At 37.6% G+C, this 576,716-nt stretch overlaps 11 protein-coding genes, 4 long non-coding RNA genes and 2 pseudogenes across 26 annotated transcripts; 10 read left to right on the forward strand and 7 right to left on the reverse strand.

Moving 5' to 3' along the window:
- Positions 1 to 663: 663 nt before the first annotated feature.
- On the reverse strand, positions 664 to 147,443 carry LOC129749487 (heparan sulfate glucosamine 3-O-sulfotransferase 6). The gene is made up of 4 exons (XM_055744462.1): positions 145,549 to 147,443; positions 98,513 to 98,544; positions 18,078 to 18,361; positions 664 to 2,248 (listed from the first exon to the last, which is right to left on the reverse strand). Exons 3-4 carry the CDS (start codon positions 18,210 to 18,212, stop codon positions 1,280 to 1,282), a joined length of 1,104 nt encoding a protein of 367 aa, XP_055600437.1. The 5' UTR covers positions 18,213 to 18,361; positions 98,513 to 98,544; positions 145,549 to 147,443; the 3' UTR covers positions 664 to 1,279.
- LOC129749507 (uncharacterized) lies at positions 6,265 to 6,997 on the forward strand. The gene is made up of 2 exons (XM_055744485.1): positions 6,265 to 6,328; positions 6,514 to 6,997. The coding sequence occupies exons 1-2, from the start codon at positions 6,314 to 6,316 to the stop codon at positions 6,817 to 6,819; spliced, it is 321 nt and encodes a 106-aa protein (XP_055600460.1). The 5' UTR covers positions 6,265 to 6,313; the 3' UTR covers positions 6,820 to 6,997.
- Positions 146,603 to 148,455, reverse strand: LOC129737553 (uncharacterized). The gene is made up of 2 exons (XM_055728716.1): positions 148,212 to 148,455; positions 146,603 to 148,167 (listed from the first exon to the last, which is right to left on the reverse strand). The coding sequence occupies exons 1-2, from the start codon at positions 148,453 to 148,455 to the stop codon at positions 146,603 to 146,605; spliced, it is 1,809 nt and encodes a 602-aa protein (XP_055584691.1).
- On the forward strand, positions 148,335 to 154,918 carry LOC129749445 (uncharacterized). 2 transcript variants are annotated; one of them, XR_008738051.1, is made up of 3 exons: positions 148,335 to 150,980; positions 151,053 to 154,132; positions 154,195 to 154,918. XR_008738051.1 is itself a non-coding variant. In XM_055744424.1 (2 exons), the coding sequence occupies exons 1-2, from the start codon at positions 148,611 to 148,613 to the stop codon at positions 153,876 to 153,878; spliced, it is 5,196 nt and encodes a 1,731-aa protein (XP_055600399.1). In that variant the 5' UTR covers positions 148,335 to 148,610; the 3' UTR covers positions 153,879 to 154,918. The 2 variants fall into 2 exon arrangements, 1 of the variants encoding a protein (XP_055600399.1); XM_055744424.1 differs by having other exon boundaries at positions 151,053 to 154,918.
- A 10,663-nt stretch (positions 154,919 to 165,581) lies between these two features.
- LOC129749479 (THO complex subunit 2-like) lies at positions 165,582 to 409,814 on the reverse strand (annotated as a pseudogene).
- On the forward strand, positions 238,947 to 241,547 carry LOC129749521 (uncharacterized). 3 transcript variants are annotated; one of them, XR_008738067.1, is made up of 4 exons: positions 238,947 to 239,417; positions 239,495 to 239,648; positions 239,709 to 239,945; positions 240,098 to 241,547. It is a non-coding gene; the product is annotated as an uncharacterized LOC129749521 (long non-coding RNA). The 3 variants fall into 3 exon arrangements; XR_008738071.1 differs by having other exon boundaries at positions 239,709 to 239,906; XR_008738070.1 differs by having other exon boundaries at positions 239,709 to 239,889.
- On the forward strand, positions 246,500 to 247,450 carry LOC129749515 (uncharacterized). The gene is made up of 3 exons (XR_008738066.1): positions 246,500 to 246,676; positions 246,735 to 246,830; positions 246,895 to 247,450. It is a non-coding gene; the product is annotated as an uncharacterized LOC129749515 (long non-coding RNA).
- On the forward strand, positions 359,679 to 361,733 carry LOC129737554 (uncharacterized). Its single transcript, XM_055728717.1, has one exon. The coding sequence runs from the start codon at positions 359,679 to 359,681 to the stop codon at positions 361,731 to 361,733; it is 2,055 nt and encodes a 684-aa protein (XP_055584692.1).
- A 12,984-nt stretch (positions 409,815 to 422,798) lies between the features above and the next one.
- LOC129756682 (uncharacterized) lies at positions 422,799 to 451,317 on the reverse strand. Of its 7 annotated transcripts, none has more exons than XM_055753655.1 (3): positions 451,203 to 451,317; positions 443,003 to 443,399; positions 422,799 to 424,937 (listed from the first exon to the last, which is right to left on the reverse strand). In XM_055753655.1, exons 2-3 carry the CDS (start codon positions 443,289 to 443,291, stop codon positions 422,866 to 422,868), a joined length of 2,361 nt encoding a protein of 786 aa, XP_055609630.1. In that variant the 5' UTR covers positions 443,292 to 443,399; positions 451,203 to 451,317; the 3' UTR covers positions 422,799 to 422,865. The 7 variants fall into 7 exon arrangements, with proteins under 7 accessions (XP_055609630.1, XP_055609633.1, XP_055609608.1 ...); XM_055753658.1 differs by having other exon boundaries at positions 443,003 to 443,394; positions 451,157 to 451,317; XM_055753633.1 differs by having other exon boundaries at positions 451,157 to 451,317.
- Positions 446,945 to 448,055, forward strand: LOC129737555 (uncharacterized). Its single transcript, XM_055728718.1, has 3 exons — positions 446,945 to 447,093; positions 447,157 to 447,234; positions 447,332 to 448,055. The coding sequence occupies exons 1-3, from the start codon at positions 446,945 to 446,947 to the stop codon at positions 448,053 to 448,055; spliced, it is 951 nt and encodes a 316-aa protein (XP_055584693.1).
- A 4,865-nt stretch (positions 451,318 to 456,182) lies between the features above and the next one.
- LOC129748991 (uncharacterized) lies at positions 456,183 to 460,849 on the forward strand. Its single transcript, XM_055743809.1, has 5 exons — positions 456,183 to 456,650; positions 456,725 to 456,918; positions 457,188 to 457,724; positions 457,790 to 458,024; positions 458,088 to 460,849. Exons 1-5 carry the CDS (start codon positions 456,417 to 456,419, stop codon positions 458,349 to 458,351), a joined length of 1,464 nt encoding a protein of 487 aa, XP_055599784.1. The 5' UTR covers positions 456,183 to 456,416; the 3' UTR covers positions 458,352 to 460,849.
- On the reverse strand, positions 460,830 to 474,240 carry LOC129749000 (probable nuclear transport factor 2). 3 transcript variants are annotated; one of them, XM_055743820.1, is made up of 5 exons: positions 474,081 to 474,239; positions 473,749 to 473,992; positions 473,476 to 473,547; positions 473,309 to 473,407; positions 460,830 to 461,251 (listed from the first exon to the last, which is right to left on the reverse strand). In XM_055743820.1, exons 2-5 carry the CDS (start codon positions 473,854 to 473,856, stop codon positions 461,138 to 461,140), a joined length of 393 nt encoding a protein of 130 aa, XP_055599795.1. In that variant the 5' UTR covers positions 473,857 to 473,992; positions 474,081 to 474,239; the 3' UTR covers positions 460,830 to 461,137. The 3 variants fall into 3 exon arrangements, with proteins under 3 accessions (XP_055599795.1, XP_055599812.1, XP_055599804.1); XM_055743837.1 differs by having other exon boundaries at positions 474,086 to 474,236; XM_055743829.1 differs by lacking the exon at positions 460,830 to 461,251 and adding an exon at positions 470,554 to 471,153 and having other exon boundaries at positions 474,081 to 474,240.
- Positions 474,241 to 476,106: 1,866 nt separating this feature from the next.
- On the reverse strand, positions 476,107 to 480,547 carry LOC129748983 (kinesin-like protein Klp61F). The gene is made up of 7 exons (XM_055743800.1): positions 480,419 to 480,547; positions 480,072 to 480,169; positions 478,240 to 479,716; positions 478,014 to 478,173; positions 476,728 to 477,938; positions 476,529 to 476,663; positions 476,107 to 476,462 (listed from the first exon to the last, which is right to left on the reverse strand). The coding sequence occupies exons 2-7, from the start codon at positions 480,152 to 480,154 to the stop codon at positions 476,391 to 476,393; spliced, it is 3,138 nt and encodes a 1,045-aa protein (XP_055599775.1). The 5' UTR covers positions 480,155 to 480,169; positions 480,419 to 480,547; the 3' UTR covers positions 476,107 to 476,390.
- A 2,584-nt stretch (positions 480,548 to 483,131) lies between these two features.
- On the forward strand, positions 483,132 to 485,170 carry LOC129753416 (60S ribosomal protein L7a). The gene is made up of 4 exons (XM_055749240.1): positions 483,132 to 483,264; positions 483,571 to 483,691; positions 484,168 to 484,538; positions 484,737 to 485,170. Exons 1-4 carry the CDS (start codon positions 483,250 to 483,252, stop codon positions 485,040 to 485,042), a joined length of 813 nt encoding a protein of 270 aa, XP_055605215.1. The 5' UTR covers positions 483,132 to 483,249; the 3' UTR covers positions 485,043 to 485,170.
- A 932-nt stretch (positions 485,171 to 486,102) lies between these two features.
- On the reverse strand, positions 486,103 to 486,680 carry LOC129751207 (uncharacterized). The gene is made up of 3 exons (XR_008738647.1): positions 486,543 to 486,680; positions 486,276 to 486,463; positions 486,103 to 486,221 (listed from the first exon to the last, which is right to left on the reverse strand). It is a non-coding gene; the product is annotated as an uncharacterized LOC129751207 (long non-coding RNA).
- A 17,495-nt stretch (positions 486,681 to 504,175) lies between these two features.
- On the forward strand, positions 504,176 to 504,776 carry LOC129755036 (uncharacterized). Its single transcript, XR_008739149.1, has 3 exons — positions 504,176 to 504,352; positions 504,420 to 504,603; positions 504,713 to 504,776. It is a non-coding gene; the product is annotated as an uncharacterized LOC129755036 (long non-coding RNA).
- A 35,193-nt stretch (positions 504,777 to 539,969) lies between these two features.
- LOC129737556 (uncharacterized) lies at positions 539,970 to 551,673 on the forward strand (annotated as a pseudogene).
- Positions 551,674 to 576,716: the final 25,043 nt, after the last annotated feature.

Consider the following 576,716-nt stretch of genomic DNA (forward strand, 5'->3'; position numbering starts at 1 on the left):
CCTTCACGGGATTCCTCAGAAAATATCACTCAAGATAGATCTCCTTTGGTTCAATACTTACAAGTCCGTACTTACTTTTTTCATCATTAATTGAAAATATAGGGGAATCGAGGGTAAAATCACTCATAACTTCATTCTTCGAAACGTGCGATGGCTCAAACAGCCTTTAATCCATTCCTCAAAAAAAAAAACACATAAGACAAGTCTATTTTTTCATAATTCTCAAGTCCAAATAAGTTTATTTCGGGATTGTTCACAAAATAAAGGGGAATTAGGGGTTAAATGACACTATATCCCTATATCTCCTTCCATAAGGTAGTGCGGCACTTGAAACTATGTCCAATCGATTTTCTAGACATTTTCACCAAAAAGAAGTATATTTTCATAGATTTGGTTGTGTAGGAGGGAAGATTTTGAATTTCTTCGCGGTTTATACTCATTGTGAGATAGATAAAAAAAATGGAAAACCACTCTGTGCAGAATTTAACATGTGCTGTAAGAACACAAACCGGACACAAAGCTTCACTCTAGGCATAGGCTAATCGGCACCCGTAACATCATTTACCTTTACCAGTTGTGTGTTGTGGATCAAAGATGGAGAGGGATGTGATACTCTAATCTATCGATTTCGGAACAACTTATTATTGTATTTTATTGTTTGTATTTCTCCTAGAAATACCTTGACCCCACCTCAAACTTGTTCGAAGTCTTAAAAATGATTTAGTTTTTATTGGTTTTTACGTTCAAGATGCTATGAGTCGATTCGTTCAGAGTTGTGCAATTATGGTGTGTACGTGTAGTCAGTAAATTTGTGCGAGTTACTTAGTTTGTCTTGGCTGATCAGCGCCAGTTGGCTGCTGGCTTTCCAAAATCAACTACTTTTTTTTTGTTTGAGTTACCTCCCATCTTAAGAGAGTTAATTGATGTTTTTTTTTGTTTTGGATTGGTAAATTTTTCTTTCAAAATCAGGTAATCGATGTTGACTACTGTTTTGCAGTCCATTTCCTTCGAAAAGTGTTGGTCTGTTTTGTCCTAATTGGTTTCTTTTTAAGGGAAGCAATACAAACGCACTAGAAAACACTATAATAGTAACCTGTCTACTCAAAATGAGCTGTTCAATCTCTTGGGGGGAATGATCACTGGTCCGTGTAGCCCGTGAGATTTGATCTCTGTTTTTTTTTTGGTTTCGTGTCATTAGCTAGGAACTACACAGTTTATAATTTCAATAATTCATTACGTATTTACACCTATCTACGGTTAAATTGGTGTGCTAAAGCTCTCAGGGCCACCCGAAGTTTATTCCCGTGAGTTGGTAGAACTTCAAGTTGAATGGCCGGTAGAATTCTCGTAATCGCTCGACGGCCTGCGGTTCTATTCGCGGGTGATTTCGACCTTTCGTTTTGCCCAAACAATGTGGCGAAGATCGTTCTTCGGATTTCAGCAGACATGGAAAGCCTTTGGTAGAATTGAAATAGAAGTGTTTCTCATTGACCACCCGCTTGAGGCCAAGGAAATCTTGAACACGTCCAATTTCAACAGCAGGATCAGCGATCAAGCGTTCTCCACTGACGAAGATCAGCTGCGAAAGCGGGAAATATTCCAGCCACCTTTCTAGATGCTTGGCGTAAACACCAATTTTCACGGGTCCCCAATTGGTATCCACTACTCCACCGGATGTTCCGTTCAGGAAGGCCAGCTCTTCGAATCGTTTCATGTCTTTCTTCTTGCTTCTCGCCTGCGTGTAGTCGGATATGGCACGGGTGACCGGATCACGCACAACCACCAGAAGCTTGGTGCTAGGATTCATGTGGTACACCCGCTTGGGAGCTTCCTTCGTGATGAAATAGCTGGGAGTTTTTTCCATTGTGATCTGTCCTTCAATGGTCGGCGGCATATGATGCCGGTACCAGTGAAGGCCCTTGGAATAGTGACGATCGAAGAAATGTACCTCACATCCCGCCGCCCTGACATCCGGATGCAGTCTGATGAATTCTAGCAATGCCCGGGTTCCGCTTTTCTTGACCCCGATGATCAGTGCATCCGGAAGGTGTCGAGAAGGTCGTAGACCTTGCTGTCGCAGGAAACGATACTTGGGCGATCCATCCGTTGCATTCGGCGGTCCCTTGGATTCAAAATCGATGCTATCGCCCGTAAGGGGCACGATACGCACTATCGAGCCAAGGATTTTGATTTGGGGGGCTTCCGTTTCCTCCGTAGGCGTCGTCATTGTTGTATAGCCTATGTGTGCCTGTAATGTGACAACAGAAATAGAAAAAGTTTAACATTAAATGAGATAATTGGTAGTTGCACTAAGAAAGTTGTGTGGCGTTTAGAGAAGTTTCTTCAGTTGAAGGAAGCAACTTGAAGTTTGTTTCAAAGGGGGTTGTGATCCAAAAACTGTTGAAATGGATAGTTGATATTAATTTCAAATGTTGTGTATAGAGTTTTAGCATTTAACATATCATTATTTAAGAACTCTGGGGATGATCTACAGTTCCTTTTGGCGTGCCTAGTGAGCCCCTACGCGAGTATTTTCATCAAGACCCCAAATATCCCTCGGCCCGCGTCTGCCAATTTCTATTCGTTCCAGAACCTTGGAGCTATGGCTTTAACCGATGCTGGCATCGTTGAATGAAGCTGAAGCTTAAGCTGGAGCGCATTTTACAGAATCCGTGTAATCGTTGTTACAACGTGCATATAGACTTTTCTAATTTGTGCTTATTTTTTGTCAAACTGTTGTTTTTGATTATTATTATAGAAAAAATAAAATAAATTTGCTCATGTATTATACGATAGTTGGTTTAGATTAAAGTTGGGCGTGTTGTATCGTATCATCAGTAAGTCAAAGGCTACAACCGAAAATTATTGCAAGGTTTAATGTATACAGGTTGTATGCAGAGTGCTATAACAAACCCATATCAAGACATTAAAGAGGTGCATCAAAAATTCAGTCTTTACTTCAATCAGGAGTTTTCAGTATTTCAACGTCATTGGCATAAAATGTTAACGTCAGCGGCGATGATTCGATTTGAAACCGCCGGCATGAACCTCCCACCGTAACCACATTACGTATGGCTGAAGGAAAGAAAATAAAAACGTTTTAATGCCCCTGAATGAATGAATTGAACCGCTCGATCAATGCTGTGCGTGTACATGTAAGGCGGGATTAAGAAACTACACCCACAGAAAAGTTTGCAAAAATCCAATGCCTATTTAAAGGGTGATACAGTCAAAATTTGGTCAAGGGAAAACGCGTGTAAATCGGTGAAATCGTTTATTTAAAAAAATCAAATTAAATTTCGTTTTAAAGTTTAATTAGTATAAAATTCGGGGAAAATATTCAGTTAGGCTTCCGCTTTTCCAAATCCGAATTGCCGGGCCTTACGCTTAACCCCTGCCATCAGATTTTGTACAGCCACCTTGTCCACCTTCTTCGCCGCAGAAAGCCAGTTTGCCTAGAACTGCTGCTCGTCCTTAGCAGTTTTTTGGTCTTCTTTAGGTTCCGCTTGACAATAGCCCAGTATTTCTCAATTGGGCGGAGCTCTGGCGTGTTGGGAGAGTTCTTGTCCTTGGGAACCCAAAGAAGAATGCCAAATCCGGCCAAAACAGTACGCAACAATCGAATTTCTTCAGGAAAGGCAGCAGACGTTTATTCAAACACTCTTTCACGTAAATTTCTTGGTTGACAGTCCCGGAAGCTATGAAAATGCTGCTTTTCAAGCCACAGGTACAGATGGCTTGCCAAACTAGATATTTCTTCGTGAACTTTTACAGTTTCTTGTGCTTGAAAATATCTGCTAGTTTTTCCCTTCCTTTTACCGTATAAAACTCCTGCCCCGAAAGCTGCTTGTATTTAGTTGCAGCAGCCCGTGGAGTAGAGGATAGCCTTCAAGTCTTATAAGCCAGCGGGTATGAGATCAAATCCCGGTCACGGCATACAAAGTACACTTTCCATGGGTTGGTGGTTTTAGCATTTGTAAGATGCTAGACATCATATCCTCGAAAGATGTACGCTTAAAGTTAAGAAAAAGGAATCTCTTCGAGGAAACATCAAGTTTCATTGAGATCCTGTATGTGTTTGTGTTAGTTTAAAAAAAAAAGAGGAAAAAACCAGATATTTCTTCGCGAACTTTGACAGTTTCATGTGCTTGAAAAGATCTGCTACCTTTCCCCTTCCTTTTGCCGTATAAATCTTCTGTCCCGGAAGCTACTTGTAGTCGGCTTTGACGTAGGTTTCGTCGTCCATTACCACGCAGTCAAACTTCGTCAGCATCGTCGTGTACAGCCTCCGGCATCGCGCTTTGGCCGTCGTATTTTGTTTATCATCGCGATTTGGAGTCACTACCTTCTTGTAAGTCGATAGTCCGGCTCGTTTTTTGGCTCGATACACGGTTATAGACGATACACCCAGCTTATTTGCGGCATCTCGGAGAGAGAGGTTAGGGTTTCGCTTGAAACTACCGGCAACTCTCTTTGTCGTCTCAGCGGCTTCCGGTTTTCGATTTCCCCCCGATCCAGACTTCCTGGCTGTCGTTCTCCAAACACTTTAATTACATTTGTAACGGTTGATTTGGCAACTTTTAGCGATTTTGCCAGCTTTGCGTGCGAGTAGCTCGGATTTTCGCAATGCGTGATCAAAATTTTGATAGATCATGATCTATCACATACCATTTTTTTTGTTCCTTCGCACTTTAAGTTTTCCGTTTTTGGCACGAACCACGCTTGGCCTACTTATGTGTGGTGGAAGATGCAACTCTATCTGTATATACTGCCGCTCATAGCAAGTCCGTCCCATTTGCGTTTTTGTTGAAATGAGAAAAACGGCATTGAAAAATCACAAAAAGTCCAACTTAATTCGGCACTTGTATGCGGTTTTTAATCAAAGTAATCAACAGAATCTGTCACGGCAACGACTAATGAAAGATTTTCGCTTTATAAGGATTATATTTTTGTTCTGATTCGTTTGAAAATCATTTGCTGGACCCTGATGGCTGTGGGACCGACATGCGATGATTTATAACAAATGGGACCGACTTGCGATTATTCGTTCAATGGGACAAAATTACTTGAGGTTTTTTTCAATGATCATCCGAACAAAGTGCTGAAAACAAAGTTTTCTCTTGAAACTACAGATAAAATTAAAGTGATTCCAGCGATAATCTGAAAAATGATAAAAACGCAAATGGGACGGACTTGCTATTAGCGGCAGTATACCACTTCATAGTAGTTGGTCCGTGTCGAACAACAATTTGGTATGTGATGATAATGCTTCTAATAAATTCTTCCCATTCATTTTCACCATCTTTCATTTCTTCTAACTTTCTATCCTTCTATAAAATTTCATAACTTTAAGATGTTCTTACTAAAAAGAACATCACTTTTCACCGATAAGGCCGATAAATTAAGTTAAAAACATAAATTACAGTGATCAATCTTTTCATCAAATTTACAAAAAAAGATAATAAAAACAATCGCTTTTTTATTTTCTTGAATATTCAAATTCATCCGAATACTTCTTAGTGAAAAAAAATTATTCATAGGTAAGTCCCGAATACTTACTGATCGGTACAACTTTTTTCTGAACATAATGCAATTCTGAGCAACCTACTGGACACGTTTCTTTAGTTTTTTTTTCTCGAAATTTGCACATATAAACAGCGGTGTTTAAACTCGCCTCGGAAAGAATCATTCGGCTGATTTTTTCCGAGTTTAACTTGTTGTGTGCAGATTGATTTTATCTTCGTTCCAATCATGACGTGATTGCACACAAAACAAAGAGAACAGTTCCGAGTTGATGTTTTCCCCTCCTCGCAGGAATAAAATCACACCAATGAAACAACAGAACGAAGCTTACCGTACACGAATGCTCACGAGCGATCGTTGCCCGACGGACCGAGTTAACATTCCTCGCACCCTCCTCTCGCTCGTTTCCCGTTCCCTTGTATCTATCACTTTTAGCCACGCCCCCATGCGTTGTCCGATTGATGTGTTCGGCTGCCGAACGAAAACGATTTTTTCTTTAATTCGCTGAACTGTTCGTTTGCTTCGCTGATGTTTCTCCCCCGATTGCTGTTTACTCCTGCCGAGTTTACCCGAAGCTTACTTCCTGATGCTTTCCGAGTTGAACTTTAGATAGCATCATTGCAGATTGAGTTTAACGAAATAAAATCGTTCTGCAAAGAAGGGCAAAGTGCGAGTATGTAGACTCGCGATTTTAACATCTCTGCATATAAAAGATCCCAGAATTTTGCAACCAATATCAGTTCAAATTGATTCTTCTTACTAGGAACAGCAGCAACAGCTAAACGGAAAGATGCGAATTTTAATGGTGAGTTGCCTACCGGTTTTTAAAAGTTTTGGATGGTTGGTCGATTTAAAAATAATCACATAAGGGATAATAAAAAGTTAACCTAGTACCTAGTAGGATTGCAAGAGATTAATATGTTAGTCAGATTATTGGATTAAATTTTGGTTTATCAAGAAAATGGATTTAAGTGGTTTTTAATTTTACAGTTACTATTGACTTTCTTAGCGATGGCAGCCTTCGAATTAGGTGCAGGCGCTGATGCTAGCGCTAATTTCGCTAGATTGCGTCGCATCATCAAGCCGGAAATTGTGAAGAGGCACGCTTCCTACTATAAATTTTCTCCAGAAGCCGAAGCTAGAGCCGCAGATGATGCTGGTGCTAGCCCAAATACTGCTAGAGTTCCTCGTTTCGTAAAGCCGGAAATTGTGAAGAGATACGTTGCTCCGGAAACTGAAAGACACTACAAGGTTCTTTTCATCAAGGCCCCAAGCGCAAGCGCAAGCAGCGCCTAGTCGGTTATTTTCATCTTAAAATTTCACCAAGAACCCTGAAGCCGTCGATAGTTTGAGAAATTCAACCGTTGTTACAAAGTGCATTTTGACTTTCCTTTATTGTGTCATTGTTTGTTGAAATGTTGTTTTTCCGATTGTGTTTTTGTTTGAAATTATAGTAAATTTTCAATAAATTTGTTGAAGCAATGTTTACAGGCGTATTTAATAATATAGTTTAAGATTTAAGTTTGGTATGCTGTATCGTCAGCAAGTAGGAGTCTACAACTAAATTTTAGACGGTCGAATGCATACAGGTTAGTTACATGGAAGGTGTAAAAACACACCAGACTGAGACGATTTGTGACCATTGAATTTATTGTTTTTCAATGTCTAAAGACATACCCCTGTTAAATAGCTATTAACATTTTTGCCTAATAAGACCCGAAATTTTTTGTCTTCGACTAACTTGTTCAGCGGGAAATTTCCCTTGAGGAAAATTGGCACAAAAACCATAAGCTGGTTTGGTTGCACAGAAGAAACAAAAAGATGTTGATTTTTCAGAACAAAATGTTCAATTTCCCCTTACAAACTCAAAAGTTCAAATTTACTATGAAAACGATACTTAAAAATTATGCAAAAAACATGGATGAGTTTTGAACCAAAATGAAGCTATTGAGACCCCAGGGTTTGTGAAAATCCAAAGTGACCCCAAATCGACTCAGTCTTATAACACACCCAAATCAAAACATTGAAAAAAGCGAAAGAATTAGTGAAGCATCGCACCGAAAGGGACTCACGGCTTTAAAAAAATAACACACACACATAGGATCTCAGCAAAATGTCATGTTTCTTTGAAGAGATTTTCTTTCCATAATTCTATACGTACATTTTTGGAGGTTATGATGGGTAGTGTCTTCCCAAAGCTCAAACCACCAGACCACAGCGAGTGTCCTACGTATCCCATGGCCGGCATTCGATCTCATGAACCTTGGCGTTGATGGCTTGAAGCCTAACCACAACGCTAAAGCCGCTGGTGGTTCTTCGGGTTTTCATTCAAAATCTTTTCAAGGTCAGTATTTTTGATTAGAGGTTTTCTATCAAAATTTCATATTTCGTTCAGAGATTGTCGATTTTCAGGTTTTTCAAAAATATTTTCTTCCTATGCGATGCAAAACGATTTTAAATATAAGAAGCCTATTGATGAACAAACATTTTAGACCTCTGGAATTCGAAATTTCAGAAAAGCTAAAAGACACACTCTTATGATCAATACAATTTTGAAGAGTTTTTTATTTTAAATATAGCGGGGTCATTCACACTTTATCAAACAGTCAACTCATTGATCCGTTTGTTTTTAAACAAGCGCAAAATTCCAAAATGTACAAAACTCTAACTTAAAATGTTTTTCATTGTTGTAATGCATACGGCTAGTCTCGGAATTCCTCGATGCGCAACAATACATCTGTGCTAACGGTAATATCGCTGGATTCATTCACAATATAATGCAGCTCGCAGAAACCCAAAAAAAAAGAAACAAATTTGTTTTCATGCTTGTTTTTCGTAAGCGTTCAACTGTTCGTAAATTTATTCGTATAAAAAGGGGAATTTATCGTTCAAATTCAGTTGTAATCAGTGATTGAAATCCTCACCAATTTTCTCATCAGAAGCATTCAAAATACACACTTTGAGGCCTCGCATAGCTATACAGGAGACGATACATATACATTCATTCAAACCTCCCCCCATGAGGAGGATCTGCTCTGAGAGACACTATTCGTTTGCTGCCCCGAACGAACTCTCTCAACGTTCGGTTGCTACATGATGCATGAAGAAGACGAGGCACACATACTCATTTACGTTCTTGAATTTGAATAACTCCAGCCGATAGCTGTCGTTGAGGAGAACATCTTCAATCTCGCCGCAAAGGTTGAGGCAACAACAAAAAAAAACGGAATTTATTGCGTTGCATGGCCCGCAACGTGTAGTGCAAAGAGGGGGGAGGAAAAAGAAACGAAAAAACTGGCTGCCTGCGTGCGGTTGCTGTGCAATAATAGCAATAGCAGAAAAACCTCACGCATTCGATCCAGGCACAAACGAAGAGACTCGGGTTCGCTCTTCCTTTTGAATTTGCTTCCCTCAAGCTTGTAACAGGAGATGAGAGAGAGCCATTCGTTTGGTTTTTTGGATTCGCTGCCTCGAATGTATACTGCTTCTTGAAGGCGGGCCATATTGAGAGCGTATGCATCATCGGTTTTGTCGTTTTCGCTGCCTCAAAGCAACCTTTGCTTCCGAGTAAAGCAGTGAGCGAGAGAAGGTTGATCAATTCATGCTCAGCAAAATTCAATCACTGGTTGTAATCGATCCTTCGGTTAAGAAACAATGGCTGTAAAACACAAAACTTGCTTTCAATTTTTAGATTCTGGTGATATTTAAGCAACAAACTACAAAAAAAACTGGTTATGTTCGTAGTTTTAGTTTTTTTTGTCAGTTATGTCTTTTGTCACTCTAGTTTTGTTATTTTGGTCATTTTGGTAATATTTGAGCTTATTCTCATATTTGTCATTTTTATCTTATTTGTAATTTATATCATTTTTGTAATTTTGAATATATTTGTCATGTTTACCTTTTTGAAATTTTTGTAATTCTTGTAATTTTTGTAATTTTTGTCATTTTTGTATTTTTTGTCATTTTCGTAATTTTTGTCATTTTTGAATTTTTTGTCATTTTTCTATTTTTGACATTTTTGTCATTTTTGACAATTTTGTCTTTTATCATTTTTGTCATTTTTGTCATATTTGACATTTTTGTGATTGTCATATTTTTGTCATTTTTGTCATTTTTTTCATTTTTTTCATTTTTATCATTTTTATCATTTTGTCATTTTTGTCATTTTTGTCATTTTTGTCATTTTTGTCATTTTTGTAATTTTTATCATTTTTGTCATTTTTGTCATTTTTGTCATTTTTTTCATTTTTGTCATTTTTGTCATTTCTGTCATTTTTGTCATTTTTGTCATTTTTGTCATTTTTATCATTTTTGTCATTTTTGTCATTTTTGTCATTTTTTTCATTTTTTTCATTTTTGTCATTTTTGTCATTTCTGTCATTTCTGTCATTTCTGTCATTTTTGTCATTTTTGTCATTTTTGTCATTTCTGTCATTTTTGTCATTTTTGTCATTTTTGTCATTTTTGTCATTTTTGTCATTTTTGTCATTTTTGTCATTTTTGTCATTTTTGTCATTTTTGTCATTTTTGTCATTTTTGTCATTTTTTTCATTTTTGTAATTTTTGTATTTTTTGTAATTTTTTGTCATTTTTGTCATTTTTGTAATTTTTTTCATTTTTGTCATTTTTGTCATTTTTGTCGTTTTTGTCATTTTTGTCATTTTTGTCATTTTTGTCATTTTTGTCATTTTTGTCATTTTTGTCATTTTTGTCATTTTTGTCATTTTTGTTATTTTTGTCATTTTTGTCATTTTTGTCATTTTTGTCATTTTTGTCATTTTTGTCATTTTTGTCATTTTTGTCATTTTTGTCATTTTTGTCATTTTTGTCATTTTTGTCATTTTTGTCATTTTTGTCATTTTTGTCATTTTTGTCATTTTTGTCATTTTTGTCATTTTTGTCATTTTTGTCATTTTTGTCATTTTTGTCATTTTTGTCATTTTTGTCATTTTTGTCATTTTTGTCATTTTTGTCATTTTTGTCTTTTATGTGATTTTTGTTATTTGTGTTATTTTGTCTTATAAATGTCTATAAAAAATTCGAACTTTCCTAAGAATTTATTAGAATTAAAATTTCGAAAAAATTAAAAAAGTTCTTGTACTTAGATTAAAATATCTCGGACGGCATAACAGTAATTTAAAATCCCTCTTTTGCATATTGAAGGTGAATAAGTTTTCCATCGATCATCTGAAAACTGTTTTTGCGTTTCACCAACAGTATTGTTGATATTAGTGACTTTATGAGAAAAAAAATTATAAAAAACGCATTTTTTAGAGAAAATTTTGTTTCAACGAAAGTTTTAGACTCGATGGTAGCACTTAAAAAATCTGATTTTCTTTTGCGCTTAAATGTCAATTTGAAACAAAGATTTCAAGTGGTTATTTATCAAAATCGGTTGAAAATTGAAGAAGTTATGGCTACCTTACCATAACTGAAATTTTTGTAGTTTTTTATAATTTAACGAATTGCAGTACACTTATCATAGTATAGGAAGAATGAAACATGTTAAATCTCACTCGCTCCAAGTCAAAATTATTTATTAGCTTACCAGAAGGTCACATGCCAAGTTTCAGGAAGATCTGACCATAGGGAGGGGTTGCTTAAGTCTCAAACGTGAATAAAATTTTGAGATATTTCGCCCGGTAGGAACGAAAAATACTGGTTTTTCAACAATAACTTTTTTCATCATTCAGCTGATTGTTTTTATGGTTGATTTTATTAAAGCCTAAGTTGAGACAAATGTTTCATCCGAAGACTGTAACTCGATTGGATTTGAAACAGAAAAGTTATTGCGATTCAAAGATTGTATTTTGGTCGAAAATTGTCGTATAAAACGCAATGCGTAAAAAGTACTCATTGCGTGTTGGACAAAATTTGCTGCCTTTGAACCGCAATAACTTTTCTGTTTCAAATCCAATCGAGTTACAGTCTCCGGGTGAAATATTTGTCTCAACTTAGGCTTTAATAAAATCAACCATAAAAACAATCAGCTAGTGATGAAAAAAGTTATTTATGAAAAACCAGTATTTTTCGTTCCTTCCGGGCGAAATATCTCAAAATTTTATTCACGTTTGAGACTTAAGCAACCCCTCCCTATGGTCAGATCTTCCTGAAACTTGGCATGTGACCTTCTGGTAAGCTAATAAATAATTTTGACTTGGAGCGAGTGAGATTTAACATGTTTCATTCTTCCTATACTATGATAAGTGTACTGCAGTTCGTTAAATTATAAAAAACTACAAAAATTTCAGTTATGGTAAAGTAGCCATAACTTCTTCAATTTTCAACCGATTTTGATAAATAACCACTTGAAATCTTTGTTTCAAATTGACATTTAAGCGCAAAAGAAAATCAGATTTTTTAAGTGCTACCATCGAGTCTAAAACTTTCGTTGAAACAAAATTTTCTCTAAAAAATTTTTTATAAGTTTTTTTCTCATAAAGTCACTAATATCAACAATACTGTTGGTGAAACGCAAAAACAGTTTTCAGATGATCGATGGAAAACTTATTCACCTTCAATATGCAAAAGAGTGATTTAAATTACTGTTATGCCGTCCGAGATATTTTAATCTAAGTACAAGAACTTTTTTAAATTTTTAAAAAAATCATATTTGGAGCATAACTCATAAACGGTTCTACTGAGATTTTTTTGAATTTCATTTTCGGATTCAGCGCCCGATTTTACATTCAAAATGTTGGTCAGTTAATCAAGTTCACGATTTTTTTTTAAAATTTTGTAAACTAGTGTAATGAAATGATAAATATTATCGAAAAATTTCATGAAACTCAAGAGAAAAATGTTTGAAATGATTTATTAATCATTAAAAAATGATTTTTTTGACAAATCAGTAGCAACTTTGTTGTATTTATACTCATAAATGGGTAAAAAATACCCATTTGCATGATAGCTGTTAGCTTTATTTGACTATAATTCTAAAAACGGTGCTTAAGGGTACCTGGATACTCTTTTATTGTATTTTTGGTACCTAAAACAAGATCTTGAAAGTGAAACGAAGTATAGGCAATGCGGGGCTTTTTTTAGCTAAGGCTTTAAAGTTTTTGATTTTTGAAAAAGATGTTAATTTACTCATTTTTATCATAGATCAAATCAGCGTGTAAAAATTTTGAAAGCTTTTAATATAAGCTTTCTTATGGTGTACTTCAAATTGGAAAAAAAAATGTTTTCCATAGAAATATATCTCGCGTGAGCTTTCATTACGTCGTATGAAACATCTTATGAATTCACAGAAAACTGCTGCAAAAGTTATCAAAACAACTTTAAAATTTATATCTGACATATAGAATATGTTGTCCAGGCTACAAATATTCACAATGGAAAGAAGTTGCGACTAGTTTATGTCAGTTTTTGTATTTTTTCGTAATAAAACTCTTTGTTTACATTTTGTTTCATACACAGCAAAAATTATTTCCTGTAAAATTACGCAAATGTCATGTAACAAAAAGGAGCAGGACATTTACCGTAATTTTACAGGTCGAAAAACAAATTAAGTGACATTTGATTTTCAGTGTACAACTTTTTTACAGGACATTTGCTGTAATAATAAATGAATCTTCATTAACTTTCAAGGAAAACAATTACAGGTTTTGTTAATTACAGGTTGATTTATTTTAAAGGTTGCAGTTTCAGTGACACGTAATAGTCAAAAAAATTTACTGTGTACGACGTAATGAAAGCTCATGCGAGATATGTAATTTGTATTTGTTTCTTCATCATATAAATTTTTCATTTTTTCAAAGTCTGATGTCTGTGGAGCGTTCAGTATCCAAGATAATGAGTTGAAAAATTGGGGATATCTTAGTTAAATAATAAGTTATTAACTAGTAAAAATAAAAAAAAAAGTTCAGTTTTTGACTTTTTGCCGCCTCAAACCCCATAGTGCAGTGGTCGGCAACCTTTTGAGTCGGAAGAGCCAAAAACTTGAAATTTTCAAAATTTCAGGGTTTGAAAGAGCCACATTTAAGAATTATTGTTTTTGTATTTAATACAAAAAACACAAAATATATGAATGACCAGGAAACATGAGTTTCACAAAAAACCATTAGAGTTTTTTTTCTAAATCCTGGACATTTCATTAAAATGTTTTTCTAATAACCAATAAGAACATGGATTCTCCTCTAGATCGCAAACTCTTCTAACATGGTTCGATTTTATATCAATTTTAATGCTTTTGCCAATATCGGGTCAAGAAAATTAAAAGTCCACATCAAGCTTAAATAAATACTTTGGAAGATGTTAAAGTATATGATTTGAACATATTAACATAAGAAGAATATTTATAACTTCTTCGGCAAAGAAAAGCTTTAAAAATAACATTGTAAAGGGAAAAAATTACTTTAAATTATCAAGGTTTTTATGACATTTCCCCAGTTTTAACAAATCCTTTCACAAATCCATTAGTATGAGGCTAAATTCAACTGAAGGTTTGTACCTGAAATATTTTGATCTCAACTTGCTATATATGCCATAACAAATTTAGAACTTCAAAAAAGTATGACGTAAAGCGAACGAGTCTTCAGAATTTCCTGAATCTGGAAAATTTTAAAAATTTCATATTATGTCACATGTTATTCTTCAGTATTATACGTCCAATTGAATAAAGAATGAAATTCAATACATTGAAGATTATTTATTAATCTATATATATAAAAATGAATGTTTGTCTGTCTGTCTGTTCCCTATAGACTCGAAAACTACTGAACCGATCATCGTCAAAACTGGCATCTGAGGGTTTTTGAGGCCGGGGATGGTTTCTGTAATAGTCAAAACTCCATCCGACTTAAGAAAGGAGAGGCTTCCATACAAAATTTGTAATTTTTCGAAACAAATTAAAGTCATGACATCCATTTTCTTGAGATTTTTTTTTCCTTTGGGTGGTTTGTTTTTCGTCTCTATGGTCGAGGCGTCGCGAGTAACCCAGGCATAGCATACTGATCAGAAGGAATATTTTGGCGCGTATTTCTCAACCAAGCATATTTTCTCTGAGGGGTTTGTTTTTCGTCTCCATGGGCGAGCAAACGTCGTCGCAAGAGGATAGTAACCAAAGCACACTGTTCATTGATTGCTGGAAAATTTAACAATAAGGCGCCTGTTTCTCAAACACGTGGGGGCGATATGCAACCTAGATGTGTTTTTTTTGCTTGCTTATTAGATTTGTACACAGCACGTGGTAATAAATTACGCTTAGATGTGACACGGATTGGTATTTTATCAATCGAATCAAAACCAATTTAAAGATTTGAAAAATACTTCCATATTTAGTTCATGTTAATGTAGGTGGCATTCGAATTTTCATCCAAGGAACATTAGAACATGTTCAAACGTTCAACTTTTTCTGTTAAAAAAAATTAAAAATTATGTTTTCTTCTAGAAATTGTTACTTCGGCCCAAATACACAACTGAAACGAATTAAAAATGAAGGTGGGAGCTTTTTATTTCAAATAATTCTGAAATAACCATCGTACTTTTTGCTTACATACCAATTCAAGTGCGTACTTAACATGAAAAGTGTTTTTGTGTTACATGGCTGCATATAAGAGACTTTTGATCCGCTTCTTTTTTGAAAAGCGAGACTTTAGAACTGATATTCAACTGGAAGCAAAATTTTTAAGAGAAATTTTTAGTATACCCTTAAAATGTTAAAAACAATATTCCGTTCTGTCAACTTACACGGTGGGGCAAGGGCAAACGTCGAACTTTTAAGAAATTCATCTTCAAAATGATTCAATATGTTGGAAAGACCAGAATGGGTATTCCGAATGTTGAAACTGAAAAGGTTATTGAAAATTCTTAAATGTCTTTGTAAATGAAGGTCATTCCCTTTGAACAGCATTCGTTAAAAGTGGAGTAACAAACATAAATTTATATTGCAGGAATACTGCAGCTATATCAGTGAAACTTGATAGAACAAAAAGCAGGAATCCATTTTAAAACCATTACTCTGACGCATCTGTAAATAAGCTTTGCAATGACACTTGCCTCAATATACGGGACAAATGTAAACTTAGAAATTTGTTTTTGCCAACATTTTTGAATATTTGACTTTCAAAGAGAAAATTAAAAAAAAAAACGCTGAGAACTTATTTAGTAATGCAACTGATATTTTTTTTTAAATATATATATATATATATATATATATATATATATATATATATATATATATATATATATATATATATATATATATATATATATATATATATATATATATATATATATATATATATATATATATATATATATATATATATATATATATATATATATATATATATATATATATATATATATATATATATATATATATATATATATAATTATATATATATATATAATTATATATATATATATATATATATATATATATATATATATATATATATATATATATATATATATATATATATATATATATATATATATATATATATATATATATATATATATATATATATATATATATATATATATATATATTTACCGTAGTAAATTTATTTAAAAAAAAAGAAATTGGCACTGTATTTAATACATAACTAATTTAATATATTTTTCATTACCGTGATAAGAGCTGTTTGGGTATCGAGCCGGTTTAATTTGCCTACCTTCTTCAAGCAGTGGAGGACAAAATTGAAAAAGATGGGAGAGCTCCCATGTAAATTTAAGATAAAGAGCTTTTCAAAGAAGGGACCATATTTAAAAAGGTTTTTTTTTTGGGTACAGAGTACAAATTTCAGATCTTGAAAAACGAGTTTAGAGTTCAAGTTTCAGTAAATAATATATACCATCTTTGAATTGCAATTCAGAACTGCAGCTGCAGCTCTCATTTCAAAGTTGTTGGTTCTGAAGTATTATGAGGTTTGATTTAAAAAAATGCTCTCTAAAATCTAAATTTGAATAAATTTTTACAAATTACATTTATTTCCGGAAGGTGTAGCAAAGCACAACGGGTCAGCTAGTGCTTTCTAAAACTTAGATTACTGAAAAAAAAATCTGTGCTATGACCAGTATAAATCTAATTTCGTAGCCTACATTGAAAATTTGTGACAAATAGTAAAGAAACAGCCAATTTGAACTGGCAAGATCAGTTCAAGGATGCCTACTTTTAAAAAATCGAAACAAAAATAATAGAAGTAAATCAACGATGATAAACTGTAAATCAAAAATGCAAGAAATATAAAACTTTGTTCAAAATTTGAGAGCTTTGCAAATCTTGGCTACAGGCATCAGACATAAAATTTTAAATGTATTCAAAGACTCAAAGGTTTACTTTTTTAAATACATACAATTTCATTATAAAAAAAAACTGGATCGGGGGGTAAAGATCAATTTATTTATTACAAGCATTTAGCCTGTGATTAAGTTTTCCAATAGATTTTAAGAATTGAAATTTTCATTCATTCTCTCTCTCTGATTTAGTTTGAATAGATGATAAACTATAATTTGTGATTCTCAATCCATAGTTTTGGAATTTTTAATTTGAATTCCATGTATCTATTTACTTTTTTATTCTTTGTGTCTTGAGTAAGCTCTACAGTTTTTTTTTTGTGTACGTATTCATGCTGGGCAAATCCGGGCATTGGGCTTCTAAATTTTAAACTCATAACCGACCAATAACCGGGCAAAGTTAGCAAAAATCTGGTTATGTGTCATAAAAATGTAAGAGAAAAGCTTAAAAATAAACACATGAAAAATAATTTTTACCAAGGCACAACTTATCTCAAAATTAAAAAAAAAACATGCGAATTGATTTTGTTTTAACAAGTTTAAGATTTGGAATTTCGCAAAAAAATTAATAATCCGGAAGAAAACTAGGCTTATTCCCTCTATATCCAGGCAACCGGACAGGATTGGGCATTTCCCAATTTCTTTCAAAAATCCGGGCAAGCCCGGTTAAAACAGGGAAAACTTAAAACTTAAATAATGAGGTTTACGTGTTTTATTAACAAAACAGAAACTATCTAAGAACTACTTTTTCGCAAAAAATACTTTGATTATCCTGTTAGCAACAGCTAAATTTTTGTGATCGATTTAAAAAAAAATATATTTAAACATGCATTTTGGAAATAAATAAGTTTATTTTAGTTTTTGTTGTTTAACAAAAACAGTTAGTGTTTGCATTTAATATTTATGATAAATTAAATCTTGATCTCTATGCTGATGCTTGAAACAGTGAAAAGCAAAAAATTGTAAAATTGGATTCAACAGAATCCAATTTTGCCATTTGGTCATTTCCGCTTGTTCCTAGAACGGATGCAATCTTCGAAGCTATACTTCTGAACCTATAAAAATCCGTGTTCCAGGTTACAAGATTCAATTATCGGTAAAGCAACTTTTTTTTTTAATTTTATTTAAAGAATATTTAATATTTGCGCTGTCAGCCAAAGAGCCTCAGCTTTACATCCCAAGAGCCGCATGCGGCTCGCGAGCCGCAGGTTGCCGACCTATGCCATAGTGGGATGTTTTGGTTTCAGGGTTAAAACGCTTCGAAGAAGGGAAATTCCAAAATACATAGCACTTAATTCAAAAGCACGTACCCTTTTCCATGTTCGGTTGATGCTGGCGATCAGGCATGTGTTGAATGTGTAGGACACGTACAGCATACAGATGCAGACGACGATGGTAATCGCGATTGTACGATTACTCAGATTAGCATACCATTTGTAGAACATTCCTGATACTGTTTTTCCCGGGCAGCCGCCAAATGAACTTTGGCTCGGACCGGAAGCAGAGCTATGATGATGAAGATGATAGCGAACGCAGCCACTGTTGGAACTTTCTGCGAAGTAGATAACTGCCACCGTCAACGTTAAAACTGGATCTGAAAAGACGGAAAGTGGGGAACAAAGTTAGAGATGTAAGTTTACAGGGCAAAGAATGTTGGACCTTATCTGGTCGGGATTCGACCAGACCGAACTGAACGCCATCAGCATTTTCTCGAGACACTTGAACTTCATGTGCAAATATATTCATCTATAAATAAAATCTATGAAGTTTATGGGCTAGAATCAATAGTTTTTAATTCAAGGAATTCCTTTTAATCATTTGTATACGGTTTTGCGATCTAGGATATGAATAACTCGAGATTTAGTTTCGGTTGTTTTTAAATTTTCTAATGGCGCTCAGTTCGGTCTGGTCGAAGGCCGGCCATCTGTAGTTCACTTCACTCAAGTATGCTATGCCGAATGTAGTATGTAGGTCATGACAGATTCCAAAAACTATTCAAATATTATATCATTCTATTGATAAGTTACAGTTAAAATTTGCCACTTTAACTACAGAGTGTTCAATATGTTCGACCATTTGCATAAAGTGTTCATTTTTAATATGCATTTTTACACCACAAGTAGGTACTGGTACAGGAAAATTGAAACGGTTTTTTGAACCGAAATGAATGGCTCCCAGCTCACAAAATATAACTCCTTTGGATTTATTAATCCACAATCCAGGATAAAAGATCTGGATCCAGTGTCCAGAATAAAGGATTAGATTGAGTACTTGAGATAAGTTTAAGCATCAGTATCCGAGGCTCTAGAATCGAATATTGAGACATGGGATCAGGATTCAAGATACAGAGTCAACAACAGGACCGAAAATTAAGAGTTCAGGGTCCGAGATCAGGGTCTGAAAGCAGGGTCCAGGATCAGCAAGTATTCGAAAACGAGGTTCACGATCCTGGATCAGGATTTGAATCCGGGATCAGGACCGAGGATTATTTAGGATCAAGTACTCTGAATTCATGATCAGGATTAGGATCAATAATTTTAAACCTGTGATCCGGATCAGGATCCGAAATAAGGAATTTGGATCCAGGTTCAGGATTCGAGGTTACTACCGGGATCATGATTTAGGATCTAAATACAGGATCAGAGTCACGTTTCAAATCAGGAGATTGATCTAGTTTCAGTGTCAGGATTAGTGTACCAGAACATGTTTGAGTGATAAAATGGAAGAAGTTGGGCGACATAACTGTTCCAGATTGCCTCAAAGTGGCAAAAGTAACTCCAATTTTTAAATCAGGTGATCCAGAAGATGTCAACAATTATCGTCCAATTTCTTCGCTGAGCGTCTTCAGCAAAGTGTTCGAGAAATTATTTAGTAAACAGAATCATGAATTTCCTCAGTAGTAATAATATTTTATACAAAATGCAATACGGGTTTAGAGAAGGATCAAGCACTCTTATTGCTATTTCTGAACTAGTTGACTCAATAATAACAGAAATTGATTCTAAAAATATTGTCGGAGCCTTATTTCTTGACCTAAAAAAAGCTTTCGACACTTTGAATCATGAAATCTTACTAGACAAATTGAACAAATACGGAATAAGGGGCAAAGCAAATGACATTATTCGTAGTTACTTGAACAACAGAAAACAATTTGTTGTGGTTGAAGGAATAGCCAGCGGATTGAGAAATATTAGTATAGGGGTTCCACAGGGCAGTAACATTGGTCCTTTACTCTTTCTTGTGTACATTAACGATATTTGTAATCTTCCCCTTCTTGGTACTGCACGACTTTTTGCAGATGTTACTGCTTTATTTTACACAGGAAAATCCCCAAATGTTATAATCGAAAACCTGGAACATGATTTGAAATTGCTATCTAAATTTTTCAATAGCAATTTGCTCTCTTTAAACTACGGAAAAACTAAATATATGTTTTTTCACTCATTCAGGAAAAAAATTTCTCAACACAGGGATCCATATATGAATCAGTTTGCTATAGAAGAAGTGAAAACTTTCAAATACTTAGGTATTCATTTAGATAGTACCCTTTCTTGGAGTTGTCATATACAACATTTAGAAAAAAGAGTTTCTCCCCTCTGTGGTGTACTCTGGAGATTGAAGAACTTTGTACCACAACATGTTCTGTTAAAATTCTATTATGCATTTATCCACTCTCTATTTCACTATCTCATAACAGTCTGGGGACGAGCATCTCAATCATATTTACATAAACTTCAAACTCTGCAAAATAGATGCTTAAAAAATATTTACAATCTTCCTTTGCTGCATCCAACTAGACTTATATATTCATCCAGATTTCATAATATCTTACCTTTATCCGATCTTTGTGATTTCCAAACTATATTGTATGTATTTGATAACCTGCATTCATCAACTACCATTCAAAACCTTCGTTTCACAACAGGAATAAGAACACATAACACTAGATACTTGAATCTTCTTCAACGCTGTCGATCATTAACTTCCTTAGGACAGAAAAGGATTTCGTTTATTGGACCAACAAAATACAATGCCTTGCCCAATGAGTTAAAAGAAATCAATTCTCGATCCATTTTAAAAGTCAAATTGCTTCAAAAGTTCAAAGATAAATTAAGTCCGTAAAACAAGTCGAACAAAGTAAGCCTTGAGTATTTTTGTAGCTTTGTAGCGTTAATTTTTGTTTGTTTTTAGTCATAACTTATTCTATTAATTTTAGTATTACTTCTTACATAAACTTTAGTTTTTTTTTATCTCAAACATGAATCTCTTAAAAGGAAATCTTTTTCCATTGAGATTCATAGTGTAAATTAGTTTAATGTATCGCCGCATTTCCCGCATTAGATTATAAACTTTGAGTTCTCAGCATGAGTAATGTTTTGCCCGCGTCGCGTATTAGTTATTTTGTTTGTTATTTTGTGCTGCCAGACGTGCTGAGAACAGTAGCGTCCATTACCAGGGGGCTCAATAGAGCTTTTTGGTGTGGGGGAGTGTGGTGGGCCGCTACAAAAAAAAAAAAAAAAAAAAAATAAATAACTAAAAGGTTTAAGTGAAGTTCACCGCAATAAGAAAATTGTTTTTTATAGCAAGAAATAAATTTAAAATTGTCTCGATTCTACGTTAGCCTTGCAATCTTGTAATATACCTAACAAGTTCATAAACTTTTTTTTTCCATTGAAACCGATAAAAAACATTGTGAAAATGAACAGATGAATCCTTTCCATCTACACCCGCAAACGATGAAAAGCAAGCAAAGCCTGTCTTAGAGAACGCGATTAATGTGCAAATTAATGGGAAATACACGAATCGAAACAATCATTGAGGCTCCAGCGCGCAAAAAGGACCTTTCAAAAAAGAATCCCCGAAATTACCGTCCAATAATGGGGGAGCTTTTTCTTGAAGACAGTTGCCCAACTTTTGTCCATCGTCTTGGCACGTCTTCATTTTTTTCTCCGACTCCGACGCCTGTCTCGAATATGGCAAGTTATTATGAAATAATGAAAGCGAAAAGTGTGTATAGGAACCCAAATAGGAAAGTGAAAAAAAAACTTCCAACAGCGCGGGCTACAAACTTTCTCATTTGTCAAGCTCAAATCCACCAACAACCATTTGCTATTCTCGTGCAGCCGGAGATGGTTTATGACCGGCAGGCAGGCAGCGATGTCGGAACAAGAACCCAAGTGTAGGAAAAAAAGGGACCAAGATGATGGTTCCAACGACCGACCGACGCGACGGCGACGTAAGGGTTTTATTCGGAGGTGGACCCTTGAGCACGGTAAACGTACTTGAGGTAATAACTCCTCAAGGGGTAGTATAAATTTAGTTTTCGGAATTAATTTTCAAGCACTTTTAGAAGGCTCGCTCTCTGTCGTCGTCAGCTGAATATTTTCATCCATCATGAACACTCACTTGTGAAACTTGTCTTCAGCAGCCCCCGGATATTCGTCGGAAATGCGAGAACTGTTGGCAGCTTGGCAGAGAGATAGAGAGAGATAGAACGATGAACTTGTCAGGATCAAGCAGATTGCTCCACGGAAGTGGTCGTAAACATAATTTGTCTGGATGTAATTATGTGGCCAGAACCCAGCCCAGGTGTTTCGTTTCGGAGGCAGTTGACTTGCCCGATTTATTTCGGTAGATAAACAGTGAAAAGTTTTTACATCCTCTCTGAAATAAGAATACTTGATATTTTTTGCATTTTACTTGAAAACTTTTTGTAGAGATTGGCGTGAGATCTGGCGTGTTGGGAGGGTTCTTGTCCTTGGGAACCACCTGCACGTAGTTGGCGGCGTACCACTCCATGGCCTTTTTACCGTAATGGCAAGATGCCAAATCCGGCCAAAACAGTACGGTACAACTGTGTTTCTACAGGAAAGGCAGCAGACGTTTATTCGAACACTCTTTCACGTAAATTTCTTGGTTGACAGTCCCGGAAGCTATGAAAATGCTGCTTTTCAAGCCACAGGTACAGATGGCTTGCCAAACCAGATATTTCTTCGCGAACTCTACAGTTTCATGTGCTTGAAAATATTTGCTACCTTTCCCTTCCTTTTGCCATATAAAACTCCTGTCCCGGAAGCTGATTGTAGTCGGCTTTGACGTAGGTTTCGTCGTCCATTACCACGCAGTAAAACTTCGTCAGCATCGTCGTGAATCGCGTGTCCGGGATCGCGCTTTGGCCGTCGTATTTTGTTTATCATCGCGATTTGGAGTCACTATCTTCTTGTAAGTCGATAGTCCGGCTCGTTTTTTGGCTCGATGCACGGTTGTAGACGATACACCCAGCTTATTTGCGGCATCTCGGAGAGAGAGGTTAGGGTTTCGCTTGAATGTACCGGCAATTCTCTTTGTCGTCTCAGCGGCTTCTGGTTTTCGATTTCCCCCCGATCCAGACTTTTTGGCTGTCGAAATACGTTCCCCAAACACTTTAATTACATTTGTAATGGTTGATTTTTCAACTTTTAGCGTTTTTGTCAGCATTGCGTGCGAGAAGCTCGGATTTTCGCGATGCGCGAGCAAAATTTTGATACGCTGCTCTTCTTCCTTGGACGGCATTTTGACAACTGAAGAGTGAATTCCAAAATCAAAATAGGAGCAACATTCATTTTGCTTTTTTTGAAATATTCAGAACTTGGAGAAAATAACTTATTAGAAATTAAAAAAAAATGCCTTATGATACGTTAGAAATGTAGAAATCCATACCATTTATTTTTTTCATTTTATCTTTTATAATAAAGCAGTTATGGAGCATAGAAAAAGATGGCCCATGATTCCCCACTTTTCCATACATAATTGCCAACTTATTGGCCGTTTTTGAATGGCTGCATTCTGAAATGTTCTGTATGATCCCGTTTCTGTTATTTTTTTAATAAGTAAAATCCTGATTTACCTTTTTTTTGGAGTCACAGCATATGGTAACCGGTAACAATTGAAAAAATGCCGAACCATCCCAAGTAACAATTTAAGTTTTATACCAACCTTAACAGTTCGCTTAAGACTATTTCCTAAAGCTACTTTATAAGCCAAAGCGCATTCTACGCTATTAGCACAACTACTTTAAAGTTAACATATGGCCAAAAGGGACCATTTTGTTAACGTTTTTAAAGCTAATTCTATACGCTACAATAAAACATCCAACAGAATAGTTTTATTCGACCTTATAGACATAGCTTTAAGAAAACTTTCAGAGCCCTCTTCAGACTATCCACAGCTCTTTTAAAACTACGTCGTGGAATCTGATAGGAATTTACTGTGGGAGCTGTGAAATCTGATAGGAATTTTACTGTGGCAGCTGTGGAATCTAATAGAAATTTTACTGTGGGAGCTTTCTGTTCCGTTTTTTCTTGTTTTATCACTTACTCTCCCAAGCTTTTGATGATAGGTAAATATTCCATTTAAAATATTTTAAAAAAGTCTCATTCTCATTTTCAATATATCTAAGTAAGAAACTTCCTGCAACCTCAGATTTCTGGTGAAGTATATACGAAATAGCATCAAAACTTAAGCGCGCCTCAAAGAAAATCAAGGTTGACCATATTTTAAGGATTTTTTCAATAAAAAAAATTATAATTAAAGGAAAATATAAATTGGCTCAAATGATGCAATTTTTGTTTTACATTGAAATTCATCACCTATACAACAAATAGTACCGTCAACATTGTCAAATTTGATGAAAATGTCTAGTTTTTAGTATTAAAGTATTATTTCCAGCAACATGGCGTCAGTAATTTCGATTCAATTTCACAATCAACATGGCGTTCAGTAAATTAATATTGAAAATCTGAAGGCAGTTGTAAAACAGTGTTAAAATGGTTTTATTCCGGTTAGAAAAATGTGGTAATAAAACAATTTCAATTAACAGTTTTTAAATGGTTTTAAGAGACCTTGAATCACAGCTTCGTTTGACGTTTCTCTAAATGGAATACACGCTCATGATGGATTTATCCATTTTTGAGAAAGAGAAGTTTTTCGCAATAAATGAAAACATTTCGATTTGTTGCTTGGTAAAAGGCATTCATGCAACTTTTTGTTTTGTTTCCTTTTGACTATAAGGATGGTCAATTATCTTTAAATAACAAATAGGTATTGCTATCAAATAATCTCAAACTATTTTGGAATAGAACATTTTCTTTCATCAAAACCCTGGCCTCAAAGCTAAATAATAACCCGCATAAATGAGGATTATTACCAAATGATTTTTGAAGCGTAATAAAACGTTTAGCAAACGATTATTGAAATTGTAAAAACATTGCCTGAATCGTGAATTCCGAAATGATTGAATTTTGAATTTGTAGTTAGGTTATGTAAAATAGTTAAAAACTGTTAAAACAGTTGTATGGGAAAACAATTGGAAGCGATAAAACGATTCCTTAAAACGTCCTTCGGATGTTTTGCTTACTATTACCAGAACTGCCTTACGCTTTAAATAAATCATTATTTTCAATGTTCGGCCAATGCTAGTGGTCTTCATCTATCATCTGAAACATGTGGAGGCTGATTTAGAATGAGCATTTTCGCTTGTGATGAAACTCAATTTCTCCGTCTTTGCTGAGTTGAAGCCGGTTTCTGCAGTCTTCTAGAAATTTTCAAGGACGATTTATCTGAAAATAATTTTGTTAGTTCTGCATTGGATGACGTAAATAAAGATCAACTTCGCATTGAGACACAGAGATGGATAAATAAAACAAGTAGTTTAATAGGCGTACTTGTAAATGAATTTTCTAATACATTTATTCTTATCGAATCACAAAAACCGTTTATTCACAGTGGGCTTTTATTCGAACCCTGAGAATTGAGCGAATAATGATGTGGACTGATTTGCGGTTGTTTTGAAATTTGAATGCGGATACAACAAAGTTGTTTTTATTTTTAAGATGAATTTAGCTGTGTTAATGTATATCCTTTTGATAGCACGTTTTTCTCAATTTTGAGTGATATTCCTTTCAAAACAGGTTATGCTATCTCAAAAAGAGGTAAAAAAGTTTAAGCGTGTATACGATCTTCTCGATTGTCAAATCATCTGTCACTTAGTTTTATAATGCCTACATCCAATGTTCCAATAAATCAGTTTTTCAACTTGGCTTGAACGCTAGTTTTAAAAGCGCATCGAGCGCATTATTAAAACTGGTACCAAAGCTCTAATAAAAACAGGAAAGTATGTGTTTTATTGAATCTTTAGCAATACTTTTGCAACTTTTTTACAACACTCTTAAGATAGTGTTTTATTCAAGCTTTAGCAAAACTTTCAGGGCTCTTTTAAAACACACGATAAAAGAAGCATTTCCTATGTTACAATAAAACCGTTTAAAAAATGGGATGCCATCGAAATGTCTTCATAAAACAATATTAAAACTCAAAAAAGCCAATTGGCTTGATTTGTGTTACTTGGGCATGTGGTTCTCAAATAATTCAATGTTTACTCTGAATAACCTCTTCTGAAGTGAAGGAAACGAGGATATAAGAATAATAATTGGGTGATATAGTTTGGCATCTCACTAACTCAATAAAACCAAACCACACCAAACGGTTCAACGATTCCATCGTCTATGAAATTGTAGAACAACTTGAGGCATAGTTAATTTTAAATTTGGAAGAACTATATCACTCTGTTGTGGTAAGAGCCTACTTGGTTGAATGATTCAACTGAATCAAAGCAATCGAAAGATTCCTTTTAATTCAACCACGGTAAATGAAAAGTTCATATACCAGTATTTCGATAGCAACTTACTACCTTCTTCAGTGACTTCAGTAATCAATCGAAAACGTTCACTGAAGAAGGTAGTAAGTTGCTATCGAAATACTGGTATATGAACTTTTCATTTACCGTGGTTGAATTAAAAGGAATCTTTCGATTGCTTTGATTCAGAAGAACTATATATTATACCACAGCGCTCCAAGTGGTCGGATCTGGAATGTTTTGACAGTACTTTGTTTCTAACGAAGTACGACGGATGCATCCTCATGGATGACGAAACGTACGTGAAGATGGATTTTGGGCAGCTTCCTGGCCAAAAATTTTGATGTCTCCGACAAGTTCAAATTCGTTTTTGTCGATAAGTTTGCAAGAAAATGTTTGAACTGGCAAGGTATTTGCAGCTGCGGACGAAAATCCCCAGTTTTGTGAAAAACAAGACCATAGACTCCAAAATGTACAAGGAGAAGTGCCTGAGAAAACGTATTCTTCCGTACCTTAGATCTCACAAAGGACCAGTAAAGTTTTGGCCAAATTTGGCAAGCTGATACTACAGCAAAGAGGTACTATAGTGTTATCGGGACAACGGGGTGGATTTTGTCGAAAAGGACATCAACCCACCCAACTGCCCTCAATTCCGCCCTATCGAAAAGTGTTGGGCAATTGTCAAGCAGAAGATGAAGAAGAATGATAGGACGACTCGGGATGCAACAGATATGAAGAGATGGTGAAACAAAATGGCCGCTGAGGTCAGCGAACGGGGTGTCCAAACTATGATGAGTGGTATTCGACGAAAAGTTCGAAATTTCATCAAAACCACATCAGAATATTTTTTTAAATTGTTTTACCTTTAAAGTGCAATAAAAAACCTACATTTTGAGTACAAAACATTTTTATTTCGTTTACAAAGCTGCGAGATAAACCCGTTTTATTGCGTCCAGATTTAAGATGATCCATGCCTTAGTAGAATGGTATCAAAACAAACACCGAACGACCGACCGGAGGGCAGCAGGTTCGATTTGATGCGCCAAGAAAATGATGTTCATAAATGTAAACATTATGATTGACTTTTAAATCATTCACATCTTCGGTTATGACATTGATGACTTCAAGTTGATAGAATAAAAATTCTAAAATCAATAAAAATAATTGTAATATAATTGAAAAATAAACGAACCGGAAAGGATCCATCGTTATCGTCATGTAAATTCACAACGGCTTTTAGTTTCTCTTTGGGAATCACGCCATAGGTCATATAAATCTAATATTTAAAAGGCTTGTTCCAATTGAATGCATCTTAAAACGTGTTAACCTATAACGGTTTTTAAACAGTGTGGTGTTAAACAAGCTTTGTAGACAAATTTTTGAAATTCTCATAGAACTGTCTTATTGCTAATAAAAAATTTAGATTTAAGTGGCTGAGACTGGACTGGATCGGAACAAAACAAAAAAAAAATATGAAGATTCCAAATGGGGTTATCGAAAGTCCTGAACTTACAGTCAACCGTAATCTAATGAATTTAATAGAAACTTTTTTAATTTTACACTTAAAGTTTACTATCTGGAGCCACTATTAAAAACCAATTAAAATTTTTCTCTCTTTCTTTTTCTGCGTTATACAAACTTAAGCATGGAAACCTTCACATCAATCTTGTGTTGGACAGTTAAATTTATAAGAATAAAAACAATGAGGTTAAAATTCTGAAAGTGGCTTCAGAGATTAATATATATATAATTAAAAATAAGCAGAGATAACATTCACAGTTAAAACTGCACAGAAAATTTATAAAATGTATCGTTTTTGTGTAGTTCATTTGGAACATGTAATGGACGTTGCAAAGTTTAGAAACAAATTATACAAAAAAACAATCAAAATCACAAGGGAAAAGTCTCTCTGGAGCCACTTCCAAAAAGGCTCGGATGCCCGATTTGCCAAGCAATATCGAGAGAAATCCCTACAAAAAAACAAATTAACATCCTTTCTACAGTATCGCCTGTGTCTTGCCGTTATGATTCAAACAATTGGAAGGTTTAATTGAACCGTAACTCGGTATTATCGAGCAATAATCACCTGTCAAGTAGAAAGGAAAATCTCAGCTTTGTCTAATGCCTTCCCTTCCAACAGCTAAGTAGGTACTCACTCAGATTCTTCCCTGCAGCAGCAGCACGTCAATTTCCGCAAAATCAAGCGTGATAATACTCGACAATCGCTCGAATGGTGGCGCGTGGTTCAAATTAGCTCATCAAATATTCCACCCCTCTACTTTCTGGTGGTGGTGGCGGCAATATAATTTAACTCGTACCTTCTAAAGTACAACCGGCAGCAGGGAAAGTTCTGTTCTGGCCATGATTAAATTATCATAAGGAGCTGCTGCTCATCTCCCCCCCTCCATAGCGTCGTTGTTATGAAGTTAGCAACACAAGGTCTTACATTTTATCCGAAGAGCAATAATGGAAAAGGCAAATAGTTTGATTCGTTATTCGTCTGTTAGGTACCTCGTCCTATTTCAGATGGGCAAAACTTGTCCTGCTGCTACTGACAAATCCAGTTCCGATTCCGAGCCCAATGCGGTATTTCTACGTTGTTGCCTTCAACTTCTTTCAACTGCGACTGAGACTGAGGGAACGAACGGTTGCGATGTGAGGTTATTTATTTTTCAAATTCTGACCCGTACCCGTACTTTTTGAGCGGCGGCCGGTGTTTGCAACTTTTTCTGTAGCCAGAAGCAAAAAGTTCCCATAGCCGGTGGCAGCACTTGCTGAACTTGTTCTTCACTTCGATCTCCGGAAGCACTGAACTGTGTATGTACACTCTTGTGTTTGCCGAAAGCCGAAACACAACTGTAAACACGCCACATAAGCTGTAAAAATATCTGGATTTCAGTAGTCATCCTAGAAAGCAGAATTAAAAACAGGCGATATTTAAGGGAAAAAAGGACACAAAAAAACCGCAGGCTACAAAGTCACTCGTTGTCGGTTCGCCTCATCATCATCATCATCCCCTTTGAACTCTGGGCGAACGGCCGAGATCCTGATGGTGGTTCATCTAATACATCCCCCTCCTTCCGTGCTGAATTAACCACTTCAAACTCTGCTAAGGGTTATTTAAGGAAAGCCTACAAATGTTGTCCACAGATTCAGAGCAAACTTTTTCGTTCAACGAAATCTATTGTGTACACTACTTCCGCAGGCCCAATGGCGCCAGATTAGATTCGGCTTTATGTTTTTTCTCTCTGAAGCGAAAGAAGATCCAATGGACATTTTAGTTTCAAACAGAAAAAAATAATTCCGTTTTTTATCTGAAATATATAAATACGAATGTTAAAACTGAAATCATTTGAACTTTGACAATGATTTTGAAATCTATGAACAGATTTATGTATGCAACGAAAGTATTGTTTTTCTCAAAACTAAAAGAAGATTTGAACCTTTTTTCAGGGAATTTGAACCAAACATTCATTTTTATGATTTCAGCTAGTATAATTTTTTTTTGTATTCTTACTCCTAAATGTATCCTTATGCTTCTTCTTTAAAAACATTTTTGACAGAAAAAATGTAAAATATGATTCGAACAAAGCCAAAATTACTGCAATTCTTGCTTTCTGCGTTATGACATCACAAATATATTTAAAAACTAAACATTTTCAAACGTTTTCATTTAATTTTTCATTGAAAACAAAGTTTTCTGCAACCTTTTTTTTGGTAGGGGGGAAATCAAATTTTTTGGCAATTTAAAAATAACTGGTGAAACCAACAGTTTTTCTGACAACGTCAATTAGATGTCCTATCAGCTTAAAATTTTTGATGTAAAGGATTATACGGTTAAAATTTGGTCAAGGGAAAACGCGTGTAAATCGGTGAAATCGTTAATTTAAAAAATCAAATTAAATTTCTTTTTCAAGTTTAATTAGTATAAAATTCATGAAAAATATTCAGTTAGGCTTCCGCTTTTCCAAAACCGAATTGCCGGGCCTTACGCTTCACCCCTGCCATCAGATTTTGTACAGCCACCTTGTCCACCTTCTTCGCCACAGAAAGCCAGTTTGCCTTGAACTGCTGCCCGTCCTTAGCAGTTTTTTGGACTTCTTTAGGTTCCGCTTGACAACAGCCCAGTATTTCTCAATTGGGCGGAGCTCTGGCGTGTTGGGAGGGTTCTTGTCCTTGGGAACCACCTGCACGTTGTTGGCGGCTTACTACTCCATGGCCTTTAACCGTAATTCCAAGATGCCAAATCCGGCCAAAACAGTACGGAACAACCGTGTTTCTTCAGGAAAGGCAGCAGACGTTTATTCAAACACTCTTTCACGTAAATTTCTTGGTTGACAGTCCCGGAAGCTATGGAAATGCTGCTTTTCAAGCCACAGGTACAGATGGCTTGCCAAACCAGAGATTTCTTCGCGAAATTTGACAGTTTCATGTGCTTGAAAATATCTGCTACCTTTCCCCTTCCTTTTGCCGTATAAAACTCCTGTCCCGGAAGCTGCTTGTAGTCGGCTTTGACGTAGGTTTCGTCGTCCATTACCACGCAGTCAAATTTCGTCAGCATCGTCGTGTACAGCCTCCGGGATCGCACTTTGGCCGTCGTAGTTTGTTTATCATCGCGATTTGGAGTCACTACCTTCTTGTAAGTTGATAGTCCGGCTCGTTTTTTGGCTCGATGCACGGTTGTAGACGATACACCCAGCTTATTTGCGGCATCTCGGAGAGAGAGGTTAGGGTTTCGTTTGAAACTACCGGCAACTCTCTTTGTCGTCTCAGCGGCTTCCAGTTTTCGATTTTCCCCCGATCCAGGCTTCCTGGCTGTCGACAAACGTTCCCCAAACACTTTAATTACATTTGTAACGGTTGGTTTGGCAACTTTTAGCGAAATTTTGATACGCTGCTCTTCTTCCTTGGACGGCATTTTGACAACTGAAGATTGAATTCCAAAATCAAAATAGGAACAACATTCTACACACACACACTCCTTCAAAATGAGGGGTGTTCAGGTTTTTAAATGCAAAATTGAAAGAAATACGTCAAGTGGATATTGACCAAATTTTGACCGTATCACCCTTTACAAAATGCAAATGAAATGTTACCTTCACACATTCCTGTAGGCCCACCCACTTTTTCCATTTTCAGTTTTGCTTCAAAATTAACAATTTGATAGGATTCCTATCCATTTGCCGAATACGGGCTTACTCTTGGAAAATGTCCTCATTTTTTAAATATAGAAATTACTAAATTACTTAAACATAGCACTACAACTAAACACATACAAAGCGAAAAAGTAGTTCTTTCACTTTCAACAACCCGTTTGCTTCTAAATGCGTTTTGGTATCATCAGGAGAACTGTTTGTTTGCGAGCCTTAGAAAACATAGGTATTTAGGATTTTGAAATTACATTTTTACAAACAGAAAAAAAATTCAAATTTATACCAAATTTTGCCTATTTGATTCTCAATAAAAAGGTTTTCAAATGTAGAAAACAGTTTTCAAAAATTCAAACTAAAGACTAAGTTATTGATGATAATGTGCAAAAATTTATTGTTGGTCAAATTTACCCCGGTGATCAAAGTTACCCCGTTTACGGTACCTTATATTTTTGCCATTGGTAAAAACCAGCTGCCTGCTGCTGAAGACACTACACTTATGTAAGTGCATGTAGTGTTTGGATATGTAAATATGTAATAATTCAAATGTCATATAATTAGTGTCCTGTCCGGGATTTCCCGACCGGTAATTCCCGTTAATAAAAACAAATCGGGAATTTCCGAATCCCGTCAAAACGTCAAATAATCCTGATAATTCCCAAAGTCAATGAAATATGCTTAATTACTAAAAAAAATACATGATTTAAATTGAAAAAATGGATCAGATTGAGCAAGGAAAATGATGGTTCTTCCTTGATGGCTCAGACTTAAATGTTTTTAAAAACTGGTTAATACATTGAATTTGATCAACAATGTGTTTTTGTTTCAAAACTTAATGTAAAAGTGAAAAACGACAAAAAATCTATCAAACCAAACAATTACTATATAGAAACGCTACGAATAGAATTTAATAGAATAAAATACGAATTTTCTATTTGGATAGTTATCTGTATCTGTGTGTGTAGAATGTTGCTCCTATTTTGATTTTGGAATTCACTCTTCATTTGTCAAAATGACATCCAAGGAAGAAGAGCAGCGTATCAAAATTTTGCTCGCGCATCGCGAAAATCCGAGCTACTCGCACGCAAAGCTGGCAAAATCGCTAAAAGTTGCCAAATCAAACGTTACAAATGTAATAAAAGTGATTGGGGAACGTTTGTCGACAGCCAGGAAGTCTGGATCGGGGGGAAATCGAAAACCGGAAGTCGCTGAGACGACAAAGAGAGTTGCCGGTAGTTTCAAGCGAAACCCTAACCTCTCTCTCCGAGATGCCGCAAATAAGCTGGGTGTATCGTCTACAATCGTGCATCGAGCAAAAGTCCCAGCAATTTGGATTTGGAAAAGCGAAAGCCTAACTGAATATTTTCCTGAATTATATACTAACTGAACTTGAAAAAGAAATTTAATTTGATTTTTTAAATAAACAATTTCACCGATTTACACGCGTTTTTCCTTGACCAAATTTTGACCGTATCACCCTTTACTCTATTTATAGTTCAATACCTAGAATCAAACATACATTTGTAATTGAATCTATCAAATATGCAGTTGAATCAATCATACCATTTCAATTGAATCTATCATATTTATAGTTGAATGTGAGAGACTAGCCAGGAATGAATAGTTGAATCTATTATATTTATAGTTGAATGCATAAAATGAATCATACAATTGTAGTTGAATCTATTATATTTACAATTGAATCAATTATACCATTACTGTTGAATGTAGTATATTCATAGCTGATTGCTTAAGGTCAATCAGCAGTTTGTAGTTGAATCAAGAATATTTATATTTGAATACCGAAAATCAATCATACAACTGTAGTTGAATCTATATTATTTACAGTTGAATCAGTTATACCACAACAGTTGAATCCATTATATCCTTAGTTGATTTCGTAAGGTCAATCATCAGTTTGTAGTAGAGTCCATTATATTTATAGTTGCATGCGAAAACATCAACTACGCTTTGATGATAGGTATAACCAGCTGAAAAAATTAAGTAGAACAACAGTAGTGTTTTTTCTCCGAGTATCAAATAACGGTGGTCATTCAATCGACGTTGTATACTGAATCTGGATTGGAATAAACTTAATAAAATATTCTGAAAAAAGCTTGTTTAATTTTGAAAATCTACCAAAAAATGGCGATATTTAGTGTCGTTGAAATCAAAAACATCCAGATGGCGCACACTGTAAATCACTTACTGATTTAAAAAGATTTTTTAAATAAAATTTTGATACTACTGAGATAGGATTTCAAACGCAGATTTATGAAAATCTTATAACACTGTTGATATGAATTGTTTTTGTACGTGGTTTAACGATTTAAAAAAAAATTTTGGAAATAACGTCTCAGAAAACCGTCACAGATTTTTATGCCAAAAAAATACAGTATTGGTTTCATCAAGAGTTCAGATATTTGTTCGGTGAGATAGATGCTGAATCAAGTCGATAAGAAATCTAAAATCACTCACCTTTGTTTCATTGTTTATTGTTTATTGTTTATTAGAATAAAATCAACGGATCATACGTAGATCCTAATGATAACTTAATAGTAGATAATTACAATACAAGATAAAAAATTAACACAGGCCTATACAGTTCTTGAAACAGTTAAAATTTTTGTCCGGAACACGTTCCTCGAAACATCGAAGTCGAAATGCTCAGAAAAGCGATTGAACGTTTTCAATATACCGATAAATGCGCTGTTCGCTCCGTAGTTGTTGAGACGAATAGGAACATAGAGCTGCATAAGCTGGTTTCTCAATCCTCGGGGACGCACGCTGAGAGGAATGGCCTCCAGCAAAACGGGACAGTCAACTCTGGACGTTAAGAGATCAGCAACAACTAGAGCGCGCGTAGCGTTTCTGCGGGCTTGAAGCGTATCTAGGTCTATAAGGCGGCAGCGATTCTCATAGCTTGGTAAACGGAACGGGTCTTGCCAGTTCAGATGGCGTAGGGCATACCGCAAGAAGCGACGTTGGATAGCCTCGATTCGTTTAGCCCCATTCTGGTAGAAAGGGCACCAAACAGCTGAAGCATACTCGAGGATGGAATGAACTATACAGCAGTAAAGACTTTTCAGGCAATACACGTCTTTGAAGTCTTTGGCCATGCGAAATAAGAATCCAAGGTTTCTGGATGCTTTGTCGACGATGTAGTTTGTGCGAGTCTTAAACTCCAGGCGTTGATCGAGAATAACGCCCAGATCGTTGATGTGGTCCACCCGAGAAATGATTCCGTCTCCGAGAACGTACTCCGCAATAAGAGGGTGTCGCTTACGTGAGAATGATACGACCGAGCATTTACTGCGATTCAGGGGCAGGCAATTCATGTCACACCACTGAGCAAACACATTGAACTGCTGCTGCAGGAAATTGGTGTCCTCTTGTCTGTTTATGGTGTGAAGGTCGTCGGCATATGCAAGTTTTTTGCAGTCAAGGAGCGAGAGTACGTCATTAAAATATATCACGACAATTAGTGGTCCTAAATGACTTCCTTGACGCACACCGGAGCAGGCAAGAAAATGATTTGAAAAAGAATCACCAATACGAACGGATAACTTTCGACCTGTTAAGTAACTGTGGAACCAGTGCAGAAGGGATCCACAGAAACCCAGACGTTCCAGCTTTGCGATAGCGATATCGTGGTTCACCTTGTCGAATGCAGCAGAAAGGTCAGCATATATGGCGTCAGTTTGGGTTTTCCTAGCAAAGCTGTCTTGCACAAAAGATGTGAAGGTGAGTAAGTTAGTAGTCGTGGATCGTTTAGGCATGTACCCGTGTTGATCATTGGAAAGTTGGTGCTTGAAGAACGAATTAATGTGATCCAAGATAACCAATTCAAACAATTTGGCTATCGCGCATAGAGCTGAAATTCCGCGGTAGTTGTTAACATCTCTCTTGTCACCCTTCTTGTGCACAGGAAACATGTAGGCTTCCTTCCACAGTGAGGGAAAGATTCCAACATCTAGCGATGATTGGAAAATAAGACGAATAGGAAACAGCAAAAGTGGCATAAAACGCTTCAAAAAAGTAGCAGGTATACCATCCGGGCCCAAAGATGTAGAGTTTTTCAGCTTAACTGTCGCTTTCGATATGGATGCATCGTCTATTATGATACCGTTAAACGAAGAACCTATAGGCAATATATTTCTCACAGCTCTAGCCAGTTGCTCAGGAGAAATGGATCCAGTTGTAAAAATGCTAGAGAACTTCACGGCAAATAGATCACACATTTCGGGATCAGAGTTCACTGTGTCGCTGTTCAGGAACATGTGAGATGGAAGCCCTGATTCTCTCCGCTGATTTTTCACGTGCTTCCAAAAAGATTTCGGATTGCTCTTGAAATTCTGTTGTAACCGATTAACATAATTCTGGTAGCAACGCTTACTGGCTTTCTTATAGGCAGAATTCAATTTGCGATATATGTCCTTAGTGTAGAGGGACTTGTGCTTGTTGTAGTTGCGTAGTGCGCGCTGCTGGGCCGTCTTAAGTCTCCGAACATGACGAGTCATGTCTCGGCACATGACGATCGATGATATAATTCAGGATGTTCGCAAACGTCTCGGCAGCTGCATTGGGATTAGAGAAATCCAGCTCAGCCTCCCAATTCACGGATTGCAGGACGAGGGATATAGCGTCAATGTTCTTAACACTAGAAAGACCGCACCAGTCAAAATGACTGGTTGGACACTTTGTTTGTTGAATATCTTTGAAACACTACGCTCTAAAAATTCGCGAAAATACGACTTTTCATGAATTTTGAATCTCTACAAAAGTGTATTTTTAATTGCACTAGCTCTTTTGATAAGCGAGAAAAATTTCGCCATGGACACTCGGACTGTGACCAGTAAAAATGACTGGTAAAATTCACAACCCTATAGCTCAAACAAGATAATTTTTTTTCGCTTGTTTCTGGTTTCATTTGCAATATACATTCAAGAAAATGAGCCTTGAAAATGAGTTGATTTATGGTGGGCAGGAGTGTGTCAGTCGTTATAAAATTATTGATTTTCGATGCGAAGTCATGAACAATTTGTAGAAAAAGTTCTCAGATTTACCGCTGTGTGGCGCTTCAAGCACTTGAATCCCAATTTTTTTAGTCCGTTTTCTTGCTAAACTATAATCAAACTTTCTGTCAAAATTTGGCGAAATTTCATCAAGATTTGTAAAAGTTATGTTGGATTTAATACATGTCCATTCGAGTAATCGAGTAGTTTTAAGTGATAATTATGTTTTATACTAAACTAGAATGAGTAAAATAATTATGAATTGTGTACTCATTTATTCAAATTTGAAGACATCAGCTATGAAACTGAATAATTCAAATGATATTTCAACATGGGTGCACGGAATATTTTTTATATGTTGGTTATCCACCATGGGTGCACGGATACACCGCAGTTTCTGCCCAAGTATGTATTCACATGCATTCTTAGATCATTAGTTTCGACAAATTTCCAATGCAAGTTCACTTACAAGTATTCCGGCACCCGTGTATATACCTGGCCAGCTGGCAACTGATTGAACATTCTTATTGAACATTCTTATTATACGAGGAAACACATCTTACCTGTCGGCAACTTATGGGGTTTGAATGTAAGAGTTTTCTTGCCGATACCGGGAATCGAACCCAGTACGCCTAGCATACCTCGACCAGACTCGAGCCAGCCTATCTGATAGACCACATCGGCGCTAAGATATTTCTACATGGGTGCACGAATTGGCTGTAAATTCGCCGTTGAAAATTATATAGAAATAAATAGTTTTGAACTTGCATCAGAACACATATTTTTTTAGTTAGATATGATAGGTATTTGAAATGCAATATTTGTCAATCGAAAAACTTTTAAGGAAAAACAAATCAACGTGTACATTTGACAATGTTGATTCATTATTTTTATTTTCACTGTTTTCCGTCGCACGACGGAACGGTCCATGGTAACCGTTTTCCAATTTCTTGGATGTTGATCAGATCTTACCAGATAAATATACGATTTCAAAAACCTTTGTTTAAAAAATAAATAAATCAATTTATTATTTCAAGATATAATTAAAATATTTTTTTTCCGGGAATGAAAAACGGAACTTAAAATAAAAATCGTTATTTAAATCATTATGTCTCAACATGAAAGACATGATTTCTACTTTGGTTTAGTTAAGATTTGTAAAAAATGCTTTTTAAAAAGTCCAATATTTGATTAAAACGCAGTGAATCCGTTCACCCATAGTGAAAAACCATGTATTTAACAAAATTTTTCATTTGAATCTATAAAAGTCTTTATTCTTTACCTTAAGCATGCAAAAAAAAAGATTTTGGATGATTGGCGGTGAATCCGTGCACCCATGGTAAATTGCTCTACTTATAGAAAAAGTATGCTTCAAAATTTAATTAAATTAATAATGTGTTTTAATTTTTTGATAATTATTTGAAATATTCATTTTATGACATACACGCATTAGTCAACTATGCGAAAATGAGGTGATTCCGTGCACCCATGGTGAAAAAATATTTCCATTTTATAACAAAAATGATATCAAATAAATAACAAAATAATTTCAAAAGAAAAAAGTTAAAAATGTTATAATATAAAAAATTTTCCCTTCACCAGTCATTTTGACTGGCCGCGGTCCGAATAAGTATATTCAATTTGCCGGTCCTTCTAGTGTTAAAATCGTGATAGAATGAAGCGATTTTCTCTTCTGAGCCGTGTATTTTAGTGATATCGAGTGAAATCACTAAGGCTGGGTGATGCGGGACAGTTTTAACAAGAGGAGCAGGAGCAGATTCAATCGCCGGATTCTTGATCCCTTCGTTCACGAAGCAGAGATCAAGCATACGGCCGTTTTCGTTTTCAATTTTGTTGATCTGTCGAAGAGTCGCGGTACTCAAGGAGTCTAGGAAGATGTTGGAGGATGCCGAGAATGAAGAACGAGCAGGATCCGGAAATAAAAAGCCGCTTGGGGAGGAGCACCATTTCAAACCAGGTAGATTGAAGTCGCCGATGATGAGTATGTCGTCTGCCGGAGAGCAAATCGAGCTTACTTTAGAGAGGCAGAGCGAAAAAGATTCAGCTAAAGCCAGGTCTCCAGAACGGTCAGGGGACACGTAAACTACGCACAAGTAGAGTTTCCGATCTCCGAAATCAATGCGAATCCAAACAAGTTCTAAATTGTCCCAGGAATCGACTTCAATTGGTTGAGCTGGAAACGTAGATTTCACGGCGAGTAACACTCCACCACCACTTTTTGCTGTTACGAGGACTACGGTCGCAACGGAACACTGCGTAATCTGGGCCGATAATCTGACTAGAGAGGGTCCGGTCGTTGAGCCAGGCAATGACGTCGTAGCAGGAACACAAAGTCGCCAACAAGTAGTCAATCAAACAACTATTAATACCACCGACGTTCTGGTAGAAAATGTTGAAGGGTTCGGGCGATTCCAACGTAGCACGGAATCGATGATCACTAGAAAGGTAAATTCTATCACGCGAGGAAAAACACTTAGTGATATCATACTTGCCAGAAAGCGCTGGCTGGAGAACCCCTTCGCCACAGACGAACTCAGGGCCGGGACGACTGATGACGCTGGCAGGAAACAGCGCGACTGAGTCGAAGGGCTCAGGGATCTCCGTAGTTCCTAGTTCGTTGCGTCCCGGTGCTGGAGGCCCGGAAGTGGTCGTAGGATTAACAAGGTTCGGAAGATCTAGCAGGATGCATCTGTGGTGGAACGGAAACAGAATACGCGAATGGCAAGTTCTACACCCATAGAAGAGGTTGCAAAAATCCAATGCCTATTTAGCAAATCTCTGTGCCGATAATGCGCTGAAATGTGCACTGTGCCGAAGACGGTATGTTTGAAAAACCGTAACTGGCATAAGGACTCGGCTCCCAACCAAAATGATGACCACTACATTCAAGCGAAACAAGAAAAACATTTTATGGGATTTCCTTCCTATTGGATAATTCATCCCAGAAACAAGAAAATAAAAATTAAAACCACTGCGCTGTAGTGAGAATCGAACTCACATCACCAATTGTGTCGTCTTGCCAGTCCGACATTCTAACCAGTGTACTATTCGAGCTTCATGCAGGACGAGGTATATTTGTCATAGGGTTTCTGTTACCGATCAATCACAAAAAACGTACAACGGTGGCTTCCCGGCGTTTGGCCTCCTTTCAATGCATTCCTTTGTCTTAAGATGGAAACGGGAAAGGGAACGGGAGTGAAGGAACGGGAAACCCATTGAATGAGAACTGTGCTTTGCTTACTGCCTGCTATTACATACACACGCTACATATACACAGCTAGTAAAGCCGGGCAGCTTGGCCGGTATTGTTTGCCGGTAAATTGAAGGAATGTTTTTGTTGTTGCTTTTGCTACATACACACGCACAGCTTAGCCGTGTTTGCCGGTTGATTGAATTAGAAGGAAGTTTTTGTTGTTGCTTTTGCTACATTCACACGCACAGTGCTCGGTTCGCTGGCTGCCTGGTGTTGGCCGGTATTTATTTCCATCCTTCTTCGGCTTGTGATGCGATGGGGAGGGACGCGAAAACGTTTTTATTTTGTTTCATTCAGACATACGCAATTCGGTTGCGCTGGGAAGTTAATGCCGGTGGGCGCAAATCGAATCAGTGCCGGTCGCGTTATCTTCTTGTACCAATGATGCTATGAAATTGACTACACGCCATTGGCACAGAGGCTGAATTTTGGGTGTAGACATATACTGGTACTTGCCTGTAAAAGAGGCCTGGAGAACCCTGTCACCTCCAACGAACTCAGGGACCAAAAAGAGTATAGTCATAGTGGCTTATAATAAATCAACAAATGCATTTCACTTGTTAATGGTTCCAATATTTTGGCCAGAATAGAGAGGGTAAGGGGAGCTTTAACTTGGTTAACAATAAACAAACATTATATGTAAGTGTAACGCATATTCTGCTAAAATACACCTATAAAAAACACACTTTACCGAGATTAATTCTTGGATCAATCTTCTCTGCGTGTTTAGAACCACAAAACTGATACTGAATCAATGAACAGAACTAATTTTATATTTAGTTAAAATTTAAACCGAAACCGAAACCGTGATGTATTTAGGCATAAGGAGGCAAAGTAGTGATTTTTTTCAAAAAAGTTGCTTCTACAGTTCATAACGTAGCTCTAAATTTTGTAATGTATAGTTAAAATTTAGTCCAGAAGTTTCAGCTGTTTGAATATGAAGGACGACTTCTTCAACCTTGGGCTTTTAGGTGGTAAAATAAAACCCGAATAAAGTACAGATTGAGCACGTGAACTTAAAGCTTATATCTTTTGCATGAAAGCAAAATTTTTAGCTGAAGAATATTATTACATTATAATTTTGCTTTCATGCAAAACATACAAGCTTTAAGTTCCTTAAAAGTTCCTTAAACTTCGAAAAGGTTATGTGATGAAAATCTTTCATCGAACTTTTTTTTATGAAAATGTCATGATTTTTTTTTATTTTTTTTTTCTTTCAAAAATCTCCTTATAGTAACACGCTATTCGATCAGTCAGGTCATTTGACAGCTTAATTTATTATCAGACAACATTTTATCCAATGGTTTTCCCAAAATAAAGTGAATTAATTTAGACATCTTCATTCCTAAACCTAAACCAGATAACTTCAACTGTCATTGGCGGTAAGCCAATTAGCATCAACCGTTCTTCAGCAATATTATACGCCAAGTGGAGAAAAATAATAAAGCTTGTCTGCTGTCTAGGCTGTGCCTAGATAGCATCTAAAAGTCTTCCGGAAGCCCCATCGTGTGCGCCATGTGTGCCATCTTCAGCGAACACGGAAAAAGCTAGACATCTTCGTCGTCGTCGTCTCGGTGACATTTAGTCTTACTTATCTGCTCATTGATGGGATGACGACGATATTCTATGAACTGATGATTGTTGATAAAACGGAAATACCTCCCCGGTTTCCCGGATGAATACAAAGCGCTCAGATTTTCGATCTCTTGACTTATCTTACTTTTTTTCTAGTCTCTAGTCTCGGCTTCCATCAATTTCAACCACGAGATATTGAGCCAGCAGCATTCAACTGGAGCGGATTACGGCAGATTCGCCAAACAAGAAGGTCGCTCGCCTATCCGAGGGTCTGGTTGGGGTATTCGAGAATTCTTCACTTCCAGAAGGGCTTCGGGATGCCGAAGAAAGAATGCCGCCAGTCGTGGTGCGGTGTGAAAGGATTATGTCTCAACTGGAAAATGCCAATCACATAAAAGTGGCTTCCGTTATACTCGACTCAACTTTACTACGACCGGCGCGCGGACTCTGCGGAGGGGTTTCGGATCAGTAACTTTACGGCTGATGTTATTGAAATACTAAAACGACCTTCGGATAATAGGAGATTTCTAAAATCGGATCGGTTTTGTTATTTCCGATCGATTGTGGGAATCGTTTAAGATTTACAGTCTACTTGTTTTCTTCCAACTGTCCACGTAAATTTTGATTATCTTCGGCAAACTAGTCCACGATTTATTGACAAACGATTTTATTTTATCTCGAATATTATAAATTTTCTCAGTTGTAAAAATTTGCCAAAGTTGTCAAAATTGTCAAAATTGTCAAAATTGTCAAAATTGTCAAAATTGTCAAAATTGTCAAAATTGTCAAAATTGTCAAAATTGTCAAAATTGTCAAAATTGTCAAAATTGTCAAAATTGTCAAAATTGTCAAAATTGTCAAAATTGTCAAAATTGTCAAAATTGTCAAAACTGTCAAAATTGTCAAAATTGTCAAAATTGTCAAAATTCAAAATTATCAAAATTGTCAAAATTGTCAAAATAGTCAAAATTGTCAAAATTGTCAAAATTGTCAAAATTGTCAAAATTGTCAAAATTGTCAAAATTGTCAAAATTGTCAAAATTGTCAAAATTGTCAAAATTGTCAAAATTGTCAAAATTGTCAAAATTGTCAAAATTGTCAAAATTGTCAAAATTGTCAAAATTGTCAAAATTGTCAAAATTGTCAAAATTGTCAAAATTCTCAAAATTCTCAAAATTGTCAAAATTGTCAAAATCGTCAACATTGTCCAAATTTTTCAAAATTGTCAAAATTGTCAAAATTGTTAAAATTGTCAAAATTGTCAAAATTGTCAAAACTGTCAAAATTGTCAAAATTGTCAAAATTGTCAAAATTGTCAAAATTGTCAAAATTGTCAAAATTGTCAAAATTGTCAAAATTGTCAAAATTGTCAAAATTGTCAAAATTGTCAAAATTGTCAAAATTGTCAAAATTGTCAAAATTGTCAAAATTGTCAAAACTGTCAAAATTGTCAAAATTGTCAAAATTGTCAAAATTGTCAAAATTGTCAAAATTGTCAAAATTGTCAAAATTGTCAAAATTGTCAAAATTGTCAAAATTGTCAAAATTGTCAAAATTGTCAAAACTGTCAAAATAGTCAAAATAGTCAAAATTGTCAAAATTGTCAAAATTCAAAATTATCAAAATTGTCAAAATTGTCAAAATAGTCAAAATTGTCAAAATTGTCAAAATTGTCAAAATTGTCAAAATTGTCAAAATTGTCAAAATTGTCAAAATTGTCAAAATTGTCAAAATTGTCAAAATTGTCAAAATTGTCAAAATTGTCAAAATTGTCAAAATTGTCAAAATTGTCAAAATTGTCAAAATTGTCAAAATTGTCAAAATTGTCAAAATTGTCAAAATTGTCAAAATTGTCAAAATTGTCAAAATAGTCAAAATTGTCAAAATTGTCAAAATTGTCAAAATTGTCAAAATTGTCAAAATTGTCAAAATTGTCAAAATTGTCAAAATTGTCAAAATTGTCAAAATTGTCAAAATTGTCAAAATTGTCAAAATTGTCAAAATTGTCAAAATTGTCAAAATTGTCAAAATTGTCAAAATTGTCAAAATTGTCAAAATTTTCAAAATTGTCAAAATTGTCAAAATTGTCAAAATTGTCAAAATTGTCAAAATTGTCAAAATTGTCAAAATTGTCAAAATTGTCAAAATTGTCAAAATTGTCAAAATTGTCAAAATTGTCAAAATTGTCAAAATTGTCAAAATTGTCAAAATTGTCAAAATTGTCAAAATTGTCAAAATTGTCAAAATTGTCAAAATTGTCAAAATTGTCAAAATTGTCAAAATTGTCAAAATTGTCAAAATTGTCAAAATTGTCAAAATTGTCAAAATTGTCAAAATTGTCAAAATTGTCAAAATTGTCAAAATTGTCAAAATTGTCAAAATTGTCAAAATTGTCAAAATTGTCAAAATTGTCAAAATTGTCAAAATCGTCAAAATTGTCAAAATTGTCAAAATTGTCAAAATTGTCAAAATTGTCAAAATTGTCAAAATTGTCAAAATTGTCAAAATTGTCAAAATTGTCAAAATTGTCAAAATTGTCAAAATTGTCAAAATTGTCAAAATTGTCAAAATTGTCAAAATTGTCAAAATTGTCAAAATTGTCAAAATTGTCAAAATTGTCAAAATTGTCAAAATTGTCAAAATTGACAAAATTGACAAAATTGACAAAATTGACAAAATTGACAAAATTGACAAAATTGACAAAATTGACAATATTGACAAAATTGACAAAATTGACAAAATTGACAAAATTGACAAAATTGACAAAATTGACAAAATTGACAAAATTGACAAAATTGACAAAATTGACAAAATTGACAAAATTGACAAAATTGACAAAATTGACAAAATTGACAAAATTGACAAAATTGACAAAATTGACAAAATTGACAAAATTGACAAAATTGACAAAATTGACAAAATTGACAAAATTGACAAAATTGACAAAATTGACAAAATTGACAAAATTGACAAAATTGACAAAATTGACAAAATTGACAAAATTGACAAAATTGACAAAATTGACAAAATTGACAAAATTGACAAAATTGACAAAATTGACAAAATTGACAAAATTGACAATATTGACAAAATTGACAAAATTGACAAAATTGACAAAATTGACAAAATTGACAAAATTGACAAAATTGACAAAATTGACAAAATTGACACTTTTGACAAAATTGACAAAATTGACAAAATTGACAAAATTGACAAAATTGACAAAATTGACAAAATTGACAAAATTGACAAAATTGACAAAATTGACAAAATTGACAAAATTGACAAAATTGACAAAATTGACAAAATTGACAAAATTGACAAAATTGACAAAATTGACAAAATTGACAAAATTGACAAAATTGACAAAATTGACAAAATTGACAAAATTGACAAAATTGACAAAATTGACAAAATTGACAAAATTGACAAAATTGACAAAATTGACAAAATTGACAAAATTGACAAAATTGACAAAATTGACAAAATTGACAAAATTGACAAAATTGACAAAATTGACAAAATTGACAAAATTGACAAAATTGACAAAATTGACAAAATTGACGAAACTGACAAAATTGACAAAATTGACAAAATTGACAAAATTGACAAAATTGACAAAATTGACAAAATTGACAAAATTGACAAAATTGACAAAATTGACAAAATTGACAAAATTGACAAAATTGACAAAATTGACAAAATTGACAAAATTGACAAAATTGACAAAATTGTCAAAATTTTCAAAATTGTCAAAATTGTCAAAATTGTCAAAATTGTCAAAATTGTCAAAATTGTCAAAATTGTCAAAATTGTCAAAATTGTCAAAATTGTCAAAATTGTCAAAATTGTCAAAATTGTCAAAATTGTCAAAATTGTCAAAATTGTCAAAATTGTCAAAATTATCAAAATTGTCTAAATTGTCAAAATTGTCAAAATTGTCAAAATTGCCAAAATTGTCAAAATTGACAAAATTGTCAAAATTGTCAAAATTGTCAAAATTGTCAAAATTGTCAAAATTTTCAAAATTGTCAAAATTGTCAAAAGAGTCAAAATTGTCAAAATTGTCAAAAGAGTCAAAATTGTCAAAATTGTCAAAATTGTCAAAATTGTCAAAATTGTCAAAATTGTCAAAATTGTCAAAATTGTCAAAATTGTCAAAATTGTCAAAATTGTCAAAATTGTCAAAATTGTCAAAATTGTCAAAATTGTCAAAATTGTCAAAATTGTCAAAATTGTCAAAATTGTCAAAATTGTCAAAATTGTCAAAATTGTCAAAATTGTCAAAATTGTCAAAATTGTCAAAATTGTCAAAATTGTCAAAATTGTCAAAATTGTCAAAATTGTCAAAATTGTCAAAATTGTCAAAATTGTCAAAATTGTCAAAATTGTCAAAATTGTCAAAATTGTCAAAATTGTCAAAATTGTCAAAATTGTCAAAATTGTCAAATTTGTCAAAATTGTCAAAATTGTCAAAATTGTCAAAATTGACAAAATTGACAAAATTGACAAAATTGACAAAATTGTCAAAATTGTCAAAATTGACAAAATTGACAAAATTGACAAAATTGACAAAATTGACAAAATTGACAAAATTGACAAAATTGACAAAATTGACAAAATTGACAAAATTGACAAAATTGACAAAATTGACAAAATTGACAAAATTGACAAAATTGACAAAATTGACAAAATTGACAAAATTGACAAAATTGACAAAATTGATAAAATTGACAAAATTGACAAAATTGACAAAATTGACAAAATTGACAAAATTGACAAAATTGACAAAATTGACAAAATTGACAAAATTGTTAAAATTGACAAAATTGACAAAATTGACAAAATTGACAAAATTGACAAAATTGACAAAATTGACAAAATTGACAAAATTGACAAAATTGACAAAATTGACAAAATTGACAAAATTGACAAAATTGACAAAATTGACAAAATTGACAAAATTGACGAAATTGACAAAATTGACAAAATTGACAAAATTGACAAAATTGACAAAATTGACAAAATTGACAAAATTGACAAAATTGACAAAATTGACAAAATTGACAAAATTGACAAAATTGACAAAATTGACAAAATTGACAAAATTGACAAAATTGACAAAATTGACAAAATTGACAAAATTGACGAAACTGACAAAATTGACAAAATTGACAAAATTGACAAAATTGACAAAATTGACAAAATTGACAAAATTGACAAAATTGACAAAATTGACAAAATTGACAAAATTGACAAAATTGACAAAATTGACAAAATTGACAAAATTGACAAAATTGACAAAATTGACAAAATTGACAAAATTGACAAAATTGACAAAATTGACAAAATTGACAAAATTGACAAAATTGACAAAATTGACAAAATTGACAAAATTGACAAAATTGACAAAATTGACAAAATTGACAAAATTGACAAAATTGACAAAATTGACAAAATTGACAAAATTGACAAAATTGACAAAATTGACAAAATTGACAAAATTGACAAAATTGACAAAATTGACAAAATTGACAAAATTGACAAAATTGACAAAATTGACAAAATTGACAAAATTGACAAAATTGACAAAATTGACAAAATTGACAAAATTGACAAAATTGACAAAGTTGACAAAGTTGACAACATGGACAAAATTGACAAAATTGACAAAATTGACAAAATTGACAAAATTGACAAAATTGACAAAATTGACAAAATTGACAAAATTGACAAAATTGACGAAACTGACAAAATTGACAAAATTGACAAAATTGACAAAATTGACAAAATTGACAAAATTGACAAAATTGACAAAATTGACAAAATTGACAAAATTGACAAAATTGACAAAATTGACAAAATTGACAATATTGACAAAATTGACAAAATTGACAAAATTGACAAAATTGACAAAATTGACAAAATTGACAAAATTGACAAAATTGACAAAATTGACAAAATTGACAAAATTGACAAAATTGACAAAATTGACAAAATTGACAAAATTGACAAAATTGACAAAATTGACGAAATTGACAAAATTGACAAAATTGACAAAATTGACAAAATTGACAAAATTGACAAAATTCACAAAATTGACAAAATTGACAAAATTGACAAAATTGACAAAATTGACAAAATTGACAAAATTGACAAAATTGACAAAATTGACGAAACTGACAAAATTGACAAAATTGACAAAATTGACAAAATTGACAAAATTGACAAAATTGACAAAATTGACAAAATTGACAAAATTGACAAAATTGACAAAATTGACAAAATTGACAAAATTGACAAAATTGACAAAATTGACAAAATTGACAAAATTGACAAAATTGACAAAATTGACAAAATTGACGAAACTGACAAAATTGACAAAATTGACAAAATTGACAAAATTGACAAAATTGACAAAATTGACAAAATTGACAAAATTGACAAAATTGACAAAATTGACAAAATTGACAAAATTGACAAAATTGACAAAATTGACAAAATTGACAAAATTGACAAAATTGACAAAATTGACAAAATTGACAAAATTGACAAAATTGACAAAATTGACAAAATTGACAAAATTGACAAAATTGACAAAATTGACAAAATTGACAAAATTGACAAAATTGACAAAATTGACAAAATTGACAAAATTGACAAAATTGACAAAATTGACAAAATTGACAAAATTGACAAAATTGACAAAATTGACAAAATTGACAAAATTGACAAAATTGACAAAATTGACAAAATTGACAAAATTGACAAAATTGACAAAATTGACAAAATTGACAAAATTGACAAAATTGACAAAATTGACAAAATTGACAAAATTGACAAAATTGACAAAATTGACAAAATTGACAAAATTGACAAAATTGACAAAATTGACAAAATTGACAAAATTGACAAAATTGACAAAATTGACAAAATTGACAAAATTGACAAAATTGACAAAATTGACAAAATTGACAAAGTTGACAAAATTGACAACATTGACAAAATTGACAAAATTGACAAAATTGACAAAATTGACAAAATTGACAAAATTGACAAAATTGACAAAATTGACAAAATTGACAAAATTGACAAAATTGACAAAATTGACAAAATTGACAAAATTGACAAAATTGACAAAATTGACGAAACTGACAAAATTGACAAAATTGACAAAATTGACAAAATTGACAAAATTGACAAAATTGACAAAATTGACAAAATTGACAAAATTGACAAAATTGACAAAATTGACAAAATTGACAAAATTGACAAAATTGACAAAATTGACAAAATTGACAAAATTGACAAAATTGACAAAATTGACAAAATTGACAAAATTGACAAAATTGACAAAATTGACAAAATTGACAAAATTGACAAAATTGACAAAATTGACAAAATTGACAAAATTGACAAAATTGACAAAATTGACAAAATTGACAAAATTGACAAAATTGACAAAATTGACAAAATTGACAAAATTGACAAAATTGACAAAATTGACAAAATTGACAAAATTGACAAAATTGACGAAATTGACAAAATTGACAAAATTGACAAAATTGACAAAATTGACAAAATTGACAAAATTGACAAAATTGACAAAATTGACAAAATTGACAAAATTGACAAAATTGACAAAATTGACAAAATTGACAAAATTGACAAAATTGACAAAATTGACAAAATTGACAAAATTGACAAAATTGACAAAATTGACAAAATTGACAAAATTGACAAAATTGACAAAATTGACAAAATTGACAAAATTGACAAAATTGACAAAATTGACAAAATTGACAAAATTGACAAAATTGACAAAATTGACAAAATTGACAAAATTGACAAAATTGACAAAATTGACAAAATTGACAAAATTGACAAAATTGACAAAATTGACAAAATTGACAAAATTGACAAAATTGACAAAATTGACAAAATTGACAAAATTGACAAAATTGACAAAATTGACAAAATTGACAAAATTGACAAAATTGACAAAATTGACAAAATTGACAAAATTTACAAAATTGACAAAATTGACAAAATTGACAAAATTGACAAAATTGACAAAATTGACAAAATTGACAAAATTGACAAAGTTGACAAAATTGACAACATTGACAAAATTGACAAAATTGACAAAATTGACAAAATTGACAAAATTGACAAAATTGACAAAATTGACGAAATTGACGAAATTGACAAAATTGACAAAATTGACAAAATTGACAAAATTGACAAAATTGACAAAATTGACAAAATTGACAAAATTGACAAAATTGACAAAATTGACAAAATTGACAAAATTGACAAAATTGACAAAATTGACAAAATTGACAAAATTGACAAAATTGACAAAATTGACAAAATTGACAAAATTGACAAAATTGACAATATTGACAAAATTGACAAAATTGACAAAATTGACAAAATTGACAAAATTGACAAAATTGACAAAATTGACAAAATTGACAAAATTGACAAAATTGACAAAATTGACAAAATTGACAAAATTGACAAAATTGACAAAATTGACAAAATTGACAAAATTGACAAAATTGACAAAATTGACAAAATTGACAAAATTGACAAAATTGACAAAATTGACAAAATTGACAAAATTGACAAAATTGACAAAATTGACAAAATTGACAAAATTGACAAAATTGACAAAATTGACAAAATTGACAAAATTGACAAAATTGACAAAATTGACAAAATTGACAAAATTGACAAAATTGACAAAATTGACAAAATTGACAAAATTGACAAAATTGACAAAATTGACAAAATTGACAAAATTGACAAAATTGACAAAATTGACAAAATTGACAAAATTGACAAAATTGACAAAATTGACAAAATTGACAAAATTGACAAAATTGACAAAATTGACAAAATTGTCAAAATTTTCAAAATTGTCAAAATTCTCAAAATTGTCAAAATTGTCACAATTGTCACAATTGTCAAAATTGTCAAAAATGTCAAAATTGTCGAAATTGTAAAAAATGTAAAAATTGTGAAAATGGTCCAAATTGTTAAAATTTTAAAAATTGTCGAAATTGTCAAAAGTTTGCAAGCCAAAGGTAATTTTTATGAAATCGAGAAGCTGCTGACCACTATGATCTACAAATATTAGATTTCGTTGAAGAACCTGTGTTTTGACAGCCTTTTTGTCAAATTCGATCTTAATTCAGAGTTTGCGAGCTAAATTTTGATTTGCAAGAAGAACCTCAGCATTTTCACTTAGTTTGAAATGTGGATGCTTGCGTTGCGTTCTTTATTTTGGATAATTTATTCATATTCATGATTCAAATCCTGAACGCAGTTCTAAGCGTCCAAATAAATAATGTGACTGTTAAAGTCTTTGTGTTGTTAATTTTTAATTGTTCTTTTAATAATTCCCAATATTTTCAGTATTTCACGAATCAGAACCTATTAACACGTCAAGAACCAATATTGCAATATTTCTCCTTCTACCGTCTGTGATCAAAAGACCTTGTTGATGCAGACTTATTTCTCAAGTCGAGCTCGTTTACGCTGCATCCTGATAAGGACTGGCAGTAGGATACCTGAGCTGAATGACGGATGCTGAATAATCGATGAGTTAAATTTGCCCCCCGCTCTCACAGCTACAGCCACACGTATTCTAAAGGTGATCGGTTTAGATAGTTTCACATTTTCTAGTGTGTTACATTTTCAGATTCAAGTTTATGGTTTCAACAGTTTACACTTTCAATATAAACCGAAGAACGCTTCTGCGGAATTTCCTGTGATTGGAGTGTTCAGGTATAATAAATGGATTCAGGAATGTTAACTCAACATAAGGATGATTAGGTGATGGATTAGTGCATGCCTTCGTGTAAACCTTTTTTGGATTATTTCGGATCGAGTATGCATCGTGTGGTTATCTATTTTAGAAAAAGGTTAAAATATCAACCTTGAACTTCGTGCAATTAGTTGGACTAGGTTTCTCAAGTTGAATTGAATCTTACTCTCTGGAGCCACTTTTTAAATATCTTTTGCAACCACAGAGTATAACAGCCTTTAGGATCCATTTTAACTGATAATATGTAACTGGTTTTAAAAGGATTTGATGATCTAAGCTTACTTAAAGGGTGATACGGTCGAAATATGGTCAAGGGAGAACGCGTGTAAATCGGTGAAATCGTTTATTTAAAAAATCAAATTAAATTTCTTTTTCAAGTTTAATTAGTATAAATTCAGGAAAAATATTCAGGATTCCACTTTTCGAAATCCGAATTGCCGGGCCTTACGCTTAACCCCTGCCATCAGATTTTGTACAGCCACCTTGTCCACCTTCTTCGCCGCAGAAAGCCTGTTTGCCTTGAACTGCTGCTCGTCCTTAGCAGTTTTTTTTGGTCTTCTTTAGGTTCCGCTTGACCCAGTATTTCTCAATTGGGTAGAGCTCTGGCGTGTTGGGACCCTCTTGTCCTTGGGAACCACCTGCACGTTGTTGGCGGCGTACCACTCCATGGCCTTTTAACCGTAATGGCAAGAGGCCAAATCCGGCCAAAACTGTACGGAACAACCGTGTTTCTTCAGGAAAGGCAGCAGACGTTCATTCAAACACTCTTTCACGTAAATTTCTTGGTTGACAGTCCCGGAAGCTATGAAAATGATGCTTTTCAAGCCACAAGTACAGATGGCTTGCCAAACCAGATATTTTTTCGCAAACTTTGACAGTTTCATGTGCTTGAAGATATCTGTTACCTTTTCCCTTCCTTTTGCCGTATAAAACTCCTGTCCCGGAAGCTGCTTGTAGTCGGCTTTGACGTAGGTTTCGTCGTCCATAACCACTTAGTCAAACTTCGTCAGCATTGTCGTGTACAGCCTCCGGGATTGCGCTTTGGCCGTCGTATTTTGTTTATCATCGCGATTTGGAATCACTACCTTCTTGTAAGTCGATAGTCCGGCTCATTTTTTGGCTCAATGCACGGTTGTAGACGATACACCCAGCTTATTTGCGGCATCTCGGAGAGAGAGGTTAGGGTTGCGCTTGAAACTACCGGCAACTCTCTTTGTCGTCTCAGCGGCTTCCGGTTTTCGATTTCCCCTTGATCCATACTTCCTGGCTGTCGACAAACGTTCCCCAAACACTTTAATTACATTTGTTACGGTTGATTTGGCAACTTTTAGCGATTTTGCCAGCTTTGCGTGCGAGTAGCTCGGATTTTCGCATTGCGCGAGCAAAATTTTGATATGCTGCCCTTCTTCCTTGGACGGCATTTTGACAACTGAAGAGTGAATTCCAAAATCAAAATAGGAGCAACATTCTACACACACACACCTTCAAAATGAGGGGTGTTCAGGTTTTTTAAATGCAAAATTAAAAGAAATACGTCAAGTTGATATTGATCAAATTTTGACCGTATCACCCTTTAGGTGAAGGCCGACTTCAAACAGATCACCGGCAACCTGTTTTTCACGGCCAAGGATAAGTTCAGCGTTCCGGAGCATGTCCGCACTAAGAAGATGTCCCCCAACAATCTTCTGGTGGGATTTTGCCTTATACCACTACTCCTAGGACGTGCTGTAGTGGTATGCGGACAATAAGATCAATTTCGTGCCGAAAATGTTCAATCCTCCCAACACTCCGGAGCTCCACCCCATCGAGAAGGGGGCGATTATGAATCAGCACCTTCTTAAATGACCTAAGGTAGTGAAGACAGTCGAGGAACTGAAGAAAGTATGGGTTTACATGTAAAAAACGGTTGATTCACAGATTGTGCAGAATCTTAGGGCCAGGGTTAAGGCCAAAGTGCGGGCATTTGCGTATGACTGTAAATAAAATACGAGTAAAATTGTAAATGAAGTTTAATAGTTACTTTTCAATCCCTGAAAATTTGATGGCATACGCGTTTTCCCTTGACCAAATTTTGACCATCATCCTTTATGTTTCTTCGTCCAGCATGTTGAGGTACAACTTCCTGGCACGGGTTTTGGCGGACTTGTTCTGCTTCTCGTTGTGATTAGGGGCCTTTTGTACCTTGAACGTTCGAAGCCCAGCCTTAGTTTTGGCCCTCTGGACAAAACTTCGGCTTAGGTGCAGCTTCTTAGCCACATCCCGAATGGAGGCTTTCGGGTTTCGGTTGAAGGCCCCAACTACTTCACTTCTGGGCTTCCGATCGATGGTCAATCGTTCCTTGAACCGCTTAATCACTCGCAACACCGTGGAATTCACGATTCCCAACGTGTTAGCAATGGAACGATGCGAGAGATCCTTGTTCTCGTGATGAATGCGCAAGATTTTATCACGCACGAGCTGTTCTTTCAACTACATTTCCGCGAGTTTTGATCACAGGACTTTTAATCTTGCGGGCTGTAACCAATGCACTATAAACTAAATCCGCCCAAACTTCCATTGAATTCTACCCAACGGTTAAAAAGCAATTTCATCGTGGACACCTTTTACCCGCGTGCTATCCAATGAATTGAAGAGCCACAAATTCGACATCGAAGCGTACACAGTACCTACCTACCATTTACTTTTACAAGTTTAATTGGGCCGGGGTCAATTATACAAAATAATGTAGGGTAGGAAACGACGCAAGGTCAGGATTTGGGAAGGGAAGTGGAATGAGGATAAGATTTGCGATTTGCACTCCGTGAACGGGTCAAGATTGAACAGTTGTTCCCAACTGTGTGTAGATGATTATCTTCCACATTTTCGACTGGCACGGGAGGGGTGGCTGGGAAGTGATTCTCTTCCTAGGAGGAGAATCGGATTACAACGCGGGACTTGGTTTTGTGGTGGCTGCAGTGAAGTGATCTCTCTTCGGTTGTTGCTTGGTAGTTGGCTGCTGCTGTTGATGATCTTCTTGTTGGTTTGTTTCTTTCTGTTGCGGCTCTGTCTGGGCTGAATGTTTCGTTCGGTTCATATTGTGTTGTTGAATCTGTCGCTTCACAATTTCGGCATAAGTATTTAGAGTTTGGACTATTTTCTTCGAGTTTCTTGCGTGCGGCTGTTAAGGAGATTCCCTGTTCGGTTTTGAGTTTCAGTGCTGCGGATTCAAACACCCATATTGGGTACGACTTGTCAGTAGGCGAATGATTTTTTTTTTGCAATTCTGGCAAAACTTATGGCGACCGCACAATAGCCCGTCGTGCGTCGCGTCGTGTCAGCGTCGCGTTGACCTTTCATTTTGGGGATATATTTTTTCGTATGAACCCCCACAATTATGCGTCGCGTCAGCGTAGGCATAGTACTAAAACGCAAAACTTGTTCTAAACAGCAGCGTTCTCCAACGTCGACGCTCTGTTTTTGAAAAAATTCAAAATTGTAGCGCGTCAATGATAATTTTTAGGAAGTGTTTTCATCAATATTCCAAAAAGTTCTTCGTTAAATCAAAACTCGATACAAATAAAATCAGTGCGTTTAAAATAAATTAAATCGAGCTTTACGAGGAGCAAAAAAAAAAACAGCACGAATTTTATTTTGTTCATATTTCTACATTCCATTTTTTTACAATTAAAACAAATCAATATTATTGTAATAAAATCGATACACAAATTTCAAAATAAATTATCACACTTTCTTATTTACTTTATATTTGTTTTATTTATGCAAAAATTGAAAACTCGAAAGTATTGGGTCACAATCATTTTAATTGCCATCCATTGGATCCTCTACCGGCGGGAGAATCGGTTGGTGGCTGACCAGAGAAGCATTTCTGGCTACATTTAAGGCTCCAGCGCTGGAAGGCGTTGCTAGTATCGCCAACGGACCAACGACACTTGTTGCAATGAATTGAATCCTTCTCCGCTGGGAGGCAATCAAACGCATTCCTCCTCTATCATATGCATTTTGAAATTACCCTGTGCAGCGTGTCGATCTACTTCCGGTTGGAGGATTGACTTACTGGCACTACTGGCAGGATCCTAGGCCGGGAGGTGCCAATTCCGCAGTTGTGAAGTTGATGAGTTGGCTTGTAATCCGCTGAGAGATGATTAAACGAAGTCCATCTCTGCTTTGAAAAATACTTTACATTGCTGATCGACAGCAACAAATCAAAACAAACGTTTTGGTTGCTTTGATTCTTGACGCTGTATTGTGATCCCAAAATCGTCGTGTGCGTCGCGTCAGCGTTTTAGAACTAAACGTCGGCGTTGACAGCTGACGCGACGCGACGATCGACGCTGTATTGTGTTTCAGCTTTAGCTGCTACCATGCTACCGGATTATTGCATCTTATTTTCGGGTGGCCGTAAGTTAGACACTGCCGGCACAACATCGGGCGGGGGTAATAAGGTCTAGTTCTCACTCTAACCAATCCAAAATTGATAAATTCTGGTACGACAGTACAATTTATCGTTAACACCAGGGTAGGTGTATTAACGATTTTACCTGCTGCAGGGGGAGCAAGCTCAACCTCAATTTCTATGTCCGTCATATCATCTAGGTACTTCATTACACCAAACAACGAATTTGCGCGAGTTTAACTCTGGATGGCGACCAATCTCAATCGGTGAACCATCTTTCAATGCGGTCAACGTAAAAGGCTTCCTACCTTGGTCCTTGCTTCGGATTTTGATGACATACCATTGTTTTTGCTTTTCGTACTAGCCTCCTTCCACCTTTCCCGCATACTCCTCTACCGACTCCTAAATAACGAAAGGGTTCTTGGGAAGTGTGTGGCCTGGTTTAGCTCGTAAAAACATGTAAAATAGTCTCCTTCGTAGGTTTTCGGTATCCATCCATTCGGGAATAGTCCGACCAGGAATGTCTCCCGGTGAAGGACTCATCACTACTTCACTTCACTTTGCATTCAATAGAGTAAAAACAGTTGCCTTTTCGATTTAAAACAAGCACACTCCTGAAAGAGCGACTGAGTGCGAGTGAACTGATTTCTGGATCAGAAACATACAAAAATTATTTCGCATTGACATGCGTTTCTCATATTTAGATCAAGATTATATTGAGCTAAATTTAACTATTTTTTGTGACTCAACCTTTTTGACGATCGTTCCAGTTTTTTTAAGTAATGGATGTTTGCACCAAATTGGAATAAAATGACATTTCAAATCTCAATGCTGTAAATGTGTCAGTTTTGAAAATTTCAGATTATTTTGCGTTGAAGTATTTTTGTGAATAATGCCTGACTTGAAGGCTTGAAAAGATTTGATTTTAAAAACTAGTACCTAGGTATTGCAAATTGATTCACCGCTATAATTCCCAGCAGTTTAGTTTTCCCTACCCATTCCAGAGCGAAGGGACAGCGAATAATAATTAATCCGGACACTCCAAATGAAAGTTTCAATAAGTGCAAACCAAACAAATCTCTCGAGACGAGCGCAAACATCAAGTGATGGCTGATTCTATCCTGGTACCTAGATACTATAGTTCACCTGACTGACTGACGCTCGAGCACAGCAGATAGAAATCAACCGTGGAATGATGTATGAACTGAATATACAAACGACGAGCGAGACGTTCAAACGGAAGAGGCGTCCCTTGCGAAATCTCCACACATCGCCCCGGTGAAGCACTATCGGTTCGTTTCAATTAAGGCACCATGTTTCCGTTCCCCTTGAGTTGAGGGCGGCATCATCATCATCGTGAATGTGAACGTTTACCGATTCATCGCATTGCATCCAGCCCTACATGATGGGTGGGTTATCATCGGCCGCAGGAATTTTACCCCCGGATTTGGATCCCTCATCCAGCTGCATAGCGTCAGTTAGAGGGATGCGTACCAGGAATAATAAATGATGACTACCTACACGAGGCACCGCTAAAAGCGGATTGAAGGAAGTATCTTCTGCCCGAGAATCCATGTGCGAATTAGTGGCAGGAAGCACACGACACAAGGTATCGAAGCAAAAAGACCTTGATCTAACATGAGGTTTTGAGGATGATGGTTCTCAGCGTACTTTTAGGGTTGTTTTATTTGTAAACTAGCTGACCCGATGTGCGTTGCTACACTTTCCAAAGAGAAATGATATTTTCAGACATTATTCAAATTTTTATTGTTTTGTTGGCATAATTATAACATCATTCATAAGCAATCGCTATAAATGAGAGCTGCAGCTGGAGTTTCGAATTGCAACACAATGATAACTTAAAATTATATTCTGAATAAACTTGTGTTAAAGATCTGATAATTTTAATCCGCTCTAAAAAAGGAGGGTCTCAAACTTATTGTATGCAATGAATCTAACTTATAAAATATGGTTGATTTCGCTTGATATGTTATAGATTTATGCAAAAAAAACTGATAAGAGAGCCCTCCTGTCCTTCTTTATCTTTGATAATCATACCCATTTTTTTATCGTTCCCAAAAATCCTCTTATATCAAATAAAGTTCCATTGGTTGATAAGTTTTAAGCTTTACAACAAATTTTATATGGAGCCCCCTCCTTTCTTCCCCTCTCTACACTGTAAAGCATAAGGGTCTACAATAATCATAGAAATATATCTCGTAACCAAATACCATTCCAAGCCATATTTGTTGGCTTCATTAGCATAAATTGAGAACTTATGCTAACAAAATTGTATTGGGCTCACCTCCCTCATCCTATGTACCTACTCACAGAAAGAAGGATGGGGTGTCAGATAATCATAGAATCATACCAAAATGATTTTCCATGTTAATTTTTGTTCTTTTCTCGGATTTTGTTAAAAAAATTAAATGTAAGCTTTCCTCTTACCTTCCTATATTTTCAATTCTATCATCCTACTACAAAAAAGGAATTGTTTCACATAGAAAAATTTCTCGTATTGATATAATACCAAATTTGGTTTTATTTGCGTAGTAAATTCTTCAGTTATGCATAAACTTGAAAGGAAGTACCATCCCTTCTTCCGTTCTCCCCATTGAATGGAGGGGAGAGCTTAATATTCATGAAGTATTTTTCGTACTCATAAACTCTTTGATGCCAAAATTATCTTTCCGCTGAAAAAAAGTGGGGCTTCAATTTATAATAGAAACATTTTTCGTATCTAAATACCTTCACATGTCGAAAATGGTTCAATAGGCTCAATCAGCTCTCCAGTTATGCTAAAATTGTGAAGGAGAACTCTCCTCCCCTTTCCATCCACCTCTTTGAAGGAGTTAGGGATACAAATTATTCATAGAAGGATTTCTCGTACCCAAATATCGTTCCATGCCAAATTTGGTTCCATTTGCTGTTATAGTTCTTGAGTTATGCAGTAAAAATTGTATGAAACTCCTCCCTCCCTTCTTCCCTCTCCCCGCTGGAAGATGGAAGGGGTCTCAAACAATCATTAGAACATGTGACGTTCCCAAATACCATGCCAAATTTGGTTTCATTTGCTTAATTAGTTTCTGAGCTATGTAAAAAATTATAAAAGAGGCCCCTCCCCCCTTTTCATCTCCCTTCAGAAAAGAGGGAGGGGTCTCAAAAAATCATAGAAATAGTTTTTGTATCCAAATACCCTTCCATGCCAAATTTGGTTCTATTTGCTTTATTAGTTTTTAAGTTATGTAGAAAATATAAAAGAGGCCCCCTCCCCCTTTCTACTGGAAATAGGGAGGGGTCTCAAAAAATCATTGAAATAATTTACGTATCAAAATACCTTCCCATGCCAAATTTGGTTCGAATATCTTGATTAGTTTTTGAGATATATGAAAAATTGTAAGGTACACCCCCCTCCCCCCTTCCTATCAGCCCACTGAGAGGAGGGAGGGGTACCAAATATTCATAGAAATATTCCTCTTTCCCAAATACCACCCCATGCCAAATTGGATACCATTGGCTTGATTAGTTTTCGAGTTATGCAAAGAATTGTCTTTTGTTTGGGAGACCCCTCCCCCCCTTCATGAGAGAGGGAGGGGTCTCAAACCATAATAGGAACCTTCCCCTGCCTCCAATACACCCACCTGCCAAGTTTCACGCAAATCGGTTCAGTAGTTTCCGAGTCTATAGGGAACAGACAGACAGACAGACAGACAGACAGACAGACAGACAGACAGACAGACAGAAATTCATTTTTATATATATAGATATCGTTTGCCTTTCGTAAGCTTATCACTTAGTTGGTAGAAATAAAGCATAATTACGCACAGAAAAAATTGAATTTGAAAACTGCAACCTTTAAAATAAATCAACCCATAATTAACAAAACCTGTAATTTTAAATTGTTTTCCTTGAAAGTTAACGAAGATTCATTTATTATTACAGCAAATGTCCTGTAAAAAAATTGTACACTGAAAATTAAATGTCACGTAATTTCTTTTTCGACATGTTAAATAACGGTGAATGTCCTGCTTCTTTTTGTTACAGGACATTTGCGTAATTTTACAGGAAATAATTTTTGTTGTGTGTAAAATGCAACAAGTTGAAAAACATTTTATTTTCAGCACGAGTTGTAAATTTATTCAACGATGCTTGCCGAGTTGGACAATTAAGAGGAGTGATGAAAAATCGAGCTGTTGAATAAATACATAATTTTAAACAAGTTCTTGGACATTAAGTGAAAATCTTTCTTGAGCATTTCGTAGCTGCTCTACAGTCTTAGACTTTGAATAACGGAAAACTGAAATGAAGCTGAAGATTGTCTGAGGAACATATTTAAGTTACGTTACGAAATTTATAAAACTACTAGCTGACCCGGCAAACTTTGTTGAGCCTGTATTTTCGAGAATTTTTTTTATATTTTAGCACTGTTCCTTAGTCAGCCTTCTTTTTGAGTGGATAAAAGCAAGTGGCTACCCTTGTGTCAGAAAAAAATCAGAATTATAGTTCAATATACAAATAGGTTACGCTAACTTTTGGTTAACGAACTTATTTTCTTCCGGTAACTTAAGAATGCTTAATCTATCAAGTTTCAATTTAGTTTAGCCATCATTCATATTCAAAAACTCCTACCTGATCAAGTATTTTAAAATTGCTGAAGATTGATTTGAACAGAAAATGGATCTTTTTTGCTGGAGTCGTCATAAACTGAGTTTTTTTCGATTTGTGTTTTCCTCTGTATTTAAATACATTGAAGTTTTCTTTAAGCATGATCGTCAGAATAGAAAAATTAAAAAATTAATTGGACAAAACCAGAATATTTAAAGAATGATGAAAATAAACTTAATTTAATAATTATTTCAAATGTCCTTTTTTTCGGACTTTGTACTAAATACACTAATTGAATCTTATTGTGAATTGACAGAGCTGAGTTTCACAAATATTTAACAATTCAGGAAAAGTCACTATTCATCTCATTTTACAGCAACACTTTTCTAATCAATATAATGTTTGAAAATGTTTTTAAAATTTGTATCATCATTATCTTTTTTCAATTTTTAGTTAGGGCAAATTGGCAAATTGCACTATAAATTAAAAAAAAGAATTTAAACTGTCATGTTTTTGGTTAACTTTTCTTTTAGCATTTGAAACCTTGAATGAAGGCAAATCTATTTTGAGTATTTGGAATAAAAATTCAAAACAATCACAAATTATTTAAATTTTAAGTTTATGATCGTAAGGTAAGAAACTGTTATCCAAACAGTTGAATTTAATTCTGAATTTTATTGTTAACTTATATCAATATTCTTAATTTGGCTTTATGAATCTGGATTTTCAGTTATATTTGAACGTAAATTTAAAAGCTGATTTTCTTTGATCTTGATTTTAGTTTTGTTGATCGAGTTCAAGTGTTTATATTGTTAAACTCACTTGTGCATGTTATATTGTTTTTTTTATCTGATATCTGGTACGAAACTTTTTTTTGTATTTTAGTGTATTGGTTCAGATTTTTCTCTATACTTTAATGTTTCGAAATTTTAGGTGGCATGCTTTTTACTTAAATGTTAAATTTTTATATTCTTTCAAGTTTGATGATATTTTTGATTACGATCCTTTTTCTGACTTTTGAAACTGAGAGTTGGATCTAATATCAAGTTATAGTCCTATATAGCTAAACTTTGGAAAAGTTCCTTTTAAGGGGCCATTCAGATACCACGTGGACAGAAAAATGAGATTTTTGACCCCCTCCTCCCCCTCCGTGGACAAGCGTGGACATTTGGCAAACCCCTACCCCCCTCCCCGTATGCCCACGTGGACAGATTTGAAACAGTTTTTTTTAAATACCTACACAGAAATTTTTTTCAAATTACGTGTTACTGAAAACTGCAACCTTTAAAATAAATCACTTGTAATTAACAAAACCTGAAATTTTTAATTGTTCTCCTTGAAAGTTAACGAAGATTCATTTATTATTACTACAAATGTCCTGTAAAAAAGTTGTACACAAAAAATTAAATGTCACTTATTCATGTTTTCCAACTGACGTTGCCGACTTGCAGGAGAAAGAGCAGTTTTACAGTCAACTGAACAGCGTGGTAGAGAGAATTCCGAAGGGTGACATTCAAATCCATTTGGGCGACTTCAACGCAAAGATTGGCTCCGACAATCAAGACCTTGAGCGCATCATGGGGCGCCATGGCCTAGGACAGATGAGCGAAAACGGAGAGCTGTTTGTAGAATTTTGTGGCAACAACAACATGGTGATCGGTGGATCGCTCTTCCCCCATCGACCAGCACATAAGGTCACTTGGGTATCCCGAGATGGCCGAACAGAAAATCAAATTGACCACATCTGCATCAGCCGAAAATGGAGAAGGAGCCTTCTTGATGTCCGCAACAAGCGAAGCGCAGACATTGCATCTGACCATCACCTCGTCCTTGGCGAGATACGACTGAGAGTTGCGCGTGTCCAACGGCGCGAGGAGAAAGTCGGGTGTCGATACGACGTCCGCCGGTTGGAGAATCCAGAGGTGAAAAGGGCATACGTTGAACAGCTAGAATCCCGAGCCTCGGAGCTGCCGACAGACGGAACAGTCGAAGAACAGTGGTGTGGAATCAAGAATGCCTTTATCACGACGAGCCATGGTACTCTCGGTAAAGTTTGTGGAAGAAGAAGTGAATGGATGTCGGATGAAACTTGGAGGATGGTCGATGATCGGAGAAAGGCGAAAGTCGGAATTGAGCAGGCATGTACCGGGTCAGCCAAAGCAGCCGCCCGCTTACGATATGCGGAGCTGGAAAAGGCAGTTAAACGAGCTTGTAGACGAGACAAGAGAGCCTGGACAAACTCCCTAAGCCGAAGAGGGGGAAAGAGCCGCCGCCAATGGAGATATCCGATTAATTTATGACATTTCTCGCCGCCTCAGTGGTGCAAGGACTAATGCAAGAATGCCGCTGAAAGACCGAGCAGGTCAGTTATTGACCGATCGAACAGATCAGCTCAAACGATGGACTGAGCACTTCGAACAACTCTTCCGAGTCACGAATAGCGATGGCCAACAGAACCCGCAGCTTGAAGCGCCAACAGTAAGTCGCATAAATGGCGTCAACTCGGAAGCGCCCTCGCTGGCTGAAATAGAAGCGGCAATCAAAAACATGAAATCCAACAAAGCACCTGGGATCTATTGCATCCCTGCTGAAATGCTGAAAGCCGACCCTGCCCTATCAGCACAAATGTTGCACCGTCTTTTCGCTGACATCTGGGATACTGCAACATTCCCGGCCGACTGGATGCAGGGTATCCTCGTAAAGGCCCGAAGAAAGGAGACCTGACAGAGTGCGGTAACTGGCGAGGCATAACGTTGATCTGTACAACCCTCAAAGTACTCTGCAAAGTGATCCTGAACAGGATCCAGGAGAAAATCGACGCTACACTCCGACGGCAACAAGCTGGATTCCGATCCGGACGATCATGTGTGGACCACATCACAACGCTACGAATCATACTGGAACAAATCAACGAATTCCAGGACTCTCTTCTGCTGGTGTTCGTTGATTTCGAAAAAGCATTCGACCGACTTAATCATGAAAACATCTGGGCGGCTCTAAGGCGACGAGGGGTCCCAGAGAAACTAGTCCATCTCATCGAAGCACAATACGAGGCATTTTCGTGCAAGGTCTTGCACGATGGTGTCTTGTCCGAACCAATCCCGGTAACTGCTGGAGTGAGACAAGGATGTATCTTATCACCGCTACTTTTCCTCATCGTAATGGATGAGATTCTGACTGGATCGATCGACTGTGCACCGAACCGAGGATTGCCGTGGAATCCTTTAACAATGGAGCAACTGAACGACCTTGACCTGGCTGACGATATTGTTTTGCTCGCCCAAACACAACAAGACATGCAGAGCAAACTCGACGACCTCACCGAAAGTTCCAAGGCAGCAGGTCTCAAAGTCAATGTCGGAAAGACCAAGTCGATGAAGATTAACACAGCAAATTCCTCCAGTTTCCTGGTAGCTGGGCAACAAGTTGAGAAAGTGGAGTGCTTCCAGTATCTTGGTAGCCAGATAACGCCTGATGGTGGTACCAGGAAAGACATCGAAACCCGGATCAGAAAGGCCCGATTTGCGTTTGCGAGTCTCCGAAACATCTGGCGGTCACGCCAGATCTCTCTACGAACGAAAATCCGAATCTTCAACTCAAACGTCAAATCCGTATTGCTGTACGGGTGCGAAACTTGGTGCACATATGCGGTGACGACGCGAAAACTGCAAGTATTTGTAAACCGCTGCCTGCGGAACATCATCCGCGCTTGGTGGCCTGGCAACTGGATCTCGAATGAGGAACTACATCGCCGATGTCATCAAAAGGCGCTAGATATCGAGATTCGGGAACGTAAGTGGAGATGGATTGGGCACACGCTGCGAAGAGATGAAAACGAGATCTGCAGAGAGGCGCTAGATTGGAATCCAGAAGGTCATCGAAGAAGAGGCAGGCCCAGAAACTCGTGGCGACGAAGCCTAGCCGCTGAAATCCGAACTGTCGACGAGAATCTTGACTGGGACCAGGTGAAGACGCTGGCTCCGGATCGTCAACAGTGGAGGTCTTTTACCACGGCCCTATGCACCGGAGGATCGGCGCGGGATCAATAAGTAAGTAAAGTATTCATGTTTTCGACCTGTAAAATTATGGTAAATGTCCTGCTCGTTTTTGTTACAGGACATTTGCGTAATTTTGCAGGAAATAATATTTGCTGTGTATAATTTGACAGTTAGAAAACACCACTTTTTGCCTTTTTGTTATAGAATTGGCTGATTTAAAAAAAAAACGAGTAAGAATTTCCTGGTATCACAATTTTTTTAAAATAATAAATTTGTAAATTATTATACTTATCACTTGCTAGGTACTTAACTAATTGTTTAAACTTCAACTGGAAAGCTTTGCTATTTCAAGATTTTGATTTAAACCTCTTAATATTTATTCATCTTTAGAAAATATTTTTAAAGTAAGTATGTCCACGTGGACATGACCTAAACCCCTACCCCCTTCTCCGTGGACAAGCGTGGACATTTCCATACCCCCCCCCCCCTCAAGTTGTCCACGTGGTATGTGAACGGTCCCTAAGTACTGAGCATTAAAGCAAGTGTGCATTTCTCAATGTTTCCTGATCCTCCAATCCGTTCTTATGATAGTGATGCAATTCACTTGGAATCACAAAATTGATAACTTGATAACATTCAATTCTCAAACTGACTGGATAAATTCCTTACATCTTCTAAAAATCTACCAAAAATAAATAAAGGTGGTTTTTTATCAGTTATATGACTTTCTATTGGTGTTATCAAAACTCATCAAAAATGATTTGGCAATGGTAATGTTTTGAGTCTATCGAAAATTTTACATCCATATTGCTTGAGTTGCTAAGAGAATATGACATTACAATAAAAATTAACGGTGCACGAAAGTGCTAAGAAAATTGTTTGGGAATAGAAATCGGTCCTTTTCAGCAACGAGCTTTCGACACGGCGCAAACACTGACGGCGCAACTATCGACGGCGCAACTACCGACGGCGCGTGAGGCGCCTGAGGCGCATGAAATATTTCAATTCTATTGAAATCAGGATTCCGCGAAACTCTTTGGCGGGAGACATGGCGTTCCACAAAACCGCAAAAAGATCGGCTTGGGCATATCGAACCGCCATCACATCGTTCACTTCGATTTGTTCCAGCACGCCGAGTAGACGGCCAGGCCGCGAGTTCAAAATCATTGTTGTTTCTTAATGTTAAGTTTTTAGTAATAAATTAATTTTAGTCAGTAAAAGTCTTCTAAAGTTAAAAATAAAGTGTGTAGTAATTGTTTAAAATAAACTGTTTGAACTATCAGTGCAGGTGTCATCATTTGATCTCAAGAAAAACCGCAAAAGTGAATAAAAGAAACTCACTCGAAATTTGGGAGCTAGTGTCCGCTGAATTAATGTCTGGGAATCATCCACTGCTACCTTGAGCCCTCGACAAAAATATTAGAATTGCCTTGATTCTAATGCAACAAAAAACGAATTTCGTAAATATGCTTCTTACCGGCTAGTTGCAGCACCCCATAGGGACAATCATATCCAAGTATCCATTTTACTGGTGCCACGTGAAAAGTACACTGGCAATGAAAATGGGCGTCAAAACTTCCTATAGATACATAGATGGATGAACATTAGTAAGCCTTGATTGCTTTTGGAGCCTTCCTACTCTGGGTGATTCGAATGAAAAAAAAAAAAATAGAAATTGGGTGCCATGACTTTTATTTGATACGAAAAAAATCTAAAAATTAATTTTCAAATTCCTCAAAAACGTACGTCTCGGTGGTCGAGTGGTTAGCGTGGTAAGACGGTAATCGCTGGTCCACTGATGGCATGGGTTCGATTCCCATCTCGGTACTGGGTGTTTTAAATGTTAATCTTAAGTTGTCCGCGTCATTTATTCAGTCTGTAAAGCCTAAATCGGCTAAGACGGTGTATGTCTTTAAAAAAAAACATTTTCGAAATTATTTCTCCGTTTTGTTTTTCTTCGCGTGAAGACGAACACAACAAAAAAAAATCGCATGCAAACCGGATGATCCAGTGAAGAGTTTTGCGTGTTCGCACATTTCTGTCTCTCTCCCTGTTTTATATATATAGATATATTTTGTACAAATTGGTTGACAAACAAGAGAGAAATAGCGATTTTAAGCGAGGAGTATTAAATTGACACACTTGGAAATCTTACGGGTAAAATTTTCTGGGACGGATCCAGGTTAATTCATTCAGGAAATCCAAATAAACTTTAAATTAAGTTTGTATTTAATGATTGGTTTTACCTATTCTTAAGCTTCATTTTGCTTATATGAGATGAAACTAAGTATTTCATGAAAAAAGTGATAACCATTTTAAAATTTAAAAAAAAATACCAATTTAAACGTATTTTAAAAATAACTGGTTTTGATTGCAAGATCTATCAATAGCTTAAATGTATATACCATGGTGATAGAAATCAACAAACTACAATGGTTTGGCAAAGAAAGTTTTTGTGATTTTTTTTTCTATATACGTCCTTCGGTTAAACAGCTTTCAAATTAGCAGTCAAAACGCTTGAATTTAACCCGCCTCCATGAGGTACCAAATATGTTAAGCAAAATGTTTTTATTCAAACTCAAACTTTCATTTTCTTAATCAAATTTTGATGAACTACTAATATGATTCAAGTATAATAATCTCGCCAAAATCAAATCAAATCTCGCCAAAGCCAAAATCAAGAAATCTTTTTTTCAGGACCACAATTCTACTACAGTTTTAGCTTAAAATACAGTAAATAAATGAAAATTTGAATCGTCAAAAACAGTCGATAAGTTACCAGTTTTCTTCTCTTCTAATTACATTTTGTGAATTTAGAAGCAAATTTACTTCTTTATGTGCGTGTTTTTTTTTAAATTATACCTTCCTACTTTATCAAATGTTGCTTAGTTGTATTTATATCATATAGTGGATCTTTTTTTAAGGAAAGTGTTTAATTTACTATTATCATTACATATCCTCGCACTATAATTTAATCTTTTGAGATCTCAGCATGAGTAAAATTTAGCTCGCTTTTTTTGTTATTTTTTGTGTGCTAAGAACAATAACGTTCATTACCAAGGGGCTCAAATGAACCTTCTACAACCGCTACAAAAAATTAAAAAAAAAATGTAAGGAACAGGTTTTCAAGTGCTTTTTTCATTTTTTTTCATTAAATAAATTTAATATTGTCGGAAATTAGGGAAAATACCCCGAAATTTTAAGGCCCCGATGATGACAGAAAAATATCTGGTAAGCTTTGGTTAAAATAATTCTGGATTTTGTGGTTTCAAATTCGCTCATTTCATGTGTTATAAGAGTTCCATTCTCTGGTAAAAAACTAAAACGAAGAAAAAGAAAAAGAAATTTTCTTATACACATTAAAATTTGATGTCTTTGATCGGATTAGTTTTGCATTTTAAACCTCGACCAAATGCATTGTTGGTTCATAACTGAAAGAAATTATTATCTGGAACTAATATTTACAAACCGTTGTCAGATCCGAAATTCAGATTTTGAACTCAGGTTCAAACGGCAGGACTCATATCCGGATTAAAATTCAGATTCAGTTTCAACTCGAAGTTAAATTTAATAAACAAGGTAAACTTATCAATGTGAGAATTTCATTGAGGGTTCAAATTGCAGGCGATCGCAATTTCAAAGTTTTAGTTCTTGATCCAAAATTTAAATTTTATATTTAATCAAAGTCAGTTTGGATATATAAACCAGCAGAAACCACAAATGTAAATAAATTTTTGATTCATTTTGAAGATTTCGTTCTCTGACAAATATAGATTTTGATTAAAAAAAATTAACAGGATCCTTATTATAAAATAAATTATTTATGATCATTTTTTATTAGTCGAAGAACTTGTACTCTATCTTCAATAATTATGCTGCTTTTGGTTTTTATATTGAAAATTGAAGACATACACCGTCTTACCCGATTTACGGACTGATTAAATTATAAGTAATCAATAATCAAAGAGCTTCAAAAATAAAGTTTCAAACTAAAATCTGAAGTTTTACTTGAGTTTGCAAGAGTATACAATGGGTCTGATTTGAACCGCAAACATCTTCTCTTACTTATATGTCTAAATATTTTGTGGTTGAAAAGAATTAGGTTATTATTTGCTAATTTGAGAAAACAGAAAAAGCGTTTCTCTTTAATGAAACCTTGAAATTCATGTTTATTATTAGAATATTTTTTAAAAAGATGTATTTCTAGGAATTTATTTCGACAAGAAGGAATTTAAATAAATAACCAAGTATTATTGTAAAATAACTCAAAGCTGAAAAAATATATCTAACGTACATATTTTTTATAAATGTATAAATTGTTCAAGTAAAAATGTTTTGAAAAAAATTTGTTTCTAAACCACCCGCCAACCCCCCTCCCCCATAAGCCGGTTCTTCCTTAGGCCCTGCCAAAAGGTAACATACTAAAATTCAAACTAAATCGGACAATGGAACAAAAATGTTTACTGATTGATGGATAGTAAATTTTATTTTTTCCTAAGGCTCAACTCAAGACAAACATTTCACACCACCCTACGATTAGGGGAAAAAAACAAAAGTGATATTCAATAGTATTGAAAGAATAAATTGAGTGAATTGTGAATTGTAAAATGCTAAAAAATACTGTGTTTAAAATATTATGATTTTTTTTAATACGAACTGGTTTGGGAATCACCGATAAAATATTTTAATTTATGGGGCCCATGCAGAAATGAGCGCCATCACTTATATTTTTGTCTTTCAGCTTCTAAGAAACGCACACTTTTTTTGTTTCGATTATGATCGTTTTAATATCTTTGTGTCATTCGCGACTTTTATCAACGATGCAGTTGGCGGACAGTCATTGAAAAACTTTCCCGATACATCTGTGCTCGATGTTTACCCAGGAGGCACCTGACTTACCAACTGAGCTACATCACAAGCCCCAAACAACGAAACAAACTGTGAAATACTTATACAAAGAAAGAAGACACTACTTAAATTAAAACTAACGCTTACTGACAACTAGACCAATAAAATTAACACTTTTGGAAATTTTTTATTGAACATTTTTATGCTTCGATTTTGAATCACATTTCAAACCCTAAATTTTATTTCAATGATTTTACTGCTTAGGCCTTACTTTTAAATAAAAATTCACAAAGTTCAGATTTTGGACAATCAAAAATTCTTACTGTGATGTTGAGTATTAAAAATGTTCAGAATCCAAGTAAGGGATTTTTATTGAAATAATTTAAACAGCTTCCCTGAGTGATTGTATAAGAAGGTGCCGTTACACTTACCTATCAATAGTCGCACTGTTTGAAAGGCAAATACATAAATTGACTTGGCGAATACTTTCAGAAAACAATTTTTAATAGTCTTATCAGCACGCATATCGAAACCGTGAAATATTGATCCGTTCCATGCAGCAGGAAATCGATTTGGCATTCGATTCAACTAACTGGTACTAAAACAACGTGTAAAAAGAGGTGGTATAAATACAAAACCCGCAATTACCAAAATTATCTCAGTCTCTGGTTTCAGCAAAAGATTTGAATTGGTAGGAACATACAAAATGCAGCTGGGTTTATATTTCTTCCTTCTGGCCAATGCGCTGCTGGCCTCTGCCTGTGTGATCGACATGTCTAAGTATAATTCACCGCCTAAGGACTTTGAATATGGTCTTAAACCTGTTCTCAGGGATGAAGATTCCAGCAGCTATCGGATGATGCCGTCTCTTAAAGGGGAACCTCGTTTTGCATCCAGACAGCATGATGAATATCCTAACGTCATCTTAACGTCTTTATAATCCTTAGCGGATGAAGTATTATTGGAGCTGGCCAAGAAGGCGCTTGTGGGGGCGATTCAATACAATAAGTTATAAGAATGCTACAGGCTTCATACCATAAATATGCAGTTATGAAATGCCACTTTGAAAATGTTATCCCTATAAGACCCGGATTTGATTTGAAATAAAAAACTAATTTCTAAACCAAAAACCGTCTTACAAGAATCATTTCATACATCCAACAGTCTGCCGAATCGAACTGGTAAGTAAGTTATTGGAGGATTTTGTCATTTCTTTTATTTTTGTATTTTTTTTTGTCATATTTGTCTTTTTGTCATTTTTGTCTTTTGGTCATTTTTGTCATTTTTGTCATTTCTGTCATATTTGTCATTTTTGTCATTTTTGTCATTTTTGTCATTTTTGTCATTTTTGTCATTTTTGTCATTTTTGTCATTTTTGTCATTTTTGTCATTTTTGTCATTTTTGTCATTTTTGTCATTTTTGTCATTTTTGTCATTTTTGTCATTTTTGTCATTTTTGTCATTTTTGTCATTTTTGCCATTTTTGCCATTTTTGTCATTTTTGTCATTTTTGTCATTTTTGTCATTTTTGTCATTTTTGTCATTTTTGTCATTTTTGTCATTTTTGTCATTTTTGTCATTTTTGTCATTTTTGTCATTTTTGTCATTTTTGTCATTTTTGTCATTTTTATTATTTTTTCGTTTCATTTTGTCATGTTTGTTTTAAAATTGATGTAATTTTTTACTGAAACATTTTTTTTTCCTAATGTGGTTGTCGGTTTTTCAACAATTTTTGAAAAACTCTAGCGGAAAATAAATGGTCCATCCTAGTGAAAAATTATGTCGATGGAGTCACTGAAACCGTCAAATAGGTACTAAAGAGACTAAAGTAAACATAAAGGGTGATACTTTAGAGAAAATTATACATATATAGCATCTCTGCGGTCAGATCTGTCAGATGCAAGCACTTTCGTTCCAAATCTCTAGAAAACATTCGATAAGGGCGAAACTACCGAATGTAAACAAACCAAGCTAACGATTATTTTGTATGTAAGGTACAACGTACATTATACGTGATAGCACATTTTCGTTGAAATGGAAAGTTACGCCTATTAAAAATAGGATTAAATTTTCCATTCGTGTCGGGCCAATGGGAGTCACTCAGCATTTGCTAAATACTCAAATTCCAGTTTAAAATTTTAGCTTTTATGTCCCTAAACCTTAATGAATTTTAGAGTTAATTTTAAAATGAGGATCAATTTTTGTTTTATCCTTAGATACGATTTGGGCCCTGCTGGTGTGATTCGATGAGAAATTGAAATTTCAAGTAATTTTATGTGTCACTTCCCTCTGGTATGTTTTTGAATAATGTCTAGAGTTTTTTTAGGTTTTACTTTTTTCCAAATTTTTCACACATTTTCCACATTTTAAGAATCCATCGATACCTATATGCAGATGTCGCACGCTGAACACCACTTCCTCGCAACCGGTTGTTCCCGATCCAATCCGATCGGACGAAATGTGAACGCCTGCTCGATGCTGGCAAATTCCGCAAATGAACGATGGAAAGGTGGGAAATAAGTCAAGGCATATCATACCTTATCTGTGTGCGTTACGAAAGGCCTTCAATCTTTCTCCCAGCTTGGTAGGACTTTACCGGAATTTGTCCTTGTCAATGTTCGAGATGGCAGAGACAACATCCCCACGATGACGACGACGAGGACGACGAGAAAAAGGACGACAACGATGATTGTGATGATGATGACAAAATATGTATGAATTATAATGACTGCCGGGTACATTTTGGGGACGTTTATTCACGGAAGCAGGTAGGTATCTGGATGCCTTACTCACTCACAACCCTTGGCTTGCGGATGAAAGTAGGAAGAAAATTTGGCGGCAAGCTCTGGCTCCAGCAGATGAGGGTGGCGCTTCTTCGCCGAGTCGAGAGCGTTTGACTGAATCGATATAGCAATTAATTTTTTTTCCTCTCACACCCAACATCTTCACAGTTTGACACCTCGGGGTGACGGCAGGCAGATTCGGGTCGATTGAAGTGGCTGGCATGGCAACTCACTAACTAACTAGCGGCAGAGATTTAATCTGGCCTTCATCTCTAGATGATGCATACACAATTAGGGTAGCTTTGTGGGTGGGTGGGTGAGCGTTACCTTTACTTAATATTCACAACTTTAAGGCGGAGAATGGCTTCCGATGTAGGTAAGAATCTATTGCGAAAATATGAAAACAAGTCTGATAAGCATTCACCGAATTATATCTGGCAAATGACAATGACTATGAATGGTGTTTGTTGAGTGTAGGTAGGTACGGAAATATACGAGGAAGTTGAAATATCGCGGCCCGAGTTTTGAACAAAAAAGACAAAAATGACAAAAATGACAAAAATGGCAAAAATGGCAAAAATGGCAAAAATGACAAAAATAACGAAAATGACAAAAATGACAAAAATGACAAAAATGACAAAAATGACAAAAATGACAAAAATGACAAAAATGACAAAAATGACAAAAATGACAAAAATGACAAAAATGACAAAAATGACAAAAATGACAAAAATGACAAAAATGACAAAAATGACAAAAATGACAAAAATGACAAAAATGACAAAAATGACAAAAATGACAAAAATGACAAAAATGACAAAAATGACAAAAATGACAAAAATGACAAAAATGACAAAAATGACAAAAATGACAAAAATGACAAAAATGACAAAAATGACAAAAATGACAAAAATGACAAAAATGACAAAAATGACAAAAATGACAAAAATGACAAAAATGGCAAAAATGACAATAATAACGAAAATGACAATAATAACGAAAATGACAAAAATGACAAAAATTACAAAAATTACAAAAATGACAAAAATGACACAAATGACAAAGATAACGAAAATGACAAAAAATACAAAAAATGACAACAATGACAACAATGACAAAAATTACAAATGTGACAAAAATGACAGAAATGACAAAAATGACAAAAAATATGAAAATGACAATAGAGGGTGATACGGTCGAAATTTGGTCAAGGGAAAACGCGTGTAAATCGGTGAAATCGTCTATTTAAAAAATCAAATTGAATTTCTTTTTCAAGTTAAATTAGTGTAATTCAGGAAAAATATTCAGTAAGGCTTCCGCTTTTCTAAATCCGAGTTGCCGGGCCTTACGCTTAACCCCTGCCATCAGATTTTGTACAACCACCTTGTCAACCTTCTTCGCCGCAGAAAGCCAGTTTGCCTTGAACTGCTGCTCGTCCTTAGCAGTTTTTTGGTCTTATTAAGGTTCCGCTTGACAATAGCCCAGTATTTCTCAATTGGGCGGAGCTCTGGCGTGTTGGGAGGGTTCTTGTCCTTGGGAACCACCTGCACGTTGTTGGCGGCGTACCACTCCATGGCCTTTTTACCGTAATGGCAAGATGCCAAATCCAGCCAAAACAGTACGGAACAACCGTGTTTCTTCAGGAAAGGCAGCAGACGTTTATTCAAGCACTCTTTCACGTAAATTTCTTGGTTGACAGTCCCGGAAGCTATGAAAATGCTGCTTTTCAAGCCACAGGATGGCTTGCCAAACCAGATATTTCTTCGCGAACTTTGACAGTTTCATGTGCTTGAAAATATCTGCTACCTTTCCCCTTCCTTTTGCCGTATAAAACTCCTGTCCCGGAAGCTGCTTGTAGTCGGCTTTGACGTAGGTTTCGTCGTCCATTACCACGCAGTCAAACTTCGTCAGCATCGTCGTGTACAGCCTCCGGGATCGCACTTTGGCCGTCGTATTTTGCTTATCATCGAAATTTGGAGTCACTACCTTCTTGTAAGTCGATAGCCCGGCTCATTTTTTGGCTCGATGCATGGTTGTAGACGATACACCCAGCTTATTTGCGGCATCTCGGAGAGAAAGGTTAGGGTTTCGATTGAAACTACCGGCAACGCTCTTTGTCGTCTCAGCGGCTTCCGGTTTTCGATTTCCCCTTGATCCAGACTTCCTGGCAGTCGACAAACGTTCCCCAAACACTTTAATTACATTTGTTACGGTTGATTTGGCAACTTTTAGCGATTTTGCCAGCTTTGCGTGCGAGTAGCACGGATTTTCGGAATTTCATTTTCTGAAATGTACATTTAATCGGTTTGTGATTTTAGAAATATGTCTCAAGAATTGAAATCAGCTTCGGAGCACTCAATCATGAATCCATAATAATAGTTCGGATGTTTTGGATTTCAATGATTATTCTTTATTTCAATTATATATTTCTTAGCCGACTTGCAAATCTAAATAAAAAAAGTTTCGAATGATAAATCTATAAAGCTATTTTGAAGCTTTGTTATGATTGAATTCAGCATAATAATAAAGTATAAAAACATCAAATGTGAATGTGACAAAAATCTCTGAAAAAAATTCATATTCGGGAAAATATAAATTAAATTACAACTTTTAATGATGATTCGATCCGAAAATCAAGAATCCTAAACTGGATTCATAATCCGAAAACCGGAAGAAAAAGAATTGCTGAACCTAATTCAGGTTCATCGGCCAAAAAAGTTGAAATTTCCAATTCATTCGATGTCCTTCATAACATCGGTGATAAGGAAATATTCATATTTCATTCTGATAGGAGTAATTAGAAACCTTTTTCTTCTTATACTCTTAAAACGAAAAGGTTCCACCAATTACGGTCACGATTCCTGACTTCGTATAAAAATTGTAGGAACATTAGACCAGTTGAAATGTGTTCAAAATCTCTCTGAGGGTTGCCTTGCCTTTGGAAAATAAGATCGGACAATATCTAACCAAGTTAAGGGAAAAGGACAAATTGCATTCTAATAGAAATTACTGAGCTCAGTTTTTTGGCTTCAGTTTTCCTACCAAAATTGGTCCAGAATGGCTGAAGTATTAGAAACACAACTGATTTTTTTGAAATTATTTTTTAAGACTTTTTGAGATAAATATTACGCATTTGGTCAAATTTGACCTACGACACTCAAAGTAACCGTCCCTTTAAAGTTGTTCCTCGTGGTCTCACCGGCAATCAGAAATCGGATGAGATCTTAACAAAATTAAATTCTGTGTTAGGTTTTTCTTCGATTCAAGTAATTCAATTGAGGAAAAGAACCAACACGAATAATATCAGTAGTGTTGGTATTGCTCCTGAGCTTTATTTGATCAATTTAAAAAAGGATCAGGTTAATGATTTCCCACTCTTGAAAAGGCTAATAGAAATTACGAGCTTGACTCTTCAGAAGAACAATCAAAAAGATCCTGAATGACAGGAGTATGTCATACAAGCCATTTGACTGATGCCATTTGAAGTTTTGGATGCGTATATAAGTGTATAGTTAGGTACCTATAATCATGAAGATAGTGCTTAAAAAAACTACCTTTGCTTCCAAGTGCTCAGGTACATCAAATATTCTTCGAAATGTTCCAACCAGGTAATTTTTGAGCTACTTCACAGGTTATTTTAAATATTATTATTATTAACAATATTTATTGGAAAACGGGAAACGGACAATTAGGTTTTCTGGAGTACAACGATATGAAATATGCTGTCCGAAAGATCTTGATGAGACAAGGAAAAGTAAATATGGGACCAAGATATTGGTATATTTCTTAGGCTCCATAGTGACTTTTTCTTGTCTCTTCAAGATCTTTCAAACCGTATATTGCATGCAAATTAAACTAAGTTCATGTATCAGGTATCAGAACCTTATCGTGTTTAACACATGACTTCACCCATGAAACTGTTGCATACTTTTTTGTGTGCTTAAAATGATAAGTTAGCAAACCCCTTCAAGTCATGTAGCTTTCTCCTTTCAAAGATGATAATATCTACTTCATTCGATTCGATTTCTAATTGACGACCATAAATCCGGGCAATATCCGGGCAACTTTTGTCAAAACTCAGAAATTCCTCAACAAAATTCAAGAAAATATAAAAAAATTTCATAAAAACTCATTGATTGATTTTGAACCGTATTTAAGGCTTCTAAAAAATCTTTCATGATTATTATTATAAGACTTGCACAAAAAAAATCGTTTTGGAGGTGTTTGTTGTTTTTTTTTTCGTTTAATTTGCCAAATAAAGTGAATAAATCCGGGCATCTTTTAATGAAATCCGGGCAACCGGGCCGGGCCGGACTGTTCTTAAATTTAGTATTCAATATCCGGGCAAACCCGGATAAAACCGGGCGATTTGGCAACCTTAGGATAAATGCAGCTAATAGAAGATAAAAATCACTTGTTCTTGTAGTGTTAGTTTTTTTTTCAATCAGGTAAAAAGAAATGGTTGGGTACCTTTATGGGGCAAATAAGTTTGTAGATACTTGTATAGAACAACCTGCGGTGAAAATTCATTTATTTGCCTCAATTATTTTTTCCTTCATGGCTAGAATATATGAGTTTCTTAGCCGATTCATATGCTCTGCTACCTACTTGATAAGTTATTGAGCATGCAAATTTTTTGAAATATTTTCAGTTCACGCTCGTACGTTGATACAAACCCACGTAATTAAGCTTCGGTAATCTCGTCATTGTCTATTTATAGTTTGTCCTTCTTCACGAAATTTTTAATGGATAATACCCGAAAATATACGTTAAAAATAGCTTTCAATCCAACTGCTAAGGCTCCTGCTTACCGTGATGTAGCACGGTTTGTCGGTGACAGGTTGAGGGTATCAGCGGCAGAGGTGTACTCGATAAATGACAACGAGGACGATAGATGTTTCTTTCTGAAATTTTTGGATGAGACGTCCTTCAACGTGTTTTTCAGCAGCCTTCAGGAACAATACGATTTCGATTACGAAGATGGGTTGAAAACCTCGGTGAAATTGGAAATCGCCAGCAGTTTATTTCGTTACGTACGAATTTTCAACTTGCCCCCAGAAATAGAGGATGCGGACATCGCTTTGGCTATGGGAAAGTTTGGGACGGTGCGGCAACATGTGCGCGAAAAGTATCCGGCAGAATATGGATTTCCAGTATACAATGGCATCCGAGGTGTCCACATGGAAATTACCAAAGAGATACCCACTAACTTGTTTATCGGACAGTTTAAGGCACGATTGACTGTTCTTAGAGGGCCTCAAGAAGCGATGTTTTTATAGAAAAGGTGAGAGCCATTGGAAAGCAGATTGTCCTAAGTTGATCTAGTTTACTAGTTTAAAACTTGATTAAGGAATAACTGAAATAAAAGTTGGAATTAAAAAAAAAATGATGTTTTAATACAATTTACTCTCTTTTGGTTTTTTTTTCTATATTTAAACATCTTAATTTTGAAGCGGGATAATTTGTGACCAATAATCACATATGTTGGTTTATTATACAATGCAAATCACTCTAGGTGGTAAGGTTTGTCTCTTTTTTTTTGTTTCGATTCTACATAGTCGTTTTAGCATCTTTATGGCATTTGTGACTTTCAACGTTGCAGTTGGCGGACCTCTAATGAAAAAGTTATCCGGTACAACGATGTTTAAATTTGGGCTCGAACTAGCGGACATCGGCTTAAGAGGGAACTGACTTGCCAACTGAGCAATATCTCAAGCCATGCAGGGTTTGTCTCATGATTGCTTTATATTGGTGGGACTCTATTTTACTATGATGTGACGAACTTTTGTGTGTATGACAAAACAAAGTGGTTTGCCTTATTAAAAAAACGAAATGACAGAAATGCAAACGCACGTCTTGTAAGTTAAAAAAATGGTTGTCCCTTCATGTAGTAAAAAGGCGAAGTCTTGTACAAAAATTCATTTGATTTCAATCCTATTTTGGTACCTTAAAACGGGGAAAATTAGCTCACATTTTTTAATTAATTTTTAATATTTTTGAAAGGGTTGGTTTTTCATAGCACCTCGAAATTTTAAAATACTTACAGAGGAAAGAAGTGTTGAGCATAATCTTTGATTGCAGTATACATATGACCCTTTCCAGCGTGACGTCACAAATTAGAACAGTGATTGAATCACAAAATTGAAAAGCTTTTGAAAAATGAGGAGTAAACCGAGATGTATCGAAATGTATGTATGTACCAAAGAAGCAAAGCAATTAGGCTAAATCACTTGAAATGTAAACTAGATGTATTAACATAAAAAACTGGAAATTAATTTAAATTCAACTTAAAAAAAAAACTTCACGTCACAACGTTTGTAAAACAAATTGTTGTAGTATATTGTACGTAAATTTTACGGTTCATTGCGCACATTGAAAAAATATACACCTCTAAGTTCAGAATTTAAATCGCTTCAATTTGGAAGCAAAAGCATTTGAATTGAACAAATTGTTATCAAAATATAAGCAATGGAAATCGTGACGTTTTTCTGATCTTCTATTTGATTAAACTTTATGAAAATTTCAGAAAAGATTTTATGAAAATTTGATTTCAATTTATTTTTGGTCGTTTTGGTTTCTTGACGTTACAACGCTGCGTTGTTTTGAAACACGGTTTTGCAAAGCGTTGTGACGTCACGAAATTTTATGTACAACTAAATAAAATAAATCAAAATATAATCTTAAAATCAATGATTAATTTACTAAAAAAGCTAAGAAACTCAAAAAATAGTGTGATTTAGTGATGGATTATTCCCAAAAATTCTATGAATTGAATCCAAAGAGGCCCAAATAAGGTCTGAATCATTTTAGTATCAAATTGCAAAGGAAAGCAACATAAATGATAATGAATGCCTTCGATCTATTGAAAGTTTGTTAATGGACACTTGAGTGCCTAAAATAGCCGACTTATGAAAATTAGTTGCAAGCTAAAAATGATCCTAGGTCTAACACAAAGTCCAATGCTAAATCAGGGGGATCGGACGACGGAAAAAGATGGGGCAATGAACCTGAAATTTGTATGAAATTATGAGAAATTTTGTTTGGAAGGAACATGAAAACCCACTTTTGCACCAATTTCTAAAATCTTTATCAGCCAATTTGTTTTTATTATAGTTTATCACGAAACTTTAATTATGACAAATATTTCACCTCAAACTCCCTGATATGTCCTGCTGCCGGGGTAGTGATATTAATAAAGATAAAGTCTTCGCGGTTCAACTCGTCATTAAAGACTGCTTTATTTGAAATCCGATTTTCCTCCTCTACCAGCGACCGGGCGGTGTGTACGTGACCCTTTTTGTTTAGATCAGCATAAGTCGCGCTCGATCGGACTTTGTTACCGATTCGGCCGTGCCTTATGCTGTTTTATTTATTTTATCCTTCTCAGCATAAATCGCTTCCATCGCCTGGGTGGCGTGATCGCGCTTCATGCTGACTGGATGTTTATTCATATTAGAGTGTATCCACCACATCCCATTTCGAGAAGAGTTATGATAAAAAAAGGATATTGAGTTTCAGTTTCAGTTAAAGAAAAATACATGAATGGTCGTTAATCGACGCTTCATAATAACTTTTATCGAAATGCTCTCTTCAGATGAAATATTGTCAAAATTAAAGCTTTAAAAACATTCAAAATAAAAGAAATCTCGATAGACAAAGACCAACATGATTGAAGAAAAACTGTATTTTTTTGTTCATCCCAAACAAAATCGACACAATTCCATATGAACTTCAGATTTGTTGGTCGACCCCTTTCTCTAGTAGGTATAATCTGGCCCAAATTTTGCATGAGACCTTGTAGTATTAAATTTTTCAATTTGCTCAATTTTGTAATCAAATTAAAAGTATCTTTTTGGGGGTTAATATATGAATATGGGGTTTGATTTGGATTTTTTAAAATCATTCTTTGAAGTGGAAATTTTAATATAGGACAGTTTATTTTAAAGAACTGATAAGAAATTTATTTTCTATGACATTTTTATAAATTTGTTTGATATAAAAAGTAAATCTATAAAATTTACCATGTTCAAAAGTTTTCTGAATCTCTTTGTGTTCATTTCATGGAAACCAATTTTGTTCGCGATCCGTCGCGATCGTGTTTATCAAAAAAAAAAAATTAATGTGCTTAGTTTTGTTAAAAATTTAAAAATTGAATTCTTGAATGTCTTGAAAGTTTTCGAAAAAAGCGAATCAATTTCCGTTACGTTACAACGCGTTCTTTACCCGGGTGCAACTAACAACCTTCTAAACCGATATTCATTCTGAAAATTGCATAAAAGTCTTCTCAAAAAGTTTGAAGAGGCTCCTAATTTTAACAATATGTGACGTTTAAATGAATCATGAACTGAAAAATAGAAAAATTTTCGTGACGCTGAAAAATAGATACCTTTCTCACCGATTCTAGAGCGTAAATTCGCAGTGATTTTTACTATTTCATATCATGCTTTGAAGATGGCTTTTCATGTTGCATTATTTTTTTTTTTTTTTGAAATAGCTACATTTTTGACAATGTTATGTTCCAAATAAAGAATGATTGTGTATATTTTTTATTTCATACTAAAATTTTAAATTTGAACAATAACAAACCCAAAAGTACCCCGATTTTTTAAATATTAATAATAATTGATCACAAAAAGATGATGAAAATATCACCAAAACTATACAAATGCAAAAGAAAAAAAAATCAACTTTCATCATTTTTCTCTTTTTTTTTTATTCTAAATGCTTAACCCTTCGTTTCATAAAGTAACAAATTTGCAACAATTAATGTATGGAGAAAGTGAAAAATCGTATTTTATTTTAATTTTTTTTGATGTACTCATCATTTCCAACTGTTTGAAATGATTTTTGAGGAAAAATATAAAATCATGAAATGAAAGGTTAAAATTCATTAGGAGAGGAATTTGTTTGCGAACCTCAAAAAAAAAAGATATTTTAAAATTATGAAATTAAATTTGGCTTACAGCAAAAAAATTTAAAAACAAATAGTATTTTGCATGTTTGAAACACAACTAACAGACTTCCAGATGAAGAAAACATTTTTAGATATTCATTTTCAATTTCATGTTGATCAAAGTTAATTCTTATCCGGTGCAAGAAAACGTAATTTTTGAGTCACTTAACATGCTAAGAACCCTGGCTGGCGAAGTAGACAATGTGCAACTCGAGACCCCATACACCCAACCTTCGGGTAGTGGTCATATCACCTCTTGTTTACAACTCCGATTCTCTACCTCCCCGTGGTGCTAGCTGGGGTGCGAGCAACCTTAGCGGAAATCGGGTACCCAACCCCGGTGGATGCTATGGTCGCATGCAGACTGAGATGGGGGGCAAACCCCTAATTCCAAGGTGTTACGCGAGCAACCGTGCCGAAGGATGAATGGGCAGGGGGGTTTAATCCTGCCCTCTAACGGAGCCTGTGGGGCACCAGGGCGCACCCCACAGTATATAGCCCTTACTGTGTTAAAGCAGGGCACTGACACAGCGGACCGTTTCTTCCCTAGCTACTCGTGGGATTCAAATAATGAACACACCAAATAAAAATAAAAAGTTTAAGAGGTTGTATATCAGACACAACCACAAAGTTTGCGTAGAATTACGACATATTTTTTTCCATTTCACAAAAATTTATTTAATTATTTATAACAAATATGTAGCATTCGATAAATTTTGACTTTTATATTTTTTCTTGTTATCAATAGTGCCGTTTCAAGTCAGCCCTCACCCCTTTACACAGCAACATGTAAACCAAATAAGCACCAGCTCCACCGCCGACTTCCTAAGCATTGCAACACTATCGCAAAAGCGATAGAGCCAAGCCCTTGTTGAACTTGGAAGTGTTTAGTTCAAAAGTTGCCGAGCAACTAATCTAATTCGCTCAAATTTTTATTTTATATTCCGAAAATATCTTAGCGTACGCAAAATGAAGGTAAAGTTCAAAGCATAATAACGAAAAAGGGTTGAAAACACATGCGAGTATCGACGCACAAAAGCTTGCTTTGATCCATTGGGTTTTCTTCCGGATCAATTTAAAGTACACTGCCGGCCAAAAACCATGAAAACATACATACTTATCAAAGCACATCGTTAAACTTCGAGCAATAGATAGCCTTGTACTTCAATTATCAAAATAGCTACTAAGACTGATGCACATAAACATTCGACACTTTTAGTGTTTTGTTGAAATGTTCGTCCTTTTAGCATAGTCTATCCTTCTTATGGAAGAAAAGTTGAGTATAGAAAATTTTATGCCCTTAGAGAACATTTCCTAGAATCTATTCACATCACCAACTTTTCTGAATTAATGTAGTAAAATGCGATGAGTTAGCATGTGTCGAAAACTTTTGTCCATCAGTGTAAGTTATCGATCAAAAGTTTGGAATCACCCCGAAGTATGGTGAATCGGTCAAAAGTTTGTTATCGGTCTTCAAAAATATGCAACTTTATATCATCTTTATCCTTGATATCAAACAACGAATCGCTAATCTATTAAGCATACTTGTTGGAAATTTGTTAAAATAAATTTGTGCTTCATGAAAACTTCAAGAAAAGATTGATTAATTCTCGATAATTTTTACCAACTCTGAAAAAGCCTGGAGTTTTTATCACCTAAAGCTGTCATCTTACGAGTTTATGCGAATCTGTAAGGCTTAGTATAAAATTATTGCCATATACATACAAAGAAAAGATATGCAATGTGCCATAAATTTGCTGAGATATGGCATCCAAAAATTGTTTCCAAACTTTTGGCCGGCAGTGTAGGTACATCAACTACTCTAGGAAATAATGCCTCTCCGACCACACGGGAGAATGCCCAAAACCAAATGAAACCGTGGAGGCGCAATCTTTGCCCTTTTATAACTTCGGATCTAGTGCAGTTTGGGTCGACGATCGAGGTTTTTTCGCTCGGGTGTTTTGCGCACCAATTTGTATTTGCGCTTTATTAGTATTGGTGTACCAACACGCAACCGATTCGAATTATTCTTCGGAAAAGATGTCCTTTAATTGGAACGTTTTCGTGACGCGAGATTCGTTCGCGAATTTCAATTTGTACCCCTATAATGTTCCCGTAAGACGTAATTCTACGTCAAAATATAACGAGTGCCGACTGCTTGCCTCAGCCGGAACCTATGGAAGCCACAGAAGGTGAGCTCGAGAGACAGCTCTCAATCGAGTCGTTCACGGGAGTGCCATCCATTTCCTCTTCCGCATTGGACTCCCCCGCGGAAGATGAGAGCAACGATGATGGGGTTAATGTCACCATCATAAAGATCGACACGCCAATCAAAGCGAAAAACTTTGATACTCGGCAACTAAGTGGTGCGGGACGGAAGCGACTGAAGAAGTATCTCGCTCAAAATGTACCGTACGAAGAGGCTATGCGCCTTATTTCCACTGCTAAATGCACACCACCTGCTAAAAATGCAAAACGGGCTCGCAGTGGAGAAAACAGTGGTTCGAGCAGCGCGGAAAAGTCAAATGCCAAAAAGGCAAAGGGACCTTTAGACCTTATGACAAAACCGGATCCCAAAGAACCAACAAAGTCTCGACCACAACAAAAAGTAAGGAGTGGGAGGTCGAATGGTGCCAATCGCCCAGTGAGACCGATCGAGAACACAAAAAGCCACAGAAATGGCAACCAAAAGCCCTCTTACAAAGAGGTTGCTAGCTCTGTTAGGGTTGGCATACTTGCCAAAAACTACCCAAGCACACAGCTGACGACAGAGCAACTTAAACTGATACAACAGGCAATAAAAAGGGCAGTTCTCGGACAACGGTTAGAGAAACTAAAACCAAAATTTGCGCAGTGTTGTTACAAATCTGGGTTCATGGTAGTGACATGTCTTGATCAGGCCACAGCGGACTGGCTACAACAAGTCACACCAGTGCTCAAACCATGGGTAGATGCAGAGCTCATCGCCGTCGGGGAATCCCAAATTCCCAGATCGGAGATTTTAAAGGCTGCTGAAGACGACATCGAAACTGTTCAGGCTACTATAGAAAGCCAGAATGAGGAGCTGAGCACCGAAAGCTGGAGGTTCTATAATATCCTGAAAAGGAACGAGGCTCTCGAAGTGGTCTTTACCGTGGACGAAAATTCTTTGAGGGAGTTAGAGAAAAGAAAATTCGTTATCTACTACGGATTCGGTTGACAGCGGAGTTGACCGAGGGGAGAACACCGTCAAAGCTGCTCAAGAACCTGGGCTGCTTAAACCGGGCCTTGTAAAGGACCAGTCGGCGATAGACCAAGTCCGATCCGCAGAAGGAGAGACGATTAGCAAAGGTACCACTGAGGCCTCACTAGATCTCAATGAACTGGAGTCTATGAACCAGGGCCAACCTATGGACCAGGGACAGAACCTCGGGACTAACGAGAACAATGAGGAGAGCCACAGTGGATCCAATGCCAATTGCTCACCGGAAGGAACTGGGAAGTTGTATAAGGGCCGCATTTTGGAACTTAATCAACAGAAACCAGGGCCGAGCGGGATGAGCAGCGTTGGGGGTATTTCAACCTTCAATAAACCTGTTAACACAAAACCGAAGACCGATAAAACGGCTCCGAAAACACTGAGCACATGGAGCAAACCGAAAAAGGGTAGTCAAACATGTGCAAAAGGCAAAAAGCCAGTGCAATGCCCCACATCCACGGGCAAAGCACTACCAAAATAAACACCTTAAAGTGTGTCCAGGCGAATCTTCATCATGCCGTAGGAGCCTCGTGCACACTACTCAGAAGATTCGCCGCCGAAGACCTGGACCTTGCCTTTATCCAGGAACCTTGGATTAACAAGGGTAAAGTTAAAGGGCTATACACGCCGAATGGTAAGATTCTATACGATGAAAGCAGTTCTCACCCAAGGGCTGCTTTACTAGTAAACAATAGAATTAAATTTACTCCCTTTACAGAATTCATCAGCGGAGACATCGCAGCTATACGGATCGAAATACCAACACCGAAAGGTAGGCACACGGTAAGTGTAGCGTCAGCGTATTTCCCCGGAGATAGCACAGATATACCCCCACCGATGGTTGTAGAATACATGAGAAAGTGCCGGGCTCAAAACCAGCAATTCCTCGTATGCTGCGACGCTAACGCACATCACACGCTGTGGGGAAGTACCGACATCAACGCTAGAGGTGAGTCCTTACTAGAGTTTCTTTCACAAAATAATATCGAAATTTGCAATGAGGGAAACAAACCAACGTTTATAACGAGAAATAGACAGGAAGTCCTCGACTTAACTCTATGCACACCACTACTTCTAGATAAAATTAAAAACTGGGAGGTATCGGATGAAGAATCACTGTCTGATCACAGACATATCTCATTCGATATAGTGGGAGGGTTTATAATCAAGGACGTTTATAGAGATCCCAGGAACACCAACTGGAGTCTTTACAAACACACACTTGAAGCTTGCAATCCTTTGTTGGAAACGAAAATACGAACAACAAAACAGTTAGAGGAAGCTTCAAACAATTTCACCAATAAAATCATATACGCTTTCGAAGCCAGCTGCCCACTCAAGGAACGTGTTTCAAACAGGAAAGTTCCTTGGTGGAACAGACAACTAGAAAAAGATAAAACTCAACCTAAGGCATTCAGACCTATCAGTCTAACGTCCATTATTTTAAAAATAATGGAGAAGATACTTGACGAGTATATTAAATCGCAGTATCTTAGCTTAAGTAAGCTAAACAACTTCCAGTATGCTTACAAAAAAGGTATGTCCACGGTTACGGCCTTACATACCCTTACACAAAAACTAGAAAAGACTCTAGAGGCAAAAGAAATAGCACTCGCTTCTTTTTTAGACATTGAAGGGGCATTCGACAACGCATCTCACACTTCAATCGAAACAGCTATGAAAAGACGAGGGTGCCACCCGGCAATCGTTAACTGGACCAGTGCCATGCTAATAAACAGAACCATTTATGCAAGCTTGGGAGGGATTACAATCAAAGCCACACCAACGAAGGAATGTCCCCAAGGCGGGGTTCTATCACCGTTGTTGTGGTCCTTGATAGTGGACGACCTCCTAAACAAACTTGTATCCATGGGATTCGAAGTTATTGGCTTTGCAGACGACGTAGTTATTATAGTTCGGGGAAAACATGAGAATGTGTTGTCTAATAGAATGCAATCTGCACTTAATTACGCACTATTCTGGTGCAGGGAAGAGGGACTGAACATAAACCCTTCCAAAACTACCGTGATAGCCTTCACTAGGAGACGAAAAATTACACTAAAACCTCTAACATTAGATGGGAAAGTGTTAAACCTCGAATCACAAGTGAAATATTTAGGCATAGTACTAGACTCAAAGCTATCATGGAACCCACAGATAGAGCATGTAATCGCTAAGGCTACAACAGCTCTATGGGTCTGCCTGAAAGGAGTAGGGAAAAAATGGGGACTAAGGCCGAAAATCATCCATTGGATATTTACAGCTATAATAAGACCCAAAATCTCTTATGCCTCCTTAGTATGGTGGACCAAAACTATGCAAATTACAGCCCAGAAAAAACTAGCGAAGCTTCAAAGACTAGCAACGCTAGCTATAACTGGCGCTAAGCGAAGCACACCGAATGAGGCTCTAAATGCACTACTTAATATTCTGCCTCTACATCAATTCATTGAGTTAGAGGCGGAACGTAGTGCCTTGAGACTCTCCAAACACAAAACGCTCTATGAAGGAGATCTTACAGGACATCTCAAAATCCTAAAGAAATTTAAATTAAACTCACTTATTGTGAAAAATGATGACTGGATGGAGCCCATTTTTAACCTAGACATACCATACAATGTACAGTGAGGGGCAAAATAAAGTGTCCAAATTATTTTTTTTCAATTTCTTTTATTTTTCTGGTTTAAATTCAACGAAAACACATCGTTATCATTTTTAAAATATTGTTTATTATGTTCTTTTCAATTTTTGTTAATGTTGCGCTGGAAAAAAAAGAAAGTTTTTCTGATAGATAAAAAACAGTTAATATTCCAAAAAAAAAACAGGGGCAAAATAAAGTGTCCAGATCAGTACAGCTTCAATTAATTCAAACTGAAGGCAAACAAGAACGATTTAATAATGGGTATGGCCTCCTTCAGCCTTCAACACCTCCTGCAAGCGCTTCGGCACACTTTTAACAAGGTTGTGCAAGTGTTGTGGGTCGAGTTCCTCCCACGCATGCTTCATGGCATCAACATAAGTATTTTTAATTTGTCACACCAGTTTTATCAATCAGAGCATCGAGGATGGCCCACAGATTTTCGATGGGGTTCAGATCAGGACTTTGTGAAGGTCATTCAAGGGGTTTGATGTGGCAGGAACGGGAAAATGACGTCATCAGATTGGCCGTATACTTCGGATCGTTATTCTGCTGTAAAACGAAGCGCTCTCCGAGGCCCGTCTTGATGAGGGATACCTCGAGGTTTTCCGGCAGGATATTGCAATATGACTCAGCTGTCATGATTTCGTCAATTTTTACCAAATTGCCCACCCCACCCCAAGAAAAGCACCCCCACACCATCACGTTACTTCCTCCGTTGCTCCGTGCTCGATACCAATCGAAAACGCTTACTGAAGAAGATAGTAAGTTGCTATCGAAATACCGGTATCTGAACTTTTCATTTACCGTGGTTGAATTAAAAGAATCTTTCGATTGCTTTGATTCAGAGGAAAATATTGTTGTGGGCCGACGAATCCAAATTTGAGCTATTCAACCGGAAGAAGCGGGATCATATGTGGCGCAAGTCGGGTGAGGAGCTCCAAGACCGCCATATCCAAGGAACAGTCAAGCACAGAGGAAGTAACGTGTTGGTGTGGGGGTGCTTTTCTTGGGGTGGGGTGGGCAATTTGGTAAAAATTGACGAAATCATGACAGCTGAGCCATATTGCAATATCCTGCCGGAAAACCTCGAGGTATCCCTCATCAAGACGGGCCTCGGAGAGCGCTTCGTTTTACAGCAGAATAACGATCCGAAGCATACGGCCAATCTGATGACGTCATTTTCCCGTTCCTGCCGCATCAAACCCCTTGAATGGCCTTCACAAAGTCCTGATCTGAACCCCATCGAAAATCTGTGGGCCATCCTCGATGCTCTGATTGATAAGACTGGTGTGACAAATTAAAAATACTTATGTTGATGCCATGAAGCATGCGTGGGAGGAACTCGACCCACAACACTTGCACAACCTTGTTAAAAGTGTGCCGAAGCGCTTGCAGGAGGTGTTGAAGGCTGAAGGAGGCCATACCCATTATTAAATCGTTCTTGTTTGCCTTCAGTTTGAATTAATTGAAGCTGTACTGATCTGGACACTTTATTTTGCCCCTGTTTTTTTTTTGAATATTAACTGTTTTTTATCTATCAGAAAAACTTTCTTTTTTTTCCAGCGCAACATTAACAAAAATTGAAAAGAACATAATAAACAATATTTTAAAAATGATAACGACGTGTTTTCGTTGAATTTTAACCAGAAAAATAAAAGAAATTGAAAAAAAATAATTTGGACACTTTATTTTGCCCCTCACTGTAACTATCAATGATAGGGACGTGTGGGAGTCAGGTGGACCTGCGGTTCCTCCCAGATCTATCCTGTTCTTCACTGATGGGTCAAAAATGGATAATAGAACTGGGGCAGGGGTTTTCGGACCTAGACTCAGGATCTCAATTCCTATGGGAATCTGGCCAACAGTATTCCAAGCTGAAATTCAAGCAATTCTAGAATGCACTTTATCCTGTTTGAAAAGGGGATACAGGTACACAAGTATCTGCATATTCTCTGACAGCCAGGCTGCTCTTCGAGCACTAAGTACGTTCACATGTTACTCCAAACTAGTTTGGGAGTGTATAGTTGCACTAAGAAACCTGGCCATAAGGAACAGAGTATCTTTATTCTGGGTACCAGGCCACTGCGGTATCCTAGGGAACGAAGAAGCAGACCAACTAGCTAGGGAAGGATCTCAGGGACTGTTGATTGGACCTGAACCTTTCTGCGGAGTATCGAGAAGTGCCTTGACTATGGAGCTCAAGAACTGGGAAAGCACCACTATTGTTTCCAACTGGAAAACAGCGGAGGGAGCAACTCAGGCAAAAAGATTCATTGATCCAAGCGCACGACTCTCCAAAAACATGTTGAATTTGAGTAAGCACGAGTTAAGTACTTACACAGGTCTCTTGACCGGACATTGTCCAACAAAACAGCATCTCAAAAGGATAAACATTATTCAAAACGATGACTGTCGGTTCTGCGGGTTCGAAAAAGAAACTGCAGAGCATCTCTTATGCAACTGCTGCGCCCTCCTAAATAGGAGAGAGCGAGTACTTGGGGCAAAGTTAATAAGCGCACAAGACATATGGTTGCATATCAGCCCTAAGAAGGTTATATCATACATCTTTGATATTATACCCGATTGGGATAAAATGCTTAGTCAGCAATCAACTGTCACTCCAATCAATAGTGCAGGTGAACCTGAAAGCATATATTAACGCGGGGTAAATACCACAATAGATCAGCTACTGGTCGCAGTGGGCTCTCCCCTACAAGGAAAAAAAAATGCTAAGAACCCGATCAGAAGAGCATATAAAAATGATAACTAAAACATACCTCAACGAGATATTAATATCTCATCCAGATATAAATACTCCAGATTTAACACATTCTCACTGTTTTCGAGTTTCAGTTTCTTCAATTTAGGATATACATACATTAGAGTGCCCAAAATGACCCGATTTTTGGACAAGTTATGCGCTGCATATTCGGAAAAGGTTTGCTTAACGAGCATGAAGTTTGTATGGAATTTCGAGACATTTTGTTCGGAATGAACATGAAAAACCAAACCATCAATAACTTTGCCCCCCCCCCTAAGGTTGCCAGAATTTTTTCAGCACCTATTCAAACCAGATAAATCCGGGCTATTTCATCTAAAAAACTAGCAAAATTCGGGCATTTGACTTCAAAATTGTCGGCCAAAAATCCGGATAAATTTGGTAGTAATTACTCAGTGATCTGGCGAACGTGGGGTGCCCGAGAAATTGGAGAACGGTTGCTATGAACCGAGTGAATTTTAGGAATTATGTTCGTCAAGTTATGTCGTAAGACGGAATACTATGTAAATAAATAAATAATACTCAGTGAAAATTAAGATTAAAAAAGCTTAAAAATTTTTTTTTTTCATCAAAACTTATCAGAAGATTTTTAATTGTATTTTTGGCTTCCATAAAACCTTTCATGATTATTTTTTTTTAACTTGCTCTAAAAAAATCGTTTTAGACGCATTCATTAAAAAAAAAATTACAACACTATTTGTTTTTTTTGTTCAAATTAGCGAATAAAGTGAATAAATTCGGGCAAAACCCGGTCTTTTTCAATGAAATCCGGGCAACCGAGCCGGACCGGACTTTTCCCAAATTTAGTATTGAATACGAGTTTTCATAAAGCTGAAATTATGACAAATATTTTATCCAAAGACCGTAACATTGGACTGAGTCGATTTGGAGTAATTTTTGAATTGCTCAAACTCTCGGGTCTAAAAAGCTTCGTTTTGGTCCAAAACTAATCCATGATTTTTTGCAGAATTTAAAAGTTACTTTTTTTCCTTATCAGATTCAAAGTAACGGTCTTCGACAAAGTTGTTCAGCGGAAAATTTCCTTAAGGAATTTTATAAATTGGCACAAAAACCATAAGCTGGCTCGGTTTCACAGACAAAACAAAAATGATGTTGATTTTTCAGTACAAAATATTCAATTTTCCCATACCAACCTAAAAGTTCAAATTTACTCATGTAAACGTTACTTAACAATTTTGCAAAAAATCATGGATGAGTATTGGACCAAGACGAAACCTTTTAGACCCCAGGGTTTGATAAATTCACAAATGACCCCAAATCGACTCAGTCTACCGTAACATTCATCACTTAATGATGCGTCAAAACTGTCGACCACCCTGACCGTAACACTCAAGTTGAAATGCATGCCATTTCGTCTAATATTTACCAATTACAACCATTTTAAATTTTTAAACCGTTCCAAAGATTTTGCAATATAGTGCAACAAAAATGGTTGAAATCGGTTTATGAATTTGATAAGTATCACAAAAATCATCTATATAAAGAACGTTAGAACAAGTAAAATGATAAAAACATCTTTACTAGTGGCTCCAGAGAGTGACCGTTAAACGGCCTTTATTTGAGTTAAACATCACATGAGTTACAAAAGACGCAACATCAACCATAATAACGACTAAAAATAACACACAGTGGAAACATTCACGTTTTTTTTATAAATCATGCCATCTTATAGTCTCTGGAGCCACCAGTTTGGAAATCTCGGAGAATTTGCTATCGAATTAAGCTGTAAATTTACGAAATCATTCGTCGAGGTACGTGTTAATGCATCTATTATAAGAATCGTTTTTCAACAATTTGACAATTATTTCTGTTTGATGATCGAAACTAGTTTCCTAAGATCATTTTTGATTGTTATTTTTCTCTGCTTCATCATTTAGTCTTATTTAAGTATTCGCAGGATATAGAAAAATTTTCTCAACAAAAAAAAAACAATGGAAGCGACCTTTAGGTCGAACATACTGAAATGTTGTGTACCAAACGAATGCAAAAAGCGCTTTAAAATTATGAGTACTGATCCACAAAAAATGTGTACCAAGAAAATATAAAAAAATCTAAATTCAAAAAAATACAAAATCAAGATTTAATAATCGAATGAAATTCAGTGTAATCTTAATTTTTTTTAGACCATAGACAATCTATTATATAAAATTCTCTTGTAACGGTGTTTGTAGTACTACTCCTCCGAAACGACCCAAACGATTCGAATGAAATTATTTTTAGAATATTCTGTTGCCATGCGAATCGGTTTATATCGAATAAAAACAACACAAAGTCGCATCAATTGTCCGTAATCATTAAATTTGTAGTTTTTTGAATGAAAAAAAATCATGGCTTCAATTTTTTCGAGTTTTTTTTTCCCTTTGGGCGGTTTGTTTTTCGTCTCCAAGGTCGAGGCGTCGCGATCAGACGTCGCGAGAGAATAGTTACCATAGCATAGCATACTGCTTAGTGGGAACATTTGGGCGCGTATTTCTCAACCAAGCATACTGTCAATGCACGTGGACGTCGTTGCAAGATAATAGTAACCAAAGCATACTGTTCATTGACCGCTGGAAAAATTTAAAAATTAGGCGCCTGTTTCACAACCAAGTACCTATATTTCGAGCGATATGCAACCTAGATGTGTTTTTTTCCTTGCTTATTTGTACACAGCACAGGGTAATAAATGACGCCTAAATGTTACATGAATTGATATTTTCTAGATCGATTTCAAATAATTAAACCATTTTTAATTCGTGTTAATTTAAGTAGAAAATTGTTGTCCAAAAAATATGAATATTATTGTATTGATATTGGTATTGATAAATATGAAATAATGACACTTTGCGGTTGTTTGAAAATAAGAAATTGGGAAGCTTTACATTCAATTCCGTATAATCCAATACGCCTAGAACGCTGAACACATTAACTGAACGAGATTCTGTTCTTTGAAACAGATTATATAGGATTGAAGTTTTTTAAGGCCGAATGAACTTTTTGATTTTTTGCAAACGTAAGTTGAAGTTATCAATAAAATAATCTACTTTTCAATAACAAAAAGTGAGATTATGCATTTTCCGGAAGAATTTTCAATTAAGAAAGTAAACTAGAGCAAGTGCAAACTTTCAACTTTTACAAAAAATTTGTACATTATTTCTTCATCTAAAAATTGTTCGGCCCAAAAAAAACTGTCTGGTTAAATAAACTCAACTCTTTTTTTTTAATCATTCATCAAAAAACTGTTTACACGTTTACTGTTTGTTTACACACAATTTAAATACGAACTTAACATGGATAGTATGTTTTTGTTTAATATATTTTGGCTACATAGAAGAGACTTTTGATTTACTTTTTTGTTGAAAAGTTTTTTTCGATTGATATTCCAGGGGCAGCAAGATTTTTATGATGAACTTTTAATATGACCTGAAAGTGTTAAAATAATATAAATTCCTGTAATTTCTTAGGTGGAATAAGTTAAAAAGCCATATTTAGCAATAAAACATCTACAATTCAAGAATTTTATCTCCAAAATGGCCAGAAAGGATATCCCGAGTGTTGAATCTGAAGCGGATATTCAAAATTATTATAAAGGTCTTTGTAAATCAAGGTCTTTTGGTTGAACAGCATTCAGTGAAATTGAAGTACCAAGCATTAATTTAATCCGGAGAAAAACTTAGGATATATCAATGAAAGTTGATAAAACAGACAAACAAGAACAAGTATTAAATTCATTTTAAAGTCTTTTCACTGACGCATCTGAAAAAGACCTATGTGTTTTAACTTGCCCCAATAAATGGGACAAATGTATACTTCGATATGTCAACATAAAAAAATTTTTTTTTTAATTATTTTTTCAGAAAATATGAAAGTTAAACTGTGGTGACATCTGCCCCGGTGTTTCCTTTTTTAAATGAACTCATGAAACCATCGAAGCCTGAACAGATTATTTCTTTTCGACCTATTAAATTTTAAAAAATCTGATTTTCAAATAAATGTTATTTAAATAAATCTTAAAAATATTACGTAATCCTAAATGAAATCGAAGATCACCACCAACAATTTTCAGGAAATTTCGAAATCAGAACATCCCAATGCTTCAATTAGAATCTTTAAAATAATGGGTGAATATATCTAAACATATGTTTTCCTCTTTTCAAAACCAATCGTTTCTTTGATTCATTGGGCTAAAGTTCAAAGGAATTAATTTGCATTTTTTGCTTGAATTAAAAAAAGCAATTTGCAGTATGCAAAATCGTCAGATTTAATGACAAGTGCTGTTTGGGAACATTTTAAGTTGAAATGTGTAAAGTCTATAACTTAAGTATCAGGCGAAACTTTTTGGAAATGATTTTGGTGAAAATGTGGATTTTAATTCAAACTACTTCGAAGCATAAGGATGGTGAATAAAAAGCTGTTTGAAAATGGTTAGTAAAAAATCTTTTCTTATGTGTTTCATTTCTTCAGCTCTAAAAACTATACCATCCAAAGCTAATTGGCAGCTGAAAGCGCTGCGTTAGGCAAAATATTCGGCAAATACTCCAGAAATTGTCCCAATATTCAAAATTATATAAAAAAAAAGGTTCATAAGCAATATATTCCAATAAATGAGAAACTTTTTATTTTGGTTTGAACCTTAATGTAAACTCGAACAAAACGGAATAAATCTACTAAATGGAATACAGCAAATAAAACATACATATTATCAACATACAGTTATTTATGGAACAAGTTACAAAAATTATATTTTAAAAGACCCTTTGTTTAAAATTCTTATGTTTTATTTTGATAGAATTAAGCGGGACGATTCAAGTAAAGGGAAAGCAGGGAAATGTAAAAAAATCTAGGGAAAATGGAAAATGGACGCCAAGTTGTACATGGTAAGACGAAGTTTACCGGGTCTGCTAGTCTATTATATAAAATTCTCTTGTAACGGTGTTTGTAGTACTACTCCTCCGAAATGATCCAACCGATTCAAATGAAATTATTTTTAGAATATTCTGTGGGCATGCGAATCGGTTTATATCGATCAAAAACAACAAAAAGTCGCATCAATTGTCCGTAATCATTAAATTTGTAATAAATTGAATCAAATTTAAGTCATGGCCTTCAATTTTATCGAGATTTTCTTTCTTTTCGGCGCCGGGCGGTTTGTTTTTCGTCTCCATGGTCGAGGCGTCGCGAGCAAGCGTCGTAGGAGGTTAGTAACTATGGCATAGCATACTGTTTAGTGAGAATATTTGGGCGCGCATTTCTCATCCAAGTATAATTTCAATGCATGTGGTGGCCATATGAAGCCTAGATGTGTTTTTTTCTTCTTGATTCCTAGATCATTTGTACAGCACACAGTAAAGAATGACGCTAACATTTGATCTAGATTGATATTTTGCCGATCAAATCAAAACCATTTAAACGATATGAAAAAATTAAAACTTTAATTCGTGTTATTTAAAGAAGGAATTGTTGTCTGAATAATATGAATATGAATATGAAATAATGGTATGACTCTTTGCGGACATTTGAAAAAAGAAAAATGGAAAGATTTGGTTTATAATTCAATTCGCTAGAAATATTTTTCGAACATGTACAAATGTGCTTCACAGAAGTTGTATCAAGCGCTTTTAATTTTATAGAACAACCACAAAATCCGTTGCAAATGAACAGACACATGAACTGAACAAGAACCTGTCCTTTAAAATAGATTATATAGGATTGATGTTCATTTAAAGGCCGAATGCAAAGAATTGCAAACGTTCAACATTTACAAAAAAATGTATGCATGGTTTCTTAATTTATAAATTGTTGGGCCCAAATACACAATCTGACTAAATAAACTTAACTTTTTTTTTTAAATCGTTCACCAAAAATCTGTTTACAGGTTCCCTGTTTGTTTACACAGAATTCAAGTACGTACTTAACACAAATGTGTGTTTTTGTTTAACAAATTTTGACTACATAGAAGAGACTTTAGATCCGATTGTTTGTTGTAAATTTTTTTTGTGATTGATTTTCCAGAAGCATAATTTTTTTGATAGCAGAAGTAGAATTATTTTTGATAAGTTTTTATTATGACCTAAAAGTGTTGAAAATAATATTAACTCCTGTCATTTCACACGGTGAAACAAGTGGCAACACGCCTTTTAGCCATTAAACATATAAGGTACACCGGGGTAAGTGGGGACGGTTTTTCGCATAGTTCAACTTAAAAAAATCATTAAAAAATCAGCAGTGGGTCAATTTTGATAAAATCACGTTCAATGTGATGCAGAACATGTTGTTCACAAATGCTGAAGAGATGAGCTTGATAGATGCAAAGCGAAAAAAGTTATCACGTAAATTGTTATGGACTGCTGGTGTCTTCACTTACCCCGCTTTATGGGGTAAGTGGGGACGGTAGATTTTCCTTTGATTTCTCAAGAAATTTTCAACAAATTTGTGTTTTTTTGGTTGAATACGTTACTTTATTGCTCGAACCGTCCGAAATTTTGAAAAAAGTTCATGGTACTATTAATAAGGCATCTTTCAATGATTATTGTGTGTAATCCGATATTATCGAAAATATATACTTATTTTAGAAAAAACAACTACTTTTCCTAATTTTTAATGATCTGTATGCTAAATAAAGCTAAATTGTATTGAATGAAGGGGAGAAAATTGGAAAAATGTGTAAACATCAAGTATGTATAAAGCCGTCCCCACTTACCCCAGGTAGGGTTTGGAAACAAAATTTTAGATTTTTGCAGATAAACCCTTTTTTCTCAATTTTTAACCGTCGTTTCTTTTCCTAACTGGTTGTTCCGAATGTAAGGATTGTTTCAATGTAGAGTTTTTCGTCAAGAGTCAGCTACTTTACGAGAAATTTGCGATTGAAAAAAACGAAAATCACCTCGACATCGTAGTTAAAAATATAAAATTTACAAAAAGTCACCGTAAACATTCGCAATTGTCGGAACCGTATCCCTTTAACAGTTATTGGATAGATTACAAGTTAATTTAACATTTTGCATTAAAAGTTTGAAAAAATAGTTCACAGTATTGTTTTAATAGCCATCATCCCCACTTACCCCGCGTCCCCACTTACCCCGGTGTACCTTACCAATTTTTCTCTAAAATAGTCAGATAGGGTATCCCGAGTGTTAAATTTGAAGCGGATATTTAAAATTTTTAAATGTCGAGGTAAATGTACATGAAAATTTCCAGAAAAAAGAATGAAATGATCGTAGCCTTAAAAGATAAGTTCTTTTTTATGTATTTAATTTTTCAAAACCTGCATTCCAATTAAATGTTATTGAATCTTGAAAATATCACATAATCTTAAATAGAATCGCAAATCACCTTCAACACTGTTTAGGAAAATTTTAAATCAGACAACAATGGTTTAAATTGGCAGGTATGTCTTTAAGGAAATAATGAAAATAAAAATGCTTTAATACGGTTGAATAACAAAAAAAAATTAAACCTAAATTGTCTCCTTTCAAAACCAAATTCAATTCCTGCATTTTTTGCTCGAACAAATAAAAAAAAAGGGCGAACTTTTTTTTGAACATGATTTTGATGAAAATATGGAAATAAAAAACCACTGCTTCCAAAGGCGAAGAAAGTGAAGCTGCTTGAAAATGGTTTGTAAAAAATCTTATCTAATGTTTTTATTTCTCCAGTTCTAAAAAAATATACCATCAAAAGCTACTCGGGAGCTAAAAGTGCTGCGCTAGGCAGAATTTTGGGCAAAACTCCATAAATTGTCCCGATATTAAAAATTCTTCTTCCATAAAGTTTCATATGCAATGAATTCCAATAAATGAGAAACTTTTGATTTCGATTTAAACCTTGAAGTGAACTCGAGTAAAGCGGAGAAAATCAACTAAATGGTATACAATTATTAAAACATAGATATAATCACATATGTTATTTATGGAACAAGTTATAAAGAGTAGATTTTTTTTAAGCAAGAGGCTTGCCAAGTTTGATGGTAACGTTGCAACGTGTTGAGTGCTGAAAAAATCGAATTTGCAACGGGAAGCTGTTACCTGATTTCATTTGCCAATATTCAAAGCATCCGAATCAAAGAAAAGTAAACGAAAAGGATTCATGTATGTAATATGCATGTAAAATTGATGGGAGAGAATTTTTTAATAATTTATGAAAAGACCCGTGGAATTGAGTTAAAATTCCTAGATTTGATTCCGATATAATTGAGCGGGACAATTCGAGCAAACGGAAAAGATGGATATGTTAAAAAACTAGGACATGTTCAAGAAAGCGGTACGATTAACAACTCAAGACTTGATGTTGTTTTTAAGTCAAACAGCGAAAAAAAAAATAAATTGACGCCAAGTTTAACATGGTAAGACGAAGTTCACCGGGTCTGCTAGTATTTCTATAGAATTCTATGAGTGTTTAAACACTCTTAGTGACAACTAAATGGAAAACGTTAGTTTATAATATAAATAAGTAAGGTTACTTTAAAAAAATATTGTTTGCGATATTGAAAAAACAGTGTATTCATTCTGTAATACAGTAATATCAACACTAGCCCTATGACTGATGTCGTTTTCTAGTTCCAAAGACAGATTTAAAGTAATGGATACGAAACAAGCGAAATAGAACTATTTTCTCTCATGGAGGCTCCAGAGAGAGCATCACAATAAAAATTTATTTTAAGTTATTTAAAATGACATAGTTTTCATGTGTTGATGATTTACATGTGTTGAAAAAATCACATCCGTTGAAAATATCTGTGATCTTGAACTCTCTGGAGCCACTCGTAGATATGGAAATCTTTAAACGATAGCTCCGGTTATCAAAATATGGTAAATTATTTCGATTATATTTGATACAGGTATGTATTTATATTAATCAGATTTTGTCGTTAAACCAGAAGAAAATTAATGAAAAACTATCATTTTCCTTGCTGCATCTAAGCACCTTTTCCTATTGAGGTCGTTTGTAATAAGAATTAGTTTGGATTATTATAAAATATAGCCATACCTGATGTAAATGATCCTTAAAGTTTACAGCCTCTGGAAAAGATAAGAGAACAACATGTTAAAAAGTCTGAGTAGAATGCTTAAAATTTCCTGAAATCTTCTTGTAATTGAATAATATTCTTGAAGCTTTAATAGTCTGATTGGTGCGAATAGCCATATTCTCGTAATATGACATGAGACAAGAAATCATTTTCAAACCAGTTTCGGTTTTCATAAAAAAAAGATAAGCAAAAAAATTAAACTGAAGATTGGTGACCTTGAAGGTTTAAACCGAATGGGAACACTTTTCTCGCTCACAATGCGAAATAACAACTTTTTCTGATATGTAAGACTCTTCCTCCGTACCCGAACAGAATCCATGTATCGAAACGAATTACAAGCTAAATCAGCGCGCTGTTGAAATTGCTTGCTGCTCTAAGCTTTTGAATTAAAATCCAATCCCCGATCAAAGCTCCAGCTAAATTGAAACCAAGGCCGGATTAAGGGGGGGCAAAAGGGGCAATTGCCCCGGGCCCCCCGGCTCAGGGGGCCCCCCGAGGAGATTTCTTTAAACTTTACTTTAATCATACTACTTCAATTTCTACAAATCTATGAAAAGAAATCAAAACTGGAAAATCGAAATGAAAACTTGAAATTTATCAACTGAAGAGGATCCCGTGAAATAATATCTAGAAAAGTTAAGGGCCCCCCCTAGAGTAACCAGTGAAAAAGTTCTCCCGCATTTTGCGGGCTAAGAATATCAAAATCTTGGTATTTAATTTCAAAATTTTCACCCCAACATCTGGACAAAAATAATGTGAACCGAATTCGAAACAAAAATTAAGAAGAATATGAGGCAAAACACCTAAATTTTGATTTTTTTTTTTCGAAACAAATCAGTCAGGATGTAGTACAGAACAGGAAAAATAAAGAAAAACATCTTCTCATTTTCATTACATAGGGGAAAGTCAGGTAAGACCGACACAGCGGGTAAAATGGACACTTTAAATATTAAAAAAATGACAATGTTTGGTACAAATCTAATGATGGGAATATGTTTGCCTATGTGTATCAATACTTTCGAGATCCTTTGTTGATTTACTTAATGCAAGGTCCAATGATAATAAACAAAACAAACAAAAATTTTGAGGAAGCACAATCTGATGTGATTTTTTCTACTCAGAAAACAGTCCATAACTCGCGACATTTTCGGAAATTTCAAGCGTTTTCAACGTTAGAATGTTGATTAGGCTTCTTATTGACAACCTGGAGGAAAATCATCAAATTTTGGTCGACGGGCTAAATCAACAAAAGTTTTGAAATAAAAGTTGCTAGGTCGGGTAAGACCGACACTTCAAAGTCGGGTAATACAGACACATCATTTTCTCCAGATATTTCAAATTTTTCATCGGTTAGATCCTCCACATACATTCAAAAAACCTTGCAAAATCCTTGCAGTATCCAGGATAATACCAGGAATTATTATAACTTTTCACTTTTCGATCATTATTATTGAAGTTTCCGTTGGTTTATAAATTCTTAACCTTTCCAATTTAAGCGACGACCTTAGCAGGCGGAAAAATAGCTTTTTTTCTGAAGATGGTTGAAATAAACAGTGAACCGAAACGTTAAAAATTAAGCAAATCTTTTCTTCTAAACATCACCGAACAACATCAACGAGAACCCCAAGAAAAAAAAATTCTTTACCCTTTTCCCTCTCTATTTTTGAAAATAAAATCTTTAAAAAAAACTGTAGTTACCTAAATTTAACCAATAAACAGTACAGAGTTTCTTCATTGAATTTCCATCCCAATTTATGTCTTAGACTTGAATTTCGTATGGAAACATTTGAAACAGATTTAACCAAAATTTAACATAAACTGAAGTTAATATCCTGAAGTCAGCATATTTTTTTCCAACTGATCATTCCCAAATTATCGTAAAAACGATCTCATAGTTAATTTGCAAATATTTCTTCAGTTACTGAAATTTAGTTTCATGATTTTTCTGAATCTTGAGAACTCAGGATCTTTGTTCAAAGTCTTAACTCATTTGGATTCCTTATCTGACTTTTTTCAATGATAACCGATTCTATGTTTTAAACATTTAATCTCTATTCTGATTTTTTTTCCATCGATCATTTTTGAACTTATACCCCTTTGGCTTTGAGGACATCGAATGAAATTTTGTCACATTTAGAATAACAATTTGGTATTTTTTTTTCTATCTGATGAGAACCATATTCATAAACATTTCATGAAAACGTTTTTAGTGTTTCAAAGATATAAAATTGAAATTCACATTTGGTGCAATTTCTGTTTTGGCTCTGATTGTAGCTTTGAATCTCTTTTTTTATTTAATTCATATTTCGTTCATCAAAACTTGATTTGAAGTGATGATTAAGATTTGAGACACTGAATTGTGGTTCTGAATATTACCTGATTCTTAGTCTTGAATTCTTAAACTCCTATTTCTGAATCTCTATAGAATTTGAATTCAATTATTCTGTTTATTTTTTTATGAATTTTGTATCCAATAATTCAAATTTTCATGATACTTCCCAATTGTCACTAGATAAATATTTCTCGATGAAGCACAAACCAGTCGGTAAATGATGAAATGAAAATCATTTAAAATATTTATCTGAGATTTTTTCTAAATCAGAGATTTTTAGTCGGTTATAAGGGTGTTAATATAAATGAAAGTTAAATTTTGCATTTTGCAGCTCAAATCAGAGCTTTCATTTAAAAAAAATTCAAAAACTCTTCCGCAATGTTTGCACGTTATTAATTGACACATTTTATTTGAACGTACCAGAAACTATCTTTTACGCAAAAACATGGCTGTTTGAAGACAGTAAACTGAGCTCATATCCAGTTCTCATACACGTTAAAATGTCTTGTGTTCTCTGAGACAGCATTTAAAAAAATCGAATCATAGGGGCCCCCCGAAAAAAATAGCCCCGGGCCCCCCGATGGCTTAATCCGGCCCTGATTGAAACAAATTGATGCTTGCAAGTAGGATGGAAGTGGATCTAAAATCCACTTACTGACGCCCACCCACACACAACCCATATCAGACCCGACCGAGGCACGAGGCTTAGTCAATCGCCCGTCGTCCGACTTTCGTATTAAAGTTAGTAAAAAGGCGGCGGATTTCCTCCCCGGTTTACTCGTGTCGTGGGTCGAGTTTCTCTCTCCCCAACATGGGCTCATGATTTTTACTGAAATGGGAAGCTAGAAGCTGAAAGGGTAAATATGTAAGTTAGTCAGATGACAACAAATTCGCCATTCCATAGCTAATTTGCAAAGTTTTGTACTGAGCATAAGCGTTTTGTCTTGGAACTATTCCTTTTTTCCGTTCGTTTCTCTTTTTTTTTTATTGACGACCAGCTCTTAATTAAAACATTGATTAGCTTACCATCACATCAAACCCAGATCTATGACTAGTTGCATTTACAAGCTGTTTTTTTGCAGCTTACTCACTGATAAACTGATATACAGTAATACCTCGATATAAAGCAACGAAATTTTTTTTTTCGTTGCTTCATATCGAAGTTACGTTATATCGAAACACTACTTAAAATGGTCCTTCGGAGCATCGATAGTGATCGTAAATGTGAAAAAGTTTATTCTAAATTCTGTTTGTACGGATTTAATACATTTTACCATTAAAAATCTTGGCTTCAATGCTCTAATCGCTCCTGCTATGCTCAAAAGCGCCATCTGCAGACAGTTTTGTTTTTTATCTATTAATTCAATGCATTGCTTGACGTTTAATAATTGTGATAAATGTTACCAAATAATGAAATTCTGATATGATAAAGGCGATTAAAACCAAACAAAAATCCCAAAGAGGGTGTACATATTTTCAAAACGGCTCAGAAACATCAGAAATGTTTCTTTGTTATTTTCATATCAAGTGATAAAATCCGTGCATTCGCGATGGTGCAGAAGTCTGTAAAAAATGACTTTTCGCTCCCATATGTTTTTTCACTGCCTTTTGGGTCACCAAGCATCAGTTTAAAATTTGAGATGATGTAGAAGAAGAAATGTTTGCACATTAAATCATCCAGAAAATTCAAATAAGCTTGAAATGAAGTCGGTCTTTAATTTTCAGTTTTGACTATTGTTAAGCTTCATTTTTTGCTTACATGGCAAGCAGCTAAGAATTTCATGAAGAAAGTTATAACTATTTCAAAATAAAAAATCTGAATCCATTGAAAAGTATTCAAAAATGGAAGACTTTGCTTGCTAAATAGAGCTGTTAATAATTGCATGAAATGCTAAGGCTTTATAAGTCAATAAATTCTCTCGCAATGCAAAGTAGTTTTTTGAGATTTTTTTCCATCCTACTGTTACACAGCTTTCAAACAAGCAGTCAAAAATGATATAATAAAAAAATAAATTTTGGAAAGAAAAATTTTATAAAACATTGAAAAACTTTTCTGGGGAACAAGATAGGTTTGTGCTTTGTTCACATGAAATGTATTGCAAGAATCAAGGAACATTTTTCATCCAAAGTTTTATTTTTTGGAACTTTCATTGCGCTGATTCAGGGCTGGAAGGATCGCTTCCAGAATTTTTATAGCTATTTATGGCAGCAAAAACAACCAAAAAAAGTTATGGGAAGTGTAAAAATTTAATAATTTGAAATTTCCATACAAAGCCCGCAGCGGTCTACTGTACAGTGATTGATCAACTGTCAGCAATCATAAACACTTATTTGAATAAAAGACTACATTCCTTAACCTCACTTCAGCTTAAGCAACTTATCTGTAGGTGCAAATATAGTCATTAAGTTTTGAAATGGAGATACATGCTCTAGGCTGGATTTTCAAAAGCGACTCTCACAATACTGAAAGTACTGGAGTTACATTTTCAACGCTTGCGCTCATTCGCTCTTTATGCCCCCTGAATTCACCGCATGGCTCAGAAACAACATTATTATATTTTTACGACAAGAAAGTATTGAAATTAAACATATTTATTCAAATTAGGAACATTTTTAAAGCTACGTTATATAGAGGCAAAAGTTGCTTTATATTGGGTTACGTTATATCGAGGTTGCTTTTAAAAGAGGTTGCTTTATATCGAGGTATTACTGTAATTCTGAACCACATTTCCATCAACCTAAGGTTCGTGTCTTAACTGCTTAGCTTAGTAGGTAAGTGATTAATACACCACTGGTTGTGATGGAGCTTGCATTTAAAAATAACTCCTCGTGTTCTAATGACACGAGGAAAATTACATAAAAAATTAATTTTCTACCAAGCACTTTCAGCCTGCTTCAATTTTTCTGCGTGCAAAAGTATAAGTTGCTATGGTGTTCAATTTGTGTTTTGTTTCCTTTCGAGCAAAAAAGGTCCCGATGTTTGAAATGGACTAGATCCATTGAGCTTTGAAATTTGAGGAACAAAATTTGATACATACCTCATATGAAAATCGACTCTTCGTATTAAAAAAAATCCAATCATTAGATTAGTAAAATAAAAAAAAAAGAATTTCATAAAAGATTTGAAATTGAAGTTAAACATTTTTGAAGAAATTATTTTAGCAAATGTATGAAAGTCATAGATTTAAAGATTTTCAAGGCAAAAATATTCTTAATCTTATTGGATTCAAAGAGATTTTCAAATATTATGAATTGGAACGCTAGATCTTAGTTGGCTAACCAAGATGAGTTCTTCTTATTTTTGAAAACTCAAAACATACATATTGCTGCCATGACTGAAACTTTTTTAAAGCTGGATAATAGTTTGAAAAGCAATGCTTTCTTTAAAATTTTATGAAATGATCGTCTTGATCGACAAGGTGGGGCGCGGTCCTATGGGGGGGGGGTGATCGGGGTGATCACCCCCCCCAAGCGGCAAAAATCCGTTACAAAATACCCGCAAAAGCTCGAATTTCTATAAAAAGTTGGAACTTTTCTTAGTAGATGTGCTTTCCAATTTTAAAAATTTTCCACTCCGTGGGGGTGTTTATTCAACAAAAAAGTTAATTTATCACTTAAAAGGCTCAATATTTAAAAAAGTCGGTACACCAAACTCAAGCAGCTGTAACTTAGGATTCCCTGGACTGAATTCTACCAAATAACTTTTGTTGATAAGTTACTCAACGAAAGTGTGTTGTTGAGTGTTGATTTGGAATTTGCTTTTAATAAAATGTAGGGACAACTTTTTTTTTAAATTGTCACTAATTTCCCTCATATGTCTCAATTAACACGAGCAAATCGTAACAAATTTTAGTTTTTGCTTCAAATTCAGAGCTTCTGAATTCTTGATTTTGTTTTGAATTTTAATTAAATGAAAAATTTGGAAAAGTCATATAGGGGGGTGAAAATGGTTATAACACTGAAATACTTGTAATATTTGTTCTGCTTTCATCATACATTTATTGCCTTCAATTGCAAAATAAAAAATCAGGTTCTGAATCACAGTAAAGATTCTTTTTCGCGAGAATTTTTCACCTTCAATTTATCCACCATTCAAATATGAATTATAAACTTGAAATTATTAACCTATATTATAACATTAACCTATATTATAACAAAAATTCAAATTTTAGATCTGAATTCATTTAATTCTGTTTGAAATGTATCTCATCAAACATTCATATTATGGATGACTGTGAAAAAAATACAAGTACTGCCAAACAGAAATCGAATATAAAATATTCATAGTAAGAGTTTAAATTAAAAAAATGCTCAAGAGATTTCAGCAACAATAAATCGAAGAAAGAGATTACGTTTTATGACTTTTGCGTTTCCTATGAGTTTTTAGTGCCAAGAGGGAATAAAAAAGTATTTATATCAGCTGTTTCAGGAATTGGTGTTGGAGATAGAGATTCAAATTCATCTCTAGAACCCAAAATCTGCATTCAAAACTATAACACAAGAAAACAAAATTCACATTTTCCGAAGTGCAAAGATATCAACATATTTAGGAGCTCTAAATGCAAATTTGTATTATTTTATCGGCTCTTTTTTTCGGTATAAATTTTGAAAATACAAGGCTCATTTCAGAAATTTTTGCACTTTTTAGCAAAAGTGTAAAATATCAAAAAAAATTAGAAAAAAGGTATTAACTTAATGATCAATTTTCATAAAGACTGTGAGCTTCTTTCTTGAGCTTGAGCTTAGATAAACCGTACATTTCAGTAGTTGCTACTCCGTGATTGACAAGAACCATCAAAATTGTACATAGATCCAAATCAATGGGGCTTGGGATTAGCTTACCATTTTCTGTGTACACGTTTCGAAGGTTCCTTATGTTATATGGTCAATAACGGCGCCGGCCACGTCCTTACGGTTCATCGGGGAAAGGGAAGGACTGTTAGTTCGACTTCCGTTGCTACTAGAGACCGAATACACCCTCTAAATCTCCACGGTCGTCACAGAAAGGGTGGTTTGTTAGTGGGGAAGGTAAATATGTAAGATCTGGATTCCCTTTGGGAAGGGATGTGATCAAAGCAAAGTTAAATATTTAATGATCGTCGCGTTTTTATTTAGAGCAAATACGTCCTAACGTGCACGCTCCCCTTTTTAAACTCAAAATTAAGTAGTCCTGGTTCAAAACAGCACTTCGGTGGCTTCCCTCAACTTTGAGTTTGACTGGGCAATAGCAAAACTAAGTTCTGATAGGCATACTCAATACTAAGTTCGGCAGCCGAACTCGGATTTATCCTTTTTTTTCGAGGGTAGCTTATTTTCAGGGAATTAAAGGATGATTAAAATTTGTTGTACCCGGATGTTGCTGTTCCGGTACATTGGATTGCAATAACAGAGCTGTGGAAAGTTTTGACATTCCCGGTCAAAGAAAACTTCCGGATGTTACTTCCCACGGGAAGTAAACAACATCCGGAAGTGATGTGAACATGCATTTCATTATGAAGTTCCTTCATAGTCTTCCGGTAATTGTTCCGGAACGACATAATTTTGCGACGTGTTCGTTGGCTGCTGTTCCGGTTCGGACTGAACTCGCTAAGTGTTTTCAGTCCAACAAAGAGAGTTCAATTCTTAGTTCATAAGGTCGAACTCAGCTTTGATCCCTCGCCGAAGGAAAAAAAGGGATCAATTTTGAGTTCGCAGTTCGAACTCCGTTTTGATCCATCGCAAGGAGGAAAAAAGGGTACTTAACTTTAAGTTCATAGAATCGAACTATGTTTTGAACCTCGGTCATACTTAACCCTGAGTTAAAAAAAAGAGCGTGTGGCATTGTCATACACGTACAATGCACTTGGCACCGGTGCAACTCACCGAATTTTATCACGCGTTTAAAACGAGAAGAGCAAGAACGAGAGAAAGGGAGAGGGAGAGAGAGAAAAAACCGAATTTAACCTCATTATAAATATTTAATATTGGAATTATCATACACGTACGAAACACTTTTATCGCGCGCTGTAAACCAAGAGAAAACACGTCCAAACGCGGCATTGCAATACACGTACGAAATAAACGGGGGAAAATTATTTATCACCGAACACTGTACAAGCCTTCGATTTCACGGCGGGTAGCCAAAAAACTCACTACTAGCAACAAACGAACTTTATTTCTTTCGAATTTTTGGCAAGCTAATTAAAACTTTATCTGTCAGGTTCACATACATTAAGCAAATTTGAAATGAAATGAAAAATATACTTATCTTAGTATCCTGTTGAAAGGCATTTTTTCTGTGGGCAACGGTATCGGGTGAAAATTCGCCACTCGACGTCATCAAAAAACCATACATCGAATTTTATAAACTGGCAGCACAAAAATATAGTGCTATAGTTGCGCCATCTCCATTTGAAATGAATAATGAGCTTTCGAAAACTCATGACAGCGCCATCTCGTGATGAAAATCACTTGAGAAAAAAGGCATAACAGCGCCATCTTCTTTCAAAAAATGACATGCTATTTTTCTAAAGGCTTTTCGAGTTGCTGCCATTTTCTCGACTCACAAAGCAAACAAAAATACAAATATTAAAACATAAATTGCACTTCATAGTTAACACTTTTCACTAAAACTTCACAACTCTTCTAAGCACAATCACCTCAAAATTCGCTTTAACAAATAAAACTCAACAAAAAACAATTATTTCACCAAAAAATCAACATTTTTTCTTCTACTTGTAATAAGTAACACCATCAACACCACTCCCAGGGTTGCCCGATTCCGATCAATTTTCATAAAGACTGTGAGTAATTAATTTACCATAAGAAAAAATAGTAGAAGTAAATATCTTTCCCCATTTTGTAAAATACGAAGATTATCTAGACGAAATCTGTATTGTTTTTTCCGGGAATTTGTTACTTTTTAGCATTCTTCCTTCTGACCTGCATTGTTGAATGAATAAAGGATAATGAAAAGATTTAACATATTTTTTGTTGTTCAGGTTAGTTATTTCATCAATTATCATTGATCGTTTTCACTCCGAACTGCTAAGTTTTAAAATTACTCAATGCCAGAAAATAAGAAGGGAAAAACAGAAAAAGTAGAGTTTGAGACGCAAAAAGCTTCCAAAATCAGTTTGCCATGGTTTTAATTTTTCCCTTGTGAATTAAAACTATCCCCTTATCATTCCACTGTTTTTTTGGCAACAAGGCATTCTATCATGCAAAACAGTCAGAAGATCTTTTAGTGATTTTTAACAAACACTCCTGGATTTCTAGATCCACAGAAATTATGTCACCGATACTGCTTTCAGCTCATCTACACAATAATATTGAAATTTTATTTTGAAATTTAGCTTAAGGTTTGATATTCTTAATCTAAAAGCTTGGCTAATTCAATTGCAAATGATTGAGACTGTTCACTATAGAAGAGTATTAACATTCAGAATTAACCCTTCATTTCATAATTTTCTTTATAATTCAAAATTATTTAAAAAATTGGTAATTATGTGAAGATGAACAAAGATTAATCACCATTGTAATTTATTTGTTGTAATACAATTAAAATTGAAAATTTTGAATGAAAACTTTAAATTCAAAAGCAAATCAAATAAAATTCGGTTCCAGAATTTAGAAAGTGATTTTGATAATCGTTTTTTTCTACTTAATTTATATTTATAGTGTTGATTTTATATACTGTGTTTCCAAATTAGAAAATTATAATACTAAATTTCCAAATCACGATTCAGTAAAACACCCCAATGAAGAATTCAATGCCCGTTAGTTATGTTTATTAATTTGTTTATCGGGCTTATCGATGAAGAATAAAATACTTCCGATAAATTATAAAATACCAGAGCACTAATATTTAGAAGCTCAGGAAAAAAATGAAGATGACTTGATTTTTTTTTCTACGTGTTCATCTCTCAACAACGTGTGTATTATTTTCATTGAAAAAATTACATTTATAACGAGAAATTTTTTAAAGAGCTCTTAAAGTGACAATTCTAAAATACCAGATATACCTAGAAATAAAAAAATATCAACATTTTTAGCGCAGTGGTTATTAAAGATTCGCTGGTTGATTTATAAAGCGATAAGTCCTCCACCTGCCCTCAGCAACCCCCCCCCTTCTCCTTTCGCTCACTCAAATGATTGTTTTTTTTCACCAGATATTAACGTTCCTTTATATTGACTGATTTTTGAAAATTGGAAAATCACCCCCCCCAAGAGCCGACTCTAGGACCGCCCCTGGGTGGGGGTGTAGCTTTTGTCATCAATAGTCGGCTCAAATTAAGACTTCTTCCTTCTTTCAATACAAAAGTGTAAGAAAAAAATGGAATTGAATTAGAAACTTCTATGGGGAAAATTAGAATTGTTGCCGCATACTTGCCTTTCCAATGTGAGCAGAGTTTTTTTTTGAATTGAGATTTATAAAAACTCACCAGAAATAAATCTAAATTTTTTATTAAATATTGGTGACTTTTATGCAAAACACCGATCTTGGCATAATACTTTACAAAATTCTAATGGAAATATTTTATCCAATGACTGCGCTGCGGGTTATTACAATGTTAAATATCCTTTATCCAATGTCCTTTTGAAAACCCTTTGAAATCACTAATCACTATAATCACTAATCGTACTTCCACAGCCAGAACTTATGTCTGAGTCCCAAAGAATAATAAGAGTACGTTATTATTCTTCTTGTCTTTGTTTATGCCTTTCATCATTTTAACATAACAACATTAAAATGATCAAAAACATAAAATGGTTGGGCCTATTATGGAGCAGAGAACGCAGAGACATCTGGAACACAGGAACGAAGAAACGTGGACCACCAGTACCATACGTTTCAAATGGGCAGTATAGTTGGAAGCATGCTAAGAAAAATGCTGCTTGATGAAAAATCCATGCATAATGTGAAGCAACATCACCAATAACTAGAACCTTTCTGCTGTGGCTGGAAATGATTTATTTTATACACAGAAATCACAAAACTTACGAATAAATTCATTTAAAAAATATTAAGTGATCAATTAAAGGATTTAGAAATTCTAAGAATTATTTTTCTTGGTCGTTTTGGATTTAAGTGTAAAATCATTTCTGGTCATCGACCAAGGATAAAGCGCCTTTACTCGCTCTTGAAAATAAAAAGAGAAACGAAAAACATTAATCGAACATAAAATCTTTCGAGGTTTATTTACAGCTCGAAAGGTTTTTTTCAAAAATTTAATCCTTATAATAGTGATATATAAATTATATTACCTTCAAAGCGCCCCATTAATAATCTGCTTTCACTTCAACTGCCAATGAGCCCGAATCGATCTTATACTACTATTGAAATATTACCACTGTAACAAATCAGGATATACCAACACAAACATTCCTGTATTTTAAAATTTGAATGTTTGTGTTGGAATATTTGATTATTTGTGTTGAAGTATTTTCTTGCTCCGAATATTCAAAACATTAGAGTTTTCAAAATTGGCACGGTAACTACTTGTCATTAATAGAATTGTCTAATTAGTTAATTAAATGTATAAATAAACAAAAATGACTTATCTTGAACATCTTTCCGATCAAACCACTTGTTTTGGCTCATCACTGCTTTCGTTGGATGATCCTGGTGAGCATAGTACTAGCCCCTTTCTCCGCAGACATAGTTGAATTTAAGGAAATTCCATGCTTGAAAAAGTATTTTTCCAATATTTTCACTTCTCATTCCTTTTTAAACATATGGGGAATCTTCACTTAATCACATCACTTATCAAACCACCCAATAATTTGAAAAAAAAAAACAACCCGCCTTCCCGTAACATCAAATGGATCAGGATGTATGCATGCTCATCACTCTCCCGTACCAAAATTTCTACTTTTATTAAATTTTATTAAAATTTTTGCGGGACAAAGACAAAAACGCGTGCGTTGCCCAAAAGCCATGGCTTACTCCTCATCAACTTGACGGGTCGGTCCCTTTGAAAACTCTTCGAAATCATCATTTAACTTTCAAAAAGCTGACTGGGAGCGATATAGGAATTTTATTGAACGTAATTTAGATTTAAACGTTCCACTGAATTCAATAGAAGATATTGGTTTGGCTCAAGAAAATTTGACAACTTCAATAGTCAATGCTGAAGCCGCCTCAATACCCAAAGTTAAACATAAATTTAATCAGCCTTGATCGATGAAGATCTTCGGTTTTTGATACGACTGAAAAACATTCCTCGTCGCTAATATCAACGAACTAGAGATACTTATATGAAATTTATTTATTGCGACCTCCAAAAACAGATCAACCGTCGTTTAAATTTTATTCGTAACAAAAATTTTGCAAAACCAGTAGAGGACATAAAACCCTACCCAAAGCCATTTTGGAATTTATCTAAAATTCTGAAAAAGCCTCAGAAGCCAATTCCTACTTTAAAAGATGGAGATAAACTTCTTTTAACTAACGTAGAAAAAGCTCAATAATTAGCTCGCCAATTTGAGTCTGCTAACGATTTTAATATTAATGTTGTAAGTCCAATTGATGCTCAAATTCCCTAGAATTTGATCATATTCTTTCTTAACGAAATGTATTTGAAACTTCATGTGAGACAAATATTAATAAACTTAAATTGATTTCCAAAAAAAATAAACATATGAAAGCTCTGGGTGAAGATGGGATTTTCTTGATTCTTATTAAAAAGTTGCCTGAAAGCACTTCTAATTTTTTAGTTCAAATCTTAAGTAAATGTTTTTACTTGGCTTTTTTTTTAAATATGGAAAAATGCCAAAGTAACTCTAATTTTGAACCTGGAAAAAGTGCTTCAGAGCCTTCAAGTTATCGACCAATTAGTTTGCTTCCTTTTTTAAGTAAACTGATGATGATTCACATTGATAAGAATTCTATTTTCCCTGATGAACAATTTGGTTTTCGTCATGAACATTTTAATACACATCAACTTTTGAGTGTAAGCAATATGATTAACGCTAGCAAATCTGGAGGTTATTCAACTGGTATTGCTCTTCTTGATATCGAAAAAGCTTGGGCCAATTTTATATAATATTTTTACTTCTGATCTTCCTGATATTTCAGAAGGATAAGGCAGAAGATTTTTTGCCGACGACACTTTGCTTTCAGCCAAAGGTAGGAATTTACGGGTGGTACGCAATTGATTACGCAAAATTTAAATTCCTTTTTGAATTACTCGAAAATGTGGATAATTTCTCCTAACACTTCTAAAACTCAACTTATTCTACTTCCCCATAAGCCAAGAGCTCAATTTTTAAAACCTAATGAAAATCATTCCATAACTTTTAGTGAAGTTTCATTAGAATGGTCTGATCACGTGAAGTAATACTTGGGACTCACACTTGATCGGTACCTTACTTTCAAAAACCACATTGAAGATATCAATCAAAATGTTATAAATATACTAAATCTCTTTATTCTCTCATCAACAGGAAATCCAAGTTGTGTTTGCGAAATAAGATGCTTATTATGTGTGTAGCACCAAACCGAATAGCGACAGTTTTACTAGCGACGCTTTTTACTAGCGAGATTCCTGTCATTCGAAGGTGTGTTATTCTTTTCACAGTCCAGTAGGCGATTTCCATATAGTACACAAACATTGTTTACGTTATTTTCTGTTGATTTTCCTTTGGCCATCAATCGCATGCTTCAAGTTTCCTAGGAAACTCGCTATGCGTCGTTATGATTCTCAACGTCGCGACGTATGCGACGTGTCGCTAGTAGGCAAAGCTGCTATGATTATTAGCGCTCATATTTTGGATTTTTTCTGCATGCATAATATCTACAAACAGGTGTTCCGACCAGCGATAATGTATGCAGTTCCAATTTGGTCTAGCTGCGGCGCGAAGGACGAAGAAAGCCATTCAGAGGATTTAGAACAAAGATCCCAAATTAAGCCGCTTCTGTCAAGCCAAGAGCCCGGAAACTGTATGATTCAATATTTTGCAAAAGTTCTAATTTATGATTTCATCAAATAAGAGTTTGAGGAAGACACGAATAACGGTGCAGCGTGCCAAAAAAATTAAATTTAATAAAACAATTTTTTTATTATTTCGAAAGTGTGCTTATGATTTCTAGAACAGTCTATACAAGCTTAGTTCTTAAGGCAAAAATTATTTCTTCTAGGAAAAATCTCAAACGTTCGATTGGAGTGTAATAGAAACTACTGAGTTCGGTAACGCTTCGGTAATTCAATCAAAATTGATCCAGGCTGACTGAAGTATTCAGTAGACGCAACTGGTTTTTATTTTAGCATTCTAGCGAGACTTTTTGATACAAATATTACGCATGTACAACAATAAGGAAAAGACCAAGTCTGAAGTCAGTTTTACTTCAGACCAGATAAATAATTTGACAATTCTTGATTTGCCAAGTCAAATATGAACCATTTCGAAAATCTTCTTCTGATTCTCTTCAAAATATTACACAATTGAGGAAATAAACCACAATCAGAATTTTTCAACGGCAAAAATTATTACTGCAGGTAATAGAAATTACTGAGCTCGGTAACGCTTCAGTCCAAAGTGACTGAAGTATTCAGCAGGCACAACTGTTTTAAAATAAACATTAAAGTAAGACTTTTTGAGACAAATACGACATGTACAACAAAAGGAAATGACCAAGTCTTCCCAAGGCTTCTAGCTTTCACGCTAACATCGTATGAATCGTGTAAAAAATCGGAAAAGAATTGTTTGTGACAATATGGAACACAGGAGCATAGTGTAACTTTTTGATCGAAATAAATCTTAAATATTAATGCAATAAAAGCATTTGAATATATCACTATTTAACATTGTCACCAAGTCTCAACGTTCATGCAAAGGCTTGGGAAACTCCCCGAAATTCAAATACCTGTTCTTCTCCTTCATTTTCTGATCCTAACAATTTTGTTGATTTGGGTGATATTACTGAGGAAAAATTAAATTTTTTGCCTCAAAATTTAATGGAAATGATGCAACTTATGTTGAAAGCAAATTCAATGTTTGAAGCTTTCCAGACTTCTTTTAATTATGCTAATAAAAGTATTATGACTTTACGATTCCCTCATGGCACCAAATAGATGTTTAAATATTATGAATTGGAACGCTAGATCTTTGCTGGCTAACCAAGACGAGTTCTTCTCCGATTCAAGTAATTCAAATGAGGAAAAGAACGAAACGAATAATAGCAGTAGTGTTGGTTTTGCTCATGAGCTTTATTTGATCCATTTTAAAAAGAATCAGGTTAATAATTTACCAATTCTTGAAAAGACTCGTCTTATGTTTCATTGTCGAGTTTGCTAATAGAAATTACTGAGCTTGAATACGCTTTAGAAGAACAATCAAAAAGGATCCTGGATGACAGGAGTATGTCATACAAGCCATTTGACTGATGCCATTTGAAGTTTTAGATGCGTATATAAGGGTATACTTAGGTACCTATAATAATGAGGAGAGTGGTTAAAAAACTACCTTTGCTTACAAGTGTTCAGGTACATCAATCATCCTTCTAAATGTTCCAATCAGGTAATTGTTGAGTTACTTAACAGGTAATACTATCGGTTTTTTGAAAAAGATGGTTAAACACTTATTTCAAAGACATTTTTAAACATTAACAAAATTGTTGCCTTCCACTGGTTCACCAAATATTGAGTGCAAAAGGAAAACGGGCAATTTGGTTTTCTGGAGTACAAGAATGTGAAATACTGAGACAAGGAAAAGTAAATATGGGACCAAAAGAATCTACCATGGAACTTTTTTGAAACGAGTTGTTTTGTTACAGGTGATTTTGAATGTCAGCTTTGTATTGAATTAAACTGTGAAAGATCATCTTTGTTTAACTTTATTTTTTCACATGGTAGATTTCTTTGGCTCCATAGTGTTTTTTAGTCTCGTCAAGATGTTTCGAACAGTACCATTGGAATTTAACAGACTGTGAACTGTGGCAAAACAGCCTTGCATGATGGCAGCTTGATTGAAATGAGAGAGGATTTTTTGTTTTCCTTATTCATTGATTAACTGTCGATGAAAACAACAAACAGTTCCTTATTCTATGACATTCTCTAGGATTTCTTATTTAGCTTGAATTAGAGTAGATTTTCTCAAAAATTTGAACTGAATTGAATTTGAACAACAGCAAACATTCGCGGCAATAAATCCGGGCTATTTCATTTAAAAACTTGGCAAAATTTGGACACCCAGCGAACTTTTTTGTAGGTATATTTCTCAACAACTTTCATATACCTACATTATAGATGGATCGTATGAAACTCGAAAAGAAACCTACCAAAGTGGAGGCAATATACATGCATATTTTCAACTTCTGGCTGAAGCGATAAGAGTATACGATTTGGACGATATTCGACACCATATTCATACAAACTGAAAGAATGCAAGAGATCACAAGTTTTTCTCTCTCTCTGTCATTGGGCAATTTTTGCAAATACACCATCTGATTTTTAGCAGTCTGGTCGAAATCGTATTCAAAATCAGTAAACATGGCAATTTTTTTTAAATATCCGATTTAATCCGACTTCGAGTAACGATTTTTACGACCTTTTACTTGCGTTAGTTGGAATTACGATTCGCAGAAACGTTTTTTATGACTTGAGTTATTTTTTTGAATACGATTTTATGTTTGCTGGGCATCCTTTTTCCAAATTTTCAAACCGAAATCCCGTCAATATTCGGGAAAACTTGACAAAAACCCAAGAACTATTAAACAAAAATCAACAACAAAACTTAATATTATAATGATGCACTTAATTTTTTTTTATTTTCTAATAAAATGCGCATGTATCCAGACAAAATCAGGGTTTTTTCAAACAAAATTTGGGCGGCTGAACCTTTCACATTTACATTTCTACAATTAAATATCTGGGCAAGTTCGGGTAAAACCAGGTAATCTGGCCAGCTTAATTTTCCTTATAAGATTTGAACTGACAATAAGTTTTTATGAGAGAGCCTTTAATTTCGAAAGAAACTCAAAAATTCATCCAATTTTCAACGAATGACATACAGATGTTAAAACGACTATAATCGAAACAAAAAAAAAAAATCCAATTTTCAAAAGTAAAAGTGAAAGATTAAAATTTGAAAGTACAAATCGGATTTACAAATCGATCCTATTTAAAGATTTTAGTTTGAAATGTTGTTCTTGAAAATACTGCAATGTTGAACGATACGCCAAAACCCATGGAATTCCCTGCAACTTCTGTAAAAGAAGGTACATGTTCCTTTATCATCAATAAATTTTCATTGAAAATCAATTCCTGTGGATGGATATTTTTTTACAAAATTTACTAAATTTCTACTAGTTTTTTGTTATTTTCAGCTGAATTGTGCAAACGAACTGACTTTGGTAAAAAAAGATTGTAAAATCGAACTAAGAATCAGAATTATCATCCTGTGATCTCTTGCAATTCTAATCCTTACCGAAATAGTCATTTTGATAGATTAATTTTTATTATGGAATTCATCTACGAGCTCAGATGCAGATCTGAATTTTGAACCTGAATTAAAAATTTGAATTTTAAATCTGTTTCGGAATTTCATTTCCTGAAATGTACTTTAAATCGGTTTCTGATTTTAGAAATATGACTCAGGAATTGAAATCAGCTTCGGAGCACTCAATCATGAATCCATAATAATAGTTCGGATGTTTTGGGTTTCAATTATTATTCTTTATTTCAATTATGTATTTCTTATCCGACTTGCAAATCTTAATAAAAAACAAAAGTTTCGAATGATAAATGTTTGTTATGTTTGAATTTAGCATAATAATAGAGTATAAAAAACATCAAATCTGAATGTGACAAAAAATCTCTAAAAAAAATTCATATTCGGGAAAATATTAATTAAATGTAAAAAGTGCGTATGAGTTTCGAAAATCCTGAATCAAATTTTGAAGGAAATGTAAAACCAAATTTAAACGACAATTTCAAACATAGCTTTGCATTTCAATTTTTAATGATGATTCGATCCGAAAATCAAGAATCCTAAACTGGATACATAATCCGAAAACCGGAAGAAAAAGAATTGCTGAACCTAATTCAGGTTCATCGGCCGAAAAAGTTGAAATTTCCAATTCACTCGATGTCCTTCATAAAATCGGTGATAAGGAAATATTCATATTTCATTCTGATAAGAGTAATAAGAAACCTTTTTCTTCTTACACTCTTAAAAACGAAAAGGTTCCACCAATTACGGTCAGGATTCCTGACTCCGTATAAAAAATTGTAGGAGCTTTAAACCAGTTGGAATGTGTTTAAAATCCATTTGAGGGTTGCCTTGCTTTGGAAAATAAGATCGGACAATATCTAACCAAGTTAAGGGGAAGTGACAAATTGCCTTCTAATAGAAATTACTGAGCTCAGTTTTTCGGCTTCAGCCTTCCAATCAAAATTGGTCCAGAATGGCTAAAGTATTAGAAGACAAACCTGATTTTTTAAAAATTATTTTTTTAAGACTTTTTGAGACAAATATTACGCATTTACAACAGATCTGAAGTCAGTTTTACTTAGGATCAGATAAATAATTTGACACTTCTTGACTCGTCAATGGTCAAGTCAAATTTGACCTACGACACTAAAAGTGATCGTCCCTTTAAAGTTGTTCTTCGTGGTCTCACCGGTGATCAGAAATCGGATGAGATCTTAAGAAAATTAAATTCTTTGTTAGGTTTTTCTCCGATTCAAGTAATTCAAATAAGAATCAACACGAATAATATAAGTAGTGTTATTGCTCCTGAGCTTTATTTGATCAATTTAAAAAAGGATCAGGTTAATAATTTTCCAATTCTTGGAAAGGCTAATAGAAATTACTGAGCTTGAATACTCTTCAGAAGAACAATCAAAAAGGATGCTGGATGACAGGAGTATGTCATACAAGTCATTTGACTGATGCCATTTGAAGTTTTGGATGCGTATATAAGGGTATAGTTAGGTACCTATAATCATGAGGATAGCGCTAAAAAAATATTACCTTTGCTTACAAGTGTTCAGGTACATCATTCATTCTTCTAAATGTTTCGAACAGGTAATTTTTGAGTTACTTAACAGGCTATACTAAAAGCCGATATCAGTAATTTGAAAAAGATAAGTTAAAGACAAATTTCAAAGTCATTTTCAAACATTACCAAAATTTTTGCTTTCTTCTGGTTTACCAGTTCCTTTTTACGAGCGTATACGGGAAAACGGAAAATTTGGTTTTCTGGAGTAAAAGGATGTGAAATACTTATGCCGTCCGAAAGATCTTGACGAGACAAGAATAAGTCAATATGGGACCAAACAAATCTACCGTTGAAGAAAAAAGTTTAAATGAGTTGTTTTGTTGCAGATAGTTTTGAAAGTCAGCCTTGCATTTAATTCAACCAAAACATCTTCTTTGTTTCAAAACTTGTTTCACTCCCATGCTAGATTTTTTTGGCTCCATAGTGACTGTTTCTTATCTGGTCAAGATCTTTCGAACCGTATATTGCATGCAAAATGAACTAAGTTCAAGATTCAGATATCAGAACCATTTCGTGTTTAAAACATGACTTTACCTGTGAAACTATTGTCTACTATTTTTTTGCTTCAAGCCCGGTTTACAGTTCAAGTGAAAATGAAAGTGAATATTTGTGAATTTTGGAACGGTTGAAAAATAAAATTCCAGCCGGACTTGTTTTTTAAAACCTTCTTCAACTGTTTTTATTTCGATTCCGCCAATTTTTACCTCGGAAATTTCATAATGTCGGGAAATCCCGATTAAACTTTGTTTTTATAAGGTTTTAAGGAACAAATCCAGCTAAAATTTTATTTTTCAACCATTCCCCATCGATTCCACCATGTTACAAAACGTAGTTTTGTAAAATAGGAATAAAGAAGAATTAAAAAAAATCAACAACTGCAGAACAATACGTTCTTCAATACGAAGAACAATAGACAACAATCGTATTTTAATGATTTCTGGAAAACTTGATGCTATCTGCTATCCAAAAAGCATTGAAAAGAAATGGTAAGTAACGACTAGTTGAAGTTTCTACGTGATGCTAGATCGGATTTCCTTCACCCTTGAGAAGTGGCTGGCTAAGCAATGGTACCAGCTTACAGACCAAATCATTATCCACTCTGGTAAAAGTTAATCCACCTTGAGGCAATCGAAACCTTGAGAAGCAACGAGAGGGCTATTCGGTGCAGATGCTGGTTGAAGAAAAAACGAAAAGAAATAGCATATCTTCCATTAGACTTGAGGGAAAGCATGCACTCTGATTAGATTGTTATTATCGACAGTAAATGCATAACCAAGACCGGGAACTGTGGTGAAAATTGGGATAAATTATTTCGAAAACTGTCCAAATTTTTTTTTTATTATGTTAAGAACACTTTTCATAAAATTAACTGCAAAATTGTTTCGTAGAATTTGGAAAAAAATACTTCATATCAATTAAAAATTCAAAACTATCATTTTCTGAGTTTTTTTTTGTTTCAGAAGAGAAGTTCTTCTGAGGAACTAAAGTATGCTGGTCAGAAAGTGGATACTTTTGAAACGAAGGCACGTATTTCGACCCAGAACGTTTCATAGTTTCCTAACGAGCTGATGAAGCTGACTCAATGGAATAACAAATTGTTGTTATTTTGCTGTAATTGCAGAGAACTGATGATAGGAATGACGTTCGCCCACAAATGGTTTCTCGTTGATTCCGTTCATATTGAATTCACAGAAAGGCTACAAATTTCATCCTAGCTGTGGTTCCGTTTGGATCATGAATGTTTTTCAAAAGCCTTTTTAATATTTTTTTTGAAACTTTTATCCGATTTCTCATAAATTTGCGTAAACTTGGGTCGAATGAATTGTGCTGTATTTCTATAAGGCCATCCTATTGTATACAATTTGAACTGGCAATGCATCATCCAAGTCAAAGATTCATAAATATATTTTAACATTGTTGTTTCCGTACAAATCGCAGCTCGTGTATACGCTATTCACGAACAACAAGTTATAACGTTGTTATACTTTATTTTTAAATCGAGCTCCTTCTGATCCGTTAAAATGGATAAATAATGCAGCAGCAGCAGCGGTTCCGCCATTCCGTTCGTATTTTTTTAATACTGTTTACCCCCTCATTTGTGTTTGTTCAACCATCCAGGCACATAAATAAGCCTCCTGAAATGAAACCAGCAAAAGAGGTGCAAAACAAACGGGTTGCCTACATTCAGGCTGAGCAAACGATTGAAATTTTATTAACAACATATCTCACACGTTGTCGTTCCGGTTTTACCGATGTGCTCGTCAGGTTGGCTTGTTGCAGTCGAGTTTTATCGCCAAACATGGTTCTCGTTTCCCCGATTTCCCGTTTTCCTCGTCCTATCCCTTCTTAAGCCAACCGGAAGCACCACCGTGTTAAGCTGATGAAAACTCCTGATTGTCCTGCCAGTCGGGACAAACAAGGAAAAGGTACACGATGTGCGGGGTCCCCAGCAAAATGAATTACCCCTTATTAATTTGCAAACAATTGTCGCCGAACGAATGAACGCGTGGGTTGACATTTTGATGGCACCTGCCAATTGTTGTTGGCCATGCGCCAGTTAGTTGGTTGAGCGAGTGACGAGTGACACGACACAGGTGAAGAGTGGTGACAGGTTCTTTTGCTTGTGAATTAGTCAAAAGCAATCATTCCAATATTTGCGGGACAATGTGTCACAATGTATGTCCACGAGTGCTCTATGTTTGAGTTGTTGAACTATAACAATTTGTTGATGAGAAGTCGAATAATTTCAAAGTTTCATGAGAAGCAAATTCATGCGTGGGAAATCAGAAACAATTCCACTTTACACAGCAAATAATTGGACGTTTTAGAAAATTATATGTCTCTATAATTTTCTGAACTTTGTTCGTTTTAATGTTATGCTAGTTGAAGATAAAGCAAAAAAAAGGATTTGTTTATACATCAATCATATACAGTCCCCCCACAATCATGGGTCACACACAATTATAAGTAACCGGCCATTTGAACTGCTGATATCTACTGAACTAAAAGAAATGTTTTCATACTTCTATTTTTAGTTTATCGATAATGTCATCAAAATGCTTTTTAAATACTATGTGTACGCTTGATAACAGTAAAATTGCTGTTTGTATAGTTTTTGTCATACGTTAATAATTATCTAAATTAAGTATCGCAAAAATTTCCAATGTTATAAGGTTGCACATCTTAAACCAGGTTATGTGGGTATTTGAAAAATTCCAACAAAATAATTAGGTCTCATATAAGCAAAAAGGACGAGTTTACGTTTTCCAAATGAAACTGAGCGAATAAAACGCGAAATATCAAAATAATTTGCAAAATAAAATTGACCCATAATTGTAACAATATCTATTAAATTTCACACAATCATGGGTCACTTTTTTGCTAGCAAAGCAAAACATTTCTTGGTTGCTATAGCGCTATAATAGCTCAACCCAAATGCCCCTTGAATTTATACTTTAAAAGAATGCCCCTGAATGTTTCCGAGAAACGCAATGATTTCCATGTTGATATTCGGGTGTTGCCATGGTCTTCAATTATTTATTTATTTACATAGTATTCCGTCTCACGACATAACTTGACGAACATAATTCCTAAAATTCACTCGGTCCATGGCAACCGTTCTCCAATTTGTCGGACACCCCACGTTCGCCAGATCACGCTCCACTTGGTCTAACCACCTCGCTCGTTGACCCCCTGCTTGTCTTGTTCCTACCGGATTCGTAGCGAACACCTGTTTTGCAGGACAGTCGTCCGGCATTCTCGCAACATGTCCTGCCCAGCGTATCCGGCCAGCTTTCACCACCTTCTGGATACTGGGTTCGCCGTAGAGTCGCGCGAGCTCGTGGTTCATCCTTCGCCTTCACACTCCGTTCTCCTGTACGCCGCCAAAGATGGTTCTTAACACTCGTCGCTCGAATACCCCGAGTGTACGCAGGTCCTCCTTGAGCAATATCCATGTCTCGTGCCCGTAGAGAACAACCGGTCTAATGAGCGTCATATACAGGTTACACTTCGTGCGAGGGCTAAGTCTTCTCGACCGCAATTGCTTGTGGAGTCCATAGTAGGCACGACTTCCGCTGATAATTTGCCTCCGGATCTCACGGCTGGTGTCATTGTCTGCGGTCACCAGCGAGCCGAGATAGACAAAGTCTTCGACTATCTCCAGCTCGTCGCCGTCGATCGTGACCTTGTTATTACTGGACAAGCGGGTTCGGTCGGTCTCGGATCCGCAGGCCAGCATGTACTTCGTCTTGGACGTATTAATCATCAACCCAATCCTTCCTGCTTCGCGTTTCAGTTTGCGGTAGATCTCCTCCACCGCCGCAGATGATCTGCCGACTATATCAATGTCATCGGCAAAGCAGATAAGTTGACTGGATCTGTTGAAAATAGTGCCCCGCATTTCGCCCACCGCTCGTCGAATAACACCTTCTAGCGTCACGTTGAACATCATGCAGGATAGACCATCACCTTGTCGAAGCCCCCTGCGAGATTCGAATGAACTCGACAATTCACCCGAGATCCGTACACAGCACTGCGTTCCATCCATCGTCGCCTTGATCAGTCTGATCAGCTTACCGGAAAAGCCGTCCTCGTCCATGATTTCCCATAGCTCGTTACGGTCGATCGTGTCGTATGCGGCTTTGAAGTCGATGAATAGATGGTGCGTAGAGACTTGGTGTTCCCGGCATTTTTGGAGGATTTGCCGTAATGTGAATATCTGGTCCGTCGTTGACCGTCCCTCCATGAAGCCTGATGACTTCACACGAATCTGTTTGCTTGAGACGTTAGACGGCGGAGTAGGATTCGGGACAACACTTTGTAGGCGGCATTGAGGACAGTGATCGCTCGGTAGTTTTCACATTCCCATTTGTCGCCCTTTTTGTAGATGGGGCATATTACCCCCTCCTTTCACTCCTCCGGTAGCTGTTCTATGTCCCAGATCCGGACTATCAACTGGTGTAGGCAACTGGTCCGGGCCCATTTTGATGATTTCAGCTGCAATGCCATCCTTCCCAGCCGACTTGTTTCTATTCAGCTGGCGAATGGCTCCCTTCACTTCACTCTTCATTGGGAGTGGCTCCTCTACGTCGTTGACTACGCCGGCGATGTACCTTCCCCCACCGTCTTGATCTCCTGCATGTGCGCCGTTCAGGTGTTCATCGAAGTGCTGCTTCCACCTTTTGATCACCTCACGATTGTCCGTCAGGATGCCTCCGTCTTTATGCCGGCACATTTCGGCTTGCGGCGCGAAGCTTTTGCGGGATGCGTTGAGTTTCTGATAGAACTTTCGTGTTTCTTGGGAACGATGCAGCTGCTCCAGCTCCTCGAGCTCCTCCTCCTCCAGGCGGCGCTTTTTCTCCTGGAAAATTCTGACTCGCTGCCTCTTCCGCTGTCGGTGATTTTCCACATTTCGACGGGTGCCTCTTTGCACTACTTCCGCCCGCGCGGCATTCTCTTCGTCCATCACCCTCCTACACTCCTCGTCGAACCAGTCGTTCCTTCGAGTTCGCTCCGATGACGTTCTCCGCAGCACTGTTGATGGCTGTCTTGATGGTATCCCAACAGTCCTCGAGAGGGGCTTCGTCAAGCTCGCCCTCTGCCGGCAGCGCTGCTTCGACCGATTGCGCGTAGTCTGCCGCGACCTCAGGTTGCTTCAGTCGCGCGATATTTAACCGAGGCGGGCGCCGGTTGCATGTGTTGTTCACTACGGAGAGGTTTGGGCGCATCTTCACCATCACCAGATAGTGGTCTGACTCGATGTTGGCGCATCGACAGGATCTGACGTCGATGATGTCCGAGAAGTGCCGGCTGTCAATCAAAACGTGGTCGATCTGTGATTGCGTTTGGTACGGTGATCTCCAGGTGTACTTGTGTGGGAGGCGGTGCTGGAAAAAGGTACTACGTACGGCCATTCGTTTGGAGGCGGCGAAATCTATCAGTCTGAGGCCGTTTTCGTTGGTCAGCTGGTGCGCACTGAACCTGCCAATTGTCGGTTTAAATTCCTCTTCCTGGCCGACCTGAGCGTTGAAATCCCCGATGACGATCTTGATATCATGTTTTGGGCAACGGTCGTTGTTCAGTCCGACAAGCGGACTGAAAATGGACGCGAGAGTGCCACACCGAGAGAGCAAAACGGTTGCTCTCACTGAAAGCGAGATGTTTGCGCCTGGAATGTTCTAGGCGGTTCCATCTGGCGCGAGCACGTGCTTGTGTTCTTGCTCGTCAGCCTATTTAAGGGCGCAATCTTCGATGCGCCTAGAAGTCAGTTCGCATTCAACCACCAAACTAGTAACATCAAGTGAAGAGAAAAATAAAGAGAAATTATGAAGTGCTAAAAAGTTTGTATTTTCTGTGCTCGCTCCGGCATCTGCTCGTCCCGAATCCAGCCGCTGAAATTAATCGGCTCTTCTCAGAGCCTTTTCCGAAAGAGTACGATCTCGTAGGGACGAGATCATCGAGAAGTCTTGGCCGCCAGGCAGCATCGGAATGATCTGCCTCCACTGATGAGACAACCATGCGTGGTTGTCTCTTGAGGCCCAATCCCACGAGGGGAGCGGGCATTTTTCCCAATCAGTGGTAGTTCCCAAGCATCCGAGCATACAGTCCACACGCAACAGTCGTATTCACACTCCAGCTGCTCGTAAAATTCGTCTTTGTCGTCACCGGTACTTCCGAGGTAAGGGCTGTGCACGTTGATGATGCTGATGTTGAAGAACCGACCCTTGATTCTCAACCGGCTCATTCGTGAGTTGATCGGCCACCACCCGATCACGCGCTTTTGCATCTTTCCCATCACTATAAAAGCTGTTCCAAGCTCGTGTGTGTTGCCGCAGCTCTGGTAGATGGCACGACCATCTGGGTACGTTCGTACCGTGGAGCCCTTCCACTATACCTCCTGCAGTGCTACGATGTCGAATTTGCGGCTTTTCAATTCGTTGGAGAGCACGTGGGTACTGCCCACAAAATTTAGAGATCGGCAGTTCCATGTTCCAAGTTTCCAATCGCTAGTCCCTTTTCGTCGCGTGAGTCTTTGCCGATTTCCATCCGAAATTTGTTGTTCGTTGTTCGTTGCTTATGTTTTTTTTAGTAGTCACAGGCTCGCAAGGCCCGCAGCTAACCCCACTATCTCGCAGGAGGACCGTCGTGATGTTGCTGTTTTGGGTCCCGAACACCACCAGGACGATGTTGCACTCCGCACGCCGCCCCTGACATGGAGAACAGACGCGTACGAAGCCCCCTATCTCAGTCTGCATGCGACCAAAGCATCCACCGGGGTTGGGTACCCGATCTCCGCTAAGGTTGCTCGCACCCCAGCTAGCATCACGGGGAGGTAGAGAATCGGAGTTGCAGACAAGAGGTGATATGACCACTACCCGAAGGTTGGGTGTATGTCTACCGTTCGCTAGCCAGTTATTTATTATTTATTTATTTATTTATTAAGTCAAGTCAAACTATGTAGACTACAATACTTAAAACTACTTAAAACTAATGTAAGCTATTTTGTTGTTCTATGAAGTTGTTTTTGAATGCCTTTTTTAATTGTGTTTTGTTCATCGCTACGTCTATAATTTCACTTTGTAAATTGTATTTGTACATCATTTGATTAATAGGTTGATGTTTTGCATAATCTTTGTCGTAAAGTTTAATGTAGAACAAATGTTTATTTCTTAATGGACGGGAAGGTGCGTAAAAATTTAGCTTTGAAAGTAATTCAGGACTGTCTATTCTTTGTGTAACAACATCATTTACAAATGCAATTTGAGAAAATTCTCTGCGTTTACTGAGAGGTTCTATATCAATAAGCTTACAACGAGATTCATACGATGGCAGAGGAAAAGTGGTCCAATTTATTTTACGTAGCGCATATAACAAAAATTGTTTTTGAACTGATTCGAGACGTTGCTCGTGAATATTTGAATAAGGATTCCATATGATGCTACAATACTCCAATATCGAACGAACATAGGATATATATATATATAGTGATTTTATGGTGTATGGGTCTTGAAAGTGTTTGCTGAAACGTTTTACAAATCCTAGCATGCAATTTGCTTTATTGATGATATTGTTCTGATGTTCTACAAACGTGAGTTTTGAATCCAGTCTGACGCCGAGATCCCTTACAATTTTGCATTTTTGTACTGGATGATTGCCTAATTTTGTTTCAATGATGGGGTAACTTTGCTTTCTGCTAAATGATATAGAGTTGCATTTTTTAACATTCAATTGAAGTAAACTTTTGTTGCACCATTCAAAGAAAACATTGATTTCGTTTTGAAATGTTTCAACATCTTCGGTTGTTTTTATTTTCAGAAATAGTTTAATATCGTCGGCGTATATTAGGTATTCAATCCGTTTTAGAATAAAGGAAATGTCGTTAACGAACAGTATAAAAAGGAAAGGTCCTAAATGAGACCCCTGAGGCACACCAGAGGTCACAGCTACAGATTTGGATAATTCGTTTTGGAAACGAACGATTTGCGTTCGATCAGTTAAATATGATTGTAACCAGGAGAGAAGATTTGGACGAAAGCCATTTTTTTTAATTTGAAGATTAAAAGGGGTATGTCAATACGATCAAAGGCTTTGCTAAAGTCGGTATAAATAGCCTCAACATGAAAGCCTTTGCTCATAGAATCGATAACGTATGTAACGAATTCGAGAAGATTTGATGCTGTAGAGCGTCCTTTGAAGAAACCATGTTGTTTACTCGTTATAATATTTTTTTACTTGTTGATAATTTTTTTCATTTATTATTGATTCAAAGAGTTTTGGGATGCAAGACAAAATAGCTATTCCTCTATAATTTCGTACATCTGATTTTTTTCCGGATTTGAAAATCGGGATTAAAAAAGATTTTTTCCAAAATTTGGGTACTTTTCTATAATTTAATGACATATTAAAAAGAATCAGAAGAGGCTCTGTCAATTCGGCCGCCAAGTTTTTAAGGAAGCATGGGGGAAGTTCATCAGGCCCTGCTCCTTTGGAAGCATCAAGTTTTCTAAGTCCTTCGTAAACATTATTGTAATCAATTTCATTGACCTGAATGTCACACGCTAAATCTGGAATGACTGAAAAGTATTCCCTATCTCGGTCAGCCTCAGTGAAAGAAGTGTACACTTCTTGAAAAAATGTTGCAAATAAGTTAGAAATTTCCAGTGGATTATTTCCAATGCTTCCGTCAAGTGTCAATTGAGTAGGAAAATTTGAATTTTTTAACTGCTTTTTAGTATAGCCAAAGAACGCTTTTGGGTTTTGTTTAATTTCTTTTTCAATTTTCTGATTGTATTTTTCAAAAGAACTTTTTATACATGAATTAAGCTGGTTGCATAAATTTATATAATTTTGATGATTTGTAACACTTCTATCACTTCTGTAGACTTTATGAGCTTTTTGCTTCCTTTTTTGTAAGTTTTTCAAATCTTTGTTATACCAGACAGGGTGTTTAGAGCTGTAGGACCGTCTTTTAAATTTTGAAGGAACATAACTGTTTATTAGATTAATCATTATGTTATAAAAGGTTTCTACTGTTGTATCAACATTTCCTTCATTCTTCAATACACTTGACCACTCTGTATTATTTAGTTCTAGTTTCAATAGTTCGAAGTTTGAATTCTGATAGTCTGGCATTTCCTCGTATTCCCAGTCGCGAGGTTTGGCACAGTTATGGATAAAGAGCGAGTATTCTATCGCTTTATGAAATGCTTCGTTTTTCCATAGTGGATCAGCCGATTCGTTTACGCAAAAGTCTTCTGTGCAGTTAGTAAAAAGTAGATCAAGATAATTATTGTTACTATTTTTAACATGATTTACTTGGTTTAAGCCTAAAATAGAAGCTTTGCCAAAGATTAATTGTAACGTTTCGTTCTCGCCTACGACTGGAAGTAGAATTGCTTCATTGTCATCATCCAAAATAAAGTCAGCGTTGCGTTGATTGAAATCGCCATAAATATGTAATTTTGCTTCCGGTTGTTCAGCTAATGTATTTTTAAGAATTTGGAAGAATAATTCAAAATAATGTGAAGTGGCATATTCAGGTGGAAAGTACACGGAAGCAAAAATGTGCATTTCCTTTGCCAATAATGTTTTTACAAAGATAGAATCAAATTCAGTATATGTTTGCGTTGTAATTTCTTCCGAGGGAAAAATAGAATCCAAAGCTACAAGAACGCCGCCACCTGACTTTTTTTTGGACAATGCTAAATTTCTATCGCTGCGGAACACATTAAACCTCGAACCGAAAACTTCTTCACTGTTAACGCTAGCGTCCCAGCTAGTTTCAGTAAAGAGAACAATTTGAAAAGAGGAGCCTAAAAGTTTCAAGCTTATTTCCTTCATTTTTACCGCGCTTCTCATACGGTTCATATTTTGGCAATAAGCTAGAATTTCGATCGAAGATCGAATTCAACCAAGTAGGCTCAGCACGCTCAGCACACATATTACAGTATCTTTTTTTGTATTCTGAATTGACCGTTTAAAAGTAAAAATCAAATTCACTTGATTTGATCATTGACGATATTATAATATGAACATGAAACTTTTAGTATCTATGAAAATAGGTACATAAATATTATATTGAATTTTGCAGAATCCAGATTAGGTTTAGTGAATTTCTTTAAAAGCTTGTTAAATTTAAGATTTTGATCTATATTTTGTAAACGCTATTGAGCGAACATGCAAACATCTTCTTATTATTGTCATTGAAGTTGAAATCCGAAGTTTTCGCGCTGGTGATCGGCAACCTTGCCAACCAGCGACGTTGTGAAATATATAAAAATATCATTACAGGCAACGCTTGTGTAAAGTAATAACCAGCGTGCCTATACAGCAACGGGTGGTTGCATATTGAGCAAAAGTAGGCAAGGACTACCAAAAGCTTCTCATTGGTGGGGGGTGGAGACGGAGCGTTTTTTGACAGCGAATTGTTCGCCTACCATGCCTGCGATTACGATTGTCACAAGATGAACGATTCCGTGTATTCACGCAGAGTAAACTTGAATTTTGGAACGAATTAAATCTGACTTTGATTCAAAACATTCATTTTTTTTAAATCCAACTCCTGTTTTCTTTGAATCAATAAATTATAGTTTTGATTCAAAAGAATAATTTTTGAAAGAAAGAATCAATTTTTTGAATTGAATAATTTTGGACTTTGATTTCAAACAAATTCTTTGATTTAAAAGAAATTTGTTCAATTGCATATTTCTTTAGAAATACAGTAAATTTTCTTTCAATCAAAGAAAAATGTTTTAAACGGAAAAGATTAATTTTTTGAAACAAAAACTTCTTACTTAGAAGATATTTTGGATTGACTTGCAAGAAGAACAGAAACCGAAAAATTGAGTAAAGTTCGGCCGCTCGATTTAAAAATCAAACCAGTGAATCGGAGTAAGCTATAAATAAGGAGGATTCAGGATGCAAAATGGTAAGTGTAAGTTAATAAATAGTGAATATTTAAGTGAATTTAAGATTTTCTAAAACGCTTGTATATTACAGGACCACGGCCGACAGATAGATTTCCAAGTCTCTCGAACATGGTGAAAGCTGCGCAAAGTACCTTCCCAAATCCCGCGGTCGTATTCTTTCGGCCCAATCTTCAACGGCAATCACCAGTCGAACCAGCCAGCAGCTGGAGTGGCTTTCGGAAGCTTATTGACCGGCCCACGGAAAATGCGAAACTTTGTCAACGATATCAAGGACCCTACTTGGTTATAGTGAACCAGTGTTTTATGTGTTTGTGAATAAAAACGAATTTAAGAATTAAGATTGTATCTTTTTATTATTCAAACTCCTAAAAGGAACTTCGAAACAACAGGGTAAAAATCTTCCAATTGGAATACATGGAAAATGGTTCAATGAATAAATGCTTCTAAATCTATATCTAAATTACCTTTGAGCAAAGATAATAACTTTGAATCAAATGAAACTGGTTTTTGTATCAAAGCCATAATATTTTGAATCAAAGATTTTTCAAAATGAAAAATCTTTGAAACAAAGGAAAATGCATTTGAACCAAATGATTTTTTTATTTATACCAAAACCATAGAAAAAAATCCTTTGTTTTTGCGGCACTTTCCTTTGAAATAAAAATATTTTTTCTGCGTTTTGGTATAAAAACACACCCGAAGCTGTACACGCCCAGATAATAACAAACTGACTTGTGGCCAGTGAGTGTCGCCAGTAAATGTCGCCAGCGCTCATTGACGATAACTCCGGTTTGGGGATTCAGCGACAATATATAAGCATAGACTAAATAGTCGCACAATGTTTTATGGGCCTGGGAAGAATGACCGTGTTGTTAAATTCCCGGAAAAAAAATCGCACAATGTTTCTGGGAGAAAACTTTATTTTTCGAAACTTAGCATCGTTAGTTTTTGCACCATTCAAAAGCTGGTACTTTCCCCTTGCATTTGAGATTGCAATTTAAAATAATCAACCGGGGGGTCAAGAAGATTTTTTTTATCCTTTTTATCTACAAATGCTTCTAACTTCAGCTCGTAGAATAATTTTACTGGTCTTAGTACAATCTGTGGCGAGAAGTTTTATTTTTCGAATGGAATAATAATCACTCTGTTTGTGATATTCCAACTCTTTTCACTCAATTTGTATCACTTTGATGTCTTCTACAAAACTGTAGCCAGGGAAATTTTCTACTAAATCATGTTATTGATACTTATTACACAGTGATTCGTATGATTTTGTATTTCAAAAAACTGTTAAAAAGGTTAAGAAATCATTTTCAAAAATAAAATGTTCTAGACCCCTCGGTGGATTATTTTAAATTTGGGCTCAAATGAAAGTCCCAGCTTTTGAATGGTGCAAAAATGAGCGATGCTTATTTTTGATAAATAAAACCGTTCCATCAGAGACACCGTAAGTCGATGAAATTAATCGAGCTATCTGGCATCTATGCGCCTCCGAAAAGTTTAGGCGCATGCAATTGGCTAGGGTTTGAAACAATTTGGCTATATATAAATTTCAAAGAGTTGAATAACTTACATATGTGTTTGTAATTCGTATCACATCAAGTGATGAATTTAATGTTTAAAGGAACGAATCAATTTGTGTTATCATTAATCTTCGTTCAGTTGAGCATCTCAACTACCGCGTTATAATAAAAACAAAGCCTAATAGTAAACCTGAGCAATATTTCAATTTTCCAAGGTTCGACTACTAACTCTGAGCTGTTATCTCGAAGTGCCAATGTGGATACCATTCTCTGCATCGACTGTTTTTAATTAAAAGTTCCCAATACAAGCACATCGTGTGATAAACTTACTTTAATGTCACTTTTACAGTTGAACCGCCATTGAACCCTTTCCCTCTTCTTCACAAGCAATGGGGCCACAGAACTATCACGAACTGAAAACTTTGTCCCTAGCCCGAAACCAAAGCCAAGGACCGGACCGGAGACCAACTTACGTTTTCGGAAAAACGTGCCTGTGCAAAGTAGCTAGTGAAAAGTTTCCGTCAATTTTTCTTTGCACACCTCAAGGATTTGAGCGAAACTTTGGTTTCCCGTTCCGGCCACCAGGTGGTGCCACCAACACAACAGATGATGATGACGCTGAAGGGTGTGAGATGCTTTAATGCGCGCCCCAAAGTGAGAAATACTCGAGCCACACGCGCGCTCGGTGTGGGTTCCGAGATTCTTTCGCAAGTTCTCGTTTCGTTTTTCCTGTTTCCTGCCCTGGAGCGAGTGGGATGGTTTGGTTGGTGCGTTCCAACCGGATGGTCTTGCAGCTGCCATCATCATCATCATGATACGGTATGTTTCAACTTTTTCGCCGGGCTTTCGGCAGAAAAACTTGCTCCTTGTATTGCGGTGCTGGTGGCAGAGAACAGAATCGCAAAAATTCTTTTTTTTGGGAACATTTGCCCTGATGTGAAAATATAAACATGATAAATTTGAAACAAACAAACCAATTCACACTCTTCAAAGAATTATTCTTGTAATCAAAATATTGAAGTTATTTTTTTATTGAGGTTGAAGTAAGTACAATGTATTATCTTCTTTAAAAGGAGAAAGGCACATGAGTTGAAGGGGTTATCCTAACTTATCCTTCATCCATTTTAAGCAACAACAAAAAATTGTAGAAAATTGTTTCATGGGTGAAAACATGTGTTAAACACGATCGGGTTCTGATACCTGATATATAAACTTAATTCATTTTGCATGCAATATACGGTTTGAAAGATCTTGACGAGACAAGAAACAGTCACTATGGAGCCATGGGAGAAAAAGTTTTGAACAAAAAAGAAGTTTTAAGTTAAATTCAATAGAAAGCTGATTTTCAAAACTATCTGCAACACAACAACTCGATTTATAACTTTTGCCTTTCACGGTAGCTTTTTTTGGACCCATATTTACTTTTTTCTTGTCTCATCAAGATCTTTCGGACAGCATATTTCATATCATTGTACTCCAGAAAACCTAATTGCCCGTTTTCCATTTTACGCTCAATATTTGGTGAACGAAGCCTGGTAATGTTTGAAAAAGGCTTTGAATTTTGTGTTTAACCATCTTTTTCAAATTACTGATATCGACTTTTAGTATCAACTCAAAAATAACCTGATTTGAACATTTAGAAAAATGATTGATGTACCTGAACACTTGTAAGCAAAGGTAGTATTTTTAAGCACTCTCCTCATGATTATAGGTACCTAACTATACCCTTATATACGCATCCAAAACTTCAAGTGGCATCAGTCAATTGGCTTGTATGACATACTCCTGTCATCCAAGACCCTTATTGATTGTTCTTCTGAAGAGTATTCAAGTTCAGTAATTTCTATTAGCAAACTCGACAATGAAACATAAGACGAGCCTTTTCAAGAATTGGTAAATTATTAACCTGATTCTTTTTAAAATGGATCAAATTAAGCTCATGAGCAAAACCAACACTACTGCTATTATTCGTTTTCGTTCTTTTCCTCATTTGAATTACTTGAATCGGAGAAGAACTCGTCTTGGTTAGCCAGCAAAGATCTAGCGTTCCAATTCATAATATTTAAACATCTATTTGGTGCCATGAGGGAATCGTAAAGCCATAATACTTTTATTAGCATAATTAAAAGAAGTCTGGAAAGCTTTAAACATTGAATTTGATTTCAACATAAGTTGCATCATTTCCATTAAATTTTGAGGCAAAAATTTTAATTTTTCCTCAGTAATCTCACCCAAATCAACAAAATTGTTAGGATCAGAAAATGAAGGAGAAGAACAGGTATTTGAATTTCGGGGATTTTCCCAAGCCTTCGCATGAACGTTGAGACTTGATGAGAACGTTAAACAACAAGTCTGTGGCGCTGAATCAGCACAGGTAACATTAAAATCACTCCGAACACTACCTAGACCTGATTATAAAGTAGACCGAAGCTGACCGCAACTGACAACAACTTGGGTTTTTTTCCTAGAAGCAATTACTTTTGCTCTAACGGGACAGTCTATGGAATTGGAGGAATGATTACCTGTGCGATTCGCACACTTGAAAAATTCTGTTTGTGGTTTATCACCACCAAAAAGGTATTTAGATGGTTCATGATCGAATGAGCCGAAAAGCATTCATTCTACTATTTTTAGTACCGTGAAAAAAAGCTTTACAACGACGACATTTAGTTATCGAAATGGTTCAAATTTGTCTCGACAATGAAATATAAGACGAGTCTTTTCAAGAATTTGCAAATTATTAACCAGCTCCTTTTAAAAATGGATCAAATAAATTGTTCAGTTTAAGAACCACTGTATGCGTAGCATAATTCTAAACCATGAGCGAGAGAAACAACTGCGAGATCAAATGGACTGGGGATACCGAGAAACTCATCTCCCGCCCAAACCACTGTGTTGCTGAGCCTTCTCTGCTGCTGCGAAAACAATAGCCGTCGTCATCAGCGAATCCGATTCTCGATCACCAACAATGATGATCTGTGTGGCTGATAAGAGGGAGAATTTCTCTGATAACGATTGGGAAAAACATCGCACCCCCCGAACCAATTGTGAGGAGTTGCGAGCGTCTTTAACAGCGAACGATGGTTAGTTGACCACCGACTACCGATCCAACAACGAATCTGTACCCTGGCCGGGTGTCTAAAAGGCCATAAGCTTTAAGTTCAAAGATATTATTTTTTAAGTAGAAGTTAACTTAAGCAAACCGTCAAATTATAGTTAACTAAGAAAATCCGCGAGTTTTACTGTGTCCGGAAAACCCCAGCATACAAGGGGACATTCAAGGGTTTCGAACAAAGACATCCTATCTGCGACGTGCGACGGTCGGCTTGAGATCAGTAGATCAAGTCCGGTCACGGAATAACTACTGCACAGGTTGGTGGTAATTGGCCCATCCGGGATTAAACATAAATCTCAGGAGCAATACCAATACTACTGGTATCGTCGTGTTGGTTTATTTCTTCATTTGAATTACTTGAATCGGGGGAAAACCTAACAAAGAATTTAATTTAAGCAAAATTAATAGTAGATAATAGTTTCACGGCTGAAGTCATGTGTTAAAAACAATTTTTTCTGATCCCTGAACTGAGTTCATTTTGCATGCAATAAACGGTTCGAAAGATCTTGACGAGACAAGAAACAGTCACTATGGAGTCAAAGAAATCTACCACGGGAGTAAATATTTTGAACCAAAGATGATGTTTTCGGTTAAATTCAATACAAAGCTGATTTTCTAAACCACCTGCAACGAAACAACTCGTTTTAACTTTTTTTCTTCAACGGTAGATTTTTTGGTCCCGTATTGACTTTTCCTTGTGTCAGTATTTCACATCCTTGTACTCCAGAAAACCAAATTGCCCGTTTTCCTTTATACTGGTAAACCAGTGGAAAGCATAAATTTTGGTAATGTTTGGAAATGTTTTTGAAATTTGTATTTAACCATATTTTTTTTTCAAATTACCTGTTAAGTAACTCAACAATTACCTGATTGGAACATTTAGAAGGATGATTGATGTACCTGAACACTTGTAACCAAAGGTAGTTTTTTGAGGCGCTATCCTCATGGTTATTGGTACCTAACTATACCCTTATATACGCATGCAAAACTTCAAATGGCATCAGTCAATTGGCTTGAATGACATGCTCCTGTCATCCAGGATCGTTTTTGATTGTTCTTCTGAAGAGTATTCAAGCTCAGTAATTTCTATTAGGGAATAAAGTCTGCTTCAGAAGTATGTCTGTCATCCAGGACTCTTGATTGTTCTTATGAAGAGTATTCAAGCTCAGTAATTTCTATTAGCAAACTCGACAATGAAACATAAGACGAACCTTTTCAAGAATTTGTAGTTTATTAACCTGATCCTTTTTAAAATGCATTTAATAAAGCTCAGAAGCAAAACCAACACTACTAGTATTATTCGTGTTGGTTCTTTTCCTCATTTGAATTACTTGAATCGGAGAAAAACCTAACAAAAAATTTAATTCGTTTAAGATCTCATCCGATTTCGATCCCAGAGAGCATTTTGAACACATTACAACTGGTCTAAAGAAAGCTCCTTCCTTTTTTTAAACGGTGTCGGACAAAGATCTTTTTTTCAACCTACGAATTATTCCCGACTCTTGAGAGCCGGATAGAAAATCGAGTTTATTTTCTGTCTCACTTTTTTTCTTTTTTAAATAAATCTTTATTAGTACCAATTCATCATTACAATTCTATTTCATTCATCACATAAAATTAGGTGTTCAGCTCAATAATGAACTGTTCGGAGCCCTGTAGTTATCTAGTTTCAGAGCTTTTTCAGAATTTTAGTTAATTTCAAAAATGGCTTTGAGTAGGGTTTTATGTCATCTATGCTTTTGCAAAATTTTCGTTACGAATTAAATTAAAACGACGTTTGATCTCTTTCTGAAGGTAGCAATAAATAAATTTCAAATAAGGATCCCTCGTTCGTTGATATTGGCGATAAAGAAAAAGTCATTGGAAGTTGGTCTGATCGAGGTCCGCATAATTGACTACAATGCTCGCCTGAATCCGTTAGAACCAAATCAATTGTTGAGGGATTTCTAATTGTAGAAAAACAGATATGCCCGTTAGGATATTCAACAGAATAATAACCTGTAACTGTTCCATTTCTAAAAGAACTAAGCTTTATAATTAAAAGGTCTCACGCACTCAGCTACGATCTTTCCTGCAGTACCGACTTTTTGGAACTAAAACGTCAGTTCCCATTCGATTTCAATGACATTTGGGTACCGTAACATTGATCACTTTTTCAATTAATTTTCGAATATTTAGGAAAGGCTTGCTTTTTTTTGTAATACTGAAAAGTTTTAAAATACTTCCTTGGTAAGGATTATAAAGCACGACCATTAATAGCGTAATATTCAAACGACATTAGTGACTATAACTTAAGGTTGCCAGATTTTTTTCAGCACGTATCTGGGCCGGACGAACCGGGCAATTTTCAAAAAAAATCCGGAAAAATTCAGAGATATAGAACAATGAAAACATGCCATTTTTAAAAGATATCTCCCAAAAAGTACCATTAAACTTCAAAATAGTGAATTGAAAACTTCAATGAAGTTGTGTAGTTTTGCAATTGGCACAACTCTCCATCATAGAGTTTGTTTCAAAACTCGCTTCGAAATAAGTTAAATGAATTTTTCGTTTTTGAGGCTAGTTTTTGAACAAATTTCTTAAGGCAGGTTGTTTCAAAAGATAGAGCTTTGACTTCTTCAACGAAGTTTCCTTAAATGAGATAATCTACCAATTTTTGGAAGACGTCATAGTGGTAAAATGATAATTACAAAAACAGAAAATTTATCTCACTTATAAGGGGAGTTTGACTTTGTGTGACGATTTGGGACGACGGTTCAAGTAAAGCTACGTAGCTTAAATTAAATATCGAAAAAAAAAAAATCAAAATTGAGCAAAATTATGCCTAATTCAATCCAGTTTGAACATGTAGCTTTTGACTCATACTACCCGACTGTTTTCAAGCGTGTCAAGGAGCGTACATGCAAGAAATGCAATTTATATTTTGCTTCAAATGTTCTCCAAAAGCAGCATAGCAAAATTCACAAGCCTCGGATAGAAAGATTCGTCCAAATCGAATTGTAGGCAAAAGAGGACACGAAGTGCTGGTCATCACTCCGGAGGACGATAGAGAGTGGGTGGAGGCAGCTGACATCGCAGATGCAATTGTGGGGTGCAGTTTATGACTCACCCCCCTTTGGTGAGAGAAATGTAGAACTGTCAAGAGAAATGCGGAGAGTAGGTGAGACGGTTGTTGTGGGGACAGATAAGAAAATAAATAAACACGTTGAGATTAATTTGCAAACTAACAAGTTGGTTTTTCATGTTAAAGTCCGGTCTTTCGCTGCCGATCGCTTCCGTTTCCCACATTGGTGACCCCGACGTGATACCGCGACCATTCGTTACAATTGACGCGTTAGTTAATGGTGAATCGATACGTTTTTCTCTCGCTCGACGTGTTCCAGCAAATCTAACCTCAAAATGGCAACAAACGAAAACACTTCCGCTGCTGCTGCGGCGGTTTCGGTGAAACTCCCAGAATTTTGGAAGAACGATCCTGAAATGTGGTTCGCACAAGCAGAGGCACAGTTCGTCTTGGCGAATGTCACGAAGGACGAGACAAAATTTTACCATATTGTGGCGAAAGTGGACCAGACCGTGATTTGCCACATTTCTGATCTGGTATCGAATCCACCACAACAGGACAAGTACACGGCTGTCAAAGAGAGGTTAATCACTCGTTTTTCGCTTTCTCCTGAATCCCGGCTGGAACGGCTACTTGGCACCTTCGACCTCGGCGACATGCGGCCCACGCATCTCCTCGCAAAAATGCAGGAACTCGCCACTGGCCTAAACGTTAATGACAACCTGCTCAAAATGTTGTTCCTGCAGCGAATGCCATCGCATATTCGGCCGGTACTTACAATCAGTGACGGTACGCTGGCTAAACTAGCTGAGATGGGAGATAAAATGGTCGAATCACCACAATCAGCCGCGGTTACTTCTCTACCTGGAGTGAACATACAAATGGAGCAAATCGAAAGTACGGTAAACAGGCTCAGCGCTGCAGGGAACCGTGCAACTACTCGTCAAAAAACTAGCTTCCAGCTCACCTTAGTCGGCTGAGGTGGGTGAAGTTTTTTCAAGCCGACGTCTTAAAATACTAGACAAAACCAGCGGTTTGCGGTTCCTTATCGACACAGGACACGAGACAAGAGAAACTTTCCGAGCCAATTCCATTCATACTTCATGCGGCAAATGGTTCGGAGATTAAAACGTTTTCGACAAAGTTCATCACGACTGATCTGGGATTGAGAAAACGATTTATCTGGAATTTCTTAGTGTCGGATGTCAGTCATGCGATCATCGGAGCCGACTTTTTGGCACACTTTGGGCTTCTAATCGATATGAAGAACAAGAAACTCATCGACGCCCAAACCAACTTACGATCTACTGGTAGTGTGATGGTGGTGAACTTTCATACCATTACCACCGTTAGCCTGAATCATCCTTTCCACGAGCTTCTTAAAACATATCGAGAAATAACGCTTCCATTGACACTACGTGCTAAAGTTGAGCATGATGTCACCCATCATATCATCACCAAAGGTCCTCCGGTGGCATCAAAAATGAGACGAATGCATCCTGAAAAGCTTAGCGCTGCCAAAGCAGAATTCACTTTAATGACCGAGCTTGGCATTTGTCGCCCATCAAGTAGCAGTTGGGCGAGTCCGCTCCACTGTGTCCCGAAGAAAAATGGTCAGTGGCGATTTGTCGGAGATTACAGACGTCTTAACCAAGTAACGATTCCTGATCGCTATCCGGTGCCCCATGTACACGATTTACTACAATCTTTCCAAGGAAAGAACATTTTTACTACCTTAGACTTAGAAAGGGCATATCATCAAATTCCGGTGGAGGAAAATGACATTCCAAAAACAGCTGTGATCACTCCTTTTGGCCTCTACGAGTTCACTAGAATGCAGTTTGGTTTATGCAACGCGAGCCAAACTTTTCAAAGATTCATGAACAGAATATTCAGTGATCTCGAATTCGTGGTCGTTTTCATCGACGATATTTGTATCGCGTCCAAAAATCGAAAAGAACATCAAGAGCATGTTCGAGTTGTCTTCGACCGCTTGAAGCAATGGGGCTTGGTAATCAACGTCACCAAAAGTACATTTGCTCAATCGCAGGTGGAGTTTCTTGTTAACGTCTACAAGCGCTTTATTCCTAATGCTGTAGATAAGCAGCTAGAGTTGCGGCTTTTAATTCCCGGAAATCGAAAAAACGACAACAGAAAGATTCAGTGGGATTTATCATCGGAAGCTGCTTTCAACCGTTGTAAACATTCATTAGCAGAATCTGCACTCCTATATTATCCAGATTCAACGAAGGAATTGGCGCTGATGATCGACGCATCAAACGTTGCAGCAGGGGCAGTGTTGCAACAACGTTCGGGTTCATCGTGGCAACCACTCGGTTTTTACTCTGAAAAGGTTTCGAACTCGCAAAAGAATTATTCAACATTTGGTCGCGAACTGACCGCAATGAAGATGGCTGTCAAGTACTTCCGATATTTTTTAGAAGGACGCAAGTTTTCCATCTTCACCGATCACAAGCCCCTCACGTATGCCCTGAATTCAAATTCTTCAAGTAGGCTGCCACACGAGGACAGATATCTGAGATACATATCGCTCTTCACTACTGACATTCGTCACATCAGTGGCCAGGCAAACACGGCTGCTGATGCCCTGTCTAGAGTCGAATCGCTCGCTGCCATCGACCTTTCTGCTATTGCTGAGGATCAGATCAACGACGAGGAGCTAAAAAATTTGATGACTTCGTCCTCGTTAAAGGTTGAACAAATACGCATACCAAATGTTTCTAGCCCTGTTTATTGTGATGTTTCTTTGAAAAATCGTTTCCGCCCTTTCGTTCCAGAGAAGCATCGGTTGTCGATAATGCAGCACTTTCATGGACTTGCCCACCCTGGAACCAAAGGAACCCGAAGATTGATAGGCGATAGATTCGTGTGGGCTTCTATGAATCGAGACATCAATCGATACGTTCGGACGTGTATAGATTGCCGACTTTCCAAAATCAGTCATCATACCGTCGCGCCAGTTGCTGCATTCGATCCTCCAAAAGCCAGATTTCGCCACATTCATATCGACCTAATTGGACCCCTTCCTTTGTCAAACGATAACCGATATGTGCTGACCATCATAGACCGTTTTACGCGGTGGCCGGAAGCTACTCCGCTGATTGATATGACTGCTGCAACCGTGGCCAAGGCGTTAACAGCTAGTTGGATTTCAAGATTTGGGTCTCCGGAGACAATAACATCTGACCAAGGACGGCAATTCGAATCTGACTTGTTTAGAGAACTGGTCCTCATTCTCGGATCGCATCACATACGAACGACTGCGTATCATCCTCAAGCTAACGGTATGGTGGAGCGATTTCATCGTACTTTAAAAGCCGCTTTAATGTGCAAGAAAGGAGCTAAATGGAGTGAAAATTTGCCCTTAGTGATGCTGGGCTTACGAAGTGCGTATCGTGAAGGTCTAAAGTGTTCTGCTGCGGATCTAGTTTACGGCCAACCCTTACGTCTTCCTGGTGAATTTTTCGATCCCCCGGTTGCAGATGTTAATCGATCGGAGTTTTCCGAACAATTACACCAGTTCTTCTCCAATATGCGTGCACCGACAACTCAGCCTCATTCGAAGCCTTCAGTGTATAAAAACTCACAAAAAAGCTACGTCATTTATGGATGTTCCCTTACCACACAATCGAACCTTCGAATTCTCGAAGTAATAATTTTGTGTTATATTTTGTAGAAGATTTTTGAAATGGTTCAAATTCGACTCGATAATGAAACATAAGACGAGCCTTTTCAAGAATTTGTGAATTATTACCCTGATCCTTTTTAAAATTGATCAAATAAAGCACAAATGATGACAATGACACCAGCCGTGAGATCCGGAGGCGAATTATCAGCGGAAGTCGTGCCTACTATGGACTCCACAAGCAACTGCGGTCGAGAAGACTTAGCCCTCGCACGAAGTGTAACCTGTATACGACGCTTATTAGACCGGTTGTTCTCTACGGGCACGAGACATGGATATTGCTCGAGGAGGACCTGCGTACACTCGGAGTATTCGAGCGACGAGTGTTAAGAACCATCTTTGGCGGCGTACAGGAGAACGGAATGTGAAGGCGAAGGATGAACCACGAGCTCGCGCGACTCTACGGCGAACCCAGTATCCAGAAGGTGGTGAAGGCTGGCCGGATACGCTGGGCGGGACATGTTGCGAGAATGCCGGATGACTGTCCTGCAAAACAGGTGTTCGCCACAAGACGAGCGGGGGCGCAACGAGCGAGGTGGTTAGACCAAGTGGAGCGTGATCTGGCGAACGTGGGGTGCCCGAGAAATTGGAGAACGGTTGCCATGGACCGAGTGAATTTTAGGAATTATGTTCGTCAAGTTATGTCGTAAGACGGAATACTATGTAAATAAATAATAAAACTCCTGGCAGCGCTGAATTAGTGGTTGGTTGTGTTTTTTTGCTAGCTCTACTAGAAGTTGTTCAAATCGTTCGTTTCAATGTTTTTTAAATCACTATTCATCGTTTATAATATTGTGAAGTTACTGCTGGTTATTTTTTTATTAAATGTTAATAGTGCCTCATTCGAAAATAGCGTAAAATCTAAAAATAAAATTCAGTGAATGTGGTTTTTTTAGTCCAATGGTGGACAGTTTGTGTTAGGTAAATGTATTGACGCATTGACAAGTACAGGTAAGCTGTGAACATCAGTCCTAGCAGTTTTCGAGTAGTTTCGGTGAATTACTGGCAACACACACGCTAACTTTTGGTTACCCCTTAACGAATACTTTTGACCCGTTATTCAATAAGACTGGGAGAACTCCTTTTTAAGGATAAAGCCGCTGTACCCTTTAAGGGGTACTCAGCTTGATAACGCTTCTAGCGGATGAAAATTACCCCTTATTTGAAACGCTCGTAGCGGATGAAAATTACCCCTTATTTCAAACGCATGCGTATGCTGGTTTTAGGTTCTATTAAGGAAAATTTGATTCTTGAAATAAATTTAAACCAAATGTTATGTGTCATTTCGTTTATAGTCATTTATTTAAGGTTGATTTTTTGTAGAATTACTTTTTCACATAACAATAAAATGCAATCCTCCGTTTCCCCGCTTGGATACTTGAATCCGATTCGGCATTTGAATTGCATTTGTCCGTGTTTGGCTCCTCCGGAACATTATTCTTCTGAAAAATAAAATAAATGAATTAAATTCTGAAGGAATACTATTTTAATTTTAAATAAAACACTTACCATAATCTTGCTTATAACCAATTTGGAGGACGAATAACAACGATGTTAATGTAACGCATCAGAAACTGCCCTTTTTGAAGGGAATTGAGCTGTTCCAAATAAGGGGTAATATTGATCCGATAAAATGACCCGTTATTTGACAGATCATGGGGGTTCTCAATAACGGGTCAATTTTACGCCTTTAAGGGGTAGCCAAAAGTTAGCGTGCATTTTGTGAGTTCCGTTAATTCTCTTCGGCGTACCACTTGTAAACAAACTGATTACTCAAGCCTATGGATTGATAGCACAAACTACTACTTCTCTTTCTCTCGAAATACTACCCGTCGTGATAGGCAATGACACAATAGGCCACCCATTCTCCTCTCACGTACATGGTTCAAACCTATGTTGAATCTGCCTGATGCGCCACCGAATGCCGTGTAGATTTAGCGAAAAGATCTCATCAAGTAGCACACACTTGTGGCTCCGTGTCACCCCATGGTAGCGCACATCTGTGGTTCTGGCACATTTAAGGCTTTACAAAATTGCTATTGACGGGTTCAATACGTTTGATTTAGCGAACAGATTTATTTCCCTTGCAAGTAGATGGAACGCAAGTGGTTTCATTTCCTAGTAGCCCAGAACTGAGTAGTGGTCTAAGATTTATTATAATTATTATTATTTGCGTGTTTGTGGCTCTGACGCTGAGTGGTGGATACTCAGTATCTCGCGTAGAGTGGTGTGCTTGTGCTTCTTGTGCTGAGTGGGTGTTTGGCATCTCGCGTGAAATTGTTTTTTTTTTCGACGCTGAATGGATACTGAATACCTGGCATAGAAGCGAATGAGTGCGGATCTGGTGCTGAACGGATACATGTATCCCGCACAGATAGTGTGATTTTTTTTGCTTCAATCCCTTTCAAAACTACATATCAGTCCTTAATTAAAAAAAAAAAACACGGTACGTTGAAGAACATACATCAGGTCATTAATTGGTATTTGTGTTTATTTTTATTTTTGTTTGCCAGTAATCATCGTTGCTTCCATTGCTCTGCTGTTGTCATTGCTTTTGCACTAAGTCATTTTGTATCATTGGGCAGTTATCATTAATTGTCATTATCGATCATATTTCTACGGTGTACTGTATCTTTTTTAATTTTTACCGATCAATTAGATTCATAACATTTTTGTCAGTTTAATACTTGTTTGATTTTTTAGAGCTTAGTGATAAAACGTTCAAATAAGTTTTCCGCTGCACTTGAAGTTTTGCATTGGTTTTGTTCTTGAATATGGATCTTGAGGAGGAACAGTTGATATGCGTGGAATGCAAAGGTGTTGAGACGAATCCCAAAGCTTTTTTAACATGTTCATACTGTTTTACTAATGTTCACCCTCGTTGTAAAAATTTGTTAGGAAGTACCGCCCGAAGAATGAAATCTCAACCATTCTTCTGCAACCCTAACTGCGCGGGTATCTACTCAAAAATAGTGGGGATGCAAAATAATCAATCCAATATGATGAATGCTATAACAGAGGATCTAAAATTGGCTGTTCAGGGCGCTGTTGTGAACGAAATGCAGGTGATGAAAGCGGAGTTTAAGGCAGTGACTGCAGCTATTGAGGCATCTCAAGATTTTCTGTCTTCGAAGTTTGACGACATTCAATCAGACTTCAAAGATCTGAAAATCGAAAATGAGAATCTCAAAGTTGAAGTTTCTGACCTTAAACTTTCGCAATCATCACTTGCAAATAAAGTAGACAAACTCGAAGGTAACTTAGATAAAATTAACCGAGAAGCAATCTCAAAAAATGCCATGATTTTTGGACTTCCAATGTTAGGTAGTGAAAATACGATGGACCTTGTATGTAAAACGTGTCAGCGAATAGGTTACAACTTGCAACCTGATCAACTGGATTCTGCGGGTAGATTGCTTTCATCTGGAACAAGAGCTGACGTTTTTGCGCCAATAAAACTAACCTTTAAAGATATCTCGGTTAAGGAGGAAATATTTAAAAAAAAAACGCACGCATGGTAAATTGAGTTCTACTGCAGTTGACCCGGCTCTGGTTATCAATGGAAAGTGTGGGAACGTAGTTTTGAGGGATGAATTGACTCCCCTCTCACTTGAGCTACTGAATGAATTACGCGAATCTCAAAACTTACTAGGAGTAAAATATATCTGGCCGGGAAGAGGAGGTGCAATTTTGATTAAAAAAGAAGAAAATTCAAACCCTGATATTGTTAAAAATAGAAACGACTTAAGTCGCGTAATGAGCAAGTATTTATTATTGGCCGACAAAAATGTACCTTCAAATTGCACTGAAACACCATCGCCTAAGCGTAAGAAGGCTTAAAGTTTTTAATTTTATAAAGTTTTTAATTTATTATTTTAGTTTGTGATGTCTTGATTTTAACTTAATATAATGGATAGTTTAATCAATAAGTTTTATTATAATATTTTAGAATTTAATACTTCAATAACATATGATAATTTTAAAACGTTTAGAATTTTTCAATGGAATATACGAAGCATGAACGATCTTGAAAAATTTGATAATTTATTAGAAACCATTGAACAGTCCAAAGTTGTGTTTGATGTAATTGTCATTTGTGAAACATGGCTTGTGGATGATATCTGTTCCTTATATAAAATTCCTGAATACACATCAATATTCTCGTGCCGCAATCAACCAAATGGTGGGTTGGCCATGTATGTAAAAAATAATCTGAAATTTAAAACCATTGATAATTTTCATATCGATGGATACCATAAAATCTCTGTAGAATTGTCCATCAATGGACAAATCATTGACGTTCACGGCATCTACAGACCCCCTTCTTTTCCATTCAATACTTTCTGTGATAAACTAGAGTCTCTGTTTGCCACTGTTCCGGAAAAACATTCTTGTCTTATAGTAGGAGACTTGAACGTTCCCATTAATGCAATAAATAACAATTCTGTGATAAAATATAAAACCCTTCTTGAATCTTTTGGCTTTCTTTGCACAAACACTTTACCTACAAGGCCCAGTAGTGGCAATATTTTAGATCATACATTATGCAAGCATATCGATGCATCAAAATTGAAAAACGATACTATTTTTACTAATATTAGTGATCATCTCCAAGTTGTTACCACCTTCAATCTTAACTCAAACAAACAACACCTCAAATTAAGCAAAACTATTATACGACATTCTGAATTAAATAAAAGATTTGGGAGTTTTTTTAGGGGAATTAATGAAGTTGATGATGCTGGTCTATGCATACAAAATATTATTTCAACCTACAACTCATTGCTTACTGCTTGTTCGAAGAAAGTAACAAAATCAGTAAAAGTGAAGGGCGTGGAAGTACCTTTCGAATCAGCGGAACGTGTCAGCAGAACGGATCTCCAGGCAGCGATCAGGTAAGTATCAATTTCCTTAGACAGGTAAGTATGGTTCTTGATTCTTCTTTTTCAGGTTCAGTTCAGGTTGGGCGATTTCTTCCTTTCAGGTAAGTACACTTTTTATTGGTTGGTTATACACTTAATCCACGACAGTTTATTCAATTTAACTTAATTTTATTTACATTTACTTAACTATTTAAACTATAATTCACTAAATTCATTTCACAGGAACAAAAATTGGTTTCAACTACAATTTCACTTTGTAAATAAACAGTCTCGCCGGCTCGATGATGACGTCTCCAGTGTGATGGCCAAAAGAGAAACACCTGACTTTCCGAACGGCCTTTTATAAGTTAGGGATGCCGGAAACTCCTCTTTTTGTTTGGTTTCTCCTTTTGTTTCTTAGCTCCCGAACAACTGCCAGCATTCACCGAGTACAGCCCACTGCTAAACATCTGCCTTCATAACTGCACGGAAAAAATCCTTCAGGTGTTGAGGCTAACTTTTACTCATTTTCGTGCATGCACGAACATCCTGGCCCCTTCAGAAACAACGTTTCTGACGATGACTGCGAAGTAAGTTTTTCCATGGAGTGAGTGAACTTTGTTAAGCGTGGTGATGATGATGATTGATGATTCCAATGTTTGTTTACATTGATCCGTCTCGTCTCGGTCGGTTGTGAAGTGATTCGGTCGCGTTTACCTCTGAAAATTTTAGACCCAGTAGCGCTTTCGACAAAAAGTTATTTGTTTGGACAGTTGCTCACCTGATTCCAAAGAGAATAGTGCCTTAAAAGATTACAAGCTGGAACCGGAAGGTCTTCTCGAACGGTGGTGTTGTGCGGTTGATATTGTGCGGATTGTGTTGTGGTTTCTTCGGAAAGTGAAAGGTGCTGCAATTGTACGACCCAGTAGCGAAATTTGAGGGGAATACGAAGATTGGACAGGAACTCACCTGATCCAAGAAAAAAAGTGCCTTGGATAAATATTATTTCTCGAATGGATCCGAAACGAGCTCGCTTCAAGAGGAAATCTTGTCTGATGTTGGTTGTTCATCGCCGGTTGTTTTACTTGATTCCTCCGACGATGATGCAATCGGCAGCAGGCAGATTTTTGACACCGGTCTTGTACAGGAGCCCTTCGGTGTTCGCAAAGTCACTACTCGAACAATTCCGTCTCCGCCAGGATGTGTCTGAATCACTCTTGCTGTCGGCCAACGCATTGGTGGGATGTTTTCCTCCTTCAAGAGAACCAGCTGGTTTTCTTTGATAATTACAGGTGAGTGCACCCATTTGCTTCGTGATTGTAATTTCGTTAAGTATTCCAGGTGCCATCGTCGCCACAGATCCTGGAATAATTTTTGGACTTGTTGCCACTTCCTCAGATGATTGAATGGTATTTCGCTCAGATCTTCGTCGGGAACAGCCTTCAATGAAGTCCCAACGAGGAAATGTCCGGGCGTGAGTGGCTCAAAATCAGTCGGATCATCGCTTACGGGAACAAGAGGCCGGGAGTTAAGGCAGCATTCGATTTGGTTCAAGAGTGTCTGCATGTCGTCGAAGTAGAATGAATGGTTGCGAACGATGCGGACAAAGTGTTTCTGGGCGGAATTGATGGCCGATTCCCACAGCCCCCCAAAGTGGGATGCTCTGGGCGGATTGAAGTGCCATCTAATGTGGCAATCTGCACACTCCTGTTCAACCTTCTGCGCATGTTCAGTCTGGCGGATGAGTCGATTGAGCTCGTTTTTAGCCCCGAGAAAGTTCCGTCCGTTATCGGAGTAGATGTCCGACGGTGGGCCTCGGCGAGATACAAAGCGTCGCAATGCTTGTATAAACTTGGCTGTTGTCAAATCGAATACTAATTCGATGTGTACAGCCTTGGTGCAGAAGCAAATAAAAACTGCAACAAATGCCTTTGTGGGTGCTGCTCGACGATGCGGATGTTTCTGCATAATTGGGCCCCAATAGTCAACCCCCGTCACCGTGAAGGGACGAGTGGCTGTGATTCGTTCCTTGGGCAGCTCAGCCATAAATTGCTCAACCAATTTTGGCCGAGCTCGGAAGCAAATGGTGCAGCGATGTACGACTACTTTGGCCAGATTTCTGGCCCCTATTATCCAATAGCGAAGGCGAAGTAGTCCGATGAGTAATTGTGGTGACGCATGAAGATTTCTTTGATGATAGCATTGGACAAGTAAAGCAGAAAAACGATGGTGATACGGGAGGAGGATTTGGTGTCTACTGTCGTATGTCAAGGATGCTCGATCAAGTCTGCCACCCACACGCATGACTCCGTCTTGATCTAGGAAAGGAGTAAACCACCGGAGTCGGGATTTAACGGGAATGGGCTTTGAGTCACGAAGAGCACTTGCTTCGTTGGGGAATTCCTGATGTTGAACAAGACGAATGAGTGCTGACTCTGCATTTTGAATTTCCGACGTTGAAAGAGTGCCAAACAACTTCTGCTGCTTCGTCCTTTTAGTCCGACAGTTTGAAATATACCGGAAACAGAATGCCGTTACCCGTAGCATGTGTTGGAACGATGAGAATCGTTCGACGAACAAATCAATGAATGAAGGATCAGCTGTTGATGTCAAAAGTTGAATCGGGGTTGATCGAGATTCCAACTGCGTTTCGAAAGATTGATTGTGCTGTTTGACAGGCCAGGAGGATTGTTCGGTTTGCAGCCACTGTGGACCTTTCCACCAAAGGTCACACGCGAGAATAGTTTCAGCGTCGATGCCTCTTGAGATCCGTTCTGCTGACACGTTCCGCTGATTCGAAAGGTACTTCCATATGGTCCTTCGAACCGGATGCCCGTCGAACTCCGAGCGTCCGGAACTTTACAATAACGGAAGACAATCCCTTTCATCACGACGTTGCCCTATTTGGAGTCCTGTTCCTGTAATTAAAGAAATACAAGGCAATCGAATTGCCTCTAGGAGGTAATTATAATTCCTTTAATCTGTAAAGTGTGTCGTTTGTGCTCCGCTGGTTATTTGTTTTCCAGACCAACCAGCCTGTGATATGGCCACCGAGCGACGTATAAAGTCTCTAAAACTGCGCATCCGCAGCTTAGAGACTTCCTTCAATCTCATCAGAGTTTTTGTCAACAACTATGATGACGAAACTCACGCCGTCGAAGTCCCAGTACGTCTAGAAAATCTCATCGCGCTCTGGACGGACTACTCTAAAACCCAGGCCGAACTCGAGGCCTCCGATGTCGACGATTTAGAAAGTATCGAGCAGCAGTTTAAACAACGCTCACAATTTGAAACTGAGTACTATCGTGTGAAGGGATTTTTGTTGGCAGTTAATAAAAATGCTTCGACACCGTGCCCTCAGCCTGCTCCATCAAATTCGCATTTCCCTGCTTCCTCTCATATTCGGCTGCCAGACGTGAAGCTTCCTGTATTCAACGGCTCCCTAGACCAGTGGCTAAACTTTCACGACCTGTTTCTCTCTCTGGTGCACTCTTCTGGGGACTTGTCGAACATACAAAAATTCTACTATTTACGATCTTCGTTGAGTGGAGATGCTCTCAAACTCATACAAACTATTGCGATCAGTGCAAATAACTACCCCGTAGCCTGGAACCTTCTCGTTGAGCATTTCCAAAATCCATCACGCCTGAAACAAACCTACGTCGACTCTTTATTTGAATTTTGTCAACTCAAAAAGGAATCAGCTTCTGAACTTCACTCTCTGGTCGAAAGGTTTGAAGCAAACGTCCGGATTCTTAAGCAGCTGGGAGAGAAAACCGAATATTGGGACGTCTTGCTTATCCGAATGCTGAGCATTCGCCTTGACCCAACTACCCGTAGAGATTGGGAGGAGTTTTCATCGTCAAAGGAAGGCGCAACATTCCAGGATCTTGTAAGTTTCCTTCAACGACGAGTCACGGTTCTACAAAGTGTATGCAACAATATACCGGAAGTTTCGTCAGTCAGAAAACCAGTACCACGTCCTACACTCGTCAGCCATGGAGCTACTCAGTCCAACTTTCGCCAATGTTTCGCCTGTTCCGACCACCATCCGATGTACCAATGTCCGGTTTTTTCCAAAATGACCTTTGAGGACAAGGAGAAATTAGTTCGTCGCCAACAACTTTGCCGGAATTGTCTGCGGAAGGGTCATATAGTTCGGAATTGCTCATCGAAGAACACCTGCCGGAAATGCCGAGGGAGACACCACAGTCAGCTTTGCAGTGAAGCACCAGCTGCTGCTGAGCGCATCAAGCCACGAACTGAATCCAACGCAACGACGGATCCCATCCCAACCAGCGAAGCCTCTTCTTCGCTATCAGCCGCAGTTCACGCCCCAGTTACTGGTCGAAAGTTGAACAAGGTGATTCTCGCAACTGCAGTGATTAATTTAGTCGACGATCATGGTAATAACCACTTGGCAAGGGCACTTCTGGACTCAGGAAGCGAGTGCAGCTTTATCACCGAGTCATTCTCACAGCGACTTCAGATTCAACGCAAAAAGGTCCATCTCTCAATCTCCGGCATTGGCCAATCATCAACGCAAGCTCGCCTGAAACTTCGAACTACAGTACGATCTCGAATTTCCGGATATTCAACTGTCGTAGACTTGCTCGTGCTGCCTAAGCTTACGCTGAATCTTCCCTCAACAACGATGGACATCTCAAAATGGAACTTTCCTGAAGAAATCAAGCTTGCGGACCCAGCCTTCTACCAAACTCAAGCCATCGACGTGGTCCTGGGCGCTGAAGTGTTTTTCGATATTTTCAAATCATCAGGTAGAATCTCGCTAGGCGAAGGTTTCCCGATGTTGGTGGATTCGGTCTTCGGCTGGGTTGTTTCCGGGAAGGTAATGAGGTCGACTCATATCAACGCCATTTCCTGCAATGTCGCTACTGTTGCGGAGATTCATCGGTTGATGCAACGCTTTTGGAGCATTGAGGAGGAAAACGGGGCTGCGTGTCTGTCGGCAGAAGAAGCAGAATGCGAGAATCACTTCCGTCGAACGGTACAGCGTTCTCCAGATGGCCGGTACATAGTTCGATTACCATTGAAGGAAGCAGCAGTCAACATTGGCGACAACCGCAGCACGGCATTACGGCGATTTTACATGATTGAATCTCGTCTTCAACGCAACCAGGAGCTTCGCATTCAATATCGGGACTTTATGGCCGAATATGAAACCTTGGGTCATATGCAGCAAGTGCTAGGCGAATCGGAATCCAACTCTTTCCGGTACTACCTACCTCATCACCCGGTGATCCGAGAAACCAGCTCCACTACCAAGGTCCGCGTCGTTTTCGACGCGTCGTGCAAATCAGCAGCGGGAAAATCTCTTAATGACGTGCTCATGGTCGGCGCAGTAATCCAGGATGACTTAAGAGCTATCATTCTCAGATCCAGGCTTCATCAGGTGATGCTCATCGCAGACATTAAACAAATGTATCGGCAGATTTTGGTTGATGACAGAGACACTCCACTCCAGCGAATTTTTTGGCGGAATTCTCCAGAACATCCTATGCAAACATTCGAGCTCAAAACGGTAACCTACGGCACGGCCAGCGCACCATTTCTGGCCACCAGGGTCCTCCAGCAGCTAGCAGACGACGAAGAATCGAACTTTCCCGAAGCAGCTAAGATCCTCAAGAGAGATGTTTATGTCGACGACCTATTCACCGGTGGAAGCTCTCCAACGACAGTAGCGGAACTGCGAACTCAGCTTGACAAGTTGTGCAGAACAGGTGGATTTGAATTCCGGAAGTTTGCCTCCAATGTTGAATCCGTTCTTGACGGCGTTTCTCCTGAAAGGCGTGCTATCCAATCCTCGGTCGAACTTGCAGCAGACCAGTGCATCAAAACCCTGGGCCTACACTGGGAACCAGCAGCCGACAACTTGCGGTTCCACATTCAACTACCAAAGCAACCTCCAGACACCCTCATGACCAAACGAATTGCTCTTTCGCAAATTGCCCAGCTTTTTGATCCCTTAGGATTGGTTGGACCAGTCATCGTAACCGCCAAGATATTCATGCAGACACTGTGGGGCCTTACATCTGACGAAGACAAACCTTGGGGCTGGGATCAACCGCTGCCTGATTCTCTCTCCAATTATTGGATCAAGTATTACTCTCAGTTGCCCCTGCTTGAGCAACTGAGAATCCCTCGATGTGTTGTGTTGGCTGAGCCAAGTGCCATTGAATTGCACCTTTTTTCGGACGCATCGGAACAAGCTTATGGCGCCTGTGCGTATCTGCGATCGACCGACGCGTCTGGTAATATTTTGGTATCCTTATTGACGGCAAAATCGAAGGTTTCACCCTTGAAAAAGCGCAGCATTCCTCGGCTCGAACTCTGTGGAGCACTAGAAGCGGCTCAACTTTACCAAAAGATCAGCTCCGCCTTTGAATCGAAATTCACAACATTTTTCTGGGTCGACTCAACTACAGTTCTAGCCTGGCTGAAGGCCAGCCCATCAGTGTGGACTACATTCGTTGCTAACCGAGTGTCCAAAATCCAGCTGGCAACGGTGGGCACTTCTTGGAACCATGTGGCAGGGCAGCAGAACCCAGCAGACCACATCTCAAGAGGCATCGACGCTGAAACTATTCTCGCGTGTGACCTTTGGTGGAAAGGTCCACAGTGGCTGCAAACCGAACAATCCTCCTGGCCTGTCAAACAGCACAATCAATCTTTCGAAACGCAGTTGGAATCTCGATCAACCCCGATTCAACTTTTGACATCAACAGCTGATCCTTCATTCATTGATTTGTTCGTCGAACGATTCTCATCGTTCCAACACATGCTACGGGTAACGGCATTCTGTTTCCGGTATATTTCAAACTGTCGGACTAAAAGGACGAAGCAGCAGAAGTTGTTTGGCACTCTTTCAACGTCGGAAATTCAAAATGCAGAGTCAGCACTCATTCGTCTTGTTCAACATCAGGAATTCCCCAACGAAGCAAGTGCTCTTCGTGACTCAAAGCCCATTCCCGTTAAATCCCGACTCCGGTGGTTTACTCCTTTCCTAGATCAAGACGGAGTCATGCGTGTGGGTGGCAGACTTGATCGAGCATCCTTGACATACGACAGTAGACACCAAATCCTCCTCCCGTATCACCATCGTTTTTCTGCTTTACTTGTCCAATGCTATCATCAAAGAAATCTTCATGCGTCACCACAATTACTCATCGGACTACTTCGCCTTCGCTATTGGATAATAGGGGCCAGAAATCTGGCCAAAGTAGTCGTACATCGCTGCACCATTTGCTTCCGAGCTCGGCCAAAATTGGTTGAGCAATTTATGGCTGAGCTGCCCAAGGAACGAATCACAGCCACTCGTCCCTTCACGGTGACGGGGGTTGACTATTGGGGCCCAATTATGCTGAAACATCCGCATCGTCGAGCAGCACCCACAAAGGCATTTGTTGCAGTTTTTATTTGCTTCTGCACCAAGGCTGTACACATCGAATTAGTATTCGATTTGACAACAGCCAAGTTTATACAAGCATTGCGACGCTTTGTATCTCGCCGAGGCCCACCGTCGGACATCTACTCCGATAACGGACGGAACTTTCTCGGGGCTAAAAACGAGCTCAATCGACTCATCCGCCAGACTGAACATGCGCAGAAGGTTGAACAGGAGTGTGCAGATTGCCACATTAGATGGCACTTCAATCCGCCCAGAGCATCCCACTTTGGGGGGCTGTGGGAATCGGCCATCAATTCCGCCCAGAAACACTTTGTCCGCATCGTTCGCAACCATTCATTCTACTTCGACGACATGCAGACACTCTTGAACCAAATCGAATGCTGCCTTAACTCCCGGCCTCTTGTTCCCGTAAGCGATGATCCGACTGATTTTGAGCCACTCACGCCCGGACATTTCCTCGTTGGGACTTCATTGAAGGCTGTTCCCGACGAAGATCTGAGCGAAATACCATTCAATCATCTGAGGAAGTGGCAACAAGTCCAAAAATTATTCCAGGATCTGTGGCGACGATGGCACCTGGAATACTTAACGAAATTACAATCACGAAGCAAATGGGTGCACTCACCTGTAATTATCAAAGAAAACCAGCTGGTTCTCTTGAAGGAGGAAAACATCCCACCAATGCGTTGGCCGACAGCAAGAGTGATTCAGACACATCCTGGCGGAGACGGAATTGTTCGAGTAGTGACTTTGCGAACACCGAAGGGCTCCTGTACAAGACCGGTGTCAAAAATCTGCCTGCTGCCGATTGCATCATCGTCGGAGGAATCAAGTAAAACAACCGGCGATGAACAACCAACATCAGACAAGATTTCCTCTTGAAGCGAGCTCGTTTCGGATCCATTCGAGAAATAATATTTATCCAAGGCACTTTTTTTCTTGGATCAGGTGAGTTCCTGTCCAATCTTCGTATTCCCCTCAAATTTCGCTACTGGGTCGTACAATTGCAGCACCTTTCACTTTCCGAAGAAACCACAACACAATCCGCACAATATCAACCGCACAACACCACCGTTCGAGAAGACCTTCCGGTTCCAGCTTGTAATCTTTTAAGGCACTATTCTCTTTGGAATCAGGTGAGCAACTGTCCAAACAAATAACTTTTTGTCGAAAGCGCTACTGGGTCTAAAATTTTCAGAGGTAAACGCGACCGAATCACTTCACAACCGACCGAGACGAGACGGATCAATGTAAACAAACATTGGAATCATCAATCATCATCATCACCACGCTTAACAAAGTTCACTCACTCCATGGAAAAACTTACTTCGCAGTCATCGTCAGAAACGTTGTTTCTGAAGGGGCCAGGATGTTCGTGCATGCACGAAAATGAGTAAAAGTTAGCCTCAACACCTGAAGGATTTTTTCCGTGCAGTTATGAAGGCAGATGTTTAGCAGTGGGCTGTACTCGGTGAATGCTGGCAGTTGTTCGGGAGCTAAGAAACAAAAGGAGAAACCAAACAAAAAGAGGAGTTTCCGGCATCCCTAACTTATAAAAGGCCGTTCGGAAAGTCAGGTGTTTCTCTTTTGGCCATCACACTGGAGACGTCATCATCGAGCCGGCGAGACTGTTTATTTACAAAGTGAAATTGTAGTTGAAACCAATTTTTGTTCCTGTGAAATGAATTTAGTGAATTATAGTTTAAATAGTTAAGTAAATGTAAATAAAATTAAGTTAAATTGAATAAACTGTCGTGGATTAAGTGTATAACCAACCAATAAAAAGTGTACTTACCTGAAAGGAAGAAATCGCCCAACCTGAACTGAACCTGAAAAAGAAGAATCAAGAACCATACTTACCTGTCTAAGGAAATTGATACTTACCTGATCGCTGCCTGGAGATCCGTTCTGCTGACACGTTCCGCTGATTCGAAAGGTACTTCCACGCCCTTCACTTTTACTGATTTTGTTACTTTCTTCGAACAAGCAGTAAGCAATGAGTTGTAGGTTGAAATAATATTTTGTATGCATAGACCAGCATCATCAACTTCATTAATTCCCCTAAAAAAACTCCCAAATCTTTTATTTAATTCAGAATGTCGTATAATAGTTTTGCTTAATTTGAGGTGTTGTTTGTTTGAGTTAAGATTGAAGGTGGTAACAACTTGGAGATGATCACTAATATTAGTAAAAATAGTATCGTTTTTCAATTTTGATGCATCGATATGCTTGCATAATGTATGATCTAAAATATTGCCACTACTGGGCCTTGTAGGTAAAGTGTTTGTGCAAAGAAAGCCAAAAGATTCAAGAAGGGTTTTATATTTTATCACAGAATTGTTATTTATTGCATTAATGGGAACGTTCAAGTCTCCTACTATAAGACAAGAATGTTTTTCCGGAACAGTGGCAAACAGAGACTCTAGTTTATCACAGAAAGTATTGAATGGAAAAGAAGGGGGTCTGTAGATGCCGTGAACGTCAATGATTTGTCCATTGATGGACAATTCTACAGAGATTTTATGGTATCCATCGATATGAAAATTATCAATGGTTTTAAATTTCAGATTATTTTTTACATACATGGCCAACCCACCATTTGGTTGATTGCGGCACGAGAATATTGATGTGTATTCAGGAATTTTATATAAGGAACAGATATCATCCACAAGCCATGTTTCACAAATGACAATTACATCAAACACAACTTTGGACTGTTCAATGGTTTCTAATAAATTATCAAATTTTTCAAGATCGTTCATGCTTCGTATATTCCATTGAAAAATTCTAAACGTTTTAAAATTATCATATGTTATTGAAGTATTAAATTCTAAAATATTATAATAAAACTTATTGATTAAACTATCCATTATATTAAGTTAAAATCAAGACATCACAAACTAAAATAATAAATTAAAAACTTTATAAAATTAAAAACTTTAAGCCTTCTTACGCTTAGGCGATGGTGTTTCAGTGCAATTTGAAGGTACATTTTTGTCGGCCAATAATAAATACTTGCTCATTACGCGACTTAAGTCGTTTCTATTTTTAACAATATCAGGGTTTGAATTTTCTTCTTTTTTAATCAAAATTGCACCTCCTCTTCCCGGCCAGATATATTTTACTCCTAGTAAGTTTTGAGATTCGCGTAATTCATTCAGTAGCTCAAGTGAGAGGGGAGTCAATTCATCCCTCAAAACTACGTTCCCACACTTTCCATTGATAACCAGAGCCGGGTCAACTGCAGTAGAACTCAATTTACCATGCGTGCGTTTTTTTTTTAAATATTTCCTCCTTAACCGAGATATCTTTAAAGGTTAGTTTTATTGGCGCAAAAACGTCAGCTCTTGTGTGATTTTTTTTGCTTCAATCCCTTTCAAAACTACATATCAGTCCTTAATTAAAAAAAAAAACACGGTACGTTGAAGAACATACATCAGGTCATTAATTGGTATTTGTGTTTATTTTTATTTTTGTTTGCCAGTAATCATCGTTGCTTCCATTGCTCTGCTGTTGTCATTGCTTTTGCACTAAGTCATTTTGTATCATTGGGCAGTTATCATTAATTGTCATTATCGATCATATTTCTACGGTGTACTGTATCTTTTTTAATTTTTACCGATCAATTAGATTCATAACATTTTTGTCAGTTTAATACTTGTTTGATTTTTTAGAGCTTAGTGATAAAACGTTCAAATAAGTTTTCCGCTGCACTTGAAGTTTTGCATTGGTTTTGTTCTTGAATATGGATCTTGAGGAGGAACAGTTGATATGCGTGGAATGCAAAGGTGTTGAGACGAATCCCAAAGCTTTTTTAACATGTTCATACTGTTTTACTAATGTTCACCCTCGTTGTAAAAATTTGTTAGGAAGTACCGCCCGAAGAATGAAATCTCAACCATTCTTCTGCAACCCTAACTGCGCGGGTATCTACTCAAAAATAGTGGGGATGCAAAATAATCAATCCAATATGATGAATGCTATAACAGAGGATCTAAAATTGGCTGTTCAGGGCGCTGTTGTGAACGAAATGCAGGTGATGAAAGCGGAGTTTAAGGCAGTGACTGCAGCTATTGAGGCATCTCAAGATTTTCTGTCTTCGAAGTTTGACGACATTCAATCAGACTTCAAAGATCTGAAAATCGAAAATGAGAATCTCAAAGTTGAAGTTTCTGACCTTAAACTTTCGCAATCATCACTTGCAAATAAAGTAGACAAACTCGAAGGTAACTTAGATAAAATTAACCGAGAAGCAATCTCAAAAAATGCCATGATTTTTGGACTTCCAATGTTAGGTAGTGAAAATACGATGGACCTTGTATGTAAAACGTGTCAGCGAATAGGTTACAACTTGCAACCTGATCAACTGGATTCTGCGGGTAGATTGCTTTCATCTGGAACAAGAGCTGACGTTTTTGCGCCAATAAAACTAACCTTTAAAGATATCTCGGTTAAGGAGGAAATATTTAAAAAAAAAACGCACGCATGGTAAATTGAGTTCTACTGCAGTTGACCCGGCTCTGGTTATCAATGGAAAGTGTGGGAACGTAGTTTTGAGGGATGAATTGACTCCCCTCTCACTTGAGCTACTGAATGAATTACGCGAATCTCAAAACTTACTAGGAGTAAAATATATCTGGCCGGGAAGAGGAGGTGCAATTTTGATTAAAAAAGAAGAAAATTCAAACCCTGATATTGTTAAAAATAGAAACGACTTAAGTCGCGTAATGAGCAAGTATTTATTATTGGCCGACAAAAATGTACCTTCAAATTGCACTGAAACACCATCGCCTAAGCGTAAGAAGGCTTAAAGTTTTTAATTTTATAAAGTTTTTAATTTATTATTTTAGTTTGTGATGTCTTGATTTTAACTTAATATAATGGATAGTTTAATCAATAAGTTTTATTATAATATTTTAGAATTTAATACTTCAATAACATATGATAATTTTAAAACGTTTAGAATTTTTCAATGGAATATACGAAGCATGAACGATCTTGAAAAATTTGATAATTTATTAGAAACCATTGAACAGTCCAAAGTTGTGTTTGATGTAATTGTCATTTGTGAAACATGGCTTGTGGATGATATCTGTTCCTTATATAAAATTCCTGAATACACATCAATATTCTCGTGCCGCAATCAACCAAATGGTGGGTTGGCCATGTATGTAAAAAATAATCTGAAATTTAAAACCATTGATAATTTTCATATCGATGGATACCATAAAATCTCTGTAGAATTGTCCATCAATGGACAAATCATTGACGTTCACGGCATCTACAGACCCCCTTCTTTTCCATTCAATACTTTCTGTGATAAACTAGAGTCTCTGTTTGCCACTGTTCCGGAAAAACATTCTTGTCTTATAGTAGGAGACTTGAACGTTCCCATTAATGCAATAAATAACAATTCTGTGATAAAATATAAAACCCTTCTTGAATCTTTTGGCTTTCTTTGCACAAACACTTTACCTACAAGGCCCAGTAGTGGCAATATTTTAGATCATACATTATGCAAGCATATCGATGCATCAAAATTGAAAAACGATACTATTTTTACTAATATTAGTGATCATCTCCAAGTTGTTACCACCTTCAATCTTAACTCAAACAAACAACACCTCAAATTAAGCAAAACTATTATACGACATTCTGAATTAAATAAAAGATTTGGGAGTTTTTTTAGGGGAATTAATGAAGTTGATGATGCTGGTCTATGCATACAAAATATTATTTCAACCTACAACTCATTGCTTACTGCTTGTTCGAAGAAAGTAACAAAATCAGTAAAAGTGAAGGGCGATTACTGCCCATGGATGACTCTTGATTTGTGGACTTTAATGAGAATAAAAAACAACTACATCAAAAGAGTTAAAAGAAATCTTGAAGATGCTCACTTAAGAGAAATGCTCAGCCATATAACGAAAAAAGTTGAATTTACTAAAAGGAAATGCAAAAAAACTTATTATGGAAATATTTTGAACAATACACCGCATTCTAAAATCTGGAAAAACATCAACTCAATACTTGGTAGGTCACGTGATAATCCTATTATAAACTTAACTGACAACGATAAAGTTGTAGAAAATCAAACCGAAGTATGTGATATATTCAATCGTTATTTCACCAGCATTGGGAAATCGCTTGCAAATAATATTACTGTTGATTCGACTAGCAGTAGTCTATCAAATGTTGACCGTGTTTCAAATTCTCTTTTCCTGCTTCCATCATCAGCTAATGAGGTCATCAATGTCATCAAATCACTTGAAAATAAAAGAAGCGGAGGGCCCGATAAATTTCCTACACTTATAATGAAAAATCATTATTTATCTTTTTCACACATCCTATCGGAATGTTTTAATAAGATTTTAGTATCAGGTGTATACCCTGAATGTTTGAAAACCGCAAAAGTTATACCAATTTTAAAATCCGGTGACCCTCTTGAAGTTAGTAATTACCGTCCAATCTCAACACTCAGTGTCTTCAGTAAGATTCTTGAAAAACTTCTGATAAATAGAATCAATACTTTTCTGGATCGCAATAACGTACTTTACAATCTGCAATATGGTTTCAAATCTGGTTCCAGTACACTGACAGCTATCTGTGAGTTATCGGACTTCGTGATGGAAAAAATAGATTCAAGGAATATTGTAGGTGGTCTTTTCCTTGACTTAAAAAAAAGCCTTCGACACACTCGATCACGAAATTTTATTGAAGAAACTAGAGTGTTATGGAGTAAGAGGTACTGCTAATACATTGATACGAAGCTATTTAACAAATAGAAAACAATTTGTTTGTTTAGGAGATGCAACGAGCTCTCTCGAAAAATTGGAAGTCGGTGTTCCGCAGGGCAGCAATATAGGGCCTCTCCTAGCCTTCTTACTGTATATAAATGATGTTAGTCGGCTTCCCCTGGACGGCATACCACGCCTTTTTGCCGATGACACTGCCCTTTTTTATCCCGGCGTATGTCCAAACAACGTGGTTATGCATATGGAAGAAGATTTGAAAGTTTTGCATAAATACTTTTCCTCAAATCTTTTGACACTTAACCTTACTAAAACAAAGTACATGTTTTTCCGCTCTTTTCGTAAAAAAATCGAGCAACATGATGATCCAAAACTCTCGGGTATAGCAATCGAAAGAGTAACGAACTTTAAATATTTGGGAATAATTCTTGATGAAACCTTATCATGGAGCAATCACATACATCATTTGCAAAAAAGGATATCATCTTATAGCGGAATTCTATGGAGGGTCAAAGCATTTGTTCCACGTCATGTCTTGCTCAAGTTTTATTTTGCCTTCATACACTCTCATCTTTATTACCTAATATCTATATGGGGAAGGGCATCATTGTCCCTTTTATCACGATTACAAACCCTACAGAACCGTTGTTTAAAAACTATTTTCAATCTCCCTTTGCTCTATTCAACCAATTTAATTTATTCCAACAGTACACACAATATTTTACCACTCACTAAACTTTGTGACCTTCAAACTATTATCTATGTATTTGATAACTTGCATTCATTAAATAGAAATCAAAGTTTAAGGTTCACCCCAGGAATACGTATTCATAATACCCGACATTCTAATCATTTGATACGCAGCACGTCCTCCACTTCTCGTGGACAGCGACGAATTTCATTCATTGGACCAACAAAATTTAGTAGTCTTCCCTCTGATATAAAAAACATAACATACAGGAACCATTTCAAGAACAAACTAATGCAATATTTCAAAGAAAATTTAATTTGATGTTCAGCCAACCACTTTTTTAGAGTCAATTAGATACCTTTTTGAAATTTTCTTAGCTGGATAAATAATTCATTTAATTTAATTTAATAGTTTTAATTAATCTAATCTTAAGCTCAATTTTTAATTTGTTTTTTTGTTAGCTTGTATCTTTAATAATAGAAACGCATGTATCTCTTCAAAGGAAAATATCTTTCCACTGAGATTCATGTTGTAGTTTAGTTGTTGTATCGTTACATTCCCTCGTTTAAATAATTTTTTTAGGTTCTCAGCATGATTAAATCTTCATCGCGAGTTGTTTTATTTCCCTTTTGCTGCCAGACGTGCTGAGAACAGTTAGCGTCCATTACCAGGGGGCTCTAATGAGCTTTTTGGTGTGGGGGAGTGTGGTGGGCCGCTAAGAAAAAAAGAAAAAAAAAGCACAACTGATATTATTCTTGTTGGATCTTTTCCTCATTCGAATTACTTGGATCGGGGAAAACCTAACAAATAATTTAATTCGATTAAGATCTCATCCTATTTTGATCGCCGGTGAGACCACGAGGAACAATTTTAAAGGGACGATCACTTGTAGTGGCGTATGTAGGCTTATTTAAAAAAAAACAGTTGTGTCTACTGATTACTTCAGCCATCCTGGCGACCGTGACACGCGACTCGTGCGTGTAGAATAACGTTGACCGGGGCACGCGACTCGATCGTGAGTGACGAGTGAAAAAAAATTTTTTTTTTGTTTTCTTTGCAAAAAGGGTTGGTTTACCAGTGATAACCACATAACGAACAATAATTTCGCGGCAGAAGAACTGCAAATTATCGGGATAGTGCTTGTGGTTATCACCGCATTGGTGGTATTCTATTTTATTTTCCGGGCTATCTATAACAGCCACATGAAAGCTCATGTGAGAAATGTGGCCGCACGGGAAATCGTGCTGAGCAACGTACGCTCTGTACAGTGACCAATCAGTGATGTATAAACTAGCATGCGGAGTACGCGGCTGTTGGCCGGTAATAGTGACAACAACTGCAAAAACAGTAAAAACGTATCAAACACCCATGAATAAAGCGCCGGAAAAAACACTAATTCAACAACTGGACATTGAAATGTTAATAATGTTTGCGCTAAATACTAAATTTATTTTACTGGTAGTGATGACATATCGTGTGAGGTGCCTTACCAGAACAGTAAAGCAGTTGGAAGCAGAGAGATACGGGCCTTAATAAGTTCCACGAAGAACGAGGAAGACTACATCTAAGCATATCATGGGTACAACGGAATCCTAAAAGCCATCACCTCATCCCGCCCAGCATGAAAGAGCCGAGAACATCAGCAAGGGACATCTGAAACGGGGAAACGGGGACGAACAGTGACAGGCACCCCATTAGAACTAGGGGAAAGGTTAAGATTTTGGAGCTTTTGTGAACGTTTAAAAATGATTATTTAGTGGAATAATAGAGTGTTTTTGTATGCCCCCATCATGTTTGTAAAATGCCTCCATCCTAAAATAACAGGTTAAATAGAATAAATAAATGATTTTTATCACTGAACCTTCAAATGCAGGGTCTGAGCGATACCCTAAGAATGAATTGAAAAATTACTCCATTGTATATAAAACAGAAGCCTGCACACGTGTATATAGTTTTTGTACACATATTCGACATGATATTTGATTAAATCAGTGTTCTGCTTAACAGGCGCATATAGGCCGCTCCTCGCCTACTCGAAGCCAACGCCAGATGATGCAGCCGCAGAGGAGAACCAACTTCAAATGTAAGTCAAGTAGTAAGTAAGTCAGGAGAGAGATGCATAAAAAATAAACTACTATCAGAATTTTTCAACGGCATAAATTATTCTATCGAGAAATTATATTCCAAAATTCGATTGCATCGTAATAGAAATTACTGAGCTTAAGCACTCTTCAGAAGAACAATCAAACTGGTCCTGAGTGACAGGAGTATGTCATACGAGCCATTTGACTGATGCCATTTGAAGTTTTGGATGCGTATATAAGGGTATAGTTAGGTACCTATAATCATGAGGATAGCGTTTTAAGAAAAACTACCTTTGGTTACAAGTGCCTGAACACTTCAATCATTCTTGTTAGATAATGTTTCGAACAGGTAACTTTTGAGTAACTTAACAGGTTATAGAAAAAGTTGTTAAGCTACCTACCAGGTATCGGTAATTTGAAAAAATAAGTTGAAAACCAATAAAAATCTACCGTTGAAGAAAACAAAGTTAAAAGGAGTTGTTTTGTTGCAGATGGTTTTGAAAATCAGCCTCGCATTGAATTTAACCGAAAATATATTCTTTTTTTTTCAAAACTTTTTCTCCAATGGTAGATTTCTGTGGAAGTTGAAGTTAAAATGTATCAGTGCTTTAAGAGCACCTGCAACGATTCAGGCGTAAATATTGGTTTTCAGTATACCAGTTTTAGCACATCTTGAAATTTTAGAATCGGCTAAAACACCCACTCCCCACCGGTGTATGAGCAAATTTAAAACGGAAACACTTTCATTGCAGACACTCAATAATTGAGAAGAAAAAACCCATTTTATTAGAAAAATTGCATAAGTTTTGAGTTTCACGGTTAATTGTCTTAAAATTAATTCTACGAATATTCTTTTTGACAGAACAATGATTTCAACTATTCTACCAGGATTTCATTAATTTAAAAGCAAAAATGACTACTCAACGAGGAAAAAAGGTCAATTGAAACAATTCTTCAATTAATTCAATCAAATTGCTTTGAATCAATGGAATGAGGTTTTGTTAAAATGAAATGAAAAGCAATATTTTTTTTCAAGTTTTTGCTTACATTGATAAAGGAAATGAGAAATGTTTATCCCAAAGTCAAAGGAAATTTTCCTTTGATTTGTCGACAGTTTTGTTTGACATAAACTTGTTTCACTTTGTAAATTTATGTATGGATACAGAAAAATATGCTGATATTGATGAAAACTCCGAGCACTCTATACGAAACTAAAAATCTCTCAATATCTCAAATAAAACAAAAATTATCGAACAAACAATAAACATTTATTTTACCTCATCGAAAAAGTATTAAAATTTTCTTTACGTTTATTTTTTTTTTAAATTTTAGAACGCTGACTGGATTCACAATTCGTCGAGCCCAAATGAATAGCTTTTTATTTAATTATATTAAATCGAGAATAATGTGACATCTTTTATTTATACTAGATATGGTTTTTATTAACATCTTTTCTCAATTTATGTAACGCATAGGCTGTTTGAAGCGAAAAAAAACATTCAAACAACCCAATGTTACCCAAACCGTGTTTTGCATCTACCGTGTTTTGCATCTACCGTGTTTTGCATCTACCGTTGGGACAGCCCTAAATGGATAAAGGTGATGATTAGGATTTGTATAAAGAATCCTTAAGGGCTGTCCCAACGGTAGATGCAAAACACAGTCCGGCTGGCACCGGTGGCGTAAATTGCTGTTTTAGCACAGTTATCGATTTCAAAATTCCCAACAGTTATATGCCTTTGTTCCAAATTCATGCAAATTTGGAACAGGATTTAAAAATATACGACAGACCGATTTAGTTCACGGTGAGAAAATTTTAGCCAACAATGTTTTTTTTTTCACACATGTTGGGTAACATTGGGTGTGATAATAGTTTCTTTTTGAGATATTATTTGAATGTTTTTTTTCGCTTCAAACAGCCTATACGTAACATAAATTGAGAATAGATGTTTTTAAAAACCATATCAAGTATAAATAATAGATGTCGCATTATTCTCGATTTAATATAATTAAATAAAAAGCTTTTCATTTGGGCTCGACGAATTAGTGAATCCAGTCAGCGTTCTAAAATTTGAAAAAATAAACGAAAAGAACATTTTAATACTTTTTCGATGAGGTAAAATAAATGTTTATTGTTTGTTCTATTTTTTTTTTTTTTTAATTTGAGATATTGAGAGATTTTTAGTTTCGTATAGATTGCTCGGAATTTTCGTCAATATCAGCATATTTTTCTGTATCCATACATAAATTTACAAAGTGAAACAAGTTTTTGTCAAACAAAAATGTCAACAAATCAAAGAAAAATTTTCTTTGACTTTGGGATAAACATTTCTCATTTCCTTTATCAATTTCAGCAATAACTTGAAAAAAAATTGCTTTTCCATTTTATTTTAACAAAACCTTATTCCATGGATTCAAAGCAATTTGATTGAATTAATTGAAGAATTGTTTCAATTGACCTTTTTTCCTCGTTGTGTAGTCATTTTTGCTTTTAAATTAATGAAATCCTGGTAGAATAGTTGAAATCATTGTTCTGTCAAAAAGAATGTAAGAAGAATTAATTTTAAGACAAATGAACCGTAAAACTCAAAACTTATGCAATTTTTCTAATAAAATGGGTTTTTTCTTCTCAATTGTTGAGTGTCTGCAATGAAAGTGTTTCCGTTTAAAATTTCCCGCTTAACAAAATAAATGCTTGGAAAGCTTGAAAGAATGCTTGGATTCGAAGCATTCTTCAAGCATCCCTCCCATTGAATTTAAGCATTTAATGGCCCAACCGATTCTACTTGAAATGAATTTCCCGATCCAGAATGACAGCTTACGCACACAAACGCATGTTTGGTTTGTTAACATTTTGTGTTAATGTATTAGTGCACACGAAAAAAAACGCTTGTATGTATGTGTGTCAGCTCAAAAACGGAATTTCAGGAAGGTCTTAAACCGGAATAAAGAAAAAAAAAATGTTTAACTTTATATTATATTAAATTTATTTCCAATTCATTCATTCATTATAAAAACATGCCACTCAACAAAGAATAATAATTAAAACACTCCTTCCTTCGGAAGCTTATAATTTAACTCGGCATGTCTGGCCTCATGGGACCACGAATAAACTGCTGCAGTTGATTTCGCTGGCGGCGGGTCCTGGCTTCCCCGATGGTCGTCGTGGAGTTGGCAACTGAGCTGAGGTCCCGTTCCCTTTCCACTGCCCGCGCCAACCCATTTTTTACGCCGTTTCTCCTTTTCTTCTCGCGATTCTTTTCGGCGGCTGCTTCCTTCCGTTCCCGTTCCTTCTCCCGAGCCAGTTCTTCTCGTTTGATTTTCTTAGAAAATGTTTCCTTCGTCGCGGTACCGCTACTGCTTTGGGAAGTCTCCCAAGGGGACTATTCCCGAGCCGGTGCTTCTGGAATTCTTGCTAGATGATTTTAACATCGGAGTTGTTACTGTTCATGCCTGTGAATCTGAATTCGACGTTTCCTTTGTAGGCGACGAACTCCTAGAAGAGTTGCTGGAGACGATGGCCTTTTTACTTTACATTCTGCAAAGAAAAATGGACTTTAAACATTTGAAATCTAATATAAATGTGTAAAGAATTACCATTATTGCTATCACTGTTTACTGCCTACGATTCTTGTGACTCGACCTTGAACGGTTTTTTCCTCTTCGCGTACCTTTTTAACTTTTTTCTCAATCATCTGAGCCAGCTTGTCAAGTACTGGAAAGTGTGGCAAAATTCGCATCAGAATAATCCACTAACTGCGAATCTGCATGTAATCCTCGGAATCTATGCAAAACATCATCGCTTTTGCAATTTTATAACTTGTGGCAAACTTGGCGGTAGTTTTCTTAGTTGACATGATCGTTTGCTTCGGTGATTTGATTGCTCACGCGGAGTTTTGTTACAAAGCCCAGATAATTTCAGCACTCGCGATTGAATGTGCTCTGATCGACATGCCAGCGCATAACCGTCTCCAGCATGGCGCACAGGAATCTCCCGTAACGTGTGACTTCGGTACATGAAAATACCGAGTAAGTGATTTCGCAGAATATTCGATCGTTGCAGAAGAGGATAGATAAATTGGCCGTCTTCAGGTTTTGAATGGCATGTACGAATTTTTAACAGTACAACGCATCGAATGTGAATGTGCACCGCGGCAACATACAAAGCTGCAGGAACTTTGTGGTTGTCTAGTTTTTGGCAGATTTGGTCGATTGGAATGGGAACCAGAAATCTTTCTCGCTCGTCAGTCGATGCATGTCTTGTCCACGTGTTCCTGCTGTTTCTTTCTCTCGTCCTGTAACTTATCGATTTGAGCGTTGTGGCGTCCTGTTCCTTCTTTTTCTTCGATGCATTTAGATGTTTAGAGTTCATTTATGACAGGGTCAGCTACTTCAAATTGTTCATTTCCTTCTGATAACTCTCGATAGGAACTTGCAGATCTTACATACTCAGGGAACAGAAGGTAACCAAGAACTGGGGGCTTATGTCTTCCCAAATCTTGGGCAGATACAGCGGTCGCACAGTGGTGACTTCCAGATATTTTGCAATTTTCGAGTCCGCCTTCCGAAGCTGATTGTACTTTAGCTGTTGGAAAACAAAAATTGTAGATTTTGTCTTTCTAATTTAAACAAGATTAAACTTACGCTAATATCATGGGAGAACAATGGTCTGGCCAGGAAATAGGCAACGTCCGAATGAATTTGGCACTTTTGCATCATATTATGCATACTCGTCAGGCGCTCGACATGCCCCTCGACGCTGTAGTTGGATCCAAGGAACGTGCCGATCTGAACCAGGGTGTAAATTTCCTCGGCCACACAACAATTGCAATCCATATAGGACAGAGCATTCAAAGAGTTAAAATATCATAGTAAAGGGCTTCATACTCCCTGTGTCGGTAGATTGATTGGATCAACTTTAATCTCGGTCAAAGACACTCGAACCAGACGAAGCAGCTTGTATAGCAAAACCGAATCGTAATGCAAGGATGCCCCTAAAGCCACAAACATCGGAAAAGCGTGATAACGTAGTTTGAAAATAGTGGTCACCGGTGGGGAACCATTTTGCTAAGCCCGTTGCTAATGGGATGACCTTTTATATTGCAGGGCACACTTCAAGCAATACACCGATTCAATGATCATGTGCAAGAGTTTACTGAGAGCTTTGGCAATCGGTTGATGGACCATGATGGATTGTTCCGGAAGTTTCTTCAACAGTTGCCAGTTTGCCAGTTGCTAAAGTGAGCTAGTCCCAAGTCTCTTCGAAAGATTCTTCCCGTCTTCTTTTACTCCTCAATCCCACTCTTTTGATGAAATCTTTCTCGGAGATCAACCGTCCAGCTTGCCTTAGAATCCTTCCGGATCTCGTTGTGGGAACTCGCTCATCCTTCGGTTCCACGCCATTCGTCGTAGTAGAATTCGGCTGGTGTATTCTCCCTAGCCCTAGCTGCTCCAACAGTTCGTTCTCAAAGCGATCAGCGAACTCAGCACATCCTGGTCACAATCGATACAAATCCGTTGGCTAATCCGATCCGTTACAGCAACCTACAGCAAAAAAAAAAACAACTAAAAAACCCCAATATCGAAAGCTGCCAACAAACCAAACTCACCTTCAAATCCTTTCTTTTTTCAAAATCTTCTGGAGCTAAAGTAAGTGGTTTATAATAGTAGCTGTTTGGTTCTACTGTTTTTCCTACGTCGCGGTACCGCTACTGCTTTGGGAAGTCTCCCAAGTGGACGATGAATTTAACGTTTCCTTTGTAGGCTACGAACTCCTAGAAGAGTTGCTGGAGACGATGGCTTTTGGTCTGAATTCCCGTTTTTTCCCGGTTCTGTGGCCACCCTGAGCTTTGGAAGAACACGAATCAAACACATCAAAGCACCTCCTGGTGCTTTTTCATTCTTCGCCATCCACACGCGAAAAATGGCCAAACCAGAGCCGGAATCACAAGAGCACCAGCAGCTTTTGTGTTCCCTCGTTGTCGTGTGGTTTGGAACTTCCGCGACGCCATTTTATTCCTTAAAATTAAAAGTTACCTTGATGATCCCAGCTGGCCGATATCGGATACCCGTTCGAAATTAACTGAAATAAAAAATAAAAGAAAATTAGATTTTTAAAACAATAATAAAACTTAAATGATAAAACATGCACTATGTGAACTATAGTTCTGATTTTTTTCTTACCTTGGGAGCGACACTTGCTGCTACGACGATGGAGGATTAAAAGATGGCCGGTGAAGCGAGCATCTTGCCAAAGCACAAAAGCTTCACTCACACTTTAAAAATAAAAGTGAACCAGATGAACACTTATTTCTTATACACAAGGTTGGTTCATCTTGCGTGTATAATACATAGATGAACAACACAAATACTGAAAGATTGCTGGATTGACAGATACACTTTGAAAATTTACAATATAAAATTTGGCAAATAACGGTACTTTACGCTGTGAATAATCGGTTCAAGACTTTATGACAGGAAGGGGGTTGCTCCTACACCGGTAAGAAGTGGGTGTTTTTGCCGATTCTAAAATTTCAAATTGTGCTAAAACTGGTATACTTAAAACCAATATTTACGCCTGAACCGTTGCAGGTGCTCTAAGCACTAAAATAGGAAACTTACTTTCATCGATGGTTGAAATTTAAATTTGCATCAAAATCCAGTGAACTTAGCTTAGGATTGCGGAAGTTCTCCCGCTCTATTTTATTTAAAACCTGGCAAATTTCGGATATTCAATTTCCAAAGTTTCAAACCAGAATCCGGTCAATATTCGGTAAAATTTGACAAAAATCCAAGAACTGTTCAACAAAAATTTAAAAAAAAATATTTTTACCGAAAAATACAACGAGATTTTGAATCGTATTTCAGTCTCCCAAAAAATTGTTTAGGTTTATTTTAATAAATGTAGCTTGTAAAATTTCATTATTCAGCGACAAAACTTAAAATTATAATGATGCACTTCAATTTTTTTTTAAACTTTCCAATAAAATGTGAATGTATTCGGACAAAATCAGGTCTGGTTAAAACCGGGTTATCCGACCAGCTTAATTTGGCTTATTTGTTTTGAAGTTGTTTTTAAGAAAGTCTTCAGCTTTGAAATAAAAATCCTAAAAATAAATCCAATTTTCAAAGGTAAAAGTAAAAGATTAATATAGTACAAATCGGTTTTGTGCAAACTCGATCCTAGTTAAAGATTTTAGTTTGAAATTTGGTTCTTGAAAATACTGCAATATTAATAATGTTGAATAATACGCCAATACATATGGAATTTCCTGCAATTTCTGTAAGAGATGGTACATGTTCATTTATCATCAATCAATTTTCATTAAAAATCAATTCCAATTGGCAAAATGAACTATAATTCTTCTAAATTTTTGTCATTTTCAGCTGAATTGTGCAAACGAACATACTTTGGTTAAGTATTAAAATCGAACTATCAATCAGATTCATCATCCTGCGATCTCTTGCAATTTAAATCCTTGCCGAAATTGTCATGTCATCTTGATTTAATTGCGATTTTGGAATTCATTTACGAGCTGAATCTGCATCTGAATTTTGAACCTGAATTAAAAATTTGAATGTTCAACCTGTTCCGGAATTTCAATACGTTTTCTGAAATGAACATCAAATCGGTTCCTGAATTGAGAAATATGATCCAAGAATTGAAGTCAGTTTCGGAGCACTCAATCATGAATCCATAATAATAATTCGGGTTTCAATGGGGTAATGTGGGTTTCAATGATTAATCTTTATTTCAATTATGTATATCTAAACCGACTTGCAAATATAAATAATAAATAAATATTTTGAATGTCAAATCTATATCGCTATTTTGAAGCTCTGTTATGTTTAAATTCAGCATACGAATAAAGTTCATGAGCTTCAAATCTAAATACGACATAAAAACTCTTATTGTTTCATACTCGAAAAAATAGAACTTAAATGTAAAAAATGTGTACGAGTTTCTAAAATCATAAATCAAATTTTGATGGAAATGTGAACCCAAATTTCAACGAAAATTTTAAACATAACTTTCCATTTCAATTTTTAATTATGATTCGAACCGAATTTCAAGAATCCTAAACTGGATACATAGTCCGAAATTACAAAGGGGGCATCCATAATTTTTTTTTTGTGATGGTCCCATGAGGCCCATTTGGGTCCTCTCTCCACCCCATACGCATCTTTTGCAGTGGGAGGGACAATTTATCCTTTGGATATTTGATCATACATTTCTTTGTCATTTTCTGTACTACTTGGTCGTCTTATCAACTCCCGCGTATGTCCATCACTGTACAGATTCTATGTCTGATAACGCATCAGATTGCCATCACATTATAAAGATCCCATTTAGGATTCTTGCTTATGTTAGAAGGTTCTCTTCACATATAGTATTGCCATTCTTTTGAAGCTGTTCATATTCGAATTATTTTTGATGTCTTGCGGCAGGTTATTATACATCTTCAAGCCGTTGTAGAATATAGATCGTTTTGTCATTTCTTTTCTAGCAATCGGAAGTCTAAAATCACAAGCTCTTCTCGTATTGTAACTGTGAATGTCGTTTCCGAACTGTAGGTCTCGAACCAAATATGAAAGTAACATTCCTTTTTTCATTTTATGGACAAACATCAGGCTGTTATAAGCAATACGTTGTTTCACAGATAACCATTTAAGCATGTCGAGCATAAGAGCACTAGGCGTGTATCGGTTGCAGCGTATCACAACTCTCATAATTTTATTTTGGATTTTCTGCAATCGCTTTATTTGTGTATCTGAAGCATTAAGTAGAATTGTAGAACAGTAATCAAAATGTGGCATAATAACCGACTTCACGTAAATGATTTTTGACCAGAAAGTCAAATATCTGTTTATCCGGCAGAGAACACCATATTTTTTGGCAATTTTTTTAATTGTATAGTCCACATGCTCTACAAAGTTTGGCTTATCATCAACTTGCACTCCTAGATATTTTGTTTGACGTACTCTTTCGATTACACATCCGCCAATAAGCAGATTTGGGCAATTCACAATTTTGCGGTTGCCTATAATCATCCAGTTGGTTTTATCGAGATTCAAGCATAATTTTCGTTGTTTCAGAAACTCAGTAATGTTTTCCAAATCAGCATTTGCTTCATGCATTATGAGTTCTAAGTTTCTACCTGTCCAATAAGACACTGAATCATCAGCAAACAGTTTCAAGTGACCGTGCTGTAGGCACATTGTCAAGTCGTTGATGTATAAGATAAAAAGAGTTGGCCCCAGGACACTTCCTTGAGGGACACCCAACATATTTTCTTTAAACTGAGAGTAAGACGAGCCAAACTTTGTCCGTTGCATTCTATTTTCCAAGTAACTTTTGAACCAGCTTAAGACCATGCCACTTAATCCAATTCTTGCTAACACCTCCAACAGTTTCAGTCGATCAATCGTTTCGAACGCTCTCTTAAAGTCAAGGAAAACGGCGACTGTGTAATTTCCATTTTCAACATTCTCTTTCCATTTTCGAAGTATCGAATTTACCGCTGTTTCCGTGGAATGTTGTTTCCTGAATCCTGATTGTTCCTCAATCAAAATATTTTCCGACTCAATGAACTGTAGCAATTGCCGTTTGACTGCTAATTCTAGCACTTTTTCTTGTAACTCTAACATATTAATAGGTCTGAATAAGGTTGATTCACGTGCATTGGGCTGTTTTGGTACAGGAATCACTGTTGAAAATTTCCATGTATTTGGCATAGTACCTAATTGCAGACTAGTGTTTATAATTTCCAATAGTGGATTTGCAAGTATTGTTAAAGAGTCCTTGAAAACTCTTAGTGATACATTGTCGATGCCCGCTGTAGATTTCAAGTTTTTTACTATTTCACAAAATTCTTGGACAGTAACGCTTTCGAAAGAACTCCAGCTTCGATCATTGTAATCTATTTGTCCCAAGCTGATATTTGAACCCGCAACTATACTATCATGAATTTGCATGACACTGTCTACGAAATAATTATTGAATTTTTCCGCAATTTCCGATTCATTAGTAGTTTCAACACCATTAAAACGTACTGAATCAAATTTTACACCACTTGGGTTGACTAAACGTTTAATCGTTTTCCATAGGAGTTTTCCGTCGTTTCTGTTCTTGTCTAGTTCTTCTTGAACTGATTGATTTTTGGCTTCTTTTATTTTCTGAGAGTATTCATTTCGCACAATTTTGTACCTCAGCCAATTTCTCTCACATTTCTGGCGAAGGAATTGGCTGTACAGCTTATCTCTTTTTCTCTTCAACAGTCGAAGGTTACTAGAATACCAATTATTGGTGATTTTTCTATTTACTCCTCGTTCATTTACAAGGGCATTGATACTATTCTTCAGTAATAAATCAAAACCTTTAACAGTTTCGTTGAAATCGCGGCATACTAATGTACCCAATCCTGACTCAAGAATCCGACAGAAGTCAGTTTCGTTGTACCGACTCCAATCTTTCACAACTTGAAAACTTTCAAATTCGCTATATTCCTGACTAAATCCGATATAAACACTAGTTGATTTATGATCTGACACCCGCATATTCGGGAGAATAGTAGCTACCGCTTGTTCCACGTTTGTAAAAACCAAGTCTATTCTGGTACTGGTGGAAACAGTTACCCGCGTATCTTGTGTTACAACTTGTCGAAATACACTTGCCTCCATAACTCGTTTCAATTCTTTACACTCAGTACCATTATTAAAATTGATGTTAAAATCACCGCAAAAGATATTATCAATGTCATCAGCAACAATTTCACTTAACCAGATGTTTTCAAAATATCCACAAAGCAAGCGTCGTTTGCGCTGGGCGAATGGTAAATTCCACCAATTATAAAACTTTTTCTTTCGTTCCTTAACTTAAGGGCCAAAATCCAATTCATTTCTAAATAGGTATTCAATAAAGTATCTATTTTAAATACATTCTGCACGAACATTGTGACACCGCCTGTGTGTTTAGAATGCGAGAAACAGTTTATCATCGAGTAGCCTATTATGTCTAAAGTATTAGCAATTGCTTCATCAGTTAAATGAGTTTCAACCAGAACCATAACTATCGGTTTCAATTCTTTTAGAACGACGCAAATTTCATCGAAGTTACTACTCAATCCACATACGTTGAGATACAAAATCTCTGACATTGTTTGCTACTTGCTGTAATCAATAAACTTTTTTGCTTTCGTAAGATTTCTTTTGTAAATTTCACATTCATAGTTCCAAGCAGAATGACAAATTTCTAATTTATCCCCATTTGACTTTACTGTTGAATTGAATCTAAAACAATTACTACACTTTTCGTATAGAGCCGTGCATTCAATCGTATCATGACTTCCAGAACATTTAGCGCAACATGCCTGATTTTTGCAATATTCAGCTTTGTGGCCATATTGCCAACATTTGTAACACCTAAGCACACTTACTGCTTCATAAACATTACACCTCTCCCATCCCACATTGACTTTTTCGCGTTTTATCAATGTTGTGAACGTTTCAGCGTCAACTTCAATGATAGCAATCATTGGATTATGCTTCCATTTATCATTTTTCTCAATTTTGACAACTTTGATTTCTGACTCGGCAATTTGTTTTGCTTTTTTAACAAAGAAACAAACTCCACTTCGTTGAATTGTTCAGTATGTTCGAATCCCACTATTTTTAATTTAGGCTTTGCAGGTTTTTTAATTTCAATTGAGTATTTCTTTCCCAAAACTTTCTGAGTATGAGACATGAAATTATTAGCTTTGTCTTTTGTCCAACATCTTACTAGAACTTCCCCAGTGGAATCGATGTAACGAACAGATTTGACGCCTAACGCAACCGGATCTAGAGATGATTTCATCTCTTTTCGTGTAAATTCAATATCCTGTTCGTTGAGAGGTTTTAAGCGAACAGTTTCTTCTAATTTGATAAGGGAACTATTTATCTCGTTTCCATCACTTTTTTCCGTTCCATTTTTAACCACCTCACTGGACCTTGTAGGAGCTGGTTCAATCGCATTTTTATTGACCGAATTCTGCGTAATATTCTTTTTCAGCACGTTGGAATACGAAATTGGTTCAACTTTATCATTCTCATCTAGTTAAATTACGTAACGCTCCTAGGGGGGGAGGGAGTAAGCTCGAGCGTTACTAATTGTGACATTGGGGAGGGGGGGAGGTATGCTCATCGTTACGTAACGATTTTTTCTTACAAATTTCAGTTTAATCGCAGCTATTTTGATGTCATGCAATTTTAGCAGAATGATATGCAAACCAAAATCAGCTTATAAATTGTGAGCTTCAACATGATTGAAACTGGATTGGAACCTTTTCTCTTTAAAGATTCTGATATAGATTCCTTAAAATGTGTATTGAATATCCGGGAAATAACTGTTGGAAAATCGAGTATTAGGTACACTTATCCCCATGAACTCAATTCAACCTTAATACGGAAATTATACTATTTTTTTGTCTCAATTGATAAAAAAAATGCAATTTTGGTTGCGTAACAAGTTTTGCTCCTTGAACAAAATAAAGTAAACAAGATAGATCATCAGTTAACAAGCACAGAGCAAATCGTAATAAGACATTTTTTATCAGAGAATTATCATCAATGAGTACTAAGAAGCGATATGGATAGATATTGATTTCGTTAAGAAGAACGCTAAAAAAATTATTTTAATTTTTTTTTACCATCGAAAATCAGTATTTAAAAATAATAGGGGGGGGGGGGGGGGTAGTTATTAGCGTTACGAAATTTTCATAGGGGGGTACGTCGAAGCGTTACGATTTGTGACATACGGGGGGGAGGGGGTCAAAAAAGTGCAGTTTTTGCGTTACATAATTTATGGTTGCCGTCAAATACAATTTCGGGAACCAGAATAAAATTTAGTAAAGGGTGATACGGTCAAAATTTGGTCAATATCAACTTGACGTATTTCTTTCAATTTTGCATTTAAAAAACCTGAACAGCCCTCAATTTGAAGGTGTGTGTGTGTAGAATGTTGCTCCTATTTTGATTTTGGAATTCACTTTTCAGTTGTCAAAATGCCGGAAAAATGAGCAGCGTAGGAAAAAGAGCAGCGTTTCAAAATTTTGCTCGCGCATAGCGAAAATCCGAGCTACTCGCACGCAAAGCTGACAAAATCGCTAAAGTTGTCAAATCAACCGTTACAAATGTAATTAAAGTGTTTGGGGAACGTTTGTCGACAGCCAGGGAGTCTGGATCGGGGGGAAATCGAAAACCGGAAGCCGCTGAGACGACAAAGAGAGTTGCCGGTAGTTTCAAGCGAAACCCTAACCTCTCTCTCCGAGATGCCGCAAATAAGCTGGGTGTATCGTCTACAACCGTGCATCGAGCCAAAAAATGAGTCGGGCTATCGACTTACAAGAAGGTAGTGACTCCAAATCGCGATGATAAGCAAAATACGACGGCCAAAGTGCGATCCCGGAGGCTGTACACGACGATGCTGAAGAAGTTTGACTGCGTGGTAATGGACGACGAAACCTACGTCAAAGCCGACTACAAGCAGCTTCCGGGACAGGAGTTTTATACGGCAAAAGAAAGGGGAAAGGTAGCAGATATTTTCAAGCACATGAAACTGTCAAAGTTCGCGAAGAAATATCTGATTTGGCAAGCCATCTGTACCTGTGGCTTGAAAAGCAGCATTTTCATAGCTTCCGGGACTCTCAACCAAGAAATTTACGTGAAAGAGTGTTTGAATAAACGTCTGCTGCCTTTCCTGAAGAAACACGGTTGTTCCATACTAATTGGCCGGATTTAGCATCTTGGCATTACGGTGTTTTGACATCAGTTTTGAGTCACGATTGTTTCTATCGAATAACCTTACTCCATCATCAAAATTTGATTAAAAATTTAAAGTTTTGAGTGTAGTTTAGAATATCTCGCTTGCTTTTGATGGATACTCATGGGGGGGTTTAACCCCCAAACTTTCTAAATGAAAAGGGATTGGTTGTGAATGACCCGTGGAATAAACCATAAGTTAATGTCGAATTCGTTGTCTGGCGCCATCTTGACATCCAAGATGGCGACTTCCACTTAACTTAAATTTTGTAATGCATTAACTAACCGGCACACGTCTTGGAATCTTCTGAACCAGGAATCTCGAACGAACTGCTGTCATGTTGCCAGGAGGATGAACAAGACAGAACAACTACGCTGAGATTATCTACGGAAAAAGATTCCTACTGAAGATATTACTAGTTTTATGTACATCGCATTTAAGTTCAATTTAGAACAATTTGTATTTTGTTATATTGTGTTGTTACGTTAAAAACTATATACTGAAGATTTATTCTTTTCCGTGCAAATTTGTTTACGTTCGTCGCTGCTGGCATCGGGACCGGATGACGAATGCGACGGTTCCGTTGGTTCCATATTCGTGCCCTGGCATGGTCGGAGTCCATTACAAAATTGCAACATTGAAGCTGAAAATATACTTCCGCTCCAGTTCTCTACAGCGAGCGAGTGGCTGAAACCGTTGACAATCTAGCAGATGGCCAGATGAAGGCAAAAGCAGTAGGATATGGATGAATGGCAATTTAAACATTTTGAGCGAAACTGTCACAGACAGTACAACTCACCGGAACTCTTATCACTAAACGGATAATAATGTAAAATTTTTAGTATTAAACATTTTATCTGTGTTATTAAGTTAAAATCAACTTCCTATTCCCAGACTCACAGAGTATCCGATATCAGAGGAGAGCTATCGAAACCGGATGCCGTGAAGCCACTTCCGCCTCTTCCTGGTTCCCCAACTAAACTGAAACCGAAGAATGCGCCAAAGGGAAAGCCAAACAGACAATGCCACACGGTAAGCCATCGTTCGCCGAAGCAATATTGCACCAATGGCTTTGGAAGACGAGTGGGATGGATGGGGGAAAATTTGCCATTTCAGGATAAGCCGGGGCAGCTAAAGTGGCAACCACCGGGAAATTCCTCATCCACTTGGAGTTTTACTCACTCTCCATCTGCCAGCCAAGTGTCGGATATCATACTGGGTGTGGGTGGGCAGGTCTTTGGCCTGGCCGGGAGAGCTCTGCCCAGTAAATGATAGTCGTTTAACGTTTCCGGTGTGGTGGTAATTTATTATTGAAGCCGTCTATTTTTTTCCTGCTGTCGCCCAAAGTTACAGGTATGTGGAAATACGTGCCACTGTGAAATGCGAAATGAAGCCAATGTGCGCACACGTTGAATAATTTATGGACCCTAAATGGGAAACGAAATTTGCACAAATCGCACAGATATTGAATTCTACGAATTTTTACCCTCGATTCCTCGCAGAAGTGCTCTGGGAGAAGTGTCGATTGAGTTTGGACGTCAAGAAAGCTTACGGGGAATTTATTTTTAGTATTAATTTTGTTTTCTCACAGAACTCTGCTGAAGTTCTTTCATTTACTGTACTGCATTGTCACCAGTCACCACCCAAGCAACCAAAAGTCTCATATCCACTTAAACTCGTGCCTCCAAAGTTCGAATTTCGCTGAACAAAGGTTCCAAAGGGAATTGGTATCAAATTTTCTCGAATGTGAGAATGAAAGTTACAAAAGGTTCTTCAAATAGCCTTCTTTGGAATTGAAGTTCAAAAAAGTTCCTCAAATAGCCTTTTTTGTGACATGTCAATCTCATCCACACAGTATAAAAGTTACAAATTAGGTCCAAAATAGCCTTCTGTGAACTTTAAGTTCCAACAAGTTCATCAAATAGCCTTCTGTGAACTTGTTCCAAGTTCCAAGAAGTTCCTCATGAAAATTTGTTTAAGAAAATACGTACTTTTGCAGAAAAAAGGAGTGCTTATTATGCCCTTGGTGCTCGTTATGCCCTTATCTCCCCTACACAAATATTGAATCTGGACATTTCTTTAAGTTTTCTATTATTCATTCTGAATTCTAAATACTGACACAATCAAACTTGATAGACATCCCAAGTAACACAGATTAAGCCAACTAGCATTAGGAAGTTTTATTATGGTTTATTTATAGCATTTTTTTGTGCAGCTCGTTTTATCACGCTTTTATTATGGTCATGCAGAATGCTTATATATTTTTTTCAACCATATGTTTTCAGATGGTTTTGAAAATGCTAACAAAACTTTTATTAAACATACTGTTTTAGTTATTTTGAAAGAGTTATGAATGCTCTTTTTAAACTTTAATAAAACACATACTTAGAAGTTTGCTCCAAGCTTTTTTTGCATGTTCTATAATAGCACTCAGTGCATGATTATTAAACCGCCATAAAACTTAGTGACAGTTCTCGATCAAGATGTCAAAACAGGACACGCTTAGATTAAATAGCACATATTTGAATTGGAACTCCAATTTTTACACATTTTTAGTAAGTTATGCGTGTTGGTTTTGATTTCAAATTAAAAAAATACATCTTTGAAAACTTGAAATCACCGAAAGTGGTATGAATATCTTTACAATATGAGTATTGAGTGAAAGGGCCCAAATAGTAGGAAAAAAATTGTTGCTTGACGCCATCATTAATTCAAGATGGCGGCTTCCGCATTTATTTTCAAAGCTGTAAATTACTGAAAATATCGTGAAATCTTCACAATATGGTTATTAGGTGAAAGTAATAAACAGTAGAAGTCAATTTCGTTGCCCGTCGCCATCTTAAATCCAAAATGGCGGCTACCACTCAACTTGAAAATACTGTAAATGACTGAAAATCGCATAAAACCCATATTATAGGGGTATAAATTGAAAGAGATCAACCGGTAGAAGTTGAATTTCGGTATCTGACGCCATCTTGAAATCCAAGATGGTGGCTTCCTCTAAACTTTAAAATGTAGTAAATGACTAAAAATGACATGGAACCCAAATTGGTATTGGGTGAAAGGGCTTAACGAGTAGAAGTCTAATGTTGCTATCTTACGCCATCTTGAAATCCAAGATGGCAGCTTTGGATGAACTTTAAAAATGCTAAATGATAGAAGTAAAATATTTTTTTTTCGCGTTTCTCTGATAATCTGTAAGTGACTGAAAATCCCACAAAAACCACCACACTACAGACCCCGTTCGTTTTTGGCAACATTCGATTTTGGCAACATCGAATTTCGCACATGTGCCTAAATCAGACGGTTAACAGAAACAACATAACCTTATAGTTTTTGCTAGAATAAGACCAATACAATTTAGACGTAATAGCATGATAGGAATAATAGAGTGACTTAACTGGCAAAAAAATCAAAAGCTATAAACAAAACAAGAAAAGTTCTAAATGCATTAGAAACATAAAGGAAAATAATAAAAGTGATTTAAAATGATCTAAATTGTCTAAAAATAGTAGTTTTAATGTAGTATTAAGTGAAAAAAAGTTGATAAAAAAATCGTTCGATTTAGGCAACACAAAAAATTCGGGCGTGTTGCCAAAAACAAACAGGGTCTGGTTCCTCTTGTTTAGCCCTTCCACTCAATACCATTATTGTAAAGCTTTCGAGCGATTTTTAGTCATTTACAGTTCAGTGGAAGCCGCCATCTTGAATTTCAAGATAAAGTAAAAAAGAGGAATTCAACTTCCACTGGTCTCGCCCTTGAACCCAAAAAAAAATATTGTGGGCGTTTCATGCGATTTTTAGCGATTAACAGTATTTAACAGCTAAGCGGAAGCCGCCATATTGTATTTCAAGATGAAGTTTTGTAGCGAGTCTTCTCTTGGTTCCACCCCTTTACCAAATACCAATATTGTGGAGATTTAAAGTCATCTACAGCATTCTAAAGTTCAGCGGAAACCGCAATCTTCGCATTTAAGATGGCGTCAAATAGTTAAATTCGACTTCTACTCGTTGGTCGCTTTGAAGTAATCCCCATATTGTGGGGGTTTTATGCGATTATCAGTCATTTATAGTATTTTAAAGTTGAGATAATTATATGTATACAAGATTTGGATTTAACGAAAGAGCGGAAAAATCTCTACGCTCACTGACGTGAGAGAGAAAGCTTCTTGAAAAACTTCGACATTCTAGTAACGACTTTTGGCTTGAACGGTTGTTTAAGTTTTATTAAAAAAATTGTAATGAAATTCACTACAAGCGGCAGCCGCCATCTTGGCTTTCATGATGGCGTCGGACAACGATTTTCGACTTTTATTTGTATAGCCCTTTCACCCAATACCCAGTATTGTGGATGTGTCATGAGATTTTCAGTTATTAACAGCTTCGAAAAAAATAGCAAAAGCCACCATCTTGGATTGATGATGGCGTCAGATAGCGAAATTCGACTTCTTCTAGATGAGTCGTTTCACTCTATATCCATAATGTGGTGATATCATGTGGTTTTCAGTGATTTAAATCATTTTTAAGTTCAGGGGAAGTCGCCATATTGGATTTCAAGATGGCGTTTGATAGTAAATTTCGACTTCTACTCGTTTGGTCTTTTCACCTAATACCCATATTGTGGTAGTTTCATGCAATTTTCATTGATTAACAGCATTTTAAAGTTCAGTGGAAGCTGCCATCTTGGATTCCAAGATGGCATCGGAAAGAAAAATAATCAACAACTTCTGTTTAGCCTTTTCATTCGATACCCGTATAGTGGTGGTTTAATGCGACTTTTTGTCAGCATTAAAGCATTAAAAGTTGAGCGGATGCCGCCATCTTGGATTTCAAGATGGCGTCTGATAACGAAATTCGACTTCTACTCGTTTAGCCCTTTCACCCGATACCCATTTTGTTGGGGTTTCATGCGATTTCAAGTCATTTACACCATTTTAAAGTTAAGCGGAAGCCGCCATCTTGGATTTCAAGATGGCGTCAGACAACGAAATTTGATTTTAATGAGTAACTCATTCTTAGCGTGTAATTGGTTGGCTTGCGAGAGAAACGTCAAATCGTAGCTTTTTTTGGGGTCATCATTAAACCATAATAAAACTATGAATTGATTCACGCCATGTTGGTTGCAAAATCGAAGGGCACAAAATGACGCCATGTTGATGGATTCACAATGCAAGCATTGGAAAATATTTTTTCAGGCGTTTTTTTCATCAATTCCATAATGATTGACCATCAGATTTGACGAGGCGCATTTATTTTAAGATACTATTTCATATACATTTTACCTAAAATCTTGACTGGCAGTAGAATAGACGCTCATTATATGGTTAAAACATTGTTTTTAAGCTATTAATTTTACCAGATCATATCTGAATAATGCAATCATCATTCATCAACCATTATGGTTGCTGGAAAAAATAAAAAAAAACCCGAGAACTCACAGAATCGAAAAAAAAACTTCTAACATGTTTAATAATAGCTTTTTAAAAGCTTTGGTGACCAACATTGATGACTAACAATGATATATGGGGGTGACGTTTCTAGGGTAGGGCCAAATAGCCTGATTTTGGCTTTATTAGAGTCCAGGTGATGTTATAGATTGCGCTTTAGCTTTTTATGAAGATTAATGCTATAGTCCAAACGAAATTTTGCTGACCATAATAAAGCTAAAATTGTTACTTGGGATTCTATTTGCTGAATTTTGTTTGCGAAAAAGGGTGTTTCTGAACTTGTAAGTATGAACCTACCACTCCCACCGGCGTTTATGGGACTCCCTTTGTTCGGCCTCAGGGCGGCACGCTTACAAAACCAAAATCGCAGGGAATGCCACTACATCCATAGGAAAAACCCCAAAAGTTGCACTTCTCAAAACTTGGTATATTTGCACACACCTCCCTTACTCCCACGTTCTTAACACTAAGCCAAACCTGGAGGGCAATGCCCTGGTGTTGCTGCTAAACCTGTAGGCTGTTGGCTTCTTTAAAGGTAGTAGTTCCGACCGAATCGCCTTCGCCGGGTTGGAAGCTTGTGGACCACGGGCTTGTAGAACGTCGGCTGCTTCAACGGGTAGGTTGTCGATCCGATGGGTTCGGGAATCGGAATCGACCAAACACCTTCGTCCGTCTTGTTTCAGCGGCCACGTAGCTGTTCCGGAATTCTTGCCGAAAACCAAGGGGTCCTATGATGGAACAACGGATTCATAAGCGGGCATATTCTGGCGATACCCAAAATGGCGGTTCGGCGGCTTCTTGGCTTACCTGGTGTCTGGCTTTTCACACTAACTGATACTGGGTTTTTAAATAGCTAAGTATAGCGTTTTAGCTTTCCACACGTCTGTGGTTAATACAGAAGTGAGCCAGCACCAGGAAGCCGCCTTTGACCGGCATTGACCCGAGCGGTCAGGTCGTTGCTCCTTCGCGCTCGTCTTTGCGTCGGGGCGTCGCTGTCGTTCGGCTTGGTTACCAACAGCTTCGGCTACTACGGTTGGCCCTCTGATTGTGGAGTGCCGAAGCTTGATGTGTGCGGAGGCTTGTGACTTCTGGCGCTGTCGGCGCATTGAAGGCTTTTTTTGGGGAAAAACTTTGCACATAGTCACAATCACTGCGATATAATGCTGAAACCTACTGCTACTCGCGACAAATCTCAGAAACCTCGACGGAAGTGTTATCTGACGCTTACAAACTTTTTTTTGGTTTTGAAAGACTTGAAACACTTGGATGAATAAACCTTTCTGGGAAAAAATATCAAAATTCAATTCCTTTTAAAGTTCATTTTGATGATGACTCATTTTAGAATTAAATTTGATTCAGGATTTTAGATTTCTTCTATTCAGTCAATACTTAAGTGCTATAAAAAGAAAGTGTTGCATTTTTTTTTAGTACAGTCATTAATCAAAGAGAGTTGTTTGGGTTAAAGATCACAGATTGTCACATCACAATGGATTTGAATAAGATTAAAAAACAACTCGAAACAATACAGCAAATACCAACGTAAGGAATTTCCCCCTTTTTCGCTTCATTAACCTGACAGCTAATCTCATCGTCTGTTGACAATCACTCAGTAAGTGATGAATACATTTCCGGGCACACTCGAGCGACGAAAAAAGGCTAACAAGAGGAGATACTTATTTCTTGCTTAATCCCCGCTCACCCCGCCTCTCCAACAACCATCATCACTGCCACCCGCTGACAGACGATGTTATGCTCAATATAGTCCTGCTAGTTACGTACGCAAAGCAAAGCGCCTCGGAACGGAAATGGCCAAGTATCAACGACAATAAAAAGGAAGACAGCGGCAAAAACCCATCTCGATCACAAAAACTCCGAACTGACTCCGACCGGAAGAACTGATGGGTTGACAAAAAGTTTGCTTTAATTCAATAACCATCACGATAAAATACGCACATCCGGTTGAACCCTTGCCTCGCCTCGACGTCTTGTTTTCGTTTTTCCTTATGCTTTTTGTTCACTGGCTGCTCTCGCAATTTGCTTCTACGAATATTTGCTTTCGTTTGCACAATCTTGAGGAGTACTTGGGGGCAAATGCCTTCAGCCGAATATTCGGCTCACCGAACAGTTGTGCTAAGAGCAAGTTCACTGGTGTTGGGAAAAAGTGGTAGAAATTTTGACATTTTGAAAATTTGACCATGCAAAAATATTTTCAAGATCTTGGGGCGTTGTATTTTTTTACAACACTGTTTCTATTTCAGCCGTATGTGATAGAAATTTCGCTGTTTTTGCATCACAGCAAGCGAAAATACAACACGTGTTGTAAAAAAACTTGAAGGCCACAGATCTTGAAAATGTTTTTGCATGGCAAAACTTTCAAAATGTGCTGTAAGTGTCAAAATTTCTACCACTTTTTCCCAACACCAGTGAACTTGCTCTAAATTGACCGAAAATAACAGATGGTCTATTTTTTCTAATGGTGTTGGATGAAATCTTTGTTTTGAATCGACATGTTAACATCAAGTCTGAAACTGTCGATAAAACAACATTTTCTCTACAAAAAACCTTATTTATCATTTTTTGTATCATTAATTCACTAATATCAATAATACTTTTGATCATACGCAAAAATGAAGTTCAGATGATCGATAGAAAATTCATCCACCTTCAATATGCTAAACAGAGAATCTGAATTAATGTTTTGCAGTTCGAGATATTGAAAACTAAGTACAAGTACCTACTATTTTTTTCAATTTTTAAAAAAATTCCCATTCTGAGAATAACTTAAAATCTGTTCAACTGAATTTTCAACTGAAAATTTTCGGATTCAGCGCCCGATTTTACAATAAAAATTAGGGTCGGTCCATAAACAAAATGTAAGAGTTCTTATAAGCCAACCTTTTGACTCTGAACCTTGCTAAACGAACCAAACAATGCTCCTAAACTATCTACTACAAAAATAGAAAAGGTAACACACTTCAAGTATCTGGGAATAACTCTAGACGAACTTCTATTGGCGCTTCTACATTGATCAGTTACAAAAACAAATATCTTTAAGCGGAATTTTATGCAGAGTAAAAGCTCTTGTTCCTTGTCATGTTTTAGTGAAATTTTATTTTGCCTTCATACACTCCCGTCTATATTATTCAATAGCGGATTGGGGCAGAGCGTCATTGTCTCATTTTTCCCGTTTACAACCCCTCCAGAATCGTTGCATTAAAACTGTCTAAATTTTTCCCCGTCTTTACCCAACCAGTTTACTTCATTCCGATAGATCTCATAACATATTACCTTTCTCTATACAGTGCGATTTGCAAACAGTAATTTATGTTTTCGAATTTGAATAATTTGCACTCGTCGTATAACCGAAACTTGATATTTGGTGCGAGTCTGAGAGTTCATAATACCCATCATAATCACTGTTTTAAAAGAACAGGAAATAGATAGAAAAATATGAAAAAAAGAATCGAAGGTCAATACCCAAGCAACCAAAAGTCGCATTTTTACTTGAAGATGGAACTCCGCAGTTCACATTTGGCTGAAAAAATGTTTTACGGGAGCTTCAGTTGACTCTTGTCGCGTAAAAGTTACTCAGAAACTTCCATCGCCCTTTGAAAGGTTAAACTATCGATAACGGAACTTCTAAGCGCTTTTAATGGAACTTCTTTCGAGAAGGTCCATAACGTTCGCGTAACATTCTAAAACGCACCATTGAGATACTTGAAGGTGTTTTAAAGAACCTGTGTGGGAATTCTAAGCGACATGTCAAAAATGTTTGTCAATTTCTTGTCATGGTATTTGTTTTGTTTGTGTCTGTACTGATTTTTACAAATGGAATTCGATCCAAGATTTTTTCGAATTTTTCTTATGAATATTAAGATATTCGAACAAAATTTTGATGAAGCGAATTTTGTTATTATTCATATTGAGTACTGAAAGTCCTTTAAACGAAATAAGGTACAATCTATCGACCAACCTATTCAATGACATTAAGTTTAAATACTAATCATTACAGTGGTAATGAACTATTGCTGGATTGGTCGAGAGGCTGGTGAGTTTCATTGCAACCTAGAGAGCAGCGGTTCAATTCTCTAGACGTAATCAAAACAATATAATTAAAACCAATGAGATAGACCGGCAACCTAGCAATCTGACATCTGAATGTCAGTGCAATCTGTCAATCGGATATTTTTTTGGGCGCTCTACACTCACTCTTAGACCCTCACTTGCCTCTATCTCCAGCGGCACCTTCTGTCTGCGCTGAAGAATTTCATCGTCTCTGCGCTGGCTGGTTCCTCTGTGCAGGTGGGTCCTCTGGTTGGCGGACTCTCTGCTCTTGCTAATCGCAAGTATCCTACCAACTCTTTGCATCTTCTAGAAATGTCTGAGCCCATAACCAGTTGAAATCTAAGTAACCACGCCGATTGTAACTCACTACTTCATCAAGATCCTTACATACAATGTACACTCTACTTTAGCGATTCAATAATTTGAAGGATCGCGAAAAATTTAAGCCGGGAATATCGATACTCAGCTATCTTAATCTCAGAAACCATTGAATCAATTTCTACAAATTGAGTATCTTTGAGTTACCAGAAGTGTTGTGTTTAATTTTGTCGCCACGCCGATTGTAACTCACTACTTCATCAAGATCCTTACATATGTACACTCTACTTTAGCGATTTAATAATTTAAAGGATTGCAAAAAATTTAAAAATTTAAAAATTTCTTGTGGGGCCCCCATAATTTAGTTTTTTTTAAAAGCTATCCCAGAGAATACAAAACGTTTTAAACATGTAAAGGAACTGGAGATGAGTTCAGTATACTGTCTTCAAATAGCCATTTTGTCTGTGTAGTAGATAGTTTTTGGTATCTTCATATGTTCATAAATGACGTGCAAACATTGCGGAAGAGTTTAGAAATTTCTCAAAAATGAAAGCTCAGATTTAAGCTTAAAAAAAAAACAACTAAAATTCTCTTATTTAGAAAAATCATCAGATATTTTAAATGTTTTTCATTTCATCATTGATCGTCTGGTTTGTGCTTCATCGAGAGATATTAACCTAATGAAAATTGGGAAGTATCATTAAAAACTGAAACTTAGAATTCAAAATTCCAAAAATTAAACAAAATAATATAATTCAAACTCCATGAAGATACAGATATAAGAGATAAACAAAACTGAAAATTAGGTTATATTCAGCACTACATCTCAGTGTCTCAAATCTAAACCATAATTTCAAATCAAGTCTTAAGAAACCTAATACAAATTCAATTTAAAAAAAGATTCAAAGTTACAACCAGAGCCAAAGCTGGAATTGCATCTAATGTGTTTTTGAATTTAAAATCTTTGAAACACAAAAATGACGTTTTCGTGTGATGTTTATGAATATGATTCTCATCAGATAAAATAAAATTGTTATCAAATTGTTTTTCTAAATGTGACAAAAGTATCTTTAGATGCTCTCAAAGTCAGTGCAAAAAAGATCGATTGAAAAAAATAAGAAAAGAGATTTAAAGTTTAAAACACAGAATCAGTTATCATTGAAAAAAGTCAGATAAAGAATCCAAATGAGTTTAGGATCTTAAACAAAGATCGCCTGGAGTTCTCAAAATTCAGAAAATTCATGAAACTGAACTTCAGTAACTAAAGAAAGTTCATGTTAAGAGAATCACTTAATGATTTAAAAAACTCAACCATGAGATCGTTTTTATGATAGAAATTATTCGAGAATGATCATTTGGAAAATTATATGCTGAATTCAGGTTGGGATAAAATTTGTATAGGATTAAATTTGGGATAAATCAGTTGAAAATGTTTCAATTCGAATTCCAAGTCTAAGACAGGAATTTTGATGAAAATTTAATAAAAAAACTCAGTACTATCGATAGGTCCAATTTAAGCTACTACAATTTTTTAAACACATTTTATTATCAAAATAAGGGATGGAAAAGGGTTTAGAATTTATAAATTAAAGAAATTTCAATATTAATGATTGGAAAGTTAAAAGTTATAATAATACCTGGTATTAACCCGGATATTTCCCGGGTAAAATTCTGAAATGTTTATCATTAGACTTTAAGTTTAATTAAGCAAACTTGAACATATTCATAAATTGCATATTTATAAAATTTCTGGCAAAAAATGTTAAAGTATAATCCAAGAAATTATAAGCACTAACGACTTGTCAAAATGATGTTCAACAATAGCTTTAGTGCTTCTCTGTTCTCTCTTAGCACTGTGAGCCAGTTTTGGCGAAATTAGCTGCTTTTTTAGTGCAGTAAGTAACCATTATTGGAAAGTAAACGTATTAATAAACATTAGTATTGTGCAAGAAGTTTTTATGTAGTGAAAATGAGGAAATGTTCTGTACTAAATATCCTGAATGACATGCTCCGACAAAAAAAAATGAAAATTTGGGTGTTTTTTCTTCATTTCTTTCTTAATTCTCTTTTTGAATAATGACATCATTTGGATCAAATTATTTTTGCCCAGATTTTGGGTAATAAATACATTCATTTTAATATTTTCAGCCGGCAAAATGCGGGAAAACTCCTACACTGCTTACTCTAGGGGGCCCCCTTAACTTATTTTGTTATTATATTTCAAGTTTTCATTCCAATTTTCTAGTTTTGATTTTTTTTTTTCATAGATTTGTAGAAATTGAAGTGGTATGGTTAGAGTAATGATAAAACTTTTTATTTCTCATTCCCCCCTCCCCTCTGAGTCGTTGGGCCCGGGTCAATTTCCCCTATTGCCCTCCTTAATCCGGCCTTGGTTATACAGTCTCTGTGAACGAAAAAACTAAATATCTCGTATTTGGTCCGCAATGTGTTAACACTTAACAAACCGACTCTTTGTATATACTTATTCATACCGCCTGGAGTCAAATGAACCCAACAATGGCCGTAGGATCGGGAGGAGGGCGGTGTTGGGGGTTAGATCCCCTCTCCCCTCATGAAGGTTTAGGAAAACCATACGAGATATTCTTGTCTACGCTTAAAACTCTAAATTCTCCATCGAATTTTGATGATTGCGTAAGGTTATTCAAGAGGATCAATCTTGACTCAGAACTGATACCAAACCCTTGAAAATTAATCCCAGGTTCAGATTTCGGCTGCAGTTTCCAAAATTTTCACACATGTAGACTGTAGAATATTAAATTTTAAATAATGGTATTTTTTCATATTTCGGATTCCGTATTCAGTTCAATATTTTTTAAAGTTCAAATCGAACCATCATCATCTGCAATAAGAAATAACACGCTTTTTCAAAAACCTACTTCAACTTTGTTTTCAGATTTCTTACAAATTTTGATTCTTGATTCTCGACACGTAGAAACCACCCGGAGTTTTCGTTTCATAATCAGATTCGAAGACCTTGAACTTAGTTCTTAGCCAGAATTCCAACATGTGAATCTTCGAAATGGCGATCCCGAATTTTGAACTCAGAACTCTGAAAACTCAGATTGATTCGATATTTATATTTCAATTCAATACAGATTGAAACCCAAAACTTCAAAATTTAAATTATAGATTCATAATTAAGGCTTATGAAACAAATTTCACTTCTTGGATCATTCAGACTCCGATCGATTTTGGCAACACGCCCAAACATTTTATGTTGTAAAAATCGAACTTTTTTTTATTCATTTCTACAAAAAAAAATCTATTTCTTTTATCCTTAGTATAATTTCTAGGCCATTTTTGTTTTGGCAGTTAAGAACGTCAAAACATGTTTCTGGTGTTTGTCTAAATTATATTGGTTCTGTTATAGCGAAAAAGTATATGAGGTAATGTTGTTCTAAAAAAATCGTTCGGCATGGCACCTAATTCTGATTTGGAATTTAGATTCCGAGATCGTTTTGAAACTCGTAAACAGATTCAACATTCAAATTTTTCCTGCAGGTTCAGAATTCCTATTCAGATATGGTATTCCAGGTTCAGATTCAGCTCGTAAATGAGTAAATCAAGAAAAAGATACCAAGAAGTCTATTCCGTTGAGGAATTCAAATCGCAAAAGAACGCAGACTTAAAATTTAGATTGTTACTTAAATTTTAAAGTTTTAGCTGAAAATCTCAAAGTTAACCCTATCCCCCATGAAACGGCTCTTCCGACTGTCCGAACCCCATAACTTTTTCCGCTAAAACTCTTTTTTTTCATACTTTTGGAAAGATTGTAACGTGACTCAAATATGATTTCTGGACAATATTCAGCTACTTCGGTGGAGTGCTCTTTTTGCCCCACTTGCACCATTCCTTACTCTACAACCAGCACACTTTCGGCTCTAAACAACATGTTGTCTCCGAGTTGACATCCTCGCCCCGTGTTGGAGCTTCCGGTTAACAGATAAAACAGCAACAGAAACAGAAACACACAAACGCAAACACGACATCTAGTCACGCACACTTTCGTACGCCAGCTACCGAAATTTTATTCAGTAATTTGAGGGCTGTCTATCAAACAAAGATGGGCGGTTATTTTAATGGTCGTTTTGGTGTGAATGAGATTCCGCTACGCTTGGTCGACCCCTTCCCTGGAAGCTTTTGGAGCACATTGGATTCTTCCTTTTAGGTACCTACTTCCTGCTGCCGAAAATCTGATGTGGCTGTCTGCTGTAAAGCGTTTATTTTATAGAGGTGGAATAATCGTTCCAAAGACAATTTCAAACGATTAATGGAGAACCTTTCCCATCTTTTTTTTTTGGTCACATCCTGGTGGTACCCAATTTTTCTCATAGCTGTACATGAAGATTTACGGAGACATTATATTCATTATCTTTGGGATTTGAAATAAATTTTTGGTATTATCTATATGCTTTTTCCCAACGGAAAATGGCGAATGGTAAAAATGTCACGGGTCTGGTGGAATAAACTTGAATAAACGAGAAACGCATTTAATATCGATCGGTGTGATACTCATGGATCAATATGTAAGAATTTTTGTACGCTTTTTATGCGCTTTCAAAAAGAGCATGAATTTCCTTTAAAAAAGCCCAATTTTGCCCGGATTTATACACCTTTTTTGCAATACCAAACAAAAATTGAAGTTTCATAATTGCGCTCAAGAAATGAAATTTCATGCCGAAAGTACGATTCAAAATATCTGCCGATGGGTTTCGATGAAAAATGTTTCAATTTTTTTAAAAAATTTGTTGAATAATATCTGGGATTTACACAAATTTGCCTGAATGTTTTTTTGAATTTTGAGTTGAGAATTTTGAATGGACATGCCCGTAATTTGTTACGTTTTCAGATAAAATAGTCCGGTCCGGATACGCCACGGGAATATTCTGGGATATTGGAGTTTGATCGGCTTGTATTGAGTTTTTTTGTATGCATATTTCGATACATCGTGAGAACCTAAATTAAAACGTTAACAAAACTAGTTCTCCCTTGATAACATCGGGAAAGATCGATCTATCAGAGATCGATTCACCAGCTTCGATTCTTCGGGTGGATCGATCTTACGACCGTTTTACTGAATCGATCTTGGAGATCGATCTTTTCCTGCAAATCGAATTATCCTAACCTGGTGGTCATAAGCGGCCTTCGCCACAATACAACAAATCGCATCATACTCTAATCAAAGCACCACAAAAATAATGTATGGGTGTGTAAAACACAGTGTCTGATTTTCAACTTTTAAAATTTCAAATTTCAGAGTGCATCTCATAGGGGTTGTATTCCCCTCGATGGAGGATTTTAAAGGGTTTTTGAAGAATAGAATAAGCATCAGATCCGGGATCAGAATCCAGGATTAAGGTCTAGGAAAACGATAGTGATCCAAAATTAGGATCCGCAATCTAGATTCAGAATAAAAATCATGGATTCTTGATTAAGGACCATAGTTGAAGTTTAATGAAAAAAGAATCAGGATCTACGATCAGGATCAGAATTTGAGATCGGGATCAGAATTTGAGATCTGAATCAGAATTTGAGATAAGGACTAAAATCCTGTATCACGGTCAGAATCTGTGAATCAGGATTTAAGATCAGAATCGGGATCGTGATCCCAGAACCAAATACAGGACAGGATAAGAGTCCAAGAGAAGGGTCCATAATCAGAATCCAGGATTAGGATATCGATCTAAATAGTTCCGGTAAAGTCGGAAGAAGATGCAGGATCTGAAATGAAATAAGAATTGTGATTAGTCCCCAGTTCGATAAGCACCATCGGTTGTGACCAGACGTGTTTATGTTCGCTCTCGTGCTACTAGCAACTACCGATTGTTCTCAACACAGTATTGTTGAGCGCGTGTTCGCAACCTCGTGTTTATCGCCACGTGCTCGAGACAAAGTTCAGGTGTATACGTGAATATTATCATCTCTTTTTGATTTCTGGTTGATTTGGCGAAACATTAAAAACATTTATTACTAATTTTAAGATTCGTCCGCACTACAAGTTCTAGCTTGTGGGGCGGACCACGCTAAGCCTACTAATGTGTGGTGGTAGATGCAACTCTATCTGTATCTACCACTTCATAGTAGTAGGCTCGTGAGGAACTAAAATTTGGTATGTGATGGTAATGCTTCTAGACAAATTCTACCCGCTCATTTTCACCATCTTTCATTTCTTCTAACCTTCTATCCATCTATATAAAAAATTTTCATAATCTTTAGATGTCCCTACTAAAAAGGACATCACTTTTCACCGCTAGGCCGATCAATCAAAGTAACAAACAAAAATTACGGTGGTTAATCTCTTCATAAAATTTAAGATTAATATTGAATGTTTAAATCGGATTGATTGGTTACGAAGTGAGGTTATATCAATAGTGTGTGCAAATAAGTAACCAACATGGCGTCCGGGGGGCCCGGTCCTCCGGTGCAAGATATTTTTTCGTTTCCTAAGTTGCCTGAAGTTCAACCGTTTCTTTTCGGAGATGAACCGAAGTTTTTGAAGATTAAAAGAGTTGGAGACAAGTCACTGATGGATGTGTCTCCATTTCTTATGAAAAAGGTGGTGGAATCAGCTGTTGGGAAATGTTTGCAATCGTGGATGGAAAAGAAGACGGGTTTCTTGTGTGTGTTTAGAATTCAAAAGCCGCTGATCGTTTAAAGCGTATTTCCTGCATTCCGGATGGTTCTGAGAATGGTATCCCTGTGGAGGTTGTAAGCTGTGATAATCTGAACCAATCAAAAGTTATTGTTTATTGTAAAAATGCTAATGAAGAGGAAGAGACCATCGTAGAGCATATGAAACAGGAAAAGGTTGTTGCAGCTCGTCGAATTAAGAAAACAGTGAATGGAAAACCCAAAAACACCCCATTGTTAGTTCTTATAGTAGATTCAGTTGTCCCTCCTGAATATCTTAAAATTGGTCTCTGTAGAGTAAAAACTCGGCCTTACTATCCTAAACCTTTTCGTTGTTTTAATTGTCTCCAATTTGGACATCCTAAAGAAAAGTGTCCAAACGAGAAAATGTGCCCAAATTGTGGAAGATCTTTTCATGGTGATGAGTGTGAAAATTTGGCAAAATGTGTCTGTTGTGGAGGGAATCATCAGGTATCAGAAAAGGGGTAGGCTTGATAGCGGCACGTTATCCAAACAAACGGGAAAATTGTGCCTAGCCTTTTTTTTACAGATTTCATCATATACCTGAGAAACCTGAAAACCATAAAAGGATTAGAAAATAAATAAATATTTAGGGCATAAAGCCGATCCACGGAGGAATTTTGAAGCATTGAAGCTTATAACCATATTGGGTGAAAAATGACAGATTATTTTAGTTTAAATTCTTAGAATGAGATACACTTATATCAGGATAGGCGAGAGTACATAAAAGCTTTCTAGCAATCGAAAAATAGGCATATATGAGCTACAAGAATCATACATTATTGATTCACAACTACAAAATTCAGGAGATTTGAGTTTACAATGATCAGAAAATGTTCTAACCAGGATGCTACAATGAGGGCAAATAAACGATTTTATAATGGCAAAGTTGGCATTTAGCCTGTCCACATAGGGATTTTTAAGCAATGAAGCTTTTTTTCAATCAAAATATTGGAAATAAGGACTTTTTTAACTTCCTTTGTTAAATTCTGACATACATTAAAAAGAATGAAGTCGGGCAAAAGAGGGACATGTACACACTAAGTGGAAGGTAAATATAGGTACAATAGTACCTCTGAATCATAGCTTAACCATACAGGAGATTCAGAACACAAAGTCTTGATTTTATATATTTTTATTTAACTGACCAGTTAGCGCTCTGGTTAGACGACTACAAAGAGCTTCTGTGACGCCAAATTTGATACAAGCGATATTAACACTGCACGAAGCTGTAGCAGTGGATTCCAGAACCAGGATTGACGTATGATACGAAATATCAGAGTACGATATTAAAGGAGCTTTGACTCTTCTTAACACTATAACCATAACCGGGAAGTTTCTGAAGGGTTATGTATTATAAGGTGTGAAAAACGTGCTCGTAACAAAATCGATCGTTACTTCCCAAAAGTGAACTCTTAATAAGTTCTCAATGTGCGGTTACGTTATTGCATAAGTGCCTCGATTTCTCACTAAGGAATAAGTGCAGAAATACCACGAGTTCCTGGAAATATTGATAAAATAACTTTATTTCGTGGAACCCCCTTCAGGAACATTAGAAATCGTGATCCTCTAAACAGACCACAACGTCTCATCGTCTGTTTTGTGCTCTATTCGTATCTCATTTGTTTACAAACACGATGTCAAAACAAAAGAGCACACGATCAACGAACCTTTCTGCACCCGGAACATCAGCGATATCAACTTTAACCGACAGACCGACACCCAAACGATCCAAAGAAGATTTGGTTGTTTCGAGTGATGAAGAGGAAGTTACATCACTTAAGGATTTGTGGATGAAAATGCGCACAATGGTGGCTGCCGAAACTGAAAGAATTCGTGTTGGAATCGGAGAACAAATCGATCGTAGTACTGGTGAGTTACGACAGAGAATCGAAGGCTTGGAAACGCAACTAGCTGACCTTAAAAACGACTGCACGGCGAACGTCAACAATCTTCAAAAAGACATTCAATTGGTACAGAACGAGCTACAATCTTCGATGGAGTACACAAAAAAACTCGAGCTGGATCACGAGCTTGTGATATCTGGAGTACCGTATCTGGACAATGAAGATCTTCGTGTTGTGTTCGGAAATATTTGTTCTGCTCTTGGATATACGACACTACCATTAGCTAAACTAACCCGTCTTGCCAAGCCTCCGATTAAAAGCGGTTCTTCACCTCTGTTGCTGTGTGAATTTGCCCTCCGAAGTGACAAATCAGATTTCTACCGTACATACTTACGTACTCGCTCTTTGACTCTGCGCCAAGTAGGTTTCGAAAATGATAGTCGCATATTCATCAACGAAAACCTAAGCCAACAAGCGCGAGCCATACGTACTGAAGCGATCAAACTGAAGAAAAAGGGTCTTATTCACGCTGTACAAACGCGGAACGGAGTCATTTTTGTGAAAACTGCGGAAGCTTCTGCTTTTGAAGCTATCCATAGAGTAGAACAACTAGTCAACGAACAAAAAACCTTTCCTAACTAGCTTTTCTCTTCCTTCCCAATATTTCCTCCCCGATTCCTTTATTCCGTCCGCTCCTGAAAGTCTTAATAAAAAATCAAACCTATCCTTGTTATCTCATTTTTCCTTCCAAGCTAATCCTTTGAATCCGATCCCTAAGCTATCCCGTGTATCCTTCCTTCCTGAAAGTCATGCTGGTGCGATGCTGCTGATGGATGTTACTGATGCGATGCTGCTGATGGAGGCTGCTGGTGCGATGCTGCTGATGGAGGCTGCTGGTGCGATGCTGTTCATGCGATGTGTCTGGTCCGAGGCCAGTGCTCTCGATGGTGACGGTGGCAGTCCCGGTGTTGGTAATGGTGCCAGCGCTCTTCCCCGTGTTCGTGATGCCGCTCCTTACGATGATGGTAACCATGAGGCAGCACGTTCTTGGTGGTGCTGATGATCATGGCTGATGCTGATAGTGCGAAGCTGATAGTACGATGCTGTTCATGCGATGTGACAGGTGCGATGTCATTATTGCTGATGGTGACGGTGACAATCCCGATGCTGTTAATGGTGCCAGCGTGGTTCTGCTCTCAATTCGCATGACGAGCAGTGGTTCCTGATTGCCGGTGATGTACTTTTGCGTTACTATTGGAAAAGTTAATTCGATTTTCGTTGGATAAGAGCATCTTAACATGAAGAAGGATATGAACCTTATAAAATCAAATTCGTTAAATTTAGTAAATTGCTCTTTGATTTTTCTATTAATCAAAGCTATTAGCTAAATATTATGTTTGAACTGCATAATTTTCAAATCGATTTTGTTACGGTCATTCTATTAGAATTTTGCATTTTATTTTTATTATATTCTTTAAGTTCATTGCGTTTAGAATGCCGTTAATATCTATAAGTTTTGCTAGCATCCTCTTTTTGTTTTCCCTCTATGATATTAGTTTAAATGATTTTGGGTAGTCCTCCCGTAAACGATATCTCTACAATAATACCTCAAGCCGTTCTTAATGCGGCTATGAGCAACGATTTGCTAAATGTATGCCACATTAATGTTCAAAGTATTTGTGCTCGCCAAATGACTAAATTTCAAGAGCTGAAGCAGATTATAACACAGAGTAAAACTGACATCGTGTGCATGACCGAATCGTGGTTAGATGAGTCAGTTAGCAATTCGCTCATTACATTGGATGGTTTTCATATACTTCGAAACGATCGTAATCGACATGGAGGAGGCATACTTGTATACATTAAGCGAGATCTAAACTTTAAAATGCTTTCTAAATCTTTCTATCCAAATGAAGCAGGGATTAATGGTACCGAGTTCATTATTTTTGAGATAACTATAGATACTGATAAAGTTTTGTTCGGTGTATACTATAATCCTCCTCGAACTGACTGTGCTGAACTGATTATCAATCATTACGAATCTTTTGCTCTCAACTACGATCATTCTTTTCTTATTGGGGATTTCAATGCAGACTTTTTGAAAAATACTGCACCTATTCAACGGTTTCCTGACTCCTTACAATTATTATCTTTCGAATGTATAGGTTCGGAACCTACGTTTTTTCATATCAGTGGTTGTTCACAGCTTGATTTGTTATTGACTAATTCTCCAAACTCGGTTCACAAATTCAATCAGATATCTGTCCCTGGAATATCTCGACACGATATGATTTTCTTCACTCTGAAGCAGTGATTGAAATCCTCACCAATATTCTCATCAGAGGCATTCAAAATACACACTTTGAGGCCTCGCATAGCTATACAGGAGACGATACATATACATTCATTCAAACCTCCCCCCATGAGGAGGATCTGCTCTGAGAGACACTATCCGTTTGCTGCCCCGAACGAACTCTCTCAACGTTCGGTTGCTACACAGCGTTGCCAGATTGAAAACCGCTCAAGTCCGTAGATTTTATGAAAATCGAAAAGTGTACTGATTGCGGCAAAATAAAACTTGATGACCTTTTTTTTTTTTTTTGGTCGTCAGGTCGAATTTTCATTTATCCGCAGAATCCCTTGAATTTTTTCGATTATCCGTAGAAAATCCGTAGGAAATGCTGAAAATCCGTAGATTTCGAGCAGCGATCCGTTGCTCCGTAGAAATGCTGAAAATCCGTAGAACTACGGAGAAATCCGTAGATCTGGCAAGGCTGTTGCTACATGATGCATGAAGAAGACGAGGCACACATACTCATTTACGTTGTTGAATTTGAATAACTCGAGCCGACCGCAAAGGTTGAGGCAACAACAAAAACAACCGAACTTATTGCGTTGCACGGCCCGCAACGTATGGTGAAAGAGGGGGGAAGAAAAAGAAATGAAAAAACTAGCTGCCTGCGTGCGGTTGCTGTGCAATAATAGCAATAGCAGAAAAACCTCACGCATTCGATCCAGGCACAAACGAGGAGACTCGGGTTTGCTCTGCCTTTTGAATTCGGTTCCCTCAAGGTTGTGACAGGAGAAGAGTGAGAGCCATTCGTTTGGTTTTTTGGATTCGCTGCCTCGAATGTATATTGCTTCATGAAGGCGGCCATGTTGAGAGCGTATACATCATCGGTTTTGTCGTTTTCGCTGCCTCAAAGCAACCTTTGCTTCCGAGTAAAGCGTTGAGCGAGAGATGGTTGATCAACTCATGCTCAGCAAAATTCAATCACTGCTCTGAAGTATACGCGTGAAAATAATACAACGGGATACTGGTATCGGGATTACAAAAGTTATGACAGTGATAGCCTTAATATTGCTCTTCAAAACATGTATTTCGGTAGATTGTTGAGCATAAACAATCCTGATATTATCGTAAGTATTCTCAATAAAAATCTGGTAGAAATTCACGAGACCTTTTTTCCCTTCAAGTTTCGGAAATTTAATAGTAAAACTTGGTTTAATAATGATATTAAAATAGCTATGACACATCGCGATATTGCTTACCGGACCTGGAAACGAAACAAAACCTCAGAAAACCATGTCTCATTCAAGCAATTAAGAAATAGAGTCAACACACTAATTCGCAAAGCCAAAATTCATTATGATAAACAGCGAATCGATTTTAATCTACCACCAAAAGCTCTTTGGAAAAATATCAAAAGTTTAGGTTTGTCCAAAAAATCCGTAGACGATCAACATAGTAGCTTCTCTCCAGATGAAATCAATAAATATTTTTCTTCTAATTTTATAAATTGTACCAACACCTTTATACCTCCAACTAGTTTGAATAGTTTTGGATTTAGATCAGTTCAAGAATATGAGATTATTAATTCAATATTTTCTATAAAATCTAACGCCACTGGTCTCGACAATCTTCCGATAAAACTAATACAAATTGTTCTTCCTCAAATTTTGGCAGTTTTGAAACACCTTTTTAACACTATTATTAAATCCTCGAAATTTCCTGATGAATGGAAACTTTCAAAAATTGTACCTATACCAAAGAAAGCAAAATCTTGCGCCATTTCTAATTTACGACCGGTTAGTATTTTGTGTTCGCTATCGAAAGTTTTCGAAAAATTAATAAAAGAACAAATCTCAGAATACATAAATGACAATGATTTTCTGCACGAATTTCAATCTGGTTTTCGTAAAAATCACAGTACTGAGACAGCTCTGATTAAAGTGCACGATGATATAGCCAAATGTGTGGACAGAAAAGGAGTTGCTATATTACTTTTGATTGACTTTGCAAAGGCATTTGATAGGGTATCACATGCTGGATTATATAACAAACTTATAAATCGTTTTTCTTTTGGTGCATCAGCTGCTAATCTAATCAAATCGTATCTGATTCTAAGGAAGCAAGCCGTACTTTTCGATGGTTCTATGTCGAACTTTGAGAATATTCAATCTGGTGTCCCGCAAGGTTCCGTGTTAGGACCTATTTTATTTTCTTTATTTATAAATGATCTACCTAACGTTTTGGAATATTGTACCCCACATCTTTTTGCTGACGATGTTCAACTTTATTTTTGCAATTACGGTCAATATAACGCTTTTGAAGTTGCACATAAAATAAACAATGATTTATGCAAACTTCATTGTTGGTCGTCTAGGAATCGATTACCAATAAACTCTTCAAAAACTCAAGCTTTATTTATTTCTCGTCCTAAAAGTACGCTGGAACCTCCCGAATTATTCCTAAATAATGAAAAACTTGAGTTTTTAGACAGAATAAATAGTCTAGGTGTTATTTTTGATAATAACCTCAATTGGGGCATGCACATCCGATATCAGTGCTCAAAAATATACGCATCATTGAAACTGCTAAATATTAACACAAGGCACTTAGATATACAATCAAAGATCAAACTATTTAAAACTTTCGTTCTCCCTCACTTTATGTATGGTGGATTTATCACTTCTAATGCTCAAATCAGTTTTATAGATCGACTTAAAGTTGCATTGAATGCCTGCGTACGGTACGTGTTCAGACTTTCACGATTTTCTAGAGTAACACATCTCCAAAAATTTCTTCTTGGATGTGATTTCAAAAACTTTTTTGGTTATCGATCGTGTACGGTAATGCACAGCATTATTATGAGTAAAAAACCTTCTTATTTATACTCGATGCTCATTCCATTACGAAGTTCACGTACTAATAGTTTCATAATACCAACTCATAATTCTTCTTACTATAGTAATTCGTTCATTGTAAGAGGTATCGTTTATTGGAATCAATTACCTTTGGAAATTAAAAATATTTTAAATAAAAAGGGATTCAGGGAGAGTTTGTTGGCAAAACTTAATAGCATAAGTAATTAAAACGTAAACATTAAAATGAAATAGTTAATGAAAACGGTAACCTTCAGAAACATTGTTAGTTTGTAAATTTATTATTCAAGTGAAAATACCATATTGTAGCGAGTTAGAAGATCCAAGATCTTATGTTACATGATTAAAAATAAATAAATGAAATGAAATGAAATTCTAAAGCTAAGGGAACATGTGTCAATACAAGAGAATTGACATATATTAAGTGAAACAGATATGACTGTCGACATGCGATACAAGTTTTGATCAAAAACTTGATTTAATAGGGAATATTGAAGCCTTTTGGCAACCCTAGAAAAAATATTTTTTTTTTTGAATTTTTATTTTCCACGGAAACGGTTTTTGTACGGCTTCAATGATTGAATAACCATGATGCAATTTTTACAATTAAATATCTTTATATGAACGGACATTTACCTCCACTAAATTCTGTTGCCAATCCAAAGATAGAAGGGACTGAAAACTTGTCCACTATAAGGAAAATACACTTATTTTGCGCTTGACGTAACAGATATAACTGATGTAATTTAGAACATATTCTTCTATGATTTCAGAAGCAATGGGACCGTAAGCGATGCGTTTGCGATTCACATTTGAACACTTGTGAAGAGATTTTATTGAACGGAGTTACTAGGAGAGCAAAGAGATTTGTTGAATGAAAAATCATATTCCAAATTGGTAAAACGAGAAAATATGGAAGAATACAGCTTGTGCAAATGCATGTACTACATATGCACTATTGGCATACCCTTCTCGAGAGAAAATACGTACAAAGGTCAAAAAATACTAGCAAGAATTTAAAACTGATTCAGATTCAAAACATTTCCTTCCAATGTTTGAACTTGAAAAACTTCTGAACTTTGCATGCAATAATTGACCTTGACCTATTTTCTCCCCCGCCCAGATACAGCCTCATTGATTTCCAATAGACAGAAATATGAGATAAACGTATCTGGGAAGTACTGGATTAGTCGCCTCGTACGACATGGACCAGTATCCCAGTGGCAGTATTCTTTAGGCCGCTGCCACACAGCCTTACTATCCTAAACCTTTTCGTTGTTTTAATTGTCTCCAATTTGGACATCCTAAAGAAAAGTGTCCAAACGAGAAAATGTGCCCAAATTGTGGAAGATCTTTTCATGGTGATGAGTGTGAAAATTTGGCAAAATGTGTCTGTTGTGGAGGGAATCATACTTCTATCAGTAAAACGTGTCCGAAATTCCTGGAAGAAGAAGCAATATGCAAAATAAAAGTGGATCAGCGAGTATCTTTTCCGGTTGCAAGACGTATTTTTGAGTCTTCTACCAAACGTGGTTCATATGCTGATACAACAAAGTACTGATATAGGCAATCTGTATAAGAGAATGGATGATCTAGAGAAGTTAGTACGTAAACAAGCCAAAAGCATTGCGGAAAAAGATCAAGTGATAGTCGACCAAAAATCTGAAATCAATAATCTGAAAAAAGAGTTGCAAAATGCGAAAGCTCAATTTTTGTCGAAACCTTGTCTTGAAATTAGTGAAAGTGATATTTCTAGTGATAGTGATGAGATCCCAGATCGATCCAATAAAACCATAGATCTATCTAGTGAAATGGATTTTGAAGAAGAAAAATTAAAAATTACAAAAAGGAAAATTATCACTAGTGAAGAAAGTGATGAAAATAATGAAAAGGAAAATGAAAATAGAAAAGTGAATGTGAAACAAAATAAACAAAACAGGAATATGGAGTCACAATCAACAACTCAACCAACCGGAGGCGCTTTGAAGAAGAAAATGGCTAAACAGAATGATGGAGCTGATGATGGTCGTGGGTCACGGTCATTAAAACCTAAATCGAAATAATGGCTTCGATTATTCAATGGAATGTTCGTGGATTAAGCTCAAGGAGAAATGATTTGCGCCTACTTATTAACGAGGTATGCCCAACTGTTTTAGCAATACAAGAAACTTTTCTATCACACCCTGGTTCCCAATGTATACCAAATTTCCGATCGTTTGATGTTGTTTACTCTGGTCAAAATGGTTTTCCATGTGGTGGTGTTTCGGTTTTAGTAAGGGAAAATGTTCGTTGTTCTCAAATTAGATTGAATACCTCTTTGCAGGCTGTGGCTGTACAGGTAGAAATTCCAAGAAAAATGACAATTTGTTCTTTATATTTACCCCATCCTACTTGGTCGAAAACTGAAATTTCCTCATTGTTAGCTCAACTTCCTCCTCCGTTTTTAGTGTTATGTGACTCTAATGCCCATAATCAAGTATGGGGTCACCAGTTCACAGATACCCCTGGTAGAAAATTATATGAGGTGTTGGATGAAAAAAATCTTCACTTGTTTAATGATGGCTCCCCTACCTATTTATCTCCTGCTACCGGTTCAGTTTCTGCAATAGATATCTCTTTCGGCTCTCTCGATCTTGCTCCATGGTTTCAATGGAAGGTTGATTCAGATTTACGAAGCAGCGACCATTATCCGATATTTTTGTATCCTCCAACGCCTTCTCCTCCGCTCAAGACAGGCCCCGTTGGAAATTTGACAATGTAGATTGGTCCCCCTTTCAAAATTTCATTCAACAAACTTTCCGTAACGACATAATAGAGACTCCAGAAGCCCTTACTGAAACGATTCGTAACGCAGCAGAAATGCATATTCCCCGCACTTCTGGAATAATTCACCCACACCCTGTTCCCTGGTGGAATGACGAAGTGAGAACAGCCGTAAAAGAAAGGAGAAAAGCATTACGGAAACTTCGAAGAGCCAATGACGATGTTGCTAAACAAAATCTTTTGGAATTGTATCACCAAGCTAACTCTGAAGCGAGAAAAATAATACGCCGTGCAAAACAACAATCTTGGCATGATTATACAAGCGGTATTACATCATTAACAACTCCAAAAGAGGTATGGAATAGAATCAGAAATTTGAAAGGTGGTAGGAATCAGCTCAACAAACCAATGATTGAAAAGGAGGGTGTTGTTTACGACAATCCAGAAGAAGTTGCTGAAATTCTAGCTGACCATTTTGCTGAAATTACCTCTGATGATCTTTACAATCTGCATTTTCGAAAATTGAAAAATTCAGCTGAACAGTTAGAAATACCTATTCCATCCTCTTACGACGTTTCATTGGACAAAGATTTTTCGCTGGAAGAAATGCTCTTTCAACTTGATCGCCTGAAAGGAAGTTCTCCCGGCCCCGATGGTATCCAAAACAAAATGTTACAAAATTTGCCTGGCTGTGCCAAATTGAAAATGTTGGACATTTTTAACAACTGTTGGAGTCATGGATCATACCCTGATATTTGGAAGGAAGGACATGCAATAGCTATTCCAAAACCAGGAAAAGATAGTTTTTCACTAGAAAACCAAAGAGTGATCGTTTTCAATAGTACTCCTGGAAAGCTTCTCGAAAGGATGATTGCAAGAAGACTCTCTGGACTTCTGGAAGGGCAACAGCTTCTGGATCCACGCCAGTACGTCTTCCGTCGAGGAAGGTCCACTACTGATCACTTGGCGTCAATGGAGGATATCATCTGAAAGGCATGGGCCAAAAAAGAACACGTTGAAGCAGCTTTTGTTGATATTAGTAAAGCGTACGATAGAACTTGGAGAAGACTGATTCTTAAGCAGTTATCTGAATGGCAAATTGGTGGCAAGATGTTTAAATTCATTGAAAATTTTATGAATGGTCGGAAAGTTCGAGTCAGAGTTGGTGGTACACTATCTTCACCCAGACAGTTAGAAAACGGTGTTGTTCAAGGTTCTGTCTTGAGTGTTCTGTTGTTTTTAATAGCTATATCGTAAATTTTCACTAAATTTGATCAAAGATTCCATATTTTGGTATATGCTGATGATATCGTTATTTTATCCTCACATAAAAATCCAATTCAAGCTAGAAATCTTTTGAAAGAGGTTTTCCGAAAACTTAACAAATGGTCTAAAGAAACCGGATTTGAAATTTCTAAAAGTAAAACAAAGGCAATGCACTTGTGCAGAAACAAAGATCATGTTTCCTTTGGTTCTCCTGTTTTATTCCGTGGAACAGAAATTGAATTTGTCAACCAGCAAAAGCTTCTTGGTGTGTTAATTGACAGAAAACTAAACTTTCGTGCACATACAGAAGAACTAAATACGGAATGTTTAAAAAGGCTCAGAATAATTAGATGGTGTGGAGGTGTTAGATATGGTGGTGAACAAAAAACTGTAATTCGTGTTTTCAATGCCATTATACAATCAAAATTGTTATACGCTTATCCAGCGTGGAGTGGTGTGTCCGTTACTTCTAAAAATAAATTGAATACTGTTCAAACTCAGGGTTTACGATTGGCTATCGGTGCTTTTAAGTCAAGTCCCGTGGAAAGTATATTAGTTGAAGCTGGTGAACTTCCGCTTGCTCTACAAATGGAAGCTGCTCTGATTTGTTATGCTTTGAAAGTGAAAGGATCTCCAAGAATTTTTCCCAATGCTGATATAGCTATTGTAAGAAGAGCATATAAGCTTGCCAGAGAAAAGAATTTTAAAGTACCAGATGTTTTTCCTAAATGCTTTTCTGATGAATTTTGGGAAAACAGTAAGCCTGATGTCTGTTTTCAACTATGGAGTAGAAAGATCAAGGAACGTCCAAATTATGTGCTAAAAACTCTTTTGAGACACTTCTTAACAATGAATATCAGTTTCACAATCACTATTATACAGATGGATCTAAATCAGCGGCTGGAGTTGGGTGTAGCGTTGTTTCGTCATTGTGGACAAAAAAAGCAAAACTTCCCGCCCAGTTTTCTATTCTTTCAGCAGAAGCTCAAGCAATATTATGGGCAGTTGAAAAGGCAAAAGCAACAGGATCTGACTCAATAATTTTTACAGATTCCAAGAGTGTTCTGGAATCAGTTTTAAATGAAAGATCTCAACATCCTCTAGTTGAACGAATTGCAAAAATTTGTAGAGAAAACACTAACATTGTTTTATGTTGGGTTCCATCTCACGTCGGCATAGCCGGCAACGAGAAAGCTGACAATGAAGCAAAGAATGCTGTCACAGAGGAAGATGTTTTAGATACCCCTGTGCCTTGGAAAGATGCTTGTAGACAAATAAAGCGCGAACTTCATCTGAAGTGGTCCACAGATTGGTGCAACTCGGAACAAAAGCTGCGAATGATAATCAAAAATGATACTAGAAGATGGAAATCATCAGATCGATCAAGCCGTTGGGAAGAAGTTGTACTCTCAAGACTCCGAATAGGGCATACTCGTTTGACACATAGTCACTTGATGGGAGGTTGTGAAAATTCTATGTGTGTTGTGTGTGGTGTCCCTTTATCTGTTCAACATATTCTGCTTAATTGTCAAAAATATCAAAATGATAGAGACCGCAATTCCTTGTAAACGGTGGATAATGTGCAACACGAGACCCCATAGTGGTCATATCACCTCTTATTCACAACTCCTATCTCTACCTCCCCGCGGTGCCGGCTGGGGTGCGAGTAACCTAAGCGGAGATCGGGTACCCAACCCCGGTGGATGCTTTGGTCGCATGCAGACTGAGAAGGTGGCCGCACGCGTCTGTTCCCCAGGTCAGGGGCGGCGTGCAACAACAACCGAGCGTCTGTTCTCCAGGTCAGGGGCGGCTCAAACAGCGTCTGTCTTGCAGCAAGCGGCTGAATTTATGAAATGCGGCTCCCGCCAGCTAAGTCCAAGATGGCAGCCCCATCGCGGGATAGGGACTTTAGGCTAACAACCTACTGCTCCCGATAACTTTTATTGTTACAGAAACTGAGAGAAGAAATAACCGAATTGGAACTTTGGCAACGACTTTTAGCATGAAAACACGGACTAGAATTGGAACTTGGAATGTTTTGACCCTTGCCCAGCCAGGAAAGCTGGCTCAACTTGCTAGAGAAGCTAGCCGCCTCAAGCTAGAGATATTGGGACTGAGCGAAGTCCGTTGGCCTAACACTGGAGAACACAAGACACAGTCCGGGCAAGTACTGCTTTACTCTGGCATACGAGGAGAACATGCTACTCGGGAACGAGGAGTTGGTTTCCTGTTAAGCCCGCAGGCCCATGCGGCCCTCATAAGATGGGAACCGATAAACGAAAGAATAATCGTAGCCAGATTCAGAACACGGGTTAGAAACCTTACAATGGTCCAGTGTTATGCGCCAACTGACGTTGCCGATTTGCAGGAGAAAGAGCAGTTTTACAGTCAATTGAACAGCGTGGTTGAGAGAATTCCGAAGGGTGACATTCAAATCCACTTAGGCGACTTCAACGCAAAGATCGGCTCCGATAATCAGGACTTTGAGCGCATCATGGGGCGCCATGGCCTAGGACAGATGAGCGAAAACGGAGAGCTGTTTGTAGAATTTTGTGGTAACAACAACATGGTGATCGGTGGATCGCTCTTCCCCCATCGACCAGCACATAAGGTCACTTGGGTATCCCGAGATGGCCGAACAGAAAATCAAATTGACCACATCTGCATCAGCCGAAAATGGAGAAGGAGCCTTCTTGATGTCCGCAACAAACGAAGCGCAGACATTGCATCTGACCATCACCTCGTCCTTGGCGAGATACGACTGAGAGTTGCGCGTGTCCAACGGCGCGAGGAGAAAGTCGGGTGTCGATACGACGTCCGCCGGTTGGAGAATCCAGAGGTGAAAAGGGCATACGTTGAACAGCTAGAATCCCGAGCCTCGGAGCTGCCGACAGACGGAACAGTCGAAGAACAGTGGTGTGGAATCAAGAATGCCTTTATCACGACGAGCCATGGTACTCTCGGTAAAGTTTGTGGAAGAAGAAGTGAATGGATGTCGGATGAAACCTGGAGGATGATCGATGATCGGAGAAAGGCGAAAGTCGGAATTGAGCAGGCATGTACCGGGTCAGCCAAAGCAGCCGCCCGCTTACGATATGCGGAGCTGGAAAAAGCAGTTAAACGAGCTTGTAGACGAGACAAGAGAGCCTGGACAAACTCCCTAGCCGAAGAGGGAGAAAGAGCCGCCGCCATTGGAGATATCCGATTATTATATGATATTTCTCGCCGCCTTAGTGGTGCAAGGACTAATGCAAGAATGCCGCTGAAAAACAGAGCAGGTCAGCTGCTGACAGATCGAACAGATCAGCTCAAGCGTTGGACTGAGCATTTTGATCAACTTTTTCGAGTTACAAATAGCGATGGCCAACAGAACCCGCAGCTCGAGGCGCCCACAGTAAGTCGCATAAATGGCGTCAACTCGGAAGCGCCCTCGCTGGCTGAAATAGAAGCGGCAATCAAGGACATGAAATCCAACAAAGCGCCTGGAATCGATTGCATTCCTGCTGAAATGCTCAAAGCCGACCCTGCCTTGTCAGCACAAATGTTGCACCGTCTTTTCGCTGACATTTGGGATGCTGAAACATTCCCGGCCGACTGGATGCAGGGTATCCTCGTAAAGGTCCCAAAGAAAGGAGACCTAACAGAGTGCGGTAACTGGCGTGGCATAACTTTGATCTGTACAACCCTCAAAGTACTCTGCAAAGTGATCCTGAACAGGATCCAGGAGAAAATCGACGCTACACTCCGACGGCAACAAGCTGGATTCCGATCCGGACGATCATGTGTGGACCACATCACAACGCTACGAATCATACTGGAACAAATCAACGAATTCCAGGACTCTCTTCTGCTGGTGTTCGTTGATTTCGAAAAAGCATTTGACCGACTGAACCACGAAAACATCTGGGCTGCTCTTAGACGACGAGGGGTCCCAGAGAAACTAGTCCATCTCATCGAAGCACAGTACGAGGCATTTTCGTGCAAGGTCTTGCACGACGGTGCCTTGTCCGAACCAATCCCGGTAACTGCTGGAGTGAGACAAGGATGTATTTTGTCACTACTGCTTTTTCTCATCGTAATGGATGAGATCTTGACTGGATCGATTGACTGTAGACCAAACCGAGGATTGCCGTGGAATCCTTCAACCATGGAGCAACTGAACGACCTTGACCTGGCAGACGATATTGTTTTGCTCGCCCAAACACAACAAGACATGCAGAGCAAACTCGACGACCTCACCGAAAGCTCCAAGGCAGCAGGTCTCAAAATCAATGTCGGAAGGACCAAGTCGATGGAAATCAATACAGAAAATCGTTCCAATTTCGTGGTAGCTGGACAACAGGTTGAGACAGTGGAGTGCTTCCAGTATCTTGGTAGCCAGATTACGCCTGATGGTGGTACCAGAAAAGACATCGAAACACGGATCAGAAAGGCCCGATTTGCGTTTGCGAGTCTCCGAAACATCTGGCGGTCACGCCAGATCTCTCTACGAACAAAAATCCGAATCTTCAACTCAAACGTCAAATCCGTATTGCTGTACGGGTGCGAAACTTGGTGCACATATGCGGTAACGACGCGAAAACTGCAAGTATTTGTAAACCGCTGCCTGCGGAATATCATCCGCGCTTGGTGGCCTGGCAACTGGATCTCGAATGAGGAACTACATCGCCGGTGTCATCAAAAGGCGCTAGAAATCGAGATTCGGGAACGTAAGTGGAGATGGATTGGGCACACGCTGCGAAGAGATGATAACGAGATTTGCAGAGAGGCGCTTGACTGGAATCCAGATTGGCATCGAAGAAGAGGCAGGCCCAAAAGCTCGTGGCGGCGAAGTCTAGCCGCTGAAATCCGCACAGTTGACGAGAACCTCGGCTGGCAGCAAGTGAAGACGCTGGCTCCGGATCGCCAGCAGTGGAGATCTTTTATCTCAGCCCTATGCGCCGGTCAATCGGCGCTGGACCCTTAGGTAGGTTAGGTAGGCAATTCCTTGACTACGTCGTTACAAATTCTTCTTGGTGATGATGAAATACAAATAGATAAACTTATTACATTCTTGAAAGAAACTCGTTTGTTCTTTGATATTTGAATAAATGTTTATGTGTGTGTGTACATGTTTTGTGTTGGTAGTCATGTCAATCATAAGATGTTAGCCAATGAAATCTAAAGTGTGAAAAATTCTTTTAGGTGATAATGAAACTCAAATGGTTCAAATGTTGGCACAATTGAAAGATATTGTTTGTTTCTTGAAATTTAAATATGTGTTTATGTGTTTGTGTAAATGTGTTTGTGTTTGTTTGTGTACCCAAATGTAAGGTGTTACAAATTCCTCTGGGTGATGATAGAAATCAATTAGCTAAACTGTTGGCATACTTAAAAGAAGATCGATTAGAAGCTTAAATTTAGAGAAATAACTATGTGTTTTGTGAATAGAAACGTTAATTATTAGATGTAAGTTACTTAGAACGTAAAGTGTTAGAAGTTAGTAATTTGAATTGTAATCTTAATTATTTTTTTTCTTCAAAGACGCGAATAACCAAAAGTTGGTTAAAACGTCTCTAATAAAATAAAATAAAAAAAAAGTCTCCATGTCAAGATTATGGGTATAGATTATGGTCAAGATTATGGGTATGAGATAGGAATCCTCCCTCACGATTATTGTATTTGAAATTTTTTGGTTGCGTTCTGAGTATTTTCAAGAGTTAAAGAATTCACAACCGCAAGGATGAATCAGAAAATTGTTCAATTCTGAAATTTTTCACCAAAGAATCGATCTTTGCAGAATCTCATAACAAGAATGGATTCGAAAACTGTTTTGATTGGTTAGAATAATGTTATTCCGTTCGAAAAATCCAATAACATTCTCTTGATTTTGCTCCTTCGAGTCCCATCGTTGTTTTTGTATTCAAATCGATTCCCAATAACAAAATTCAAACTTATTTCATCTTGTCCAGCCCTTGACAGAGGGTTTGCATTTTTACTAGCGAGCAGTTTTGCTGTTGCTCGAACCGGAAGAACACCTACGAATGGTTGGCTGCTTTACATTTCAATTACCCACGTTTCTGTTTTGCTCGTTTCATTTGTTTTCGCAATTCCGCCATCATCCGCCATGAACCGGAAGCTCTTTTATTATTTTGACAACGAGTTTGTTTGTAATCCGATTGAAATTCAAATTTTCTCCGACCCCTGGACCGCAATCCGGTGCAGCATTTCACCTTTTTCGTTGCTGTTGTTGAGGAGCGAAGTTTCAATTTCCAAGCAGAGCATAATAATAACCGAATGTTGGAGAATAAGCGAGATGAAGCAAAAAAAAATCGGAAAATAGATCCCTAGCGTCTCGCAAACACACTCGGATTGTGGTTTTTGCTCTATTTCCGTTTCCGTGGCTCGGAGGAAGTCATAAAATAACAGACAAACTAAGTTCGATTTTTTTCCGCTCTCTATCTCTGAAACTCCACCTTCTCACTTTCACAAACATAGACATTCACTTATATTGCAAACGCGACTCGCCGTCAGCCACCATAAACGGTGGATGAGTGGGTGCAAAAGCATAAGTCAAAGTTTGACTTTGACATCGTCACGTCACTGCTGGAGACTGGAGAGTTTGTCCCGGTCTAGGTCTGTCTGATGTGTGCTGTGCTGCTGCATCTGGAAGATGATGATGGCAGACGGTTGGATGAAAAATTGTGAAAAATAGTGACTCAACATGGTGGGGGAAGTTATATTTTATCTTGCATAAAACATTCAACTTCGAGAGATTTCTAGTCGCTTGTTATCTCATCTGTACGGTCGAGAGTGGTTTTATGCAAATAGTAAAACTAACTTTGCGTCGTCGCTGGAAAACATTAGACAGTGCATTACACCAACAGGAAATTGTGTTATTTGATTAAAATGCAGTGCTTCACAATATTACTCCTTGATTCCTGGTATAGTTTTCTGAGAATCACTTTAGCAGTTGTTTATTCAATAGGTTTCCTTTTTCTAGAGTGAGTTGAATTAGTCCAGCGACAATTCGAACCTTTACAGACTATGTAAGCAAATGACGTTGTTTAACTAAACAATAGTGAACCTTTGTCATAAGGTGTAATGCATTTTGAGCTCCAACTACATATATCAGCTTCAAGACAGCTACGGTATCTTTTCAAAACTCTCAGTTGAATTTATCTTAAGACTTTTCAACCCAAGACACAAGTCCGATGGCTGGTTTTATAAATGCTTTTAAAATGCTGCTTACTTTATGGACGTTTCATTAAAGCTCGATGAAACGCTTAAAACCCTTATTCTACTAAACGACACTGAATGCTCTAATAATAAGCTAGGTTTAAGGCAAGGTGTTTTAAAACAGTTCAGCAAGCTCTTTTAAAAACATCCTGAGTTCTGTGGAACTTTTTTGTTGTTCAAAATGCTTTGTCGAGGTCCATGGAACTTCATTCTTTATCTAGTTCATCCAAAACTCAAAAAAGCTTTAAAGACAGTTTTGGTTTCTGTTTCTACTTTTTGGGAACTTTAAAGTTGGTATGAAGAAAAACAATCTACTTTTTACGTACTTCTCATTTTTCAACACCAAGTAGCTATCAAAGGGGTGCAAGTCTTTTTGTACAGCTCAATAGTTCGTAAAAAATCTCCGTTTAATTCTTTTGAAATTGAACTTGAAAGTTTTTAATTAGTTCCAACGGGTGTTCAAAAGCACCTCGCAATATAAGCTTTTGAAGTAGATTTAAAGGCTTAATTCTACTTGTTTCGAACTCCAACCCGTGTTTGCATGAACAAACACATCGTTACTAGGGAAACGACAGTGTGAAGTACCGCAAACTGGGGGAACTTTGATCAGCGGGGTAACTTTGATCAACATGAAATTTTTGCAGATAATCATCATTAACTTAGTATAAAGTTAAAATATCTGAAAACTGTTTTCTATTATTCAAACAATAAGACACACCCTGTGCGCGATAGCAACGTGTCTGATTCCAAACATCGTTTCAAGCAAAAGTCATGTAAAATTACAACAAAATGACCCGAATGAGGAAACGCAAGGTTTTTTCAGGGCTGCGTTATAATATACAACACATCTGACCGAATTTTACATGAAATCAAAATTTACATTAAATGTAAAACTCAGATTTTTTTTGTGTGTGTAAATGGAGTTACAAATAAGATAAATTTGGTTTTTATTAAGAGATTTTATATTACTTAAAACATAATTTTAAAATCTTAAAATATCTGGTTTTTTGAAGGCTCACAAACAAACATCTCTCCTGATCAAATTTGAGCATTTAGGAGCAAATGGTTTTTTTTTTTAATATATCTTTATTAGTACCAATTCATCATTACATTTATATTACATTAATACATTAAATTAGGTGTTCAGTTCAATAATGAACTTTCAGAGCCCTATAGTTTAATAATCACTAAAATTTATTTATTCGACTTAAATTTGCTGAGCACAATCAAGCATTTTTATAAAGAAGAACATCCTGTAGTGAAAAAAAAAATATTTTAAACTAAAAACTAAAGCTATCCTAAAATTAAACTAATTGTAGAGAGAGCGAATCTCTGCGATGGAAGACTGCATCGATTTGCCTCTGAAGTTGGAGATGATTTTGTTGGCCATCTCTTCGATAGATTCAATGCCTGCAATCCGATGAAGATCTTCGGTGCTGTGCCAAGGTGGAAGCCGCAAAATCATTTTCAGAACCTTGTTCTGAATCCTCTGGATGGCTTTTTTCCTCGTCGCGCAGCAGCTAGACCAAATCGGAACTGCATACATTATCGCTGGTCGGAAGACTTGCTTGTAAATAAGCATCTTATTCTTCAGGCAAAGTCGGGATTTCCTGTTGATGAGAGAATAAAGAGATTTAGTGTATTTATTACATTTAGATTGAATATCTTCAATGTGATTTTTAAAAGAAAGATTCCGATCAAGTGTGAGTCCCAAGTACTTCACGTGATCAGACCATTCTAAAGAAACCCCATTAAAAGTTATGGAATGATTTTCATTAGGTTTCAAAAAATTTGCTCTTGGCTTATGGGGAAATAAAATAAGTTGAGTTTTGAAAGCGTTAGGAGAAATTTTCCACATTTTCAAGTAATTCAAAAAGGAATTTAAATTTTGTTGCAATCTACTGCGTACCACCCGTAAATTTCGACCTTTGGCTGAAAGCAAAGTATCGTCAGCAAATAATCTTCTACCTTTTCCTTCTGGTACATCAGGAAGATCAGAAGTAAAAATATTGTATAAAATAGGCCCAAGTATACTACCCTGAGGGACACCAGCTCTAATGGGAGTCCTTTCAGAGCATGCATTTTGATAGCTTACTTGCAAAGTTCGGCTAGTCAAATAATTTTGAATAATTTTGGTGAGATATACAGGAAAATCAAATCGAGCTAATTTAGCTACTAAACCTTTGTGCCAAACACTGTCAAAAGCTTTTTCAATATCAAGAAGAGCAACACCAGTTGAATAACTTTCAGATTTGCTAGCGTTAATCATATTAGTTACACTCAAAAGTTGATGTGTAGTAGAATGTCCATGACGAAAACCAAATTGTTCATCAGGGAAAATAGAATTCTGATTAATGTGAATCATCATTCTATTCAAAATAACTCTCTCAAATAGTTTACTTAAAGAAGGAAGCAAACTAATTGGTCGATAACTTGAAGGCTCTGAAGCACTTTTTCCAGGTTTCAAAATTGGAGTTACTTTGGCATTTTTCCATTTATTGGAAAAATAAGCCAAATGAAAACATTTATTAAAGATTTTAACTAAAAAATTTAAAGTGCTTTCAGGCAACTTTTTAATAAGAATATAGAAAATCCCATCTTCCCCCGGGGCTTTCATATTTTTAAATTTTTTGAAAATCAATTTAAGTTCCTCAATATTTGTCTCACAAGAACTTTCAAACACAATTTGCGTAGAAAGAATGTCATCAAATTCTAGGGAAATTTGAGCATCAATTGGACTTACAACGTTTAAATTAAAATCATGAGCAGACTCAAATTATTGGGCTAATTTTTGAGCTTTTTCTGAATTAGTTAAAAGAAGTTTATCCCCATCTTTCAAAGTAGGAATTGGCTTCTGGGGCTTTTTTAGAATTTTAGTTAATTTCCAAAATGGCTTTGAGTCGGGTTTTATGTCCTCTACTGCTTTAGCAAAATTTTCATTACGAATGAAATTTAAACGACGTTTGATCTCTTTTTGAAGGTCGCAATAAATTAATTTCAAATAAGGATCCCTAGTTCGTTGAAATTGGCGTCGACGAATGTTTTTCAGTCGTATCAAAAACTGAAGATCATCATCAATTAAAGGTTGATTAAATTTATGTTTAACTTTAGGTATTGAAGCGGCTCTAGCATTGACTATTGAAGTTGTCAAATTTTCTACAGCCAAATCAATATCTTCTATTGAATTCAATGGAACGTTTACATCTAAATTACGTTCAATAAAATTAATATATCGCTCCCAGTTAGCCTTTTGAAAATTAAAAGTTGATTTTAAAGGGTTTTCAATGGGACTTTGGGATAAAGAAAATGTTACTGGAAGGTGGTCTGAATCGAGGTCCGCATGAGTAACTAATTGACTACAATGCTCGCCTAAATCCGTTAGAACCAAATCAATTGTGGAGGGATTTCTAATTGAAGAAAAACAAGTATGCCCATTAGGATATTCAACAGTATAATAACCTGCAGAGCAGTCATTTAACAAAATATTCCCATTTGAATTTGATGAAATATTATTCCAAGATCGGAGTTTTGCATTAAAGTCACCAATAATAAAAAATTTCGATTTATTTCTGGTGAGTTTTTGTAAATCTCCCTTCAAAAAATTTTTCTGTTCACCGCTACATTGAAAAGGCAAATATGCGGCAACAATTATAATTTTCCCCATAGAAGTTTCTAATTCAATTCCAATTGTTTCTAAGACTTTTGTATTGAAAGAAGGAAGAAGTCTAAATTTGAGATGACTATTGATGACAATAGCTACACCCCCACCTTGTCGATCAAGTCGATCATTTCGTAAAATTTTAAAGAAAGCATTGCTTTTCAAGTTATTGTCTGGCTTTTAAAAAGTTTCAGTGATGGCAGCAATATGTATGTTTTGAGTTTTCAAAAATAAAAAGAACTCGTCTTGGTTAGCCAGCAAAGATCTAGCGTTCCAATTCATAATATTTAAACATCTATTTGGATCCATGAGGGAATCGTAAAGTCATAATAATTTTGTTAGCATAATTAGAAGAAGTTTGGAAAGCTTCAAACATTGAATTTGCTTTCAACATAAGTTGCATCATTTCCATTAAATTTTGATGCAAAAATTTTAATTTTTCCTCAGTAATCTCACCCAAATCAACAAAATTGTAAGAATCAGAAGAGGAAGGAGAAGAAAAAGTATTTGAATTTCGGGGATTTTCCCAAGCCTTCGCATGAACGTTGAGACTTGGTTTTTTCCCATTTCTATTAGTTAAACCTGAAGAGGGCAATTCATTTTCAACCACCTCTGAGAACGATAAACAACGAGTCTGTGGCGCAGAATCAGCCCAGGTAACATTAAAATCACTTCGGGTATTACCCAGCCGTGATTCTAATGTAGGCCGGGGCTGACCGCGAACAGGCAGGTTGTTTGCCGGTCTGACGTGTGAAGACGAAAAAGAGGAAGGAGGAGAAGAAACTTTTCTGGAAACTTTGGGGTTTTTCCTAGAAGCAACAATGTTTGCCCTAACGGGAGAATCTAGATAATTCGAGGAATGATTACCTGCGCAATTCGCACACTTAAAAAATTCTGTTTTTGGCTTATCACCACCAAAAAGGCATTTAGATTTTTCATGATCGAATGAGCCGCAAAACATGCATCTGGCATTCATTCTACAATTTTTAGTGCCATGACAAAAAGCTTGACAACGACGACATTGCGTAATATTTTGTAAAAAATTGGTATGGGATTTACGAAAAGGTTCAAATTTTACTCGACAATGAAACATAAGACGAGCCTTTTCCAAAATTTTCAAATTATTAACCTGATCCTTTTTAAAATGGATCAAATAAAGTTCAGGAGCAAAACCAACACTACTGGTATTATTCGTGTTGGTTCTTTTTCTCATTTGAATTACTTGAATTGGAGAAAAACCTAGCAAAGAATTTAATTCATTTGTGATCTCATCCGGTGTCTGATCGCCGGTGAGACCACGAAGTACAACTTTAAAAGGACGATCACCTCTAGTGTCGTACGTAAAAAATTGGTGTTTTTTATTATTCAAATAATTTAAAATTTTTTGAAAATCATTAAAAGATTCCGCCAATATACGAACAGTTCCCCTTCGACCGATCTGAAAAGAAATCTTCACATCCTTGACGGTAGTGACGATTTCTTTTCGAAAGGCATTGAAGTCAGGAATCGTGACTGTTATTGGTGGGATCTTTTCGTTTTTAAGAGTATAAGAAGAAGAAGAAGGTTTCTTAGTACTCTTATCAGAATTAAATATGAATATTTCCTCATCACCGATGTTATGAAGGACATCGAATGAATTGGAAATTTCAACTTTTTTGGGCGATGGACCTGAATTAGGTTCGGCAATCCGTTTTCTGCCGGCCCTTGAACCGGCCGATGACTTCCCCATGCTGGAAAGAAAAGAGAAAATATGAATAAAAGAAAATGAAAATAATTTTAGCACTGAAAAGTGCTGATTGAAATACAGGTAAGGAAAAAATAAATAATGTAAAATGTTCCTGCAGGTACACAGCAACGATACGATGTTCCGGCGTACGTGTTGACGGCTCAACGGTACAGGTGGAAGTGGGAGCAAATGGGTTATTTCATGTGAAAGATCAACTTTTTTTCTTGGTTTAGGTTAAGTTTAAGTGTTATTTTTATGGTCATTTGATGATAATTTTTGATGATAATTTTTGGAATTCACAAATTTTCTAAATTTTGTACAGATTTCCTAAATTATACATTTTGTTTGTCACTTTCGACTTTTTGTTTCTTTCTTTAATTGATGAAAATGTGAAAACAAATTAATGCAAATTTATTTTTTCTATTAAGACTGTAAGTAGATTCCATATGACAATAAAAAATGTCTTTAGCTAAGAAAAAGGAATGTTTTCTTTTTTTTTACTTGCTCCGGCTAGCTCATATTCAGCTAGAAATGGGAAGTGTGAATATTTTCCAAATAACACCACATAACGAAATTTTACATGTTAATTTTGCAAACAAATTATAATCAAATTTATTGTTCTTTGCCACCGAGGGCCCACTGTCGACAAATGTTTTCACAAAGTGTAACTTCTAAGATTTTTCACTTACATGTGGCCTACGTTTTCTCGACAACGACGACGCTCTCGGAATATTTCGGTCATCGTGTGACCAACCCTCGTTTCCGCCACCAAAAGAAATGAAAGTGGTTTCCGGAACGAACGGCCCAGCCGCCTTGTCACTTTCCTCCACGGTCGTTGCAGCATCTCATCACCAGTTGTCGTGGCCGCCACCATCAATGCCCAGCGGCACCCATCGATTCCACTCGATGGCAGCCGCTCCTCCATGTTCCTGGGATTGATCCGAACTCGAATGCACATTCCACTCGTTTGATGTGTTGCTGAAATTCCCGGGCAACACGCGACACTTCGGAAGATCCTGGTTCTGATGGTTTTCTGTCGAAGATCATGGAGCCCCGGACATCCTGACGGTTCCAGAAATGTCTTCCACAAACGGTGTTTGTTGTTCCGCCTGCCACGCGGCACCGTCCACATTTCTGCACTGTTGAAACTCCGAGAAAAAACGAAAGAAAAGAGCCCTTCGGCGATTCGTCGTTAGGAGGTGGAGCTCAGTCTAGAAATTTAATTTTCTTACCCTTTGCAGGGGCTCTTTTCCTGCTCTTAATTTCAGGTTCCACGTGGGCTTTGTTTGCCTCAATCTCCTTGGCCTTGCTAAAAACTTGGCGGCGTACGTCCTGCTCGTACGACTGATGACACGAAAAAGAACTGTCACCGCACCTTGTTCGAAATGCGCCGGGTTGTTTGCTCGGAGTTGTCATTTCCTTGAAGGTTGTCAAGAACAGGGTGGTTCGCATTGGTTGACCCAATTTGCCAAACCGAGCGAAGTTCAAATGAGGTTTTTATTTGATTAAATATTTGCAATGTTTCTTACATGTGTTTTCTTCCGAATTGGTTTAGAGTTGCCTATTAAACCAAGTTTAAACATCACTGTTACATCCATTTAGTTGAAGTTTGACATAATTTCTTAATGAACTTCATAAAAATAGCGTCACAGAAAACCGTCACAGAATTTTTTGGTTCAAATCACAGAATTCAAGAGTTTTTTTTGAAACAAAAAACACAGATTATTTTTTGGCAACCTTGCCTGGAACACCCCACATGGGAGGAACGACGAAATCCTCCTGACTACGCTTGCGGAAACTGAGGACATGATCAACAGCCGGCCCCTTACTCGTGTAACCACGGACTCAGTGATGGGTGCACTTTGTCCAAATGTCTTCCTTCGAGGATCTGATCCTAACGAGCCGCATGAAGTCATTCAACCTACGCATCCTGCAGAAGCACTTCGGGATGCTTACAAGAGATCGCAGCAGCTGTCCGACGAGTTATGGAAGCGGTGGATTAGAGAGTACGTGCCGACGATCAACCAACGGTCCTAGTGGTTCTCCGAAACAAATCCTCTAAATAAAGGGGATCTCGTATACGTGGTCGAAGGCAGTCGACGCAAAGCATGGGTTTGAGGAATCATCGAGGAGCCGATCGTTTCTGGTGACGGAAGAGTCCGTCAAGCACAACTGGTGGTGTTTTCGACGTGGAACGGCAAATCTGGTTGTACTAGAGATTGCTGATAGAGTCTAGACGGTGGGTCCAGAGAGTGCCGCTCATCATGCAACTTCTGAGACTGGTGGTAACGCTGATCCGGTGGCTCCAGAGAGTGAATCCAGACCAGGTTTACGGGTGGGGGACTGTTGAGCGTGTAAAAAATGCGCGACTCGGCAGCCTCGTCGGAAAGTGAGCTAAAATATATCAACAAGAACGGGGGGAAAACAAACAAAAAAAAACCCGGCAAAAAACGTTTATCATCGTAGCCTGCGTAATGAAGAAATATTTACCACTGTTAAGTTCCCAAAGTATTATTTAAATCCAATTATTAGTACGGGAGTGATTTATTTGATAAAAAAGTTAGTTGTATAGTGCAAATAATAAGTGGGGGTTGATTTGTATCTGAAGTGTTTCCTAAAATGGTATTTAATACTAACCAGGTCACCCCGACTTAAGCTAACCTGCAACAGTAATTGCAAGTCCGTTGATCGATGCAAACAACTATAAATTTATAGAGAAAACTATTGTATCGTAAGTAATCACTATTTGAATTATTAATTTATTAGCCTAGCTAAATACTAAATTTGTTAACTAAAGGAATCGACACTAAAATAGTGCAGAAAGTCTTCTCGATCCACATAAGCTAGTTTTTTTCTTGTTTTCATCAGATATTTAAAAACCCGAATCTTTTAAGATTGTATCGATTGATAAAATTTCATAATTTTATACATTTACCAAAGTGATTTCCATGCCACATCACCCTTACCCCCAAATAATCAGCGTGAGATTTGTGGAGGCATGGCGTACAGCCGGTCTCCGCAAAACAAATCATCACATGTGCTGCACTTCCTCGATCGACTACACGGACTCGGCCGGCCTCGTTATGGGTTCATATTAAAGATTGAGATTCTCAAAATTGTACAGTGAGATTGTGTTGCTTGCTCCCAGCACCTTTCATTTGGTTCATTGTGCAATGCTGATTGTCTCGGACGAATCACGGAGTGCAACCATTATGCCATATTGGCCAGGAGGAGCCGCAGGTGGACCGTAGTTGATAGCAAGCTCAAGCTCAACGAAAATGGAGGTGAACCAACGCGAGTCGAGAGAACAAATTCTTTCCAAACACCTGGAATTTCCTGACCTGTCGTACCGCGATCGAACATTCACCATTCATTCGTCTCCACAGTGTTGAAGCGGTTCCAGGAGCGGTTAATGTTGGACCACGGCAGAGGAGCTGGAAAAACCAGAACCGGAGAACAAAAAGACGGAGGGAAATGTGAAGCAGATGATAAAAGCAAATCCCAACGTCCCAAGTCGTGATTTGGATAAAACGATCGACATGTCGCAGAGATACGTCCACAATGCAAAGAAGAGACCTGGACTACATACATACGAGGTTCAGAGCTTCCCAATTCGCGTTGAGCGGCAACAATCGACGACTAAAACTTGGGTAAGGAAGCTCTACTAGAAGACGCTGACAAAATATGGCTGCTGTGTGATGGACGATGAAATGTACCTACATAAAAGCCGATTTTAAGCAAATTCTGGGGTTGGAGTTTTTCAACGGCAAGAGCATATTCGATGTGAACGGCAAATTTAAGAAAAAGAAAATGTTGAAGTTCGCCTCCAAATATCTCGTTTGGTAGACCATCTGCTCTTGCGAACTAAGGAGTGAGCATTTCATGACAAAGTGCACAGTAAATGGCGAGATTTACCAATCTGAGTTCTTACAGCAGCACGACGAAGCTCTGCTGTTTTGGCCAAATTTGGCATCATGCCACTATTCTAAAAGTGTCCTGGAGTGGTATGAGGCCAATTCTGTCCGTTTTGTTCCAAAGGACATGAACCCGCCAAACTGCGGGAACTTCGGAAGAGCAAGAAGATAGTCAAAGACGAGAAGGACATCAGAAAATGAAAAAAATACTGAAAAACTGGTACCGAGTGGCACTGTAAAGTCTTTGATGGAGGGATTCTGATTTTTTTTAAGTATATATGTGTAAAACTACCCTAAAATTTTGGTTTGATTCTAACCATTATAATAAAATTGGCATGACATTTTCGGTGTCGCAATAATTTCGTGTTCACCCTGTAATAGAAAATATATTGGATTTAGCCGATATTATTTCGATACTTGGAAATTAAAAAAAAGATTCGTATCAAACTTTTAAATAGGACTTAGCTGGACGTTACTTCTACTCAAAACCCAAACGACCTCTTATGTATTCATTAAAAACAACTTAACTTGTGTAGCTGATTGAAAATCCAAACAAATTTTTTCGAAATATTATTGATCTCGTTTCATAGAACCAGTATAGATAAATTTCGTATTTTTCGTCATCGCATTTGCTTTTTTTTTCCTGTAAACTTTAACATTCAGCAGCTCCAAACAAAAAACGGATTTCACATCCATAAGATATGGGACATGCATACCGGAAGGTTTTCCCATAACTCTTTCCACATCGAATGGCGAATAGAAAACAAACGGGGAAAAACAAACTTTCATCAGCATTTGGTGTAGATGAAAACGAGTGGGAGGATTTCGTTAAAAAAGGTAGGTATTTGGAAAACGTCGTTTTGTATACCTCACATACCTTGTGAGCCTTTGTATACCTTTTTAGAAACGGGTGTCTGGGAACAGGGATCGGTAGCCTTAGAACTTTTATCCATCCCCCCTCGTTCGTTCTCAGGGCAGTAGAAATTGAAGAGGTTTTGTTTGAAACCAATTCTGAACGATGGAAGGAGGAACAAGAAGGCAAAAGGGTGCAAGTAATTTGACGGCTTGCAGAAAATCTCCATTTCCCGAAGGAAGGAGAATATTTCTCAGCAGGAAAGAAAAAAGAAATCTCTTCTGGCATTTGTTTTTAAAGAGGTATGCTATCTGTTAGGAAGCTGATTTTTTTATTCTGATGTTAAGTATAAATTCCTGTCACAAGTTATTCTGGAGATCAGAACTGAAGCTTGAAATTGGATCGCATCAATCTGATTCTGAAACTTAAATTGTGCTGAGGATTCAATCAAAATCTGTTTCCATTGTTGAAAGATAGTTTGGCTCTCAATGTTCCATCCTAAATTTTGGTAATAGTTCGGATTTCGAGCTTTTTTCATCATTTCTGAATTCTGCATCAGAAGGCTGCAAATTGCATACAGATAAGGTGATAATTTCTCTTGTTCCTTTCCATAATTTCAAAATATGTTTTCATGAAGACAAAAAACTTTTTAGTTGTTTGATTAGAACTCGAGAACAATTTTCTAGAGGACAGTTTAAACTCCACACTTGTTTTTCAACTTCGCCCTAAACCTTTTCCCCTTTTCCATTCTTCTGCTTGATTATGATAGAAACATACACAGTAAATTTTTGCCTCGATTTCCAGCAAAAAAAAATTGCTGGAAACGTTCAGCAATCCAAATGTTTGCTGGAAACGTTCAGCAATCCAAATGTTTGCTGGAAACCAGCAATCGGTTTTCTTATTGCTGGATTTTTCAGCATTCGGTTGTGTTCTTGTCATTTTTGCTGAAAAATCAGCAATCGGTTTTTAAATTGCTGGACTTTCCAGCAATTGATCTAGTTTGCTGGAAAATCAGCAATCGAGTTGTCAAATTGGAATCTGTTTGTTTTCGTACGCTGAAGCAAGTTGAGATGCTATTTACGAATTTTGGTTAGATTAAATAATATAATTATTTTTATGTTCCTCTATATTCTAGCAACCAGACATCAAGTTAAGGGTGAGTTTTATTGGACTGGTAGATTAAGCTTGCTAGATTGCCCGGTTTTATCCGGGTTTGCCCGAATATATGATGCAAAATTTCGAGAAAGTCCGGTCCGGCCCGGTTGCCCGGATATTGTGAAAAAAGTCCGGATATTGCCAGGATTTTTTCTCAATTTTCACAAAGAAACCAAAAAAAAATCAAAATTTTTGAGTACGTTTCAGCAAAATCGATTATCGGTATGGAAATTTTCAACGGTTGTTTCAAATAATTTCGCTGATTTACTTTTATAAACCTTTAAATATTTAAGTGTTCCAAAAAGTTGTTGGAAGTCTGCAATTACGTTAATAAAATATTGATTTCGATTTTTTTTTGCATTTTTTCTTTGCTTTTATATATAATAACACCTGAATTTTGCGCGGTTTTTGCCCGGTTTTTGGATTTGAAAAATTGAAATCCATGCCCGGATTTTGCCAGGTTTTTCTGAAAAAATGCCCGGAATTGCTAGGCCCGGATGGTAGTGAAAAAAATTCTGGCAACCTTATGGTAGATATTCCATAAAAGATACTAATCTAAACTGTTTTTACAGGTGCTGGATGAAAACACTTTGGCACAAAGCTGCCACCCCAGAGCCGATGTTAGAAAGTTGAAAAGAAAATTGTGTTTCTGGAAATAAATAATTCCCTTCTGAAAAATGGGAGAAAATAATTGTTTTTGTTGCTAATCATATTCACAGCCAATAATCAAAATGTAATTTTGAATCTATATATATAAAAAGCAATTTCTGTGGGTTTGTTTGTTTGTTTGTTTGTTTGTTTGTCCTCTATAGACTCAGCCGTCTTAAGAGCTAGAGAGCTGAAATTTGGCATGTATGTTCATTAGGACCAGGAATGATGAAAAATGTTTTCGGATTTTCGGATGACCCCTTCTGAAGGGGGTCGTCCATACAAGACAAATATTCTTTTCGCGATATTGACGTTATTTTTCGTCGAATTGTGATGAAAATTTGCACATGAGGGTTTTGAGAGATGGCCAGTCGATTTCAGGCATTGCATTCTGAGTCAGGGGTCGCCAAAAGGGGTCGTCCATATCAACTGTTTATTGTTTTTGCGATATTGGCGTTAATATACATCAGATTGAGATGAAACTTTGCACATAGTAGTTTTGAATGACGAGCAATCAATTCGAGATGCTAAATGCGGAGTCAGGGGTCGTCCAAAGGGGTCTTCCATATTAACTTTCAATATATTAGTGATATTGACGTTTCCATACATCGGATTTTGATGAAAATTTGCACATAGAAGTTATTAGGGACAAACAATAGATTTCACTTATCCAAATTAAAGTCAGGGGTCGGCCAAAGGGGTCGTCCATATTAACAATTCACTGTTAATGCGATATTGTAGTTATTATACAACAGATTCAGATGAAAATTGGCACACGAGAGTTTTGAGGGACGGGTAATCGATTTCAGGTATTAAATTCAGTGTAAGGGGTCGGCAAAGTGGGTCGTCCATATAAACTTTTCCATATTTTTGCAATATCGTCGTTATTATACATAGGATTGGGATGAAAATTTGCATACGGTAGTTTTCAGGGACGGGCAATCGATTTCAGATGTCAAATGTTTTGCCTGGGATTGACGAAAGGGGTCGTCCACATTAATTAAATTTCCACTGTTTTTGGCAATATTGACGTTATTATGCAATGGATTGCTTATGAAATTTGCACAGGGGAGTTTTGAGGGAAGGGTAATCGATTTCAAATATAAAAGATTGTATAAGAGGTCACCAAAGGGGCAATAATTGCGTTGTTATGCAACGATCGAGTCGAAATTTATACACGGGGGTTTTCGCCACGGTAAATTGTTTCCTGATTTCAAATTAAGTAGCAGACGATAGAAAAAGTGATCATCCAATATTTTTGCAATAAAAACTTAACAATTAATTCGGAAGTGCATCTGGAAAATGCTTGGCAATTGACTTTCATACAAACTGTTCATAACATATTCCAAGTTTAAAGCGAAACGGAGTTCGTATGGGATCTGCTAGTTAAAATATAAATTTGATACTATAAATGCAGCCGGTTGTGTTGAAAGAAATAGCTGGTTTCCAGCAATCCGGTTTGCTGATTTTCCAGCAATTTGAATTGCTGGAAATTTTGCTGGAAAGTCAGCGGGACAAAAACCAGCAAAATTTTGCTGGTTTCCAGCAAAAAAAATTGCTGTGTAGACTCCTTTTCGGGAGATTGCCAGCTATGACTATGCTTGCAGACGTAAAGTTTTTCCATTTATCAATTTGAATGCAGAAAGTGGTGCGTCTGCTGTTGTTCGACAAGATATCATTTTATCTGCTTTGGCTGTTCGGTTTTTTTCTGTCTACATTTTCTATGATTTTTACAGACGAGTTTAGGAATTTACTATCCACCTAGCAGGTTCGTTACAAAGTTATCTACAAATAAAAGTGTTGCGTGTTTTTTCGAATGTACTCCTAACGCTTAGTGACGAAACCAATAACTAAATTTCTACTTTTTCGTAAATCATTTAAATTTCAATTGATAATTCGTAAATATATTTCACTAAGAGCAATTCATCTCAGTTAGTTTAAATTTTAGTTTCAATAAATCGGATTAATTACATTCTTATTGAAGAAGAGTAATCAAAACTTTTGAAAATTTTTACCAAAGGGGCAAATTGAGGAAAATGCAGACGATCTATATTCTCTAACAAAATGCTTGGTTTAAATCGTTCACTAGAAGATTCTTTTTTAAGAACTGCAATTTTTTTTTCTCAATAAGATTCGCTTTAAAAATCTTAAAATCTGTGACATTTATTATATTTGCTAAAAGAAATTCTTAAAAAAAAATAAATATGAATTTTAACTCTAATATGGATTTTTTTTTTAAATTTTACTATCCTAATGATTGGAATCCTTTTTTTTTTAATTTGAAGAGTCACTTTTCATATGTGGGTATGTTTGGAATTTTGTTAATCAAACTTGAAAGCTCGACATATCTAGTATATTTAAACCATCGGGAACTTTTGTCACTCGAAAGAAAACAAAACACAAATTGAACACCATAGCAACTCATAATTTTGCACAAAGAAAAACTGAAGCAGGCTGAAAATGCTTGGTAGAAAATGAAATTTCTGAATATTTTACTACGTGTCATTAGAATACGTGGAGTAATTATTGAAAACTTGCGACATCACTAGAGTGTATCAGACGCGAACTAGCCAGTTGTTAAGACACGAACCTATGGTTGATGGAATTGTAGTGCAGTTTTATATCAATTTATCAGTGTTGTTAACACAAACACAAATCAGTCATTGATCTAATTTTGAGAGTGACAGACATGTATAAGAGAATTTCGAATTGAGATTCCAAATTTTCGTCAATTCATGACACATTTCTTCAAATAATACCCCTAGTATCTAGCGTTAAGCGTTTTTTTTTCAAAGACAAGTTTTTGGTTGAAAGCTCGATTGATTTGTTGATTATTTTTTTTACAAATTCGAATCGACCAAAAACACAAAGACTTACTACAGTGACCGAAACAAGAATAGCTCCACTATGTGTTTTGCATGTTAAAATTTAAATATGATTTATTAAAGTTTAAAAAAATTTCTTCAAGCATAAGTTTACTTTTTTGGACGAAGCCATTGGCGTTGAGAAATAGTTCCACTTATGTTTTCAACAAAAATCAAGGTTATTTCTAAAATGTACTGTGTAAAATTGAATAATAATTCTTCTACGAACTATTTGTATAGAAAACTGCATTTTTAGTCGTTTTCTACTATTCCAAAGGATTTAACACAGAAGGACTGGCAAATTGAATATACATACCTATTCGAACCGTGACCAGTCAAAATGACTTTACAAGGGATTTTTTTTAACATAATATTTTTATTTTTTTATATTTTTTTTTTGTTACTTATTCGAAAATACTTTTGTCATAAAATGAATATATTTTTTCATCATGGGTGCACGGAATCACCTCGTTTTGGCATAGTGGACGATTGCGTGTATGTCATTAAATGATTATTTCAAATAATTATCCAAAATTAAAACACCTTATCAATTTTATTGAAACATCATGCTAAATAATTATAGGTTTTAGCCATGGGTACACTGTTTCACTTCAATTTTGTTGTAGTGAATGTTTTCTAGCACTCATCGCTCTGAAGTTTTTCAACATGTTGCTTATAAATAAAACCTTATATTGTAGGTTTTAAAGCATAATGTTTCTATACGTAGCGAAATTTACCATAGGTGCACGGATTCACCGCCATTCATCCAAAATCAAATTGTTTGCATGCTAAAGGTAAAGAATAACGGCTTTTATAGATTCAAAAGAAAATCGTGTTATATACATGGTAAGTCACTATGGGTGCACGGATTCACCGCATTTTCATCAATTATTGGTTTTTTTTAGCATATTTTTTAAAAAGCATTTTGACAAATCTTAACTATACCAAACTTGAAACCATGTCTCAACAAGAATTAAAAAAAAAAAGTTTTAATTAATGTTCTGTTTTTTTTTTCATTTCTGGAAAAAAAATTCAATCATATCTTGAAATATTTACTTATTCATTATTTTAAAAAAATAGATATTTGCAATCGTATATTTATCTGATAAGATGTTAATTGAATAAACATCCAAGAAATTCCAGAACGGTTGCATGGACCAAGTTCATTTTAGGAATTATGTGCATGAAGTTATGTCGTGCGGCGGAAAACTGTGAACATAAAAATAATGAATCAACATTGTTAAACATACATGTTGATTTGTTTTTCCTAAACGCAGCCATTTAGTGCACCCATGCTGAAAAAATCAATTAAATTATTCAGTTTCATAACTTATGTGTTCAAATATGAATAAATGAGTACAAAATTCTAACTTTGTTTTTTTCACACTATTACAGTATAAAAATATTTATCACCTAAAATTACTCAATGACTTCAATGGACATGTATTAAATGTAACCTAACTTTCTCAAATCTTAATAAAATTTCACAAAATTTTGAGAAAAAGTTTGATTATAGATGAGCAACTAAACAAACCAATAAAGTTGAGAGTCACAGCGGGCAATATGGGAACTTTTTCCACAAATCTTCATGACTTCGCTTCGAAAATCAATAATTTCATATCGAATGACACACTTCTGCCTACCTTAAATTACTAAGAGCTTATTTTTTGATGGTGGATTTCAAATAAAACCAAAAGCAAATGAAATTATTTTATATTGTTTGAGTTATAGGGTTGAGAATTTTACCAGTAATTTTTAATGATCATGGTCCGAGTGTCCATGGTGAAATTCATTTTGCTTATTAAAATAAATAGTGAAAAATACATAGAATTGCAAAGACTCGAAATTCATGAAAGTCAAATTTTTTGTGAGTTTTGAAATCGCAAAATTTAAAAGATATTCAACAAACAAAGTGTCAAACCAGTCATTTTGACTGATGCGGTCTTTCTAGTGTTAACTTTATCAAACTGCTTAATTTTTTCATTAACATTCATTAACATGACGTGAACTGATGAAACATAAAGCTTGCTTCATTTAGAATTGAAACAAACTTTTGCTCATATTGTTGCGCTTCTAGTGGACGGATTTGGATGTTCTTGGCACCCACGTGTCGGGAATTTTGTCAGCTTCCTGGATGTATTTTTGACAATCAGAAAGAAGGGAAAAAATTCTGCACAGTTTTTTGGAAAATCCATTGTGATCTGCATCTAGGCTAGCTAAACAGCTGAAATTGCCGAAAAATGCTGTATGGCGCGTTATCAAATGCACAAGAAAATTTTGAGAATTCCTTCGAAACCTTGAAGAATAACTGTATCCGTATTTTTTCTTAAAATTATGAAGAAAATGCTACATTTGTATGAAAAAAGATCTGGAATCCAATAATAAATAACTGAAAAACAGGCAATTGTTTTTGTTCCAATTCTAAATGAGGCAAGCCTAAGATTCTAGGCTGAATTTGAATAAAAAAAAACAGGCTTCTCATTCAAAAATATTTATGTTTTTAAACAGTCAAAAATTATTTCTCCAGTTTGAAGTCATAGATGGCAGCACTATCTTGCAATGATTATTAATGTGTGCTGGATGATTTTGGTCAAGTAATAAGTACTTGGTACCGTGTGTACGCCTTGGAAATTTTAAGATCACCAAACAAAAAAAAAAGATCCATTGCATCAAGGTCACTAAAAAGTGAATTTCTTGGACCGACAATCAGAATAATGTTAATAGAAAGTTGAGATGAGCAGGAACTTTGGCGGTTGTATATTCTCGTGCAGGTGATTCTTTGCAAATACGGAAAAGCTTTCTGCAGCGTGAACTACAACAAAACTGTGTTGGAAACTATCTCGATATGAAAATATGGGCCTTAATAAACCCGGAAAATAAAATATCAAACACCTCAGCATCTCTTAAAACCCCCTTTGAAATGCAGGGATCTATTCAAATAGTTTGTAAATATAAGCATTATTATTAACATTTAAACAGTTAATTTAAAGAAATAATCTTTATTTTTGTAGAAAAACATAAGTGGTACCGTCAACTGGAGCAACATGCAACACTTTTCAACTTCAATGGCTTCTAAAAATTTTATGTCCACAGATAATCGTACCTCGTGTAGGGGAGATAAGGGTATAATGGGCACCCTAAGGAAAACGCTTATTTAACCATAGAAAATAGCTATAATAAGGAGGTTACATTATTGTTTCGTGTTCAGACACTTCAAAAGCCTATTTCCTAACGGGCTGAAACGTGAAAAACTAGATGAAAACGTTAAAAAATGCATTTTAAAAAATTTTGCCAAAAGCTGAAAACCAGCCACTGTGGAGGCATAATGAGAACCCCCCCTGAGCCCCATAAATCAGGGCAAGATGTGCGTTTTCTGCCGGGGAATCGAGCAGCGAATTCAACTCAATGAAGTCAGGTGAGTTGTAGATTCATCAAACAAAGCAATAACAAAATAATCTAGGTCTGTTTGTAGAATACAAACAATTCACGCACGCTCATACATTATGGGCTTTGTTTGGAGGATGATGCTACTAACCGTAAAATGTAACAATAAAAAAATCCATTATGAATTGTAAATAGAAAAAATCACCTCGAACAGAAATCGAACTCTAGGCTTTTGATTACCTCTCCGACACCTTACCAATAGGCTAAATCGTCGGATGAAAACTAGTCAAGGTGTGGCTCTATAAATCAATTTTTATTCGCTGTTAGATTCTACGGCAGAAAATGCTCATTATGCCTCGATAATATGGTGCTCAATATGCAGCTAGTTAACAAATTTAAGTAAAAGCGTGTTTTAAAATTGATAAAAGTGAAAAATCAAAAATTTTATGATGGTAAAAATTGAGAAACATTGTGAACATCATGTTGCAGTGCGTACATTATAGATCAAGGTGATTTTAAGATCATTAGAGCTTATTTCGTGATGCTCAAAAATTATAATATTATCGTTACTAGAGAACATAGCCGTTTTTTTAAATATATCTGTAAAGATGATAAGGATATTCCTGTTTTTGTGAAAAATTAATGCTATAGGAAGTACGAAACAAATCCTCATGAAAATTTATTCAAGAAAATACGTACTTTCGTAGAAAAGAGTAGTGCTCATTATGCCCTGGGTGCCCGTTATGCCCTTATCTCCCCTACATCAAAAGTTTTAAGGATGATGGGACACCAAATCGACGTAGTCAAAAAAAGAATTGGTTTCACTACTTATTTTTAAATTCACTTTTCACCCTACTAAGAAAAAGGGGTAAGTTGCAACGAACTTAATTATAAACGAAAATTCAAATGAAAACGTTTGAAAATTTAAAGTTGTTGATATATTTGTGATGTCATAACGCATAAAGCACCACTTGCAGTAATTTTTTATTTTGTTCGAATTAAATTTTACAGTTTTTCTGTCAAAAATGTTTTTAAGAAAAATGCGTAAATTTGCTGCATACATTTAGTGGTAAAAAATACTACAAAATGTTCTATTAGCTGAAATTATGAAAATAAATCTTAGGATGGATGAAATTTTAATGTAAACAATCATTTTTCAGCATATAGAAACGAAATTTATGAGGTTTAGTTCTGAATTGCATTTTGTTGCATTTTGCCCCAGACAGGTAACTGAATTATAAAAATATTTATTTAAAAAAATTGGAGATTATCCGAAAAATATTTTCACACTAACAGTGTTGGTATAGGATAATGAATGCAATATAAAGTTTGTAAGTGATATCTTTAAGCCAATCCGTCATACTGGGTAAAGTTTTTTACGGCATCGAAAAATGTAAAAATTTTTTAAATTTTCTATGAGTACCAAAAATTTTAAAAAACTTTTTCACGATGTTAAAAGCTATATCACATTTGTTATCACTCAATGTTGACTTCATTACAGTACAGTATATTGAAATTAAAATTGAATGAGTGTTGTGGTATACAAATGTTGCATCTAACCCTGCTGTTACATAATACCCTGTTTGACGGTACTATTCTTATTTCGCACTTTTTCCATATTTTTTGTCCTAGACGCCAATTGCTTCGTCCCAAAAAGTAAACTTATGCTTGACTTATCCGTTGAACAATTAAAACCAAGTTGTAGAAAAAATTTTTGGTAATTATCAATAATTCATATTTTGGTAAGCAAAACACATCTTGTTTCGCTCACTGTATTCCGACATTTTTATAAAATCATTTGTGTTTTGCAATATTCAACGGACCTACTTGAGTCATCATTCAGCAACATTAATTTATTATTTTCACAGCTGTATACTTTTACTAAAGATGGTGCAGAAGAAAAAAAAAATACCGGCACAACAGTTAAGTACACCGTGGGCTTTACATTAGGCACCCAGGGGCAATGAAGAGTTGTTTATGGGCCTAGAAACTTTAGAAGTGCTTCAACTTGTCCCGAGCATTGGAATGAAATAATTTTATTTGCTGCCATCGCATTGCAATGCTGGCCAATGTAGGAGCAAGTGGGCAACATTCTCGAACTCAATTGTTGATGTAACTTCAAAGCGCCTTCTGCAGAAGAGAGGAAGGGAGAGCTGAGAACACGGAAAGGAAATGGAACCGTGGTTGGGTCCGCGTGGAAACTTTACGGAATCCATAAAATGAAGTTGTAAACTTTCCCGCCCTAAGTGGGCGAGAGCAAAATAACAGGAAAAAAAGCGATTGCCGTGTACAACTTTTAGCCCCGGGACAACGTCTCGTGGAAATGCCGTCTTCCTGTAAGTTTGCCAGCATGCCATTTCGGAACACATTGCAGTTTTAGTTTTAAGTTTTTTTTCCTTTATTCCATTACAGAGCGTAGGCATTTCCGATGGTCTGTTATCGAACGTTCTGGAAAACTCATTTGGTGTGTAGGTATTAGTTTCAAATTTTACACCGTACATACGGGAGACCGAAAGTTGGAGAAAGTTTTTTCTCTGATGCCTCAACCAGCATCCACAGTTTTTGGAGTTGAAATTTATGAGCTTGGTAATTTCACATACCGCATAAATACGGTTCAAACGATCTGGTGAATAGTTTTCACAGGTTTGTTACTTACAGTTGAAATAGTTTGGGTTGTCGTTAAGTTTAGGTCAGTGTCTGGGGTTTGTGCTGAGTCTAAATTTAGGCAAAAACGCCTAAATCCTTACTATGTATTTCTACCTATTTATTTCTCAGGATTTCAAAATACTTTTGTATCCTAGCTACACCACTTATTATGCATGCATTCAAGTTAACTGTTGCAATCGGCGTTGGATACAAATCATTCAGTATGGCCTCAGTTTATTTTTCAATTTTCTCTGCAAAAGGTTGAAATGGAAGAAATGAACCGCATTTGAAAAAGTTGGAATTTTCCTAAAATTCTTTAAAAGCCTTCCGAGTTTCAGAGTTTCCATTATATTTTTTCTACTTTTTGTAAATACCGCTATCGCCGCACTGTTTTAGAAGGTGGTAGTTTAATAAAAAAGGAACTAACAAAAAGTTTCAAAAGTGCTTAGTCTGGCTTAATTCGGCCTTAAAGGGGCTTCCGTTGCGATTGTATGTGAATGTGGAAGCTAAATAGAGAAGAAAACTTCAACTTCCTTGTGATTTATTCGAAAAAATAACCAACTCTGGAGCAGCTACATTTGGCTAGTAGACGGAGGTCCTTGCCGCCCACGGAAGGTGTAAATTTTTCGACCAGCAGCACCAGCCAGCAACGAAATGTTAGCCAATTGCTTGCCAGGAAAATGTGCATGTTTCATTGTTTTTGTTGTTGTTGTGAGAGCACTTCGCTAGGGATGTTGCTGCATTAGCATCAGTTACTGTTACTGTTTTGATCATATTTGATCATAAGTTGTGCACGAAGTTTCCAAAGCATAGGGGGAACTTGTCTATGGCCTTACAACTTAGATTTTTTTTTCGAAAACGCATTATCCTAATAATGGAAATAGAGTAAATAGATGTCTAAAATGGTGTTTGAAATATGGTTATCCCATCTGTAGGGGAGAATAGGAAGACTTGATCCCATTCTCTCTTTTTAATTAAATCTTTTTTGAAAAAAAAATTGCAACTTGTCGTCTTTTGCAAATTATGAAAGCGTGTAATTTAAAGTTTCTTTTCTTCTTTGATTCTTTGATTTTAGTTGAGAGAAAATAATTGTGATTTGTTTGAAGTTGAAGGAGACTTTGTTCTTTAGTCTTAAAAAAGATGAAAGGTTGTTTAACTATTTCGTGGACATAGAACTTTTTATTTCTCAGTTCAAAAGACTTAGATAAAGCGAATTCTTAAAGTTTGTGTACAACCTTATAATCATAGACTATGATTCATAGCATGCTAAAAGTCTGACATGTGAAGTTTTAGACAAAATCAACCTTTTAAGTCTTTTTGACCAGAAATCATAGAATATATAATAGTTAATGGGCAAATATAAGTTATATCGAGCTGAACAATGATCAAGATTCATTTAGATGAAATAATTGACATTGTCTTTTTGAGCTCAATTTAACCCATAATTAAAATTGAAAAAAAAACCATAATAAAGTTATGAGTAAACCTTTGCCCTGAAAATTTGTCATTATAAAGTTCATATCATTCTCCATTGATTAATATATTGACATGTATATTTTTGATATAATTTTTTCATGATGGAAATATTCAAAAATGATGAAAAAAGATATTTAAGTCACATTTCTTTTAAGATTTTCTTCAAGAAATAAAGACTTGGTAGGCTGTGGGCGATGACAGCGAACGAGTTTTTTTGACCGGAAAATTTGTTGCAATTTGAGTTATTTGTAAAATATTTGATAGAAGCTGTTATGGTGGTTCAAGTTTGAGAAATGGAACCGACCGGACTCTGGAACAGTGGACCCACTCATAAGAAGACCTACTAGTTAGCCTCAGTTCCTACTTAGAAGCGAGGCCGGATGTTTCCCCAACTTCACCTGATCCAGTTAAGCCACGTTCCCAGAATTTCTACCGTAGATGGAGCCATTCCTGCGACCTGATTCATACTTAATCCATCGTTTTCCTTTGATTTGGTGAGCTTCGGGTTCATTTGAGAGCAAACACCTACGGAGGAAAAATCTGCTCACACTCTTTAAGCGACAAATTGAGAATGAGAAAGAGTGACCATCTGCCTCAAAGATGTTCTTCCTCCCAGCAAGAAAAAATTCATTTCCCGTTCATCATTCCGCCTCCAAAGCGAAATTCGTTCGTATCAAACCCGAAATTCCTTTTTTTTATGTTCCGGCAATGTTTATAATCGTGTATTGATTGTATTTCATTTTTTGCCATTGAAATAGAAAGAAACTAAAAAAATACTCTTTTAAATTCTCCTACCTTTTTTCTACTTGCTTTTAAAATGCTGGAATCCGAAACTCCTTCTTTAATAAATGTATACAAAAATAAGAAATGATAAATTCAGAGAATTTTTTTGAATATAATAATGAAGCACAAAATTTTAAAATGACAAATCAAACAAATTCTACTGATGAACTTCTTATAGCAAAGTTCTTTGAAAAAACATTTTGGAAATCTTATTATTTTATGAACATAAATTTATTGAAACTTTGATTCCTTTTTTCAATATACAGTGAGGGGCAAAATAAAGTGTCCAAATTATTTTTTTTCAAATTCTTTTATTTTTCTGGTTAAAATTCAACGGAAACGCATCGTAATTATTTTTTAAATATTGTTTATTATGTTCTTTTCAATCTGTGTTAATGTTGCGCTGTTAAAAAAAGTTTTTCTGATAGAAAAAAAAAGTAGATAAATATTCCAAAAATAACAGGGGCAAAATAAAGTGTCCAGATCGGTACAGCTTCAAATTGATTCAAAATGAAGGCAAACAAGTACGATTTAATAATGGGTATGGCCTTCTTCGGCCTTCAACACCTCCTACAAGTGCTTCGGTATACTTTCAACAGGGTTGTGCAAGTGTTGTGGGTCGAGTTCCTCCCACGCATGCTCCATGGCATCAAAATAAGTATTTTTAATTAGTCACACCAGTCTTATCAATCAGAGCATTGAGGATGGCCCACAGATTTTCGATGGGGTTCAGATCACGACTTTGTGGGGGCCATTCGAGGGGTTTCATGCGGCAGGAACGGGAAAATGACTTCATCAGATTGGCCTTATGCTTCGGATCGTTATTCTGCTGTAAAACGAAGCGCTCTTCGAGGCCCATCTTGATGAGGGATACCTCGAGGTTTTCCCGCAGGATATTGGAATATAACTCAGCTGTTATGATTCCGTCAATTTTTACCAAATTGCCCACCCCATCCCAAGAAAAGCACCCCCACACCATCACGTTACCTCCTTCGTGCTTGACCGTTCCTTGGATATGGCGATCTTGGAGCTCCTCACCCGACTTGCGCCACATATGATCCCGCTTCTTCCGGTTGAATAGCTCGAATTTGGATTCGTCGGCCCACAACAATGTTTTCCAGTACTCGAAACGTTTATCGGCGTGTTCCTTGACGAACTTGAGCCGCTTAGCCTTGTTCACCTGGCTGATGAAAAGCCTTCTCACTGCGATCTTTCTATGGTACTCCTTTGCATGGATGCGGCGACGGACAGTACAACGCAATACCGAAAATTGGAGCTCTTCCTGTATCTGCCGGATCGTTATTATTGCGTTTTTCTTCACTTCAAGAATGATTTTCTTGTCCGTTCTGGCATCTGTCTTGGGCTTCAGTCCTCTTCCTGGGCGATCCATCTTCGATCCGAACGTTTTCATCTTCTTCATGATTTTTGATACCACTGTCTTGCTGATTTCGTACACTCAGAAAAATACTATTATGTATGCCATAAGATTCTCTTATGAAGTGGCGCCATAAGAAAAATTAATGAAATTCATAAGATTGTCTTATGACGCGAATGAATTCTGAAGATGAACGCCTACTTCAATGAGAGATTGTTGCTTTTCATAAGAGATTCTTATGAAAACAGTAAATCACTTTCTAATAAGAAAAATTCTCGATATTTCATGCTGAAAACATTCACTTTATTGTTTGCCAAATTCGTTTAAAATTAAATCCTTCATTGTCACCATCAGCAGCGCATCAACAGACGGCTCCATCAAAGTTTTTTTTTGCCGCATCTTAATCTTCGACCATTCGTTTTTTGCCGATCAGCTTGCTGAAAAGTAAACAAATAATGTATTTTAGTTTACTAATAGCATTCAACGTTCACACCAAAAACAGCAAATCGAACTTACCATTTGATTCAAATGCACACAACGTACAAAATATGTTCGACAAAATCACAGGGCAATATAGTCTCGCAACTGATATAGCATGCTCAGGGCACACTACTGGGAATTGTCTCGTTGGTCAGTTCGTGTTCGTTGAACGAGCGGCTTTAGCGCCACCTCTTTGATCGAGGACCGCTCGTCGAGGTTAAATTGCCCGGCGAGAACCGTGACCTCAGGGCGGGTCGTTCTAAAAGGATCCAAAAATGGATACGAAGTGCCCAGTTTGACTGGATGAAGTAACAAGTAATCCCGTAGCCACCTCTTCGGTGCAGAAGAAGACAAATGGACACGGCGTTCTATCCCCTAATGAAACACTCGCTTGTGCTTCTCATCACTGGCTCAAAAATACGCAATCAAATCTCCCCCAACACGTGATCGAAACAGAAGCGAGTGGACTGATTTCCCGAGCAGTCCGACCCAGAGTAAAAAAACTCAATCTAAAAACTAATCGGATAGAACCTGTGAACCACCGTTTAACCCAAGAGCTCAATGTTCGGGAAAGCACAAGAAAAAATACTTAAAGCATGATTTTGGGAGTAACTTCAAAGAACATGTATTGCATTTTCAATGATAAACTAACTATTTGTGGTTTAATACAGCATGCTTAATTGTATTGCGTGAACTTATCTCCTAGGATTACATAGATAACTTTTTATAGCGTTCCTTCCCTCTAGCTTTCCCTAATCGTGTGCGGCGTTACATTTCGTTGAAGCTTATTGGCGAGCTTTCAAACGGAGAACCCGACAATCGTTGGCGGTTCTTGGTAAAACTGTGTGTTTTTGGTTTTTGATTGTAGTATGAGTAGAGTTTTTATGGAGTTATTTTTAGATGCGCATCATTACTCTCTCATAGGTACCTAGGTATTTTTATATTCCGGCCGATAAAGTAGGCCTGCTAGCAATGTTGCGGAAATAATGATGTTGGGTGTAAGTCGTAGCAACAAGCCGGAAGTATCGGGCCGGAAATGATGACTGGAGATGAAATAGAATTGTGCTTTGAGCACTGCATTGTCCCAAGCTTTTCCAAATGGTTACATACCTTCGGTGGAGTTGAATCGAACACGTGGATACTCAACACCGGGAAGACTGATGGCGGGATCGGCGTTCGCTGAAGACGATGGCGGTTCAACAAGCTGCTGGTGGCTGGAGCATTAGAAGATTGGTCGTCAAAGGTGACGGCGGACGACCCATCCGACGTTGTAAGCCGGATGTCGGACCCTTCCCGTGGCTAGTACCGGAGTGGTTGATGGAGATCCGGTAGCTGGTTATAGATCGCTAGATATGCGACGGTCCAGAATTCCTATTTAACGGCCACATTATAACCAATTATAATAATGAACACACAGAACACACATTTTGGTATAAGGTTTTACCTTTGCTTTTTTTTGTTAAAACGCACACGAATTCTTTTTACCGCACACTTTATACTAGCTTCTAATAGGATAACTAATAATTCTGGGAAGGAAAAGATAACATTTAACGCTTAAATCAAACGGCACTTAACGGGTTCTCTTACAACTTAGACGCGGAACGAGACAACCTCGCTATCTGCTTTTAGCACGGGATGAGATCGAAGTGATCTTGTAGATTCAAGGGAATCCTCAGGTCGGGCCCAAGGCATTATTTCTGGTTTCAAAAGGCGAGTCAAAGAATTCCCGAAGGATGTCATTAACCTTTGGACACAATTCCATAAATCTTCAACCAACCCGAAGAAGTGACCTCTCTTTTCTTCCTACAACAACCAAATCAACCCTTCTCATGACGATCCACCCTTGGACCCATATTTTCTAAGATAATCGGGTCAACTCGAGAGATGACGCTAAGCGCTTAACTTCTCATTGAGACAATCCCCGCTGAGCGTAAGTTTAATCCACTTCCTTTTAACATGTGCGTTTTGGCATGGAGCTACATCCAGGCGTTTCAATTTTTATGGCTCATCGTTTCCTACCACGTGATCGAGAATATGATTGGGGTGAAATCTAATCCTAAACGTACATTAACGGAACAACTTTCTCTAGCGAAATCACTAGATGGCGCTTAATTAATAACTACATTACTTCCTAAATAAATAATAAATAAATAAGTTAATATCCGATTCATAAATGAACACAACTTTCTCTAGCATAATGGCTAAATAATAACTTACTAAACAATTAATAATTCTATAGGTTGTACACACACTTTACTAAACAAATCGGATAACTAAATAAATAACAATTGAATAAATAAACAATCAACTTCCTCTAGCTAAGTAGCTAGATAATTATAATTATGATAATTATAAGTGACATAACTCATAACAAAATAAATACTACTTTAATAATTCTTATGACTAGATGCACAACTTTTTCTAGCTAAATAGCTAAATAGTAATTTGACAAACAATTAAATATCCAATAAACGAAAAATGGACGAATAATTAGATAAATACATAATCGACAGCAATAAATAAATAACAAAATAAATAAATAATTAATTTAATCAACGAATATATCACAGTTTGTAGTTGAATTTATTTACAAAACGATCCTAAATGTAACCCTGTTACACTGAGCCCTACAATTAGAGTCCTCCGACGGAAGGCTCGATTATAAGAAGAAGAAGAAGAAGAAGAAGAAGAAGAACTTACCATTCCGGAGATAACAATAACATTTAACATTGAAGGAAAACTATAATAACTACGCACCAAAAATTTTTTAAATTTACACGTGCCAGAAACGCTTCAAGACCTAAATTATTTTGATCTAATCTCGAAAAGATCTAATTTTACATCAATTTCAATTTAAATACCGCACACACACCACCAATTCAACGAATGACACCAACCATAAAGTTCGAAAGATATATTTTTGCAGTTACCTTATTCAGCAGGTATTTAATTTTTCGTCCCATTAAATTTTTCAATAGATCGAATTTTAAAAACATCACAGTGATGTAAATCTCGAAAACCGAGGAATTGGCATCCCAATCAGGCATCGAAAAGAAAACGTCAAAAAAAGCGAAAAGCTGAAATTTTTATTTATGTTTGTTTTGGTTCTTTATTCTGTGATGAAAATCCGGTGAACGGTGTCGTGTGGTCAGGAATGTGGATTGCAGTGTTTCGTTCCGAGTCGGCACTGCCGACAAAAATTCGCAGATTGAGAAACAGCCGGAACAATCTATGATGTCAATCTTCATCCAGTACCCGATAGTCTGTACTCGTTCGGTGGTTCCGCGACCGTTTCTGTCCCAAGAGATCCAGCATTAAGTCCTGACATCAACACGAGCGATCACCACTTCCGAATGGAATGCGGTTAAAGGGGTAAGTTTTTAAACATTAGAACTTCCCTTAAAACTGATACTTTATTCTATTTCTTTCGTTCTTCGTTGCATCCTCAGCCGCAGCTACGGCCAAATCTGCTCGATATTGAATCCGATGAACATCGATAGCGATGTGCTCCACAGATACGGTAGAGGGTTCCCACACGTAGGAAGAATATTTCTCCTGTACTGAGCCTTGTGTGACAGTGACGCCGTTCGGGAAAATTAGACGGTAAATAATCCGCTGCTAGCCTAAATCAGTTTTTAAACATGTCCAAAACATTCTTTTCAGATTCGAGACTGCAGTCACAGAAAAAGTCAATTGCAACGGCTTTCTCGATATCGGATTGAAATATAAAATTGTGGATGCTTCACTGAGGCGGTTAAGATTTATACGAAATGGCCCAAGGCATTAACAGTACGCTGAGAAAATTCAACTGTTCTTGGGAAAAGTTGATCTTGGGAGCAAATTGGTAAACCAGTAGACTTTGTAAGGAAAATAGTTCTTGAATCTAATAAGATATCACAGGTAACAGGCAGCAATATTCCATTGATTTTAAAATAGTTTTCAGCAGGTAGCAGCCTAGCAATCCACTACGTTTCATTTTTTTGCTTTACCTACCTACTTAATTATTGAATAAAATTGAACGATTTGTAAGAAAAAATCTCATTACATTTCAGGATTTGAAGTTGCTTCATAAAACTATTCAGGCCCAGTTCTGAGATGATGTCGTATATGGAAGGTACATTAGTTAGTCGTTCTGCTCCTCAGACGAAAACTGTCGACAACCGACTTATCAAGCCGCTCGTTAGACCACCATTAAAACGCCCAAGGACATTTCAACAATGGAAACGACAAATGTCACCGGTAAGCAATTTCCAATTATTCATTTTTTAAATAAGTCCACACACTTCAATTTCTATTTGGAATGCATTCAAATATGCGGGAATAGCTTAAAACCTAAACTCACTACTGATAACAAGTTGATGTCATAGAATGAATAAATGAAGACGCTATAATGTACGATGTATGCCAAAGCATAATTAAAATCGCCTCTATGTATGCAATGATGTTTGCAAGTATGTGGGGTGAAGTTGGCTATGGCTGAACAAATTCGATTTTTCCAAAACTCACCCCAATTTTTTTTTAAATAAACGGATGCTAAAGACTTAATAGAATGTTCAGTATTCGAAAACCCGTACTCACAAGACCTCCAAACATCAATTTTGTATTTAAGTAAAACTAAAATTAAATGATTCCGTTCATACGAACATGTTGGAAAAGTATTTTTTCCCCAGTACAGTTTTGATCATAATGTTGTCGCTTTTTGAATCAGTAGAGGAATCAATATACACAAAAAATAGTTTTGAAGTTGTTGATAATAAAAAGTGCCCGGTGGCCGATAACCCTAACCTTTTTATAGCAGTGTAATAAAACATATTGTTGCATATCTGTAGGCGATATTTTTTATTGAAATGGTATGCATGAAGTTGTAGGTGTAGTATCTAAGCAATCATCGCTATGTACACATGCCAAGTAGACCTAGCTATGAAAATACATTCACTTATTATTATATCGCTCATTAAAACGTCTCAATGTATAGAAACGGATGAAGATGTGTAGTGCAGAATTATTTTTTAATTAACCTCAACAGCGGAGTGATGCTGTTTTGAAAATCATATTGAATTTAAAGGCTGTACCTAGAATACTTGTTCTAATAACTGAATTGTTAACGAGGATGTCTCATGAAATTTTACAAATGCTACAACAAGATGGTAGTTCGATTGCACAAACAAAAATTACACGAAATATTGGAAGCAGAAACGATAGGTACTACAAGTGGATAATTTAAGTTTTGTCGGTCAGAAAAGTCTCTCCAATATTGTTTTTTTGCAGACTATTTGGTACTATTGACAAATTAGACCGAATTGACCATTAGAGTTCTATCGGTTCAACTTCGATAAGCGACATACTGTACGTTGACAGCGAAACGACCAAATAAAAAAAACGGTTTTCTGAGTGTCTGGAGGAATGTTTGAAGTTGTAGAACGTTACTACTTTGGCATATTAACTGTTTTTTTCTAGAAAATTATTTATATCAGTCTGTAGAATGTTTTACAAATTATAAAGTTTAAGAATAGTTTAAGTTTTTTTTAAACATTGCCCGTGAAAATTTTAAATTAAATTTTAGTATTTTATAGAATAGGCTGTATAAAAAAAATAAAAATATGAATAATAAAATGAAATGTATGCTTCTAAACTTTGTGTCTCCGAAAGCTCCTTTGATCAAAAATATAAGTATACCATGCTGAATCAAAGCAATCGAAAGGTTTTTTTTAATTCAACCAAGCTATAGGATAAGTTCAGATACCGGTATTGGGATAGCAACTTACTCTCTTCATCAGTGAGCGTTTTCGATCGAAAGTGCTCACTGAAGAAGATAGTAATTTGCTATCGAAATTCTGTATCTGATCTGATCTTTCTTATATCGTGGTTGAATTAAAAGGAATTTTTCGATTGCTTTGAATCAGTAGAATTTTTTACATATTAGAATGTACATGTAATATTATATCATAAATAATCTAAATTTATGTCAAAAAAGATGCTACGCTTTTGTGCGTCAAACTTGACATAAATTTACATCATTGATGATATAATATTATGGCGAATGTGTCGTTTTATTAAAGCCGAAAATTTTATGTCTTCAAGCGTTTCTGTATTTTCCAGAGTAATTTTATGTCAAAAGTGATGCTTCTTTTTTGTGCATCTTTTTTGACATAAATTTACACCAAAAAATTAATAGTGTGTATGAACTGGCGATTGCTTCGTACTGTTATAATATGATGAAAAAAAAACTGAGGCTATGAATGAATGTGTTCATCATTTTTTCACAATGCCGTTTCTTCTATTTTTCAAAAGAACATCGTATGAAAATTGAAAGAATTTCATAAGACTCTTATGAAAAATTAGTTTGGACACAAAAAAGTGGTTCATAAGATGTATCTTATGAAATTTATAATAAGATTTCCTCTGAGTGTAGTGCTTGGCCACTTCCCGGTGCGTTTGACCGTTATTCACATCATTAACAACCAGTTTCCGGATGGACAACGGAATGGAACCAGAAATTTATGCGTTCTCCATATTTTAAACTTATTCGAATGTAGACACCTGTTTAAATACTCCAGAGCCATGCCAGTTGTTTATGAAACGTCAAAATACACAAAACAAATAAATTTGAGGGGCCTCGCGATGGAAACTTATCGAAATTATATTGATTTTTGAGTTGGACACTTTATTTTGCCCATTTTTTTTTGGAAAATTAATTGTTTTTTTTTTCTATCAGAAAAACTTTCTTTTTTTACCAGCGCAACATTACCAAAAATTAAAAAGAACTCAATATACAATATTTTAAAAATTATTACGATGTGTTTTCGGTGAATTTTTACCCGAAAAATAAAAGAAATTGAAAAAAAATAGTTTGGACACTTTATTTTGCCCCTCACTGTATAATGTCGTTGAAATACAATTATCTTCTATCGTTTTTAAAATCTTTTGAAAAATATCTTAAACACACTTTGTTAAAATTTGCAAAAGATTTATTTTAAATTTGATTCACCGTCAAAATCAATTTGTCAATTTTTCATATTTATTTATTATTAATTTCAAGCGATTACAATTATTTTCAAAGGGCTCTAAAGAAAAGTATAGAAAAAACGACGAAAAACTGTTACAGCACAGCTAGGATTCCAATCCCATCCCATGTATGTACACTGTACACGTACAGGGGCGTTTTTCCGCTTTCGGAGCTTTTGGATGAATTACAAGGAACTCACTCGAACGTCGCGTTCACTTCGGCGATTAACTCGAAAATTTTGTTTCAACTGTAGTTTCGCAGTTGCGCTCCGGATTAATTTCGCTGCGACCCAGTGATTTTTTAAATGAATTTTCCGCTTCGCGGAGAAATAAATCCGGAGCGCAACTGCGAAAAAGCAGTTGAAACAAAATTGTAGACGGATTCGCCGAAAGTGAACGCAACCTTCGAGTGAGTGCCTTGTGATTCATCCGAAAGCTCCGAAAGCGGAAGAAACGCCCCTCGGACATCGTGCGATGCCCGAAGAGTGTGCATGGGATGGGATCTTCGGCTTTTCCTTTCCGCACCCGATGCGTTTCATTCCATTAACCGCCCAGTGATTTTTAAATTCATTTTCCGCTTCGCAGCGAAATAAATTCGAGGCGGGCCGCTTCGGATTTATTTCGCTGCGAAGCGGAAAATGAACGGTAATGAACATTTTTCTTGCTGGGCGGTACATGATTTGTATGTGGATGTTCAAAATTCGATGCGCGTCATGTGCGCGAGTGGTTACGATGATTTGTTGGTTTGCCGATGGGAATTATTATTGGGGGAGTTGAAGTAAAGGTAACTAAAGCAAAAATAAAACCGTTTAAACAATACAGTCATTTCCGCAACAATGATTGAAGAAGGAATTTCGGATTTATTACGAGATTTGGCAGAATAAGTTGTGGAAACAAATATATTTATTTTCAACCAATTTTTCATTTAAAGTTTTAAAAATATTCAAGAATATCAATAAATATACTTATACTTATGAAAAATCGTTTGTAAGAGTACAAAAACAATAAATTTAAAAATATTTTAATTAACCTGAAAATGGGCAAAAAATTGTTAAATATTAAGAGAAAAAATGCATTTGCAAGCTACAACTCAAAATTTACGGAATTTAGATCGTGGAACTGGTATCAGAATTCAAATCCTAAAATTACAAATCAGAAACCTGAAATTAGAGAATCTGAATCTCATTTTAATTTTTTTTGTTAGGATTGCTATTGTTAGTGCAAACAAAATAGAGTATAAACAATTTAAAAAAAGTGAATCTTCAACGATCGCATAGCAATGCACCATTGTTCCTCTGACCAAACGATGCAATATTGGAAATTGAATGTGATTTTAGCTTTAAACTTAAATTTTTTCATCTCTATATCATCCTCAAATGGTTAGTAGAAGATAAGAAATTAAACACATACAAATTTTTGCCCTCGGAAAATATTCTTCCAAAAATTTTCAATCCAGATGTTTCATCCAGGTTGGTAAAAAAAACTGATTAAATGAGGTATTATAGAACTAAGAGTAAAAAATAATACGTGGATAGTTTTTGAAGCTAAAAAGCCTTAAAAGGTAAAAAACTCAAGATGATTTAACCCTTAAAATAGCTATTCATATTGTTGAAACTTACGGTTTTCTTTGGTAGCAGCAAGAAGCAACTTCTGCTCCCACGAGCAGAACCAAAACAGTTTGTTTTGGTTCCGCATGCTTTGAGTCAATTCGCAATTGAAACAATAGCGGTGATGATTGAAGATGACAGCTGATGATGGTAAACACGGTATAAATGTTTACATCATCACACGGTCAAGCGAGGCAACACAAATTGGGTTCGTGGTAACACAATAGTGTTGCCAGATATTCTGGGTAAGAATATCAAAGTACTCATTGAGAAATGAGTACTTTCCCGGTTAGGGAATATAAGATGTGGAAGTGACAATTAGCTATCGCTAATTAATATAGTTGTAATCTAGTGACCTCATAGACGAAACATAAATAAAGATAACTCTATTCCACCACTGAAACCTGCGTTTTCAACAGGTTATGGGCCCAGATACGTCTGGATTGGTAATTTTCGAGTTAGTTAGAGAGGGGTACTCTCAAGTATTTAACTTGCGGTTAGCAAGTAGAGCAGCCAGAGGACCACCAAGAAGAGGGCCACCAGCCAGAAGGACCAGCCTGAGCCGAGACGACCCAGCCCAGAGAGACCAGCCAGAGAACCACCAGGCAGCGAAATGTACCCGGCCAGCCAGAAGGTATCGCCAGAGGTCGAGCCCGGGAAGGTTCGCGGATCGAGAGGGTTACTCTCGATGCCGTCAAGAGCCACGCTGCGGTTAGCATGCGTGAGCTCACGTCCGACGGCCGGGAGGAGTCTCTGGATCCGCAACCGGGCAGCGCGAAGGTTCGAAGGTCAACCTGGAGGAACACCCTGGAGGAGTTGGTTGGAGCTGCTAGCCGAGAGGGTTACTCTCGTGCTCTGGCTGTGCGCTGCTGTTAGCATGCTCGAGCACAGCTGGAAGCAATTTATGGACTCCTGGAAGAGGTGGTTTGGGCTATGGTTAGTTGCCAGCGACTTTAACCACCCCATGCTGCTGAATCTTAAGGTTTCTCGAAAGTCGAAATCATAGAAATCATCGGGAAACGGCGTTGATGGCCAAGAGAGGTTGTTCTTCTGGGGTTACCAGAAAACAGCCTGCTAGAAGGTCCCACCGCTCGCAAGCTGAGGTTATCAGCCACCAGAATCAACGTAAAGTTCGATTTGTCATCGATTCTGGTGCCACTCAACACATGGTGCGAGATCAGAGCCTGTTGGTTGATGTCAAGACTCTGGAAGAGCCATATGTCATCAACACAGCTAAGACTGGCGAGTGTTTGAGAGCCAAGCGAACTGGAACAATGCATCTGAGCAGTGTAATTGGAAAGTCCATTGTTCCAATTATACTGTACAATGTACTTGTGATTCCAGAACTCGACGAAAACCTCCTTTCGGTCAGAAAGTGCACCGAGAACGGGAAAAGGGTTACTTTTCTCGGAAAGCAAGTCCAGTTTGAGTATTCAGGGGAGGTTTTCGCCCAAGGAAAACTCCTGAATGATTTATACTGCTTGGATTTGTTTTGGAGCCCTAAAACCAGGCGGAAAGCCTTGCTTGGAAGTCAGCCAGCAGTCAAACAATGGCATATGCGTCTCGGACATCTTGGCGTTGGAGCGTTGCAGCGAATGGTCCGTGACAATATGGTAGAGGGTATCTGCCATATTCCAGCCAAGGTGGAGAAACAAGCTGTCTGCGAAAGCTGTATGGCAGGTAGACAAGCAGCCAACAGTTGTTACGTTTCAACTTTAAGTTTAAAGTTACATCATACGGTAAAGAGCTTTTTCGCAAACTTCTTATTAATAACCCATTCCCTTTTAAAAATTCAGAGCGTGTAGACAAAAAAAAAAAAAGAAAAGTGAAGACCCCTTTTTACGAAGCAACTAAAACATTCATAAAAGAAAGGAAACAATATTTCACGTTGGCAAAGTTGGCTGCTCTGGAGCTGTCAATTAATTCTTTTCCGGAAAAAGAGTGGAAGAAACCGGTGGTAGAAGCCGCTCGTCGGCTATCAAGCATTTCGTCCGCGACAGAACCGGGAAAAAACGTTTGGTAAGCGAAAACAAAATAGCGACATTGAGCGCCTATAGTCATCGATCTATTTTCAAAGATTGCGCTCAGCCATTCGGTCAATAAAATCCCGAGAACAGGGATCAAAAGGTTGCCAGGACTATCGGAAACTTGCCAAAGGGGCCGTGAAAAACACGTGAGTAACTATAGATCCCTAAAACCGAAATCGTTTCCTGACCGGAAGTTTGTTTCTCCGTCAGGGCCCCTTTCGTTCACCGCTTCGGTTGGAACTCTGACTCCCTATCAAACTCTCGGGAATGATTTTGATTCCGATCACGCACGAGGTGGAGGAGAACCCTTTGCCCAGGTGGAGGTGCAGCAGAAACGGTGGCCAGAAATTCCGGATTGTGTGCTTTTACGGCTATCCTGACTCACAGCTCTTTGGCGCTGATGACAACTCGTCCACGAGACATTTTCTTGTTCCCTCCACGATCAATTTGTTGTCCGAGGTCGATTATCGGAGCGGCGAGAAACGAAAGCTGTCGGAGTTGCATCCAGTCACGACCACAGGAGGTCACAAGTTTGGCGGTCGTTGTGCGAGTTTCCGGAGGGTACCCATCCGGAGTGCAGTTGTGCTGATTGTCTTGCATTCAACTAAAATGCATTCGACAGAGTGCAGCAAGATACCGGCATTGTTCGCAGCCGTCAGTCTGCGCATCTGGCGCTCACAGGGCGTCGCGTTTCTTGACCGGATAATAGCAGAGATGGAAGGTGGATTATTCGCTCGTCATCCAGTCCAGTTGAAATCACATTCCCAGGAGGGCAATCTCAGGTGGGGAGGCTTCGACACTGCCTCAGAACGCCGGACAAGACGAATTAAAAAGGGATGGAAAACCACGTAAGTCACACAATGCTTTGTATTAAGGGGGGTCAATAAAATGGGTAACACCTAACTTTGCAACATTTTGTTGCCAGAAATTAAGTTTGCGTTGTTTTAATTCCGGGCACCGAAAGCCAAATTATCATGTTATACAGTTTCCACATCGTCGAGTTGCCTAGGTCGGGTAGACCATTAGAGCTTGTGCACTCGGACGTGTGTGGATATATGGAGGTGCCGACGTTTGACGGATTCCGTTACTTCGTCACGTTCATTGACGACTTCACCCACTTCATGACTGCCTATCTGCTCAAACACAAGAGCGAGGTGTTCGAGCGTTTCAAGCAGTACGAGGCTATGGCAACTGCACACTTCGGTCAGAAGTTGTGCAAGCTGCGATGCGACAACGGGCGTGAATACGTTAGTAACGAGTTTCAAAGACATTGTTCTGAGAAAGGAGTTCAGATGATATTCACGGTCCCGTATACTCCGCAGCAGAACGGCGTCAGCGAGCGAGTGAATCGTACACTGATGGAGAAGGCCAGAGCGATGATCCATGGTAGCGGATTGTCGAAGACGATGTGGGGCGAAGCTGTTTTGTGCGCTGCGTACCTCACAAACAGATCACCAACAAGAGGTCTTGTGGTCAACAAGACTCCTTTCGAGATGTGGTACGATCGGAAGCCAAAGCTGAGTAACCTGCGCATTTTCGGTTGTCCAGCGTACGCACAGATTCCCAAAGAAAAGCGGTAGAAGCTTGATCCGAAATCCAAACGTCTGGTATTCGTGGGTTACGCGAATAATGGATATCGGCTTTGGAATGGTTCGAGCCGATCCATCGAGATACACCGCAACGTGGTTTTCGATGAAACCAGTGTTCTGGAGCCAGTGTGTGGCGGTGCTGCGCCAGAGAAGGGCATTGAGAAGCCTATCGAAGACCCACCAGAGGCCATCACATTTGAGCGGTTAGCCGATGTGTATGAGCCAGAACAACAGCCCACATCCGAGCAGCCAGTCGATGTGCAAGCACCTGAAAAAACATTCGAGCGGTCAGCCGATGTGCGAACAACAGAAAACACATCTGAGCGGTTAGCCAATGTGCCTGTTGATCCCGATCACACTGTGGTTAACAGTGTGGTTGTAGATGATCACGGCGAGAGCGACTACGAGAGCAGCGAGGAATTCCCGGACAATGACGATGATGACCAAGATTTCGTCACCCCTGAACCGGCCCTGAGACGAAGTCAGCGAACAAGAGGAACTACCCAACGCTACGTGGCTAACGTAGCCGCTGTTGTTGATGAGGAGCTACCTCAGAACATCACTGAGCTGAAGCGCCGGGACGATTGGGATTCCTGGAAGGTCGCCATCGACGAGGAGATGACAGCCCTGATGGAGAACAAGACTTGGGAAGCGATTAGCTTGCCCCCGGGTCATAGGAAACCTATCCTGTCCAAGTGGGTGTTTACCGTGAAGGCCGATGGTCGCTACAAGGCTCGATTGGTCGCAAAAGGATGTTCCCAAAGACCAGGATTGGACTACTGGGAAACCTATGCGCCGGTAGCCAAGATGGAGAGCGTTCGGACCATTTTGGCGTTGGCAAACGAATACGACATGGTCGTTCATCAAATGGACGTCAAAACTGCATTCCTGAATGGAAATTTAGAAGAGGTTATCTTCATGCAGTTGCCAAACGATGACGTCGGCAAATCGAAGGTCGTTCGATTACAGAAAAGCCTGTACGGCTTGAAGCAAGCGGGTCGTGCTTGGAACCAGAGATTCGACGACGAGATAAGAAAGCTTGGTTTCTATCCGTTGAAGAGTGACTGCTGCGTTTACCGATCTTGTAAGCGAGGACTCACCCTCATCCTGTACGTGGATGACTCCTGATTGCCGGAAAAGACGTTTCAGAGGTTATCTGGATCAAGACCGAGCTTGGAAGGCTATTCCAGATGAAGGATCTCCTGGAAGTCAAGACTTTCTTGGGGATGACCATCAAGCGAGACTTCCCGAATAGCATCATCGAGATTTCGCAATCAGGATACGTCGAGAAGGTTCTGCAACGATTCGGTATGGCTGATTGTAAACCCGTAAGCACACCGCTTGACACAAACGTTCGCTGGACGAAGCTGAACGTTGGTGAGGTTGTCACCGAACAACCGTTCAAAGAATTGATCGGTTGTCTACAATATCTGGCGACATCTTCGAGACCAGATATCTGTGCTGCAGTTAGCGCACTGAGCAAGTACCAGGCCAGCCCGGCGGATAGGCACTGGCAAGGCCTGAAGCGTATTCTGCGATACCTTCGAGGTACGACCGATACGGCGTTGGTATTCCGCAGAAACGCGAAATCGGAACCACTCATCGGATATGCTGATGCAGATTTTGCCAACGACTCCGATGATCGAAGATCTGTATCAGGCTACGCTTACATGATCTTCGGAAATCTTATTTCGTGGTCAACGAAATGTCAGCAGACGGTCAGTCTGTCGTCGACCGAAGCTGAGATAGGAGCCCTTTGCCATGCGGTCAAGGAAGGTTTGTGGTTAACAAACTTCCTTGGTGAATTGGGTGTGGTTAGCACTCCTTTCAAGTTAATGGAAGACAACATCCCTTGCATCCAGTATCTGGAAGAGGCGCGGACTCATCAGCGGATGAAGCACCTAGATGTGAAGTATGCTTTCATCAGAGACATCATAAGAAGTGGTCAGCTTTCATTGAGACACATCTCTACTGAGGATCAGCCAGCTGATGCGTTCACGAAGGCGTTATCAAGGGCGAGGCACGTGAAGCTGTTCAGCATTCTCAATCTGCGAATTGAGGGGAGGTGTTGAAACTTACGGTTTTCTTTGGTAGCAGCAAGCAGCAACTTCTGCTCCCACGAGCAGAACCAAAACAGTTTGTTTTGGTTCCGCATGCTTTGAGTCAATTCGCAATTGAAACAATAGCGGTGATGATTGAAGATGACAGCTGATGATGGTAAACACGGTATAAACGTTTACATCATCACACGGTCAAGCGAGACAACACAAATTGGGTTCGTGGTAACACAACAGTGTTGCCAGATATTCTGGGTAAGAATATCAAAGTACTCATTGAGAAATGAGTACTTTCCCGGTTAGGGAATATAAGATGTGGAAGTGACAATTAGCTATCGCTAATTAATATAGTTGTAATCTAGTGACCTCATAGTAATCTAGTGACCAAACATGAATAAAGATAACTCTATTCCACCACTGAAACCTGCGTTTTCAACACATATTTTCAAAGGTGATGGGAAGTATTAGAAAAACATGAGATATCAAAGTAAGAAAAAACATATGCCATAAATATCATAAATTTCTCGAAAAAAGATACAACAACGGCTCACTGGCAGGACTTGAACCCGCAATTTCCGCTTTAGTACAACGGCGCGTTAGAAAATTACACCACGGTGAACGGGACCAAATAGGCCCCAGAATGCGTTCATTTCGAGTTCCGTCGGTCGGCCCTTGGATCTTCTATCGATACTCCATGTATTTCTCGCATGTGTTCTTTGCTCACTATTGATCTCTCTGTTGTTTCTCTATCACCAATCAGCACCCATCGACTCGAGATTTAAGCCATGCGAGCACATGGTCGATTGCTTCTGGTGCTGATTGACGGCTAATGACGGTTGCTTCCTCATATGACCGTAAGTAGCGGCAAACTCGTGGATTTGATTACGGGATGAATCCCTTTTTACGGACCACCCTAGTAGACACTTGTTTGCTCATTCAAGTTTCAAGCACTGTAATCTCCTCTAGCTCTGAGATACGAAAGCTTCGTAAGCCTGTTTTTAATCAACTTTCCATTGTCTTTCCCGTGCGACCATCATCAGTTTGTTTAAAAGTTAAACAAAACCATCACAAGGCTGCATCCTGAAACGCTCTTTCATCAAAGAGATTAAAACGAGTAAAAGCGTGAACGAAAGTTTATTGCCAGCCATCCAACGTTTGTCTGAATTAATTCGCTCAAACGCAGCAATTCATTTACTTTATAAAATGCAATTACCCCGGGCTGCAGCTGTGGGCAGCAGTAAATATGCATGGTGTCCGTCCTCTGCAAAATTGGCCAATGAAAAAAAGCCGCTCTTCATACTGGCTGAGGGACCCATTTTGGATCCTACGCCCGGTTCTTTGTCAAATAGTTCCATCAACTAGGGGCGAACAGGCGAAGCTGTATGACAATATCACCTGTGTGAAGTACTTTCGACGCTTGTGTAAGTTTTAACATCAATATTTCCTCTTCAGGTTGTCGCACAAAATTCAAATAAGCCGCGTGTTTATGGACATCTCGAACATCCTTTGAAGTTTCGTTTGTTGCTGACATACTATGCGAAAAGCATATAAAAATAGATGTAACAAGAGTGAACTGCGAAAAAATATTGCAAACGTCATTGCTGAATTTTTTATTCCTTTAAAGTTAAAAGTACTTACTTTCAATAATCCACAGGAGACGATGAATGAATATCCGCTGAAAAGAAAAGATGAAAAATAGTGTGTTAAAATTGTTTGACAATACATGTGAAACCTGGAGTCGTTTTTTTTTATCTAAACCCTTGCCAGAAGTTGATGAGATAAATATAACAAAAACTCTTTTATCGAAATGGAATATCTAACAAACGAAAAGGCAATTTATTAGATCGAATCCGGGGCATCTAGCTGAAGGCGGCATGCGTTCAAATACCTACGTTAGCTCGTCGTAAGAGAATACCTGCACTTAAATAAACTCGAATGATTGATAGAATCTTCCGCCCCTTTTAGCACCTCATAAATTTGACCCTCCTTCTTGGCCGAGGCAGGTGGAAATGCTTCGGAAATATGAATGTATATGGTATTCCCTTTTGTCGGTCCAAATCTGGAGATTCCAACACTCACTCTGCAGAAGAGCTTTTTACTGTCTTATGGTGCCGAGTCACGGCATTATGACGTGCTTGTTTTTCGATAAACGTTTACCTTCCTTTCAGAAATTCCTGCCTGTAAGTGATCGGTTTCCCCCAAATGTAGGCTATGAATAGCTCATAGTTTTGTTAACTTGATTGATTTATGGCGCAAAATTATCATTTCATGGGATATCGGTTTGAGAAAGTAATATTTTAAGGATTTCTCAAGGCTGACCTTAAATCGGCTTAGCAAAAATGCAAACTGATTTTTATTCTGAGAGCGAATCACTGCCGTTCCTTCGACTTTTTTTTCACAATGACTAAGACCATCCGCCGGCATTCATCCGTTTTGTGCTTTCTCAATTTCAAATGAAACGTGTATCGTTTGGCGAAGCAGTTTGTGACCGAACACAAAACCGTCCTCTAAGATGGAACCGTTTCGCTAAGCCGCAGGAAATGATAAATGTGTCGCGTTCTATTTTTCAGCGGCAGCAGCAGCTCATAAGCCAGGGATGGTAAATTTCACTGAGTACGAGTTGTTTAGAAAAAGGGCCTTTATTTTGAGCGTGTCACTTATATTGAATTCAGTTGAAAAGTTTTTTCGAGACGAAAAAACTTAGATCGTGTAAATTCCAAACAGTAACTATAATGAGCTAGAGGCATTTTCGTGTGACGAAAAAAAATATGATATTTTTTTCAAGCGCTAATGTGGTCTAGCGGATAGACTGGCGCGAGTATAGTTTTGGTATGCCAGGCGTTCTGGGTTCGATTCCCGGTATCGGCAAGAAAATTTTTGGGTTCGAATCCCAGTAGTGGTCGACAGGTAAGATGTGTTTTCTTCTATAACTGACTATATAATAGGAATGTTCAATCAGTTGCTAGCTGGCCAGGTATATACACGGATGCCGGAATATCTGTAAGTAAACTAGCCCACCTGATTGACTCGTTCTTCCAAAATAAACCCACATCAACACAATACATTCATCCATAACAGTTTATATGAAGCCATGGATGTTGCATTGGAGATTTTTCGAAACTAATAATCTTAAGAATGCATGTGAGCACATACTTAGGCAGAAACTGCGGGGAATCCGTGCACCCATGGTGGATATCCAACATACATACATACAACATACAGAATCAAGGCAACTTTAACATTTTTAAGCTAATCTACACAAAGCTTGCCAGATTGCCCGGATATTTGCAAAATCATGCAAACAAAAAATCTCCTGAAAGCTTAAAATACGATATTTTGAAATCAGATGTCCGGATAATGTCAGGATTTTGAAAAGATAACCCGGATTCGCCCGGCCCGAATATGTTTTACGGTCATATCAGATTTTGATTTGAAATTCGTTTATTTGGAAGGGTGCCGTGCTCTATTCCGATTAAGCACCCTTTGTCATATTAGAGAATGTCGTATTACTCAAGGAAAATTTGAAAAAAACTGTCTTGACAAAAGAGATCACGAATCAACTTAATGAGTTATTTTCGAACTATCTTAGAACCTTTGCCCCTGGCAATGTAAACAGGGGCATTCAAGAAATCTCAACCACATACAATCAACATACAAATAAACATGGAAGCTAGTTACTGTCCATGGATGTCGTACAACCTATGGATTTTAATAAACATGAAAAACAACTGTTTGAAACGTGTTAAAAACATCCCAATGAAATTCACCTAAAAAAATGCTTCAGCATTTCAACAAAAAACTGTATCTTAAAAAGAGAACGTGTAAACGATTGTACTTTGAAAAATTACTCAATAACACAACGCACTCTAAACTTTGGAAAATTATAAACCAACATTTAGAGAGATCCAACAATTCTTCCAACAATTTTTTACTTACCGAAGGCCCATACCTTAAACTGTCTTGATAACAAATCAAACAGCTTTTTCTCTTCAATTGGGTCAGACCTTGCCAAGGAAATATCAAATGAACCTGAGTTTGATGCTTTGTCCAATGTAAACGAGGGAGGGAATTTAATCTTCCTTAAACCAACAGATGAAAATCAAGTCAAATTGGTAATACTGAGCCTCAAAAACAAAAAAAAATGGATCGGATTGTTTGCCAACAAGTGTTATCAAAAAGAACAACTTGCTTTTTTCTCATTTTTTGCGTAATTTTTCAACTCAATAATTGGAACAGGATGTTTTTCAAATTGCCTTAAAATGGCAAAAGTAATCCCAATGAACAAATCAGGTGGTCCAGAGATGTCAACAACTCTCGACCAATTTCTTTGCTCAGTTTCTTCCGCAAAGTGTTCGAGAAATTACTAGTAAACAGAATCAAGATTTTTCTTAGTTGTAATAATATTTTATACAAAATGCAATACGGTTTCAGAGCAGGCCCGCACACTTATAGCTACCGTAAAACGGGGTTAGTTAGATTAATCACTTTTTTTTCAATATTTTCCGATTATTTTTTTCTGTTAATTATTAGACTACATAAATTTATTAGACTACATTGAATTTGATTTCAAATTGATTCCGTCTTTGTTGAGAATTTGATGCTTTGGGGTAACATTGAGCAGTCTCTATTTTGACGGTTTTAACGAGTTTTCTTGATCATAAAGGATACAAAACTCCTTCATAATAGTTGCAAATGCTAGTTTATCAATTGCTAAGGCAGTAGTTTCCTAGCTCATTTGTACAAAGAATGGTGATGCAGCTCTGGTTTCAAAATGGTCATAGATCCTTTACTCAAATTGAGTTTGTAATCCAACGAAAATTTATTATCTCAAAAGTGTTTTTTTTTTCGTTAAATAGAGCAAAAAATGGCCTGCCACCAGCTACTGAAAGCTGAAAGCTACTTTACTTTTGGAGTTCAATAACTTTCACGTGTTGCTACAGATATCATTTATATAATTATGTACTAGAACAGATTCTATTGATAAATTCGAAACGGAAAACCGGTTAAATCATCTAATTATATCTTATTCTCAAATTCTGCAAGTTCATTGCATCAAATAACCTAAGAAACTAATAAAGTGTCTAAAAAAAGTGATATTTGTGAACAAAATACTAGATTTTGAATCTTAAAATTGATTCGAGTTCCACGCTAGTTTTATATGGTAATGATTCCTCTTAACATAGGCTTGCCGGATCGTTTCAGAAAAAAGCGGGACACAGCCGAAAAAAGCGGGACATTTGAGAAACTCTTATAAAAATATTTTTTCCTTAAAAAAAATTAAAATAGTTTAATTGTAAAACCAAACATCATCCAATGTTGTTCATAGAAAGTAAACTAACGTTTTTTTTTCACGCGGATTGATTTTTCCCTGCTTTTTTTCCTCACATGACTTCTATTTTCCCTGATTTTTGCAATTAGAACTTTTAATTTCCATAGTTCTCTCGAATGAACACGTTATTTGAGAGAAAATATTTCATGTAAACGGCGGATTTGATATCGCCTATAAAACCATCGTGTAACAACCAATATATTTTAAATTTGTTTTTAAAATTTGAAAACTCAAGAGAATTTCCATCATTATGTACATTAGAAAATTGAGTCTGAAAAGGTGGTGTACAATAGAAAGCAGTTAAATTAGAATCCGGCGAAAAATAAGGATCTATAATCTTCTGGAAGCAACCTAAACAACATTGTCTTCATAACAAAGTTATTCACATTGCATTGGTTTAACGTGTTCCAAGACAGTTGACTGAATCAGATGCAGGACAATAGAGTTATTCAGTATTGTGTTATACGAAATATGAAAAATGCTGCCTTTTTTTTAGGTAAACAAAGTTTTTGAAAGCTTTTCTGTGTAAAATTTGATTTTTTATAGAGTAAGTTAGTGAACTTTGTAAAAGATTTCCAAGAAAAAAAAGCGGAAAATTTTGAGGAAAAAGCGGGACAGCGGGACATTCGACAAAAAAGCGGGACATGTCCCACTTTTGCGGGACGGATGGCAACCTATCTTAACACCAAAAATAAAATCCACATTGGTTGATGGTGCGAAAATTTGCGCAATTTGATAAACTTTTCTTTGAAAATCGTTAATATATTACACTAAATGCTTTCTACAGCGCTTCAGCAATTTCAAAACACATCATAATGTACTAGAAGATTGTAGATCTTAACTTAGTTCAACTTTGTTTCGAAGACTGAAAATGGTTTTGCCTTACCTACAACGTTTCAGATTTAAAAAACTGTTCAAGGTTTTATTTTTAATTTCATTGTAACTCCTTAGAATAAAATTGTAGAACTTTGACTTGTTCAGCAAAGTTATGTATTTTATTAAGATAAACCAAAGCTCTGAAATGCTTAACAAAAAAGTTAGCATTTTTATCTCGCTATTGGTGGACCCTTCGACTCTATATTTTATTTCAAAGTATGCGCTTTATAAAATTATGCAATGTTGTCGAAGACATCAAAAGTCTATTTTTTCATCCCTGGGCGCTATAAATTTAGTTCCGCTAGATTGATGTTCTATACCAGTGTGCATTGTTTGTTTCCGATGCAAAAAAAGAGATTTGTTGTCATTATTTCTTTCATAACTCTTCAAGGAGTTGATGGCCCACTTTGGTGTCTTCAGATGAAAGTTGCATCATAAATTGAGCTATTCAATGGTATTTTTTGCAAAATATTCGGTGGTGCAGACGGTACTTTAAAACGCCATTTAAAGTTTATTTACAACTTTTCATATTGAAGGTCTTTATTTTTTTTTTCAACTATTTTATTTGGAAAGCTGATAAAATTTCAATGCATTTTGATGTGCTATTTTATAATTTCCGTTGAAAAATAACAGAGTTATGTAGCTTTGAAAAATGGTTATTTTTTATTGACAAAAAAATCTAACCGAAGCTAACTCAAAAAATAAAAATGTTAGAAATCTGAAAAAAATACATGTGTTTTTAAGTCGCAAAAATGAACCAAATTTTCAATTTTGGAGAAAATTTGAAGACCCCCGGCGCAAACCCGTCAGATAATAAAAAAAAACCCTTACTATCAAAACCATAATTGGATTTCTGTTTTCATATTTTGGATTCTGTATCTAGTTTAAGATTATTGATTTGAAAATCGAGTGATCATTGAAAATTTTCAATAGATAGATAATGTTTAGAAATACTCGTACAAGTATTGTTTTGCATTTCATACAAAATTTGGTTCATGCATATGCATTTTCAAAATTTGAATGATAATTTTCAGAATTTGGAAATAAGAATATAAGAAACCGTCCTGAATATTTGTTTCGTTTTTAGATTCGAAACTAATATTTAAATTCAGATTCACAAGTCTGCTTTCAAATATCAAGAGATCGCCAACCTATAAGGTTGTTAGGTAACGAAATTTCAAATTTTCAGCTAAAGTTCACAAATAAGGCTATGATCATTTAGTATCCGGGCACTTTATTTCGGTGATAACTACGTTATTAGAGCTCTGATATGCAAAACTTTAGCAGCGTTTTGTTGGTTATGAAAAGGACTATCTTGCCTATTTTTGCCAGATTTTTAAGTTAATGTGTGTTCGGGATATTTACGATGCAAAAAGACATGGTAAAAATAATTTTGCACAAATTAGCGCCTTTTGCGCATTTTGCGCCTCGAAAATTCTTTATTGTTGACTTGAAAACTCATAAACTGTTGATTTTCTTCTGATTCTTTTTTGGACCGAATGGTTAAGAAGTATAAGGAGCCACTCTAGAATCCACACGAAGTTAAAATCAAGCATCGGAATGGAACCTTTGATCTTAAATATGGTAAAAAGTCTATGGTTATTGGGGATAACTGAATGCAGACCCCTTAAATAATGCAATTAATCCATTTCCGTCAGTCAAAAAGTGTTGTCTGACTAGTAGACACCAAGTAAATAACTAATAGTGAACAGTTCCTTAGATTGCAATATGTGCAACCGGTTTTTTAAGCAATGCGACAGATGTGTTCTGATGGACGAAGAAATTTATGTTAAAACCGGATTTAAGAGGTCAAATTTCTCGAGATGCCTACTCATGAAAAGGTTCCAACTAGATCCCAATTGCTTTTTCCAGGTGAGTTTGGGTAAAATATCATGATTTTGCAAAGTTTTTACTTCTGTGGTAAAAATAATAGATCAATACATGACTGACACAAGTGTGCAAAGATAAAAAAGAGATTTTTTGAAAAAGTAAGATTATTTCTTGAAATCATTGATAAATATTTTTTTTATATTTTTATATTAAATGTCATATTAACACCTTCAATTCCTCCATAGAAAGTTTTTCGATCAAATGAATAGTTTTTAAAATACAAGCGTTTGTAACTGGCCGGATACTAAATGATCATAGCCTTATATAGCAAAAGTTGATTTTATGTGAGGCCCATGGAGCCAAAGGGGTATAAGTGACAAAATGGAAAAAATCGAGATAACCATCAAGAACGAATCCTTGACTGTTAAACATCATATGCTATTTTAATCATAATTTTATTTCACTGGAGCCAAAGGGGTATAAGTGCAGCACTTATACCCCTCTGCCACCAACCCAAATGTCATTTCCTGTGTGTTTTTAAGAAGTGTTTTTATCATCGGGACGAAAAAATAAAAAAAGAGTGAAATTTAATTTGCATTTGAAAAGTAAATCATGTTTGAAAATTCACCATCAACAGTTAATCATTTTATTGCATTTAGTGATAGTTCTAGTGAACAAAATAATATCAAATTCTGTATTTTTTTTCTATTCTAGCTCCAGTAAAAGAATTATAAATTCCTGATTTCTCTTCATAATTACATAGAGCATGCCACAAATTTCGGGCTAGGCTCAATATTAATTTGTATGAGATGATTGGGTTAACGTTGAAGTTAGTCGTGAATGTACTGTTAAACATCAACTCATAATTAGCAGATGTTCATTTTTCAATGAACAATTTATCAGGAAAAGGCGCAGGAAATATGCAGCGATTAAAAATTCATAGAAAAATACCTTTTACTAATTATTCTTATAATTGTCCTGATGAAAAATTGTTGTTTGTAGAGAATTACTACAACTGACAAGACAAGGTTGATCTTTAGACATGAAATCTCTCGATTAACTGTACCAGGGTACATTACCCATGATAACAGTATAAAATGAATATGTTTATAAATTATTTGAGTTTTACTTAATAAGATCCCTATGTTTTCAGAATCAAATCAACAAGACAAAAGAACCTGAAAATGGAAATTTGTTGGTGGCAAAGGGGTATAAGTGAATTTATTTGGTGGCAAAAGGGTATAAGTGCATGTGTTTGGAGCCAAAGGGGTATACATGCAAAAATAAAAAAAAACATGTGTCGTCTCAATTAACGTCAAATAGACGTTGTTTTTCTCAAAAATGATGTCAAATGATTTGTTTTTATTAAAGAAGATCAAACTCATTGAAAAAATTCATAAAAAATATCAATGGAATTTATTGGAACATAACGAACTTTAAGTGCTTTTTTCTCGAAATCTGCTTTTATGCACTTACATATACCCCTTTGGCTCCAAGGGCCTCATGTGGAAGTTTGTTTTATGAAAAAAACTGACTTCAATTCATGAAAAAACCATCCACAGTATAAAATTTTATGAGGGTTACGTTGTTTGATAACAAAATAGAGGCTGTCTAAGATCTAATTATTTATAAATAATAAACTTTTATTTTCCTATGTTTGTGCTCGATTGAACAAAAGATATACAAACGTTTTGGAAATAAATAAACTGATGATAAATTAAATTTTGTTGTTTTTAAACAACAGTTATTCTTTGCATTTACGGTTAATGGAAAACTAGTTCTGGATCTTTATGCTGACGCTCCAAAAACAGTAAATAGCAAAAAAATGTGAAATTGGGCTTCAAGAAATGCTATTTTTCTATTTGGTCCATTCCACTTGTTCTTACAGTGGATGCAATTTTAAAATTCTCTTCTGGACCTATGAAAACCTGTAAGCCAGGTCACAAGTCTCAAATATCTCTTTAGCACGATTTTATAAATATTTTATTCGAAAATATATACAATATTAGCGCAGTTAACTAAAGAGCCGCATGCGGTTCGCGAGCCACAGGTTGCCAAGTATGGTCAAAATCGATTAACGTGATCAATAATGGTGCCGGGTAGAAAATGAGGTTCATTAAAGGGTGTAACAGTATCGATATTTTGTTATTTTTGCTTGTGCACCCCTAAAAGTTATTTTTAGAATGCTACTTCCCAGAGCATTCTCTGGCTTCAAACCCGTAGCCACTCAGGGATAGTACTCCCAGACTCCCATCAGTAACTGGAACTCACGAGAGTGCTCTTTAATCGAGGCACTCAATGACGTCGAACCCCACCGCCCAAGAGCACTCCAGATATGACGTCACGAAGGAATCCCCTTATTTAAATGAGATATGATTGCAACTGGAGTAATTGTTTTGCGTTTGATTTTTATGAAGCCTGTCGTCACCAGCTGGTTGATATGCGTCCGGTTATTAACCCCATCTCTAGACTAGTATGAATGTAGCGGTAACCGGGGTTGTTGATTTCGCTCCACCCGAACTTAGACCCGAGATCGGAGATCAAAACCTCGGATGAGATGAAAAGGTCTTGATAAGAAGAAATTTTCTTCGGAGAACTTCGTGATTATCAGTTCGCTAATAATTACGAAGTTCCGGTTACGAAAACCAATAACTTTTTTTGTTCTGAGGGCTAATGCTTTTTCTCGTCCACTTTTCTTTGGACTGTGAAGTAGGCCGGATCGGCAAAAATTTGTGTTCGCGCGTTACTTAGTACACAAAGGTACTACAATAAAAATTAAACGTGGTCTCGAACAATCTTTTAAAAGTTATATTTTTTTTCCCTCAGTTTTTTCCCTCCGAGTGCAAAATAGTGCATATTGTTTTACGAGTGCGATAATAACTTGGAAAAGGGTAATTGATTGAAATTTATTCAAATATATAAGTGCGTTTGGATATGAGAACCAATTTCTCGAACAGATTCTCGGAGGAGCCGATCCACCTGCAACCCGTTAGCATCCAGCCAGGGAAAGTGTACACAACGCACCGAGCGATCGTCAACCGCAACTTATTTCCATCACGTGGTACGTTTCGGCCAACAGAAGACACCGCAGATTGGCGAAACGGCATACGCGAGGCGGCAACTATTCCATTAAGTTCAACGAGTGGCATCCCGCAGACGACGCACGGCGATTTTCCGGAGACTTTTCCGCTTCCGGTGGAAAACAGGTTTGAGCCCCCAATCGATACGAGTGAGTACTTTAAAAATTACCGTCCCCTTGTCCCATACAGAACAGCATTTTGACGCACTCACCAACCCTACCTCGACAGCTCAGTTGGTTCGGGCGTGCATGTTGATTTTGACGTGTACCCCCAAGGTTGTGAGTTCGAGTCTTGGCAGAAACGTTTTCTTTTTTTGTAAGAGCCACGCTACGGCAGCACTTCCGAACTGATAGATAAATTGCTCGAGCATATCCGATGGGTAATTAATTACATCCACCACCCAGAATAAAACCCTAATATCGCACTCAGGAATTTCCTAGGAAAAATTCCACACATGGCCAATTGAATTAAAGCTGAAGCAAATGCACTCACTCCATCTAAGATAGATTTCTGAGGGAAAAAGTAAGCCAGGCAGCGCTTGCGAGCGTTGAGAAGTTAGGGGGAAAAATGCCCCGAAGGAAAATGTAAGGCAGCTAGAAAAATTCGGAAAAATGAATTTGTAAAACCCCACTAACACAATCCTATTTTTGGCTAATAGAAGACCTATTTTAAACGAAGTTGATGTAGCTTTTATTTTGATGTTAAAGGTCACGTTTTTTTCGGTTTCCGCTTTTACTGGAAGTCTGGGTTGACTTCCGTTCTTTTCACTCGTCGTTTTCAGCCCCTTTTCTAACCTCCTAAGCAAATCTGGGGAATTTTGGTCGGGGAAAGTGGGCCCAGTGAAGATTTTATTTGAGAATCTTTCTCTTAGTAAGTTCGTGTTTTTAGTAGCCAACCGAAGAACTTATCTATTATCCAGGTTGTTTTCCTGCGAATTTGTTCGGGGATTTTGTTTGAGGGTCAACAGGTCGAGGAACGGTGGGTGATTGGTAATCAAGGGCCATACATAATATACCCACCCTATTGATGGGTCTCTTAGCCGGGCAAGCATCAAACAGGAGGATGATCTCTTCGGAGTGGCGCATATAAATCATCCGCTTAGCACCCCGATTACTCCCACGCCCCAACTGCCTCCCGTTGCAAGGGTGATACGGTCAAAATTTGGTCAATATCAACTTGACGTATTTCTTTCAATTTTGCATTTAAAAAACCTGAACACCCCTCATTTTGAAGGTGTGTGTGTAGAATAATGCTCCTATTTTGATTTTGAAATTCACTCTTCAGTTGTCAAAATGCCGTCCAAGGAAGAAGAGCAGCGTATCAAAATTTTGCTCGCGCATCGCGAAAATCCGAGCTATTCGCACGCAAAGCTGGCAAAATCGCTAAAAGTTGCCAAATCCACCGTTACAAATGTAATTCAAGCGTTTGAAGAACGTTTGTCGACAGCCAGGAAGTCTGGATCGGGGGGAAATCGAGAACCGGAAGCCGCTGAGATGACAAAACCTCTCTCTCCGAGATGCCGCAAATAAGCTGGGTGTATCGTCTACAACCGTGCATCGAGCCAACAAACGTGCCGGACTATCGACTTACAAGAAGGTAGTGACTCCAAATCGCGACACAAGAAGGTAGTGACTCCAATAGCGACGATAAACAAAATACGACGGCCAAAGCGCGAGGCTGTACACGACGATGCTGACGAAGTTTGACTGCGTGGTAATGGACGACGAAACCTACGTCAAAGCCGACTACAAGAAGCTTCCGGGACAATTGTTTTATACGGCAAAAGGAAGGGGAAAGGTAGCAGATATTTTCAAGCACATGAAACTGTCAATGTTCGCGAAGAAATATCTTGTTTGGCAAGCCATCTGTACCTGTGGCTTGAAAAGCAGCATTTTCATAGCTTCCGGGACTGTCAACCAAGAAATTTACGTGAAAGAGTGTTTGAATAAACGTCTGCTGCCTTTCCTGAAGAAACACGGTTGTTCCGTACTATTTTGGCCGGATTTGGCATCTTGCCATTACAATAAAAAGGCCATGGAGTGGTACGCCGCCAACAACGTGCAGGTGGTTCCCAATGACAAGAACCCTCCCAACACGCCAGAGCTCCGCCCAATTGAGAAATACTGGGCTATTGTCAAGCGGAACCTTAAGAAGACCAAAAAAACTGCTATGGACGAGCAGCAGTTCAAGGCAAACTGGCTTTCTGCGGCGAAGAAGGTGGACAAGGTAGCTGTACAAAATCTGACGGCTGGGGTTAAGCGTAAGGCCCGGAAATTCGGATTTGGAAAAGCGGAAGCCTAACTGAATATTTTTCCTGAATTTCATACTAATTAAACTTGGAAAAGAAATTCAATTTGATTTTTTAAATAAACGTTTTTACCGATTCACACGCGTTTTCCTTTGACCAAGTTTTGACCGCATTACCCTTTATCGCCCAACAGACGATTTAATTTAATTTGGCGGATGTTTGTATGGAACAGTTTAACTAGATTGTGTGAAAATTTCATGAACAAAATATCAACCTAGGGAGAAATGACTGCTTGTCAAATTTGGAAGAGAGTGGGCAGCTTCACGTGATTTCATTTTTTAACGCAACTGTATGTTAGTCAACGATGCATAGATCTCTCCGACCCATCTATAAACGAGCTACTATGCTTCTAAAGCTTCCTACTGAAACTCATAGCACTGACTATGAGGTTTGTGGACAAGAATTTCTAAAATTATAAATAACTTGGGCATCGTAGTAACAATTATACACAAATGTTTGTTAAAACATAATTTTACAACGTCAAATTCAATTGAACAATAATGTCAACTGAAAGCAATGTCATTCAATCACAAAAATTAAAAGATTTTGAAATTCTAGCATTTATTACTGAGATTTGAACAAATTTTCAAACCGATAAGTTCCAATAGTGCAATAAGATGTTTGTAGATTTGTAATTCGTTATGTTTAAATGTTATTCTGAACTCTTACACGATCGTTTACTTTGTCCGAGTTAACGATTTAACTACTTAACGTAGACAATTTTTCAGTTAGCGACACTGGGTTTAATTTCCTGTTTATTCCGGTTCTGAATTTCGGCTCACGAATGCGACATTTTAACATACCTGCCAAGGCGAATGTCTACCAAGGGCCTATCAAAATACAACAAAACAAACGACGCAGCCCTGGATTGTCGTTGGTCCGAAAAGTCCTCTTCTCAACCATAAAGCCAACCGCTCGCTCGGAACAAAACAACGACGACAAACTGCTTCCTTCCTCAATTTGGAGAAATCTGTCCCACCCGGGGTGGTCTGGTTTGGTCATGCCATTCCATTCAAACAACATACTTGTACCTACTAAAGGCGCCGAGTCGTAATTGGTTTACGTGCTATGCAAATCGTTCTGGGTTCTATCTTCTGGCAGAGCTCTATTGTTGAGATTTTCGCCGAATGGGGGGATGAATCTTTGTTGTTGCTGACCCATACCTGGCTTTTGGAACTTATACCTACCTTCGACTAAGTGGAATGCGATCTGTGATTGGTTCGGTGAATTCGACCATCATGTCCGTATTCTGTATTGAACATGTCGTAAATACTACCAGCGATCCATTTCAGCTCAATAGATTGGGCTGACTACATAAATCTTGCGCTATTTAGTAGTAACAATGGGGTAAAACATATTACTGAAACTGTGGCTTGCGATATAACTCAGTTGGCAACCCAGTTGCCTCCTGAGCCGATGGCTGTGAAGCAAACTTCACATGTTTAAAAATTTAGGAAAAAAATGGTTAAAGTGTAGGGGAGGATGAGGATACTTGATTTGCTTGATTCCTGGTCAGCCATAGTCAAAACTCAATTTCTTTTAAGATAAAGTTATCCAAAACGTATGTTATGGGTTCAATTGATCACTAGAAATTTGCGCCTTTAAGTATGCAATGACTTCAGGGTAGGAGACAAAGTTTTAGAATTCTTTTTGCCTGACACTTATAAACAATGAAATTAGAACTAATATCAACGGTACTTTTATTTTTGGATTTGCTTGATTTTTGCCAAGGGCTGCTTGAATAAAAGATCAAGTCTCCTAACTTAAAAAATATAACAATTGTTTTCGTCTCACGAAAATTCTTCTAATTCATCTACCGATTCATGTATCGTTCTAACTTTTGAAGCATAGAAACTTTAAATTACACGCTATGAGAAAATGTAAAAGACTGCGAGTTACTAATTTTTCCCAAAAAAGATAAGGGGACCAAGTATCCCCATTCTCCCATATAGACACTACATCCGTAAAAGCACTGTAAAATAAGCCCCTGTGGTTATGCAACGTAAAAAAATCATAGTTTTTCGTAGAACAAAAGTTGTCGGTAATCAGGAAATTCAACTTCTGTGTGTTTTGGCGTGCAAGTAATTTGGAGAGAAGCTTTGAAGTAAAATGGTTGTGCAATACCTTGGAGTGTAAAAAGGCACTTTTGAAAAAATCTTTTTCATCCTAGTAAAAGTCGAAAACCTGAATTTATAAAATAAATGTGGGAAAAAATACTGACAACTTTGTGTATGTTCATGTAAAACGTATATAAAAGCTAGACAAACTTTCGAAAAATTAATCAAACCTTCCCTCCGAAACGTGCTTACTGATGCAAGTGCAGGCAAAACTCAATCAAAAAGTACCGAAAGAAAGGAGGGCACCGAAACAATACCATTCCCGAGATGTGCCAAACTTGACAAGCGCTTTTCAATTTACATGCTGACTCAATTTGTTCGAACATCTGGGGGAAAACTTTTCATTCATGTTTCCTCGTGGCTGGCGGGCCGGGCTGCCGACAAACCGCAGCTCATTGTACGACTCTCAATGTAGGGGTAAGGCTTCGGCTAAATTTTGACAAGAGAACGAAATCCACTCGAACCGAAGATAAACATGGGAGCATAAATTTATTCCTACACCTTACCTACACCCATTTGCTCGGTTAGATGAAGACGTTGCTTCAACTATTCTGCAGGTTGTCTAAGTTTGTTCCCCGCCAAAAGTTTTCCTTCCGCTCCGAGCAGCAAAAGCACTTTGTATGCCCACTTAATAAAAGATGGCGTTACATACTGCCAGCACATTATACATACATTACATGGCGTCGTCGTCGTCGTCGTATTATTCAATCGGTGTAGTGTGCTATTATACGGAAACCATCCAGCCATCAAGACTCCCGCAGGGATACTTAGCAGCAGTTTAGGCGCCTCCCGCCGCCCGCCACCCGTCTTTACAACAAATCACTACAACTGAACGGCTGATCTCCTTCCAAAGATTCTTTCTCTCCTGGGAACGATAAAGCTGAATCCTTCATATTCAATCAGCTCGCGACTCGCGACAGATGAACACCGTTTTAGATTTGCATAACTAGCAATCAATTTGAATATTTCTCATCAGAACGGTTTGAATTGATTAGCGTCCGAATAACTGAACAGCTTGATAGAGTGAGGGGTATGATAACAGGAAACGATGGTAATCGAATTGAACGATAATGAAATATTTTTCTCGACTTTTTTAACTGATTTTGAACTCTGATTCTTATTAAGATAATTCATCATTTACCTACTTGACTGGCTTTTGAAGGATCAACTCTATCTGACTACCCCTTCAAAAAAGTCTGTCAATGACGAACAAAAATTTGTCATGTAATGGGAAGTATCTGAATTCAAATTTCTTTTCGCCCATTTTTAACACCTACTTAGAAGCTTGTTTTTTAAAGCAATTTAAATTCCCCTGTCATATTTATTTTTAATTTCAGTTGCGCTTTAATGTAAAGTTTGTATGTGTGTGGGGCACGAACGGACGTGTGAATGTGATGACACATTCTCTCAGCACAGGCTCAAGTAACGTTCAGTCTTGACGCAGCAGTCGGTCAGATGGGCCACCATGGTCGATCGGCGATTGAGTATAGTGCGGTGGGTGATCTCGAGTGTTTATCTAAGTTGCACATTTGGCGACCGATACAGGACCGTGTTGCTTTAGATAACACATTGCAAAGTGAAAAACTGTTTTGAAGTGAAATTTTTTGTTTCCCTATACAAAACAGAGCCTTCTTTTGAGATCACCCACCAGAGAGAAAACACGTGTTTTTGTTAAGTTGGGAGCGAAAAAGTCCAGTGCTGCCAGAGTAAGGTTTTTTTTTTTGAATATTAATTTAATATTCATGATACTTACGTAAAAAAAAAATAATTCAAATAATTTAAGAAAAAAGGCTAGTTGAGAGGACAGCCTTATTATGCGAGTTTGGAGGACCGCATAGATATACAGCGCGTTGAGAGGACAGCTGTTAAGGAAAAAAGGCGAGTTGAGAGGACAGCCAAATAAATGCGTGTTGGGAGGACCGCATAGAGAGACAGCGAGTTTAGAGGACAGCTGAATGAGAGAAATGGCGAGTTGAGAGGACAGCCAAATAAAAGCGTGTTGGGAGGACCGCATAGAGAAACAGCGAGTTTAGAGGACAGCTGTATGAGAGAAATGGCGAGTTGAGAGGACAGCCAAATAAATGCGTGTTGGGAGGACCGCATAGAAAAACAACGTGTTGAGAGGACAGCTGATTAAGAGAAATGACGAGTTGAGAGGAGAGCCAAATAAATGCGTGTTGGGAGGACCGCATAGAGAAACAGCGAGTTGAGAGGATAGCTGTGAAAGTATAATGGTTAGTTGAGAGGCAGACAAATAAATGCGCGTTGGGAGGACCGCAAAGAGAAACAGCAAGTTGAAAGGATAGCTGTAAAAGAGAAATGGCTAGTTGAGAGGACAGCCAAATAAATGCGTGTTGAGAGGACCGCAAAGTGAAGCAGCGAGTTAAAAGGACAACCAAATAATTGCATGTAATAAGGACCGTATTGAAGTACAGCGACTTGAGCGAGAACTGTTAAAGAAAAACAGGAAAAGTAACGCTTGGAGGTTTGAAAAAGTTAGTAGTGAGTAAGAGAGTAGGTAAAATGCACCAGAATGAGAAAAAGCAAAGCAAAAACGTGATGCAAGCGTGAGATAGAATGGATAAAATTAAAGTAAAGAGTATAAGAGCAAATAAAAGTGTATAACTTGTAGCAAAAATAAAAATAAAAATAAAGCCTGAATAAGCCAAGAATGTAGGAAAAAGAAAAAGTTATGTATAATTTTGATAAAATGTAGTGTAATAGAAGCATAAAAAAGAACCTGTCAAGCGTTGAGTGACAGTTAAGATCTTCATACATCTAAACACGTGATAAAAAATTATCAAGTGTGTGAAAATGGAATATGCCACGTGGTTATCAGACAAAATTATGAAAGGGAAGTAAAACTTAAAAGAGATATAAACTGTAGCACTAGAGAGATCTAAAGTGAAACGTGGAAAAAGTGGAGCTTGCTAGAGGAGTTCAAAAGAAAAGCATTACAGACACAGAAATTTGAAGACAATGAAGATAAAGTGAACCATTATTGCGGAAGGGAAAGCGAAGAGCCTTGAAAGGCAAGCAGCTTTATTTGAAAAATCATGCTATTAATACATAAGAATAGAAAATTTAATAAATAAAATATTTTAATAAGGTTTAATGAGAGCCAAACTCATGATGAGGAATAATAGAAAAGTATATAGTTTGTCTTTGAATTAAAATTTATTTGGCAACACTGTTAAGATCCTGCTTTGTGAAAATTTCGCTCCGTATTTTTATCGATTTCCGAATTGCAAATATTTTTTAAAACCATAGTGATCGTACCACGAAGAACGTTACTGATTACATCACCGCTACCGCCACCAATCCAGTACCCGCTCGCAAGCTAAAACTATCTCTTTGAGGGAAGTGCGCACATTTTTATCGACGGCAACGCCATCTGTGAGAGAGTAGCTGAACCTCTCTATTTGAAGGAAGTGTGGCCAATAATTCTTTTGGAACCATGTCCACGTGTTGCGAAAGTTGCTCTGTAAGTTTTACAGATTCAACTTTAAGAGTCCAATGTCAAGCTTTTTGCTCCGTCACCTTTTGTTTGAGATGTTCAGGACTTGATGAGCAAATGCTTGCTGCCGTGTCATCCAATAATCTTGTTACTTGGAGATGCCACGGATGCAAAGCCTTGATGGAGAAAACCCGCTTTCGCAATGCTTTGCTTTCTGTTGAAGGCACAAATACTCAAATTCTGGAAGAGATTAAAACCGAAATCTGTAATCACGTTCGCAATGATTTATTGCAAGAATTGCGGAAAAATTTTGACGCTTTGGCTAACAATACACCGAAACCTTCTCGTTTAGCGGAATTCCCCATTTTTCGAATGGGGCAACCTGCCTCAGTGAAACGAGGTAGAGAGATTGAGGAAATTAAAGATTCAACGCCCCGTCGCCCAGCAAAACTCTTCCGCGGTACAGACACGGCACGTTCTGCACCACCGCAAGATAACTCCGAGGAAAATTGTTTCCACTTATATCTATCAGGAATTTCTCCAGAAGTCACCGATGCAGAAGTGATGGAGCTTGCACAAGGCGCTTTGACCACTTCAGACTTAAAACTTGTTAAGCTCGTTCCTCGTGGTAGGGACACCAGTGGGTTTTCCTACATTTCTTACAAAGTCACTATGTGTTCCAATCTGAAGGATAAAGCGATGAAACCGTCAACATGGCCCCTTGGACTTGTGTTTAGGGAGTTTAAGTCGACCACTGCTCCTCGTAAGGGTTTTTGGAAGCCTCCATCGAGGACTTCCGACCCAGTTTCGATGAATCCCACCACGAGCAGGAACACGGATGCAACAACTCTCCCCCAATAGATTGTGTGATGACCTCTGCTGAGCAGCCCAATTTACAATCCGATTTCCTGCCAACTCAACTGAACAGAAAACCACGCGAATTCCTGATTTACTATCAAAATGTACGCGGAATCCGCACAAAAACAAACCATCTTCTTCTCGCTCTACAACGGTGCGACTATGACATAGTTGTTTTGACCGAAACATGGCTTCACCCGAAAATCAACAATGCCGAATTTGCCTCCAACTATACTGTATTTAGATGCGACCGTAATCCTGAAACCAGCAACCTGAGCCGTGGTGGAGGAGTCCTCATAGCCGTGAAACATGAAATTGTCTGCAAATCCGTCAACCTAGTCAACTGCAACAGACTGGAACAGGTCGTCGTCCGTATCGTACTTGGTCGTCAGGTGCTATTTGTGTGTGTTGTGTATCTGCGTCCCAATAGTGATCCTGTCCTCTACGATCTACACGCCAAAGCCATTCAACAAATACTCGATAAAGCTTCAAGTGAGGATTCCATTCTGATATTGGGTGACTACAATCTACCGAACCTCATATGGACCTTTGATGAAGATGTAGACGCTCTCATCCCGAACAACGCATCAACTGAATCCGAATGCGTTCTAGCTGAAAAAATTATCGGTTCTGGATTAATGCAATTGAACGACAACTGTAACGCTAATGGCAAACTACTTGATCTCGCTTTCGTCAGTGACATATGCTCGTTCGACGTCTTTAATCCACCATCAGCTCTTTTAAAAATTGACTCGCACCACACACCGTTTATTTTAAAATTTGACAATGGCTATGCATTCAGCTCATCGGAATATGTTGAACCACAACAATATGACTTCCGTCATTGTGATTTCGATGCTTTAACCACTGCTCTAGAAACAATAGACTGGACGACACTGCAAACTTGTTCGAATATCGACGATTCTATTTCCCTTTTCTACGACAGTATATATGCTACCTTGGACGTTATGGTTGCCAGAAGAACGTTAAAACCGAACTCAACGAACAGGAAGCCCTGGTGGAATGCGAATCTTAGACTTCTACGTAACCGCCTACGGAAAGCACGTAAACGTTTCTTCCATACGAAATCTAGCGTGCACAAATCCATCCTTTTGGACGTGGAAAAGGAATACGAGCGTGCCCAGGAATTCAATTTTTGTGAGTATATAAGTCGCACTCAAAACGAATTGAAATCCAATCCCGCCGCTTTTTGGTCGTTTGTTCGAGGCCGAAAAAATTCGAGTAGGATCCCAGCTGATGTCGCTTACTCTGGCAGAACTGCGGAATCATTTGAGGATTGTGCAATCTGTTCGCCGACTTTTTCCAATCAGTCTTCCAAAATGAAAACGAATTACCCTCGGATGTACCCTCTGCATTCTCACCGTCATATAACGTAAATATTCCTAGTCTTAGACTATCTGTCACTGAAGTCTATGATGCATTGATCGCAGTGAACGCTTCAAAAGGACCTGGACCTGACAATCTGCCTCCGTTGTTTGTAAAAAACTGCGCAGCCGCCATAGCGATTCCTCTTACAAAAATTTTTAACTTGTCTCTGTCCTCTGGAATGTTTCCAAAAGTGTGGAAAACGGCGTCGATTACGCCGGTTTATAAGAACGGAAGCACTCATAGTGTCGAAAATTATCGTCCTATTTCTATTCTTAACTGTTTGGCGAAAGTGTTCGAGACCTTAGTATACGATGCTGTTTACCCGTCCGTGAAACAATTAATTAGTGACGCCCAGCACGGTTTCATGAAAAAAAGATCAACTACCTCGAACCTGATGACATTTACTAATTTTTTGATGCCAAAACTCGAGAAACGTCAGCAGGTAGATGTTGTATACATTGATTTCTCTAAAGCCTTTGATCGAGTGCCTCATAGGTTACTTATAGAAAAACTCAGACGCTTGGGACTACCTGAATGGATTACAACTTGGTTTGCGTCGTACTTGAACTCCCGCACAGCTTATGTCAGAGTGAACTCCTACTGCTCTTCGAATTTCGAAATACCGTCTGGTGTACCACAAGGCAGTCATCTTGGACCGTTACTATTTATTCTTTTCGTGAACGATTTGTGCGATCGAATGACTTCATACAAACTATTCTACGCAGATGATTTGAAACTTTTTCGGTCAATTACGTCACCGCTAGACTATATTTTACTACAGAATGATCTGAACGCTGTTACGAGATGGTGCATGACAAACGGTATGCTGGTGAATGTTGAAAAATGTAAAATAGTGAGTTTTTCAAGATCACGCAGCTTACTTCGTTATGAATACTCTATGAGCAACCATTCCCTCGAAAGGATTGAAACAATCAAGGACCTGGGAGTTACATTTGATAGTCGGTTGAGATTCCACACGCACATTACTACCATAACTGCAAAGGCTTATGCAATGCTTGGTTTCCTTCGTCGAAATACAACTCATTTCAACGATGTATACACCCACAAAACGCTGTATTGCTCGATTGTCAGAAGCATTCTGGAGTACGCAGCTCCTGTTTGGGCCCCGTACCAATCGACACTAAGTCAATCCATTGAAGGTGTTCAACGAGCCTTTATCCGCTTCGCTCTTCGGAAACTTAGATGGAATCCTGATATCACTACTCCATACGAACATCGCTGCAACCTTATACATTTGGATACGCTTGCCCGGAGAAGAAAATTTTTACAGTGTTTGTTCACATTCGACATATTGAGCGGGAACATCGACAATAGCGAACTCCTACAAAATGTTAGTTTGTCCGCCCCTACACGGTCACTCCGGCATCAGCAGTTCCTCTGGATTCCCGGTCATCGGACTACTTATGGTTTCTACAACCCTTTGGACACGTGCAACCGCTTCTTCAATCAATGTGCTAGCATCTTCGATTTTGGAATCTCAAAACAGGTGTACAAAAATAGATTAAGGCAACTATCATTATAATTAGTCTGTGCGAAACATTTGTTCTCGAAGACAATAAATAAATAAATGAAGAAGGACTTAAAGAAGGATGAGGCGTAAAAAAAAGAGATGGGAAAAAGTGAAAATAAAGGAAATGTGAAAGAGATAAGAGTTAGAGAGTTCAACAATAAATGAAGGGGAAAGAATGATTTTTTACAAGATATAGATAAAATAAGTTTCTTTCGTTAAAAATAAATGGTAACTTATGAGTAAATGGTTAAAAAAAATCATCTGGCAAGCCTGGCGCAAACTCTAACGAAACAAAATATGTAATGCCATATTCGTTTTCATCTGGTGGAAAGATGGTTGTGCACCAACTGCTGTCAACTTCATATAAAAAAAAACGCTTTGACAGCACTTGGTGCACTACCGGTGCACCACCAAGATGAAAACGAATATGGCATAAGAGTCATGTGGGGCAGTAATTGAAGACTGTTTCGTGGTGATATGAATCGGTATGGGATTTCTCCTAGTTAGAATAGGAGCGGGAGAAGCAAAACCCGTCTTACAAGTATGGTTGCAAAAAGTAAAGATTAAGCACGTGTTGTTAATTTGTCATTTGGTTAACGTTTTGGTTATGCCTTATACTGATAGCTGAACTGCAAAACATCGCATCAGACCCAGCATCAGATGAAAATATCAACGTGTATAGTTACCATTATGTTCTCGAACTTCAAAATACTTTAAGAAGATCGTTTTGTTCAGGAACTGATAGTTTTAGAGCACTGATACTAAAGAAAATTCAGATATTTCTTTGACTTCCAATTGTCATCTTCAACATTGTTTGGTACAGATGTTTGTCCATATGGTATAAATGAGAAACATTCTTTTATTACAAGCACAGATTTGAATGTGACAACGCTGCTCGTCGGCGTTCAAATAATTTAATCGGAAAGAGCACATCGGATCGGAGCGTTGCTAAAAGAACGAATGAGAAACGAGAGCGTTTATGCGTATCAATAAAGCTGCAAACACGTGTGGGTGAAATCATCAACATTCTTTGGTTTTCGCTTCTGGAGAGAGAGGAAGTGGTGACTTCACAGCGCCAACTGGTGTTTACTAGCAGAGTTGATATTTAAATCCATGAGATCATCTTGACGATAGTAATGCTCTCTGAGTTTTGCTAGAGATGCAAATGGTCAATAGCAAAAATTATCTATTACAAGATTCGGAACTCTAGCGAAAATCGACGGACAAAATCAAAAAGCGCCACCATCAAATGCTGCGGCAGAAATGCAACTATTTAGTGAAACACGCTAAGGAAAAAAACCAATTTATATTACACGGTCTGAAATAACTAGCAGTTTGAGGGTTCATTTGCACGACAAACGCATTGAGGTCTTTCTCTACGTGGTCTTGGCTTTCCAGAATTAGCACGGTTTTTCGGTATTAGAGTCTTCAATCGCTATTCAAAGCTTTTTTTCTTGGGAGCTGTTCAGATACCACTTGGACAGAAAAATGAGATCCCTCCTCCCCCTCCGTGGACAAGGGTGGAAATTTGGCAAACCCCTACCCCCGTCACCGAATGTGCTCGTGGACAGATTTGAAATAATTTTTTTAAAATCTAATTTGATAGATAGAAAACACTACTTTTTGCTTTTTTGTTATTAAAATGGATGATTTGAAAAAATAAAACGAATTAGCATTGATTGATATAAAATAATTTTGAAAGTTTCAATTTTCTAAATTATAAAATTTATCACATGCTTTCAAATGGCTACTAGGTGCTACTAGTTGTTTAAACTTAAACTGGAAAGCTTTGCAAATTTAAGATTTTGATTTAAACATCTTAATAAAACTAGATAAAATTTATCAGCATTTGAATGAATTAAACTAAAATTAATTAAAACCTTGGGAAAAAATCTGTAATTTATCATAAATCAGGATCCCAATCAAAATAAATACTTGGCCACGTCATCAAAACCCTTAATCGCAAGATCCTCAGCACTGTTCCTTGGAATTTGGAATCAATGATCAGGCTCAACGAGATATGAAATACAAATTAGTTATCAGTTTTAATTGAAGATTTTTTTTTTATTGAGGAATCTGAATGCGCTAAAACGAGTGAGGTTCTCAATTAAATTGAGTCAGTGGCATAAAGCTTTTCTTCAAAAATTGGTGAAAGTAGGTCAGAGTGCATTTTGCAAATGTATTCCAAAATTGAACAAAAGCATATTAGAGTGCATTTTAAACCCCCCGGAACGAGGGGTACAAGTGAAAAATTCAATTATCGAGAAATGTTGACCTTTTCTGTCAGTAGGTGGTGTTAAGGTTTGTTAAAAGATTGTCCGTTGGCATTTATATGCAAAATTTCAAGAGCTAGGTATCTTGGAATATATTATTTTTGTCAATAGTAAAAAGAACACATGGTATGTTGTTTCGTGCGGGTTCATATGAGTTAAAAATGGATTATTCAAATAAAACATGTTGAAACTGATTTTTTTTTCTTCTGAGAGAAAGGGAGATGTGTGGGGCACGAACGGACGTGTGAATGTGATGACACATTCTCTCAGCACAGGCTCAAGTAACGTTCAGTCTTGACGCAGCAGTCGGTCAGATGGGCCACCATGGTCGATCGGCGATTGAGTATAGTGCGGTGGGTGATCTCGAGTGATTATCTAAGTTGCACAGTATGAACAATTTAATCTTTGCTCCAAGCATTAATCTGTACACTCAGAAATAAATAAAATATCAAACAATTAATTTTTAGGTATTTTCACGTTTCTCCCTCTTTACGCACACGGATATTTCTCATGGTGTAATTACTGGGATATTTCTCACTGAGAAATATTTCTGCGATTAAAATTTATGCATTGAGAAATGGGATGATTGTTATGGAAGCGACATCTGGTGGTCAGAAAAAAAAGTTTCGGCCGGGACGTAAAGGCAAACGCTTAAAGCAGAAATAATCAGAAAAAGCAAACGAAAATCGTTTGATTTTCGTATAAGTTCTATGGTCAATGTGCATTATTGACCATAGCATACAAAACAAATGCACTTTCCCTTTAATAATTCTTTTCTGCTATATAGATTCCATCCTTTTCAAAGATGATTCACAAATTCGAAAAGAATGGAATCTGCACGCAGTCAAGTTGAGCGGCATTTTGCAACTGAAGAATCTAGCACGTGCTCATACCAGTTTAGTTGGGACTCAAACGCACAAATCACAAAGCGTTTGTTTAAACAAAATAATATTTCGGTTATTAAATTTTATGCATTGGATCATTACACGCCAAGAAATTATTCGGGTGCATAAATTTAAATAACTGGAATTGTTATTTTTTAATATTTCTGGATATTAATGTCAGTCAAATGTCAGAGTAATTAAAACATAATATTTTTAATATTTTTTAAATTTCTGAGTGTAGATCATCTAAAAGCTTCTAGTTAGTTAGAAAACACTGTAAGCAAACAGCTTAGTTTCTCCGAAGAAAACGGCACATGTTTACCATCTTCGATACAAGACATCCAAGTCCATGATTTTGTTCCTTGTGTAGGAAGCTTTCCAAAAATTATGATATGGAAACGTTCGTTTACCTAATAGACTGTGTACTTTCATATGTGTGCAGCAGAATCAACACTCGGAAGCACCAGCAAATCCAATAATACAACAGAGCCCCCCGAGCAATCATTTCTGTTTGAAATTTTGTCGAAGGTCGGAAATCGGTCGGACTACCTACGACAAATCCAGCGTCCAGGTGCTTGTAGCTAGGGATTTCGATTCTAATTTGTTCTCCCGCTTCCTCTCGACCAAACCCCAAACCCAACGCAATCTAATCCAATACCTGCCCTTTTTGGAGACAGAAAATGACAGAGAGCAAACGGGACCGAACAGGTGCTACCCGATGTGCGAAAGACATTTGCTGCTGTAGGTTATGTTCAACATGTTCTTCTGCACATGCTGCCGGAAAATATTGTTATTCATGTTTTTCGGATTGGTACCATTTCAAAAGGTCGTTTGGAAATTATCAGCTCAAGCATATGGTAACGTTTTGAAGCAAGGATATTTCGGATAGTGTGGTAGAAAAAAAAGAAACGTAAATTTGTAGAATAAATTGATACAATGTGTCAATTTATCTACTGAAGGCCGAAAATGATGTGGGCAAATGTTTGTCTCTGGTTCATTTCTGTCAAACATTTGCACACAAATGAAGCATCAAGATCTACATTCCTGAGGGAACAGAAAGCCAAGTAATGTGCCGTATGTGTGTAAGTTGCCAAAAAACATTTCTCTGAAAACATTGAACCTTTGAATTTTATTGCCCTTGAGAAGCGCTGTAACGTCATTTCACGCTGGAATCTAAGATTTTTGTGTAGGTACCGTCAACATGCTATACTTTTCAACCATTGGGCTTCTAAAACTAGTTTTTCAGCTGGAGTAGCGACGTATCGCTTCAGTCGACTACCTTTTGGATTGATTAATTCACGAGATATCTTCCAAGAGACACTGCAGAACGAGGTTTTGGCTGGATGTCGTGGAGCAGTTAATTATCTGGATGATGTGCTAGTCTTTGGAAGAACTCGCGAAGAGCTTGATGAAAATCTTAAAGTGTTATTTGAACGATTCCGTCAGCACAATGCAAACGGTACTTTTTTTAGGAATCTCACTTCCCATGACGGTCTGCGTATAGAATACGAGAAGTAAATTTTTTGTTTGTTTCTATTGTAGTCGTTTTTACATCTTTATGTCATTCGCGACTTATATCAATGGCGGACAGTCATTGAAAAACTTATTCAGTACAACTGTGATCGATGTTTACTCTTGAGCTCGAACTCACGGACATCGGCTCAGGAAGCAACTGACTTGCCAACTGAGCTATATCATAATCCCGAATAGCTAAACGCAGTTAGAAATTTTCGAAAACTGGAAACGCAATCCAAGGTAAAGATTTTCCCCGGATTGATACACTTTTCCTAGTGTTTCATCATAAACAAAGCAGAGAAAACAGAACGAATGCGCTTGTTAGCTAATTCCGACATTTTTTTTACTGAAACCACGAGGAAGAACAGGAATTTAACTATTTGAAAGAAGAAGCACTTCTGTCTATAAAACGGCTTGGCTCCTTTGATTGTGCTGACAGGGCTGAATTGTATGTGACATAATAATTTGACAAATTGAATTTTTATGTTCCTAAATTTTAAACTTCTTGAATTGTAAGTAATAAATTAGTTTTTCTGATAAAATGACTTTTAAAAAATTACATGTACTCTTACGTGTGGTATCCCTACTCTAGAACCCATTTTATTTTCGCCGAAATATTCACATGATGATATGATATTTTATGATATCAAACAACTTTTGTTTTACGAAAACTTTATGAATGAAGAATAATTTTGACAATTTGTTAAATTGCATAAGTACAGGGACTAAATATGGAACTTGATAGTAGTTTTCTCGGTTGTAGTCTTTACACAAAATGGAAGTTTCCTAAATTGAAACATGTTAAAACTAACCTGTAGCTATATTTTTATATAATTGATCCACGAATAACCGAAGTATTTCAACTTGTATAAACCCGATCAGAAGAGAAAAACGAAAAAAAACAAGATGAGATATATTGACATTCATTTTTTCCTATCAAAATGAGATCAAAATGAGATATAATATATCAAAATTATACTCAATCAGATAGGACCACCATGAAATGCAAAAAAAAAACCTGCATACAAGCTTGTTTTCAATATTTGTCTTATACACATTCACTTGAATTCAATTGTTGGACTACCTCCTGACTTGTACCCAAACTTTCATGTTTGAACAATTCTTGAAAAGTTTGGGTACCAACCAGGAGATTCGATCCTCGACCAGCAGGTTGAGAGGTGCGCACGCTACCACAGAACCATGTCTGATTGAAATGAGAAAATGAAATGTCTGATTGAAAACACAACTGATTAGATCGAAAGAGATATAATTTTTTTTTTGGAAATGACCACAACATAGATTTTGATATCAAAGCTATATCTGAATAAGTTAATAATATCTCATTGAGATGGGTTTGAGTAACAGTGTTGCGGTCGGTGACGGGACGGTTACGCCTCAGTGTAAGGAATCAGACGAGTTTCTGCTGTCAGCGAATGTCAGAGTTAACGACATGAAATGACAATCCAGTAGGGGTAAAAGAAAAGCGGAAGTGAATTGTCACTTTAATAGAAGTTGAAACACCGTAGTGTGGTTTAGACTCCGTAGTAATAAAAATCAAAGTAAATAACTAGTTACAGTTTAAACGGTTACATCAAGTTCGATAAGTGGTAGCTAGCAATAAGCAACGTAGATTTACTCCTTTTATTATATCCTATCAATTTACTAACTTGTGTAGTTTACGGTTTATGCTCTGAACTTGTAAGTCACACGACTTTTGCCCAGGAATCAATCCTAGCTTGATCTGATTTCATCATACGTAAGTGACCTCCGATATCCTTCAAAACAAACCTTTATCTAATTACCTCGAAACTTACAGCGGTCTAAGCTGACTACCTAATTGACTAGTTCTGCGAGAGGTTTAAAAAATTGATAAGGTCACTATAATTGTAAGTAAATCTATCATTGAATATTCGATTTATATCCTAAAACTCACATTAAATTTCAGCTTAAAAGCAACGTCACAAATACAGATTGGACTGCTAAAGAAAAGTGCCTCATTATTACCCCCCGCGAACATTCTTTTAAGAATTATACAGTTCTTAGCTGAAGACCGTGGCAGTGAATAACAGAACGATGAATATGCCCGATGAGAATCAAAACTCTTCGCTGGTGCACTGTGGCGAATGCTCCAAGCTGGAAGAGTCATCGAAACTTGTTGTTTGCGATAACTGTTCTAGCTGGTTCCATTTCTCGTGTGCCGGAGTAGATGATTCCGTGAAGGATCGCAGCTGGTTGTGCCGCCACTGCATAGCAGCAAATCCCACTCGAGCCAGGTCTAATTCCGGGCAGTCTAAGGCCTCTGCGAAAAGTCGAGTGTCAGCTATTTCAGCAGGACTCGATTTGCGCTTAAGCAGCTGGAAGAAGAAAGGGAGAGTCAAGCGCGGTTGCTTGCGGAGAAGCAGGAGAAGGAAAAACAAGCTCTAATCGAAAAAGGAAATCTGGACATGGAATTCATCAGCCGAAAATATGCGCTTCTAGCAAGTGAAGCATTAGCGAACGAAGATAGAGCAAGCGTGCAAAGTCGCAAAAGTGGTGTGAGTTCTCGCAGTCGAGTCAGGGAATGGCTCGAACAAAACCAACATTTGGGAGGTGTAGCAGTTACCACAACAACAGAAACTACTACCGTGGCGACGGGTGTAGTAACGACAGCAGTGTTCAGCAACCCCCCTGGGCCTACGACAGCGGCGTGTGTAACAGTTGTTGATCCGAAATCTATTCGGGAAGCAAATAACACAGCACGAATGTCGGGCCAGTTAGTGTCCAAACCATTGATCCATCATCCGTTCAGCAAACCCGAAACGCGGTATACAGGAGCAATTTATAAGAATCCAGTAGTTGCTAAAGAGAGAGGAAACGTTTTGACGTCGACGCCTATTCGCAGTTCTGCACCGCAAGTATCTTTTCCTACATTGCGCCAACCTGCCACTCAAGTATCATGTGTGTTTACAAATCCTCTCAACCCAAGACAGCCCGGGGCTGGAGATCAACAGAGTTATCCAGCTAGAATCAGCTGCGGAATTGAGCCTCAAGTTGTATCTAGTGCTTCTTATTACCCAGCTGTACCACACACACTTGCTGCAGTTAATGTAACGCAATATCCCGTGGGAGTGCCACAGATGCCTGCGATCGTGCGTTCAGAACCACAACAAGCATTCGATTTCAATTATCTACCGGCACCATCACAACAAAGGAATCCAGTATCGAATAGTTTACTGTCCGCCTATGACATTTCGTACCCGATACCCCAGTTACTTCCCCAGTCTTCCGGCACAGCAACTATGGAAGGAAAAGGAATTCCAGGTGTTTCAGTTGGTGAACAAATTTACGAAGTCACTTGTATGCCCCCCGTTAGCAGCAGGGTTTGTACAATGCCACGAGAAATCCCTCACTACGTTCCATTGTACGGTGGTGCTCAAATTGCCGCGTCCAGAGAAGCTCCCACAGTATTCCCGCCATCTTCTGGTTTGGATCTACAAGCACCCATGATACGTGTCGACTCGCAACTTGCTGCCAGGCAGATTGCGGGTAGAGATCTACCGATGTTCGCTGGAAATGCCGAAGAGTGGCCGCTATTTGCAAGCATCTTTCAAACATCGACGCTTATGTGTGGGTTTTCAGATGCAGAAAATTCGTTGCGCTTGCAAAAGTGCTTAAAAGGTAGTGCTTTGGAAGCGGTTAGATGCCATTTGATGTCTCCCTCCTCGGTGCCACAGATTATGGAAACGCTTGAAATCTTATTTGGAAATCCAGAGCGGTTCATTCAATCGTTGTTACAGAAAGTTCGGAATGTCCCACCGCCAAAACCGGAAAGGTTAGACATACTGATAAATTTCGGCATTGCAGTGCAGAGCCTCGTAGGACAAATAAAAGCCGCTAAACTGTATGGCCATCTGAACCACCCTTCCTTATTGCAGGAACTTGTTGGCAAATTACAAACCTACTTACAGATGGATTGGGCTCATCATAAGAGACGTTTGAGAGACGTAAATTTGAGTACGTTTGGAGAGTTTAGGCTGGACATAATTTCCGACACTAGTGAAGTGACGGTTTCAAGTGATGTCGGCTTTGTCAACCAGGGAAAGATGAGCCGAAAAGATAAGGATACTGCTCACTTTAATGCTCATGTTCAGGTTCCGTTGAAGATTGTAGATGAAAATTCCAAACTGCCACAGAATCCCATCATATCATGCTTCGTCTGTAAAAGTACTGGCCACAGAATTCGTGATTGCTTCAAATTCAAAAATCTTTCACTTAGCGAACGCTGGAAACAAGTCGATTTGCATCAACTTTGTCGAAAATGTTTAGTTCCGCACGGCCGATGGCCATGCAAGGCCAAATCAAGAAAAACGTGTAACAGCAAGGGCTGCGACGGAGAGCACCATCATTTGCTTCATCCAGGCCAACCGAAAGGGGAGAAGAGGACAAATGCGGACGAAACACCCGCGTTGCTAGGATTCCACCGCCAGCTGCAAGCTAGTGTACTTTTCCGTATAGTCCCTGTTGTGTTGTACGGAAATGGACTGAAACTACAGATTTTCGCATTTTTCGACGAAGGATCTTCTACCACTCTCATCGAGAAGGAAGTCATACAGAAATTGGGACTCAAGGGGTCAGATGCACCACTATACCTACTTTGGACAGGCAATGTCACACGAGAGGAAACTGATTCAAGCAAACTTGATTTAACGATATCGGGAACACGAAGTGATAGAAAGTTCAAACTCAGAAATGTAAGAACCGTTGGAACGTTGGGTCTGCATGCTCAATCTCTGGATTATGAGGCACTAGCTGATCAGTACAATCATTTAGCCAAGCTCCCGATCGACAGTTATCAAAATGCGATTCCTAAACTCCTTATTGGCCTAGACAACATACAATTAACACTACCGACCAAAACTAGAGAAGGAAAGCAAGACGAACCGTTAGCGGCTAAATCGTGTTTGGGTTGGAGCGTTTTCGGGAAAACAGGCACTATGGAAAATAGTTTTGCATCGACATCGTTACATATTAGAGAATGCTCTAAGGATAATGCTCTTCACGAATTGGTCAAAGAGTTTTTCGCATTGGAAAGTCTCGGTATTTCTTCAGGACCTGTTCTTCAGTCGACAGACGATCAGCGCGCTCTCAGTATGCTCATAAAGCGTCGGCGGATGAGTTAAGTAGCATGGATCCGAAACGGATGTGGTTTCTCCCACTTGGGGTCGTTTTGAACTCCCGGAAACCCGGAAAAGTCCGAATAATTTGGGACGCTGCAGCTAGAGTAAATGGTGTCGCCTTCAACGATTTGCTCTTGAAAGGACCAGACATGCTTGCTCCCCTCCATTCAGTTCTTTATCGATTCCGACAAAGGCAAATATGCATCACGGGTGACATTCGAGAAATGTACCACCAAATCAAAATAAGAGCAGAATCAATCTCAACTGTTTTTATGGAGGAAAGATCTTCAAAACGAACCTGACGTTTTCGTGTTAGATGTGGCCAGCTTTGGCGCCACATGCTCACCCTGCATGGCGCAATACGTAAAAAACGTCAATGCCGAAGAATGGAAACTTGAGTATCCGGAAGCAGAAGAACCAATCAAACGATCGACTTATGTAGACGATTATGCCGACAGCCGCGATTCAGTGGAGGACATGGTGAAGATCGCATTGGACGTTCGTACAGTTCATTCGAAAGCCGGATTCGAACTACGTAATTTTCTATCAAATTCTAAAGAGGTTCTGGAACAGATGGGTCAGGCAAGTGATGTGCAGCAGAAAGAATTCGCCATCGTTCCGGCCGAACAATACGAGCGAGTTTTGGGCATGACCTGGTACCTATCCGAAGACTCTTTTGGATTTTCCGTCAATGTTCCAACAGATCTACAAAAGGTTATTTCCGGTTCCATCAATCCAACGAAACGGTCTATTCTACGAGTGGTGATGAGTTTTTTTGATCCTCTTGGTTTAATCTCAAATTACGTTATCCATGGGAAAACATTACTGCAGGATATTTGGAGGGCTAAAATTGCGTTGGACGAGCCAATTCCCAATGAACTGGAATCCAAATGGAAGCGTTGGATTGAATTGCTCAAGGAGATACCAAGTTTGCGGTTCGCTAGGTGCTACTTTCCAAATTACCAACCGACAAGTCTTCAAACACTCCAGGTGCACGTTTTCGTGGACGCTAGCGAGACAGCGTTTGCATGTGCAATTTATTTTCGCATGGTGGACCACCATAAACCAAGAGTAGCCTTAGTAACTGCGAAAGCAAAAGTGACGCCTTTGAAACCGCTTTCCATTCCGCGAGCGGAACTCGAAGCTGCACTAATAGGAAGCAGATTGCAGGAAGTAGGCAGAGTGGAGAAATTACCAGTACAAGCCAACTGTATAAATTGTCGCCGTTTATCGACGAATGTGGCGTTATTCGAATGCGCAGTCGAATCGAAGCGTCCCCCTTTGCAAGTTACGATGCGCGTTTTCCTATCATACTGCCAAGGAAAAGTTACATAACAATTTTACTGGTTTACTGAGACCCTTCACCTATATATTTCGGGCCCCTCTACATCAAAATCGGGAGATCCAAGGTGAAACGGTGGGTGGCACTGTTTACCTGCCTGACCATACGGGCCATTCATCTGGAGGTTGTGGCGTCTCTTTCTCCAGAATCTCTCAAGTTGGCGATGAGACGTTTTATCAGCAGACGAGGACCACCGATCGAAGTCTACACCGACAACGGCACGAACTTCGTGGGAGCAAGTCGAGAGTTGCTGAAAGAAATCCAATCGGTAAACGAGGGCTTAGCCGAAACCTTCACTGACCGGAATACCAAGAGCATCTTCATACCACCGTCCGCCCCCCACATGGGCGGCGCTTGGGAGAGGATGGTGCGCTCAGTTAAAGCGGCCTTATCTACCCTTTACCAGTGTCGAAGTCCATCGGAGGAAGTACTCCAAACCGTGTTGTGTGATGCAGAAAGAATGGTTAATTCCAGACCGTTAACCTATATGCCGCTCGAAACGGCTGACTCGGAAGCGTTAACTCCTAATCATTTTATTCACCTAGCCTCAGATGGATCAAAGCAACCACCGAAGAACCCAACAGACGAGAAGTCGGCTCTGCGAAGCGGATGGAATCTTTGCCAGCATCTATTAGATCAAATGTGGCGAAGATGGATTCGTGAATACCTGCCCACCATAACCAGGAGGACTAAGTGGTTTAAAGACGTCAAGGCCATTCAAGAAGGAGATATTGTGTTCATAGCTGACGAGAATGTTCGAAGTAACTGGATTCAAGGAAGAGTCGTGCGTACGCTGGTGGCCAAGGATGGACGAATCAGGCAACGTTCGTCAAAACTTCAGACGATATACTTCGACGACCAGTTATTAAGCTTGCTATCATAGATGTGCTACCCCATGGTAAACCTAGCCGACCGGAAACCCTTCCAGACCAGCTTTACGAGGTGGGGAATGTTGCGGTCGGTGACGGGACGGTTACGCCTCAGTGTAAGGAATCTGACGAGACTCTGCTGTCAGCGAATGTCAGAGTTAACGACATGAAATGACAATCCAGTAGGGGTAAAAGAAAAGCGGAAGTGAATTGTCACTTTAATAGAAGTTGAAACACCGTAGTGTGGTTTAGACTCCGTAGTAATAAAAATCAAAGTAAATAACTAGTTACAGTTTAAACGGTTACATCAAGTTCGATAAGTGGTAGCTAGCAATAAGCAACGTAGATTTACTCCTTTTATTATATCCTATCAATTTACTAACTTGTGTAGTTTACGGTTTATGCTCTGAACTTGTAAGTCACACGACTTTTGCCCAGGAATCAATCCTAGCTTGATCTGATTTCATCATACGTAAGTGACCTCCGATATCCTTCAAAACAAACCTTTATCTAATTACCTCGAAACTTACAGCGGTCTAAGCTACCTAAGACTACCTAATTGACTAGTTCTGCGAGAGGTTTAAAAAATTGATAAGGTCACTATAATTGTAAGTAAATCTATCATTGAATATTCGATTTATATCCTAAAACTCACATTAAATTTTAGCTTAAAAGCAACGTCACAAATACAGATTGGACTGCTAAACAAAAGTGCCTCATTATTACCCTCCGCGAACAAACAGTTTTGATATGCTCTCCTGATTAGGAAAAGCGAATATTGGGCATATTTTTCAGGTTACTGCCATTGTTTTCCAACCCAAAAATAAATTCAATTGACATCACTGCTAGGTGCCTAACGAGGTATTGCATGACAACTATTCATGCAATGCTTTGCAAGGCACAAGCAGTGATGCCAATTGAATTTATTGTTTATCAATGCCAAAAGACACACCCCTGTTAAACAGCTAATAACTTTTTTGCCTAATAAGATACAAAGTTACAGTCTTCGATAAAGTGATCAACGGAAAATTTCCTTTGGAGATTTTATGAATTGGCATAAAAACCTTAAGCAGGCTCAGCTCAACAGGAGATACAAAAATGATGTTGATTTTTCAGTACAAAATATTCAATTTTCCCATACAAACCTAAAAGTTAAAATTTACTCATGTAAACGTTACTTAAAAATTCTGCAAAAAACACTGGATGAGTTTTGGACCAATTCGAAGCTTTTGAGACTTCAGGGTTTGGATATTTAAAAATGACCCTAAATCGACTCAGTTTCATAATGCACACCGCAACAAGTCAATGTAATCACGGTAGGGAAAATCTGAAACAGTAAAATAACTTTTTGGGTGCAGAAAACTCATACGACCCATAAAGCTGTTTAAAATAGGATAGGAAAGGGTGAAATTGAGGGAATCCTACTTTTCAAATAGCATTGATGAATGATATAATGAATGAAACATGAACAATTCTGAGTGCCTCGAGAAGCGCCTTTATCCGTTCTTGCAGCAGCACGACGAAGCTCCGCTATTTTGGCCAGATTTGGCATCATGCCACTATTCTAAAATTGTCCTGGAGTAGTATGAGGCCAATTCTGTCCATTTTGTTCCAAAGAACATGAATTTGTCAAACCGTCCGGAACTGTGCTTGAAGGAGCAGTACAGGGCAATTATATAGCGGGAACTTCGGAAGAGCAAGAAGTCATTCAAAGACGAGAAGAACATGTTAAGAAAATGAAAAAAAAAACGCTGAAAAACTGGTACCGGATGACACTGTAAAGACTTTGATGGAGGACATCGAGCGAAAATGCGTTCAATTTTGCACTCAAGGCTCCATCGACTAATTTTTCTTTTGATTTTTGAAGTAAATGTATGTATAAAACTACCCTGAAATTTTGGTTTGATTCTAAACATCATAAGAAAAAGTTTCGGTGTCGCAATAATTTCGTGTTCGCCCTTTGAAACAACATAATCTTTCTATCCCAAATCCCAGAACCATAAAATTGACCACTTTCTGTAACAGAATGATTCAGCAATCCGAGTGCAAATTTCCTAACATATGCCCTGTCCAAAAAGTCCAGAAAAGTCAAATTGACGTTTAAGGAGTGTATAGAAAATAAGTTTTAAACACATTTTTTTTCATTGTATTGATTTTATTGATCACTCAAACAAAGAAACAGTTCGGAAGTGTTTTGAAAAGCTTATTCTTACAGTTTATAAAGAAATACAAGTAAAAAAGTAATTATTGGTAATATTCTCGGACTTTCGACTTGACGCGTTTCATAAGGTTTTGTACAGCTGATTGATCACACTCCTTGGCCGCAGCATTACAATTTTTCTTGAAAACCGCCATGGTCCTGTTGGCCTTATCACCCTTCTTGAAAACTCTCTTGACGATAGCCCAATATCGTTCTATGGGGCTAAGCTGGGGGCAGTTTGGTGGGTTAATATCATTCTCTTCTTCTTCTTCTTCTTCTTTCTACTTGAACTGCTTATGCAGGATTCACGCTGGGCCACATTGTACCATTAATGTTTGAAAAATAACCATAATGGAAGTTTTGTGGATTAACCCTTCGTTTCATGATTTTTTATTTTTCTGTTGAATACATCAACTTATATATATTTTACACCGGCCAAGTTGCGTGTTTAAATGAAATTATTATTACTGGATTATTTCGTGTGAGGATACATGATGTCGAAGCTGAACGACTATAAAATAATAAATTTGGAGCAATTCAAGCGAGGTATCACGAAAATCTGGGACGAGATGCCAATGGAGTAGGTGCGCGCCACTTGCGACGACTTTCCGAGACGTTTGAAGTTGGTTCGATCAGATAAAGATGGTGTAATTCCGAGATATCCTCTGTGAAGTATCTTTAGGAGTTACTGAATAAAGCTATGAAAAGCAGATTCAGATTTTCTTCTTATTCTTTGAAATATTGAGGTTTTCCTGTGTTACCGGACTTTTCTGTCACCCTGTAAAAATTTTCCACAATGTTTAGTCTGAACTCGATAATCAAAGACGGTTCCTTGACATAATGTTGGAGAACCGCTCACAGAACTATTTCCCCCACGATTCCAACAACAACATGCATGTTTGAATCTAGAATAAATGAGAAATTAACTGTTTATATTACATGCACTATGTTACTTAGATTCCTTCCTGAATTTTTGCAGAAATCTTACCCGTATGTGCTGAATTTATTTGGTCTGATAAACAATCTTCCGGATAAAATAAATAGCTTATGTAGGATTGCGCAGGCGAATGCCTACTAGCCACGGTACGTCCGTTAACTTCTTCTGAAAGTTTTGAATATTTTCCTGGAATAAGCAAAGGAAGCTTATAAATATCCGTGTAAAAATCACTGTTCGAAATTTTTACCTGATCCGCAGTCCGGAAGGTAGATGAAATCAACAACTGGAACATAGTTGATTGCGGATATTGCTTAAGAAATCTTATCCTATTCGCTGTTTCGAAGCTGCGCTGCTGCCATCTGGAGTAGTACGATGATGCGTGAGCAACATTCTGGGTAAACGATAAACTATAGAAGACTTTATGATCTTTTGATTCAAATTTTCATAAATCCAAATGATTATGAAAAAAACACTCCTTTGAAGATTTAAGTTTTTTTTTCCACTTAAATCATAATAAATTTGCTCGGTTGAAGAGTCAATTTCATGTGATTGATCCATTTTAAACTAGTCAGTCGGAGAGAAAAAACCGACATGTAAAATAATTGTTTGTGCCTATTTTCAAGATTTTCTTTTTTTTCAAATTTGTCATCTATATTTTTATATTATATCTTTATATTGAACTTCATGTCATTTTGGCTGATATGTATGCATGAACAATTTGTTCGTTGTTACTATCAACTAACTGTTGGATTAAGTTTAGATATAACATTTCATAAATAAGTTAGATATAAAAATGTATGAAGTTTCAGCTTAAGACAGTATAACATGTTAAATTCTTAATTGAAATTCTTTACGGCTTGTGGTTGCATTAATTTAATTTTCAATAAGTTTCGCCAAAAAAAATCAGACCATAAGGTCCGATTAAAAGACAAAACATGATAATATCCATTGAACGATGTCAATTGAACAGCATAAAAGTAATCTAAAATTGTGTAGTAATTCGAGAATCTTGTTTTTATTCACTTAAACCACTATCAAATATCAAAATCCACCCTCCAGCTTTCAAATTATTACGCCTGATTGTATGCAGCTGCAGAAGAAAACTTAGTAGAAAATAGCAAAAATCTATGGATTTTGAATAGAAATTTCTAGCTTATCAATTGTTGGGGCTTTTTCAAATTTTGAAGAAATGTTAATTGACTTCTCTTTTAACAAATTGCAATTGAAAATATGCACTTGGCTTAATTTTTCATTCAGAAATATGTGAAATACTCCGAGAGGTTTTTGGAATAGTAAAAAAACCACATTTTTTGTCGTCGATTTACGATGTACACGGCACATACAGATTTTCTCCTATAGCTCACAATAATCTCTGAAACTTTTACTTTAAGCATGTATTCACATTTTTTTTTGAAAATCCTTACCAAATCAGAGAAAATCATGATTTATTACAGGCTAGTATTTCCACCCATTTGTTTACATTTTCTTGCACAATCACGATCTGTCAAAAATTAGCTTCGAAATCGCGGATTGGCTCAACCCGCAGTAGTTTCTTGATGCGGTCAATATATTCAACTGCTGCATATAGGTTCTCAGGAGGCAGCTTCCACCAGAAAGTCTGTCTGTTTCCTCCATTCGCCGGAATTGTCCATGGGATTGCCATCATCGATACTGGAAAAAACGGATTGTAAATATCACGAATGAATGGAGCACAACAATGTAAAAATTCAAATTACTTACTCGTGGCGATTGTATTTACAGATTGATTTGCACCGAAAAAATATCGAACTATCGTATCGAAAAAACAACGGCGGAACGCTCACTAAAAACAAACCAATTCATTTCTGTTACTACGGAATTTTCAAGCATTTTTTTTTGGTTTTCAACAAGAACTTTGAAAATGGTTAAAATTAAATAGTTCATTCTGGTTGAAAAACAACAATTATCGAAGTTTTCGAAAGAAAACCAAAAAACGGTTGAAAAAACTCGAAAATGGTTATAAAAAAACGAGCATGTTGAGGATCTGCCAGCAGTTCTGGATTAAGGGCCAGTAACTTAGACTATATGCCCATTGTTGTAATATCTTTCTCAACGAAACCTACAACGTTATCCTCAAACCATCTAAGAGTGAATTTAGCGTAGTGGGCTGACGCCAAATCCGGCCAAAACAATGGTGGAGTCGTATGTTTCTTATATAGTGGCAGCAACCTTTTCTGCAAACACTCCTTTTGGTAGATATCGGCGTTTATTGTTCCTTTTGTAAAGAAACTCGCCGACTTTAATCCGCAGGAGCAGATTTCCTGCCACACAAGCACTTTCTGGCCAAATTTTTCCACCTCAATCGACTTCTCGTGGTCACTAACATCCTCCCCAATAGCTGCAGTGTAGAATTGTGGTCCCGGAAGAGTAATGAAGTCCTCTTTTACATAAGTTTCATCGTCCATGAGAATGCGCGCATCTGGCTTCTGCAAAATCCGATGATACAGCTTCCGGGCTCTGGTTTTGGCTCGTGATTTTTGTTCAGCCGTTTGTTTGGACTCTTTCTGCTTCTTGTATGTCTTCCGGTTGTTCAGCTTCTTGATCCGCTGTACCATTCCGATCGATGTCCCAACTTTTTTCGCCAAATCCCGTATGGACATCGATCGATTTCGGTTGATGAGGTTGATGACCTTGCGGTACAGGTTTGGGTCAGATGGTCCTGGTGTTCTGCCTCTTCCTGGAAAATCATCGAACGTAAAGTGTTCCCCGAACTTGTGGATGATGGATTTTTCGCTCGCCGGATGAATGCCGAAACGTTCTGCCACTTCATTCATCGAGATGCCCTTCTCTCGCATCCAAGTGTCCAACACACGAATTTTAACTTCTTTTTTAATTCGCGACATTTTGGGAGAAACGAATGTTTCAAACGTAAACAAAGTGCTGGTTCACTCTTGACAGATCAAGATGCTACATACAGGTGAGCACAGTTGTGCGCGTTCACGCGTTAGTAAGTAGGAGGCCCAAATATGTATATAGTTAATGTTCGATACACTCCTTATCACTGTTGTTTTCACGTTTCTAAGCAGTTTAGCTTAGCATTGAAATCGTGGGATTCAACAACACTAAATTTATACATCAATAACTATAAAAAAATCACTTTCAGGTCCATTGAATGAAAAACGAAATCCAAGTACCGACACGAACAATACAGCAATCAAGCAAGGTTCTTTCGACTACATTATTGGAGTTATTAGAAGAGCGAAAAAAAAAAACGCGTGCGATTTCAATTAGGCATCGCCTACTTCCTCCAAGATTAAAATAGGCATTTCTCACATTTACACAAAGAGTGAGAATTTACCAGATTTCCTATATTTGGCCTCTACTGAGTCAAATGGCTGGAAAACCTGTAGTCCGCGATGTGGTCGTAGAAAATAATTGACTGACCATCGTTATGATATGATGAAAGTCATATTCGCAAACCTTAATACAATCAGTAGGTATCTAATAATAGGATTCCAGAAGTAGGTAGTGTCTAAAGCACAATATCAGGCAGTGTCATCAGAGAGTGCACCTTAATGACATTCGCATTCGATGTGTGTTGTACTTGTAGTGCAGCGGTGAAAGCTAAGCTAGACTAACATCGGTCCTTTGGGGCTTCCGCACAAATCAGATCAGATAGAAGCCCCCTCTTCGCTCCAAAACTTCCGACGGCAAACTAATGTTTGGCATTGAACCTTATGTCCTGTATGCAACGACGCAACGACAGGAGATAGACAAATTCCACCAGGAGCATATCGGCCACCAAATCCCTGGAATGCCGGAAGCGGACAGTCGCAGCTTCCATTTCACGCACCGAGGGACAGCACAGCAGCATCGATGATGATGACGCTGGCGATGTGTCTGCTGCCAAAAATGTCCCGGGGTTGGCAGATTAGTTTTTGTTTGGGTCTGTGTGGTGAGTTCGGGTTGAATTAAACTGCATCCAAATGAAGTGTGCCTTTCGTTACTGGAATTTCCTAGAATTTTGTTCTACCTAATGGATTTTGAGTATCATCGAGCGCAATTGCAATTTGAAGAAAATGATGTATTATTTTGAATTCTAAAAATACTTGTGAGCTTGAATTTATTCCTCTATCACTCGAAGCCGCCTTTTTATGGGAATATTTTAATCGAAAATTATAACTGGGTACAATTTGATCACCGAGATTTTATTCTTATCAACATACAATTTTTCCACATAATTATCCATAACTAAGATTCAAGTTTAAACAGGTTTAAATATCTGAAAACTTTTTTCTTCGTTTGAAAGCCTTTAAATTTAGTTTCAAATAAGGAAAATTTGGTTTGCCTCTGGAAATTCTTCGACTTTTTCGAAGGCTTGCAAACCAGAGAAAACTATTTCCAAATAATGTGATGCAACGCTGAAATGGGACAAAAAACGTCATGATCAAGCTTAAATATCAATCAACGAATAACTTACTATAGTAAGTTCACTGAAACGTTTCCATAATTACAAAAATCTCCCATCTACTCCTTCGCTTGAAGCTAACGAAGTTTGTTGGGAAAGTAAACGGTCCAATCAAAACATCAAAATTTTGATCGAACCAAATTAACTTTGCTGTCATGAGTTGGCTAAAATAAACAGAACAATATTTTCTCGCAAGCATAAAGTTGGGCTTGTGTGTGAAAGGGTTTTTCCCGAAAAACCTTACAAAGAGTCCCATTAGCTTTTTGAAGTATAGATTTTTAAATTGAAATGAAATTGAGATCTAGTGAATAGCAGGTTAAAGTTAATATCATCGCTTGTAGCTTAATCTTACTTCTAAAAAACAGGGTAGTAATGAAAACATAGTATGTCCGTACCCTTTTTGCCTAAAACAAGACTAAAAAAAGTTCAGCAGAAAACGGCTTCCATTTCAGAGGTACTAAGCAAACGTTGTGAATCAATAAATTTTTGATCCGATCCCAACAGAAACGAGAAAGGATTCCTCCTCGGCGTGAAAGATAGGCCCCCCGAAAAAGAAAGAACGTAGCACATGATGCTCTAAAGAGGACGTGAATGATGATTTGCTGGCTGGCTGAGCTGAGAAATTGAGAGCCAAATAGCAACAGCAACACTAGTTGGGGGAGGGGGGAAAGTGAAAGCTTCCTTCCCTGTTTCGGAGATGAAAATTTGAAGGTGTTAGGCTACAGATTGGAGCGAACCGTTTCCGTTCAGTTATGCATGGGATTTTCGTCCCACGACCAAGTAGGCTACAGATAGCCTACAATGCCATATGGCAGAACGATGATGATGGGATGTGGAAGGAATGAAAAAAATATGACTGCCTGCCTGCTAGTCAAAATACACATGACTGGCCAGGTTGAACAAAAGCCCAACAGGAAAACGTACTTTGTGGGGTGGAAGAAAAGATGGAAAAAATGGCGAAATGAAGTGCGGAAAGAGTTTTGTTTGAGAATGTCGCACCCAACTTGTATCGAGGAAGCATTCGGAACGCATTGGCGTAGGTAGTATACAGTGGTACCCAATTAAGAAGAAAATCAGAACATTTTTTTGATAACAATACCACCCAAAGATCTTTTTCTTCTACATATTATAAACAAAATTTAGATTGAATATAAATAAGAGAAAACCAGACTTGGAACTTGACCAAGTTATGGAATAAACGAACGGTGGTCGAGTAATTAGTGGGGTAAGATGGTAATCGCTGGTTCACTGATGGAATGGGTTCGATTCCCATCTTGGTATGGAGTATTATTTGCTTGTCTTAAATTGTCCACGTCATTTATTCAGTCTGTAAAGCCTAAATCTTCTAAGGTGGTATACATATGTCTCATGAAATATGCAAAATTGATCGATTATTTTAAACGTTTTTCTAGATAATGAAACAAATTGAGCACCACTGAGCTTCAGTGTGTGCTGCACGGCTAACTATAACCCAAAACACAAACACGCAAAACCCAAATCTGATAGCAATTAACTTTTACTTTTACAACATTCTAAAAACTTAAGCTAGCTTAACATAATTTCTACTCACGGGCCCGTTTCCTACCATAACATCAAAGACAACATCCTTATGTATCACAGGAACACAGGTATTCTGGCAACCCTGTCTGGCTGCACTGCTCTACGGGTACATGACAAAGAACCGGAGCACCTCCGACGTCTGCTTTCGGCTGGATCTGTTCCGGTTTGGCCATGCGACTGCTGATCGGCTCACAAGAAAACGATTCCAGATCCCAAAAAACGGCCCTATCGAAAAACAATCGTTGGTTCGTTGTTTCTCAAGAATTTCTTGCTGCTAATTCTTCACTCACCCAGTGGGGCAGTCCTACCTTCCGCTTTGGCCATGATCCGTCGTGGCAGGATGTTGTTGCCTCCAAATCTACCGTTGCCTGGGAGTTGGGAGGAATCAACGTTCGATTCGTGCTAGCACATTTTATTTTTTCGCTTACCTGCAATCAGCTGAAGCGGAGTGATCCGGTCCTTTACGGGCAACAGCTTTTGGATGACTGGTTGGCACGTAACCGGAGCCAAAACGATTTTTTTGCGCTTTTCTAGCCACGATGTTGTTTTGATTTGTTTATTTTCCCGTTTGTGCGTGTTTGACATTCCACACTCCTAATTATAAACACTCCATTTTGGCTCGAATTAACCCAATCACTACACGCTCAAAATTAAGCAAGCACAAATTATAACGCTACAAAAAAAGAGCTCAAAACAGTTTCTAGACATTCCAGCGTGATTTTTACAGGAAATAGAGTCAGATATTCTCAGGCATTAGTGATACCAGAATTTAAATTAAAAAAAAAATGTGTATAAATTTCCGAAAATGTGTGGATTCAGTGAAAATTTAAAAATAATTTGGGATCTGTAATGCAGATTCAGTGACGAAAATATTCCCAGAATCCTGTGAAATTATAGATTTATCTATACCTTTGGCAACCTTGCTTTTGGATGAATTGATTCGGACGTAGCTTCTATCGACAGATCCATGCCACAGGGAGACGCTACAGTTGGTCCGAACAACCGCATAAGAAAACAAGATCCAAAACCAATCTTTGAGGTCCCTAATTTTATCCAGATTACTTCCAAGGAATATTTAAAGAAGGTAGTGTCGAGGCAGCCCTGCTTTAGTATTAGTACACACTGCGACGTCACAATCACGAAAAATCTGTTAATTTATTAGGAAATTTGCCTTTTTCATTGATAATTTGTAGAATTTGCTGGAAATGTTCCACTTTTAATACCTGTTATTCTAGAAGGATTCTTGCTCTTCAAGATTGGTACGAAAAAAGTTGGATTTTCGAGTAATTTTTGTATGAAATAGACCATCGAAGTTCGAAAAAATGGTGGATTTTCCCTACTCAAAATTGCAAAACTTAAAAATTAGTTCAAAGTCTTCCATGAAAATGATCAAGTCAGTGCAGTTTAAGATCCTTATTACAAAAAAGTTATCAAAAAACAAACTTTGATATAAAACCACAATTATTTATTCGCATTTTAGGAAATCGAGTTAACAATAATCAATTGATGTTAATTGTTCTACATAAATAAGAATTGAATATGGTAAACCGATTGGATAAAAATCATGACGATCAGTTGAACACTCAATAACTACCAGCTAGACCTTTTTAAAGTAGATTTTATCTCCGTTTTTGAACGTTTTAGCTTCAAGATGACATTGTGTTCATTATTAAAATGAGAAAAAAACATAATACAATCTTCAATCTTCAATCAGAAAATTTCATAACATAGTGAAATAGAGGTCTTACAACACAATCAAAATGAAATCGGAATTCATTTTCGTTCTAAAACATGTTTTTCTTTGGAATTTCTGCCATTCGCATATAAATTTTCGATATATTCGTTTTTGTGACGCCACAAAAAAAATCCAATATGACTCTCGACACTACCTTATTTAAATATTCCTTGGATTACTTCAGAATTGTCAACTAGGATAAAATTGACAGCATTTTTTCACTGGTGGCTCCAGAGAGCGGGCGATTAAGATAAAATTACAGTACAAAAGTGACCACGATTCATGAAAAAAAAACTTGGTTGGGTGATTTCTTACCGTTTTTGTGGGTGGTGAAAATCGCTTCTGTTTAAAAACTATTGTAATCTAAAAACTCTCTAGAGCCACCAGTCTGGAAAACTATTCAAGCTATTCACTACCAAACTAAGCCCAATAAAATTTGATAAAAATATTTTATTAGGGCAGGTTTTGTTTTTAAGTTGGGTAAGCATTTAAGTTTTTTTTAAATAATTTTTAAGAACACGGCTAAATATCATATTTGAGGTCTGCATAGCATTTAATAAGCTCGTTGAAGTACCTAAGACTTAGTTCATTTAGAAATGGGACAGTTACGAATGCGTGTATCTCAGAAACCATTCGTTAAATTGAAATACTTTCTATGAACAAATTGAAAGTAATCTTATGATAATTTTTTAATTCATGAAGAAATTTGAATAAAATTATTTATCGTTTTTTGTAGGGGAGAGTGGGGTATCGGGGGCCATGGGGAATCGTGGGGCACTTTTAATATCTCAGTTGTGTGTTGAGATAAAAATCTCAAACCAACTGTCATCGTCGTTACTTTGCGTGAGCATATATTTCTATATGCTGTTGACTTAAATACGCATCATATGCTTCTTTTATTTATCAAACTAAAAAAAGTCAGAAAAATTTACTTACATAATTAAAAAAAACACCCGCCGATTTCATGGATGGGGAACCTAAAGTGCATAACTAAATTATGCTCATACGCTTATGATCTTAGTTTTTTTCATGATCTTTCACGTGGAAAAGGAATTTTTGATGAAACATCAATAAGTCATACAAACGTAACCAATTTGCAAATCATAGCTTGTGGGGAATCGTGGGCCACACATCTTGAACCACCTATATTTTTATGTTTTTATACACATTCAGAACTTAAAATACGTTTTTCCTATCTGTAAAGATTTCTTATGCCAAATGAAGAGTTATGAAAAATATTTTGTTTTGGAATCTATTCGATCATACACAGTTCTCTTTTTTATTGTCATAATTTAAAATTGCTTTAAAATAACGAAGTGAATTAGGAAATTACAGTTTTGGGTCAATTAATAAACTTTGCATGTTATCTGGTCAATTTGGATTTGGTGGCCCACGATTCCCCACCATTTTTCAAAATACAAAAAATATTGCTTTTTTTCAAACAGTCAGAATTTGGGGAAAATAACTTATTAAAAATTTAAAAAAAAAATACCTTATGATACCTTGAAAATGTAGAAAACCATACCATTTTTTATTTTCATTTTATCTTTTATAATAAAGAAGTTATGGAACAACGAAAAAAAGTGGCCCATGATTCCCCACTCTCCCATACTTTATTTTTGTTATCTCCTATCGACCGGCGCACACTTTTTTCATTACATGATATTGATCAGTTTTTCCAACTTAAAAGGTATATCTCTATTTTAAATGGCTGAATCCTCTTCTTTCAATTTTTGCTACTCTTCGGTTCAATAGTTCTCTTTCAAAAGAAAATGAGGGCAATTTAGTGGATACAGCTGTTTCAGAATTAACTTTTTTTTTTGTTTCGATTATAGTCGTTTTACCATCTTTATGGCATTCGTGACTTTATCAACGTTGCAGTTGGCGAATCATTATTGAAAAACTTATCCGGTACAACTGTGTTCGATGTTTACTCTTGGGCTCGAACTCGCGGACATCGGCTCAGGAGACAACAGACTTGCCAACTGAGCTATATCTCAAGCCCCTTTGGAATTAACAAAGTTTGAGCCACTAAAAAGCGTTTTCAATGGAATGTCTGCTGGCACAATCTGACAATAATGGAGTAAAACCATCATGAGAACTTAAAGTAGGTTACGAAAAGAACATACAAGACCACTCCTTTTAGGATTAAAAAAACAGCGGAAACCATAGTTTTCGTTTTGAAAATCTTCGTTTTTTTCCACAGGAGTAGAATATTGGCAAATCATTTTATTTTTTTACCAAACAACCAACAAATTCATACTTTAATAAGCTAAAGACCTTGCCACGAGCAGACATGATATAGGATTTGAACACTAGAATTAGTTGATATAGGGTTTTTCATAAGTTTTGTCGTCCATCAGAAATCATCTGTCTCATTGCCTCGGTTCCGGATATACCTACAGCTAACGAGCTCTAGCAAAAATTGGATGTTTGAAGTTAGGTTTGAATGACTCATCATAACTAGGCGACACTTTCAGCTTATCGGAGAAAAAAATGTTGGACATTTCAGCGATCTACATTTAGATTTTCGCTGATTAAAAATTAAAAATTTTGGTATGAGACTTGACTTCTCTGATGGATGACCTTAACCGTAGTTGCCGATCATGTGCTTCACTCCGATGGTTCACTCGCCGCAGCCCGTGGCGTAGAGGATAGCCTTCAAGTCTTCTAAGCCAGCAGGCATGAGATCGAATCCCGGTTACGGCATACATAGTACACTTTCTGTGGGTTGGTGGTTTCAGCATTTGTAAGACACTAGCCATCATATCTTCGAAAGATGTGTACGCCAGCTATCAATTTGATAATGATGGATTTTGAAGGAAACTGTGCACAAATATTTTTTTCATTTTCTCTTGCATCGTAAATATCTCTAAAACGCGTAAATTTTGAATTAAAAAAATAGGTCGGAAAGTTCTCTTCACAGGCAGCAAAATGCTGTCAAAATTTTGAATTTTCAATTACTTGAAAATGAGCTATCAGCAAAAGGAAGTGTCCCATTTCTAAAAAACTAGGTATTACTTATCAAATTTTTAAAGGTGGAAATAAACCGTGAGAAATAAGAGTCAGTCGGTCGGTGCAGTCAAAAAAGTTGTGTGAAGGTTAAAATACAATCCTAACATTTTTGGACGCTGAATTCTTCCAATTCTGTTGTTTGGAGCTGCGAATTAGAGTCTGAAAGTGATACATTATTGCTTTCTTGATAAAACCAAGTTTTCCTTGTGTGATTATTAGAAAATTGCCTTTGAAATCTTGTTAAAGATTGAAATCTTGTTAAAGATTTTTCTTAAAACTGAAAATTTTTGGTTCAAGTTGTTAAATTTCTTTTCGCTTTACGGGCGTAGATACATTCCTGAATGTTTTACTCTTTTGACTTGGTTTAGATTTTTAACAAGTGCGTAAAAAAACACCAGGTCAAGAAATTCAAATATAATTTTATGCTCACTTACTCAAATCTTGCATAGTGCAATATTTAAAGATTTGAACATATAATCATAATTGTTACGCTTATAATTTAACTTTTCAAGTAAGACAGGCGTTTTTTTTAAATAAAAAAAAAAAGAAGAAAACGAAGAAAATACCTACTCTATTCTCAATGTATGGGCTTGTGATATAGCTCAGTTGGCAAGTCTGTTGTCTCCTGAGCCGATGTCCGCGAGTTCGAGCCCAAGAGTAAACATCGAACACAGTTGTACCGGATTAGTTTTTCAATAACAATCCGCCAACTGTAACGTTGATAAAGTCGCGAATGCCATTCAGATGGTAAAACGACTATAATCGAAACAAAAAAAATAATTCTCAATGTAATCCCACTTTTATGTCATTTGACTGAGAAGATTCAGCTAAGCGTTTTTGTTAGCATATGATATTTAGCTTACCTTAGCTTGGTTGACTACTCACATCCACCATAAATCATTGAACTCGAAACTATTTTTATAACATATTATGTTCTAGAAATTGATACACATAGATATTCATACAATTCAGTTTAAATCCTATATTTAAATTTCCGTTATTTTTCTTCATGTGAATTTAATAATTTCGAATTCCATGATCTCAGGCGTGGCTCAGTAGAACGAGTTCAACATCGCCAATGGTTGCTACTCCGTGATTGACCGAGGCCACCAATTTTGTACAAGGGTCAAAAGAATAGTTCTTGGGATTAGAAGCTCATTCTCAATGTACAAAACTGATGCTCTCTCTTTGAACATCAATAACGGCGCCGGCCACGTCCTAGTAGTCAATAGATAGCGAGGAAAAATAGAGAAAAGGATGAAAGATATAAAATTGCGCTTTAGGACCGAGGTCACCTCTGCATCCTAGCAAAAAAAATTGTTTGGGAGTGTGGGTAAAAGGATAAGATCTGGAAACACTTTTGACAAGTGCATGGATCTTTTTACTTCAACCTGTTTTTGTTAACTCCTACCGTTTTACTAGAATATTTTAAGTAATGATTTTACACAAACTCCCCAAATTTCCTAAATGAAGTCGTTATCAAATTTTTAGCTTTCAAAAGGAAAAATCGGAAATAACATACTTTACAAATAGCTCAAGAATTACAATTAACCGATATTTTACTGTAGGAACGCCTGAGTTTCAATGTTCTGAAAAACTACTGTTGTCTTTTAAGACATGATTATTTCTTTGTTCATCATCATTTTACTTGAAACAGTAATTTTCTATTTTACTTGTGTTATTTCTTAGTACTCGAAAATTTGAAAATCATAAAGATATTTTTAAGAAAATATGTTTCTTATTTTGTTTATCTACGTTAGCACCATATGTTAGTAAATTTATCTCTTTATGCTCACGACATCGACCAACCTTATATTTAAAGGATAAACTTGAATAAAAATTTTCATTGTTCGTTTAATAACTACAATAAATTTATTTGATTTCCTGCTGTTCCTGCTGTTTTTCTAAAGTTGCTGATCAGAACTGAAAATTATTTAAATTATCAAATGAGATTGTTTTATTTTGTCTATATTTGAAACATGATCAAATAGATTATGAAAAAAAAGCAAAAAATGTTTGTTTTCTTTCAGAGTCGATGAAAAGCCATGAATTTCAGTATTTATCTGCATTACCTGTAACTTGTCTCAATTAAATTTGTGAATAAATGTTTAAAAATGCATATATCTATGATTAAAAAAATTAATATGAATAGAATTAAAGACTTTTGAAATGTAAGTAGATTTGTAAATGTAAGTTTCAGGTTTCAGATTCACAAGGTTCTAATTAACCCGTCTCCTTCAGCGAAATGAAGTCAAAATATGATAATTTTGATTTACTAAAGTATCGTACTCTATGAATAATGATATGACAGAAGAATTTACACCACTGCAGATAAATAAGAAAGTTTCTCAGGCAGTGAACTTAGCTGAAAATGGTTTTAGGAGCATTTTCTAGCGTGATCTGATGGGAGCTGAATATTCTTGGTGAAATATTTCATGACCATAAACCATTTTAAAATTAAAATTCAATGAAATTCTTTGATAAAGTAAGGGATATGAACAAAATAATACACTATAAGATAAAACAATTTTCATCCACTTAGCTTGAAATCCATTCTGATGCTTCCTGGCTGGAACTCAGCTTGATCGAGAAATAAACTTGGGATCCAGTCAATTTTTCAGATCACATCTAATCAATTTTAACTGAGTAATATCACCTTTCTGAATCTTGTAGCGATAAAAAATAATATGCAATTTCGAAAAGAAAACTTTTTTCAGGACAACGATTTTGACACACGCAAGAAAAAAATTCTTCGTCCTGTTCGTTCAAAGCCTACTTCACTTCCCGTTTTTGTTAGCATATGATATTTGCTTAAAAAATTTGAGTCATCTATTATATAAAATTCTCTTGTAACGGTGTTTGTAGTACTACTCCTCCGAAATGGCCCAAGCGATTGAAATGAAATTATTTTTAGAATATTCTGTAACCATGCGAATCGGTTTATATCGAATAAAAATAACAAAACTTCGCATCAATTGTCCACAATAATTAAATTTGTAGTTATTTGAATCAAATTAAAGTCATGGCATCCATTTTTTTTTCGAGATTTTCTTTACTTTGGGCGGTTTGTTTTTCGTCTCCAAGGTCGAGGCGTCGCGAGCCAATGTCGCGAGAGGATAGTAACCATGGCATAGCATACTGATCAGTGAGAATATTTTGGCGCGTATTTCTCAACCAAGCATATTTTCATTGCAAGGGGGGGCGATATGAAGCCTTGATGTGATTTTCTTTCTACTTGATTCCTAGCTTATTTGTACAGCACGTGGTTATGAATGACGTCTAGACGTGACTCAGATTGACATTTTGCCGATCGAATAAAACATATAAATTTTCTGTTGCCAAAATCTGAAATTGAAAAGTCAGGCATCCAATTCTAGATATTTTCTTTTCTTTGAGGGGTTTGTTATCCGTCTCCATAGGCGAGGCGTCGCGAGCAAACGTCGTTGCAAGATATTAGAACCAAAGCATACTGTTCATTGATCGCTGGAAAAATTTAAAAATTAGGCGCCTGTTTCTCAACCAAGAACTTACCTATATTTCTTACGCACGTGGGGGCGATATGCAACCTAGATTGGTTTTTTACATGCTTATTTGTACACAGTACATTGTTCTAAATGACGCCTAGATGTGACACGGATTGATATTTTATCGATCGAATCAAAACCATATCAACGATTTTAAATATTAAAACCATTTTTAATTCGTGTTAATTTATGTAGTAAATTGTTGTCAAAAAATTATGAATTGGTAACGATGCATATGAAATAATGTTATGGCACTTTGCGGGCGTTTGAAAAAAAAAACAAAGAAATTGGGAAGCTTTACATTCAATTTCGTATAATCCAATACGCCTAGAACGCTAGACACACTAACTGAACAAGCGTCTATCTTTTGAAATAGATTAGATAGGATTGAAGTTTTTAAAGGTCGAATGAACTTTTTGATTTTCTGCAAACGTAAGTTGAAGTTATCAATAAAATAACCTACTTTTTAATAACAAAAAGTTAGGATATGCATTTCCGGAAGAATTTTCAATTAAGAAAGTAAACTAGAGCAAGTGCAAACTTTCAACTTTTATAAAAAGGTATATATTATTTCTTCATCTAAAAATTGTTGGGCCCAAAAAAAAAAATGATTTAATAAACTCAATTCTTTTTTTAAATCATTCACCAAAAAGATGTTTACAGGTTTACTGTGTGTTTTTGTTTTACATGTTTTGGCTAAGTAGAAGAGACTTTTGATTCACTTTTTGTTGAAAAGTTTTTTTGTGATTCAGGGGCAGCAGATTGTTATGATGAATTTTTAATATGACTTAAAAGTGTTAAACATAATATTAATTCCTGTTATTTCTTAGGTGAAATAAGTGAAAACGTGCCATTTGGCAATGAAACATCTACCATTTAAGAATTTTATCTCTCAAATGGCCAGAAAGAATATCCCGAGTGTTGAATCTGAAGCGGATATTCAAAATTATTATAAAGTTCTTTGTAAATCAAGGTCTTTTGGTTGAACAGCATTCAGTGAAATTGAAGTACCAAGCATTAATTTATTCCGGAAAAAAACTTAGGATATATCAATGAAAGTTGATAAAACAGACAAACAAGAACAAGTATAACATTAATTTTTTAGTCTTTTCACTGACGCATCAGAAAAAGACCTATGTGTTTTCACTTGCCCCAATAAATGGGACAAATGTATACTTCGATATTTCTTTTTGTCAACATAACTAATATTTTTTTTAAAAATATTAATTTTTTTCAGAGAATATGAAAGTTGAACTGTGGTGGTATTCGTTTTCATATGCCCCGATGTTTCATTTTTGAAATTAAGATTTACAATCAAAAAGACACCTAATTTTTATTAAGGTTTTGTTTATATGATAATTTCCAGGAAACAAAATGAACTCATGAAATCAACGAAGCCTGAACAGATTATTTCTTTTCGATCTAATTAATTAAAAAAACTGCTTTTCAATTAAATGTTACAAAGTTTTAAAAATATTACATAATCCTAAATGAAATCGCAGATCATCACCAACAATGTTCAGGCAATTTTGAAATCAGAACATCGCAATGCTTCAATTAGAATCTTTTAAATAATGGGTAAACATATCTAAACATATTTTTCCTCTTTTCAAAACCAATCGTTTCTTTGATTTATTGGGTTATAGTTCAAAGGAATTAATTTGCATTTTTTGCTTGAATAAATAAAAAAAAGGAATACAAAATAGACAGATTTAATGTCATGACAAATGCTGTTTGGGAACACTTAAAATTGAAATGTGTAAAGTCTATAAGTTTAGTATCAGGCGAAACTTTTTTGAACATAATTTCGGTGAAAATATGGATTTTAATTCAAACTGCTTCGAAGGATGAGGAACGTGAAAAAGAAGCTGTTTGAAAATGGTTAGTAAAAAATCTTTTCTTACGTTTTTTATTTCTTTTGCTCTAAATCCAAAGCTAATTGGAAGATGAAAGCGCTGCGTTTGGCAAAATATTAGACAAATACTCGAAAAATTGTCCCGATATTCAAAATTCTATTTTAAAGAAGATTCATACGCAATATATTCCAATTAATGAGAAACTTTTTATTTCGGTTTAAAGCTTAATGTGAACTCGAACAAAACGGAATAAATCTACTAAATGGAATGGAATGAAACAAACATATTATCAACATACAGTTATTTATGGAACAAGTATCAAAAAGTGGATTTTAAAAGAGTTAAAATTTTTAGGTTTTATTTTAATACAATTAAGCGGGGCGATTCGAGTAAAGGGAAAGGAGGGAAATGTAAAAAAAAAACTAGGAAAAATGGAAAATGGACGCCAAGTTGAACATGGTAAGACGAAGTTTACCGGGCCTGCTAGTAAACTATATAAAATAAAGTCTTTTCAAATCCATATAATAAATAATATCATATGGAATAGGATTTTTTTGTTTCGATTATAGTCGTTTTATCATTTTTATGGCATTCGCGAATTTATATCAACGTTGCAGGTGGCGGAGAGAAATTGAAAAACTTGTTGTGTTATCGACAGTTCGACTAAGTTCGACAGATTCTACAGAATTTGCAGAAATGCAAATTCAGATTAAAATTAATGATTAATATAGTGATAATTTTTAATAATTTAACACTTTTTATTGGCTTCAGGAATCCCCTGTTTTTTTTAGCGTTCCCTGGGACTCGGGAATTCTCGATATTTTTTTTTATTTCGGGAATTCCTGGTCGGGAAATCCCAGATAGGACACTCTAATCCGCTCAGGAGGCAACTGACTCGTTAACTGAGCTATATCACAAGTCCGGAATATGAAATGTTATATATTATCAGTTTCTACCATTTTTAATTAAATTTGAAAAAAAAGTAAGAGTAGTGAAACTGAAATACTGTTCAAAAGAATAATTTATGCATTCAGCCAGCCCAGTTTGGAAATAGGCTTATTTGACTTATACATAGTTCATCTTAAATCTGGATGTACTGTATATTATAATACAGCACAACGACTCGACATTCAATTGAATGTTCAAACGACCCCAGGCCATTGCGCTTAACCTCACTTGAAAGCTCCGTGTATGTACACAGCATGCTTGCATACCAACAAAAATAGTTATGAAAATTTGGCAGTTTTATATAGAATGGCAATCAAAATTATGAATTTCTCCGCCAATAGCCATTCGATTCCTTTGAAAAGGGCCTCAGATTAAAGATTGATTCTTCAGGCCCACCGGAAACTATTTTTTGCTTTGGATTTTTGGATCTGAACCATAAATAATGAGCATTCAAAAGAAATTTTCATCACCGTCCCTCTTTTTTGAGAGCAAACAATTAAACATTTTCTTCTGTCTATGTTCAAAATTGGATAAAGTTGTAAAATACTTCATATTTCTGTGATAAAAAAAACAATTTGTTTGAATTTTTGTTCAAATTGCACAAGAAAAAGACCACACAAGGCAAAATAATCACCAAATTTTAGTTTTAAATCGACCAAAAGCCCGTTGCATATAACTTTTAGCGATTTTAAAAAGCCAAATATTGTTCGTTGCATAAAAATGCATCAATGCATATTTATCTCATAATTTTAATAATTGTCAATTTAAAGAAACAATTGATTTTCTGAAAAATTCCATACATTTGCCAGCTTTTTCCATAACTATTTTTGGGGCCCCTTACCAATACGTTGAAACAGAGCGGAATAGCCTACCTTGTATATTTCAAAATACTGTGAACGTTGCTTACAAAATGATGCGATGCTTTGCACCTCTGGCAACGAGTTGTCGGATTTGGAATGTTTTGACAGTAGATACTTTGTTTTAGAATGTTTCTGCTATCAGTGCTGAAAATTTTATAACGATTCGTTTTGTTTCAAAAAGCAACAAAGCCAGACATTGAAGCAGAATATAGTAGCCAAAGGACGTGCCCGGAAGTTAAACAACAAGGTTCTAACGAAGTACGACGGATGCATCCTTATGAATGACGAAACGTACGTGAAGATGGATTTTAGGCAGCTTTTGGCCAAAAATTTTATAAAGCCTCTGGTAGGAGTTATGTCCCCGGCAAGTTCAAATTCGTTTTTGCTGATGAGTTGCAAGAAAATGTCTGATCTGGCAAGGTTGCAGCTGCAGACTCAAACAAGACCATGTACTCCAAGATGTACAAGGAGTGCCTGAGAAAACGAATTCTTCCGTACATTAGATCACACAAAGGGCCAGTAAAGTTATTGCCAGGTTTGGCAAGCTGCCATTACAGCAAACAGGTACTACAGTAGTATCGGGACATCGAGATCGATTTTGTTTGAAAGATAAAGATGAATGGTAGGGCGACTCAGGATGCAACAGAGATGAAGAGATTGTGGAACATAATGGCCGCTGAGGTCAGCGAATAGAGTGTCCAAACTAAGGTGGTACTCGACGAAAAGTTCGAAAATTCATCAAAACAACATCGGAATAATTTTTTATTATTTTTTTCTTTGAAGTGCAATCAAAACCCTACATTTTAAGTACAGAACATTTTTATTTCGTTTAGATAGCTCTGAATTAGACCCGTTTTAATGCGTCCAGATTTGTCGTGATCCGTGCTTCACTACCTTGTATATACACCCATAGAAGAGGTTGCAAAAATCCAATGCCTATTTAGCAAATCTCTGTGCCGATAATGCGCTGAAATGTGCACTGTGCCGAAGATGATATGTTTGAAAAACCGTTACTGGCATAAGGACTCGGCTCCCAACCAAAATGATGCATGACCACTACATTCAAGCGAAACAAGAAAAACATTTTATGGGATTTCCTTCCTATTGGATAATTCATCCCAGAAACAAGAAATAAAAATATAAACTACAGATACCGGAAGATCTGTCATAGCGGTAAAAACTTTCATTGGACCCCAACATATCTATACATTGTCGGATAGATGGATTCTTGACAATTTCAAACATCAATGAAATAATTAAATACAGAAAAGCTGTCAGAAGTTATGAGTATTTTAAAAATGAAATTGATTTTTCGGACTTTTAACTTTCTGAACCAGTTTCTGAAAACCTGCACCCAAAATTCAGCCTCTGTGCCAATGGCGTGTAGTCAATTACATAGCATCATTGGTACAAGAAGATAACGCGATCGGTGCTGATTCGATTTGCTCCCACCGGCATTAATCTCCCAAGTTAACCGAATTGCGTATGCCTGAAAGAAACAAAATGAAAACGCTTTCACGTCCCTCCCTATCGCATCACAAGACGAAGAAGGATGGAAATAAATACCGGCCAACACCAGGCAGCCAGCGAACCGAGCACTGTGCGTGTGAATGTAGCAAAAGCAACAACAAAAAAAACATTCCTTCAATTCAATTCGCCGGCAAACAACCACGGCTAAGCTGTGCGTGTGTATGTAGCAAAAGCAACAAGAATATATTCCTTCAATTCACCGACAAACAAGCACCGGCCAAGCTGCCCGGCTTTAGCAGCTGTGTATATGTAGCGTGTGTATGTAATAGCAGGCAGTAAGCAAAGCACAGTTCTCATTCAATGGGTTTCCCGTTTCCTCCACTCCCGTTCCCTTTCCCGTTTCCATCGCAAGACAAATGAATACCTTGAAAGGAGGCCAAACGCCGGGAAGCCACTGTCGTGCGTTTCTTTTGTGATTGATCGGTGGCAGAATGCCTATGACAAATATCCCTCGTCCTGCATGAAGCTCAAATAGTACACTGGTTAAGATGTCGGTCTGGCAAGACCATTTGGTTAGTTTTTTTTTTTTTTTTTTTAAATATGTCTTTATTTGTATCAAATCATCATTACACTTATATTACATTATTGCATTAAACTAGGTGTTCAGCTCAATAATGAACTGTTCATAGCCCTATAAGTAACTAGATTTTAAAAATTTATTTATAAGATTTAAATTTGCTGAGCGCAATCAAGTTTTTAATGTAGGAGAACATCCTGTAATAGCAAAAATATTTTATACTTAAAACTAAACACTATCTTAAAATTAAACTAAACATAAAGAGAACGAATCTCTGCGATGGAAGACTGCATCGATTTGCCTCTGAAGTTGGAGATGATGTTGTTGGCCATCTCTCCGATCGATTCTATGCCTGCAATCCGATGAAGATCTTCGGTGCTGTGCCAAGGTGGAAGCCGCAAAATCATTTTCAGAACTTTGTTCTGAATCCTCTGAATGGCTTTCTTCCTCGTCGCGCAGCAGCTAGACCAAATCGGAACTGCATACATGATCGCTGGTCGGAAAACTTGTTTATAGATGAGCATCTTATTTCGCAGACACAACCGGGATTTCCTGTTGATGAGAGAATAAAGAGATTTAGTGTATTTATTACATTTAGATTGAATATCTTCAATGTGATTTTTAAAAGTAAGATTCCGATCAAGTGTAAGTCCCAAGTACTTCACGTGATCAGACCATTCTAATGAAACCCCATTAAAAGTTATGGAATGATTTTCATTAGGTTTCAAAAAATTTGCTCTTGGCTTATGGGGAAATAAAATAAGTTGAGTTTTGGAAGCGTTAGGAGAAATTTTCCACATTTTCAAGTAATTCAAAAAGGAATTTAAATTTTGTTGCAATCTACTGCGTACCACCCGTAAATTTCGACCTTTGGCTGAAAGCAAAGTATCATCAGCAAATAATCTTCTACCTTTTCCTTCTGGTACATCAGGAAGATCAGAAGTAAAAATATTGTATAAAATAGGCCCAAGTATACTACCCTGAGGGACACCAGCTCTAATGGGTGTCCTTGCAGAGCATGAATTTTGATAGCTTACTTGTAAGGTTCGGCTAGTCAAATAATTTTGAATAATTTTGGTGAGATATACAGGAAAATCAAATCGAGCTAGTTTAGCTACTAAACCTTTGTGCCAAACACTGTCAAAAGCTTTTTCAATATCAAGAAGAGCAACACCAGTTGAATAACCTTCAGATTTGCTAGCGTTAATCATATTAGTTACACTCAAAAGTTGATGTGTAGTAGAATGTCCTTGACGAAAACCAAATTGTTCATCAGGGAAAATAGAATTCTGATTAATGTGAATCATCATTCTATTCAAAATAACTCTCTCAAATAGTTTACTTAAAGAAGGAAGCAAACTAATTGGTCGATAACTTGAAGGCTCTGAAGCACTTTTTCCAGGTTTCAAAATTGGAGTTACTTTGGCATTTTTCCATTTATTGGGAAAATAAGCCAAATGAAAACATTTGTTGAAGATTTTAACTAAAAAAATTAAAGTGCTTTCAGGCAACTTTTTAATAAGAATGTAGAAAATTCCATCTTCCCCTGGAGCTTTCATATTTTTGAATTTTTTGAAAATCAATTTAAGTTCATCAATATTTGTCTCACAAGAACTTTCAAATACATTTTGTTTAGAAAGAATATCATCAAATTCAAGGGAAATTTGAGCATCAATTGGACTTACAGCGTTTAAATTAAAATCATGAGCAGACTCAAATTGTTGGGCTAATTTTCGAGCTTTTTCTGCATTAGTTAAAAGAAGTTTATCCCCATCTTTCAAAGTAGGAATTGGCTTCTGGGGCTTTTTCAGAATTTTTGTTAATTTCCAAAATGGCTTTGAGTAGGGTTTTATGTCCTCTACTGCTTTAGCAAAATTTTCATTACGAATGAAATTTAAACGACGTTTGATCTCTTTTTGAAGGTCGCAATAAATTAATTTCAAATAAGGATCCCTAGTACGTTGATATTGGCGTCGACGAATGTTTTTCAGTCGTATCAAAAACTGAAGATCATCATCAATTAAAGGTTGATTAAATTTATGTTTAACTTTAGGTATTGAAGCGGCTTTAGCATTGACTATTGAAGTTGTCAAATTTTCTACAGCCAAATCAATATCTTCTATTGAATTAAGTGGAACGTTTACATCCAAATTACGTTCAATAAAATTCCTATATCGCTCCCAGTCAGCTTTTTGAAAGTTAAAAGTTGATTTTAAAGGGTTTTCAATGGGACTTTGGGATAAAGAAAATGTTACTGGAAGGTGGTCTGAATCGAGGTCCGCATGAGTAACTAATTGACTACAATGCTCGCCTAAATCCGTTAGAACCAAATCAATTGTGGAAGGATTTCTAATTGAAGAAAAACAAGTATGCCCATTAGGATATTCAACAGTATAATAACCTGCAGAGCAGTCGTTAAATAAAATATTCCCATTTGAATTTGATGAAATATTATTCCAAGATCGGTGTTTTGCATTAAAGTCACCAATAATAAAAAATTTAGATTTATTTCTGGTGAGTTTTTGTAAATCACCCTTCAAAAATTTTTCTGTTCACCGCTACATTGAAAAGGCAAATATGCGGCAACAATTATAATTTTCCCCATAGAAGTTTCTAATTCAATTCCAATTGTTTCTAAGACTTTTGTATTGAAAGAAGGAAGAAGTCTAAATTTGAGACGACTATTGATGACAATAGCTACACCCCCACCTTGTCGATCAAGTCGATCATTTCGTAAAATTTTAAAGAAAGCATTGCTTTTCAAGTTATTGTTTGGCTTTAAAAAAGTTTCAGTGATGGCAGCAATATGTATGTTTTGAGTTTTCAAAAATAGAAAGAATTCATCTTGGTTAGCCAGCAAAGACCTAGCGTTCCAATTCATAATATTTAAACATCTATTTGGATCCATGAGGGAATCGCAAAGTCACAATAATTTTGTTAGCATAATTAAAAGAAGTTTGGAAAGCTTCAAACATTGAATTAGCTTTCAACATAAGTTGCATCATTTCCATTAAATTTTGATGCAAAAATTTTAATTTTTCCTCAGTAATCTCACCCAAATCAACAAAATTGTTAGGATCAGAAAATGAAGGAGAAGAAAAAGTATTTGAATTTCGGGGATTTTCCCAAGCCTTCGCATGAACGTTGAGACTTGGTTTTTTCCCATTTTTATTAGTTAAACCTGAAGAGGGCAACCCATTTTCAACCACCTCTGAGAACGATAAACAACGAGTCTGTGGCGCAGAATCAGCCCAGGTAACATTAAAATCACTTCGGGTATTACCGATCCGTGATTCCAATGTAGGCCGAGGCTGACTGCGAACAGGCAGGTTGTTTGCGATCTGACGTGTGAAGACGAAAAAGAGGAAGGAGGAGAAGACACTTTTCTGGAAACTTTGGGATTTTTCCTAGAAGCAATAATTTTTGCCCTGATGGGACAGTCTAGCGAATTCGAGGAATGATTACCTGCGCAATTTGCACACTTAAAAAATTCTGTTTTTGGCTTATCACCACCAAAAAGGCATTTAGATTTTTCATGATCGAATGAGCCGCAAAACATGCATCTGGCATTCATTCTACAATTTTTAGTGCCATGACAAAAAGCTTGACAACGACGACATTGCGTAATATTTTGAAGAAAATTGGTAGAAGATTTACGAAAAGGTTCGAATTTGACTCGACAATGAAACATAAGACGAGCCTTTTCAAGAATTTGCAAATTATTAACCTGATCCTTTTTAAAATGGATCAAATAAAGTTCAGGAGCAAAACCAACACTACTGGTATTATTCGTGTTGGTTCTTTTCCTCATTAGAATTACTTGAATTGGAGAAAAACCTAACAAAGAATTTAATTCAGCTGTGATCTCATCCGGTGTCTGATCGCCAGTGAGACCACGAAGTACAACTTTAAATGGACGATCACTTCTAGTGTCGTACGTAAAAAATTGGTGTTTTTTATTATTCAAATAATTTAAAGCCTTTTGAAAATCATTAAAAGATTCCGCCAATACACGAGCAGTTCCCCTTCGACCGATCTGAAAAGAAATCTTCACATCCTTGACGGAAGTGACGATTTCTTTTCGAAAGGCATTGAAGTCAGGAACCGTGACCGTTATTGGTGGAATCTTTTCGTTTTTAAGAGTATAAGAAGAAGAAGGTTTCTTAGTACTCTTATCAGAATTAAATATGAATATTTCCTCATCACCAATGTTATGAAGGACATCGAATGAATTGGAAATTTCAACTTTTTTGGGCGATGGACCTGAATTAGGTTCGGCAATCCGTTTACGTCCGGCCCTTGAGCCGGCCGATGACTTCCCCATGCTGGAAAGAAAAGAGAAAATATGAATAAAAGAAAATGAAAATAATTTTAGCACTGAAAAGTGCTGATTGAAATACAGGTAAGGAAAAAATAAATAATGTAAAATGTTCCTGCAGGTACACAGCAACGATACGATGCTCCGGCGTACGTGTTGACGGCTCAACGGTACAGATGGAAGTGGGACCATTTGGTTAGTGATTTGAGTTCGATTCTCCCTACGAGCGCTATGGTTTATATTTTTATTTTCTTGTTTCTGGGATGAATTATCCAATAGGAACGAAATCCCATAAAATGTTTTTCTTGTTTTGCTTGAATGTAGTGGTCATGCATCATTTTGGTTGGGAGCCGAGTCCTTATGCCAGTTACGGTTTTTCAAACATATCATCTTCGGCACAGTGCACATTTCAGCGCATTATCGGCACAGAGATGTGCTAAATAGGCATTGGATTTTTGCAACCTCTTCTATGGGTGTAGTTTATTGTTTATTGTATAAAAATCAACGGATCAAATTTAGATCCTAATGATATCTTAATTATAGGTTAAATATAAAAATTAACGTAAATCTACAATTCTCTTGATTCGTTCAATATGTTTCTACGGAAAACATTTCTGGGAACGCCAAAGTCAAAGTACTCCGAAAAACGGTTGAAGGTTTTTAGGATGCCTATAAGAGCGCTGTTAGCCCCATAGTTATTCAGCCGAACAGGAACGTAGAGTTGCAGATTCTGGTTTCTTAATCCTCGCGGTCGCACGTTGAGAGGGATAGCTTCCAGCAGCACGGGACAGTCAATCCTCGATGTGAGAAGATCCGCAACAACCAAAGCACGTGTGGCGTTTCTTCGGACTTGAAGCGTGTCTAAGTCTATCAGCTGGCAACGATTCTCATAACTGGGCAAACGAAAAGGATCTTGCCAGTTCAGGTGTCGAAGGGCATATCTCAAGAAGCGCCGCTGTATAGCCTCGATTCGTTCAACTCCATTTTGGTAGAAAGGGCACCAGACAGCAGAAGCATACTCAAGAACGGAGCGAACTATGCTACAATATAAGCTTTTTAAGCAGTACACATCTTTAAATTCTCTAGCCACGCGAAACAAGAAACCAAGATTTCTGGAGGCTTTGTCTACCACGTAGTTCGTGTGAGTCTTAAACTCAAGCCGTTGATCGAGAATAATACCCAGATCATTGATTTGGTCAACCCGGGAGATTATTTCATCCCCGAGAATGTACTCAGCATAAAGAGGGTGTCGCTTGCGAGAAAAAGTTATGATCGAGCATTTACTGCGATTTAGCGGCAGGCAGTTGTTGTCGCACCAGTCAGCAAAAATGTTGAACTGCCGTTGCAGGAAATCGATGTCGTCTTTACCATTGATGGTGTGATATAGTTTCAGATCATCGGCATAAGCTAGTTTTGGACCATCGAGAAGCAAGAGAACATCATTAAAATAGATGACGAAAATTATCGGTCCTAAATGGCTTCCTTGTGGCACTCCGGAAGAGCCGAGAAACTGTCTCGAGAAGGATTCTCCAGTATGAACGGACAATTTTCGTTCCGTTAAGTAACTCCGAAACCACTCCAGTAAAGATCCACAGAAGCCCAAGCGACCTAGCTTTGCGAGAGCAATCTCGTGGTTCACTTTATCAAATGCAGCAGACAAATCTGTATAAATAGCATCGGTTTGGGTCTTCATGGCAAAGCTTTCTTGTACGAAAGATGTGAACGTCAGTAAATTTGTGGTAGTGTAGTTGTGTAGCTACATGTGTAACGATTTCGTACTACCTTGTCTATACTATTTTTGATTTAAAAATATAATATTATTTCAAAACAACATCCATCTTGCTATCGTTTTAACCAATAGATTCATTATATTTTGTGTACTGGTGGCTCCAGAGACCGAACGACCAGCTTAAAATCATTGTTCATTAATACATCATTTGTCTAAAAAATATCACAGTTTGCGTATTTGGTTTCTTGTCAGTACATTATGGTTGAAGAGAATCATGTTTCTTGTAAAACTTCTGTGATGATCAATTCTCTGGAGCCACCAGACTGGAAAACTTCCAAACAAAGAATTCGATATCTAATAAGGCTGTATCATTCCAATTTAATTAAAACATAAAATTTCGTTTGTGCAAGTTTTGTCTTCAAGCGTGGTTAGCATGCAGGAATAATTTCTTTCATTTTGAAGTTCAATATGTATAAAAGACGAAAAATACTAAGTTCAAATTGGCAAGACTTTCGTTTGACGCCTGCCATCAGATTTTGTACAGTCACCATATCCACTTTCTGCGCCGCAGAATGAAAGTTTACTTTGAACTGCTTCTCGCTGCTTATAGTTTTTTGGGTCTTCTTAAGGTTCTGCTTTACTATCTTCCAATATTTTTCGACTTTGTGGAGTTCTGGTGTGTTGGAGGGGTTCTTATCCTTGGGCACAACCTTTTTTTAGTTGGTAACCACAGGTGGTGAATCCCGGTTTACGAATTTTATTCCAAGGCACGGCGAGTCACCGCATCCCCCCAGTTTGCTACTCCGGGTCCATGGGTACACCGGGAAGACTCATGATATACTACTACGCGTATACCTTCTACTCCATAAACTTCACCTGGGGCTGCAGACCTTGCTCCCACCTCGAACTGTTTAAGACACTATGCTTCAATAGTGGGAGGTCTATTCGCGCTAGTGCGCTCCAAGGCGATACTCATTGACGAAACCACTTTCAGAAAAACTCTCATCCTTATGACACGACGTACGAACTGAGAACCGACATCTCCTCGCAATGACTCGAGGTCTGATCTCTCCTCTAAAGACTCGAGATTCGACCTTCCTCCCCCTCTCCTCTGCATGATTCAAGGCCCGATCTCTCCTCTAGCGACTGCAGATATGACCAGGTTTCGTCGTCCATTACCACGCAATCAAACTTTGTCAAGAAGCCGTAAGGTTTTGCTTATCGTTGCGATTTGGAGTCTCTATCTTCTCATATGTCGATAGTCTAGAAGGTTTTAGCTTCATGCACGATTGTAGAGGAGTTGCGTTGGAGTTGCGCTAGCCACTCTTCTGTTAGACACTGCGGCTCCCGGCCATCGAGTTCCCTCTGATCCAGGCTTCCTAGTTGACAACAAACGTTTCCCGAACACTTTTATCTCTTTGATGACGGTTGACTTGGCCGCATTTAACGATTTTGATACTTCTGCGTGCGTTCAGTTTGGATTTTCACGACGCATGTATAAAATTTTGATTCGTAGCCCTTTTGCTTAGACGCCATTTTGATAACTAAAGATCTAGAGTCTCAGCATTAAATTATGCAATTCGTTTTCACGCACTGACATGGCCGCCTTTAAGACTGCTCGGTTTTGCTCGAATGCAATGACACTGACAGTTAATCAACCTTTATTCGAAGTTATGTTATAGATTGTGCCTATACCCGGGGGCAAAAATTAAAAAAGATATTTAAGGAATTTTCTTCGCTTTTTCCAGCGACAGCCACAATATTCTGGGATCAACGCTAAAGTAAAATTTCGTACCTTATTTTCTTAGATCGTTAGAGCTTTAATGCACTGTTATGTACGTGTACCGAATAACCCCACAGTAAGTTTGGCAAATGATGTTTTGTTGAAATGTGTCACTATTTTCAAGAGTTTAAGTGTAAATTGTACTTATTAAGCTTGTTGTAGTGAAAAAACACAAATAAAATTTTCGTCCAGAATACAGAACAAAGCTTCCGTTGGAACGCCTATGATTAAAGAATCGTCCAAAGCATAACTAAAGTGGAAAATCAGTTTCTTGCTAACTTTGTTGGCACATTGTGGATGTTTTTATTTGCCGATTTTTTTTTTCAAGCTCCTCGATGCTAAAAATAAAAATATCGTAAGCACAATGCGTTTGTTGCTTGAAATACAAAAAAAACTCGTTTTCCCCAAAAAACATGCATTATGAATCGAGACAAACCCCTTTCAGGTCGATCACCAAGCCAGAATAAGCTCTGAATATTTGACATTCTGTGTGCTCCTCACCCAAACCTAACTGAGCAGCAGCATATTTTCCAAGTATTTTCTCTGATTTATTTTTCATTTAGTGGAATCAGCCAGGAATCATCAGCTTGGGCGCTAAGAACCACGTTCTGGCATTAATATCCCCGGTAGTATCTCGCTGGTGTGCCTTCTTGTAACTTTAGCGACTTGGCTAAAACGTGTCTAATTAATTCCCACGAATCGCACTCAACCGCAGATTTCAGCGTCGTCGTCGTTGTCGCGTCTCTCCTTCTGTGAAAAAAGGATTCCATTGCGATTGCGGTGCGGAAAAAACTTCACTTCTCAGACTCTTCTTCGGAGGAGCTATTGCCGCGTTATGGGTGTTGAAGATGAGAAAGTCACGACTCTTTACTGTCACATTACCAACCCGCGTGCGGCGTTCCCTTGAGGCCTGGGATAACTTTACAACCCACCCCCGCCTTTTAAATGGGGTGCATAAATATCATCTATCCACGACGGTGACGACGACGACGCTGAGGGCTAAGAGATGGTGAAGATGACGCCAACGACCGACCGACGACGACACAAGAGCGGCGTACTTATTCTGATCCCATTAAAACGCCAACTCTTTTGTTCTTGGGCGTTTTTCAACGACTTTTCACACAACGACGCCCACCAAAGTCGTCGTCGTCGTCGTCGGAATGTTCCTACTCAAGCGGATATTGTGCCAATTTTAAGCCCCATCGACGGTACCTACTTACCTACACAAAAAAAAATCATAATGGAAGCACAATGGGGAGGGCGTTTATGGCAATTCAGGATGTGTTTCAACCAAGAAGTGAACATTTTGTAGGTTTATAACCTCACAAATTATTCAATCTTATCATAAAAATGGCAACTCGGAAGCGCGCCGCAGATTACATAAAGTGATACAATGTGAAAGCTTTTCGTGGATTAGTTAACATTTGAATGGGGGGAAGGATTTTTTTTGCTCAAGCATTTTCTTGTCACTAATGAAATATTTAAATGGGAAGATCACAAAAAACTCATCCAAATTGATCCATTTGATAATGATGCTGCCTGTAGGGATGAGATGAAATGTATATGCAGAAAATAAATAAAGTTGAATTCGACAACACTGAAGAAAAGTGAAATGAAATGAATTTCTATGGCAACGTTTTATATTTTGGAAACACTAGGCAAAACTAATAAAACAAAGTCTAAACAAAGTGATCCATTCTTATGAGCGATAGACGTGTCTGAGTGATTGGGAAGGCGGTTCCTCAGAATGTTTTCGGATTGTTCAGACTCTGGTAAACAAAAAGAGAGCTCCAGGAAAAGCAAAGATTGGAGTGGCCGTTGCTCAGAATGTTTTCGAATTGTTCCGGCTCTGGAAAACAGAAACAGAGCGCATTCCGAGCGTTTCAACTGCAGAAGTGTTAAAGCAGGTCATTTAAACTGTCTGATTCACCAAACAAACAAACAAAAAAAAGAGACGAAACTTCGTGCTTAGTGATTAAAAAGTTATCCATCGATGAAATAAACAAAATACTGTGTTTAATCGTGCGGAAAATGGTAGACCCGTTAGCGTGGTGAAATTTGTAAAAATTTTGTGAAGGAAATCGATATGAACTTTGTAGCGGACACCTGAGGACTCTCCAGTAAAAAATTATACATTGAAAAGCCCAGCCTGAATATTTTGGAGAAGAACGAGAAGACAAATTTAAAAGAAAATTAAATCTAGTACCAAATTTGGCTGACGATCAATGGAAGATGCAAATCGATAAGTAGTACATAACAATTAGCACAATTCATGTCCAAGTATACATACTAAAAATGCCTACATAAGCGACCATTTCCCTTTCATGGCACTTTTAAAGGTTCCTCAAAATTAATACTCTGTTTTGGTTGGATCTAGAATCATGCCATTAAGCGAAAATTGTGATGGAGTAAAAAGAAGTTAAACTTGTTTTCTCGCAGAAGCTGGACAATCTGCTAATTTCGTCATAACTTCGGTAAATAAGGAAATTTTGAATTTTTTTGAAGATCAAATCCTGGAGCTGAAGAAAATAGGAGGAGTAGGCGTTTGCTTCGGGATGGACGGATGAAAAAAAATCGGGCTCTTAAAGTTTTTCTCGGAATTTGGATTTGTGGAAATGTGATTTTTATCGAAAATGGCTCCAGTTTTGATTTTACCAATGAACTTCAAGCGTCTTTATCTCAGATTACGTAAGTTGAGCCCAGTCTTAATGTTTTACATCAAGAAACAATCCCAGCCGGTCATTAGCTCTACTTTGTTCGATGTACGGACGGAGTTCGAGCGACAATGGATTGCAAGCAGGATTGATACCGGGTGTCTTAAAAATCCGATCCATTCTACAACTTGCCGAAGCTAAGTATATTTTGATTAGTGTTCTCATAATTTCCTATTCACAACATGGGAATATGTAGTTAATTAAAATTCGGTTCTTGATCTTTTTTGCACCCAGATATTCATTCATAAAGTATGTTTTTTACCGCGTTCTTTAGAACCGTGGTATTTTAAGCAAATCTATCTGAGCAAACTAAAGCATTGCTTACTCAAATAAGATTTGAAGATTGCATGTTGATGTGAATTGTTTATCCGGGTATGCAGCACTCAATTCGAACTGAAAAATAAATAAAGATAAAAACTAAGTTCGTGTTTTAAAAGGATGATTGATCCGTTATCTATTTTATTTTCGATAAAATCATCATTTTCATCATCAGATTGAAAAGCAATTACTTGCGTTTTAATCAACCATGATAGGAATTTATCTGAGGCACTTGCCAAAAATAAAAATTTCTAACACAGTTCCACAATCCAAGGAAATTTCACTCTTGTTAAAAAACGGTGAATTGTGTTACGAAAATATAATGTTGCACGTATGTAAATATGAAAATAAAGTTGCTGTAGAAAATATCTCAAATGGAGTATTGAAAAACTCGAAGATTTTTGAGGAAATAGTTCGCGGTTTCTAAACCTTGATAGAAAATTTCGTTCATCTGTGAAAGACAGATTATTAGACTAAGATGAAGTATTAGCAGCATTAGCATATGATGTGAAATTTCGTAAAATGTAATTTTAATCTTATAATTTTCAAACGTGGAACATCCACACAATTCACTGGTCAACAAATGTGGAACGAAGGAATTTGAAATTATATTAATTCTTGAAAAAGCTAATCAATAATTTCTAGATCAATGTTTTTTTTTAAATAACCAAGTGATAAGATAGCAAACATAACTCAACTTTTCTATTTTAAGAAAGGAAAGAGGGTAGAATAGAAAATGATAAATCATTTCTTAGGTCTAATCAATAAATTAATGTAAATTGTAGTCAATCAGCAATTCAATGTTTAAAATTTTTGAAACAAAACCTTCAAAATAAGCAGTAACTTTCCCAAATAAAAAAATTGTATTGTCCTATAAAAAGGTTGTAATCATTTCAAGCATTGTTCTTTTCATGTTACAGTTTGTATGGAATGGTTTATATTATTACTTGATAAAAAAACAAGGCTCCAATGAATATTAGCTTGATATTTCTTTTGAATTTTTTTTTCAAAGTTAAACAATCTAACAAATAAACTAAATGTCGAATACTCAATTGAATTAAAAACAATTTTATAAAAAGAAAGTAAATGTTAATTTATTGATTTTGTTATTTAAAAAAATATTCCTAGTTCAACTGAGAACTTTTTATAAATATATACAAGTATTTTCCTTTATTGATCCTATCCACTACAATCATTTTACAGTAAATTTTAAAATTTTACCAGGAAACATAGAAAATTTATTATAGAAAACTTAAATCGTTACACTAGTTAAAAGTGTCTCCTGATCATATCCTTTCACCCAACGTTCCAACTCAAGTTTTTCTTGCTAGGATGCAGAGGTGACCTCGGTCCTAAAGCGCGACATTGTTCTTTCATCCCTTTCTCTCTTTTCCAATCTATCTATTGACTACTAGGACGTGGCCGGCACCGTTATTGATGATTAAAGAGAGAGCATCAGTTTTGGGCATTGTGAATGTGCTGTCAGTCCCAGACACCTTTCATTTGACTTTTGAACAAAATTGGTGGCCTCGGTCAATCACAGAGTAGCAACCATTGGCGATGTGGAATTTGTTCTACTGAGCCACGCCTGTGATCATGGGATTCAAAATGCATTTAACCAATGAAGAGTTTAAAAGCCTATTGAAGAAATTGAACGTAATTGTTCATTATTAATTTAATACTAGGGAATTTTAATAAAGCATTTCGGGTTCAATGTTTAAAGGTGGATGTGAGTAGTCAATCAAGCTTAGCTAAGCTAAGATCAAGCTCTAGGAAATGAAGTTTAACTCATAAACTCATTCATTAGCCGTTATCTCAAAACTAAAGCATGGATCACTACAAATCTGGACGCATTAAAAAGGGTCTATCTCGGAGCTATGTAAACGAAATAAAAATGTTTTGTATTCAAATTGTAGGGTATTTACTGCACTTTTAAGGAAAAATAATAAAACAAATTATTCCGATGTTGTTTTGATGAAATTTAGAACTTTTCGTCGAGTACCACTCATCATAGTTTGGACACTCTATTCGCTGTGGTCACCCTTGACTTGAAAAACGCCTTCAACAGCGTCAGTTGGGCAGCGATTGCGTCGTCGCTCATCAAAATGAGAATTCCGGCATATATCTGTAGGATGGCGGAGTGTTACTTCCGTAACCGCCAACTACAGTATATGACCAGCGAGGGATTGGAAACAGTGAGAGTCTCGGCAGGTGTTCCACAAGGATCAATACTTGGCCCGGTTTTGTGGAACATTGTCTACGACGAACTGCTGAGACTGCGTCTCCCCACGGGAGTGAGACTTGTGGGATTCGCCGACTACGTGGTCCTCCTGACATCGGGCCAATCAACCGAAGAGGTCCGGCTACTCGCCACAGTAGCTATTGAGAAGGTGGAAAGTTGGATGCGCTCCAAGAGCTTGCGTCAGGCTCACCACAAGACCGAGATGGTGCTGATCACCAACCTGATCTCAGCACAATCAGGGACGATTGTGACCTGGGAGTGATGATCGACGACCGGCTGAGCTTCACGGCCCATGTCGACTACGCCTGTAGAAGAGAGGCAATGGCGACAGCAGCCCTCTCACGGGCCATGTCGAATAACTCGGCGATCCGCTGCAGCAGAAGGAGGGTCCTGGCGAGTGTGACCTCGTCCATTTTGCGGTACGGAGCGGCAGCCTGGAAGGCAGCCTTGAGTAGGCAGTGTAACCTGCAAAAGCTCTGCAGAGTGCAGCGGCTGATGAACCTCCGCGTATTCAGCGCATACCGAACTGTGTCCTCCGTAGCTACTGATGTTGTGGCGGGGGTCATACCCATCTCGGTCTTGCTAGAGGAAGATATCTTCTGCTACGAGCACAGGCCTCGATGTCCAACTGGCAGCACCAGTGGGGCAGCTCGGAACGTGGCCGGTGAACCCATCGCTTGATCCCTAATATCGGATCCTGGATGGATCGGAGACATGAAGAGGTGGATTTTTGCATGACACAGTTCCTGACTGGTCACGAATGTTTCATGTAGTACCACCATCGGTTTGGACACGTGGCCTAGCCATCCTGTCTTACCTGCGGTGACATAGTAGAGACACCAGAGTACGTAGTGTTCAACTGTCCAAGGTTCGAAGAGGTACGTGCTAACATGCTTGCCGCCTGCGGACCAGACATGACAGCCGATAACATCGTGCGGAGGATGTGTGAGGACGCCAATATTTGGCGCGTGATCAGCGATGGGTTCACCCGGATCATGACTGCCCTGCAGAGGAGTTGGAACCAGCACCAGTCCGCGATCGGTGTAGGGTGACTCCTTCGACGGGGAGCACCTGAGTAGTGTGCGTCCGACCCTGGCAGTAAAGCATACAAAGATAAGACAATACCTTCTGCGTATGCCGAGCTGCAAGGAACGTCGCGCGTCTGTGTGTAGGATACCTCCAACGTAACCGTCGTGGAGTATCCGAGTCGAACGCGCTCTCTGCGACGGAGTCTGTGGGGATAAGACTTGACCTTCTCCGCAGTCGAACTCGTAGGGGGAAGAGTATTCACGTCGCGGAGTACTCTCGGGTAGAGTGGTCTCACGTCGCCGTCGGATGAGCCACTCGAGTCGGGTAGGATGACATCACCGTCGGGATTCATCTGAGTCGCAAGTGTCTAAGACCCGTACGTGTGCTGTGACAGGCGCGAGTCTATGATAAGCTGCTCTCGATCGGCACACGGCGGGCAAAAAGCGTAGGGTTGCCAGCCAAAAAGGGAGGAGGAAGACCGGACCACGGTTGGAGTAGAATGCCCTTTCGGCGGGGGGCATTCGAGTAGTGTGCGTCCGATCCTAGCAGTAAAGCATACAAAGATAAGACTTTACCTTCTGCGTATGCCAAGCTGTTTAGGTACCGTAAACTGGGGGAACTTTGATCACTTTTTTCATTCATTTTTGAATATTTTGGAAGGGAATGCTTTTTCGTAATACCTAAAAGCCTTAAAACCCTTACTGAGGTGAGGAGTATCAAACATGATCATTGATTGCAGTAAATTCAAACGACATTTGTGGTCATAATTAAATGTTTGTTACAAAACCAGATTTCGAGTTTCGGGGTAACTTTGATCACTGTGGTTTAAACGTATCTCAACATCTTCAAATTTATTGTTTTGATGCCTTTTAGCACAGAAGGCTCAAAATATCGATAACTGTATTTTTTTGTTTGGACTCGATTGAATTTTTCAACGTTTTCTTTCAAAAACAAATATACTCAAAAGATGGACAATGTTGCTATATACATTTAGGGGCAAAAATTATAAACATTTCTTTATATTTTTTGGTCTCAAAAACAAATGAAATTTTATCTTCATGCAATTCCCTGAGTCCTCGCACTGTTCCTATGTTCTTTTTTTTCTTCAAACTTAATAATTTGATAGGGTTTTTAGCCATTTTTTCTATACGAGCTTTTTCATGGAAAATGACCGATTTTTTTCAATATCCAAAAATTATCATTAAATGACCATAAAAATAACACTTAAACTAAACCCAAACCAAGATAAAAGTGGAACTTTCACGTGCTTTCACATTAAACAACCCATTTGCTCCTAAATGCTTAAATTTGATCAGGAGAGATGTTTGTTTGTGAGCCTTCAAAAACCAAGATATTTTAAGATTTTAAAAATACAATTGAAGTTATATAAAAAATCTTCTAATAAAAACCAAATTTAGCTTATTTGTGACTTAATTTATAGGCTTTCAAACGTAGTAAACAGTTTTCAGATATTTTAACTTTAAACTTAGTTAATGATGATTATCTGCAAAAATTTCATGTTCATCAAAGTTACCCCGCTGATCAAAGTTCCCCCAGTTTACGGTACGTCACGATCGTTGTGTAGGATACCTCCACCGCCGCGGAGTATCTGAGTAAAACGCGCCCCCTACGAGGGAAGCTGCGGGGATAAGACTTGACCTTCTTCGCAGTCGAACTTGTAGGGGGAAGAGTGTTTACGCCGCGAAATACTCTCGGGTAGGGTGACCTCACGTCGTCGGCGGGTGAGTCACCTGAGTCGGTGTAGGATGAATTCTTCGCCGGGAATCATCCGAGTAGTCTTTCGTAAAGCCCTGGACGTGTGCTGTGACAGGCGCGTGTCCAGGATAAGCTGCTCTCGACCGGCACACGGACGGGCAAAGAGGAGAGGGCCTCGAGCCAAACCAAGCGGAGCCGAGACCTCGAGTCGTTAGAGGAGAGGTCATTGGTCTCTTGCAGTGGTCTCGAACAGAGGCGGAGCGCACGATAGTCGTGGGAACCAAGTGAGTCTCGAGCTAAGAGTAAAGGTTGGACCTCGAGTCGTTAGAGGAGAGGTCCTTAGTCTTGAATCGTAGCAAGGGGCAGGGTGTATATGCTGGAGTCTAGACTCGAACCAGAGTTTGCTGATGAGCGCTTAAGCGCGGACTTGGTCTCCCATCTCGGGTATAGCCTTCGTTGCAGGTCCGGAAGTTGATATTGACCAAATTTTGACCGTATCACCCTTGATAGCGATGAATGGTAGAGTTAATTGCACAATACCTTTGCAGTTTTATTGCAGAAAATTTATTAGTTCCTTAAATATTTTTAATTGCTTAAAAATGCATTTTTCGCCTTAAGCTTGGAAAGGAGTAACTTGCAACACACTTTTTTAGTAAAAAAAAAATGTAATAATATCATAATCCTTATTCCATCAACAAAAAAATATAAAGATTGGGAGTCATTATATTAATCCAATCCGTCATGCTAAGTAATGTTTTACCGACTTCATAAAATGTTAAAATTTGAGCAACGATAAAAATAAATGTGATGTCAGTGTTGAATTCCTTTTGAAGGTGACTTATTGCTGCAGATTTTTCTTTATCCAACGGGAGAATTTTCGAAACAATCAGTTTTAAAAGGTATTATTCAATGATTTTTATTCTGATTAAATCTTCCACAACTCTTCACCACGTGACAAAATGGAGTAAATATCTGGTGTTGTTCAGTAATGGCAAGTTTTAATTTTATGCTTTCATCCTGAAAAAGTTTACCTCTTGAAACAATTTTTCTATACAACTTTAACTCGAACCAATTTTGAAACCTTCATCGATGGAATTTGTGCAATACCGAAGACAAACCCGCATTGTGGAGCCCCAGAAAACCAAGAAAACTTCCTTCTTGTTTCGTTGACTATTTAATACTAGGTACATCCTTGCAGCAGCTTCCGGTATTGCAAGTGGACACAGTGCCAAGCTAGCGGAAAAGCCGGAGGGCAAAATACGATGACACGTTCATTGATTACCACAAGAAAAAGAGGAAAAGTTTTTTTGTTCGTGTTCCCCCGGCGAGCAGCAGAAGTTTTTCGCCCAGCCCTGGAAAGCAGCAATAAGGAGGAGTTTCTCGGGGAAAGTTGCTTTGTCAGCACTGGATTAGCTGGGCATTACGTGAGGCTCAATTGTAACGAAAACGCCATTCCGAACGTCCAGCACCCGACCGGTGTCTGACTTTCGTGAGTCGATTTGTAGTCGTCGATTGTATCGCATCGATGAATGGAAAACAAATAACAGAATTCGAGACAGGACATTATTAACTTTTTTTCAGACTTGTCGGAACTTTCAAATAATGATGAGATTTTAAAAGTTGACTCATGAACTTACAGGTTTCGAAAAGCATGATTGATGAGATTTAATACATCTCAATCATTGTTGATTGAGAATTATATCTTCATCAAATGAAAAACTCATTTTAATAATTTTATAAGAAAGTCCAAAAAATAAAAGCATTAATTTTTCCGCCCATATTTAAACTCCCTCGACCTTTTAAAACTATATGACTCACGGTCAATGACAATTTTATTAATTTGGATTATGATAATTTCTTCGCGACAAAACAGAATGGTCTGTGCTATTATGATTTCATTTCGGCTTCCGCGGTTTAGCGTTTATTTATACATTTTTAGGTCCCATAATGTCTAGCCGAGATTTTTCCCGGTTCATTCTTAACGATTTTTTTTTTGGCCCGTCGTCGCCGGTTCGTTCATCTTATTTGGGTTGTGCTCATTTCGTAGTATGCTTGTTGTGTCTGTTGTATATCTGGTTCGTTTGACTTGGCGCAAATTGGGAAAAGCGACGTGACTCGGATGTAAGTTTTTTTTCTCATCAAGATCTTCAAGAGATTATATAGGTGATAGGTTTCAAAAGATCGATGGAGTTAAAAAAAAATTATATGATTTTCTATAAATTATAAATTTTCATTATCTTCACCTAACTTTTTCCTTATTTCGATTAGCACTTCTTGAATAGCAACATATTGAGGGATCATACGTTAAAACTCGGCTTGTGATATAGCTCTGTTGGCAAGTCAGTTGCTTCCTGAGCCGATGTTCGCGAGCTCGAGCCCAAGAACACATTTGTACTGGATATTTTTTTCAATTACTGTCTGCCAACGACAAAGTTGATATAAAGTCGCGAATGCCATAAGAATGGTAAAACGACTATTTAATACCTTTTCACTTTTATTAATTGCTTATAAAGAAACTAGCGGACAAAGTAGTTCCTCATTTTTCATGTTAGACCAGTAAAACTAAAAAAAACTATTTCTTCTTCACATTACTTCGCATATCATTCTAACCTAACTATGCAAAAGGAGCAAACAAAATTTCCAACCGTTTCCTTTGGCACCGCACAAACGGCTCCTGGACATGGTTTCTCATGCGCAACTCACTCAAAAACGCTTTATTCGTACATTTTCATTCTGTAACTGTATTGTTTTAAAATCTTCAAATTTATTATATTTCTCTTAAAACGAAAAACGAAAAAAACGTGTGCTGACGGTTCAACACACGCCTACTCTTACGTCCAAAAGAAAAGACACCTTTAAAATCTTAAACATTCATCTTAAATTTATGTCTCTATCAAAAGTCAAAATCTAGGAGGAAGTAGGCGATGGTTTTTCGATATCGTGTTTTTTTTCGCTTCGTCGCGATGAAAATTAAAACTTTTAAAGTAATATTTTATTGTAAAATTGTGATTTTTTCTAGAATTAGTGAATAATGCATAGTGATCAATGATTGCATGTTTCATTGTTTAAATATGCCCGACTCGATTCTCCGTTGATTTCGTTCACCTCCAGCAAGTGAAATCCTTGAATGATTTGTTACAAAACTTATTACATCAACAATTGGTGAGTTCCATTCCATGGTCCTTCTCATTCATGTATTCTGAACTGATGTTGATATCCGGGAGTTTCTATCTGAAAATTTTCAGAAGCCTACAAAATTAGGAAATTCTGAAATATCGTTTATTAAGTAATTTATGAAGAAATTTAGAGTGATCCCCCGCAATATGCTGTTATAAAGTTATCATTAAATGTTTACAAATTGATGATGACAAAGCTTTTAAAATCGCGAAATCGTTTTTTAAAGTTTTTGATTCTCATAAAAATTTAAAAAATCGAGCAATAAATGTACAAATTTTTACATTGTTTGATGATATTACCTACAAACTTTATATTGCTTTCATTCATTCATTGCATTTCATTCATTCACTGTTGGTGTTAAAATATTTTTCGGACAATCACCAATTTTTTTCAAATAAATATTTTTATAATTCACTTACCTGTCTAAAGCAAAATGCAACAAAATGAAAATCAGAACTAAACCTCATAAATCTCGTTTCAATATGCTGGGATATGATTGTTTGAAAACATTAAAAATTCATCCATCCTCAGATTTATTTTCATGATTTAAGCTAATAGAATATTTTTAGTATTTTTAAACCCCTAAATGTATGCAGCAAATTTACACTTTTTCCTTAAAAACATTTTTGATAGAAAAAAAAAGTGAAATTTAATTCGGACAAAGCAAAAAATTACTGCAATTGGTGCTTATACAATCACAAATGTATCAAAAACTATAAATTTCCAAACGTTTTCATGCGATTTTTCATTAATAACAGAGTTTGTTGCAACTTACCCTTTTTTCGTAGTAGGGTGAAAATCGCATGTTTTTGAAAATTTAAAATTAACTGGTAAAACCAATAATTTTTCTGACCACGTCAATTTGGTGTCCCATCAACCTTAAAACTTTTGATGTACAAAAGGTATGATTATCTAAAGGCATTAAGATTTTAGAAGCCATTAAAGTTGAAAAGTGTTGCATGTTGCCCCAGTTGACAGTACTTTTTCAAAATTCACTGCTAAAGTTCGATTGAGTTGCGATTGAAGTGAGTGCTTTTAAATGGTATTAAAAACAATTTTTTTTAATAGTGAATTTATCAACAAAAAATTATCAGTTTTCAATTTTTTTCAATGTCATATTCATATAAAATAGTTGAATAATCACATATAAGCGAGTTTGGGTTGTATTAAGCCGTCAAGGTATGGTGAATCGGCTTGAAAATTGACAATTTTGTTTTTGGTTTTCTTTGTTATTCGTAGATTGATTCAGTTGAAAGTATGCCCAAAATAAGTGAATCAATACAAAAATTAGCATTCATTATGCTGATTTTGTCATTATTCCTTACTCGAACTGCATGCATCTTTGAGCTTAAAAACACTTTATTTGTAGTTTTTGGCTGACTAAGCATTCGAAACTATTAAAATAAATAAATTAAAATACACTCTAGGTCGTTTGACCATCATTTACATTCCAGAACGTTTAAAGCGGATCTGCTGGAGAATAAGTTTTGTTCTAATATGCTTTTTTCGGTCAATGAAATCAGTTATTTTTTATGTTTAAAAAATTTGGTAGTTTCAAATTTTAAAATTCTATCAAAAATCATTTTGCAACTAGTTATATCTCTATTTACTTTTAGTAAAAAAACGGGGAGGGTTCTAGTAAAAAATCATCATAAAATAATGTTTTTGTGGGGTTCTATAAAGCGATGAATTAAACATGCATTTAATTTTAATCATCTGTAACTAGATCATTGTATAAACGTCTACAAACTATACGAAATTTGAATCTACTTACGTTAAACAACAAACTTGTAGAAGAAATGGACCAAAAAAACCTTTTTAAACTTTTGAAATAACTGTTTGAAAAACCTCATAAATATGCTCACTTTGCTTACACTTGAGCTCACTCTGTTCCTTAATTTCACAGCTGGCAGCAGTGCAGCTGGACTGAAGCGAATATTTAGAATAGTTTTCTATGCTACAGTTCAATCGGTGGTTAGTTTTTGAATATGAATTTAGGGTAAATGATCTTGAGCGGAACTAATTGGCTCAATTCGACGCAACTCGGAACAGTTGACCAAGCGGTATGGATAGGGGTTATATCCGAACGAATTTTTTTTTAGTTCAGCGGATAGATCTTGGTTTCTGCTTTCTAACGATGATTTTTAGAATATTTTAGAGTAAATCCTAATAACTCTAGAGCTGTTTTACTAAAGTAAGAATTCTGATCTTGAGCGGAACCATGCTGATCTTGAGCGGAGCTAAAATATGATCTTGAGCGGAACCATTTTGTACTGTAAACATCTTTAATAGCTATCATTCCAAATCTTTGTGTAACTATGAAAACTTCAATTAAATATCATCTTTTAAGATTTAAAAATTCAAAAATTTATGTTTTTACATAAATAACAAAAACTTAGCCTTCCAAAGTTGTTCTCAAAATATCCGTTCAAATTTATTTCTTACTTAAAAAAAATTCACTTTGAATCACTGTATCTTATTTTGAAAGAATAGATTCTCTAGACTCAAATTTTAGTTTTTTAACTCAAAAATTAGGTTCGTTTGTGTATTTGAGTGATTATTTGAATGTGCGTGTTTAGGGTTATATTGCCCCGAACAACTTTTGAAGGTTACGACAGAGTCTGTAATACAAAAGAAGATGCCTTAAATTACAGATTTTGCAAATAAAACTGTACATTGCTCTAAATCAAAGTGTTTTGTGAAAAAATTCTGATTTTTTGTACTTTTTTCTCAAAACTCAGTGATAGATTTCGGTGATGCTAATTCCTTTAAATTAATTGAAAATTTTTGAAAAATTGCTTTTTTTTTATATTTTAGTTGGGAAAACTCAGTTAACATTTAAATTCTTATCAAACTTTTCTAATTCATAGTAAGAAATCTTAATAAGTTTAGAAATCTGGTCAAAATTCTAAAATTCTGTGAAATCTGTGAATATTTCATATTTCTATGTTCAGTGGCACAGATTCTGTGATAAAAATTTGCTCAAAATTCTGTGAAATTTCAGATTTTTCTTTGATTTCAGCATTTTTGCTCGAAACAACTTATTCATAGAACAAAGTTTATAATAAATTCAAGTTTCTTAGGAATCACGATAAAATTAATTCATATTTAAAAAAAAAATATGGAAAGCATTTAGCTCAACAGATAAAATACTTATTTCCAAAACCGATTTCCATGAGCTCAAGTCTAAACATCAAACAGTAGGGAATCGGATAGGTTTTCAACCAGGCCACCAATTGAATCGTTAAGTACATATTATAAAATAGCTAACCAGATGTGCTTTGCAACACATTTTAGAATTGAAAGAATTTGTGTTAAAAATAATTTGAATTTTTGTTTATTGGTATATCGTTTGCTATTGGAATTTCAACATCAAGAACTACTTCTTTAATCGAAAGCTGCTTCTTGGAGCTCGAATATTAATGGCAATGAAGATTGATTCTCATTCTGGAATAATGATTTTACATTATTAGCTTCATTAGTTCTCGAATAATGCCAAAAAATGTGTATGAAAGTCTTCCTCCACGTGACCATCGTCCTTCTGAAAGAAAGAATCGAAAACATTTCCTGTAGGGGAAAGGTTTCCTAAATGGGCCTATCGGGTTAAATGACCCTACGGCTGTTTGATGAAGTGGCTGACTAGACAGCTTATCTGACCAATGCATTTTGAGGGTGATACGCTCAGAACATAAGGCAAGAAAGAATTTTATGAATTTACAAACTCAAAAAAATTTAAAAAACCATACAAGGTTTTGATACATTTTGATGTAATATTTCGACTTTTAAAAATTATACATAAAGAAGCTTAAAACCAAAACTAGGATGGTTTTTGTTTCTTACTCAAATGAACTTCAGAAATTAAACATATTTCAGCTTTTGTGGAGGTTTAATAATGATTATATAGTGGAATAGTAGAGTGTTTTTGTATGCCCCCATCATGTTTGTAAAATGCCTCCATCCTAAAATATCAGGTTAAATAGAATAAATAAATGATTTTTATCATTGAACCTTCAAATCTGAGCTCTGAATAACATCTTAAGAGAGAATTGAAGATCTAAAAACAGATTTGATAAAGTTTTTCTCATGCATGAACTGCCTCCATAGTATGGCAACCCTAACTTTTGTTTTATTCCATAAAATTATAATATACATAGATTTTTATAAAACTTCAGCTTTGTTGTATGGAAATTATTACTTTCTAGCAGTTTCAATGGAATTATACGGAAATATTGCCCAAAAAACTGACATTTTGTTCAAAACATAAATAGGCGCATTTAGCCCGCACGGTTTGAGGTTCTGCATTTTAGACAACACTTATAATAAAATCATTTTCTCGGAAACAGAAGTAAATTTTAACATAAAAATTACTCCAATGTATAGAAAACAGATGCCTGCACACGTGTATATAGTTTTTGTACACATATTCGATGTGATATTTGATTAAATCAGTATTCTGCTTAATAGGCGCATATAGCCCGCTCCTCCCCTACTCCAATAAATTAAACATTTTGAGTGCCTGGTTTGGTACGCTGTGACACCAATTAAATAAATTTTTAGTTTTATTCGAGCTTAATTTTATATTTTTTCTGTCCCTAAAGCTGATATAATAAGAAAAATAAAAGGGTGTTGCTTACATTCAGGGGTAAAACCTGCGTGTGAGACATAAGGCATAAGGCAGCGAACCTAGCGGTTTTTTTCGGAAGCTAGTAGTTCCGCTCATGATCAAAGATGGTTCCGCTCAAGATCATATTTTACTTTTAAAAACTAAGCGATAAATTGATATTTTAATGGAAAACTTGTTACAAAAACCCGAATAATGCTTTTTTAAGAATTTTTCTACCATTTTAATCATTGAGAATCAGTTTATAGCGGCCAAGAGTTACATAAATTGACGTTCAAAGTCAGCATAGATTGGTGAAAATTGCAGCAGAAAAGCGAATGTTTTTAAAGCTTTTAATAACATTATTTCATTCCATAAATTTTAGCAAAAATGACAAAGATTGTATGGAAAGATCTTAAAAAAGAGTTTTATGAACATCTCGATAAGATTCATAAATAACCATTGCCTAGATCTTAGGAAAAGTAAATGGTTCCGCTCAAGATCAGATTTCGACTAGTTCCGCTCAAGATCATTTACCCTATTCGTTTTTATTCATATCTATGACGACACATTGGAATTGTTCGGAGACTGTGTCAGTTAGGGATGTGTACTTTCATAAGTAATCAACAACATCTTTTGGAAGCGTTAATTTCGAAAGACTTTGCGATAACACTAGTTTTTTTCTCTGTTTTTTCAATATTTATTTTCAAGTGCGAGTAAAGGCGCTTTATCCAAGGTCAATGACCATAAATCTCAATAATCCGGAACAAGTAGTTTGATTAAACGTTCAGTAAAGTATCTATAAAATTACAATTTATCAATTGATTCGATTTATACTGCAATGTTTTGAGTTTCTGTGCAGAAAAACCTCTTTTCCACCCACATAAGGACAAACTCACAAGGGCCACCATAAAGGAGCACAGTAAATTTTAGCAAATGTGCTTCCAACGTGAATATTTCAACTCCTTGTGTTATAGTTGTCTGTCTGTATGTTATCCGCAATCTGAGAAAAACAGCCTAAATCTGAGAAGAAAAAAAAGCTTAAATCAGAGAAAAAAGCCTAAATCTGAATGATGTGCCCCACATGGGTTGAATAGAACTGCATCCCCCTGATTTCAGGTTGCATAACACATAATAATATCATCTATCGAATGAGTTGAACAAATAGATTTCTTTTCTTTGCAACTACACTTAAGGATGCACAATTTAAAATTTGTCTTTAGCTCTCGGGATTTCATCGTCTCAGGTGAGTTGGTAGTCAATCAAGCAAAGTTGAGTTTTCCGCTGAAGTTTTAAATTACATTATCATTTATGAGCAAGATCCGGGAAAGTTTTCGGCAGAAATCAGTGTAAGTGTGTATGTTGTACGTGAGCCAGGTGCCATGCAGAAACGTTTCTTACAACTGTATTTGTCTGTAGGTGAGCTCTACAAATCTTTGTGTTAACGTTGCAAAAGCAGCTTCTCGCGTTGTTTGATTCTATCGCCCAGATGTATGTAAGTACGGTGAACTGAAGCCAGTTCATTTTTATTATTTGACAGGTGAATTTTCCCTGCGGGAGCCATTCGTCAACATTCCACCCGACTTCAGCTCCCAATTTTAACTTGTGCAAAAGATTTTTACGTGCTTAAAGACAACCGTAGAACCTACGAAGAAGGAAGCAAGCAAAAAAAAGGTAGATCGAGACAGAGTTCGAAGAGAACAAAGATTAACGACCACCGACAGCCTTTTGGTGTCACTTTTTGTCGCCAAGGAAGACGCAGGCAGATGCAGCCAGAAAATGTTGCTGCTGCCGGTTTTTCTTCTTCCGGAGGACGTTCCAGGAGACACCGCACATTCGCATATCTCAGAAAAAGACGACCGGCAGGGTCGAGGAAGTTCCGTTTCAGGGTAACGTTAAGGCGAGTAAGGCGAGAACTCCCGGAAGCGCAGCGGTATGTTTTATGTGTCGGATTTTTGTCTCGTTAGGCGGGCTTTTATTTTACGGCCCAGTTTGCAGCTAGCTAGGCGTCGTCGTCAGGCACACGATCGTTAAGGGATGCAAAATGGGGACCTCGGCAAAAAAGCAGCGACGGCACAGGATGATGGTGACATGAAACGCTATCAAGCTACATGTTTCATGAGAGCGAAAAGTTACGAGATTTTACATTATGTATAACATATTTGGTATGCGAAGAGGAGGAAAAAAAATCATGCTCAATGCACGGTTCATTTATTACGGAGCCGTAGGAAAGGTATATTGAAATTCTGTCGGCATAAATTAAATACCGAGCAAATATCTTAGCTGAAAAATGTCTTCTCCTAACGACACAAATACGGGTGTAAGCAGGTATGAAACATCAAACAGAATGCTTTGAAGCTTAAGTTTAAAAACAAAATCATCAAAAAATAACCGCCAAACCAGTCAATTGCCGTAAAATTTAAACAGGGGACTGTCGGAAAAAGTTGAGTATTGGAGTAATTATAAGCAAAATAACACAATTTTTGATAATGACACAACAACTTAGAAGTCTTTCAAAATAGAAGGTTCTAGTCCACATCTTCATATTTCCTTTATTTTTCTTTTGTTTAACTGGCTGACTCGGTAGACTTCGTTTTACCAAAAAATGATGAGTAATGTAATGAGGGCATTCCATAAATAATACAAACTGTTGAATTTTCGCAGTAACGTTAAATCTTTTTCAAAGTGCGAAAGGTTGACCAATCCAATAATAAATTTAAGCAAAATTTCATAAAAACCGAATTCATTGCTTAGCATTTTACATTGATTTTACCTTTCACCCTGCACTTAAGGTCGTTGTGAACTGTGAGCAGAACTGCTATCCGAGGATCCGACCCCCCGTTAGGGAATTGTTTTTTTTTTTTTCAAATCATACGTGATATATTTAGAATATTTATGAATTTGGTTTGGAGAATAATAAATATTCCAATTAGGCCGGATCAAAATTTCACATACTTCTTTTGTCACTCGAAGTTGGAACATCGCGAGCGGGGGGACAATAAAAAATAATGCGAAAAACAAAAAAAAAATCACGAACTCTTGTATGCAACAAAATTGCATACTATATCATTGCACAAAACCTACAAATCAAGTAAATTTTTATCGAAAGATTCAATAAAATCAAGAATACAAAAGGTGAAATAACTCTTATTGTTGGGACAGTTAAAGGGAATTCTTGTAGCAAAGCAAACAAATAACTTTTCACAAACTTACTGGCTAGACTTACTGTACAACTATCAGTTAATCCGCAGTTGAGTTTCGTAGTGAATTTACGACTCAGATAGGTAATTGTGGCCTTCGAATTCGCTGTGAAAAAAGCGGTTAGTAATAAATTAATGACATGCTAGGAATACAATTCTTTAGTGAAATCGGTTGTTGAACAGTTGGATAAGAAGTCGGAGACTGAATTGTGAGTCGAGCAGTGTCCGGCACAAAAACGCTAATCCGCTAATCGCTAGTTAGTCCGCTAACTTTCGGTTAGCGAATTTATTTTCTTGCTAAATTTTACTTCAGCTAGCGGATAAGAAAGTTCCGCTAGTTTTTAGTTCCGCTAACTGAAGAACGCTACCTCTTTGTAGTGTGAATTTGGCCAAGATCATAAATTCGGCATTATTCAGATTAAAAATTTTGAATCCGATGAGGTATTTAAATTTTCCTTATTGATTGATTTCAGAAGCTATTCGATCTCGATTTTGACTGGAATCATATGAAAAAGGGTCTTTTTGAATTGTCTTCCCTTGAATTTAAATCATAAGCCTTCTTTGGATATAAAAGAGATGAAAAAGTTGTGAAAAAAATGAAATTTCCAGAACAAAAAAGTCAATAAATCAATCAATCTTTTGAGTATTAATGTCAAAAAATATGAAAAACTGTTTCGGACAAAACAAAACATCTACCTAAAGAGAATATTTGTATTAACTGATGTAAAAAAAAACAGGTGAGAAATTTGAAAATATTGTTTCAAAACTTTTTCCTTTTACATTCCACCAAATACGCTAAAAAAACTAAAATTGGACAACTGATATGGACAGAAATATTACAAAATAAGTTCGAAAACAGCCCCTAAAACTGGACAGAATTATTACAAAATAAGTTCGAAAACTGCCCCTATAGATATCCTTTAACAACTTTTCTAGTCAATATTATAATTAAAAAGGCTGCAAAATTAGTGTTTTGCGTATTTTTTTCAAAACTGTCTACTATCGATTAGCGATTAGCGCTTTATTATAGATCGATAACTTTTACGCAACATTTAGCGGTTTTAATTAGCGATCGTTAACTTTGACCGAGTTAGCGATCTAATTAGCGCCGCTAACTTTTCAGTTAGCGATGCTGAACACTGGAGTCGAGTTTATTTATTTTATAAGCCTAAAACCTATCCTAAATATAAACTTTGTCTACAGCTTTCAGCTGCTAACATTCGAAACGAGTTTGTTTGCTTTGCTACAAGAACTCCGTTAAAACTGTCCCAACATTTCTCAAAGAATTCAACCGGAGTAGGATGAGTTCGCAAGCTAATGTACGACAAACCCGGTCGAAGACGAGGGCTCAGCAGGTGATTGCTAACCCCAGCCCGAGAGACGTCGACGATCAGGTATCGAATGGGTCATCGCAAGATTCTTTTGTTCCTTCTATGATCGATAGCGGCAGAGGTGAGTAACGGGAATGTCCTGGATGTGACCGACCTAACAAAGCGGAAAAATACATGCTAGAGTGCCAGACATGTAATTGCTTGTTACATTTCACTTGCGCCAACGTAATTACCGCTACGGTACGGTCGAAATTCTTCGTATGTTTTCCATGTGTGAGAAGCGAAGTTTTTGGTGTGTTGGTGGAACCAGGAAGCGGAATTTCCAGCTCAGAGAGAGAAGCGGATTATGGGAGAGTTGAGTCGCGAAAAGATCGAGAAGGAACGAGCTCTGAATGAACTGGAGCTCAAGGAGAAAATGGAACGCAAAAAGTATTTTCTTGCGCGAAAGCATGGTTTGCTGAATCGACAGGACAGCGGAGAAGGGAAAAGTGTACGCAGTATGCGGAGCGTGCAACGAACGGAAGAATGGGTGGAGAAGACAGCGAGTGAAGCTTTCGGGCCAGGATTGCCGTCCGTGAAAGCAGATGATATAAGTCTGGGAAATGCGCAGGAACACATCCTTCTTCAACGCCCCTGAAGATAGTTGATGCTGTCGGCGAAGACGGAAAATCGATCCCAGAAACTCTGGGAAGCTTGACGCTAGAAGACATCTTCGAGGAATCGATCGCAACTGTTGACACAGCGGATGCAGACCATCAAAACCAACTAGGTTTGCCCATCGTTGATGTCCAACCGTATTTGGACCTTTTGAAGCTCGATGAATTAGCTCCAACCGGAACGGTTTCGAAAGTGAAGCGGGTAGTTCCCACTAACTACAAGCGGTGGAGTATTGAAACAGGTAGGCTTCGACAACAAAAAGCCATGGATCTACAACAGATAGCAGATAGCAGAACTTCGGAACATGCAGGAGATGGTGCGGAATCTGCAGTTGGACATCGGTGCCAGAGAGAAACGGGAGATACGCTTGGAGAATCGTATTAAAAGTTTGCAAGTTCAACACATCGAAGAACTGCGGACGATTCGTAGATCGGAAACAGATCGGAAACGGTTTACGAAATCAGCTTCAACATCGGGAGTTCATTCGTCTCGTATCGCTCATAGTGAACAGTCGCGTTTCGAGATTTCGTCCAATATATCCGGGTGTTTCGTTCCGTTCGGGCGTTTAATACGGTGTTTTGTACCGCGCTATACGTTTTTCTGCCAAAGGCAGACCCCAGCTCGCCAAAGTGGTGCTATTATAGTGTTGGTCGACAAAAAAAAAAGGTTTTTTTCTGGCTAGCTGACTGCCCTCAACTGGTCACCACGAGGGCCGCCGCCATTGTTTGACTCATCATCATCATCAATCTGGTCGTTCTTGCTCGAGCCGAGACTTGACGTGGCAGCCATCTTCGAAGAAGGACCACGTGGTTGGGATCACCACTGAAGGAGCCAATCAAAACAAAAATCAAGTTTGTTATACTTTTCTTACTTTTCTCTATTTCTAATTCTATTTTTTCTCTATTATATATTTCGATCAAATTGAGCTTCGCTTTTATTTTCATGAAATATGAGCGAAGGCGGGGGGTCGGACCCGCCAGAGGTGGATGGTGAGCAAATCATCTATGAGGATGAGGAGCATCTGGAGGATTCAGCTGTAGCTGGTTCTTCGAATGCTCATCCTTCTCCGCCAGTTGATATTGCTACTCCATCTGCAGCTGCGGGAAAAACAACCCGACTCCGAGTTTATCCTGATAATTCATCCTCTTCTGGGCCGGGGGTGGTTTTCATCCGGCCCAAAACTAACGGAAAACCATTAAATTTAGTGCAGATCACGAAAGATCTGGCTAGGTGGCCCTCCGTTACCAGTGTTTCCAAAGTACGTCCGAACAAATTGCGCGTTGTTGTGGCCGACCGGAAGGCCGCAAACGGAATTCTTGCCAGTAATTTTTTTAATTTAGAGTATCAGCTCTATATTCCATCTCGAGACGTAGAGATCGAGGGTGTGATCACCGAATCGAGTTTGGAGGCTGAATACGTTAAGTCTCACGGCGTAGGTAAGTTCAAGAGCCTTGATTCGACTTCGGTCGGAATCTTGGATTGTCGCCAACTCATGACTGCCTCCGTCGTTGATGGCGTTACCAAGTATTCGCCTTCAGCCTCGATTCGGGTTACATTTGCAGGAACAGCCCTCCCTCATTACGTCTTGATTGACGGAATTTTAAGGCTTCCAGTACGCCTTTATGTGCCTCGCCCAATGCAATGCAAGAATTGCATCAAGTTGGGGCATACTGCTTCGCATTGCTGCAACAAGAAGCGATGCTTGCATTGTGGGGAGAATCATGGGGAAGGAGCATGCTCAGCAGTTGAGCAAAAATGCGTCTATTGCGGGGGCTCACCCCATGATATCTCCTCCTGCGAGGCATTTCAGGCAAGCTGGGATAAACAGAGGCGCTCTTTAAAAGAACGCTCCAAGCGTTCTTATGCCGCCATATTAAAGAGCGCCTCTCCACCGGTCCAACCTCAGACCTGTAACATTTTTTCTGTGCTGTCAGTTGACAATGAAGACACAGATACGGCTGATGAAGTTCACCCAGTCTTCGTTGCAGGAGGCTCTCGGAAGCGAACAAAGGCGCCTTCTCCGAAAATACCAGCTAAAATAGCTACGGTTGTCTCTTCAAATAGAAACGAGAAAAAGTCGACTGCTGCTGAAAAGGAAAAACAAGTTCCTCCAGGTTTCCGCGGAAATGTACCACTGCAGAATAAACCAACAGCTGCGGGAGCTTCGCAAACCCAAACCCCAAACGTGATGCCATAATCAACGACTCAGTCTGGGCTCTTTAAGTTGACTGACATTTTGAACGGATTTTTTTCGTGTTTTAATGTATCAGAACCCGTGAAAGACATTGTATTTGCAATGCTTCCTGTATTAAAGACATTTTTAAAGCAATTGATGCAAACTTGGCCCCTCCTTTCAGTGTTTGTATCTCTCGATGGCTAATTTACGCCGAGAGGTCGGAGATATCACTGTACTACAGTGGAATTGTCGTAGTCTTATTCCAAAATTGGATTCATTGAATTATTTACTTCATAAAACAAACTGTGATATCTTTGCATTGTCCGAAACTTGGCTATCTTCTCAATCTAACATCTCATTCCACAATTTTAATATTATCCGTCTGGATCGTGACGATTCTTATGGAGGGGTGCTTTTGGGGATCAATAAGTGCCACTCTTTTTATAGAATTCACCTTCCTTTATCAGGCGGAATTGAAGCTGTTGCATGTCATACAACAATAAGAGGTAAGGACTTATGTGTTGTCAGTTTGTACTGGCCTCAGAGAGTTGCAGTGGATCGAAATCACCTAGAGGACCTGTGCTCAGTGCTCCCTGAGCCAAGGTTGATCCTGGGTGACTTCAATTCACATGGAACTGTCTGGGGAGAACAAATTGACGATAGTCGTTCTACTCTTATCTATGACATTTGCGACAGTTTCAATTTAACAGTATTGAACACGGGTGAAAAAACACGGGTACCTAAACCTCCTGCAAGACAAAGTGCAATTGACCTCTCACTCTGCTCAAATTCACTATCATTTGATTGCCAGTGGAAGGTAGTCCATGATCCGAATGGTAGTGATCACTTACCTATCGAAATTACTATCACCAATGGGGTCAGCTCTTCGAACACAATAAATATGACATATGACCTTACAAGACACATCGACTGGAAAAAGTACTCGGACACAATTAAAACCGCCATCGACTCTATGCACGTTTTACCTCCTTTGGAGGAGTACCACTTTCTTTCTTGTCTGATACACGATAGTGCAGTTGACGCTCAAACAAAACCCATCCCAGAATCATCTATTCATCGAAGGCCTCTTAATCCATGGTGGGACCCTCAGTGTTCTAAGCTTTATAAGGACAAATCAACAGCATTTAAAGAATTTCGAAAACATGGAACTCTTGTCCATTTTGAAGCTTACGTTTCCCTTGAAAATCAGTTTAAAAAGTTAACCAAGGGGAAGAAAAAGGCGTATTGGAGGAATTTTGTCAGTGGGTTATCGCGTGAAACATCCTTAAGTACTTTGTGGAAAGTGGCACGAAGCATGCGTAATCGATCATCTACAAATGAAAGTGAGGAATATTCACATAGGTGGATAATTAAATTCGCACGGAAAGTCTGTCCAGATTCTACACCTGTGCAAAAAATAATCCGGAACGTGCCTCCTGATAGGTCTGATAGTGGTCTAGACTCAAGCTTTTCGATGGTCGAATTCTCACTTGCCCTCCTCTCTTGCAACAATTCAGCTCCGGGAATTGATGAAATCAAATTTAACTTGTTGAAAAACCTTCCGGATACTGCAAAATTTCGCTTGTTAAATTTATTTAACCAATTCTTGGAGCATAACATTGTTCCCCAAGATTGGAGACAAGTGAGAGTCATTGCTATCCAAAAGCCCGGAAAACCAGCGTCTGATCCCAACTCTTACCGTCCAATAGCGATGTTGTCTTGTATACGCAAATTGATGGAGAAAATGATATTGTTTCGTTTGGACAAATGGGTAGAAACAAATGGTCTCCTTTCAGATACTCAATTTGGGTTTCGAAGGGGCAAAGGGACAAACGATTGCCTTGCTTTGCTGTCTTCAGAGATACAAATGGCGTACGCAAAACGTGAGCAAATGGCTTCAGTGTTTCTAGACATAAAGGGAGCTTTTGATGCAGTCTCAATAGAGGTTTTGTCAGACAAGTTGCACTCCCGGGGTCTGCCTCCTCTATTGAACAACATCTTATACAGCTTACTTTGTGAGAAACATTTGAACTTTGCTCACGGAGATTTTGCAGTTAGAAGAACATCTTACATGGGCCTCCCACAGGGTTCATGTTTGAGTCCACTTTTGTACAACTTTTATGTGAGTGACATCGACAGCTGTCTCTCTGAAGGCTGCACTCTAAGACAACTTGCAGATGACGGAGTAGTGTCTGTCACAGGATCTACTGAGTCTCATCTGCACAGGCCTTTACAAGATACTTTAGACAGATTGTCTTCCTGGGCTTTGGGGCTTGGGATTGAGTTTTCCCCTCAGAAAACGGAAATGGTTGTTTTCTCTAAGAAACGTAGACCTGCTCAACCTAAGCTTCAACTCCTAGGCAGAACGATCACTCAATCGAGGAGTTTCAAGTATCTTGGGGTTTGGTTTGATTCCAAGTGTACCTGGAGAGCCCACATTGAGTATCTGAAAGGAAAATGCCAACAAAGAATCAATTTTCTCCGATCAATTACTGGCACCTGGTGGGGAGCCCATCCAGAAGATCTTATCAAATTGTATCTAACAACTATTCTATCCGTTATGGAATATGGTAGCTTCTGTTTCCAGTCAGCTGCCAAAACTCACCTCATCAAACTAGAGCGTATCCAATACCGTTGTCTCCGTATCGCTTTGGGCTGTATGCCCTCAACACACAACATGAGTCTTGAAGTTTTGGCAGGAATACTCCCTTTGAAAGATCGATTCAATTTACTATCACTTCGGTTCCTCATCAGGTGTGAGGTCATGAACCCATTGGTGATTGTAAATTTCGAAAGGTTACTTGAGCAAAATGTTCAAACCAGATTTATGTCTATATACCATATCCTCATGTCAATGCAGGTAAACCCTTCTTCGTATTCTCCAACTCGTGTTTGTAGCCCAGACTACGATCATTCTTCTGTCCAGTTTGATTTGTCTATGCAGCAGGAAATTCGTGGAATCCCGGATCCGCATCGTCCTCTTCTGATTCCAAGAATTTTCGAAGCTAAATATAGACACGTCGATGCTGATAAAATGTACTTTACCGATGGATCACTTATAGAGGAAACAACAGGATTTGGAGTGTTCAACGAAATATCCAGCGCATCTCACAGTCTCCAGTCACCATGCTCTGTATATGTTGCAGAGTTAGCAGCTATTCACTGGGCTTTGAATAGTATCGCCACACGACCTATTGAACACTACTATATTATAACTGATAGTCTCAGCTCTGTTGAAGCAATCCGCTCTATAAAACCAGGAAAATTCACGCCGTACTTCCTCGAAATGATACGAGATATATTGACCACTTTATCAAGACGTTGCTTTTCTATCACCTTTATCTGGGTCCCCTCACATTGCTCAATAGCAGGCAATGAGAGGGCAGATTCCCTTGCAAAAGTGGGTGCGATGGAAGGCAACATTTACCAGCGTGAAATCGTATTCAACGAATTTTACTTCTTGGCTCGAAGAAACTCTCTTGTCAACTGGCAGCGTAGATGGGACGAGGATGAGTTGGGTCGGTGGTTCCACTCGATTATCCCAAAGGTAAGCCTTAAACCCTGGTTTAATAGATTGAACCTGACTCGGGATTTTATTCGTATATTTTCCCGTCTCATGTCCAATCATTATTCCATGAATGCGGTACTCTATCGTTTAAATATTGCTGGCAGCAATTTATGCGGATGTGGTCTAGGTTACCATGACATCGAGCATATTGTTTGGTCGTGTGAGGACCACCTATTCGCCAGAGCGAACTTTATAGATTCCCTTCGGGCCCGAGGAAAACCACCCGACGTTCCAGTGAGGGATGTATTAGGTATGATGGACTTGGACTATATGTTCGAGATATACCTTTTCCTAAAAGCTATCGATCTTCGACTATAATTCTCTTTATTTTCATATTTCCCTTTCTATCTTTCTTTTTCTTCAAAAAAAAAAAAGTGAACTAGATCTAAGTACACAATTGTAATCAAACAAAACGAGTTTGGCTCCTTAAAGCCTAAAGGTATGAGCCGTTTCAAATAAATAATTTACAAAAAAAAAAAAAAAAAACATCGGGAGTATGAGAACGCATGTCTTAAGACACAGTTCCCCCCGCTAGGCGAGGAAATGAAACAGATGCGCACTTCGGAAGCAGATTTTTTTTTTTTTTTAGTTGGTAACCACAGGTGGTAAATCCCGGTTTACGGATTGTATTCCAAGGCACGGCGAGCCACCGCGTCCCCCCAGTTTGCTACTCTGGGTCCATGGGTACAATGGGAAGACTCATGATATACTCCGTGTATACCCCCTACTCCCTAAACTCCACCTGGGGCTGAAGACCTGGTTCCCACCTCGAACTGTTTAGTACACTATGCTTCAATAGTGGGAGTCTATTCGCGCTAATGCGCTCCAAGGCAATACTCATTAACGAGACCACTTTCAGCAAAACCTCTTATCCTTACGACTTGACGTCTGAACTCTCCTCTAACAACTTGAAAACCGACATCTCCTCGCAATGACTCGAGATTTTCACACAAACCTCTCCTCCTCGCGACTTGAGGCCTGATCTCTCCTCTAACGACTTGAGATCCGACCCCTCCTCGCATCGACTCGAGGTTTACCTCTCCTCTGCACGATTCAAGGCTCGATCTCTCCTCTAACGACTTGAAATCTGACCTCTCCTCGTAATGACTCGAGGTGACCACTTGTACCCCTCCTCTTGTTGGTAAGGGGCTTGATCCCTCCTCTTACGACTCGGGACCCGACCTCTTATCATAAAGACTCGGGGTTGACCACACAAACCTCTCCGCCTGAAGTTTTGAGGCCTGACCTCTCCTCTAACGACTCGAAGCCCGACCCCTTATCTTCAGGGTTCGAAGTTTGCCCCTTGCCCGTCGTGTGCCAGATCGAGAGCAGCAACGCAACGACTCGGATGATTCCCGACGAAGACGTCATCCTACTCCGACTCGAATAGCTCACCCGGCGTCGAGAGCCACTCTACCCGTGGGTATTCCCCGAACGTGGAATAACCCTTTCACAACGAGAAGGTCAAGTCTTATCCCCGCAGCTTCTGTCGTTGAGAACCGCTCTACTCGTATACTCCCCGAAGGTGGAGCATCCTACGCACAAACGCGGCGCACCCACGGCATCCGCTACGCAGAAGGTATTGTCTTATCTTTGTAACTTCAAACCGTGGGTCGGACGCACTCTACTCGACAGCCCCCTGTCGATGGGGTCAGTCTACTCCGACCGTTGTCCGGTCTTCTTCGGAATTAGATTTGCGGAATCAGATCAGGTAAGAGGCTAGCTACGCAGATCGAAATTCTCCAGACGAAACTTGTTGAAACAGAACATAATTTGCGTACTTCAGAAGCAGATTGGCGAGAGCAGCTAAATCACTTGGTTTGCAGCAGGCAGAATTGGGGAATGAAATGCAGGGTTTGCGCGCTACTGAAGAGGATTTGCAGAACCAGCTAGAAGCGTGCCGCCAACGAGAGCAAGAAGCGATCCGCCAGCGGAACGCAGCGGAGCAGGAGTACTGAGATTTACATGACGAGGTACAGCGGTTCATCAATCGGAATGAGCACTGGTCAGCAGATGGCGGATGTTCTTCTTCTTTACTCCTCCTCCAACGTCGTGGCTAGATGAAAATTGTCCTGTCTCTCCCCCTCCTCCACCTCCTCCTTCCAGATAATCGTCGTGGTGGTCTTGCCCAAATGTCTGGTGTTCCTCCTACAAGTTGTCAAGGACTAACAAGCTGTCAAGGACCAACCCCTCAACAAATAGCTGCTAGACAGGTAGTTACTAAAGAGTTGCCAATCTTCTCAGGAGTTCCAATCGATTGGCTTCTGTTCATTAGCAGCTACCAGCATTTGACTGAAACTTGCGGGTACTCGAACTCCGAAAATCCGGACTGAGGTTTTGTCAAGCATAAAAGCTCCGATCACGAAACAATAGCTCAGGTTCTCGATCGATACTATTCTAGACCGATCACTCTCTGTTTTTTAAGATATTCACCACACTAACCCTCAGTATTGTCAGAGTATACTGGGGAAGATCAGTTGGGTTAAGTACCACACTGCGAACACTTATACTTCGAGCTCCGTGCGGAATAAAATTTGTGAACCGTTAAATAAAGTGTTTAGTTTTCGTACCTAATCGTCCCAATTTTTTTTGTCCAATGTCCGAAGGAACCGCCCGGTCGATTCCGGATACATATATTTGGTCCTTCGAGCCGGATGACTGATCGGTGGACAAATTAAAGATCGGACATTGTGTTTATTGTGAAGTGTGTACTCTGTTGTGCGAACTCTTTGTGTTAATAAAAGTGACTATTCAATTGTTACTGTTGGCGGCAATCATCGGTATCAGCAGGCCACAATTACCACCATCACGTTTACTATCCTATAAAAGAGTTTCAGATACAGACGACGGTCAATTTTCCAACGGTCAACAGTCCCATTGGGCATCGGTCCTGGTCACTATTGCTCACGGCAACTACGGTGCACGCAAAGGTCAACGACCCTCAGGTTTTGTATTGCATGTGATCTGTGGTGATGTTATGTGTGAATAATTGTGGGTTTGATCAAATTAATGTACAACCGAGCTTCAATAAAATTTGGATTTTTAATTTGTTGCACATCAATTAATCATTAATTGTACATAGATCCCTGGTAAATTTCCCGCTGATTGACGATTGGTCTCGATTCTGCTGGCATTCTTTGTTTTGTTGTTTTCGCTTGGTCGATTCCCCATCGCTGCAGTCACCAAAGCTCATTGCCCTTTTGTTATACGCAATACGGCGCGTCAAACAGTGGATTTTGGAGTGAAAAAAATACAAGTGTTTAAAAGTGAACTTAAAAAAATACAAGTGATCAAAAGTGAACTAAAAAAACCATTCGGAATGCATAATCATCGAAGTGGAAAAATGTTTGTGAAAGCTGTGTTTTTGGGAAGGGTGGGAAGGAAAAATTACGATGCATTTTTTTTATATTTGAATGAAACCAGATGCTTAGTCTAAAATAAGATCAGAAGCACCAGGTCAGCCAGTATGTGGTTGGAATTATCACGTAGAAGTATTTTTCGTGAAATTTTCGATAAAAGCGACGTTTACCATCAATTTTCATTCTGCAATATATGGGTTTCTCAAACTAGCTGAGCTCAAGGGATACCCAAGCAACCAAAAGTCCCATAAAACGGGTACAAACACGCTTACTCAGCCCCATCATTGCCCCCAAGTACGTTTTATGCAGCTCAAAATTTAAGTTCTTATTGATACTTTCAAGTTCCAAAACAAGTCTTAATGATCTTCTATTCAGCTTCCAGTGGCCTCTTAATTCAGCTTCCGAAAAATCGCAAAATGAGCCAAAAAATCTCTCCATATCTCAACTGAACCGTTGGCGGTTCATATCGCCTTCTCTTGATTATTTACTGTGTTCTGTACCGGTGCCGCCATGATGCCACGCGCCGGATTTCAAACTCGATAAAATGCTCAATTGCTTCTTTCCTATCTTTCCTACATATATCGCATCAGAATGGTCACTCAAGTACTAAATGACTTATTGAAAAAAAACTTGCCCGGCTTGGGGATCGAACCTCGACCTTCGTGGTGAGAATCGAACACGCTACCACGAGACCACGACTAGATGTTGTTCTAACTGAAACTAAAACTCGAAGAGGTGATTTGATTTTGAAATCACATCAATGCACTTTTTGTGACTTATCAAATCCCGTTTAAGCACTTTTGTGCCCTTTATGTGACTTACCAAATCCCGTATTGAGCACTTTTGTGCCCTTTAGGTGACTCAAGTCCCGTATAACGTACGTATAGATCACTTTTGCAGCTTTCAAGTTCGTTAATGAGTACATATAGTTCACTAATGGGAAATGGGCAAAACAAGTCACATACAACGTACATATTAATCACTTTTGCCTTTTTCAAGTTCATTAATGAGTACATAAAGTTCACTAAAGGGAATTGGGCAGTTGATTCTCTTTGTCAGCCAATATGTAACTTTCAATGCCTTTATTCAAGTAAATATGTGACTTTTGGTTGCTTGGGTAGCTAATGAGCCCAATGTTATCTTAGCTTTATCGTAACGTATCGTTCTATGTTAATCCATGATTGTGTGGCAGTTTTTAAGTCAGCTCATTACTGTTCGAGTTGTCTCGTTATATGATGATTGTGTATGGAAAACCCCTTTTCCTCAAGTACAGGGCTTTAAACTACTGTACGAACCATCATTGGTCTCTAAAAACGCGTGTACCAAAGTTTAGGTCAAACGGATCACCCGTTACAAATAATAGTGCTATATAAACCTCAATTTTCATTTTTGGAGGTGTTTTATTACTGTAGTATCTCAGTAGTCGTTAGTTTACTATGTCAGAATAAACATCATTATTAAGTTGTTCTCCAAACTCACCAGTCTTGTCTCTACAAATTGGCGACGAGCGGAAATTTTTTTCAAACGCCTCTCGGAGATTTTCCAAGACTTCTCCAGAATCAACCCCCCCTGAGATTTTCCAAGACTCATCCAGGATCAACGCCCTTCGGAGATTTTCCAAGACTTATCCGGGATCCAAATTTATCCACAAGCAACTGGAAATCAAGATTTTAGGAATGTCTCTCTCAAACAATTTCATAAATCTGAAGTTGTGTGTGCCAGCTTGTGATGCCGGCGGAATACCTCAGACACAGCTTAAGGTTCTCGAAATGTGGGAACTGTTGCCAAGACCCAGTAAAACGGGAATTCTCGGAACAGTTGCCCAAAGTGTGGAAACATTTGTGTTTTCATGCAGACGAGAGTAAATCCTGGCTGGAGGTGCCTCAGACACAGTGCAGGGTTCTCGAATTGTGGGAACTGTTTCCGAGACCCAATAAAACGGAAAATTCTCGAAACAGTTGCCCAAAGTGTGGAAACATTCGATGTTTCCATGTAGTCGGGAATAAATCCTTGGCTGGAGGCTGATTAGGTTCTCGAAATGTGGGAGCTTTTAGCTACCCAAAGTATGGTAATTTGTACCATGCAGTCGAGTGTAAAGCCTGATTGTGAAGGAAATTTTTAAAAGAAATTGAAATGAGTATTATATTTTCTTTTGAATTTGTTGTAGAGAGAGAGAGAAAGAGGATAATAAAGATCCAGTAAAATTGATTTTCAATGATGTTTACGAAAATTGATTTTCTTGGTTACTTGATAACTGGCCAAGGCATATCAGTATCACAAGATAAACTCGACGCTATTAAAAATTTGAACCACCTCGACCTTGTGCCGAGACTCGAAGCTTTCTTGGTCTTGTAAATTTTGTGCACAGATACATCCCAGGTATGGCCACATTGACTTATCCATTGAATAAACTGACCAGGAAAGAAATGAACTTTGTGTGGGGGCCGGAACAACAAGAAGCATTTGATAAAATAAAGGTTATCCTTTTGAAACGTGAAACGCTGGGATTTCACAATCACAATGACGAAATATTTGTTATTGCCGATGCCAGTCCGGTCGGATTAGGTGCTGTACTAGTAAAAAATCTAATGAGTCAGGTGAACGAATAATAAGTTATGCTTCTAAGAAACTTATTGAAATAGAAAAGAAGTACGCTCAAACGGGAAAAGAAGCGCAGGGTATAGTGTGGGCATGTGAGAAATTCCACGACTACATCTATGGTTTGAAATTTTGGTTAGTCACTGACCATAAACCGTTGGTAGCCATTTTTGATGATAGATTAATACCATCACCTCGTATCGAACGATGGAAACTTCGTCTCATGTCTTATGACTATAAAGTCATTTATCGTTCTGGAGTAACCAACATAGCAGATTCCCTTTCTCATTTTCACCATACCCTCCGAAACGTTGGACGAAAACCTTATCAATGAATAAAAAAAAATCTCTGGAAGCTTATCAATGAATGGAAACATCAATGAATGGAAACAATGAAATAGGAAACTTGTTATTCCACGTGCATTACAAAACCGTATCCTTCAGTTAGCTAATGAACCCCACTTAGGAATGTCATCGATGAAACGTCTACTTAGAACAAAAGTGTGGTGAACTAAAATGAACGAAATGGTAGAACATTTCGTTCAAAATTGCACAGGCTGTGTTCTTGTTTCAAATCCCAACAGGCAGCCAATTAAAAGAACAGAAATGCCTGATTATCCTTGGTAGAAAATCGCAGTTGATTTCACTGAAATTCCAGAATCACATCATTTACTAGTACTAATTGATTATTTCTCTGGGTTGAATCATTAAATTTTTATTTTGAAATCAATGGATTATTTTGGTTTCATTTATGTTTTTTTTTCTTTCTAGATACTTAGAAGTGGTGATTCAAAGCTCAATGACAGCTCAATCACAAAAATGCGAGAAGTGTTTGCTAGATTTGGATATCCCAACATTATTGTATATGACAATGCTCAGCCGTTTGCGAGTTTAGGAAATTTTGCTATATTTATGGCGTGACTATTAAACACACGGTTCCATATGCTGCTTTTCAAAACGGGTTGGTCGACGAGAGGCAAAATCGGAGTCTTCTGAAAACAATCAAAATAAGCGTTGCTTCTAGAAGAGATTGGCAAGCAGATCTTCAAGACTATCTACAACCCCCAGTCGAACATACCGTCCTAAGTAGAGAAGGGACTCGTTTAAAACTAAAAAACATGGAAACAGGGAAGATAACAAATTGACACATAAATCACACAAAACGCATTAAAAGTAATAATCCTTTACTGATTAACTTACCAACACATTCTCAAAACGATAACTCGACAAGAAGTATTGTATCATCAAGGAGTAAGCGACAAAGAACGGAATAAATGAAACAGTTAAAGAAAATAGAAAAAGGGAGAGGTTGTAGTATCTCAGTAGTCGTTAGTTTACTATGTCAGAATAAACATCATTATTAAGTTGTTCTCCAAACTCACCAGTCTTGTCTCTACAATTACAAATAGTCATCTAGATGTACCGAAAACTGTTTGAATTTTTAGTTTAAAAAGAAGTTATACACCGTCTTATCCGATTCAGGCTTTCTGACTGAATAAACGTAGAAAATTTATGAGATACATTTAACACCCAGTACCTAGGTAGGAATCGAACCCATGCCTCAGGTGATTCAGAAATTTTAAATGAAATTCAAACACATTTCGGAATACTTTCATCAAATAAGAATCACAAATCAGTTTCGATATAACGCGACGACATATATAAGATTTTAGGCCGTGAAAAGCCTGTCCAAAATCATTCCGAATATTCTTATATACCTAGATGTCAATAGGGTCATTACTTACACTGTTACAATTCATGTTATTGTTTTATTCCTATTCAAGGATTATAAAACAACCAAATTCAGAACTCTGAATATGAAACCCAAATCTGAATCCTGAATCTGAAATCTGAATCTGAAATCTGAATCTGAAATCTGAATCTGAAATCTGAATCTGAAATCTGAATCTGAAATCTGAATCTGAAATCTGAATCTGAAATCTGAATCTGAAATCTGAATCTGAAATCTGAATCTGAAATCTGAATCTGAAATCTGAATCTGAAATCTGAATCTGAAATCTGAATCTGAAATCTGAATCTGAAATCTGAATCCGAAATCTGAATCTGAAATCTGAATCTGAAATCTGAATCTGAAATCTGAATCTGAAATCTGAAATCTGAATCTGAATCTGAATCTGAAATCTGAATCTGAAATCTGAATCTGAAATCTGAAATCTGAATCTGAAAATTGCAATCCTATTTTGGCGCCTTAATCTGTAAAAAATACGAAATCCACCTGCAGCTATAATATTTTTACTGGGTAATAAATTCTACAAGTAGCTTCAATTAGCTCGCTTTTTTCTTACGTCATTTTAAAAATAATAATGAAACGTTTTTTGATGATCACGATATAAACAAAAATCACAATAATTAAACCGAATTTCTCTTCAATAGAACGAATGTTCGCCAAAAATAGAAGTTAATGTTTCCGGATAGCATTCGGTAATTGTAAATAAAAAATGATGTTGTCAAGCTAGTCTACACTCGCTTGTTAAAATCAGTTATTAAAATAAATTTTGGTTTCCAGACGAGACTGAAACTGCTGCATTTTTTAAGCACATATTTGTTTTGAGACGGAAAACTTTACATGTTATTGTATGGAGTCAACATTTTTCCCGACAACTTTCTACCCTCCAGTTATGATTAATTTGACACAATCAACAAAAAATACCTGCCCCCCGCTGAGCGAGAATAAACATAGAGCTGTTGAGATCGTTAACCCCGACATTTTTCTCGTGGCATCACGTGCGTCAAATCCGACACACGACGGTTTCTCCAGCCAGACGGACGTGACGTGATAGTCCTTTGCCGCCCCACGACGACAAAGTGTCCCTCTTTTCCAGCAGCGACAGGCAGACGTTATACATATTTCATTGATTCATTACCCGTACACGACACGGATACACAGCAGCAACTTCTTCTCAACTCAACCCACGAAAGACTCGTAGCTCCACATGTATGAAGCTTGGGTCATTTGCTAAGGTTCCGGAACATTTTCGGGACCAGCCTTGGCGTCGTCGTTCTCATTGTAGGAAAGATTTTTATTGGCAAGATGTGACAACGATTAGTTCGCAGCTGGATTCTTTTCTCGCTCTCGCTTTGGTTGAGTGTTTTTGGGGATGGGGAAAATGGGGAGCTTCCATCGGAAACCGGACTGATCCGTTTGATCCTTTTCCGGCGCGTTTGCATAGTTAACCGACCGGAGGATTACAATGACAACGGCACGTGCTCTCCGGGGCTCCTTCTCGGAATTGGCGTCGGTTTACGGTCAAGTGTTTTGAATTCTTGATTACTAATAGGGGAGCATCATTTCCATAAACGGTTCACTCGAATAATTTTGATTGGCTCCGAATCGTTATAGACGAATGAAAAAAATGTCAACTGATTAGCGACATGTTTTACAAGCAAAAGGTTTCGTTTAATTTTTTATAACTTATTTGAAACTCAAGCTTCGCACACAATAAATTGGCGCAAATTAACTTTGAATGAACTAATTCAACCATGATGAGCGTGATAATGTTCCAGAATATCCGAAGCTCTGGAAAAACTATCCCCAAATGATCAGAAGCAAAAAACACCACTGCACCACCTGCTACTAATAGAGTCATAAACTTGCTAAACAAACTTGAGCCCAGAGAAATGCTTTCGTGCATTCTCACAAAGCCTAAACCAGTAGTGCCAATGCCAGCGTGTCGGTATCCGGTGCTACTTGGTATTTTCCGCCCCTGCAGATGGGCCCGCTGTTCTTCCGATCAATTTCAATGGAGCCATATGGCCATGACCGCTGCTTCTGCTGCCGTTCTTGCTGTCGGTGTTGAATGCCAAATGGCGATAATGACCAGCAGAGGAGCACTGAGCTGGAGCATTGAGCTGACCTAACCTACAAATGCTGGTCGCCACCCTGGAGCTAAAATGGAGTGGCGAACCCACCGAAAATCGTTTTCCAATAACGCAATATTTGTCAAACTTCGCGCTCTGTCTCCTCGGGCGCGCCATTTTATGTAAATTACCACACCGTACTGGGTGGAAATTTAGCAAAATGGGTGTATGTGTAAAGTCTTCGTACAGTATAAAGTCTTTAACACGTTGAAATTATATTTCAATAATTTATCTCCACTGTAATTGGATTTTTAAAGCATACTCATAACACTAAGCAAAAACTACACACAAAAAAATTGTATCCTCTAAAGCACTGAACAAGAAATTTCCTAAAATAACACGTCACGGAATGTTATAGTAACATTGGAATAGAATTAAATTAATATTATGGGTAAATGCACTATATAATAAACACCATTCGGATTTAGCGAATTTGTGGTCTATTAAAAAATAACAAAAGGTTGAATGTAGCTTAAATCTGTTCTTCAGTCTCAAACTGGTATGTTTTTTTGGCAGAAAACGTTTGAAAACCAACACTTCCCAAGTAACATTTCCAGTTTTATTAAGGTCCGCGCATCTCCTCTTCTAATCTTAATAAAAAGGTCAAGTGCATTCTATGCATCACCAGAACTTTTATATGTCCCTTGATCATTTTACAACAGGTTGTACAGGGTCCGGCAATTGAAGTGCTACATTGAAATAAACATATAAATTGATCCAAACAACAACTTTATATTTTAAATTCGTTAAATTTCTCTTGAAAACAAATAACTTTTTCAAAATTCACTGGTAAAGTTCGACTTGTTCGCCCTTGAGTTTAACCACGCGCCGCAGACGGTCAAGGAACGCATCGCATGAGGCCCGCAGGTGTTCTTGTTATATTTTATCCGAGATGTCGCATTAGGACCTCCACACCTTCATGTTTTTTGGAGCAGACTTCGGCCTCCAACATGCTCCAAACAGCGAAGTCCATAGGGTTCAGGTCTGGCGAACTCGCCAGCCACTCGGAGCTCGAAATGAACCCTGGAAAATGTTGCGCAATCCAAAGTTGGGTTTTCTTCGCTTTGTGAGCCGGCGCCGAGTCCTGTTGGAAAACCCAATCCTTGGAACCAAAATGTCGACGTGCCCACGGTTCGACGACATTCTGTAGAACTAGTTCCCGATATGTATTTTGGTTGATATTCACTCCTTCAGAGACAAAAACCAGCGGAGTCCGGCCATCACGGGTGATTCCGGCTCAAACCATCACCGATGCTGGTTTCTGTCGCCGAGTGGCCGTCAGCAAGTCGGCATGGCTTCGTGATCCGTCTGGCAACTAAACTCTGTCGTTCTGCTTACTAACGAACTGCTGTACGGTGAAGAGTTTCTCGTCGGAAAACACAATATTCTTCAACCTTTACTCCGTGGCCCTCTTCACCAGCGCCTTCGCTGTTTTTACCCGTTCTTGTTTCTGCTTCACCGTAAGGTCTTGTACCATTTGGATCTTGTAGGGCTTGATCTGAAGTTTATCTTTCAGGATCCGACGGAGACTTCGATCCGATAAGTTGAGATCCTCTGCCAATTTAGTGGCACTACGACGAGGATTTCTCTCAAGGCGCTTCTTGATGATCTTCGCCATGGCAGGTGTCACCACAGTAGGTCGGTGTCCCCCACCATACCGTTTTTTGGCACTTGCGGTCCCCAGATATCTTTTAACTGTACTGTTTACAACACTTCTGCACACACTTATATCGGACAGCTCACGAACTATTTCCTTCTGCCGTTTTTTATAACGTGGTTTGATTTGGCTCAGTTTTTCTTATATGACTTTCATTAGCACGGTTTTATGTTATAACCAGGGTTATTTTCAAATCAACATGTTAGAGCAAGTTCACTGGTGTTGGGAAAAAGTGGTAGAAACTTTGACATTTTGAAAACTGTACCATGTAAAAACATTTTCAAGATCTTTGGGCGTTGTATTTTTTTACAGCACTGTTTCTATTTCAGCCGTATGTGATAGAAGTATTGCTATTTTTGCATCACAGCATGCGAAACTATAACCCGTGTTGTACAAATACTTGATTGCCAAAGATCTTGAAAATGTTTTTGCATGTAAAAATTTTCAAAATGTGCAAAAAGTGACAAAATTCCTACCACTTTTTCCCAACACCAGTGAACTTGCTCTTATTTGAGAGAAATATTTCAAGTTCTATATGGCGGATTTGATATGTCATATATGTTAATATATGTCAAATTTGTTTTAAAAATTTGAAAACTCAAGAAAATTTTCATCATATTATACTTTGGACAATTGAGTCGAATAAGGTAGAGTATGGACATAGAGTCTAAGTTACTGGCTCTAAATCCAGAACTACTGGCCTGGCAGATAATCGATGCTGCAGAAGCAGCTCAAGTAGAAAGAAGAAGAAGAAAAAAAAAGAAGAAAAGAAGAAGAAGAAAAAAGAAGAAGAAGAAGAAGAAGAACTAAGATTCTATCGAAAAGATATGATCCCAAAACCATTTGGAAGCAACTTAAGCAACATTTTCTTCATACCTAAGTTATTAACATTGCATTGGTTGAATGTGCTCCAAGAACGCTTAACTGAATCAGAATCTTACTGTAACTTTTGAGTTATTCAGTATTGTCTTATTATGTAAACTCTGAAGAATTGATGCATATTTTAAGAAAAAAGATGTTTTCGAAAATTTTTGGTGTTGCGTTGCATTTTTTGAGAAAAAAAGACGTATTGGAGAAATTTTTTGTGTTGAACCAATGAATTGAAATTTATATTTTTAGTATTATAAGTCAGTGAAAAGCGGGACATTTTGAAAGTGGGGCGGCGGGAAATTAAAGAAAAAATTTGATTAAAAAAAACTGCCCGGTTTTTGTCCGTAGAGTTTACAATTTTTGTTACATTTCGTGGTGTTAGTGTTAATTTTTCGTCCGTAGACTTGCAAAATTTCCTTAACCTAGATTTTAGGGTGGCAGGATTCGATCCCTGGGCCCCTGGCTTATTCGCTCTAGGCCAGCGGTCGGCAACCTTTTGAGTCAGAAGAGCCAAAAACTTAAAATTATCAAAATTTCAGAGATTGAAAGAGCCACATTAAAGATTAATTGTTTTTGTTTTTAATAAAACAAAAACAAAATATATGAATAATCGATGCACTTGGAATACTTAAAAATATTTTAAATCATGTACGTAAACATGGATTCTCTTCTAGATCGTCATCTCTTCTAACATGGCGTGATTTCATATTGATTTAACACGTTCGTCGCCACGTCACCCATATTTGGCAGACGGGTGTATTTCCTGGGGGGGCCCGTCACATCAAAAAGCAGGTGACGCTCTCTTACTGGAGTTTACAGCTCAGCTTCGCCACACGTTTCAAATATGGGAGTTCTCCCTCTTTGCTTTCTCTCTCTGAAAATTTCTTTGGGCCCGGCTAGCAAAACTACCAAAATGAGCGTGGCGACGAACGTGTTAAATGCGTTGGCATGATGTTAAAGTGAAAAAGTCGATCATATTAACATAATTTATAATCTCTTTGGCAAAGAAATGCTTTATAAATAACGAAATAAAAGAAAATAAATTTAAATTTTCTTTAAGTTTTCAAACTTTCTCATGACAATTCCCCAGAATTAGCTAAAACTTTCTAAAATCCAGAAGTATAAGGTTAAATTAAACTGGGTTTAATGTATCCAAAAAATTGAATCTTAAAAATCATACTCCTGATAACAGGTTAAATATGTTATTCCAAATTTAAAAAAAATCGAAATTCATGACATCAAGCGTTCAAAATTTTAGGCATATGTGAGTTTAAAAATCTCATTTTATGTCACATTTGATATCTTCAGAATTGAGTGTCCAATTAACACGTTCGTCGCCATGCTCATTTTGGTAGTTTTACTAGCCGGGCCCAAATAAATTTTCAGAGAGAGAAAGTAAAGAGGGAGAATTTCCATATTTGAAACATGTGGCGAAGCTGAGCGGTTAACTCAAGTAAGAGAGCGCTTCTTCTTCTTCTTCCTCTATTTGTGGCTGCGATTTGCGAGTCCACGATTGGATCGGCGACTAAGACCATATATCCAGCGGTTAGTAAGAGAGCGCCACACGCTTTTTGATGTGATGGGGCACCCCAGGAAATACACCCGTCACCCGAACATGGGTGCCGTGGCGACGAACGTGTTAAATGGAAAATGTAATTTCAAAAGTAATAATCTGTGTAACTTCATTTTAGTGAAGAAGAAACAGTAAGCTGAAACCGGCAAGAATAGTTCAAGGACACTTGGAGTTTCGAAACAAAAATTAATAAAAATAAATCAACAGTAATAACTCTTAATCAAAAATGAAAAAAAAAAATATGTGCGTTACTGAAACTTTGTGTGCTTTTGGTGAATCTTGGCATCAGGCATCACACTTGAAATTTTATTTTTTTCAAAACATACAATTTAATTAATAAAAAAGATTCGAAAAACATTCTGGACAATTAAAACGAAAAATTACTGTAAGTAGAATTAAAAGTTTTTAACATTCACATAGCTTTATATTATATAATTTTTTTACTCTTTTTATCTGTATTGTCCTCAACATTTAATTATATAATATTTAATTTGTATTGTCCTCATAACATCAAAACAGTTAGAAGTTAAGAATAAGATTAGCTGATACAATAATTAATTTAAATTTTTTTTTTTTTTGTAAACTTTCCAACTCGCCAGATTCCTTGATAAAGGCAAAATAAACATGCCGAAACGTCGGATGTAGTAAATAAACATCGTTTTATGATTTTTTGAGACTGAAATCGCCGAGAAACCTTTTCAACATTACCGGACCAGTCGATAGGAAATTTAAATATATAAAAAAAAATGTTTCGGGGTGTAAAGATCAATTTATTTTCCGATTAAAAGTATTTTAACTGTGATGTGAGTTTTCAATTGTATTTTAAGAATTGAAATTCTCATTCCTTTTCAATGCTAATTCGAGTTTGAAAAGTTGTCAAACTTTAATTTGTAATTCTCAAATCTTGTTTTGGAATTTGAATTTTATGCATCTATTCACATTCTAAACCGTTATTTATTGAATAAAATTTGCAGATTTTTTTCTGTACGCATTCAGGCTTGTCAAATCCGGGTTTTGGGTTTCTAAATTTTAAACTCAAATCCAGATAATATCTGGGCAAATCCAGCCAAAATCTAGGTATTTTGCATAAAAGCACACATCAGCGGCGTTCAAACCTTACAATTATCTCACAATTTCAAAAACTGCATGCGAATTCCTTTCGCTAAAACAGGTTGAAAATTTGGAATTTTGTAAAAATTGTGAATATTCATGGAAAAAACGTGCCTTTTCCGCAATATCTGGGTAACCGGACTGGACCTCGCATTACCATTTTTTTTTAATCTGGGCAAGCCCGGATAAAACCAGGCAATCTGGAAGGCTTTCGAGGTATCTGTATTTTTTTATAAGTTATTATCAAATTTGAAACGGCTCATACGTGGTATCTGTATTCGAAGAGATACATTAATATAATCGTTTTAAATTAAAATATATATGAAAGGATTGAGATGGATTTTCCAAAATTTTTATGTTTTTACGTGTCAAAGTAGTAAATATTTTCCAAAATGGTTGATTAGTTTAAATACGATTTTCAACGAAGATCAATTTTCAAAGATGGCAAAAAATAGTGATTACGAGAACTTAAAATATAGAATTTGATGAGGTTTGCGTTACTTGATTGTTTGGAAATGATAATTAATTACGTTGTATTTGAATGCCCCACAGTGAGACGTGCCTACTGTCCCGAGTCGCTCTATTTTTTACGTCTCACTGTTACACCGTCGATATGTTGTGGGAGAACCAGAGAGCCGACCTGGTTGAAGTAAAAAAACGGCAATAAATATCATAAGTTTACAACCAGCAACCGAGCGCGTACGCGAATTTTTATACTCCGTCCGAAACCCCGTCGTAGGCAAACTAAGTCCTTCCCCCACAGTGGGAAAGTTTGAAAGGAGCAAATAGTACTCCTCGGGAAGTGTTGTTTGGGTGTAAAAAGCTAGTTTTACAGTCCGCTAGCTAGTGATTAGTGTAATCAAAAACATTTTTGGTCCATTCGAGCCAGATAGTCCAGTGAAAATTGTGGGACATCTTGGACAATTGAGTTGTGGTATAGCGTCGCCTATTTCGTCACCGGACATTTTGTGTGATTGAGACGCTCCAATTGTGTTAAGGAGCCGTCATTTTGGACGCGCGAAGACGAACAAAGCACTAGTCTTGTTGCTGAACGCCATCGCGGATTCCTGGGAGCATCATCAAGCCGCTAGTGATCGAGCCTAGCGAGGTGGAAGGCAGTGGATCCCAACCGGAGTTGGCCTTTTGGGTTCGGATTTTCGGACGGATTTGGAGTTCCTATTGGATAATTTCGGATAAGTAGCGCATGTCTGTGGTTGTTGTTGTGTGGTTTTTTGGATTTTAGTGGTTGAAAATAAATATTGAAATTTTAATTGTATTTTGGGTAGTTGATTAATATTTAGTGCAATTCCCTGAGGTATTCGAGATATTTCATCTTCAAATTGTTGATTCTACTTTGGCTGTCAAGTCGCGATTTCCTGTCAAGGTCGGTTTTTGTGAAACGTTGAGCGATTTTGATCAGTTTTAGTCTGAATATTGGTTGGATTTTAAGTAAATCCATTGAGTTTGAGTCAGTAGTCGGTAATCTGAAAGTTGTCAGATTGTGTTTGGATTCAAGTGAATCAAATAAGTCAGATTTTGTGAAAAGTGAATCAAATTAGTGATTCGGTCAGATTGCGTGGGATTTGGAGTGGAATCATTAAGTGATTCAGTCAGTTTCGTGTCGGATTGGAATTATTGGTTGAATTCCTATTGGTTATTATCTATAGTGATATCACAGACAAATCGAGTTCTGTGATTGTGTAAGATTTCGGTGATATTTTATTCACCAATTTTGCTGTGAATTTTTAATCTTTCAATATATTTGAATTTCTTCTTTGATTGAGACAATAGTTGTTTTTAAAATGGAAGATTACAGCATTCTTAAGAAACAAGAGCGTCAGTTACGAGCTTCCATCAAGGGAGTGTCGAATTTTGTCAGAGATTTCAATTCTGAGCTTCATGAGAGTCAGATTGAAGTAAGATTGAGTTTGCTTGAGTCGGTTATGAAAAAATACTACCTGGTAAGGCAGAAATTGGAAGTGTTGTTGGATGCTGCTGACAGTGACGGAGCTGACGAGGATGCCAAGGAGTCAGAAGCTGCTAAGAAACGAAGGTTGCAGAGACAGGCTGCGGAGCGTGAAGCGAAGTTCGACGAAGAAACGCTAGAAGTCGAAGAGCAGTACTGTATACTGAAGTCAGCCCTCCTTGCTCTGCGTCCGAAGAAGATTGAGTTTTTGAGTTCTTCTGGATCTGCTGATAGAGTTGACACGATGTCGCGTGTCAAGTTACCGGACATAAAGCTGCCTGGTTTCAATGGGAAACTTCGGGATTGGATTCCGTTTCGTGACATGTTCTCCAGCTTGATTCATAACAACGAACAGCTATCGGACATCGACAAATTTACATACCTACGATCAGCGATAAGCGGAGAAGCGCTTCAGGAGATCAGCTCCATAGAACTGTCCGCCGATAATTACCAGGTAGCCTGCGACATGTTGGAGAAGAGGTACGAGAACAAAAAGTTGATCGTGAAGGCGTATCTGGACGCACTTTTTGGAATTGAACCTCTGAAGAAGGAAAGCGGCGAAGCTTTAAATCACCTGGTCAGTGATTTCGATCGGAATATCCAAATGCTGGGCAAGATAGGAGAGGACACCGATAAGTGGTCGACGCTGTTGGCATACATGTTGTGCACTCGTCTGGATTCAGTCACACTTCGTCAGTGGGAGAGTCACCACAATTCGAAGGATGTTCCGACGTACCAGAAAGTGATGGACTTTCTGAGGGATCAGGCATTGGTTCTGCAATCGATAGCACCGAGTAGGTCAGAGGACATCGAAAGTCGTCGCTATCGAACAACCGTTCACACCACATCGAGAATCCAGAACAACTGTGTTTTCTGCGATAATTCGTTTCACCCAGCATCTGTGTGCAGCAAGTTCAGAGCGATGTCAGTGCCCCAGCGCTTTGGAGTGGTCAAGATGAAGCGGCTCTGCATTAATTGTTTGGGTTCTGGTCACTTTGCGAATCGTTGTAGCAAAGGACCATGTCGTGAGTGCAACAGAAAGCACCATTCGATGTTGCACAAAAGTTTTAACAGTTTTTCGAGTCAGAGCTCCGTTTCACAAAACCAGTCGACAGTCAACAGTCAATCGTTTCATAATGAAAATCTTCCAGGACCTTCTGGGCAAGGTCATGAACACAATTCGATAGGACAGAATCAACAAAGTCAACCCTCGCACACAAATCCTCAAGCACAAGAGAATTCTACTAATTCCTACCCCATAATACAAACACGTATTCGCAACACTCAATCACAACACACCACAGACAATTCTTTTACGTTTAATGCGGCACCAAGGCCGGATTGCGCTAAATATCGTTCACCTAGAGTTTTGATGTCAACCGCTGTAGTGCGGGTTGAAGATCGGTTTGGTAACCATGCGTTTGCGAGAACATTGTTGGATTCGTGTTCCGAATATTGTTTTGTTACGAAAAGCTTTGCGAACAGATTGAATCTCCGGAAAAGTTGGAATGTTTTAAGAGTCCAAGGTATTGGAAACAAGTCGGCTAAATCGATTGAGTCAGTTGAGGCAAGAGTTCGGCCTCGCGTGTCAGAAATTTCTTCATTTTCGGAAGATATGAGTTTTCATGTGTTGCCTAAGATTACGAGTTATCTGCCTACCACTAAAGTTTCGCTCAATGGAATCAAGATTCCTCATGATTTGGTATTGGCGGACCCTGAGTTTTGGAACCCGGGTCCGATAGATATGATTATTGGGGCAGAATATTTCTGCAATTTGATGCGTTCAGGCAAGTGTCAAGTTTCGGAAAAAGGTCCAACTCTGCAAGAAACCGAGTTTGGTTGGGTTGTTTCCGGGAGAGTTCCGGATAGTTCCGTTGAAACTGTTGCATAAACAAATGATTCAGAATGGTTTGTTACTTCTACTGCGAGTTTGAAAAACATTGGTCAAGTTTGAAAGTTAAAATTATGTAGAAAAAAACATTTTTTGTCAGTTGAAGAGTCAGATTGTATGTAAGCAGATGTTCAAAGAAACCTCGACAAAGATTTTGGAAGGCAATTTCGTCGTCACATTGCTAAAAAATACCTAGTATGTTGCACCAATTGGGTGAATCTGGAGGAAAAGCGATGAGTCAGTTCCTCAGTTTGGGAGGCCATCTGCAAAGGGCAGAACTTAAGGCCTAGTGTTGGAAATTTGTCGATGAGAACGTGTCTATGGGACAAAAAAAGCTTAAGATGTGTCAGTTGATATTTGTCAGAATTTGGGTCCGATCTTAGTCGGAAAAAGTCAGAAAAAACGTGCAGAATGTGTCAGAATCAGAACCTGGTTATTATTTCCGCATCACGAAGTGTTGAAACCGGAAATTACAACTACAAAGCCACTCGTAGTGCTTGATGCATCGCGTCGCACCTCAACGGTCGTTTCGTCAAACGATGCATTGATGGTGAGACCTACTATGCGGAACGATTTGTTGACGAGCATCTTGCGCTTCCGTTTGCACCGATACTTCATCAGTGCCGACGTCGAAGATTGTACAGGATGGTACAAGTTCAACAACCGGATCAACATCTTCAGCAAATTTCGTGTCGAGATACATCAATGAACCAGCTAAAAACCTACAAGTTGACGACGGTATCGATGAAGGAAAGTTTTAGTTCGATTGGGTTCAACTTGTGGAAGGTCAACTCAAGCCCACGAGAAGTATTGGCAAGCTCTCTGGAAATTTGGAAGATTCTGAGTCAGTTTGGAGTAAGATTTCTAAGATACAACTAGGAAAACACTGGGTTTGAAATATGGCACACATTGAGATCATGTTTGCTGAAATAGTCCTTAGAAATCAGGTGAATTGAGATCTGCAGTCGAACACTTGGTTCACATTTCAATGTTGTATGATCCGCCTCGGGAGCCGGTTGTCGAACGCTCCATTAAAAAAAAAGCATTATCTTTTGAAACATTATCGAAATTTTGGTCGGAAGTGTTCACGTCAGCTACCGCAATCGACGAGCCAGAACTGAGAATAATCGATTAAGGTTATCCGCGAAAAACTTAGCAGCGAAGAAGGCAAACAGAATGTATGAACCAAAACAAACGACAAATCAGTGAGAGAGAATGTTCACCATGGGCGTACGGGGATGGGAAAAAATGGGCTCATCACCCTTACATGATGGTAAAAGTATGTGGCACAAATTAAGTGTCTAGTATTATATAACGTAGAGTTTTGATAGAATGGAAGAATGTAATTAAAATTGTAAAGCAATTGAATGATTTGAATTGAAATCCGGCTGGTTTCAAGGGGGCCGGAATGTTTGGAAATGAATTACGTTGTATTTGAATGCCCCACAGTGAGACGTGCCTACTGTCCCGAGTCGCTCTATTTTTTACGTCTCACTGTTACACCGTCGATATGTTGTGGGAGAACCAGAGAGCCGACCTGGTTGAAGTAAAAAAACGGCAATAAATATCATAAGTTTACAACCAGCAACCGAGCGCGTACGCGAATTTTTATACTCCGTCCGAAACCCCGTCGTAGGCAAACTAAGTCCTTCCCCCACAGTGGGAAAGTTTGAAAGGAGCAAATAGTACTCCTCGGGAAGTGTTGTTTGGGTGTAAAAAGCTAGTTTTACAGTCCGCTAGCTAGTGATTAGTGTAATCAAAAACATTGATCACAAAATAGAGGCTGTCTCAGAACTACTTTTTTTAAAATAAAAATAATAAACTTTGATTTCCCTGTTAGCTACAGCTCAACTATTGTGTTTGATTCACTCAAAAACATACACACGTTTTAGAAATAAATAAACTGATTTGAGTTTGAGTTATTCATTGCATTTTCGGTTCATGATAAATTAAATCTTGATAAAACTATAAAATTAGGCTTAAAAAATGCTATTTTGCCTTTTGGTCCTTTTCGCTTGTTTCTACAGCGGATGAAATTTAACAATTCTCTTCTGGACCTATATAAATCTGTATGTCAGGTTACCAGGCACAATTATCGCTTTAGCACGAATTTCTAAGTATTTCATTCAAAAATATATGCAATATTAGCGCAGTGAGCTGAAGAGCCGCATGCGGCTCGTGAGCCGCAGGTTGCCAACCTATGCTCTAGGCAATTCGACTGTTATTTCTTTTGGTTACGACCGTAAGATAAAAGGTTAGCATTTTTCGATCACATTTTGGAAGTGGCTTATATGTTTATAAAAAAGGGGGAAATTATACATGTATGTTTAAAAAAAAGTGAAAACTATACCTAAACACTTCTTAATAACTCTGTAAAACATTTGAAAAGATAGGACTATTGGCTATTTAGTCGGGTGGCAGTGAAAAAAATACTAGAAAATAATAATAACAATAAATTAGGAGTCTAGTGAACAGCGTTAGTTCCTTTAAAAAAAACTATATTAGCAAATATAATATACAAATAAGAAATCTCGCAAACGGGTTTTAATTTATTTCGAAACGGGGCTGTCAACCTAAGCGTGTCTAAATCTAATGAAGCCTCTTTGAGTTCAGAGTGTACAAAAAATAATAATAATAAATTTAATGTGATATTTAGTGTACGACCGTGTACTCACGTACAAAAAAAACACTTGGACTGTATTCCCGATTATATGCTAGTGTATGAGCGTGTCATGAATAGCATAGACGTGCCATGTGTGTGTGAGCTATCACATTATGAAAACGTTTTCGATAATGATCCTATCTAAAAATCACTCTCTAAACGATTCTTGGAGGGGAATGTCGCGCGGAGTGAAAAGTGAAAATATGGCGGAGGATGACAATCACCACAAGGACACATAGGTAGCCCACTAGGGTGCGTAATTTCAAAGTCAAAGACCTGAAAAGCTGATCTTCTCGCTTTACAATTACTTTTCATAGAGGGCAGGTCCAAATAAAAGTGCCCCTAATATAGAATGTTTTGACAGTTCTTTGTTTGTAAATGTTTCCTCTATCAGAGGATCGTTTTATTCCAAAAAAGTTACACGTGATGGAAGCCGCGAGACGAAAATAAATGTTGGACACCCACGTCAAAAACCCGACGTGGTTGGGTTAAAAAATCGCGAAATCGTTAAAAATGGTCAAATCAACCGTGTGCAGCGTTCTCAAACGTTTTCGTGAGATGCATACTATCGATCGGCAGGTTCATACCAAGCGTCATAGTGGAATTAAGGATCGTAAACTGCATTTGAAGGTGTTGAGAACGATCAAGGCAAACACAGGGTTGTCGGACTATGACATCGCCAAGGAATTCAATGCCGACCGGTGCACCGTTAGAAGGATTCGTCTACGCGAAGGAATACGATCTTATCGGGTCAGAAAGCAACCAAACCGGACATTGAATAAGAATGTAGAAGCCAAAGGACGGGTCCGGAAGGTATACAACAAGATTCCAACGAAGAACGACGGATGCATCCTCATGGATAAAGAAAAAGTACGTGAAGATGGATTTTTTGCGGCTTCCTGGCCAGAAATTTTACAAAGCCGCTGGTCGGGGTGATGTTCCCGGCAAGTTCAAATTCGTTTTGCCGATAAGTTTGCAAGTGATTGATTAGGCAAGGTGTTGGCAGCTGCGAACTAAAACCCCAGTTTTTGTGGCAAACAAGACAGTCCATGGTCTGTACTAGGTGGAGTGCCTGATAAAACGTATTCTTCCGTACATTAGATCTCACAAAGGACCAGTAAAGTTTTGGCCAGATTTGGCAAACTGCCACTACAGCAAAAAGGTACTACAGTGGTATCGGGACAACAGGGTGGATTTTGTCGAAATGGACATCAAAAATATTGGACAATTGTCAAGCAGAAGATGGAGAAGAATTCGGAACGATTCGGGATGCAACAGAGATGAAGAGATGGTGGAGTTGTGATGTTGTGAATAATTTGAAACAAATCTAGGTCAACTTAAAATAGTATGAAATTCAAAGAATAACTCAGCTCTAAAATCTCCTACTACATGAATGCATAGTGACTCTAGAAACCTGCATCTAACTGTATTGTTCAGGGTCACGGAATAGACCTCTATCCACGGATCCACGATACTGGGCCAACCACTACTAACAGCAGATAGCTGCCTGTTCATGGACTGGTGGAGTTTTCCCACTGAAAATTTGCTACACAATTCGTCGCGACGACGGCAAATTGTTGAATCCATTTATTGCCCAACAGGCAGCGCGGTTGTTTCCACTCCATCAGATGGATCCGTCGGATGGGGCAGGGCCGGTCAATGGACAAAACATCGGCTCTACTTGTTGTGCCCTGGTCTGGTAGGTCCCTGGCTTAATCCAGGAAAATGAACGCTTGGCCGGCCAGGCTTTGGGGGGTCGTTGTCGTCGTTCTGTGTGTTTGCGGACAGCGGACTTTTGCCACTCTTGCCCTGCCCTGTATTGATTGATTTATGGCTTCGGAGGTCGATTCTGATGGTTTTGCACCGTGCGTTGTTGATGTTGTCGTTGCTGCCGCCACATGCCGAAAGCAACAATATGCTGCTCTTGCCTATGAATCGTCATTGAATTTGTGTAAGCATGATAAATTAGTGCTAGAAATTCTATGAATGGACATTTGCGCTGCATAGCATATTGGTTTCTATTCCACTTGAGCAAACACAGAACGATTATCTGGTATTGTAGTCATTTTTAAAACTCAGTCCAATTTTTTATGAATGCTGAACGCTCTTCAACACGGACCAATAATGGCCAGCACACAACAAAACCACTTTATTATGTTTATCAACACTGTCAGAACATTGTGCGCCTAAATTTATACCCACCAAATAAATAATTTCATAATTTTTATACATACGTAACACATTCTCTGCCTGACTTACTTACGAGTGGCCAAAATCAACCTAGATTATCCTGCACACTTCGCCTTTGCCAGTGCTAACCTTAATCTGCCTCGTAAAGAGCCGTTCTTAGACGTTCCGGGGGATTTTTTGCTCTTCTGCTAGCTGCTCTAACTAAGTCAGTTACTCAGTCAATCCATCACCCCTTCAAATCACTTTGCATCCTCGTCGTCCCGTGTCGTTGTTGGGGGTAATTTCCGTTTTCCACCGCCGTCACCCGCCTTTTCCTCAAACGAAGATGGGTTTTTGCACGTTCATCATATCAACGGAAGGTGTTTTTTTTCATTTTCCCTTTTTGGTGTTGCTCACTTGGTATTTTTATACTTTTTTTCCGCTCCGCAAATGAACCACCGAAAGCTTCCCAAATTATTTTGTATCCTATTTTTGGCTGCCACATCATTACCACGGGAGGGTAAAAATCTACACGTGGCAAACGGGTGCCTCGTTATAACTTTGACCTTAACTGTTACGTAATTGAGTCACTTTACTTTTTTGTGTTGAGATGTCTTCCTCAAAATTATGCTTCCAGTCCATCTAAAAAATTACCAAACAAAAAACTTTCCAAAGAAATTTACGAACGCTAATGAGTTCATCCTTCTAATTTTTTTTTTGATAATTGAAATGGTTAGATCCAGATTTCAGATTCAGATTCAGATTTCAGATTCAGATTTCAGATTCAGATTTCAGATTCAGATTTCAGATTCAGATTTCAGATTCAGATTTCAGATTCAGATTTCAGATTCAGATTTCAGATTCAGATTTCAGATTCAGATTTCAGATTCAGATTTCAGATTCAGATTTCAGATTCAGATTTCAGATTCAGATTTCAGATTCAGATTTCAGATTCAGATTTCAGATTCAGATTTCAGATTCAGATTTCAGATTCAGATTTCAGATTCAGATTTCAGATTCAGATTTCAGATTCAGATTTCAGATTCAGATTTCAGATTCAGATTTCAGATTCAGATTTCAGATTCAGATTTCAGATTCAGATTTCAGATTCAGATTTCAGATTCAGATTTCAGATTCAGATTTCAGATTCAGATTTCAGATTCAGATTTCAGATTCAGATTTCAGATTCAGATTTCAGATTCAGATTTCAGATTCAGATTTCAGATTCAGATTTCAGATTCAGATTTCAGATTCAGATTTCAGATTCAGATTTCAGATTCAGATTTCAGATTCAGATTTCAGATTCAGATTTCAGATTCAGATTTCAGATTCAGATTTCAGATTCAGATTTCAGATTCAGATTTCAGATTCAGATTTCAGATTCAGATTTCAGATTTAGATTTCAGATTCAGATTTCAGATTCAGATTTCAGATTCAGATTTCAGATTCAGATTTCAGATTCAGATTTCAGATTCAGATTTCAGATTCAGATTTCAGATTCAGATTTCAGATTCAGATTTCAGATTCAGATTTCAGATTCAGATTTCAGATTCAGATTTCAGATTCAGATTTCAGATTCAGATTTCAGATTCAGATTTCAGATTCAGATTTCAGATTCAGATTTCAGATTCAGATTTCAGATTCAGATTTCAGATTCAGATTTCAGATTCAGATTTCAGATTCAGATTTCAGATTCAGATTTCAGATTCAGATTTCAGATTCAGATTTCAGATTCAAATTTCAGATTCAGATTTCAGATTCAGATTTCAGATTCAGATTTCAGATTCAGATTTCAGATTCAGATTTCAGATTCAGATTTCAGATTCAGATTTCAGATTCAGATTTCAGATTCAGATTTCAGATTCAGATTTCAGATTCAGATTTCAGATTTCAGATTCAGATTTCAGATTCAGATTTCAGATTCAGATTTCAGATTCAGATTTCAGATTCAGATTTCAGATTCAGATTTCAGATTCAGATTTCAGATTAGGATTTCAGATTCAGATTTCAGATTCAGATTTCAGATTCAGATTTCAGATTCAGATTTCAGATTCAGATTTCAGATTCAGATTTCAGATTCAGATTTCAGATTCAGATTTCAGATTCAGATTTCAGATTCAGATTTCAGATTCAGATTTCAGATTCAGATTTCAGATTCAGATTTCAGATTCAGATTTCAGATTCAGATTTCAGATTCAGATTTCAGATTCAGATTTCAGATTCAGATTTCAGATTCAGATTTCAGATTCAGATTTCAGATTCAGATTTCAGATTCAGATTTCAGATTCAGATTTCAGATTCAGATTTCAGATTCAGATTTCAGATTCAGATTTCAGATTCAGATTTCAGATTCAGATTTCAGATTCAGATTTCAGATTCAGATTTCAGATTCAGATTTCAGATTCAGATTTCAGATTCAGATTTCAGATTCAGATTTCAGATTCAGATTTCAGATTCAGATTTCAGATTCAGATTCCAGATTCAGATTTCAGATTCAGATTTCAGATTCAGATTTCAGATTCAGATTTCAGATTCAGATTTCAGATTCAGATTTCAGATTCAGATTTCAGATTCAGATTTCAGATTCAGATTTCAGGGGTAATGTAGGGTGTACGTTAATAAGTTATTCTCGCAAAAATACTCTTTCGCTCTTTTCAACATCTTTGAAATTTTCTCCTCACTTTTCTATCCATCTTTATCAATTTTCAGTTCTGATATTCTTTCTCCAAAAATATAAACTTTCACCGATATGTCGAAAAATAAATTTACAAAGAATACAGATTTCAGATTCAGATTTCAGATTCCGACTTCAGATTCAGATTTTAAAAGGTTTTTAGATTTCGGATATCGTCATCCACATTTTAGAATTAAACTCGAGTGTTTGGGATTGGATTTTAATTTTGAATTTAGGAATTTGGGAATTGTAATTTAATTGTGATGCATTTTGACGATTTTCAATTTCAAATTTAATGAACGTTTTCATTAAATATTTGTCGAACTCCTTTTTTTATACCCGTATAACTTTAAACGTTTTATGAATTTTCCTAAAAACATTTCCAAGGGAGAAGAAAGTAATATATTGATGACAATATCGTGAATCGCTGTTCACATTCCAGCATTTCTATTTTGACGGATGGATCAAATAAGATGGGATAATTCCACTGCCTTTTTTCCACATGTATAGAACTGAATTGCTGCCTGTATTTCTTTCGGTCTCACAATCAGCCAGCGGACAACGGGATCACCGTTCTTTGACGTGTATTAATTTTCGGTACACCGATCCTATCTCTTTTTTTATGGATGCCAATCCTTCCTGGTATTCCTTTTTCTACCCCATGATGATATCGGTATAATCCTTCTCAGCTTCGGCACTTACGGCCCAATCCCAGAACCCGGAACCGGCAGCTTCCATACGGTATTTTTTTTCTGTCTCTCGCAAAGCTCACATTTCTCAACCCCGATGGCATACATACATATGAGAAGTGACTGTGGGAGAATTTCAGCCGCCCTCTATCTAGGCACTGCACGGGATGGATTGGATGGAGTGTGAATGTTCGCCTTTCACCGGATGTACCGGGGTATCCATTTTCCCTTTTTAGTAACTTCTTTTTCTCGGTGGTTTTTTTTGACAAGGACCATCCGCCTGAACTGCCCAACACTCACACTCAATACATATGAGTTCCTTCCCTTCGAGTTAGAACAAAAATATTAGTAGGACCAAGCCCAAAAAGATCGAAATTATTCGGCGCAAGGTCTTGATGAAACATTTTATCATAACACATACATAAATACATACAATTAATAATAATAAATAAATATCATTTATTCAAAACAAAAAAAAAGTAGCTCTAAAAATGATTGCCGCAGCCCGTGGTGTAGAGGATAGCCTTCAAGTCTTCTAAATCAACGGGCATGAAATCAAAACCCGGTAACGGCATACACAGTACACTTTCTGTGGATTGGTTGTTTCAGCATTTGTAAGATGCTAGCCATCATATCTTCGAAAGATGTACGCTTAGAGTTAAGAAAAATGAATCTCTTCGAGGAAACATCAAGTTTCATTGAGATTCTCTATATGTTTGTTTGTTCTGCCAAAGTATGTGCTCACATGCATTCTTTGATTATTAGAGCACCTGCAACGGTATAGGCGTAAATATTGGTTTTAGGTATACCAGTTTTAGCCCATTTCAAAATTTTCCATCGGCTAAAACACGTGCTCCCCACCGGTGTGAGAGCAAATTTAAAACGGATACACTTTTATTGCAGACACTCATCAATTGAGAAGAAAAATCCCATTTTATTAGGAAAAATACATAAGATTGAGTTTCACACAATCTAACATCTTAAAATTCATTCTACGAATATTATTTTTGACAGAACCGTCATTTTTATTATTGTATCAGCATTTCATTAACTTGAAAGGCAAAATGTCTAAAAAGTGAGAAAAAAGATTAATTGTAACAAAAAAAAAACATTTTTATTTAAAAATTAGACAAATTTATGCACTGGTTTGGCAAAACAACATTTTCAATATTTTGAAAATGAAGGTTTTAACTCAATGATCAACTTGGGGACTGCGAGTAATTTTGACTTCCAAGAAAAAAGTTATTGAAGTTTTCTCTTTGTTTATTTTTCAAAATCTACGAAAATACAAATATAATCTGTAGAGTCGGATTGGGATGGAGAAAAATTTAGACGCGGTTGAAAGTTAAACTGGTTTATTCGACGGTTAGAATACAATTGCTTATTCGTTCTTGTTTTTCACACAAAAAGGCCTCTTTATTCACGCACACAACCAATCTCTCAAACGAAAAACACACTACAACTCGGCCATTCCTGACTAATAATCGTCTCGATCACATATCCCGAGTAGAGTTTTATGGCAAAATTACAGCAAATTTGGCTATCACGCCCTGAGGGCCAAAATTTGCTCTCATTTTGCTTGACATAAAGTGGTAGGTACACAGCAAAAATGAGAGCACGAATGTTCATACTTGGTTAGCAATGTGATACCAATTTTTTCTAAAACTGAGACCCCAACTAGGTACTCCTCGTTTTCCGAGAACTTGGAGAGCACAACGATACCAATATAAGGCTTCACATGTTTTTCATTACAAGCAAAATTTGACATCAGTATACTCTTAAATCTTTCGAAAATTGAGGTGTAGTTAAGGTCTCAATTTTATTAAAATTTTTGATCGCATAGCTTACCAAGCACGAAAATTTTTTCTGTGTAACTCCTTATGTCAAGCAAAATAACAACAAATTTAAATCTCAAGGCATGATAGCAAATTCCACTATACTTTTGCTGTAACAGTATACTCGGGAAGCGACCTACAAAACAAAATTGGTTACAATTCAAAGTGCGAGAATTGTTTACATACAGGCGTTACCACAACGCGAGCCAAATACGGGATATCTCGCTTACCGCAAGTGTACACTTTGAAGCATAACTCAAATATTATGGATTTGTTAACGAAAAACAAAATTAAATTCATAGAAATTGGTTTAATGGATTCTGAAACTTAGAATGCCAAATTTTGATGTTTCCCGGCAAAGATTTCTCTATGTGTTAAGAATATGCTTCTTCAAATAATTGACCAAATAAAAAAATGCCTATTGGATTGCCAGAAATACGATGATACATACTTTAGTAAGAATCCAAAAAATTAAAGATATATAAACCTAATATTAACATTTATACAAATACACGCAAAGAAGGTTTTGCTCATGATTTTATGAATGAGATCAAAATAATTCCAATATGTAATAAGATGGCTGAGATATGGCCGATCAAAATTTTCATGTTTTTGAGGGAGTGATCCCAAACTTTTGGCCAGCATCTAAGAAAATGGTTGAGTTTGTAGGGAAAAGGTGATAGATCAGGATCCATGTTGATAAATGGTATGATCGTGTTTTTCTACACCTTCTATGCTCCTAGATATTTTTGAGGAAACTCCTATTTCTATCTATGAGGCAGTTAAGCTGTTTGAAAGACAAAAAACTGAAGTACAGACCCCGTTCGTTTTTGGCAACACTCGATTTTGGCAACATCCGAATTTGGCACATGTGCCAAAATCGAACGGTTTTTAGAAGCGACATTACTTTTTAGTTTTCTCTATAACAGGACCAATATAATTTAGACAAACATAAAAAAAAGTTTTTATGTTCAGAAATGGTGATAGAATACAACAACAAAAACAAAAGTTTTTTTTTAATTTATAAAGTACTCAAAAATTACAAAAAGATGAAAAATTTAAAACAAATACAAACAAAAGACTAAAAATGTCAAAATCATCTTAAAAATGATGAAAAATGAGAAAAACAGCAAAAATGACAAAAAAAAACAAAGATTATTAACAAAACAAAAGTAGTGCAAAATGCATCAAAAACCTGAGAAAAAAACTATCAAAAAACTAAAAATGGTTGGAAATTGACTTAAAATAACGTTAATGATAATAAAAATAGTTATATTGTAAAAATAAGAGAAAAAAATTTCAGAAAAAAACCGTTCGATTTTGGCAACATTCGATTTTGGCAACATAAAATGTTCGAGCATGTTGCCAAAAACGAACGGGGTCTGTACTATTAAAGAAAGTTGAATATCTGAAAGTTTTGTCAATGAATACATGAACCTGGTTATTTTGGTTAATTTTTTTTTTAGTTGTGATAATTGATAAAGGTCGTTTTCGGAAATTCATCAAAGCAATTCTACTCTTTGTTTCACATGGAAAGCTATTATGGAGAATAACATTAGATAATGGTGTTCCCTAACCGGCATGATATGACCATCAATTTTTTATAATAACATTCAAAACACTATTTTCAATGAGCGTTTGCAATCACATGTCGTTATTGAGAAAAAAAACTTTATAATGTCACTCATTAAACTTTGTTTTCGCGCCAGCACTGAGTTTTACTTCCAAAGCCCGAACTTGCGACTTCCGATGTACTGCTGCCAAAAATAAACTGTCGGAATTCTGTGTTTTGATGTTTCGACCAGCAAAATTTTTATTTTATTTTTTTTAATAGACAATTTTCTAAATTGAAGCATCTTAGCTTGTTACCACTCCGATAAAAAATCGCAAATAAATTCCTATTTTGTGAACCTTGTGAATATTTTATTCGCAAAAAAAAAACTTTCATATCTGCTGACATTTAGCACTTTATATTTATACTGTTGGAATATTTGTCTTGTTAAAAATGTTTATTTTTTAAATTCATTTAAATAAATTAATAAATTGTTTCGAATATTTAAAGTTCACATTTTAAAAATCTCAGAAGCATTCCCACCAGTCGCACATAAATTTCCGTACAATCACAGCAATCCGAAAAGTAAACACACCTATACTGCCGGCCAAAAGTTTGGGATCACCCGCTAAAAAACATGCAAATTTTAATCGTTCATATCTCAGCCGTCTTAGGACAAATTGCAAATCTTCTGATCTCATTTGAAAGATAATGAGCAATAGCTATTTCGGAGATATTTTGCCCAGAAATAATGTTTTAGTTTTGCACCTAAAACTTTACCTAAAGTTAGAACCTTTTTCAAAAAATCGCACTCAATATCTAAAGCCGATCATCTCGGGACAGGGTGGACCAAATTTCAAAACTTTAGTTGCATTCGGATCCTTATTCTATACTTCTCAAAACACAATAAAAAACATCGTATTGCAGATCTGAAGGGTTTATTTGAAAGCTTCGGAATTGTTGTTTTTTCATAAATTCATTCAAAAATTATATTTTAAATCGATAATTATAAAACAATTCAGAATCATAATTGTGAATTTTCCAAAAACAATTAATTTCAGGTAAATTTTTTAAGGTCATCACTTTAAAATATTATTTTTGTATAAACTTATGAAAAAACAACAATTTCTAAGCTTCCAAATGAACCCTTTAGATCTGCTAAACGATGTTAGATGAGAAAGATATGAATGACATAAGTTTGCATGTTTTTAAAAGAATGATCCCAAACTTTTTGCCGATACACCATACTCAGGGGTGATCCCAAACTTTTGGACGATAACTTAAGTGACTATTTTATTGATTAAAAGTACATTCTTAAATTTTTGCACAAAAATTTTTGATTGTGTTTTGAGAAGTATAGAATAAGGATTCTAATGCATGCAACTAGAGTTTTGAAATTTGGTCCACCCTATCCCGGCTTTGAATATTGAGTGCAAATTTTTGAAAATGTTCTAACTTTAGGTTAAGTTTTAGGTGCAAAACTAAAACATTATTTCTGGACAAAATACCTCCGAAATAGCTATTGCTCATTATCTTTCAAATGAGATCAGAAGATTTGCAATATGTCCTAAGACGGCTGAGATATGAATGGTGATCCCAAACTTTTGGCCGGCAGTGTACATGCACGCAGCCTGCGCCAAAAAAAACGAAGGATACGTTCTACCTAAGAGCAAGTTCACTGGTGTTGGGAAAAAGTGGTAGATATTTTGACACTTTTAGCACATTTTGAAAAATTTTGCCTTGCAAAAACATTTTCAAGATCTGTGGTCTTTAAGATTTTTAACGACACGTGTTGTAGTTTCGCATGCTGTGATGCAAAAATAGCAATATTTCTATCATATACGGCTGAAATAGAAACAGTGCTGCACACGAAACAGTATTGAACGACCCCTCGTCGCTTTGTATACATTAAGTCTTAGCTATGATTGGATGTAAGTGTTACTTTTGTAATCAGGTGTTATCCGGGAAATGGATCTCGAACAGAAACGTTGCGCTGTGGTTGCCTTGTTCCTAGCTGGCAAACGACAGAAGCACATAGTTCGTGAGCTGTCCGATATAAGTGTTTGCAGAAGTTTTGTATACCGTACAGTTCAAAGATACTCGGAGAGCGGAAGTGCCAAAAAACGGTATGGTGGGAGACGCTGACCTACTGTGGTAACACTTACCATGGCGAAGATCGTCAAGAAGCGCCTTAAGAGGAGTGTAGATCAACCAAAATACATATCGGGAACTAGTTCTACAGAATGTCGTCGAACCGTGGGCACGTCGACATTTTGATTCCAGGGATTGGGTTTTTCAACAGAACTCGGCGCCGGCTCACAAAGCGAAGAAAACCCAACTTTGGATTGCGCAACATTTTCCAGGGTTCATCTCGAGCTCCAATCGGCCAGCGAGTTCGTTATACATGAACCCTATGGACTTCGCTGTTTGGAGTATGTTGGAGGACGAAGCCTGCTCTAAGAATCATTGAGGTGTGGAGGTCCTGAAGTGACATCTCGTGGCAGCCTGGAATAAAATACCACAAGAACACCTGCGTTCCTCGACCGTCTGCGGCGAGTGGTTAAACTCAAGGACGAAAAAGTCGAAATTTACCAGTAAATTTTGAAAAAAGCAATTTGTTTTTAAGAGAAATTGAATGAATTTGAAATACAAAGTAGTTTTTTTGATCAATTTAGGGGAGATACGAGGATAATGGCTACCTTAAGGAAAACGCTTATTTAACCATAGATAGCAGCTAAATATAACATGTGAATTACATCATTGTTTCGTGTTCAGACACTCTGGTCGGGATTCGACCAGACCGAACTGAACGCCATAAACTTGTTTTCGAGAAAATCGAGTTCAAAGTTCACAGCCCTACCAATTGATACCATTTCATCAGATATCTTATTTAATCATTTTTCCATCACATTTAGACTCTTACAAAGCCATCGAGGTTATACTGGTCGATTTCTGATTACACATCAAGCAGAAAACTGAACTTTAATAGCATTATGTTTGCACTCAGTTCACTCTGGTCGAACAAAAATGTTTAAAAAATTGTCATGCACTATCATTTGACTGGGCAATTTGTTCTAAACGTAGGAGCCTACTTATAGGCGGTTTACAAGCAGCACCCAACGAGTATGGCTGGTGCTTGAAAAATGTTTTTTTTTCGTTGAGCCAGAGTGAACCGAGCCATACAAATTTCGCACTTTTGAAAAGCGGAATATCTGTGATTTTAACTTACCGGTTGCGTTCTGAACGACAGTAAGCAATAAAATAAAGCATCTTTTATCGTTAAATGTCAAAAATCCTAACATTCCCTTAGGTAAATTGGAAAACAAAATTCAAGGGATTCGGTTCAGTCTGGCTGAACGAGATTTTAATAAATGTTAACAATCCGTAACATGAAGTTTTTAGCTACGGGAACGTTTCTAACCATTTAATTTATTAGATATTAGTTCCTGACAAACCGAAGAACTGTTTTGAAAAGAAAAAAACCAACACACATAAGCTTATTTTGCACAAAATCAGTTTCATGACCAAAACATGCTTTTCATCTTCACCTCAAAGCTGGCTCTCAGTTCACTTTGGCGCAACGCATTTTTGCCATTTCCACTGTTTGCAACATTGAAATTTTCTAATAAAATCAGTAAAAATAGTAAAAATGTTCTGATTTTCATTGGATAGGTAGTTAATCACGTTTCGCATCCGTTGCAATAGATAACTCAATTTTTTTCAAATTGGCGTTCAGTTCGGTCTGGTCGAATTGCGACCTAAATAGTCTATTGCCTAATTGGATGAAACTTGAAAAAGTAGATAAAACGTTCAAAAATGCATTTTAATTTTTTTTTGCCGAAAGCTGAAAACCAGTCACTGTAGGGGCATAATGAGAATCCCCCTGGGGCAGTATAAGCACCATTAATCAGGGCATGAATTATGAATATACTGAATTCGACTCGATGAAGTTAACTGAATTTAGAGCAACAGCTTGACTTGTATCATTTTACAATTAGGCTGGAACAAATATCAATTTCTTCTTTTGGAATAAATAAAGTTTGAAGTGTTTTAAGTAAATTTCAAATAAAAATTCAAATATCCGAAAGATTACAAGACCAAGAACCAAATTTTGGAAGATGGAAGTTAATTCACATTTTGTATTTTTGATTTTACTTAATTTTCCGATAAAAAAAACTTGATTTATAGGTTTTATGCAATAATATAGTATGCAATTTGGTTGCATTCAAGCTTTCGTGAAATTTATTCAAATTTATTTGTTTTTCGCATTATTTTTGATCGTCCCCCCCTTCGCGATGTTCCAACTCTGAGTGACAAATGAAGGATTTGAAATTTGTTCCGGCCTTATTGTTAAGGTGTCAGAGAGGTAATCAGTAGACTCGAGTTCGATTCCTGGTCAAGGTGATTTTTTTTTTTAATTTATCATTCATTCATATTTCGCACTAAACGGTGAGGCTTAGATTCATCAAACAAAGCAGTAACAAAATAATCTAGGTCTGTTTGTAAAATGCTTAGAATTAACACATGCTTATACATTATGTTTCTGGTGTTTTGTTTGACGGATGATGCTACTAGCCGTATAATGTAACAATCAAAAAATCAATCATGAATGGTATGTAAAAAAACCCCTCGAACAGGATTCGAACTCGAGTCTACTGATTACCTCTCCGACACCTTACCAATAAGCCAAATCGACAGATGAAACAAGTCAAGCTGTAGCTCTATTATTCAGTTGACTTCATCGAGTTGAATTCGCTGCTAGATTATACGGCAGAAAACGCTCATCTTGCCCTGGTTAAAAGTGCTCTGTTTGCCCCAGGTCAACGAATTTAAGTAAAAACGAGTTTTAAAATTGAATTAAGTGAAAAAACAAAAATTTTATGCTGGTGAAAATTGAGAAATAATGTGTAAATCATGTTGCAGTGCGTACATTTCAGATAAAGATGATTAAAAGATCATAAAAGCTTATTTTGTGGTGCTCAAAAATTATAATATTTTCGTCACTTGAGAACCTAGCTGGTTATTATTTAATATTTCTGTAAAGATGAAAAGGATATTTCTTTTTTGGTGAAAAATTAATACTATAGGTAGTACAAAACAAATCCTCATGAAAATTTGTTTAAGAAAATACGTACTTTTGTAGAAAAAAGAGTGCTGATTATGCCCTGGGTGCTCGTTATGCCCTCATCTCCCCTATATGTTTATTTCAATGTAGCACTTCAATTGCCGGATCCTATACATAAACATTTTTATAAACGTTTTTTTTTAAAGACATACACCGTCTTAGCCGATATAGGCTTTACAGACTGAATAAATGACGTGGACAACTTAATATTAACATTTAACACCCAGTACCGAGATGGGAATCGAACCCATGCCATCAGTGGACCAGCGATTACCGTCTTACCACGCTAACCACTCGACCACCGAGACGTACACAGACGTACACGTACAAATCTACGTTAAAATTTTTGACCAGTTACTTCATAAAGCAGTCAAAAAAAATCATAGGGTTTCTGTTTATCACACTGAATAAAAAAAACAAATGAGTTTCTAAAACTGGAAACATTCATGAATTCGACTCGAAGCTAGGGCACTCAAATGAAGCAGATTCCGAATACTCCAAAGAAAAAGTCTTGTTTCAATTTCAAATAAAAGAAAATAAAATGGAACAAACACACCAAACATCCATGAGGTCCTTGATAACTAAAGAATAATTTGCTCCAGTCTGCTCCTGATGGTGTCTAATTTAGTATTAGCAGTGCTCACGCATTGAGCTAGAGAGAAAACTTTTTGCTGATTTTACCATTTTTTGGAAGCTGAATTAAAAGGCGCTGAAAGCTGAATAGAAGGTCATTAAGACTAGTTTTGGAACTTGAAAGTATCAAAAAGAACATAAATTTTAAGCTGCATAGAACGTACTTCATATCAATTATGGGGCTGAGTAAGCTTTTTTTTTACCTGTTTTATGGGACTTTTGGTTGCTTGGGATTTCTCCGAGAAAAACGCTAAATCCAAAAAAGGTAAATCTTTCCTCGTAGCGAATTGAAGTTGACCTGGACTCAGCTAAACAAAACGGTAAAATTCAACTCGAAAAATGGTAACCTGTTTTATCATTTAGTAACAAGTTTCACTTCGGGCCTAATATGTGAAAATCGGAACAGAACGGTAAATGTTTTCTTAGGTTTCATTAAGTTTTGCTGGTTTTCGTCATAAAACTATTCTTACGTTACAGATTGGCCCACAGAGCTTCGAAGAGTTTTCCACGTCATTCAGGAACATCCCCCAGATATCATTCCAAAAAAGCCGGACCTGACCGGGTTAATCGGAGGAGAAAGGTATGAATGTGTTAACTAATACAGGAGAATTCAGCTGCCATGGTGTGTCGCAAGAACGCGAAGGAGAACTAGGAAACAGGAGTATTCGACCGACGATGAAGCAAAACGAATATCATCGAGCAGAATTGCCATGAGCCTGGGGTAAGTAAGTTTACCTGGTTTTGCCTCAACAATATTTTTTTTAAACACAGTTCCAACAATAATTGTAAAGTGAAAGTTCCAGTTTATCTAAAATAAATGTCATTTTTCACTGAATTTTGTTTTTGGTTTATTTTTTTAAGAAACCAGCCACACCAGGTAGTATTTACCATTTAAATCAGTAAATGGGTTAACGGTATTATTTGCTATTTTTCCAGGTGAATTTACCTTTTAACTAGGTGAATTAAATGAAGATAAAATTTCTCTCTTTTGAAGGTGAATGAAAAAAAGGTAAAATTTACCGATAAAGATGGGTGGCAAAAACCACCTCACCCTCTTGGTAGATTCTTTCTTTTTTTTTTTATTTCTCGTGTAGCATATCATAGTTCATCAATGGTGACTATTTAATTTCCTTCCGATTTTACAACTTGTTCCTCAATCTGTTTTGTGATTTTCAGTTATCAGTAGTACCGTATGGTGTGCTTAACGTTATTCGGATATTCTTTCACCAAATTGAAATCCGAATGTGCGAATCAATGCAGCGAAAAGTACGGAAAAATAAAATTGATAGTCACGCTCCACTAGACGGAGCGTAGTGCACACATCCATATACAGTTGCGTTCAAAAAAGAATGAAATCGCGTGAAGCTGCGCAGCCACTTCCAACTTTGACAAGCTGCCATTTCTCTCTCGGTTGATATTTTTTCATGAAAATTTCACACAATCTATTTCAACTATCCAACTAACACTCCACAAAATTTGAAGTCTTTACATTGACGGGAAACAAAGATACAGCTACTCCCGTAAAAAAGGGAAATTAGGAGTTGCTTCACTAAATTTGCTGTATCTTTGACAATTTTCATTGAAAAATCTTGAAATTTGGTCCAAAGATGTAAAAATGTTTGATCTAATACCAGGCCAAGTTTCGTCAAAATCGATGAACGTGATCAAAAATGGTGCCGGGTTGAAAATGAGGTTCATTATCGCTCAGCAGACGATTTCATTCTTTTTTGGACGGATGCTTATATAGCTAAAAACGTTATCTATGTATTCTTGGTATATTCTTTCACAAAACCAAAATTTATCACACAGAATGTTGTAAATTAAAAGGAACTTTATTCTTGCTTTGTTTAGAAATACAAATTGTCCCAACAGAACTGGTATTGAAACATAAGAGCGAATAGAATATTCGCTTTAATTGTGGATAAAATTTGTTTATCGGTATAATTAGCAGGTCATTTCTGAAACTCTGTTCTTCTTATTTTGAACTCTGTTGAAACATTTTCTCTTTCTAAACAAAGTACGAATGAAGTTTTTAGCAATTTACAACATTCTTTGTGATGAATTTTGGTTTTGTGAAAAAAAATACCAAGAATACATGGATTACGATGTTTTCCATATAAACATCCGTCCAAAAAAGAATGAAATCGTCTGCTGGGCGATAATGAACCTCATTTTCAACCCGGCACCATTTTTGATCACGTTCATCGATTTTGACGAAACTTTGCCTGGTATTAGATCAAACATTTTTACATCTTTGGACCAAATTTCAAGATTTTTCAATGAAAATTGTCAAAGATACAGCAAATTTAGTGAAGCAACTCCAAATTTCCCTTTTTTACGGGAGTAGCTGTATCTTTGTTTCCCGTCATTGTAAAGGCTTCAAATTTTGTGGAGTGTTAGTTGGATAGTTGAAATAGATTGTGTGAAATTTTCATGAAAAAATATCAACCGAGAGAGAAATGGCAGCTTGTCAAAGTTGGAAGTGGCTGCGCAGCTTCACGCGATTTCATTCTTTTTTGAACGCAACTGTATAAGTACATATTTACCTACCTGTTTTTCCCCCGTTAGTAAAGCGCCAGTCGGCTCACCATGAAAGCTGCCGCCACCCACTTGGGGCACCGGATGTCACCGAAAGCAATAGGAAGAACGCTTTCCGTGTCACTTGCCATTGTTTCACCTCGACGACAGGCCAGGCTAGGCCAGGATATGGGCTCCAAAAAGCCGCCCGGTGCGATCAAATGAATACGAAGAGGCACTAAACTAAACCTCTTTCCTCCCGTTTGCGCTCAACTTCCGTCTTCAGTCTTCCCCCAACCAATAAAGTAGTCCCCCGGAAATGCTTCCTCGTTCCCGGAGCCTTTAAGTAGAGGGATCTACCACGTTTGGGACCTATTGTTGAATCACCTTGAAGACGAGCTATCCCACCGCCCTAGTCTACCCACCCACCACGCTCAAGGAAGGAGGAAACAACTTGGCCTCTTAACACAGAAACGGCAAACGGTCGCACGATATTCCACTTACAATTTCGCTAGGTTTCACTTTTCGTCTGTTTTCTTTGCAAATTGTTATTACTCATAACCACCACCATTCGTCGCCAGCAGCCTCCCCGCACAGGTTCTCTGTTTTCGATCGGCGACGGTACTTGAAGGGGAGACTCGCATCGGATTTCCACCGAGCCGTGAGAACTGGAACACGGACAAACCCAGGGGACGACAACGATGAAGAAAAGGCACAGCGCGACCGGAAACGAAGTACCTTTCATAAACTGCAAAGAAAAGAGGAGAGCTTTTATTTTATTTTGCTTTACGACTCGTGAGCGAGGAGGCATTTTCCTGCCACAAACCACCATGCCGCCGCCAAGCCGCATTGTCATTGTTTGAGCAATGGCGAAAAGTTTTCTTTATGACAGTAAGGCACCAACTTTTCCCTAGTTGTAATAACAGTGTGTTTCATCTTTTTTCTCTACTTCTTGGGCTTGTTGAAGGTTGGATGCGCTGTTTTTACAGCTGTAATGCGAGAATTAATATTGTTTAAGGATTCCGCCTATTCCGGGCAGTTCATTTGAATAATTCCGTCCATTCCATATACGCGCCATATCAAAGTATTGTTAAAAGAATGTATTAATTAATAATCTTCACTCTTTAGATTTTGAACAAATAAGCCCTCTACTAGGGTTTTCAAGATCAAGCTCAAGTAAAAAAAGTAAAACGATCTCTTTGTTATCAGCTGAAGAATTGGGATACAAAAATTCAATTGTGGGAAATTTCAAAACAAACTAATTTTTGCAAAATTATTTAAAATTACTTAAAACCAAACGAGCTTCAAGCTTCAACAATCAACACTAAAGAGCGTAACCTTTGACTTGTGAATCAATAGCCTCAACCCAGCCTTCGAGTAGTGGTTATATCACAACTCTTGTCCTACAACTCCGATTTTCAACAACTCCGTGGTGCTGGCGGGTGCGGTGGGGGAGGTGCGAACAGCCTCAGTCGAGATGGGTACCGACCCCGGTGGACGCTTCGGTCGCATGCTAACTGAGATAGGGGGCTCCGTACACGTCTGTTTTCCAAGTCATTGGCGGCGTACAGCGTAAGACAACGTCCTTGTGATGTTCGGGAACCAAAACAGCAATATCACGACGGTCCTCCTATGGGATAGTGGGTTAGCTGCAGGCCTTGTGAGTCTGTGACTACAAAAAACATCTAGCAACGAACAATGAACAAGACATTTCAGATAGACCGGCGGAGACGAGCGGTTGGAAACTTGGAACATTGAACTGCCTCCAACGAATTGAAAAGCTGCAAAATTCGACATCGTAGCGCTGCAGGAAGTATGCTGGAAGAGCTCTACAGTACAAGCATTATTGCAGATGTACGGCCGAGAGAACTACGGCAACAGCAAACGCGAGAGAAGGTCTCTCGGGGAACTCAGACCCAGTGACCGTAAGAAAAGAGCGCAGGATCCGTCTGTCTTGCAGAAGCCTTCGGCCAGCGCTATAAGGCTGATGGAAGGCTCTGCAGAGAATGCAGGTGAGCCGATGAGCGCGAATACCGTAAGGCAGACGGTATCGCGCAAAAAGGGGAGGCCCAAGGGTGCGGAGACGAAAAAAGCCAAGCCCCGACCCCAACAATGCAAACAACGCGTCAGGCCGAAGTGGAGGCGATTGTCGTCAAGGCACCAGAGGGCACGTACTCAGATGTCCTACGACAGATGCGTACAAACGAGAACCTAAAGCGCGGCGCGGGAAACTCCAGCGGGACCTTTACAGTTAAGGCGACCGAAGCCCTTGGCGTCAAGGCAGGGGTACGTGTCCTCTGTAAGAAAGAGACCATCCGGGTTTAAAACCCGAAAGAGGTCACAACAGAAGACGAACTGCGGGTGGCACTGGTCGATTAGTGCAAAATCCGCTCGGACCAGATGTCGGTTCGGTTGCGAAATGGCCCCTCCAGATCTGGAATGGAGGTCGGGCTGGTCAAGCTTCCGGTTGCAGCAGCAAACGCCGTACTTTGGTGTGGCTGGCTAAAGGTGGATGGACTATCTGTCAAATATCCATCTCTCAGCAACCGCACATGTGCTTTAAGTGCACGGATTTTAGCCATAAGTCGTTTGACTGCACTGGGCAGGACAGAAGCGGCATATGCTGGCGCTGCAGCGAAACCGCAAGTCGACTAACTGCAAGAAGCTACCACCCCGGGCACCAAGAGCATAGTGGTCGTCCAACTCAACCTCAACAACTGCTGCACAGAACACCAGCTGTTGCGGCAGATGACAGTTGAGGAAAAGTTGGACATCGCGCTAGTTTAGTTGATCACCCAGGTGGTAAATCCTTTTTACGGATTGCATTCCAAGGCACGGCGAGCGACCGAGTCCCTCCAGTATGCTACTCTGGGTCCATGGGTGCAATTGAACGACTCATGATACTAAGTACCCCTACGCCATAAAGTCTACCTGGAGCCTCTGGCCATAATTCCCATCCGGACCTGCATCGAAGGCTATACCCGAGATGGGAGACCAAGTCCGTGTTTAAGCGCTCATCGGTAACTCCAGTTCGAGTCAAACTCCAGCATATATACCCTGCCTCTTGTTACGATTCAAGACTAAGGACCTCTCCTCTAACGACTCGAGGTCCGGCCTTTACTCGCAACTCGAGACTAGCTTGGTTCCCAGAATATCGCGCGCTCCGCCTCTGTTCGAGTCCACTGCAAGAGACCAATGACCTCTCCTCTAACGACTCGAGATCTTGGCTCCGCTTGGCTTGGCTCGAAGCCCTCTCCTCTTTGCCCGTCCGTGCGCCGACATCGCGCTAGTGGCAGACCCATATCGAAGAGCTGCGAATGGCATTAATTGAGTGACCGATGATGTCAAACTGGCCGCAATATAGGTAACAGGAAGTTTCCCCATACAAGAAGTGGTGGCGAATGAAATCGCAGCAGCTACTTCTGTAGCTGCTATGCTCCCCCAAGATGGTTCTTGGAGAGGTTCGGCACTATGGTTGACAAGATTGTAGAGGTGCCTCCGGGGAGAAGCCCCATCGTTATAGCTGGCGATTTTAACGCGTGGGCCGATGAATGTGGAATGGTTGAATGTGGATCTGGCGAACGTAGGTAACACAAGAACCTACCACAGGAACGGAAGGGGGTCAACCACCTTCGGCAGCCCGGGGCTGGTATGGATGGTGTTAACGATTCTGGCAACCACGATCAACGATCGTCCGCGGCGTCGCTGCATAGGATGACACTTTGTCTACCACGAGTGAGAAGAGAAGTTGAAGATAAAGGTTCCACGTTGAGCTCAATAAGTTTACATTATAAAGTTTATAGTTTTTCCCGATAAATTCATATGTTTGGTAGGTTACAGTCAGATATACTTTCTTTAACATACTGATCAATTGTAATTCCTTAGATTGCGCACTATTAGTAATATCCACAACACGATTATTTCAATGCTACACAGTACACTTCAACTCTGAAAGAGAGGTTAGAACGTGATTCAATTAGTTAACATATTGAAGATTATCGATATTTTGCTTTCAGAACTAGTAAATAGTTAGCGGTGGAGATTATCAGGATTGCTCCTTGGTAATATTTAGAAGCAGAAACTAATTTGTGAGTAGAACTTAAGCATCTTATAAGCACCGAACTAATGTCACAATAAATCTTTTTAGTCGAGTCGTGCTTGACGAACTCCGAGAAGTTTCGCTGTTTTTAACATTCTCGAAAATTACTACGAGATGAACACGAATCCTGATAATATCCAAAATGCCACGACTTTGGAGGAATCGCATAATTGTGGATCATGTAAGCGTCCGGATTCGGCTAAGACTATGGTAGCCTGCGACGCTTGCAACGGATGGTGGCACTTCGACTGTGCCGGTGTAGATGCCTCGATTGAGAACCGTAGTTGGCTGTGTATCAACTGTGTTTTAGCCCCGCAAAGCTCAGCTTTACCAACCGGAAGCCAACCAATGCAAGTAATGTTGCATGTGGATTCTGGAAATCGAATTACAGTGATCTCGGATGATAGCACTAGCACTTATGTAGCAGCCACTAAGCACTCGAAAACCGGATCAGTATTGTCGGCGTCATCCAGCGCACGACTTCGTTTGAAACAGCTTCAGGAACAAAAAGAGCTCGAAGATCGAATCTCTAGGGAAAAAGCCGACAGAGAACGCCAATTCCTAACACAGCGACACGAGATTGAAGCAGAAATAGCCAACGAAGATAAAGATGAAAAAAGTGTCAAAAGTCTCGGAGTAGAAAATCGCGGAAAGGTAGCGAATTGGGTACGTCAACATCAGTATACCTTCGCCCCTAATATCCAAAAGCTCTACCCCGACAACAAACATCGACACCAATTCAACACGACGTTCATGCTTAGCCATCGAGAATTGCTATGTGCTCTTCTGGCGCTGTACCAAGAAATTCGTTACCTCCACAGGATCAAAAACTGTACGCTGCAAATGCTTGTAGAAATCCGAGAGAGATGCTTCCACAGGGCACAAAGAAGAAAACCCTGTTTCCGGATTACGTTCAAGTGAATAAACAGCCTGTTACGAATGCAGTTTCGATTATAGAGGACAACATAAATCCAGCGAACATGGAACAGTTTGCTCCCAGGAATGTGTGTTGTAATCGAGAACAGTTTGAAAACGCCATTCAAGGAGAAACGATCATCGATCCCGCTAAGAATCTCACCAATCCAATTGGACAGCCTTCAACTTTCTACAGATCCATCACCGCGCAACAACTTGCAGCGCGCCAAGTTGTATCTAAAGAACTATCAACGTTCTCAGGAGATCCTCTGGAGTGGCCTATGTTTCTGAACGCCTTTGAATCAACTACTGCACTCTGTGGCATCCAACCAGATGAAAACCTTGCCAGATTACAGAGAAGCCTGACAGGGTGTGCTAGGGAGAAAGTTCGTAGTATTCTCACTCTTCCGGAAGCCATTCCTGAAATTATCAACATCCTCAGTACTGAGTGCGGACGGCCTGATCAGTTAGTTCACTGTCTTCTTGCAAGGATTCGTAAAACAACTCAGCCGAGTTTCAATAAATTAGATTCATTAGTGACCTTTGGTAGAGAGGTTCGAAATTTAGTCACTTACATGCAATCGGCCAATCTTCATTCGCATTTAGACAATCCGTCGATGTTATCTGAGCTAGTTTTCAAACTTCCTCCTGACCTACGTCTACAATGGGGTATCCATTTGGCTTTCATACCAAAGCCATCACTCGAAGCGTTTAGCAACTTTGTGACAACACTTCGCAGCGCAGCTTGTCAAGTAGCTATGCCAGTCGATCACTGCTCAAACGAGGAAGTTGCTAAGCGGAATAAAGGTAAAGAAAGAACCGGTTACCTGAACGCTCATTCGAATGATTCATCCGATATTCCTTCGGATCCCGATAGAATCAAAACTGATCAAAAACCATGCCTAGCATGTCATAGCGTTGATCACAAGATCCGTTTTTGTAGAATCTTTCATGGAATGACCCTCCAGAGTAAACTTAAACTCGTTGAAGAAAATGGGATGTGTCACCGCTGTCTCGTGCCTCACGGAAAATGGACCTGTCGCACCAAGCAACCATGTGGAGTAGGTGGCTATAGAGAAGCTCATCATAAGCTACTGCATCCAGAAGAAATCGAATCACATCAGGAGAATGGATCGAACGAATTCGCAACTGTTGCCACGCACAATCATTCGAGGCAGAACTCAACGCTCTTTAAAATTTTACCGGTTACTGTGCACGCAAACGGAAAATCTGTGTCAAAGTTTGCCTTTCTTGATGACGGGTCAGATGTTACCCTCGTAGAAGATGGCTTAGCAGATGAACTCGGTATCGTCGGAGAAGAAAGTCCACTTTGCCTTAAATGGACTAGCGACGTTACGCGTATCGAATCTACGTCACGAAAAGTTCAGTTTGCGCTTTCTGGGAAAAGGAATCAAACCAAACACGTTTTGACCAATGTGCACGCACACTCTAAATCGCCTGGAATTACCCCGTCAAAGTTTGAACTACTGCCAAATTTCGAATCAATTCCCATACCTCCGTGGGCTTCCAATTGATAGTTACGATTTTGCAACACCACGTATTCTAATCGGAATCGACAACGCCAAGTTAAACCTCATCCTGGCAAAACGAGAAGGAAATGCTGACGAACCCATTGCAGCGAAGTCACGTTTGGGTTGGATGATATTTGGCGGAAGCAGAAATTTGAATCCCGAAGGCAGAGCTTTAGTCCACGTATGCAGTTGTTCGAAAGATCACGAGCTTCATAATTTAGTTCAAAATTTCTTTGACACTGAGCATTCTGGAGTGTCTAACCTAACAGTGCCAGAATCGGAAGACGATATTCGTGCTAGAAGAATTCTTGAGGAAACCACCATTCGTACGCCATCAGGTAGATTCCAAACTGGCTTACTGTGGAAGTGTGATTCTATTGTCTTTCCTGATAGTTACCGGATGGCCGATCGTCGATCAGTCTGTTTAGCACGTAGACTTATGCAGGATCCTGATCTTAAAAAGAACGTCGATCAACAAATATCGGAGTATGTTGAACGTGGCAATGCTCACAGAGCGACTACTGTTGAAATAGAAACCACCGACCCCCCGAAAAGTATGGTATCTACCTATCAATATTGTTCGTAATCCTAGAAAGCCGTCAAAAGTACGAGTAGTTTGGGATGCAGCCGCACGCGTTGGAAACGTTTCTCTGAACTCAAAACTTCTCAAGGGGCCAGATCTGCTCACCCCGCTTCTCTCTGTGCTGAGCAAATTCAGGGAACGGCAATTCGCAATAGCCGGGGATATTCGTCAGATGTAAACAACATACGGAACCGACGCCCGCCTCAATTAAATATCGCACGACTGAAGCAACATGAGGTCACAGCAGACTATGGGCAATCGCTCTCGAGGACTGTTGGGATACCATCAAGGCAGCCATCAACAGCGCTACGGAGAACGTCATCGGGCAAGGGGGACAAACACGACGGAACGACTGATTCGACGAGGAGTGATGGAGGAAAAAACGTCACGCGGACGGCAGTAGTGCAGAGAAGTACCCGTCGAATCGTGGAATATCACCGACAGCGGAAGAGGCAGCGAGTCCGAATTTTTCAGAAGAAAAAGCGCCGCCTGGAAGAGCAACATAAAGCATCCCGCAAAGGCTTCATGTGGCGCACGTGCAGGAGATCAAGACGGTGAATGAAGATACATCGCAGGCGTAGTTCAATGACGTGGAGGAGCCACCCCCAACAATGAATGAAGTTAAGGAAGCCATTCGCCAGCTGAATAGGAGCAAGTCGGCTGGGAAGGATGGCATTGCAGCTGAACTCATCAAAATGGGCCCGAACAAGTTGACTAATTGCTTACATCGGTTGATGGTCCGGATCTGGAACACAGAACAGCTACCGGAGGAGTGGAAGGGTGCCAAATTAGACTGTGAAATCTACCGAGTGGTCGCCGGTCACTGTTATGTTGTCCCGAATCCTACTCCGCCACCTAACGCCACAAACATACAGATTCGTGGGAAATCATCAGACCGGCTTTATTGAAGGACGGTCTACGACGGACCAGACCTAACCGGCTAACCCTCCAAAAATGTCGTAAACAGCAAGTTCCTACGAACCATCTATTTATCGACTTCAAAGCCGCATACGACACGATGACGAGCTATGGAAAATCATGGACGAGAGCGGCTTCTCCGGGAAGCAGACCAGACTAATAAGGACAACGAAGCAGGAAGGATTGATACGTCCAAGATTACGATCAATGGTGACGAGCTGGATCAGCGGAATTCATGCCTACTATAGACTCTAGCGAGAGTAAGCTCTAGCACGAAGTGCAACCTTTACATGGCACTCATTAGACCGGGACATGTTGCAATAATGGACGACTGTCCTGAAAACAGGTGTTCGCTACGAATCCGGAAGGAACGAGACAAGCAGGGGCACAACGAGTGAGGTGTTTAGACCAAGTGGAGCGTGATCTGGCGAATGTGGGATGTCCGAGAAATTGGAGAACGGTTGCCATGGACCAGTGAATTAGAGGAATATTGTTCATTGGAAGACGAAAAACCATGTAAATAAACAAAGAAAGAAAAACAAAAGGCAGTTTGTCGTAATTTCACGTTAACCTTAAGTTCGTGTGTTATACATAACATCTTCAACTTTCCACGTTTCTTTTGAATGAAATAATCGACATAGGCTTTCTATACTAAATTATCTCTCAAAACATATAGAAGATAAACCTTATGACTTCAATTATAACTTCTGGCTACTAACATTACCTATTTCGGATCCATAAAATTTTGGAAAATTTCAAATTCAATTTTCCGCTCCGTTGCAATCATTAGTATTTCCTGCTTCACAACCAATTCAACATTATGTTGTACCTATTGCTGTTTCAACAACATAAGCAACAAAAATCGTACAAAGTACGGATACCAAAATCCTCCGCAATCCTGGATCCGAAAAAAACGAAGGGCACAAATGAACCACGGAAACTAAAAGTAAAGTCCTCATTGAGCAGAATGTTGCCATCAACCGAAAAATGTTTGCTTTCCTCTCTTAACGGGTCGTTATGCTGCATGTTTTCGTTCTGGTACCAACAACCAGCTGATTTTCGTGCTGTGCTTCCAGTACCTTCCTAAGTGTACCTTCCTCTTTACAAATAGTAGTGCTACTGCAGCACTCGTCGAGCGCTTCGAAAATGGGCAAGTTGTTTCGATTTGATTTTCAGCTTTTATACCAAACGATGACAGGAATAACGAAAAGCGCTGAAAATTGCGCTAATGAAATGTAATTCGCTATGCGCCAATTTCGTCTTCCGGCGTTCGTTCATTCGTTTCTAACCCCTCGGATTCTGAAAGGAGTTTCCTAGTAGCGAAGCAAATGTCAAGCCAAGAAAAAAAATAACGAGAACCAAAAAATGTTGTCGACGACGGCTCGAAATCCAAAAGTAGGAAGCATGAATTCCATCGTTTTATGTTGTTGATACCTACAAAAGAAAGTTTGTTTTGCATTTTGTTGTTTTGATTTTTTCGCTTTCTTTCGCATTATTCTAAATTTAATTCGCACAGATTTACGAGGTGCCATGGAAGCAGGAGCTGTGGGGGAGGGGGACAGTTCCCACGAGAACATCTGGAGCACAGAGGAAATTCTATCGAAACGGTCCATGTAAATAAAAACACACAGCACTTGAAATAAGAAGCTCAATTTCCATCAGCTGATTTTATGGATGCTCGACGCGATAAAGATGAAAATCTTGAAAATAATAGGGGAGTGAGGATACCTGGTTCCTGGAGTCACTTGATTTCTTAGATATACACTAAGGTTTTTTACGCGGTTTGATTTCGCTCAGTTTTTCGAACACGGCTTCGTTTTGCACGGTTTTTTCTTCATCAGAAAGGTTCTTTGATTTTTTATTTTTTGAGCGAAAACATTCCATACCTCTCGAGCGGATTTTGATGCCTGAATCGATATTAAACAGTAATCAAAATGCCAAAATGATAGCATACTTTGATATCGCATTTTTCCCCTACGGCATAATTAGGTTTCATTGAAGCATCAATATGTCGAAATACGATGCCAAATCAATACCTAAATAATGCATTGAGACAACTATTTGTTTTTTTTAAAGATAACAGAACAAGACATCATTAAGCTATCATTTATTACGATAGAGCAGAAAAGTGAGATCAAAATGATAGCATGATTTGATATTCAAATTGATTTTTCAATGAATGCAAAAATATGAGTCATTAAGGTATTATTATTTTGAAAACAGAAACTTATTTTGTTGAAATTTAAACTTGAATATGCTTATGCTTATGCTTATGCTTATGATACATACACAGCCAGATCTTGTCAGCATCCCGGTGAGCAGTAAAAGTACATTTACTACTCATCTTAACACGGCCGGGCCCACTGTGCAGTATTGGACGCAGAGACAACTGGAACACAGGGGAGGAAGGAACGTGGACAACAGTACCATACGTTCCCATGATAAGTTATATCTATCGTTGGGAGCTCATTTGCTAGAAAGTAATGTGCTCCTGGATGCCGGTCCTTGATTACTCTTTCTCAATTTGGATGGAAATGAGGGTATTTCACACAGAAACTCAAAATCTAAAGTAGTTGTTTCAAAAATATTCTGCATTAAACATCAAAAAGCAAATGCAAATATTTTCCTCAGATTGTAAATTTGTCAATTTTGAATTTCTCTGTACCTCATTCATGGTCTATGACCTTGGATATAGCGCCATTACTCGCTCTTGGAAAGAAACATTGGAAACAGAAAAATAATTAGAATCTTCATAATATCTTTTGAAACTTACTCTTGCAAAAGATTTTATGGTGGAAATCATAAAAATGACATTATCGTGTACGTACCTTTTCATTTTAATAGAACTCACCAGCTCGAAAATTTAAATTAAAAGAAAATCCCTTAAGCTTATAAGAAGCAAAAACGAAGACCAATAATTATATTTTTAAATCTACCAATATTCTTCCTTCAATCATAGTTAATTTCTGCAAAACAACCGTTGAACTTGACAACAATCAACATAGTTTTATGTCTAACAAAAAATGCTCTGGATTGACACTTTCGATTCCATCAACCAAAACCAATTAAATTTTTAAACATTCATGGAGCTCCTTTTGTGGCCATCAATTTTGATAATTTAATAATTTAAAATTGCAATAGATGGAAATATGATACTTAGCTTTGCATCCTGGTTTTGCACGCAGTCCATTTTTTAACATGTTGTTGTTGATAAGATATTTCAGCCAGATCATCAGCCAAATGAAGCATGATTTGAATCACATCATTTTCTTTAAGTGTTTGAATTCTTGCACTTTATTCTCACATCCGTATGAATATGTGTGTATGTAGTACATAAGTAAGTACTCACAATTCACTACCCTTCTGAGTAAAGAATGGAAACATCCGGCGAACCGTCCCCCACGCAATTGAAACAAAAACAGCGCTCGATAATTATCACATCGAACAATCTCTAGCACGATACACATTCGTTGGATATCCGGTTAAAGCTACTAATTAATATTTCTGTTTAATTTCCACTTTTAAAATAATAAATTTATGCAATTTTTCACGGCCCGGACGAAAACAAAAACACGTGCGTCGCCCAAAACTCATGGCTTGCTACCTGTTGAAATTTAAACTTGAATAAAAACGAAACTGAAAACAAACAACAAACTCAGTATAGTGCGCGGATAACTTTGTGATGATTTGTCTGTCATAGCAAAACTAGGCATCGGTTAGGTATGATTGAATCGATCAATGAGAATCAATCTAACGCTTTTGGTTTCACTGATCGTTTCTGATACCTCGTTTAGTCAGCTTTTCCAAATGAGTTTTGAGGGCAGAGTCCTGATCGTAACCTCATGTGCAGCACAGAATAAGGGCTTCCATTTATTTGCTATTGAGAGGCGACGTTTTCAAAATCCAAAAGCATTTACAAACCAAAATAAAAAAAAAACCAAACACTCTATAGACAGGACAGAGAATGTAATAGATGCCATGTGCAAACACATAAAAACTGTCTCGCGTGCTGATTGACTGTTCGATTTGTCGCAGTCAAACCAACAACGCCAACAACCCGATGGAAAACGCACTGGGAAACGCGTGGCGTGGGCGGTGTTGGGTGTTGTTGTTGGTGGCGAAAAGATGCGATAGCCCATTCCTCAAATCACCCACACCACACTACTGACTGTGTTAGTTATTTGTCTCCTCTTCTCATCTTATCGAAATCGTCATCGTCGTCAGCTATAGTCAGACTCGGTGGAGACCGAAATGATGATGGTGCTGGGTACGACGGGATAGTTCGTCTCCTCATAGCAAGAAAAACATAATAAAAAAAATGTGTTTTCGGCTTCAAATCAGTCTACTTTTTGACGTTAAAACAAACTTATCTGAGAAACTACCAATTATAGACTGTTTTGATAATTATGAATAATCCCCACTAAATAAACAAACCTTCCAAATCAAAACGCTGTCATAAGTTTTCTCGGTACGACAACTAGAGGCGCTGAGGTAAATTGAAGAAAATGACCCGATACTAAGTGGCAAGCCTTAGCAGCTGTGCTTTGAATTAACTCATTTCAATATTTTCCCTTGTCAGTCGCGCTGAATCATACAAAAATTCAAGTAGAAGTGCGACCATAGAATATCGGATGAACAATTGACAATAACAACGGACAGATAATTCCCTTGAGAAAGACCACCAAAATGGGCGAAACGTCGGGCCTTTCAAAATCCTAGTTGTTTGATAGAATCCCTAGACCGAAAATAGCCAAAAATTAATACAAAAATATAAAAATATCATAGTTAGTTTTTTTATAAATATCATTTTAGTAATTTCAAAGCATAAAGCATTCTTCAAATAGAAATGGAACAAAAATAGTTGCCTGAATTTCAGTTATTTAATATTGAACTAGCCGATCCCGTACGAACTTCGTTTCGCTATTAACGTTGAAAATTTGTTCAGATTAGATGTAAAATAAAATCTCGATATTCCAAACACTGAAGAAAAATACTTTCGCTTTAAAAGTATCCATATTGATAAGAAAGAACTCAACTTCATAAACGACATAACAGTTTCTTTTCAGTTTTGTTCAAAATAATTATCCCTTTTCGTTGAACCATAAGTCAAAATTCAACTCATAAAATCATATAAATCCGATGTATAATTACGACAATATCGCAAAAACAATGAACAATCAATATGGACGGCTTTCGGAGACGAACCAGCCAAAGGCTGAAAGTCTCTTAAAATAAAGAAAAAAAAGTATGGACGATCCTTTTCCAACACCGATCCAGAATTCAATGCTTGAAATCTATTCCCTACCCTTTAAAAATTCCATGTACAAAATTTCCATCTGATGCATAATCACGACAATATTGCTAAAATAGTGAAAAGGTCTGCTGGGTTGGTTAAGGCTTTTCGGAACAAACTGGACCACTTTCTCTGCATACCATTCTTGAACGACTTTGCTGCAATGACTGCGGGTGGTTGTGGGATCGAAAGAACGGCAAAATTCATTTTTTTATTTGGTTCCGAACCTGGTCGTACATGCTCAACTTTTCTAATCATAAAGTTGATAAGAGTGGCTCCAGAGAGGCCCGCTTCAAGGAAACAGGCAATTTTTGTTGACTGATATCTGCTACACCTAAACTTCTTCATCTCACGAGCTCAATGAAGCTGCTATTGATTATAAAAATTTTAAACTAGACTAAGACTAGATAACTACTACATCTGGTAATGGTTTTTAAAAACGAACTGTTGCTAAAGGGTGAAAGCGAAATTATTGCGACACCGAAAATGTCATGGCAATTTTGTTTGTTTAGAATGAAACCAAAATTTCAGGATAGTTTTATACATACATTTACTTCAAAAATCAAAAGAAAAAAAAAATAGCCGATGGAGCCTTGAGTGCAAAATGGAACGCATTTTCGCTCGATGTCCTCCATCAAAGTCTTTACAGTGTCATCCGGTACCAGTTTCTCGTCTCGTGAATGTCTTCTTGCTCTTCCGAAGTTCCCGCTATATTATTGCCCAGTACTGCTCCTCCAGGCACAGTTCCAGACGGTTTGACAGGTTCATGTCCTTTGGAACAAAATGGACAGAATTGGCCTCATACCACTCCAGGACACTTTAAGAATAGTGGCATGATGTCAAATCTGACCAAAATATCGGAGCTTCGTCGTGCTGCTGCAAGAACGGAAAAAGGCGCTTCTCGAGGCACTCAGATTTGTAGATCTCGCCGTTTACTGTGCCCTTTGTCACGAAAGGCTCACTCCTCAGTCCGCAAGAGCAGTTGGCCTGCCAAACGAGATATTTGGAGGCGAACTTCGACATTTTCTTCTTCTTAAATTTGTCGTCCACATCGCTCTTACTGGTGAAAAACGCCAACCCCGGAATTTGCCTATAATCGGCTTTTATACGTTTGGTCGTCCATCACACAGCAGCCATATTTTGTCAGCATCTTCTCGTAGAGCTTCCGTGCCCGAGTTTTAGCCGTCGATCGTTGTCACTCATCGCGATTTGGGAAGTTCTGTACCTTGTATGAATGTAGTCCAGCTCTCTTCTTCGCTTTCTGGACGTAGCTCTGCGACATGCCGATCTTTTTAGCCAAATCACGGCTTGAGACGTTGGGATTTGCTTTGATCATCCGCTTCACCATTCCCTCCGTCTTTTTGTTCTCCAGTCCCGGTTTTCTTCCAGCTCCTTTGCCGTGGTTCATCGTCAACTGCTCCTGGAACCGCTTCAACACTCTGGAGACGGTTGAATGGTGAATGTTCAATATTTTTCCCAACTGCCGGTGCGACAGATTAGGAAATTCGAGGTGTTTGGAAAGAATTTGTTTTCTCGACTTGCGTTGGTTCACCTCCATTTTCGTTGAGTCGAAAAACACGACTTCGAGTTTGACAGCATGTAAACAATACACATCAATGATAGGGTTGCCATCCGTCCCGCAAAAACGGGACATGTCCCGCTTTTTTGTTGAATGTCCCGCTGTCCCGCTTTTTCCTCCAAGTGTCCCGCTTTTTTTATGAAAAAAAAACTTTTACAAACTTGCCTGACTTACACTGGAAAAAATCAAACTTTATCCTCAATTTCAATTCATTGGTTCAACATGAACAATCAGTCGAATACGTCTTTGATTCAAAATAAGCAGCACAACACAAAAAAAAACGAATAGGTACGACATTTTCCTTAAAATAAGCATCAATTTTTCAGAACTAACATAAGACAATAGTAAATAACCCTAAAGTAACAGTAAGAATCTGATTCAGTTCCGCGTTTTTGGAGCATGTTCAACCAATGCAATGTAAATAAAATTGGTTTGAAGAAAATATTGTTTAAGAAGCTTTCAAATGATTATCGATCTCAATTTTTCCACAGAATCTTAGTTAAATTTTCTTTTATCATTCACCACCTTTTTCGACTCAGTATCCAAAGTATACAATGATGGAAGTTTTCTTGAGTTTTCAAATTTTTAAAAGAAATTTGAAATATGTATGGGAGAGTGGGGAATCATGGGCCACTTTTTTTCGTTGTTCCATAACTTCTTTATTATAAAAGATAAAATGAAAATAAAAAATGATATGCTTTTCTACATTTTCAAGGCATCAGAAGGTATTTTTTTTAAATTTCTGATTCTGATTGTTTAAAAAAATGCAATTTTTTTTGGATTTTGAAAAATGGTGGGGAATCGTGGGCCACCAAATTCAAATCGACCAAATAACATGCGAAGTTTATGAGTTGACCAAAAATTGTGATTTCCTAATTCATTTCGTTATTTAATAGCAATTTCAGATGATGAAATAAAAAAGAGAGCAGTGTATGATCGCATAGATTCCAAAACCTGGCTCGCGAACGTTTTGGCTAAATTTCTTATATAGGATGGACAAAATATTTTTCATAACTCTTCATTTGGCATAAGAAAACTTTGCAGATAGGTAAAACGTATTTGAAGTTCTGAATGTGTATAAAAACATAAAATTATAGGTGATTCAAGATGTGTGGCCCACGATTCCCCACAAGCTATGATTTGCAAATTGGTTGCGTTTGTGTGACTTATTGATGTTTCATCAATAATTCCTTTTCCATGTGAAAGATCATGACAAAACAAAGATCAAAAGCGTATGAGCATATTTTAGTTATGCACTTTAGGTTCCCCGTCGATGAAATTAGCGGGTGTTTTTTTAATTATATAAGTAAATTTTGCCAACTTTTTTTAGCTTGATAAATAAAAGAAGCATATGATGCGTAATTCAGTCAACAACATATAGGAATATATGATCACGCAAAGTGACGACGATGACAGTTGATTTGAGATTTTTATCTCAACACACATCTGAGATATTAAAAGTGGCCCACGTTTCCCCATGGCCCACGATACCCCACTCTCCCCTATATTTGTATTTCCACAAAGTTTTTCTCAGCGATATCCAATCTGCCGTTAACATGTAGGACTTGAAATATTTCTCTCATATTACGTGTTTATTTGCGAGTTAACCGTGTTTATGGCAAAAAAAAACCGTGTAAATAGAAGTCATGTAAGAAAAACTGAGCAAAATCAATCCGCCTTAAAAAAAACCTTATTGTACTTTCTATGAAAAGCTGTGGCTGATGGAATACGTATAAGATTGCCAATACAATTTAAGCCATTTTTAGAGAGTTTCTTAAATGTCCCGCTTTTTTCGGCTGTGTCCCGCTTTTTGTCGTTAATTGTCCCGCTTTCTTCTGAGAGTATCTGGCAAGCCTAATCAATGAGAAAGTGTACAAAATTTGGTTGATTTTTACCCAATGGTTAAAAAGTTATGCCCTGTTGAATGTGTCGCAATAATTTCGTGTTCGCCCTTTACCAATTTAGACTTTTCCTACAAAATACGAACTTCGGTCGCCGAGATAACTCATCTCAAATAATAAAGCCTTCATTAAGTTTTCATACACTTTTTTGTCAAATTCATTAAATATTCCAAAATTGATACATTAAAAAGCTACAATTATGTGAAAAATGGTTTGTTGTGTTAGAATTCTTGGTTCTTTAACCTTCCCATGCCGTTCGGGTCAATATGACCCGAAGCGCACATTTAAAATCTCTTTATCATCATTCCAATATACTGAAGAACTAGGAATTTTAACAGACCAAGTATGTTCTATGAAAATAATGATCAAATTAACGTCAAAAAATTGAAATTTGAGTTTTTAAAATCGGTTCATTGGGAAATGAAATACAGCTAAGCAAAGCTAAAATTGCATATCGTTTTTTTAAAGTTAGATTTTTTTCTACCGGAAGATCTGAGATAGCGGTCAAAACTTTCATTGAACCCCAACATATCTATACATTGTCGGATAGATGGATTCTTGACGATTTCAAACATCAATGAAACACTTAAATACAGAAAAGCTGTCAAAAGTTATGAGCATTTTAAAAATAAAATTGATTTTTCGGACTTTTTACTTTCTGAACCAGTTTCTGATAACTTGGTAATACATATCGACTTTATTTTAAAATTTTGAGTAATAAGAACAAATTACCTACACAATGAATATAATATCATCAAAATCGGTTAACATTTACAGCCAGGAGAACGAAATCAAACTACAACTCAAATTTTCCCGAAACGGATATTTGGCGAACGGCATGGGAAGGTTAAATATATGTTTTTCCACGAGTGGCAAACAGGGACTCGTTAATTGATTTTTTTCTATGGAATTTTTTTTCTTGGAAAGTGATTCGACCACTACCATAAAAATCGATTGAGATAATGCGTTCAACTTACGAAGGCGCCGTAAGTTGATCGGATTAAATATTGATCAAGAAACTGGATTCGCATAAAATCAGAGGTATAGCGAATTCTCTCACGCTAGCTAGTTACCTCACGAATAGGAAACAGTTTGTGCAAATCAACCGCACGACAAGTGATCTGGGATACCTACCAGTTCCTTAAGGCAGCAATTTGGGGCCCCTTCTGTTCATCCTGTACGTAAGCGATTTAAACAAACTTCAGTTGAATGGTAAATCTAGACTTTTTGATGACGACACTTCATTGTCGTATGAACAGACTGATGTTAGCAGAATAATATCTCAGATGTCAAAGAATCTCGTTACCCTACAAGGACACTACGACGCCAACCTACTGTCTCTGAACCTTGAAAAAACTGAAACATCATCTTTAAATCAACGAATCGGCCAATAGACTGTCATAGCCAGCTCCAAGTTGGCCAAACGGTGATTGAAAATGTCAAAAGTTTCAAGTACCTCGGGCTGATCTTTGACGAGCTTATCAAATGGGATGTCCATATAGAACGATTACGGAAGGAACTTAGTGCTATACACAACATTATGTGGACGATATCAAGATTCGTTCCCATCAAAAATCTTATTGGCCTGTATCGTGCATTTGTGCCATCTTAATGGCAATCATTTAGGTAGGCGCAAGAAGAAAAAAACAATATAAGATCACTACAAGCTATGCAAAATAGATGCTCCAAAGCGGTTTATAAAAATTCCAGACTATTCGGCATACTCAGCTTGTTTCAAGATAGAGAGAGAGAGAACTTAAGAGTGACGTACAGATCCACAATCTGCTGCACAATCCGCTGTTCCACCACAACGAACAACTTTTGTATCAGGATCATAGGTTCCCAACACGTTCGAGAGGAAATCTAACACAAATAACGGTGAACACCGAGCATATGAAGAGATCTCCTGAGTATTTTAGCAAAATGAAGTACAACAGTCTACCACAACACCTGAAACTCATAAAAAATAGAGCCAGTTTAAAACGACAAGTTACAGTCCACCTGAGGACTAATTTAACTAACTTTCTAGTGTACAGTTATAAAAACAGACTCGATCGCTCAACCAGCCACAGATCAATCAATTCTTCAAAGCCTCCTTAACAGAGACTACCTAAGCAACCAAAAGTCTCATATCTACTTAAACTCGTGCCTCCAAAGTACGAATTTTGCTGAACAAAGGTTCCAAAGGGAATTGGTACTGAATTTTTTCGAATGTGAGCATGAAAGTTACAAAAGGTTCCTAAAATAGCCTTCTATGGACTTGAAGTTCCAAAAAGTTCCTCAAATAGCCTTTTTTGTGACATGTAAATCGCACCCACACAGTATAAAAGTTACAAATTAGGTCTCAAATAGCCTTCTGTGAACTTCAAGTTCCAAGAAGTTCCTCAAATAGCCTTCAGTGAACTTCAAGTTCCAAGAAGTTTCTTAAATAGCCTTTTTTTGTGACATGTAAATCGGATCCACACAGTATAAAAGTTACAAATTAGGTCTCAAATAGCCTTCTGTGAACTTCAAGTTCCAAGAAGTTCCTCAAATAGCCTTCTTCGAACATCAAGTTCCAAAAAGTTCCTAAGATAGCCTTTTTTGAGACATGTCCTCCATTTCATGAATATGAAATGTGAACGAACATCACAAAAGGACATATAATAAATAAATCATTTTTTGGAGCTTGGAAATTGTTGAAATGTATAATTTATTTTTAAACTTCCACTCAGTACAACTTAAAGCTAACTAGCAAATGTTTGTTTTTGAAAAGAGTAAATATTTTGCCTTTATAAAATTTCGTCCAACTGTATTTACTTAACACGAATTATCACACATAGAAGTCAGCTGAAGCAATTCATTAATTAAATATCAAGATAAACTCAATAATTTGTATAATTTCATGCTTAACAGTTATAAACATGGAATTTCATTTTTTCAACCGATATTATTTTAACCGATGATTGATTTACATATATGCCGTTTCGTAATGTTTCTTAGTAATAATCAACATGCGTCTTTGCTGCTGGCCGCTGGCTGCCCTTGCGGGTATTCTAGGAAGCTTATAACCACTTCGAATTTTAGCTGCCGGCAAGGCAACATCTAGGCGTATAAATAAATAGTTGTGTAGCGTGCCGGCATGTATCGAACACAGTTAAAAACAAAGCAATTAAGTAAGATCAATTGAGGGAGATGATGGAAGGAATAAAGATGGATGCCGAGAAACCGGCAGGTGGTGACCAAAGTAAGAGAGGAGAAGAGAATTATTTTTTGTTTTTGCTGATTAAACGTTTACTTGTGGGCTGAATAGAAGGCCGTCCAAATCTATAATGGAACTTAAAAGTTTCAATAAGAACTTAAATTTTGGGCTGAATAAAACGAACTTCAGCACATTGATTATGCTGATTAAGCTGTGTTCGACCTTTTTAACGAGACTTTCGGTTGCTTGGGTAATCTCACTGGAGGCTCAGAAAATGTCAAGTTTCTCGCTTGAAAGATTACTGCCACTAATTGCCCCAACCAATTTTTTTCTCGCCCTCTCCACCAGCCACCTCCACCACTGCCGCCACCTTTTACAACAGTCACATGCCGCTAACCACCACTCAAAAACTGGAAAATTAAAATGATGAAAAGAAATATTGTTAAACTTTACAACTGTATGCAAACAAATTAATTTAAAATAAAAACATGAATAAAAGTGAGGAGGTTTATGCCTTTGGGAGAATGGTCTTGAAAGTAGCCAACTCGCGGGAGCTTTCCCAGCTCAATTAAAAAAAATTAAATAAAAAAATTAAGCAACCATCATTCCCATGCACTGCGGTGCACCTTGTCCCACCGTACCCATAATCTAAATCTTGGCGCGATTCCTGCACGGAAACCTTCGTCGTCACCGTGGAATCTGCTGCGTAGCGAAATGCAACAGCCAGCCACCCAACCAAGCCAGCCAAGCCAGGAGCATAATGTCATCGTCGTGGGTAGTCAGTCTGTATGACGGCGCGCGCTGTTTTTGTTTGCCGACTTGTGCCATCGATACGTCCACTAAATCTTTCCTTGCCAACACTTGTTATCCGCGATGCTGTAGCTTCATAGCTATGTAGGTAGCTATAGGTACTAAGTTACAGACACCGACCGAACAGAACGAAACCATCATTGAATTGGTTCACCGGGGATGAATTCCTGAAATTGCGCCAATCACTCTGTTTGGAAAATTCGAAGAATCTTTTTTAAACATGTTTCCCCATCGTTGGATACAATTGGATGCTTGCGAAAATGGATATTTTGTGCTTGCTTTTTTTTAAAACATAAATCATTTAAACTTATTAACTGAAACTATTTTGATATAAAGGAACTGATTTTGATATAACCTCTAAAACTTTGAATATATAATAAGAATTTTAAAGATTTGTAACACAAAGTAGCTTTTTTAGGCGTTTTTAAAATATATAGTCCCAGTGTCTTTAAGAGGCGTGAATTCAAAAGCCGATGGCATTGCGCATTTTTATAGACTTGTTCTGTAAAAAAAATCGTTACATCATGTGGTATCACAACAATCTGTTTTTGTTGAACATTATGCAGAGCTGAAAATCTATGTACGAAAATTTTGATTATGCTTAGCACATATTAAGCATGCTCAAAGATTCGTGACAACTCATCAAATAAAAATGTTGATAATGCTTCGAACAACCATTACACGCGTCTAGTCCATAAAATTACGACTGTATTCCCATTTACGATAAAGCTAAGCTCATTATCTGTTGTCTGTTATTTGTCTCTCTTTTTTTTTTGAAACAGTCATTTGGAATTTAAATAATTCCAACCGTGGCACACAGGAGTACGTAGAAGAAAAAGTTGGCCAAAAGTATTTTTTAGTTTTGAAATCAATAAAATAGTTTATTTTGACTTATCAAACGTTTTTAAGATCATTTAAAATATTTTTTACCGTTTTCGTAATTTTTCATAATTTTCTATAAGAAATTTTCTAACATTTATATGACATTATAGATAATCCAGGTTAAAAAAGTTGTAAAATTCAAAAAAAATCTAAATTTTTTTATTTGTTTTGAAAGTTAAATAACATTTGAAAATATTTGAAAAGGAACATTAATTTTACTGAGCTTTAATTTAAAATAATCGAAGCCCTAAAAACGGAAAAAATCTATCAATATTTTTAAACTTCAAACTTTAAAATATCAAAAATGCGCGAGTTTGCGCGAGTTTTTTCTTTTGCACATGATTATTGAAGTTATCAATCTTCTAATGATATCAAACATTTTGCCGGGACTTGCTGGGAACATAAACAAAAAAACTAATTTGTAGAAAAATGAACGTTTAAAACAAAAAATAAATAGAAGAATTTTCAAAGCACTGCATACTGTCTCTATAGTCATCGAATTTTGTCTATTATACTTAAAATTATTGAACACCCCTCCATTGAAGTTTTCCATTTCAAATTTTCATTTTTAGTCACTAAAGATAGTTTTATTCATTGATATGTCGTAGTCGCGCTGATTCAACGTTTTTTAGAAAATTCTATCTCATAAAAATACTAAAGTTCCGACAGCTGCAACAGCTTATAAACAAATCAAATGTCAAAAAACTGACCGGTAAATGGTGCTAAATTTATTCAAGAATCAAATAAACATTTACATAAAAGAAACCAATGCAATTTGAATTTTAAGTTTTGGCCAGGTTTTTGGGTGAAATACTCCTGTGTGCGTGGTTCTGTTCGATCGAAGTGTGATTCATCAAAAGTTCCGGTCTAATCAAGACGGTGTACGATGAATACAGATTATTTAATCGAATCAGCTCAGCCCGTGTAGAATGTCAGTTACATTTTTTTTGTAACCAGGCAAGTGATTTATGGCTTATGATTTATTTTGGTGACACAAGGAAAAGGTATGTTTTGCGTCTTATTTTAGGTGACTTAAGCCCCACTTCCTGACTGAAAACCATCCATGGCTCTGTACAAATCCAATCAAATTCCAGATCGTACCGAAGGAGAGAAATCCACCAAATTATCCTTAAGAGAGACCGATTAGAATTTTTGTGCCCTCACTAAATCGTTTATGAGATAACATGTGAAGCCTGCAGATTATATCGAAAACTTCGCAAAATACTGGAAAAAGTGGCCAAAACAATGGCAAATAAGCCGATCAAAAAGTCGATCACTGGCCTATACGATTGACTGGAATCTATTTTTTTTATTGATTTACTGTAAAAGAAGACTATAAAGAACTTAAAAGTGAAAAAAAAATAATTTGCTCCTAATTTGTGTATATACTGTTCATTTTGAATTTTGCTTAGACATAATAGGACACCCATCCATAGTATACTGTCTTGTCTTACGACATAACTTGATGAACATAACTCCTCAAATTCACTCGGTCCATGGCAAACGTTCTCCAATTTCTCGGACATTCCACATTCGCCAGATCACTCTCCACTTGGTCTAACCACCTCGGCCAGCCTTCGCCCGCCACCTTCGGGATACTGGGTCCGCCGTAGAGTCGCGCGTGCTCGTGGTTCATCCTTCACCTTCACACTCCCTTCTCCTGCACACGCCGCCAAGATGGTTCTTAACACTCGTCGCTCGAATAAAGGGCGAACACGAAATTATTGCGACACATTCAACAGGACATAACTTTTTTACCATTGGGTTAAAATCAACCAAATTTTGCACACTTTCTCATTGATGTGTATTGTTTACATGCTGTCAAACTCGAAGTCTTGTTTTTCGATTCAACGAAAATGGAGGTAAACCAACGCGAGTCGAGAGAACAAATTCTGTCTAAAAACCTGGAATTTCATGACCTGTTGCACCGGCAGTTGTGAAAAATGTTGAACATTCACCAGGAGCGGTTGACGTTGGACCACGGTACAGGAGCTGGAAGAAAACCATGACGGGAGAACAAAAAAACGGAGGGAAAGGTAAAGCGGAAGACCAAAGCAAATCCCAACGTCTCAAGTCCTGATTTAGCTAAGAAGATCGGCATGTCGCAGAGCTACATTCAGAATGCAAAGAAGAGAGCTGCCCTACATACATACAAGGTGCAGAACTTCCCAAACCGCGATGAGCGGCAACAACCGACGACTAAAACTCGGGAACGGAAGCTTTACGAGAAGATGCTGACAAAATATGGCTGCTGTGTGATGGACGACGAAACGTATATAAAAGCAGATTATAAGCAAATTCCGGGTTTGGAGTTTTTCACCGGCAACAGCAAGATTGATGTGGACGACAAATTGAGGAAAAAGAAAATGTCGAAGTTCGCCTCCAAATATCTCGTTTGGCAGGCCATCTGCTTTTACGGACTGAGGAGTGAGCCTTCCGTGACAAAGGGCACAGTAAATGGCGAGATCTACAAATCTGAGTGCCTCGAAAAACGATTTTTGCCATTCTTGCAGCAGCACGACGAAGCTCCGATATTTTGGTCAGACTTTACATCATGCCACTATTCTAAAAGTGTTCTGGAGTTGTATAAGGCCAATTCTGTCCATTTTGTTCCAAAGGACTTGAACCCGCCAAACTGCCCAGAGCTATGCCCGGTGGAGCAGTACTGGGCAATAATGAAGCTATAGCTTCGGAAGAGCAAGAAGACAGCCAAAGACGAGAAGGACATGTTGAGAAAATGGAAAAAAAACTGAGAAACTGGTACCAGATGACACTGTAAAGACTTTGATGGAGGGCATCAAGCGAAAATGCGTTCAATTTTACACTCGAGGCTCCTTACGCTTAACCCCTGCCATCTGATTTTGTACAGCCACCTTGTCCACCTTCTTCGCCGCAGAAAGCCATTTTGCCTTGAACTGCTGCTCGTCCCTAGCATTTTTTTTGGTCTTCTTTAGGTTCCGCTTGACAATAGCCCAGTATGTCTCAATTGAGCGGAGCTCTGGCGTGTTAGGAGGGTTCTTGCCTTGGGAACCACCTGCACGTTGTTGGCGGTGTACCACTCCATGGCCTTTTTACCGTAATGGCAAGATGCCAAATCCGGCTAAAACAGTACGGAACAACCGTGTTTCTTCAGGAAAGGCAGCAGACGTTTAATCAAACACTCTTTCACGTAAATTTCTTGGTTGACAGTCCCGAAAGCTATAAAAATGCTGCTTTTCAAGCCACAGGTACAGATGGCTTGCCAAACCAGATATTTCTTCGCGAACTTTGACAGTTTCATGTGCTTGAAAATATCTGCTACCTTTCCCCTTCCTTTTGCCGTATAAAACTCCTGTCCTGGAAGCTGCTTGTAGTCGGCTTTGACGTAGGTTTCGTCGTCCATTACCACGCAGTCAAACTTCGTCAGCATCGTCAGCAGCGATTTGAAGTCACTACCTTCTTGTAAGTCGATAGTCCGGCTCGTTTTTTGGCTCGATGCACGGTTGTAGACGATACACCCAGCTTATTTGCGGCATCTCGGAAAGAGAGGTTAGGGTTCCGCTTGAAACTACCGGCAACTCTCTTTGTCGTCTCAGCGGCTTCCGGTTTTCGATTTCCCCCCGATCCAGACTTCCTGGCTGTCGACAAAGGTTCCCCAAACACTTTAATTACATTTGTAACGGTTGATTTGGCAACTTTTAGCGATTTTGCCAGCTTTGCGTGCGAGTAGCTCGGATTTTCGCGATGCGTGCTGCTCTTCTTCCTTGGACGGCATTTTGACAACTGATGAGTGAATTTCAAAATCAAAATAGGAGCAACATCCTACACACACACACATTCAAAATGAGGGGTGTTCAGGTTTTTTAAATGCAAAATTGAAAGAAATACGTCAAGTTGATATTGACCAAATTTTGACCGTATCACCCTTTAGAAGATTAGCCCTCACACGAAGTGTAACCTGTATTGTTTATTGTTTACTGTGCGACGAGTGTTAAGAGCCACCTTTGGGGCGTGCAGGACAACGGAGTGTGGAGGCGAAGGATCAACCACGAGCTCGCGTGCCTCTACGGCGAATCCAGTATCCAGAAGATGGTGAAGACTGGCCGGATACGCAGGGCAGGATATGTTGCGAGAATGCCGGACGACTGTCCTGCAAAACATCTGTTCGTTACGAATCCGGTAGCAACGGGACGAGCGGGGGCGTAACGAGCGAGGTGGTTAGACCAGGTGGAACATGATTTTGCGAATATGGGATGTCCGAGAAATTGGAGAACAGCTGCCATGGACCGAGTGAATTTTAGGAAGTATGTTCTTCAAGTTATGTCGTGAAACGGAATACTACGAAAATAAATAAATAAATGTTGCAATTCACCGAGAAAATTTACTTTACCAACTGTATGTTCCCTAGGGTGCCCCAGCAAAGCGGTATATCCTAGAATCAAAACCTTTATCTGAAATCGTTCCTCAGCCTACCAGAATGCCCTATGCTAAATTTCAGCACATTTGGTTTACCCTAAGGGTTGCTGAACGTGGCTCAACGACCCTCGATCATTTTCTCTAGTGTAACTAAAAAATCCACTTTTTTGGCTTTAATTTTATGCACATGCACCGAATGCTCTACAAAATTGGTTTTCTTCATCTGGACATAATTTCTCACCTTTCCATTGAAGATTGTAAAATTATACCAGTTACGACAAAAAAGTTATTAAGGTTAGATGAGAGACATGTCAAACTCATTGTTCTTTTTACACGCATGTTTTTGACCGCCGTTTTGAACCTTAAAATTGTTTATTCATTGTATTTATTTTGAATGTTTACTCAAACATTCCCGGAGATCTCGGGAAATGTATCATCTTTACGAAAGTAATTAGTATTTGACCAACAATTGCTATTGGTTAGCTTATTGGTCTCCGCGAGGAATTCAAACTTTGTTCGAGATTTAGAAAAACGAAGAATCACACGAAAAACCACTTATCAAATTTTTAAAAAATGTAACATTTATAAATTACTGTAAATCTTCAACGAGACACGGATGCCACAAAGATGGTAAAGTGTCATTAATAAAACCTTAGAAAAAGCTTATTGGTCAAGAAATCTAGTGATCCTTAAAATCATTGGACGAAAAGAATTTTTTGATTTCCAACCCCACATCAAATCCTATAATTTTCGCAACTTCATCCCTGATTACTGCTGCTGCTGTAATCACGTTAGCGGCAACAGCAACAGCAACGCAGCAGCATCAGTGTCAACAATAACAACAACAACAACAACAACAATACAAGCAACCCAAAAGTGGGTGGCCATCATCAGTAAACACTCTGCTGGTGGCTGCCGAACGCCGTGCGACGACGACGACGAGATGGAATGCACTAGCAATTTTCATTCAGCTTTTCCACTTCCATCGGGTTCTCTCTCACTCACACTTCTGCCCCGCGTTGTCGTCATCCTACAGAATTTTGTGATTGTTTATCAAGGACGGACGGCTGACTGGTTGGCGGAGCGGAGAGGAAGCAAGCGTTTTCCTTTTTAGTTTAACTTTTCTTCGAGTGTATCCTGTTCGATGTGTTTTCCCCCGCCGTTTTCTCAGGACTCAAAATGGGAAAAATAGGTTCAAGTCACGCGAAACTGTTGTAGCAAGTTTGTTTCTTTTAGCGATTGAATAGGAACGGAACCATTGAATCCAACAATTTTGGAATTCAATAAACTAGTAATCGAAGTGGAAAAGATACTTGAAAATAGTTTGAAGGATTGTTCAACATTGAATTTCTGCCTGTGCCTACTTTGTACCTATATGTCAAAGAAAACTTTCCGGTGCAGGAAACTCCTGAGCTATGCTATATGTTACATTTTTGTAAATACGTACACTTTGTATCGATTCTCTTTCAGAGAGCGGCCGCTGCTTGCCCCAGGCCTATAACAGCTGTGATGACCTTCTACCCCGTTTTTTCGTCTAACTATGGCAAATTCCACCCGCTACTCGTATCACACGAGGCCACGAAGCTCCATTTCCATATCGCCTTTTGCCTCTTCAAGGCACACTTGACGAAAAATAACGCAATCACGCGAATCCAATCCGGGGCCCGGTATGTTTTGCTGTGAGCCCACTTTCCCACCACTTCTTGGCACCTTCCGGAAACACAAACAAGGACCTCCCAGAGAAGCTAAACGTCAATGTTGCTTCTTCAGAGACGTCGTCGGCTAACACGAGCATAAGCAATCAGCCACATGTTTAAAAGACACTAGGATCAGGGCTCTCGAAATGAGACGAACGATACAAAAAATATAACACGTATCTCCCAAAATCTCCCACCGAATCAATTCCCCACACACATGGAAAAGCGCCAACCCCAACCCGTCTGCCCGGTCCGGCGATAAACAGGCCGCAGGAGCAGCGTCACGACGAAGACCGGGAAAATGCAAAAATTGCACACCACACACTCTGATGCTCTGCTGCGCCAAATTGAGTAGAGATTGGAACGCGCGGGTAAATCGAACAAAACGCTTCCAATCACGACGACGACGACGACGATCCGAGCGTCGCGACGATTCGAGAGAGACTAAAATGTTGCAAAGCAGGAAGCTGCAGAGAAACTGATGATGACGGCTGGCTTGTTTTTGTAGGACTGTGAGCTGAGCTGTGAAGGAAGATGTGCTCGTTCGTGCACGTTGGCCCGTTCGGATTCGTGAAAATCGTAGGGTTGCCAACACGTGCGCATGGCGGACACCATGATAGTATTTCCATTTGTCAAAATTATGCTTTTCTAAAATGTAATCAACCTATAGACCTTGGTTTGACTTACTTCTGTTCCTTAATTTATGCATAATGTAATTAATTTACTTTAAAATTTTCAGACCATCTGTAAATTTTTGGATATCATTGACTTACTTATCTTCAAATGTTATTTAGCATCATGAAATATTCGGTGTAGTCATTGTCGTTCAGCATTATGCAAACTGTGGCGGTACAGACCATTCCGGATACCTTCAGAGTGCTGCTACAAAAGTGTCTCGACGAGGGATCCTTTCCCAATTCGTGGAAAACGGCCAAGCTGGTGCTACTACCGAAACCTGGGAAACCCCCAGGGCATCCATCATCATATAGACCCATTTGTCTGCTGGACACCCTTGGTAAGCTACTGGAGAGGATAATATTAAACAGAGTTATTATCTACACAGAAGGCGGAAGTGGACTGTCGGACAGACAGTTCGGTTTTCGGAGATCTACGGTGGACGCCATCCGAATGGTGACACAGTACGCGAAGCGCGCATATAAAAAGAAGCGGGCAGGTGTTCGTCACTGCACCATTGTGACGATCGACGTTAAGAATGCCTTCAACAATGCCAGCTGGGAAGTGATTGCCAAAGCGCTTCACAGGATGCTTGTTCCCAATACTCTCTGCAGGATAATAGGAAGCTTCTTCGAAAATCGAATCCTGACGTACGAAACCGAAACTGGGTTACGATCTACTGCCCTAACAGCGGGTGTTCCATAGGGTTCCATACTCAGACCTGTGCTTTGGAATGCCATGTATAATGAGGTGTTAACGCTGAAACTACCAGCAGGCGTGCAGATAGTCGGATTTGCTGACGATATTGTGCTCATGATCACCGGCGAAACAATCGAGGAGGTAGAAGACTTTGCATCGGTGTCCGTAGAAAGGGTTGGAATCTGGGTGGAGGGAGTTAAGCTTCAGATAGCTCACCATAAAACCGAAGTTCTGAAGTAAGAACTTTTCAACATCTTTGAACAGATGACGGGAGCTCTTCGTCGGTGCCGCAACAAACCTGAACAAATTCAGGTGCTCCGGAAGTTTATCATACAGTATAAATCCTAAACTCATAACTGTTTATCACACTGGGTCTCCTCTTAGAAACCCACCAGAAGCCCGGCGACAGTTTCAGGCTGCCGGACCACACCACCGATCGCACAAGCTCCAGAGAGGGAGGCGTTTTGGCTAACGTCATACGAAAGGAATTGACTTTCAGAATCTTGTCGCACATCCACACCACCATCATCGAAGCTGTTGGCTAATGGCGTGGAGGTTGAAACAACTGGAAACGATCGGTCCATCGCAGTGTACTGTCCTCGGCCCTTGGTTGGTGCCTAAACTCACCAGGGCACTCACTTCCGTCACACGTGCTAGTTGTTGATTTGTTATAGGCGGCAATCTCAAAGCCTGCCTCGAAGCCTGGTGTAACTACCTACAGAATCAAAACACACGTCTACACAGCAAAAAAAAATTTGTGATATTACATCGAAAACGTGCACATAACCTGAGTCGCAAATGGTATCTAATATTACATCATTTTGATGTACAAGAAAATTGAACGAGCAAATCTAGTAGACAAATTCGAGCTCGAAAATTATGTACCGACAACTTTTGATGAAATCGTTAGCCATTTTCAATTTACATTGTCGTTTTGAATTTCTATTTTTTGATGATAACTGACCATTTATTTAAATGTGACTTAGAATTAAAATTAAAGATTCTCCTACGTGTGAATATAGGGATTAGGTAATGAAATCAGGTTAAAATTGCAATTTATTTTCGAAAAATTTATTCAGAGGCTTGATGTATACTTATTTTTTTTTTATCTTTTGGGAAATTAAATTTATTATATTTCACTATAATGTTAATTATTAACATTTTCTGATCAAGATTGTCCTAAGCGTGGAAAAAGTCTTCCCTTTCCTGGTTATCCGAATACGGATCCGAACACCTTTTTAAGCAAACCGACTAAAATTTTAAGAAGGAATGCATTCACAACAACCAAATCCAGACAATCTCGCGGTGCAGAAACTGCTCAATTTACAGATTTACAGCTTCAGGAACTGAATTCCCGGCTACAAGCATCTCGATGGAACGTTACCGCGGTATCCCTCGTCAATATTTCTACGCGTAACAGAATTCTAGTCGATGAAACTTCGTGTTTATAAATGGATGTCCCTTGGGTGACAATGCCACTCCGTGGTTTAATACCGAAACACTTCAATTCTGTAAAAATTTAATCTATAATTTCACAGGGTGGAAAAGAAATTAAAAAATACACACCTTCACATCCAGTTGTTTAAAGTCTCCGGATATTTTACTTTGGCTGATACATTAGACCTCAATTTCCTTAAAAACGACAAAAAGTGGAAAAAAGTTAGGATCTATGATTTTGCTATGATTTTTTAGGAAAATTGATATGACTTACCGGCAGGAAAAATCCCTCTGAGCTATGCAATCTTCTTCAAACTTTTTGATATTGAAATTTGCTTAAACGTCAAATTAGACGAACTTGGCTACTTGATGTAATATTGCATATAAGGTTGTGATATTACACTACGTGACCTGTTCATGTCTTGTACAGAGTTTCGATGTAATATTAAATCAAAAATCCTCGGAAATACATTGATTGACTAACATCTTCAAAAATTACATCGGGTATCGTTACATTTTTTTTTTGCTGTGTACGTTTCGACCACTCGCAGGCTGCGAGTCGCAGCATGGTCTGTATGTGGTGAAGTTACCGGACGAGCTGACGTACACAGCAAAAAATTGTAACTTTTGGAGAATGTTAGCCAACCTATGTATTATTATTGATTTCGGTTAAAATATTACGTCGAAACGATGTACACGATCTGAACGCGTCATGTTGTGTAATGTTACAATTTGCTATGTGGTATCACATCAAGTAGTCAATGTTTGTTCCAATTGACATTCAGAATTGTTTTCGTATCTGAAAATTAGAAATGGATTGTGAGGCTCAGAAGGATTTGTTTGGCCCTTACAACCCGAACTGCGATGCAGTTCAAGTAGAGAAAGAAGAAGAAGAAGGATTTGTTTTGCTGGTAGGAAGTCATACCAATATTTAGGATACATCTAAGCAAACCCATTGGTCATAATTTTTCTATATTTTTTCCATTTTTAGGCATTTTGGCCCTTGTTTATCAGCGATAGAAAAAATTTTCCGGAAATTGAAAACAGCCAGTTTTGAAGGTGAGTATTTTGTGTTAAACTTTTTAATCCTACTAGTCAATTATTTTATGTGATGTTCACAGAACTTCATATTCATCGTTTGTAGATGCGATGTTCCATGACCGATGGCCATCCAAGGGACAGATCCAATACATACGGAATCTAGAAAATCAGTGTTTCGTTTATCGTGTTTAAGGCTTGCTGATAGTGGGATTCCCAGGTATCTTTAAAGTTTCTGTTTCAAGATGACAATCTGAGAACATAGATTAAGACAGGATTCGAATAGGACAGGATTCATGTGTGATAAGTTCTGTTTTACGAAAATAGGGCACCCCGTATTTGAACAGTTTAGAAAAACAAGTTATTAGAAATAATTTATCAAAGAATAGTTTTTTGGAGACATTTTTAGGCATCGAACTACTAAAACTAAAAATGTTTTATTGTGATGTTTTTGGAAAATGATTTTTTTATATGTCATAATACCTATTTATCAAATAATATCATCTCTTAGGTTTTCATTTCGGTTTAATTCTGATTAAATTATCCGATCTCTTTTTAAATACAAAAATAAATCTGAAACTGAATTCTTAGGATTAAATATGTATCCTTATGTCGAAAAAATCTAAAACAATCAAACGTATTTATTAGAATTTCAGATAAACTTTGAAAATGATAACGGCAAGGGATTTTATTGGGAGCTGTATTTTATTTTCATGATCGAGTCTGTTTACTTCGTACTTTTAAAGTAATTTTTGTACAGCAAAATATTAAATACCTACATTCAGCTACTCAGATAATGTGCACGTTTTTGATGTAATATAACAACACTTTTTTTTGCTGTGTACGTTTCCCAAGCGGGGAACCCTTCGGTCCTGGATGTACTGTATTCCTGACCAACACCGTGTTCTCTAAGCCAATATGGTACACAACGATCTCAGCTTCGACCACTATCCTATGGTGGCAGAAGTAGGCTTCCATGCGGTTTGGCGCCCACCCCAATACCGAATGGACTACCACTGGATGAACTGGGTCTGGTTTGCAAGATTGGTTGACGACAAAATTGAAGAAAACCTGTGTGAGTACTAGCTCCCACACCCAGCTTTTGATTCGAATTCGAAATGTACTTAAACGCCATGTTCAGAGGTCCGGTGATCTATGTAAATAGAAAAAATGAAGTAACTCATCTAAATAAGCAAAGAAATCGCCTCCAAGATAAATTCAATCAGAAATGAAAGTTTAGGATGAATTGACTCAGTGTATATATCGACATTTAAATTTGAACGCCCCTCGATATGTCAAGATCCCGGTAAATTTGAATCGGCAGAGAGGTAACTCAAATCGCCAGAGGGATCGTAACGATCTCTCTGGCGATTTTGCATCATCACATCGTTAGAGAGGAACACACCATACGCGTGCCTTGGGTGAGTGCCACGAATTAAGCTAAGACACGCCCTCCAGAGAAACACACGAACACAATCCGAATCGTGTTTGTATGTTTCCCTCCGAGACACGTGTTCGCCTGCCTGAGACACGGGGACAAAATGCGACCACACCGTACGAGTGTACGATTCAAACTGATTTCGCATGTACGTATTCGTTTTTGTTGCCTCTAGGTATCTCGGCAGGACAAACCGAATGAAAATATATTTGCGTTCTTGGAGTGTCGCCGAAGTTAACCGTTTTATTCTAAGTTCGGTGACTCAACTCTCAATTTTTTGCATGCTCTGTCGATTTCTGAGAGGACGCGCTTACTGGGATACATCGGATCTCCGACTGCCGGACTCACGCGTCATGTTGCGACGTCACGCCCAGCCGTTACCGCCGCTGAGAACAGCATTGAATAGAGTGAACAGGCCGATAGTAAGAAATGTCATGATAGAAAAAGATAGCACAGCAGAAGTAGAAAGAGTGAAAATAGTAAAGTAGAAGTGAGAAAAAGGAGTGTCTTAGAAGAAAAGGTGGTTAAAAGCTAGTAAAACGTGGTTACGTGAAAAATTATAAAGTACCCTAAATCTGTTGATTAATTCCCTATATTCTAACTAAGTTCACTGGTTTGAAAGAAAAGATTTCGTTGCATTACGTTGTTAGCGGTTAGTTAAAACCAGCTGGAACCGTAGTTAAAACGGATAGTTTCGAAGTATTGTCCACACCTGAAACCATTAAGTATTATCACAGAAGATAATCTAGATACTCCGGATAATACTGTTAGGAGTTAGAGGTTGGACACAACCTGAAAGTGAAAGTTGTTCGCTAATCAGTAGGAGAACGTTACTATAAACGTAAGTTGTACTATTTGCACTCAGTTGCTATCGAGATGCCGAGCGAGACGGTCGACCTAGTTCGCGTGTGTTTTGTGTACAGATAATTGTGCTGCGGACGCGAAAACAATCAAGTGGAAACTTGCATTTGATTACTAAATGTATCCGAATGTTATTGGAGAGGGAAGTGCCAGAGAATTGTAACTAGTGTTGTGTTGTTGCATGCTGAAGATTGGGAAAATGTCATGGGAATGGCCAGAAGACGCCATAGAGGAGCAATGAGCATTCAATGTTTCAAACTTTCAAGTCTAACCAGGAAGTGAAATATGGTGATGGTGCCGATAAAAATAAAGTTGAATTGTGCATTGTAATCCATTCAAAGTGGAATAGAGGATTTAAAATTTTTTGGCTGGTGATAGAAATGGTTTTTTTTCTACCGTCGAACTTATGACAACTTGTGAAACAAAGCTTGAATGTGTTAGTGTGCTTGGTTTGGGATGGGATATCAAGTAAAAAAAAGAATTGAGTGGTCATATGGTTGGTACGCAGAGAGTGAGTGCCTTGATGGTAGCTGGGGTATTGGTACGCGATGCTACTGAAGGATCCTTGCGAAAACTCGCCCCCCCCCCCAGTAAGCGCGTCCTCTCAAAAATCGACAGAGCATGCAAAAAATTGAGAGTTGAGTCACCGAACTTAGAATAAAACGGTTAATTTCGGCGACACTACAAGAACGCAAGAATTCTCATTCGGTTTGTCCTGCCGAGATACCCCGGTAAATTTGAATCGGCAGAGAGGTAACTCAAATCGCCAGAGGGATCGTAACGATCTCTCTGGCGATTTTGCATCATCACATCGTTAGAAAGGAACACACCATACGCGTGCCTTGGGTGAGTGCCACGAATTAAGCTAAGACACGCCCTCCAGAGAAACACACGAACACAATCCGAATTGTGTTTGTATGTTTCCCTCCGAGACGCGTGTTCGCCTGCCTGAGAAGTCGACAGCTACTATTGAAAGCACACACGGGACACGGGGACAAAATGCGACCACACCATACGAGTGTACGATTCAAACTGATTTCGCATGTACGCATTCGTATTTGTCGCCTCTAAGTATCTCGGCAGGACAAACCGAATGAAAATATTTGCGTTCTTGGAGTTTCGCCGAAGTTAACCGTTTTATTCTAAGTTCGGTGACTCAACTCTCAATTTTTTGCATGCTCTGTCGATTTCTGAGAGGACGCGCTTACTGGGACCTAGAGGCAACGAATACGAATGCGTACATGCGAAATCAGTTTGAATCGTACTCTCGTACGGTGTGGTCGCACTTTATCCCCGTCTTTTTTATATGCGTGCTTTCAATCGTAGCAGTCGACTTAGCTCGCAGGCAGGCAGACACGCGTCTCGAAGAGAAACATACAAACACGATTCGGGTTGTTTTCGTGTGTTTCTCTGGAGGGCGTGTCTTAGCTTAATTCGTGGCACTCACCCAAGGCACACGTATGGTGAGTTCCTCTCTAACGATGTGATGATGCAAAATCGCCAGAGAGATCGTTACGATCCCTCTGGCGATTTGAGTTACCTCTCTGCCGATTCAAATTTACCGGGCCGCTGCGTCGAGAGAGAACGAGAGCTTCGAGATACTGGTGAGAACCAAGGAATATTTAAAGGAGGTAGTGCCGAGGCAGCCTTGCTTTAGTATTAGTACCGCCTGTGACGTCACTGTTGCCAATAATATGTGAATTTATATGGATTTTGTTCAATGTTTGTTAGCAATTAAAAAAAATGAAGATTTTTTCAACTTTGAAGGCACACAATTCTAGAAATATTATTGTTCTTCAAGACTGATACTAAAAAAGTTGAATGTAGTAATTGTTTTGCTTTAATTCAGACGATTGAAGTTGCTGAGGTATCCTAACTCAAATTGACAAAACTTGATAATTAGTTCAAAACTTTGCTTATAAATGTTGAAATCAGTTAGGTTTGAACCGTTGATAAAATAAAATAACCAAAAATAGTATTTTTCGAATCCAACCACAATCTTTTATTGGAATTTAGTAAACCAAAGTTGCAATGGTTTTATTGGGGTTAATTGTTCTAAATTAAAAATTCATATGGTAGACCATGTTAGATTCAAATCATGACGATGAGGTGCACTGCCATAAACTACCAATCAGACCTTTTGAAAGGGGAAAATTATTATTTTTGCTCGTTTCACAAAGAGCATGACTGTGCATTCAATAACAAATTCAAGAATAATACACACTGCAGTCTATTAAACACAAAGAAACCTCATAGCACAATCAACTAGTGGCCTTACAACATAATCCGAATCAAATTGGATTTTAATTTAGTTCTTTAATGTGTTTAACATTGAAATTTGAGTTCTACCAGTATAAACCTTCGACAGCTTGGCAACAGTGACGTCACAAAAAAATCCAATATGGCTCTCGGCACTACCTTCTTTCAATATTCCTTGGGTGAGAACGTTCTATGCCTACTATGTTTTTGCTGATGACATACTGAACTGACATAAAAGCCGTTTTCCGTTCAAGAGATAAGGGGCCGTTCACTAATTACGTAAGCACGATTCAGGAAATTTTCAACCCTCCCTCCCCCCCTGGTAAGACAAAGTAAGATTTTTCGAAACCCTCCCTCCCCCCCTAGTAAGATCTTACGTTTTTAATTCTATATAAAAATTGACACGTTTTTTCAAAAACCAGCTAGAAAATATTAAAAATGTGTCATCCATGCTTCAAAGCAGTGCACTTTTTAAGTAAAGCCACGTAAAGCTTAATAACTGCATTTGAAAAGCATAATTTATACAAAACAACAGATGAAATGTCTTAAACGATTATAGAAAACATTAAGTTTTAAGGACATAGCATGTTCGGGGTTATAATAATCTTCAATAAATTTCCACAATCGAATAAACATTAAAAAATCTAAATTCCGATTTAAAAACAAGTGAGTGATCAGGTTAGCACAAGGTACCAAAAAAATGTTTTGTTTTGGAACTTAAAATCATAAAAATCCTTAAAAAATATTATTCTACACTACTAGAATTGGTGCGAAAATGTTATTATTAATTTTAAAGTACCAGCAACTTTTTTTTATTAATTAAAAGAGATTAAAATATGAATAACATAACATCAAAAAATACCAACAAATAGGTAGTGAGAAATAAAGATAAAACCTGAGTAATATGGTTTAGAATGGCTGTGACGAATTATGAATGTAACATTTCTTACGTAAGATTTTTGGAATCCCCCCCTACCCCCCTAGTAAGAGATCGTAAGCAAATGAGAAACCCCCCCCCACCCCCCCTATGTGCTTACGTAATTTGTGAACGGCCCCTAAGATCGCGTTTTCCAAGGAATATTTAAAGAAGGTAGTGTCGAGGCAGCCTTGCTTTAGTATTAGTACACACTGCGACGTCATAATCACGAAAAATCTGTTAATTTACTAGGAAATTTGTCTTTTTCTTTGACAATTTGAAGAATTTGCTGGAAATGTTCCACTTTTAATACCTGTTATTCTAGAAGGATTCTTACTCTTCAAGATTGGTACGAAAAAAGTGGGATTTTCGAGTAATTTTTGCATGAAATAGACCATCTAAGTTCGAAAAAATGGTGGATTTTCCCTACTCAAATTTGCAAAATTTTAAAATTAGTTCAAATTCTTCCATGAAAATGATCAAGTCAGTGCAGTTTAAGATCCTTATTACAAAAAAGTTATCAAAAAACAAACTTTTATATAAAACCAATATTATTTATTCGCATTTTAGTAAATCGAGTTAACAATAATCAATTGATGTTAATTGTTCTACATAAGAATTGAATATGGTAAACCGATTGGATAAAAATCATGACAATCAGTTGCACACTCAATAACTACCTGCTAGACCTTTTCAAAGTAGATTTTATCTTCGTTTTTGAACGTTTTAGCTTCAAGATGACATTGCGTTCATTATTAAAATGAGAAAAAAACATAATGCAATCTTCAAAGGATCAGAAAATTTCATAACATAGTGAAATAGAGGTCTAACAACACAATCAAAATGAAATTGGAATTCATTTTCGTTCTAAAACATGTTTTTCTTTGAAATTTCTACCATTCGCATATAAATTTTCGATACATTCGTTTTTGTGACGTCACAAAAAAAAATCCAATATGGCTCTCGACACTACCTTATTTAAATATTCCTTGCGCGTTTTCTACCGCTGGCCTACTTGCGTCAGTATTTCATCAATCTTAGACGAAATTTCATTGACTTTATAAAATTAAATAGATTATCCCTTATAAAAAAACGAATTATATTATATTTAGGTTCATCGCAGCATCATTATGGCATATTTAAAGAAATATGAATAATATTGTTTCATATTTTCAGAAAATGAAAATGATTGCTTAGTTAGATTTCTAGATTCGCAAAAATATCAATTTGTTTTGTCTTCTGGTAGAAAACTACATCTGGATGTATTTGATAATTTTCACTTTTAAATAATTATTTATTGTAACCCTGTATTAAGGTTCTTTTTTACTAACACAGTGCTTTTATTTCGCAATGTTGCAAATTTGAGTGTTGTCAATTTTCTTCCTCGATTCTTGTTTTAATAACCGGATTTTTTTTTCAGAAAATTATATTATAATGACATAATTACAAAATTGATTTAAAATATTTTAAAGAACAATTGACTGTTGCTATCATGTGGCTTAGTATTTTAATGTAATCACTTTGATAAAAACTAACCATTTTTTCAGGAGCAATTCTTTGGAAATAAATTACCATTTACTATCTTTGTTGATTGATGGCCGTTTAATAATAACATAAGATATGCTCATAAAACGATAATCATAATTTTCGTCATGAAAATCAACAAGTATAGTATTATTCATATCTATTATCATCGCACCATCATCATATTATATCTCTTTATCTAATAATAGGAATATTTTAGTTTCAGGACACTACTGATAATTGAAATAATCTAGAGCTGTGTGTCATACCCGATATTTTAAAATATTATTAGCTTTTTTTGATTATTAGAGATTAATCTAAAATATTCAAAAATAATAAACTTGTTGAAAGTTTCAAATATACATAACTATGAATGTTTTTGTAAATGGCGATTAAAAAATAATTTTTCGAGAAAATTATGTAACGTTTTTTTTTTAATATTTGGCTATTTGATCCTAAATAATCTCTAATTCTCAAATAATTATCAATATTAGTAAATTTCACAGTTGTTGGTATAGTAGTTTTTGTTCTAAAAATAACATATTATTTTGTTTTCAGCCATTGAAAATGCCTGCAGGATATTATTGGATGATCATATTATATTGATACATATTATATTGTTTTAAATTATATTGTATTACATTGTTTTATATTACATTATATTATATTATGTACATGGTATTATATTATATATTGAAACAACCAGGGTTGGGGCATCAGGGTATCCTCGTTTTGCAAAAGGAGCGGGTTACAGTATGTGCTTGTCTCCCGTTTCGAATAATGAACGTTCCTCAATCTATGTCAAGGGAATTTGGCATGGTTGAGGGAAATAAACTATTTGATTACTTTTTGTAAAATAAGGACGCACTCTTTTTTCGGAAGCCTTGGCGGCGGGATTATAATTTGCATGCTATCTTGGTTAGTCAACAACATGGTTATAGCTTCTCGAGACTTTTCCCCCTTTTATCCTGGATACCGTAAGTGCCTCTGCTTACGATTCTACTCCCTTGAAAGTCTCATTGGGCGGCTATAGCTGTATTGCGTGGTAAACAAGATAGACGCGTGGGTTATTTTCTTGGCCATAACCGCGGCGCTGCCGCAAACCCAAGGTGGATACATACATACATACATACATACGTAAGTTGTACTATTTGCACTATTAAAAACATCTCGAGTAATTGTTCAATATAAAATTTACAGCTTAAAACCGTCAATAAATTTGATCGACTCTAAAGAAGTGGCGTTTGTTTCTCCGAAGCGACAACACGTCATGTTGGTCAAAACCCGTTAAAGCCAGTTCGCGTGTAGTGAGCAACGAAAGCAGTCCTTCCCCACCGGAGATTTCCGCTGTTAGTAGAAACTCTAACTTTCACAAAGCGGAGAGGTATCCTTAGCCCATCCAACATGAAATCGTAAAAGAAATCATCGTCAAATTCGTATACGGGTCCTACTCGACATTCGACATTATCGTATATCCATCGTTGAAAGATGTTGAAACATAATGAAATACGATTAAGTTACGATATTAGTGCGACCGCAGTGAAATGAAATCCTATAACAATCGCATTAAATTTCTAAAGATGTATGTTATTCGTACATAAACTGCTTCTGACCGAAATCGTAAATGACTTGAGATAGATTCGTAAAGAATATCACGTAAGCATCGTCTATCGTATCAAGCGTATAAGAGGACTAGTTCTGTCGGATCTCGCCTTCGTACTTCGTGGTCTGTTTGGTTCATAAGTGTGTGCGAGTGTCGTTTGAGGAATGTGTTGCAGGGTTCGATGTCACGATAATGTCACAGCAGGGGTGTAGGTATAGCATCCACACAAATCCGGCAAACCAGCAGCCGAAGCCATTCATCTACAACGACCAATTTTCCTAGTCAAACTACAACGATAAGACGAAACCTTCTGCGTACTTATTGGAATGTATGAGTTTCTCACGTGTGTCAGGGAGTGTCCAAGTAGTGTCGATTTCCCCTAGAGAAGCTATGGAGATTAGAGGAGACCTTCTGCTACTGGTATTGTGAAGAAAAAGTATTTTTATTGTGGACTAGGGTGAATTTCTATCATCAGTATAGTGCTCTGAGTTGATGTAAGATACAATCTTCTCCGGGGATAATAAGCTTCGTATAAAATTCTACCATCTATAGTCATTGAGAGGATATATCAGACCTTGAGTTGCTGAAGGAAAGGCTATATTCAAGGCCGGTAGTAAAATTTAGGTAGATTCGTTAATGAATATCGAGTTAATCGCTGTATCGCGGATAATACAAAATACAGACAAAAGATGAGGAGTTTGGAAAAATTGACGGTGCTAATAAAAAATTAAATTGAATAGGTTAAGGTTTCGCGATGAGTGAAGATCCTGGGAAGGGCTTTCTCTTCCTACGCAGCGAAGGAAACGAGAAGAAACATGTTCCTGATTTAGATGTGTACGATCAGTATTCAAACGAAAGATTCTATTTCCGTTACAACTAGAGCTTTTTCCTTAGAACAAATTTAATTTTTAAAGAACCTTATGGTCATCTGTCTTGGAAATTTCGGATATTGAAGAAACAGTCCATTCGTGTAGTATATGTATTCGTTGTAATAATTATCGATAAACAAATCTTAAAACTTGGAACCCTCTATGGAGCCTTTCAGCTCATCCCCGAACCGGCTAAAGAGTTCCGGAAGAGTGGAGCAGCCGAGTATCGACTCTGCCTCAGAAATTCCGACGGGCGCAAATTGCTGGTGTATTCAACCCCCGGAACAACTTCTTCCTCGTGCTGCTTGGCAGGTCGCGGTATTAGCACCGGATGAATGGAATCCCGGTGTTTCTGATCCGGTTTTATCCGAGGCAGCGATTTGGTCAAGTAGTCCGCCGGTGGAAGTGGAGGTGGAGCAGGGGCTTCGCTTTTCTGTGTCTGCAGCTTTGGACGGGGAACGTAGCCCGGTTCGGATTTCACCGTTTGTGAAATTTCGGACCTCCTCAGGGCAGGTTTCATCTGCGTCGGTGGAGGAACGGCAACAGGTTTCGGCTGTACCGGAGGCGGAAGATTTCGTTGTTCCTGGCCGTACTGTTCGTAATACTGATGACGAGAGAGCAATGGTGGAGCCTGACTGTACCGGCTTGGCTGCTGACTGTTGCGACTTCCTGGACGATCTTGTGGATAGTCGTCGAAGTCTGGATGGTACCGCTGTTGGTAACGGTTCTCTGAAATCCGATCTCCACCGCGGTTGCTGTAGCGCTGGGATTCAGGCGATTCCCGGGTTTGCTGTTGTAGCCGCGATTGGCGGGATATTATGTAGTTTCTTTCATGTTGCCTTTGTAGTTGTTCTTGATGATATGGATCATCCCTGTTGTTGTGACGCATTTCGGCAAAATCATTGTATGAGCTTCTCCTATCTGAACTGTCATCACTTCGTTCGTTGTAAATTACTGCTACACGACCGTTTCTGGTACTCAACTGTTTCTCCTCTACATCTTCGGGGTGATCGGACGTTACACTTGCTGCAAAGTTTCGATTTACTGGGACTTGATGATTGACTATGGGTTCCATTGTTCGGCTGAATGCGAAATATGATTTCATTCGCATGAGGTCTGAGTTGATCTCTGCAAGCGACCTTTTGTACGTATTCGGCATATGCCACAGCACAATTATTTGAATTATAACACTGAGAACAATCAGAGCGATGTAGTGTCCTTGTATGATGCCAGTGAAGTTCGGCAAAAGTTCAAGAGAGTCTGGATCTTTTCCAAGCAATCGACTATCTGTAATTACAAAATACTGCATCAACGCTATCCCAATTATTTCCAGTATAGTTCCAATAGCTAGGAATGATTCGTTGAAGTTCAATGGCGAAAGTTCCAGGATGTTGATTGCAGGTATGGCCAGAGATGCTCCAATAAAAGTATAAAAAATAATGTACGCAGCTCCCATCTCCAAATTTTGGAATCCTGCAGAGTAGAAAGCAACTGCCAATATAAGTCCAATGGTATGGAGCATGGACATGGCAACGAAAGTTATTTTTGGACTCATAAACAGCATACATATCAACCCAATAAGAGAACCTAATGCCATGAACCAATAAGTAGAATAAGCTGAGTCCAAGTCTTCGAACATCGCCATCACATATCCGTTGCTAAACATAATCAACACAAAGTAGAAAGCGATAAACCCTTGGAGTTTGGTGAATATCATACAGACAACCCATAACACATGGTAGTTGCTTCCTGTATTTGTAGGATTAATAACGATTTGTTCAGATGAAGAATTCCACTGTTTCGGAAAACCTCCATTCGTAGTTGGGGTAACAGTACTCGTAAAGTTATTAAACAAATTGCGCCGTTCCGATCTGCTCATCAATTTTCCACTTTCGTGGGCAATGTCCGTGTCGAAATCCAGCGGTTTCTTGTAATCGACAATACTCTCCCGCTGCAGCATCTCGTTGACGGCCACCAACAGTATCGAAAAGACAGCCGTAGCCATCATACAGATGGCCAAATTGGTATGCAGCGTTTCCAAAATCTCCGCATCGTGTTGCCAGTTTTGTACGTCACTTAGCAGTATGGTTGCCGTACTGGCAATTCCTACGATGAACCAAAATGTGCACAAGCCCATGTATAAGGCCCGCCATTTACCGGGAGCCCGAATGTGAACATAGCTTACCCCGGGAATCAACGTCAAGCCCAGACCGCAGGCGGAAAGATAGATGGCCGGAATCACATCTGTAAGTTAGAGAAATGAGAGAGAGTTACAAATTTTGAAATTGAACTACCATCATGACGATGGCAAGGATCTAATGTGATCGCATAAGGAGAAACTAACACAATTACACTAAAACACTGTAGTTATGTAGTCTATAACGAAGGGGGTAGGTATCCCCAAAATCATCATTTAATGTGTAGGGGAGAATGGGGATACGTGATCCCCTTTTCTTATTTTTCGCATATCTTTTTGTGAAAATTTAGCAACTAACCGTTTTTTGCATTTTCTGACAGCTTGTAAATTCAAGTTTATATGCTCCAAAAGTTGAAACGGTAGATGCATTCGTAGATGAACTAGAAGCATTTTCGTGGAAGTAAAAAAAATTGCGATATTTTTGAAGTAAAGGGAGACTTTATCCATTATTGAAGGATACTTGATCCTTCAATCCGGGGGCCCAAGTCCTTGAAAAAAATTATACAAAAATTACAAAAAGAGTGTAAATTGATTATTTTGGTCATGTTTTTTAATATCTCACAATTTATAAATGTCAGATGAAGAAAATTCATTGTGTCATTGCATACTTTAAGGTGCTTTTTCTGAATTTAAGAGAGAATCATCTTTCTCAGCCCTTTTTGCCAGACAATTATTGTAAAAATATCAGTTATTGGATAAATAATCGTTATCTTGTAATCAGCAATGATCACGATCTATTTAGAAGAATAAAATACCTTTTCGAACTTTAGGGATCAATTGAACCCATAATGAACATTTTAGAAAACTTTATCTGAAAAATGTTGAGAGTTTATCATTGTTTCAAAAATATGGTATTATGAAGTTATATTACACTCCAACGATTTATGTTTTGGAATATATCATTTTGTTTTTATTGATTCATGTAAGAAACATTTTAGAGTGATGAAAAAATTTTTTCAAGTCGCATTTTGTGAAATTTTTTAAACAAAGTTCAATAGTTCAAAAAAATCTACTGCGCCCAATTGAGAAATACTGGGCTATTGTCAAGCGGAACCTAAAGAAGACCAAAAAACTGCTAAGGACGAGCAGCAGTTCAAGGCAAACTGGCTTTCTGCGGCGAAGAAGGTGGACAAGGTGGCTGTACAAAATCTGATGGCAGGAGTTAAGCGTAAGGCCCGGCAATTCGGATTTGGAAAAGCGGAAGCCTAACTCAATATTTTTCCTGAATTTTATACTAATTAAACTTGAAAAAGAGATTTAATTTGATTTTTCAAATAAACGATTTTACCGATTTACACGCGTTTTCCCTTGACCAAATTTTGACCGTATCACCCTTTATTTTACATTTCTTTTTTTTTATTTTTTTTATTAAATGGTTGATTGAAAAATTCCACTGTAACGTTTTTAATTTGGAAAAAAAAATTATCGCGATCTGCATTATGAATTGTTGATTGGGAAAAAATTAAAGGTTAATGTTTTAAGAACACCAAAAATAAAAATTGAAAAACATAGAAATACTTTTCAAAATATTTCTAAAAATTTTAATAGCTTGACATAGCTTACATAACAAAAGCTGGTAGAAAAATTGCATATTTAGATTGCCCAAATACGTCAAAATTACGTTTAAGATTCATTGCATCTCGGAATCAAAACTTTTTTACACGTGATGTTGAGGATTGAGAAGAACAAGGAAAACAATTTAATTTCAGGCTGAAATTGGTTCCTTGAAGAATATTTCATATCAGCATAACATTTGTAATGACATAAAGTTTTTTTTTTAACCAAAATGTTAAGTAATAAAGTACAGAATATTAGATTTGAGATTTGTTTTGCTTATTCTGTGGAATGGCAATGCTTGTATGAAAAGATCTTGAAAAAGTGTTTTTTCAACATACAATAAGGTTTATGAACAATCATTAAGCAGATTTTGACTAGTTCCGGTTAAGATCATTTACCCTAACCCGTAAAAGTTTGTTCTTCACACTTCTAATATTGTGGCTGAATCTCCAAACCAACATCAGCGTCAACAACAGCGACGGCGACATCACTGATGACGTTTCATGTTGACCAGACATATACATTTCAAACATCTTAAAAGTGTCAGAACCAAACAAAAGAAAGGGTTGCCGATTGCCGAAGTGTTTGATGAATTTTTCATCGTCGCTGGTTGGCACGTTGAACAGCTAGAATCCCGAGCCTCAGAATTGCCGACAGACGGAACAGTCGAAGAACAGTGGTGTGGAATCAAGAATGCCTTTATCACGACGAGCCATGGTACTCTCGGTAAAGTTTGTGGAAGAAGAAGTGAATGGATGTCGGATGAAACTTTGAGGATGATCGATGATCGGAGAAAGGCGAAAGTCGGAATTGAGCAGGCATGTACCGGGTCAGCCAAAGCAGCCGCCCGCTTACGATATGCGGAGCTGGAAAAGGCAGTTAAACGAGCTTGGATGATGCAGGGATCACAAGTTGATACCATATATACCGACATGTCAAAGGCTTTTGATGTGATCGACATTAATGCTCTCCTGTCAGTTCTATGTAAAAATGGAATTACCGATACTTGCCTGCAGTTGATTGGTTCATACCTAACAGAGAGAGTACAATTCGTGAAGCTTGGGAATGCGAGATCCAGCGTATTCTCGGTTAATAGTGGTGTACCACAAGGGAGTCACTTGGGACCCCTTCTTTTCATCACTGTTATGAACGATGTTATTCATCTTCCGAGAAAAGGTTATCGTGCTACATTTTGAGGCATTAATTTTCAATCCAAACGCGCTGCAGCACTCAGAGAACCTATGTATCGCGTTTTGTAGAGTCAAGCAATCCTTGGGGTTTCGAACTGGAAGGAACATTTTCAGATCATCTGCGTATATCCAAACATACACGTCACGCAACACTTGGGGGAAAGTGTTGCGTGACGTGTATGTTTTGATATACGCAGATGATCTGAAAATGTTCCTTCCAGTTCGAAACCCCAAGGATTGCTTGACTCTACAAAACGCGATACATAGGTTCTCTGAGTGCTGCAGCGCGTTTGGATTGAAAATTAATGCCTCAAAATGTAGCACGATAACCTTTTCTCGGAAGATGAATAACATCTTGCATGAATATCGTTTCGAAAACAGCAGTATCATTGCTAGAAAATCGTCGGTGAAGGACCTAGGCGTTGAATTAGATGTGGAACTTAGTTTTTCAAAACCTATTGAACAATTCGTTGCCAAAGCAAACTCCATGTACGGTATGGTAAGCAGGATTTGTCACGAGCTGGACAACCCTTACACCATTGTTTCGATTTATGTTGGCCTTATCCGAACTGTAATCGAATACGCCAGTATAGTGTGGCAGCCATACTACAATGTACATAAAAACAGAATAGAACGAGTCCAAAAACGATTTCTGAGATACGCCCTGCGGAACCTTGGTTGGCATGACGAAATGCCGGAATATCGAGCCTTATGTATTGGTAGGATTGGATGCACTGGAAAATCGGAGGAAATCAATCGACGTGCTGTTTTTTAAAGATCTAAACAGTGGAAAATATTTTTCACCGTATTTGTTGTCACAAATCTCACCTAACGAAGGACGTAGCAGTTTGCGCAGCATAAGGCCATTTCAGCTAACAAACCGTATCCAGAACTACGCTCCGAAATGAACCTATTTATAGAATGATGGCGCTCTACAACGCTCATGCTAATGTGATAAAGCTAGAAATGTCCAGAGAACAAATCAAAAATAGATTTAAGTTAGCGTATTCTTAAATATTTAGTTAAAACTAGTAAAGATCAAAGGCTGAAGCCTAGGATCGAATAAATAAATAAATAAAAGTCCCGAAGAAAAGAGACCTGACAGAGTGCGATAACTGGCGAGGCATAACGTTGATCTGTACAACCCTCAAAGTACTCTAAGTGATCCTGAACAGGATCCAGGAGAAAATCAACGCTACACCACTGCTACACTCCGACGGCAACAAGCTGGATTATTGGAGGTTTATGGCCATAGATCGAACAAGAGAAGACTACTGGTATAGTTAACAGGTTTATTAAGACTAACTTTTACTTGAACTGATCGTTTCTTAAATAGCTAAATTTACAGGTAACTATGGTAATTTCAGTTGTTTATTATTTTCCCGATTGCTCAGTTTTCCACCGTTATCTCCAACACTCCTCCTCGATGGAAGTACTGAGGCTGCTTCTCGGAATTGCTTCAGTTTTGTTGCTTGTAGGGGCTTTGTTAACATATCTGCGATCATCTCTCCAGTCGGGCAGTAGGTTGTGTTGATGGTTCCATTTTGCTGCATTTCCCGGACGAAATGATGTTTGGTTTCGATATGCTTGGAGCGACGACCAATACCAGGGGCTATCAGTTGTTTGATGCAGGATTGATTGTCCTCCTTCACGTTCAGCGGTAAGTCCACCTTGACAGCAAAATCACCCAGCAAGCGCAATAGCCAGGCAATTTCTTGGCAACATTCAGCCAAAGCGATGTATTCTGCTTCCGTACTGCTCAAAGTCACACAAGATTGTTTCTTCGAGCACCAAAAAATTGTTCCGCCACCCAATTGGACCAGGAATCCAGATGTTGATTTTCGATCCTTGGAATCACCTGCCCAATCAGCGTCGACGTACACAATCAGCGGTTGAGTTGTTGTTCCCAATAACAACTCGTGATCGATGGTGAAGTGCAAATATCGCAGGATCCGTTTCGCTTCAACCCAATCGGCTTGTGTTGGACAGCTCACTTTCCGCCCAAGAATGGATACACAAACAGCTATGTCTGGGCGGGTGTTGACGGCCACGTAGAGTAAACCACCAATCAGACTGGCGTAGTCACGGTTGTTCGGCAGTTTACTACTCTCCTCCTTGGTTTGCAGATGGCCGGGATCCAACGGTATCTTCGACTGCTTGGCGTTGTCCAAATTGAACCTCTTCAGCAACTTGGAAATGTATCGACTCTGCTTCAGCGCAATACCATCCTCGTGTCTACAAATTTCAATGCCCAAGAAATGTCATAGATCTCCTAATGACGTGACAACAAACGATTTATTCAATTCACTAAGAATTTCAGCATACTCCTCCTCGGACGGACAGGCCACAACGATGTCATCCACATAAATCGCCAGATACGTACCACCACGGAAATAGAGGCAGCTGTCGTTGGTTGATTGTTGAAAATGCATCTTCTTCAAGGCTGCATCGAAGGTTTGGTTCCACACTCTGGCCGATTGTTTCAAACCATACAGACTTCGTCGTAAGCGGCAAACCGTTCCATCTCGATTATTTGGCAGACCAGCAGGGATTCTCATGTAGATAGTTTCGCTCAATTCGCCATTCAAATATGCCGTCTTCACATCGGCATGCTTGAGGATCATTTTTCGCTGAAAGGCAATGGTAAGAAGGATTCGTAATGTTACCTGTTTTACCACCGGAGCGAAAACTTCGTCGTAATCCGTGCCAAATTTCTGTGTAAAGCCTTGGGCAACGAGTCGGGCTTTATATCGTACCACATTTCCGGCCTCGTCTTCTTTCCGCTTGAAAATCCACTTCGAGCCGATAACGTTGACACCAGCTGGCTGATCGACTATATCCCAAGTTTGATGCTGCTGCAATGACTGTAGCTCGTCGTTGATTGCTGCCAACCACAACTCCTTTTCTGGACCATATACTGCTTCGTTGTACGTTCTTGGTTCAGGGATTTGCTTGGAAACCAAATTCGTATATTCGCTGTACCTCACTGGCCTTACTCCTTTCGTGGATCGTTCGGACCTCCGGATTTGGATTGGGGATTGCAGCTCCTCACTGCTGATATAATCGAGGCTGCTATCCAAAGGCTCCTCCTCAATCAATGTAGACTCTGGATCCAACTCAGTTTCGGTCTGCAAAGATTCTGGATTTTCGGTTTCTTTTTCTTGATTCGGTGCCAGTGGAAAGAAATATTCCACTATCTGCGACGGTTGAGCCAACTTTATTCCGGAACCACTGTTCAGGAAACGAGCATCACGACTGACAACGAATTTATCAGTCACAGGATCGATGAACCGATAGGCTTTGTGTTGATCGGAGTAGCCTACCAATATCATTTTCGTTGCTTTCGGTTCCAGTTTGCTTCTGGTTTGATCTGGAACATGGACGAACGCAGGACTTCCAAACAACTGCAAGTGTTCCAGCCTGGGAACCTTCCCAAACCAGACTTCGTACGGCGTTTTCGAAATGGACCTTGTCGGCAGACGGTTTTGTAAATAATTCGCTGTATTTACCGCCTCCGCCCAGTAGCGATATCCCAGCTTCGAATCCAGCAGCAAACAACGAGCCATTTCCACTAGGCTCCGATTTTTTCTCTCGGCTGTCCCATTCTGTTGCGGCGTGTAGGATGTGGTGTACTGCGAGGTAATGCCTTCTTCTTTGTAGAATCGTTGAAGTTCTGATGACTTGTATTCACCTCCCTGGTCAGATCGGATCACCACCGGTTTTCTCCCAAAACGATTTTCAACAGAACGAACGTAGTGCTTAATAACATTTATTGCTTCAGATTTTCTTTGTAGGAAATACACTGCACTATATCTTGAGAAGTCGTCAATCATGGTCATGAAGTATCTCGAACCACCAGAAGAAACCGTGTTCATGGGACCACAGATGTCGGAATGGACCAGATCCAGCACACGATTTGATGATGTTTCAGATTCCTTGGGGAAAGGGAGCCGTGCCATTTTCCCCTCCAAACAGCATTCACAGGATTGATTGGTTGCACAGGAACAGTCAGTAATTTCGATACCATCCGCCAGACTTTCCCTGACCAATCGTCGAATTGCTTCCGGATCACGATGGCCAAGTTTTCTGTGCCACTCGAACATGCACCCTTCAGTATGTGCATTGGCTGCTACTTCCACTCGGGTTTCTTCGAAGTAATATAACCCTTTCGACTTGAACGCAGTTGCCACCAGTTCATTGTTACGCCAAATCAAACACTCACTTCCGGAAAACTCCACTTCGGCACCTTTTTCAGTCAGCTTGCTTACGGACACCAGATTCGATTCTAGACCCGGTACGTACAGGACACCGGATAGGGTGATAATGTTCTTGCCTCCCTCAGCATCGCACAGCACCAATTTACCGGTTCCCTTGGCCTTCACTTCGGACATGTTTCCATCAGCTACTCTCACACTCATGCCAGATTCCGGAACCAATTCGTCGAAAAAATCCAAATTTCCGCACATGTGACTTGTTGCACCCGAATCAACGATCCAGGATTTGGTAGCACATTTCGTTGAATAAGTCACGAACGCAAACTCCTTCTCACGCGCAAAATTTTCTTCAGTTGCGACACGTGCACGTGGTTTGAATTCACGTTTGAATGGTTTCCTTGGCAACTTTTTCGCTTCTTCTTCCTTTTTCACTGCTGGACAATCACGCCTCCTATGTCCTGGTTGGCGACACTGGTAGCATAGCAACGGCTTCGATGTTTGGACACGTAACAAGGACTCACTTCGGTTGCCATGGTTTCCTTCACTCCGTTTGATTGCTTCGTCCAACAATCGAATTTTGACCATTTCGATTGTCAATTCGTTTTCCGGCTTGTTTTCCAAAGCCAGACCCAGATTGTCGTACGACTCCGGCATACTCCGCAGGACCATCAGCATCGAAATTTTGGCAGGGATTTCATACCCGGCCTTGGCGATTCTCTCGAACAAATCTTCCATTTGGTTGAGATGGGCTTCCAGATCTTCACCTTCCTGGTACTGCATGTTGATAACCTTCCGCAACATGGCCAGAACCGACGTAACACTCGAGGTTCGGAACTGTCTCTCCAGGGCGTCCCAGGTTTCGCTCGACGTGTTGCACCTCTGAATAATCCTTCGCTGGCTCGGCCCGACCAACAAAGCAACTGTTGCACGTGCTTTTTGGTCGCCTTGATTCCACGCTTCGGTAACCGGATCCGGGGCTCGACTCCTAACAAACTTCCACAGGTCTTCTCGCACAAGGAGCATCTCCACGTTGAAACTCCAGCTTTCATAGTTGGAACTGTTGAGTTTCTCGATTGAGTACTTGCTTCCATCCATTTCTGGCAAATCCAATTGCGACGAGTTTTTCACCAACACTTCAGAAACGGTTCTTTGTACTTTCTTCACACCTGGGCCCATAACCTATTGGAGGTTTATGGCCATAGATCGAACAAGAGAAGACTACTGGTATAGTTAACAGGTTTATTAAGACTAACTTTTACTTGAACTGATCGTTTCTTAAATAGCTAAATTTACAGGTAACTATGGTAATTTCAGTTGTTTATTATTTTCCCGATTGCTCAGTTTTCCACCGTTATCTCCAACATGGATTCCGATCCGGACGATCATGTGTGGACCACATCACAACGCTACGAATCATACTGGAACAAATCACCAGGACTCTCTTCTGCTGGTGTTCGTTGATTTCGAAAAAGCATTCGATCGACTTAACCATGAAAACATCTGGGCGGCTCTAAGGCGAAGAGACCAGAGAAACTAGTTCATCTCATCGAAGCACAATACGAGGCATTTTCGTGCAAGGTCTTGCACTACCGTGTCTTGTCCGAACCAATCCCGGTAACTGCTGGAGTGAGACAAGGATGTATCTTATCACTGCTACTTTTCCTCATCGTAATGGATAAGATTCTGACTGGATCGATCGAGTTTGCACCAAATCGAGGATTGCCGTGGAATCCTTCAACAATGGAGCAACTGAACGACCTTGACCTGGCTGACGATATTGTTTTTCTTGCCCAAACACAACCAGAAATGCAGAGCAAACTCGACGACCTCACCGAAAGTTCCAAGGCAGCAGGTCTCAAAGTCAATGTCGGAAAGACCAAGTCGATGAAGATTAACACAGCAAATTCCTCCAGTTTCCTGGTAGCTGGGCAACAAGTTGAGAAAGTGGAGTGCTTCCAGTATCTTGGTAGCCAGATAACGCCTGATGGTGGTACCAGGAAAGACATCGAAACCCGGATCAGAAAGGCCCGTTTTGCATTTGCGAGTCTCCGAAACATCTGGCGGTCACGCCAAATCTCTTTACGAACGAAAATCCGAATCTTCAACTCGTTATCTTATTTTGATCGCCGCTGGGATATATTCTTATCTAAGTTTATGGCATTTCGGCAAATTGAAATTCTAGTTAGAGAGCAATTAAGACAGAAATGAAAATTGATAGGTGGAAAGGTCAAAGCTAGAGCGCTTTGGGTAGAAGAAACGAATAGATGTTGAAAAATGTGAGCAGGGCATTGTGTTATCGACAGCTTTACTGCTTGTGTGATTCTTTACCCAGCAACAGCTGGTTGTTTGTAGCAAGTGACGAAGAAGCCACATTGCTACCCACAACCAGCTCAGATGGGTCGAACACATGAGGTTGCGTTCGACCGGGCAAAAAATCATTTTTTGCCCGGTCGAACGCAACCTCATGTGTTCGACCCATCTGAGCTGGTTGTGGGTAGCAATGTGGCTTCTTCGTCACTTGCTACAAACAACCAGCTGTTGCTGGGTAAAGAATCACACAAGCAGTAAAGCTGTCGATAACACAATGCCCTGCTCACATTTTTCAACATCTATTCGTTTCTTCTACCCAAAGCGCTCTAGCTTTGACCTTTCCACCTATCAATTTTCATTTCTGTCTTAATTGCTCTCTAACTAGAATTTCAATTTGCCGAAATGCCATAAACTTAGATAAGAAGAATCTTCAACTCAAACGTCAAATCCGTATTGCTCTACGGGTGCGAAACTTGGTGCACATATGCGGTGACGACGCGAAAACTGCAAGTATTTGTAAACCGCTGCCTGCGGAACATCATCCGCGCTTGGTGGCCTGGCAACTGGATCTCGAATGAGGAACTACATTGCCGGTGTCATCAAAGGCCGCTAGAAATCGAGATTCGGGAACGTAAGTGGAGGTGGACTGGGCACACGCTGCGAAAAGATGAAAACGAGATTTGCAGAGAGGCGCTAGATTGGAATCCAGAAGGGCAACGAAGAAGAGGCAGACCCAGAAACTCGTGGCGGCGAAGCCTAGCCGCTGAAATCCGAACTGTCGACAATAATCTTGACTGGGACCAGGTGAAGACGCTGGCTCCGGATCGTCAACAGTGGAGGTCTTTTACCACGGCCCTATGCACCGGAGGATCGGCGCGGAATCATTAAGTAAGTAAGTAAGTAAGCTGGTTGGCAAGATTGCCAATCATCAGCGCGAAAACCTCGGATTTCAACTGTATTGACAATATATCATTTGGAGGTAGAGTCCTCAGATTCTAAGACAGCATGAAATTTTGGGACACCCTCTTAGTGCGCACCATCGATTCTAGCACGAACATTTGACGGCATATTATTTGAAAAAAAAATGGACTTAAATTCAAAATAGTAGAGAGAACTCTTACTAAGACCCTGTTAAAGGTTAAACCGAATCGTTTAATCTTCCGTTTTCTGCGATCTTGAAGAATCGTTTCCCTGAAAAAAAAGGCTATTCAACTTCCAATGCGAGCGCTGCTGTGGTCTAGCGGATAAGCTTTCGCGAGTCTGGTAACCCAGGCGTACTGGGTTCTCCAAATTCTCCAAAAAATGGCGAATAGCAAAACTATGCTACTATAATTCATAATAAAACATGAGTCTCGGAGTATTTCAAGTAAACTTTTTTTTTCATCACACTTCAATGAGGTTGAATGGACTTCAATACAGTGAGGGCAACACCAAACCAATCATGATTAAATGTTGGGTTAATACTTTCAACACGTGCTTGCTTCTCCTGGTTAGCCCATAGTTGCCTATCAATATCACAATCACTATGGAACAATTGTGAAGTGTAGCCTCTCATATAATTATCACCACACTTGAAAAGTTAAATAAATCTGGGTAAAAACCAGTACTATAAGGATCTGAGTCATTTTCAGCTCGCATATCCTCGAAAGAAAAAATTAAGCCACTCAAATCTATTAAAACGAGAACCTGTTAAGCTTGTGAAAATATAGGTTTAATGAAATGAAAACAAAACCACAATTGGAACTTTGAACCAACTTTATAAATTAGCCTACTATGACTATGGTGATAAGTGATTCTGGCGCGAAAAGCTCTCGGTACTTGGATTGGATTAGATTGCTGTGTCAATCTTGAACATCCTCGATCAACAATTACCTATCAATATCACTACTCGCATTAAATCAAACGCTTGCAGCCTAGTATGTTGATATTGTTAAAGCTCTAACACTTCATCAGAACCGCAAACAAAAACAAAAAAACACGCCAGTCTCGATAAGATAACGCACTCAAGAGCAACGAAACGAACAGGATCGATTAAGTGACGTAGCTAACTCAAACCGATCGAAGGCATTGTTCCATGACTAACATCGAATGTTGTTGGGATTCCTATCTACGCAATTAACCGAGTCGATTTTGTTTGACGGGTGTTCGAAATTTAAAAAAACAGTTTTTGTTTAATTCAAGTTTTGTTTATAATTCCAGCAATCAATCTCTCGAGAACGCATAATAGAGGAAGTAGTGATAAATATAAATATAAATTTATATGTACAATTGTACAGATACAGTGAGCGAAATAAGAATAGCACCACTATGTGTTTTGCTTGTTAAATTATCAATGCTTGAAAAATACGAAAATTTTCTTCCACAGTTTCTTCTGAATTGCTTAATGAATAAATCAAGCATAAGTTTACTTTTTTTGGACGTAGCAATTGGCGTTGAGGACCAAAAATGTGAAAAAAGGGTGCGAAATAAGAATAGCACCACTTGAGTTTTTCAACAAAAACAAGATAATTTGTCAAAATTTACTGTGTAAAAGTGAATAATAATGCTTCTACGAATTATTTGAATAGATAACTGCATTTTAAGGAGTTTTCCAGAATTCCAAAGGTTTTCAAAGGTTTATAAAGGGGGTTTTAAGAGATGCTCCTCTAGCGTTAAGGAATTTGATATTTGAGCTGTAATTCTTTATAAAACTACTTACTTTCTTCATAAAAATGACGTGAGATTATGAAACAAACATTCGGGATTAATTTTAAAACAGAAAAAAATAGGTTGGAAATCAAGAACTTTGATTATGAAATTCTTTCAATTTTCGTACGATGTTCTTATGAAACATATAAGAAACGGCATTGTGAAAAAATGATGAACACATTCATTCATAGCATAGGTTTTTTTTTTCATCATCTAACAGTACGAAGCACTCGCCAGTTCATAGTTATTATAGTTTTCCTTCAATGTTAAATGTTATTGTTATCTCCGGAATGGTAAGTTCGATTTGATGTTTTTGGTGTGAACGTTGAATATATTAGTAAACTAAAATACATTATTTGTTTACTTTTCAGCAAGCTGATCGGCAAAAAACGTATGGTCGAAGATTAAGATGCGGCAAAAAAAACTTTGATGTAGCCGTCTGTTGATGTACTGCTGATGGTGACCATGGAAGATTTAATTTTAAACAAATTTGGCAAACAATAAAGTGAATGTTTTCAGCATGAAATATCGAGAATTTGTCTTATTAGAAAGTGATTTACTGTTTCCATAAGAATTTCTTATGAAAAGCAACAACCTCTCATTGAAGTAGGCGTTCATCTTCAGAATTCATTCGCGTCATAAGACAATCTTATGAATTTCATTAATTTTTCTTATGGCGCCACTTCATAAGAGAATCTTATGGCATACATAATAGTATTTTTCTGAGTGTATGTTTAAGAGCCGAAAAATCACTTTCCACTTTAATTAGTTACTTCACACAAGGCTGCAAATCTTGATTTGAATCCTTGTGATCGTTTTCTTGCACTCGCTCACAGATATTCAAAATCATAGTAGCAGGGAAATCAAATCCCTTCGAAAGAAATTGAAGTTTGCTTTGTGTCGAATCCTTCGCCAGGGTTCCCACATGCATAAGAATACACATGTTGACAAAACGCAAGTGTGATTCTGCCTCTCCTCAAATGTCTTACTATTCAGTCTCATTACGTAGAAAAACATATCAGCACCAACATGTGAAAAAGGGTATAAAAGACAAAGTAAACAAAACCTGATTTCAATGGATTCAAATAGCCCAAAATAAGCTCTACTTACCACAAAAACCGTTTTAAGTTTTTCAGTTTTCGTAAGATTTATAATGCAGTTTGAGCAAAGGATCTAAAAAATTTAGAGCCATAAAATGACATTATCCTAAGGTTGCCAGAATTTTTTCCACTCCCATCCGGGCCTAGCAATTCCGGGCATTTTTTCAAAAAAACCTGGCAAAATCCGGGCATGGATTTCAATTTTTCAAATCCAAAAACCGGGCAAAAACCGGGCAAAATTTAGGTGTTATTATACATAAAAGCAAAGAAAAAATGCAAAAAAAATGAAATTAATATTTTATTGATGTAATTGCAGACTTTCAAAAACTTTTTGGAGCACTTAAATATTTAAAGGTTTATAAAAGTAAATCAGCAAAATAATTTGAAACAACCGTTGAAAATTTCCATACTGTTAATCGATTTTGCTAAAACTTACTCAAAATCTTTGATTTTTTTTTTTTGGTTTCTTTGTGAAAATTGTGAAAAAATCCGGGCAATATCCGGACTTTTTTCACGATATCCGGGCAACCGGGCCGGGCCGGACTTTCTCGAAATTTTGCATCAAATATCCGGGCAAACCCGGATAAAACCGGGCAATCTGGCAAGCTTACATTATCCTCACACAGATTGTTTTATACACCCTTTACTCTATAACAAAGCAAACGGTCTAGATGAAAAACATTAAAAGGGGAAGAATGCGGAAAGCTATACACTCACTCCTATAGCGAGAACCATAAGCCTTTGTCAAAAAATAGGGGAAATTTTATCTCCATCTCGCTCACACATATGAGACATACAGTATAAAGCAAAGGGTGTATAAAACATTTAGACGAATTTCATACTCCAGCAGCCGAATTCCGGGCAAAAAATATCGTGAAAGAGAAGAAATTATTGAAGACATTTTTTAAATTTTCTTATCTTGAAATTCCGGTGAATTTAAAGAAGACATTTTTTGACGTTTAAAAAAGAAAATATGATTTTCAATCTCTTCGTATTTTTTTCGTTGCGAAATTGTCTTAGATTGACATTCCGGTAAATTCAAAGAAGACATTTGCACGACACTATGCAAAAAAGAAGTGTTGTAAACGCCAAGAAAAAATCGAACTACTTCGGCATCGTCGTTATTTGAGAGATATTAGTAATCCATTTGATATTTCGGATGGAAATTTCGAAAAACTCTTTCGAATGCCAAAATGTTTGGCTGAGAATTTTATTAACTTATTGGATCAACCATTGAACGTTATTCCATTGAGAAATGAAAGAACCACAACAATTCCGGTACATTTACAAGTTCTAAAACATTGCGATATCTTGGCTCAGGTAATCGATTAAACCTAATTAATCTAAATCAATAAGTATGACACTTTTGAATGTACAACTATAACATATTTCAGGTTCCCATCAAGTGACAGTCGGACAAGACAACTTACTGGTAGTTTCACAACCGACATGTCATCGTATTCTAGCAATATTTAATATTGCTGTTATAAATAGTTTGCAGTATTTAAAATACAATTTTAATCAAATTACCATGCTCAATATCGGGAAACAAACTAACATGGGAGAAAGACGGTGCCAACAACAAGTCATTTTGAAAAGTCTCATACCGACAACAGGCGCCAAAGACGTCTAGCTGTGAATAGGTGAATTATACTTTTTCTTCTCTTACATTTGTTTTTTTTTTCGTTCTCTTTACTTTTTCGGAATCAGCCTAGAAGAAAGATATTTTTATTAAGAGAACGACAATTTTAGAATTTCTTTTCTAGAAGAGATTTTTCGTGATTTTCTTCAAGTACCGGAAATCGGCTGCAGCTAGGGTCTATAAACAATTGCGAGCTATTTTTTCATGATAACACCGTCGAATCGATAAAAACATATTTAGAATGATCCTACGCACCGTTTTGACCATATAGACTTGCAAGATTCCTCGTGAAATTAAATTAGCGATTTGAAAAAGATTGCAAAATTTTCAAACGCGTTTTTCTCGAAACGTCATAAATGAACATAGACCCTTTTCACGTGTTGGTGCTGATATAGTACTATTAAAAATGTTAATGTTCTTTAAGCGGGGGGGTAGGGTCTAACGGGTATAAAAAAACACCATTTTCACGATTTTTTTCTAGAGCTATCGTTCAAACAAATGTATTCAAATTTTTTGCATTATAAAAAGCATTGTTAAAAGGACATTAACCCTCATCCGCATTAGATTTCATTACCCTAATCAGCACTAGGAGTGTCAATTTGACACTCCAAGCTAAAATCGTCATAACTCTTTTTATATATAACCGATTACAATGAAACTTATATCACTAGAAACCTTGTAATGTTAGTAAAATATGTTTCGAACATTATATACAGCTAAAGTTACAAGTTTTCTCGTTATTCAGCATGAAAGAAAAAAAATCCGAAAAAACATGCCTTACGAAAACTGCTGTAGTTCATATGTTTCACGTCAGAAAAAATATTTGTCTTATGCATATGAAAGCTGAAATTAATGCGTATATTATGAAGACAAGAAATATTTTTTTAAATTTTTTTTAATGAAATGGTCACAAAAAGTTCAAAAAAGTGGTCTAAAAAACCTACTTTTCATTCGATTGCTAGTAAATACTGTTTGAGCGATGGTAGAGTTTTGAAAAAAATATGACTACAAAATCTATTAAAATTCCAACATTTTGCTGTCTTCAGATTTTTTATGCAACAAAAATTGAGTTTACTGGAATTTTTCAAAGTTCACTACTTTGCGCGAATTTTTTACAAATTGAAATTTCATCTGTTTTTTGTGGTCCACTGTCAGGTTGTACCCGGATTATCAGTGCTTTTACTTTGTTTGGACCAATCAAGAGTATATTCATTGGAAAGCACATTTAATCTACATTCTAGTGAAGTGCTACAATTCACGCTGTGAGATTTCACAAAAATATGAAAATTATAAACGTAAAATCATTCCTGAATTTCTAGAACTACAAGCAGCGGTCCAGCAAAACGTGTTTGTTTGCTCTCCGAGTAGGAACGGTGGGTGGTTATTCGGGCAGAGAGCGAAACCGAGAGACGAAATAACGATGCGTGTCGTGCATTTCTTGGTCTGTCGGCTTCGCTCTCTGCCCGAATAACCACCCACCGTACCTACTCGGAGAGCAAACAATTTATATCAATAGAAACCTTGTAAAGCAGCATATTTTACTGACATTACAAGGTTTCTATTGATATAAATTTCATATGAAGTTCATAATAATTCAAACGAATTAAATAGATTTTACTTTTGGAGTGTCAAAATGACACTCTAAGTCGGAAAAGGGAGTTTTTTTGTCCAGGCTTCCAGGCTTCGTCCATAAATAAAGTAAAGATGCAATATTAAAGAACTTTTGAATTCATTTAGGGTCCCCGAACAAATTTTTCTTTTTTGAAGCTTCTGAAAAAAGTTACAAGCATTCAAACTTGCAATAGTGTCAAAATGACACTCTAATGCGGATGAGGGTTAAGTAATTTTTTCGTAGAAAAATATTGAAAAATGGGCCGGTGACGGAGCATTTTCGAGGATGCTTATTAGAAAACAGGATTTGCGGTGGACACTGTATCTCAGCGCAAAATCATCTGAAGTCAAAAAATCAGAGCAAAATATTTTTAATAGATGTTTTTCTGGACCCCAACGTTTTTATTTAACTTAAAAATTTTTTTATGAAATTTTTGTGGCTGTTTGAAGTAAAAACTACGATTTTTCACGAAAAAATCCGCCATTTTTCACCTGTAAAATCTCCCCAAAGTAAAAAAAAAAGAAAAAAGAAAAACGTTGGGGTCTAGTATTTTATACGTAGAAAACATGTTCCAAATTTGAAAAGAATCGGATAAGTAGTTTTCAAATGACGATGTCCACGGACTTTAAAAATGTTGTAATTTGTAAAATATCTGTATGAATGTTATAGAATCTTATTTTACAGACAAATCCTGGATCATGGCAGCCCAGTCCGTTGGAGAGTGTGTTGGTTCAAAATACATTTGCAGGGTGGATTCAATTTTTGAGGTCGAATATTGTGCTGCCTGCAATTGTCTTAGCCAAGCAATGGTACCTAGCTACAATAACGCTATCTTGAGATTTCTTGGCAAGACCATTTTGTTGCGACTTAGATCTCATTCGAACTTTGCAGTTATCCTGGGCGGTTGATCCGTGCGAAGTAAATATATAGCATTTGCATGAACCGCAACCGCAAAATTTCAAATCTATCCCTCGTGAGGGAGGAAAAGTTTGAGACAATTTCGGTAGCATTCAATAGAAGGTATAATATTTTGCTGCCTGCAGATGCATTAGCCAAGCAATGGTAGACCTTTTTACAATAAAGCCTTCCTAGTTTCATGGCTAATATTGCGACTGGTTACTTGAGAGATAATTTGCTATAATGCTGCGCGGTTGATCCATTTGAAGTAAGCTAATGCCAAGTGCATGAACCGCAACCGCAATTTTTTTGAATTTATTCCTGAAGAGGGTGGAATAAATTGAGACAACTTCTGTCTCCTTGTACGACGGTAGGAAGGACCTGGTACGACAATGAAGGAACATGAATGTGGAAAATAAATCATTAATTGTCTCAAAAGTACGTAATGGATTGATCTGTTTCCTGCATAATTTCATAACACAATATTAAAAATATAGTTCAATGATCGATCGACAGTTTTAAACCAACATGGAAGGCAATCCTATTGAACTAATGAAAATAGCTTCCTCAAGCCGTTGTCTTACGGTCCTCTACCCTACCTACTTATTTTTTTTCTTTTCTTTCCGTTTGGTTATAATGCACAAAATGGAGCAAATGGTGGGATGAATAAATTGAATGACAGAAATATCATGGAACTAGTTTAACATCTGTCTCGATTCAACCCAGTTTACGGTAATGTTTTTGTTGTTTTCATCTCTATCTAAACCATTGAGACAATCCACTGATATTGCTTCAAAAATTATTACAGATTAGCGCAAATGAACCCACACTTCTATTGTGTGTTAACGTATTATGGATCACTTATCATCGAATAAGAACTGGCACAATATAGCAATAATTACCTGTCACCAGCAGGAAGACCAATCCAGCCGCCAGATAAAACACATCCGCCGCCAATTGCAGGTAAAAGTGCACGAACTGACACTTGCGATAGTTCAGCTTCAGTCCGTTAGTTAGCGCCACCGACACCAGCAACGTGATAATGGTTACGATGAAGGGCCAGAACATGGTTTCCTGATAAGCCTCCTGGAAGACCTGGTGAGGCAGCAGCGGAAGCAAAAGCAGGTAGCCGAATGTGAGCCCGGCCGGGATGTAACCCAAGCCGGCTGTCAAAAGTGACAGATGTTTCATGGTGATGCCTCAGACACTGGACACCGCGAGTGGGATGTTACGATTTTATCGGCAGCGATCATACACCCTTCTAATTAAATTCCTATCGAACTTGGGGCTCGGGCTAAACTGCGAAATAAAAATTCGTTCAACCACATCACACTTAACACTTATACTTTGATCGATGAAAACGCATTCACGTTGAATAGTGGGCCATTCCAGCTGCGGCAGTTGTTTGTTGGGTCAAGGTTTGAGTCATACAAAACTGGCCTACGAATCAAACCAACGAAAAACAATCAAACTCTTGAGTTTTATCGCCAGTGCTCGACCAATTCCTTATCAGTGGCGAACGAAATCAATCTGATGTTGATGATCTGAATTTTTTTTTTTTTTTTTTTTTTGTTTCGATTATAATCGTTTTACCATCTTTATGGCATTCGCGATTTTATCAACGTTACAGTTGGCGGATCGTTATTGAAAAACTTATCCGGTACAACTGTGTTCGATGTTTACTCTTGGGCTCGAACTCGTGGACATCGGCTCAGGAGACAACAGACTTGCCAACTGAGCTATATCACAAGCCCATTGATGATCTGAAGCAATTGATGGCTTGAAATGGCTATAATTTCTGCAGATTGTTAGTCAAGGAAAGGGTTATCTGTTTTGGCGCAAAAATGAGTCAAATTCCAGAAGTGATTCATGTGTATAAAGTGAAAACATCATCAATGTTGTATTTTCAAAATACCTGTTTGGGGTAGGATGCAACACAATGCAAAGCCAAGGAATATTTATAGAAGGTAGTGTTAAGGCAGCCTGTTCTAGTATTGGTACAGGCTGTGACGTCACAATCACGAAAATTCTGTTAAAATACTAGAAAACTTGCCTTTTTCGTTGATAATTCGAAGAATCTGCAGAAAATTTTCCACTTTGGAAACATGTTATTCTAGAAGGATCCTTGCTTTTTAAGATAGGTACAAAAGAAGTTGGATTTTCGAGTGATTTTTCTTTAAAATAAACCATCAAAATTCGAAAAAAATGTGGATTTTCCCAACCCAACTTGCAAAACTTTAAAATAAGTTAAAAGTTTCATCTTACAATAAACTATTTAAAACCCAAATTTTTATACTAATCCACAATCTTTTATTGGCCTTTTTGGTAAACCGAGCTAAAAATCATTAATTTATGTTAAATGTTCTACTTGAAAATTGTATATATTAGGTAAATCGGTAGGATAAAATCATGACAATCAGTTAAACTCAATAACTACCAGCTAGATCTTTGTAAAGCTGAGTATTTCTTCATTTTTGCACGTTTTAGTTTAAAGATGACATTGCATTCATTAATAAAATAAGAAAAAAAAACATAATGTAATCTTCAAAGGAACACAAAATTTCATAGCATAATGAAATAGAGGCCTTAGAACACAATCAAAATGAAATTGGAATTCATTTTCGTTCTAAAATGTGTTTTTCTTTGACATTTCTGCCATTCCCATATTAATTTTAGATACAATCGTTTTTGTGACGTCACAGAAAAAAAATCAATATGGCTCTCGGCACTACCTTATTTAAATATTCCTTGATGCATTGACTTGTAATTTTTTTTTTCATTCGTTTCATCCGTCTAAACTTTCCATTTTTGTTTTAATTCCAACGAGGGATATTAAGTGAGAAGAATTTTTGAAATCATTTTTACTCCTAGAATATGCAGCACCGTCGTGTTCATGATCCTGTACGTTTGCTTCAATTTTGAGATGCTTAACTCTAATCCGCACTTGAGTGTCAATATGACAGTATTGGAAGTTTTGCGGTTTGTAACTTTATTCGGGTGCATTATGGACGCATCCTGATTGCCCAGGAAAAAAAAATCTCCCTACAATTAGTCCAAATATTTCGCGCATAATTCGACTACCGTATGTAGTTTATTTTACTGGTGGCCAGTTTTTCTATCTTGTAAAAATGAAGTCAGGCCTATTTATATGTCAACTTGCGAACCAGTCAGAAATTTTTGAATTTTTTATCACTTCCTCTATTCATATTTTCGGATTGAGTTTGAAAATACCTTTCACATTCCTCTCACTTCATGGTACGACACGACCGAACGACCATTCAGAAGCCACTAGAATGCCGCAGCAAAATATCACCACGCTAGGGGTACCTGCTAGTATAAATACCACCACCTATGTGAAAACTAATTCTGTTTGGGAAGAATGACCGTGCTGTTAAATTCCCGGAAAAAAAAACTCATTCATTCAGTTGTCGCACTCGCTTGAATAAACATCGCTCTACCCGAATAGCAAAAATCATGGTATTAATATAACAGAACTGTGATTTTCAATTTAACAATAAACTTCATCCTAATTTAAAGATCTTAATCAACCTTCTAAAATATTGAAACTACCTTGGTTTTTAGAGTAACTGCGAAATGTATCGTTATGTTTCACGTTGCCGAATATATCAGAAACATGGTATCACAGCGATTATCCTATGATTTTTGTTGTTACAGTGAACTTTATGGTAAAAAGACAATCCAATCCATTCGAATATTGGTAAGCTTTTGCTTTTTTAACCTCTTTCCAATTTTTCGTGTAATCGCTTCTTGGCCGGACAGGACCGGACGGTTTATTAAAATTTGTCGTGTATAGATTTTGGTTTACGCGCCATTAACCGGACAGATTAGTCGACAATTTTATATCAAGCAAAAATTCCTACGGTGAGTACTTTTTAAGATTTTATTTTGCCTTTTTTAAACTGTATTTTTGTTTCTTTTTTTTCTAGGAGCAAAAAGTCGGTCCAGCGTACGAGAATAGGACGTTCGGATGGAGTTGATTTCTCTGGTGAGTACTTTTGGTGTACGTATCAGAGTAGAAAACTCATCGGAAATGGTTTTTGTTTTCAGAAGCAGACGCAAATAGCAGTCGCTCAGGATTCAAACGTAGGCCGTGTAAAATGGATGAATTGGACCACATACACAAGTTTGGTACTGGAAGATATGCTGGAGCCGTCTCCGGGAGAAAGATTGAGGAGGAGGTCACCGAGGCGTCGGAACAAAGTGCCGATTGAAGAAAATGACACAGTGAGTGTATCACAGTATAATATAGAAAAATCAAAACCTAATAAATAGTTTGGAAGACAGTAAAATAGTTTCTTTTTTATTAGTTTCGGAAAGAAAATTTAAAAAAAAAATTATAGTTTCAACCATGGAATTTCGCGGTCACGAGGGTTTCTTAAAACTGTGAATAAACATTGATGTTCGTCATCGTTAGAACGATATGAATTCAACATAAAACGATGAATTTTACAGTTTCCTTGAGGAAAATTGGAAGCTGAAATAACCATTCACTTCATAGTTTTGCGATATGAAATGTATGGAAAAAAAAGTTTATTTTTTTATTGTTAAGTTGCTTAACAACCACCTTTTTTCATGGTAAATTCGGCTAAAACCATAAGTTACACTGTCGAAAAATACGAATTTCACAGTATATTCAAGGTTTCATGTACCATGATTCGCATAGTTTCAACTATATAATTCACTGTTTCGTGAAAATGAAATTCATGGTCTTTTCACAATGTTTTTTTCTATTCGGGTAGTTAAGTCTTGTTTTTTCATTGTTCTGGGAACACGACAAATTGGCGACGCGAATCTCGAAAGGTCCCGATCAGAAGATGACCGAAATGGATATTAAAAACGCTATCCTCCGGCTCACCATTATCCTGGCCAACCAGCAGCAGCAGACTGCAGTTGTCCTGCAGAACAACGCAGTTCCCCAGGCTGGGACCGAGAAAAAAATCGAGTCACTGTCGACAGGAATTCAAGAATTCCGGTTCGACTCAGACGGCAGAATTTTTTTCGACTCCTGGTTCGCTTGACACGAAAACGTCTTCAGGCAAGATGGACAACATTTGGACGACGCTGCCAAGGTCAGGCTGCTCCTCCGGAAAGTCGATACGCAGTTCCACGAACGGTATGTGAACAGCATTTTGCCGAGTCACCCCCGGGACTTTGACTTTGAAACAACAGTGACAAAGCTCAAGCGTCTCTTCGGTCGACAAAAATCACAGTTCAACGCACGGTACCAGTTGCTTGCAGTACAGGAAGGACGACGAAGGTGATTTCACCGCATACGCAGCTTCCATCAATAAAAACTGCGAGGCGTTTCAACTCAACCGGCTTACAGGTGACCAGTTTAAAGCTCTGCGTTTCGTATGTGGTTTACAGTCGCCACGGGACGCTGACATACGAACTCGGCTCATTAGTAAGCTCGAAGCCGAAGAAAGCGCCTCACTTACTGAAGGTTGCGAACTTACCCTGGACAAGCTGGTGGACGAGTGCCACAAGCTCGTCAACCTGAAACAGGACACACAAATGATTGAGAAGAAGGACCCCTCAATCAACGCTGTGTCTCTCCATCCCAAGCCTCCCGGGAAGAAGACGAAAAAGGTTCCAAAGACGCCTTGCTTACTCTGCGGGGACTTCCATTACGTCCGTGAGTGCCCCTTCCAGAATTCCACCTGCGGAAAATGCGAACTCAGGGGCCACAAGGAAGGTTACTGTGCATCAGTGGAACTCAGGAAAAAACCAACCGACGAGCATCATCCAAATATTCGGAAAGGGCGCAAGTTTGCTGATGTTTATCTGAACGGTGTCAACGTCAAGCTCCAACTGGACTGTGCTTCTGACGTCACCATCATCTCCACGCAAACTTGGAAAACCATCGGAAAGCCAACAATTAACCAGACGGACATCGGACCAGAGACGGGTCCACTTCGAACTTCCCTATGCTGAATGTTAGACACGTCAGTGCTGTATAACCAACATTCGTCGCTGCGGATCAAGTCAAGGCGAAAATTCAACAAAAGAACTCGGTCAAATGGATACCTGACAGAATCATCAAACTTAAAAATGGAGGGAAGTACACCGTACTCCTGGGCAACGGTCGACTAATCCGATCCCACGCCAATCAACTGAAGGCCTGGTTCATCGAAAAAGCAGCACCGGTTCCAACACCAAATCTTCCATTGTCGGTGTTGTTGGATGGTTTCGAACAGAATCCTTGATGAATTAAGACGATTGTTCCGAGTATGCTCCGCAGTACCTCTGCAATCACCTGAAGTTCCACCACCACGGACAACACCAACCCGAAATCGCTGTCTGCCCAAGCGATTGAGCTCATACGATCTTTCTTGAATAAGGAAGATGTGGTAGGACACGACCGAACGACCAATCAGAAGCCACTAGAATGCCGCATAATAATATAATAATAATAAGCAAAATATCATCACGCTAGGGGTACCTGCTAGTATAAATACCACCACCTATGTGGGGGTGAACACGAACATGGAATCAATCATCTTCACTTTTATTCCAATTTTAGGTTACTATTGGATCCTCTTGGACTGCTTAGCGATTTAACATGTGAATTTTGGTCGAATTAATCGACTTTAATCAGCTATTCCAGCTGTTTTTTAACCTTCCACTGGAACTATTCTGGATTTTTCTCGATTCTACCCAAAAGATTTTGTCAATGAATTTCAGTTTTGGACGCTATTTAAAAAACTACTTGACAGATTTTCACCAACTTTTGTACACGTACGCATTACATTACTAAATGGCTTAACTGAATATTTCATCAATTTCCATCCATGCATTTAAAAGTTATTCACACAACAAAGTGTTGCATTTTTTTCGAATACACTCCTCACTTCAGTTTTCTATTATTCAAAGTGTAAGAAAAAAAATCCGAAAAAACATACTTCGGGAAAAAGACTGTAGATCAGCTACGCAATCCCCAAAAAATTACCAGGGTCCAAAGAAGCTGAAATTAGATGATATATGTCATTTAGCACATTTTTACATCTTGCCTTTTTTTTAAATGATCTTGAAAATTTACCAGCTTCCAACAAACTCATTGGATTCATTGAAATTCGATAAGATTTTGAGAAACTGAAAATATCGGAATTTTGAGATTTGAAAGTGCGGGTGGATTTTTATGTGTGCTGGTTACTGTAATTTTGTTTTATTATTCTGATCAGGTTTCCATATAAGCTACAGGCCAGTCTAGATTTTACTCGTCTTCTATGACATAATTTATGCAATCCAAGCAGAATCAGTGGTGTCCTGAAAAACCTTGATTTTTATCTTCATGATGTTCTGATTTTTAACAAAACCATCTGGCTTCTCTGCCTGGTTAGTTTTCTTTATTCAACTACGAATTTTTTAAGTAAGTTATATCAAAACAAACAAGCCTAGAATACAATTTAAAATTTACCAATGTGTTTCGATGAAAAAAAAAATTTTTCAAGTGTTTTTTTATCTTGATTTTTACTGAACAATAATCAGAATCATATTCCAGGATCTAAGCTCAAAATCAAGATCTGGGAACCAATCCCTAGATCATGATTCAAGATCCAAGATCAGATCAATTCATAATCGGCTTCAGAATCCGAGATCAAGATCCGGTATCGTAATAACAAGATCGACAATCAGTGTCATGACCCAAAATTTATTATCAGTATCCGGTGTAAGATACTGATACCCAGAATAAGCATCATAATCCGCGATCAAAGTCCAAGATCAGCGTCCAGAATGTGATCCAACATTTCAAGATCCGGAACGATCCAGGATCTTTGAGAACGGAACGAGATCAGAATCGGGATCATGATTTTACGATTCTTACGAATCAGCAATCAGCAGCAGCAACATTAAAAATCTGCGCTTCCTAAACCTAAGCCAATTCCGCCTTTATCCACCGGAAGACCAAATCAAAACAAACAATCAGCAGCAGCCTTTAAAATCTGCGCTTTCTTTTTCCATCTTTTTCCAAGGGCCGAATCAGAAACAATTTTGTACGTAGCAGCAGCAGCCTTAAAAATCTGTGCTCCCTGTCTCTGTGCCAATCCGTCTTCCTACCGGAGGCAGGATCAAAAAAAAAATTTTCGTAGCAGCAGCCTTGACAATCTGCGCTCTCTGCCCTTATTCCACCAACCACGCCACAACAGGGAATTTGTTCAACCGAATAACTTGTTTATTATGAGAAATACATTTACAAACAAGGAGTTTCCTTAAAGTAATTCACAATCTCCTTAACTTTTTCGTTCAACAGATCTATTCTAACGTGCTCCTGATTACTATATTACTCTGGTACTTTTATGTTGAAGTTAAAAGCACTTATCAGCTCCGAAAAACTCTCTACAGCTTGTGTTTTTTTTTGGCCATGTCATGTTAGGATCACGTGTCTTGGAAATTGAACCCTATTTGAAAAATTAATCAACTTATGATACATAAGACACTTTTTTTCAGGAATGATGCTTGATGATAGCCACTACTCGCTGTGCTATGAAAATTTTTTAAATCACTTCAAACTGAGAAAATTTTCAAAATTTTAGAAGATGTAAACCTCAGGAATTATGCTACTAAAATTCTTTATGAATCTTGGAACATTGAATGTTACATGCTGTCTGTGTTGTCCCGGAAACTTTTTGTGTTTCTTAAGCTGACAGACTTTGAAAATACACTGGCTAAACTGTAACCCTTTCTGAAAATCTTATCAACTAGGATGCTTCTCGAAGTGGTGATCTATAAGTATTTTTATTGCTGGCCGTAAGCCGTTTTCACTTAGCAATAAAGATTCGACGTGAATGTGTTAACCACGTCATATTTTGTTGAAAAATGATCTCTAGTTGCAAGAACTATTTCCATTGACGAGTAATAGGTAGCCTTAATGAATTTTCAAAACTCAACCCAACAAACTGTAGGCATTCAACAATGAACACATTTCATCACACTTGCGGTTGGAATTTCTAGAGTTAATTTTCCACCCACTATAAAGTTCTAATAACTATCCTCTTCATCCACGTGGTGTGCCGGAATTCATTCGAATGTCTCACTTAAAAATTTACAAACTGCACACGCGTACGATTTAACAAAATTTACCGCACTAAAATCTTCCCGAAACTAGGGACCTATAGTCCAGGTAAGAATTAATTTAAAAAAACGCAGGGAAGTGGTTCCGGCCTCTGGTCAGAGGCACCCTTCCCAAATCATGACTTCCGATTAACTGACGCATCGGCCCCAATAGTCAGGAATCGAAAGGCCCATTTCGCAAGTGTCACCGATATCGGGCACCCTTATCAGTCTCGCCCGGCCGTCCAAGTCCATGCCAATAACGTTGTGTGACCACCTCGTCCTGTCTCCCTGCCGCAGGCGTCAATTTTCAAACCCTCCACTTTGTCCGTTCACTTTTATCAGTTTTACTGTTATCAATTTATTGATAGCCCCATAGGTATGGCAGAGATCGATCCAACAGCCATTTATCGATTGAGTAAAGTGGGGGCGATATAATGGCGAAAAAATACTCAACTGTATTTGACTAATCACCGTCGAGTATGATAAGGCCAGGCTACTCATTTCAGAATACCTTCGGCAAGTCTATCCAATGATAAACGCAGAGTTAAACAGCACACTCAAGCTTATAGAATTGATTGAGATTGATTTTAGAAAATATTGTGTACGCGTCTGTCTCAACTTTTGGAATTCGTTAACGTTGAAATAAATTTCTCAAACAGGTACCTCAAAAATATTTTCAAAATAAAATTGAAACAACAAATTTACACCCACAAAAAAGTTGAATGATTTTCCACGATGTCCTTAAATCTTCTAGATAAAAGCACCGACGTGATTTAGCGGAAAGGCTGGCGCGAGTCTGGTTTTCGTATGCCAGACGTACTAGGCTCGATTCCCGGTATCGGCTAGGAAAGTTTTGGATTCGAATCCCATAAATGAGCGACAGGTAAGATGTGTTTCCTCCTATAACTGACTTGATAACAAGAAAGTTTAATCAGTTTGGTCTAGAGTTAAACAGCATCCAGAGCCATTGATATCAGAAAAATATATAAAAAAAAAAAAAAAATTAGCTGATTACAATTAACCATCATTATTACTTACCAAAACGGTAACTCCAAAATAGATGAATATCCGATTAAATCCTCCTTGCTAACATGTTTCGCTGATGACAACTGACGCAACGGCTTCAACAAATTTCACAACAGCAAACAATAACGGACCTCAATTTCATTTTTTTTAATATGAAATTACCACCAAATGCTGGAGAAAAATGCACAAAGCGGATTTGAAATCATCCACTTAGACTTTAAGTTTAGTTACTACCGGGGCGTCCTTGATACACAGTGTTTACTACAAGATTCACGTAGAATCGATATGATGCATCGAAATCTTAGTTTACGTGATAAATCCCGTAGAAATAATTTCTAAATTCCTTTGCGTGAGTATATCTTTCTTGTTCCTCAACCGGTTCTTACAAAATTTATAGTTTTGGAAACTTTTGCATTTAAAGTCTGTTTCACATAGAATCTGGTCGCATCTTTTCATTTACTGCAGCGCCCCTAGTTGTCACATCGCGAATCTATCGACAGTGTTTTGATCCGGATGATTTGTTTACTTAGTGGTGAAAATTTCATCAAGATTGAAGCAGTCAGTCAAAAGTTATCGACGATGGAACGCGTAAGGCAAAAGAAAATTCTGCACACTCACGTAGAGAAACCGACGTGGTTAGGGGTAAAGATCGCGAAATTCCTGAAATATCCAAAATTGACTGTAAATTCGATGCTGCAACGTTACCGGGAGACCCTCACGGTGGACCGAGCAAAACAAACCAGGCGTAAAAGTGGAACATATGATCGGAAGCTGCGAGCAAAGGTAATTCGATCAGTTCACAATAATCCTGGAATCTCCTTGCGTGATTTGGCGAAAAAGTTCAAGACGAACCACATTACAGCTCGACGAATTTGTTTGCGAGAAGGTTTGCGGTCGTGTCATGCAAGCAAACACCCCAACAGGACGCTGAAGCAAAACCTGGCTGCCTAAACCAGGGCAAGGAAGTTGTACGAAAAAGTGTTGGCCAAGTACAACGGATGCATTTTGATGGACGACGAAACTTACGTCAAAATGGATTTTGAAAATACCCGGTTACAAATTTTACCTTGCGAAGCGCAAAGGGAATGTTGCGGGTAGATTCAAGTTTGTTTTCGCAAATAAATTTGCTCGTAAGTTGATGGTTTGGCAAGGGATCTGTAGTTGTGGGAAGAAGACTAAGATTTTCATCACTGGGGACACAATGAATGGAAATGTTTACAAAGAAGAATGTCTCCAGAAGAGGGTTTTGCCATTCATTCGGTCCCACAAAGGTCCGGTGAAGTTCTGGCCGGACCTGGCAAGCTGCTACTACAGCCGGAATGTCGTTAAGTGGTATAAGGAGAACAAGATCGATTTTGTTGAAAAAAGTATCAAACCAAACTGCCCGGATTTTTGTCCCATCGAGAAATATTGGGCAATAGTTAAGGGCAAACTGAAGAAATGTGGCAGAACCATGAAAAAACCCGCTCAAATGGAAAAGTGGTGGAACAAGATGCGAATGAGGTTCGCAGCAGTACTGTGTAGAAAATGATGGGTGGTATCACAAAAAAAGTTTGAAAATTCATCCGAAAAGCTGACGAATGATTTTTATGTATTTTTTTCCTTAAAGTCCAATAAAAACCCTACAAAATGACATTTTTACTTTTGTTGTACGTTATATCTTTGCGGAGAAATGACCAATTTTATTCAAAGGTCTACACTGATGACGTTCCTGAGCCAGATCCTTTACTGCCAGCTGCATTTTTATCAGTGGCTTGACCTAGACTACGCCACCACGAGCTACTTAATGTTGCCACTGTTACAGCACAGATGGGAGATATTCGACGGAAAGCTCGGAAATTCATCAAAAGAGCATACATTTTTTTCCTTAAGGCAAAGATATTCTGAAACTCTGAAAAACAAATTTGAACCAATTTTGTACGTTATTTCCTATACGGAGAAATTGTAAAAAATATGCGACCAAGTTCTAAATGGAACATAGCTGAATTTTTGTGCGTGACATAAGTTATTTGATTGAAGTTCAAAATAAATAATAAAATAAATCACGATAGCAAATAAAAACTTCAAAATCTCTAAATGTTTCGAACTCCAATTTGGATACACCTTATGATGATGTCTATCCAACAAACTATATCCATGCCTATTTTAACGCGTTTACAAACTCATGTACATTAGAATCCCGCGGGTTATTCATGCTTCGGCGTTGTCCGAGCCACCGGTAATGTTTGTTTGTAATGCTTATTTGTCATATTCGTAATTAATTTCGTTTTCCATATTTTTCTTGCTTTTGTCATTGTAAGTGTTTTATTTGCATTTTTTTTTTTAATTTTATGAAATTTTTAATATTTTTTCATATTGGAGTACTATCTATTTAGCATTTGTATAACTTTCTTTTTGATGTTATATTTTATCAACATCAAAAAACGTTAGTACATATTTTTTGGTGTTTATCTAAACTAGGGTTACCATACGTACTCTTTTAAGAGTACATGTACCTCTTTTTCGATCGAGAAATGCGCGTACTTTTCTTTTTGTGACACTGTTGGGATTTTTGCAGTTCGTCCTCGACTGAACTCAACTGAAATTTATTTTCAATAGGTAAGTATTTGAGGTAGAAAAAGTAATATAAAATGACAATTCGCGGCATGTCAACGCGACAGATGATGGTGAGCGCTTCTCACTCGTGACTTGCTGATCGGTCACAACAGACACCTTCAAAAATGTACTCTTTTTTTGTTGAAAGACATTTGATCAGAAAAACCAACGTATTTCTTCCGACCACGAAAGGAATATAGCTTACAACAAATTACTTTATCATTTTGTTTCAATAATCATAAACATTTTTAGTCGTTATAAACAGTGAGCGCGATAAGCGCCTTTCAGTATGCAAGCAGTAATCAATATGCACAAAATTTAGGTATTAGTACAAGAATATATTAAAAGAAAATTTATGATTTCATGTAAGCCTCCAGCCACCTCCAATATATTAACAGTTTTTAATTGAATTGAAATATCCCGTTGCCTCAAATACCACGAATTTTTTACAGTAGAACCCTGCTTATCCGAGTAACCATTTTCATCCAAAATTCATGTAAAAATGTATTTTATAATCGCGATATATTGTTGAGGTATTCAATCTTGAGGAAGAATGACCTTAATGGGTTAAATTTCTAAAAAAAACGGTATTAAATTGACGTTTTTGGCTAGTTGAACTTGTCAGAAACTTTGGTTAAATAGAAAAATTAAATCCCTACATTTAAGAACCGAGCTATGCGCCTGAATGATATGCAAAACCAGAGCAAAAATGATAGAGTTTGTCAATGTATTTCGTTCAATCCGAGGTTTCACTCATCCGAGAAGTCCGAGGTGGTCCCTCCTCCGATTACCTTTGGTAAGCGGGTTTCTACTGTACATCCTTTTGCATACCATCCGGGCGGAAAGTTAGATAAATATAAGGATCTTGGGTCATGGCTGATGGCTGGGATAACGCGGAAGCTCAGAAAACTGGACTTTTGATAAGCGGTGTTCTACTGTTTAACGTTTCTCCTGACTTTTGGATAAATGATCACATTGTACTTTTTTTGGTTTCGCGGGATATGGTAATCCTAATCTAAACTATATGTTGGTCCTGTTAAATTGGAAAATATTAGGAAATGTTGTTTCAGATTGTGACACACGTGCCACACACGTGGCCTGAATTTCGTGTTATCCGTGGCCTTTAGGTTTAGTCGATCTTTGAAAGATCGATCTTTTCAATTCAGATTTTCGGTATTTTTAGATCGATTCTTTAGCCTGAAAAAAAAAACGATTAGGTAGCTTGGGTAAGCTGACCGAAATAAGCGCCCGTGGAAGGCAGTGCGAATTATTTAATTCTGACTTCCAGTTTCAGTGAACATCACCAAATGAAATTCAAAAGCTGGCAACGCTGAATGATTTCATGATGATTTCAATTTATTTCAATGATTGATGATGATTGTACTCTTTTTCGCGCACGCATATGTCAAACACAACAAGAAAACATCCTTTTCGATTCGAGGAAACATCGGACTTTTTCAGACTGCTGAAATTAAAATTGTGCTGGAATAATTAATCAATTTAAGCGAATTTATAGTACAGTAAAGCGGAAACTTTATCAATCCTCAGTATGTGAGAAGGTAACTTTAAAAAATCAGGTTGTGAACTGAACATAAACAAGCACAAGCGAAAAAATTGTGTATGGATGCGTTCACGATGTCTACTCCCGGGACATCTGCCGTGGGGCTACCGAAGGTTTCCCGGACCCCACACCGAGCTCAAGAGCGCAGACTGGCCGTGTACTACATCTTTGTGTACATATTTTGTCTGCAAATCATTACGACTAACACGCGGACTTCCACTATGTGGAAGTTAAATGTCGAGCAAGGAAAAATTGTGAGTGTCCCGACTTCAACCGGAGGAACGGATACGAAGGTTTGATCTTTACACAAGCACGTGTGGCAACAGATTGGTATCCTAATGAATCATTTTTTTCTTATAATACACAGCTCGCGAGAGATGGTGGGCTGCCGCTGGATGATCATAACAACGGTGGAGGATCTTTATTTCATCCGTCCGACGACGACGGGGATGAAGAATCGACATTTACCATTATTACAACCACGGCTGCCAACTATCGGCACAACACCTGGAATCGTGGTTCCGGCACGACGGAAGAACTGTTGCAGCATCTGGGAAATGAGTAAGTACCTATTTCGAACCTCAGATGAACGCGCTATTTTGTTTTATTTATGCTTCCAAAATTACTCTGTAATAAATGGGAACAGTTTAGTTGCACCAAGCAGTGCCAGCCAAATTCATAAGAAAGTTTTTATTTCAACTTTGAAAGAGATTTACATTTAGTCACTTTGAAAGATAAAAAATGTTGTTCTTGGAATATTTTTTTTCTACAATGCAATGTTTTCACCTGTTCTGGTAAACTGACCGGTTTACATGTCTTCCTTGTTTTAGCCCAACTGCTTCACATCTGGCTTATTATTCCGCCTTGCATAATAATTTTGATAGAAAGAACCTTAGCGGCAAGGCGAAATCCGATAACGGTCCATATAACGCATCGCCGATTCATCCGCCGAAGGCAGCTCAGTCCAACCAGGCAGGTTTAGATTTGCTCACTTGTGGAGAGCCCGTCAATTTTACCCACTACGATGATCTGGTTGGTGTGGCCCAAAGGTACGAGCACAATCCCGCTCCGGAGCCAGAGGTGGCGTATCTGTTTTTGAAACGCAAAGCCGGCCAATCGTTGGAACACTTCAACATCGATGCGCTCGAGCGGCGATTGAGACGGTCCAAGAAGGAACAACCGCACACGATTCATCTGTGGAATCAGATAGGAAATTTTTGGCGCATCAAGGGAAACGCCGGCCACGCAATCGAGTGTTTCCGGCGAGCGCTTTCCGTATCGCCGACAAATGCGGACACCTTGCTTAATTTAGCACGGGTACTGTTCAACTTGCAGTACCTAGACGATGCTATAAGTCTTACTAAAAGGTTTGTATTTCAATAACTTTATGGATATGAATTTTCTTAGAACTTACACGTATTGTTCTTAATAGGTCTCTAGAAGTTCATCCGCCAGAAAGGAGCGCGTGGAGACAATATTTTACACTCGGAGAGATATTCAAAGCTTATGGCCAACTTTCGGATTCTATCTTACACCTGAAACAAGCCCTAGCCTTGCATCCGAACTATGAGCCGATCAGACGGCTGATTGCTGAAGCGGAAAAAATTGAATTTTCATCCAACACTACGCGAATGCAGTTTTACACTGGACTGATTATCATAGTTTTGGTAAATTATTTAAAAAAAATACTTATCGATAACAAATGAGGCTAATTTCTTCTCATGTTTCAGTCTTTGATAGTGCTGGCGATGGTCACGGTTATGCTCAAAAACCGATCCACCGGTTTTGGATACGGCCTGTACGGTTCCGATGCAAGCGAAACAGGCGACGGCAACAACAACAACAGCAACCAGCACAACGGACTGGTGCCGATCATGAACGGATTTTCGTTGGGTAGCTTTCGCCCAGCCAAACATTTCAATCGGGCTCAAGCGATGAGGTCCCTTCGTAGCGTCGCTTTCCGCTCATTCCGGCCGTTTCGCTATCGCAAGTAGAGGAATTTTATTTGAGAATCTTCAAATCATAACTTTAGCATTAACAGTAAACAACTTATATACTTAACAGACAGAGTTACACGTTTGAAACGGTATTTGATTAGCGATTAGGAAGCTGCTATCGAAACTATTTATTGATTTACTTAAAGCAAAAGTTCAATGTGAGAAACCGAGATTAGCTTACCGGACATGAAAGGGAAAAAAAGCATTAAATTAAAGCCCAATGAGTGGCAATTTCAGTCAGGAAGTACTATCCCAGTCAGTCAAGAAAGGCATGAGAAAAAAACCAGTCAGCAACTTACATACCGCAACAAAATACTCTCTTTTTACTAAGTTGTTGCTTTAAGTTAAAACTTTAAACTTACTAGTTCTAGAGTTCGATTTAAACCTCTTAACCCCAAGAGTTCGTTTCTCTAGGAAGAGTGAACAAACACGCGAGAATTATATCTACTAAATTACGAATTTCGAAGCACAAATATTTGACTGAAGATTGAACGCCGGCGGTGAGACTTCAGTTCATTTAGGTTTTTAAGGATAGGTTTATATTTGGAACGATTTCCACGCACCAAATTTAGCCATTGGGTGGTATGAAAAAAACCTAGTAACTGCTTTTGCTAAACTGAATCGAGCAGTCGAGCAGTCGCTTATAGCAATTGCTTCGGTTGTTATGAATAAAGTTTTTTTGACAGCTGTTTTCTCAGTCAGAAGCTTTTATTTTTAGAACAAGCTAGTTTGGTATGAATAAAGCTCAAATCTGAAGCAATTGCTCGACCAATCTCCTAGCAATAGCTTTATTTTCTAAGCATGCTCGGTAGCAGACTTTCCCAATAAAAAATTCTTTAATTACGTCATGAATTTATCAAATTAGCAATATTTCACTTCAAAACAATCCAAAAAGGCATTTTCAACATGGATAAAGAAAGTCGAAGTGATTAACCCAACTTTTTTCATATTTCTGTCGTTGTATAAAATCATTCGTCTAAGATGAAAATAAACAAATCAATTAGTAAATATTTCAAATAAAAAAAAATCCGGCTATCGTGGAAGAAGTCCCAATTGGATCAAAGTTAGAAATAAATTGTAATAATTTAAAACATTATACAGATATCTCATTTTTATATATTTTTTTATAATTCTAAGATTTACAAAAAAAATCTAAATTAAAAGCGGGCCTATTGCCTATTATTTTAAACATCGGATTATCCCGATCCAAATACACGTGGGAGAGCTTATGATAAATATTAAAGTTAGGCCATTTTTTGTTTGACAATATTCGAATATGTATGTATTCATTTTTCTTTAAACATCAACATACAAGCACGCATTAACAAAAAAATTCCGGTCGTTCTCACACCCACCACCCGCTTCGTCGACTTCAAGCCTACTCTAGTCGTACTTTTCAATTTTCTGACCGTCTTCTTTCATTTTACTATAGAAAACTTCAGATTCTGCTGGTTGGATAGCTCTATTTTTCGAAGCAAAAGCTATGTTCTAAGACTTTAGTACACATCCGCTAAGCAAATGTTTATTCATACCAAACTAAGCAAATGCTTTGGACTTTTGCTTTGATTGATTTCGAGCTAAGTAAAAGCTACCGAAGCAATTGCTAAACCTTATTCATACCACTAATTGTTTGACAAAAGCAAGCTCTAACTTTTTTGGAACAGTTATTTTTTTTTTTTTTTTTTTTTGGGAACTTCTACTCAACTTCTAATAAGTATATACGAAGACCGAATAATGTTCCTCTTTTCTTTATTATGTTCCATTGATCTGGAAAACTAATCCAAACAGTTGAACCAAAAAGCTACATATTGGGCGTGGAATTCGATAAAAAAAACGTATTGGATTATTTTTTAATTCATAACTGCTAACAATTTTGGCCAAATATTTTTTTATCTAACGATAAACTTTGAGTTGATTAAAACAAGAAAAAAGATTGTGATAAGCCTTTTTTGCTGTTTAGAATTTAGTATCGCTCGCTCGGGAGTAATCTCGTAATCCATTTTTTACAAACTAAATGATTTGTTTTAAAAATCTCATTCTATGATAAGTAGAGCGTTTCACATACGAACCAAGTAATAAACCAGGTGCGTCACTTACCACCAGGTGTTGCGGAGATATTTCAAAGAAGCAGTATCTTCAACGCACCTGCGTTACGTTAGTGATCCTATGGAATGTCATCAAAGTGAAATGTAAGCATTATGTATTAGTCAGACAGAAAAAAAGAACTTAACGGTTTTAACAACTGAGACAGAAAAGCTGGTTGTATGTCATAACGGTGGAGGAATGCTGATATACGTATCTGAAAAGTAGCATCAGTATTACTTACTTTTATTACTGGCAAGCTAAAAACGCTCAGTAAAACCACAATTATCACACGGAATGAATGTTAGATCTTAACAGAAAGCATATGAAAAAGAAAGAATAAATGCTACTTTCGGTAGAAATAAAGCAAGCGTTAAATAAACAAGAAACAGCTTATTATTCAAAAGCAAGTAGATCTAGATGTGTTTTATTTTCCTTCGAAAAAAAATATCCTGGTTACATAACATTCAACTCATATTTTCCGATGACCTGTTTACTCCTGTGGCATAATTTAAGTGTCTTTTAACAAGTTTAATTATTTGATACAAAACTTTACATCGTGTGTTCGCGTACATATTCTGAAGGCTGTGGTTGGTAGAAGCGGTCGTCTGTATGTGTATGTATGCATGTGTTATTGTTAATGTTATCCATGTTGTTGTGGTTGTTGGAATGCGCGATGCTCAATACCAATGTGTACGGGGCTAAGCCGAGTTGTGAATGCAGAGACGGAAGATGTCATGGGCGCAGTACAACGATCCCTCCAAAGGTTTCAGCACAAACACCTGTGCGTAAGCGTGCGGCGGATCATCGTCACACTGTGGAGTAAAACAAATCCAATGTTGATTACTTGATCATTGACAACCACTCTTAAAACATGAATTAGGATTTTTTTAAAACGGAAACATGCTCCACCCGTGTATCGCAACATTTTAGGCGGTTTATCTTATCAAATATGTTTGATATAGCGAGGAAAACGGCATTTAAACGGCAGTTTCAAACGACTTGCACAAAACATAAAACATGAAGTTTTAAATTTAAGCTTTTTAAATTATTTGTTCATCCATGAGAAACTAAAGTTTAGTTGAATTGAAATATTCTCGATCGTTTTCAACATATTCAGCCGGGTCGCGTTGGGTGTTATGACTGGATAGGTCGATTGTTACACCGCCACTGATAGAAGATTGGCTTGTAAGTAACCAATGGCCCTTATTCTGCGCCGCGCGTGACGTGAGGATTGTCACCTCACCTCGGAGTCACCGTGAGTTCTGTCACCTTATTCCCGGAGTCGATGGGGGTAAAGTGACAGAGGTGAGTGACTGAATGAACCCATGTGTCAAAATGGCGAAATTTGCGCTGATCTTTTGTGCCGGTGTTTACATTTCGAGTTTTGGAAATTGAATTTTAAAATAACGAGTGAAAATTCCACTTCTTCCGGGACCAGTATCGGATTGTACGGTTTCAGCAAGCTGATTGGAACGAAAAATGGGACAAATTTTGCTGCAAAAAGTGGAGTTTTCATAATTTCTGTACAAGCTTAATGTGGGCCCGGAAACAGCACCGAAATGGAGAAAAAAATCCACATAAACGCAGAAGTGGATGGCTGTTGCCTTAAAAGACCAGTGTTAAACTTCCGGATATATACGAAACCGTAGCTGCTGTTTCAGGTTGGTTAAATAAGTTGCTGTTTAGTAAAACAGTTTAAGTAGAATTGTCTTTCGTTTTCATTTCAGCAGTATGTGGAAAAAACTATTAAATGCTGGTAGGAACCAGTAAGTCAATCAACTCTACAGGCACCTGGTGGAGGAGTTTTGCATGGACCGAATACATTAATAGATGATGATTCAAAAAGGCAACCGGCGCTTTTCGCCTAGTGATAATTAGTGGTATGAATAAGGTTTAGCAATTGCTTCGGTAGCTTTTACTTAGCTCGAAATCAATCAAAGCAAAAGTCCAAAGCATTTGCTTAGTTTGGTATGAATAAACATTTGCTTAGCGGATGTGTACTAAAGTCTTAGAACATAGCTTTTGCTTCGAAAAATAGAGCTATCCAACCAGCAGAATCTGAAGTTTTCTACAGTAAAATGAAAGAAGACGATCAGAAAATTGAAAAGTACGGCTAAAGTAGCCTTGAAGTCGACGAAGCGGGTGGTGCGTGTAAGAACGGCCGGATTTTTTTGTTAATGCGTGCTCGTATGTTGATGTTTAAAGAAAAATTAATACATATTCGAATATTGTCAAACAAAAAATGGCCTAGCTCTAATATTTATCATAAGCTCTCCCACATGTATTCGGATCGGGATAATCCGATGTATAAAAAAAATATGCAATAGGCGCGCATTTGAATTTAGATTTTTTTTAATCTTAGGATTATAAAAAATTATATAAAAATGAGAGATCTGTATAATGTTTTAAATTATTACAATTTATTTCTTACTTTGAGTCAATTGGGACTTCTTCCACTATAGCCGGATTTTTTTTAATTTGAAATATTTACTAATTGATTTGTTTATTGTCATCTTACACGAATGATTTTATACAACGACATGAATATGAAAAAAGTTGGGTTATCACTTCGACTTTTCTTTATCCATGTTGAAAATACCTTTTTGAATTGTTTTGAAGTGAAATATTGCTAATTTGATAAGTTCATGACGTTATTAAAGAATTTTTTATAGGAAAAGTCTGCTACCGAGCATGCTTAGAAAATAAAGCAATTGCTATGAGATTTGTCGAGCAATTGCTTCAGATTTGAGCTTTATTCATACCAAACTAGCTTGTTCTAAAAGTAAAAGCTCCTGACCGAGAAAACAGCTGTCAAAAAAAACTTTATTCATAACAACCGAAGCAATTGCTTTAAGCGACTGCTCGACTGCTCGATTCAGTTTAGCAAAAGCAATAACTAAGTTTTTTTCATACCACCCAATATTACCGACTGTTTCAGCAACGCCAATAGCCAATGAATCTTTTGTTGGTCAGCAACATCGCAAACGAATTTATTTTCTTGGCAGATTTGGATTAATTAGTGTAGAAATTTTACTAGGTAATGTTATTTTGGAGCACAATTTTTCTTGATTTGATTGCTGAAAAATGATTTAGCTAATTAGCCTAGATTATTTTTTGTTAGGCCAATTTCATATTTTCAAATCACAGTTTGCAAATACAGTTTGGAAACAAATAAAACAAGATTTCTCATTTCCTACTGGGCATTTGTGAATTTAATTTACTTATAGAGATGGGGGAGAAAACTACGAAAAAAAATATTTTTAAATTCAAACTACGCAAATATATGCGTTTTTGTATAAAAATTTGCCTCCTCTGACAATGCTCCTCTTCTGCGAATAAATTAATCAAATTGTTTTTAAAATCGTCATACTTTAACGTGATTAAACATGCAGAGTCTAATTATTCAGTTTTGCATTATTTTTCCCTTAAATTTCTATCTCGTCGCCACCTGAAAAGGTACCGACAATTCTCACCTAAATTCGTCACCCGAATGCGACAATTCTCACCCACGGTGACTACGAGAATAGGGTAAAGAACTCACAAAGTTCATCCGAAGTGACGTTCCTCACCTAAACCGACTACTGGAATAGAGTGACTTGGGTGACTCGACTATCGTCACGTCATGCGCGGCGCAGAATAAGGGCCAATCATCCAACTTCGTTAGCCTAGCAGATGTGGTGATGAATTGGACGATTGTCTTAAAGTCCTCTCAGTTCTCTATAAGACAATTTTAAATTGTAGAACAGATAATTTTCACATTCAAGAGGTGTACAGATATAGGTGAGAGAAAAGTGCAAAATCGTAGGGCAAAATTTGAGATTGACGAAATTTTTGTGCAGTCTTAGCGCAAGAAAAAAATTTTAGTGAAACGTATTTTCCTAAATTTTCCGTGCTGTTGCTTAGCGAGTTGTAAATAGCAACTACCCTCTTTTTTTTAAATACATTTGACAAATTCATTTCGGTAATTATTCAAATGATGGTATTCTTCAAACTTTATTGATGCTCATTTCACGTTTTTCAACGTTCGCTTTCTGAATAATAATCCAAATATCTTCCGTTTTCTCGTTTTGGTGGACCAGTTTTTCTCAATTTTTCCCTGACATCTGTGTTAACCACAAAGCGCCAAGTTGACGATTCAGTCACTTACTCGACGGGTGGGTAAGTGCGAGACCTGTTGTATCAGCGATACATATCAACGACGATGAGTGATGAGGATAAACAGCATTCATGTGCGGCCGTGCGGAGGGATGTCACATTATATTCGCTCTCAGTTTATCACGTTGGGAGCCTCCCACACATTCACCCTCCTCTCAGAAGAAATGAAGGTTCAAAAATATCTCAAAATATTTTTTTTAAATTTTTTTGTAAGCATCCAGCTTATGCGCATAGTGTCCTGCTTAAACTTTTCATATTATCTCTTTTGAAATAATAAATTTCATGGTGCTGCTTCCGGTACTTTTTGTTGATGCTTTTAGTTCTTTGTTTATGTTTTAATCAGCAGCTAACCTTGAAACTCACATTGCTTCATCGCCAATTTGCGTTCTAAAATTTCGATAAGTACAATCTTAAGTAACGATAAACACAAAAACAGCAGTTAAATTTGCCTAAACTGACTCACATTCTCGCGGGTGCATTGCGAAGCTGAATTTTCTAAGGTGCCAAAAGTCTACCTCACATTTAGCGCAGCCCAACTAAATTGCTTGTAACATGACGCAACATTACACTCAGAAAAATACTATTATGTATGCCATAAGATTCTCTTATGAAGTGGCGCCATGAGAAAAATTAATGAAATTCATAAGATTGTCTTATGACGCGAATGAATTCTGAAGATGAACGCCTACTTCAATGAGAGGTTGTTGCTTTTCATAAGAGATTCTTATGGAAACAGTAAATCACTTTCTAATAAGAAAAATTCTCGATATTTCATGTTGAAAACATTCACTTTATTGTTTGCCAAATTTGTTTAAAATTAAATCCTTCATGGTCACCATCAGCAGCGCATTAACAGACGGCTCCATCAAAGTTTTTTTTTGCCGCATCTTAATCTTCGACCTTTCGTTTTTTGCGGATCAGCTTGCTGAAAAGTAAACAAATAATATATTTTAGTTTACTAATATATTCAACGTTCACACCAAAAACATCAAATCGAACTTACCTTTCTTGAGATAACAATAACATTTAACATTGAAGGAAAACTATAATAACTATGAACTGGCGATTACTTCGTACTGTTAGATGATGAAAAAAAAACTGATGCTATGAATGAATGTGTTCATCATTTTTTCACAATGCCGTTTCTTCTATTTTTCATAAGAACATCGTATGAAAATTGAAAGAATTTCATAAGACTCTTATGAAAAATTAGTTTGGACGCAAAAAAGTGGTTCATAAGATGTATCTTATGAAATTTATAATAAGATTTCCTCTGAGTGTATAGTTGCAGGCGCAGCGTTCCTCGCTCGAGTTGAGAGGAGCACATTTAGTTTACACAAGCTTTCATTAGATTCAGCAAAGTCTGTACACAGGCGTAACATTTAAAGTTCGCAGTAGGCGCAGCTTAGATAGCTCGCAGATGCAACCAGCACATTAGCCAGCACAGCACACCAAGGCGGGTAAAGCTAGGTGTGTTCTTATACCAATGCACGGAATCGTCCATCTTGTGACCCTTGTGACAGGCAATCGTAATCGTAGGCATGGTAGGCGAACAATTCGCTGTCAAAAAGCGCACCGTCTCCACCCCCCACCAATGAGAAACTTTTAGTACCCCTTGCCTACTTTTCCTCAGTATGCACCCACCCTACTGGAGGCACTCTGCAGCACACCGATGGCCAGCGTTGCCAACCTTCCAGATTTTCTCTGAATCTTCCAGACTTTTTGGGCTTTTGCCAGACATTTTTTAGGTTTCCAGACTTGCAGACTTTTGTCGTTTCTTCCAGACATTTCCAGACTTTTGAGTTTCGACATGAATTTTCTGGCAAAACAATAAAATTTCAAAATTTTCGTTGCAAAATGGTAGAAAATGATTTGAATTAGTAATTGAAGAGTGATGAATGCCACGAAGATGGTAGTAAAGCAGGAAGTAAAGCATAAAACGTATTACCGCCGACATCACCACAATAGTCTCAGGCATTGATAGTGTATAGAATGTATGCTTATTATGAAGTAATGAGTGCAATTCCTTCACTCAGAAAAATACTATTATGTATGCCATAAGATTCTCTTATGAAGTGGCGCCATAAGAAAAATTAATGAAATTCATAAGATTGTCTTATGACGCGAATGAATTCTGAAAATGAACGCCTACTTCAATGAGAGGTTGTTGCTTTTCATAAGAGATTCTTATGGAAACAGTAAATTACTTTCTAATAAGAAAAATTCTCGATATTTCATGCTGAAAACATTCACTTTATTGTTTGCCAAATTTGTTTAAAATTAAATCCTTCATGGTCACCATCAGCAGCGCATCAACAGACGGCTCCATCAAAGTTTTTTTTTGCCGCATCTCAATCTTCGACCTTTCGTTTTTTGCCGATCAGCTTGCTGAAAAGTAAACAAAAAATGTATTTTAGTTTACTAATATATTCAACGTTCACACCAAAAACATCAAATCGAACTTACCATTCCGGAGATAACAATAACATTTAACTTTGAAGGAAAACTATAATAACTATGAACTGGTGATAGCTTCGTACTGTTAGATGATGAAAAAAAAAACGAAGGCTATGAATGAATGTGTTCATCATTTTTTCACAATGCCGTTTCTTCTATTTTTCATAAGAACATCGTATGAAAATTGAAAGAATTTCATAAAACTCTTATGAAAAATTAGTTTGGACGCAAAAAAATGGTTCATAAGATGTATCTTATGAAATTTATAATAAGATTTCCTCTGAGTGCTAGACTGCAATATTGCAATATTTCGTGGTGACCAAAAAAAAAAGGTCATCACCTATAAAGAGTTCGTCATCCAGACTTTTCCAGACATTTTTTCAAAATCTTCCAGACATTTCTGAAAAACCACTGCCGATGGCAGCAAAGCTCACATCGGGTACATCGCATGCGCAGCACTTTGGCTCATACCACAGAGAACAGACGTACAAGCTCAAACAAAAAATCTTTAAAAAAGTGTGTAAAATTTCAAATGCTGACACCCAAAAAATACGTTGAAAATTGACTTGAAACAGTGCCATCTATTGCGCCGTTCAAAAGTTACAAATCAAATTTTCACAGTTCTCTCTGGTGTATTTGGAGACATCTGGTGACTAATAGAGAATTCGTTTTCAAGTGGTGGTGCACCGGGGCACTACCGGTAGTGCACTTTTTGCTGTTTTCATGCTCGTTTTCACGAAGAGTAGTCCACTGGTAGTGCACCATAAAGTGGACGGTGGAACACTCTGAAAATATTCGGTGTTGCTTGCGCTCTCACCAATACTATCATGAATTTTGACAGCACGTGCTTCCCGATGTAAACAAATATCAGCTGGTTGGTTTATTTCTATACCGCAAAATTGCGTTCGAGCTGTTTTTTTCTCTTTATTAACCCGAAGAACGGAAACTTGTTTCGGATTCAATACCAGTGCCGTTTCCAACAGAGGCGGAGAATTTCACATGGATGGCACGTTCCAAAGCAAATAACGCTCCCAAGAAGAAATGTGCCCAGAAGGCTTGCTGCAATCGGTTCCAGGCGATGCCGAAAAAGAGCAGCAAATCCTAGTGCAAAAAGGCCAACCCAAAGATTTGGTGGAATCGCCCAAACCGAAAAGTTTTCTTGTTCGGGAGGGTCTTATAAGTTGGTCTCCACAGCAAGAAGCGTTCAGCTGCATCGAAGCTACTCTGCTACAAGCCAGCTTCGAGCTGTGCCTTAGGGCGACGATGGTCGGTTGCGCCAAGTCCCGGATTCCCACCCGTTGCCCTTCAAAAACGGTAGTTTGAGACTACACCCGCATTGGGAGCTTGAATTTCGTTCGTTTCGGTCTGTTAGCAAAACTTTCTCCCCCGACTTCCGCGATCCGAGTTCGCCATTTTGACTTCCAAGATTTTTTTTGTTAACTGAAAAGGGAAATAGGTACTCGAACGAAGATGAGATTTGCGAGGAATAAACGTTCAAAATACCGGAACCTTCAAGCTGGGGTAACTGCAGTCTAGCAGCAGCAGCAAGCATAGACCGCCCAGAATCAGCCGGAATTGCAGTTATCATCAGAGCCAGAGGCGAATCTACCAAGCAAAATAAATCTGAAATCTTCACAATTCAACATAATATATCAATTCATGCTAAAATTTTCGTATTATTTAAAAGACAATGATCAACTAAAGTAAATTTCATTTCAATTTTCGAAGTCAAACGAAAACAAATACCAGCTGTAATGGATTTTTGACAGCTTGATGTTTTCTGTTGACACTGCCGATTTCACGCACACCAACAAAGGTGAGTGCAAAACTCGATTCATGCTCGTTTCCAGCGTGGATGGTGCAACACTTTCGGGTGGTGAAAACGAATACGGTATAAGCTAAAAAGGAAAAATTGGTTAAAATGTTCGTTGGAAATTTTACACAAGTTTCGTGAAATAGCTTGTACGTCTGTTCTCTGTGCTCACACCGCACGCAGCATTCAAGCTTGCATCAAGCGCAACATTTAAGCTCGCACCAGGAGCAGCACTTTGGCTCGTAACAGGTGCATCATTCAAGCTCGCATCAAGCGAGGCACTTCAGCACGCATTGGGCGTAGCACTAAAGCTCACAACAGGCGCAGCATTTAAGCGCGCATCAAGCGCAGCATTTAAGTTCGCAACAGGCGCAGCACACAAGCTCGCACAGGGCGCAGCACACAAGCTCGCACTCGCAACAGACGCAGCATCCAAGCTCGCATCAAGCGCAGCACTTCGGTTTGCTCCTCATAGCATATAAGCACGCATACGCATCGTGCGTGCACGTTTCGATACAGCCCATCGGGACCTATACGTTCTAATTGCACGGTTACAGTTTTTCACACAATCATTATTATCGCGAAGTTTGATCTACAAATTCTTTTCTAGTTATATTTCTACAAATCAATTTGATACGTTCAAAATTAAAATTTTTATCTTATTATCTTTTTGAAAATCTCCGTTTGGCCAAAAATTAGCTCCTAGAAGGATCGCCAAATGTGTTAACCACATAGTGCCAAGTTGACGACTGTTGACGACATCAAATGTTACAGAACCTGACAAAGATGATCCACAAACACCAGCTGAAGAATCAACATTGGTCGATGTCGAAATTAGCATGGAAGACCAAAACGATTCTTTTGTTTCCCTCGAAGATCAACCAACACCTAGACGTCCCCAGAGAAACATCAGGCTGCCTGAGAAGTTGAACTCCTACCTGGTGTCCTGGAAATGAGGAGGGAAAACTGTTACCACAGTAGGCATCGACTTATGCTACCGTGGATCTAAATCAACAAATGAAAAATTGCCGATTACACCACGGCGAACGTGAGAAATAGGCTCCAGTATGCGTACATGTCGAGCTCCATCGGTCGACTGCTGGAACTTTTTATCGATACATCCCCATGTACATATATACGCACGTGCTCTTTTGCCCACTATTGTTCTCTCTGTTGTATCTCTATCACCACCCGTCGATTCGGGATTTTGGCCGAGCATGTTCCCCGCATACACCGTCTTACCCGATTTAGGCTTACAGTTCGAATAAACGTGGACCACTAACGATTATCATTTAACACCCAGTAACGAGATGGGAATCGAACCCATGCCACCATTTGACCAGTGAGTACCGTCTTATCACGCTAACCGCTAGACCACCGAGACGTAAACGTTCACGTTGAAACCCTGTACAAAATATTTCAAGAACAATTTCGCATTTCTCTTGCGCTTAATGTACAGCTTAATCGTTCATTAACGGTTAACTTACAAATTTAAATTTAGTTAGTTTATTAGGTAAAAAAAAGTTAATTCCAAAAACTCTCAATATATTAATTTGACATACCTGCTTACTCTTCTTTTAAAAACATTAACTCACTTGATTGATGACTGATTTCCTAGAGAAGATTTGATAATGATAGAAGTGCCGGTCGAAATAGTTTCGAATAATTTCAATAACTCAACATCAAGAATTTGAAGATTTTTTTTAAATTTGTTTATTCTTCGTTTTACTAAACTTCTATAATAGTTTCATAAGGTCAAGTGTTTGTTATAAATTAGTAGGTATGTAATGAAACAAAATGTATTCATACATAAAAACGGGAAAATAAGACATGTGACGTATTCAAGACCTTCTGTGGCGGATGTTTTACTTTCATGCTTCGTTTAACAATATAGCGACGTGTGTATGTGCATGTGAAAGGCTCCATTTGAAGGTTCCGTAGGTTTTTTCCGTGTTTGTTGCTTGACTACCGTTTTTTCTTGCTTGATTTCGAACGAGGCCCTGTACTTCGAGTTATTTCAGAATTTTTTGTCTCTTCTAACAATTCACGCACGGTTTTGTTTGTCTAGTATTGTTGCATTCTTGGATACACATTAGGTAACAGATTACGCAGAAACAAACGATAATTTTACGCTAACCGGGAGAGAAGCAAAGCGCTTGAGAGGACCAGGACATGCTACGCCATATCGTGCAACGCTAGTCTGAAGATGTCGTGTTGGACGAAAAAGCTGGTTCCCATCGGCTTTAGTACAAACGTTTGCGTATAATCGTGAGGTTGATCTTCATCAGTCTGTTGGTTTGGGCCAAAAAGGGCGAAGTAGATAGATTTCCGAGAGAGCGCGCACAATTGGTTCCGCGCGACGTATGAGGTGTGATATTATGAGGACAATTTGGAAAGAGAACAGAGAAGAGAAATGTAATTAGTCGGGAAACTAATACAAACTTGCGGCAGGTAGCAAAACAAAAAAGGTTCTTGATGTGATCTCGAGATTGAACAGACAACAGGAAAAATCAGAGGGATTTTCTAGTAAGAATTTTACATCGAAATGCTACAAAAGATAGTTAGAAAACCTTCCAAGTTCAATAAATTTACTAAACCGACAGTTATCAATCAGCTATATTTGGGATATTCGTCTGAAGATTAATCCCTACATTCATTGAAAACTTATCCGGTACAACTGGGTTCGATGTTTACTCTTGAGCTCGAACTCTTAATTCATTTAAAAATGACTGATATTGTGCATTCAATATCGATGTTTCAACGCAGTGGATCTAGAACATTTTGTCTTTTTAGAAGTTTGTATCGATATCTACGGATTCCATGCCTTTTCTGTGGAATATTGGAAACTGGATGTTTTCCAAAATAAGAAAACTAAAACCACTCGATGATTTTAGCTTTTCAAGTAAATACTCTGTTTGGTTACCTGGCGTAAATCTTTCGGTTAACTCGACTTCCAAGTTCAACCAAAAAAAAAACGGTTGTACAAACTGTACGTACATTAATCATTTCAGAAAATCTATTTTTTGTTAGTAGTTTTAACATACCATGTAGAATCTTAGATCGGAAACTTTGTTCGAATTTTATTTATAGGATATTTGGGGGCCTTTAAGTTCATATTCGAACTGGATGAGTAAGTTATTCAGAAATGCTAGTTCCAACAATCAAGTTTAAATAAGAATTATAATAAGGTACACCGGGGCAAGTGCAAACTCGGGGCAAGTGCAAACGATCAACTTTCCTCTGTAACAAAAAATTAAAAAATATTTCTTCTTCTAGAAGTTGTTGTTGTTGTCCAAATCAACAATCTGACATAGATAAACAAAACTTTCTTTTAATTATTCACTAACAACACGGCACTGTTTTATTACACACGAATTCAAGTACGTACTGGACATGAAAAGTGTGTTTTTGTTTTGCTTTTTTGGCTACAAAAAAGGGCATTCAAATCCGATTTTTCGTTGAAATGTGAGTGTTTGGGACTGATATCCAAGTGAAAGCAGAAAATTTATGATAAATTTTCAGTATACCCTGAAAAATGTGAAAATAATATTCACTCCTGTCAACCCACACTGCGGGGCAAGTGCAAACGACACAACCGGGGTAAGTGCAAACGCACCTTTAAGCCATGTAACATCAGACATTAAAAAAAAATCATCTCAAAAATGGTTCAGCATTACATTAGAGTGGTCCAGGGTATCCAGTGTTTTATCTGAAGCGGATATTCAAAATTCCGTAATGCCTTGGCAAATCAAGGTCTTTTGCTTCAAATAACAGTCATTAAAACTGAGGTTCCCAAAAGTAATTAATATTGTAGAAAAACAGCAAATACATAAAAAAAAGTTGATAAAACATACCGGAACATGTATTAAATTCGTTTTAGTAACGATACACTGACGCATCTTTGAATAAGTTTGGGAAAAGCATTGCGTTTGCACTTTAGAAATTTTTTCACAAAAGTGCCGTTACTTTTTACCAACATTTTTTATTTTTTCACTTTCAACGGAAATTTGTTGAGAACCATTTTAATGATGCAACGATCGGTAATTGATAATTTTTGAAGATTTACATATTTTTCTAGGACATGTGAAAGTTGAACTATGGTGAAAACCGTTTGCACTTGCCCCGGTGTACCTTAACTCGATATTATAAATTTAAGCAGGGTTGAAAGTGCTTTCAAGATGTACATTCTGTGATAAGTTGATGATTTTGAACACAACTAAATAAAAAATTCAATTCATTTTCTAACTTTCATCTTAAAACAAAGATATAACTTAAAAAAAATCAAAACAATACAATCAAACTCATTCACTAAATGGATTTCACGTAATTTTGAGGTCCTCTGGAAATAATTGCAAAGCGAAAATTTCAAACAGAAACAAACATTCGACAGGGACGCATTTTTTTAACATTATTAAAATTGAAATGAATTCAAATTCATACTTACTTGCAATCGGCCCAGAACGTTTATAAGAACTCCACCGTCGAAAGTAGGCTGTGAGTCTACCGCCGTCAGTATCCGGTTTATCTTCTGGAAGGTCAAACTCTGAAAGTAAATCAATACATTTTCCGATTACATTTTGCGACTATCGCAAAGGTTGCTTGCCGGTTTACCTGTAATTTTTCTAAAATTTTGGCCGCTCCCTGAATTTGCTGACCCTCAAAGGTCATAAAGGATAACTCCGCCTGAAAAGGAACATCAACGAATTACTTTTGAAATATTTTATTTCTTCCAAAAATGGTACGATTTCTCGCAATAATGCACAACAAATCGGCAAAGGTCATTTTTGACATCAGATGCAAGAAAATGTCAACACGTCTGTGTTGAGGTTAGGAACATTTGCGGAAGCCTTTTTCTGTTCAGGTATTTTAATCGGGGGGACTTACGTTGTACAACTGGACCAGGTTCACCCTTTGGTTGGGATCATCGAACAGGGCATAGTACTGAGTGACGAATCCCTTGCCAATCTCTTCGTACTGCGGATTGAGGGTCATATTCGTTGTTTTAATCGGACGAAAGTTCAGGTTGCTGCAATCGCACTCGCTGTTCCGAAAATGGGACTATCCACTACACTTTCTCCCTCGAGACCGGTCAAAATGTGAACGCACCAGCGGATCGAGTAGTTTTACGCTGCAGAAAATACACCATTTAATGCCGACGCACAATCACACTTGGAAGCAACAGGAACTGGCATCGGGTGGATTCGAAAATCGCTTACCTTACCTTCAGCAAACGGAGCCGTGATGGCCGAAATCGTCTTCTTTCCTTCCTGCACAAAATGCGATGACTGCGGATGATTCTCTTTCGCAGATGAATCGTCGTTACACAAAAAGAGTGCATCCAGCCAGTGTTGCCGCCATTTTACACTGAACCAAAAGCGAACTTTTTTTCATTTGCAATAAAATGTCAAATACACGCCTACTAGCTGTTATTCAATTTTTGAATATAATTAAGCAAAATCATTTGAGTAAGTTTCCAGCGTGCGCTAGAAGTTTTATTGAAAAAAGTCCATTTTTCTGGAAAATTTTCTTAGATGTGTTCTAGCAAGCTGTTGTTAATATAAAATGATAATTTTATAGTGCTCGGTGATTGGTATGACAAGCATTCGTATGGACCTGTTTTAGATAATTGACTAAATGAAACCGAAAAAAATTAAAAATTCATAAACTTCCAACTTTTACAGAAAATTTACTTACAAGTTGAGAGCTTAAAATCAGTAGTAAATAGAAAAAAAATATTTTCGATATAAACTTTCCATAAAAAGATAGCCTTATTTATAACCTTTAATTTGATGTATAACACTTAATTATCGCAACAGTACAAGCAAAGATATTCAAACATTCACATCACATTCTTTGAATCATAATGTTGTCTCCATTCAAGTTTTAGCATCATGCAACCTGCAAAACGTGGCATCAAGAGGACTTGCTTACAACTTGATCAAAGCGCGCGCTTTTTTTAACTCCTGGCCCCGTCATGGGGTACTTGATTGAATAAAATATCCTTTCTTGTGCACAAGTTGGTGTGGAGCAAACTTGAATGAAAAATATTTTATCTAATCAAATTTGTTGCATAGATATTTGAATAACTTTGCTAGCACTCTTGCGATCATTAAGTGTTATACATCAAATTAAAGGTTATAAATAAGGCTATCTTTTTATGAAAAGTTATATAGAAAATATTTTTTTTTCTATTTACTACTGATTTTAAGCTCTCAACTTGTAAGTAAATTTTCTGTAAAAGTTGGTAGTTTATGAATTTTTAAATTTTTTCGGTTTGATTTAGTCAATTATCTAAAACAGGTCCATACGAATGCTTGTCATACCAATCACCGAGCACTATAAAATTACCATTTTATATTAACAACAGCTTGCTAGAACACATCTACGGAATTTTTCCAGAAAAATGGACTTTTTTCAATAAAACTCCTAGCGCACGCTGGAAACTTACTCAAATGAGGCATCCCAAATACGCCAAATCAAGCTCCACTTCACTTGGTCTAACCACCTCGCCCGGTGCTAGGGTATAAATTGAGGTGCTTGTGATCAGAGAGTGCAAGTGCCTAAATGATAGTTTCGAGGAAACGCGCTTCAAGGTTGTCAAGGTGCTAGATTTTTCATATATTTTTCGAATTCCAGCAGTTTTATATTGAACAAAAAAAAAGTGTTCAAAAAAATATGAAAATTTAAGTTTTGCACCAGATGTACATTGAAACATGAAGAATTGTTAGGTATACTAAACTAAAAATTGATGATTTTGGCACTTGCACCCCTCTGATCCTGAGGGCCTCAATTCATCTGAATCGAAATTCGTAAGGTTTTGTTGAGAAGGTTTGTTCGAACTTTTCTCTTGTTCGCATTCAATTTAGCAATTTTTTCTTTGTTTGTTCGATAACGTATGGGATCCCTTATTTTTATAAGAATTCAATAATAATAATAAATTTAGATTTTTATTTCCGGGGATCAATAAACCTGTTGGTTTAAAATCCCATCAAAATAGATTTTTATTCCAATATAAAAGGTCGTTTCACTAGAAACAGTCGTTTCACTAGAAGAAATACCCAAAACTGTTCATAGAATTTATGAAATTTATCGATAGGATTAACAAAATGAAATAAAGAGAAGCGAGATTCTCAGATAGGAAAATAATCTGGAGAAATTACGTTAGAAAAGTTTGAACTCGTATCTATTTCAACAAACCATCTTGATTAGACTCTTTCGAGATATTTACAAACCAAACGAACATGGAGATAGGTACATATATTTTTATATTACGTGCTTTTATCTTTTACAGGGAAATTTGAAATTTTACAGTTACTGTTAACTACGTACGGTTCGGGTGCTCATACAAATATCTTTTAAGAACTTAAGTTCTAATTGTACTACAGCTAACGGTCGAGTTCATGTAGAGCATAAATAGAGAATCTAGATGGAGCAGCAACAATCTTAAGATATCTGGATCAACGGAATACTTTGAAATCGATTGAATCAACAATCAGGTAGGCAAGAGGGGAAAACCTTATTTGAACTTATTCTAGCGTTGTTTCGTTGATGACGATCATATTTTCTTTGTTCTCTTCGCATTCCGCCTCATCGCCGATCTAGAATGAGGGGAAATATGGGTAAACATAGGATATTAGAAAACGAGTAGCTTGAACGAAATTCACCTTTGACAGTTGATTTATGTTCGAAATCTGCAGATCCTTCAACCGTTTGTAGTCATCTGAATTTCTTAAAGGCGTAGAATTTCTCATCTCGTCACCATTTAAGCTTCGACAGAGAACACTTATGTCTTCGTTGTCCTGTAGTTGTTGATAAGTTTCGAAAGTTCAAATGAAATTATACTCAATAACATGGTAAAATTACCTCACAAATAGTTTGCGATAGGTCCATATCCAACATCCCTCGTTCACGCCAGAAACGTCGAACAATTCGATCGTGGGGTGAGGTCATAGCAAGATCCTTGGGGTAATTGATCGTTTTGCGCACCGGGGTTTGTCCAGTCGGTTGATATGGCGTGAATTCTTCCCGAAGAAATCGATCGACGTCCTGTGAAAGTTCGGTCAAATTGGCATTCGTTTGATTTTGATACGTATTAGTATTGCGGTGTAGTTGTTTATTCATCGCAACGGATGAGCTACGAAACTCGGACAGTGCAACGCGATCTCGGTCCAGTGTTTGCTGAAGACTTGCGATTTGAATTTGATGATCGATCGAGCAATTCGAAGATTTCTCTTGCAATGAACAGCTAAATTTATCCCACCGAGTTAGTGATTCTTTATTAGTATCATCCAATACTTCGATCTGCCGATTTGCAGATTTTTTAAGAACGTCACAAACGGATTCTGTTGCCTTTAAGAGGTTATTCTGAAGAAACTGTTCGACAATAGTTCGGTGTTCCTTTTTGCATTCATCGTACAATTTGTTTTGATCTTCCAGTTCTTTTGTGTCTTTTTGCTGGTGATTGATGTTTTCGTCAATACTTGTACTTGTCTCTGTAATCGCCGTTTGCACAGCATTTGTGGTGGTTTCTACATCCTGACAAACAACGCTCAACCTGTCTAGCTCATCTCTATCCGCTTTTATTTGATTACACATCGATTCATAGAAATTCTTCAACATTTTTTCGCGTTTTTCATTAGCTTTCTTCGATACTTCAACAAATTGGGCTATTCGACTTCGGCTAGTCATGAATTGTTCCACCAGTTCCCTTATTCCGCTTAGTGCGGCCTTTTGATTTTGAAAATGTAAAACATTCCGCTGATCGACTTTCCTACACATAGTCATGATGGTCTCGTGCAGTTCCTTCTGGGAATTTTGCTGTTCAACTTGCGTGCTCTTAAGAGTTTCGATATCGCTTGATATAGTTTTTCGCAGTGAATCAACCGTGCGTTCGATTGCTTTTGCCATATCTTGAACTGCGCTTTGCTGTTCGGATGTCCAATGGGAGTGCTCCTGCTGGAAAGTAGACACAAGCGTTGCCGTTTGGTCCATCGCATTCTTGAATACCTTCTCAACGTTGGAAATCACGGAACGGGACTCTTGCTCCAGGGTTTGCTGTTTGGCAACGAAGGCATCTACAATAAATATGGGATAAAATGACACAAAGACAAGATTCTATTTGTTGTAATCATATTTTAAAATGAACTCACTCCACTCGCCGGAAACGGAATCGGTAATCTGGTGACAGTTTTGCGACAAGTTCGTCAAGTTACCCTGCATTGTCTGAACCCGGGTCATAAGTTTCTGAACAAACTGCTCGGTAATGGATTGGTTTTTCAGGTCTACCTCTTTTCTTCGATCTATTGTGTCCTGCAAAAAAAAAAAAATTAAAACTCGAAGGTAATGTTTATTTCAGGCAATTCGAACTGTACGTACGTGCAAATCCTTAGCGTCGACCTCAACGGCTTCCACGACTTCGATAAGCTCTTTGGCTTGATTTGTCAGGGTTTCCTCAGTGCGGACATGTCTGTCGAGAATCACCTTTTTCTCCGCATACCGGCGTTTAGTTTTGTTCAAGTTTTTCTTGGTAGTTATCAGTTCGTGTTTGGTATTAGATAAATCGTCTTCAGTTTTACGTAGCAGTTCCTCTTTTTCGACCAGACACAGACTAACCTCTTTGAAGATGGCTTCCTTCTTGGCCAGGTCCTCTTTCAGTACCTTCATGAGAACCACTTTGTCGTTTAGCTCCTTGGTTGTCGATTCTGCTTTATACATCAAATCGGCATACGTCTCCTGAGGAAGGTAGATACCATTCTTGTCCCGCGTGGCCTGTAGTTCCTGTTTGAGGCGGTCGATTTCTTCAGTATACTCTTTGATAACGGTTTTCTTAGAAAGCTTCTGATTCGCTTCAGGTTTATTTTGAATGTTCTTAGCACGATGGGCATACTCAAGCGTACTAAGCGTTTCTTCGAAATCTTTATGACCCGGGGAAATGGTAGCAATAATAGATGTTTTGGTGCGTCCTCCTAGGGATTCCTGAAGCAATCTGGTCAATTTCGACTCCCGGTAAGGAATGTGAGGAGTTCTTTCAACAAGCGCCGTAATGACACGACCGAGGGTCAGCAACGATTGATTAATGTTAACGGTTTCGCGAGCACGTATTCCTTTTTCATTTCCGGCCTTACTTATGTTTTCACTTCCAGCTAAATCGACGAGATTAAGTTTGCCAATCTTCAACATTTCGTCTCCGTCTAAACCGTTCTCTTTTATGTGAACAATAATGGAAAAAATGGTATGAGACCGGGACGATTGTGCATTCATGAGAGTTGATGCCGTTCTACGACGCTCTTGGCCTTTGGCAAGTAGTTTATACACATCATCTTTACTGTGAACCGGAATTTCTTCTAGTCCTTGCACAATCACGGATCCTTTCTTATTGACATCATCGTAAATCCGAATCTTGACTGTATCGTCCGTTGAAAGCAGGTCACAAAGTTCTTCGTTGTACAATTCCAAATAGGAAATACGCATAGAGAATTCGAGTTCCGTCATCCGCAGTTCGTCGAACAGATGATTTAATGCCCTTGGAATGATCCCGGTTTTCGTGTCGTCATCCCACCCCGAACTTAGTTCCGGCTGTTCCTCCCCTATCATAGTGTAAGTTTTTCCTGTTCCAGTTTGTCCGTAGGCAAAAACCGTACAGTTGTATCCGGCCAAAACTTCCTCGATGTACGGCGCCACAACTGCATTGTAGACATCGTTCTGCTTCGAGTTGGTATCGAATGCTCGATCAAAGGTAAACTTTTTGCTAGTTCGTGTATCGAGAAAGCTAGGCTTGAGGCAAACTTCACGAGTCGATACAACTTCGACCACCTCCTGTGACCTTATCAGTTTCTCCCGTGCGTTAGTTGGTCTAACAAATCAAGAATGTTATGTATTAACATTTTAAATACTTAACAAACATAAAATTTATAACTTTTAGCAAAGTTTTCCTTTAAAATCACTTTAAAAATTTAAAAAAGGCGCCGATGAGGATCAAAATTCAAAGCCTGGATACAAATAAGACTAACAGGTCAAGACAGATCTAAATAATTTAAATTAGTTAGAAAATTATTTTATAACTTTTATTTAATTTTTCAATATTATCAATAAAATTCATCGTTTAAAATTTAGAAAAATCGTACAAAATAATTAATCATCAATCACGAGAACAGTAGCAATTACAACTTGCTCATTAAATAAAAAATATATTGTTGCTTTCCACTTACCTAACTCGAAGGTACACTTGAACATTTTGGTTACATTTAAGCGGTTTTCCGTTACTGGTGTTGATTCCGCTACTTGCGTCCATCCTATGTTGATCGGCCTTAAATAAAGCAGTAAAAGATGATTCAATAAGTTACACACCATTCAATATAAAAAAGTTACATTAAGCTGAATTTCTATTGTCTAAAAAGTAGGTAGCTTATTACAAATTATAATTTTTTTTCCAAATTGTTTGAATATCAAACACGACTTCAATTTTGGTTCAATTGTATACCTAAAATGTTGCATTTGAACAAAACACTTCTCAATAAACATTGAACAATGGTTTATCTACGTCTTATTTACTTACCTATTTATTGTGCTACTGCTTCCTGAGTTAAATTTACAAATTATCTGCAAAAAATAGTCAAATTTGTAGGCACCAACCGTTTCGTTTTTTGAAATCACGCACAGAAACTTTTGTTCGTTGAATACGAAAACAACAAAAAGGGTTTCGTCAAATTTGAACGAAAGAACTGCCTCATCGGCCGCGCCCGTCACGGATGCGCGGGTACCCGGTAAGAAAAATCTTGAACGTTATGTTTGAATCGTGCATTTTTGACATGCCATGAATTTTTATGACGATCCAAACCGTTGATTTTTACAAGATGGGGAAGAAACAATTATTACATTAATGCAGGCTTTTAATAAAAAATCAAATAACTTCACTGTACCACAATTTTTGTTATGTATTTTTAAAGCTCGAGCGCCGTAGTCCAAAGTAGAACAAAAAATGAAAGATCTCTGTTAATGATCCGCAGCCACCGTGTAACATTTCAAATGTCCTCTTTTAAAGAAGCCGTTAAAATAGACGAAAAACTGCCAGTGCAGTTGAAATCAGCGACGATGAGAAATTCATCAAACCCCTTGCCAATCGGCAAGCCTTTCTTTTGTTTGGTTCCGACCCTTGGAAGATGTTTGACAGATGTCTGGTCAACAAAAATGTCGTCAGTGACACCGTTGTTGCATTAAAGCATTTAGTACTACAAGCAAGTTTGAAAGAAATAGCGAAAAAGTTTTAGACTAATATTATAGAATCACTGTTATTGATCAGGTCCCAGATATTGAACACTAGTAAAACACAAACCAATCAAAACAATAATAGTTGATAATTTAAACAAAAATTGTAATGCCACAGTTGAAGTATTTTCTACCCCTGTTCAAATTATTATGAAGAATTTCGGACTCTTAAAGCCAAAATTTGCGAAACTAGAATATAGGATTCGAATTTTGAATTGGTTTAACTGAGTAAAGAAAACAACCTTCTTTTGATTGGTTAAGAAATGCATGTACCAGTTATTGAACAAATCTCGCGTGAGCTTTCATTACGTCGAATGAAACAGAAACACCGAACCGAGAAAAACGCTTCTGAAATTTGAAGAGTGTTTTTCAAATCCTATTTTTATTCCTTTGCCGATAACCCTTCAAAAAATACGCAATATTCATGGAAACTAATTGTGTCAGATACTCCACATTATGAATTTAATTTTTTGCAATTTTTAGAGCTATTTTTTAATCACAATAGGAACATACGACATATTCAAACATAAATCGTTCATACGTCTGAACACATTCGTCGTTTGGAGGGGAAATTTGTTTCATTCGTCTCTTTTCTTTCGTCCTTTGATTCGTTCAACTTGCACATACGCCCAAATGTTTCTGATGAAAATACTATGGAAAATTTTCAATTTTCTCGGCGTTGTGGCTGTTTAATAAGTGGTGTAGCGGTAAATTGGTGAGAAAATGCATAATGAAATGTGTGAATCGGGTGCGACATCGATCAAACCAACTCGCTGCTGCTGATCAGCTTTCTGTTGCCGATCAGCTGGAGGGGAAATTTGTCTCATTCGTCCAATTACCGGCAATTACCGGTAAATTTTCAAATTTTTTGGCATAGTGAATGTTAACAGTGAGTTATCGAGTGTAGCGGTAAATTATTAGTGAATGCGTAATAAAAGTGTAAATCGGGTGATTGGGTGACTAACAGCAGCAGGCTGCTGCCGATCAGCCTACTGCTGTTAGTTGTTAGGTTTGTTGCTACTGCTGCTGTTCGGTTTCTTTTCCTTGCTGCATTATTGTAAAGCGTTCGAAAGCCTTGAGTATCGATTTAAGAACGCCTGAAAACAAGAATCTGAAATAATATTGCCAGGTTGATATTCTGATTACCTCTACCTGTATACACTGTTTGCTCATGGAATCTGTGTGGGCCAACATCAAGCACTCCTGACGCAGTGTGGCACGACCCTAATATAACATGACACTTGACGTTTCGTCACTCATCGTGAGTGCCCACGCTATGTGCATGTCACCGACAGTCAACCAGGCTCTTCGATTCCCGACCTTCTAGCAGGTAAGACGCAACCCACGCCGGAGCGATCTCTTTCCCGTGCCGGAAGCGGACAACACAGAATCCATAGCGAATGTGCTAGGTTTTTCTTCCTCTGCACATTCGCCGTTTGGAAGAAGGGACGTAAGCAACATTGAAATGGGCAAGCAAGGTTTTGTTTCATTCGTCATTTTGAAAGTCTTAAATTTTGTGCATTAAAAGGGTTTAAATTTATTGTTTTATCAATCATATAGGTAGATAATGTTATAATGAAGCTTTTTAAGTGAATATCTCAGTTTTTCAAATTTTGTTTCATTCGACGTAATGAAAGCTCACGCGAGAAATATTTGAAAAAAAGTGGGAATGTTGAGCACTATTATTTAGCATGTCATATTTCGGGTAAAAGTGTTTAATAAATCGTTCAAGAATCCAGGGCAAATAATTATAGATAATTTACAAATGTGAAAAATCTAGTAAAATGTCGTTGAAGTTTGTACAATATTTGAACGTCTAAAACCCATATACGATTCATTGGAGAATATAAGAGATTTTTGAAACGATCAAGTATATATCCGTTTTGCCATTAAAATAAGTAGTCTTGCTTTTGGTTCAGCCCTTTCGAAAAAGATCGGGTGATTTTTCGAAATTCTGGATTGCCTCATCGGCCCTCAGTATGACAGCGGCTGTCACCGATTTGATTTTTGTTCCTTTACGTTGGCAAAACTGGCTTGTGAGGACGTGACGTCACTGTTAGCTCTTTTCCATCTTGGTTTCACGAAACACAAGATCGTAGTTCGCTATCGGCACCATCGAAAATGGTTAATAAGAAGGTAATTCGGTGCTGTAGAGACGTAATTTCGTGGAAGATCGACGCGGGTATCCCTGTGGAAGCGGAAGTTGACCGAAGTTAATTTTAATGAGTGGTTATTTTCGAGAAAATCGCGAGAAAAACATTGTAGTTTACACTTGTTTGAGTGGAAATCGCGCTTTGACAGTTGCCTGTTTTGTGTGTTTATCAAGTCGGCTTCCGGTTCCAGATGTGGTACTTGTGTTTATTCTTGTCTTGTTTTAAAACAAGCGTTCATTGAGTTAAGTAAATTTCGGTGTTACTGAGATTTTGCTTGTTTGTTTTCTAGCCAACCAAGAAGAAGGTCGCCGGCAAGAAAGTTGCCGCCGCACCACTGGCCGTGAAGAAAGTTGAGGTTAAGAAAGTGGTCAATCCTCTCTTTGAGAAGCGGGTGAAGAACTACGGAATCGGTGAGTATTAGTTGGCCAAACCTTGTATTAATGTTTTTGTAAATTGATAGCTTATATCTAATCCTAAATTGAATAAATGGCTAAACGCCAGTTCCTTCAGGAATATTTTCCTCAAAGTATTTTTTTTTGTAGTTTATTAACTTTAATAAAAATAAGCAAACTATTTTATTTAAAAAATAGTTGAATAAAAATATCTTTTTGTAATCATGTAATTTAGCTTTTTAATCGAAGTGTTTAAACGAAAAACGAACAGAAAACGTTTTGTATAGTACGTGCCTCAGTATAAATATATCGTGTTTCAACCGTTTAAATAATGTTCAAATTTAAACGTATTTTCTTTTGAGTGATTGACTGCGACATTCACTATTTTAATAGCAAAAATTGGCTATTATGAATCAATTTGAAATAAATACAATGTTGAGAATTGTCTTAGGTTTGATTTTTATGTCTATCAAAATGCCTTTCTGTAATTCTAGGTCAAAATGTGCAGCCCAAGCGTGATCTGTCCCGGTTCGTGCGCTGGCCAAAGTACATTCGTATTCAGCGCCACAAGGCCGTGCTGCAGAAGCGTCTGAAGATCCCGCCACCGATCCATCAGTTCTCTCAGGCTCTGGACAAACACACGGCCCAGCTGCTATTCGGTCTGTTGGAGAAGTACCGGCCGGAAAACCCGATCGCCAAGATCCAACGATTGAAGGCTAAGGCTGAGGCCAAGGCCGCTGGTAAGGAGGAACCTCCAGCAAAGAAAACCAATCGCCTGCGGCAGGGCGCCAACACCGTCGTCAAACTAGTCGAGCAAAAGAAAGCTCAGCTGGTTGTGATCGCTCACGATGTTGACCCCATTGAGGTAAGCGTCATAATTTCCTAAATCGATTTATTCTTCATAGTTCGACTCTACATGATGAAAAGAATTTCTTCACCTGAACTTTTTTAAGTTCTGATGATACCCCTTCACGTTGACATTTTTTATCTGATTCAATATAACTATTTAAAAACATCAACTATTCAAAAATACAACACCATTAACAGTATCCATATCTTACAGCTGGTCATCTACCTGCCGGCTCTGTGCCGTAAGATGGGTATCCCGTACTGCATCATCAAGGGCAAGTCCCGACTGGGAACGTTGGTGTTCCGTAAGACCTGCACATGTGTTGCCCTGACGCAGGTGGACAACTCCGACCGCGCTAATCTGTCCAAGCTGGTTGAAACCATCAAGACCAACTTCAACGATCGCTACGAGGAGATCCGCAAGCACTGGGGAGGTGGTCTGCTCGGACCGAAGAGTATGGCCCGCATCGCCAAGCTGGAGAAGGCTAAAGCTCGGGAACTTACCCAGAAGACGGTGTAAGTTGTAGATTTCCCGTGCCCTAACCGATAGCTGTTGTAATATCTTGTGTAAGGACTCGTGCCGAATTCTTTCGATGTTGAAAGAAGAGGAAGAAAGAGAAATAAAATCAGAAAGCTCTTGAAACATAAGTTAAGGTAATCCTATTATCTGGAACAGTCTTACATTTGAATGGTGTAATATCACATTTCTCTATTTTTAAGACGTATGCAATGTTAGACTATATGACATTCAAACATAGCACATAAACCTCATTTCCATTTACTACGGCCGATGACGTAGTAAGAGCGATGCGATGCGAATTGGCGAACGCGGCCAATGCGAACTCGAGCGGCGGAACAAATTGACATCTGCTTCGCCGCGTTGAGTATGCCAGGTTTAAGCGATTCACATACATTTTCATCAAATGTGGTTCGCCGCATTGAATCGCATTCGCCGTTTCGCATCGCATCGCACTCACTATGTCATCGGCCTACCTCTGCGCTTTATTCTCTCAGTCAGCTGTTCAGTCTTCATACATAAAATCGGATAAACAAAATCTATCATCAGCCACGATACCGTCAATAAAACTTGTCCCTTTTTTAGAATAACTAAAAAAGACTTCCTTGTCTAGTAGAGAAGGAATCCTGTCTAAAGACTCATTTGCAGTTTGCGAGCATGCTTGATCCCTGCACTGCAAAAAATCCACATATTTGGAAAGATTTGGAATATGTGTTAGCCTTATAGATTTTTGCAATTTGATTCCCATTTGGAAAGTACGTGCCCACACATATAGAATTCAAGATTATAACTTTTATATGCGTCACATAAAAGCTATAAAATCTAACACATAAATATTATGAGCCTACAATGTACTAAAATTTCTGCCTACTTTAAGGCGTTTACATACTTGCCTACTCAAAGGCTATTTCTGATGTTCGTTTTTCGGGTGAAATTATTAAATTGATTTTGGATTACGAGACATTCCTGAATAAAATTCCTTGTTATGAAATTATCATGACGGAATCATAAATAAATATTTAATATTTATTTATGATTCCGTCATGATAATTTCATAACAAGGAATTTTGGTCTTCCTCGTCCCCTGATAACACGTACATTTGTCTAGCGTTCCTATTTCACTGGAACGGAAACTGGAAGCCGGATCCTCATAAATCTCCAGGAGTCTTTGTCGGGATTTTTCTAAAACAAAATATGTTACAAACCTGAATTCGATCAAATGAACTATAAACTCACCTTCTGAATGGGATGTGTAAACGATTGTCGCTCTAGGTCTCCAAAATCAATGAAGCTCCGACCATCCTGCCCTGAGTGTAACCGGTGCCCGCAGGCAAGTCACCAGCTGGAACCGTGATGCGAATGGTATCGAACAAGGATTTTCCATTTCCGGGCGACCAATTTCTGGCATGAACGATTTTCAACATCTCAGTCAGTAGCCAGTTTCGAGGGAAAGGAATTTATTTATAAAGATTAACTGCTATAAGTTTATAAAACATTACTCACCTAACTAATTGACGGTACACCAACTTTTTCTCCTGGTCGGCCATTTTTAAATCATGAAAATCATATAATTTATTTTTCAATATCATATAAACTTAATATTTCGAACATAAATTTTATGTGTGAAATATGATAATCATGTGAATCATATAAATTTAGGCGTAGAACAATTTTGAAGAGGATGTGTGGGAAAATATACATCCTTAAAGTGTGGATTTTTTTGCAGTGTGCATAGTTTTATCTCATTCAAAACTTCAATTCATATTCTTCCAAGAGAATGATGTTTCAGAAAACAAAAAAAAATTGAATGATTAATGAAATTTCGGTGAAATGAGCCTTCTAGTAGGAATCAAATGAAAGTAATGAAAATTATAGACGGATAGATTAGATGAGCAAGCATGAAAGGTGTTGAAAATGAGTCTACGGACATCGGCTCATTATGCAACTGACTTACCAACAGAGCCATATCACAAGCCCATTTTAAGATATATATTTTTTTTATTCACCACACTTTTATTTCAATACAATGAAAATGAAAATCTGTTTCCTTTCATTTATTTATTTATTTATTTGTTTATTTGTTAATTTTTTTTAATTTTTAAGGAAAGAATTGCATGACATGTGATTAAAATGCTTCTTATAAAATTATACTCTCTCATTTTCAATATCCACATTTCTTCTATTTGACTATTTGACAAGAATTTTTATAATGTTGAAATGTTCTTAGTGTGTGAGGCACAAATACACAGATGAGTCGGCACGACTTCTCTCTCATCCTCTAGTGAGGCGGGCAAACCGGCTAAGCGCACTCAGTTAGGTTGTGACAGCTCAGCGTATAAGCCGCATATCAGGTGAAGAGGCGCTGCCCCATCGGTGGGTGATTTCCGGAGGGCAAATTGCTGTTGCACATTTGGCGACCGAAACTGGACAATTTTTTTTCCTTCCTGCATTGCTTTAGAAACAAACAGAACCCAGGACGGAAATCACCCACCAGAGTGCTAAAGCGGAAAAAAGATGTTCCCCAGTGATTTTGATGCGATAGTGTTGTAGTGATTCCAGTGTTGCAAAATCTGCAGTTTCGTGGTGTATCGTGGTATTAAAATTAATTGAAAAAAATCAGTTCGTTTGAGGAAAAAAGGAGAGACTGCGAGTTGGAGGACCGCATGAGCTTTGAAAAGCTGCGAGTTGAGAGGACCGCTACAACTATAAAATTGTGTGTTGGGAGGACCACAATTAGAAAACTGATTGCGAGTTGGGAGGACCGCAAAATAAAAGAACGGTTGCGTGTTGGGAGGACCGCAATGGATAAAGAAGGCTGCGTGTTGGGAGGACCGCAGTATGAAAAGCATTGCGAGTTGGGAGGACCGCAAAATAAAAGAAAGGCTGCGTGTTGGGAGGACCGCAATGGATAAAGAAGGCTGCGTGTTGGGAGAACCGCAGTATGAAAAGAATTGCGAGTTGGGAGGACCGCAAAATATAAACTAAAGAAATGGCAGCGCGTCGCGAGGACAGTAGGGTAAAAAAAAAGAATTGCGTGTTGGGAGGACCGCAAATTAAACAAAAATTTGCGTGTTGAGAGGACCGTAAAATAAAAGAAAGGCTGTCTGGCAGACGGACTGAAAAAAAAGACTTAAACAAAATTGAGACGAGCGCACTTGAAGTTGAAATCAAGAGAAATTCAATGAGTTAAAAAAAAGAATTGAAAAAAATCGCATTGAATGAAAAATGAAACCGAACAACAAAAAACCCCTTTTGAGAGGATAGGAAAAATGACATGGTTTCGCCTGAAATTGAGAATGAGAGGATAGGTGCTCAATATTATAACAAAGGCAGCATTAAATGCAGACATCTGGTAATGTAATATTTAGGGCCAATCAAGCGCTGTTAAAGCAATTCAATTTGGACGCTGCAGGAAAGGAATCTAAGAAAATTATCGTTTCGTCACAACATGATCTACTTTAACAAACATGGTATTTATTTGGCCTGAGAAAGACGTATTCAAAGTAAGAGGAGTTTTAATATATCATACGGCTTATGATGAAACGGAATGGAATAACAAAAGAAAATTGAACAATCGGAGAATGAAATGCACAACAAAACCCGGGCAGATTAATATAGTGATAAGAAAAGAGTAAGTAGATTATCGTATGAAAAGCAACCTTTAGAAAATATGTAAATTTTGTGAAAGGTTAAGTGGAATAATGACATAAATATTTTGAGCACCTTGGAATAATGATCCTAATAGAATTCCTTAAAAAAAAAGGAAAAACATACGACCAGGGTTAATTTCGTATAGGAAAAGGAAAAAACTTAATTCAAAAGAGCATGAAAATATATTAACAACAAAATGATATTTTAATGCGAAAGCTCAAACTAAACAAATGAATAAGTATTTAGCATGGATGCAGCTAGTTAAGAGTACTATCCGCATGAATGTGCATTTGTAACTACCTGGTATATAAAAAAAGAACCGAAAGAAAATGGAAGAACGCTTTAAAAAAAAATTGTAGTGTAAACCTTGAGAAGGGATTGAGCAAAGTTTGCCGAAGAAATCTTGAACTGAGGAGTTAGAAACTATTAGTTAAGTTACGCTAGAAAGGCATCTCATGAATGTAATGTCGATTGGAAAATTTTAGTGGAGCCAAACATATCAGCAAAATTTCTCTAGTCCTAGTGAATTGAGGTCTAATTCAGATCTGGTATAAAAAAATACAAACATGCTAGAAAGATGATAGAAATTCAAGTTTGAGGATCACAGTTAAAATTGTTTAATTGGGATATATTTCAAGACATGAACTTTTTTGAAAATATTGAATTATTAACAGAAGTCATTAAGATGAATGTGACGGTAAATCAATAAAAAAAAATCAACTTAATTCTTGCTAACTACTCATTCAAATATAGAAAATCTTAAAAAAAAAACCTATGGGATTCAGAAGAAAAGTAATTTATTTAAAAACTGGCAAGCCTGGCGCAACAATTTACGCATATAGCTATAGCTTTACCAGATCTCGAGTGCTGTCTAGTATGAGTGCAATTATTTTACAGTCCTTCGCTCGGGTGAGATTAACGAGCCTATAGTTAACAAAGAGACGAAATGTCACGATTGGAATTTTTGATTTTCTGTCAGTGTCATTCCAATCGAGCAAACCCAAGCAGTCTTGAAGGCAGACCTACAGCAGGGTTGCAAGCTCATTATTTCAAAAGGGATCACATTGCGCTTCTTTGTTTACTATAGTTTCTTTAGGCTGAGATGGGAGACGATATGTATACACGTCATGGTTGCCACATGTACAGATTTATCTTGACAAGTATAGATTTTGATGAACGATGCGAATAGTCAAAGGAATTTTGTCCATGGTCTGAAATCACCTGATACAAAAATGCTATCAAAAGCAAATTTAGATGTTTTTCCATACGTGGTTAAAAACGCACCTACTGATACAAATTTTAAAACACACGTTTGTTGTTTGACTTCCTCATATAGAAATTCAATGGTACAGTTTTTGTCCAAATGATGAAAATGAAAAAAGATTTATTTCGACTGAAGGTACAGATTCGGGAAAGTAGCAACGCTGACACATGCATTCATTCAAACCGTATCGTCTTCGAGAGAGTACATTGCTGATGTGGTGAAGGAATAGCTCTCAGCAAATTGTCGTCAGTCCAGTCGTAGGCCAAGCCACACACATTCACCTATTTACGTTATTGTATTAGAATTATGCCAGCTGTCGATGTGCTAGTACTGACGAGGACTTTCTTGTATCAAATTGGTTGAGCAAACGAGAGGAGAACACATCTACCAATCAGCGTTGCCACATTTGAATCTGTATTTTTGAGCCAAAAAATCTTTTTAATCTGCATAAAATCTCAAAAATCTGTATTGAAATCTGTATCAAAAATTTTCATTCCAGATACTTACGCTGAACAACGGTGACCTTTTTATAATGCGTAGCGCACTCATTTGGACTAAGCTGCTCATTACTGCCGGCGACTATTTGTGCGACATGTCAAACCAGTGTTTATCCTGACATTTTGTATACGCGAACCGTTTTTGGTTTAACCACAGAGAACAGACGTACAAGATAGTCCACGAAACTTGTGTAAAATTTCCTACGACCATTTGGAACCAATCTTTGTTTTTTGGCTGGGCCACCAGATGTCTCTAAACACGCCAAAGAGAACTGTCAAAACAAAACTGAGAAAAATATTCAAAATTTTGGTCAGTTTTGAACAGGTCGTATGAATTGTTTGGCATGTTTCAAGAAAATGTCTGTTGAAGTTTCGTAACACTTTCGTCACGTTGCATAATAGAAAAATATCTTAAAAGTTAATCGCTATTCCCTTCAAGCTAGAAGTACTGAATTATGAACAATCTGATGCAAAAGTTGGAAATAATCCGCTTCGTGATGTCTAGAATCAGCTCTGATGGGTGAGACTGATCGTCAAGAATGTTCCTAATAGATTGGATATAACCGATTCATCTTCTGACCGTTCGAGAAGTACATAAACTTATTCCATAACTGATCGTTATTTTGACTGCCTCAGTAGTGCAAAAATAAAGGAAGTGAAATTCTATCCAGTCAAAAGCAACTCTTATTGCATTTGACTAGCAATAAATTTAACCCGTCTATTTTAGAGAGGCATTATTTTATTTATTATTGAGTTCATATACGATTACGCTTTCTCGAAAAATGAGTTCTTGGGAATTTGATCTGTAACTTTTGAACGGCGCAACAGATGGCACTGTTTCAAGTCACTTTTCAACGTATTTTTACGGTGTCAGCATTTGAAATTTTACACACTTTTTTGAAGATTTTTTGTCGAGCTTGTACGTCTGTTCTCTGTGGTTTAACTTTGTCCGATTAATTGTAACGGGCAAAATACATGTCCGCGACGTGTGAAAAATAAGGTCACGCAAAGTTTTAAGTCGATATATTCCGTTAAATATAACGATCATAACGATAACGATGCCCTTCTGGGTTACAATCAGTTTAGATTTGAACATTGTGTCGAAAGTCTTTATCCTTTAAAAGTTACATTTTCCTATAATGCAATGACCAATTTCGGTATATGATGCTTAAACACAGGTTTCAAAACTTTCTTCAACCCTTTGCTTGTTGTATTGCATTGTAACGATTCCTAACTCTAACCTGGAAGTTTTTCCTTATTTGCAAGAGTGTCAATTGATGGATGATTGAGTTATCAAAGTAGATGATTATTTATTGACTCGAATTATAATCAAAATATGTTGGAAAATCTCTGAAATTCGGAAAATCTGTATGAAATCTGTATGAATTTCCAATTATCTGTAATCTGTATATACAGATTCTGTGTTTGAAAATTTCAAAAAAATCTGTATACTTACAGAAAAATCTGTATATGTGGTAACGCTGCTACCAATAGGACGAATTGGTTCGGTTATTCGAAACGACCAACGGCCGCGCGACGTATGGAGCAAGAATGAAAAGATGAGAGGGAAAAAATGAGCTGCACAAGCAGCCGTAGCTTTATTCATAAATATGTGTGAACCATATGGAATAAATAATAGCATCGCATCACAAACTGACTAGACTAGATGGAATGCAACTGTTCGCTATGTCCGTTCCAATGCTTACCCAGACGGCGGCAACGATACACGTTTTGTCTATGTATCGTGTGACCAACATCTTTTAAAGAAGTGGTCGTGAATCCCGTTTTTAAGCTTGTTTTCCTCAGATTTAAGCTTTTTTTACCTTGAGAAGATAGGAGACGAAAGCTTAAATCTGAAGAAAAAAGCTTAAATCTGTCAAAACGAGGGGAAAAACAGGGGAAATCCGAAAGATGTGCTCCATACGGTTTGAATAGCGTTGCCGCCGCCTGTGCTTACCTCCGTGAGAAACAGAGAGTTTTTTTCGATTTCGTTTTTTTCTCCGAGAGGAAGGGAGATGTGTGAGCAGTGATGGTTTGAATCATTTGACTTAATTTTGAATCATTTGCTTATAACTTCTTTTGAAAACATTTTTCCCAGAAATGATGTTCTAAACTTTAGTAGAACTAGATCTTAGCTGCAACTTTTGTGACCAACACAAACCTGTATCTCTTATGCCTTATGAATGAGAAATCGAAAAGTTTAAATTTTTGAGCAATGATCGTAATCACAATCATTTGGATTAGCGGGTTGGATTAAATCCTACAATTCATACCACATTGAAGATACATATTTATGACATACAAGAAAGTTGTAGCTTAGATCTGTATCTACTAAAGTTTAGAACATCATTTCATGGAAAAATGTTTTCAAAAGAAGTTATAACCAAATGATTCAAAAATAAGTCAAATGATTCAAACCATCACTGTGTGTGAGGCACAAATACACAGATGAGTCGGCACGACTTCTCTCTCATCCTCTAGTGAGGCGGGCAAACCGGCTAAGCGCACTCAGTTAGGTTGTGACAGCTCAGCGTATAAGCCGCATATCAGGTGAAGAGGCGCTGCCCCATCGGTGGGTGATTTCCGGAGGGCAAATTGCTGTTGCACACTTAGTTATGTTCTTTAAATATTCATATCGTCCTTATCGAACAATTAATTTTACAAACAAAATCTCAGTGATTAAACTCTTCATAAATCAACATATAATATGAAGATGAAAAAAAATAAATTTTAACATTTGAAAAAGATTTTTTCTAATAAAAAGTCTTATCAAATTAAATCAGGAGATAGCATTTTAGTGTCTATGATTTAATGGTTGATTTAGTGGATTTTGTTGCGCCGAAATCGAATCTTCAACTAGATTTTGTTCATCTCCTCTCGTTTTGATGATATGGAGTTTTAAAATAAATTAGTTTGAGTGAAATCAATCATTGATAACTGATGAACTTACAAGTTAACATGAAAAAAAAACTTATTCTGAATTTGTTTATATACTTTATTCAACTAAGGAATAATACTTTTATGATGACGAATGATCTAAAAAAAATCTACAATTTTTAATAATTCGGAAAGACAAGTATTTCTGACATTACTAAAGAAAGTTTTTAAAATCAAAGATTTTTTTTCATTAAAAATTTTTGCTGAAGTCTGAAAAACGATTTGGTTTCTGCTTTGAAAGGTATCTTAAATTCAGTGTAGTCATTACTTCTTTTTTTTTTTTTTTTGTAAATTCTTTATTTGAAACGGCTCATACCTCTAGGCTTTAAGGAGCCAAACTCGTTTTGCATTTTTACAATTGGTATGCTTAGCTTAACACTTGTTTAGAAGACAAAGAAGGATAGAAAGGGAAATATGAAAATAAAAAGAATTACAGCTGAAGATCAATAGCTTTTAGGAAAAGATATATTTCGAACATGTAGTCCAAATCCATCACAGCTAACACATCCCTCACTGGAACGTCAGGTGGTTTTCCTCGGGCCCGAAGGGAATCTATGAAATTCGCTCTGGCGACAAGGTGGTCCTCACACGACCAAACAATATGCTCGATGTCTTGGTATCCTAGGCCGCAATCGCATAAATTGCTGCTAGCAATATTTATACGATAGAGTACCGCATTCAAGGAATAATGATTGGACATGAGACGGGAAAATAAACGAATAAAATCCCGACTCAGGTTCAATCTATCAAACCAGGGTTTAAGGCTTACCTTTGGGATAATCGAGTGAAGCCACCGACCCAACTCATCCTCGTACCATCTGCGCTGCCAGTTGACAAGAGAGTTTCTCCGAGCCAAGAAGTAGAATTCGTTGAATACGATTTCACGCTGGTAAATGTTGCCTTCCATCGCACCCACCTTTGCAAGGGAATCTGCCCTCTCATTGCCTACTATTGAGCAATGTGAGGGGACCCAGACAAAAGTGATGAAAGAGCAACGTCTTGATAATGTAGTCAATATATCTCGTATCTTTTCGAGGAAGTACGGCGTGAACTTTCCTGGTCTTATAGATCGGATCGCTTCAACAGAGCTGAGGCTATCAGTTATAATATAGTAGTGTTCAACTGGTCGTGAGGCGATACTATCCAGAGCGCAATGAATAGCAGCTAACTCTGCGATGTACACCGAACATGGTGACTGGAGACTGTATGAGGCGCTGAAGATTTCGTTGAACACTCCGAATCCTGTTGTTTCCTCTATAAGTGATCCATCGGTAAAGTACATTTTATCAGCATCGACGTGTCTATATTTAGCTTCGAAATTTTTGGAATCAAAAGTGAACGGTGCGTGTTCGGGATTCCACGGATTTCCTGCTGCATAGACAAATCAAACTGGACAGAAGAATGGTCGTAGTCTGGGCTACAAACACGAGTTGGAGAATACGAAGAAGGGTTTACCTGCATTGACATGAAGACATGGTATATAGACATAAATCTAGTTTGAAGATTTTGCTCAAGTAACCTTTCGAAATTCACAATCACCAATGGGTTCATGACCTCACACCTGATGAGGAACCGGAGTGAAAGTAAATTGAATCGATCTTTCAGGGGGAGTATTCCTGCCAAAACTTCAAGACTCATATTATGCGTTGAGGGCATACAGCCCAAAGCGATGCGGAGACAACGGTATTGGATACGCTCGAGTTTGATTATGTGAGATTTGGCAGCTGACTGAAAACAGAAGCTACCATATTCCATAACTGAAAGAATGGTCGTTCGATACAATTTTATAAGATCTTCTGGATGGGCTCCCCACCAGGTGCCAGTGATTGAACGGAGAAAATTGATTCTTTGTTGGCATTTTCCTTTCAGATACTCAATGTGGGTTCTCCAGGTACACTTGGAATCAAACCAAACCCCAAGATACTTAAAACACCTCGATTGAGTGATCGTTCTGCCTAGGAGTTGAAGCTTAGGTTGAGCAGGTCTACGTTTTTTAGAGAAAACAACCATCTCCGTTTTCTGAGGGGCCCAATCCCAAGCCCCAAAGCCCAGGAAGACAATCTGTCTAAAGTATCTTGTAAAGGTCTGTGCAGATGAGACTCAGTAGATCCTGTGACAGATACCACGCCGTCATCTGCAAGTTGTCTTAGAGTGCAGCCTTCAGAGAGACAACTGTCGATGTCACTTACGTAAAAGTTGTACAAAAGTGGACTCAAACATGAACCCTGCGGGAGGCCCATGTAAGAGGTTCTTCTAACTGCAATATCTCCGTGAGCAAAGTTCAAATGTTTCTCACAAAGCAAGCTGTATAAGATGTTGTTCAAAAGAGGAGGCAGACCCCGGGAGTGCAGCTTGTCTGACAAAACCTCTATTGAGACTGCATCAAAAGCTCCCTTTATGTCTAGAAACACCGAAGCCATTTGCTCACGTTTTGCGTACGCCATTTGTATCTCTGAAGACAGCAAAGCAAGACAATCGTTTGTCCCTTTGCCCCTTCGAAACCCAAATTGAGTATCTGAAAGGAGGCCATTTGCTTCTACCCATTTATCCAAACGAAACAAAATCATTTTCTCCATCAATTTGCGTAAACAAGACAACATCGCTATTGGACGGTACGAATTCGCATCGGACGCTGGTTTTCCGGGCTTTTGGATAGCGATAACTCTCACTTGTCTCCACGCTTGGGGAACAATGTTGTTCTCCAAGAATTGATTAAATAAATTTAACAAGCGAAATTTGGCGGCGTCCGGAAGGTTTTTCAACAAGTTGAATTTAATCTTATCAATTCCCGGAGCTGAATTGTTGCAAGAGAGAAGGGCAAGTGAGAATTCGACCATCGAAAAGCTGGAATCCAGACCACACCTATTTGGCGGCACATTCCGAATTATTTTTTTTACAGGTGTAGAATCTGGACAGACTTTTCGTGCGAAGTTAAATATCCATCTATGTGAATACTCCTCATTTTCATTCGTAGATGATCGATTGCGCATGCTTCGTGCCACTTTCCACAAAGTATTCAAGGATGTTTCTCGTGATAATCCACCTACAAAATTCCTCCAATAGGCCTTTTTCTTCCCCTTGATCAATTTTTTAAACTGATTCTCAAGAGAAGCGTATGTTTGAAAATGGATAAGAGTTCCATATTTTCGAAAATCTTTAAATGCTGTTGATTTTTCCTTATAAAGCTTGGAACACTGGGGATCCCACCATGGATTAGGAGGCCTTCGACGCACAGATGATTCTGGGATGGGTTTTGTTTGAGCAAAAACTGCACTATCGTGTATCAAGCAAGAAAGAAAGTGGTACTCCTCCAAAGGAGGTAAAACATGCATAGAGTCGATGGCTGTATTGATTGTGTCCGAGTACTTTTTCCAGTCGATGTGTCTTGTAAGGTCATATGTCATATTTATTGTGTTTGAAGAGCTGACCCCATTGGTGATTGTGATTTCGATAGGCAAATGATCACTACCATTAGGATCATGGATCACCTTCCACTGGCAATCAAATGATAGTGAATTTGAGCAGAGCGAGAGGTCAATTGCACTTTGTCTTGCAGGAGGTTTAGGCACCCGTGTTTTTTCACCCGTGTTTAAAATTGTTAAATTGAAACTGTCGCAAATGTCATAAATAAGAGTAGAACGACTATCGTCAATTTGTTCCCCCCAAACAGTTCCATGTGAATTGAAGTCACCCAGGATCAACCTTGGCTCAGGCAAAACTGAACACAGGTCCTCTAGGTGACTTCGATCCACTGCAACTCTCTGAACCCAGTACAAACTGACAACACATATGTCCTTACCTCTTATTGTTGTATGACAAGCAACAGCCTCAATTCCGCCTGATAAAGGAAGGTGAATTCTATAAAAGGAGTGGCGCTTATTGATCCCCAAAAGCACCCCTCCATAAGAATCGTCACGATCCAGACGGATGATATTAAAATCGTGGAAAGAGATGTTAGATTGAGAAGAAAGCCAAGTTTCAGACAACGCAAAAATATCGCAATTAGTTTTATGAAGCAAATAATTAAGTGAATCCAATTTTGGAATAAGACTGCGACAATTCCACTGTAGAACAGTGATATCTCCGACCTCTCGGCGTAAATTAGCCATCGAGAGATACAAATACTGAAAGGAGGGGCCAAGTTTGCATCATCTGCATTAAAAATGTCTTAACTACAGGAAGCATTGCAAAAACAATGTCTTTAATGGGTTCTGATACATTGAAACACGAAAAAATTCCCTTCAAAATGTCTGTCAACTTAAAGAGGCCAGACTTTGTAGTTGATTCTGGTATCACGTTAGGGGTATGGGTTTGTGAAGCTCCCGGAGCTGTTGGTTTGTTCTGCAGTGGTACGTTTCCGCGAAAACCTGGAGGAACTTGTTTTTCCTTTTCAGCAGAAGACGAATTTTTCTCGTTTCTATTTGTAGAGACAACCATAGAGATTTTAGCAGGTATTTTCGGAGAAGGCGCCTTCGAACGCTTCCGAGAGCCTCCTGCAACGAAAACTGGCTGAACTTCATCAGCCGTATCTGTGTCTTCATTGTCAACTGGCAGCACTGAAAAAATGTTACTAGTCTGAGGTTGGACCGGGGGAGAGGCGCTCTTTAATATGGCGGCATAAGAACGTTTGGAACGTTCTTTTAAAGAACGCCTCTGTTTATCCCAGCTACCTTTAAATGCCTCGCACGAGGAGATTTCATGGGGTGAGCCCCCGCAATAGACACATTTCTGTTCTATTGCCGAGCATGCTCCTTCCCCATGATTCTCCCCGCAACGACAGCATCGCTGCTTATTGCAGCAATGAGATGCAGTGTGTCCCAATTTTATGCAATTTTTGCACTCCATTGGGCGAGGCACATAAAGGCGTACTGGAAGCCTTAAAATTCCGTCAATCAAGTCGTAGTGAGGGAGGGCTGTTCCTGCGAAGGTTACTCGAATCGAGGCTGAAGGCGTATACTTTTTAACGCCATCAAAGACGGTGGCAGTCTTGAGTTGGCGACAATCCAAGATTCCGACCGAAGTCGAATCAAGGCTCTTGAACTTACCAACGCCGTGGGCCTTAACGTATTCAGCCTCCAGACTCGATTCGGTGATCACGCCCTCGATCTCCACGTCCCGAGACGGAATATAGAGCTGATACTCTAAATTAAAAAAATTGCTAACAAGAATCCCGTTTGCAGCCTTCCGGTCGGCCACAACGACGCGCAATTTATTTGGCCGTACCTTTGAAACACTGGTAACGGAGGGCCACCTCGCCAGATCTTTGGTGATCTGCACCACGTTCAAACCTTTACCGTTAGCTTTGGGCCGGATAAAAACCACCCACGGCCCAGAAAAGGTTGAGCTCTCCGGATAGGTCCGGAGTCGGGATGTTTTTTCCGCAGATATAGGTGGCGAGAGAGAACTGTCTACTAGAGAGGCATTCGAAGGACCAGCTACTGCTGAATCCTCCAGATGCTCCTCATCTTCGTAGATGATCTTCTCATCATCTACAGCTGGTGGATCCAACCCCCCGCCTTCGCTCATATTTTTTCGCGGAGACACGAATGTCTACCGTGTCAAAAATATGAGCGGAGCAAAAAATGTTCGAAATAAAAAATAAAGATAAAAAATAGAAAGAAGAAAAGGGAAAAAAGAATAAAAAGAACTCACACTTTCTATAACTGTGTATTTTTTCAACCACGTGGTCCTTCGATGAAAGAAGATGGCGTCGTCAATCAATCTACACGTCGTTAATCTCGGTCGACGCTGGAATGTCCTGAGAACTGCAACCCGATCACGGCAACTAACACCGGATTTATCGAATTACGGCCTCAACAGTATCCAAACTCGAACTGCGATGTTTCGGGAATGTGTCAGCGGCAATCTAACCTCCAACTCGGAAGATGCCGGAAGATTATGATGTCTCGGAGATGTTCTGGGCAATGCAATTGATGCACAGCGATCGCACATTTATATGAATTGTCCTTAAAATGTCGGCTTTTGACAACCGAACAAGCAGCAGAACAAACAAATCACTCCACGTGGAAACACTTTTCGATAGCACACTACGATTTGTCGAAACAAAAGACTTGAAAACTGCGGCAAGAACAATACGTCCGCACTGGTCGAGATACTAATCGAGAATGTCATTACTTCTTTAAACGTTCGTTAAAAGTCTATTATTTTACAGAATTGGGAACAGTAAACAAACTGAAAACTTCAATATTTTTTTTTTCACAGAAGAATTACTTGCGTTCTTGGGGAAAGAAATATGAGAAATATTTCGAGTTTTTATTGTAATGTTTAAATGTTTTGTCAGAAAAGTGCAGAATTTTCTTAAATAATTTTTAACCTATTTAAAAATAATTTAGGGCACTAGCAAAAATCAAAGTTAGCTCAACTCTTTCCATATAAAAAAATTTAATTTATAAATACCCTTTTGAATGTGGAGTTGAACATTTAGATAAAAAACAGAGATTGAATTTGGGTTCTTGAAAAAATATTTCATATCAGCATAAAATTTGTAATGATTCAAATGATTTTTTATATCTAAGTGATAAATCATCAAAGTAATGGATGAGCTTAATAAGATACACTTCTTAAAAAAAAATATACGACTATGATGCACACTGCTTCTCCTCTTTCCTTCAAATTTCATTTTACTAAATTAGAGGTTTTTATTTAAAAAAAAATGATAGGTATTACAGAAGTTTAGAAAACTTTCTCTACATACTTATTTTAATATCCTTTCAAACAACTTAAACATCCTTTTATAAAACAATCTGCGAATCTTTAATACTCATTGCAAACAATCTTTGATGAAAAGATAATTTTCGTCATTTGTATATTGAGCAATTTAAAAATTATCAATGCAAGAACTCTTTAAAGAATCTTCCGATATAAATGTAATTTTACAAATGAAAAAAATACACACATTTTTAATATAAGGAATTGTGAAAAAAAATCTCAAATTATCTGCAATATTTTTCTTGAGTATCTATATATCAATGCAAAACTCTCACCAAAATTTTAGTGATTTACCGAGAAGCGAGGTGATTTTTTTCACCCATCTTTCTCGGTAAATTTGACCTTTTTTCATTCACCCAGCAAAAAGGTAAATTTTACCTTTTTTCAATTCACCTAGCAAAAAGGTAAATTTTCGAATTCACCTAGCATAATAGTAAATAAAACCGTTTCTCCATTCACCGATTTAAGAGGTAAATGCTAGTTGGTTTGATTGTTTCTTCAATAAAAATAAAAAAAAAACAAAATTCATTTAATAATTCATATATCCGGAATATTTTCTGGAGGATGACGTGGAATACACCTCGAAGCTCTGTTGGTCAATCGGAAAAACGAAGTATTATGACGAGAACCAGCACAACTAAATCATATGTAAGAAAACACTACCATTCTTTTCCAATTTTCAAATATTGGGCACGAAGCAGAACTTGTTCCTGAACGAAAAAACAGCTTAACCTATAAAAACGAGCTCGACAAAAAGTAACTTTTTTCGAGACGAATTGTACCGTTTTGTTTAGCTCAATCCAGGTCAACTTCACCTCGCTACGAGGTAGTTTTACCTTATTTGGATTTACCTTTTTTTTTTCTAGGTGAATTGTACTTTTTTATTCAGCTCAATTTAGGTGAACTTCACTTCGCTACGAGGTTAGATTTACATTTTTTTGGATTCACCTTTTTTCTCGGTAAATTGTACCTTTTTTCCAACCTCGATTCAGGTAAATTTTACCTCGCTGTGAGGTGGTTTTCACCTCGAAGAGGTAGAAGGTGGTAGAAGTTACCTTTTTGGCTTTCACGATCGTTCACCTTGCTATCTCGGTAAATTTTGCCTTTTTATTATTTACCGTGCACGAAAATATGCGCCTGAGAGACGCAACACTTACACGCTCTTTTTTTTAACTCAAAATTAAGTATGACCGAGGTTCAAAACATAGTTCGATTCTATGAACTTAAAGTTAAGTACCCTTTTTTCCTCTTTGCGATGGATCAAAACGGAGTTCGAACTGCGAACTCAAAATTGATCCCTTTTTTTCCTTCGGCGAGGGATCAAAGCTGAGTTCGACCTTATGAACTAAAAATTGAACTCTCTTTGTTGGACTGAAAACACTTAGCGAGTTCAGTCCGAACCGGAACAGCAACCAACGAACACGTCGCAAAATTATGTCGTTCCGGAACAATTACCGGAAGACTATGAAGGAACTTCATAATGAAATGCATGTTCACCGTGTCAGCGTAAAATTCTGTCCGTCATTGTCATCATATTGTGAGCGGCTTGGAATGTCCGGAAACTTCCGGATGTTGTTTACTTCCCGTGGGAAGTAACATCCGGAAGTTTTCTTAGACCGGGAATGTCAAAACTTTCCACCGCTCTGTAATTGCAATGCAATGTACCGGAACAGGAGCATCCGGGTACAACAAATTTTAATCATCCTTTAATTCCCTGAAAATCAGCTACCCTCGAAAAAAAAGGATAAATTCGAGTTCGGCTGCCGAACTTAGTATTGAGTATGCCTATCAGAACTTAGTTTTGTTATTGCCCAGTCAAACTCAAAGTTGAGGGAAGCCACCGAAGTGCTGTTTTGAGCCAAAACTACTTAATTTTGAGTTTAAAAAAAAGAGCGTGTAGACAGGATGGAAGAATTGGCACGTTCGGAAGAAGGCAATGACTTGTGCTTTTTTTTATTTACATCATATGTGATGTAATTCTACAGTTTTGAGCACTGAACTGAAATTTTCTGAAAATTACACGAGCGGGAATATTCAACTACACTCAAAATTACACATAATCTGAAAGAAGCGTTTTGATAAAACTTGTTAATTTTTTTTTTGCATATGAATCTCGTGAGGCAAATTAACAATGAAACATTGATGTCTATTAAAATAACGGTTCAATCAAAAGACTTCGTTTTCCTCAATTTGAATGCAGCGGCACAGATGGCCAACAGCGGTTTTTTGACAGTTCCCGTTTTGTTCCGATCCTTCCGATATTTTCGCTTGTTTGGAAACTTTGGAAAGCAGATTTATGCTGAATGAAATGATTCGGACGGTAAGTGCTTTTGAAATTTAAAGCATACCATATAATATGAGTAATCCAGATAATTGTTTGTCTTTCAGGTTCCTCATACATGTTGAGTGCAATAGATTCTTGCTCCGGCTGGTAGAATAGTTTCCCAATTCTCTCTTTCCCGTACGATTTCAAACATGGTTTGTAATAATTTAAAGATTTCCTAATTTTCTTTTCTAAATTTGGTTGACCGATTCTTTTAGCAAACATCGACCTCCAGCATCCCAGTTTGTAGCAGGTGGAGGACAAGTTTCCTCCAGCCGGAGAAAGCTCTAATTGCAACACGAAGGCTGTGTTCACAGTTCCTCCAATCTTTCGAGCCGTGGTTCCTCAGACGTACCCATGATTGTTTCGGTGATGACCGAGCCGACTAATCGAATTCAGGTCACAAATGGAATCGATAAAGAAATCAACAACTGATGAAAGTAGCATCAACAAGAACAGCTTTGGAAACGGTTTGCAGGATCACAAAAACCCGGGTAGGATGTGTGTTGCCCGAGACAAAATACTACAATTGGGTGGTGCATTCTGGCTGCTGCTGGTGTTTTAATTAGCTGGTAAGTTTTTATTTCATTGACAATCGTCATTATTACTCACTCAAGTTTTACATTCCAGTTTTGGTCCAGGCAATGCGGTTTCAGCCGAGAACAACGCTGAACATTATGCTTCAAGAGCTTCAGGTAAGAAGTTTCATAAATTTGTTATACTCGGTGGTAAATTGTAAATATTCATTTATAGATTCCCTTCCAACAACTAGAACATCGTGTAGCGTGAAAAGTTAAAAAAGCACCATTGAATTGACCGAAAATGTCTCGTATGATGCCCTCGTTAAAAATATTCATCCGATAATGAAGCTGGATCGTGGGTCACCGTGCATCTGCATTCTTGTACGGACACAGGCAAGTAACCGTGAGGAATTGTCAGCAGCTTCCGTCATGGAAACCGGTTCATCAATTTCTTTTATTGTGCCTCATTTTATAATAAGTTGCATTTACCGTATGCAAGTACCGGATCAGTTTATGAATTTAGAAGTTATGAAACTTAGTTTTGGTAGGCGAATGCTACTTGATTTCAAGATGAATAATAAATAATTTTATCCAAACACCAATTCTTTTTATTTGAGGTCGAATTCTTTCATGTCTTGTTTACACATTCCAATAGGAACATTTAACTATATTCTTTGTTTTCAGATTTACTTCAGTTTTATATTTACACGTCTTTGAATTTTACAGACGTGTAATGTTCAACTTGCACGGAAAATTACATTATATGTGATGCTTCTTTTTATTTACATCATATGTGATGTAATTTTCCAGATTTTTTTGGCAGTGTGCATTTGTGCGCCAAATATTTAGCAATGCAGATTATCATACTTGGTCTGGCAAATCAAGTCACAATTGTGGCACAGTGATTATGCCAAAGTGTGCCAGTGGATATGAAATTGTCAGAATACTTTTAGGCAAGTTTAATTCGATTTATTTAACTCGAAACAACAAATATATAAATTTTTACATTAACAGACGTTGCGCAAGCTGATTTTTCGATCCCTCTCCATTCTGCCAAACAACTTTTTATAAAGGAATTGAATTCTTTAACTGATATGAACAAAAATAGAAATAAAAAAAAATGTTATAGAGAATCTAACATTCCACTTTTTAGAGGTTCGTATCATATAGTAGTACAAGACACACTATAATTTACAATTGAAGTTGAATTCAGCCTCACATTTGAGAGATAAATACACAAGAGACATATCATTACGTTGAAAAACATTGGAAGAGAAATAAATGGTTATTGAAGCCTCCACCACCTCTATATGCGAATAATGCAATCAGTGAAACTTCCCCAGATTTGATGTTCATCAACACGCAATCCATTCATCTTCTCCTAAAAACAGGTAATTTCCGTTAATAACACAAACCGAATGGTTCTTAACTATTACTCTTTCGTTCGAATATTTGCAGATTATAGGGTGCTTCGATGCTTCAAGGCTTCGTTTGGAAATTCGAGAGCAGCAGCAGAGCAGAGTTGAGGTTTGATCACTAGAAGCCCATTGTGCACCCAAAACCGATTGACACAAAAGGACTTGGTTGACTAGTAATGTGATGGCTGTCGTTTGATAATGCTTCAGTCCTCAACGTTTTGAAGGTAATGTTCGGAAAATGTCCAGCGCATTATTTTTTGTCCTCTGGTTATGCATTTCGGAAAGCTATATGTTCTACTAAAAGTATGCATATTTACTCTATTTTTTTTTCAGATTATCCGTCAACCACTGCACCTGCCGAAACACGTGAACAACGATCATGTGCAATGCCAAAATTTCAACCGAATTTAGTACAAATACCGGAAAGCGCGATGGTATACAGTATCAAGGTATACGATATCAAATCTGTTAATTCATCATTCATTCGTTTAATTGCAGACCTGGCAATGTGGATTGATCATAAATTATTAAGATCGACGCTGGTAAGAATAATAAACTTTTTTTTGCTTATTTCAGCGGAGGTCAAATCACAGGGTTAGTTCCTGCCGGATGTGAATGGAGAATAAGAGTATACACACTTAGATTGCATTTTTTCTTCTCGGGACTATGGCTCTCCGAACCACAGGAAAAGTACTCAAATGTCGCGAAATTCGAATGAAATCTATCCTGAATCTCGTGAAGCTTTGTTTCTCCCGTAATGTGGGATGAATTATCTACGAGTTCACAGAAACTCGAACTATGCCCTATGATATCAGAACGGCGTTCTCCTGAATCACGGTTTACCTATTTCATGTCAAATTTTCTTTCTCTTGCTTTCCTGTATGAAAAAAAAAAAACAACAAGTTTGTTATCTCTTTTTCGCCAGTGCATAAGATTTTAAGCCGCCAAACTTTTGAAATTCTATTTTTTTCGCGGTTAACGTTGGTTGCTGTTGCTTGTCGATGGTCTTTATTCGAGCAAATTGTTGCAACTTAAACAATTTAATTAAGTTGACGCCTGCGGAGAACAGAACATCATTATGTGCAACTGGAATCAGGAGAATCTTAAACAGAACTTTGTGGAAAAATTCTATTACAGGTTAGTTGGTTTTCGTGCAGAATTTTTTTCAATCCGACTTTGAATCTGTGGTTTGTGTTTAGCCGATAGAACTTAACAATGAACGCAAGGATTTGAATGCCATACGCGGCGCGTCGGTAAGTTTTGCAGTCATCCAGTGTTTTAATATTAAAATTATCATTTTTTTTTCTTTTATTTACAGAAGAGGGTTTTCGTCTGTGTTTAAATTAAAAAGTGAAAAATAGTGTAATGTGTGTGCAAAAATGCTTGAAATATATTAAGTTTGTTAAAACGACAATTGTGTTTTTTTGTCTGAATCAATGCATTCACATGAAAAATAAAAAGAATTTAGAACCAGGGTAAAGGGCAGTAGATTTCACTAGCAATTACAGGAGAAACCCGTTTCGAGCTCACAGAAATATGCCAAAACGCCCCGCATATTACTGGAAAACATTGTTCAGAACCTACAGGTCAATCTGACAGTTGTTTTCCTGAGCACTTTTTCTGTCCCGAGATTTGTCCTGTAAATTCAGCTGTTGAAAATACAGGACGAAATCGTTCCGATCACAGGAGAAAAGATTAAGTGTGTATCTTAAGTAAAAAGCGAGTCTAGTCCCAAAGCTTGGATTTTCAGGGCATGTTTGCAGGTACAAAGTACCGATCTTCGCTAATTAAGCGCTTATACGAACAATACATTCCGATACCCTTTGATTGCAACGGTTCAGTGAAGAAATGGATAAGATCTTTCACTTCAGCACAGACTAATTCATTTGTGTTTTGTCGTATTTCTTTTACCATCAATACTTTTCTCTCGAAATGCACATAGCAATCGTTCCCAAAGTCTATTATTGTGACATGTCTCTCAGTTAGTGGTATGAATAAGGTTTAGCAATTGCTTCGGTAGCTTTTACTAGGCTTTTGCTTCGAAAAATAGAGCTATCCAATCAGCAGAATCTGAAGTTTTCTATAGTAAAATGAAAGAAGACGGTCAGAAAATTGAAAAGTACGACTAGAGTAGGCTTGAAGTCGACGAAGCGGGTGGTGGGTGTGAGAACGACCGGAATTTTTTTGTTAATGCGTGCTTGTATGTTGAAGTTTAAAGAAAAATGAATACATACATATTCGAATATTGTCAAACAAAAAATGGCCTAACTTTAATATTTATCATAAGCTCTCCCACGTGTATTTGGATCGGGATAATCCGATGTTTAAAATAATAGGCAATAGGCCCGCTTTTAATTTAGATTTTTTTTTTAAATCTTAGAATTATAAAAAAAATATATAAAAATGAGAGATCTGTATAATGTTTTAAATTATTACAATTTATTTCTAACTTTGATCCAATTGGGACTTCTTCCACGATAGCCGGATTTTTTTTTATTTGAAATATTTACTAATTGATTTGTTTATTTTCATCTTAGACGAATGATTTTATACAACGACAGAAATATGAAAAAAGTTGGGTTAATCACTTCGACTTTCTTTATCCATGTTGAAAATGCCTTTTTGGATTGTTTTGAAGTGAAATATTGCTAATTTGATAAATTCATGACGTTATTAAAGAATTTTTTATTGGAATAGTCTGCTACCGAGCATGCTTAGAAAATAAAGCTATTGTTAGGAGATTGGTCGAGTAATTGCTTCAGATTTGAGCTTTATTCATACCAAACTAGCTTGTTCTAAAAGTAAAAGCTTCTGACTGAGAAAACAGCTGTCAAAAAAACTTTATTCATAACAACCGAAGCAATTGCTATAAGCGACTGCTCGACTGCTCGATTCAGTTTAGCAAAAGCAATTACTACACACTTAATCTTTTCTCCTGTGGTCGGAACGATTTCGTCCTGTATTTTCAACAGCTCAAATTACAGGACAAATCTCGGGACAGAAAAACAGCTCAGGAAAACAGCTGTCAAATTAACCTGTAGCGTCGAAATGTTTTTCTCCTGTGAATTGCAGGGAGTTTTGTAACTCTCCTGTGAGCTCATGGCAGGCTTCTTTTGAAATTTGCAGGAGATCTGAAGGGGTTTCTTTTTTTCTCTAAATACAAATAAATTCTCAATACTTTCTTTTTGAATGGAAATATAGATTTTTATTCTAACATAAACCAATTTATTTCGTAGTTTTGTTAAGTACTTTGACATGCAACACTATAATATTTTAAAAACACTGCACAGGTTTTTTCTGCCTTTGGACCAGGCGGCTGTTTGCGGGCATTGTTGATTCGTTGAAGATGCCACTGCGGGATGATGGACATTTGCACGAACTCAAGAGCGAACTGCCAACCAAACGTACCGGAAACATCTTGCCGACCTGGAAAGCTCTTGACTAGACCAAGCGACGGAGGGACGATAATAGTTTTTCCGCTTTTGTCGTTCGGCGATCTGCAGCTCACTTCACACTTTCACAACTGATTGAAATAACCTTAAAGAGAATATTGTTGCCGTTTCCAACCACACGGTACAAAAAGACAGAAAAAAATTATGTTTTCTCACACGTCTGCAACGAACGAACGGTGACTGCAAAAAATAACGAGTTGAAACTTTGGCGGTTTAAAATTTTATGCGCACAAGTGAAAAAGAGAAAAAAAAATTTTGTTCTACAGGAGAGCAAGAGAAAGAACATATGAAAAAAAATTGGGTCTCCCGTGATTCAGGAGAACACAAAGTCCTGAAACCACGGGGACACTTTAAGTTCCTGCGCTCTCGTACAAAATTTATCTCGGATCTCAGAAAAGATGAAGCGTCCCGAGATTCGGGTGAGTTCTCATTCGAGCTTCGTTTGAATTGGGCAGTTATCCTGTGATACGGAAACTCATGGTCCCGAGCGGGATAAATGCAATCTTAGTGTGTAGGTTTTATTCATACCACCCAGTAACGACGGAATGCGTGCCCGAATACAAAAATACTGTTACTCAACTGTTACTATAATAGTTACATAACGATTTGTAATAGCGTAAACAAACTTTTAGAAAACGATAACTGACATCGTAAAAAACATTAAACTAACAGTGAATTCCAAAACGACGGTCTGTTGAATATGGCGTTAAGTTATGTTACTGTTTAAAACTGTTAAAACATTTGTATGGGGCAACTGTTCTACAAACAGTTGAAATAACGTCAAGAAACTGTTCATGGAAAATACATTTAGATCATAAAACTGTCACAGTTATAGTTTTTCTTAAAGTGTATTTGAAGCTAAAAGTTTAGGGTTATAGTTGTGTAACAATTTGACCTTATGTTCTTCCAACGATATGTGTACCTTATTTGGAATCGTTCGTGAGTGAAGCACGCGCACATAGAAACAAATTTTTACTTAATTTTTGTTTATAAAAAGTTTTTTTTTATTTTACGGAAATTATCATTTATTCCACCTTACGCAATAAATATCACATTTACTCGTATTGTATAGGCCATCCATAATGAACTGAGTTGAACACTACTGGATGTATATGGAAATCCTTCTGAGCTTTGGTAGCTAAGGAGCCGGTTCAGCTGGGGGGTCAAATTGGTCCAGCTTCGCCACTGGGATAAGTCAGTCCGACTGGTGTTACCGAGAGATCGATGTCATATCGCCACTAAAACTGGTAACTTTCCCGCACACGATAATTGTACCGGCATGTTGCTCCGCTTGCGTTGCTGAAACAAAAATGAAAGAAAAAATTAGTACCTATGTCGTTTAAAAAAGGAGATCCAAGGAATGATTAAAGAAAAAGTTTATAATACAATCTTTACTAACCGATAGTTTGCATCTCCTACGTTCCGCTCCGTTTGTATTTCGCCATACTAGGGAAGGGCAGGAAATCATCCATACTGACTATTCCTGCTGTTTGCTCGTTCCCGGCCACCGAAAACCATCGTCCACCTCTTTTCTTTTCTCCTTCTTCTCTTACTCGTCCTCCTCACTAGCAGAAACAAATTCGCCGGTGCTGTCATTATGACTTCCGCCAATTTTCATGCTGCTGTTCCGTGCCCAAATGGATTCGTTTGCGGTTGATAATGTGTAGGGCTTTGATCCTCCGGTACTAGGCTTCGTAGTAGTGGCCTGCAGGAGTCTGGAGTGGCGACCTATAGAGAAAATGATGAACCGGAACCATGAACCGGCAGGGCAGGTGCTGATTGATGGTTTTTCGTGCACCACGAGAAGTCCGAAAACGCGAAAAATTATTAATTGAAAAATGCACAAACATCGTGATTAAAAACGAAAACAAACTTAACGCCATTTTGATTTTATTTTTCCTCTGGTGAAAGCAGTGATGCCAGTTAACAGTTCTTAAAAAAATTGCAGGAAATTTCAAATAAACTGAACAAATTATGAATTTATATTATTACACATAATTTTTCAAAAAGTTCATTAGAACAGATGATCGTTTGATTAAAAAATTTTTTTTTCTCAAGTTAAAGGTATGAAGCATATGAGGGCCGCCTTGATGTTTGAAGGCGCCAAGTTTGTTTTAGTGGTTTTGATTATGAATTAAGATAATAGAGATGGTAAAACATTCAAAACTAAGGTACGCAAAAATATTTTGATTCGTAATTCGTGTAGGTTGTGACGCTCATCCATGATCCATTATCCATGAAAAATACAGATTTAATTTATCTGTAAATATAAATTATTTGGAAACAATCTGGCATCTTGGACTGCAAGTTTCGGCGAGTGAAAATGCGCACGTTCAATGTTGTAGTTCAAGATCATCTTTACGTTTCACATAATCATCACGTTTTAAATGAACGTAAATGATTCGTTTTATATCTTCTTAAGAAATTCTTTAAACAGGGTTTTACATAATATTTACGATTTCATGAGCAGTCACTGTTTCTTGATAAGTTTACTTAAAGTATTGATTATTCAAGTTAGGGTTTTTACACATGCGGGTGGCCCTCTTTTTCGAAACGATTGCAGTTTTGGTCGACGAATACATTTGCTCGCCTAAACGGTTTTTAAACTGCAAAAGGTAGTTACGAGATGGAAAGGCAACCGGGGTCGAACACTCACAGAAACTAAGAACAACGAGATGGACCGATTCCTTCGCTAGATGAACATCCTGATGGTGAATTGATTTTCACAAGTACCTATAACCGGTGCTGTTTGCCGATAGGTTGGTTACGTCTGCAGCACAGTTACCATTCATTCATTAATATTTTTTTTGCTTATTTCAGCGGAGGCCAAATCACAGGAGTTACTTTCTGCCGGATGTGTCATCAATTTTATCGCGGAGCCGACATGCAAGAGGGCAATCCATTTCTGTTACGTTTGTATGGAGTGTACGGCCAAAACCGAGGTCTTATTCGATTGAACTTCGGCAAGGACTCTCTTCTGCTGGTGTTCGTTGATTTCGAAAAAGCATTTGACCGACTGAACCACGAAAACATCTGGGCGGCTCTAAGGCGACGAGGGGTCCCAGAGAAACTAGTCCATCTCATCGAAGCACAGTACGAGGCATTTACGTGCAAGGTCTTGCACGATGGTGTCTTGTCCGAACCAATCCCGGTAGCTGCTGGAGTGAGACAGGGATGTATCTTATCACCGCTACCGTCAAACGGGGCATCATGCAACAGCGGGGTTCGATGCAACATTTATATAACACTACATTGAACCAATTTTTAATTTAATGTATTGTAATAAAGTTATCTTTTAATGATAACAAAATGATGATGACATAATTTCTCGCATCTTAAGCTTGTTGTCTTAAGTTTTTTATTTTTATGTAAAATTTGAAAAATCGAGCAATAAATGTACAAATTTTAACATGTTTTGAAGTCGAAAAAAACTTTACCCAGTATGACGGATCGGCTTGATCAAATTGCCTACAAACTTTTTACAGGTTTCCTCATGATATACCAACATTGTTGGTGTAAAAATATTTTTCGAACAATCACCCAATTTTTTTAAATGAATATTTCCAAAATTCAGTTAGGTGTCTGGGGTTTAATGCAACAAAATGCAAATCAAAGAAATACCTTGTAAATCTCGTTTCCATGTGTTGGAATATGAATGTTTTGCATCACGCGTTTGTAAACATTTAAATTTCATTCATCCAAACATTTATTTTTATGATTTCAGCTTGTAGAATTTTTCGTGGTATTATTTAGCCCCTAAATGTATGCAGCATCCTTATTTTCAGAAAAAATGTGAAAATTTGTTTTTACAGACCCAAAAACTACTGCAATTGGTGTTGTCATGTGTAATGGTCTTTAAGGCATCGCAAATATATTAAAAACTATGAATTTTCGTACGTGTTCATAAGATTTTTCATTAAAAACAAAGTTTGTTGCAAGTTACCCCATTTTCTAAGGAGGGTGAAAATCGCATGTTTTTAAAAAATTAAAAATAACTGAAGAAACCAATAATTTTTTTAACAACGCCAATTTGATGCCCCAGCATCCTTAAAACTTTTGATGCATAAAGGATACGATTAACTGTGAACATAAGTTTTTTAGAAGCCATTGAAGTTGAAAATTGTTGCATGTTGCCCCAGTTGACGGTACTTTTTCTAATCGTAATGGATGAGATTCTGACTGGATCGATCGACTGTGCACCGAACCGAGGATTGCCGTGGAATCTGAACGACCTTGATCTGGCTGACGATATTGTTTTGCTCGCCCAAACACAACCGGATATGCAGAGCAAACTCGACGACCTCACCGAAAGTTCCAAGGCAGCAGGTCTCAAAGTAAATGTCGGAAAGACCAAGACGATGGAGATCAACACAAGGAAATCCCTCCAGTTTAAGTAGCTGGGCAACAAGTTGAGACAGTGGAGTGCTTCCAGTATCTTGGTAGCCAGAACGCCTGATGGTGGTACCAGGAAAGACATTCATCGCCGGTGTCATCAAAGGGCGCTAGAAATCGAGATTCGGGAGCGTAAGTGGAGATGGATTGGGCACACGCTGCGGAAAGGACATCGAAGAAGAGGCAGACCCAGAAACTCGTGGCCTAGCTGCTGAAATCCGAACTGCCGACGAGAATCTTGACTGGGGCCAGGTGAAGACGCTGGCTTCGAATCGTCAACAGTGGAGGTTTTCTACCACGGCCCTACGCACCGGAGGATCGGCGCGGGATCATTAAGTAAGTAAGATGTCGCAAATATTAATATTTTTACAGTTTTTTCATTTCTGATTGTATATTTATCCAATAATTTCCTGATAAAAGTGCTTTTACCAGAAAATTAAGTAAGCAATGAATATTTTAGAATTCTTGTTGTCCTTTTTTCCTTTTTTTTTTATAGGAATTTAACCTATGAAGGTCACACGGAAAATAAAAAAAAAGGTAAAATTTACCGAGAAGCGGGGGGTTTTTTTTAACCCATCTTTCTCGGTAATTTTTACCTTTTTTTCATTCACCTAGAAAAAAGGTAAACTTTACCTTTTTTCAATTCACCTAGCAAGAAGGTAAATTTTCGCATTCACCTAGCATAATAGTAAATAATACCGTTTCCCCATTCACTGATTTAAAATGTAAATGGTAGTTGGTTTGATTGTTTCTTCAATAAAAATTAAAAAAAAAACACAATTCATTTAATAATTCATATATCCAAAAATATTTTCTAAAGGATGACGTGGAATACACCTCGAAGCTCTGTTGGTTAATCGGAAAAACGAAGTATTATGAAGAGAACCAGCACAACTAAATCATATCTAAGTAAACATTTACCATTCTGTTCCGATTTTCAAATATTGGGCACGAAGCAGAACTTGTTCCTGAACGAAAAAAACAACATAACCTAAAAAAACTGGCTCGACAAATAGTTACTTTTTTCGAGATGAATTGTACCGTTTTGTTTAGCTCAATCCAGGTCAACTTCACCTCGCAAAGATGTAAGTTATACCTTATTTGGATTTACCTTTTTTTCTAGGTGAATTTTACTTTTTTACTGAGCTCAATTCAGGTGAACTTCACTTCGCTACGAGGTTAGATTCACATTTTTTGGATTCACCTCTATTCTCGGTGAATTGTACATTTTTTCCAACCTCGATTCAGGTAAATTTTACCTCGCTGTGAGGTGGTTTTCACCTCGAAGAGGTAGAAGGTGGTAAAAGTTACCTTTTTGGCTTTCACGATCGTTCACCTTGCTATCTTGGTAAATTTTGCCTTTTTTATTATTTACCGTGCACAAAAATGTGCGCCTGAGAGACGCAATATATACGAATACGTAACCTCTAAAAGTCTAAATAATTTGTTCCACACACAACACAGTTTTCGCTGCGTCACATCATTTAATTTACCCCGTTGTAACTTCTTTATTTTGCGACCGATTTGAATTCTGTAAAAAGCTTTGAACATGGCTTCAAAAGTTTAAAGAGAATCCGAATATACATATCTCATAATATATCTAAAGAGTGCGTTGTAAATCCAAGAAAAAACCTCTAAATATCGCTGCGTCGCATCTTTAAAAATACCCCTTATTCCACCCTCAATAAATCTATTAATAAAACTATTTGAATTCGATTCGATTTTTTCAGCACTCAAAGTAATTATCCAGCTCAGCGAGCTTAATAAAATTGTAAGCATTTATCAAAAAGTATATGTTTCTATAATCTTTCAAAAAAGGATAATCTTCTGCGAATTTTTGGAGGAATTTAAATCGCCCCCAGTATTCTCAGAAAGGGTACCCGATAAAGTCATTAATCGTGCAAGTTTTGACTGTACGCCAGACTTGTCAGTCAAATAAGAGAACAAGCACATCGCACAATGCCGCTTCATTTATCTTGAACAAGAAGAGTGCAAGAGCTTTCGCGAAAATAAATCTACACTCTTCGTACCTACCGGTTTGAGTTGTGCGGAACGGTTTAATTTTCCAACCCAAACTTGCACGCTGCTAGGGGAGTTTGCAACTCAAAGGGTACGAGCAACATGATAAAGTAAATTTTATTACATTATTGGATTTCCGCCAAAAGCTGCTATGCCAGCTGAGTGAGCCAGTGGTTGCGATTTCCCGTTTGAAAAAGACAAGTTTCCAACCTGAATACTGGGTCGCTAAAGTGGGAAAAATTTTACTTTTGGTTCTTACTCATTCAATAAAAAAAAATTTAATAAATAAATATCACACTTGCAAGAGAAGAAACACTTGAACAACACCAACATTTTTGAAGTCTTCGGGCTTAAATTTGCCAATTGTAACTTGGGAAACGTTTGGGGACCACAGTGCGCTAATCTCGGCAGTGTATGAGAATAAGTTGTGTGGATACATGCAAAAGAGGGATTGCTCCTTTCAACGATCTTCAACGACCCACTTCTACAGGAAAGGAGGGTGGAAAACTTTTTCCATAAATATTGAGAAAATGTTGTACTTCATTGCTAGGAAGTTTTCCGTGATCATGCTCGTCTTGCTTTCAGTTTTCATTCCCAAACCAGTTGGGATCATTGGCCCTACATTTTGATTTGCGGAGAAATTGTTCCTTCTGGCTGGAGAGAATCTTATTATCAATTTTTTCACGAAATGTAGATATATGAAATGTTAGTATCGAGTTGTTCGTTAAAACTAGGGATACCATACGTACTCTTTTTGTGAAATTTTGCCAATTTTGCTCTTTTTGTTGAAAGATATTTGATCAGAGAAACCAACGTATTTCTTCCATTTTATGAAGTTGTTATGCAAACACTACGAAAGGAATGCAGCAAATTACTTAAAAATTTTGTTTTAACAAAGATATCTAAGTATTTTATTAACATGTTTAATCAACATGCAATTTTAGTCGTTAAAATGAGGGAGCGTGATAAGCGCCTTTGAGTAGGCAAACAACAATCGACATGAACAAAATTTAATTATAGATCAAGAATATTTTCTAATAGTCATGTAAGTCACAAAACCTCCAAGTCATTTAGAGTATTTGATTGAAATGAAATATCTCGGTGCCTCAGATAACACGAAATATGTACAGTAGAACCTCGCTTTTCCCAACTCCCTTTATCCAAGCTTTCGCGTTATCCGAGCCTCCATTTTCAGCCTTCCATTTCAAAATCCATGTAAAAATGTGTTTTATCGTCGCAGCATATTGTTAAGCTATAAAATCGACGTTTTTGGCAAGAGACAAGTTTAAAGTCTAAACTTGTGAGAAACGTCGATTAATTTTTTCAAGAGGTCTCAAACCCTTATGTCAAAAGATGATTTATCCTGTCTTCCTGGAATGCTGTCGGCCACTCATGCTAATCGGGGATGAAACCTTCGGAGTCATTCATTGATGTTTTCCATCCGGAAAACGTTAAAGCTAAGTATTCTTTTTTTTTGTAATAATTTGATCAAAACATGTAAATTTTACCTAAATACTACAATACTGTCAATGTGAAAAATTATTCACAAATATTCGTGCCACATTAATAATGTCGTTAAAAACATTTTGAAATTTTTATAGAGCAATTTAAATGTTTTCAAACCAATCGTTATTTCACAAATTCAAAATATAAATTTAATCAGTTCTATTGCAAAATTGATCCTTTTTTTGGTTTAAAAATAAATTTCATTCTTGTATCAAACCTAAACTTGGATTAACTTATTCAAAAGTTTGTTAAGAATTTCTTGAATTCCCATTAATTTTTCTTTATTCAAATGTCCCAAAACTTTGAAGCGATCGTTATTCATGTATATTATGATTAAATCATAAACAAGACACAAGTTAATTCCTAATGTTTCTTATCAAATGGTGGAAGTCGTTACATGAATCTTTCAATCTAAATTCCTAAAAAAATAACTTAGTTTTTATATGTGATACCATTCTCTTCATTTCTTCTTTTTAATTAAAGATGAAACGTTCTATTTGGACTAGATTTCTCTAATGGTTCACATTTTTTTTTTATTTCCAATATCTTTCTGATTTTTTCTCCAAAAGATTTGAACTTTTACACCTTTCATACGTTTTTAAATTCCTACATAAATATGATTTAGAACATCAGATCGAATATCATTTCGAACTTTGAATTATGTGAGCAACAATTATTATAGATACAGATAAAGATGGAAATCAAGTATATACGATTGACTTCGAATGTGTTTTAGTCATAATCACCATTCCAAATTGTTGTTTCTTATTTCGCTCAAATGTTTTAATAAATAAAAATATATTTCAGGAGAAAAAATTGCTGATAGCCACTGCTGAACACTAGTCAAAAGTGTTTGCTTATAATTTCCTTTCCCCCACATTCCCAACCAAATTTTTTTTTGCAAGGATGCAGAGGTGACCTCGGTCCTTAAGCTCAAAGTTGTTCTTTCATCCCTTTCTAATTTTTTCTAACCTGTCTATTGACTACTAGGACGTGGCCGGCGCCGTTATTGATGTTCAAAGAGAGAGCATCAGTTTTGTGCATTGTGAATGTGTAGCCAATCCCAGGTTCCGTTCATTTGACCTCTGAACAAAATTGATGGCCTCGGTCAATCACGGAGTAGCAACCATTGGCGATGTGGAACTCGTTCTACTGAGCCACACCTGCGATCTTGGAATCCTAAATGTATTGACTTGTATTTAAACCAAATTTAGAAATCAATCACCAAGTATACTAGAATATTTTTAAATTCTTTATCAAGACATTTTAAGATGCATTTCGGGTTCAATGATTCAAGGTGAATGTGAGTAGTCAATCAAGCTAAGCTAAACTTGTGAGAAACGTCGATTAAATAGAAAAATCAAATCCATGTAAGAACCGAGCTCTGCGCCTGGATGATATGCAACACCAGAGCAAAATGATAGGGTTTATCAATGTCCCTCCCCCGATTACTTGGGTAAGCCTGGTTCTACTGTACATCCTTTTGCATACGATCCGGACACAAAGCTCGATTAAAATATGGATTGTGTTAACCTGATGGCTGGGACCAGTGCTGCAAATTTTCTTAAAGCACGAATGATATTGACTGTGATTTTCTATCAGTGTAAAAAGCTTCAACTGAAATGAACGGAATAGAAAAGTCAACAAATATAAAAGTTTCTGATCGGCTCGGTCATCCTCGTGCTTACAGAAAGCTGTGTGAGTATGTCAGTCAGTCAGTAAAAAGCTCATTCGTAAACCCGAACAAACTTGTTTCATTCGACTGCCACGAAAGCGTCTTTCGCTTAGGCATTTCTGTCACTCATTGTATTCGATCAGTGACTGCAGCTTAAGCATTCAATCATTGTCAGCGAAAGTTGCTGATAATTTCAGCAAGCATTTGTTTTTGCCATTTTTGCAAATTGTGAATTGGGGTTCGAAAAAAAACGCGACTTGCAAATCGCTAAAACTATACGATTATTAAATAGGGGGGACAGAAGGATGGATGAATATAAATTTCTTGAGGATCGAATTTATGATAATTAATAATGACAAAAATATGACAAATGAAGTTAACATATGAGGCCCTCAGAATCAAATGGGTGTAGGTGACAAAATAGACGATTTTGAGTTAATGATGCCAAACGATTCTTCATATTTCAAACTATTTTCGAATTTTATTCACATACTTTTACGTTCGGATGCAAAATACGAATTTAAAAAAAATATATGGAAAATAGCCAAACACAATAACTCAAAAGTGTGTTTTCTCGAAATAAACTTTTATGTACACCCAAAATTCAGCCTCTGTGCCAATGGCGTGTAGTCAATTACATAGCATCATTGGTACAAGAAGATAACGCGACCGGTGCTGATTCGATTTGCTCCCACCGGCATTAACCTCCCAAGTCAACCGAATTGCGTATGTCTGAAAGAAACAAAATAAAAACGATTTCACGTCCCTCCCTATCGCATCATAAGACGAAGAAGGATGGAAACAAATACCGGCCAACACCAGGCAGCCAGCGAACCGAGCACTGTGCGTGTGAATGTAGCAAAAGCAACAACAAAAACATCCTTCTAATTCAATCCCTTCAATCGACCGGCAAACAACCACGGCCGAGCTGTGCGTGTGTATGTAGCAAAAGCAACAACAAAAACATTCCTTCAATTTACCGGCAAAGCTGCCCGGCTTTAGCAGCTGTGTATATGTAGCGTGTGTATGTAATAGCAGGCAGTAAGCAAAGCACAGTTCTCATTCAATGGGTTTCCCGTTCCTTCACTCCCGTTCCCTTTCCCGTTTCCATCGCAAGACAAAGGAATGCATTGAAAGAAGGCCAAACGCCGGGAAGCCGCCGTTGTTCTTTTTTTTTGTGATTGATCGGTGACAGAAATCCTATGACAAATACCCCTCGTCCTGTATGAAGCTCGAATAGCACACTGGTTAGGATGTTGGACTGGCAAGACGATTTAGTTGGTGAATTGAGTTCGACTCTCCCTACGGGTGCTGTATTTTATATTTTTATTTTCTTGTTTCTGGGATGAATTATCCAATAGGAAGGAAATCCCATAAAAAGTTTTTCTTGTTTCGCTTCAATGTAGTGGTCATGCATAATTTTAGTTGGGAGCCGAGTCCTTATGCCAGTTACGGTTTTTCAAACATATCATCTTCGGCACAGTGCACATTTCAGCGCATTATCGGCACAGAGATTTGCTAAATAGGCATTGGATTTTTGCAAGGGGTATAAGTACACCCATAGAAGTACTTATACCCCTTTGGCTCCAAGGACCTCATATGACGATAGTCTCAAAAACTTGACAAATGTGGTATAAAAATGAAAAAATTATGACAAAATGTGATAAATATATTGAAAACATGATAAAATTATGACAACAGTATAAGCAAAATCTGACAAATATGACTAAAATTTGACAATAAAATGACAACAATCTAACAATTATGACAAAATTATGCCATAAATATGACAAAAATTGACAATAAAATGACAAAACATTATAAAAATTAGACAAAAATCCGACAAATGAGACAAAAATTTGACAAATGTGATAAAAATATGAAAAAAAAAAACGCAAAAAATAGCAAAATTTTTACAATACAATGACAAAACATGAAAACAAAACTACAAAATTATGACAAAATCTGATAAATATTACATAAATTATAATAACTATGACAATAAAATGATTAAAATTCGACAAACCTTTGTCAAAAATATGACTTATGTTAAGCTTGCCAGATTGCCCGGTTTTATCCGGGATTGCCCGGATATTTGATGCAAAATTTCGAGAAAGTCCGGTCCGGCCCGGTTGCCCGGATATCGTGTAAAAAGTCCGGATATTGCCCGGATTGTTTTTACAATTTTCACAAAGAAACCAAAAAAAATCAAAGTTTTTGAGTAAGTTTCAGCAAAATCGATTTACGGTATGGACATTTTCATCGGTTGTTTCAAATAATTTCGCTGATTTACTTTTATAATCCTTTAAATATTTAAATATTCCAAAAAGTTTTAGGAAGTCTGTAATTACATTAGTAAAATATTAATTTCATTTTTTTTTGCATTTTTTCTTTGCTTTTATATATAATAACACCTAAATTTTGCCCGGTTTTTGAATTTGAAAAATTGAAATCCATGCCCGGATTTTGCCAGGTTTTTTTGAAAAAATGCCCGGAATTGCTAGGACCGGATGGGAGTGGGAAAAAATCTGGCAACCTTAACTTATGTGATGTAAATAAGACAACATTATGACATAAATCTTATTATTATGACAAAATTATCACAAAAAATTGTCAATAAAATGAAAAATGTGGTAAAAAATTATAACAATCTGAAAGATACCACATTTGTAATATCTAATCACTTTGTCATATTTTTACATAGTTTTACGACACAGTCGGATTTTTGTTTTTTTTAAATTTCAAATGTTCAAATATATAAATGTATCTGATTTTTAACACAATTTTATCTCATGATTTTGTCAATTTATCGTCATATTTTACCTCGTTTGTCATAGTTTTGTTATATTTGTCATATTCTTGTCAATCGTTTACGACATTTGTCATTTTTTTTTTGCGATGATTTTGTCTTTTTCGTCATATTTTTGTTAAAATATTGTCATATTTTAATCACATTTGTCATATTTTCGACAGAGTTGTGTTGGTAAATATTTTTTCATTGTATTGTAAATTTCAGTCACATTGGTCAGATTTTTTTTTGTCATAATGTTGTCATACTTTTACCACATTTGTCATGATTTGTCATTTTATTGCCAACTTTTTGTCATGATTTTGTCCCCCACATTCGTCTACAAGCTAGCCAGCCAGCGTTCGTCTCGCCAACCCGAACACTCATTTCTAAACCTTCCCACCTCTTCACACCATTTGTAAAAGATGTATTTTTATTGGAATCCTTCAAAAATAGCGATCTCAGCAGTAATTATGAAATTTCCGCATGTCTAGCGAGTCGACCAATCTTTGTCACCATGCAACTAAACTTAATGATAATAGAAGGAAGCTTTTTTCACTTTCAGCAATGTTCGCTTGAAACTGAAAATGAAGATTGGATAACCTCATGAACCTGCAAAGAGCCTGAATGTATACTGAGCACCGATGTTGCCGATTGGTGAATGAGTGTGCAGAGAGCTTTCACGACTGAGCTTTCTGTTCATTCTCGTATGAATCCAGTTGGAATTGAACTGACCGATACACTGCAATAAAGTCAGCTGATAATTTCTCACTGACACTGAAAATTTGCAGCACTGGCTGGGACAACGCGGGAGCTCACAAACACTGGAGTTCGGATAAGTGAGGTTCTACTGTTTAACGTTTCTCCTGACTTTTTGGATAAATGATCTCAATGTACTCTGTTTGGTGACGCAGGATATGGTAATCCTAGTTTAGACTCTGTCAGCACACACGGAAAATAATAAAAAGGTTACCGTGATAAAAAGGTGACAAAAGCATAAGGGTGCTGCATACATTTAGGGGTAAAAAATACTAAAAAAAATTATTTTTTTATTTATTATTTAAAATTATTATTTATTATTATTAACCAAAAAAACATTTCTTTCACCGGCAAACAACCACCGGCCAAGCCATGCTTCTCGGCTTTGGCAGCTGTGTACACATGTGATAGCAGGCAGTAAGCAAAGCACACCCATAGAAGAGGTTGCAAAAATCCAATGCCTTTTTAGCAAATCTCTGTGCCGATAATGCGCTGAAATGTCCGTCTCCACTTACCCCGGTGTACCTTATTTATATATTGTGAAGAGACTAACCACCGTAATGTTTGTATGTAACTTTAATTTGTCGGCCTTAGCGGTGAAAAAGTGATGTCCTTTTTAGTGGGGACATCTAAGATTATGAACTTTTTTTTTATATAGGTGGATAGAAGGTTAGATGAAATGAAAGATGTTGAAAATGAGCGGGTAGAATTTATTTAGAAGCATATATCATCACATATCAAATTTTTGTTCCTCACGGGCCTACTACTATGAAGCGGTAGATACAGATAGAGTTGCATCTACCACCACACATCAGTAGGCCAAGGGTGGTCCGCCCACAAGGGAAAACTTGCAGTGCGGACGAACAAAAAGATGATATGTGATCGCTCAGATATGCTCCCTTTAACTCAGAAACGCATCTATCGATATATAGTCTTCTCAGTTTGTTATCTTCGCATTTGTTACATCCGGGGTTTGGATGCGAAACCGATAATTTGATATTTGATGATACGCTTCTAAATAAATTCTACCCGCTCATTTTCAAACATCTTTCATTTCATCTAACCTTCTATCCACCTATATAAAAAAGTTTATAATCTTTAGATGTCCCTACTAAGAGCAAACGCACCAATACAGGAGTATACGCGGCCCGATTTTGCTCAATTCAGCGGACCGATTTAGGTATACACACTCTTTCGCGCACCGGGTGGAAGCATATTATTTTTAAATTGTACATTGCACTGAGAAAACTTTAACAGAAAATATTAAATTAAATTTACTGATCGAATAAATTTTCGGAGTCGAAAGTTTTTTCGCTTAAATTTCGCATTATTATCATTTTTATAATGCATAGCGATTGTTGGGGGTTATTCGACGGGTTAACTGTTCTCCGTTATGTGACGCCAAAGTCGACATGCTGGTTGAAGATGCCATACAGCAGCAACAGGGCCACGCAGTTTCGAGCAACCAGCAACCTGGTCAGGTGGTGGATGCAGCAAGAAGTTCTGTGCAGTTGCAGCCGGAATCATCCGAAATTCAGCGGAACTTGCGCAAAATATGCCAGCTGCTGTGGAGTTCCACGATCAAACAGGAGGTTCTCCGCCGCTGGTCTAAGACTTCGGCTTCAGTGAGTCGGAACCGTTTGCCCTGGTGCAGCGCAGCGAGAAGGAGGATTGTATGCGTCATTGCCCCGGTTCAAACCTATCTGCTAAAGATGCTGCTCATGGACCCGGACAGACGGTGAAGTTTTTTCTTCTATCTGCTGCGTACTTTTCCAAGCTGTACGGAGGGTAGAAAAAAATTAAAAAAATAATAAATTTTCGCTAAATAAACAGTTTTTTCACTTACCTTCATTGCTTACGTTGTTGTTACTCGATGCTGGTCAATTGCAAGTTCTGCACTGTTCAAAATTATGCTGATTCCGACGACCCACTCGGCTACAAAGAACAAACCCTGGGCCACCGATTCCGAGGGCCTAAATTTTCACCTCTTTTGACCCAGCACAGAATACTTCCAAAATGGCTCTGACACATTTCCGATCCTCCCGCGAACAAAATTCCGTCCGCACATTCGACCGAATCAAAAGAAGAGCCACAATTGCTTAAGCAATTAGCAAATTGTTTACCAAAATTGCAAAATTTTAATAAACATCGTTTGTTTAACTTAGCCTTAAATCGTAGATTTTTTTCAGTGCATGTTTGCTCTCGCCCCTTTCTAGTGAGCAAATTTGGTGATTTTGTCGGTCCCGACGGCAACGGCCCTATTTTGCTCACCCTCATACTAACCCCCGGTGCGGTATGAGAGTGATCAAACGCGTGAGCATTTTCACTATACTCGCGATTGCTGCGGATGCCCTAAAAAGGACATCACTTTTCACCGCTAAGGCCGACAAATTAACAGAAATATATTTTTGTTACCGAACAAAAATATGTATATTTTCTTTCCATTTCTTAGTGTGAGGAGTAAGACATCTGTGGACTTACTTTTCAATAGAGTGCATTCTTTTTATGTGGATGTTTTTTAGTCACTTGTTGGCAACATTTTTGTCACACTCCCTGCAAACAACAGCTCAAGATTGGCTAGTGTCCCAATGTTTTCTGAGCTCCCTCATATTCAAATATTCCACTTGGCAGGTTTCGCACTTTCGCTGTTTGCTTGCGGAGTATAGAGACACCACTGGCTCCTGTGGCCGGTCATCTTTTTTTGGAGTTTCGAACTCAAATGTGGCCGGTATACCATTGGCGGGCGGGTTCAATCCACCGGCAAACAACTACCGGCTATGCTGTGCATGCGTATCTAGCAAAAGCAACCAAAAAACATTTCTTCCACCGGCAAACAACCACCGGCCAAGCGAAGATTCTCGGCTTTGGCAGCTGTGTACACATGTGATAGCAGGCAGTAAGCAAAGCACACCCATAGAAGAGGTTGCAAAAATCCAATGCCTATTTAACAAATCTCTGTGCCGATAATGCGCTGAAATGTCCGTCTCCACTTACCCCGGTGTACCTTTTTTATATATTATGAAGAGATTTACCACCGTAATGTTTGTAAGTTACTTTAATTTGTCGGCCTTAGCTATGAAAAGTGATGTCCTTTTTAGTAGGGACATCTAAAGATTATGAACTTTTTTATATAGGGGGATAGAAGGTTAGATGAAATGAAAGATGTTGAAAATGAGCGGGTAGAATTTATTTAGAAGCATCCCGAATAGAAAAACATTGTGAAAAGATCATGAATTTCATTTTCACGCAACGATGAATGTTTTGGTTGAAACTATGCGAATCATGGTATATGGAACCTTGAATACACTGTCAAATTCATAGTTTTCGACAGTAAAGTTCATAGTTTTGGCAAAAATGATTATGAAAAAAGGGGGTTGTTAAGCAACTTAACAATGAAAAAATCAACTTTTTCCCATACATTTTGAAACAAAAAACGATAAAGTTAATGATCATTACAGCTTCCAATGTTCTTAAGGAAACTGTGAAAATCGTTGTTTTATGTTGAATTCATATCGTCCGGACGATGGTGAACATCAAGGTTAATTAATAATTTATAATGATTTCTGAACCGTGAAATTTCATGGTTTGAATTATTGTTTTCAGTTGTTTTTCCTATTATATTCATATTTCAAATTAAAATTTAAAATAACTATTGTGTTTGTTTGCATCATTTTTTATTCAAGATTTTAATATTATTTAAATTAGTCATGTTACTTTTTACCTGCTGTAATTATCGAACCATTTACATTCTCTGTGTTTACACTTCAACCTTCAACACCGGCGGTTCTTGAGCATTCTTCTCCACAACCATCCTCTGGGTGGGACACGGCTGCTCACCAGACCACCAATCCGTGCGATACGGGTTTGCGTCGGACGTCTGACCTGCCCACGCCAGCCAAATTGTATGCGGGCCTTACCTGAAGCTGGGGAACTTTGCCGTCGCAGGTTCTGAAATAAAGAAAATTCTATCCTCAAACAAATCAATGAATATAATAATAAACGTTCTTACCATCATCACTGCAGTTGAAGGCATCCTCTTCCTATCTGCCCTATCCGAATCCCGCAAGGTTGCTTCCGGGACTTTTCCGGATAAGCTGATTTCAGCCGCGAAAATCACGAACAGATTCTCCGTAAAAAAAGTTAGAGCGCGAAAAAATTTCTCTACACGGAAAATTGTAAAAGTGCAAAAGAGCAAAAATTTATCAATTTTCGTATGGTTTGGATTTTCATTTTACCTTGTAATACATTGTAACAATAAAAATTACAAGAAAAAAACCTGTTCAACCATGCTTTTGATAGAAATGTCAACTACGGAAGATTTTGAAATAACAATATACTTAATGGTGACTTTCCAAATTATGGTACACCCATAGAAGAGGTTGCAAAAATCCAATGCCTATTTAGCATATCTCTGTGCCGATAATGCGCTGAAATGTGCATTGTGCCGAAGACGGTATGTTTGAAAAACCGTAACTGGCATAAGGACTCGGCTCCCAACCAAAATAATGACCACTACATTCAAGCAAAACAAGAAAAACATTTTATGGGATTTCTTTCCTATTGGATAACTCATCCCAGAAACAAGAAAATAAAAATTAAAGTCACAGCGCCGTAGTGAGAATCGAACTCAAGTTACCAAATCTATCGTCATGCCAGTCCGGCACCTTAACCAGTGCACTATTCGAACTTCATACAGGACGAGGGATATTTGTCATAGGCTTTATGTCACCGATCAATCACAAAAAAACGCACAACGGCGGCTTCCCGGCGTTTGGTCTCCTTTCAATTCATTCCTTTGTCTCGTGAAGGAAACTGGAAAGGGAACGAGAGTGAAGGAACGGGAAACCCATTGAATGAGAACTGTGCTTTGCTTACTGCCTGCTATTACATACACACGCTACATATACACAGCTGCCAAAGCCGGGCAGCTTGGCCAGTGGAAGAAATATTTCTGTTGTTGCTTTTGCTACACATGCGCAGCTTAGCCAGTGGTTGTTTGCTGTTGATTGAATTGAAGCAATGTTGTTGTTGTTGCTTTTACTACATACACACACACAGCTCTACCGTGGTTGTTTGCCAGCGCGGCGGATTGAATTGAAGGAATATTCTTGTTGTTGCTTTTGCTACATTCACACGCACAGTGCTCGGTTCGCTGGCTGCCTGGTGTTGGCCGGTATTTATTTCTATCCTTCTTCGTCTTGTGATGCGATATGGAGGGACGTGAATTCGTTTTTATTTTGTTTCTTTCAGACATACGCAATTCGATTAACTTGGGAGGTTAATGCCGGTGGGAGCAAATCGAATCAGCACCGGTCGCGTTATCTTCTTGTACCAATGATGCCTTGTACCAATGATGCCGTCATTGGCACAGAGGCTGAATTGTGGGTGTAGTTTTAAGATTAATATCGGTTGATAAATATTTAGATATTACGATGAAGTTTATTGTTAGATTGAAAATTATTGTTTTGTTATACTAATACCACGGTCTTGGCTATTCGGGATATGAAGCGGTAGATACAGATAGAGTTGCATCTACCACCACACATCAGTAGGCCAAGGGTGGTCCGCCCACAAGGGAAAACTTGCAGTGCGGACGAACAAAAAGATGATATGTGATCGCTCAGATATACTCCCATCAACTCAGAAACGCATCTATCGATATATAGTCTTCTCAGTTTGTTATCTTTGCATTTGTTACATCCGGGGTTTGGATGCAAAACGGTAGGAACAAAAATTTGATATTTGATGATACGCTTCTAAATAAATTCTACCCGCTCATTTTCAAACATCTTTCATTTCATCTAACCTTCTATCCACCTGTATAAAAAAAGTTCATAATCTTCAGATTTCCCTACTAAAAAAGGACATCACTTTTCACCGCTAAGGCCGACAAATTAACAAAAATATAATTTTGTTGCCAAACTAACTATATATTTTCTTTTCATTGGTTAGTGTGAGGAGTAAGACATCTGTGGACTTACTTTTCATTAGAGTGCATTCTTTTTATGTGGATGTTTTTAGTCACTTGTTGGCAACATTTTTGTCACACTCCCTGCAAACAACAGCTCAAGATTGGCTAGTGTCCCAATGTTTTCTGAGCTCCCTCATATTCAAATATTCCACCTGGCAGGTTTCGCACTTTCGATGTTTGCTTGCGGAGTATAGAGACACCACTGGCTCCTGTGGCCGGTCATCTTTTTTTGGAGTTTCGAACTCAAATGTGGCCGGTACACCATTGGCGGGTGGGTTCAATCCACCGGCAAACAACCACCGGCCAAGCCAAGCTTCTCGGCTTTTTTCAGCTGTGTACACATGTAGCGTGTGTATGTAATAGCAGGCAGTAAGCAAAGCACACCCATAGAAAAGGTTGCAAAAACCCAATGCCTATTAAGCAAATCTCTGTGCCGATAATGCGCTGAAATGTGCCGAAGACGTAATGTTTGAAAAACCGTAACTGGCATAAGGACTCGGCTCCCAACCAAAATGATGCATGACCACTACATTGAAGCGAAACAAGAAAAACATTTTATGGCATTTCATTCCTATTGGATAATTCATCCCAGAAACAAGAAAATAAAAAAAAAACCTAAGCGTCGTAAGGGAATCGAACTCAAATCACTAATTATATCATCTTGCCAGCCCGACATCTTCACCAATGTACTATTTGAGTTTCATGCAGGACGAGGGATATTTGTCATAGGCTTTCTGCCACCGATAAATCACAAAAAAAACGCACAACGGTGGCTTCCCGGGCGTTTGGCATCCTTTCAAGGTATTCCTTTGTCTTGTGATGGAAACGGGAAAGGGAACGGGATTGAATGAGAACTGTGCTTTGCTTACTGCCTGCCATCCTGATCAGGAGGGAAAAACAAAATAATATCAAGATGAGATATTTTGATATTAATTTTTTTCTATCTTAATGAGTTTTAATTCAGTACTCGTAGGATGTTAAAATATCTCAAATTATATCAAAAAATCTATACGATCATAGCTTAATTATATCAGTTTTTGATATGCTCTTATCAAGATTATATCTGGTTCAGATAGCATAGTTTGATATTAGGCAGAACAAATCCTATCAAAATTATAACTTATCAAGATATAAATGCTTCGAAAAAATTTCTAGAGGAATCCCACATTATTTGTTGAAACCATGTTCCATTTTTGGTTTCCTAAAATTTGGACTCTTTTTCAAGAATCTGTTGAGCGAAACTCATTAAAGTACGGTTTGGGCCGTTGACTTCGATGTCCGTGTTTCAGAAAAAGTTGCACGTATATCAAAATAAGATATAATCATTTTATTTAAGGACAATCCGATAAAAAATCTTTATAATTGAAAATGAGCTCAACCCCATTCAAGTCTGTCGATCAGAATAAGATATAATTCCGATTGGAGAAAGTTAAATCAAAAATTTTGAGTACTTAATTATAACTGAATGAGATGTAAATATCTTGGTGAGATACGTTTGATTTATTATTTTGATATGCTCTCCTGATCGGGATTACATACACACGCTACATATAAACAGCTGCTTAAGCCGGGCAGCTTGGCCGGTGGTTGTTTGCCGGTGAATTGATGGAATGTTTTTGTTGTTGCTTTTGTAACATACCCGATCAGGAGGGAAAAACTAAATTATATCTAGATGAGATATTATGATACAATTTTTTTTCCTATCGAAATGAGTTATTATTCAGTACTCGTAGGATGTTAAAATATCTCAAATTATATCAAAAACTCTATGCGATCATAGCTAAATTATATCAATTTTAGATATACACCTTTCAAGATTATAACTCATTCAGATAGCATAGTTTGATATTGGACAGAACAAAACCTATCAAAATTATAACTTATCTAGATATGAGAGCATCGAGAAAAAATTCTAGTGGAACGTCAATTAACCACATTATATGCTAAAACCATGATCAATGTTTGGTTTCCCAAGAATTGGATCCAATCTTACGTATCTGTTGAGCGAAACTCATTAATGCACGGTTTGGGCCGATGACTTCGATGTCCGTGTTTCAGAAAAAGTTGCACGTATATCAAAATATGATATAATCATTTTATTTCAGGATAATCCGAAAAAAAAATCTTTATCATTGAAAATGAGCTCAACCCCGCATTCAAGTCTGTTAATCAGAATAAGATATAATTCAGATTGGAGAAACTTAAAATCGATAATTCAGAGTACTTAATTATAACTGAATCAGATGTGAATATCTTGGTGAGATACGTTTGAGTTATTATTTTGATATGCTCTCCTGATCGGGATGTAATTGATTACACGCCATTGGCACAGAGGCTGAATTTTGGGTGCACAGTTTTCATTCAATAGGTTTCCCGTTCCTCTTCCCGTTTCCATAGCAAGACAAAGGACTACCTTGAAAGGTGGCCAAACACCAGGAAGCCACCGTTGTGCGTTTTTTTTTTGTGATGATCGCTGGCAGGAAGCCTATGACAAACATCCCTCTACCTGCATGAAGCACAGTGCACATTTCATGGCATTATCGGCACAGAGATTTGCTAAATAGGCATTAGATTTTTGCAACCTCTTCTATGGGTGTAGGGTTAGGACACCCTGAATAAAGGATCAAATCTCCTGTAACTAAAAACAATATCACATTTTTTTTAGTCTCCTGAAAATGCTTCTAGTTCATCTACGAGTTCATGACTCCTTCTAAATATTGGAGCTTATAAACCTGAAATTTCACGTTGTCAGAAAATGCAGAAAGACGGCGAGTTGCTAAATTTTCCCAAAAAGATATGATGAAAAAAAGAAAAGGAAGTCAAGTATCCCCATTATCCCCTACGTATTGTATCCCTTATGTAAATCGTTCAAAATTCCTAGTTACGTAAACTAGTAAACTAGTCGCAACTTCTTTCCATTTAGAATATTTGTAGCCTGGACAACATATTCTATACGTGAAATACAAATTTTGAAGTTGTTTTGATAACTTTTGCAGCAGTTTTCTGTGAATTCTTAAGATGTTTCATACGGCGTAATGAAAGCTCACGCGATATTTTATATTTTTTCCCCCTGTTAGTCGAATATCAGTCATATCAATTTTTATTATCGACATTTTTGTAAACTAGGGTATTTTTTTAATTAAGGCCCAGAATCAGAGGGAGATCAGTGCCCAAATTATAGTTTTTAGAAAATGCGCTTCAAAGTTGTCAAGGTGCTCGATTTTTCATATATGTTTTTGATATTTCGAGCAGTTTTAATCCAGTAGAAAAAGTGTTGGAAAAATTAACAAAATATTGTATTGCACCAATTTTTTTTTTGTACGGGATTTTCATCCTCTGGGATGATTCATCCCTAGACATATTGCACCAAATAAAGATTAAAATAAGAAAAATCGTTTGGTTAACTTAACACAAAATCGATGGTGTAATCTCCCTCTTATTCTGAGGGACTCAATTGGAATACAACTCGTTGCATAAACAAAGGCGATATAAACTGCGTTGCATAAACAATGTTTGATACTTATCGTCAAACGAGGCATCATGCAACAGCGTGGTTAGATGCAACATTTATATAACACCACACTGAATCAATTTTTAGTTTAATGTATTGCAACAAAGTTATCTTTTAATGATTACACAATGATTATGACATGATTTCTTGCATGTTAAGCAAGTTTATTAAAGTTTTTTATTTTTATAAAAAATTAGAAAAATAGAGCAATAAATGTACAAATTTTAACATTTTCCGATGCCGTAAAAAACTTTACCCAGTATGACGGATTGGCTTGATAATGTTACCTACAAACTTTTTACTGGTTTCTTCATGCTATAATTACACTGTTGATGTAAAAATATTTTTCGAGCAATCTCTAATTTTTTTCAAATAATTATTTTTATAACTCAGTTAGGTGTCTGGGGTAAAATGCAACAAAATGCTAATCAAAGAAACACATTGTAACTCTTGTTTCCATGTGCTGGAATATGAATGTCTTGTATCACGTGTTTGTAAACATTGAAATTTCATTTATCCAAACATTTATTTTTATGATTTCAGCTGGTAGATTTTTTCGTAGTATTATTTAACCCCTAAATGTATGCAGCATCCTTTATTTTCAGTGAAATGTGAAAATTAGTTTTTACAGAACAAAAAATACTGCAATTGGTGTTTTCATGCGTAATGGCCTTGAAGGCATCGCAAATATATTGAAAACTATGAATTTTCATACGTGGTCATAAAAATTTTCATTAAAAACAAAGTTTGTTGCAAGTTACCCTATTTTGTAAGGAGGGTGAAAATCGCATGTTTTTAGAAAATTGAAAATAACTTAGAAAATCAATAATTTCTCTCACTACGCCAATTTTATATCCAATCATCGATTTAAGGATGCATATGGAGTAGGATTATCTGTGAACATAAGTTTTTTTTAGAAACCATTGAAGTTGAAAATTGTTGCATGTTGCCTCAGTTGACGGTACGCAATTTACAGATAAACTTAAGTCGCCTTTATGTATACTGTTTTTAAATAAATGCACTTAAAATTTAAATTATGAGTAGGTATATATTTTGGTTTTTATCCTTTATTCTTTAAAAACCGTTTTTTTATTCTTTCGAAATAAATACCTTTACTTGTCTTGGCATTCATGCGGAGGCTTTTTCGATTTGCTCTACACTTTCATTACATAACGATTTCGTTTCGATGTCCCAAATTCCAAAAGCCTAATTCGATCTGCCAGAAATAGTCTCTGCTGGCTAGCTGGATTTTCAGCCAGCAATAAAATCAGTCTCGTTAAGCCTTATTGAATTGCAGTCATTTGCTGCAGCAGATCCAGCAGCAGTGGCGCATTAAAATTTGAACAAAACTTGAAACAACAGCATCCAATTCCATAACCATTAAAACGTAGCACATTTCGATTCCATTATTTCCTCGCCCGCCATGCCACCCGACAAACCCAACAAGTTAAGTGAATGTGAAAAGTTCATTACATCGATATGGCATCCTATTGGCAGCAGAATAGGAAAACGTCTTGCTCTCACTTTTTCCACCAGAATTCCGATCACTTTTCCATCAGCCATCGTCAACGGGTTATGGAAAGAAAAGTGGCCGCCCAAGAAAAATATCCACATATATCCACGGGAGCGTACAAAGAACGTTGGGAAAATATTCCGACGACTGCCATGCTGCGAACAAGCTCTTTGCAGCCGCAGTGAACGGATGGATTCGTTAAAGCTTCGAGGAGAGCCGGAAAGTGCATTCCATTTTAAATTGAATCACTTTTCGATAAATTTACAACTTTATTTTTGCAAAAAGTTCATTCAATTTTCTTTCGTCTCCAACGCTCGCCCAAGTCTTTCTGTTCCCAAGTCCAAGACGAGTCCGTTTGTTTAATGCAGGTCGTCTCAATTTTCTTTGGGATGACTATTTTTTTTTTATATATATATTGCTTTTCAAATCGGTGGTTTGATTCGGTTGGAATATGGAAGATATGTAAGCTGTCCCTTGTAGTGAATAGAACTAAGCTGTGAATCAAGTTTAAAAAAACTTTTCTAAGAAACAAGAATGGGATTGGAAAATTAGACGAACACCTTTTCCTAAGCCCAATTTATGTCGAATCTCTTATTAATAACCAAAAGGTAATTAAAAAAATTTGAGCGTGTATGCGTGACATGAAAACAACAAGAAAAAAAATCATCATTCTGTTGCAAAATTTTGGGATGGAAAGTCGTCCGAAGTTTGGTTTTGAGTTTGGATACCCCTGCCTTAAAAACTTATCCTTGCTTGGAAAAACAACATTCCTAGACATTGTGAAAAACATCTGGTCCGAAGGGACCCTACCCGTCAGCTGGAAAATTGGTCTTGTTATCCCTATCCAAAAGCCCAAACAGAACCCAAACCATATCAATAATTTTCGCCCCATCACACTCCTTGACTGCACCGGTAAAATAATGGAGAGAATAATCAACCGTCGCCTTCACACCCATATGGAAAAACAACAACTTTTGGACCCCCGGCAGTATGCCTTTCGAGCCGGAAAATCGACCGACGACTATTTCGAAGATCTCGAATCTTTATTGGACACTCACCTTAACCAGCAACACCATCTAGAATGCCTCTCCCTCGACTTATCGAAAGCCTTCGATAGAGTCGATCGTATCGCCATCCTGAACCAATTGATCAAATGGAACATCGGCGGCCGGATGCTGTCCTACATTAAAAACTTTCTGACAGATCGGTATTTTTTTTTTTTTAAACGAACACACACATATAGGATCTCAGGGAACTTCATGTTTCTTTGAAGAGATCGAAATTCTACCTTAAGACTAAATCGTACATCTTTCAAGGATATAATGGCTAGCATCTTACTAATGCTAACACCACCAACCCACAGAAAGACTACTATGTATGCCGTGATCTAGACTCGATCTCATGACCTCTGGCTTAGAAGACTTGAACGCTATCCTCTAGGCCACGGTCGGCGGCTTAATCCATGTACTCGTCAATGGTGTTCGCTCCCAAATCAAACCAGTCCACGGTGGAGTTCCTCAAGGCTCAGTCATCGCCCCAACCCTTTTCCTTATAGCCATCAACTCCCTTTTCCAGACTATTCCCAACAATATCTCTACCTTCATATACGCCGATGATATCCTTCTCATCTCCTCCTCACCTTTTGCTACCGTGGCGCGTCGATGGCTGCAAGCCGCTGTCCAACTAGCCGAAAAATGGGCTCCTACAGTCGGCTTCCAGTTTTCCCCCGACAAATCAAGCCTCATACATCTTGGCCCCAACCGGAAAAAACTCCGAAACCTGCCTCCGCTGGTCATGCTCAATAAGACTATCCCTCTCGCCCACTCTACACGCTTACTGGGGATTTGGCTAGACGATCGACTCAATTTTAAATGCCACCTGAACCACGTTAGAAAGAATGCCTCCAACAAAATCAACATCCTGCGTATACTCACCAACAAGACCAGTTTCGCCCATCGCCAATCCCTTTTTCATTTCCTGCATGGATGGATAATACCATCTATACTGTACGGAATTGGTTTTGTAAGCAAGGCGTTCGAGGTAATGCTAACAAAACTAGAACCGCTCTACAACAGCTGCGTACGCCTCATAAGCTCAGCCTTTCGCACCAGCCCAATACCCTCACTCATGGCAGAAAGCGGACAGATCCCATTTCGGTTCCTCGTGGCTAAACATTTATCCACCAAAGCCATACGTTCAATGGCGAACGGACACAACAACGACTCCCCAATGGTTGAAAGAATCAACAGCTTCATGCTCCAAACAACCGGGGACAGTCTTCCTACTATCTGTCCCAGGTTGGGGCCCAAGATCCGAAATTGGAACGACCTATCACCCAAAGTTGACATGTCCCTCAAAAAACACATTCGAGCAGGGGACCCCAGAACAACCGTTCTACCCCACTTTAATCAACTGGTCGAAGCCAAATACAACGGTCAACCCCAAGTATACACCGATGGGTCCAAGAGTAACAGTGGAAAGGTAGGATGTGGTATTTATGACGGAGTCTCCAGCAGGAGCCATGGTCTCCCTGATACATGTTCCGTATTCAGTGCCGAAGCATTTGCCCTGCTCGAAGCCATAGAAAGATCGGAATCTAACTCCGCCATCTTCTCCGACTCTGCAAGTGTCTTGACAGCCATAGCCGCCGGCAACATCAAACACCCTTGGATCTACACCATTTCCAAAAAAGTCCCCCATCGAAACATTACACTCTGCTGGATACCCGGGCACTTGGGCATACCAGGCAACGAAGTAGCTGATCGACTGGCCTCTGCTGGCACTTATCTTCCGCCTTCAATCAACCGCATACCCCAATCCGATGCAATGCTCCACATGAAAAACAAAATACTTGAAGCTTGGGCCATCCAATGGTCCGACAACATGCGAGCTAAACTTCGGGAAGTTAAAAATTCCACGGAAACATGGAATGACCGACCATGCCCAACAGAAAGGAGAGCTCTAACAAGAATCAGGATTGGGCATACCCGACTCACACATCTACACTTAATAACTAAAGATGATCCACCCACCCCACATGCCCATCATGCAATGTGCAGATCACTATCAAGCATATCCTCACCTCTTGTCCCTTGTACCACACCCTCAGATCCTCATGTTCCCTCTCAACATCACTCCGCCAAATCCTCGCCCCCTGTCCCGACGAAGAGAAAAAGTTGATCAGCTTCCTCAAGAAATCGAATCTACTACACCAAATATAATTCAAAGCAAATGAAAACCCAGGATAAAAAAACGGAAAAGATAACACCAAGGAGAAATACAAATATTGTCTACAAAAAACACATGAAACGCTCCACTTCGGGATGAATAAACCAACTTGGTTTAAAATCCCTGAGAAAAAAAAAGAAAGTCGTCCGAATGTTTAGCAACTTTTAATTTGAAAGTTTGAAGTGATTTCTATATATTTTCATCGAAACTAGCATCAAAAGTTACGGCAATGACGCAGCACAACCTCCTTTTTGATGATTGGAGATAATTCGTTCATATTTAGTTCAAAATTTACCAGTTTCAAAGATAAAACTATGCTGAACTAAGCAGATAAAAGTGAATTAAATTGTGGAATAAAATGGAACACTGAGTGCTAGTCTCGAACGTTAAAATGATGTTATCAATCGAGTGTTGGCCTCGAATTTGAAATAAAAAAAAAAATTAAAATAAAATAGAATGTAAACAGAGTGCTAGTTTCTGCGAGTGATTATCAGGGAAGCAAATCGAGCAGATCTAATAATGATAACTGGTTCATCACTTGAGTAACACTTAGCGATAAATATGAGAACGCGATGACTTCTCATCCCTTTCCAATGCCGATCAAGATAACTCTCAGTTCTAGTTCTGAGAATATTCTCCAACAAAACTTGAAGCGATCGAAAGAACAAAAGCACAGAGAGTGCTTTTTCCATTCTGACCAACGATGCCACACTTACCGATTTTCCGGTATTTATACCGATTTTTGGGGAAAAAATTGACCAAGAATCGGTATATACCGATTTTTGGCAAAACATACCGATTTCATACCAATTTACCCAAACATCAAAATTTGCTTTAAGCGTGTTTAGCAAAGGTGGCGTGACGTGGCTTGCTCTCTTTCGCTCCTCTATCCGCTGTTTCGAAGCTGCGCTGCTGCCATCTGGGATAGTATGATGCTGCGTGAGCAACTTCTGGGTGAACGATAAATTATAGACGACTTTACATTGCTTCGAGTTAAGTTTTCATAAATCCAAATGATTATGAAAAAAAAACACTCCTTTGAAAAATTGGAGTTTGTTTTCAATTAAATTTGAATAAATTAGCCTGGTAGGAGAGTCAATTCTCTCTGATAGTTCCATTTTAAAATAGTCAGTCGGTCAGAAAAAAATAACATGGGGCCGTTCAGATACCACCTGCACAACTTAGGGGGGAGGAGTATGGAAATGTCCACGGAGAGGGGGGTAGGGGTTTGGGTAATGTCAACGTGGACATACTTACTTTCAAAATATTTTCTAAAGGTGAATAAATATTAAGATGTTTCAATTAAAATCTTAAAATTGCAAAGCTTTACAGTTTAAGTTTAAGCAACTAGTAACCACTTGAAAGCTAGCTATAAATATGATACTTTAGAAATTATAATAATTATAATTATTACAAATTAGATTTAGAAAAAAATCTGTCCACGTGGACATTCGGGGAGGGAGGTAGGGTTTTGCAAAATGTTCACGCTTGGCCACGAAGGGGGAGGAGGGGGTCAAAAATCTCATTTTTCTGTCCACGTGGTATCCGAACGGCCCCCATGTGAATCAATCTTTTCGTCCATTTTATTAACTTTTAATTTTTTCCAATATCTTTATTTTTTATCATATCTTTATATTAAACTTTATGCGCTTCTCGTTGGTCTGTATAAAAGAACGATTTTCTCGTTGTTACTTTAAACAAAAACATTTAATAAATACGTTATATAAAAATTTGAATAGTTTCAGCCTAAGACAATATAAAATGTTAAGTTTTAATTTAAAATTTTTCTACGGCTAGTGGTTGTATAAATATAATTTTCAATAAAATTTCCTAAAAAAAAAATGAGATCATGAGGTCCGATAAAAATACAAAACATGTTATAACCATTGAACGATGGCAATTGAAAAGCATTTAAGTAAACTTGAATTGTGTAGTAATCCAAGGATATATATATTTTTTTTTCATTTCAACCACCATCAAATATCCAAATCCGCCTTCCAGCTTTAAAATTATTACGCCTGAATTGTATGCAGATGCAGAAGGAAACCTAATAGAAAATAGCAAAAATTTATGTTTTTCTAGCTTACCAATTGTTGGGTCTTTCCCAAATTTTAAAGGAACGTTAATTGACTACTCTTCTAACAAACTACAATTGAAAATGTGCATTTGGCTCGAGTTTTCATTCAAAAATATGTGAAATACTCAAAATAGTTTTTGGAGTAGTAAAAAATTTACCTTTTTTGTTGTCGATTTGCGATGCTTCACGGCACAAACACATTTTCTCCTATAGCTCACAATAATCTCTGAACCTTCTACTTCAAATTTGTATCCGTTATTTTCTGATAATCCTAACCAAATCAAAGAAAATAATGATTTATTAGAAGCTAGTATTTCCATCCGTTTGTTTACATTTTCTTGCACACACACGACCTGTCAAAAATTAGCTTCGAAATCGCGAATTGTAGTACACCGACGGCGTTCGCGCTGTTTTTTTTTCATTATTCTGCCACAGTTATTTCACTCCTTTTTCCTCCTTCAGAGAACATATAAATTTCCTAATCAAAGCGCAAAAGTAAAGTAGACGTCTCGGTCTCACTCATGCACTATATGTGAACGAGAAGAGAAGGTACAAAAACTGTTTCCGGTCCGCCATTCGAATTTTCTTTTCAATGTGGCTTGGTGGCTTCTGTTCTGTACACGTTGAAATACGTGCCGTACTGTTTTTGAGTCGTGTTTTTTTCACCAGTCGCTTGTGAATTAATTGTGTCTGTCGAAAAATGTCTGCTGCTTCGGGGAGGACACTTCACAAATATTTTGTGAAGCAGGACGTATCGATTTCACGAGGTAAGCGAAATTTTTATGAGGCCTTGAAAAGAAATGTGTTTTTTTGCTCAACAATCTAGAAAAAAATCTAGATTTAAAAGGTTATTAAAATCTTTGAACTTACTCAAGCGTTTTTATAATTTATAAGCTACCAAACTCTTGAGCAGATTAAAAGAATTCAACGATTGATGAAATTACATCGTTTATGAAAAAAGATTTATGTTTTCGGCTTCAATATGGTTCTTGCAAACTCGGATCTAAATTCAAGATTTTTCCTTGAAATTTGACTCCAAAAAGTGCCATATTAAAAAATTCGAAAAATTACCGACAAAATAAAGAATTCTTTGCTTATTTTTGTACGTGAAGATTACATGTTTTACTATCGGCAAATATGTTTATTTTTTCTAAAAGATTAACTCCATAATAAAAATCTTGTAGATGATTTATTAAAAAAAAAATCAGGTTTTTTTATGTACTGTACGTAAAAACTAAACTGAAATTTCACTTCTGTTAAAGCTGATGATTTGGCCACCCGGTCAACTGTGGGGCGCCCCCAATCAGCGCCTGAGGTTGGCCCTGTAGTAGTCAGTCAAACGTCAAAAAGCACATTTTAAGTTCCCTCCGCTTTGTCAAAACGTGGTGATCGAGTGCGAAATCGAATTCTTTATTAAAATTAATTAGTTACGTGTTGCGCATAAATTAAACTTCTCAGCAAGAATCAGCAAAACTGTCGCACACAGTAGTCCATCTCCGGTGAGATTCGGCAGAAATAACCTAAAAGAAACCTGAAAAGAAAGAAAGGTTAGAAAATTATATTATTAGTCAATCTGAATTATAAAATTGAATTACTTTCAATAGGCTTTAGGTGCATAGGGCTTGGAGCAAATATAAAGGCTTTAAGAGCGTTGAAACTTACGAGAACTATTAAGTAAGTGCTTACAAAATCGGGAAAATTCATTATACTTACCAAAATGTTCTATTTTAGTTTTGAAGCTGATAAACAAATAAAGTGTACCCTGCTATCAAAACGGTTGCCTCATTTGACGCTCCTTAGCCGCAACAACTTCATATCAGTTATTCACAGCAGAACTGTTTAAAATGCGTTTTGATTAAAAATTTGAAATTTTTAAATTAAATTTACAATCAAATTTAAAGTCTCTGATCTCTCTCAATTTGAATTAATAAAAGATAAAGTCATCTTGATTGAAAATTCATTAATGATCTGAATTTAGATTTTGAATATAAATTCTGAATCTGAATTCTGAACTTAACTTAAAATTTGAACTTTTTATCTTGAATCTAAAATTTGAATTTTGAAAAAAACTGAAATCATTATCATATATATTAATCATATTTTCTCGGTGAACAATTTGCTCAAACCCTCCGATGGTTCCCAAACGGTTGAGCAGCAGCTGGACGTACTTTGTAACTCATTTTTCGGGAAATTTTGGAAACAGCGATTCTTCCAATCTCAACAAAAACAAAAATGAAGAGACGTCAGGCGCAGAGTTGATAGGCATGCATAATGTGTGCAACGATGATATTTTCTTAAAAACTATCTCGTAAAATGTAGTCCTAGTCCTAGTAGGCAGATATTTTTCTTGAAAACTTTAAACAAAATGGATGACTGGATGACAAAATAATGATTATTGACAAACAGTAGCCTCCTCAAGCACCCAAAGCCGTTTACTGAAAAAAACATCATTTTATTATGATTATGTTCCAACTAAATTAAACTTCTAAATAAGGGGAAATTTGCCTACTACCGGACATTTAAGGTTTTTAAGCAATAACTGCAAAAATATATTTTTGTAAATATTGGTTCCTGTACTGATTTGAAGAGTATCAATTTTATGATCACTAAACTACGTATACACTAAACACTCATGTCCAAAACTGACACTAAGAATTACTTCACCAAAATTGTCACCAATGACACAAAAGCGTAGCAAAATGACTCAAATTATAAGCAAAGGTCTTGTGAGTAAGTGTTTTCCAATACTAAACATTCTATGAAGCGATTCATTAAAGTTTTTGTTTTTTAACAAATTAGAATGAAACATTAGTTCCGAAAAAACTAGAGAGAAATTGTCTATGACCGGACAGCAAAATTTAAAGATTCTCATATTTTTGAAAAATGTTGTTCAATTTCCACACAGGTGTTGAAATCAGTGCGGCAGACCATAAAACAATCTTCGACGCTATTGTGGCTGAGTTCGAGAAAGATGGTATAGACTACCGGAAACTCCTAAAGGGTTTTCGGTCCGACGGAGCTGCAGTCATGATGGGGTCGAAACACTCAGTCATGGCCCTGCTAAAAAAGGAGTGTCCTGACATTGTAGTTGTAGTCATTAAATGTTCTTGCCATTCGCTGGCACTGTGCGCCAGCCACGCCTGCGAAAAATTGCCGAACTACGCAGAACAACTTTTACGGGATATATATTCTTATATTTCCAAAAGCCCAAAGCATGCCTCTGAATTCTGCATGATCCAAGAAATTCTTGAACTGAAGCCCATTAAAATGCTCCACCCTGCAGCAACTCGATGGTTGAGTTTGGAAAGTGTTGTCAAAAGAGTTCTAGAAAGATTTGAAGAATTAGAATTATTTTTTTCATTCCAATCAAACAATGACCAAAATGCCACAGCTAAAAGGATCTTAAATCATCTGCACGACCCAATCACCAAACATATTTTTTTTTATCATACATACTGCCTTTAATCAACAATCTCAATCGTCTTTTCCAATCAGAATCTCCTGAATACACAAATATTCATCGAGAAACAATGTCATGTTTTATGACTTTAATAAGAAATATTTGTCATGCCAACTACATCACCCAAGCCAACGATTTTTTTGAGGACTTCGAAAATCATTTAAAACCAGACCAGGAAATTTATGTAAGCATTGCTGTAGAAGAAGCAATAAAATCAGGCACCATCAGTAATCCAACATACAAACATCCAATAATACAAACATACAGCCAAAAATTCGTTAAGTTGTGCATAGACATTATAAATGAATTGCAGTGCATATAATTAAAGTGGCCCGCTTTACAAGATCGGAGGATAAATAATTTTAGGAATGCACGACTTATCGAGAGCGAAATTGAAGTTGATAAGCGTTAATATTGTGTTCTGTTTTGATCGGCAAATTCTATCGGAGGATAACGATTTTTGGATTCCTTGGTGGTTATGAGTCTTATTCAGGGTTACGATATCCCGCAACAGCAAGAAGAGAACATTGAGATGATTTTTAAAAAAATGTCAGGAGAAACGTTATACATTTGAACCCCGCTTATCCGAACTTTGGTTTTCTAAGCTCCCGCGTTATCCCAGCCATCAAATTGATACCAGATCCATATATTAATCGAGCTGTTCGCCCGAATGGTATGCAAAACAGAAGGAAAAGGGTGAACAGTAAAACCCCGCTTATCCGAGGAAGAAGGCGGAGGAAGGACCACTTCGGATAAGTGAAGCCTCAAATTAAATTAAATACATTGACAAACCCTATCCTTTTGCTCTGGTATTTATTACATATCATCCAGGCGCATAGCTCGATGCTTACATGGATTTTATTTTTTCTCAAACCACAAAAACATGATAAAATAATCCAATTCAAAAAGAGTGTTTTGACACGTACATTTTCTTCACGAACATTTTTTTATGTTTTTGCTCATTTTATTTGTGTACGAGGCATTTAAGCATATTACCTATATTTTCTGCATATTGTTTACTGCTTGCATACTCAAAGGCGCTTTTCGCACTCACAAACCCAAATATGCATGTTTATGAAAACAAGAAGTTAAAGTAATTTGATGTAAGCTGTATTCTTTTCGAAGTTTTTGAATAAGATGTGAAACAACTCCATAAAATGGAAGAAATACATTGATTTTTCATTCCAAATATCTTACAACAAACAAAAAAAAAAGAGTACATTTGGAAAAATTTCCCAAAAAGAAGAGTACGTCCATTTCTCGATCGAAAAAGAGAACATGTACTCTTGAAAGAGTAAATACGTATGGTATCCCTAGTTATACCCCCACTTTCCCTATAACAATAATATTATTTTATGATTTTTTTTTAATTTGTGACATCCAGAGCGACAATTCAACAAGATTAAAATCTGGCAAACTGAACCTTCATAATTTTCTAAAATAAAAAACATACATGCTATATAATCTGCACTTTAAGTTGTTCTAGAAATTTAATATGTCCTTTACAAAGATTTGAATGCTAGGAATATATTTTTTCACGGATATAAAAAACAATTCATCTCCATTAATTTATTTAAGTTTATTATGCGACTCAGAAATACTAACGTCAGCAGAGTGTACAACAACATACATTAGCAGCAAATATGACGGTTTCGCCAGGCGACTTCCGCTCGATTGGCTAAAATATCTTAAACCCAGCACTGGGTGAGTAAGCATAAGCTGAAGAATGGTTGTTGCAGCAGAATTTTCAAAACCAAAGAAGAGTGGTTCCCATTACGTAGTATTCTCAGAAAAATCCTTTTTTAAAACATAATATTCAATACATCGGAAACCAAGCTTAGGTGTGTTAATTTGTACTTTCTAAATACCGTCAAACGGGGCATCATGCAACCGCAGGGTAAGATGCAACATTTGTATTGATTCTCATAGAAAATTGAAAAAAAAAATCGAGCAATAGATTTTCAAATGTTTACATTTTTCGATGCCGTGAAAAACTTTACCCAGTATGGCGAATTGTCTTAATGATATCACCTACAAACTTTTGATTGCTTTTATTATCCTGTACCTTACCAACACTGTTGGTGTAAAAATGTTTTTAAAACATTCACCAAAGTTTTTTAAAATAAATATTTTTATAATTCAGTTCCCAGTGTAGGATAAAATGCATCAAAATGCAAACCAAAGATTCACCACAGATGATCTGTAAATTCACCTTTAAAATCTCGTTTCCATATGCTGGAATATGATTGTTTTGCATCACGCGTTTATTAATTTCAAAATATCATCCTTACAAATATTTTTTTTTTTATTTCAGCTAGTAGAACTTTTTAGTGTTTTTTTACTCCTGAATGTATGCAGCACCATTATGCTTTTCTTTAAAAACATCATTGACAGAAAAAAAATGTAAAATTTAATTCGAAGAAATCCAAAAATTATTACAATTGGTGCTTTATACGTAATGACATTACAAATATATCAAAAACTAAAAATTTTCAAAAGTTTTCATTTGATTTTTCATTAAAAACTAAGTTTCTTTGCTACTTACCCCTTTTTCTTAGTAGGGTGAAAATCGCATGTTTTATTAAATTAAAAAATAACTGGTGAACCAATAATTTTTCTGATTACGTCAATTTGATGTCCCATCAACCTTAAAACTTGTGATGTACAATCGGTATTATAATCTGTGGACATTAAGTTTTTAGAAGCGATTGAAGTTGAAAAGTGTTACATGATGCCCCTGATATTCAGTTCTCGAGGTTCTAATTCGTTAAAACTGCTACTAGATGTTGATTTGAGAACCACCTATCCGATCTGGCGGAAGCGAAACTTTCCCCATGCATGGAGTCTGCCCGCATTAGTTTTGCCTTACAATGAAATCATCTTCTGGGCCGACGAGCATCATTTTACCATGCATTCGAGCATTCCCATTTTCCAGTCAATTTTTCCCCCGAAACCCACATCGATGATGTTTCCGCCGATTCTTGGCTTGGCTTGTGGGAGCTGGAAATCGTTTCTCGAATAGCAGAAGAAAAATACGGAACGGAAATGGACTATTGGCAAAACTGTGCTTCTGGAAATGATAATATTTTTCTTATCAAGTTTCGCTGCGATGTGTATTTTCGTTGTAAGTTTATTATGTTGGTTCTCGGTAGTTAGTAATTTGCTTCTGCAGATGGTTTCAGACAAATTTTGGAAGCAAATAAAAATGCTTTCGAAAAGAAACAATATTTTTCCACTATCATATCTACCCAAGCAACAGTTTAAGCTTGTGTTTTGGTATAGTAATCATTTGGGATTGTTTAATTTTTTTTCGAATAAATAATAATAAATAAAAACAACGAACTTGAATAGTGCTATAAAATCAAAAATTAAAACTCTTGCTTATCTCCTTCCTAAGCCATAGGAAATTTCCAGAATCAAATAATCAAATTTAATGCCTTTTTTAACGAGATTAATATGTTAAGCATTCAATCGATTCTTCATATTTCAATGTACAGTCCCTCACAATCATTAGTCACTTAACGTATCATTTCACCACAAAATGTTCGTTCATTCGGATGTTAGTGGACCAAACATCAAGCTTTGCATGAATTTCAGTCGTTAAATATTCCCCCTTTGATTTCAAACATGATTTTGCTTCCAATTTTGTTGAAAAGTAAAATAATTTACCGAAACAATCAACGTTTTTCAAAACCACAATTATGGGTCAAACTTGAAGCTTGTAACAATTATTAGTCATATTGCCTACAATTATTAGTCACATAGAAGTCCATGGCAACACCCGAATATCAATATGAAAATCAACAAGTTTCTGGCAAACATTCAGGGGCATTCTTTGCTAGTATACGTTCAAGGGGCAATTGGGTTGAGCTTGCAACCAAGAAATGTTTTGTTTTGCTTGCGAAAAAGTGACCCATGATTGTGTGGAACTTGGTGGATTCTGTAACAATTATGGGTCACTTTTATTTTGCAAAATATTATTGAATTTTCACATTTCATTCGCTCAGTTTTATTTGGAAAATGTAAACTCTTCTTTTGTGCTTATATGGGACCAATTCATTTGGTTGGAATCTTTGAAATACCCGCATAAGGGGCTTAACGGTTTAAGATGTCAACCTTATAACATTGGAATTTTATGCGATAGTTCCACAGCTTATAGTTCGCCTTTGATAAAAAGTATTCAAACAGCTATTTTACTGTTATCAAACCCACAAATAATATTTTTAATGCATTTTAATGATATTGTCGATAAACTAAAAATAATAATATGATATAATTTCTTTTGGTTTAGTAGATATCAGCAGTTCTAATGATCGGTGACTAATAATTGTGTGTGACCCATGATTGTGGGGGGACTGTACGTCGATTTTTTATTATTTTTTTCAACGCCTTTTTGATTTAATAAAAACTGCTGGAAAAATCGAGTAGGTACCTCAACAACAATTATAGTCCTCCCACAACCATATCCATTTATTACAACATTTACGTTTATTCGGGTAACTGTTTTTCCAGGCAGTTCTCAGCTTCATCAGGCGTGCCTCAGGGAAGTCACTTAGGGCCGTTAGTATTCCTAATTTACTTCAATGACGTGCTGCAACTCCTCGATGGACCAAAATTGGCGTATGCCGACGACTTGAAACTGTACTACTCTATCAATGGCTCCGAGGATGTGAACCAGTTTAACCTCTTTGCCTCCTGGTGTGATGCCAATCGCCTACCTTTAAACCGTGATAAATGTGTAGTAATATCATTTTCCCGCAAACGACGCCCGCTCTCAGCCGTTTATTTCCTTGGAAACGATGCAATCTCTCGAGCTCAACACGTGAAAGATCTTGGTGTGATCCTCGACGCGCGGCTGGATTTTAAGAATCACACCAACTATATCGTTGACAAAGCCTCCAGAAGCCTGAGTCTTCTTTTCCGCATGACGAAGGACTTTAAGGACATCTACTGCCTGAAGAGTCTTTACTGCAGTCTGGTTCGATCGATCCTCGAATATGCTTCTGCGGTTTGGTGCCCATATTATCAAAACGGCTCTGATCGCATCGAAGCCATCCAACGACGTTTTTTGAGGTATGCCCTTCGACACTTAAACTGGCAAGACCCTTTTCGACTTCCCAGCTACGAAAGCCGCTGCCGCCTGATCGACATCGACACGCTGCAAGCCCGCAGGACCGCCACTCGTGCTTCTTTCGTCGCTAATCTGCTTTCATCAAGAATCGACTCTCCTGCACTTTTGGAAGTTCTTCCACTTAGCGTCCGACCTCGTGGTTTGAGGAATCGGGATCTTCAGCTCTTCGTTCCTGTTAGACTAAACAATTTTGGGGCCAACTCTGCAATAATTGGCGTCATCAAGACTTTTAACCGCTTCTCAGAACATTTTGATTTTGACGTTTTGAAGGTTTTATTCCGAAGAAGAATTCTTAGTGTTCTAAGTTCAGTGTAGATTTGTATTTGTTGTTAGTTTTTAATTTTAAAATATCATTTGGATCAATATATGATCTGTTGATTTAATAATAAATAAATAAATAAATAAATATTCGAGTATTAATACACCAAACATCAATCTTCGCATGAATTTCAGTCATTAAGTATTTAAAGTTCAAAATTGTTTAAGAACTTTTGAGAGGAGCAAGGACCTAAAAATGGCACAATGATTTTTGTTTAATTTTTTGCTGTATATTATATGTTTCACTAATGTTCAATATCTGGTAACTGTTCAATAACTAGTGCTTCTACCCTACTGTTGAAACAATCACTCGAAAAAACATCTATTAGTGAGTAATTTTTCGATCACCAGTCTTTTTTTTCAATATCGATTATGAGAATTCCCACGGAGGGAGAACGCATACATTCAGGGGTAAAGAAATCGGCATACTCTTTCTTTTTTCAAATTTCATTTGAGCAATAACGATGAAAAAAGTACAAACCAGGAAAGCGTACATTAACCGTACCTAATCGATTTGATAGTTTCCGATAAGCCGAAGCTATTTGAACGAAACTCAGTTCGTTTATTTGTCGGATGAATTTACTGGTCGAATAAACTGAACACCTAATATCGTTGAATCAAACGATCGAAATTTTCATTCACAATCCTCCTGAAGCGCCCACCTGTGCTGACCAAACCCAGCTGGTTACGGTTTTCCAGTTGTTTATCGACGCCTTTCTCTATTTCAAAATAGCTAAAGTTTCGATCTTTATGGATCGATCCGGATGGTTCCAACTACATAAGTTTGCTACTCCCAACCTGAGCAGACAGACCAGCACCAGAAACAGAGACAGACAAATAGCAATTCACCGTTCGGAAAATGAATTCTAAATTTCGGAAAGGTTTGGTGCCAATTATCTGTGCATGAACACCTTCCTTCCAGTCGGAAAAATGATGGAGCCAGAATTTAACGGAGGACGCCCGGAGCAGATTATTTGATGGCGGTGTGGTGTGAGTGTGCATTAATAAACACGGTACGACCTGAATGCAAAGAGATTGGCAAATGAGTGTTTGAACGTTTTATCTCGATTCACCCCCCGGAGCCCGGAGGGCTTGTGGATGATTGGAAAGGAAATCGAACACCAAGGAAGGAAAATAGGGGGGAATTTTCAAATGGGTCTCTGTTCCGATTGAACCGATTCGTGCAAATGAACTTGGGAAAGACAAATTAAACACTTTTAACCTATAGATTATAGACTACACCAAATTTGTACAGATGCGATAAAATTCTACCGCTGTAAATACGATTTGCATCGTGTATGGCACTGCTTGAATGAGCGTGCAAACGGTTTGAGTAAAATCGATCGGGATCGAAATATTTTGTACAAAAAACCCTTTGTGACATGATGAATGGTGCTACTTATTTGTACAAATTTCAGGCCATTTACTAAGGCCCAGCCGGCTTGGAGGTGTTTTTTTTTGTTTTAGTTGCTGTTGCTGTTTTCGCCAGAAACCGTTTGTGATCGCGCGAAATATGTTTGAATCGTGTGTGGGCGAGCATGTACAGGATCGCCCCTGATGGCTTGGATCGATAGCATCAGACCTTTCTTTGGATGAATAAAAACCACACATTCCGAAACATTACAAACTTCTAAGTGGATTGTATTACGACTTAAAAACTAAATTACAATTATGGACTTTGACAAACACTTGCGGCTCTGGGCATCTGACTATGGCACATAGACCTCACTGTGCCCATCGTCGGCTTATGATGAAAGCCGCTCCCGGGCCGCTGATTTGGTTACCTGTTTCGTCGGTGGTTTGTAGGGAAAAGAGGCCAAGCCTTGGGCTGACTTTGGCTGGACCTTTCGGAAAACCCTCTTCGGTGCCAAGGAAAAGCCGATGATTTTGACGCGCATTACCGCCGTAAATGCGCGCAGCATCGCTATGTTATTACTGGCCTTTTTGATTTGTTCGTTCCAGAACATGCCGCCCGCCTTGAAAGGAGACGGGACGTACGCATTTCAAAATTCCCGCTGTTATACTGTTGTGCCAGTGTTGGTGTACAGTACCGCGATGAACCCCTTCGCTTCGACCATGATGATGACCTGCGCTCGTTGCACGTAGCGGAGTGCTGAGCTGCCGTTCGCCGTCAACCTACGTTGGTTCCGATCTCTGTGTGGATGCTGTCACTGCTCTTCTCATCCTCGCATAGTTGCAACCTGTCTGGTTGTCCGCCTTCGTCCAGTTGTAGTCTTGGTAGATGCCTAAGTGCTTGGAAAGGGAAGAATCACTTTTCTTGTTTGTCGCTCACATTTCAAAAATATTTGGCTTTAACTCGGGGCGCTGATCTGATGCCCTTGACCACGATCAGCGCTCTGATGCCGATCCATTTGCTGACTTGCTTCCGACTGTTAATACTGAGCTGAATGTTCCAATTCCAAGCTCTCTGACAACCAATATCTGACATGAGCCGAACTCACCAGTTCCCAAGCTCTTCCGACACATACCCAAAATTAAAAAAACGGACATACAAAATACATAAAAGCTGACTCAAACAAATATTTCATCCTGACTCATTTCTGACTGAGTTACTGACTTGTTTTCTGAATGTTTTTCCGACAACCACTTCCGAATGTTTTCCAACAATGTATTCTGACCAGATTTCTGAATGATTTTCCGACGACGTTTCTGAATTAGTTTCCAACAGGTTTCTGAATGAGTTTCTGACTGGGTTGCTGAATGGATTTCCGACAAAATACTGAATGATTTTCTGACAATGTTCTAAGACTGATTTTCTTGTATGTGTGTGATGCAGAGTTGCGTTAGAGAGTCCTGATACTTAATCCAGGATGATGCTTGATGAAAAACCTCCAAATGCTAGTCCTGATCCCGTCTTTTGTGAGTAGCTGAACAAAACATACAACGACCCTTTTGCTCGCATACTCTCATGCCATGTTTTAAACTGAAGCAATTAAAGCATAGTCGTTTTGCCTTAACAAACTCCAACCGTTCGGATCCAGTTTGGCCTCAAAGAAGCACACTTGTATAAGTAGTGCTTTCCTTTGAAAAAGTGGCATTTTGCCTGGTTACCCACCGTTATCCGTAAATCGTTCATCCGGTTGGAGTTGTGGTGGGACTCGAAACATAAAATTTTCGTATTGATCTTTTCAAGCGCAGCCTGATACCCGCCAATATAATTCCATGTGCGATTAGCTGCAACCATTTGCTCGCACAACAGTCCTTTTGTTGCAAGCCAATAATTATACAGGCTTCTGTCGATTGCTGCCACACTTTCTGCAGCTTGAGTTGCTTCGAAGAGGCATTGGTGAAATCGCTCCACGTTGTTGTCTCTCGGCTGCTGGGACTCGTACGCAAAATGGCGAAAGTGACTGTTCGCATTGCTAAAGGTTACAGTCCTTTTCTTTATCCCACACCGCTTTGTTTTCCGACCTGACCGTTCGATCCCAAATTCATTTTTAATATTGGCCGCATGGTCTAGCTGTTGCACTCCGAAAATGAGCTGTATACAGGAATAAGTATCAAACCAGTGCTGAAACGAATTGTTACATCTTAATGAATGAATCGGAAGCCCACTTTCTTTCCATCTATAAAAATTCATAATTTATGTTCATAATTTATGTATGTTCTTACTAAGAATGACATCATTTTTCACCGATAAGGCCGATAAATCAAGTAACAAATATAAATTACGGTATTGGTCTCTACCGAATATTGACCTTCTCATCTATTCAGCCCGACCAAAATTTGGCCGAATAAAATATGAAAAAAGCGATTATTTTTAGCTTTGCTCGAATTAAATTTTCCTTTTTTCTGTCAAAAATGTTTTTAAAGAAAAACATAAGGGTACTGCATACATTCATATTTTGCAAATAATCTGAAGAAACCAAAGCTAAATTCGGGAAGTTTTACACAATATCTGAGCAAGATTTGACTTATCTCGAATTCTTTATTGGATTTATGGGCGCCTGAATATTGTAGAGATAAAGATCAGGAGGTACAATAAACTAATTATTATAGTTTAATATTGGTTTATTGCCATTGTCGTGATTTGTGGCTTGTTTTGCCGACACACCACGTCTCAGATCGGCATTAGTGCTGATCCCTTTTCCGGTCTTCTCCAGTTTGGCACTCATTTTGCGGACCTTGATGCGGAATTTGATGCGGAACTTGATGCGGTCTGATGCGGACCTTGATGCGGACCTTGATTCGGACCTTGATGCGGACCTTGATGCAGACCTCGATGCGAACCTTCACTAAAAGCACTAGTTGTTGCTCATAAGAGCATCGATTTCAGAAATATCAAACTGTAATAATTAGTTTTAATTTAATATTCAGAATAATATACCTAACAAAGAAATTTAAATTAAAAGTTTTTGATTGGTATGATTTGTTTTCCCGTTTGCTTCTTGCCCCTTGCTACCCATGATTCGCTGACTTCCCTGTTAGAATTCCTTTTCGCTGTTTCTCCTTTTTGATTGATCCTGATTGGTCGAAGCATGAAAGTCGTATGAAGCATGAAAGCTATATAAGAAACCAACCATCCTCGCGCGAGCTCATTCAGTTGTCGAAAGCCGTGAAGTATGGAGCAAAAAGGATCCTAACAGCAGCAGTCCGCAGCAGGGCCGAGTGCGGAACGGCAGCAGCGAACTGGGTTGGGAGAGGCCATTACTCGCTTCATGCGGCGTTTGCCGGAGGCGGGCCAACTTGTGAAACCGCTGCCACCAGCAATTCACGACAATGGCGCAGCCAGTAGTGGAACCAAAAATCCGGAAAAATTAAAAAAGTAAGTATATAAAACAAAATTATTGAACCCCGATAAGAAAGGCGGGGGTTTCAATTAAAATAGATCCCGATTGAAAAGGCGGTGGTTTTTTTTTTGAGAAACAGACCCCAATTGGAAAGGCGGAGGTCATTGATGATAAAGACCCCGATGGAAAAGGCGGTAGCCAGGAGTTAAAAATAATTTCTTCTGAAAGAGAAATAGTCTTGTTGAGAAAATTGAACTTTAGAAATGAAATCAAGACGAAATATTCTTTTATTGTTCGACAGGATTTCGAAACGAATTACAAAACAGCAACTTAACGAAAAGTTGTCCAAACTTAAAGAGGAACTCGAAAGGACCCGCAAGGAAAAAGAAGAACTGAGCCTGATGGTGGTCTCCATGGATAATGGTGAAAACGCGTTCAGCCAGGCGAGATCGAGTGAGGTACGGGAGGAACCAGCCAGCTCAAACGAGTCACTGCTGATGACAGTTAACAACATGTCACTTAGCAGTGTCAACATACCTGGCTGCCTACCGTCTGATGGGGAGATAGAAATAAATTCTTGGGCCTTTCAACACTGGAAGCAAGTTTTTGAAGCTTCAATGAACTTGATTCAGGCTGGAGATGAGCCAACCCGCATGAACAATTTCCGCATCAATGCTGGCTCTTCGCTATTCGACCTGCTTGACGGCACTACCTCGAAGCCAGGAATGCCCGATGAAAAATAGTTTCCGTACTCAAATGCAATCGCTCGACTCGATGCTCATTTCGGCTCAAGGGCATACATATTACCGCAACGAAGTAAGTTGGATAATAGGGTGCAAACCGACAAGGTTTGTCGCAATTGCAATATCCGGGGACACCTTGTTCGCGCGTGTCCAACTCCGGTGAAGCAAGAATCTACCAGACCTTGTTGGACTGGAGAAGAAATGGAACCGCCGACTAAGATCGTTCAGGAAGTGGATCAAAAATCGGAATCTGTGGAGGTAAATGAAATTGACCTTTAATACTACCTTGTGTGGGAATTTTGTTTTATTCTTTTTAACAAGAATAAACATCAATTTTGTTTGACGGTTGAGTTTCATAAATAAAATAGAAATTTCCAATAAAGAAAACTAAGTATTGTATTATTTTGATGTGATCATTACAGGTAGCACAAAATGCACCAAGAAAGCAAGAAAATATGGTTGTTGACAAAATCGGATCTCATGTCATCCGCCTCGTAATCGACCTGCGTGGTCCAAACAAGTGTATTTATCTTTAGAACACCTTTCAAGATGCCGACGTTTGAGTCGATATTGTTGCAGCTACACGGAGCAACAAATTTTCCACGTTGGACTTGAAAAACGCGTTCTTTCGCATTGAACTGGAAGAAGGTTCAAGGCACCTCACGATTTTTTTTTGCTGGTGAAGCGCTCTAAAGATATTGTCGGCTACCATTTGGGCTTACGAACGCACCGGATATCTTCCAAGAAGCGATGTAATTTTGTCGGATTGTGAAGGTACCGTCAACTGGATGGCAACCCTTGCCTTGTGGAGAAAGTTGTGTCAACTGAATGGTGTCTAGAAATTATTTGATTTGTCGTTGAAAACTGTGGTTTCATGTTGTAAAAAGTAAAGTAGAGTAAAAGTGAAGATACTGTGCAGCGAAAAAACAGAAAATATGGTGAAAATTATACGGAGTAGTGAAACTAAAAGCAGTTTTAGTTTCATCTAATTGCCTCGTGTGGTGGGATTTTTCCTAAATTTTCGTTAAGTAGTGAGCCAGTGTGTGTGTTGAAAACATTGAGCGATAAAAGCTTCGTTCTATCCGAAAAGTGCGAGAGCGAGAAGCAAGTCAGAAAATCGAATTCAACACCTTCAAACCAGGCCTGCTGAGTTTATTTTGCTTCTTGATTGAATGCTGAAAAGGGATGAGTGGCTTCTACGGTCTATGGAGGTTCTAAGAATGTCCGAAGAAATATTACATAAGAAGGAAAAATACTCCTATCCATATCCAATGGGCTACCATGCATCGGTCAGTGAATATGGCTGAATTGACGAAAAGTGTAGGGCAACGAAAAGAGGACCTTAGAAGTAGATTAATGTGCGACAGGTGATGATGGGGGTGGGTAGATAGCAAGTGTTAGAAAAAAACAGCAGTATCTGATTCGATACTCTTGTAGTTTGTGGTCCGTAATGAAAAAACGCAGTTAAATTAACTAGAGCTTTTTATTTGGGGTCTTTGCAGTTTGGAGTTTGGAATTGAACTGACTAAATAAAGTGAAAAAATTCAAGCTACAGATTGCCGATTGCTTAGATCTCAACACCCCCTCTCAAACGGTCAATCCTAAGGAACTTCGGAGTTGAGAGAACCGGACGGAATCCAGGGCCTTGGTGAAGATATCTGCATGTTGATCTTGCGTTCGAACTGGTTTGATACAGATGACACCGCTTGCGACATGGTCCCGGATGAAGTGATGCTTCACGTCGATGTGCTTCGTTCTTCGGGTCTCACAATTCTTTGCCATGAACATACACCCCTGGTTGTCCTCGAAAATTGTTACAGGTCCTCCAGGTTCTCGCAAATCTTCCATTATGCCTCGGAGCCAAAGAGCCTCGGCTACCGCATTACTCAAGGCAACGTATTCTGCTTCACTGCTTGAAGTGGCCACCGTTGTTTGCTTCTTGCTGCACCATGCTACGACGCAACCGAAAACTTTGAAAAAGTAACCGCTGATAGATTTCCGGTCTTCGGAGTCGGATGCCCAATCTGCGTCAACGTATCCAATCAACGGGGGACTTGAGGATGAACGTTTGAACTGCAACTTCCATGTTCGTGTACCTTGGAGGTAACGGACGACGCGCTTCAGATGGTTGAGGTGGACTGTGGTTGGATGTTGTTGGTAACGGGCCAAATAACCAACCGAGTAACAGATGTCCGGACGGACACACAACTACCCAGTAGTTCCCTGTACGGCTCCTGTGTTTCGGATCCATTTCGATCTAGGGAAAGACCTTTCTCCATCGGCGTCTTAACAGGATTGCAATTCTCCATACTGAACCGCTGGAGGACTTTGGAAAGGTTCACCTCCTGCGATAATTCCAGTGTGCCTTTTTGCTGGTCATAATCCACCTTCATACCCAGGAAGTTTTGCAGCAATCCACAGTCGGTCATAGAAAATTTCGATGCCAACTGAAGTTTTAATCGCTTGATTGACGCTCCCTTTCTGCCAGCAATAAGCAAATCATCTACGTAAAGAATAATGATCAGCTCATCGCCCTCGTCCATCTTGGTATACAGGCAATAGTCATGCCTGGAGCGAAGAAAACCCATATCGATGATAACTTTGTTGAATTTCTCGTTCCAGCACCGGGGGGACTGTTTAAGTCCGTAGAGAGACTTCAGCAGCTTGCAGACTTGGCCTGGTCTTGCTTCCACGCCTTCAGGTACCGCCATGAAAATCTGTTCGGTGAGATTTCCATGTAAAAACGCCGTTTGTTCTCCCATGGTATGAAATTGGAAACCATGGTGTACACCAACCGCCAGAACAACACGAATGGTGGCCAGCTTCGCCACAGGTGCGAATGTTTCCTCGTAGTCCAGTCCTGCTTTCTGAAGATAGCCCTTGGCAACCAATCGCGCTTTGTATCGGACCGGCCTGCCACCAGAATCTAGCTTAATGCGGAAAACCCACTTGGAATGGAGTGGTTTTACGCCCTTCGGACACGACGTCAGCTGCCATACTTGGTTGGTTTCCATCGAACGGAGCTCATCCTTGACAGTTCGGAACCACATCTTCGAATCATCTCGGCCTTCGATTTCAGCATACTTAGTCGGTGTATCTGGGAGAAAAGAACAACCGGTAGTTGCCTCGTAACTAAGGAAGTAATCACGAAACTTACCGGGGAGCGAGCGCTCCCTTTCGCTGTGCCTCACCGACGTTTGTCCCAGGGACTCGTGGCGTTCTGGGTGCGAGGGGAGCGCAGAAGGTTCTTCGATGTCTTCCTCTTCGGCTTGTTGAAAGTCTTCATCACCACTCGTTTCGTCACCGACTTCAGTCACCTCGTCGCAGCAAGCTTCATTTTCTTCTTGCCGATCAACTAAGGACGAGTCGATTTCCTCAGTTTCCCCCTCTGGCTCGTACATAGTTGAAACTGTTGTAGGAAAAACTTGTTCGGGCTTGCTTTCACCTTCAACCGCATACGGAAATGACTGCTCATCGAAAACAACGTCTCTGGCGACCAAGAACTTGCGCTTCTGCTTGTCCCAGAGTCGGTAACCATTTGCTTCGTAGCCCACGAAAACGACTTCGAGGATCTAGCTTCTGCCTTTGCTGGTTAGGAATCCATGCGAAACATTTGCATCCAAAAATTCGTATCTTTTCCAACGAAGGTTTCTTTCCGAACCAAATTTCCGCCGGGGTTACGTTAGTTGCCAGCGCTCTCGTAGGACTTCGGTTCATCAAATATACGGCTGTTTTCGCTGCTTCGGCCCACATCTGTTTTGGCATGGATGATTGAATTAACATTGCACGTACCTTTTCTACTACAGTCCTGTTGAATCGCTCTGCAACGCCATTCTGTTGAGGCGTATAAGCGACCGTCGCCTCGATTTGGATTCCCCTGGACTTGTACCACGCTCGTTGTTGGTTCGAACAATATTCACGACCTTGATCCACCGTAAGCTTTGAGATTTTCGTTCCCCATTGTGCTGTAACTTGGGCCTCAAACTCCTGAAATTTGTCGAAGACATCCGATTTCCTCTTCAACGGAAAAACCATCGCAAAGTGCGAAAAATCATCGATGAAAGATACCAAGTAACGAGCACCATCCACTGCTACAGGATTCATTGGCCCGCATACATCCGAGTGTATTCTTTCCAGCGGTCTGGTGGCGCGAGGACGAGTACCGTTGAATGGATCCCGACACTGCTTCGCAAGCACACACACATCACAAAGGCGATTCTTTCCGGGCTTGACCTTTATTCCATCAGCCATCTCGTGCTTCACCAATCGTTGGATTCCGTCGCTGCTAAGATGGCCCAACCTACGATGCCACAAATCCTCGCTCGTTGCTTGACACAGATTTGCCACCGGTCTATCCGATTCGATTTCCATTTCGTACAGGCTGCCTCTCAAAACTGCTGTTGCCACAATGCTCTCGTGCCTCTTCATCACCGCTTGATTGCCACGGAAGGTGACAGTTATCCCTGCTTTGGCCAATTTTTTGACAGACAAAAGATTCTCACGCAGCTCCGGGATGTAAAGGACGTCACGCATTTCTATTTGTACGCCTTTGTTGCTTCGACCCTCGATGATCCCTTTCGTTTTGGAGACCAAAGACTGCCCATCTTTGGCGACGTTGATGATTATGGGATCCGTGAGGCTGGCGCTTGTCTTGAACCATCTGCAATCGTTGATAAGATGGTCACTCGAACCAGAATCGAGTTTGAACATCAACCGTCCGTTTGATGATTCTACTCTGCCCCGCCTAGCCAAAAAAGAAATGGCTTTTGAGCAGCCAGCAGCCGCATTCGCTTCTCTGGAGGGGCAATCCTTCTTCATATGCCCCTTCTTTCCGCATTTGTAGCAGGTTCCGGTGAAATTTAGTTTCGGCTTGGTTTTAAATTTCAGCTTTTTTCCAGAAAAGGCTGTAGAATTTTCCTCAGTTGCTTGGTGACGTGCTTTTTCCTTAACTTCCTGGCCTAACAACCGTTGCTTGGCAACCTCCAGCGTAAGTTGATCGTCATCAAGGTTTTCCAGTGCCGTCACTAATGGATCATAAGCCTCGGGAAGGGTTCCAAACAGCATGATGACTTTATCCGCTTCGGTTAACGTCCCTCCGGCCACTTGCAACTGCCGGACAAGATCTTCGTAGGCGACCAGGTGCGAGCGCATTGAATCACCTCCTCGCATTTTGAGACTTCCAATCTGCTTCCTTACCAGGTTCTGTGTGGCCAGTGACTTTTCGCGTAAGTGTTTGCCAATCCCTGCCACATCGTTCGCGCCGTTGGTTTCTCCCGGACGATTTCGAGACAATCGTCCCCGAGGAAGCCAATTATGTAGCTTCTCGCCTTCCGGTCTTCCTGGGCAAACCTTCTTGCCTCAGCCGGTTCCGCCGGCGCTTCCAGCTCCAACACGTGATCGACGCCCATCGCTTCCAGGAAAGCTCGAACACGAAAGCTCCAATTATGGAATCCGGGACCTCCGGTATATTGGGGGATACCGTGAGCCGGATTGTTCGGGGTGCCCATAACCTCTTGTAGTTTGTGATCCGTAATAAAAAAACGCAGTTAAATTAACTAGAGCTTTTTATTTGGGGTCTTTGCAGTTTGGAGTTTGGAATTGAACTGACTAACTAAAGTGAAAAAATTCAAGCTACAGATTGCCGATTGCTTAGATCTCAACAGATACTCGATTTGATAATTTGGGAGAGTGAGAAAGCAATAAAAATGTACATATATCTGACAGAGAGAAGACAGTTCAGCTTGCCCATGAAACCCTTTGCTTCATACTGGAGCAGTGATTGTGTGTGAGTGATGCGAATTGAGTTGTGTCAAAATTTTCAAATGGTTTGTTTACATTCTCTTAGCAAATTTTTCGGAGACGCTCTCAATTTGTGAACAAAAATAGATTATTTACAAAAAATAAGAAAGAATGGTTTGTTTTATTACCGTCGCCGGCGATTGGAACAAAAATGGGCTGAGGAAAGAACATTACAACGTAAAAGTCTCGGTAAGTACTAAGAAAATAATATTAGGAAAATATTTAACTAATTTAAAGTTAAATTTCAGCACCAGCTTTCCTTGAACCAGAGTTGTCAAACCCAAACCCTATAGTTTTGGAACATCAAAGGTTTGAAGAAAATGCAAATTTTGTTGAACCACAACTTGATTCATCTGAAGATGAGAATGACGAAACCGAAATTAAGTTCGATGAAAACCTTATCAAAAAATTAAATTTGGAAGAATCACTTCGATATTGGGCTCTAAAAACGGGACAAACACATGCTGCATTAAATCTAATTATGGAAATAATTCGACAAAAAACTGATGGAAAACGATTACCACGCTCAGCTAGGACGTTACTCAAAACATCGAGGAGTGAAAACTCAAAAATCGTTGACTTTCTGGAGGTCAGTTTTGGTATAGAGGCGTATGTTCCTGCTTGAATCAGTTTTTTCGGTATATCAATCTGCAAAGCAACTGTAACCCCAAGTACAAAATATAATTTTGCATTATTTTAGAAACCTTGATCAACCAATATCGATATCAATCAACGTAAATGTCGACGGTTTGCCAGTTTACAAAAGTAGTAAATTACAATTATGGTCAATTTTGATCAATATATTTGAAATTCCTGAAGCTCATCCCATGCCGATAGCACTTTATTGCGGAAATACAAAGCCTTTAAGCTTAGATAGCTATTTGAAGCAATTTGCTGAAGAGATGGCCTTCATATCTTCCCATGGACTAGTGATAAATGGGTTCGACGTGAAGGTTTCACTGAGATGCTTCATTTGTGATTGACCTGCTCGAGCTTTTTTGAAAGGTATTTATCAATAACAAAAAATAATTCCATGATACCTATATATTAATTTTTTATAGAGGGAAGACAGAGGTGTCAGGAAAGCAATCCCTCTAAGTGCTCAGTCGAACGGAGCTGTTGAGCGCCAAAACAAAGGACTCAAAGATGCCCTAACAGCTGCCAGAATGGACAACGTCATTTGGATAGTTGCTCTTCAGCAGTATTTGTTTATGCACAACAAGGTAAGGTACTAATTAAGTAATAATGTTCTAACTTTTTTAATGAGCATTCGATACGAATAGGTACGACCACACTGTCAAGACTCGGTGTCACGCCTTTCGAACTACTTGTGGGATGGAGGTTTCGTGGGACGTTTCCGTTTTTGTGGGAATCACTTTCGGCCATTCACGACAGTTATATCAAGGAAATCTGCACTCAGAGGAAATCTTATTATAAATTTCATAACATACATCTTATGAACCACTTTTTTGCGTCCAAACTAATTTTTCATAAGAGTCTTATGAAATTCTTTCAATTTTCGTACGATTTTCTTATGAAAACTAGAAGAAACGGCATTGTGAAAAAATGATGAACACATTCATTCATAGCATCAGTTTTTTTTCATCGTCTAACAGTACGAAGCAATCGCCAGTTCATAGTTATTATAGTTTTCCTTCAATGTTAAATGTTATTGTTATCTCCGGAATGGTAAGTTCGATTTGATGTTTTTGGTGTGAACGTTGAATATATTAGTAAACTAAAATACATTATTTGTTTACTTTTCAGCAAGCTGATCGGCAAAAAACGAAAGGTCGAAGATTAAGATGCGGCAAAAAAAACTTTGATGGAGCCGTCTGTTGATGTACTGCTGATGGTGACCATGGAGGATTTAATTTTAAACAAATTTGGCAAACAATAAAGTGAATGTTTTCAGCATGAAATATCGAGAATTTTTCTTATTAGAAAATGATTTACTGTTTCCATAAGAATCTCTTATGAAAAGCAACAACCTCTCATTGAAGTAGGCGTTCATCTTCAGAATTCATTCACGTCATAAGACAATCTTATGAATTTCATTAATTTTCCTTATGGCGCCACTTCATAAGAGAATCTTATGGCATACTTAATAGTATTTCTCTGAGTGTGGAATAAATGATAAGCAAAGTACAAAGCGATACTAGTCAGCATTCCCCTGTACGATCTACTGTGATAAACCTTAGATGTTTTGCTGTAACCTTAATTTTTGTTTATGTTTGTGTAACATTTTCAACATTACTTTTTAATATTTTTTAAAATATTCAAAATGATTTGAAAATTTTTACAAGTCTGTTATTAAATATATTTTAATAATAAATATTCCGCCGAATACTTAGCTTAACTATTCGGCTGGCTGAATAATCGGTACATCCCTTATAAATTCTAAAACATTGAAGTCTGATGTACATACCTACATTATACAGCATTTTGAAATTAATTACTTTTGAGTTAGAAAACGTTGAAAATGTAGAAGCACTACTAAGCTTGATGCATGACTCCATCAGCATTAAACATCTGTTGTTTTGATGATTCTGATACCTAATTTGGTCATCATTCGTAAGGCGCTTCCATTTGTCATGTTTCATAAAGTGTCACATTGCCGCCAGTTTATTTGCGTCGCCAAAACATTGCACATGCCATTTGTTGATATGGTCGGAGCGTTTCTGTAAGTGTCTGTATGTTATTTTATTGCCTTATTTGCAGCCAGTTTCGGTTTAGCATCGAGGGGCAACGGCAGAACAAAGTTTTACTGCACCAAACCAAGCCACGAGAGATAGAGACAGAGACACGGTTCCCAACGACCAAATCAAATAATCCTAAAGTGTCTCCACCGAACAACATTCGCATGCATGGGGCCAGAGCCTTTCTGTTGATGTGGGGATGGAGGGATAAACAACTATGCTGTGTACAACAATAGATGAAACTCAGATTTGCACACATAACCTAGAAAAGAATGCTGCTCTCCCATCGCTCTGTCTACCTTCCTACTTTCACTAGACGATGAGTTCTCATAAAGTACATTAGCTAGACTAGGGATAGAGAACCGAGATATGGTTCAAACCAATTGTTGAAGCAGGACGTTTCTGTGAGTGAGTGTGTGTACGTTCACAAATGCATAATTGGCAAATATTTTCCCAGCATCATTGTAGTTTTCCCAGCAGCAGCTAGCTAGTCATCTTTTCGGCAGGCTGCGGCGCAAAGTTGAGGGAAATTCCTGACGGAGAGACAAGCTTATTCCCGTTGAGCAAACAATAATATCATTTTCGTCGCATCTCTAGCTCTGGCAGTTGGACCTCGAGAACGACGACGACGATGATGTGGAGACGCCACGCCGCCGCCACCGCCGCACATTTCATTCCAATCCCTCTATGGTAGTTCAGGAGACCCTCCAGGATGCATGCATAAATTCATATTGTATGAAAACGAGAGCTCCTTCGGAAAATATCCGAGTCTTGTTTGTCTGGCTGATGGCGGCTGATGATGGGACACATGCAATCGGTGCTGCTTTGGGGTGACATGGGACGGATGGATGAATGAATGGTGGCATCTTCATCACTGTCTATACCGGAATATGCTAGCAAAAGCAACAGTCAACAGGATTGCGTTTAGTGCGTTCAAAATGTAGGGGGTCTATTTCCGCTACTTAGAAATATGAAAACATTTTCCCAGAAACTCCTTATATAGAGCTGGACTTTCACTACGGCCCATCAGTTTGCTAGTCTGTGTGAAACAAAAAAAATTGTCAATTAAAATTAAGTTTCAAATGGATGAAAATAAGCCGTTTTTGAACTGCGTACGTAGATCCTAAATTGAAATTGTATTTTTGTGGGAATTTTTTAAGCGTACCGTAAAACGGGGTAACATTGATCACCGAAGCAGCTTTGATTAACATGAAATATTTCCTCATAATCATCAATAACTAACTCTGAAGTTAAAATATCTTAAAACTTTTTTCTACGTTTAAAAACATGTAGGTGAGTATCAAATTGAAAAAAAAACTTGGTTAGTTTAAAAAAATTTCAAATGTAAGTACAAAAGTAATTTCAAAATCTTGAAATATCTATTTTTTCGAAGGCTCACAAACAAACACCCTTCCTGATAAAATCTGATGCGATATCTTTGTGTGGACACTATGATACAGTTTAAAATTCTACTTGTATATTAAAACCCTAAGGACTACAATAAGCGTGTTAACTATTTGAGATCGCAATATAAAAGGTAAAGATGGAATGACACATATCAGTTGGTTGATGACGATGATGACGGGGAGTCCCAACACCTCCCCCTTTTGGAAAAGCTGGTACGGCTCATATCTCACAAGTGGGCTTCGAACCCGCAAGATGTGCGAGTAGGAACCGGTGGTGCTGGATGTCTTGGTGTACTTCGGCGGGGCGCCTGCGGCTGCGTATCTGCCTGGCGTTGTCCTAGCCCTGTAGGCTCTACCCCCGTTTCCGGTTCTGTCTAGGAGAATACTCAGCGTAACTTGAGGAGCGAAAGGTGTTGTTGTAGATTGTTGATCGTCTTCGGAATCATGTCGGGTTCTCATTAGGTTGCAGTGAGAACGAATTAGAGATTTCTTAGAGAGAAGTCACACGTTATACATGACTTTCCCCAAGCGTTCCAGGACGACACCGGCTTCCCAGACCCAATCGTTGCTGCGGTACACCTTGGCCCAAACGAGACATTGGATGCTATAGTTTTGTTTAACTGATCTTCTTGGTTGGTTCTTCCTCCTTTGTGGACCTCGGAAGGTGGTCGAAGCAAATCTAGCCTGGTTTGCCTTGGTCGGCCCAGCAGAAGTTCTTCAGGCGACTTCTCACTCGGTGTACTCCTGCATGGTGTTGAACGATAGCACAATAAAATCGTGTCAATTGCTTCGTCTAGTACCTCTCCCCCGGCGATTATTTTCTTGAAAGATCTTTTAAAGGTGTCTACGAATCTCTCGGCAAGGCCGTTTGACTGTGGATGAAAAGGTGCGGTCTTTAGGTGCATAATAGCATTTGTGTCACAAAAACGCTCAAACTGGTTGCTGGTAAATTGTGTGCCGTTATCGGACACAAGCGTTTCCGGGACCCCGGGAAAATTCCGCGGAGTATCCGCAGAGTAGCTGTTGTGGTAATTTCCTTGGTACCAACGATTTCTGGCCACTTCGAGTAAGAGTCGACAAGTGCAAGGTAGTAGTACCCGTCAACAGGACCAGCGTAATCGAGATGAAGCCTCTGCCATGGCTTTTCCGGAGTTGACCAGGATTCGAGGTCGGGTTTTCCGTCAGTTTTGGCCACACTAGCGCACTCATGGCATGTCTGAACGAGTTTGGCGATGTCTTCGTAATGTTAGGCCAATAGACATATTGGCGAGCCACGGAGCGCATTCGCTCGATCCCTGGATGGCCTTTATGTAACTGTTGCAGCTTTTTTTGGTTTCTGGTCGGGATGGTTAGTCGTTCTCCATAAATCACACAACCAGCGACTACAGAGAGACCTTCACATCGCTGGAAAAACTGTAAAAGTTTTCCATCGGAGATACTTGATTGTTTCGGGGGCCATCCGGACTGGATGAACCGAATGACTTGTTGAAGAGCGCTGTCTTATAAAATTTCAGATTGGATGACCTTAAACAAAAGTGGGAAATTCGAAAGCAATTGATGGACAACAGTTCTTACCATGTGTTCGAACTCAAGGCTTGCAATAACATTTTCCTCTTCTGGCCGGACGTATCGATTAAAAAGCCGTGATAATATGTCGGCGTGGCCGAAGGAATCTGTTGACACATAGCGTATTTCAAAATCGTAGAGTAATAAAGTCAAGGCCCATCTTTGTAGCCAGTTGGCTGTGTAGACGGGGATGCCTTGCTTGGATCCGAAGATGGAAAGGAGCGTCTTATGATCGGTTTCCAGGATGAAGCGACGACCGTAAATCATCCGGTGGAACCGTGTGACCGCGAAAATTAAAGCCAGGCCCTCCTTTTCAATTTTGCTATAATTGCTTTCGGCCGGGGTGAGGCCACGAGAAATATGACAAATTGCCTTAACGTTGCCGTCAGGGAATGAGCGATGCGGGCGCCAATGCCAACATTGGACACGTCGGCGGACACAATGATGTTTAGCTTCGGATTGAAATGTGTCAGAAGCAACGGTCGAAACTTGTCGAAGGAGATTTGGCAAGCTTTGGACCACTCGAACTTGACACCAGTTTTGAGCAGTTGGTCCATGGGGTACCGTAGGGCACGCATCTCTTTAACATGTTTACCATAATAATTCACCATACTCAAGTAGGAGCGCAGCGATGGGACGTCGTGTGGGGCTTGGCATGTTGACTATGGGAGCGATTTTTGCTGTGTCAGGCCGGATACCGTTGCCGTCAAGAATTTGGCCCAAGTACTTAACCTGTGGCATGTAAAAACTGCACTTCTCGATTCGGACGGTAAACCCGAATTTTTCCAACCGCTGTAGAAACGAGAAAAGGCTGCGGGCAGGGGCGGACCGGATGCCTGGCAAGAGCCTTGTGTACCGGAATAAGCCCTTGTGCGTGTTGATGGTGAGTAGCTGCTGGCTTGCCTCGTCCACTGGAACCTGCAGGTAAGCGTCGGATAAGTCGATATGGCTGAAAATCTGACAGCCAACCATTCTCGCAAAAATGTCGTCCGTGTGGAGTCCCGGGTCTGGACCCTATTGAGGTCCAAATCCAGACTGCCGCACAACTGACTTGATTGTTTGCTACACTCTACAAAGGTCAGTTGTGCTATCGATTGCTAAACATCGTCGGTTGAGTTGGGCTCTCATATATTGTCTGTATGGTCTGTATGATGGGAGCGCAAAGACGATTTATATCAAGATACCACATTCTCCCTGTTCTCAATAATTGCTTCATTATTATTATCATCATATTATTTTTATATCGCCATGGGCTGAACCCGGCTCTTAACAATATACCGTCGGCCATGGGCTAAACCCGGCTAACTATCGGTTGCCATGGGCTGAAACCCGGCTCTTATTCTTCTACCGATGGCCATGGGCTAATACCCGGCTTACTATCGGTTGCCATGGGCTGAAACCCGGCTATTCATCTTTTACCGATGGCCATGGGCTAATACCCGGCTCACTATCGGTTGCCATGGGCTGAAACCCGGCTATTAACAATTCGACGGCCATGGGCTGGAACCCGGCTCACTATCGTTTCAGTATTTAAATATAGTTTAGATTTTAATATCAAATAATAACACTCACTAGAAGCCCCATCCGGGCTTGCCAATTTAAGGCTTTTGCCCTTCCGGGTGGTTGAATCCCTATATGCCTTTAAGGGCAGTCAAATACCTCTTTGCCCTATCGGGCGGTCGAATACCTCTTTGCCCTGACGGGCTGCCGAATCCCTCTTTGCCTTCAGGCTTTGTATGACCAGCGCTGGGTTGCCCTCAAGCACTGGCCCCATTCCTCCCTCCTCTCTGAGGGGAAATGCAAAATCACTGGCATGGATCGCCAATGTGGAGTTCCGGTTCTGGACCCTATTGAGGTCCAAATCCAGACTGCCGCACAACTGACTTGATTGTTTGCTACACTCTACAAAGGTCAGTTGTGCTATCGATTGCTAAACATCGTCGGTTGAGTTGGGCTCTCATATATTGTCTGTATGGTCTGTATGATGGGAGCGCAAAGACGATTTATATCAAGATACCACAGTCCGGAAGAGGCAACGGGTAGTGATTCGGTTCGAGAACGCTGTTGAGGCCGGTCGAGAAATCCGCTCAGATTCGCACGGTTCCATTCGGCTTCCGTACGGCGACAATTGGTACTGTCCAATCGGAAAAATTGACCTGTTTGATGATTCCCAATTTCTCGAGCCGATGGATTTCCTCTTCGACGACACTCTCCATACTATAAGCGACCGGCCGTTTCGGTCGGAATACCGGCTTTGGATCACCCTTGATCACTAGATGGACTGGAAAAGGCAACATAAGTTTATCAGACTGACTTTCCCAATCGATATTTTCCATAGTTTATTGTGAGATTGTCTGTAAACTCCCTTCTGTTTCAAATCGTTTCAAATTTCAAAAATGGCTTAGAAGTATTGGAAATTTGTGGTTATGGTTAGACAGCAAAATCGGTTCAACAAGTGGCTGTTCTGTTTTCTTCTTAAACTTCCGGACATTGTGCGAGGCGAACAAGCAACATATTCGTGAGCGGCCATTCCAAGAAACCAAAAGTCCCATATCTACTAAAACGCGCGCCTCCTTTCTCGAATGTGATCATGAAAATTAGTTTTCCTCAGCAGCCTTTTATCAGTATTATAGTATCAGTATTAAAGTTAAAAATTTGGTACACCAAAACTCTTCCAAATTCGCGTTTTTGTCATTTTCCCAAAAGAAATTATCCGATTTTATTTTTTTCCTTTTAAGAACCGTCAGCTGGGGCAACATAAGAGTGCCCCAAATGACCCGACTTTTGAGAAAGTTGTGCGCTGCAGGCTAATATTGATTCTAGGCCTAGTACAAGGTTCCATGCCAAATTTGAGCTAGATCGAATCACGGGAAGAGGTCGCACAACGAGCCTGAAATTTGTATGAGATTTTGAGACATTTTGTTCGGGAGGAACATGAAAAACCAGTTTTTTATCAAGAGCTCTGAAAATAGGTTTTCTTAAAGCCTAAACTATGACAAATATTAAATTCGAAAACTGCATTTCAATTAAAGTTAACATAAAAAAGTTATTAGGCTTCAAAAATGGGCTGACATTTTTAAGAATGGTATTCACCACTGATAATGAGGCGTCAAAACGTTCGACCACCCCGACCGGAACACTCAATTTGAATTGCATGCCATTTCGTAAAATCATGACCGATTTAGATTTATTTGTTGCGTTAGATTGTAAAATCTCAGAATTTTCAAATATTTGGTTGTGGATAATATTCACGTGACAATTCGGGGAGTAGTCCAGGCGAAAATTTAGGGAAGAATTAAATTACTTGATCCCCATTTCTTGTTTTCATAATATTTTCAAGTTAAAATTACTCCGCCAAAACCCCATTTTCGCTGCAAAATCCCATTTTCGCTGCAAAATTCTCATATGCTAAGTGTGATAATTATAAACAATTTTGCTAAACGAAAAACTTAATCGTTGAGGATAAATTTTTGATCGTTTTTCTCAAATTGCATAATCACAGGGGCTAAGGAACATGACTTTTTCCGGTTGTAATGCATGCTACACTTCAACCATTTTTTCCTTAATTTGGAAACATTTTAGACTGACTCAAGGCAACATGTCTTTATAATTCTTTTTAAAATTGTCTCACATATAACTGAAATAACTCAACTTATACGCAAATTAAATATTGTACATATTTGTACGCCTTTAGGCGAGGTTTGTGTTTCATCTCTTCTACCTAACATAGGATTTGTTAAATCAATCCAGAATGGTTGTATCAATCAGAACCACCAGATTGAAAAACACATGGACCAAGGATTTCTAATGCTGCCAAAATGTTAATTTTTCAAAAAAAAAAAAATCAATTTACAGTTTTCTTTCGATTCTCTTCGATAGCTTTTTTTTAATAAAGAATGAAGGTTCAATCGTTTTATTGGCTGTTGATAGAAAAAAGTGTTTTATTCAGGTAAGAAAAAATTGTGTTGATGTTTGGAATTGCTGAGTCGATAAATTTATTACGTTTAAATGAATCGATAAATCTGCTACCGAGCATGCTTCTAAAATTAAAAAAAAATCTCAGTTTTTTGTGAAACAATTTTAACAAGAATTATAAAGACATGTTGCCTTGAGTCAGTCTAAAATGTTTCCAAATTAAGGAAAAAAATGGTTGAAGTGTGGCATGCATTACATTACAACTGAAAAAAGTACTGGAAGTCAAGTTCGTTAGCCCCTGTGGTTATGCAATTTAAAAAACGGTTTAATATTTATCCTCAACGATGAAGTTTTTTGCTTAGCAAAAGTCGTTCATAATCTTCACACTTAGCTTATGCGCATTTTACAGCGAAAACGGGGTTCTGGGGAGTAATTTTTCACTTGAAAATATGATAAAAACTAGAAATAGAGATCTATTAATTTAATTCTCCCCTAAAGTTTCGCCTGGACTTCTCCCCGAACTATCACTTCATCTGTGCTATCACGAGAATATTATCCACAACCATAACCAAATACTTGGAAAATTAGAGATTTTACAATCTAACGCAACAAATAAATCTAACCGGTCATGATTTTACGAAATGGCATGCATTTCAAATTGAGTGTTCCGGTCGGGGTGGTCGAACGTTTTGACGCCTCATTAACAGTGGTGAATATCATTCTTAAAAATGTCAGCCCATTTTTGAAGCCTAATAACTTTTTTATGTTAACTTTAATCGAAATGCAGTTTTCGGATGAAATATTTGTTCTAGTTTAGTTCTGAGAAAACCTATTTTCAAAAGAAATCGGCCGAAGGGGACCAGAGTTCTTGATAAAAAACTGGTTTTTCATGTTCCTCCCGAGAAAAAATGTCTCAAAATCACATACAAACTTCAGGCTCGTTGAGTGACCCCTTCCCGTGGTCCGATCTGGCCCAAATTTGGTATGGAATCTTGTACTAGGCCTAGGATCAATATTAGCCTGCAGCGCATAACATTCCACAGGTTTAAATTTCCCAAACAAATTTTGGGCACTCTAGGCAGCATGCAACACTTCAACTTCAATGGCTTCTAAAAAACTTACGTCAACAGATAATCGAACCCTTTTTACATCAAAAGCTTTAAGGTTAGTGGGACATCATATCGACTTAGTCAGAAAAAATATTGCTTTCTTTAGTTATTTTTAATTTTCATAACTTGCGATTTTCACTATTTTTAGAAAAAGGGGTAACTTGCAACAAACTTAGTTTTTATTAAAAAATCAAATGAAAACGTATGTAAATTTATAGTTTTTGATAGATTTTTGATGCCTTGAAAACCATTATGCATAAAAACACTAAATGCAATAATTTTTTTATCTGTTGAAACTAATTTTTACTATTTTTTCTGAACATAATAATTCTGCATACATTCAGGGGTGGAAAAGTACTACAGAAAGTTGAACTAGCTGAAATCATAAAAATAAATGTTTGGATGAATGAAATTTCAATGTTTACAAACGGGTGATGCAAAATAATTATATTCCAGTATATGGAAACGAGATTAACAAGGTGTCACTTTGATTTGCGTTTTGTTGCATCTTACCCCAGACACCTAACTGAATTATAAAAATATTTATTTAAAAAAAAAGTGATTGTTCAAAAAATATTTTACACCAACAGTGTTGGTACAGGATGATTTAACCAGTTAAAACTTTGCAGGTTATATATCATTAAGCCAATCCATCATAGTGGGTAAAGTTTTTACGGCATCGAAAAATGTTAAAATTTGTACGTTTATGGTGGATTTTTTAAATCTGACTTCGTTATTTTTATGCCCCATCAACTTAACAACTTTTTTGCCTTATGATTATCTGTTGGCATAATTTTTTAGAAGTCGATGAAGTTACCACAGGTTTTCTTTGGTCTCAAAGATCGCAGATCAGTTTTCACTCATCTCGGGTGTTGCATAAATATAGGCGGATACGTGCTAAGCTCTTCAAGGTACTGGTGTAGTTCGATCCTCAGATTTTGTTTTAACGATTAACGCTCAAGATAATTTAGAAATACGCAGGTGTCTTCTCGATCTTTTTTATGTATTTTATTCAGGAAAGTTCCACTGAATCGCATAAACAATCCATAAAATTCTAAACACTCTGTCTACAGTTTTTGTTGACAACACTTCCATGCAATTCGTCTGGTCCGAGGGATTGTACGCTTGTTGCAATGAGTAGTGTGACAAACGAAGCACAGCAAAATGCTATTATGCAGATGATGCACCCAAATGTGATATGATGCTTGTGCTTTATGTTCCTCCTCTTGCACTTCGGCCTGCCCTCGCCCAGCCGCACTTTTAATATCAACAACAATGACAAATAACAGGATATGCATAAAGTGCTGCTGCTTCTTCTGTGGCAAATCGGTGGAATTTCCAACCCCAGCAATGTTCTACATGAAAATCTCTGACGGGTGGAAGCAGGTCTATCACTGACAGAAAACATTCGACAAAGACGTTATAGAAAATCTTCATACACATGTGGAATGGAATGGATTGCATTTCTTGTGGGGCCCCAAAGCTTAAGAACCTCTATCAAGAGAAGAAACAGAACGACGACAACGCCAATGCCATTGCTCTCAGCTCAGCTCAGACAGACAGAGGCCACAGAGGGGTTATCATATGTTTTCAGCCATTTGCCGGAAAGAATGCCATATATTTGTGGAATGGTTCGGTGCTTCTTGGGTTTCCCTCATAGAAACAGCTTAACATGAAGAGGAGTGTTACGATGCGATGGAGGGGGACTTTTTACGATATTCAATATTCATCTGTACGATTTCACATGTAATTACACTTCGGATTGAGTGCAATCAACTGGAGAAGCTTGAACTCTCGAGGTATAAAACCGATTATGTGTTGCAAAAACCGGATAATAGTTTCCTCAGACCGGCATTGGGCAATCCATTTTTCATCTCTGAATAATTGATAGAGGTTGTTGTTTGGTCTACTTCGGACCCATTTGTTGCAGGAAAGTGGACATATTGCTTACACTCGAGTCCAAGCTCTGTGAGGTCACTTGTTTCAAATTTACACAGTAAATAAACCTGATAATCGCAACCAGGTTGGCCTTAACTTCTTCATTTGGAAATTCTATTTCAATATTTTCCAGTGATTGTCTAAACTCATGTTGTTTTTTCATACTCATGTCATTGAAAATTTATATGAACTGTATTATATTTTATGGTTTCCTTCACATATTTAAGGTTTCTCTAAATCGTTAACATAGGCCCTAGTTTCCGCTTTAATGAATTTTTTTTTATACAATTTAAAGATTCCTATGTAATGAATTTCAAATTAAACAATTTGTTTGCTTAGCAGGTGGCTGAAATAGCTTCAAGAAATTTATTATTATTCAACAGGAAAATATATAGCAGCTGGTTTAACTAATCCAGATTTCAAACCGCTCCGTCACCCACATCAAGAGGTTTAAGGTTGATTGGTCATCAAATTGACGTAGTCAGAAAAATTATTTGTTTCTCCAGATATTATAGAATTTACAAAAACATGCGATTTTCACCCTACTAAGAAAAAGGGTAAGTTGCAACAAACTTTGTTTTCCCTGAAAAATCAAATGAAAACGTTTGAAAATTCATATTTTATTGTATATAAGTGATGTCATAACGCACAGAGCACAATTTGCTGTAATTTTTTGTTTTGTTTGAATTGAAATTTACATTTTTCTGTCACAAATCTATTTTAAGAAAAAGCATAAAGTGCTGCATACAATTAGGGATAAAAAATACTACAAATACTAACTGAACTGAAATTATAAAAATTGATTTTCGGATACAAGAATTTTTTTTTTTCGTATGATGCAAATCAATCATATTCCGGCATATGGAAACGAGATTTAAAAGGTGAATCGTGAATCTTTGATTTGAATTTTGATGCATTTTAGCCCTGACTGGTAACTGAATTATAAAAATATTTGTTTAAAAACATTTGGTGATTGCCTGAAAAATATTTTTACACCAACAGTGTAGGGTTACCATGCGTACTCTTTTAAGAGTACATTTACTCTTTTTCGATCGAGAAATGGGCGTACTCTTCTTTTTGTGAAATTTCACCAAATGTACTCTTTTTTTTTGTTGAAAAACATTTGATCAGTAAACCCTATGTATATCTTCCTTTTTATGATGTTGTATCACATTTTACGCAAAAACTACGAAAGGAATAACAGCTTACAACAAATTACTTTAACATTTTGTTTTCATTAACATGCATATTTAGTCGTAATATAAGCGCCCTTGAGTATGCAGTAACAGTATTCAATATGTACACAATTAAGGTAATAGGCTTAAATGCGCACAAATGTCAAATAATGATTGTAAAGGAAATGTACGCGTCAATGAAAAAAAAAAAATAAATGAATTGTTAAATTAAATTGAAATATCTTTGTTTCTAATTAAAATAGAACCCCGCTTATTCAAGGTAATCGGGGACTCCTCAGATAATACGAAATATGTACATCCTTTTCCTTCTGTTTTGCATACCTTCCGGGCGCAAAGCTTGATAATTAAAAGGATTTTGTTATCTTGTACCCACCTGATCACTGCAAGCTCAAAAAACCGGAGTTATATCGTTTTTCCTGAGTTTTTGGGTAAATGATATCAATGTACTCTTTTTGGTGATATGGGATCTGGTAACCCTACCCTAATCTAACCCTGCTGTTCCTCCCCCCCCCCCCCCCCTATGCTCCGTTTGACGGTACATTATGATCTCGTGAAGAAAAAGAAGTCATAATCCTCGTCAATCAATCGAAAGGGACCGTGTTGCTGTTTTGATGAATTCTCGAGCTTTTTGTTAAATACATTCCTTCAATGTCTGCACCGTGACAACATCACTGTGGAAGTTCATCAGTTTTTGGAAGTACGTCAATTCCAAGCGCAAAACAAATTTAGTTCCAAAAAACATTTGTTTCAACGAGAAAAGTGCTAGTACTTTTGTTGAGGCTTCTGAATTATTTGCCGAATATTTTCGCAGCATTTACAACGCAAACGATTTGGTTGCAGAATTAGAATTGCAAGTCACGGCAGAGGTGATGCCAGAATTGAGCGTATCGACAACGGATGTTCGGCAGAAAATTCCTCAGCTTTATGAATCCAAGAAGTGGACCTGATGATATTCCAAATTCATTTCTTAAAAAGTGCGTGGGCGCTATTGAAAAGCCTCTACAATTGCTCTTCTCAGCTTCCATTCGTGATGGGTTGTTTAGCAAACTATGGAAGATCTCACACATTTTGCCGATTCACAAGAATGGTTCAAAATTGCCCGCTGAAAACTATCGAGGGGTAGCAATTCTTTCTGCTATACCAAAAATGTTCGAGAGCATAATTTATGACCAGATGTACCCATGGCTAGAAAGAAAAATGGCAGATGTTCAGCATGGATTTTTAAAAAAGCGATCTACTGTGACGAATTTAGCAGAATTTGTTTCCCGAACTCCTCAATGGATGACGCAGGGTTCGCAAGTTGATGTCATATATACAGACATGTCTAAAGCTTTTGACGTTATCAATATTAAAGCTCTTCTGTCATTGCTGCGCAAAAATGGAATCACCGGTGTTAGTCTACAATGGATACCCAAGCAACCAAAAGTTCAAATATCACTTAAGGAACGAACTAATAAGTTCATATATAGCTGTACAAAAGTTCTGTGGAACTTTTTTGCTGTTCAAAATGCTTTTTCGAGGTCCATGGAACTTCATTCTTTATCAAGTTCAGCCAATACTCAAAAAAAGCTTTAAAGTACTGTTTTGGTTTCTGCTTCTACTTTTTGGGAACTTTAAAGTTTGTATGAAGAAAAACAATCTACTTGTTACGTACTTCTCATTTTTTTCAAAATCAAGTAGCTATCAAAGGGTTGCAAGTCTTTTTGTACAGCTCAATAGTTCGTAAAAAGTCTCTGTTGTACTATTTTGTAAACTTGAAAGTTTTTAATTAGGGTAAAGGACCCTAAGACAACAGCTTAAGGAAGCTTTTTTCATTATTTAAATAGAATTGCCTTCCACGTTGGTTTAAAACTGATGTTTAGTAATTGAACTATATTTCTAATACTGTTTAATGAAAATATGAAGGAAATAGATCAATCCATTACTTACTTTTTAGTCAATTTATGATTTATTTTCCTCATTCAAGTATTGGTCAGACACAGATTTTGCCCAGATTTTTGCTGAGAGTGGCCAGATTTTACAGACTTTCAAAATTGACAGATAAATTCAATATTGATGTATCAGATTTGATATGTAAGTGGCAGATCAGACTAAAATCTGGCTTGTATTCTATGGTATGACCAATCATTTTGTTTTTTAAATAAGATCGGCGTGGTACGTGGTAGGAAACTGTGTTTGTTATTTAGTTATTAACTCGAAAATAACCCGAACACCATGACACAAACAACCCCCCGCTCACACGATTCGCCAAATTTAATTTCTTGTTTAGTACCAAATTTTTGATTTTCCTTATGCACAGACACACACAGACTTTTTTTCAAAATTGCCCAGATTTTTCATCCTCAACACCTGGCATCCCTGTCAACCGCACAGGATAACAGCTGAAGTTCTTTCAAGTAACCAGTCGCAATAAGCCATGAAACTAGTGCCGTTTTCGTTTATGTCCACTCGCGCGGAGCAAAACTTTTTCTGAATAAACAAACAGAATCGTTACCCGGGACGATGCAAATATATGGTTGCTTTACTCACCCTTATGCTTACCCCCAACACTGACAACTTTTACGGGGTGCAACCGCCTGCTTGAGGTTCAAATCTCGGGCAAAACTAGTGGACTTCTGAATTAATAACCGAACAAAATAACAGCAGTTAGGGCAAAACTCGTGGGTAACTAGGTTGCCACTGCCAATAAACGAAAACACTATAGGATAGCTTTATTGTAAACAGGTCTACCATTACTTGGCTAATGCATCTGCAGGCAGCAAAATATTATACCTTCTATTCAATTATACCGAAATTGTCTCAAACTATTCCTCTCTCATGAGGCATAGATTTGAAATTTTGCGGTTGCGGTTCATGCAAATGCTATTATTTACTTCGCACGGATCAACCGCGCAGGATAACGGCAAAGTTTGAATGAGATCTAAGTCGCAATAAAATGGTCTTGCCTAGAAATCTCAAGGTAGCGTTATTGTAGCTAGGCACCATTGCTTGGCCAAGGCAATTGCAGGCAGACCTTACAAATTTAATCCACCCTGCAAATGTATTTTGTACCAACACACTCTCCAACGGGGCAGGGCTGCCATGATCCAGGATTTGTTTGTAAGATAAAATTTCGTAACATTCATACAGACATTTAACACAAATTACAATGCACAAATTTACACATAAACTACCCATATTTAAAGAACATCAATATTTTTAATAGAACTACAGGTCGGACTCGATTATCCGGAGTATCGATTTTTTTTTCACTCCGGATAATCGAATTCTCCGGATAATCGAATCAAGAAAAAAAAATTTTTTTTTAGTCTGAGGACGTCAAATTGTAATTTTTTTTTGTGCATTATTTTTCTAAAATGCAGTGGCGTAGCCAGAAATCATTTTTATAGGAAAAAGGGGTAAAGTCGTGATAAGAAACAAAAACAAATATGTAATATTAAACAATTACTAGTTTCACTTTACCTTGATCTGACACATCTCGGAAGTGATTAAAAATCAGAAGGGTTGAGTACAAAACCACGACCGCATGGTTGACGTTGAACTACAAATGTTTATTACATTATTCTCAGATCTGATTGGTCAAATTTTGCGTTTCAACAAGGCTTGACATTTGACATTAAAACGTGAGTAAGCAGAACATGGGACGTTTGTACATTTGATCATACTTTGTAAATAAACTAAAATACATTTCAAAATCCACTCATTTTCAACCGAAGACAATCGATAATTAATTAAACTAGATAATGAATAACTAATCCGTCACTTCCCACGATTTTTTTTTAAATATTTGAACAACAAAAAAGCTTTTGAAAGGAAAGATGTTCCCCGTGGCCTCAAAAGTTAGAATTCGTTGAAAAAAGTTTTTGATTGTTTCAATAGCTGCTAGATTGTTTTTCAATAGTTACTATATCTAAATTTCAAGAAGGCTTATAGACAAGCACAATGAGTACACAAGGAAGTTTATACAATTATTGACTGCATCATAGTAGATTTACAAACTTGATAAAGACGCAAATGTTGTGGATTACTTGTGCTACCATGGGATTTAAAGGGTTAAACACATTGACAACTCTTATTCTTACCCCTCCTGTTCCTAGCTACGTTCTTCCTTGACCACATATTTATATTATGTATTATAGAGTTAATGAGTTTGATCTTGAACAATACACTGTGGATAACCGAGTTTTAATATAAAGTACAACTACTCTACTAGTCCCTGACCCCCCTAACTCCGTCCAAAGCTGTTAAAAAATATTATTTTGTGAAATATAGTACTAAATTATTTAAAAAATCAAATTAAAAATTTAAAAAAAAATTGTAAAAAAAATACTCCGGATAATCGAGTCTAAAATTCCGGATAATCGAACCCCGGATAATCGAGTCTCCGGATAATCGAGTCCGACCTGTATATGTTTTTCTACGTAATGAGACTGAATAGTAAGACATTTGAGGAGAGGCAGAATCACATTTGCGTTTTGTCAACATGTGTATTCTTATACATGTGGGAACCCTGGCGAAGGTTATCGAAACACAGCAACGCTACGTTGATGTGTGTAATGCGCATTAGACTGGTTCAGCTCATCTATTCGAGTTTTTTTACGAGCGATAAAACTTTTCGACTTTTTCATTCAAACTGTAATATGTCAAAAATGACAAAACATCTTTTGTTGAAAATTCACTGAGAATTTATAAAATATTAGTCAAGTTTTAAAACTTATATGGTAGGAATCAGCATAAAAAAGTGTTCGATTTTGTTTTATTTTAAACGACTTTATGTACAAAAAAATCATATCTTCCGATTTTTTTTTTATCCAAACTTGTATTGAGATCCAAACCAGAGACTCGTGAACTCTTATTTCAAAGTTTAAATTATTCATTCATCTAAATTCTCTTGTCATTTTGAACTTCAACGGGAGTTTTTTGCATCGATTTTCCATGCATCGTCAAAATTCAATAGAAATCGAGGTTATCGGTCCAGGAATTGATTTTTTTCCTCGAGTAGTTATTGATTCCCATTTAGAGAATTTCTGAAAACTGGAGAAGTTTTAGTTTTAGTTTTCAAGGATCCCTCAGTGAACATTGTGTAGACCAAAGCGTTTGGTCGTATGTAAGATATTGCAGTTTTAATGAAAGAAGTTGAAAAAGTCTAATTTTCATATAACTAATGTATCTTATGTTTCAAATACCTACTTGAGAGAAGTTTAATGTCATCAGATAATCGAACCAAAAATAATCAAATCTTAAAATATAAAATTATGAAGAAACAATGTCATTGGAGTTGAACGTTAGACATGTGTAAAGTTGGAGATATTCTTGCGTGCACTCAAACGTCTATTAAATTATGCACGGTACTGGTAGTAAATAATTTGTAAAGCTTAGCTTAAAAAAGCCATCAATTCTATGTTCATTTAAAAC

Source organism: Uranotaenia lowii, chromosome 1 (genome assembly GCF_029784155.1).
Source record: "Uranotaenia lowii strain MFRU-FL chromosome 1, ASM2978415v1, whole genome shotgun sequence".
In the NCBI taxonomy this organism is placed as follows: Eukaryota; Metazoa; Arthropoda; class Insecta; order Diptera; family Culicidae; genus Uranotaenia; species Uranotaenia lowii.

Coding starts and splice junctions, on each gene's coding strand:
- LOC129756682 (XM_055753655.1), bottom strand. CDS start 443,291: ATGAAACATCTGTCACTTTTGACAGCCGGCTTGGGTTACATCCCGGCC. Junction 424,938..443,002: donor GGTCTTCCTGCTGGTGACAG/GTAATTATTGCT, acceptor TCTAACTTACAG/ATGTGATTCCGGCCATCTAT.
- LOC129749487 (XM_055744462.1), bottom strand. CDS start 18,212: ATGTTCTACAAATGGTATGCTAATCTGAGTAATCGTACAATCGCGATT. Junction 2,249..18,077: donor TCAACCGAACATGGAAAAGG/GTACGTGCTTTT, acceptor GTCACATTACAG/GCACACATAGGCTATACAAC.
- LOC129737553 (XM_055728716.1), bottom strand. CDS start 148,455: ATGAAAGGGATTGTCTTCCGTTATTGTAAAGTTCCGGACGCTCGGAGT. Junction 148,168..148,211: donor AATCAATCTTTCGAAACGCA/GTTGGAATCTCG, acceptor TGACATCAACAG/CTGATCCTTCATTCATTGAT.
- LOC129748991 (XM_055743809.1), top strand. CDS start 456,417: ATGGATGCGTTCACGATGTCTACTCCCGGGACATCTGCCGTGGGGCTA. Junction 456,919..457,187: donor TTGCAGCATCTGGGAAATGA/GTAAGTACCTAT, acceptor TCCTTGTTTTAG/CCCAACTGCTTCACATCTGG. Junction 458,025..458,087: donor GACTGATTATCATAGTTTTG/GTAAATTATTTA, acceptor CTCATGTTTCAG/TCTTTGATAGTGCTGGCGAT.
- LOC129737555 (XM_055728718.1), top strand. CDS start 446,945: ATGGATATTAAAAACGCTATCCTCCGGCTCACCATTATCCTGGCCAAC. Junction 447,094..447,156: donor ACAGGAATTCAAGAATTCCG/GTTCGACTCAGA, acceptor AAACGTCTTCAG/GCAAGATGGACAACATTTGG. Junction 447,235..447,331: donor GATACGCAGTTCCACGAACG/GTATGTGAACAG, acceptor CAAAAATCACAG/TTCAACGCACGGTACCAGTT.
- LOC129749000 (XM_055743820.1), bottom strand. CDS start 473,856: ATGACCCTCAATCCGCAGTACGAAGAGATTGGCAAGGGATTCGTCACT. Junction 473,548..473,748: donor ACCTGGTCCAGTTGTACAAC/GTAAGTCCCCCC, acceptor GTTCCTTTTCAG/GCGGAGTTATCCTTTATGAC. Junction 461,252..473,308: donor ACGTTCTGGGCCGATTGCAA/GTAAGTATGAAT, acceptor TTTACTCCACAG/TGTGACGATGATCCGCCGCA.
- LOC129753416 (XM_055749240.1), top strand. Junction 483,692..484,167: donor GGTGAAGAACTACGGAATCG/GTGAGTATTAGT, acceptor CTGTAATTCTAG/GTCAAAATGTGCAGCCCAAG. Junction 484,539..484,736: donor ACGATGTTGACCCCATTGAG/GTAAGCGTCATA, acceptor CATATCTTACAG/CTGGTCATCTACCTGCCGGC.
- LOC129749445 (XM_055744424.1), top strand. CDS start 148,611: ATGGCCACCGAGCGACGTATAAAGTCTCTAAAACTGCGCATCCGCAGC. Junction 150,981..151,052: donor TCAGATCCAGGCTTCATCAG/GTGATGCTCATC, acceptor ACTCCACTCCAG/CGAATTTTTTGGCGGAATTC.
- LOC129748983 (XM_055743800.1), bottom strand. CDS start 480,154: ATGGACGCAAGTAGCGGAATCAACACCAGTAACGGAAAACCGCTTAAA. Junction 479,717..480,071: donor CAAGTGTACCTTCGAGTTAG/GTAAGTGGAAAG, acceptor TTGATTTGTTAG/ACCAACTAACGCACGGGAGA. Junction 476,664..476,727: donor TATCGCAAACTATTTGTGAG/GTAATTTTACCA, acceptor CAACAACTACAG/GACAACGAAGACATAAGTGT.
- LOC129737554 (XM_055728717.1), top strand. CDS start 359,679: ATGGAAGATTACAGCATTCTTAAGAAACAAGAGCGTCAGTTACGAGCT.